The sequence below is a fragment of the Cololabis saira genome, chromosome 20, assembly GCF_033807715.1.
Source record: "Cololabis saira isolate AMF1-May2022 chromosome 20, fColSai1.1, whole genome shotgun sequence".
NCBI lineage: Eukaryota > Metazoa > Chordata > Actinopteri > Beloniformes > Belonidae > Cololabis > Cololabis saira.
In genome coordinates this window covers 24,569,777-25,146,492 of record NC_084606.1, presented here as the reverse complement: position 1 = coordinate 25,146,492, position 576,716 = coordinate 24,569,777, and the positions used below count along the sequence as shown (strand labels likewise).

The following is a 576,716-nucleotide window of genomic DNA, read 5'->3' as shown; positions in this document are numbered from 1 at the left end:
TATATATATATATATATATATATCCTATTGTTCTCATGAAAGATGATTAATTCCAACCCAAAGACACTCGGAAACCAATAAATAAAGTACACTAAAACTTTTTCTCAGTCTCTCACTTGAGATGAGCCTTTTATATTTATCGTTCAAACTTTTTATAAAAGTGTAAAACATTTTGTATAACTTGAGATGTTCCCACGGTGCACCTGTGTGTCGAGTTAAGGAAGTTAAAAGCATGCAGGTCATGACAGGCTCGCTGGAAAGAAGGGATTTTATTGTGAAATGCATTTCACATTAAAGTGGGTCATTTCTTTTAATGCATATGCACAACATTTTATTGTGAAATTAAAAAATGGTTTGCATTTCAAAATAAGATTCTGGCATCATTAAAGAACCTTTGGATGTCACACACAAAGTAAATATGTATATAATTGGAAATGTTCATCTTTGGCTAGATGATTTACTAGAAATACACCGATCGACCGGCCAGGAACCAGAATCTGCTTTTTTCCAGCCGTGGCTACCAGGAAATCAGAAATTAATGCTTTTTGAGCCAGACTGGAAATTTGTTTATTTCAGCTGGACGTTTGAAAATAAAATTAAATACAGGTGAGTTTATAAAAGGTTCAAACTAAATAATACAGCTGAAAATACACTGCTGGAGGAGTTTCAGAGAAGGTTCAGCTGCATTGAAGAGAAGCTACAGTATATTCTGATAACAGTAAGATGACAATAAAAACAATAATATAAATGAATTCAGACTGTAAGGCTGCAAGTGTGTTGAACTCGGGTCCTCAAAGGCCGCAGTCCTGCATGTTTCAGAGGGTTCCCTGCTTCAACACACCCTGATACCAAGAACGTGTCTTTTACAGACATTTACAGCCTGTGGCTTCATGTACAATAAAAAAAAGGATGATATCAGTTCTTAAGAAAATCAGAAGCAAGAACATCAGTACCGGCAGGTCGCTCTCGCTCAAGAATCGGAATTCGAACCAAAAAAAATGCGGCCCGTGCATCTCTATCGGTTACCTTCCTCAACCAATCACACACAGTAGTTACGTGCTACAGACAGGGCAAGGGGTGGGGGAGACGCCTGCTCTTTCAAAAACTCCTTTACTGGTTAATCTCGAAAGCTACACGGCCTGCAAAAGGAGCGAATTAGCGTTTAAGTCAGGAAGGTACAATGAAGGAACGTTGAGGTGCCCCTAACCCCTCGTGGCCTTGATGATAGGACCCGCTTTTCACTTTTATTTGAGGTAATATGATATATGTTATTAACAATAATAATAAAAAAGTTATATAACAGCAGCCACCCTGATCATTTCACCTGGTCACCTGATTCTCAGCAGTGAAGATCGATGACACCATCACCAAAGACCAAAAAACGGATTCTTTCTCCTCAATACTTCAAATTATTCATAACAACGAGCCAGCAGAGATGCATTGGGCAGATAAAAAGCCAAAGAGGGAAATAAATAAATAACTAAACAAATAAAACCCTCCAGAGGGGAGTAAATATTGGATATAAAGAGAAACATAAGCAACAACCGTGTCACACGACACTCACAAGGGATGTAAACCGGCCCGCGAGGCCATTTACAAGCAGCATTTACAGCTACATGTGGGGAAATAAAGTGGGTGAAAAAGGATGTATGGAGGAAATATAGGGAGGAGAGGGCGTAGGAATGGTAGATAAGGCCGTGGCGAGGAGCGGCGCGAACGAGGCGACAGCAAGGTTGATGTAAAGTCAGTCGACGCTGGAAAGCCCTCAGGAATGTCGGTGGTGAGGAACGACAGCGACTGTAATGGTTTCCGTATGGCGGCAGAGGGAGGGATGGACAGAGGAGAAAACGGAGGGAGAGAGGAAGGGATGACAGAAAGAGAAAAAGGTAAAAGCACACTGATGAGGCCTACAGCAGGAGGGAGAGGCGAGGGGGGGGGGGTGGCAGCCAGCAGGAAGAGTTGGTGGGCACCATGGGACTTTGAAGGTAACTGTGTCCTTGTCATCGCTCTCACACACACACCCCACACACACACACACACACTCATCCCGCTGTCCGGAGGCGGTCCAGAATGCTGCAGAGTTGATGTCACATCCAGTACATATCACATCCCAGATAACCACGGAGACGCGGGATGGAGGCGCGCTGGATGCTCTGGCATTTGGAAAGAGCATGTACACACACACACACCAACACGCACACACACATTAGCGGCTGTGTGTGTCCCTCATAAACACACACACACCCTTCATCTCTCTCTGCTCCAGCTGTGCTCAGTACATCCCATAAAGCTGGATGCAGCAGACGAGCGGCTGCCGTCAGGCTCGCAGCCGCCTCGCGAACACAAACCGGAGCTAACTAACCAACTGTGGAGAGACTTCTCTTCCTCTTTGAACAAGCTGAGGAACGCAGCCGTATTCAGGTCAACAGAAACTTTCCTCAAGCAAACACCCCCCCCCCCCGAGCCCCGAGCCCCCCCCCCCCCCCCCCCCCGTCTCCGTGTCTCCCGCTCTCATTTGCATCCTTGTTCCTGTGTTTTTCCTTCCTGTTCCTGCATCTCCAGCTCAGAACTTGTAGCTCGCCGCTTCCTTTTGACTCCTGCAAACACTCACTGTGAGCGACTCCGCCACGCCGCTCTATATTCGGTTGCTCGCTCGCGTCTCCACGGGCCTCCACCTTGCTCCGTTTCTCGTCTCCTCGCTTCTCTATACCTTTCTTCATTACCAACCGCTTCTCTCCGGTAAAACGTGCGTCGGCGCACTTGTTGAAAGCTGCTCAGATGTTTTCTTCCTCGAAAGTGCCACAGCAGGGCAGAAATTAATAAATAATGCACTTGTGGGACATCTGTCAACCGGAGTGACACGATTACACTTCTCATTTATATTCTTAGGACTGTTAACTTTGCTGTTTTATTTCTCATTTTTAGTGGGCGGGGCCTGATAAGGCCATAAGGGCTGACTACCATAAATATGTTTGCAGACCCCGCCCCCAATGGGAGGAGCCAACGGCTGCTTAGCAACCTCTGGTCGCAGCTGTTCAGCGCTACGACCAATACGAGCAACGGACAAGGTGATACTCAGGCCGACAGAAGCAAGTAAAGAGTAGTGATGTTCCATACCACCCATTTCCTTTCTGATACGATATTGAGAAAAATTCAGCGCTGGTATCGGCGATACCGATTAGATACCGATACATTGTGAAAATACACCTAATGTGACCGGAAAACCTAAAAAAATTGGTGTATTTTAGATAGTTTAAGAATAAAAGACATTAGAGTCACTTATTTAGCTATTTATTTTAGAGTCAGAAGTATACTGTGTTTGAAAAAGGTGTTTCCATCACTAAAAAAACATCCTAAGTAAAATAATAAAACCATTAAAATAAATAAGAGAATAATAAACAAAAATAAGAACTAATATAAAAATAAAAATAAAAAGAAGTACCAGCAGCGTGTCATATAGACAAAATCTGAATAGTTTAGTTACTTTTCACCTGTTAATGATATACATTACCACGAATGACTGAAGTATCGAAAGTATCGATATTTTAGTTTGAGAATCAATTTTAGAGCATACAGATCTGATATTGCAAGTATCCATATTTCAGTATTGATCCGCACAACACTAATAAAGAGTATGACCGTTTTTGTCGTAGCCTTTCGGGAAAAAAGGCAAATACGTCTACAGATTTCAGCCCCGTCTTTGTTCAGTTTTCGATGAAAACGTCAGAATCTTTAGCCCGGCTCAAACGGCAGCTGGTTGCCATCCAGATTATGGCGTCACTGCTCAGTCGCCGTCGTCTTAGACCCGCCCAGAGACCCTCTCTACAAGCATCGACTGATCTGATTGGCTCTCCATGGCTTTTGGGCGTGGCTAACGAGCTCCGACAGCTGCTAGCTAGACGTACCTGCAGAGCAGAGTAAGTCTGCTTCGCGGCTACGTCTGTATTTCTAGGCTACGCTAGCAGTTTCATGGGAGTTCCACATTTAACGGCTGGTTTCCACATACAGTCTGCTGCTGCGTGCTCTGATAGAAATATGGATTACACCCCATAGCGCCAGCGGTGGGAAGACATATCTCATCGCTGCTGCAGAGACAGAAAATATATTTTTAGCCTTTTCTTTGTCCAAGTGCAAGAAGCACCGACATAAAACAGAGCCGCTGCATGTCAGGCTGCGTCATGGGTTACGGCAGGGGGTGCCCAGCTGTAGTCGCTTCAGCGCGAGGCATAAATCACCTTAGAGATGATAAAGAAAAGCAGAAATCAACCTCATAATAGATCTGGGCTGTGTTTTTAAGGTGCAGGAACGGGACAATCTGTCCAGGTGGGAAGGTATGAATCGATTTAGATATATGAAGGACGTGTTCAAGAAGTGTATTTACGGTGGTAGCTGAACTTTACCTAAATGAATTTCGGGAGGCAAACAAAGAGGCATCATCTTTCCTCTGGAATACTTCGGTTGGCCGCATTTCACACGTGTAAAATCAGACGCACATGTCTGAACATAAACTTTATGGCCGACCAGAAACGCCAAAGCCACAGAGACGTTTCTGCGTCCAAAAATCATACGGGGAATTGTTTCTGAAAGGAAACCCAACCCCCCCTCCGGGTGATCGTATGAACCTAAATCATCTATAAATCATCTCTCGCTCACATATTCAGCTTTTTTGGAGTTTTTTTCTTCTTTTTTCTTTCTTTTCTGCATTTCGTCTTCGCCCCTGAAGCATTTCAAACCATCTCCTGCCACGTCTCTTCAGATTCAGATTCAGATTCAGATGACTTTATTAATCCCTTTGGGAGGTTCCCTCGGGGAAATTGACATTTCCATTTCACTCAAACAGCACTGTCATTTACAAATCAAACACCCCGAAAACCAAACACCCATATAAAGATAAAAAATTAAAAAATAAGGATAAAAATAAAAAGTGCAGTGCCATAAAATAGAATTGTATGGATAGAAAAGTGTCATGTAATATTGCAAGTTATTAAGTCTTAAGTCTTTTCCCCTCCCGCCCCCGTCTGGGGGATGCACCCCGGATGATTTGCGGCGGGCTGGATTGGCCCCATTAGGGTGGTCTGGTGGAGGTGTGCGGTGACAGGTCTGTGTGTTTAAGAGGAAGGGAAGCACTCGCCTGTGAATCCCTCAGAAGAGGCTGGAGGGAGAGGTCCCCGAGACCTCCTGGCGAGGTTTGAGTGTTTAAGGATGCAGCTCTTAGACGCATAAGTGCTCGCACACATGGATGTTGGCAGCGGGTGTCGGAAAGGTCTTGGAGCTGCGACTCCATCACTCCAACCACCTCCCTAATTTAATCAGGTCACCGCGGCTCTGCAGGCATGCCGGCTGTAATGCATGCAGACACACACACACACACACACACACACACCCGTCCCAGTGGGAGTGCAGGACCGGGGTGAGACGCTGACCTGCCACACTGGCCACAGTGTGGGTCACCCACATTTCCAAAGCCCCCTGTATGAGCACATGTGTGTGTTTGAGGGCATCCATATGCGTTCCTGCAGCTCGCCGCTCTCCTGAGGCCCCCCCAGTGACCTGAGAAGGCTGGTTCTGTGTGTTTGTGTGTGTGTGGAGGTTCGGTGTTGCTCCGCAGAGGCCACGAGGTGCGTGGAATCTGAAACTCTAGCTAAAGGCGGCCCGGCTTAAGCCCAGCCGGGCCACAGTGTCAGGAGCGCAGTGTAATCAATCGGGGGCCCCTGGGGGCCGCCAAGTATGCAACGCTCCTGGGACATAAGGCCTTTGCTTTTTTTATTTTCTAAACCAAGGAAACAAATGTTGAAATCACTTTCCGAGTTCCAGCTGACATCGTTTCACATCCTCAGCACCGACTGAGCCACTTATTTCTCCCACCTCAACTTCCTGAACTCCTTACAGATATTTAGATTCCTTAAAGCAGTCGATCTCAAAAACATCTGGGAAGAAATGTTTAGATCATGGAGGGGGAAGAAAAAAGAATGAAAAAGCAGTGTGTGTTGAGAGGTCCAAGGATCCATGTGCGTCTGGGTCCCAGAAGGAGCCTTGAGTATCTGCAGCAGCGCTTAATCCAGCCATGGAAATGGGAGCCTGGCTCCCACCGGCGCTCCCCACCGAGCAGCTCCACCCGGCTCCCAGAACCTCGCTCCCTCCACTCCAGAGGAACGCATCTTGAAGCGATTTGGGGCTCAAACGCTCTTCTTTCCTCTCTCTTTTTCTGTTTGCCCTCCGTCTCAATGATCATACCCCCTCTTCCCGATGCCTGACAGCCCAACGTCTCCGGCTGAGGGAAGATTTAAGGGCTTAGGAGAGAGCGCTGAGGCGGCGTTCCCGGCTCGACCCGGGGGTTGCGACGCCCCGCGGTAAAGTCAACAGTTAGCATGCTGGTGACTCACACCAGGGGCGGGGGGGGGGCTAGTAAACATAAGTTTTCACATCTATCCTTCTCAGTATTTTCATTCATCTTGTACAACCTTGACCTAATCTCTATTCACACTTTGAGTAATTATGTTTAAGGTCCCCTTGAAGTCATTAAAACAAGAACACACACACACAAGTTCCAGGAACTAGACGCACAAACTCATTCTAATTCTAATTCATGCAGGTGAAGTGTTTTAAAGGTCCAGTCCCCGGTTTTACCCGCGGAGCCTGAAAAACCCATGATATACTCCCCATCACTTTTCTCCCATCCGTTTCTTCTTTTCCATCTTTGCCTCATCCCTCGTTCTCTCCTTTGCTCCCCCCCACCTCCACTCCATTTGTCTTTTTACCTCATCCATCCCTCGCCCCCCCACCCCTACACCCCCGCCACCACCTTCCCTGCCTTTCATAGCGTTTGAAGCAGAGTGTTTGTCTCTTGGGCTGGATGATTGACAGCTGAGAGAGAGCCAGGCAGCTCTCTGGTGACAGATAAGGACTTTGGCTCTATTACTCACTGGGTCCCACACACACACACACACACACACACACACACACACACACAAACATTCCCGCGCACGTATGTAAACTCTCACCCATCACTCCTACGCGTGCGCAGGTTCCCTCACCGGCGCGCCAACACACACCCCGGGTCCCACACCGCTCCCCCCGGCGGCGGGGAGCAGCCAAACCCATTTGCATTGGGAAGCGGAGTGTAAAATAAATAAAGAATCGGATGAATCGAGGAATAAATAGACAGGAGGCACGGCTGGGGATGAGTGTGAATGATTTGTGGAGCGTGTGTGTGTGTGTGTGTGCATGCGCTCTTGCAACTTTTCGGGCTCCCGAGTGGCGAAAGCAGCCGTGCAGCAAGAGAAACACCCTGCACACCCTGCTGAACACACACAAACACACCCAGGGTGAAGGAGAAATGAAAGGATGCAACAAAGCAGAGTCATTATGGTAATGAAAAATTAAAGGCTCTAAAAATACTTCTTTTTTCTTTCGTTTATTCCACCCTTTGTTTCCAGGAACTCCAGCGAGACCACCGGCTGGCGATAAACAAGGAAGTGCTGAGATGGAGAAGGAGAAAGGAGGATATTTTCCTCCCATCTGCTCCCCCCGCAGACACCCACATCTCTGCTTTGCAACACTCAGCTTGCTTCAAAGACAAGACTTGGATCGAGTGCAACTGCTTCAGTTTTTTGGTACATGTTTATGTTCCTGGCAAGAAAAAACAAAAAAAGAGGACGCCTTGGTGACTTGTTGATTGACAGCTAAAAGTGAGAGGAAGATGACGAGGAGGAGAGGCAGCCGGCGCGTAAACAGGTGCTGCATCAGATACGGAGAGGGGAGGAGAAAACTGTGGGGGGGGGGGAGAAAAGCAAAAACTGGTGGATGGAGGATGCGGGTGAATGCCGAGCTACAGGTGTGAACCGCGGAGGAGGAAGAGGAGGGGAAGACGAAGGCGAGGAATAATTAGGCCGACCCCCACGAGAGGTGGCAGGTGAAAGGATGAACGGAGGGAGAAGTGAATGGAAAAGATTGATTGGTGGTGGGAAGGACGCGGTGACATAGCAGGGGAAGAAAGAGAGCTGCGGCATGACTAAAGAGATGCTCAGCGTGAGAGAAGGGGGAGAGAAAGAAGAGGAGGGCAGCCTGGAGGACGGAGGTTTAAAAGTGAGGATGGAAAGAGGAGCGGGAGATGGAGGAGGTGACAAGGACCGACGCCGAGCGTGAAAACGGCCTTTGTCATGGCGTCTGAAGCTCGGCGCAGGAAGACAAAAGGGAGCGTCAGCGTGAGCTGCTTCTCCCACCATCCCTCAGATGACAGCAGCGATTTGTCTCCTCATCAGAGGGAAGAAGAGCAGAACACGCCGTTCTTCATCTCTGCCCTCTTCGGTTCTGCTTTCATCCCTCGCTCAGCCTCTTCCCGGACTACCAACCCAAGCCACTCCGGCTCGCCGCCGAGGGGCGGGGTCTAGCGCCGAGGGCCCCGCCTCCACCCGAGTTTGCGGGTCAAGGGTCACGCTCCAGTGCTGATGGTGCATCCAGGCGGACAAAGCAGATTAACACGCACACATACAGAGCGGGCGGTGGTATGTCGGCCCTCTGACCCCCCCCCTCGCTCGTTTCCCCGGGCCTCCCGTCTCATTGGGCCAGAGAGCATCATATGTTGCCGTTTTCACCAATGGGAGGTCAGTGCCCCAATTGTGCAGGCGGTCAGCGGTCAAACCACCTCTTGCTCCGGGCGCTGATGTCACTGCCAAGTTAGTACCCAGAGCAAACAAACTGCAGATTAACAACGAGCAGCTTTGGGTTTGGTCACTGCCCCCGAGCCCCCGACCCCCCCACGCTGGCGCCCCGGCCTCGCATGCTGAATACGTTTATTATTCATCCTTCATCCGTCACCGTTACATAAGACCAAACCTGCTTAGCATCTAGACATCGTGAGGATTGGGAAGACGTTAGGGCTGCACGATTCTGGACAAAATGAGAATCACGATTTTTTTGCTTAGAATTGAGATCACGATTCTCTCACGATTTTTTTCCAATATAAAATTTATTGCACTTATTACTTTAACTTTGCAACAGCTGAACAAAAATATAATAACAATAAACATCTCTTGTCTTCTTTACACAAACCTTTGAATAATTTAAACAATAATAACAATTTAACAATATTTGTTCCTCCCTGAGTTGAACACCCTTTCAGAAAGGGGACTTTTTTTTTTTTTTTTTTTAAATCGTCGTCATTTGGAAATGAGATTGCGTTCAAGCATGAATTGAGATCGCGATTTTTTTAACGATTAATCGTGCAGCCCTAGAAGACGTCATAGAAGAGCCCTTATGTCCACATGTTTGGAGCATCAACTCCTCTGATTTCAAGTGAAGGATAAAAAAGGCGGAGCTCACATGTCCCCCCTGGTTTTACCCCGGGTTGTGTCCTCGCTGCTCCGGGTCTCATTCTGGGATGCCTGGGACTCGCCGCCTGCCCGTTTCCGTTGGGGATCATCAGACTGTCTGCACGTACTTATCTGAGCGGGCTTTCAATTCCTTCATTTTCACCGCCTCTGCTGATTTGCGCTTTGTAATGCCGACCTCACGCTTCACAATTTTACAAGCAATTTCAAGGCAGATTTCCAAAGCCGGGAGAGGAATCGTGAGGAGGCCTGATTGAGCTGGGTCCCCGCTGCCGTCGCAGCGCCGCTCGCAGCAAATTGGAGGCAATCTGAAGGCTTTTCTGCGGTTTTTGGTGTTAAAACATAATCAGACGTGTTTAATGCCGTCACAAGTCTTTACTCTGACACCAAATAAAGAGGTTCATGAAGAAATCTAGTTGTAGTTGTGTGATTAGTGACCCCCAAACTGGAATCTGTGATTTAAAACTTTGCTTTTATGACCTTTACATGTGTGAGGGTGTCATACATTTGTCTTTTAAAAAGCCCTCTAAAGTTTTAACAAAGTTGTCTGGCGCACGGCCGTCGGAAGCCCTGGAGAACCTTGAATCTGTGTTGCATTTAGACGGATAAAAGTTTGCTGGTATTGCAAATAATTTGAAATTGTTGGCGGCAGATCTGCTTCTGTTCTCATTAACCTCGAGGGAAACGCGGCCGCTCTCATAAAGCTTTTGATCACATCAAAACGCAGCTGTCAAGAAAATGCAACATTTTCTGGCTCGTCAGGGGTTTGCAATCCGCACGGACTTAAAAATGTGTTTTTTTAATTCCTTCCTTCATTGTTATGATATATTAAAAACCCTTTTACATCTTCAGTTTCAATTGTTAACGTTGCAGGGAGGCAAACTCGTTCTTAATCATCACAGAAATCTGCATGTTTCCGTCAATACTCTCGTCAATATATTTAAGGCAAAATTGAAATGAAGGGATTTGGTTATCTTTGAAAAAAGCTCGCTTGGTGGATTTTATAACAAAGCAAGAGCTTAAGTTGAGCTGGAGACACGTTTTAGATTTTATTTTGCTGCTCTAAAGTGTAAAGCAACAATATTGGGCCCAGAACAGCAGCAGATCAATGTTGGTGCCTCTCGCCGCGCTGCTGAAGTGTGTGTGAGGTCCTCCTTGTGATCTGGCTTCGGCGGCAGCCCTGCCAGTGTGTTTAGAAGTGCTAAATGCCCCCCTGACCCGCTGCAGTCTGTTATTAGACCCTCCGACTGCCAGGCCTGCTAACTCGCACTGGCACCGATGCCCACGCCTGGCAACACTCTCAGATTGGTCAGCAACACAAACGCACATGTGCAAACACTCGCGGCAAACGTGTTGCAAACACACGCGGCCGAGCGCGCCGCCAGGCCCTCGGCGGAGAGCGGATAACCAGCAGTCCTCCTCCTCCTTCCGCCTTATCGGTGGGCTGCGCTCATCCTCAGCCAGCCATACTGTACAGTCATTAATCATGATTCTCATTAATTATCTATGCACCCGGCTGGCTAATTAACACATCAGCTCAAGCAGAACTAATGCTGCATGCTAGTTCACCTCCCACTCACACCCCGCCACGAACCAACTTCAACCCCGTCTCCGTCAAACTTCCCGTTTCCACCAGATCCAAGAGGAAACAGACCTTAGTGAGAAACAACTAAAACATTTCATCTGAACACGCATATCAAAGCTAAACCAAGACCATGGAGAGATGGTGGAAGTCTAGATGAGTTCTGCATCTGCAGCCCGTGCATGTTTAATATCTTCTGCTGTAATTCACGTCTTTGGCAAAGCCGCATTGGCTCCTGTTGTCATGCCGCTTTAGCGGTTTCCTCCAGCTCATCTACCAGAGTTCGTTCCGACAGCCTCTAATGAAGGGACATAAACTGTATTTGTCACTGCACACATGAAGGAATAGCAGAAATGTTGGCCGACAAACACTCGTGCATGATGAATAAACCGCCCAAGGTGTTGTCAAACAGACCCGACGGATTTTGCATGATTAGTGTTTTGCTTTATAAATGACTGTGCTGTTGAGCAATGTTTCACTGCACAGCTATTTAGCATTACAACCCTCATTTACATGCCTCCAAAAGCTGCTCTTCCACTTTTGATATGTGGCAGAAAAGGAAATGTAAATGAGGCACATTTCCATTAACTGGTTCGGGGGAAACAAGCAAGGCCTCATTGTGACGTCACAAGGTGGCGGCGCAGACGGGGAACTCAGGGAAGTCGTGGGTCGAGTTTACAATAAGCAAATAATAGAAGATCTCCCCAGATCCCAGTGTTTTCCTTTTGTAAATACAAAATCCGCATGAACTATTTTGTGAAACTTATTTCTGACGTCTGCATTTTTAAATCTAGGATAAAAACCCACCAATTTAAGATGACTGTTAACACCCAGTAGTGTGATGACACTTTTATCTTATTAGATTTTGTTGTATTTTATTGTTTTTATTTATCCTCCTTTTATCTATTACTTGCTGTAAAGCACTTTGGCACAGCAAAAGGCTGTTGTAAAGTGCTGTATAAAGTACATTACATTAAGTTGTTTTTTTTTACATCAATATCAACCTGTTTGAATATGATACTTAAACTGTTAATTTCCTCGACTCTCCAAGTACGGACGCTGAATTCACGATCAGAATAACATATACATGGATATTCAGCTGTTTTCCATAAAGACATGTTGCATGTTTCTTTAAAACAAAGTGTGGAAACATTGATTAGTAACGGGAACCAAACACGCAGTTACGAGTAATTTCTCAACCTGAGGCCGGGTTTTTAATGCATTTAGTTTACTTCATAAACGAGTATTTTAGTTTCTAATCATTAGCGGCTTCCTTAAACTGCAACGGTTTTATTTTCGTAAACATGAACCTTATTTTATTTCCTAAATGTAACCAAGTATGTTTTGTTTCAAATATTCGCAATGACTTTCTTTCAATGTGTGAAAAGTTGTTTCATAAACACAACCAGTTATTTTCCCTACAGACAGAAAAGCATTTCATTTCTTGAATATAAACAGTTACTTACTTAAACCAAAGTTATTTTAACGTCCTTCACATAAGCAGATTAAATGTCCAAACAACCAGTTATTTTCATTCCTAAACATAAACAGTTACTTTGTTTCCTAAAAGTATTTTTCCTCCAAAACATTTTCAGCTTTTTACTTCTCAATCAGAAGAAAAAAGATTTCTTTAAGTTGTAACCAAGTATTTTATGTTAAACATGTGCAGCTATGTTATATCCTAAATATAAACTGTTATTTCCTAAACAGAACCAAGTATTTTTATCCTAAAAAAGTATTTAAAGTCTTAAACATAAGTTGGTATTTTTTATTTCATGAACATAAACAGCTGTTACATTTGTTTAATTCCCAAAGTCATAAGTATGTGCTTTATTAGTTTAAATATAATCTTAACCAAGAGGCTTTGGTGCATTTGTGAAAGTAAAGAAGGGATTGCGACAGGTTAAATAGAAAAACAAATACTGGTAAGTTCCTGCTGTCCAACAATGTGAGACTACGTCCGTCCAAACACGCCCCCAGTCCTTGGGTGACCCCTGAAGTCATTTATGCACACGTTTCATTTGTTAAAAAGTTAAACAGGTTCTCAGTTCTCCGCCCAACGGGATTATAAATGTGAGGAAATGAAAGGACAAATTCTGATACGAGGTGCAACTGCTCTAATAGAAATTTTGAAAGGTTTACAAGGGTTTAAAAGCCGAAGATCCTCCCTCCGATCACCTCAAGGGCCAATGTTACAGTTCTCTCATTTCCATTTTGGAGGACTTTCTTTTTCTGCCCAACTATTGAGGACACGAAGAAGCAGAAGTAGATCAGATTGATCCAAACCTAGTAGGCAGAGTAAAGGACAAGTGCTACATCCCATACTGCTGAGATACCTGGCCAGTTTATGTTCATATGCTGCCCCCCCCCCACAGTATTTACTCCCCTAAACTTCCCATGAGCCCTTGGGTCACAGTGAGATATGTGCCTGGGGCTGAAATGGAAGGTAATTCACACTAAGACATGGACTTATAATGTTTCCATCCATGAAGCCTTTGAATAATTTACAACATCGAATGGCTTAACACTCATCCTGCACACACACACACACACACACACACACACACACACACACACACACACACACACACACACACACACACACACACACACACACACACACACACACACACACACACACACACACACACACACACACACACACACACACACACACACACACACACACACACACACACAGCGGAGCAGATTTAGTTGTCCCCCTTGCCTCACCAATCTCTCACTGGTGCATCACTAAATACAGTCCCCTCATCTCATTCTCCCTGACAGGCTGTGCAGCGTGTAATTATGTCCCCTCTGAAACCAGGGCAGTAATCTCACACAGTCGTCTGGTCATTATTGCTTCCGGCTCTGGCTTCTCTGGGCCCACACCCTGCCTCCGCAGCACCCCGTCCGTGCACAGCGTGCCCTTTCAGCTCCGCTCTGAGTTCTGCATCTCCAGCCCTCCGTCCCCCTGCCTCCTCTCCCTCTCTCTCTCTCTCTCTCCCTCCCTCTCTCTGCGGGCCAGGAGCCTGAATGAGGGAGAGAATGAGGAAGAGAGCGAGGCGCTCTGACATTAACGAGATTGCTTGTTAAGAAAGGCGGGGAGGGAGGGAGGGGAGGAGGAGGAGGTGGAAAATGGAGTGGCTGTAATTGGGAGGTTTTTGAAAAGGAGAAAAAGAAAAGGACAGAATTAGGTTTCCATCCAGGGCCTGTCTGAGACTGTGTAAGTGTGCGTGGAGTTTCTACATATAAGGTGAGAAAATGGTTGGATTTCTCAAGAGGCGCTAAAGGTCAGACACATCTATCAATCAGGTTCATACAAAGAGGCCCGGCCTGCCCACCCACACCTCCCACCGGCTCCCTCCATCCCTCCATCCCTCCGCCGAGACAAAGAAACATTTTACAGTACCGAGCTCCTGCAGGATGTTTCCTCCCGGAGCTCGGAGCCGCTGCCGTGTCAGCAGGCCCGTTACAGAAACGCTCTCCGCTGGCATTTCACATGTTGTTGAGCAGAGACGCCTGAAAGCTGCCTCGCCAGGCCACGCACATCCTGCAGAGACCGCTCGGCCTGCTGCCACATAGAGAAGGAACAAGTTCTGCCTCCGTGGGGGGGATAATGACCCTTCCTCTCCTCGACAGATCAGGTCAGACGGACGTGCAGGTTGTTGGAGCTTCTTTAGCTCATAAAGGCTGCTAATAAATGTACAGAAGCTGATATCTTCTCGTCTGAGGTCACCGAGTACATCTACGCCGCTGAAAGCGGGAAGTTTTGCACTTCTTAATGTGCAAGAATCAGCCAGTAAAAGTGTCTTGCAGTGTAACCCCCCCTCCCTCTTCCTCTGCCAGATGAGGAGATATTCTGCCAAATTCAATGGGCGAGCGGGCTGCCAGCGGCGAGCATTGCACCCTCAACCCCACACGGGAATCATGCACGGCCATATCACGCATGCATGCAGGACACAAAGAGCTGCTGTATGCAGAAACGCTCTCTCGGTTGGGCGTGCAAAGGTTTATTCATGTCTACGGGCCTGGAAGAAATGTTGGGAGGATTAGGGGAGAGCGCCCGCGAAGAGGTAGAAAAGGAGAGCTACAAGGGGGATAGGTGGACGAGGTGGAGGAACATGTTAAAATAAGAAGCAGAGGAGTGGTGTCGGAGGGATAAAAGCGGGCCGGGCCGCTGCAAGAAAGAGTTAACTCCACAGTTCATACAGCAGGATGGATTATCTCTACCTCTACCCACCCCCCCGCTCCAATCTCTCCATTGTGTGCCACTATACAACTCCATAGAAGCAGCGTTGGGGGGGATTGAAAGAAATTCCTTCTTTTTCTCCCACTAAATTAATAATATGAAGCTCTCTATCCCTCTCAGTCTGGTTTATCCCCCTATTTGCACCCCATCTCCACTTCATCTCGGAGTATTCCTTGATTCCATTATTCCCTCGGCTGTGTGTTTGAGTTATCGGAGCATATGAGCATATTCAAAGCAACGAGCCGGGGCTGCACGCCGAGCCGAGCAGGGAGAGCTTCTCCTCTCCTTTCTCCTCTGCTGGTGAGAGGCTGCGGGGGACGAGAGGAAAAACCAGTGAGAAACAGCAAAGATAGACAGAAGTGTGATGGAGAGGAAGTTGATGCAGAAGAACCGGAGAACGTCCACAGGAGGAGGTGTGAGACGAGGCCGAAAGGATCTGAGTCACAGTTTCTAATAAGAGGCATGACACTCTTATTGATGATGACATGATCTGTCATTGTTCCGTCATCAGCTTCCTTCCCTCCACCTCCAAAAAAGAAGGTGTCAACCGAACCGCTGTTATTATAGGACAAGTCGCAAACAACACTGGAGTTAAAGTGGACATCTTTGCTCTTTTTTTACTTTTTTGTGTATCAGACGTGACTACACCTCAAAAACTCAACACAGCTCTGCCACTTTATTTATGCTACTCGTGGGAGGCTTTTGTCAATTAAAATTATGACTAAATATTGTCATCAACAAACCTTTATCACCTGAGGGAGACTAGACGAGACGCGACGAAAATGCTGGTCATGTGACAGTAACGATAATTAAGAATATTATGCAATATCGTAGACGAATAAAAACGAGACTAAAATGTAGATTACAAAAAAAACTGCTAAAATGTGTCTTCATTTTCGTTGACCAAAATTAGACGAAATGTTCTACCAAAGATCCTTAATGTCCATGTTTTCAGTAGTTTCCTCGGGGGCCAGCGGGGAATCAGATCCAGAAGATGCAGCTGCAGAGTTAGAGGCTGATGCCGTTAACGCAGAGCTATAGGTTCACGTCAATTAAAAACAAAGTTAAATGGAGAAACGCGGGGATCTGCTCTGGGGCTGGAGAAGAAGAAGAGACTATCTTTGGATACACTTTCCTACATAGACGTGGAGGGGGGGGTGCAGCCACAAAAATCACAGGAAAAACAATCTTTGACTAAAATAAGACTAAAATGTTCAGACTTTTAGTCGACTGAAACTTGACACGACTAAAAGGAGAATGAACGTGACTAAAATTAATAACTAAAATGATAGCTTGACCCAAAGACTAGACTAAAACTAAAATTGAAACAAAAACAGCACTAGTTTGCAGGATATTTAATTTGCTAATTATTTTTGTCCGACAAGAATTTTTAGGTTTTTTTTTTTAAATACCTGACATGTTTTGGCGATTAATTTCACCTTCATCAGAGTCACAAAATTGTGTGCGTCACCCGTCATTTATCAGCAGATGTTAAAAGGAGGGAAATTAAGTTGTAAAGTCATGGACAAAATGAACTTTATTAAATCATTTTCAGGATATTGTGACATCACAGACCCAGATCAGAGAGGAGTCATCCAGCCTCTCCTCCTTCTCCTAATATCACATCGTCATACATCAGCTGCAGTAGGTTGTATAAAGCAGTGAAAACATTTTCAAAAAAAGGGGCTGAAGAAAGGTCTAGCGGCTGACTCCGCCCCCTAAAACCAGCTGACTCCGCCCCCTAAAACCAGCTGATATGAAAAGACGAGTAAACACATTTGAAAAAGGAGATTTTGTACCGCATCTCGCCAATATTTTTTTATTTAATTCAGACTTCAGGAAATTGTGTCAGCTTTTGAAATAATGTTCGAATCCGTCTCCTTTAAGGAAATTCCTCCGTTAGTGACAAAAATGTAATTCTGCGATAACTTGACCCAAATCACCTTCTGCCTTGAAGTGAGAAACATTCATTTTCTTGTACTTTATCATCATCCCACGCTTCTCGTGAAGTTTCCCTGCTCGCAGCTTTCATGTCCCCCCCGTCGGTGCGTCCATAGGTTCGGATTCTTTCACTTTGTTCTTCCAGGTATCAGCCATGTGTTTGCCATTTCCTAATTGCTTTAAGCAATATTAGCGCAACGCGACCCGACCCACTGCTGTTTCGCATTTAAAGCTCAGCAACAGAAACCCAGTGGGGGGTTTTTACTGTGAAGAAAGTGGAGAAACCAGTGGTGTGGGCACTACGTGTTCACGGCAACACTTTCAGACTGAAATCAGTCCAAAGAGTTTGTCGACTCTTGTATGCTTAGACATGGTGAACGGTCCAGGAAGTCAAGTTTGGTTGACAAACCTGAGGATCTGTGGGCTTTTTTTGTCCAGAGAATCGTGAGATCTGCAGCGAGCTGTCTCGTTGGACAGTAATATGCCGGGAACGCAATACCTCATTTGGATGACGTTGCATTCGTTTGTGGCTCAAATGAAGAGCGTTAAACCATTTTACAGGATGATGGTTTCTGTGACACGTCGCAGAGCAACGACCATCACACCTCGCTGCCAGCCTTTAGATATGAGGACTACAATGTTTTCCACACACTGGCCTGGTGAATCCAGCTCTATGACATGTCATGCATGTGCACCAGACAGCTTTTGGCACGTGTCCCTTGTATCGACGGCCATTTTTATAAGGTCATATTGAAGTGGGACATTCAACTAAGCCAGAACTGTTCTGCTCCTGAGAGCAGCACAGACCCAAACTCCTCCATGTAGAGACCTATGTGTCATTTCAGCCACAGACTGTGATCATAAGCATCAAACCTCAGAGGACCTTCTTCTGGATCTTTCCTTCACAAGATGGTTGACCCAGTAGGATCCACAGACAGTAGCAGTGCTGGACAACTTTCAGTATTCACTAAGTAAGAATGAGGCAGTTTTCTGTTTGCATGCACTGTGATGGTGACGATGAATAACGACAGACAAATGCTGCTCGGATGAGTCAGTGATGCGGCTGAACAATGTCACCTCTGCCCTGCAGCGTATCCAGCCAGCACCAAGTGGAAACCAGCCGTCCTCTGATAGTATTTCAGGGCAGTGCTGGAGCACAGCACCTAAAGCAGAGGGGGCTTTAAGCCCAGCTGCTCCTGGTAACAGAGGCACAGGCTAAGTTGGGGACCCTTAAAACCACCCCAGACCTCCGCTAAGGAAGACTTATGTGTTTAGTTTGATATAATGCACCAATTTATTCATTAGGTGGATCATATGTCCACGTCTGTATGCGGCTATAGGCTACCTAACTATGATGAACAAAAGTTCTGCTGTACCGGGTCCAAGATGTGCCGTATGAAGAAGTGTGAGGGTAAAAAGAGACAAAACAACTGTTAATGTCTGTACATTGTATGCATTGTGCATAAAACAGCTGATGTGTGACATGCACTAATTACCCTCCCTGGCATGCAAGAGTGGCTCATTAGACTTCAATAAAACCGGGTCAATAAAACCAACCAGACACTGAAATATCCTGCAGTATTTGTTAAGCAGAGCATGTTCTGACTCTACATGAAGCACGCTGGTGTAAACAAGCCTGTCGCTACCAGCAACTTCACGCGCCGCCCTGCTAGGAGGTGAAAAAGTACAACTTTTATCCTGTAGCAATTAGCAGTATTGACTGATAAGCGATTGTCCTTAAGACGGCACCCTGGCAGAGTTGAAGTACTGCTCCCTCAGCCTCTTTCCCCCCCAACTTCCACAACCCTCCATTTCTTCTGCCTCCCCCGGCTTTGTTTCCACATCTCTGCCAGTGGATGTCTTTAATCAGTGCGTCAATCCGAGAACAACACATGTAAGAGAATGAAGTTAAATCCTATACAAGATACACAAGATAACACAGCTGTTAAAACCATCAGCTGCCTGCTAGATAACAACCCTGTCACCCACATTAAATCTTCCTCGCACCCTTTTCTTCTCCTTCACTTCAACTCTTCGTCGTCATCTAATCTCGCTCTCTTAATGGTGAAATGAATGGTTGTTAAATCTCTGCATCTCTCTCTCTCTCTTCGTCAATTTTCTTCTTCTTCTTTTTTTTTTAATTGAAGTCTCTTTGCATCACTTTCTGCCTCAGGATTATTACTGTTGACAAGAAGTCTAAATCTCGCCATTTCAATTGGACAAATTGAAATGAGATTTGAATTTATGGGACTATAAATCAGAAGCGAAAAACTCCAGCCATCAGTCTGTGATGAGATGCAAAGGAAAAAGGGGTTTTTTTTCTTAAAGAAAAAAGCTTTTTGACACTCAGAAATGCCTTTTAAATATGACAATTTAAATTAAAAATGAAGCTTGAATCCAATAAAGCCTAAAGAGAAATATTAACTGAGTAAGAGATGGGAAACTTGATTAGAGTTTTGATTAAATGCTGCTGCGCCTCTGTCAAAGTCTTTCCTCCTCAAAAAAAAGCTAGGAGAAATCTTCAGTTTTCCCATGCAGACCTGACAGACGATCACTGGATTACAGGCGCCGTGATTGTTCACAGGATTGAGGGAGATTAAACAGTTAAAGTCTCCCAACTAACTGGAGCCGCCCGGCCAAACTGGACAGATTATCTGGCGGGGAACAAGGAAGCAGACGAGCCGCGGTACAGCATGCAAAACAGGGTCCATTTGAAAAACAAAACCAGACAGCAGGAGACAAAACAGGACTAAAGGTGAGCCAACCAGTTAGAGGAGGTGAGGAGTGAGAGCCGTCTGAGGCACTGATGGACGCCTAAACCAAACAGACGTCTAACGGACAGATAGATGGAGAGAGATAAGCCTGCGTGGCAAAACTGTGAATTAATGGAGGGTGACTGCGGGAGGAGAGGCTGCTGTCACCACCTGCAGGACCCGGAGCACTCGGCGCTCCCATTTTAAAACAGCAGCGCTTAAAGACGGGGTGATAAGAAAGGGCCGGGAGCCGCTCGGCACATTTACAGGGAAGGTGACATGAAGGTGGATAAGAGCTCGTCTGCTCAGTGGGGAGGAAAGACGTGAGGATATGGAAACAAACAAAACAAATGGTGGATCCAAGTCCTGAAAAGGGGAACATTGATTAAATTGGTGATTTTCCGCACTATAAGGCACTTACAATCCTTACATTTTTTTCTCAAAAAATCAACAGTATAATCATATGCGCCTTACGTATGAATCTTTTTGTGCTTATTGACCTTGAACCAGTTTCATGTGGAACACTGAGCTCAAAAATCTGTCAAAAGGTTTTAGTGACTTTGGTAGCAATGAAGTCGCTCCGCTTGATCAGCTCAGCTGACACATTAAAGTTGGTCCTTGGTTGGACACGGGTTACAGCGTTAGATAACTAATGATGTAGAGCTGGCAAGCAATTTACTCTAGGTTTTTAGAGTTAACCCAATTTTCAAATCTGTATCATAATCCAGTTATAATCAAATGTTGGAATATAACGTTGTTCAAATCTCACACTAACTTCAGGTGTCTGCTACCGTTGGCAACGATGAACCAATCAGAGAACAGGACTTAGTACGACGCTTACCACCTCCACTTTTTATTGGTGGATTTGTGGAAGAAGAATGATTTAAAATGTGTTTATTTTTCTGTTTTGGTTACAACTGAACGATAATCTGAGTTATTGTGAACGAATTGAATAAAATTCAACCGACCAGACTGATTTGTTTCGTTTTATACATGTTTTATCATGAGCCTTAAAACCCGGTGGGCCTAATGTAAAATAGACCTGTGAATTGGTATAGCGCCTTATAATGTGGTTGGTCTGATGGTCCGCAAAATACGGTCTGTTGTGCAACTTCAACTTAACGCAGCATTGCAAAAGAATTGGGGTTTTTCTTGCTATGAAGGGCCCTCATGCAGTCATGAAGCCCCCCTCACACATGAGTGTGGATTTATTTACAACCTTGAACCCTGTAGAGCTTGACAAGGAGACGGCAAGTTCATTGGCTGGCATTGGTCTTGCAACCCGTTTCTTCTTGTAACCTTTGCAAACGAGTAAAATGTCCAGCCCCTTGTACTGGTGCTGGTTCTGGTGTGATACGGGTTGCTGAGGTCCAATATATGCTCCTGAAAGGCAGATTCAGGCCCCACCATAAAGTTACAGAGTAAAAATTATATCTAAATTAAAAAAAAGTGACAATGATTGGACTATTTGTGCACAAAAGGACCGATTCCTGCACGTTGCTGCTGCTGCTTGGCCCGATTGCTCGGTTTAAGTACAGGATGCCAGTCGCCTCCTCAAGACACAAAGAAACACGCAAACACCTGTTCCCTTGTCCAGGTGAGGGATACAGGGACGCGCGGGTGGGGAGAAGAGATAGAGAAAGCGTGTGAGGGCTTTGGAGGCAGAGAAACAGGGCTTAGGGAGGACAGACGGGGGGACGGATGGGTGGAAAGTTGAAGATAAACAGAGCTTCAGACGGCAAAGTGAAATCTGTGTTGGCCATGAGATGCACTTTGTTGGGAGAGGACGGTGGACAAGAGGACTGCCAGGAGAGAGCGGAGGCAGAAAATTATGCCAATGGGATAAAGAGGAGGAGGTGGGGGGGGTTGGAGAGATGGAGAGAATGGGGATGGGTGGAGGAGAGGAGGGAGGGTCCGCAGGTTCATAATCCCCTTACAGACAGCTTTGTTGAGTGATTGACGGCCCAGAGCGCCACGTTAGAGCCGAGCACGGGGAGGGGGGGCCCAGTGCCTGGGGGATTATCTGTCCAATGGCTTACCCCCCCTCCCAACACCACCTCATCACCACCTCATCACCTCCCTCTCAACGGGGTCAAGTGGTACAGGCCGGGTTGTGTTGTTTTCACTCTCGGCCAGAAAGCTCGCTTTGTCTCGCATGATTGTGTTGTTTCGCAAATAAATCCTAATGTGATGATGGAGGGGATGGAGGGGGGCACAATCACACAATCCCACGCAGGGCATGCACACAAGCTCATGCACCCACGCATGACGCATGCCTGACACACACACACGCACACACACGCACACACACACGCACACACACCCTCTGCTGAACACTCAAGGGCATCACGAGGGTACATGAGCACTTTAACAAAACCCTGCATGAATCCCTTTGTCGGCGCCAACTACCACCATAAAAAATGAGGCTCGCTCGTCGCAAAAACCATTAAATTAAAGCGGGAAACATAAGGAGGAGGCAAAGGTTTCGATTGGAAAGAGATAAAGTTAAAAATAGAGCCCGGTTCCAGCGGCCCGGCAGCTGCACCGAGGCTCCAGGATCACAGGAGATGTTTGATTCAGCGGGAGCCAGGATGCACCGCGGAGACGGCTCAGCCGGCCACCCAGGACTGGGGCTCCAGATGGGCCCGGCCTAACGGGGACCGGTGGCTTTGCGGGAACATGCGAGATGGGCAGCCGAACGACCAGCAGCTGGAGGGTTACCCACAATCCTTAGAGGGCAGACGAGAATAAACCCACTTTCTCTTTCCTACGGTTTGGGAAAGTGACCCACAGTTGCGCCACTCATCCGTCAACCAAGAGCCAAAGAACACAAGAGAGGGACTGTCCGAGGGGACGGCTTTTGTCCCCCCCCCCCCTCCACCCAGCAGCAGCAGCATTCTTCTGACTGGATTTTCTTTGTGGGGACAGTGGAGAGAGGGAGGAGAGAATGGAGGGATGAAAGAAAAAGAAAAGAAAAAAGAAAGGCGCTCCATCTGTTTTTTTAACCACCACCACCCCCCGTGGCCCCCCCCAACCCCCCTCCCGTGGCTCAGGACCTGCAATACAGCTGCACTCTGACGGAGAGCAGGGCTGATGGAGAGGAGGAAGGACTTTTGGAGGGGAGGGGGAGGGGGAGGGGGGTACGAGATGGGGCAGCTAACGAGGGAATGGCTTCCTGATATGTGGAGAATTTAGAGGGAGGGGTGCATGAACCCCCCCCCCAAGGGCCGACGCCACGGTGAGAGGCCGTCATGATCATTCACTCCGCCGTCGTCACAGACGTCCTATTTACCACCGGACAGGACGAGCCAGCGAGGAGGACCAGAGACCACAAATCAGGAACCACCCACAGGGGGAAGAGTAACAAAAGAAGCTGTTGCAGGAGAAGAAGAGAGAAATAGAGGAGGAGGAGATGTGAGCAATTTAAGGGGAAAAAGAAAGGGGGGAATAAATTTTACTGTCTGCCAACCAGCTGTAACATGATAACAGCTCGGATAAGTGGCGAAGGAAACTTACACCGGTGGCGGGTCGGGGAGGGAGAGGCGGAAAGCAGAGAGAAAGACAAAAGAAATGAAAGGGGGATTAGTGCGGCGGAGAAGTGGACGGGTTCTGCAGACGGCGAGAGAGGACTGAGGGAGTGCGTGAGCGAGAGTGTGAAGCCAGAGAGTCGAGTGTGTGTGTGACGGCTTTCAGTGGAAGCTCTGGGAGGGAAGCTCTTTTGTTCCTGGGGAGCTGCGGGAGGAGGGCGAAGCGAGGGAGGGAGGGAGAGCCGAGACGGAGGAGTGGAAGAAGGGAGTGAAGGCAACGCTGTGGAAGAAAAAGAGAGAGAGAGGAAGGCGGAGAGCAACTCGGAGGAAATTCAACCCCTCTGCTTGGACTTGGTCCAGCACTGGAAGCAATAACATTTTTCATCTTTGCATGCATGAGTATGAGAGTGCATGTGCAAGCTCTACAGTGTGTGCATGCACGCCCGGGTGTGTGTGCATGCACGGCCGGGTGTGTGTGCATGCACGCCTGGGTGTGTGTGCATGCACGCCTGGGTGTGTGTGAACGTGGACAGCGGGACGTGAGGACAAAGCCGTGAAAGAGCCGGAGCAGAGGAGGCTGGAGCTCCAGAAAGCAGCTCTGTCGTTCACACACAGCCGTGCTTGTGGCCGCAGCCGGGATATCAGATGATGGGATGTGGGGGGGGGCCAACAACAATCCACTTCACCACTCTCTCCATACAAGATGGATCTCATCAGAATCACTTATCCAGCACCACAAAGCGCTGCGGCCGCAGCGATACTCTGATCTGGAGGCGACTCCACTTCTGGACGGGTCTTCAATCGCTGCTTCAGGTCACTTTTATGAGCCGGGTTTCAGGAAGTGGGCGAAGTTGTTTTAGTTTGATACAACGCACCTCTGAAACTGGTTCCCAACCCCAGAAGGACGGCCCACTTCGTCAGTCCGAGAGAACAATGAAACTCTGCAACTGGCATGAAAAACTATGTAACTATGTAACCGGGTCGACTTCGTCTCACAGCAGAAAAGTCAAGGAAGACTCGATTTGCTCTACCAACTGCACCTGGCGAGTTTGCTGCTACGACCATGATTTCTGATTTAACCAGCTACTAACAATCTGTCTTCAGAGCTAGAGGTTCCCTTCTGCTCCTGATGAGGGCCGTTCAGACCGAGACTCGCCCCGATGCGAGCATCCACCCCGCTGAAGGGCGACCTTCTCTTACTCCATCCCAAAGGAAAAGTCTTGTTCATATTTCTATAAGTTTTTACCTGTTTCATGATGTCCTGGTAATTATGAAAGTGGATATCGGAAGAAAACACGAACTCCTAACTTCCATCAGCTCCGGAGGTCTTAACTACATCAGGGTCTCGCCTAACCGCGCTCTCATGCCGCTCAACGGCTGCAGGCAGCTATCTGGGAGATGTTTGCTCCGTTGTAGATAACTCTTATTTTACAAGTTAAATCTTTGGGGTTAAACAGCTGCACAAACACAAAGCTAAACCAGCTACAGACAGAAGGAGGCTATTAGCTCAACTTAAGCGCTGGCTATCAAATAATGATATCTGTAATCTCTGGGAATAAAACGGAGAGATAAATGGCTGAGGTTCGGAGGAGACCTAGCAGTAATTTAAACCTCATGGCTGATGACATCACAGATGTTGTATTTCCCCCTGATTTCAGAGATCAGGGTTCCTCCTGTGGACGTGGCGTCTCACCGCATGGCTCCTGTTACGGCCCAACGGCAGCTGCAGCCATAAAACACAACGCTTGCCGGCCTATCTCGAGCGTTTTCGGCGGGCAGACATTCTGGAGCGAGTCCAGTTGGTCTTTTACAAACGTTTACGTTCCTGGTGAAGCTACGACCGTACGGAGAAGATTTCCCCACACCGGCCAACCTGGCAACCAGTTAAAGTAGTATATTGGACAATATCTCTGCCTGTCAGGCAGATGGCCGGGGTTTGATTCCCTGATGGGGAGATTTGCTCTTATGGGAGTTGTAGTCTTTCTGGTTACGAAGGTGGGCTTGGGTCTGGAGGTCAAGCCCCGGTTCGCAACCAATATCAACCCCTGAGCAAGGCTCTTAACCATAATTGCTCGCCAGCTGCTGGAAAAATGTCACCTACTCTCTAGTGATGGGTTAAAAGCAGAAGACATATTTTGTTGTGTGTTTAAAAAAATGTATACTGACAAATAAAGATCACTTTACTTAGTGCACAAAGTCGGAGGCCGTCTTTTCATTTAGCTGTGAATGCACCATGTTTCCTATCAAATTGATTCTATTAAACTACATATTAATGAGTTGTGAGAAGATTTTTATCCCAAAATTAATACTTTTTCTGTGACCAGGGATTTTTTCTAGACTTAAACAGAGTTGGATTTAAACTAAGAATCTATCTCAGTGGTATTTCTACATCGTTTAAGTGGTGATTGACATTATTGGGCTCACGTTAAGCTCAATCTTCACCTAAAAATAGAGCTGTTCATCATTTTAATCTTACAATTTCATCATAATCTTCCTATAAAAAGAATGAAAAAAAAAGTCAGTTCCACTTAAAGTCCATGTTGGGCAGAGCCCAGGAAATGGAGCGTGAGTTTTCCCCTCACAGCAAGCCAAGGTCAGCCTCCCCAAAGACTATAACAATGATGGGCTAATGCTGAAGCCAGATGCTCGACGCTCACTGTACGCTCTTTTAACTCCTAATTAGAGCTATGTATATGTGCACACACTCGAGCATTTCAGAAGAAAAAAAAAAGCAACAAAAAAAAAAAAACTGAAAAGCTCAAAGGCTGGAAAAATGATCAAGGTGCTAAGAGTCGGGCGCGGAGAATAACGCACAAGATCTGAGGTCCAGGAGAAGCAGGCCTGCGAACATATGGGCTAATAAATGTGTCGGTTTATTAGGAAGCCAGACTTCAGGATGACTGGCTGTTACTGACGCGGGGCGGACCGGGACAGGGTTTCCCCCCAAAGCCTCTTAGCACGAGGATCATCTCTGACCCGTTGTAAGTCAGCGGTGAAGATTATGTTCAGGCTAAGATGCTTGGGAGCAACAGGTCTCCAGATCTCCCACACGTCTGCAGCGCAGCCGCAGGACGCCCCCCCTCACCTCTGCATGCACGCACATGCACGCACACGCTAGCCCAGGCTTAGCGCTGAATAGCTGCTCTGCTTTGTCACCAGCCTCCATGATTCATGCATGCTTACTTTTGCAGCTCTGTATTTCTGCAAATCTCGCTGTAACAGCTTCTTATGCCAAAAATATACATGTAAAATGGGTTATTTTAAGAAAAAAGGACCACCTGTAACTAATTCATCCCTCGCTAGAGCAGCTAGCGGCTTTCCGCCTCGCGTTTCCAAGTCCACGTCGGGGTTTGACAGCGTAGTTTTGTTATCTCTGGCATGACTCATTGAAACTGTGTTTCATCTGAGCCACAATGGAGGGCTATTTGGAGTGTCAAATCAATGAGTATCAAAGAGTGAGGACTCAAAAACTCAGCAGCAATTACGCAGGATGGAATCCATCAAAGACGAGGCAGAGTCGCCGTTTAAACGCAGCCTCGACCGACCGGAATACAGATCCACTTCTGGAGAACAAATTTGACCTTAGAAACAAAAAAACCCAAACTTTGGATAGTATAGTAAATGGAGACAAAGTGGGTTCCCGCACAGATGTAAATTAAAACACTTAATCCTGGAGTGGAGTGAATTAACACACATTGATTGCAGAGTGCAACAGTAGCTATTGTGAGAAGGGGATTGATTTTACTTTTGGCAAAAGAAGTCAATCAACACACTCCTCTGCTATGACTTCTGGGGTTTTTTCACCTCTCTTAATCACGCATTTGAGCGCAGCGTCCGCCTGCACAATCTGGTACAGAAAGGGCGAGCAGGTTGGCCCTCGCTGGTCCCGAGCTTAGCTGATCAAAGAGCTCATTCTGCTGCAAACGCCGGTGAATTCCTCCAAAGCTTACCAGGTTTCATGCTGGACTTCACCGGGGTAAATATTATGGGACGTGTCAGTAATGAGGGATGAGGGGCCAGCTCGGCTGTAGCTGAGGAGGAAGCAGCTCGTCATGGCGATGACCTACAGATCATCAGTCACTCTCCCCGTCTGAGCCGCGTCACATAAACCAGTACCTCCGTCAAACTGGGCCCGGCCTCTGGACCATTCGTCTCTCTCCCCTCGCTTCCTCTCAGGCTTTTTGTTCCCATCTTCTGAGCCTGTCAGCTCTCGGCTCTCCTCTATCTTCGCCTCGTCTCACCCTGACAACACCCACTTCTTCTATTTTTGCCCTTGCATCGGTCGGAGATGTTTGCCAAAGCTTCAGCTGTGACGAGACACAGCTGTCCGCCGGCGAAGCCGCTCGTTTGTCTCCCTCGCGCTGACGCACGCATGCACGCGCCCCTGAACGCTCTGTTACAGAACCGTTTCAGGCCTGGGTCCGCCGGCGGCCAGCGTGAATGGCCTGGTGGAGGTTAGGTGCGACTGGGACGAAAACGTCTCACAAAAGGAATTCACTCCAGAAGAAGTGGGAGATAAGAGCACAAAACCTGTTTTTTGTTTTGCATAACTGCACGTTGGGCTAGGCAAATGGGGACTCCGGGGAGATGTGGCTCAGGCAGGTAAACAAGTTCAGAAACTAAAAACAAACGTACAAAAATATTCCTTTTTATCAATTAATGCAAATACTCAAAGCATAAACGCCTCTGAAAATGAATAAATTCAGCCAACGTGCCAATATATCAACTTGCTTTAATAATTAACCAGCTTGTGCGTTAGAAGTATTTTAAGCGCTACTAGAAATAAGTTAAAACAAGTTGAAAAACTCTTCCCAGATTAGAAAAATAAGACTTAAAGGGAGCATCTTATGGAGAAAATAAATAAGTACTCGAGGGAATACATTTGGATTTCTGAAGTGACTATCAGTTGAAAAACTTTGTAAAAACACAATCAAGTCTGAAATATCAAATTCAGAGAGCCGTTCCAATTTACAGGAGACTGTGACATCACAGATCCAGGTCAGAGGTAGAATAATACAGTTCTCTCATTTTCATTTCCACCCAATTTCACACCTCGATGCAGTTCTGACAACTTTGATGTGGGAAAAAACTGACCCCACCCCCTAAAAACCAGCTGCTAAGAGCTCATCTGTACAGTCAAGGTTGAAAACTGAGCTTTTGAACTGCATCCCTGTGGTATTTTGACCAAAATGGGTCACAAAAGTTCTTTAATACCTCATGACACTGTGTCAACGTTTGAAAAAGCAAACTAAATATGTATTGTATGTCTCCTTTAAATACTTAAATGACTCGATGAAAGGGAGAGCTGCACTCTCTCTGCAATGACCAGAGCCGGATTTCATGATCGTGGTGCAAACAAACATTCTGGCATATCCTCAAACACAAACTACAATCCAGACACACCAAATGACAAATAGTTTCAACTCCCTCGAGCTCCCCTGCTGTTTCTCTGGAAGGATGCCGAAACCGCCGCTGCAGCGTGAGCAGCGTGAGCCGGCCCGACGTTACGGGGATGTGCAGAGCCTCAGCAGAGCTGCAGGTCTCGTGATGCAGAACCTCGACCAAACACACACATTTATACCAGCTCCCCAACCCACCGGTCTGAGTCTCTGTCGGGGGGGTGGGGGGGCTGACCTGGCCCAGTCCGAATGCTGCCAGGAGGATTGGATGATCCTGCCGAGGCAGGCTGTGCTGTGAAGCAAGCTAATGAGCGGCCTGTGTGTGTGTTGGCTGGACCCGCTGAGGGGCTCCGGGTTCAGCCGCCCGATGCTGGGACACATGTGACCCCTCCAACCTGCAGCCGGGATTACCGTGCATGTTTCCAGTAGGGGGGGGGGTGCTTAATTCTGCATGCAGTTCAACATTTTGAACCGGCTCAGACAATCTCCTGCATCCCGAACATCAGCACTTTTAACAATTACAAGAATCCCAAAGTCCCTGGTGAACCCCGGGAGAGTGCGAGGTAAATTAGTTGTTGAGCTAACCCCAGCACATTCACGACAGCGCTTTATAGTTGTTATGATGCTGATGAATGCGTGCCGCTCCTGCCAAATAAACCTATAATCGAGTGATAAAATAATTAAAGAATTCCTGGAGGAACCGCGTTCCGTGACGCATGCCAATACCCCGGCCCCGCCTGCCTCCGCTGGAGATGCATCAGGACCACACAGCCTTTACACATGTGACCGACAGAGCTGGGGGTGGGGGTGGGGGTGGGGGTGGGGGGGTGAGGGGGGGGTCGGGTCCCGCGAGGCTCGTTTACGCCTGCGTGCTGCAGCAGATCCGTCTGTTCACGCGTCTGTATTTCCACAGTCCAGCTGCATACCTGCGCGTCCGCGACGCCCCGAAAGAGGGAGGGGGGGGGGGCAGAGAGAGAGAGGTTGTCCACCTCTGTCTGGGCTGGCTGCTCTCTCTTTGTCCTTTGCTCGGCCTCTCCGTCCTGCCACATCAGCTGCAACTCCTCCTCACGGCTGCCGTTGCATAAACCTGCACTCGTCTTCCTCAGCGAGGACGGACGGACGGACAGAAGGAAGGACGGAGGGAGAGGCTGCGGCCCGCTCGGGTTAACGGCCAGCTCTCTTGTTTTCCCCCTACGCTCATCCAAACCAGAAAAATGCTCTGTGCCGGATGTTTGGTCGCGAGGTCGTCGGCCAGTTCTGAATTATTGGTGTCGGTTTTGTCAGACGGATCCAGCTGCTTGTGTTTGACAACAATAGTCCATCGACTGTAATTGAAATAGCTTCTTGGGTTCATCATAAGTACCAACAGAACATGTATGATTTCATCTAAGTGTTGTTGTGCTACATTTAATGAGACAAGCCCCCCCCACCTGGCTGGAGCACCTTGCTGGTATCTTCCACCAAAGCTCAGGTGGACTCCGCTGAACCATTCAGCCTCAGGATGCGGCCGTAGCAAGCTCCTTCTTAAGCCTGAATTATGGTTCTGCGTTAAACCAACGCAGAGCACACGCCGTCAACGTGACGCCGTCGTGAACCCTTCGGACTTCTCCATCACTCCATTTCTCTGCGGTGCAGTACCCCCCGCGACCGCTAGGTCGCGATCTTTTCTTGAATGGTTTATCCGACTTTTCCGGCCACAGTGAATCAAAGAGATAAGGACAACTATTGTGCAAAAAAACAAAACAAAAATCACACATACACGAAGAAAAGAGCCCTGAAAGTTCACGACTGCAGCAAACCACAGCCCTCTCGGTCTGCGTTTGGTCTGCGTCGCCTCGACGCGTAGTTACAATTTTTGGGAGGTGCACGTCGGTGACGGCGTCAGTGACGGCGTCAGTGACGGCGTCAGTGACGGCGTCGGTGACGGCGTCAGTGACGGCATCAGCATCAGCGTCGACGCGTACCACACGCCGTAGGCACAGCGTCGTTTTGACGCAGAACCATAACTCAGCCTTTACTCGTGCACAAGACGCTGGGTTTCACCCGGGTGGAAGTGGGCGTGGGGTGCTGAAATGCTCGACCCCCAACCCCTCGCTCCACTCGCTCCCCTTCGCCATGAAGATTTCCAGCGATTCCGGTTCCTCAGGTTTTCTCCTCTTTTCATCCTCCTCGGTTGAAGCGCTTAGCCTAGTTATCTGGTCTTTTATCCGGAGCCAATTAGTCGGTGATTAATAAAATATTGAGAACCAGAAACGGGGGATTAAATTTTAATGTGGATCTTAGGGGGGAATAGTTGTATTACAAGTCACTGCGAGCGCCGCGCGAGGAGACGCCCACCCTCGGCAGCCGTTTACAATAATCTACAGCCGTTTAGCCGCGTACGGAAGAAGGGAGGAAGAGGAGAGACGCCGGCAGAAAGGAAGGAAGAGCGGGAGCAGTGGCAGTGAAGGGCCGAAACCTACAAACCTCCATATAATGCCATCACCCCCCCCCCCCCAGTCCGGTTTCTGTAACCAACATGACCCACCAGTGCTTCTGTGGGTCACCTGCCATCACTACAGTTCCCCCCCACCCCCAAACCCAGCAGGGTTCGATCTTTCATTAAGGACCATGTAGGAGCAGATAATGGGAGATGCTGAGATAAGGATAATGTATGTCTGGCTGGGGGGTGGGGGCGACTCCCAAGGTGATCGTTCTGGTTCAGTTGGCTCTTCCTGCAGCAGAAACTGTATTGGCACTTGAGACTTAACTGCTATTGATTTACTTGGGGTTAGGAGTGTCTCTACCTCTGCTCTAGTCTCCCTGTTTTTCCTCCCCCCGGCACCTGTCTCTGCGTATATTCCTCCCCGAACGCCTTCATCCGCGGTCATCTGGTTATATCAGGCTTTACGTAAAAGCTGCTCTTCCTCACCTCCGTCGTCCCCGACACAGTCGGGCCTGAACCAGTGTGTTGCCGTGGCGCCGTAATTAGTGGCTGCATGTGACACATGTTTCCAATTTGCTACGGGAGTGACAGAGCGAGGCAGAGATAGAGACAGACGGAAACTGACGGAGGGGGAGAAAAAAAAACAGAGGGGAAAGCTGGGACGGGCGGGAATAGAGACACCAGAAGGAGAAGAAACGTTTAAAAAGGGAGATGAGGGAGGCTCGGCTGCAGGTGGACGGTCTGAACTTCAGAGGATCCGGCAGAGGTCCCGGGGTTAACAACGTGACAGTCCATTTGCTCCAGACGAGACCGTGAACCGTGATTGATGCAGACGTGTGCTTCTGCTTGCGTTTCGCCTGGTTTCAGACGCGCTGGCCAGATGTGTGCGGCCTCGTCGCTGGAGGATGCACCGTGTTTAGACAAACACCGGCCCTCGCCTGGTCTCAGCCCGCCTGCCAGAGCCGCTCAGCCCCTGAGGCGGCCAAACACCACGGCAGGACTCCCGTCAAGTGCAGAGCAAGGAGAAACAAGTACATGAAAGTATGTAAAAGGACTAAGAAAATAAACTCAACCGACGCCTAAGCTGATTAACCATGAATAGTAAGCCCCATGAATAAGCTTCGTCGTACACAATAGGCTTTGTACTTTGAATATATGAGGGAGAAAATCTGCGGGAGTGACTGGGGAGCCTGGCGTGGAGGCCCCCGCCCATCTAATTACCAGCCGGGCCCCTTCACCAAAAGCCCTGACATGCACCTAACGTGAAGCGCCGTTAGGAGACAATGCAGGGGAATCACCTGTAAGGCCCCCGAAGCCCGAGCTGTTAGCCCCTCCCCCCCCCGTGTCCAACCCGACTCCCTGCTGGGCCCAATCCACCCACTCCTGACAAAGAGCCCTCATTAGGGCCTCGCTGCAGAGGAGGGGCCCGGCCACATCTGTGGAGGGGTGCTGGGGGGGGCTGCAGCACATGGAAACCTGTTAGGCCTCTGGCGGGAGCCGACGGAGGTTTTGCCATAAGTGAGCCCCCCCAATGACGAAGTATCTACTCAGAAGAAACCCGGTTTAATCACCATTCCAGTTGATACTCCACTCTTACCTCCACTGAGGCTTGCCTTGTTACGCTAACGCCCCCCGCCACCTTTACAGCCACCAGCGCTCCTCTGAAACAGGGAAATTGGCAGAGGTGTGAGGAAAGTGCTGTCGGCCGGCGGGGAGGTGTTTAAAATGGCATTTCCTCGGCTAATGCTTCACACCTTCGTGAGAGGAAGGGAAGAAAAATGGAAATGAGCTCGGCGGAGCAGCCAGGATGGGTGCTCTGGGGGCCCCGGGGGGGCCGGGGGCCCCGGTTCTGATCAAGGTCATCCAACAACAGCAACAACAGCATCATACACGTCTTTATTACCCAGATTCCAGCTCTGTGACCCGAGACCTTCCCCGTACGCACAACTGCAGCAGTAATCGATGCCAGGAACACATCCAGAGCAGGCTTTGACACAGAAACACTTTCAGCTCAAGGTGCATGCATTAATTAGCTGACACACTTTAGATGAGGCTGCAAACAGAAATGGTTTTATCATTGGTGTAGTTCCTGGAAGGCCACGGAGTGACCAGAGCGACTGCAGATCCTGAAAGCCTCCTGGAGCCCCCAGAGCCGTGCTTGTGGCAGGCCTGCCCTCTGCAGGGACTGCTGCCCCTCGCTTAACTTCTCCTCTCCTGCAGGTCATGTTGCATCACTTATTTGCAGTCTCCTCGAGAGTTTTCCTCGCATTCATCAAAACACCAAGCTGCATCCCCCCCCCCCCCCCCCAAAAAAAAAACCCAAAACACGTCGGTTTGTGCCGAACTTCAAGTTTGGACCTGCTCTTACCTCTCGTTCAGGGAATTCCAGTAGATCGGCTCCATGTTGCTGGCCGTCGTGCCCAGTAAATCCAGTAAGAATACCAGCAGGATCCACAACCTACTCCCGCTGCCTCGGAACGCCATTTCAACCCCGACAGCCAGCATGTGCGGCCCCATCCAGCAGGAATGCGCGGCGGTGCGCGCTCTGGGCTGCGCGGGGAGATCCAGCAACAATGGGTGCGCGGCGCTCCAGCCGGTCAGGCTGACGGTACACACAGTCAAAGTGCTGCACACAACCACATGGATCCAAAAGAAAGCGAATGGTGCCAAAAACGACTCGACCTGCAAGAGAAACTTGCTCGATCCGTGCGCATGGATGTCCAAAAACGACAGGAATGGGTTCTCTTCCCTTTTCTTTGCGCGTCTACGATTGTCGCTACTATTTCAGTGCCAATCCCATGACTTTCCCATTAATATCTCATTAAAAGTCTTTTTTTGTTCAAATCAACTCCTCGGGTTGAAATAAAACTCCACAGAACGAGCTGTCGCGTCCACGGAGCTAATTGTGATGCGTGTCGGTGCGCCGGGATTGTCTTTTCCCGAACAATGTTCCCTTGTTCTGCTTGCCGACTCTGCCTGATTTCTCTCCCATTACCTTGTTTTCTCTCAAGAGCATCTACCTCCCGACATGTCAGGCTGGCCGAGCGGTGCAGGGGTCCGTGTGCTGGGGAGACACCGCCGACAGGAGGACGAAACCTCGAGGATAAAACGTTTAAAAGGAAAAAGATGTGTCCGCTCGTGTCCACAGCTCCATCCTCACGAAGACGCGGCGGGGCTCTGCGGGATCAGTCTCATGCACATCACAATCCTTTCTCTTCTTTTTTTTGAAAGAGGCTGTAAATCCGCAAATCTTTCACTGGACCTTCGTTAAAAATGGAAATAAATGAGATCCAAATGGGTGATAAATCCGAGTCAGATCAAGAAACCAACAGCAGAAAAACTGAGAGAAACAAACCAAAAGAGCCAGAAAAAGCCACGCGAGGGCCAACGCGCAAACTTAAATGAAGACAAATTTGAAGAGCCCTAAAACAGGGTTTTAGTTGCGAGCTCGAGTCCCCAGTCTGGCGTTTATCTGATGCCGCGCGTCATTTGGAGAGCTGAACGCGCTTCACGCGCAATCTCATCCGTCTCTCCAGCTCCAAATCCCTCTGGCTCGACCTGCCTTAATGCTCGCAGCGCACTGACAGACCGACTGGCTTGTTGGAGAGGAGGAGGAGGAGGAGGAGGAGAGCAGGAGGAGGGGAGAGAGGGGACGTGGATGAACGAGGGGAAAAAATCCCCATCCTCCGACTGGCAGGCACGGCGCATTGACGGCGCGCAGTTCTTCCAGGTTTTTGGAGAAGGGGGGGGGGACTATCGAGTCCCTTTCAGCAGCTCCCCCTCCTCCAAAGAGTTTCAGCCCCCCCCCCCCCCCGGACTCGGACCTTTGGACTCCCCGGTGCTCTATTCTGCCTCCTTTCAGACCCTAAAGAAGCCCCTCCACCCCTCCACTCCTCCACCCCTCCATGCGTAACGCTGCTCCTGCGGAAGAGCAAGAGCGCCCTCACCGCGCACGCCGGGCATCGCATGTGTCCGAGGAGGCAGGTCTAGACGGACAGCTCCAGGTGCGGGGACAAATATTCACATTTGATATTGATTAAAGGAGAAACGGCGTCCTGGAGACGCGCCGTGCCGCGGCCGCGCTCCCGCGACCTCGTGAACGCGCTCAGACAAAAGCGACACTACACCTCCACATGTTGATGTTGAGCAACAAAAGTTGTGGAAACGTCACCCTCGGTTCCTCAGGTCGGCTGGATGCGCCAGGTGACCACATCTGGGGGGTGCGCGCGCACACCGAGGGCCGCGCGTCCCCGCGGAAGCCGTTTAACACGTGCTTGTGGAGAAACCAGGAGCCAAAGCTGGGACTGTACTGCCCTCATGTGGCGGAGGGGGCTCACTCTGCTGGGCCTTCATGAGAAGAGTCCAGCTGTGTTGCTGTTTGCAGCTCTGACATGCATTAGTACTCTGCCCCCCCCCCCCTCTCGTGCACCAACCGGAACATTTGGGGGATGATTCCTTTAAAAAAGAAGTATGATGGAAACCTGACGGCGTTACTATAATGTGCATAACGTGCTTTGATCAGACGTACCGCAGGAATACAGAGCAGAGCTTCAGAGGTTCAGCCGGCTTGTGCTCAGCGGCTTCAGAGCACTTCTGTCATCACCTTCTACCCAGAACTGTTGGTGAACTTCTGACTTCTGAGAAGATCTGAGAAGACAAACGGGCCAAACAGCTCTGGAAGGGTGAAGGTGGGACAGCAAGACCAGCAGTCCTGGTGTCAACTTCAGCAGGACTGGTTTCCAAGTCGTTTCCATGGCGACATCTGAGATATGGATGGATAGATGGATGCATGGGTGGGTTTGATGGATGGATGGATGGATGCATGGGTTGAATGGATGGATGCATTTATGCATGGGTTTGATGGTGGATGGATGCATGTATGCATGGGTGGATGGATGCATTTATGCATGGGTGGATGGATGGGTGGATGCATGCATGGGTTGGATGGATGGATGGATGGGTTGTATGGATGCATTTATGCATGGATGGATGGATGGATGGATGCACAGGTGGATGGATGGATGCATTTATGCATGAATGCATGGGTGGATGCATGGGTATATTGATGGATGGATGGATGGATGGATGGATGGATGGATGGATGGATGGATGGATGGAGAGGAAGAGGGTGGAGCCACATAACTGGGCGGGGTCTGATGTCACAGTGAGGTCTGAGTGGCTCACTTAATCATAAATCCCCTTTAATGTCAGATTTGACACAAACGCATCAACGTGCTTCACCTTTTCTGATTTTATCAGTTACAAACATTTCAGGACTTGCTCTCAGGTTGAAGTGGTGGTAGAATTTGCAGACAATATTTGAGACATCATCTGACAGGGGTCGCGAACGTGAATGTTTCTACCATGAACCCCATGGTGGAAATGGTGAAATGGACCTGCATTTGTGGCACTGGCTCCCAGGATATCACCCACCTCCTTACCTGCCCACTACTACCTGCCCCCTGCTCAACGGAACACCTGGCAGAATACAACACCTGCTCACAAAAATGTGTGGAAAAATGGATGGATGTCATCTAGCTCTCAGTCTTACCACCATGAAGACTCGACAAGAAGAAGATCTCAGGACTCCGTCCTCCTCCAGGGTCCAGACGGACTCTCGGTGTCACGCTCCGGGGGCGCCGCCGCCAATCAGGTGACTCACATCACCGGGGAGCAAATCTGCAGGCTAAGACGGAAAAGTGCTCCCTCAGAAACGCTAAATTACAGCGTTGCTTCCAGCGAGGACGTAATTACGGGCTCCGAGATCCAAACAGGAAACAAACACCGCGAGGAGGCTTGTGGACGGCAGGAAGAGAGAGAAGGAAGAATAAAAGAGAGATGACCTCTGGGAACCTCGGCGGGTCACATGACGGAGCTAAACGCGGCGGAGGAAGATGGACATCAGCGGTTCAGAGGTGGAGCTGGTGGGAAAAACAGACCCTCTGCTCTGTGGGGGACTCGTGGGTCAGCAGACCTGCTGCACACCTGGATCCAGGTGGAAGGTTCTCCCTCTGCTGGACATCCCCCCGGCCGGGATGGAGGGGGGTATCAGCCCTCGTTTACTGGGAGTGACCTCGGTTACCGCAGCGACCTTCAGCCCTGTCCACCAACCACACCCCCCGTCCTGCTGCACCATGACAACCCACACAGTGATGCTGGTTCATACAGCCATGGTGGAGCTGAGCACCTGAGCAGTGCCCGTACGTGCACGGAGACGCCAGGCCTGCATGGTGAAGGGATTAAGGTTACACACACACTGAGGGGGGAGGGCAGTGTGTGTGTGTGTGTGTGTTGTCATGGCATGGCCCCCTCGCCCACCTTGCAGTTGATAGATCTCAGCTGCACGCCTTCATCCTTAGCTTCTGTTTAACCTTGTGGGCCTCCCCCTCTTCTCCCTCCTCTTCCTCTCCCTCAAATACAGGGCAGCAGTAGACGTCTCTCCGCTGCCAGAACACACTTCCTCTTCCTCTACCCGTTTCTTTTACAGGTTTTGACGATCACGTCCGTCATTCATGCAATGACATCACACGCCGCCAGGGTGGCCAGACACCTGGAACTATCATACTTCCTCAGAAGTGACCGTACGCTACGACTTTGACAAAATGAGTCTGCGATGTACTCTGACGGCGTTGGGTGTGGAGCTGAGGAGGCGTGTCCGTGAGACAGGAAGTGAGGATAACAGATGATTGTAAAACACTACATCAGTAAGGAACAAGTGAACCTGCTGAATCTGCCTCCAGATGGGACCGATAGGGAATATCAGTCGTGAAAGACTCTTTCTGTGAGGCGTTGTGGAAGTATTGATGTTTTCAGCTGCTGGTCGTACAGAAATCCAAACTATCGTAAAATACCATAATTATCATAGATCTGGCAACACTGCATGGGCCTGGACTGAATCCTGGTTCTGGTTCTGGTTCTTCGCTCCGCTCTTCTCTGGGGGAACCAGCTCGCAGTTCGGGTTTGGGAGGAAGCTGAGACTTTCCCAACTGAACCTGGAGTGCAGGGAGATCTCCCATGATGCAACTCTCATCACATATTGCCATCATTAACTTTCTTTAAGCCCGTCTGAGGTATTGTTGACATCTTGGGTTTGTTTTCCTGGTTCTGCTGGAGCGGGCTCCTCTAGCGGTTTTCCTGGTGAAAGTGAGATCTCTCTGCCGACGGTCCCCCGCTGCTTTGTGCTCGCTCTCAACGATCGGCCGGATCAAGCTGGAGATCCGGCTGTCGAGAGAATAACTTGAGCACCGAGACCTCTCTGTCACAAACTTACGTCTGCTCACCTCCTCTTCCAGAACTTGGGTCAGAACCTCCCTTCTCCAGGTTGTAACGCTGGTCTTTAATCTGCCTACATCTGGATCTACTTTCATAACATTAAGATGCATCGATTATATCAGCTTGCACGTGTTTCAACGTCTGTTTTTTTATTATCAATATTATATTATTATTATTAATAAATCCTCTTTGACTCTTTGGATAGAAAATGCCGTGCAGAGAAGTTAAATGTGAAAGAACCCAGAGAAGACAGATCCCCCCCCTCCCTGTGGCTGAGCACTGATTGGAAATGACAGTCCTAAATCCCCCCCCACGTCCCTCCGCGCCAGCAGGACTTCCCGGATGGCTGGACCAAAAGAAAAGAAGTCATTCTGTCTGGACACCTGAGCCCGTCCCTGAACGGAGCCGTGCATGACTGCCCCTTATCACAGGAGCCGGCGCCGCCGTCAGGCCACGGCCGACAAATACCTCTGACAGCAGAGCAACTCCACCTGTGGAGGCCGGGAGGTGGAGCTGGACGCTGCGGAAACACCACCCTAACCCACGTTTCTAGGTTTGGTTTTCATGCTAAAAGGCTCAAAGGAAACCACAACGTGCTCCTGATCTGTGGGAACGGCAGATCATAAACACTTCTGCACCTCAAACCTGCAGTTTCCTGGTCACCTTGCATTACCTTAGGCCTTCAGTGATGTCCAACTTAATCAATAAATACCTTTCATTATGCAGCATTTATACCATATATATGGGCAGTAGTTAGAAACACACTTAAGCACTACTAGGCATTGCTTCAACTAAGTTGTGTTCAAAATGGGTTGTTATCCGGCACATTTTAAAAAATCAACAAACCTGCATCAGAAATTAAAACATATCTGGTATGTTATTGTCAAAACTTAATAAAAGGGTCTTTAAAATGATCTTTAAAAAAAAATAAAAAGCTTTAAACAATGATGAGAAACCTGGCTTATAGGCTTCTGGCCTGTTGTTGCTGGTACATCTTAGTTATAAATAGTTATAAAAGAGTTATAAAAAAAAAAGTTTTATCAAATGACTCCACAAAGAATATACAAGCTTTAACAAGACAATAACTGTACAATAAATTGCTAAATTGCAGTGTAATATCAGAAAGACACTAACAAGACGGCCATACTTTGGCAACAGCGACACAATAAACAAGTCTCTTTGTGAAAAAGTTTTTCATGTCAAAGCGTGACGTCACTGTTGTTTTGAGTACAACCACACAGCTGTGCCTGATTATTTATTTACACTGCACAAGGGAAAGATGTTTTTGTTCCATTTTCAGTATATTTGTCATTTTAGTTCGTTATTATGGATTTCATATGAACAAAATAAATTATAAAAACATATTAAACGTGAAAAAAATAAATAAAATGTTTGCACTCACCAAAACGGCTGTGTCCCCCCACTGCAGTGGCTCAGACTAGTAAGTATCGATATCTAACCACAGGACGCGTAAATGTCACGTTCAACGTGAGGCCAGCTAGAGGCCTTCCTGCTTTAACACACCTGACTCTACTTAATCATCGTCACCAGCTTGTCATCCAGGTGTGCACAATTCTATTAACGACACAGTCACTTGTATCATGGTGCAATGAAGCAGCGAAACATCTAGATTCTAGAACCTGGAGGACAGCGGCCCTCGAGGACCAGGAATCCCCCACCCCTGCCTTACAGACACAACTCGTGATCTGATTGGCTATCGCAACTATCAATCAACTGTATTTGCCCCATCTGGGCTCAGTGCAATGTTGATTCTGAAGGCAGATTTCATGCAGCCTGGCAACAAATAATAGCTGAATTCTGATTCTGAAAAATAACAGCACTGGAAGGAGCAGAATATGACATGAAGAGAATATTAATACTTTTAGATATTTAGGGGAAGTACATAAAAAATGAAATGAACCTTTATCATAATTATGATCATGATTTCTGGTTATGTTAGGCCAGCAGAGAAGGCCTCGCTGGCCCTGACGCCCTGCCACTGGTTTATTATTATTATTATTATTATTATTATTATTATTATTATTATTATTATTATTATTATTATTATTATTATTATTATTATTATTATTATACACTAGATAAAGGTGAATATGGCGTTGGTGTGTTTCTGGACCTCTCAAAGGCCTTTGATACCATTGATCATAACATACTGCTAAACAAATTGACCCACTATGGGATCAGAGGCACAGCTCTTAAATGGTTCACTAGTTACCTTTCACAGAGACAGCAATATGTACGCATCCATGACAACAAATCTCAATATAGACATATCAAATATGGGGTTCCTCAGGGTTCTATTTTAGGGCCCTTACTCTTTATTATTTATACAAATGATCTGGTCAACTGCTCAAACGTCTTCCAAAAAATCATTTTTGCTGATGATACAAACCTTTTTATATCACATAATAACATTCATGAACTCCAAGATCTCCTTAATAATGAGCTCTCTAAAGTGGACATTTGGTTTAAAGTAAATAAACTCTCTCTTAATATTAAGAAAACAAATTATATATTATTTTGTTTCAATAAAAAACGAATAAATATGGAAAATTTGGCCTTTCAGATCGTAATAAATGATGAAGAAATAAAGAGAGTAAACTCTACAAAGTTCCTTGGGGTCCTCATTGATGACTGTCTAAATTTTAAATGTCATATAGATCACCTTGTGGAAAAACTATGTAAATATGTCGGTCTGTTTTTCAAACTGAGACACCTGCTTCCACGCTCTGCCCTTCTCACTCTTTATAAAACTTTGTTTGAACCTCATTTAAATTACTGCAATATTATTTGGTGTAAAAAATTAGAAGTTTTACAGAAAAAAATTATCCGTGCCATCTCTTGGACTGAATTTAACTCACCTACTCGACATCTGTTTGCTCACTATGGTATTCTTCGACTCAAAGAATATAACTACTTCCATAATGCATGTACAATATATCAGGTGGTCTCAGGTTTGAATCCCAGACTAACTCAGCTCATCCCAATCTCCGTTCCCCAGCACACCCACAAAACTCGACACAAACACCTCATTATAGGGAAAAAACGTAAACTTGTGGGAACAAGTTTGAGTGTTGTGTGTCGGGGACCACAGATTTGGAATGAGCTGAATGACAACCTTAAAAAGTCACAGTCCATCTCCATATTTAAACGGCAGTTAAAGAATCAATTGTTAAGCTCATATATATAAACGTACACTCCGGGATCACAAAATGTTTCATGTTAAGTGTTTGTAATGTGATACGTTGCATGTAAGTGGTAGTCTAGTATAATGTGCATGTTGTTCTGTTGTGTTATGTGTGTATTAAGTGCAAGTGTATGTATGTATTCCTGCCTACTGTATGTATGTTCATTGGCTCCTACCATAAGCTTTTGATAGCTTCTCCAGGAGACCAATTCACATGTGTGAAAGTTAATAAAAAAAAAAGAATATTATTATTATTATAACCTTTATTTAACCAGAAAAAGGTCTCGTTGAGATTAAAACTCTCTTTTACAAGAGAGTCCTGGCCAAGACAGGCAGCAACACAAACACAAATTTGCACAAACAAAACAGTTGCAATAACAAAACAGTTCAAAACAAATCAGAAATACAGATCACAAACAAAATCAGCAGTCAAAGCATCTACAGCCAGTTGTACTTGTTTCCAGGTCTTTCAGAAGAACCTTAAAAGCATCAAGTGACACCAGATTATTCAATTTTAAGATTTTCTGCAACTCATTCCAAGCAGAGGGGCCAGCAGAGCTGGAAGCCATACTACAGTACCTTGTCCAGTGCGGACCCTTGGTACAGTCAATAAAAACAAGTCCTGCGACCGAAGACTCTGACTCCCAGTGCTTTTTTGAGAGAGATACCTCCCCAAATAAGCTGGAAGCAGGACCAGAATGGCCTGGTGTAACAGTTCCTGTGAGGGCCGGATCAGAGGCTGGTTTCACCCCGAAGCCCGGTTTCCTCCGTGTAGTTGGTAGAGACCTGCAGAGAACACCACCTTTCCTAACAGCAGGAAAGCTGCACAGTTTTCCTGTTCAGGTGCATTCAGGCCAAAGTTGACACGATGCCTATGGGAAAAGAAATCAGCAAGGATTTTAGAGAAGCAACTGTTGCTGCCCGTCTACCTGCAAAGTGTCAGAAGGACATGAATCTTTATTTAATCTCCAAACAATCTGGACTCCATCCTTCTAGTGGAAATAAAAATCATCAGAAATGTGAGATTTTTAGAAGCAAACAACCCAGCAAGGTCACGGCGGTCAGAAAAACATCTCTTGTTCACTTCAGGCCTTATCTAGTATGATAAATGTGAAATTACAATTAGAAAGAAGCTGTGCAACCCGGCAGTCAGTGAGTCCGACATCTCCTGTGTTCCTTCGTGTTGTTGAGTCGGTGAAGCCGTCTGTCTGACAGTTGAGCCTCGGATAAAACCTCGGCCTCAGACCGCAAACACATCAGCAGTCTGGCTGCAGGAAGAGAAGAGATGAACCCGTAAATATCAAGACCTCAACCCGACTGAAGCACCTGCAGAACCTCCGGAGAACCGTTCACAGACACGTAGAACATTACAAGCTCGACCGTCGCTGATTGTGGAACTGAAAAAGACCAAATAAAGACAACATGACCGTTATCGCCTCCCCGAGCAACAAGCTTTATTCTGGTAAATGATCCCGTGCAGAGGGAGATCAGATCACGGCTTCTTTCTTCCTCGTCAGAGAGATCCACGAGCCTTCGGAGACGTTGCACGCCACCTCTGCTCCGGGCCATCTGTGTGTTTCTGCATCGCTGCTGCACATCAGGCTGCTAACATTACACATGAATCTCTGAAACGTCTTCATTAACATTTGTTTAGCATTATTTTAAATAAATCGCTGATACACGATCCTGCAGGCTTTTTTGTGCAACGAATATTTACACATCTGTGAGAGATGCAACCTTAAAATGTATAAATAATGGATGCATGGAATCTTTTTCTTCTCCTGAGCATTTGTAACTTAAAAAAAAAAAGTTAAATTTGTTTATTTTCTACTGTATTAATACTGTATTAACCTTTTATACTTCCAGGAGGGAATTAAGCTGAGGTCTTTTCATTGGAGCTCAGTAAAACCCTCTTCGGAGGTGCAGACCTCCAGGAAGGAGGGAAGACTGTGATCAGCTCAGGAAGCCTGGGGAACGACATCAACACAAACCCATCCTGCAGGGGCTGCAGGAGCTGCAGGAGCTGCAGGAGCTGCAGGAGCCGCTGAGCTGCAGGAGCTGCAGGAGCCGCTGAGCTGCAGGAGCTGCAGGAGCTGCAGGAGCTGCAGGGGCTGCAGGAGCTGCAGGGGCTGCCGGAGCTGCAGGAGCTGCAGGAGCTGCAGGGGCTGCAGGAGCTGCAGGGGCTGCAGGAGCTGCAGGGCTGCCGGGGATCGAGTCGCGGGTATAAACACCAGTCACACTACATTTTTTTCGTTTTTTTAAAAATGATTCTGATTTATTTTCATAGTTGTTTTTGTTGTTGCTCAGTTGTCGGCTGCAATTACGTTGAGATGAGGTCACGCGGAGCTAGCTTGTTGTTATTAGGCTGTTTGGACCGGTTCCACTGATGGATTATGTTCCTTCACAACATTAACAAGGTGCCACAAAGCCTTTTTTTCTCTAGCAAAAACCCCGAAGGCGAGATTCCTCTCACGGGCTGTCGCTTGAAATGATGCGTGCGATCTTTATGAGCGCCGTTATCACACCGGTACACACTCTCACACACTCACACACACGCCAGCTCGTTTTTCCTGCTGCGGCCTTTGGTCTCCGCATCCTCGGCGCCTCGGCAGCATGACGGGGCTCCTCCTGGCTCCTCCACCTGCCCCCCCACCCTCCGGAGAGGGTGCCAGGCCGGGGTGGAAGTGGGCCCTGCAGCCCCAGGGCAGGTGGAGGGATGAATTCAGGCCCTGCTGCTCTACCTTTCCCCAGAGTGCAATTACGCAAGCAATTACTCTCCCTGGGCACCGCGCAGCCTCTAAACTGCCGAGATCACATCCAATCTGCCGGGGCCGGCTGGGAGAGCGGCTCCTTAATGTACTCCACTAGGCTCTCTCTCAGGATAACTGCCCCGGGGGAGTGTGTGTGAAGAGAGAGAGGATATTGAGGGAGGATGAGACGATGAGAAGAGGATGAGGTGAAGGCAGGAGGACGGAGAAGTGCACATGCTCGGTTGATATTCTACACCTGTGAGGACTTATTTACCCGTGAGAGACATATCAATGCCTGCGCTCGTCTGCATCTGCAGAATATGATGAAATGAAACATCACTCGTCCGTGTCACCGTGCCGAGCTGCTTCAGACAGATGTGTGCGAGCACGCCTCCACATCTGGAGCCAATCAGAGATCAGACTCCGGGGTGAAACGCAGCCTCTGCTGCCGTTCTGTTTCCTGGCTTCAGAGCGTGTGCAGGAGTACAGGTGCCAATTATTTCACATCTAATGTAAACCAGAGAACAAGGACGCGTCAATCACAGCGGCAGCCGCCTGGAAGGGAAACGGGACGCGTTCAGAGGAGCAACGTCGGCGCCTGATGAAGTGAGTTGGCTGGAACTTTTCCAAATATCCCTGCAGACTCAGGCCCTTTAAGGAACGTCATCAGAACCCCGACTGGGTCTTGATAATGAGCACACACGGTGATAATGAAGTTTTATTGCAGGAGAGTTTGGAGCGGCTTGGGCACTAGCAGAAGAGGTCCTTGATGATCAAAGAGGACAGGAGGACAAACCAGTCACAGTACAGAATCTGTGTCATGAGAAGGTGATAGACTTTTAGTCAAGACGGCCTAAACCGAGACCAAGACTCTACCAGGACCAGAGAGTATCAAGACCAAGACTAGTTCAGCTCAAGACCAAAAACAAACTAGTTATTTCATCATCTTGCGTGAGTTGTAGAACATCAGCTCCATCCTGGTTCAGCTAGTTTCAATATGAGGTTGTTTTCAACTGCAGCACAATAACAGAGAAGTGGATGATGATGTTGAACTCACTATAAATGTTTTCATCCATCAGCTGAGATCAGATATGTGTGGCGACTGCACTACCGCTATTTCTACACTATTGGAGGATTGACTCCAGAGCTTTTAAGGATTGACACGACTACTAACTAGTCCCAAAGTCCTCTAGCAGAATAACCAGCCTCCAACACCCCCCTCAACCTCAGAAAAGAAATGAATAGTACATGTTACTGATTTAAATTGGACTTAATTTGGAGATGAAACCTGATTTTTAAATATTAAAGATACAATTATCCACTTGAAATTACATTATTTATTTACCATTATAGTAATCAGATTACACTGAAGAACTGCTGATCACCAGATTCTGTCACCTTGGTGTGCAACGGCATCTCAATTATCCAAGTCCGAGACAAGACCAAGACCACAAAAAAGTGCTCTCAAGACCAAGACCGGTCTCGAGAAACTACAAGTCTAGAATGTGATAATCACAACCCAAATGTCCATTTTACATGTTGATATGCACATTTATTTTAGGTTCAAATGTTTTAAAAAAAATTCTAAAAAGCTGGTTGGAGACTCAGCGAGTTGGGATTTTCTCTTTGAACCTCTGTAAATATTCATGTGCAGAAACTTGCCCGAGGAAAGCGAGCAGAGGTTAAAGGGAGGAGAATTTAGGTCGTCAAAAATGTTTGATACCCTTCTTTGGTTTCGAGGTGAAGCCAAGCCGCCGATGACGCGTTTCCAGATGTGCTTGAGGGTTCAGCAGACCGAACTGACGTCCGGGTGAGACATCTGGATCCAGCATGTCACTCATGTTAGAAGAGGACGGCGTCACGGCGACTGGTGTGGTTGTGCTGCGACCCGTGTGCCCCAGAGGGACGCTTCAGGCTGAATCAGCCGGAGCCTTCGGACGCTTGAACTTCAACAAAACACGTACATCCTAAACCTCCCCAGACGTCGGACCAGACGCCGCTAGCCATTATCAGCCAGGCTAGTTCACAAGCTGTTTATACTCAGGCACCAGGCTGTGGGTCCACGTCCGTGGGTCTGTCCTAGCAGGTCCCCAGGTACACCCATGTCCCCCCTCAGCTGGTTTGGGGCTACCAATACAGTGCCTTGCAAAAGTATTTGGCCCCCTTGTACTTTGTGACCTTTTCCAACATTTCAGGCTTCAAATATACTTTTGCGGAAAGAACTGAAAACTGCTGTTCACAAACGCTCTCCATCCAACCTCACTGAGCTCCAGCTGTTCTGCAAGGAGGAATGGGCAAAAATGTCAGTCTCTCGATGTGCAAAACTGCTAGAGACAAACCCCAAGCGACTTACAGCTGTAATCGCAGCAAAAGGTGGCGCTACAAAGTATTAACTTAAGGGGGCTGAATAATTTTGCATGCCCACTTTTTCAGTTTTTTATTTATTTTTTTTTAAAGTTTGAAATATCCAATACATTTCATTCCACTTCATGATTGTGTCCCACTTGTTGTTAATTCTTCACAAAAAATTACAGTTTTATATATTTATGTTTCAAGTTGAAATGGAGCAAAAGGTCACAAAGTTCATGGGGGCCAAATACTTTCGCAAGGCACTGTATACCCTCTTCGTGGGCGGTTCTGCTGTTGTGCGTTTTGATGTAGTACCGTCAACTTTTATTGGGTATTAAATTGAATTTAGCCCCTCAGTACGTTTACATGCACTAACAGAAAGTCGAATCGTTGCCTTAATCCGACAGATATCGAGGTTTTAAAAGCCGTGTTTACACCTTAGTCGGACCGAACTAAAGCTCTTGATATTGAGTTTTTAGTGCCAGATAATGCATCCTAATCCGAGTTATTCTGGGATGTTTACCAACCCAATCTATATGCAAACGCCACACTGAATGCCTCAGAAACCTTGCACCTTCCTGACCTGCAGGATCACAGCTGCAGCACCGTCCGTCCCCATCTGGAAAGCAAACTATATTTGTAGAAATTTTGCAGAAACTCAGACTGAAAGGAAAAAAGATGTATTATTACTTTTTTTTCCCTAAAAAATGACAATTTCATGAGTTTTATTGAAATGTCTGGTGCCAAAATGTTCCCAGTCAATTAAAAGTTTTCCCTTCTGTTGCCTCAAGCTAACGAGGTTATGTTCTCAGAGTTTTTGAGTTCAAACATCCAAATAAATGAACTCAAGAACAGAGAAAATATATTTTTCATGAAATATCCCCTTTAAATTAGAAATAAAACAACTAGACTACACCGTAGAGTGTCTCAGGTGTCCCCCACATCTCTCGGGGATTTCTCCAGACATCACAACAACCTTTGCAGTTGTCATTAATCAGCTGATGGCGAGACCGTCTAAACGCAGCTCTTACTGCGAGGTTGTTTCGTGTGTTTGCACGTCCCAGATCTGGGAGCTGTAGGCTGAGGAGCGTGTCAGGTAAGGAAGGAGCTGCTTTGACATTTGGAGAAATGTTGTGTAAGACAACATTTAAAAGCAACAAGAAGGTAGGGTTGCCAACCGTCCCTGGAAAAACGGAATCGTCCCTGTATTTATAAACTAAAGTAGCGTCCCGTATTGAGCTGAAAAGGGACGCACTTTGTCCCGTATTACTGTGAGAGTCAAAAAAATAGTCATAAAACGCTAATGGAAAATGGCATTGAGCTGTTGAGTTCATAAGTTATTTTTTTCTGTTTTACTACAACTGTAGCCTACAGTCATGGCCTTTGAGGCACAAATATGTTTTCTACAGACTTTCTGTTTGCACTTTTGTCATTGCTCTAAAAATGTGCACTATTACAGAATGAATGTTCTGCTTTCTTTCTATTATTTTATATGATTTTAAGTTAAGCAGGACAGATTTCTGTTTAAGAAAGATGCTTGTTTTATTCAGTTCATCTTGTTATTTTGTATTAAAGTGAATTGTTGGATAATAATTTATTTTCCATGTGTTCATGGCATTCAAAAATATGCATCTAATTCAATTCAGGTTTGAGTCAAACTAAAAAAAAGGGGCTAATAAAATTCACCAGGCCAGGGAGGGTGAAGGTAATCGGGTTGATGAGGTGTCCCTTATTTAAATAAGGCCAGCGGAGACGCGCTCGGAGATGCGGCGTTCACTGGCGACGTGGAAAGCAGAAACGCGCAGCAACACCTCGGGGTGAAGATAACAGCCTGCTGTCGTGCATGTGGTGGCGAGGTTCGGCTGTCACGGCTTTAGGAAGCCATTTCCTAAACATATATTCAGGATTTAATTAAACGTGAGCGTTCTCCAGTGTTTCCTGGAGTATTTTATTCCCGGCGAGGTGCATTAAGCCTCTGAGGATTGATTTAGTAATGGAACTCCATTACTGAAAACTACACTTATAATAAACATTTATCACACGCGGGTGGAGGATTCAGAGCAGCGCCGGCGAGGGTGGTGCAGAATAAAACCTCAGTTTAATAGTTGTGCATTTCATGTAAACTTGGCATTGGATTACACCGACGGCGTGGCTTCTTTTTTTATGCATAAACAGTTTATTTAAAATCAGGGCCAAGTAAACAAAAAACAAAACCGTAATGGAGAATTAAAAAAGATTTACTGCTGGTCATGAAAAAACACATTACCCTACAGCTGGAGCTCAGCTGACGCCAGATATTTAACCAGAGCACATCGCTCCTGCACAAAGGGTTCTTTATTTACCCAAACCGACTTCATATATTACATAATGCAGTTGTTATACGAGAAAGGAGTGTTTGGTCTCATCATTTTTACTGCCAGTAAACAGAGAAACAGCGTGAGCTCGTAAAGAGGACGTGAACGCAGCAGCTGCACTCCTGCTGCCACCGTGGGCCCCAGGCCCCCAGTCTCGCGCTCAGCAGGCACGCCGATTTTTTCCAGTGGCCAGCCGCGGTACTGCAACAAAAAATCCCATGGGGCCCAGAAAGCTTTTTTCCCATAGACCGCAATAGTAAAAGAGAAGCCTCTAAAACTGTTCACAGGACACCTCCAGCTGTAATCACCACCAATTACTAATCTTTGTATTCTATATTTTTAAGTCATGGACTTTATATCCGTCAAAAATGTTTTATAACGGCCAGAAAAGTCAAAGAAAAGTCTCTTTCTGGGCGTGACGTCACGGCTGTGCCGTGCACTCGCAAAGCGCGGTCGTGTGTGTCTCGGGAACGAGGATGGCTGAAACTAAGCCGTTCGGCGGAATAATCACTCAGAAACACATTGCATTGCCAATTTGCACCAAACAGAAATGTTTAATAGCAAGAATAATAATGGTTTGTCATTCTTGTACTTAAACATTTCCGTTGTAGCCAACGGTGTATGGTTTGTGAAAATAAGATATCAGGCAGGAATAACACAAGTCTAAGACCCTGTCCACACGTAGCCGGGTATTTTTAAAAACGAATATTTCCCCCCCTCCGTTTATAAAAACATTTGCATCCACACATAACCGAAGATCTGCGTTTTCGACCACATTCATAAGCATTCTAATGATCCTGTAGATCATCTGCGGCTCCGCGGAGGCGCAGGTGTGGGTGTTTCCACTGAGATCCTCCTGCACACACACACCTAACGCACTTCAAATATGTATTCTTCTGTTGCTCTTTCATTTGGAGGCAGCGCCCTGCACGGGACTAAATGAGGGTCAATATTAACAAAATGAGCTTGTGGCGTGAGATCCCCACCTCACAATAAAACTGACCTCCATCAGGTTTGAGCAAACGTGCAGGGAGAGAGATGTGTCGTAGTTGTTGCGACGGTGCCGTGGAGTTTTAGATGTCATGTGTTTAACATCATCTTAACCCTTAATCCTCAGCTTATTTTATGACAGTGCTCCCGGGGAAGCTGCACCTCCGCAGCTCCGCGGGCACTGCGAAGCCGGGCAGTGCCCGCAGGGCAGTGGGCAGTGGGCAGTCCGCGGCTCCGCGGCTCCTACGCCGTAGGGTGCGCGGAGCCGCGGAGCCTACGGCGTAGCCTCTGTGTAACGCAGTAAATTAACCACATTTAAACATAATATTTGACATATTTAAACATAATACTTGACAAAACTTGTAATACAAAAAATATTTGTCTTAATGTAAGTAATAAACTTGGGAAGTTTCATGGTGATACCTGCTATTTACATTTTTACCCTATTTTAGCCTATTAACCTGGGGTGTCTCATCTTAAATAAAAATGACTCGTTTTATCTTTAATTAAAAAAAACACACAAATGAACCATGTATAGTCTATAACCATGACTTGGGAACAGCATCGGTTGATTTGCCCTATAAATCCCTAATTTCATTGTGTACATCTATCATTACCGGTCTGAAGGACTCATGAGCGCGCAGCGCTTGTCCAGAGCGCGCAGCGCTCGTTCACATTGCCCCGGGGCATGATGGGAGGCCCCAGAGCATCATGGGAGGTGACTCAACTGCGCATGCTCTATGGGCCCGTGTACCAGGAAGTAAACCAGGAAGTCAGAAATTTTTTCGGCGGATGCGCTGGGTGAGCAAACTCCATTGAAATGAATGGGCGGCCATTTTCGATCCGGTATCCAGTTATATAATACATCCATGGTGGGCCCAACCGAGCCCAGTGCATTCTGGGAGTCCCACACCAGCCGTTTCATGGGGACATCTGCATGTTGCTGCAGGTCTGATGAGCTATTAAAGACAAATAAACAGTCAAGTCAAATATGAGCGATGGAAAAACAAAGCCGTGAGCTGGAACGTGCTGCAGGATGGCAGGAAGCAGCCACCACCACCTCCACCTGTCTGGGGGGCATGTGCTTGAGGCTGATGGATACTAGAGTTGTATTGTAAAACATACAGATTTGCATACTCATAATTGTGGGAAGTTTGAGTTTTATCATTGAGAGAGGAGGGAAAAACTGCTAAGATGGAGATGGAAATTAAAACGGGTCAAACGACAAAATAAATGACAAATAAAAGTGGCACGACGAAGGGATTATGGGTCAGAGCTAGGGATGGGCGGTATGGACTAAAAAATGTATCACGATAATTTCTGGCATTTATCCCGATAACGATAAAAATGACGATAAATAAAATACCATTTCAACTCCACCTTCTCAACTCTAAATCTATCTCGTTCTCAGATCCGCCATGTTTGTTACAAAAAAACGTCATCAACGGGAATTTATCCTTCTTTCTTTCTTTCGTTCAGGCTCATTTCCTTCCTTCCTCCCTTCCTTCCTAATTTTTTCCTTTCCTTCCTTCCTTCCTTCCTTCCTTCCTTCCTTCCTTCCTTCCTTCCTTCCTTCCTTCCTTCCTTCCTTCCTTCCTTCCTTCCTTCCTTCCTTCCTTCCTTCCTTCCTTCCTTCCTTCCTTCCTTCCTTCCTTCCTTCCTTCCTTCCTTCACACGTATGTTATGCGTGGATTTAACGCAGAATCATAAATCAGCTTTACACAAAAACGTCATCAACGGGAATTTATCGTTTTTATCGCGAGATGACAAATTCTTATTGTGAGGAATTTTTTTGACGGTATATCGTGAACGGTAAAATATCGCCCATTCCTAGTCAGAGCCATCATGGATGCACCCAGGGGTCACCAATCCTGGTCCTCGAGGGCCAGTGTCCTGCATGTTTTACAGTTTCCTCTGCTTTAACACACCTGATTCTAATTAATCATCGTCATCAGCTTGTCATTGAGGTCTGCACAATTCTCTTAACAACACAGTCACTTTTATCACGGTGCAATGAAGCAGCGAAACATGTAAAACATGCAGGACACCGGCCCTCGAGGACCAGGATTGGTGACCCCCGAGTTAGACGGATGCAAGGCTTTTCCTGCATGTGCGTGTGAATGTGTTTGAATGTGTTTGAATGTTTGGTGGTGGTCGGAGGGGCCGTTTGGCACAATATGGCATTCACGCTTCCGTCAGTCTGCAGGGCAGCTGTGGCTACAAACGTAGCTACCACCACCGGTGAGAATGTGTATGAATGAATAATGATCTCTGTAAAGCGCTCTGGGTTCCTTGAAGGGCGCTATATAAAAAACCAAGTCAAGTCATGTGGCCTAAGCTTTTCAAGTGTTGCTGGAACGCCTTCATGAGGTTTAGTTTGTTGTTTCAGTTTCATTCAGAGTGGGGGACACTAGTTTAAGGAAATATATGATTATGATGGTTTCCATGATGTCTGCCGACATAAAGGCGTCGTGGTACTTGACGAGCTGTGTTTTCTTGAACACATTAGACATTTTATATATCATATGGAACATGGATATATATGCTGCATGCACCAATCTGGCCCCTAGCCAGTATAAAAAGAACTGGACGAGCCTCTAACCTCCTCACGGTGGTCACAGAGCTCTCCTGCTGCTGATGGCCATCTGATAATCAATAGTTCACCTCCTACCTGCCACTCCATGGTGGCCCTAACGTGGTTATCAGATGGCCAGTCATCAATACCGCCTTGGTTTTTAGTGTTGTTATTCTACACAGCTGATCCCAGATCCTGGTGTCAACTGGGATTAACGTGCACTTTTAGTCATTTTCTAAGTCTGGGGAGGAAAATCTAATCAAAAACTTCATTTTCAAGCAGCTCATAACAGCTTTTCACCAGCGAATAAATGACTAATGGAAGTTATAAAACATCTTTCTCAAAAACGCTCGCTGGGATGAGATGAGTCCGCGTGAAATTCCTTTTCCCTGCACAGTGGGACTTTAGAAATTAATGCAGCACGTTTGATCAGAGCCATTTAAACATCTGAAAACCGCATCCATCCCTCTGTTTGGGACCATCTTTGTTCAGACTTCCGTCAGCTTCCAAACACTGAAGCTTTTGGTCCAATCAAGAGAGTGCACATCATTTCATAAAGTTCTGCAGACAGGCTTAAAGAAAAGTTCAAGTTTTGTTCAAGTTTATTAAAGCTTGCATGGCTCAGAACCAAATAAAGCACCGGGAGGTGAACACATCTGGCTTTCTGGACTCAAAGATGCGGTTAGAGGTCCAGAACACTGGTGAGAATCACTCCATTGATCGCCAAGCGCCCCGACTCATCCCTCTACCTGCTTCCCAAGACGGAGACGGTTGCTAAGCAACGTGTACAACCCTGGTGGGTCCCACCGATGGCATCACAAGTGTTTGTCTGCATCTTTACAGGAGAGATGCTGGAGAACCGGTTCCAGCTCCCGTTGGGCCTTAAGAGCCGCCTCTCGACTCGAGAGGAACATCGTCCTGCATCCATCAAGGACTCTCAAGCACCTTCAATTTAAAACAAACGAAAACGACTCAATGAATCTGTTGAGATATGATTTTAATTCACTGCAGCTTGGAGAAAACCTCCAGCTGTGACGCGTCTTCAAGGCCCACGTGGTCCCCAGAGCTTCCTGGCAGCATGTAAGTACGAACTACGTCGTGGAACAGCAGCTATAAAGTTATAACGACTATCGTGCTGCGTCTCCACGCACGAGAAACTAAGATCTGAGCACAAGCGGTGGGAGGAAAACACGTACGACCTGCTCTCCGGGTCACGCCCGCTAATTAAAGCCTGGACGAGCGGAACGGAGGAGAGAGAGAGAGAGTACATTCAAAGAATCATGAGGGATTTACAAAAATATACATCTGTAGGCGTGCAGGACCGGTTTAAAAGACAAGGTAGAAAACAGGAGACCCCCTCGGTGTACAAAAGCAAAGCTGGAGAACAAATGGCACTTACTGTTACTATAGCAACGAGGGATCTCCAGGGCAGCCTTACAGCCAAACACACACAAACACACACTCCCACAGTTTAACTGGGATCACTGGACAGACAGCGAGCCGAGTCACGGCCGTCCACGGCCTCAGACACACTGAAGCCATCACAGATGCAGATTCATGGATAAAAAATTAAGAGACTTGTAACATTTGACCTTGACTGGATCTTACAAACAAATGTTCAAATAAAAAAAAAATCCAACAAAATTGTGAAAGATTGATGTCCAGACTCCGATGGAGATGGAGCAGATGACCCGACCTGGAGGGTTAAACCGTGGAGGCTTCAGACAACACCTCCACCACAGGGCCGCCTCCAGCTTTTCCCTCTGGGGGGGTGAGGGTGGTGGAACAGCAAACGGTTACATTTTAATAAGGAAAAAAGTCACGATTTCTCAAAGCCAGTTTTTTTTTTTAAATGCAAATTTCAATTAAAAAAAATGTAATTTAACTTTGTTTCATGACAGAAAACAGTCCGACCACACGCTCCTGCAAATTTGAGGAAATAAAACACAAATCAAAACTGAAATTCTGACCATAATCTCAGAAATCGTAACTTTATAAACACTCACATCACAGACATTATTATGTTATAAACCTGCAAATATGAAAAAACAAAAAACTTTTGGCGAATGAGGCACGACTTTAGTTTGTGGCAGTGAAGTATTTAAATGTACGTATTTGGGTGCTTTCCTTCCCCCCTGAACGACACTTTTCCCACTAAAACTGCACGAAGCCTCCAGAGTTTAAATCTCCGGGTCAGAACGTGTCAGCAAATATGATAAAATTACAGCCGATTTAAGGAATGTAAACAGACTGTTGAAGCAACAATCAAGTCGTGATTTCGTCCATCAAGTGTCACATGTCAGGAGGAGATGAGACAGACGTCCCGGGGCAGATGAGCGGCAGAGGATCGGAGCGTCACACCTCCAGCACCGCTGTGCTCTGGTCCTCGTCGGCGGGGGGCCCCAGCGGTCCGGCCCACCACAGACTCAGGGTGTTGTCCTGCTTGACCTCCTGCTGCGACACGCCGGCCCCGCCGCCCTCCGTGTCCGAGGCCGAGTCGCCCTCGCTGTCGGCGGGCCACGGGAACTGCCGCTGGCCGCTGGACGTCGCCAGCAGCGGCATGAAGGGGTGGACGCTGTGGACCAGAGGGACATTAACCCTTTATGACCTACCATAGAACAGCCTGATATTCTTACATTTCTGCATGCTATACTGCCATTTTATGGACTATTTTTATTTGCTATGAATCAAAACAACCCATATAAGTCAATCTTTTATAATCTGTATGTTACAAGTACATACTAACTAAATTGCTAAAAAGTGCAAATAACTACCAAAAAAATGTAAATCGGTTTTTAATTTTACACATATTTTTCTAAATACAGAAATCCCACAGCTAGGTCCCTCAAACCTGTCAATGGAAAAAAGTAACACAGAAGCCTTTCAGACCACAGGAAGTTTATTAGGAATTAATCCATACTTTAGTTTTTGAGATATATCATTTTATATATCGCGTTTAGATATCGCAACTTCATCCGGCACTGAACTCACCGTAAACCGTTTATACCGTTTCGCACGCACAGAATTTGGTGGATCCATAATATGTGTGTGGGCTTGTTTACTGAGTGTGTAGTGTGTGTATGGTGTGTGTGGGTTGTCGCTGAGTAATCTCTCGTGAAAATCTGATAAAAAGCACGAACAAGAGCGCAAATTCAAACCGTGGGGAATGACGTCACCTTCCTTTTTCACGGAAGTGGCGTGAAAAAATACTGTGAAAAATCCAACCTGATGTCACGCTGACGACGTGATGATGTATGTGTCAACGTAAGTCAACATAGGACGTGCTGTGAACACGGATCTATAAATAACCCGCAATGTCAATTATGACGATTTCCGTGTGGAAATTTTACTGGATTATTATGTGATTTTTCCAAATGATTTAATGGATTAAAACTCTGGAACACTAAATGCAAGATATGTAAGTGAAACTCTTCCTGTTTAACCTGCAAAAACAATTATTGCTCTGTTTTATTTGGTTGTAATTGTACATTTTGAGAAGCAATATGCTAATGGGAGCGCCGGCGCTCCAGCCGGTCTTAAAGGGTTAATGCACAGATACAGGTCACAGAAACACGCAGGAGCTGTCCTCATGAAACTCTGAAGTGAAGCTCCTAAATGAGCAGCTGCCGTCCCGCTGAGACGTCATCGTGTTTTTGAGAGAAACGACTGCTGGATCCGAACACTGCGACGCAGCAGGACAGCGGGCCGCTCCACCCTCAACTACAGAATCAGATCATTACCTTCTTCCCTCCACTCAGCCTCCGTGAAGCTCATCAGTTTACTCCAAATCATTCATGGGAGAACTAAAAAGTCTCCCGAGTTCAGCTTCTGAATTATAAATGTTGATGAAATCTCTCACTTTGTGCTAAACAGTGGCGGCCCTTGTCATGTGGCGCGTGGTTAAAGTGACGGCGAGCCTGCAGCCCAGCGGGCGGATGGGACGCTACCTGATGCCGTTGGTGCAGTCCCAGTGGGCCTGGACCCGGAGCTGAGGCTGCAGCAGCTCCTCGTGGCCATCAGGGGGCGCCGTCTGAGTGTCCCACACCGACACCACCCCCTCCGTGTCTCCGCTCAGGAGGTACCGGCCCGACCTGGACGCAAACAGACGAGAGATGACGACAGCGCTGGTACGGCTGGTCAACAGAGCAGGGCTCGGGGGTGCTGCTTACGGGTCCAAGTCAAAGTAGATGCGCTGGTTCGTGGTCACGTTCCTCTTCAGGGAAAACACAACCTTCCCCGGCTCTCTGAGGTCCCAGCACAGGATCTCTGGATCCTACACACACACACAAACTTTATTATTTTTAAGAGAGTAAAAGGTCGCTACGGATGAATCGGTGCGAGTCAAAGAGAACAGAATGTGTTGGCAGCAAAACGTCCATTAACGTTTTCACTTACTGCAAATCGACCTACGTTAAACTAAACACCTTCACCAAGGTCATTCACCAAAGCAACTGGCTGGATTTGTTATATATAAATTATAAAGCTGCAAGCTTCTACAAGTCTACCACCAAATGTCCCTCGGAGTCCTGCCAACAGACACGACTCTGCAGGTCTGATCTGCACTTTGACGTCCGTGATCATAAACGTTGGAAGCTGCAAAACCAGTTGGGTTTACTTTCAGTAACTAATATGATATATATATATATATATATATATATATATATATATATATATATATATATATATATATATATATATATATATATATATATATATATATATATATATATATATATATATATATAATTATTTTTTTTATATAAATAATACAATCCCCTGAACTCGACGGCAGTTTCTACGATTCGTTCTCATCGTTTTGGTTCCCAGCAAAAGTTTAAATGAACCAGAAGTTATAAAATAGTTTTCTTGAGCAGATTTATAATATCAGTATTTAGGTATTCTTTCTGGAGCTGTAGTTTATATATTTACATTAATGAAGGTCTTATGTGGGAAACAAAAGGGGAAATAGTTATTAGATGAAAAAACAACTGAGATAAATAAATAAATAAAAAAACTGTTGGGTTTAGTTTCAGTAACTAACGTAAGAAAAAGAAAAAAAAAAATACAATCCCATTTGATGATTTAATAAAGTTCATTTTGTCCATGGCTTTACAATTTCATTTGCTAATTTTTTTTGTCGGACAAGAATATTTAGGTTTTTTAAATACCTGATACGTTTAGGCAATTCCTTCCTGATAAAGGGAAAAGGAATCGCCGTAACATGTCAGGTATTTAAAAAACCTAAATATTCTTGTCTGACAAAAAGAATTAGCTACTTAAATCCCATTTGATGTGAGCAGGGAAGTTGATTATGTACTTTAAACATAAAACAGGATCAATTATCAATATTTTATTTTGGATCTCATTAAAAAGAGTGAACAGCTGATCCGGGGTCCAGCTCAGGTCCAGCCAGCACTGCCGTTTATCTACTGAATATTTAACCTCTACTCCCCGGCGCGCACAGACAGAAACAAACAGACTGTCAAACGCGCTGGTCGTTTCCTTTTAGGTTCGTAATTTATCAAAATCTAGAAATGACTTAAACAACAGAAGCTCGCATCACTGTCGGACCTCGCCGCGGCCAACGCCAGCCGCTCAGACAACTTACTTGAGAAACAAAGGAATGAGACACAGTTCAACGTGTCACCAGGGACAAGCTGAGTCTGATCAGATTCACAACAAGCTGTGAAAACCTTGGAAACAGAGAGCCGAGCGTGGCCAGCTGATGGTGTGTGACCTTCAGCCCCCCCCCCCCCGGGTGTGTGCTCACCTTGCGGCCGCCAGTGTACAGGTAGTTGCCGTCGGGGGAGAAGAGCAGGTGCGTGAGGCCGCCGTGGTGGCGGGTGGGCAGCAGGGCCAGCAGGGTGCCGTCCTGACAGGAGTAGAGGCCGGCGCAGCGGGAGTACGAGCCGCAGGCGTACACCGCCTGGCAGGGGCTGAAGCCCAGGCAGGAGATGATGCCGCTCTGGCCCTGCTTCTTCACTGCAGCACAGACGGAGACATTTAAACCCTCAGCGCTCCAGTTACAGCCTCCTTTCATGTGTTGTGTAAACACACTCTTCACTCCACTTACGCCACAGATAAAACACAAGGTCTGCCCATTTCTGGGCTTTAAAAAAAGCCTGGAGCTGCGTGCAGCTGCATCTCAGATAACCATCTCCATCAAGTCCTGTTGTGTTTTGTCAGAAGAAAATAATAAACGTGTCCTTGCTGGTGTGTTCAAGGACACTCTGCCTCTGAGACGCGACAGCCAGCTGCCAAACTGCTCTAAAACACCCAACTTCACACCGTTTCCTCCCTTTATTGTTTATTTCTACTCCAACGGTGTCCTTGAACAACAAAGTTGCAGGTTTTACATGACTCTTGATCCATTATTTGATTAATAACTGCATATAACCGGTGGGTGAATCATGAATAATTCACGCAGCAGTTTAAACAGCTAGAAACCTAAAGATGACGACCCTGAAGGTAAACGACGGGGCTGTGACTGACCTACGGTGGGCCGCTCCTCGCAGTCTCGCCCGGGCCGCTCCGTGTAGAACACCCTGACCGTCTTGTCGAAGCCGCAGTACAGCTGCGTGCCGTCGGGGGAGAAGCAGAGTGAGTGGGCGGCCGTCAGCTCGTCCAGGTGGTTGTAGGGTCTGAAGCTGGCTCGCACCTCCCCGTAAAAGGCGTCCCATATGTGCACGGGGTTGTCTCGGCTGCTGCTGGCTAAGCTGGGGGAGAGGAACAGGATCAGCTGACGGGGCTATTAACACAGAAATGACTCGAAAAGACACTGACAGACATACAGACTCAACATAACAACTAGGGCTGTTCGATTTTGCCCAAAAATAAAATCTCGATTTTTTTCTCTCAAAATCCGATTACGATTATTTTGTGAATTGACAAAAGGCAAAGAAATGATTTCAAATATGCTGTTTTTTTTATTGAACATTTGCCCCATTGGGCTTTAAGTGCAAACTTTGCTCTTATTAAACCAAAACATAAATAAAAATGAATGAATAAAGTGCAAAACTCTGTAAAATAAGTTGAAAAAAAGTTTAAAAAAATATAATAAAATATAAAGTTTTATCTCTGAAAAAAAAAAATCAGCAAATCAGCACTTGCAAACATACAGTAAGTTATATTTCCAATTAAATAAAACAAGACATTTTCTAATTAAACTAAACTGGGTCTTTGCATGCTAAATAATAATGCAACCCATGAAGGAGGTAGAGGTGTGTAATGTCAGTCATTACATTTGCTATTCACATTTGCAAGTTTTTTGCAAGGAACACGAGCCGCAATAAAGAGCCTCTCCAATGGGGCACTTGTCGCAGGTATTGAGAGGTATTTCCATCAATCATTAATATGGTATCAATCATTAAAATGTGTGCAGACAAGGTAAAAAAAAAAAAAAAAAAAAAAAAAAAAGTGAAAAATCGATTTTACGAGTTTCACATCGTTCTAATTACATAATCGCGATTACGATTTAAAATCGATTAATCGAACAGCCCTAATAACAACATTAGACATTAAAGCAGCAGAAGAGACGTTATTCTAGGTTAGAATATCTCTTTTTTCCTTCAGACAGTCTGATCTAAAACTTAATCGAGGCCTAAAACTACCAACAGTGAAGGTCAGACGGACAGAAGGCAGGTGATGGATGTGGTGTGTTCATCCATTGGTTTGTGTGTGTAGCTGTAGATGTATTTTCTGTAAAGGAACAGAACATTTCGGAGCTGACGCGGTCCAGCGGAGACGTAAAAGCACTGAGGTTGAAGCTAGCACTCGTGTCTTTTTGGCACCGGTTCACTCATAAAACATCATGGCAGATGGGACGAAGAAACAACACCAACGACAATGAAAAGAGAGGAACCAAGCAAGAGCTGGGCCGGTACCCAGCTACCCAACCTGGACTGATGGGTGGATGGGTGGGCCTGTAAGTTGCCCTGAGCTGAAACAACGGGCTCGTGTGAACTAAAGTGAGGTAACCGATCTGCAGCCAGCGCCGGGCTCGTTCCTTCTGTTCATTTCCAGACTAACTGGGGTTGAGCCAAGACGGTGTTAACCAGAACCCTGGAAAACAGGCTCTGCAGGAAACCCTGGGAAAGTTTTGTCCAGTTATTTTTAAATAATCAAATACGAACCAAATTAAATCTAACCAGTGACAGTGAGTTAAAAAAAAAAAAAGGAACAAAACAGATACAAGTCGTGTAGGAGCATCAGAACCGACCCGCAGCACCGCGGGACCAGAACACGCTCCTATCGACTCAAATCAGCGCCAGAAAACTGAGCCGTGTCTTTTCAACTCTAATTACTGGGTGCTGAACAAATGCTGGAACATCACCGCGGCTCAATTAGACAAAGGAAATTAGCCTCTGCGGTTGCCGCGGCGCCCGTTACGGCCCCTCGGAGCCACGGCTTTGTTCCAGAGCAGGGAAAGGTCCAATTATACGGCTACACCGCTGCTATCTTGGAGTGATGCCTGGAAGTGGGGCGACTTAAGCGAGCCGTAGCAGGGGCTCTTCTCCCCCTCTAACGGAGGGGCATCGGTGGCACGCTGCGTTTGGCAGGCGTCGCCTTCAAGAAGCACGGGGGGGCGGAGAAACAAAACCACAAGCCAGGGAGGAGGGCAGGAGTTGGGTTTTTCTAATAATCACAAGCAGGATCTTTTAGAATTAAAAATTAACGACATCCCAAAATTAGAAATCGCTAATATTCTTTTTTACATAGATACAATTGACAAATCAGTGACTCTCCTGGTTAATGTCATTCTTCTACTGGCTAAATATCAAATACACTGTTGAAAGTGGAGAAAAATGAAGCCCTCTTTCCAATGTTTTTTAAATAATTTCAAACGTTTTTTTTTGTCTCTATATAAAAAATTAAGTCAAATAACTCTGCAAAAGAATTATTAGCTGATATATCAAAGTATCTTTTGTTTTAATCTCTTTCTGAAATGTCAATACTATTTCCCTTAAAATGCCTTACTGTTTTTGTTATGAATTTATTTTATGTATACCTTATTGATTGTGTGTATCTCTTGTTCATGATACCTAATATGTTCTATTTTCTTATATTGTATTTCCTCCACAAGCAGTTTGTATAATTGTGTGTTTTTGTTTATAAAAAAAAACAAAAAAAACTAGCAGGATCTTTTGTGTGGCTGCCCGAGCGCTTAACACCGTAACACCCGAGCACCTTCCTGCTCTCCGACCAGGGGCAGTGGTTTGGAGATGATCAGCAGCAAGTGCTGTCAGCTCCGACCGCCGTCCCGATGAAAGCCGGACCTTCACGCCACTTTGACCTCTACACAAGCTCTCGGGCGGTTCGAGGGCTGCGGCAGACGTGCAGGTTGACCATCCTGAAGTTAACTCTGATCCCTGCACTCCCGCCCTCCTGGGTGAAAGTTGTTTGGCACGAACCATTCATAAACTTAATGTTTTTCACTCATGCTTGTTTGTGCATAGGTTTATCAATGGAAAACAGGTTCTATCCGGGCTGAGCAGGGACTATTTCTGACGTCACCACCCTCCACGCCACTGATTGGTCGGGGGGCGGGGCCATCTGGAATGACTTGAATGTGTCGCTGAAGTTATCTTTATCTTTTACCTTCTTCAGAAAGTTATTAAAAAAAAACATCTTATTCTGTCTTAACCTACAATGTCTTTATCTTTAATGTGATCCAGACCTTGTATCCATGTTCTCTTTTACGTTTATATTTATAATTTGTTGTACATTATCTTTGTTAATTCATAACAGTTGTATGCCTTTGGGCTTTGTTCCCTCCATGCACTGTTTTAAAAAGAATTTGTGCTAAATAAATAAAGGAAATGAAATAAATGAACCCGGAGTGGTGTCCAGTGGCGGCTGGTCAGTAAAGGGCGCTAATCAAGAGAAGAAGAAAATTAAAAAAAATTAAAAACATGCAATAAGATGCATATAATAATTAAAAGAAGGTGTTATTTCAGTCTGTGGGTGACTGTCAATAGTAATTAAATGTTGTTTAAATATTTATTTGGTTTCAAAATGTTTTTTATTTTATTTACATCCAGAAGTGAGGGGTGCCGGTCAAACAGAATCCAGTGTAGCTCTCCAACATTTGATAAGCACGCGACTTGAGGATCTCTGTTAATTGGTTTGAATTAGACTCGTAAAGGGACGCAGTCGTGTGCGTCCCAGAAACTCAGTTATCAGCAACAAATCTGCGATCAGTATCGTGACGTGCTCGTATGTTGTTGTTTAAATCTAATGTGATTGGACAATTCATTCCCTGTCTTTTTAGAAAATAAAACCAGATTTGTATGTTTGTTTTAAATAGGTTAAATAACACTTGCTTTTGAAATATTTGTTGATTTTGTATCAAATATCTGAAAGAAAGGAACGTTAACTTTTCAATATAAATTCCAGACAGAACAATGGAAATGTTAATGTTTTTCTTCTCTCTAATGTGTAAAAATAAACTGAACCCTGAACAGTGGACTTGTTGAAATGTTAAACCCCTACTTTATGTTCAGTTTTCTTTTTCCACTGCAGCATAACTGAACTGCTTCACTAAAACTTATGACCAATAAGCCATTGTTAGAATTCAAGGACCAAATCATTATTTTCTACCTTCGTTTTTCCCCATTGTACTAAGCTTGTACCTCTGTGACTTCTGTCTACCGTTACTCCCCTATATATGCCAAGGTCAATTCCGCCCCCCACCCAAAATGTTTTAGCACCAGCCCCCACTGGTGGTGTGGATGGCGGGGCGTTGATCAGAGGGAGCTGCTAAAGGTTGGAAGCTGCAGCTACGAGATGACGAGAGCTGCGGGAGGAAACGGAAACTGTGAAAACACTTGGCAGCTTGACCTCAGCTCGTTAGCGCGGCGCTAAGTCCTCCACCAGAGACGGCCGGGTCTCCCTGGCGACGGCCGGGGGTTGCCGGCTCTATTTCACGGCACCGGACCAACACAGTGATGTCATAATTACCACAGTCATGCCTGCAGGTAAAAAAGGAGAAAACAAACAAACAAAAGGAAACAGGAGCCTGGAGTCGGAGTCACGAGGCCCTTCAGGTGCCGTCACGCTCAGACGCTCGGCCAGCCTTGGAAACTGGGACAGAGGGAGACTTTTCACTCACGGTGACGAGCATCAGAGAGCTTTTACAGCTTCCCTCTACCCCCCCGCGACGCGTGGAAATGCTGCCGAGATCAAAGAGTGACTCACAAGCCGACAACAATATCCTCAGCATTTGGACGGGCTGAAGAGTGCACGGAAAGGCTTTCCAGCGCTCAGCCTTCACGCAGATACAGACAGCCCAAAATAGCTGCACACTGGAGTTTCTTTTGTGTTTGCAACCTTCAGCATCTGCCAGATACACTTTAAAAAGTCAAAGCTGTGCGGCTGCTGCGAGCTGGAGCTCAGAGAAACACTGACCACAGGAATGTTTCCCAGGAGGTCTTTCAGGGGGTCTGTTTCTCAGCCTCCGTCGCCTCCACTCCAAGAAACAAGATAACCTGAGATATAACTATAAAAAAGGAAACTATTCTCCCCCACAAAACAGTCTTGGTGCATTTGAGATTAGCCTGAAACCTGGAGGTGGGATTCAAGGCCAGGTGTAGATTGTCGACACAGTTAATTGTCTTATTTCTACCTTTTCTCCTCACATATCCCAGGTTAAACATCCACCATGAGCTGAAAAATCTATTCTCTTCAAATTATCCGGCAGGAATTGTTGGTATGAGTCTGCCAAGGACAGAAAAACTCGGCCGTTTATCTTGTTTCAGCCAACCGAGGGGCCGCGAGGAACGTCGCAGCCTTCGGAGGAGCAGCGAGCAGGAGAGCGAGGGAACAGAGGCTGCAAGAGCTGGAGCCAACAAAAGCAATAAAACCTTAATCTCCCATGGTTCGGGAGTGGTAACGGTCTGGGGCTCATATGAAAACCCCCACAACCTCTCAGAAATGTGTTGAAGATTTGCAGTTAATGCAGCTGAAGCACTTTTCCAGGTTCGCCTCTCAGCTCCTGCAGAGCATCTGCTCAAAGACTTTAACTATTAGTTATTATTGCTGTTTTCTTTTCTCCAGATAAACCCTGTAGCTTTGAGCTCAGTGGAAATGTAATAATCTGTAATAATCTATCATCGTCTTAAGAAAAGAAAATAATAAGAGGAGCCATGTAAGTTCTGGGGCCTCACAGACCGACTACGCGCAACGCCATGTTCCACACGCTACAGGCACTTACGATTTACCCGCGAGCAACGACACAAAACCACATCTAACCTCATTTTCCCAGAAACATTATGCCTTAAAACAAATCCACAACCTAAATCCAGAGTAAACTGACAGGTTTACACGGACGAGTGATCAGTGGCAAAGGGCGCAAACATCCATCACACACGGTGTCAGGTGATCATATTAATTAAGAACAAGTCAAATGAAATCACTTCTAACATCAGAAAAGGTTGGACACGTACATAAACTCCCTGTAAATGGCTGCGTGAACGGGGGCAGCTTTGACACAAGCAGAAGACATCGCCCATGAAAGAGTTTGGAGGACCAAGAGCAACCATTCTGGATCTCTGCGCTGAACCGGTCCCAGCTACAGGAGACCGGTGCCAGTATGTCCTCACAAGCTCAGGTTCCTATAGCAACGGGGCCTTTCGGCCAGACCGACAGGTCTGGCGTCACTCAGTCACCCCTGAGCCGTCAGAGCCGGCTGCAGGGCGACCAGTCTGACACCTAATATAAAATGTCACACTTGTGGCTGAACTGGAAAACATTCAAATGCATAACTGATGTGACGAAGAAATATCTAAATAAAACTTTTTTTTTTAAATGCACTTTTGGATAATATCTGAGTCGCTGGCAGGAAGCCAGAAGGCGTAGTTTCTCCGGTGATGGAGGCCGGTTGCTCCAGCATCCCAGGACCTCCTCCTGCGGCTGCAACACTGATCAGCAGCAAGGTTTCTTTTCATGTATAGACCATGTTTCCTTCATTCCGGCTGTGGTTCAATGTACCGATCCTGCTGCCTTAGTCACACACTCCCACTTAATATATTTGCTATTAGTGCTTACACCGGAGGAAGTATCACCAGATAAGATATTTAGTCTTGATTCCACCTCCCATAAGTACACACTTTGACACGCTGTGATTTTTCTTCTTCTTTTATGGTGTTTCTGTTGTATTTATTATTTGAACAAAAAGTGGAAGTGTACGATGCATTTATTCTCATCTGCATGGTTTTTTAAATGGAGGAGAGAAGGCGGGCCAAGCAGTGCGCTCAACTCCACGTCAATTGTGCAGGAAGGTGCGTTCGTCTGCAGTCATATGTCTGAAAACTTCTGTGCATCTATTAGTGTGAATGCCGCCCAGATCTGGGGACACGACGCCCCTGGTTATTTCCTTTAAGACGGGTTCAACTCACAAGCACGTCTCCGGCTCCAAGGAGTTCATGTTAGGGTACCAGCAGTAGTCGTAGATGGTGTCCCCCTCAGCCATCCTCAGCACTGGACTCTGCTCAGAAAACAAAACAAAACGTAAATATAAAGTAGACTTTACTGATAAACGCGGGTCAGGAGACAAACTGGGTCAATCAGTGCCGTCTGTGGCTTTGAAAGCAGATATTTGGTTGTATGAAGTGACAGGAAAACAAATAATATGAGGTAATAAAACCTGTTACTTTGTTTACAACTGAAACTTTCAGAGTTTGTTTGTTTTAATCAAACTGTCTGCATATATATGAACAGTTTGTACCATAATTTGATAAAAACCTCCAGGTCAGCTATATATGAAAAACATCTGCTGCAAGATTTGCAGGATTTTGTTACATCATACGCTCCAATTTGAGAACAATTATCTTTCTTCATCTCCACTTAACTTCATGTTCAATCAGCCTGGACACGGATAACACACGGGAGGGAAAGAGGAGATGTGAAACGACTGCTTTTACAAGGTGTAAAGAGAGCCAGCTCTGTGGCTGCAGATGTGATTCTCATCAGGAGTCTGGACTCAATAATCCACAACGTGTCCAGTTATTACTTTTAAGTTTTTTAAGTTGTGAGAAGAAATTTTAGAGAGAAATTACTGCTGTGAAACATCAGAGAAGGTCTGGACCCGACTCTCTAAACAGTCACATGTTCTCATCCGTGACATTTGCTTAATAGTCTGCAGGCTGACGAAGGAAATGAAGTCAACTTCTGATTTAATGATTATTCTCACATTGATTAATGTTCATTCATTCACAATCGGGAATGATTGTTGGGGAAAAACAACAAACAAAAGACATGAAGCATGGTGATGACAATATCATGGTTTGGGTCAGTTTGGGCCTGAATATGGACCTGATCTAAATCCCTAAAGTATCTGCTCTTGAACTTAACCTGCAGAGTCAACCCCCCCCCCGGCCAGAGTCGTATTGATGTTAGTTAGTCAAATAAACAAGCATTGACCCCCCAAGTTGTTTTAGTAAATAACAGTTCAAGATACAGACATCTTAGAAATGACAGAATCAACACTATTACCAGTAATCTAACAGAGAATTCATGTGAAGGAACCCCAACAACATCTAAGAGCTCAGATGGTTTTATAAGTAATGAGCCACCGATCAACACTGGATCATTTTCCTCTATAAATAATGACCAAGTAGAACATTTTGTTTCATTTTGCTGGCTGAGCTCTCGAGTCTGCTGTTAGCGCTCTATTAACGCGCTCTTTATTTGCTGTTCTGCAGATATATGAGTGTGGGGGGTCCCCTAACCTCCACCAGCGTGCAGCTAAATGATTATACTGCAAGTTTTCCTCCAGGTGAAACTGTCTGCCAAAGCAACCAACTCAACGCAGAGAGGTCTGGAACTGCAGAAAATCAATCCCATTTCCATGGTGTTTGTTCAGTAATCCAGATCTACCGGTGCTCGTCGAGCCCGGTGGAATCCCTCAGGACGAGCTCACCATCTCAGGAAGCAGGTCCCAGGCGTAGCTGTAGATCTCCGGTGGGAGGTTGTAGACACGGAGCACGTTGTCTGCGCTGTTGGTCAGGATACAGGAGCCGTCCGGGGCCCTGTGTGACAACAACACCGCGGATGAGACGGAGCTGACGGAGCACTCGTTCAATGTGAAATAAGTGAATAGTGAATATATATATTAGGGGTGGGCAAAAATATCGATATGGCAATATATCGCGATACTTTTCCAGCCGATTCAATATCGATATTCAAAATTTGAATATCGATTTTTATTTATTTATTTATTTATTTTTTTATCCCCGATCTTTTTCCCCATTATATCACCCAGTGCTCCTACCTAAGTGACAGTCCTGGGCATTGCCACTCTCTACCAACCCTGGGAGGGCCCTGCACTGAGCTCAGGTTTTATTTCACGTTTTATTTCATTTTATAATTTATTTTTTATATAACACAATTGCCTGTCCTTAAAAAATGAAAAATAATGGACAGAGGTTTATTTATTTATGGATTTATATCTATACTGACTGATCACTGTGCCTGTCCTTGGTTTTAGTACCCATCTTTCTTGTGTTTATTATCATTTGCCACATAATTAAAGCAACCTCATACTAAATTTAATGTTAATTTCATATGATGTAAATAATATGAAAAACATATACAAATATGTTGTAACTTTAGCTTGTATAGTTATAATAAAACATTGTTTTGACTCAGTTTGTCCCATGAATTGTCACTATAATCTGATGAACGTGCAACTCGGATTTTAAGATCCATCACTATCATCTGATGTACATATATACAACTTGGATTTTAAGATGTGTAATGCATTTTTACATTTCTCGGTGAACTATGTAGAATATAATAATCGGGATATCGCATAATCGGGATATCGCAATGTGTATCGTATCGTGGCTCAAGTATCGTGATGCGTATCGTATCGTGAGGTCCTTCCCAATACCCACCCCTAATATATATAATAGATACATTTACTATAACATATAGTGCTAGACACAGACATTATTGAGAAAGGCAAACAAGTTGGACATGACCCTTTAACTTGGGTTAAATGAGTAAGACATTTGTAAAGTTCTGTCTTTGTAGCAAGTACAGTGAGATAACCAGCAACAACTTCTCACAACAGATGTAATAAAGGCATTAAAGTGTTGTACTTCGGTTAAATAAATACTGTTATTGAGGCATTTCGGCTCATAAATTACCATTTGCAGCCTCTCAGGTAGTTCTCTGGGAAGTTGGAGTACTCGTTCCAGGAGCCGGTCAGCATCTGGGGGTCGTGGGTAAAATCCAAGGCAAGGCTGGAAGCAGCATAGACACCAGAAGAAGTATTTAATCAAACATTTGAAGAGAATGTATTTAAAAATAAAATAACAACAAAAAAACCATCAACAAGCTAACGTATTACAGCTTTTCATTGGCTCCCCGTCTGTTATAGGATACATTTTTAAATCCTTTTATTTGTTTTTAAATCTTTACACATGGTCTTGCACCTTCCTACATCTCAGGTCTTTTAAATGTCCATAGACCTTCTCGGGCTCTTTGCAGTAACTGGTCCCAAACTCTGGACCGAGACGCCACTGCAGATACGCCCGGCTCCTTCTTTGGCTGTTTTTACATCTCATCTTAAAACTCCTTTTTACTCACTAGCATTTAACTCGCCATGATTGTTTTATTTTATTTATGCGTTTTATGTTTTACGTTGTCCTGCTTTCCTTTCACTTGTCCAGCACTTTGGTCAAAGGAAACACAAAGCTGCAGCTTATGTTGAGATTTTCAGTGACAGAGAGGGATGGTCAACAGAGAGATACGACCTCCTTCACAGACACTGAGTCTGCTTTGCCATGCACATTTGCAGAGGACAGTAAAATCTGCTCACAAATGTTTCCATAGAGGGAAGAAAGAGAAAAAGAAAGACAATCTCCACGGTGGCCTGGTGGGGGCAGTACTGCTGTGTGCAGAACGCGGCTAAGCATGACAGAAAGGCCACAGGTGTAGTGTAGTGGGTCGAGGTGGCTGCTCTCCAACCAGAAGGCTGCCAGATCCCCCACACATGCCCAAGGGTCCCTGGGCAGGACACTGAGCCACACGTTGCTCCTGATATAAAAACACAGCCACCAAGGGCTCACAACCCAGTGTTGTCATAGTCCAGGACAGAAATAAATATATGTACATATATATTACTTCAAAGATCCCAAACACGTATAATCAACATGTATAAGCTGCTGGCTCTTATGTCGAGCTCTTTAACTGAGTTTGACTATATTTATATATATTTTTTAATAGTATATGGTAAAATTTAGCTTCTTTCTGCATTTTGCAAACATGTTTTTATCTCAACCCGGCTGGGAATAGCTCACTGGTTTTCATCCACTTTATATTTACCCCAGTTATGTGGGAATGGAGGTTAAAAATAACCGGTCTCCCTTTACTTACTGTTGCCCGACACTGGGGCTGTCTGCAGATCTGCTGCTGCTGCACTCCTCCTCTGGTCTCTCCGTTTCTCCCTCCTCATGACCCTCATCTCCATTCTGATGGCATTCTTCTACACCTTCAGCGATGGCTGCGGCCCCCTCCCCTTTCTGTACTTCCTCCTCACCTTGTAATAGTTCTCCTGCTGATCGGATCACAGAGTAAATGCAGATGAACTGAAAACTCTAGTAGACTTCAAATATCTTAAATGCTGTTTGATGTAAACGGTTTTATGGAAGCAGAACTGTACTTTGTGCAGGCCGGATGAGGTTTTCCTGTGCTCGCATCTCTTCATCCACTCTTACAGACTCCTCGACTTCCCCCAGCTCCTTCTCCTCGGACTCCACGACCTCCTCCAGCCCCATCTCCTCCTCCCCCATCCTTGATCGCTTGGCAGAAGGTGGAGCTGCTTCTCCTGGAGTCTCCTCCACCTCAGCATAGTCGGACTCGGGCAGCAACGGTGGGACGTGTTGAGGGGGCTCGCCGTCTCCCTCCGAGTCCTGCCCTGCAGCCGACCCAGACACACCTCCACCTTCTCCGCCTGAATCAGACATGGCTCTGCCTGTCGATCTGCTGTGTGTGGGTCAGGTGTCCAGTGGGTGTCCGTCACACGTGGGTGGGGCTGGTGCTGCTCGGACAGCGCTTCTTCCTGCAGTGTGGATGGTTGAGTCTGTTGGGGATGAAGGACATCACAGCAGCCACCCACCTGCAAGACAGGTCAGGTGGGCAGAGATCAGTACATTTTCATCATTGTCCAATACTAAAAAAATATAACTTGTTGAGTTGGGAAAATATGATTACATATGTAGATGTTTGTCTTATGCACAAGATTATATACGGCCTGACTTCTCCTCCACTCAGACACTTTGTCAACATTAGAACTGCTGATCGGTTCACAAGAGGTGCAGCAAGAAGGGATTGTATTATTCCACCCAGAAAAAGTGCTTTCAGTCAGTCTGCATTCTCTGTTAAAGCTGCACTAGAATGGAACTCCATCCCTGCAACTATCAGAGAACTGGACACATACAGTTTATTTAGAGCTCATTTAAAGAAATGGTTGATTAATACTCAACTCTTTCAGCACTAAAACCAAATTGCACCTTTCTGTACTTTTCTGTATTCTTACATCTGTCCAGGGACTACAGATGAAAATAGCTTCTTGAATAACTCTGGCACATTTACAGCAATGTTTTACTGATGTGCATTGTCCCTAGTGTCAAATAAACCAATAAATAAAAATGGTGCAGGATAGAGACACAAACAGGCGTCAAAACAACTTAGAAGCGGGATTATAGCATGTTGGGGGTTTAATGTATTAAATAAACTTGCACATAATAAACACCTGTGGCTTGTTGTGACATTTCTACATCCCTTATTTTAATATTTTCAAGTCCCACTGTCTTTACTCGCCATGTCTACTTATAAATGACTCAAAAAGCGTCCACTTCCTTTGATAAAAGACTAAATATCAGGAATAATCCCCCTCACTGCTGTAGCATTAGCCCCTGCTAGCAGCTACATACCTGCGTGGCTTGCTGGTAATTTCTGCTCGCAGTTAAGCGTTTTCCTCCTCGGTGGTTTCCCAGCTGCACGCAGAGATGAATGAACCCGTGGACCCGTTAAACTGCTCGATATCCTCCGCCGGGGAGAATTTTGTCTCAGTTCAGCCGCGAGAAGTTGTAAACACTTGGGGCAGCCATGTGTCGCCAACTATCGCGAGACTTCAGGAGGTATTCTCGGGGGCAAGGCAGGTTTGTACAGCACAATTCAACAAGGTCATTCAAAGTGCTTTACACCAACCTTAAAAGCGGCAAGACACAATTAAACAGTAAATACAATACAAAGCACTGAATGGTCTTGGACAAAAAAAATACATGGTTGATCTGTTAGTTCCTATGAAGCTCCCAGACCCCTGAGGTTCATCTGGATCTGGTTTGTTGTGGTTCCCAAGAACACTCCTTTTCGAATATGTCATTTATTTTTGGTTTTTCTGTGCTTTATTATTTTGCTTCCTGGTAATTGGCATATTCGGAATAAACAGTGCAAACAAGAACCAAGCAAGGTGAGGCAGCGTTCAGTTATTCTGCTCCTCACCGGTGGAACAAACTTCCTGTAGACCTGAGGTCTGCTCCAACTGTCAGCTCCTTTAAATCAGGATAAAAACATTACTGTTTACTCAAGCGTACTCTTAAATTAAACGTACCTGCTGTACTCTACTGCCCTTACTTATAACAACTTGTGCTTTATCATTTTACCTCTTTTATCATTGTATTTGTTATTTACTGTTTGGTTGTGTCTTGCCGCTTTTAATGTTGATGTAAAGCACTTTGAATTACATTGTGTTGAAATGTGCTATACAAATAAACTTGCCTTGCCTATTTAATTTAAGACTCAAACCAGATCCAGATGAACCTCAGGGGTCTGGGAGATTCATAGGAACTAACAGATCCACCATGTATTTTGGTCCAAGACCATTCAGTGCTTTATAGACCAGCAGGAAGATTTTAAACTCTATCCTTTGACTCACTGGAAGCCAGTGGAGTGATTTCATGACCGCCGGTGTGATATGGTCCAGTTTCCTGGTATTTGTAAGGACTCACACACTTTTTTTTTTTTTTTTTTTTTACTGTTACCGTATACTCATTTTCTTCTCAGGATCACCTCATAATAATGAAAATAATAAAAACACAAAGTCATCACAGCTAAATGCTATTTATTTAGTATTTATTTTGTTCTTCAAACAAACATGACCCAAACTATTTACACATCTTTGTTGTTCTTTTCTGCAACAGTTTCATTAAATGTTTGCCGTTATTTTAGCAACATTAAAAAGACTTTTCAAGCAGAGGAGCTGAGCTGACTGGACCACAACTATTGTCAAGTGTTAAAAATTGGATCCAACGTTGCCTAGTGCATTGGAGGGAAAGAAAAAAAGAGAAAAAAGTTGGTCACATGATCAATCCTTGTCTGAAATGTTTTCAAAAACAGCAACAACCCGTCTGGGGGTATACGACAACACAATACTGCAAGTTATGAAATGATAAAAGCTTTTGAAGTGCAGTAAAATAGATAACCACATAGATAAGCATACCACACAATAATAGCTTTTAAAAATGTTTAGACAGGTATTGTTTTTAAGAATTCACCATAAGGGACATTGCAGCATTATTGTAGGTTTTAACCCAAAATCCTCTTATTTGGCCATTTACACCGACAATCAAGTACGAGTCCCACAGTTTTGGTATATTGTCTAAATGTGAAAAAAGAAAAAAAAGTCTGTTTGGATTAAAAACTGCCCATTTTGAAGTTAACAAGAAATACATCGATTAAAAACATGAATTTTTCCCATCACAGTTAATTATAAATACATTAGTAAGACGCTGTCCAAGACTTCCTTTCAGACTCGCATCTGGGCCGAGATATGAGCGGGTTACGGGTTTAGTGTGAACCCCCCCAGCGAGCCTTTACTCTGGAGACTACACTAGTCCGAGTTGCCGTCAGGTCTTCAAAACAGAAATCTCCTGGAGTGTTTATTAAAAAGTAAAGAAAAGGAAAATCCATGTGTTAACTCACATCTCAAATTGAGGATGACTAACTTGCCAAGAATCAGGGTTATAAGAAAAACAAGTTATCAGCTGGGTGTTTTTTGTTGTGTTTGTGGTCCAATCAGCTCATCTCCAAGCGGTGCAGACCTCAGCCCCGAGCCTGCACCTTCATCAATAATCCAGATAGGAAATCTGAACAAATCCACTCTTTAAATGAAAACAAAAAAAAAAACAGGGCAACGAAAGCCAACCACCAGCAAAATTAGATTAAAAAAAACACAAACTGTTGCTGCTCTACGCTGTAGTTAACTAGTTACGTCGAAGGTGATGGGATGTACACGCAGCAGGTTTGTACAGGACAGCTCTGTCAGCCAACAGAAAAGTCTCACGGGAAACTTCTCAACCCGAGTACAGTTAACGTGGTGGTTCCCAACCCAAACTTCTTTTAGAGAACATCTCCAGCTCGCCGTTCAAGACTGAAATATACAATTTAAGGCATGTTGAACAGAGTAATAAAGCAAAAACCCACTATGAGAGAAAACCAAAACACAAACTTGAACATTATTTACAAAGCTCAGCGTTTATAGTCCTGAGCGTTGATGCTTGTGTGTCTGTGTGAGGAGATACTGGTGTATTGCTGCTGTGTGTGCAGACGTGGTTCCAGTACAGAACCACTGTAATTTCTGCTGTAAATGTGCATGTAGTGTGTCTGTCGCTCCTTTGGACTCTACAATTTCTGCGACACTTTTTTTGTTGTTGTTATGTTTCAGTCTTTTTTTTTTGTACAATTCTTTTCAGTTCATCCAGTTTTCCACAGCTGCAGGGATTTCCGGCGACTGAGATGCAATTTAGTCACATCCGCCATCGATTTGTGGGTCTTGGGCGTCTGGGCAGGAGGACGGTCTTCTATCCTGATGGGTAGAAGACTTCTGCACGACCGGCCAAGAGTTCAGGCTGAGGCGGGTCGTAACATCTGGGCAGCGCGTGCCGTTTTTGTCCCGTTTCCCCGTTCAAATCCCAAACAGAGCATTTCCGACAAACATTGGGCTCAACGGTTGATAAACCTGTAACTTAATCTGGTAACTGCCCGACTGATAATGCCGACGGCCTTCCCAGTCCGAGGTCAAGACAAGCGTCTCAGGGGTCAAGTTCAGAGGGGACAGCTTTAGTTTAACTAATACAGGGGCTGGCTGTAGGTTAAATCCTCCTTGCAGAGGGCAGCAAATAAAGCACAGCCAGACTCCTAGGAGAGGACAGAGAGAGCGAGAGAACAAGGCATCAGCACATCGGCGGTCTCACCTCCACCAGGACAGAGCAGTCATATTTCAAATGGAGAGCCAGAACATCTTACCATGCACTTCTCCTCTGGTGGTGGTTCTGCAGCTCTCAAGGCCGTCATCAGGTTGGGAGACAGAATGGAAGCTTCCTCGTCTGTGCCTTCACTCTGGGTGGGTGTTAGTTAGCGGCGGCTAGCGCATCCAGTCACTCCGCCACGCACACCAGCTCAGTCCGTGTGGGTTTCCCTCCCATCCCCCATTATTTCCAGGTTACTGACAAACTAAGGGAAACTCACAGCGAGTCCGTCTAAAACTAAATTGAAAAAGATTGGTTTTCATGAGGAACATTCACTCCATATAATCGTTTCATGAGAAATTTCCTTCATCGGTTTGCAATTCTTTTTTGTTTTTTTTCCTTTCTATTCTGAAAGGTAATACAAAAATATGGTTATATACAGGAGGTGGGAGAAGACGAGGCTTCTCAAGTCTCTTATTTCAGTTTGGGAATATCTGTTCAGTGACTTTGTCAAAGTCGTAGCAATCCTCCTGTTGTAATGTGCTCCCATCCCCCAAAAAATTGTACCTCACAGCTTGAATGAACAAAAGTGCATAGGTGAGTTGGTGAGGGCAGGGTGAGTGCTCATGAGGGTTGAGGTGAAGACGAGCAGCCCGGGCCGGGCCGACTCCTATTGCCCTCTCAGTTCCCTCTAGGGTTGTGTCCCCCTGCACTCCGTTCTCCACAAAAACCAAGCCCATCCTTGATTTCTCTCCTCCGCTCTACAGTTGATCATCCGGTCTACGGGACCAGACAATCACAGCGAAACAAAAAAAGGCCCAGTGAGAGGATCTCGTCCATGCTGTTGTGATGCCTGCCACTCGTCCTCAAAAACAAAAAACAAAAAAAAGAAAAGAAAAACACCACTCAGTGTCCATATGGCAGAAGCGCACTTGCAAACCCCACCCGTCTTTCGTGGGAACAAAAATTAAAAAACAAAAACAAAAATTAATAAAACTGCACCCACAGTCATCCATGTGGCTTGTAAACAACCAAAGCTCCAGTATGGAATAGAAAGAGTCCTTTCTTTTAATTCTTAGTCACTACGACCAGGATTGTAGAGGCAGTGTGTTCAACTGTATCCATCACGAGTTTTTTTCTTCTCTGCTATATATATGAAAACGTCTGAAGCTTTTTTTGTTTGCTTTTTTTGTTTGTTTTTTTATGCATTTCGTTTCCATTTTTGAAATCTTCTGAGGAAAAAAAAAAAAAAAAAAAAAAAAAAAAAAAACCTAGTATCAGCACGGATTTCTTGTCATTTTTTTGGAATACATTCAATATTTTTTCTTAAGAAAGAAATAATACACACTTCACATGGCAATAATGAAACAAAAATGAAAAACAAATTAAGGAAAAAAAAAATTAAAAACACAAACGAAAAATAGCAGCCCCAAGTGCTCATCATCTTAGTCCAAATACTTTTTAAACTTTGTATATAATGTATATATTCCATATATATTTTTCATTTAAAAAAAGAAAACTCGTCATTATCAAATTGCAACAACGAATAAGTAACACAATATGCTTACATTTCATGCACCGTTCTGTGCGCTCGCACATTAAGATGCTGTATTTTTTTCTTTTTTTGTTTCAGAGTCAGAAACTCGACACCTTTCGTTCACAAGTTCGAGAGCTGACAAAAAGGCAACGTGATCACACCCCGGGAAAACAGACTGGACTAACCTTCCGATGGATCACCCTTTCGACTGAACCAGAAATATTTACCATAGAAACTTACATACTTTACATACACTGTGCTGAGCACTGACACACATCGCACTCGCTCTCAAAAAAGAGTTAATGTCTCAATGGCCATGCACCCTATCAAAGTTCTTAGGCACAAATGTGCATTCATACACAAAAAACAAAAGCACATGTATTCAAAATGAGTACCTGTAGTCTCAACTCATTTCTATGAACAGTAAATGAACATGTCCTCTGAAAACACTCACGCAGATACAAAATATCATTCAGATACACTCACACACTCTCTCACACACACACATACACACTGATGTCCCTTCGTGATTCGCCATGCCTGCCAATCCTTACAGGTCTACAGACAGCAGAGAAGTAAGAGGAAACACACTCACGGCGGCCATCAAAGAATGAGATCAAAGCTAACATTTACAAATGAATGCATTTCTTTTTTTTTTATCTGGGGATGCAAAACTGGTGAGAGAAAGGATGTTTGTGCAATTGCCCCTCCTCTCTCTCTCATTCATTTGTTCAGTCACACTTTCGAAACACAACAAATCCCTGTTTGGATAGGGACAACACACACACTCACAACAATGAATACTAAATTATTGTCTGAACTAAACAGAAACAAAGACAGAAATGGCCTCTTATGTTTCATACATCTTGGTAAGCAACAAAAGAAAAACAAAAAAACATTGTGCAGACTGTATTTACCTACACAACCATCGCACCTCAGCCACTCACTCAGTCACCCGTACACATTCACAAAAATATTCACTTCTAGAAGCTAACCCCATCTGTTTATTTTTTTGTTGTTTTTGTTGTTTCTTTTTTAGGCAAGTGCAAATATTCAAGTTTTTTTATAATCCTTTTTTTTTTCAATAGCTTTAACTTTTTATATAAATGTAAAAAAAAAAATGCTCAACAAGAGAAATATCAACAGTGTTTGTCTTTTGAGAAAGGATTTGCTTTCTGATAAGGTTTCAACTAAAGGTCCCCCTGACTTTGAAAACCTAACAGCCCGACCGTTCGCCTCCCCACCGCGTCGCCGCCCCCTTCCAGTTCCGATGCACGCAGGTCTTGTGTGTACACACACAGACACGCATGCACGCACACACACACACACCACATGTGCACTGATTCCAAACAGACACACAAACACACACGTATGAAAAAGAAAATCTATTCAAATCCCATCTCAATAAAGTGCATTAGTTCAGTATAAGGTGCTTAATCTTTTGAGTGCCAGAGGATCCCCAACTCAGCCTTACCCCGGCTCACCCCCCTCTCCCTTGCTCTAGTGATCAACTGGTGCAGCAGGGAGCCCTTGTTTTGTTTCCATCCCGCGTGAAAGAGAGGGAGGGAGGCGCGCACCCTTGCACCTATGCCCCCGCTCCCTTCCCAACCCTAACACACACACACGCACACACACACACCCCCTGGTTCCCCCAGCAGTGCACATTCGTCATCAGGTTTGTCTGATTAAAAGACAGAAAGGCCTCAGGTAGCTATTGCTGCTGCGCTGCTTCACATCAGTAATCCTCCACCATCTCCATCTCATTCAGGCTCAGACACTCGCCCGCGTTGTGGAATGAGTACCCTGCAGGGAGGAGGATGGGGGGACGGGGGGGCAAAGGAAAGAGACGAGAGAGCATTGTAAGATCAGAGGACGAGACAGGAAAGTTTGGAGGGCTGGAGGAGGGTTAGTCCTGGAGAAGTTTACACAGCTAAGCCATACTGGTAACATGAATAGTTCCACATTGGGAGAAAGAGACCAGACAAGTCATCATCCGAGTACAGATCTGCCGCCGTACAAGTTTACATATCCGGTGACCTGGTTGTGAATCTCAATCTTAACTGTAAGTTAACTCAGATACATGCTATTCAAAGCTCCCTGATCAGAAGTCAAAAGCCTCGGTGTGAACGTCCACATACCTAAGATGCTGGGGTCAGAGTGCAGCATCATGGGCTGTTTCTTCTTCATCTTTCCCCCCTGGTTGTCATAGAGACCAGCTTTGCTCATGTGGTTGGCCTGAAACATGGACTGCAGAGTGCTCGGATTCATACCTCGCATTGAGTCCTAAAACAAACAAACAAAAGTCAAGAAATTACAAAAAAAAAACCCAAAGAAATCTAAAGTTGTGTGGTGGCGGTGCGGTGTAATAGAAGGCATCGCATGCACCTGGCTCCCCAGGGTGTTTTCTTTTCATTTTATTTGCATTTTTTATTTGCATTATAAACTAAAATCTAGAAAAAGTCGTTTTACGAGGACAATAAATGTCCCATCGGCTGAATTTTCTCTTGATCACATGACTGAGAACCCCAGGTTGCTTTGTGTTGTCGTTAATGATGCACGTGTGGATCTTTGGCTGCATTCAAGCTCCATCAAAACTCAACATTAGTCCCATCAGGGGATTTAAGTCAGTCAGGTAAACCTGGGCCACTAAAACATGCAAACATACCTAAACACTGATAGCTGAGTGTAATGTGAAAAGGACTACAGGATGTAAGTTTACCTGCAGTGGGAAGTTCATGTTCAGTCCACCCACTTCCTTTGATAACTGGGAATTAAAAAAGAGGAGGAGGAATTATAACCAATGTAAATCAGTTTTAAACTAATTAAAAAATGATCAACAGCAAAATATCACTCATAATTGCCGTCTCTGCACAATGCAGGAGCAGCTTGGCACTGCGCCAGGCTGAGCACATGGCAAGAACATGCACATCATTCCTCATGCTACGATGACACCTAGACACATCCAGGTGCAGATGATCTAACAGAGCATGAAGACAACGATGCTCGTCTACCAGCAGCTCCAAACTGTGCAGTTTTGCACGACTTGATCCTTCTCTCCCCAGAAGATGGTCAAACTGCTCCAGACTCAGCCTGAAATACACCTGAAAACTGTTCCGCTGCAGCTCCTGGATGAGCCTGAAACTCTCCCAAAGTCCAGTCTACGTTTGAGGACCTCATCGGTCCCCGCATCTCCATCTTCTTTGCTGCAGCTTGACTACTCATCATCATCACTACAACTTTTTCTTTCCCCCCTGTGACTAGTAGAAACATATGGACAACTCAAAAATCTACTATTTGCTGCCTGTGTCTTAGATGCAACGAATACATGATCCTACCTGAAAGGTCTTTACTCAAGTGTACAGCGTATTGAGAACTTAGGTGGTCATGGTTAGTGATGATCCAGATTTCCACCTAAAAAACCCACTAGAGCCCTGGATGGCTCAGTGGGTTAAGCAGGCCCCATTTACAGAGGCTATCCCCTTGTGCAGGCAGCACGGGTTCGAGTCCTGACCTGTCGCTCTTGGATGCGGATCTTCCCCCCCTCTCCCTACCCGTTTCCTGTCCATGTACTTTCCCGATAAAGGCCACTAATGACACAGAAATCTTAAAAATAACAAAAACTAGTGGAATAAGTTGCATTAAGAAAAGTTAAAGTTAGAAAATCTGAATTATTGAAGTGTTTCCTAAGAAAGTCCCACTTTTTTAAGTTTTGGTGCAACCCTCATTTGGAGGGTACCAGTAATCAGTTATTTTAAATTCAACAGAATTAAAAGTCACCCTTCATTCACCCTACAAAATAAAAAGCAACAGTGATTGTGAGTTCATGTTTTTATGCATAATTCATGGAAAGTTAATGTGTATAGAACATTTCAGCAACAAGGTAGTTCAAGGTGCTCTACATAATGAAAAGGTTTCAGCGTTCCTGCAGTTTTCTGGAAATATGTTCCAGATCTGTGGAGCATAAAAGCTCAACATCTACATCTGTTTATATAGTCATCCCTGTAGTGCACCAGTTAGCCATTGTGTCTGTGTCTCTCCTTTCTCTGTTCATTCTGTCTGTTCTCTCTTTTTCTGCTCTGCCAGGTCCTGCTCAAGGTTTCTTCCCTCCTAAAGTAGAGTTTTTCTTGCCACTGTTTGGCTTAAAGTTTTTCTTCCAGTTTTTACCTGCCATTGTTTATGTTATGTTTATGTAACAATTGCTCGGGGGTCATGTTCTGGTCTCTGGAAAGCGCCTAGAGACAACTTCTGTTGTAATAGACGCAATGATAAATGAAATTTAATTGAATGCTGCTTTTCCATGTTTGACCTGAGAGGTCTGGATGGTTGCTATGACAACACCAAGTCTCTGATGTATCTAAAGGCTGAATTATGGTTCTGCGTCAAAACGACGCCGTGCCTACGGCGTGTGGTTTTTGTACACGCAGAGGACACGCCGTCACCTGCGCCGTCAGTGACGTGCACCTCCCGAAAATTGTAACTACGCGTCGAGGAGACGCCGACCACACGCAGACCGAGAGGGCTGTGATTGGTTTGTTTGAAAGCGAAGCATTTCCGGTTTCCGGTTTGAATCAGTAGTGAACTTCCAGGGCTTTTTTCTTCGTTTATATGTGATTTTTTTTGTTTTTGTTTTTTGCACAATAGTTGTCCTTATTTCTTTGATTTACCGTGACCGGAAAAAGCATTACAGAAAATAAAGAACTTTATCACAATATTCTAATTTTCTGAGACAGTCCTGTACTGTGCCAAAAAGTCCGACTCAATTCACCAGTAGCTCTAGTAATGTACCATGGTCAACTGTGTCAAATGCTGCACTGAGGTCCAATAAAACCAGCACTGTGGTTCTTCCACAGTCTATTTATGTGGATGACATTGAACACCTTGACAAAAGCAGTTGAAATGCTGCAGTGAGAACGAAAACCAGATCGTTCAGATTGTTTTGTATCCATCAGAAGACACGTGAGCCTTTTCTTATTTTATAAAGAGAACAATTACTTGTAAGCAGCGCCGCTCTTTACTCAGCTGAGGGTTGAGTTTTACGACCTGAGCCACTCCCAAATGAAAACATCTCGGGAGCTCAGACCTACCTGTTGCTGCTGTCTCTGTTGGTTGGCTTTCTGTTTGGCACGTCGCTCCAGAAACTGTTTGGCGAACTCTTTGGCTTCCACTGTGTCCCCAAGGTAGGACCGGATGAAATCCAGCACTGCATAGGGAGACTCCACCTCCTTCAGGTATGCCACTATCGTGGCCACTAGAAGGCAAACAAGTTTATACAGTTTAGTAATGAGTATCATTTCCACCAAAACAACATGTTTTAACCCATCAAGACATAATTCAACATAGATTGTGCTTGTGGACCCGTCACAGGGCGCCAGCGGCGTACTCCTGTTTGACCAACCTCAACCAGTGCCAGTACAGAGCTGGTTGGTTTTTCCACCACAAAGTCTCGTCATTACATCACTTTAAACTTCCAAAACACTATTTTAACCTCCCTCTCAGACAAACACTGTTTGGTCCATTTTCCATTCAAAGAAACGTCTCAATAAATCACCCGTCTTCATTTTAACTATTGGCAATACTAGGTGCTGTTTGTTGATTCTTCTTCCATTGCTGACTGACATTTCCAAAAGTTGCCCTGCGTCCATAAAGGCTGGTCCAAACTGTTTTATAAGCACTGTTTTTGCCCCCAAACATCGTCTCTAAATGGTGGATGTTAGGATTAAAACACTGGACAACCTTTCTGAATGTAACTTTGAATGTCATCTACGAGTTCATAAAGTAAATGATGCTCTGTGTTGAAAATCACTGGCCATCATAACCCGACTCCAAGCCTCCGATAGAAGCTGGAAGAGCGGTATTCCTGGCCGGCAGCTGCTGCTTTGGCAGCTGGAACAGTTACAGCCTTTTCTAAACACACCACTGGATCTCAACCAGCACTGGAAGTGCTTTTGGGGCAAAAGCACTGGCAGAATTAACCCATCCCTGCATAGCGGTCACTACATCTAGACCAGGGGTCGGCAACCCAAAATGTTGAAAGAGCCATATTGGACCAAAAACACAAAAAACAAATATGTCTGGAGCCGCAAAAAATGAAAAGTCTTGTATAAGCCTTAAAATGAAGACACATGCTGCATGTTTCTATATTAGTGGGGGAAGATTTTTTTTTTTTATTATGCACTTCGAGAAAAAAGTCTAAATGTCGAGAAAAAAGTCTAAATGTTGAGAAAAAAATCGAAATGTTGAGAAAAAAGTAGAAATGTCAAGATTAATGTTGAAGTACAATCTTGAGAAACAAGTCGAAATGTTGAGAAAAAAGTCAAAAATTTCGAGAAAAAAGTCGAAATATTGAGAAAAAAAGTCGAAATGTCAAGATTAAAAAAGGAAAAAGGAAGAAAAAGAGGAAAAAAGAAAAAAAGGAAAAAAAGAAGAAAGGGAAAAAAAAAGGTCAAACATTTTTGAAAAAGCTCCAGGAGCCACTAGGGAGGCGCTAAAGAGCCGCATGCGGCTCTAGAGCCGCGGGTTGCCGACCCCTGATCTAGACAAACATTTCCATGCATGGGTTTGGACGGTTTAGATGCACATTAACCATTTCAGTCGTCCCACATCCATAATTGATACATGAAAGGGTTCACTGTGGTAATGGCTTCGGCTCAGTTGTGATCCTCAACAATTTTGTATGAACTCTGAGGATTGCACCATCTGAACAGCCACTTCAAGCTCGTCTAATCCAAGATAACCGAAGTCAAACGCCAAACATGAACCTTTAAAATGTCTGCCAACCAGTAGAAACACCACTTGGCCACTTTATTGTCAAAGTGGCCAAAGGTCAAGACTCCTCTTCACCTTGACATTACTGAACACAAAGCTGGGCAGCCTACCATCCAGGGAGGAGGAGGAGTTGTTGGCAGAGGTGTTGAGAGCGTGCAGCATCTGTTCACACCAGGTGGTGAAGCCGTCCTGAGGCTTCATGCCCTGCAGCAGCTTCAGCAGCTTCTCCTCTTCCTCAGTCCTCTTCCGACGCATCATGTACTGATCCCTGCAGATGCGACATTGCTGTTAACAGGTGATCCGTGGAGAAACGTCCACTATGCTGTTTGCAACGGTATACATGACAGGATTTTCTTAGTCTGATATCACATACGTGAGTGAGGGGCTGCTGCGGCTGTTCTTCAAGCCCATGTTGTTGTTGCTGTTCCCCCGCAGGCTGCTCTGGTTCTTCACAGCCTCGTCCCACATGCCCATGCTGCCTGAAGAGCCTCCGCTTCCACTCTTCCCCTCCATACCACCGGGACCCCCCCACATCCCGACGCCGTCCGGCCACTGCCCTCCCATGGAGGAGCTGCCCGAGGAAAAACCAGAGTGCTGCACACAGAGAGATGAAGGAGGGGGATTAGTTGGCCGATCACCTGACATTTTCTTTGTACAATTTCCCAAAACGTCCCAAAATGGCTGCGGCACGACTCTGTAGAAACCCACCCGGTCTCTCTGCTGCTGGGCTCTCTGCTGCTGCTGCTGCTTCAGGAGCCGCTCTGCATCCTGCTGCATTTCCAGCAGCGCCAGAGCTGGGGGCTTTCCGGCCTTTGCCAGCCCAGAGGAGGAACCCCCACTCCAACTGGAGGAGCCTGTCCCAGGCCCCTGCTGCTGGGGGGTCTGCTGCAGCAACTTCATGATCAGTTCCTGCTGCTGGCGACACTGAAGAACAAAAGGACACGGCATCATGCAAAACCTGCAATTTCTTTTTTTTTTTAATTCTATGATATTCAACGTGTGAATAACCAACACTCTTCTAAACAATGTAAGAACCACTGGGTATGTGCAACCAAAAGTCAAAAACTGTCCCTGAAATAGTTGCTTTTACTAGGCCTGTGTTGAAAAGATTGATTCTCCGATTTTAAATCGATTCTCATATTAATTCCTAAAAATCGATTCATATGTCTAAAGATCGATCGATTTAAAAAAATAAAAAAATTCATCATTACATTACAACTTTTGGTACTTTTTTGTTTATGCCCAAAAAAGGAATATTTTGTTGGACACAAGAATAACTGGTGCCATGTTTTTGCCTTTAAATATGTTTAAAGCTATGAAAACATTAAAGTTTTCAGTTATAATTGCATAAATTGTCTATATTTCTTTGCTTTATATACTGTCTTGGGGTTACATTTGCATAAATGTTAAAAACCAAATTCTCATAAATGGGGAAAAAATAAAAGCGATTTCTTTCGTCCTCTGTTTCCTCCCTGGATCTGTTTGGTAATTCTGACCCACATGATGTTTCTGAAAGCAGTTCTATCAGCATTCTGGGAGCTGATTGGTCCTTACAGCATCATTAGCTGACAATACTTGCTGTTGAATCTCAATATAATACTAGTATTAATATGTTGCATAACTAGACAGTCATATAATTCATGCAACAGCTCAAAAAACTGTTTTATTAACAGTAACCTAAATCAATATCGGATCGAATTGGATCGAATCAAAGTGTGATAATCGATTCTGAATCTTAAGAAACGGAATCGAATCGATTCTTGATATTTGAATCGATCCCCAGCCCTAGCTTTTACACTCATTTTCTTTGCCAACGTTTCAAACAAATGAACAGAGCTGAACAGAAGAGTTAAAATGAGGAACTTCGCCTCGAGTCGCCTCACCTGCTTGCGTCTGAAAAGCTCCTCCTCGTCCCTCCTCTTCTGCTCCTCCTGCTGCCTCCTTTTCTCTTCCCTCCGCTTACGCTGCTCCTCCTCCTCCCGCTTCGCCCTGAGTTCAGCGTCTCGCCTCTCCTGCTGGAGCTTCCACGAGTAAATGAGACATTTATTGTAGGAGCTTTTAGCATCAAGCAGAATTATTTCATATTCATTCAGGTCCCAGTAATTAAACAGAAATGTAATGAATGATAAATAATTAAACAACTCACAACTGAATGTACCTTCTGAAGCTGTTCGAGAGTTGGACCCTGAGAAGAATTCATTATGTCCCAAAGATTGGCTTCACCGCCTACATGGAAATTATTTAGGATAAACTTAATGGCAGCAACTCCACAATGGTCCTTTGTGAGCACAAACAGCAGCAGCTTACACCGTACCTGACGACTGTGAAGCTGAGGTATGCATGTCCCACATGGACCCTGTATCTGGCACTGACATCGACCTGTTCATCGAAGGCATCATACCCTGCTCACTGCACCTGGGACACGCAGCAAAACGCAACAATGTGATTAAGTCACTGCCTCCTCCAGCTTGCACAAATCAAGGTGAAACGTATTCCTGCGTCCGCTAGGCGCACCTGTTGATGAGTTGGAATATCTGCTGCTGCTGCTGCTGCTGGAGCTGCTGATAAAGAGCCGCTGTCGCCAGCTCCTGCTGCTTTTTCAGGCGCTCCTGGTCCAGGTTTCCCTGGAAATGGGCGATATGAGAACAGTCAGTACAAAAGCACTTTTATAATTCAGGAAACCAGATATCCCCCAATGACACCTACAGAGGCTTCTATTACAGTAGCTTTTTTCCTTTTACACAACAAAGTAAATTAACAGGTTAGATACAAAAGAAACATACTTTAAATGATAAGATGGGAGCATTTTCACGTGGACAATGCAATAAGAACTCAATGTATTCAGATCAAACAGCTTTGCAGCCGTAGAATTGATTTGATTTTTTTTTTTTTTTCTTTTGAATCACTTATGTACGACGGAGTATTAGGGCCAAACAAAAAAACAAAAAAAGGAAATTACGAGAATAAAGTCATAATATTACGAGAATAAAGTCATAAAATTACGAGAATAAAGTCATAATATTACGAGAATAAAGTCGTAATATAGGCCTATTATAAATATATATATATATATATATATATATATATATATATATATATATATATATATATATATATATATATAACTTCACAAGATGCTCAATATTCCTCATTTTAACACAGGGAGAAGAAGCTCTTCCTGTTAGAGTTCTCATAAATTATATTCTCATAATATTACGACTTTATTCTCGCAACATTACGACTTTATTCTCGTAATGTTACAACTTTATTCTCGTAATTTTACGACTTTATTCTCGTAATATTACGACTTTATTCTATTACGACTTTATTCTCGCAACATTACGACTTTATTCTCGTAATTTTACAACTTTATTCTCATTATATTATGACTTTATTCTCGTAATTTCCAATTTTTTTTGTCTTAGTTTGGCCCTAATACTCCGTCGTACTTATGAGAGGAAAATTGGGAAGGTGATTTAATTTGCTAGGGAGTGTAAAGATTGGACTTTTATATAGTGGGTTAAGAACAGACTCAAGTCCAGCAGACACCATGCCTAGTGCCCAGTATGCAAGCCTGTGGTGGCAGAATTATGATCTGGGCTCGCTTCAGTTGGTATGTTGTAGTTTCAGCATGTTATGTGCTGAAACTACTAGGATTTATTTTTCGTGGCCTGGCAGCGCACATATCACGAGAGAATTGTTCTCTCTTTTTAATTGCAGCATCTGAGCCACATACAGAGCCTAAGAGGGCTTCGATGACCCTGACTGGTCTGGTGTGGAGCCTGTTCGCTTCAAAAACATCAAGTTCAAATGCAAGTCAGAAAATGTCCCAAGTTACAGATAACACAAACATAATCTGTCCATTAATGTGCATCCCTCCCCCATCCTCTAGGTTGGCTGAGTTCTGACTCACAGTCCCGGCGGGCCCCCGGTTGGGCTGCGGGCGCTGCGTTGGTGGGAGCTGTCTCACCAGCAGGGGCGGTGGGGAGGGCCCAGGAGCGAAGGGCACGCGGCCCCACATCTTAATGACGTCCCCCAGGGGTTGAAAGCCCTCGTCGCAGCCCCGCTTCACCAGCAGGGTCATGGTGAAGTAGCCAGCCTGGAACCACTCACACATCTCAACTGTGGTGAATGGACCTGGTTGACGAACAGAACATGAAACTCAATCACAACACTGGCAGCTCTTTCAGCCCCAGAGAGGACTGGAGGATATTAAATCTGAACACATGACTGCAGACTCAGGTTGTACCCTGGATCTCTCCCTGTGGGTCTTTATAGAACCACTTCATAGCGGCCTCATGAGATAACGGCAGAGCAGCTGCGGTGTTCCTGCTCTCCTGCTGCTGCAGAGCCTGGGTGAAATGCTCTTCCTCCAAAGAAGTGTCCTGCAGGGATGCCACCATCTTCTCTGCCTCCTGCACAAACACACACACCGCCACATTCATTATTTATTCAACAGAACCCGTCAAAGAGGCCTGCAAACTTAGCTTCACTTAACAGTATAGCAAATTCAGTGAACTGTCTTTGCAGCCGACCCAGAGAGTACCGTATTTTTTCGGACTATAAGTCGCTCCAGAGTACATGTCGCACCAGCTATAAAATGCATAACAAAGAAGGAAAAAAGATATAAAAATCGCACTGGAGTATAAGTCGCATTTTTGGGGGAAATTTATTTTATAAAATCCAACACCAAGAACAGACATGTGATTTTGAAAGGCAATTTAAAATAAAAATAGAGGCAACAACAGGCTGAATAATTGTACAGTATGCTTACGTTACATGACACAACTGAGAACGTGCCTGGTATGTTAACATAACATATTAAGAGTTATTTAGATAGCTATAGCATAAATAACATGCTAAAAAATTTACCAAACCATCCGTGTCACTCAAAATAACTAAAATCTAATGAAATCTTCATCCTCTGTCACTTTTAAACAACTCTGCTAACTCCGGACGTAGAAAATGCAGTGCTTCCTCTTCTACGTCGCCTACGTCAGACTCATCGTCAGTTGCAGTTCGCCCTCTCGCAGTTTAGTGTGAAAATAACATGAAATGTTATACCGGTAATAATGTGTTAATAATTTCACACATAAGTCGCTCCAGAGTATAAGTTGCACCCCCGGCCAAACTATGAAAAAAAACCCGCAACTTATAGACTGGAAAATACAGTACTTTTACAAATCACCTCCTTATGAGGTTTTATTCCTGAATTGTAGCTGAGGTAAACATGTCTGCTCTCATAAGGATGTCAGCTGGAGAAAATAAGACAAAGACTGCAAAAGGAATGAAGGACAACAGTGAACTGGGCATACATGGAAAAAAGTCTCCACACACATGGATGGAAGTACACAATTTCATCAAAAATGTTGAAGTGTCACTGTTTGGTGTGGCTCTGGTGGATGCTCTTTTCTCTGGGCACTATCTGGACATGATGGCCCTCTTTGTTGGCTAGGAGGCTTATTTTGTTCAAATGGAAGGATGCTCTCCCCCCAACACATGGTCAATGGATTAGAGATGTTATCAGTCACATTAATCTAGAAAAAATTAGATATACTGTAAGAGGATCACCGGAGAATGTTATGCCATTTGGCAGCCACGGCAGCTACTAATATATCTAGGTAACCCAAATGTATGTGTACATTATTTGTATGTTTTTGTGTTTTGTTTTTTTTGGTGTGGATGTCGGGCTCTAAGTAAATTTACTGAAGGTCCAGTACTTGTGGGAGGAGGGGCATTGGTAGGTTTGGAGGAACTAGATTCGATAGTTTCATGTACAAATTGTATTATCTTTTGTTTGTTATATATATTTGAAAATTTAAAAAAAGACTGATAAAAAATAAAAAAAAAAAAAAAAAAAATGTTGAAGTGTGCAAAGTAGATGACACATTTTGCGTCGGTCTGAAGTAAAAGAAAAAAAAAAAAGCATTTTTGTGTAATATTCTACAAGGCCTGATACACCAGGCCAACAACTTGCTGTCAGAAACATCAAGAGCACCAGTAAACGTCGTCCTTGTCTTTAAAAAAAAACATGCAGGTTTTTCTCTCCTGGAAATACCGCTGAGTCTGTCAGTGACGGCAATCACTGTGACCGGCTGTTCATTGTAGTAAACATCACACACACACAAAATCTGCTCTGATTTGTCATCTCCATCTCTCCCGAACACACCACAAGAAGACAATGTTCAAGTGTTTTTCCCTCCAATACTGGGGGATGTGAAAGGACAACAGGGGTCTTTGTGGTTGCTTGTTCTGCAGGTGGGTTTCTGTGTGGAAGCCTTGCAATGAAAACACGGGCGCATACCTGCTGCAGGTGTTTCATGCCTTCATCGTCCTCGGTGTCTCCTCCCGAGAGAGGGAGGAGAGGAGCAGCACTGGAAGGGGGCAGGGAAGGCAGGCTGGAGACGGCGGCGGCGGAGGTGGTGCCCAGCTGGGCCTTGGAGCCTCCACTGGGAGCCAAGTCTGACAGAGAAACAAGATGCTAGAGTGGAATAATGGATTTTGTTTCTGCTCTGCGCGTCTGAGCCCCAGAGCCACCTACTGGCTCTGGGACGGATACGGCACTGGAAGTGGGCTCAGTAAACAAGCTATTAAATGTCTGGTGCTAAATGTATTTTAAGTCGAACCAAAATGTCAGCCTGGCCAAATCTCCTGTCCCACACAGCGTCCTGCAACTGAAAAGCCCTGAACGCGAGTAACAGATGTCAGACTAGACTTGAACAGTTTAAACTAAGGATTTTTTATCAATAAAGTGAGTGGAGAACAACTGTTTTATAAAGAGTATGATTAGTAGTGCATGTTATAAATGATACCGTATGATCTTGAAGGAACAACAAGATAAAAGACAGCTAATTTCATCCTAAAGAATCCTCATAATGAGGCTGACAACATTTATATTTGTACCGTCGACATTCGACAGTATGTGGTGAATCGTGGTAGAAACATACCCTCGCAAGGTGTGCTGTTGGCCTTGACAGGCTGGCTGTTGCTCAGCTGACTGCTGTCCAACACTTGAACAGCGCTGCCAAGATGGGACTCCAGGGATGGAGGGGCACAGTGGGCAGGAGGGGAAGAGGAAGGGGATGCTGGGTTTGTCTGGTCGTCCCCTGCAGCAGACATGGCCTCTTTACTCTCTGGAAGAATTATAAAGAAAAAGGGGGACTGTCACTTTAAGTGTTGTCATGGTTATACAACGTGATCAATAACTTAAGGAGAACTCACAAAAGCAAACTAAATAATTGGCAGACTCTTCCTCACCCATATCTTGATCTCCCTCAGCAGCGTTCTTCTCCATGTCAGGGAAACTCTCCTCCTCTTCCTCCTCCTCCTCCTCGATGCCCTTGAACTCCAACTCCTCCAGGATTGTCTCCTTACCACCCTTCTGGCGCAAATTTTACAGGAAAAAAGAAAAGAAAAATGAGACAAATGCTTTGATTCCTATTTTAGACGTGCAGGTCCAACAAATAAAAACAAGAGCCTCACAGATTCACGGTAATTATTTAACATAAAGATTACCCAGCTCAGTTAGGGTCGTAATGATAACATAGTTGGAATAAATCTGAATGAATGTTACTTCTCTTAAACATGTAGTTTGGGAACTTCACCTGCAGCTTCTTTATGTCTTACTTTGAAATAACAACAGAAGTACAACTTCCACATCCCAGGAAACAAGAAATGTAGATCTAAAGAGAAGTTACCGACCTTTAAAGGCATGAAAGCTCCGGAGGAGTCAAACGTGCCCATCTCTCCATCCTCCTCATCCGTACACCACTCAGGCAGGCCGTCCCCGTCTTCCACTCCGTCACTTCCTGCACGTCGGCGGCCTGAGCCGTGGCCCTCCGAGTCCCGGAAGTCAAAGTCAAACTTCCTCCGGCGGCTTTCGCCTGGACCCGTGTGGTCCCGCCAGCCCGCTGAGCGAGGACCACCATCTAACACGGAAACGGACACCGTCAGCGTCAACATTATGTTCCTAAGCAGCCTGAAGGGTGAAGACGGGATGGAGAGAGCTACGCTTGGGACATCCCAGAAGCAGTATTCATACATCAAGTGACTTTAAGGAGAAACTGATCGTATGCCAGGAGATCGCGTCTTTAACCTCACGACCAGTATATGACTGCAGCAACGATAAAACTAGTAGTAACATAAATCCCAGTAATTACTCCAAGTAATATCAAAGTCATTAAGAGCATGGACAACACAGAGCTTTTGCAAGCCCTGTTCTTACTAAAAGGCAAATAGTTCATGATTATTTTTTTTTAAAAGGGTTGAATATTTACTTAAACTTAGCAAATGTAACCTTTGAGCAAGTAAATTCATATGGCAGCAGCAAATCGTTTGCATGCATCGTACCATCCCTGCGGACTACACTGTGTCTCCAGTTGTTGCCGGCCTCCGCTTCTTCTTCGTCCTGCTCCTCTCGGAGAGTGCGCCAGTTATCGCTGTCAGCCCTTGTGTACTCTTTCCTCCCAGGAGCCACAGGACCAGCAGGTTCTTCAAAGCCGGGACGCCCCACTTCCCGCCGCAGCGGCTTCTCAAATCGGCGTTCGCCCCTGAGGAATCGCAGGAAATGGGAAGAAAATTAGACTACTTATGAGATAAACGAGAGAAAAACAAAGTCCAAGACGCGAGCCGATTCATAGTATTCCTGGAGACATACATGAATTACATCACCATATACAATTATCTTTTTTTTTTTGTCGTCTGCACACATATTAATGGTTAATACCATGCTGGTAAGAACCTAAGGCATATATATGTGCATTTTTTATATAAAATACATATATATATATATATATATATATATTTTTTTTTTTTAATATGTCACATATATTTATTTTATTTAAATATATATACAGTTGTATGAAAAAGTTTGGGCACCCCTGATTGTTTTCAAGATTTTCCTTTATAAATCATTGGTTGTTCGGATCAGCAATTTCAGTTAAATATATCATATGGCAGACAAACACAGTGCTATTTGAGAAGTGAAATGAAGTTTATAGGATTTACAGAAAGTGTGCAATAATTACTTAAACAAAAGTAGGCAGGTGCATAAATTTGGGCACCCTTGTTGTTTTATTGATTTGAATACATTTAGCATTAATTATTGGAACACAACAGTTGTTTGTTCAGTTCATTGACCCTTCACCTACATACACAGGTGAAGCCAATCATGACAAAGGGTATTTAAGGTGGCCTGTTGTAAGTTGTTCACCTCTTTGCATCTTCTTTGAAGAGTGGCAACATGGGAGCCTCAAAACAACTGTCAAATGACCTGAAAACAAAGATTGTTCAACATCATGGTTTAGGGGAAGGATACAAAAAGCTAGCTCAGAGATTTCAGCTGTCAGTTTCCCCTGTAAGGAACATAGTGAGGAAATGGAAGACCACAGGCACAGTTCTAGTTAAAGCCCGGATTGGCAGGCCAAGAAAAATCTCAGATAGGCAGAGGCGAAGGATGGTCCAGGTCAACCCACAGACCAGCTCCAAAGACCTACAACATGATCTTGCTGCAGATGGTGTCACTGTGCATCGTTCAACTATTCAGCGCACTTTGCATAAGGAGATGCTGTATGGGAGAGTAATGCGGCGGAAGCCTTTTCTGCGCACACGCCACAAACAGAGGTTTACTACAGCACATCTTGACAAGCCAGCTTCATTTTGGAATAAGGTGCTGTGGATGATGAAACTAAAATGGAGTTATTTGGACATAACAAGTGGCGGTATGCATGGTGGAAGAAGAACACAGAATTCAAAGACAAACACTTGCTACCCACAGTCAAATTTGGTGGTGGTTCCATCATGCTGTGGGGCTGTGTGGCCAGTGCAGGTACTGGCAATCGTTAAAGTTGAAGGTCGCATGGATTCCAGTCAGTATCAGCAGATTCTTGCCAACAATGTTCAAGAATCAGTAACAAAGTTGAAGCTGCGCCGGGGCTGGATACTTCAACAAGACAACGACCCTAAACACTGCTCAAAGTCTACTAAGGCATTCATGCAGAGGAACAGGTACAACGTTCTGGAATGGCCATCTCAGTCCCCAGACATGAATATTATTGAAAATCTGTGGTGTGATTTAAAGCGGGCTGTCCATGCTCGGAAACCATCAAACCTGACTGAACTGGAGATGTTTTGTAAAGAAGAATGGTCAAAAATACCTTCAACCAGAATCAAGACCCTCATTGGAAGCTATAGGAAGCGTTTACAGGCTATTATTTCTGCAAAAGGAGGATCTACTAAATATTGATGTAATTTTTCTGTTGGGGTGCCCAAATTTATGCACCTGCCTACTTTTGTTTAAGTAATTATTGCACACTTTCTGTAAATCCTATAAACTTCATTTCACTTCTCAAATAGCACTGTGTTTGTCTGCTATATGATATATTTAGCTGAAATTGCTGATCCCAACAACCAATTATTTATAAAGGAAAATCTTGAAAATGATCAGGGGTGCCCAAACTTACACACACACACACACACACACACACACACACACACACACACACACACACACACACACACACACACACACACACACACACACACACACACACACACACACACACACACACACACACACACACACACACACACACACACACACACACACACACACACACACACACACACACACACACACACACACACACACACACACACACTTTTTTTGGGGATATACAATTATCTTTAAAGATCGATGTAAAAAATCTGCGGAAGAGGACGCAGATGTTTCACTAGTCCCCAAATGGGTGATCTTAAAAACAACGCTGGATGACAATTTCTTTCAGCTGGTAAACAGGCTTTCATCGTAAAAAGGAACTTCCCAAACATTTCTGAGGATGCTTCCTAAACTTGAAGCATTTGTGGTTGTTTCTCTCACCGATCGTCCCAGCTCTGGCTTCGGTGTATCTCCCGGACGCCACGACTGAACCCCACCTCTGCTTCTTCAATACTTCTTTGGTAGAATCCACCTTCACCTCGGCCTCGGCCTGTTTGTTAGAACAGACACAAATGTGTTTGTACTAATATTAGAACATACAGAACTTCTGATGGTCTAAAATAACCTGTATGAGTGTTAATTGTCTTTATGAACCAAATTCAGTAGGCCTGTAGCCATGCGTCGATGCCGTCAACAACAAAATATGACGTCGACAATATTTTGAAGTTGCCACGCACATGCAATTCACACTCTGCAGAATGGAGACCCAAACTGCAACCTCGCAAGCGTGCCCAACAAAGTCCTGCAAAAAGCACCTAAACAACAGCCCTAAGTCATCAAAAGTATGAGAATACTTTACATTTAGTCCCAAACGGCTTTTGGTATTGGCATACCAGACCAGCACAACAGCGATGTTGGAGCATCTGAAGCGGAGGCCCCCCCTCGTCTCTCGTGGACGGGACAATAATAATTGCAAAAATTAACATCACATGATCAAATTATGGTATGCATCAGCTCCAAAAATGGATGTTTTCTGGTCATAACTCTGTTTACTGGCATGAAAAACTTTATCGGTTAGGAGAAGCTAAAGTGCCACCGGAAAATTATTCATACCCAAAACAACTTTTTATTTTCTATATTCTATATTTTTATTTTGCTGTGCAAAACTGTGTTTAATAAACTATATTAAGGATTTTTTTATATTTATTTGATACATTATGGTTTTTATTAACCAAACAACTATTTTTAAATCATTAATCATTACAATAATCGCCCAAGTACTCGACTAATTGACAAAGTAATCACCAAATTAATCGTTTTAAAATTAATCGTTCAACCCCAGCCCTAAAGTTCAGAGATTTGTTTGGAAACGTATGGAGGTAGAAAATAATTGAGAACCTCGTTGAGGACTGGGACCAATAATAATAAAAGACTTTCTCCACTCTCAAAGACCCAGCACATGTGTAGAGAACGGCTCGGCATCCTTCACAGTCGTTTCCTGGTCCTGAACCGGACACCCAGCACTGAGACTGGTGTGTGTTGACTGCTGTGTGGACCAGGTGAGTTCAAGCCCGCTGGTTTTGGGCAGGTGTGGCTGGTCAAAAAGACTATTTAGACAGACCCAAAGGAAGTGTGGTACATCAACATGCTGAATGAATGAGGGGAAGTAACACTTGAACTTGTGTCTCGACTGTTTGACTTGGCTGAAAGTACAACGACCGAATATCAAACAAGGGATTTTGGGCAAAGTTGCTGTCAGATTCCTCAGAAGCATTAAACACGCCCTGATCCTTTTGTCTCTTTAATCCCGAGCTGCATTTACCTCGACCACCTCGTGTTGCTCCTCGTCCACGGGCCACTCCAGCTGGGGCGGCCCCAACCACTCCTTTTCCCATGAGCCTCAGCACGGCCACACTGTTCACAGACATGGAGAAATTCCTCTGCAGAGTGAGTGGAAAGAGCAAAAAAGACAGGAATGTGAGGAATGAGAGCTCGCAGGCACATCTGTCAACCAACAGAACAGCTCTCTTCGGAACTGAGACTTGTATTATGCAAATATTCAGCACTGAAAGCGATTGGACATTTGCAGGCGTCGAGCGCTTGTAGGTGTGTGCTGGGACAGACCTGCTCCTCCTCGGTGAGAGGCACCAGTGCCAGCGGCTGCATGGGTTCATCCTGCAGAATAGCAGCAAACTCCTTATCCTGCATGTCCTCTGGGACCTACAGAACAAATAAAAACAGAGATTTGTACAATGCAAATTGTTCTTATTAATATCAGGTACAGTTGTAGGATGGTTCTGTATCAGCAGCTCTGGTTATATTATGAGTTTCTTCCTTCACATTTTCTAGCAAATTTTTTTCTATTGAAACCTTGAAAAAATATATATTAAAAAATATAAATAAATCAGGTTTGGGTATTGTGCCGATTAAAGGATTTCTGTTGGTAGTTGGGATTTTTAACATCCGTTATGACGAGTAACCATGACAACGAGAAGGTTGTTTGTGTGGAAGCAGCTTATTGAGCTCGCCAAAGCCCTAATAGTGGCTGGAATAAGACGTTGAGGATGTAGGATAGCAGACAAATGACGAGCGAGCGAGAGAGGTTTCGTCTCTCGACGGTCTCGGAAAATTTGAGATTGCTGGCATCTAAAACAAGACGAGCTTGGACTGCCGACAACACAGTGGGAATATCTGGAATGCAGTGATTTCACCAGGACATGGCTGCAGGACACCTCCCGGACTCCAACTCCTCGTAGATTTCAGTGCCGAGCAGACAGAAATAAGAGGAAAGGAGCGCCGACCATAGCACCTGATACAAACACGCGTTTCAATCCCAGCCATGAACCCAAATGAGAATCTCTGCAGCTCAGATATTGAACTGATGGCTGGTGTTGATGTTGGATTACATGTTGGCAGTGAGATCACATCCATGTCGTCTGCAGAGACGCCTCACCTGTTCTACCTGCCGGCGCTGCATGTAACTTCAGCAGCTCGGTCGTTGCTAGGCTACAAACACAATACTCCCAAGACCATCTCTGGAAACTGAGCCATGCCTTTCTCTTTGCTACGCTTCCAGCTCACCAACAGTTTGTCAACAGATATCTGCTTATTTATATCCATCTCCTTGGTTTGTTTTTTTTTAAACCCCACAGGGAGTTAATAAAGCATTGTTCACCAGGGCAGAAATCCAGGTACATGAGACAAAAAACATATATATATATTTTTTTTTAAAAAGGATGTAAAAGACTCAAAAGGAAAAGGAGATTTTCACCAACCTTGTTGTCTTTGATATAAAGTGCTAACATCTCCTCTCGGCCGTAGCGGTACTCGGCCAGCTTGTACTTTGGCATGGCGGGGGAAGGAGGGGGAGATGTCACACTCCCCCCACTGGACAGTGCACGAAGCCTGGGTAATAAAAAAAAAAACAAGAAGCAACCACAATTTAATGCTTTTTCTTAAATATTAACTTTCTCTGACATAAAACGTAGAACGCCCCCCTTTAAAATGACTTAGCTGATTGGGAAACAAGATAAAGAAGAAGACAAAAAACTGTCTATGCCTGGTAAAAGCCGTTTTAATCTCCCCTGAAAAGAAAACTGTATCCATCTTGCAGCGAAAAAGAAAAGAAAAAAATTACAACATTTTCTAAAGTTAATAACCATCCACTTATGAAGGACCCCCTGAACAGACTTGGACCAACACAGATGATATAGTAGCTTTCCAATCTCAAGATTTCTTTTTAAAAAGCCATTACAAACAGAGCAGCTTCCAAGGCCTGCAGTCTAACAATGGCTCCATTCACATGCCAATACAAAGTGTGTCATTGATTCACAGCCCCACATCAAAACCATATGCAGCCCACAGATGTAGAGGTGGAGGGTAACATTGAAAAGGAGAGCACAGAAATTAATCAGCGTAAACGTAAATAGAGCGGGACAAATGACCAAAAAGCTGCTCTAATAAATCTCACATTTTAATTTCATGGTGGACTGTTTTTGCCCTCTGAGCTCTACCACAGCGGCAGACGCGGTTACTGCGCTGCCAACTGCAAACCTTGAATTATCTAAATAATTTGGTAATGCCAACACGCTCAAAAAGGCTTTTAATCAAGCATGGCAGGCAGCTGTAGTCAGCGGGCGCGTGAACTCGCGCCGCAGCTACATTAAATAGGACAGAGAAAGGAAAGCAGCTGCAGATGTGTAAAGAGTGAAATATTCTGCGAGGCTGGCACAGCACCAAGAATGCACACAGCCGTCACAGGCTGATAGAGATGGAGAGCTACACCCCCCATTAATCGCTACGCAAACATCCACCGAGGAAGAAATGGCCGGCAGACACAGAGAGAGAGAGAGAGAGGGATGGACAGGACACGGCCGTTACATTCTGACTTCAGGTAAAAGCTTTGGTAACTGCAGGAGAAAACGTCCTTTGAAAACTGAACTACAGATACCAGCCCACGAAAGCCTGGACCATCACCGCTGCCATTTGGATAGTTACGAGGATTTAACCAGCAAAACACTGATGTTGGCTGGGTTCTTGGTGCAAAGAACATTACTGTATCCAACAGTCATTTCTCCACCGAAACGGGTAATTTTTCCAAGGGATTTTGTCTAAAAGCATGACCACACAGTTCAAGCCACGAACGGTCCACTGGAACAGCGGTTCCCAAGCCGGGGTCCGGTCCAGAAAAACTAAAATCAGGAGGCGCACAAGGTTTCCCAGTGCACAGAGGTCGTTAAATTTAGATTTGCACATGTAGCTGGACTGAACTATAAGTATGTGCAAGCACGATTTTGACAAAACACCACTGTTAGAAAGCCTCGTTTCCATTTATTCTGTTCATTCCTGCTTGGAAGTTTATTCATCCCCACAAGAAAACTCTGAAGGAGCTGTGAAATTTGTTCTAGTTTTGTTAGAGCTTTTCAACAAAACGAATCTCTCAGTTGTGTATGTAGTGAAATTAGGGCTGGGCGATATATCGAGATTTTAATATATATCGATATATTTTCAAACGCGATATGGTACGAGACAATATCGTTTATATCGATTTAAAAAAAAAAAAAAAAAAAAAAAAAAAAATTTGATATAGCTTATTTTGTTAAAAATTGACTTGAATGTTTTATTTGAGATTTGCACAAATGTTTTGTTATTTGCACAACTATCAACCTCAGTTGAAAAGTCTGCCTGTTACTGTCTACATTGTATTAATTGCACAGTGTATTTTAATTTAATTGTTATGCAGGAAAGGGATATTTGTTTTATTTTATTCAAGAAGCATTTTTATTCTATATATGCAGGCAGTTTATTTTTATTTCATTTGTTTTATACATTTTGATATTGTGCAGATCTCTGTTAATAAAAGGTACCTGTGTGACATTTGGCACGAGGCTTTGTATTAAAACTAAGGCTGTTTTTTAAGGGTTTGCCTCAGAAAAAAATGAAGCTAACAGAGATGCTATGCTATAATGCTTTGGGGGAAACCCCAATTATGGCACAGAAAAAATATCGAGATATATATCGAGTATCGCCATTCAGCTAGAAAATAGAGATTTTTTTTTTGGTCCATATCGCCCAGCCCTAAGTGAAATCATACAGGATAAAAGCGTAGGCTATTATATACCAGACCCATTAGCGTCGAGCCAGTCTGTTCTAGTCCACCAGGGGGCACGTCGAGCTGATGACATCTGCTCAACTTTGGATAAGAGTGTGTTGAGGTTGGAAATTAAAGCTTTTTTTAGTAATAATGACATTTGTCAAAGGGCTGTGCTTCTACATTTCTGCCTGGATAACAGCTGTGAAGACGAGCTACCCACCTTCACACATATTCAGTTAGGAGTAATAATGAAACATGCAAGTTGCTTCCTTTGAAATAACAGCTAATTCAAAGGCTACTGGGGTTTCTCAAAAGGTCACAGACGCCGTCACATTAAGTTTCACTGGGGGAGAAACCTTTCTGAAACAATTAAAAAGGAGTTCAATCCATTACCATTCTGGGCCGAAGTTAAGAGTCTCAGCAGTCATATTCCTCACGTCCTCACAGAACTGAGTATCTGGCGAGAGAAGAAGATGTTTTCAGCTTGATTTTCAGCACTTGGAACGTAGTTATGAGTAAGACGAGTGAATGCTCCCGAAGGTGGCTTACCCTGTCCAGATATTCGGAGCAGGCTGGACTGGGCTGGACCAGGCTAGAGCTGGCTGGCTTTAGTTAGGCTTAGGTGACTAGAAGGCTGAGTGGTGCTTAAGCTGTGGTCACAGAGCTCCCCAAACACACAGACAAAAAGAGAATAGCTGCCAGTTTCAGGTGCTTGAGGAATACCAGGTTATCAGATCCTAACTATTTAAGGAAGGGGGTTCGACAGTTCTTTGAAGAATGGAAGCTCCTGCTACTCACAGCCAAAAAAGGTTGTTCAACATAAAAAAGAAACAAAAAGAACCTTGGAAATCAACAATGGAACAAAATAAAACACTTTTGTAGTAATGTTTTCTTTCTTTGTTGTTGTACAGCAGTTATCTCACATTAAAGTTAAAAATATGAACTGATTCATCAAAAAAAAAAAAAAAAAAAAAAAAAAAAAAAGTAATGCAGGAACAAAATAACAGCCGAAATGCAACCGGCTGCTGGAACAGCTGCCAAAAGCAGACGCGACTCGCACTCTTCGCCTCCTCCTTTCTGTCTCCCACTCTGTGCCTTTTTCTGTCACTCCAGCTGATATGTGGACTGATGGAAACCCTCCAGGTGACTCCTTTATTTCCTGCCCTCTTCCCTTTGCACCACTGAAAAAAAGCAAAGTTAAGAATCAGAAATCGAACAAAAAAAAAAAAAAAAAAAAAACACACATCACAAAAGCAGAATTAATCAATGGGGAAGCATTTTCACAAGTTGGCCATTGCCTTACAAATGGAGAGGGAAGGTGGTTCAGCTTCATTGTTATACTGCAAGGCCTTGACAGTGAAAGGTAGCAGCCTGGTTTGATCAATACACTGCAGCCAATGACCTGAGAGCAGCAGAGCAGGGAGCTATTCTGCCACTGAATAAATAACAACTATTTCAAGTGCTACACTCAGTCATGGTCTAGTGTTTTTGCTGCTCACAGGAGATTTTCCATCCTGAAATGCAGAGAGTCTATTTCAGTAATGCTTTGAACCAGCTGCTTCTTAAGCCATGCAGATGGTTGTGGAGACTTTCTGAAAATGTCATGGAAACAAAACATCATCCAGGCATCAAAATTTCAGTCGTTGGCACTCACACATGCATGTAGTGCCCTTGTATAAAGAGGGCCACGCAAATGTTTAATGTCTTAAAATTGAAATGCTGCCAATGCTTTTTAATGTTAATAACTGTTATATAAAAAAAATAATAAAAGAAATCCCTCCAGGCCGAATTCATAGTGCAACACTCCCACAACATGTGGACACAATGAACACGTACTTTTATTACAGGATCTACAGTAGTAAAAATCAAAACTCATGAACAAATGTGGGGGTATCCAACCAGCTATATCGAGGCTTGTGGCTTAATGACATTCAGACAGACGATGCAAATACTCAGTCAAAATATATAACCCCTTTGTGGCACACATCCCTAAAACATAGCAGGGCATGGGGACGGATATATTAAGATTCTATCAATACTGAATGTAAATATTGTGCATCTTAGTGAGGCTGTTCAGCAGTGGTGTGAACACATCCTCGGGGGTATGTGATCATAAGTGCACAGCAGTATGAGCATGCATGTGCTAACTCAACGAGGACTGTGGACACAGTCAGATCCAGATTGCTTAAGGCCACGTTTACACGTAGCTGGGTATTTACAAAAACGGATATTTTCCCCTCTGCGTTTTCAAAAATATCCTCGTTTACACGGACCCACATGAAAACGCTGTTAACGTCATGCCAGCGTCACCATACGGTGCGCATCGCCGTGTACCTTACGCCGTAGGCTCTGCGTCGATTTAACGCGGGACCATAATTCAGGCTTTACTTCCAAGACGGAACGAGAGTCTGAGAGAATTTAAAAACAGGTAAAATAAAATAAAATATTGACGGTGGCCAAACAAATTGTAAACACAGGTCGCACTCATGACGCTGCTGGTAACGTTTTCCTCCGTTTTCTCTGTTTACAAGCAAACATGAAAACGGAGTTTTTGAAAATCTCCACTTTGGCCGGAGTTTTCAGAAATTATCGTTTTTGGGGGCTTTGACCTCCGTTTTCGTGTAAACGAACGGCCAAAACGCATGAAAACGCCTCAGTTTTTGCTCCGTGTAAACGGGGCCTAAGCCACAGAAGCCCCGTTTACACCTGGCATTACATTCCTCCTCAACTGCCCGATCATAAGCGACAACTCTAAGAGCATTAACTAATTTGCAAATTAAAAGAAAAAAACTGAAGGTAGACTAATCCAAACAACGCAGGTGAGTTCATGTCATCATGGTTCAGTTATACAGACGGTCCTGCGATGTGTCCACGCCGGAACATGGTCCGAGCGATCAGATCTCAAAGTATCCTCAAATGGATCCTGAGTGTTTAGACTGGTACACAAGGCGTCCAAGTCATGACTGAATCAGTCGGGAGAAATGTTAATGCCAGGTCTAACCAGGCCCGCAGAAGTGGCCTGAGACTCTTGTGGTCACATTCCAATAATATTGTCACCATTTGATCAAGCGTGAATTAACCTGTAATGACAATACATTCTCAATATTCTGTTTACCGCATTTTCCGGACTATAAGTCGCGTTTTTTTCATAGGCCACGGTTACATGATGTTTTTTAATTCGGAATTAATTATTCCGACTTAAACTATTTTCCTTCGAGTTTACATGGAAATAGTAATTCCGAATTGAGGTTTACATGGAAAACACATTTGATCGGCTTTATCCAATTCCGCGTAAGGTCTGGAGGTTGGGAAGGGTTCTGATTGGATAAGGGGGCTAGAGATGCACCGATCAGGATTTTGAGGGCCGATCACCGATCTCGAAAACCAGTATCGGCCGATCCCGATTTTGCCGATCACCGATCACAGGGTGAAATCCATAAATTCGTCAATATTTTCGTCTCATGTACACGACACTGACATTGTATTATTAGGTATAAAAATTAGGAGATTAGGTGTAAACTCGGCTTATAAAGAGTAAGTGTAGTTTAGTAGCTTCAGCTTTCCTGTGGTAATAATTATGTATATGTGAACAACACAGAAACAGCAGACATGTCACTCTCTAAAAGTTGATAGAAGTTGCAAACTATAAACCTTAGTTTCCCTGTGGAAAGAGGAATTAAATCTTAAAATAAAAATTAATTATGAATTATTAAGCTTTGTGAAAGCTTTAGTGATAGCATCCGCCGCGTGTGAGGAAACTGTGAGTGAAGCAAAACTCTTCACACTAGAGCTCGTGAAGCGACTGACATGATTGTCGTCCTGCATGAGGCTTTGGACTGTTTATAGTTTGGTAAAACTCCGACAGGATTTCATCAGTGAAATAATTACGCCGCGGCACCGCGCACCGCGGATCCAAGCTGCAAACGTGTTTAAACCTGATGTCTGCTACAACAGAAAGCGGCTGATGAGCAAAGCATATGAATTCATTACCTTACGATGTAGTTCTTTATTTTTCTTCCTGTCGTTTATAAGTCTCTGTTACAGGTGTTACAGCTGAATTAGTGCCGTTGCGCGCGCTCCTTTTTTTCTCTCCCCTTTTTCTGCGGCAGCCAACTTTGAAAACTCAATATAGCCTACTCCGTCTGAAGAACTTTCAAATGTCTAATAAGCTTCATTATGTTGTGATTCTTTTGTAATATTACTCCTCGTGGTATCTCCTTTGGACAAACTTTGCAAACTGCAAATTTGTTGTCCTTTTCAGACTTTGTAAAAGTCCCGCACCGGCGAGGCCGGTCACGCTCCCTCAGGACCGCTCGGTCTGAGATGCGGGAACGCCCGCGCGGGCAGCGTTTGTTGTTGTAAACGTCATCAGATCGGCCGCTCTGAACTATTATTTTTACGATCTCCGATCAAAGCCGGGGGCCAATCGATCGGTTTATCTCTAAGGGGGGCGGAAGTTACGTCCACTGGAAATTACGTCTACCGGAAGAAAAACAAACTTAATCGCTACAACTTTGAAAAGCTCACAATTTTTATGTTTCCTGCCATCTGTTCTTTTAATTATTTCCAGGTCCTCCAAACTATTTATTAAATAAATCGTCTCTGCTCTTGACCGCCGTTTACTGCGTGCTGCCATCTTGAAACTTTCGGTGCGTCCGAAATGCCATACAAAAAGTATATACTAAAAAGTATACTTAAGTTCGGCACACTTTTGGGTAAATATCAGTAGTGTAGTGTGCATTAATTCGGACGTACTATTCAGAGCGCACACGTCACTTCCCGCCGTGGGGAGGAAGTGACGTGTCACAGCAGCAGTAGCAGCACCGCTCCGCTCTTTCCCGTTTATTCTGGCCGAAACAAGATGACATTATGTATTATAATATACGAATATTATAATATTATATAATAATATTATTATACTTAATATTATACGTATAACATATACGTATCACTTAGCAACCAAACGCCGCTGCATTGCGGGAGGTTTCTGCTCGGCTAGTGTCCATCAATCCACACTAAAGCTTGAGTTATGGTTCTGCGTCAAAACAACGCCGTGCCTACGGCGTGTGGTACGCGTCGACGCAGACCAAACGCAGACCGAGAGGGCTGTGATTGGTTCGCTTGGTAGCAATGCATTTCCGGTTTGAAGCAGTCGTGAACTTTCAGCGCTCTTTTCTTCGTGTATGTGTGATCTTTTTTGTTTTGGCTTTTTGCACAATAGTTGTCCTTATCTCTTTGATTCACTGTGACTGGAAAAAGTTGGATAAACCGTTCAGGAAAAGATTGCGAATTAGCGGTCATGGGGGTACTGCACCGCGGCGAAATGGAGTGATGGCGAAGTCCGAAGGGTTCACGACGGCGTCACGGCAACGGCGTGTGCTCTGCGTTGGTTTGACGCAGAACCATAATTCAGCCTTAATACATTTCTCCAGAATGAGTATGGATAGTGCATACTATTGAGTACGTTCTAATGTTTCGGACTCACTTTTCCAGTATCAAAAAAAAAAAAAAAAAAAAAAAAAAAAAAATCATACTCATTTTGCATACTCATTAGGGTGCAAGTATGCGATTTCAGACAGTGTTTGTTTCAAAAACAAGCCCAGCGTGGAATATAAGCGTCATGGCGACAGACGGGCAAGGGAACGAGCAGCGCAGAAAGACCGGAATTGATTTAAAGCGGAATGAGTGTATACATGATCGCGGAATTATTCCATTCGGATTTAAAATCGAAATAAACCAGCCACTTACTTCGGAATTAAGTTTAATTAGGAATGGCCATTTTCATTCGGAATTATGTGTCATAATTAACCCGTTATATCTTCAAAACTAAAGCAGCACAAACGATTTTTTTGCACAAACCAGCACTAACAAACAAGACCATTTTGGACAAAGTCGGGGGCATGGATGTATTAATAGAACTGGATGGTACATCGAAAATGGCCGCCCATTCATTTCAATGCATTTTGCTCACTCAGCGCATTTGCTGAAAAAGTTCCTGACTTCCGGGTTTACTTCGGGCCCATAGAGCATGCGCAGTTGAGTCACCTCCCATGATGCTCTGGGGCCTCCCATCATGCCCTGGGGCAATGACGCGAATATTAATATAATATGTATTAATATAATATATTAATTAATTTATATTATTACATGTATAGTATTATTATTATTAATGTATTAATATAATATAATTACATAATATATATTAATATAATACATCCGTGGAGTGCACGGACACAGCTGTGACGTCAGCCGTGACGTCACGCCCAGAAAGAGACCTTTCTTTGACTTTTCTGGCCGTTATAAAACATCTTTGACGGATATAAAGTCCATGACTTAAAAATATAGAATACAAAGATTAGTAATTGACGGTGATTACAGCTGGAGGTGTCCTGTGAACAGTTTTAGAGGCTTCTCTTTTACTATTGCGGAAAAAAGCTTTCTGGGCCCCATGGGATTTTTTGTTGCAGTACCACGGCTGGCCACTGGAAAAAAATCGGCGCGCCTTCTGAGCGCGAGATTCGGCCGGTCGGGGGGCTGTAGACGTTAGTGTCGACACTTGTCACTCAAACATGTCTGTCTATGGGCTGACCAATGGGGAAGCATCTGCCCACTGCGGGATGTGTCAAAATGATTCAATCAAAAAAAAAAAAAAAAAAGAAGACTTCAAAACTTTTTTCACATAAAAAAAAAAAAAAAAAAAAATTCACTTCAAATCAAAAAAAATATTTTAAATCCAAAAAGTGTTCAAATGCAATTTTTTGGGTCTCAAATATTTTCTGCATTCAAACGCTTTTTTCTTTGATTGAAAAAGTTTTTTTTTTATTGAAGTGATTTTCTTTTATTGAAAATATTTTTTTCTTTTTGAAGCAACTACTTTTTTGATTAAATGATAAAGACACAAACGTCCTACCCATAATATGGCCCAAACACAAAAAAAAAAACACTACTTCAATCAAAAAGTCAAAGTCAATCAAAACTTCACTTCTATCAAAGAAAACATTTACAATCGAAGAAAAAGTGTTCAAATGCATTTTTTTGTGTCTCAAATATTTGTTTGCATTCAAACACTTGTTTTCTTTGATTGAAATGTTTTTTTTGATTGAAGCAATCTTTTTTTTGATTGAATAATTAAGACACAAATGTACCTTCATCCTTGTTGCCTCTATTCTGTTTTTATTTTAAAATTGCCTTTCAAGATGACATGTCTGTTCTTGGTTAGGACTGCAACGATTCGTCGACAAAAATCGATAATCAAACTTGTCGACAATGAATTCCATCTTTCTTGCGTTGATATTATCATTTGCCACATAATTAAAGCAACCTCATCCTAAATTTTAAAAAAATGACTAATTATCCGATTAGTTGACTAATCGTTTCAATAGTCAGTGACTAGTCGACTATTAAAATAGTCGTTACTTGCAGCTCTGTTCTTGGTGGTGCAAAAATGCGACTTATACTTCCTTCTTTATTATGCATTTTATGGCTGGTGCGACTTATAGTCCGGAAAATAAGGTACCCTCTTCTCCTACATTCACAGAAACCCTCCTGCATGTATTTTATCCAAGTATCAATAGGAACGGTAAACAGAGCTCCTGTGATTGGAGCAGAAAAGCTCAGAGTCTGTCCTGTCAGTCATCTCCTAACCTTTTCTTTTCTTATACCAGTGTTTTAATCTAGCACAGCAACGTTATTGTGGAGCATTAGTGAGTGGGGAATGTGCTTCTACACAAGGTGCACACAGCATGTAGATGCATTGCAGGTAATCGAGGTGTGTATTGTGAGCAGATTTCATTTTTCTTTAGAAACTGGTTCAAAATGAAAACTACAAACAGTTAAATGTGAAATCAATCAGCCTTGTTTTAAGTAGTTTTGCCCAGTCCTAAATGTGTTGGAATATATATTTAAGAAAAGCCTTGTTATGATTTAATGTGTTATCATTTTGTAAAAGATCTATCTATGGCATTAATGCTCGTTTTATATGTATTTCGTTAGAAATTTTTCTAACGAAATACATTTTTCTATTTTTCTTCCAAATAATTTGATTACATGTTTCTAAGTTTCAATGATGGACAATAACTGTCCAACAAATGTTGTCCACTGTTTCATATCTTTGGTTTGAGTCTTTGGTTAGTATACGTGCACTGAAAATGCACCTTTGACCTCTCCCATACAGTGCCTATTGCATAACTAGCTGGGCTATATAGACTAAAAATAAAATCTCTTGATTTAAAAAACAAACAAAAAACAACCTGATTTCCAATTTCAATCTATTTATATTTTCTCTTTAAAAAGAAACAAAAAACAATAAATTAAATAAAACAATTGACTAAAGATGACTTTAAAATACTGGAAAATGTGGGAAAATAATTCTGCTCTTGCAGCCTGCACATTTTAAGGGACCCGCTGTTTTGTGCGGCTCAGAGAACCACACATCTCTCCCACTTCTTTCAGATACTGCAGTAAATCAGTTGTGCTGCTACCTTCAGTTTCCACAGACTGTAGACGAACTTTACAGCCACAACACAAACTTCTTCTACTCAGCTGCATGCCTCTCCTGGAGATGTAGAATAAATTAACTGCACTGCTACGTTTAGCTCCCCTGGACTGTAGACGACTATAAACAAACTTTAGAGCAGAAAGAAGTTGGCACGATGTCGGACGCCAAACCCAATCCACTTCCAGTTGACTGAAGAAACTGTGACTGCTCTGATAACATTTTTAGGGGAAACTATTTGCTTTAACAACACACAACGCTACATTATGGATTTTTCTGCTTATCTGAAGAGAACTCTCGGGGGATGCGTTACAGAGCTACAGCGACTCGTCGTAGCAATGGCATCCCATACCACAAGATATGCAAACTGAAAATCAATTCATCATCCTCTTCTACTGAAAAGAAGAAAAATATATGAAACATTTTGCAAATAAAATATACACTAATCACCCTTTCCAAAAGTAAGCAACTGAAATATTTCAGGCCTAAAAATATGATTTATTATAACACCATGATTTTATCCACGGTGATAAGCTTTGAGGAGCTGCGTGTCTGTAAACGCGTTCTCGAAGAGACTGCTGTAAAAGATTAGGAAAGCCTTCAGAGACATAATGTGCTTTTTTTCTGTCTTTTGACTTAACTGTAATGATATATGTTATAATAATGAATCTCACATGTGACGTATCAGTCCTTATGATATAAATCTGGGAAGTCTTACGAACTCCAGGTTGGGAGAAGGTTGCAATGTCACTGACTCTGAAACAACATAAATTTACTTAAATTAATATTTTCCATGAATAGTCATAGTTCAATTAACACCAATGGCATAACTACTAAAGTAATCCAGATTTTTTGCCTTAAAAAAAAAACAACAACAAACTACGGTACAAAACTACAGGCCAAGGAAACTTTACACACACCACAGGTCCTGTGCAAGTCCTTCCACGTGTTACATCCGTTTCCACGTCAAGAAAATCTTTATATTTAATTGTTGTGATAATTACTTTTTTGCCAAGACATGAGAAGGAGTATTTAAATCAAAATTATAAGACTGAATGTAATTGTTGATGATCATACAAGCACAAAGAAAACAAAAATTATGCTTTGGTGCAGATTATGATTTCTGCATTCAAATTTGTGAGTCAAGGTGGACTCCATGTCTCCTTGTTGGAATTATCAACATATTAATTACAGCTGGAGAAATGCTACATTAATGAACAGAAAAACAAATTGTAAATCATTGTGATGATGCCAGCAGACTTTTGTGTCCTGCTTATGTTGAGTCTTCAATAACAAACAGAACTTCATTATTGCAGCTGAGTTGCACCATAAAATTACAGGAAGTCCAGTAAAATATGGTAGCCTTAAGCAGAATCATTAATATGAGTCATAATACTGGAATAAACTTGTCCGCGACAATAGAGGACAGAAACAGCAGATGATGAAAAGGTCTAACTCAAATTCAAAAGCAGTGTGTTTGCTAATCATCAACTTTCTTTGCAAGGGTCACTCTGTGTTTGCAAACATAAAAGTATGTCAAACTGCAATTATTTCAGCACCAGTTGGCCTGGCAGACCATCCCAGTTTCTTTTCCACATGATACCAGAAATTACATATAATATGTAGGCATAACTGCAATCGGGATGGTATCAGCGAGACCTACAAAATTGCATGCAGTGGTGCAGGAATGCTGTCGAATGACTGGTGTTGGTTTTGATGTAAAATCTCGTTCATCCCAGTGAATATTAGCAGCTCTGGATCAATGTTTAAATGTCTTATTAGGGTAATGGCTTGTAAACCCTTCTGTACTAGTAATCAATTCAGTTAATACACCTTAATGTGTGATTGGTTCAGTACATTCTGTACCAATGGTAATACTAATAAACAGGAGGGGTAAGAAATTTCAGTAAAGTGAGCAGGTATGACGAGCCAGGTTAAGCAAACTTAGTTTCATTTAAAAAAGTACTACTTTGTTATTAAATTATGATTTAAACATTGGTATTTGTCTGCTATCAAATAACATTATTCATTTGAGAATTCAAATATAGCAATTTCTCCATAAAGAGTCTGAAAAAACTGAGAAAAATAACTTTATTGCAGTAATTAAAGATGTAGACTAATGTCTGTTAAGACAATCATTTAATCTAATTCAGCAAACTTCCACTACAGTCAAGTCAATCAATGAAAACTTTTTGTGTTATTTTCACTTTTCACTAACAAGACTAAACCAATGTCAAGCAGGACAGGCACTTCCTGCAAAACCAGGAAACATTGCATCCAAATCTCTCATTCTGCTGTTCTTTAGCAACATGGTGGGACAATGATTTGACGGCACGCTAATGCACGCTGCAAATCTTGCTCAAAGAGGGAAAAAGACGTTGAAATAACACCAATTTACAAGTTTGACGGACAGTATCGTGCTGAACTCGGAGGTCCTCGAGGCGGCTAACGTTAAAATGGCTCGTGTTGACATTAGCTTCAAGCGTGCAGCCTAATTAATATACCTTATAATGTGCGATTGGTTCGGTACATTCTTTACCAATGGTAATAACCATGAAAAGGACAAGAATTTTCAGCTAAGTGAGCAGGTTTGACAAGCCAGGTTAATCAAACTTAGTTTCACTTAAAAAAGTACTACTTTGTCATTAAATTATTATGATTTATAATTTAAACATTGGTATTTGTCCGTTTTAAAAGTTACCAAAAGTAAATAATTTGAGAACTGAAATATAGCAATTTCTCCATAAAGAGTCTGAAAAAACAGAGAAAAATAATAACTTTATTGCAGTAATTTAAGATATAGACTATTGTCTGTTAAGCTAAGTGTTTAATCTAATTTAGCCACTACAGGCAAGTCAATTAAAACTTTTTGTGTTATTTTCACTAACAAGACTAAACCAATGTCAAGCAGGACAGGCACTTCCTGCAAAACCAGGAAACATTGCATCTAAATCTCTCATTCTGCTGTTCTTTAGCAACATGGTGGGACAATGATTTGACGGCACGCTAATGCACGCTGCAAATCTTGCTCAAAGAGGGAAAAAGACGTTGAAATAACACCAATTTACAAGTTTGACGGACAGTATCGTGCTGAAGTCGGATAACGTTAAAATGGCTCGTGTTGACATTAGCTTTTGTTAAGTTCGAGAAGCCTAATTAATATACCTTATAATGTGCGATTGGATCAGTACATTCTTTACCAATGGTAATACCCATGAAAAGAAGGGTAAGAATTTTCACCAAAGTGAGCAGGTTTGACGAACCAGGTTAAGCAAACTTAGTTTCACTTAAAAAAAAGTACTACTTTGTTATTAAATTATTATGATTTATAATTTAAACATTAGTATTTGTCTGTTTTAAAAGTTACCAAAAGTAAATAATTTGAGAACTGAAATATAGCAATTTCTCCATAAAGAGTCTGAAAAAACTGAGAAAAATAATAACTTTATTGCAGTAATTTAAGATATAGACTAATGTCTGTTAAGACAAGCATTTAATCTAATTTAGCCACTACAGGCAAGTCAATTAAAACTTTTTGTGTTATTTTCACTTTTCACTAACAAGACTAAACCAATGTCAAGCAGGACAGGCACTTCCTGCAAAACCAGGAAACATTGCATCTAAATCTCTCATTCTGCTGTTCTTTAGCAACATGGTGGGACAATGATTTGACGGCACGCGAATGCACGCTGCAAATCTTGCTCAAAGTGGGAAAAAGACGTTGAAATAACACCAATTTACAAGTTTGACGGACCGTATCGTGCTGAACTCGGAGGTCCTCGAGGTGGGTAACGTTAAAATGGCTCCTGTTGACATTAGCTTCAAGCGTGCAGCCTAATTAATATACCTTATAATGTGCGATTGGTTCGGTACGTTCTTTACCAATGGTTATACTAATGAACAGTAGGGGTAAGAACTTTCACCAAAGTGAGCATTAAATTATTATGATTTATAATTTAAACATTGGTATTTGTCCTTTTTTAAAAGTTAACAAAAGTAAATCATTTGAGAACTGAAATATAGCAATTTCTCCATAAAGAGTCTGAAAAAGCAGAGACTTTTTGTGTTATTTTCACTTTTCACTAACAAGACTAAACCAATGTCAAGCAGGACAGGCACTTCTCGCAAAACCAGGAAACATTGCATCTAAATCTCTCATTCTGCTGTTCTTTAGCAACATGGTGGGACAATGATTTGACTAATGCACGCTGCAAATCTTGCTCAAAGAGGGAAAAAGACGTTAAAGTAACACCAATTTACAAGTTTGACGGACAGTATCGTGCTGAACTCTGAGGTCCTCGAGGCGGATAACGTTAAAATGGCTCGTATTGACATTAGCTTTTGTTAATTGCGAGAAGCCTAATTAATATACCTTATAATGTGCGATTGGTTCGGTACATTCTTTACCAATGGTAATAACCATGAAAAGAAGGGTAAGAACTTTCAACAAGTGAGCAGGTTTGACGAACCAGGTTAAGCAAACTTAGTTTCACTTAAAAAAGTACTACTTTGTTATTAAATTATTATGATTTATAATTTAAACATTGGTATTTGTCTGTTTTAAAAGTTACCAAAAGCAAATAATAATTTGAGAACTGAAATATAGCAATTTCTCCATAAAGAGTCTGAAAACACAGACTTTTTGTGTTATTTTCCCTAACAAGACTAAACCAATGTCAAGCAGGACAGGCACTTCTCGCAAAGCAGGAAACATTGCATCTAAATCTCTCATTCTGCTGTTCTTTAGCAACATGGTGGGACAATGATTTGATAATGCACGCTGCAAATCTTGCTCAAAGAGGGAAAAAGACGTTGAAGTAACACCAATTTACAAGTTTGACGGACAGTATCGTGCTGAACTCGGAGGTCCTCGAGGCGGATAACGTTAAAATGGTGTTGACATTATGATCCTGTGCATGAAGCTGCAGCTCCCTGTGACTGAATCAATCCCTCCGTGCAGCACTAGTGTCAGATCCCAGCAGATGTGTTCCTGAGCAGCAGATGTGTGTGAGCAGCATTAGTGTTCCTGAGCAGCATGCGGCACCTGGGCAGCTCAAGGTGCAGGCCTGCGGCGTGAAGGTTCAAATATCAGCAGATATGATGGCGGAGGGGGCGGAGTGTGTCCCAGGCCTGCTCCGCAACACTCTCCCTACTGCTCTACCACACCATGCAAATAATAAAAGAGGGGGCTGATATCGATTTAAAGTAGCAGGGTTGAGAAAAGGCGTTTTCTCGGCGGAGTAATTCAGCACATTGCAGCTGCAGCGGTCTGTTAGCCTGTTAGCTCGCGTTAGCTGCGAGAGGAACCGTGGCTTACCTGCTCTGGTTATAAAGCTACCAGACTGGTCGTCACGGCCGATGTATCCTATGCATTGGTCTCTTTAAACACTGTAAACGTATTCGTTCGACAGAATAGTACTGTGGGTGAGTTATTCGTGTCCCCCTCTCCTCCGGTCGCTGCTGCGCATCTGCTGCTCTTGTTGTTTGTGTTTCGGAAACATGGCCGCCCGCGCCACACCACGTGACACGGGCACTCACCAGGACTTTTTTATTAACACAATTTATAAACAAAAACACACATTTTATACAATAAAATAGAATAGAATCAGCTTTATTGGCCAAGTATGAACAAAATAAAAAGAGGAAAATTCAATTAAAAAAAAACAATGTGTTCATTCTAAAAGGAAACGCATGTGTATCTCAGTTGTTGGAGTGGATTTATGGAATGGGTTGGGTTAGTTTGATTTGATTTGATTTGATCTTTATTCATCTTGAACAAAACAATAAAAAAAAAACACACCATACATCAACAACATTAATAAAGCACAACCAGTTTTGTTCAAGAAGGGACAGGAAGAAGCAAATGCTTATCTAGTCCGGCCCCTTCTTGTAATATAAGAATATCCGATATATAAAAGAATAATAATAGCAATAAAAATAATAATAATAATAACAACAATAATACATATATACAGTATATACCCTTCTTCTTGACATATAAAAGTATGTCAATATAAAAGTAATAAAAAGACAAGTGAGTCAATAATAAAAGTAGCTAAAACGAAAGGCATCAAGCACAGAAGAAAAAATTACAATGAAAAAAATAAAAAATAAAAAATTATGGTCATTATAACGTCAAATGTTGGTAGTTCAGTATGAGAATCTGCTTATAGCAGCGTTTGAATAGCCTGATGTTCTTGCAGACCTTCACACTTTCATCAAGGTTGTTCCAGAGTGTTATACCATACACTGAAATGCACATCTTTTTCAATGTAGTATGAGCCATTGTCTGTTTAAAAGTGTGTTTATTCCGTAAATCATGAATACCATCTCTTTTCCTAAATAACGTTTGGATGTTTCCAGGTAAACTATTATTCCAGGCTTAGTTAGTTAATATTAGTTAATATTTATTTCGGTCAATCACAAAAAAATCAACAAACAAGATAACACAGGTTTTTCCCTGGTCAACATTGTGATTATTTTGACCGAAAAGGTTTGAAGCATAAAGCTTATCTTGCCCACCTTTTAACTGAATAGAATATACAAGAAGAACAAATGAAGTATCATAAGTTTACACAAAATAATAATAATAATAATAGTAATAATAATAACAATAATGACCAAGATGATAATAATGATAGTAACAATAATAGTAATAGCAATAATAATGATAGATCTGAAAACAGAAAGTGAAAAGATGCTAAGGAAACCTACAAAACCAATTTAAGTTGTCATTTTATCTCATTCATGTGTGCATTCTTCTTTGTTTGCTTATTGTGTTGCTATATATGTGTCCGTTACCTTTGCTTTGAATAATGTATTGTATGCTTTTATTGAGTTTGCTAATTTAAGGTCGTTGTGTAATGAGTTCCACAGTTTTACTCCTAAAACGGATATACATCTGCCCTTTGTGTTTGTTCTTATTGCTGTTGTGGCAAACATTGCTGTTCCCCTGAGGTCATGTTTGGGTGATGGGTTGAAGCAATGTACAAATATAAATCAATTTAAAAAACGGTACAAAAAGGAAGTTCTGGGAAGTTATTTGATTGAGGAGGAGCTATGTTAAGGAAATATTGTGTTTGTTAGCTGGTTAGGTGCAAAGGCACAACCAATGGGAACATCGGTAGCCTAATAGGTAAATTAGCAGCTATTTATTATTAATATTTATGTTTAATTTATGATAGAGGTAACAAAGGGGCAGGGTTAAATATGTTTAACTTCTACCTGCTCCTTTTCGGACACTGTTTTTTTCCCCCCTGTTTGTATTACGTTTTTGTTGTTGTTGCTTTTTTTCTGTATGTTTTGAATTTGTTTTAAAAAATTATATTGTTTTCCTTATGTGTTCGAAATAAACAATTCAATCAATCAATCAATCAATCAAATGTTGTCATTTATATTGATCTTAAAGTCAAAGTGACCCAATTTTACGCAAGTTTATTTGTATAGCACAATTCACCACAAGGTAATTCAAAGTGCTTTACATCAACATTAAAAGCAGCAAGACACAATTAAACAGTAAATAACAAATAAAATGATAAGAAAAGAGGTAAAATAAAAAAAAACACAAGTTGTTAAAAAGTAAGGACAGTAGAATACAGCAGGTAAATATTTCATTTAAGAGCATGCTTCAGTAAACAGTAATGTTTTAACATTTTAAGACAGATGTTTTAATTATTTTTTTATTACCTGAAACATGAAAAATACACATATAAAAGCACCTCCCAAATATAATCATACCTGTCAAGTTTTGGATTTAAAAATACAGGACATTTTCCGCCGCTGTCCTGCCAGCCCAACCGAGGTCCATTATTACATTTTAGGACTTTTTTTTATTACCAACATGAAAAATACACGTATAACAAGCACCTTTTTCAGATTCAGACTACTTTATTAAACCCTTTGGGAGGCTTCCTTGGGGAAATTGACATCTCCATCTCACTCACTCAGCACTGTCATATACAAATCAAACAACCTAAAAACCAAACACCCATATAAAGATAAAAATATAAAAATTAATAAAAAGTGCAGTGCCATAAATAGAATTGTATGAATAGAAAATAAATAAGTGTTATGAAATTGCACAAAGTAATAACTTTGTCACTGTCCTGGTTATTGCACAGTCCGGTTTGTTGGTCAGACTGACTGACTGACCCCCCCAGTCCCTCTGTTCTTCAGTTCTTCTTGTCCCCACTAGTTTAGGCGTGCTTTGTATTGTTTTTGCTTTTTAAGGCATCTAGTTACCTATGTAGACAGTGTCGAAACGTCATTATTTTGAAATACGCATCTATTCTACAACAACAATTTTTCATTTATTTGTCATGTTCTTGCTTGCAAGTTTTGCAGTCAAAACGAGTTGAGCATATGCAGTGTGGATACAGTACCGCGGTTACTAATAACTAGAGGGCGCTGTTGAGTAAATGATTGAGCATGGGGAAATGTGCACTTAAATTTGGTAAACATTAGATTTATAGTCAAGACCACCTAAACCGAGATCAAGACACTACCAAGACCAAGTCAAGACCAAGACCCAGACCAAAAACAAACCTAGTTATTTCCTGATCCTGCGTGATTGTAGAACATCAGCTCCATCCTGGTTCTGCTGGTTTCAATATGAGGTTGTTTTCAACTGCAGCACAATAACACAGAGAAGTGGATGATGATGTTGAACTCACTATAAATGTTTCATCCATCAGCTGAGATCAGATATGTGTGGCGACGGCACTACCGCTATTTCTACACTATTGGAGAATTGACTCCAGAGCTTTTAAGGATTGACACACCTCTACCAGAATAACCAGCCTCCACCTCAGAAAAGTCATGAATGGTAAATGTTACTGATTTAAAGGATACGCACAATTATCGACTTGAAATTGCATTATTTACCATTATAGTAGCTGAATTACACCTTATATCAGCATCACTGAAATAGACCTGATGCTTAATCAATGACAACGATAAGCAAATATTATTCAAAGGCCAATGATGCCATATACGGTATTTATTCAAACAAAGCCGTTATAAACACAAAACTGTAATTAAAGACAGACACACATGCAGACGCACCAAAACATTAAATCAAATACAAAATACAAATAGTTTACAAAACTATACATTAACAAGAGGAAGAACAACATTCTGTCACCTTGGTGTACAACGGCATAATTATCAGAGTCTGAGACATGGCGATACCAAGAGACTCGAGACAGAGACAAGACTAAGACCACAAAAAAGTGGTCTCGAGACTGGTCTTGAGACCAAGACCGGTCTCGAGAACTACAAGTCTAGTAGATGAGAGGATCAAATTTTCCAGATATTAGAAATATAATAATACTGGATTATATTACAGGTGGAAATATTTCAGTTGTATTAATTTTAAATGAATTAGTCTGGTATGACTGGCAGAACAAGCACCATGGCAGTTGGGGGTGGTGGTCACACATCACCCTCTCTGATGGGACCCTTTTTCCGATAATGTAAATGGGTAACTCAAGCAGTTACATTAGGGAGGATGAAGCACGTTTAACTTACTCTACAGCCACTTTAGTAGGTACACCTGTTTGTAGTAGGCTGACTGGCTTTTGGAGCCAGCCCCCAGTGGTCAGTTGATGAACTGCAACTTTTCTTAGTTTCAGATACTTCCTTAATACAGAAGGGGCATTGTTGGCACTTAGTATAACCGTAAGCCACTTCTTTGGGATATCAATCTGTGCATTAAGGAATTACGCTTATTTTCCCTCTGTGTTTTATCAACAATTGACAAACAACAAAGTGGTGTGCACTACCACCACCTACTGACTGACATGAAGTGAATCAAACGTGCCTGCTGATTATAAACCAGATGCCCAGTTTAAGTGTAACCTTTTTAAATGAATTCCCCTTTGAGATGGCAGTGTCAATGTCCCATTCTTGAGCATATTTTCTAATAAGCATTCACCTTAATCTGAGTAGTGTAGAGCCAGGAACTGTCAGGAAGATGCGCAGGTATATGTGACATATGGGGACTTTTTGAGTCATTGGGATCATTCAATTTGGCAGTGGAAAAAGAAAAACTGTTAAATAATGCTTATTGTATTTCATAGAGCTACTTTCAAAATTCTGATTATAAATAAAGCTATTTTTGACAGAAAAGTTACAGTGGTGTGAATAAATACGACTGCCCTAATCACAATGACAACTACCTGTTTATATGATTATACATTGATATTTGATAGAGTTGTATGTCATCAAAATGAGTTTTAAATATCACTTTCGGCTGACCTTTTCACATGGGACGAATGGGAGATGCTCACATTTTTATTATCCTCAATGATGGACTTTCTCTTTCCAGTTTACTTTTAACTACCATGGCAGCACATTACTTGAATAAAGTATCAACATGGGCATAGGACTCAGTGGGTCGGCTTCCAGCAGGGTTACATACTTTATTTAACCCGTTCATGGCTGTGGTCACAATAGTAGTCAGGTCTTAAAAATCTGTTCTTCATACATGCTGGGGGGTTTAGTTGCAGATGAGCCACTTCAGTGGAAATCAGGGAGCCATCCAACATCATTCAAAGCATTGCATTCAACAAAGTTGCCATTTAAAGGAGTTTTTTGCAGTTGAAAAGTCTGTGTTTATGGACAGGATGAACAATTCCTTGTGTACATAATGCATGAAGAAGGTAAACGCGTGTTCACTAGTACAGATAAGTCATGAGATGTGCAGAGAATGAACACAGATGTCCGTGCTGAGAAGTATGTTGGACCAGATAAGCAACCAGCCAATAGGTCCACGTTTAGCCACTGCTGCTTTGCATACTTCCTCTGTGTCCAACTGTCACATTACGCTAGAATGGCGAGGGCAACGCAAAACACAGGACAACACCTAAAGAGAGCACCACTCATCATGGGATTTGATCATTACTTCTAGTTTGGAACAGACTTCTCAAGATGTGGAAATAGCCTTGTTCAGTTGTTCCAGCTGCTCCAGCTGTGTGAGGATGCATCTGTGCTGCGCCTGCATCCTGTCCTTCTCTCTGTTGATGGTGCCCCACCTGGTGAGCGCCTCAGTGTCAAGCAGCTTCAAAGACTGCAAGCATTTTTTCTACATGCAAACACCGCCCGCCGGGGTCCGAGGGACAAGCCTGAAAAGGATCTGCCAGAAATATGCGGACAAACTTCGCTTCGCCACACTGTACGACAGCAGTCGGCATCTCCCCCTTTACTCGGCATACGTCTTTAAGAAGTCGGATGGGAAGAAGAGAATGGACACACCCTGGATGTATGAACCCCAGGTACCAGAGAAGCACATTGTTAGGGGTTATTTGCTGTTTGTCATGAAACCTTCATTATACAAAATTTGGTACAATTAAATAAAAAAAAAGTTATATATATTTCACTCTATCAGTAGTCTACATTTAAAATTCAGCATCAAACATTTCAAGTATTAAAAACAAGTCGTTTTGGGGGCATCAGAAAGGTAGAGGGCTTATAAGGTTGCCAGTTTAACTCTCACTATTCTTAACTGCTTGTTGAACTGTCTTTAGTCAAAATAATTATTGTATAACTTCCTCCCCTTTTACTCAAGCATGCCCCCAAAATACACTTTCACAGCAGAATGTGACATTAAAAATACACTTTTCCTGGATGAAAGTTAAAGTTTGATATCAGTCTAATATTTATTGGCTTAACTGTGTAGTTGGAGGTAACATGCAGTCAGACCTGCATCCCAGCTAGCTCACACCGCTTGGACATTTTATTACCCAAATTTGACAGGCCAGAAGAATATGGAGGATTTTTTGTGCCAAAATTAAATAAATAAATACATCATTAATTAATTAAATTGGAATGCAATATATCATTAATCAATTAAATGCGTCATTAATTAATTAAAATTAGAATGAAATATGTAATTAATTAATTAAATACAATTCATTTTAAGTAAAAATATATATTTATTATTTCAGCATTTAATTAATTAATGACACATTTAATTAATGATTTCGTGTTGCGTGTGAATCATGAAATGTAAAACTGCATTTAATTAATTAATGACACATTTAATTAATGATTTCGTGTTGCTGAATCATGAAATGTAAATGTAAAACTGTTAGTTTCACTCGTCTTTTCCCGTATTGTCCCGTATTTTAATTAATTAATGACATATTTCATTCTAATTTTAATTAATTAATGACACATTTAATTAATTAATGATATATTTAATTCCCATTTTAATTAATTAATGATGTATTTATTTATTTAATTTTGGCACAAAAAATCCTCCATAGAAGAAATGAGTGCATATTAAAGATTTTAAAAGGTGGCCTGATTCACTGAGGTGATTAGATGTTCAAACTGAATCGTAGCAGTATCTTGGGCAAATTCTGGTCACCTGCTTTCATTCAACTTGAGGCAAAAAGTGCCATTTCTCTATCCAATCCGGCCAAAACCTGCAGGCAAAAAGCTGAGACCAGCAACAATTCACCCAACTCAGAGGCTACCGCGGTTAAGACTAACGTGTACTGTTAAATCAGACTTGCTGGGTTTTGTTTTATTTCAATAATATTTATTTATATTTTTTCAGGAAAGTATAACAGTCATGATAATTCTCCTGGAACAGTGATTTCCTATTATTTTTGCCAGGGGTTACAGAAATCCACTCATCAACCAATGCTTGGTTGATGAGGGCAAGAAAGACTAAAACTGAGTAATTGCTGGTTCTTGCTTCACTTGACCATGAGGACATTTGTAAACCAATCATTTCATCAAACTTTGAAATTAAATCAAAATTCTTCTGTTGGATTTACTTTTATGTTTCATTGATTTCCTTTCAGGGACTGATAAATAATTTTTGAATTTGGATTTAATTAAACTTTTTCACACTGACACACTAACAGGGTTTTGGTTCGACGAAATCCAGGTGCAATAAGGGCAATCAAGGTTTTCCTGCTCTGTTACCTGGGGAATGAGCAACTTTCAGACTATTAAGTATAACATGTCTTTCATTTCTGTTCAGCTGGTATCTGACGACGAGGGCGGGAACATGCAGGTGCTTCCCATGGGTAAAGACATGCCCCCTCTGATCGAGGACAGCCAGGCCGTGCTGGAGGACTACGTAGACGCTGTGGAGTTCAGACGTGCTCCTCTGAATCCAGATCTGCACCAAGCAGAGCCGGACGACAAATCCTCGACCTACACCCTGACCAACGTGGTTCCACTGATCACAGAGTTCCTGGATAACAGTTGGAATCCATACTTGGATGTCGTTCGCAGACGCCTGAACAACTTCTGCCACGGCAAATCCTTCATCGTGACGGGGGCGACCGTTTCAGGGGCCACCATCAAGCGGAATAACAGAGACTGCCTGACCATCCCAAAACACCTATGGCTGGCATACTGCTGCCCACGTTTTGACCGTAACTCGCCGTACGAGGTGAGGTTTATGTTCCCCAGCTTTGGGGGCTATGCACTGAATGAACACACTGGTTTCAGTGTGGTGGAAGTACCAGTCAAGACTCTGGAGACTTTCTTGAGGAGCCAGACGGACATAGACAGTGACATGAGTGTGTTTTACAAGGGCTGCGTGTCAGAAAACACCTTCAAGAAGAAGAGGAGAGACCTGTCCAGAGCTGAACTGCAACCAGAATGATGGTTTCACTGTTTTACCAGGACGGACTCAAATAAACTTAAACAGAACCAGTGTTAAGCAGTCCTGCTTCTTGTATTTTACATCAAATAAACTTGGAACTATTTTAAAGAAATCTAAAGTTTTATTCAATGACTCATTTATTTGCTCTTGCCTCTGTGTGACATTTCAAGATTCAAAGATGTGTCAATATTAAAAGCAGTCTGTGCGAGTTAAAGTCAACAAGGAAGATATTTTGAAAAAACATTTTACTCTTCAGTGACGCATTAGTAGAAAACATCTTGCTTGGTAAATGCCACATATAACTGATGTGACCATCAGACTGGTCATATCAGACCGTCCCGGATATATATATATATATATATATATATATATATATATATATATATATATGTAAATATAAAAAATTGTTCAAGGGAACAGTAAAAAAAAATACTTGAACCCCATGAATGCAACATGCACAATCACAAGAAATGGTGTCTCCACTCATGGTTTTATACTTCACCGTACAATTACATTTCAGGGATTTAATTGCCCCTTGCTTGTTTGTAGTTCAAGAGTAAGTTGTAGTTTCTGGAAGTTCAGATGTTGATGTCTGACAAGGAAAAGTTAATCAAAATGAACTGATGGTCAGCAGGTTCACTTAAACTCTCAACACCTTCTCAGTCATCAGGTAATCTTGCTCCAAATCCCTTCTTGCAACCGATTGGTTCTTCTGATTCTCCTGTTGTGATTGTTTCTCAGACCATGGAGCTGTCAAGCACCAAACGCAGTTATAGATTTTGATCTTGTGCTCGGTAGAGAGCATGATCATACCCTGAGAAATACAGTGCATGACAGCTTGAAACAGATCACAGGTTATCCAGAGCAGAAAATTTAAGGTTTTACCTTTCCAAATTAATTAAATATAGATAAATGAAATCAGGCAGTGCATGAAAAGTATTGGTCCTGGATGTTGCAATTGTGATGAATGTTAAATTCAGTTTTTCCCGTTTGCAAAGTGAACTGTAAAACCTCACCTCAAATTTAACTTCATTACCAACAGCATCTACAGTGTCTATGGTTTCCCCGCGGGCAATTACCTGTCACAATAGCCTGTCTGCAACAGTAACTAAAAAAGTGGTGGGGCTTTGCAATAAGTCAATTGGGCTGTCATGGACGTGAACATTTAATATGCTGGTGATGTAGCTCTTGGGGGTTTCTTTTAGTTTTTTTTGTCTGACCGTTGGATAAATTTACTACTTGAGTGCTTTTCATTTGTAAATAATCTTTCTCAGTGTCAAAAAATTTACTTGTTTTATTATCCTCTAGAGACCGCTTTTGTCTTTCCCTCTTGGCATTGTGTTACCTCACACCTGAATGCAGCACCAAATGCCGGTCAATCTGTTGACATTCGTAAGCCTTATGAGCGCTATAACAGTTCATATTGTAGGTAGTTTAAAAAAAAAAAAATTCAGTATGACTCCACTTTCAAAGTAAATTTGAGCAAAACATCTTTCATGAGTCAGTTCTGATCCCCTGGTGGGATGGGCTTGAGAGGACAAGGCCACCCTCCCATCCTTCCTACCAAGCAACAGCTGGAGACTTGTTAATGCAGTTGCCCTGCTCTTGTTGCAGTGGGTGGATCTGATGAGGTGTAAGACGTGAAGCGGTTTGCATACTGAACCCTGATTACAGAGAGCAGATTGCGAAACCTGTGTTAGCTGTTTGACTGAGCTGCACAGGCAAACGTACGGACACACTCACCTGCAACAGAGCTCAGAACTACACCTGACATACCTCCTTTAGGGCTTGTTTTTCTCCCCTACAGAGACACCAGCGTCCTCCACGACCATGGCCTTCTGGTTAGAGATGGGCTTGCTGCTCCTCAGCATAACATCCTCAGCGGTCAGAGGGAGAGTGGAAGAGGAGCTGTCTCCAGAGTGCCGGGCATTCCTCTACATGGCAACACCACCATCAGGAGTGGAACATCACCCGGTCAAGTACATTTGTCAGCTTTACAACAAGAAGCCTCGCTATGTGACTCTGTACAACACTGTGGACCATATTCCTGTCTACTCGGCGTACACCTTCAAACGCACGGATGGAGAGAGATGTGTGGATGTTCCCTGGATGTACGAGCCTCAGGTAAACGACGCTGGAAAGCACAGTTATGTATTTTGCCTACAGTTCAGTGCGTGCAGATGTACAACCTCTTGATTGTCTTGTATCTTTACGCAGCTATCCACAATTGTTGAAACAGATGAGATGCAGCCCTTTCCACGTGGTTACATGCACATGAATTTTGAGGACGCTCAAGCGATCCTCGATGATTACACGAATGCTATCCTCTACCAGCGTGGCACCCTCAACCCTGACGAGCATCAGAATGATCTGGACGACAAGGCCTCCACCTACACCCTCACCAACGTTGTCCCCGTGGTCCCCAGCTTCAGCGACAAAATCTGGAACAAACAAGAGCACGTCATCCGCAAACGCCTCAACAACTACTGCCTCGGAACGGCGCACATCGTGACCGGCATCACCACCACGGGGAACATGATCCGCAGGGAAAACATGAACCGTATTGCGATTCCGACCTACTTGTGGTCGGCCTACTGCTGCGTCGACTACGACCACAACGCGCCTTTCCACGAGCGCTACAAGTTCCCTTCTTTTGCACACTACGGACTCAATCAGGAGGAGAACAACAACGTGGTGGAGATGTCCGTGCAGAAGCTGAAGGAGTTCCTCAGGAAGACCACGTTTGTGAACGAGAACTTTCAGATCTTCGTTGGGGATTGTGTCCCAGCAGGACCCGGTTTAACTAAATGAGAAAATGTAGAGATGTAAAGCGCTATTGTGCTCTGTGTAAGCAGATAAACCACAGGCATCATTGATATCATTAACAATAGCTCCCTTCTGTTCAAGTCTCCAAGTTCACCTGTCTGAAATGACATTCAGCCATCACCCCTTTATTATCTACACCTGCTGTGCTAACTTGACTGCTGCTATATGCCTGCAGACCTTCACAGAAGACTGCGTCACAATAGAAAAATCAAGGCTTCATTTATATGTTTTTTTCAGTGGTAGTTCACATAAGTTTAGAATTAACCTTATTCTCTTTTAACTAATTTTTGTGAGGGGTGCTTATGTTGGAAATAAAGCAGTTTTTGTTGTTTTTTTAACTATTAAGAACTGGCAGATTACCCATCTGTCAGATACAGACCCCACTTGTTTTAGAAATCCTGCAGAAGGAATCTTAACACCCAGGACTGTCACTTAGGTAGGAGCACTGGGTGATAAAATGGGGAAAAAATAGGGATAAAAAAAATGTAAAAAATAAAGAATCTTAACAGATAATTAAGTGGCAGTAAACTTCCATGCTTAACACGAGGACTGTTTCCTGAATGTCTGCTGTGAAAAACATCCTTTATGGTCTTAAAGAGAATTTCGTCTGATTACCTTCCCCTGAAGGCCGTGAAACTGACGTGTATTGCAGTTCATTCATTCGTAATGGAGTTGTGTGTGGAATTTTGATAATTTTGCAGAAATAAACGATTGCTTGAAACTGTCTTTGACATTTTATTTGTGATGCCCTCAAAAATAATCTTTTTTTTTTAATATTCAATGCACATACATCTATAAAAATATATAGAAATATAAATCTCTCATGGGCAATCCCAAGTTAGCAGTCACTTTTTATATTTTTACAGCTGGATCTGATTATTAATATTATTTTTAATGAAACACATTTTTTGAGGCTGAGGCCTCTAAATGTGCTTTTGTCTGTAATAAAAGTGTTCTGACTGCAGGAAAAGAGCTTGAAAATGAGCTACAAAAATATAGTTATCTTTTTCTTTTCCACTGCCACAACGGGTGGTTGCTGGTGTCCTATCAAAGAAAAGTGGATGTGAGTCTGCTTCTGTCCCCTGACACCACCGACTTCCTTTCAAATACATCTGCTCCTCTCTTTCATCCCCAAATCCTTTGAGTCTGTCAATAGATTTAAACATGGCATGAAAAGCATGATTTAGATGTTTTCATCAAGGTGGCACCATATTTTTCCTCTACAAGCCTTTTTTGGAGCACACATGACTATTGATGACAGATAACTGGAACAAAGCCTCCCTGTAAGTTACAAAAGCAAACTTCAATGCACAACAGCAGCACTCTCCTATTCAGAGTCCAGCCATCATTAATGCAATTGTACTTTTGCTACTATGACATGTGAGTTCTGTAGAAAAGGCCTATAATAAAACGCTCTCGATGACTGATAACATTCACTGCTCTTTAAACTACTGCTACAACACTTGTGGCCATTTGAATATATGGAAAGTGCTTCACAAAGGGAGGCCAGTTTACTGGAAGTACAGATGATGCAAGAAGGGAAATGTTGGGTGCGATAGAGCCAAGTCAGACGCTGCTCACGCTAGACAGGAGTGGATTTGCAGTAGAGCGGGTCCAAGTAGGAGCAAGAAGGTCTAATAGAGCTGCCCAAAAGTTGAAGAGCTTAGCCGCAGGGATGATACGTACATCTGCAAACCGTGACTTGAACCTGGCAGCAGTCATTAGTGTGCTGGCTTTAGTGTCACTGCAGCAGGTCCAGGCAGGAGTAGTGGGGGATTTTAACAACGTGGAACGCTGTAAGGACTCTCTGTACATGGGCACCCCACCTCGGGGCTACCTTAGCAACTCCTATAGGAAGATCTGCCAGCGGTACGAGGACAAGCCCTGCTATGTCACGCTGTACGATTCACACCGACACATCCCCATCTACTCTGCCTACACATTCAAGAAGTCGGACGGCGAGAAAAGGGTGGACTACCCCTGGATGTTTGAGCCTCAGGTGAGTTGGAGCTTATTCCAGGACAAAATGGTATCAAAATGTGATCCGCTCTCAGTCTGACGGCCTAAACTCTGTTTATCTTATAATAAAAAGTATCTGAGGATAGTGCTGAAAAAGCCCAGGAGTAGCAGTGCTAGTAAACTCTTTTGTGACTCAGGGCTAAGCACTTTACAGGCTCTCTTTAGGAACCTGATGTTTAAGTTTATGTCTCGACTTGATGAGTCACAAAACTGTATCATAATGAAGCTCACGAGCCCCAGGTGCAGTTCTGTCAGATATCAATCCTATCTATGGAAACATTAGTATGGGTGCCTTTTAAGACTCTCATGAATAAGAGTATGTTTTTATGTGTTTTTATGTCTTGATATTGGGTCTAGAGCCCGTAATAAAGTTTATATATATATATCATGTTATATTTACTGTGTATTTTGTTACTACTGGCGATGACATATAGTCACAGTTTGAAGAGTAGGAGCCGGTATGTTGCTAAGGGCAACAGAATAACCTGGAGATAAGCTTTTTTATTGGCTATATGTGGCCTATCAGTAAGACAATTGCCATGTAGGTATTTGTACGAGTAAATGTCTGTGACTGTCAGCTATATCTTGTATATTTTCAAAATTTTAAAAAGTGATCTTCTCTGCATAGCTGGCCTCAGATAAGAGCACCAGCAACATGCAGCCCTTCCCACAATCTTCCAGCATGCACATGAACTTTGAGGACACCCAGGCAGTGCTGGAAGACTACGCCGACGTTGTTCAGTATGAACGTGGCCAACTCAACCCCGACGAGCACCAGGCGGACCCTCTGGACAAAGCCTCCACCTACAGCCTGACGAACGTGGTGCCTCAGATCAGAGAGTTCAACATCGGCCCCTGGGCAGAGCACCAGGACCTCATCCGCAAACGCCTCAACAACTACTGCCGCGGCAAAGCCTTCGTGATCACCGGGGTCACCACCTCCGGGCACACCATCCGCCGCAACAACCAGGACCGCGTGGCCGTTCCGGAGTACATGTGGTCGGCCTACTGCTGCACAGAGTTTGACCAAAATGCACCTTACTTTGTTCGCTACAAGTTCCCTGTGTTCGGGGCTTACGGGCTGAATGACCGCGTCAACAACCACATGGTGGAGGTCCCTCTCAAGAACCTGGAGAGATTCCTCAAGGGGAGGATGGATGTGGACAAGAACTTCCAGATTTTCTATAACGACTGTGTCTCAGATACCTAAACTGAAGTGTGATCCCTGTTTAATTAACGTTTAAGACATTTACCAGTTGATTGTAAAAATGTTATTAAAAGTTAAGGGTTATTGTAGCTCAAAAAATAAACCTAGAATAAAAATATTTTGTTTTCTTTTCATCAGAGAATTGAGTAGAAGAGATGTTTCAGCTCTGATCGTATCATAGAAAACTAAATTAACCTGAACAACCTGGAATTAAAATGTTTGTCAAATTGTACCACATGTAACACAATAAAAGTTGCAAAGTGTGTCTGACTCTACATTAAGTCATTGGATTAACCCCCCCCCCCCCCCCCCCCCAACACACACACTATATAAATCATGAAATTTGATGGTATGTTGATCAAAATGTGCCACTAAAATCAAAGAAGAGATGAAAAAAGTTTATTTTGTAAAGCTATAAAAGAAAACAATTCAAGAACATAAAATCAAAGAATTATTCATTTACAAATAAAATAAATTAACTGTCAGAATCCAACTGTAAGTTTTAAAACAACAACCTGATATGGAAGTTTTTTTTAACTTTTACAATACCTTATTGTGAATAATTCTCCTAATATTCATTTTATTCATAGTTTACTACAACTGTTTTCCTCCAATCAAAATCAAAAAGAAACTTATGGTGGAAAAGTATCGTTTTGTACCAGATTTATGTGGTATTCAGACCTTTTTCATTAAAGTTTAAGACATTTACCAGTTGACTGTAAAAATGTAATTAAAAGTTAAGGGTTATTGTAGCTCAAATAAAAAACCTAGAATAAAAATATTTTCTTTTCTTTTCATCAGAGAATTGAGTAGAAGAGATGTTTCAGCTGTGATCGTATCATAGAAAACTAAATTAATCTGATCAGCCTCGAATTAAAATGTTTGTCAAATTGTACCATGTCAGAAGGAATAAAAGTGGCAAAATGTGTCTAACTCTGCATTAAATCATTGGATTACCCCCCCCCCCAAACACACACACTATATAAATCATGAACATTGATGGTATTCTGATCAAAATGTGCCACTAAAATCAAAGAAGCGATACAAAAAGTTTATTTTGTGAAACTATAAAAGAAAACTCAAAATTCAAGAATATAACATCAAAGAATTATTCATTTACAAATAAAATAAATTAACTGTGGAAGTTTTTTTTTTACTTTTACAATAGCTTATTGTGAACAATTCTCCTAATATTCATTTTATTCATAGTTTACAACAACTGTTTTCCTCCAATCAAAATCCACATAGGACAGGGGGTGGGGCCTATGTGTAAACCCCGCCCCCTTTTAAACCGGATGGATTGAACATTAGTGTAGAAACATGCTTGAAAAGTATAGTTTTGTACCAGATTTATGTGGTATTCAGACCAAAATAGGTCACAAATATTTAATTAAGATGTTGGTGAACTGTTTTAACTTAACAAAAAAAAAGAAAAGAAGGTCTCATTTAACAACCAGATTTGATTCAACAGCTGAACAGATAACCAGCATTTCTTAACTTCAACCACGTGATGGCACTAAAGCTCATTTTGAAGCAAAAGCGGCTTTGTCATGTTGTTTTTCTGGCAGTCTGAGGCATGCACAGATTATAAAAAGAGGACTGGTCCAGAGATGACACTGGTTTCCACGCCACCCAGCCTCGCTTCTGCAGCTCCGTCCTCTCCAGCCGACACCCATAATAGTGGGGATCCACGACTAATAGGTGGCTCCCCTTTAGTCCAGTGCACACCCCGAATATGCCCTTGGAGGAGCCGTCCCTGTCTCCACCCATCATGACAGGAGATCCGTGCCTCTCGAAGTGCTGATGGAGCTCCTGCATATGGAAAACCGTTTTAATATTTAACAGCTAGACTGGATATGTGTTGCAGATATCCACAATTCAATTCTTTCTAGTCAAAAAGAGCATTTCAGATATCTACAATTACATTCTTCCTATCCACAATTGTCATTTCAGATATTCACAACGTCATTCTGCCAAATGACAATTCGGACAAATGACGTCACTTCTGCCATTCATGCGATGGGGTTTCTAATTACAGATATCTACAATTCAGTTGCAGATATCCGCAACGTGAATTACGGATATCTGCAACTGAATTACGACTAGCTGTAATTCCAGTTTCAGATATCTACAATTTAATTCTGACTAGTCCTAATTCCAGTTCAAGATATCTTTAATTCCCCTCAATTCAAGATATCTACATTTTCCTTTCTAGATATCTTAAACTAAGTTTTGACTAGTCAGAACCAAGTTGTAGATATCTTGAACTGGAATTATGACTAGTCAAAATGACGTTGTAGATATCTCAAACTGGAATTACGGATAGTCATAATTTAATTAATCAAGTTATAGATATCTTGTAAGGATTTTTAATTAGAGAAACCTCAAATTGGAGATATCTTTAACTTCCATTCTGCTTAGTCAAAATGTAATTACAGATATCTTGAATTAGAGTTTTGACTGGTCAAAATGACAGATATCTTGAGTGACGATTCTGACAAGTCACAATGTAATTACGACTAGTCAAAATGCAGTTGTAGATATCTGCAATGTTAATTCAGGTGTTGTGCCAAAAAGTGATTGCCTGCCAGAATCTGATTTCTTCTGATTTCTGTCCGCAGGAGCGCGCACAGCAGCCCCGTTGAACGATAGCGCTAGAACGTCAGATTTTCAGATTATGAATCTCTAGAATGAGATCAAGTCATATTTAGGCAGAAACAACTTTTCATTAACTGTATTTGGCCTTCAATCAATTTTTGGCAGATGAAAATGCCTATTTTGTGTTGTAATGGTCCTTTAAAAGAGTTAAAAGCAATCCTGTGAGCTGTAGTGTTTATATTATGAAGCTCAATAATGAGATCAAGTCATATTTAGGTAGAAACAACCTTTCATTAACTGTATTTGGCCTTCAATCAATTTTTGGCAGGTGAAAATGCCTATTGTGTGTTGTAATGGTCCTTTAACCCTTGTGCTGTCTTTGGGACAAAATGACACAATTCTTCTATCCTTCTTTCCTCCAGCCATGATCTCTCCTTCCTTCTTCCTTTCCTCTTTTCCTCCTTTACTCCTTTTTCTTCCTACCTCCCTTTCATCATTCATTCCTTTATTACCTTCTTTTCTTTTCCTTCCTTCTTTCCTTATTTTCTCCATTCCTTCCTTCTTCCCTCCCTTCTTTCTTTTCTTTTCTCCCTTCTTTCCTTCCTCCCATCTTTTCTCCCTTCCTTACTCCCTTTCCTACTTCCTTCCTTCTTTCTCTCTTTCCTTCCTTCCATTTTTTCTCCCTTCCTTCATTCCTTCTTTTCTCCCTTCACCCTCCCTTGACCCAAATACAGCACAAGGGTTAAAAGAGTTAAAAGCAATCCTGTGAGCTCTAGTGTTTATATTATGAACCTCAGTAATGAGATCAAATCATATTTAGGTAGAAACAACCTTTCATTAACTGTATTTGGCCTTCAATCAATTTTTGGCAGGTAAAAAGATCCATTTTCAGGGGAGAAATCAGATTCTGGCAGGCAATCACTTTTTGGCACAACACCTGTTAGTTAAACTTAGCCATTAAATGTTAAGACGGCTTGCCATACCTGCACTGCAACCCTCTCCAGCTCCGTCCCTCCACCCCTGACATGCACCAGCCTGCAGGGAGCGTGACAGAAATAGTCCAGCACCAGGGAGGCTTCCACCGTCCCTATCCACTCCCTGGAGCAGGCGAACGACTCGGGCTTGTCCCCCATGGCGACCAGGGCTCGCTGGATGTCAGGCAGGCTCGGTGCCTCAGCAGCTGGGGAGAGGTTGTAGTGGAGCCAGGACGCCATGGTTTGAATAGTCCGGTATCCGCACCCCCAACCCCTGTCATCCTGGCCATCACAGCCGTAATGAAAGTACTGATAATCCCCTTTAATCGTGGACAGTTTAACTGCGACTTCAGGTGGGTTAAGGAGACCCATGTGCACATTTGTTGATAAGGTGCTTATCTTCTGCAGGGGGTTTCTTTCTAAAACTGCACTTTCAACACAGTCAATAGGCTCCGCGTCTGACAGCGTTGTTACAGCCTTTTTATCCATTTTTACAGGCTTTTTTTAAGGCAAATATTTGCCAACAACCTTTCAAAACAGTCACCCGTGTAACTGTAAAATCTGTCCGCCCCCCTACACATGTTATAACAACTGCGTTCCGCACCGGCATTTTTTCGCATAGACATATAATCATAGAACCAAGTACGTGTTTTAAATAAAACTATACATCAAAATGTGATTTGAGCATCAGGAACCATTTGTTGATAATTCTGAATGTCTCCGAGTTCAACATGCAAATATTTTCCAAAACCGTGATAATGCATACTCTTCATACAAAAGTTTGTTGTATATACATATATAATATATATATATATTATAATAATAATAATAATAATAATAATATATATATATATATATATATATATATATATATATATATATATATATATATATATATATATATATATATATATATATATATATATATATATATATATATATATATATATATAATCTTACACATATCTTCACTTGAGTGGTAAAGCTCTATGTGAAATTTTCTGTAGTACAAAGTATACAAAGCAGTCCTCTTCTAAGGGCTTTTAGCATATGTGTAAATATGGTTTGTGATATAAATATATTTTATTGTGATAAAATATCAAGCCTTTGTTTATTTTACAGAAGAGAGCAGTACGGATCATACATAAAAAGGAGGCAAGAGAACACACCAATGGACTCTTTATCAATGCAGGATTAATTAACTTAAAGATATTGTTGAGTTACAGACTTTATTAGTTATGTTCAAGGCAAAAGGCAGAATATTGCCTGAATTTTTTTTGTGTTTAGTTCAGAAAATAAGGACCATAGGAGGATCGGTTTTGTATTCTTGCAGATATGACTGATTAAATGCGCTGACACTCAACTGCGCCAGACGGATGACACTGAGTGGAGCGGTGCCCGCTCCAAGATGGCGGCCCCACGGCTCGGCAGCAGCGGTCGATGACGCGTCTACGTGTATATGTCTATATTCTGTTGGGTCACAGAATTCGTTGTAACACTGGTGCATATTTACCATTTCCGGCGGCTAACAGCCTTCTTAGCCTAGAGAAGCCGCCAAGCAGAGAAAATATAAACCCAGCACAGCAGCGAAGGAACAAATGAGTGTTGTGATTTGAATCTACTTTGGGAAGGTAGGTCCTTTCATCACGAGGATGGTATATGTGAGATAAAGACGGGGTTCAGTAGGCTCCGGTAGATTCTCCCTTTGAGCGATTCTGTTCGCTCCGGACACGAGTTTGTTTTGATAACTGCTCTGTTAAAATGTGTTTTCATGAAAGGACACACGTTGGCTCATGAGGGCGATTTTAAGGATAAGAAAAAGATTAAAAAATCCCCTACTGATGTCTAGTTGGACCACAGATGACGTCATTCATTCATTCATTTGCCACTGCACCAATAAATTAACTTAACAGGTTTAAATTAACTTGAGGTTTAAATTAACTTGAGGTTTAAATTAACTTAACATGTTTAAATTAACTCCACAAATTATTAATCTTTTTTCAATCTTTTTTAAAATTAAAAATAAAACTTCACGGGTTTAAATTAACTTGAAAGGTTTAAATTAATTTGACAGGTTTCAATTAACTTGACTGGTTTAAATTAACTTGAGAGGTTTAAATTAACTTCACAGATTTTTTTTATCTCTTTTTTAAATTAAAAATAAAACTTCACGGGTTTAAATTAACTTGAAAGGTTCAAATTAACTTCTAAGGTTTAAATTCTGGAGTCTATGGTGACTAGCTGATGTCTGAAAATGATGTCTCAATCTATCACTGTGCTTGTGGCACCAGGAAAGAAAAATATATTTCTCCCCACCAACATGATTATTCTGGATTTATTTTTTTATTTATTTTTAACCACTAATCTCACACTTTATTACTTTTTGTAATATATAATAGAACCCAGAGGAAAAACTTTTCCACTGCCATAAGAATATATTCTATTGCATTAGTTAGGGTTAAATAACTTTTATTTTTAAAATAAATCACTGTGCTGGTACTTTTCCAATGGGAACATCGTACTTGAGAGTTGAATCCAGGAGGTGACTTTTTGTGCCCATTGTATTTTATACGTTTTTAAACATCTTGAAAGCCTTCCTACTTATGTTTCAGTCTTTTCTTGTTTTTTCCAAATAAAAAAAAAAAAACACAACAATTTTACCCTACTATTTTAAAGAAGCCTGCATGTGCAAACAACAAAACAAAACGTTACACCTTTGAACTTGTTGCTTTTACTTTTTTGCAGTAGTCATCCTGAGTTACTGGACTAGGGACAGTTGTGTTAGAGGATGAAGATTATAGTTGTGCATACATGTGGATGTTTGCTCGTACTAGCACTGCTACTGTAATTTATTGATTTTATGCTTCATACGTTTGTCTGCCTACTTCCTGTTCTCTCTCAGCAGCTTGCCTCTGCCTCTGCCGCTGTCTGTGCAGTGTATCCCCAGACACGAGGGTCACATGACTGAGCAACGCAACCCCGGGATGTCCACCATCCCTCAGACGGTCCCTGCCCACACAGAGTCCTCCTCCCAGGCTGTGGAGATGGATCCGGTGGAGTACACCCTGAGGAAGCGCCTCCCCCGGAAGCTTCCCAAGAGACGGAACGACGTCTACGTCAACATGAAGACTGATTTCCGGGCTCAGTTGGCGCGCTGCCAAAAGCTCCTGGAAGGAGGAGGCGGCCACAGGGAGATTTGCGTCCACGGACTGGGCCTGGCCATCAACAGAGCCATCAATATTGCCCTGCAGCTGCAGGCCACTAGCCAGGGGGCGCTGCAGCTGGCAGCCAACACCTCCACAGTGGAGCTCGTGGACGACCTGGAGCCGGAAGATCCCGATGAGGCCGGGGAGCCCATGACGCGAACGCGCAACAACTCGGCCATTCACATCAAAGTTTTCTACCCTGATCCTTAGTGACTTCACCCAAACTCTGTTGTCATCCTGGAGAAATTCTGTCGATGCTGTTGTCTCTCTCATTATTGACCAGAAGACATCGTCTGGCCGGACTGTTCACTTTATGGGGATAACTATAAAAACATCCAGCTGAAAATGAAGAATAGAGCAGGCAAACTCTCAAAATATGTTCTGTGTTCATCTATGGACCTTGCTGGAGTCCTGTCCCAAGAACCCAGCTGGCCATGGGTTGCATCGTTTTTGTTTACATTGCTTGGAGCATCAGTGGTGTCGAAGTGAAATATATTCAGTTGTGTCAAATGTACATCTATGTTTGTGTTTAATTGTAAAAACCCTCGAGTCTCTGTTTAAAGGGAGTAAATAAATGGAGAAAACAACCTGTCAAGTCGGTGCTGTTGCTCTTGGTCTCCTCTAGATGTCGGTATCTATCAGTAGTAATTTTGGCTAGTGTCATATCATCTGTAGTGAAATTATTCTATACGTCTTTACACCCTGGGGTTCAACTGAGGGTCAGACACTTAAAATCAATGTAAATGTGTTATTCTGCTGCTGGTTTTTATTTGGGCGACAACCTACTGTGGTGGAAAACTTTGAATTTGATCAAATAAAGCATAATTAAATGTCTCTAAATATTACAACTGCGTCAGTATTAGGAAGATTTTATAAACAGGCTTGTAAAACACAACAGGGTTTGCATTACTAACTAGCTCTTACGGTTTGCTGCATAGATATTATTGTTCATTCACTCAACTGACCCTAAAAAGGCAGATAATGGATGAAGCAAACAGACTTCCCCTTGTGTTTCCATCTATCTTTTCTTTATCCAACAACAAATTTTGTTTTTTAAATAGTGGATTTTACAGTGATGAGACAAAACATTACAAAAAAAAAGGAAAAACAGGAAAGAAACTGGACAAACATCCTCAAAAACATTTTGTACTTGCGCAGCAAAATATAAAAATACGGGAAACAAGCAAGGAAGAACACTTAACTAACGTTAAATAACTGAGCATCCCTTTTACAGAAAGCCTCAAGTTCCCAGGACCAGCTGATTGCCTTTCTGCCATCTGAGGACAAACAAGCGGGGGGGGGGGGTGGTGTTTAGCATCAGGTTCTCCAAAACTATTTGCAATTACAACTCCGCAGGATGTTAATTGTAAATTTGTCCAGACAGCCTTTCCCCGTCAGAGCATGGAAACCGGTCAGAAATTAAAACACAGATAACAGTTTCACAGTTCTCGTGTGACCCTCCACAGCGACCTCTTGCTCTGACTGAAACCACACTTAAACATCAGAGAGAACATCCATTGTGACCCAGTGGTTCAGAAACATACAAACTTTGTATATATTTATATAGATATAAAAGATGAGCAGCTTGCCATGATGATGAGAATACATTTGCAAATGTTCAGTGGTAAAACAGAATGTGGAAAAAGCGACCCAATATCATTTTAAAGATCTGCCACCAACCCAAATACTAGAGATTAAAAGTAGAAAATCTGTATAAATAGCTTTTAAACTACTTAAAAATAGTACAATATTTACTGATCAATTCGGAGAGACAACGAAAATTTCTGTGAGGAACAGTTGAAAGGAAATTAAAGGCAGAGGGATTCCCTTAATGTGGGAAGAGGTGTTCGTTTTACCTCTGGAACCTCCCACTCCTGCAACTTCCAGGTGCAATCAATATCTTCTGGGTGGTTTCACTCCGTAATTCACTCTACAGGGTCAAACTCACTGGAAATGGCTTCAAACACACACTTAACTTTCATTTTGAACTCATTCACGCGTACACAAGTACATCCACACACAAAGTGCAAGTGAGTGCCCGTTGAACAGCTATTGGAGCAGTGCTTCCCAAACGCATGGTTTTGGTCAGTATGTGCTTTAATGTGTCCACCTGTCACATCTACATTCCAAGGTGCAGTCATCTCCTGTCCAAAGTCTTTCTGGGACTGCCCTTTTCTTTAAGCTTCCTCCTTATATGTGAGGGTTGCTATGTCTTTCTCTTCCCACACTCCATCCAGCATCTATGGTGCAGATTAACAGCATCAAATTCCTCCGCGTGCTTTTGGAAACACTCATTTCTTCTGCCTGGAGTTGGGTGATCGGCTGATCAGCTGACATCTTGCTGACAAGCCTGCGCATCCAAAAGAAGAAGGCGCACTTTCCCTCGCAGGAAGTTGACATGAACTTGAAGCAGCTCTGCCGCTGAGGACACCCTCCACGTCGCCTCTGGTCCCACTACACTTGCTGGTGGGGTGTATTCCTGGAAGAGAGAGAGAGTCACGTTCAACACGACCTGTGACCCCAGATACAGACGGCTCATTCAGCTTGTATATCTGCTCGGCTGCAGCTCTGAACCAAGTCATTTCAAAGGTTGTGTTGTCGAAGAGGCGGCTCGCACAGCACCCTCTCCACCGTGTCATTTTCATGAAATGTTCAAACAAGGGCCGTGACGTCCTCTGGTTTCTACTTTACCCCCGAAATCACCATGACACAGTTCACAGTTCAAGAAGCTCAACTTGAGTTCAAATAAGAATATAATACCTCAGCATTAAAATGTCTCCCAAGTAACGGGCCTGATATGGTACTTGCTGGTTTTGTTTTGCAATAATCGATCAATAATCGTTTTTTTTACTGCTTAAAACGCTGAGGCATACTATAACGCGTTGGGCGGCCAAGATGTGGCTTCCCTGCAACAATGTCTAACTCGGAGTGTCATTCCAACTGGGAAAAAAAGAGAGCAAAATGAGGTGAAAAAGTTTGGGTATCCACTAAAGAGCTCTCAGTGATTAGCTCTGCATCAAAGAAATGACACCACTATTCAGACATGATGCACCTCTAAATATGAGCTGATGGCCACTTGGAGGTCATTTGTTTCACTAGTGTCAGTATTTTGTCACAAAGAAGAAAGAAACAAGGCAGTAGAACATCTAAAATGCTCAAGTTTAGTTCTTGTGATATTTTTATTATTATTAGGCTAGTTTACACTTACTATGTAGGTTTTTCCACCATTGACGGCTAAATGAATGTTCGACAGATAATATAGTAGATGACCTTTTAATCTGCTGCTTTTGTGTTCTTTTGTTTTTTTATATTGTGTGTAAACTGCTGTTATTTTACAGCATCCTTTCTTTCCTCTACCTAGTGAAATGTTCACTGACTGCGACACTTCTGACACTTCAGTGACTAATATTCCGGTTACTGAAACATTCGGAATATTCCGTTTCCATGCGTGAGCAAACAGGGTTATCCCTGTATACATGGTAATTAATCATTCGGGATATCCCGATCAAACCAGGGACGCGCGGAGAACGTCATGACGCAATTACCGTCATTTCCACTTCTTCTTCCTGTATCCAAAATCAAAACAAATGCTGCTTCGCGCAAATTTTCGCTCACCTTCTTGTAAATCTCGCTATCCTGGTACTTTCTACCGTCTACAAATGCAGAAATGTTCATATCTTTCATTACATTAATGAAGTGATTAGTCTCCTCCTGGTCTTGTGTTTCTCCGTGTTTATAAGAACTTCCTGGACTCAAAAGACCAGGATTCCTTGTGAACAGAGCATGCGCAGGAAACAAATTCATGTTCCGTTTGATCGGGATATTCCGTTTGGCGTTTACATGACGAATATTCAGGTTTTAAAAGGAGTAACCCAGGGTTCATATTTGGGGTTTTAAAGACCGGAATATGAGAAAATTCGGATTATTCAAAGGGGTTATTGGTGTTTACATGGCCGTGCAAATTCGGGTTATTGCCAATATTCGGGTTTTAAAAGGGTTATTGACTGCATGTAAATGCAGTGATGATGACTTTTCTACGAAGGTCTTACATTACATGAGTCCACCTCCACCCCAGAGTTTGAGACTACACCTTCTTGTGGTCCAGCTTTTTTCTTCTTTCTAGCGATCCTACAAGAAGATTCTGGGAAGGTTTTAATGAATTTCTTGAGCTAAACTATGCTATCGCTGCAAGCTGCTAATTTTTAGTTACTCAGAAATTGTGAGGACAGTCACTTTGGAGTATTAAGGTTTTGTCTAGAGTACAAAGAATATGTTCAGGAGAGTCCAGGGCTGCGGATCGTTCAGACACATCGGAAGTCAGATATTTTAGCTTTACCTTAGCCTTTGACATTTGCATCCCTTCATCTGCCCTAAAGATGACTGAGAAAAAGCTGGAGCTCTTTCAAGCCAAGTGAAGTCTGAGACCTTCGTAAAAAGTTAGGGGCCCAAACTTTTCGTCTTTTTATTTCCACTGTAAACTTGTACATAAAAATAAGAAACTGATCTCTCTGAAAATATTGAGAAGAATGTCTCATTAAACTTTACAATTTTTAGAGACTGATCTTCTCTACTCAGTCATGGTAAACGTTTGTGTTTGAAAAGTTTCAAATAGGCCTTTGGAAGTTAGTTGGATTTATTTAAAACTTTGCATGTCCACTAAAATATATAGTAAGTAGTAAGTAAAATAATAGTAACTATTTGCAAACTTTTGAAGTTTCTAGTGGGTTTTAGTTGCAACTGACCTGGAAGTTGAGGCTGCGCAGCACAGCGTTGATGCTCAGAAGGTTTCTGATGGAGTTGTCCACGTGGTTGTTTATTGCTGCGTTGGTGACTGATGCTCGTAGTAAGTTGAGAGCCTGTTGTAAAAGCCACAAGCCACTCTGCACTTCCTGGGCTTGTTCCAGTGCCTTCCAAAAGACAAACAGAGCCACAGACTCATTTCAGAAATGATAAGCATCAGAGGACATAGGAAATGTTTGTTTCTTGAGGAAGAAATTAACAGGAGTTACAAGTCCGACCGCTAAAATAATATTTAGAGATAGCAAAAAAAGTACAATCTCTACATTGAAGATAACACACAACTTCTATAAATATAGACTGCTCCTTCTAGCAAGCCTAAATCTCTCGCCATTCAAGTGGACTTACATTTTTCTTCTCCCAGTCATCAAAGTTGACTGTAGTTTGTGGAACAGAGACGGACTCCAACAGGCCACATCCTTCACTACATGACTTCTAAGAATAGAAGAACAATGACCACATTTAAAGGGGATCCATCCAAGCATTCAACGTGGGTGATCTCAAGAACTCAGTGACTGTGCAGCCACATTCCCTGGCTCCCGGGCTCCCGGGCCTCAGTGCATGCATGCACTTTCCCCTCACCATGGCGACTTCGGCGTCTCGTGCTTCCTGTATGAAATGGTTGAGGACCCTCAGGTCACAGATTGGCCTTAGTGGGGATGGTAGGCCTGGGCGGGTCCACTCCAGCACTATCAACAGCAAGGCAAACAGTCCTGCCATCACAGAAAGAACAAGCACAGAAAATACAGTTATAAAGAAACGGCAGCTGTGATTAGAACTTCATCTATATGTCTATGTCCATATAATGATGCCCTGAAAAGGACCTTTTTCCTTTTCCAGGTCTGTCCGAGGTTTTTTGCCACTCCTCCTCTACTTGTCTGCAGGTGTGACTGGCGCCAGAGTTGCACGTCTCCTTACTGAGCTGCACAGTGCTTTTTCTTAACATTTTCTCGCTCCCTTCTCCTCTCACTAAAACCAGAGCAAAGACACAACTGTGCTCTGTGACCTTGGCTTTTAATGAAGTTTCTACCACTTGAAAAGTGAGTCCCCCCCCCCCCCCCCATGTCTCCTGTAACAACGTGAATTGAATGAGAGAACACACAGTGAGCAGAGATAGACCTATAATGCGAATTTCATCACTTGACTGACATAATAAGCCTTCTCACCATTTGAATACCTTCCACTTCACTGGCTCTTCAAAATAAAAGTCCTCTGCCTCTTTGTAAGTTTAATACTTACTGAGACCTGCCGAAAACGAATACAAAATGCTAATGAACCCAACTGGCTTACATGTGTTTCACTTGTCTGTTTTTGATCAACTTACTTGACCCCTCAACCATGATAAAACCAGTAATCATAGCAGTCCCTTGTGTACCGTCATCCGCGCAGACACAGTCTATCCTCACGCTGAGGTCTGTGGTATAATGTCGGAAGATAAACTAAGAAACTAACCCACAGATGAATGAGTTTGACATCGTTCATTTATTCTTGCAGGAGTATTTATTTCAAGGCCAACATTTAAATTCAAACCTTTACGCTTTTACTTCCACAAGTAGATTTATGCAGCTTAGAATAAATCATTGTTCTTCTTAACTTATTTGAAAGGCTGGACAATGTAGATATTTCTTTTCCAATTTTTTTTGCACTTTTGTTACGAATATAAATTTTGAACACAGCCAAAAATATCAACTACCCCCCCACCGTTGAGAGTAAATGTGTTCACACAATACACATACCTTTGTTTTACTTAAGAACATTTTTTTTATATGTAAATAAATGCTCCTATCTGTAATGGAACTGCTAAGTAAGCGGTTCACAACATTGTCAGCTAGCTCCACTGACCCCATGTTAAAGGTTTTGGTTTTCATCCATGACAACCGTTCAGGGATTTTGATATTGCAGACTATGGTACGTTTATGCTGCAGACTGAAGTTGCAGACCGGACTGCCTCTAGCTCATCAGTCACCAATGGCAGCAGCTGCAAAAGCCGTCTCTTTTCTAGGCAAGCTAGCTCCCAGGTTGACCTGGACCCTTCACAGAGCTTGGAGCTCAACTAGTGGAGGGTTCTGGCAGGTCTCTTCTGGTTTGGGTCATTTGAGTTGGGCAGTCAGCTTCTACTACTTAAATGGCCAAGAGACTGGTAAAAGACACTTGAAAAGGAGTCTTCAGAAAACCCATAAGTGATGTCACAGAGGGTTTATTCAGCTCTTTGTTTTGCACTCTGTGGTACTAACAACCGCTGGGCCAGGACCCTGTATAACTTCATACTACATTGTAAACACAGCGAGAAGTATGTGGTTTAGAAATGCATGTGGGTTTTTTATGACATCACAACTCATCTGCACCCAGCTTAACATCACACTGTATTTACTGCACCTCTGAAGCAGTTTATGCACATTTATGCACATAAATCCCACAGAAGAGAGGGATGGACTCGAGTGGAGCAGCTGACTCCATCCTCTAAAACCAGCTGCTACGGACAGAGCTCTAAAACACGGTTGGAAAGGGAGCTTCTTGTGTCGCATCCCTGTAGTATTTGACCAAAGCATGTCACAGATGTATGTATATTGTGTTGCACCAATCCCCATAACAATTTCCTCGTGTGAAAACTTGGCAATAAACCCTTTTCTGATTCTGATTCTGATTCTGATTATAATACTACCTCATAAAGTGAGTCAGCTTCTGAAAAAGAGTGCATAATGTGTCTCCTTCAAAGAACTAAACAGAAAGGACAGTGAGAGCTAGCATTCATTGTGGATATGAGCAGCAGAAGAAATACTATATGAATTCTATAACCACTCTAATAATTTCAGCTCTCTCGCCTGAAATCTGTTTGAGAGGAAGTCTGGCCCATAATCTATGTTTAGCCTCCCTTAGGCTACTTGAATACATCTCTTAGTATGAGAGATTTTGTAGGCGTCAGATTTTCCACTATGAGCACTGCCTGCCAGCAGGGGATTTCTTCGGCTGTAACATGTGATGTCAGCATGGAGGAATGATTCAGCATGATAAAGCAGCGTCACATTAGGAAACCATGTCATGACTTGGACTATGAGGAGACGTTCAAATACCATGACAATTCATGGAGGGCTTTGTTTGACCCTCATTTGAAATAGGATGTTTCCATAATTGGGGCATCACTCAGAAATATAGAAAATCACTCCAAGCCTCTCAGAATACATGCAAGTGACTCCCAACAATGACTGAAGTAATCAAACATTCCTCCAAGAGTATCATTAGAGTTCAGTGGAAGGGATTTCACCGTGTCATGTGTGCTCATAGCCTTGTTCCTCTGCCACACACTGAATGCGTTCTTTCACAGCAGCCTGGACGTGTGACGCAAAAGCATGATGGGAAAGACAGACTTGCTCAAAGAGAGCTGAATTCCAAAGTTAAATGAATTTTTCACGTTTGCTGCCACCAGTAGAATATTACTGATCCCTTAAGAGGTCAATGGTGTAAGCGGTTTAACCTCTTTGCCCTTTCTTCTGTGATATCAGCTTTGTGGAGCAGCCCTGTAATTGACACAAAGGTCTGTGTGTATAAAACAGCACCTCTGTCTTGCTTTCCGGAAACACACTTTGCAGCCGTCACTTGCTCCATGTGCATTATTATTAGCAATGCTGCATCAAAACTGTTCCCCGGAGCAAGTGCATCTGTAATCCATGTAGATTGGTAGTGTAGCACAGGAGTACAGACAGCTGTACACGCACATAGGAACTAGTCACATAAACTATAATTCATGTTAACGTACTTCCAAGGCTTCATACACTCTTCATACACAGTTTAGCCAGAAATGGCTGAAGACTAATTGCATACTTAATTACTCCTGGTTATTTCATTGTCTTGGTTTCTTCCCTCCTTAAGGGGAGTTTTTCCTTGCCACTGTTTGGCTTAAGGTTTTTCTCCCACTGGAGGAGTTTTTACCTGCCATTGTTTATGTTATGTTTATGTAATAATTGCTCGGGGGTCATGTTCTAGTCTCTGGAAAGATCCTAGACAACTTCTGTTGTAATAGACGCTAAATAAAATTGAATGAATTGAATTGAATTGAATTGAATTGAATTGAATTGAATTGGTTGTTTTATGGGGTGATACAACTTATTCAAGCAATAAAAAAATGTAAATAAAGACTTTTTTCCTCCATATAAATCAAAACTTTGTGCATCGGGTCTTTTTCAGTGCACGTATGGCCCGTCAAGTTTATAAAAAGCACTGGACATCCTTTTTAAAACAAAAAAGACCAACAACAAAAAACAGTTATAATTCAAGCCGTACTTTTACATCAGCATTCTGGTCTCCAGCAAACTCGTGCCCACTTAGATGACAGTAGGGTTGCCACCCGTCCCGTAAAATACGGAATTGTCCTTTATTTGAGAAAAAAATGTTGCGTCCCGTATTGAACTAATATGGGACACGATTTGTACCGTATTTTCATTAACTTTTACACCATATTCTAGTTGAATTATTGAAATAAATTAACTTTTACACCATATTCTAGTTGAATTATTGAAATAAGTTAACTTTTACACCATATTCTAGTTGAATTATTGAAATAAATTGACTTTTACACCATATTCTAGTTGAATTATTGAAATAAGTTAACTTTTACACCATATTCTAGTTGAATTATTGAAATAAATTAACTTTTACACCATATTCTAGTTGAATTATTAACTTTTACACCATATTCTAGTTGAATTATTGAAATAAATTAACTTTTACACCATATTCTAGTTGAATTATTGAAATAAATTAACTTTTACACCATATTCTAGTTGAATTATTGAAATAAATTAACTTTTACACCATATTCTTCACCTGTAGGCTATATTATACATCTGGGCTGATGTGGACATACGTAGCATAGGAGGATATTTCAGTTGCTAGTATGGTTGTCTGTCTGTACAGTCATGCAGGTTCAATGCTATTAAAGCACTTTAAACTTTAAATCAAAGCATTTGGTTTTTTCATATAAAATAAACACATTTTAATTCAGTTTAGAAGTTTTGGGGCTTTTTTTTTGGCTCCTGCGCTGCTGAAATCAGGGCGTCCCTTATTTCTATTTCTGAAAGGTGTCAACCCTAGATGACAGAGATGAATGACAGTGTTGGAGAGACGGCACTGCTTGCACGGACCGATGAACGGGGTCTTTTCCAACACGTTCTCACATTTGTTAATGTGTGTGACTCAGCTGGAGGATTATCAGTGACCTTTCCACCTTCTCCACTGCCTACGTGGGAATGCGTCAATCTAGAAAGTGCATTCACACATACGCTGTCTCTTGACTTTCTCACCACGGTGGTGGAATTTACAGTCCAGGACTGTGGCCAGACTACAAGCTAACAGCTTTGTCTGCCAATATTAGCTGCCAAAACAATGTTGCTATTTTAGATTAGGGACAGTCGTCTACAAGTGGGGGCACTATGGACACTGGCGAGCTTCACTCCAGGTATGTGACAGATGCTTTGGACAGGTGGAGTGACACTTCAGACATGTCCTATTTTAACTAACTCATGTCAAACAAGAGCTTAGCGGTTTAAACCAGCTAAGATGTGTAGCTGTAATGGTTTAACGTGACGGAAAGCTGATAAAGAGATCATTAAAGCTTTTGCATCTTTTGTGGAATGGCTGCCTTTGAAGGCTTTTCAATCTGTAATTTAACGGGTTTTCCACATGATAAAAGACAGGATTGTAACTACGTAACTTTCAAGTGACACAAACATGACATAACTTCCTACTCCGCTCTGCTGGAATTCCTTAGAGCTGTGAGTTTCTGATAACCTTTTGCATTTTCTGCTGACAAAACTATGCAATGACTGCAGCGGAAACTGCAGAATCAGCTTTCACATTCGATGCCTTCAGTTTTCCAGTCTGCTGCGTCATGCTTAAGGAACAGACGTGTCATGTATTTTCCCAGTGAATGATACTAACAAACACAATGGTCATCACTACTCAGGATTTCCCCAGGAGGTCACTTTATCTGCACTGATTTCAGGAAATCAAACATCTTGAGCCAAGAGTGGGACTCAAACTTGCAACGCCAACTGATGAAGTGCCTTTCAAAACGCTGTCACCAGCATAAAAAAGGCTCGTCTTTACATTTAAAAAACTGAATTGCCACTTGGAGACGTTAAAGTTCAGCAATTCAGTCTAATGCGTGGGGTCATTTAGTGTGGAGCCGTCTGAGGGAGGGACGTATATGTATAAAATCTGGAGGTGTCACCTGAACAGCCTTAGAGGGCAGTGTGTGAGGGTTCATGTACCGCCCTCCACATGGGAGCCCTTTGGTTCTTTGGGAAACTGGATTCCTCTCATACCATTTCATCTCTTTCTTTAGTGGCTTTGTCTCTGTAAATGATTGGTAAACCTGCTTATTCTGTCATTTTTCAACAACTAGCTGAAAAGCTTCAAAATATTGAAATACCCACTAGTTTCTCATTTAATCTGCAGATAAATATTCTAATTTACAATACATTTTAAGGCCTCCTTTTAAATGCAGACTATGTCCAGAATCCATTCATCAGTCTTCCAGTTTACAGGGTTAAATGATGAATGTTATCACAGGCTGCCGGATCATTTCATCCCAGTCTTTGAGGGATCCAGTATCCAGCCACCACATGATGTATTTATACCACCGTTGTGTCTATTGAATACACACAACTCATTATACCTCTAGCAAATGACAGCATATGCAAAATATGGATGTCCAAAATTAAAAATCCTCCTTGCTAAACTGAAGTCTTCCTTATTTCCTACCAGTAGCACATGTAGTAAAGTGTCACTTTGAAGTTTAGTTTATTATTGTTGTGCATTTCCTGAAACAATCTTTGTTAATAGAAACCCTAAAAAAGGAAGTTCTTCAATCTGTAACTGTTTTACGAACATTATTGAGCACTTTCCCTTTTATAAATAAAAGCTTATGCTGGCTTTAGGATTATACTGATTCCTGTTTAATTATTAATTGTCTAATAAAAAGTAAGACCTTGGTCCTAGAGAAAGCTAACATCACACGTGCTCAATAATCTGAAGTAAAGAATGTGTGGCAATGAGAGGTCTCCCTGCGGTGTCTCCTCAAACTCTCAGGGTCTGGACAGCAAAAAAAAATACTTTAACACACCGCAAAGATGACATCTAAGTGCCAACATGGACATAATTTATCAGGAGTCTATTCAATAAGCTAATTAACATAAAAAACAGCCATGTTAAACTTATAGTCAGGTAAATATGTTCAGCTTTAACTACTCTGCCTGTTAGTTATCCATCTAGACAGATTGCCTGAGGGCCAGTCCAAACTAACACATAATATAGATTCCTCCAATTATAACAGAAGTGATCTCACGCATATTATTAACTGTGCAAAACAGCCCATCAGCATGATCTCCTTTAGGTTACTTCACTAAAAGTCAGACATAGTTACTGAGTACTTAACTGGGACATTTCCTTGGTTTGTTTTAGTGATTTGAACTATTCACACAAATAGGGGAGATATGTCTTTCTCACAGAAAGTTGGAGCCCTACAGTATGGGGGTGGTTGTTCCCCTTGGCTCCTCAATAGATCTGTCCCTGCTGGATTTACACAATCAATCTCCAGCACTGTTAAATACAACCCTCCAGCATTCAAGGTATGAGGTTAGTCATTAATTAGATAAAAGTTTTAGCTGGACACGTACAGAGAAATCAAACCCTTTACCATGCATCCATGCATCATCAGCGTGGAAAGAGTTCAAATATACTCCGTGGGCTGGACAGGTATAGCGCGCACGAAGCGCAATACAGTGGAAATGCGTCGCTCTTACCTCTACCCGTTTTCTGCAACATTCGCGAAAAGGTGCATCATCTTTTAAAAGCATTGTGGGATAGATAACCTGCGCGCCGGTCTAACGTCCAGCAGGTCCAGAATGCACCAGCTGCTCCCTGTCAGTCCGCCGGCACGCGGCTCCGCGCTCCAAAGCCCCGTGCTGCTGGCCGCTGCGCTCACCTAACACACTTTGCATCACTGGTGCGTGGGGAAAACCTTTTATTTACCTCCCCGAAGGATATAGTGATAACGCGATAGTCCGCAGGAGCGAGCACGCCGCCTCTCTGCGTAACCGCTGCGAGCTTAGATTAAACATCGAGCCATCGTGCGTAAAGCTCTGCGTAAAGCGTGAAAATAGACGATCAACTAAAGGCAAGTGTACTGAGTAAAAATAAAGTAGGCATGCCCATAATAACTCACGGGGAAAGTCCATAGCGGAGTCCGCATAGCCCCTCTCAGTGTCCGCGCGGTTTGGCCAATAGGTCCGTCTATTGCCCATTAATTGGAAACGAAGCTCTTTTGTGGATCTCTTGTGCACTTATCCGGTAGGTGTTTCTAAAAACCGATCCCGTTTGATTTTTTTTTTTTTAAATTGATGACTTTGAAAATAAAGTGGCATTGTTTTGATTACAATATAAACTACACCCCCTCAAAATGTTTTTTTTTCATTGTTTTCCTAATAATGGGTTATCCCTGTTCATTTTTTTTAAGAATTAAAAAAAAAAAAGAAAAGTGAGCAAAACTAAAAAGCCAAGCAGTGACTTCCCATTCATTGTTGAAAGGGCTTTTGGAGACAGTCATCTCAGCATGTTGTAATATACACAGAGCAAGCAATCATCAAGGTCCAACATAACTCCACAGAGACGTTAACATTATGGGATATCATCTCATGGCTCCATGATTTACAGAATTAAACTGGTGAGCTTGTAGATTAAAGAACTTTCCTTTTCCTCTAACTCTTGCTATGCAATTTCTCCAGACAATAGGTGACAGCACCTGCAAGATGCATAAAATGGTACAACTTCGAACCCCCTCCACCCTTCCCACTGAGACACAAATACTTAAAAAGTATTTTTAAGATTAAAATTATATATATATATATATATATATATATATATATATATATATATATATATATATATATATATATATATATATATATATATATATATATATATATCTGTAGATTTCTGTATTTGAGGGTTTGTTGGTTGTCATCCAAAATTCCTCCTGAATTACATTTCACTATTTTGTTAAATTATTCCTACTTCTTGAGCTGTACTGTCAAGAAACATGAGTAAAATGGATAAAATTGACTAAAACAAGAAAGTGTATCAAAAGAAAGCCTACCTCCATGATCTCCAACGCAGGCGTTTCATGTCATTTTTCTCTCCTTGTGTTAAAATGCTTTCAACTCATCAATAATCTCTGCTTTCCTGGTAGTTTTAGATGGGATTCAGATCCACGGATAAAGATGCTTAATCACAGACACAGTTCAAAAACAAATAAAACACAAATATGGGATGACCTAGGGAGTTTATATGGAGTCGCCTTCCTGCGTTAACTGATAACCAGGCATCAAGTTGAGCGCATAAGACACATTCTTCCTCAGAATGGCCTGGTGGTTCCAAGAATCCGAGTTCCCAGTCACGTGTTCAAGTTCCTCTACTCCCGTGGCAAAAAGAAAAACTCACAACTCACTGGATGGTCCTCTTCAGGCCTTATATCACAAAAACCTTCGGATCCATCAGTTCATTCCCATCGTTGCGTCAAATAGAAGTGCAGAACTCGTCAGGCTTATGCTGACTTATCCTGAATAATCAGTTGAGATACGTATATGGCTTTCATTGGTGTTCTTATAGCCTGTAGGGTGATCATTGCTCATCCAGTCAGCCGGTCCTCCTTTAAGTCTTTGAAGGTTGTAAAGGGGAGGGAGAAATGCCTCATTTTTATTGGAAAAGGTTTGCACTTTCTCCTTGAGGAATATTTCAGCTCCTGGGAATGAGTTATAAAGTTGGTGATTCTGTCTTTTGTGGCTCTATTGGTAATCTTTCTAATTACTTGTAATACTTTGGTTGCATTGAAATAGCCGAACGTTAACGTTTTTGTTGTCTTTTAACAAAACACAAGGTTCATTGTTGCAGCTGTGTGATCACAAGTCTATTAGTCACGGTGGTTTAAACGTTGTCTTATGGAAAAAATACTAAAGGAATTGTCCACTGAAGTACGCAGTTAATTCATTAAGGAAGTGCAAACCCTATAAGGAGCAAATGAAGTCGAGTTCGAGCACAGATGTAGCTTGCTGAGTTAGTGCAGAAGTGCCTTTAAACCTTGGGATCCATCTCCTACTGGACGACTGAGACCACTGCAACCTGCAATCAAATAACCAGCAGCGACCAGCGACTCTACCTGTGCCTCTGAGTGTAAATTACAATGCAACATACACATACATAAACATATTACGACAGTATTAAGAGTACAAGAAATAAGAATGGGCTTGCACCGATCACCGATTTCCATCTTGTAGATAAAGAACTGAAAAAGGAAGACAGATGGAAAGTGACACCAATGATGTGATCTTTGATGACATGAACGTTACTAGAGGTTGGTTCTGGAAAAAAACATTTCCACGTACAATGAAAATCAGTGAGTCCAATTTTCTTTGTTCATTCCAATTTCTTTTTTTTTAAAAGGTCTAACCTGCTGGTTCTGTCTTTGGCCAGATCTGATTTTATTTCTAAGAACTATAATTGACTTGTACATCAACCTAACACTGAGAGAAAGCAGGGGCTGCAGGCTGTGCGCTCTACTGGCTTTATTTTAAGTCTCCTGGCCTCCCCAATGCTGAATGTGTTCAGCAGGGTGCTGTGTGCTATTTTAAGTGTTAGATGAAGTTTGTTGTCCCAAATGTTTTAATTGTTGTTACTCCATGAATTATTTTTTACTTTTAAGGTTGCACAAATTGCTTTCTTCACTATTTTTTCAAAGCTGTGTCTATGATGCACATACTGACAAAGACATGAACTGATGCCGCTGTCAACTGATACAGGTCAGAGCTGATTGGACGAATATCAGTTTAGCATTTAATCCACTTCTAAACTTAAGTGAGAGTGCTGATATTGAGCCTTGCACTTCAGCAAGAATATATATATATATATATATATATATATATATATATATATATATATATATATATATGGCAGAAAGTATATAAACAACTTTACTTCAGATATTAAAGCTCTGTCCCACGAATGAGTATTATGTGATTTCAGACATATTCACAATTAAATAATATTTTTTTGAGAAATTCCACGTATCCAGTCAGAAGTTTTGATTAATTGAGAGAAGATGTGTTAAAAATGTTGTGCAGTAATTGCCCTCTGCACATCACGCAGGAATGTTTATATCACATGTCCTCACCCTGACCCCCGACAGCCCCTGTGGAGCCAGAGTAAAGGAAATATATAGACGTTTCCTGGAAGTCCCCTGTGTGTGTCACACAGGAGGGGGGGGTCGGAGTAGAGGGGGTGTCTTCCAAAAGACTGCATGCAGTCATGCCATCAGACAGGAAGTAAAGGCATGTCTGCATATGCATCATGAAATTTCAGTGGCACACATGGGATTTCTCACAAATGTTTGACAACTCTGAAAAAAGTTACAAAGCTTCATCAACCGTTTGCATGATCATGTTTTATAAGTGTATGAACTGTGAATGTAGAAGAAGTGTAAATAAGATTATAACAATGCTGAAATACAGGTATATCTGAAATGAAAATAAAACATTGCTTTACAAATCTCAGTCTCTACAATTAAAACAGTGACTATTTGTATAATCAATCTTTAGACAATAATTTGTAGTCAGATACCAGGAGTTTGTACATCCTTTCTTCCCTCAAAAGTGCCAAAATTTGACGTCTTACCTAAGAAACAGACATGCAATTGAAGTCAACTGAATTTTCAAGTATAAATATACAAATCTTTTTCTATAATTGTTTTTTAAAACAAGTTAAATATTCATATCTAGTCCTCATGTGAGTCACGTTTCATGGTACGTAGTCACTGCAGTGCTACGCTGAAGACACTGTTGACAGGTTTTTTTTTCACTGTTTGCGCAAAGGACTGTTTACTTATGTCTGAGCCAACATGAGAGGGAGAGTAGAGGGAGACAAGGTACGTGCTGTGAGCCATGCTTCATGACCAGAGCAGGGGATTGGGGTGGGAGGTGTGGGATGCGGGGGCAGGGGGGTCCAGTCACAGTGACTCCGGGTTTGGACTGATTGAATTTGGAATCCCCTAAGTGAAGGAGAGAAGATGTGGGACAGCCAGATGTGATGCAAACAACATACCGGGGGAGCCTGTGTCGTGAACAGGAGGCAGTGAAAGTGCTTGGCTATTGCTGTGTGTGTGTGTGTGTGTGTGTGTGTGTGTGTTTTTTGTTTGTGATTTTTACGTGTTTCGATTTCTCATCCAGGTTTTGGGCTTGCAGCCAGTTACGTCTCCTCCTCTGGCGCGACACAAGACAGGAAGTTGACATAAAAGAATGGGGGGACTAAATGAAGCGTCACAGGAGCCAATGCAGGAGCCGAGACAGTGGCCACCGACTAGTTCGGAAGTTATTGTTTCATCTTTCAGGCGTCCACACTGACAACAATCTCGTGTTTCTATTGAATTTATTGTAATCTCACAGCAGAGCAGGATTTGGATCACAACCATTAACCTTCTATAAACTCCTTGGTGGTAAACAATACAACAATGTGGTCATGCAGCTGAAGAATGTACAGAGAAGTGCGTCAATCAACTAAACAGTCCAGCAGACCCCCGTGACCCTGCAAAGGATAAAGTGGTTATAGATAATGGATGGATGGATGGATCTTGAAGCAGATACACATATAAATACTCAACATGAGTCTGAGAATAACATCCACTAATAGGGATTTGATGTTCAAGGAAATATATCAACTTTTACATCAACAGACATTTTAATCAAAACCACAACTGTCTACAATAATTGAAATGTGTTGACTGCAAATGCCTGCTTAGACTCTTATGCTAAAATGATGAGATGTTAGAGAGCCTTGACTTCTGATGAGTCTAGATTAAACATCAAGAGATTACCTCACTGATTATGAGACGTTAGAGCCATTTCTGCTCAAACTAGTGTGTTGCATCTGACTGACTTAACATCTTTTGATTTACTTCATTTCGTTGCAGGTAGTATCAGCCCTACATGTGGTTGGTTTTTCCTCATTTAATTTCATTTGTCATCCATTTTTGCCCCAGTACTTACCCTCTTCTTCTTTAGCCCTGCCTCTGTAATGTGTGCAGTACAAGGTTTCGTATTATCCTCTCAGAAAATACCGTGGCATCCCTGAAAAAGATGGTCCTGAAAGGAGCATGTTATTCTTAAACCTCACTGTGCCCTTCTGCAACTAAGTGGAAATAGCCTTTCTAACGGGTACTGTTAAAACCCCATACCATTACAGACCCTGACTTTTTGACTTGCTGCTTTTTTTTCCTTTGAAAAAACTGTCTGCATATATACTAATGGATGGGACCATGATTTGGTTAGTAGCATAATTTTGACTTGTTGCTGAGAAGAGTCTGGATGGTGCTCTTCATCTCTGGGTCTGGAGCTTTGGGTCATTTGACCACTCTGATGGTCCATTTGAATGTTGGAAAAGGTTGATATTTGCTTTCTTTCTGTCCACATTAAAAGTTTCAAGTTGCATGTATATGTATGTGTGTGTGGGCTTATGTACGTATATGTGTGTGCGTATATATGTGTGTACTGTGTGTATGTGTATATATATATATATATATATATATATATATATATATATATATATATATATACATATATATATATATATATATACATATATATGATATACACTCACTGCCCACTTTATTAGGTACACCTGTCCAACTGCCAGTTTACGCAAATTTCTAACAGCCAATGAAGACGATCTGCTGCAGTTCAAACTGAGCATCAGAATAAGGAAGAAAGGTGATTTAAGTGAATTTGAATGTGGCATGGTTCTTGGTGGCAGATGGGCTGGTCTGAGTATTTCAGAAACTGCTGATTTACTGGGATTTTCAAGCACAACCATCTCTTAGGTTCACAGAGAATGTTCCGAAGAAGAGAAAATATCCAGTGAGCGGCAGTTCTGTGGACGCAGATGCCTAATTGATGTCAGATGTCAGAGGAGAATGGCCAGACTGGTTTGAGCTGATAGAAAGGCAACAGTAACTCAAATAACGCCGTTACAACTGAAGAGCATCTCTGAACGAAAACACGTCAAACCTTGAGGCGGATGGGGTACAGCAGCAGAAGACCACGCCGGGTCATTCCTCTCAGCTAAGAACAGGAAACTGAGACTACAATTCACACAGGCTCACCAAAACTGGACAACAGAAGATGGAAAAACGTTGCCTGGTCTGATGAGTCTCCATTTCTGCTGCAACGTTCGGATGGTAGGATCAGAATTTAGTGTCAGAAACAAGAAAACATGGATCCACCCTGCCACGGCTTAGGCTGGGGGTGGTGGTGTGATGGTGTGGGGGATATTTTCCTGGCACACTTTGGGCCCATTAGTACCAACTGAGCATCGTGTCAAATCCACATCCTACCTGAGTGTTGTTCCTGACCATGTCCATCCCTTTATGACCACAGTGGACCATCTCCTGATGCTACTTCCAGCAGGATAACATGTCATAAAGAATCCTCTCAGACTGGTTTCTTGAACATGACGATGAGTTCACTGGACTCAAATGGCCTCCACATTCGCAATTAAGACTAATGGGGATCCTTATCAAATAAACAAATAAACAGTCACCAGATATTAATAGAGCACCTTTGGGATGTGGTGAAACGGGAGATTCCCATCATGGATGTGCAGCCGACAAATCTGCAGCAACTGCGTGACGCTATCGTGTCAATATGGACCAAACTCTCTGAGGAAAGTTTCCAGAACCTTGTTGAATCTATGCCACGAAGGATTGAGGCAGTTCTGTAGGCAAAAGGGGGTCCAACCTGGTAGTAGCAGGGTGTACCTAATAAAGTGGCAGTAAAGGCTGAATTATGGTTCTGCGTCAAAACGACGCCGTGCCTACGGCGTGTGGTTTTTGTACACGCAGAGGACATGCCGTCACATGCGCTGTCACTGACGTGCACCTCCCGAAAATTGTAACTACGCGTCGAGGAGACGCCGACCACACGCAGACCGAGAGGGCTGTGATTGGTTCGTTTGAAAGCGAAGCATTTCCGGTTTCCGGTTTGAATCAGTAGTGAACTTCCAGGGCTTTTTTCTTCGTTTATATGTGATTTTTTTTGTTTTTGTTTTTTGCACAATAGTTGTCCTTATCTCTTTGATTTACTGTGACCGGAAAAAGTCGGATAAACCATTCAGAAAAAGATCGCTAACTAGTGGCCGCGGGATTCGTGACGGCGTCACGGGTGCGCCGTGTGCTCTGCGTGTGTGTGACGCAGAACCATACCCGCACCTTAAGTGTATATAAATACATCACCAATGATGTGATCTTTGATGACATGAACGTTACTAGAGGTTGGTTCTGGGAAAAACATTTCCACGTACAATGAAAATCAGTGAGTCCAATTTTCTTTGTTCATTCCAATTTCTTTTTTTTTAAAAGGTCTAACCTGCTGGTTCTGTCTTTGGCCAGATCTGATTTTATTTCTAAGAACTATAATTGACTTGTACATCAACCTAACACTGAGAGAAAGCAGGGGCTGCAGGCTGTGCGCTCTACTGGCTTTATTTTAAGTCTCCTGGCCTCCCCAATGCTGAATGTGTTCAGCAGGGTGCTGTGTGCTATTTTAAGTGTTAGATGAAGTTTGTTGTCCCAAATGTTTTAATTGTTGTTACTCCATGAATTATTTTTTACTTTTAAGGTTGCATAAATTGCTTTCTTTACTATTTTTTCAAAGCTGTGTCTATGATGCACATACTGACAAAGACATGAACTGATGCCGTTGTCAACTGATACAGGTCAGAGCTGATTGGACGAATATCAGTTTAGCATTTATTCCACTTCTAAACTTAAGTGAGAGTGCTGATATTGAGCCTTGCACTTCAGCAAGAATATATATATATATATATATATATATATATATATATATATATATATATATATATATATATATATATATATATATATATATATACATATCATATGTGAATACATATCATATATGCCAGAACGCAGCTCCCGAGGCTCCGGCCTGCAAACATGCACAAAAGAGAAAAAAGGGGGGCCGGCACAAGAAACTACAGGAACGATGGACAAAAATGATAGCTATGAGATATTTATATAACAAGATGAAGATATCAAATAATTTGTCCAGGGAGTTTCACTTGTATGTTCTTATTAAATTACATTGAACCACATTGTAAAAGCAAAGTCTGATTTTCACTAGTCAGTTTTTAGTAAATATATATTCCTTTTGTCATTATCAAGTCATTTCTGTGACCTTTGTGGGTGTCTCTCTCTTTAATGGTGGGGCACCAACAAATTCATCCACACATGTATACTGTTCACTCCTTTACATTTTAGGTCCCAACATAATCAAATACATTTCCCACTCGCATGCGTTGTGTTCCCCATTGCCAGGCAACATTCGGCTCATACCGTGCTGCCCTTGGCCTCACACCTCCTGTTATCTAATGGCCTTCTCACCACTCAGAAAGTTCACTTCACAATCTCTCCCCTCTTGTAGCTGCACTTTCTGGTATTTCCCTGACTTACTGGTGCTGACTACATACCCCGTAAGACTTTAAACAAATTTTACACTTAAGCCTTTCGCCTTGACTGGCATGCAGGTTAGCTGAGATTTCACAACAAATAAACTAGCTGCATACGCCTCGCAGACAATATTGGTTTGTTTTAGGGATAATCTGATTAAATTGGCTAAAATCTAAAGTACATTAACATTATTGCAAGCACTAATGTAAATCTCCCTATTCCACTAGTGTCAGTCCCACCCCCACTTTCAAACTCCCTCTGACAGACGAACATGTTTGATAAGACAACTAACCACTAGACATCCCAATGCTGCACATGGGCAAACACGTTTCCGTCCACCCTGAACCAGAATTTCCCACCGACGCACATGGATGACAAGCCCACTGCGCGCCCACTGCTGACGTCAAACGGTTTTCATTCAGGAACGTCACCATCCAAGGAGACCACATCCACCTGATCCTGATAAAAACAAAGGAACTCACGTTGGACAGAGCTAACCGTCTCATTTATTTACTTTTTTATCATTTCTTATTTAACCTCACTGACCCACTGCAAACTTTTTTCTTGCTGCTTTGGGCCCCTGTTGAGAATTAAATAGGATATTTAAGAAAAAGTGCAATGTCCACATGTCTATACCAGATCTAGAAACTAATGTGCCTGGAATTCCAGCTATAGCATCAGGTCAGGCTTTAAGTTGAGACAAAATATTGCAAATCCTTATTGCAAAGTTTTTCTTGCAATAATTTACATAAGATGGATATATGATACAAACCAATATAATTGTAGAAAAAAAGAAAAATTCTACATCAATTCAATTCAATTCAATTCAATTCAATTCAATTCAATTTTATTTATATAGCGTCTAATACAACAAAAGTTGTCTCTAGACGCTTTCCAGAGACCCATACCCAGAACATGACCCCCGAGCAGTTATTACATAAACAATGGCAGGTAAAAACTCCCCTAGTGGGAGAAAAACCTTAAGCCAAACAGTGGCAAGGAAAAACTCCCCTTTAGGAGGGAAGAAACCTTGATCAGGACCAGGCTCATAAGGGGGGACCCTCCTGCCGAGGGCCAGACTGGGGGTCGGGGACGGCAGCAGCACAGCAGGCAGGTGGAAGCAGCAGCGGGATGACCAGGGGTGGGGACCGCAGGCCAGCATGCAGCTCCTGAAGCTCCGGCCCAATCATCAAGTCCCAGGTTGGGGTGCAGGGTCGGGGAAAGGTTGAGAAGGGGCAGGGCCAGGGAGAGGAGTCTTGAGGGACGAACCTCCTCCCCCGCCCAAAAGGGGCCGTTACCCTGCCCCTCTCACTCCCACACTGCAGGTTCCGGTGTCCGGCAAAGGATGCTGCAACATGGACAAAAGAGAGAAAAGGGAGGAGAAGGGGGGGCCAGCACAAGAAACTACAGGAGCGACTCTGACACACTAAAGTTTACACTACCTAGAGATTTACCAACACCAGCTAGAGGTTTACTAAACACTAACTATAGGCTTTACTAAACAGAAATGTTTTAAGTTTAGTTTTAAAGGTGGAGGTGGTGTCAGCCTCCTTAACCCAGATTGGAAGTTGGTTCCATAGTAATGGTGCCTAATAGCAGAACGCCCGCCCTCCAAATCTACATTTAGATACTCTAGGAACTAAGAGTAAACCTGCACTCTGAGAACGGAGAGCTCTGACAGGAACATAAGGCACTATCAGGTCTTGCAAATAATGCGGAGCTAAGCCGTTTTGGGCTTTATACGCAAGTAATAAAATTTTAAATTGGATTCTGAATTTTACGGGTAGCCAATGGAGCGACGCTAACACTGGAGAGACGTGGTCTCTGCTGCTGATTCCTGTCAGCACTCGTGCTGCTGCATTCTGGATCAGCTGGAGCCTATTCAGCAAATTACTTGGACATCCTGCTAACAACACATTACAGTAATCCAGTCTAGAAGATACAAACGCATGAACTAGTTTTTCTGCATCACTCTGCGAGAGGATTTTCCTAATCTTTGCAATATTACGGAGATGGAAAAATGCTATTTTACAAACCTGATTGACATATGGTTTAAACGACAGTATACAGTATACGACAGTATTTCAATATAATGAAAAAAGATTCATCGGATATACACTACATTTGCTAAGAAAGAACGACATGCTTCCAATTGCCCAGCTAATTTAAACTGTTCATTATACAGGTTTTAGTGATAGAAAACATTTAGTGAACATGGATATATAAATTATGACCAACGCTAATCAGCTTTTTTCTTTTTTGGATCATTTGCCAACCTACTCATTTTCAGGTGCTGATTGAGAAAAGACACTTGTTGCCATGACAGGTTTCTGCAAGAAAACTAAATTGTAGGCCCTGTGTGATTTTCTCAGCCACCCACCTTCAACCCAGCAGGAGGAGAGATTTGCAAAAAAAAGTTGGTATTCTGATGTCACAAATTCAGTTCCCAAACACTTCAGCATCCAAATGTGGACGCAGTCTCCTCCCCTGCTCCAAAGTTGGGCAACGGCCAGGGACCTTTCCATGAGTAGACATCTGTTGTGTTTGTTAAATCAATGCCAATAAAACCCTTCTTGCCTCAAGGTGACTTTTGACCACCAAAAACAAATAACTTCCTTGAAAGTACTTTCAAAACCTTAAAGAGGCATGTTGTGTAGCTCAGAAAGCAAGTCTTATTTAAATATTTCAGTACATGCACAGAAAAAATAATTTGTTCCTCCCCAGGTCTTGAAACGGAGTAAATACCATACAACATATGACACCGTCATCATTTATTGAATAAAGACAAAGCTTAAATGCAGACGCAGTGTGGACATCCTTACTTCTTTAGAAATGAATAGGTAGGTGGCAGACAAATGCATTTTATTAATGTAGCAGGGGCAGAGCTCTACAAAAGCAGAACTTTCTAGCTAGCGTATTTGAAGCAGCCAGGTCCTGAAGACGAGAAAAAACATCCCCAATGATCTGCCATCCAGCCAGGGCAGAACTCCAGCTGTCAGAACAACCCAGAAGACCACTGAAACAACGGAAGATGTTTGCTTATAATGCAAAGTTGGTATTTGGTGAAAAACCCCAGCTCAAACACCTCACTCTAAAAGTCCAACACAGAGGCGGTGGGGTGATGGCTCCGAGTCGTCTGCAGCCACAGAAACCAGGCATCTTTCCTGGTCTACCATGGCCTCTACTCAAGTACAAAGAGCCAAATGTTACGGCACGTATAGCTTGGCTGAAATTGAGCCACGTACCACGACAATGTTAACAAACTCAGTAGAAAAATCTAGATCTAGAAATTAAAATGGAACTAAACCTGAATGAAATACACTGCCCAAAAAAATTAAAGGAACACTTTGAAAACACATCAGATTACAATGGTGAAAAATAAAATGTTGGATATCTATACTGATATGGACAGTTTAATGTCTCAGGAACAAAAGGATGCCACATCTTTTGATGGAAATAAAAGTTTTCAGCCTACAGAGGGCTCAGTATATAGACACCCCAAAAATCAAAGTGAAAAAATTATGTGGCAGGTTCGTCCATTTTGCCTAAATGCAATTTCTGCAACTCAAAATTCTTTTCAATATCTTGAGTGGCCCCCACGTGCTTGTATGCATGCTTGACAACGTCGCGGCATGATCCTAATGAGACGACGGATGGTGTCTTGCATCAGTGAGCTCCTGTAAAATCTGAGGAGCAACCTGGCGGCGTCTGATGGACCGAAACATTCTGTCCCAGAGGAGTTCTATCGGGTTTAGATCAGGTGATCGTGAGGGCCATTCAATTGTGTCAATTCCTTCATCCTCCAGATACTGTCTGCATACTATTGCCACATGAGGCCGGGCATTGTTGTGGATCAGGAGGAACCAGGACCTACTGCACCAGCGTAGGGTCTGACCATGGGTGCAAGGATTTCATCCCGATACCTAATGGCAGTCAGACTGCAGTTCTCTAGCCTGTAGAGGTCTGTTCGTCCCTCCATGGAAATGCCTCCCCAGACCATCACTGACCCACCACCGAACCGGTCATGCTGAATGATGTTGCAGGCAGCATAGCGCTCTCCTTGGCTTCTCCAGACCCTTTCACGTCTATCAAAGGTGCTCGGGTAAACCTGCTCTCATCTGTGAAAAGCACAGGGCGCCAGCGGCGGACTTGCCAATTCTGGTGTTCTATGGCAAATGCCAATCGAGCTCCACGGTGTTGAGCAGTGAGCACGGGGCACACTACAGGACGTCGTGCTCTGAGGCCACCCTCGTGAACTCTGTTTCTGACTGTTTGGGCAGAGACATTCACACCAGTAGCCTGCTGGAGGTCATTCTGTAGGGCTCGGGCAGTGCTTAACCTATTCCTCCTTGCACAAAGCAGCAGATATCGGTCCTGCTGATGGGATGAGGACCGTCTACGGGCCTGTCCAGCTCTCCTAGAGTAACTGCCTGTCTCCTGGAATCTCCTCCATGCTCTGGAGATTGTACTGGGAGACACATCAAATCTTCTTGCAACAGCACGCATGGATGTGCCATCCTGAAGGAGTTGGACAATCTGCGCAACTTCAGGAGGGTTAAGAAATCGCCTCATGCTCCCAGTCGTGATCATGACTCTAGCTAAAGCCAACACTTGTGGAAAAACAGTTAAAAAAGATCAAGAGGGAGGAACTTGAAATGGCCTCCACCTGCAAAACCAGTCCTGTTTTGGAGGCTGTTTCGTTGTTGACCCTCTAGTGCACTTGTTAATTCCATCAACACCAATGCAGCTGGAACCGATTAACAACCCCCTCTGCATCGTACCTGACCAAAACCTTATCTGAAAAGTGCAGTTGAATTCATGCCATACCCTGATAAAAAACTGTTCCTTTAACTTTTTTGAGCAGTGTAGTTCTGTAAGCTGCTGAATTGTGTATACTCAAGTTTTATTTCATGCTGCTTCTGCATCTTCTTTGATTTATGGTGTAATGTGCCTTCTTAGGTTGCATTTACTTGATGTAAAATCCCTGTTAGGAACAAATAACTGTGTTCCTGAAGTGAAAAATGTTAGAATTGACTGTGTGTACGTTCACAAATCACGTTCATTCTTTAGTTTAGATACTGAAGACCATCTGATGAATGAATATGTTCAGTAAAATGTCAAATGGAGCTTAAATATCCAGATGTTCCCTCCCGCTGTTCATGATATACCCCCCATTCCTGAGAATGGGACTGATAAACTGCATATTACTAATATAAAAATGTAATCCCAGTTGCAGTTGATGGTCCCCCCATCTGATTTTCTAATACAGGGTCATCAAACAGCAAAATTGTACTTAGTAAGATATGTTTGAAAATGGACTTCATTGAAAGTATATCCAATATGAAGTATAAAGTTCCCTTTTGACCTGCACTTCCACTAATGAGCAGACGTTCTGAGTTAAATCTCCGAGTGAAACTAACAGTTTTAATGTTTTATAATCTACATAGTTTAACTGGTCGCATTTTGTTCAAACCCCAATCATACATTATGCAACGGGAACAGAGGCTAGTGTTACTTTTCCATTCACAAAAATACACAGTAACACTTCTGATTTTTGAAATACTTAGAAATATATAAATAAAAAAGGAGATCAGAAAGACCACACTTATTTAAAAAAAAGAAAGCTAAGAGCTGAACGTATAATTAAACTGATACAGTTCCATCTGTCATTCATAGGAGTAAAGACAGTGTGCTCCTGATGTGACGACCAGACACTGCAACAGGATTTCCCATCTGATTTGTTGCATTTCCTCTCAAAGTGTTTTTGTTTGTAGTGCAGACAGGGGACACAAAAAGTGCATACATTGCCACATAGCAGTCCCTTTCTTACCCAAGTGACTGTTTATTCTAGTATACTTGTTGCCCACAGGATCTTTTAACCCGTTGCCGCGGGTTCCAGTGCAATTCTTCTTCCTCTTTCTGCAAATTCCTTGGATTGCTCTGGCCATCATGGCTAAATGAAAAATTGCCCATTCTTCAGCGATGATACAAATCCAAAAGGTTATCATCCTAAAAAGGAAAGTTAAAGCTACTAATGTACCCAGACAATTTAACTTTGCAATTACCCAGTTTAAAATAATAAATCATGGGTTACAGTATGATCTCCCTTACAGACAGACAAACTCAAGTGATGCAAGTTACATTATCAAAACATATGAAGTCAAAAAGTCAAACTAATCCAGTCCAAAATGAAATCATCTGTCAAAGAAACAGCATGAAGACCCGCTTTCTGAATTTGGCATCACATATCATTGGTTCGGAATCATATCATAGACAAAGTACGTGGCTGATAATACAGTTTTTCAAGTCTTAAATATATCCATTAAAACATTCACACTGCTGGTGGTTAAAAGCTGGTTTAACCCGCTTTGGGAGTAATAACGTTGCGCAAATATCTTAGGAAGCTCTGGATCAGAGGTGCACCTTGTTCAGGAGGAATTTCCGACCACCTTTCACAGAATTGCGTTGTAGAAAATGACAAGTCAACTCCTGTAGTATCACCTAACATCCAAGCAGTCAACACCCTGGGTAACTGCCTAAATCATGATGCTCGCTACAACTGAACTGATGAGATCATGTTTTGATGCTAGGAAGCTGCTTTTTTGTGCTTTAGTGCTGGGTTTTGTTCAACAACTCAACTTTATTTCATTAGTACAGAAGGTTTTCCCTAGTAAAGTTGCAGATTGCTGAGGTATTCTTTAGCAAAACTGCAGTTTAACTATTTTGAGGAAAGCAGACTTGTGACCAACTCATGAACAGAGATCATTTGCCAGTTCCAGTTTTGTCTTCATGCCTTAAACTACACATTTTTCCTCATTGGAGGATTACACCTCGGCAGGAGGAATAGTCTCAGAACTGAATCAGCTCCCTCTATACAGATTTTAACTGTGCACTGAAGGAAGCCAAACACCAACATGTCCTTTGCTACGGATTAACTACTCTTGACTGCATGTTCCATTTGCACATCGGGAGATGCCCGCTACACACCAAACTTGTTTCCCTTATCGAAGTACATAATTGAATGGGAAAGGGGACCAAACTTTGATTTTGTATGTCTAAACCACATCTTAAAAGCTCATTAGTCTTTTGGTGGGCCGTGTGGTGGCTTGCACTGCTGTCTCACAGAAAGTCCTCGTTTCAAATCCCAGCTGGCCCCTCCTGCAGGGAGTTTATATGCTCTAGCAATGCTTGTGCAGGTTCTCTGGGCACTCCAGACTCCACCAACAGTCCAACAGCATGCATGTAAGGCTAACTCATTATATGCATGGGTAACAGATGGAGGCCCAGGATTTTACAAATACTGTTTCTTCATTATTAACTCAGTTCAACATGAGATTAAATTTTATGGCAAATCAATTCTGAAAACAATTCATTTAAAATGCATGTCTCTTTGCAAGTGCAACTGCATGTGGGCTTCTTTTGTCGTTTTTTTTTTAAATAATTAAAAAAAAAGGAAAACAAAACCAAAAAAAAAGCCTCCATGGTTGAACGTAATAAAAATTGGTTACATGTAAAGACTTTAATTTATGTTGAAGATGACCCGGAGTTTGCTCGTCATTTGTGGTTTTCAACAGCTTGGTTTTCTCTAAGCAGCTCAGACCTAACATTCATCAAAATAAAATACATACACAGTTATTATAAAAACAAAAACGGTTCATGCTCAGTCCTGGTACCCACCTAACTGATGTTGTACAAATGATTCACTGATTGAGCAACAGTCGACCTGTCCAGTAGGAGCGTTTCAAAGTGTGAAGAGGTCCGATTGTCCTGTCCGCCTCATGCTTTTCTGTCAAAACAAAATAAATACAATTTTTGCATACGGTAAGCGCCACTTGGGGGCCAGGTTGCCAGGGGTCTGCATCCACTACAATGGAAGTCAAAGATCGTGTTTGTTGCAGTAGTTTGTGGAGGACGGAGCAACCTTTCACTGCCCGAGACTTGGGTCCGCTCTTCTCTTCAGGCAGCTCCAAACAGTCAGTGTCACAACATTCACACTGAGAACCGTTTCCCTCTGTGGCACGCCAGCTGAACGACAGACATTCGGATCATTCTCAGGTGTGAAATAAAGTTCAACACAGTCTGATGATTGGGTTCACAATTATTAGAGACAATGTGCGACTGACAAACCTGAATGTGGGTCTGTGGAAGAAACAGGCTTTATCAAGCCGGTTGTACGAGCTCTCTTTCAGCGTAGCTCGAAGACGGCAAGTGATGAACACCTAAGTAAGATAAAAATAAAAAGAAACAGGAGTCACATCAAGCAATAAATTCCTGACAGATTAAAATTACAATCACAAAGTACTCAAACTGTTAAATGACCTGCTGCCCAGATGTCTGGTTGAAGTGGAAGGCTTGGATGCTGAAGCACAGTCTATTCTCTTGCTCCCTTGGGAAGAATCTCGATGAAGAGCCTGGCAGTACACTGTCCATCAGACATCTACAACGGAGGAGTTCACTTTAGGAATAATGTGTCCAACCTAGTCAGATAAAAGTTGCAAAATAAATTAACTTCCAAGTCAGAGTTCATTCAATAGATATCTTTTTTTTTTTTTTTTAAAGGATTAATTACATCAAGGTGTGATGTTAATTATATGTGAGACAAACAAAGCTCGAGTATTCTCATTTTGAGTTGTGTAAATTTAGTTTGGCTAGAAGAAAACTGACCCATGCTTGGAAATAAACTTGTAGTTTGGCAACGAGAGGGGGTCAGGCTGCTGTGTGGCAACACAATGGTCAACATACAAAGTGAGTGGAGGGTGCAGCGGAGCCTCCACGCTGGCCTCCAGAAACACTGCTTCCCCCTGCTGATACACTGATGAACTGCGAGGGTGGGTACACCCATCTGTAAGCAGTTAATCATTAAAAACACACAACATTTTAGTTTCAATTCCAGCTTCATAGCAGAGAGACAGATTATAACCACATAGTGAGATGGGACTTTAATCCACACCAGATTCAGTAGGGAAATAATTTAATAACCTGCCATGATACGAAGGGAGAAATGCAGACGGCCAAAGGCAACAATAGTGGATGTCCTCGGTACCCAGGTTGGACTCAATGGGCTTCCTCTAACTGTCTGTTTTCTATTCTCGAAAAATATATATACACACATTTATAAAAAGAATTGACTTGTAAACGCACTTGAATGTGGCACGATAAATAAAATGACAGGATAGGAATTGCAGTAGAAAAACGCCACTCACCTCTTATAATGGCACTCAACAGGTATGACAGTCGTTACCCCTCGAACGATCACGCTGCCTGTGTAGGTAGGAACCACAGCCGGGTAGAGTAACAGCTGGTTGGAGTACACAAGCCACTCGCCATGAACCTGGACAACAACAATGAGAGAAATTAAGTACCAAAACATAAGATATACGGTTTCATATGATGGTCTTCATGGTTATACCCAACCGCTTGATGCATTTCCATCAATCTAACTGTTTGCAATATTTAACTTTTTAAAACTATTTCCTTATGAAGGATTACGAGGTTGACTACTGATCACTACTAGTAGTAGTAGTAGTAGTAGTAGTAGTAGTTTGTTTATTTCGGTCATTTCCAAAATAGGAATTCAAATACAAAAGAAATTAAAGAAAATAACAAATAAACATGAAGTTAATGCTAATATATCATTAGACCAAAATATATATACAAAACCGAAAAGGTGTAGGCTGAAACTTATCTTATCACGCCTACTGTTTTATAATGAATTTCTGTCAGCTCCTACATATACCGCTACAGAGCAGTAAATCATTTAAAAGAAAAAACATTTTATCTATTTATTATCTATTTAAAATCTGACACTTAAACAATCATACAATATGATCATACTTAATGAGCATCTTGTTCTTCAGTATTTTTTTTTTAATATTTGGTATGTACTGCACTCTTTAATTTCCATTTCCAAAACATTCCACAGATTAACCCCATAAACTGAAACTACTAAACTTTATGCCGAATATTAAAGCTATATTGAATTAATATTAAAGCTACTGGATGCCTTAAATTTCTTTCAGGATTAATAAAGTATCCATCTATCTATCTAAAGGCCTGCATTAATTGAATATTTAAGGTTCATCCCGAGGGCAGAATTATCAGTATATAAAAAAGGAATGGATGATGTATATTACAATGATATGGTTAGATATTATAGATATGAACCCTTTAAACCTTAAGATAAAGGCTCAGAGGTTATTGGGGTGCCTTACTGAAGATACAGATCAATAAAGCTGCAAGCAGCATCTAACCAGGCTCTTACCCTGGACTCAGTCCCACAGTCTTGCAGTCCTGCGGAGATAACCATCTCATTTTCTGACGTTATGCTTCTCTCTGGTCCACAGGAGCTCATCTGCGTCGAGTTTACTCCAAGCCGCAGAAACTCTGGTTTGAACGGAACACGTCTGTCTTGGAAAAACTGCCGCATGACTGTTATTCTCACTTTAATTTCCCCGCACTGTATTTCAAGTCCGTCTATTCCTAAAATACTCATTTCAGCCGAAAAAACCATAAAAAGAGACAAACAAATTATTATTATTTTGATTATTTGAGTATATTTTACGAGGGTGGCCATTTTTGAAGAAAAAGAACTGACTAACGAGTTAAAATCATTCGTTAATTAAGGTTATTACAGTCAGGTGTGGTACCTTAGGCTCCCCCGCACTGGACACAAGCGCGCTTCCTTCAAAGACTAAAAAAAGGTTGGAAATGTCTGTGTCTCTGCCTGTTCTCGTGTCTGTTTGTTTGTTTTCTCTCTTATGCATTTCAAAGGCTTCTGTGGCCTTTGTGCCTTTTCCCTGTGTTTCTCTCATTTCAGACTAGCAGCGGATGCCACCCTTCACCCCCGACCCTCCCTCACATATGTTTATATTAATTATAAATATAAACATATGGTCTTGATTTCACTTTTCAAAATGCACATTAACCTTTTTATATTTTTATATTATTTATATTTTTTATATTTCTATCTTTATTTGCACTGTCTTGCACTGGAGAGGTGATGCTGCTTTTAATCTCACTGTACCCATGTATAATGACAATAAAGGTATTCGATTCTGTTCTAAAAAAAATATGTGTATGTATGTATATATATATAAAAGAACATTTAAAATATATATATATATATATATATATATATATATTATATATATTAAAATACATATATAGCCTATGCTTTAGGTTTTTACCAACTTGGTATTAACAAATAATATGTATGCAGACAGAAAAACAAAAAGGTTGGAAATCCTAAATATTGAGTAAAAATAACAAGAAATGTCGTCTTTTTTAATGTTTTTTTTCCCTGCTCTTACTCTTGAAAATAGTAGCTTGATAATGACTGAACCTGATGACATTGGGCCAAAAATACGTAAAGGCATCACTGTCAGTGGGGAAAATCATACATTGACCGCTGCTGCCTATTGGCGCTGCCGAGCCGTGGGGCCGCCATCTTGGAGCGGGCACCCGCTCCACTCAGTGTCATCTGTCTGGCTGGCGCAAGTAGTGTCAGCGCATTTAATCAGTCATACTTCTCGTTGAAATGAACAGCCACAGGAAAGTTACTGTCTTTATCCATATGGAGCTTTTGTGTTCACTTATCCTTTGTTTTAACTGTCTGGAAGTTTTTCCCACATATGATCAGGGCCGGATTTAGTGAGGCCCACTAAGGTGGGCAGACTGAAATGTAGGGTGGGCGACGCTGCCTGCGGCGAAAACATTTGGGGGGGTCAAACCCCCGAAATGCATAGAAAACTATGCTATCATCATATCAGTTAATCTATCTTCTCCTTCTTTGACCTGTTGTATGTTAACCCAATTGCCCTTCCTGACACTACCCTCTGCATTTACCCGGGCTTGGGGCCAGTACTAATAGGACACTGGCTTGTGCCCTGTTGAGGCTGCATTTATTTTATGTTTTTTTCTCTTTTCTTTCTTGATTTTTTTATTTTGTTTTATCAATCAATCGTACCCTACGGCGTAGGGTACTGCGTGGATTTAAAAGGTCCCGCGGCAGGCTGGCGGCTCCAGAGCCTGCACGGCACCACAGCCACCGCCATCCGCACCGGCGCTCTCCATCCTCGCCGGGATGGAGAGAGGCGTCTCGGAGGCTTTTGCTTATTGACCTTATTCCTACGCCCCATGAGGCTTTGCGCGAATTATGGGTGCTACTTCCGGTGCTGCCGGAACCAGCGTTTGTTTACATGCTGAGTGAACGCGTTAACCCTCTTTCTCCGAGCGTTGGGGATATAAAACATGTGGAAACACCACCTGTCACAGCTCAAACGGGACAATATCATCATACCTCTGCCTCCTGCTGTTGAGGGATGGGAGGACGACCTGAAGAAGTGAAGAAATGCTTAGAAGATGGGAAGTATCTCATTCTTCCCAATCGGCAAAGTGGATACTACCTCCAGGTGGGTAAATATTGTTACTTATAATCAGTACTCGAGATGAGGGGGGATGAGATCCCCCCTGAAATAAAAACAGTCCAAATCATCCCCCCTTTCCATCCCTTATGTCATTTCATCAATGAATGTGGTTTTACTGCTATTTCAACATTTAGAGTCATCGCCAGAAAAATAACACCAGAAAAATAACATTTGACAATTTTCACCTGTTTCAAATTTTCACCTGAAATAAGTAGAAAAATTTGCCAGTGGGACAAGATTTATCTTCTCATTACAAGCAATAACATCTTGTTCCACTGGCAGATTTTTTAACTTATTTCAAGTGAAAATCTACTTGAAACTGGTGAAAATTGTTGTTTTTTACAGTGATGAGTCTTGTTTTAAGTTTAATGAGATTTCTTTACTAAAATGAGACATTTATATTCTTGAGACAAATATTCTTGTTAAGATTTTGAGTTTTTGCATTTTACTTATCCTGTGAAGGACAGTCATATTGATAAGTTCAGAAAAGTGTTTTTTATTGTTGTGTTTTGATGTATTTGATGTAAGCCCAGTGGATATTTAAAGCTTACAGAAGGCTGCATTTAACTGCTGCTATGTCATTCCTGCAGTATTTCTGCAGGTGTTTTGGTCAGTGCTATTATTTGTAATATATTATATTATTTGTATTCAGCACAAATTATCTGTCCCAATATGATAAAATCCACCATCCCCCCTGATTTTCTTTTACAACTCGAGTACTGCTTATAATCTATGAACTAATGTGACAGGTAGGCTACTTGTGAACCTTCATTAAGACAAACTGTAAGCCATCTTTTATATTTATTCTTTCAGGTCCAGCTGGCAGTGATGTGCCTGGGGCTGCAAGCTGGTTATCTGGACACCAACTGAGCACCTGGAGTTCCAAATTTCATTTGACAAAGACTTCAGATACACACATGAAACACCTCCAGAACTTTTCACACATGCTTCCAACATTTGTAGATGAATTGGTTGCAAAGAAGATTCAGCTCTGCCCCAAATATCTGAATCTCTTGAATATACAGTAATCAAATAACAGGTGTTATGTGTAATACACACAGGTGTTATGTGTAATACACACACAAAACACCAAGAGCACTGTATAAAGCTAGGGGGAAAACAGTACAACAGACTTCATTTTTGTTTTCAGTTTGATTAAAAACAGAACCTGAAAGATCCCCTCCTGACATATTAGGACATACAATATAGGGACATGAATCAAAACATTTTAACACAAAAATATTGTTTAACAAAAGCACATTACATTTGTGTCTTAAGTGAGAGAGATTCAGTTTACTGTCGGAGGACTTAAGAAACCAGAAAATATTCACACCTGACAAGCTGAAATCACACTATTTGGACTTTTATTTCCTCAAAAAAATAACAATTGCAGCTGGACCTTACTTGTTTTCAGAAAATGTTAAATGAATGAAATATGTAAGTGCAGCTCTTCAAACTACATACAGCACTTAACCTGTTGAGAGTTATGTGTTAAAGATACTGTAAGTGTAACTGTACCTCAGTTGTTTTCAGAAAATGTTAAATGAATGAAATATGTAAGTATGTTTAAGTGCAATATTAAATGTCTTCTCACTTTTCACTTGAAATAAACTCAGCTCTTAAATTCACTAAACCAGCACAACTCTTGAGCATTTTGTCAATTTTGGGCACAAAGTTAATTGGCCCTGTTTGAGAAAGAATCATGTACACCTTCAGGTTCCTTATTCAACATGAAGCATGAGCAATGCGGCGTGTGCGAGTGACCTCCTCACTGGTCAGCTGGCATCCTTTGCGTGTGAATGCTGGAATGATTAGCTTCACCCTACGCTCCTCCAGCAAGTCTCTAACTGAAACCACGGTCACCCATCACCTCATCTCCAGCACGTAAATAATAAAATAGGTGTGGTCCTCCATCCCTGGGTCTGACCACTGTGTTTGGGCATCACAGGAAGCTTTGGTGTTGAGCACAGCTCCTCCTTCTGATCCATCTGGTCAGGCTCATCTGAGGGAGCAATACAGTACACAATTATTAAGATAAGATATGATACATTAGGGTTTTCCCTACCACTATAACACCCCCAGCCCCCTCATCAAATGTACCTGGGGGAAGACCCACAACCCCCCACCTGCAACCACATCACCTAAGCCCTCCAGAAGTTTAGGAAAAACCCGGTACATTATCACAGCTACGATTTAAAATGTAATTAACAAAAACATTTTTCTTATCAACACGTCTGTAGTGAAACTATTGTATTTTTATTCTAATGCTGCCCTGCAGTCCGTGCCATAAACACACTTTGTATTTTAACTGCACAGAAAATAATAATAAATAATACTAAAGGTTGTCATTACCTGACAAATACTACAATGCTGTGTCCTCCATACACCTGAAATCATACCTGATATTCTCAAGACATTAACCTGAAATCACACCTGATATTCTCATGACATTAACCTGAAATCACACCTGATATTCTCATGACATTAACCTGAAATCATACCTGATATTCTCATGACATTAACCTGAAATCATACCTGATATTCTCATGACATTAACCTGAAATCACACCTGATGTTCTCATGACATTAACCTGAAATCACACCTGATATTCTCAAGACATTAACCTGAAATCACACCTGATATTCTCATGACATTAACCTGAAATCATACCTGATATTCTCATGACATTAACCTGAAATCATACCTGATATTCTCATGACATTAACCTGAAATCACACCTGATGTTCTCATGACATTAACCTGAAATCACACCTGATATTCTCATGACATTAACCTGAAATCATACCTGATATTCTCATGACATTAACCTGAAATCATAACTGATGTTCTCATGACATTAACCTGAAATCATACCTGATATTCTCATGACATTGCTGTCAATCCTTCGGAGGATTCGGCGTCTCTCCTCTGGTGGTTTGTCGGATCAGGTTTTCCTCCGCAACACGACGTACCCGAGCTCCGCAAGGACATTTTAGTAAATGCTCCGGTTGATAAATATGTTAAACATTAAGGGCCAAATCCACAAAAGGATTGCGCGGCTTTTGCGGCCGCTAAATCGGTGCAAATGAGACAAAAAGAGAGCGTCTAATTCACAAAGCACCCGCAAAGGGCGAATTGCTCCACAAACTGCGCTGCCAAGCAAATAGTGGCAGTCTGCGCCGGTGCCATTTGCATGCATGCAAATTAGGTAATATTCATACATTCGGCGCAAAATTGCCCCCTTTCTATGCAAATAAGCCTCATTGCAAAAAGCGCCTAATTCAGAAAGGCCAGCGCTATTTGCCACACGCAAAAATAGTGGAGCAAATACCGTGTTTCAGAAGCGTGTATTAAACTGCGCGCAAACTCCTCACTCCCCGTCTGTCTCTGTTTCTCTCTCTCTTCAATACCATTCAAGCCTGTGTGATACTGAATGATATTAAGGGTGAAATATACATTCAGACATGACTGTAGACAATCAGATCAAGTGGGGTTGTGGACTTATCTCGGATTTAAAAATAAAAATAACAGGACGGAGTTCAGGATTCATCCATAAGGGGCTGCTTTATTACAAACAATTCCACCATATAAACATATAAATCTAGAATGTGTGTGTTTAACAGCTGACCTGTAGGTGTGTGTAGCAAAACAAAGAACATGAATTACTATTAGATCCTGATCTGATCCCGATCCAGTGTTAATGAAGTTACTGGTTCTGTGCCTTGTGCGTAAATGCGCACAGCCTCTTAACATTTCACATTTCATTAGCTTATGTCATACAACTGAGGTCTTTATGTGTGTGTGGAGATGATGGCTATGTTCTACCACACGATGGTGGCCAGTGCACTCTTTTTTGCTGCTTTTTTTTTTTTTTTTGCTGCTTTGCCTGCAGCGGTCGGGTCCGCAGCCTCCGCTCACTGCGCACGGAGCGGTTCAGGAGGTCCTTGCGTCCCCGCAGCAATAAGACTGTTTAACTCGTCCTGAAAACAGTTATACACACTCACCTCTGCCACAACTGGACTATATTTTAGTTTGCACTTTACATGATATTTGTTTAAAAACCTTATATGTGTATTTTAATATTATGAATGTGCTTTTATTGTCTGAATGGAAGTGTGGTTGATTTTTATGTTTATGTTTTGATGAGCTGCTGGACGGTTGAATTTCCCTTTGGGGATGAATAAAGTTCTATCTATCTATCTATCTATCTATCTATCTATCTATCTATCTATCTATCTATCTATCTATCTATCTATCTATCTATCTATCTATCTATCTATCTATCTATCTATCTATCTATCTATCTATCTATCTATCTATCTACCAATCTGTGTGCTGAAATACGGAAAACACTGGAAACAGCTCCGCTCACTCACTCAGACAAGTGCAAATAGCACTCACCCGCAAAACTTTATGGGCGTGTTTGCTCCGGTATATCATTAGAGCAAAATCTTTTGTGAATAGGACCTTAAAGCAGGGCAAATTGCGGGCGCTAATGCAGCGCAATTCACAGCGCTATTTGCGGGCGCAATCTGTTCTTTGTGGATTTACCCCTATATGTCAGAAAACAAAACCGTAACTTCTCTGCTAGATTGAAAGCAAATTGCTTTAAAATAAACAGCTGTTCGCGCTCAGATGCCATGGTTAGTCAATGGTGTTATGCTACTTCCGGTGTCTCACCGGAAGTTACACCCATAACTGTTTCTACAGTAGAGCCAGGAATAAGGTGGATAGGTTTAAAGAAACGATGCATGTCGGCGAATCAGCGATGTCGCTCTCTTTCTTGATACCAGCAGAGTGGGCAGATGGGAGCACCGAGGCAATGATTATAAACTTTATTTTCTTTTAGACAAAAAAACACTGAAACGTATTTTCTCATTTTCTGTGTTTCTGTGGATCTGTTGCTGGAGGCGTGGTTATGTGTAGGGGGTCTTCGACGCGGCTCATTCTCCCTCAAGGCTGATTTATACACCAACGCAGAGCCTACGGTGTAGGATACGCCGCGGTACCCTACGGCGTAGGCTCTGCGTCGACTTAACGCAGAACCCTAAATCAGCCTTTAGTGCATGCTCTGTATGCTGTTCCGAACTGTTCCGAACTGTTCTGAACTCTGTTCTGCTCATTTTGCTGGGACGCCGGGTCCCTCCGCCGAGACACAACTTTTGCGGTATGCGTTGATTGTTGTGTCTAAAAATGATGCGCAGTGTCCTGCCACCCAATCAGAAACGGTACAGATATTTTGTGATATTAAAAATAAAATTATAAAAACATAAAGGATCCCCATAACCTTTGATTGGGTGGGCAGGACGCACGTTTGGGTGGGCACAGTCCACCCCTGCCCCCCCCCTAAAACCGGCCTCGCATATGATAGACTGCAAGGGCAGTGTTGCATATATATGACGTGTGTAGATGCGCAAGTAATCACCTCTTTGATGGAGAATTTTTTATTAGAGTGGGGATGATAAAAAAAAGTTTGTCTTGGAGGTGTTATTGCATTGTGCGCAGTTACCAAACCGGTAATTTCCAGCAGGTAAGGGAGCCAACAGTCTCTGAGTAGGTGGCTTAGTTGTTTGGGTAGTATAGTCAGCGTGAACAAGGTCTTTTAGAGTTTGTCTCCGTTTAGGGGGGGGGGGTCTTTAAAAGTGGGGACCAATTCAGGGTCCGAGGTCAGGATGTGCCAGTATTTCTCAAATGTGGATTTCACAGAGAAAGATAGGGGAGAGTAGGAAGTGATGCAGGTCACAGAGAATTTCCTTTCTTTCTTTTGGCTTTTTTGTAGCAGTTCTGAGCGTGATTTCTTCCGTGCCGCATCATACGCCCTCTGGATACAATCAATAGGGTATCCCCGCTGGACAAATCTAGAGCTCAACTCTGATGCCTTGTCTATGAAATCCTCTGTACTGCTGCAAATTCTCCGGAGTCTACAAAACTGGCTTTTGGGTAGGCCTCTTTTGAGGGGAGGAGGATGAAAACTACTAGCCAATAAGAGTGTATTTCTATCAGTTTCTTTGCGGTAGAGTGAAGTGGATAAGGAGCCACTTTTTTTCAACCCACATACAGTATCTAGAAAATGAACTTTTTCACTACTATACTCAATTGTATATTGACTGGGCGTAACGGTGACATAGCAGCTCAGTGTGTTTTGCCGTTGACCTGTTCTACCAGCTGAGAATCTACATCAAGATGTGTTAATTCAACATTGTTTATTCGTTTGTAAGAGTGAAAGCTGCACTTTTACTAAACAAAAATAAAACTTATGACAGCAGCAGTATAACTGCTTTGTACAATAAATAACGATCTTGATAAAAATAAATCATCTAATTTATAAATTGTTCCCAAACAAAGAAACAGTGACAGACCTTAATCCTTTATATGTCACTCAACCAAACACTTGGAATTTGAACAATTCAACCAAAACACAATTATTGGAGAATATTACACAACCTTTTTACTTTGGTATTTTTTTCCTCTCAGTTCTACTTTGTAAGTATGTTTACTAAGCTACCAAATCTGGTAATTGAGGTAATAGAGGTAAAGTTGTAGGTACCGCATTGATCATAAAGTCACACTGAAAAGGTCTCAGCCGAATAAATCCTGTTGGATGCGGTCATGAACTTTCTTTTCCACAGTAATGTGGACGGATGAGTAGGTCTCAGATGAACAAAGCTTAACTACTCATTTGCGGGTCTAAGTGATCTTGAAATGTGTTGTTAGAATAGAATAGAATAGAATAGAATAGAATAGAATAGAAGACTTAATTGATCTCCCAGAGGAGAAATTCAATCATGCAGCAGCCAAACAGACACACGCTCAACGGTTTATACGAAAAAATTAAAATAGAAATAACCAATAAATAGCTAAATAATAAAAAAAAAAAGAGCAATATAAAATGTAGAAAAATTAGCAATGTATAAGAGAAAAAATAGTAAACACAAAAAACGGATAATATTTACATGTGCAAAAATGCGTGAGGTATTTAGCGGACAAAGGTTATTGCACTTTCAAATACACAGGTTATTGCACTCGGGTGGCTACAATTGGTTATTATAAAGTCTGATGGCTGTGGGGATGAAGGACCCGTGGTAGCGTTCCTTCTTGCAGCGCGGGTGGAGCAGTCTTTGGCTGAAGGAGCTGCTGATGCTCCCACAGTGTCATGTAGGGGGTGAGAGGGTTGTCCATGATGGAGTTCAGCTTGACCAGCATCCTCCTCTCACCCACCTCCTCGGCAGAGTCCAGAGCACAACCAAGAACCGAGCCAGCCCTCCTGACCAGTCGGTTCAGGCTCTTCCTCTCTCTCTCCGAGCTCCCGCAGCTCCAGCAGACCACTGCATAGAATATGGTAGACGCTACCACAGAGTCAGAAAAAGTCCTTAAAGGTGACCTATTATGAAAAACACGTTTTTTCTTGTTTTAACATATATAAAGTGGTCTCCCCTCACCCTGCCAGCACAGGGGAGACAAAATACCATGAAATTCTGCAAGCTCTCTGACCCCCGCCTTTCAGAGTCCCCCAGTGTCACGTGACCTTTTTTTGAGCCATTCTGAATCTGCGCCTATGGTGACGTCACCATAGGCGCTCATTTCCATAGGTTCAGCCTCCGCTGCTGAAACCACGCCCACAACCAGCTCTCTCCGCTGCTGGAGCGCTGCTTCCTTCAGCCAGTCGGACGCGGCGCCGCGGCGGAGCGGATCCAGGTTAAATCATCCAGGTTCCCGGGTGGTTTGGGAGCTGGGTCCTTGGGGGTCTGTCCCAGGGTGGACCAGCTTCACCCTCCGACATTTTCAGGCAAATCTGTCGGTTTGGTCCCCGGTAACGGGCGATGCGCCGCGGATGCGCTCCGGAGCGGATCTGTGCGCCCGCCGTGTGGTTGCGGCGCCCGTCGCGCAGCATCCGCCGGTCAGATCCGGCTGAAATTCCGCTGGTCGGTCCCCGGGAGTCCCTGCTACCAGTCCAGGCCGGTTCCTGCGGTCCCGGCCGGTCGGAACCGGTCAGATTCCCTGGTTAAAGTCGCGGTGATGCGCGCTGCGCCAGCAGCGCTGCTCCCGGGCGCCCGGTGTGGCTCCGGGGCCAGCGTTCAGCATCCGCCGGGCAGATCCGGCTTATATAGTGCATAAATGTTATTTATATACAACTCATATTTTATTTTTTTAACAATAAAGTTGTCATTTGTGAAAATTCAGTGTTGTATTTATTTACAGGCTCGGGCTGCTCTGGCGGAGCGAGGGTTTATTCTCATCCCCTGCTACACGTCATTCAGGGAGCCAATCAGCACAGAGCCTCATTATCATACCCCCCCCTTCCCTAAAAATGAGGCGCAGAAAAAGGTTAGAAGCGGTAAAACTAGTGACAGGGCCCACAGGCTGGATTTATGATTTATGTAGAAAAAACAAGCTTTAGATTGTTTTTAAGACATTCAAGGCCTGTTTAAAATATACATTAAATGCCATAATAGGTCTCCTTTAAGAGCTCCCTGCACACACCGAAGGACCTCAGTCTCCTCAGCAGGTGGAATCGACTCTGGCCCTTCTTGTACAGGGCGTCGGTGTTATGAGACCAGTCCAGTTTGTTATTGAGGTGAACACCCAGGTACTTGTAGTCCTTTCACCGTCTCAATGTCCAGCCCCTGGATGTTCACCGGTGCAAGAGGCAGAGGGTTCCTGCCGAAGTCGATCACCACCTCCTTCGTCTTGCTGGTGTTGATTTGCAGATGATTCAGTTCGCACCATGTGACGAAGTCGGCGATGACCCCCCTGTACTCCAGATCGTCCCCCCTGGACACGCGTCCCACGATGGCGGAGTCATCAGAGAACTTCTGGAGACGGCAGGAGTCCGTGTTGTGGTGGAAATCCAAAGTGTAAAGTGTGAAGAGGAATGGAGGGAGCACTACCCTGCGGGGCCCCCGTGCTGCAGACTGTTAAGTCTGTCGCTCAAGGTTATGTAATCTGTGATTAAAGATGGTATAACATGAAGTAGTGGAGAAGGAGGTGACACGCAGCAAAGGGTCACAGGTCAGGACTCAGAACTGATGTGCTGAAATGAGGATTTAATACTCTTTAAATTGTGCAACTGTTCAATAAGTTGAACTGTGAGGCGTCACGGATGTGGAGTAATTCTGAGAGATACATGAAAGTGAGACACTGAGATTATATGTTCAAATATGAGACACAGGATTTATTTTTAATGCACAAGTTAGACTGAAAGCATAAACCTTTATTAGTCACATTACACACAAGTAAAGGTGAACACTAACTAGTTATTTACTTCTGATGATTAAGTATCCACGTACTTAACACACACATTTAGAGATTTTCTTTAACATTATGACAAATCAAATAAGAGTAAAATATTCACAAGTGATCAATGCAATGATCATTGTTTACTCTTGAACATTTTCTTTGATATTTCTCAAAAATACTGTAAAGTCCTTTTTAAGGATGTACTTCAGCAACGTGGTTGTTGTACTTTGAAAGCGAAAAAAAAAGAAAAGATAAAAAGAAAGCATATGCAATTATGCCAAAAAGTACAGTCACGATCGTAATGCTTTACATTCGGGAATGAGAAATCAGAAAAGCATTCAACTTATTTTATAATGTGAGATTTGTATTAAAACAAAAATTTCATTTCAGTCAGTAATTTCAGATGTAACTGAGTAAATATCTTGTTTACTTTTATAACCTCTGCTGCTCCCAAAGTGATCAAAAAGAAGAATAAACTCAATGTTTTTAACAAAAAGTAAAAATAAAACTTGTCATTCAACATTTACAAACTAAAGAAAATCTTTACTTTGATTTGGTAAATGTTGTAAGAATGTAAGAAATGATTTAATGACAAGAAATAGTTGCACAAAAAAGTAAATCAGAGGACTTTTTATTGTTATAAGCAAATGCAGATAAAAGAAAACCACATCGATCAGTTTTACCATGTCAGTATTTCTAAACCTTTTTGATTTCCGATCTATATATGTTATCAAACTTGAAGTTGTTAATAAAGAAACTTTAAGAACATTAAAAAGATACAGCATCCAGAGTGGAAGGCTCACTTGCACCATCCAAGAAAGTGAGGTTGAATATAATCAGTCTCAGCTGATGTTAAATGAGTTTTTTAGGCTTGTTTCTGCCTGTTTTTTTGTAATTTTCTTCCAAGATCTAGGAATGTCAGCTGGCTTTGCCTTATATGCTTCAGCAAAGTCCCTGTTGTACTTGTACATCACATATTTCCAGAAGTCTGATGCCTCAAGACTCCCATCAGGAGGGATGTGCCAGTCTGGGAAGATTTCCCTGTAAGACTTGTAAGGATGCCACTCGTATTTAGTGGCGCTGCAGCGAAAGGCGTTTTCACTGATCACAGCAGATGTGCAAATGTCAGTTACAAGTATTTCTGATCTTTCCCACCTGTATCTACCCAGACCTCTTGGTCGATGCAGGGAAGCAAAGTGATCTTTATGTTTGCCTCCTCCTGCTTCACAGGGAACTTGACAGAACGGACACTGTTTCCCACAACCAACCACTCTGTTGAAAAGCTCAGTCTGAGGATTCACACAGAGATGTTCTAGTTTTCTCTCAAAGGTTGTGTCTTTAAACTTCTTCTTGAGAGTTTCTTCCATCTTCTCCACAGACTCAGTTAACCAACCAGCAAACTGCTCCTGGTCAGCGTTGTTCAGGATCATGAAGGCACCAAGAGCATCCTGGGAAATGACCAGTTTATCACCAAGTTCTTTGCAGATGTGTTCAACAAATGTCTTCAGGTCAGCACTCGTCTCTGATTTGGCCTTTTCCATGGCGTCCTTAATATTTTTGATGCTCAACTTGAGATGTTGTTCCTCATACCCAGATGTTTTAGATGCATCTGAGAAGTGCTCCTTTATTTGTTCAAGTATCCATGTTTTTACATAATCCTCATACTTGGAAGTGAAGCTCAGATAGCTGTTGAAGTCTTCCTTTGACAGCAAATCCAGCAGAACTGAACCCTGGAAGGAGGTTCGTGTGCTGAACGCTTTACTTCTCATCATTTCTTCGGTGATATTCGGACCCAGACAACGGTAGACAAAGTCTTCAACAGCAGGTTTCAGACATTGTTCTGTGAACTCTTCAGCCTTCTTCTGGCACTGGTCTCGTTTGTGGAAAACATCTTTGAAATCTGCGCAGAACTTTTTCTTGTTTTTATCCAGAAGGATCTTGGGGTCATTTGCTTGTATGAAGTCTTCTTGCATTCTCTGAAAGTTTCTGGCTGCATCTGCACAGATGTGCTGCTTTAGAGAAACTTCAAACTCAATGTCTGTGTTAACATCAGCCTTTTTCAACATTTCATCAATGATGCGAAGGATCTCCTGAATGTAGGTATTGTGGTAGTTGGTTTTTCTTTTCTTTTTGTTTGTTACAGAGTCTTGGCAAGCAGCTATGATGTCAGCCCCTTTTGGTCTGGGTTTTACAGGATCTTGAAGATTAAACCAACCCTTGAATTTGTTTTTTACTGTTTCACCCCATCCTTCAGGTTTGTATTTGAAAGCTGCCAACCCACACTTTTCGAGGCTTTTTCCACTCAGGATTTCACATGCATGACTCCCTTTATTTTTAACATTTTCTCTCAGATAGTGGCTCACATCTGTGAAGACATCTATGCGTTGTAGTTCAGAGAAAGACATCTTCCTCAGTGTTTCACTCCACATCTTATCAAACTCTTTTTCTAACTCTCCATCTGTCATTTGGACATTTTTCTTTCGACACTCAGTAATTAATTCACTCACTGCCTTTTCTATTTCTTTTGTGTGGTTCTCCTTGATATTTTCGACTTCTTTCATTCCCCGTCTGATATCAGCTGCTGCTGTGAGCTGATTTACAACAGAATTTTCCAATTCTCGACGAAGGCTCTTTGCACTGTTTTTAAATTCCTCTTTGTGTCCTTCAACCAGATAGGCATGTCCATCTCTCTGCTTGAAGTATTCCTCCAGATTGTCAAGGAGCTTCTTCTCCCATTTAGACAGCTCTGTGGTAGCTTCATGTTTTAACTGAGTGAGGAATTCTTCCATATCAGATATTTGAGACTTTGCTGCAACTGTACCAAAGTTGGAAATCTTTGTTTCTGCGTTGCTAATCCAACTGTACATAGCTTTCTTGAATTCCCACTCCCATCTGTTGAACTCTGTGCAGAGCTTAATGTATGCGTCAGCTACAAGGCTGTTTCTGAAGCTGAAGATGAAGTTTTCGTGCTTCACAGCTTTCCACAGACTGGTCATCCACTCTTTAAACCCCAACAAATGATTATCAGATGATACACACTCTCTCAGTTGTTGTATGATGTTCTTCTTGAGCTCGTATAAAGTCTCGCTGTATCCCTCATTGACTGGTGCCATTGGTGGGTTTCCATTCCAGAGTCCAGGAACGTAGCAGTTCCCAGTGTCTGGACTGTACTTTATCACATCAGTGAAGCTTTTGTTCTCCTCTCTCTTTTCCATTTTGGCTGCTGCTTGGGTCATCTCATTTAACTGCTCCAGGAGCAGTTTTCTGTCTCGCAGGTTCTTCTCATGAGCAGAAACATCAGGAACATTTTGATGAACAAACTGACATTTTGGTTTTTTGCCCACCTCCTTCATTCGGAGGAAAGCATGAACCACTATTTGCAGAATGTCCTTCATTTCAGTTGAATTCTCCATTGCAATATTGATAATGGTGATATCACTCAGCCCCACCACAAGCGTTGCAAGCTCATTGTCATGCTGATAGCTGTTGTCCAGCTGAGCAAGTTCTGGTGACTTTAAGCCCTCTGTGTCAATGATCACCATGAAGTCACAGCCAAATTCTCCTTTGATTTCTTCATTGAGTCTGATGAGCAGCATGAAGGCACCCCGAGTACATCGACCACTGCTGACTGCAAACTGCACTCCAAACATGGTGTTCAGGAGAGTGGACTTTCCAGTGCTCTGAACTCCAAGAACTGTAACTACCCGTATTTTGTTCTTTGGAGACACCAAGAGATTCAGCTGAGTGAGAACGTCACTCACCCATCTCAGAGGTATGTTGGATGCATCTCCATCAACAAGTTCAAGAGGAAACCCATCAAGCAGCAACTGTCCACAGAGTTTGGGCAGATGTTGCAGTTTTTTACGTGATGCATGTTTTTCTGGAAGTGAGAGGGAAGCTTCATAGATCTGACCCATTTCACGGAAGAAATGTTCAGTCCCCAGAGAGCTGTTGGAAAGTTGTCTGTCAATTTCTTTCACCTCATCTTTGTTTGCAGAATCTTTGCACTTTTCCTTGTACAGCTCTCTTAGTGCAGAGAGTTTTAAACGAGAGATGTTATCAAGGTTCATTCGCATCCATTTCAGGAAATAACACCTTTCTATTTCTGGTCTGGATATTTCATTGATGAAGCATGTCATTGCTGGGGACAGATTAAAAGAGTTCTGCTTTTTTCTCAACTTTTTCTTCTGTTCTTGTAGGTCACTTTTGTAGATTTCGATATTCTTAGATCCAACTTTGTGAAGACGAAATTCCTCTTTTTCTAAGCCAGTGAGTTCTTTCCATATTTGGCCTTGCAAAGGAAGTTGTTGTTCTTTATACTGACGAAGGTCTTGAATTTCTTCAGTGATGGCATCTGCACTCTTCTTTCCAGCCTGACACTCTGGACAATCTTCATCAACCAGGATTCCCAGTTCATGAGCAATGTCAGCCATATTTGCTATTGGCACCTTAATCTGTGGGTTTTCAATTACATCACTCACTTTCTTCCTCAGATATTTGATAAAATCTGCATCGTTTTTCTCTTTTGTCTTAATAATGATGTTGTTTTTCGTCAAGCCCAATTTGGTAGCTACACTTTTAAGAGCATTTGAGCTGAAGTTCTTGCTCTCACTGTTTCCCACCAAGAAGATCTGAGCCTTCTGGTTTTGATTTGAGAGAATTTTGCACTCAGAGTCCAAATGGTCAAAGAACAGAAAAACTGCTGCAGATGTCTGACACAGAAAGGAGTATTGTGTTTCAAATGAAGCAATGTCCCCATGAAGATTAGCAACAGCCACTGGTTGATTAAAATGATTCATGTTTCTGTTCCCACCCGGAAGGTACCAGGTGATTTCTGTCAGTCCGTTGGATATTCTTTTTGGACTGTCACCACCCTCCATGTTGTGGTGAACAAAGGTGTCGTGGTACTGCTGAGAATTGCTGAGAAGCTTATTGAGGATCTCTGACTTTGACAACGAGCAGTCACCAAGTCTCACAAAAGAGATCATTGGAACTTGAGAATCAACTATTTTCTCTTCAATGAAACCCTTGGATTGTGAAAGAGCTGGAGGTCTGTACTTCTTGACAATGTCTCTCATGGCCCACAACATGAGTGTACACTGTTCTGTATTAAAGCTGGGAAGCAGCAGAGGCACAGCGAACTGACACATCGACATTTTTAGTGCCATTTCTTGTTGTACAAAAGCATCTGAACACAGAAAGAGAGCAGTGATTATGTCGAGAGGGTTTAGTGTATCATCTGTGTTTGGACTGTCAAGTATATCACTGAAATCTAACTCAGTCCCTGATGAATCATCATACGTTGACTCACAAGTTGATGAACCCTTCATATTTCTAGCTGTTACATTAACCATCATCAGTTTCTTTAGAAAATACCATGGAAGATCTGATTTACTCTTGACAGGAACATCAGTGATGGTCTTCTCATCAATCTCCAGGATCTTGCTGAGTGTTAGTTTCTCTCTGTAGTACGGAGTCAACCCCAGATCCTCCAAAAGGCTTTCCAGTTTGGTCTCTGTGGAGATACAGAAAATTGTAATAAATTTACTTCTGTCTAAAAACTGTTGCAGACAGAAAAATATTTGTGTTTAAAATAAAGCAATGTCCCAATTAAAATGACCTAACTGACAATTGAATACTGATCAAGTATTGTGTGGTACTGCCCCCTCTTTTTTTTAATTAAAACAATAAAAAAAGCCTTAACAACAGACAAAATTAGAGAAAAACTGCATAGAGGTGCATTCTGCTGTGAAATAGTATTATAAGACAAATCCTTATCAGCCAGGTGCTTTTTGTCAGTTAGGCTCCACTTTAGCCTTTCCCGACACTCGTTTAGTCTTGCAGACACACTTTTTTTTTTTTTTTTTTTTTTTTACCTTGTCTGCACACATATTATTGATTGATACCATGACGGTAGAAACCAAAAGTGTATATATGTGCATTATTACTATATGTAATATATACATATATATACGCACACATATGCATACACATACATAAATATACACATACAAACCCAGTGTTTTTTTTTTTTTTTTTGGGGGGGGGGGGGGGGGGGTGGGGGGGGGGTGACGACATCCACTGCCAATCCAGGAAGCAGGAACACACGGAGACACACGTCAAGCACTGGAAATCTGCAACAAAAAACCACAAACAAACCGGCACGGAGCCATCCAAAACACGAACAGCAATCGACCTAAATCTTGAGATCTGATCGCAGTCTGAGCTAAGCTATCGCTACCGCTACCTAAACCCAAAAACTAGAGAGCCAGCATGCAGGTGAACAAGCCAGTGTGTATGTCTATGTGTGTGTGTGTGTATGTATATGATCATGCATGTGTGTGTGTGTGTGTGTGTGTGTGTGTGTGTGTATGCATGTGACTAAATGACTATATGTGTGTATGTGTGTGTGTGTGTGTGTGTGTGTGTGTGTGTGTGTGTGTGTGTGTGTGTGTGTGTGTAATAAACCAAACAAAGCTCCACCTGAAGTGTATCTATAGTGGGGGAGGGGGGGGAGCAACCCCGCCACCCGCGAGACCAGAGGCCGACAAGGAAGAGCCCGGAACCCAGGCCACCGGCAACCCCACAGAGGGGAGAAGTAGGAGGGAGGCAACCCACCGCCTGCGAGGCCCCCCCCCCCACCCGGCGGCGGCCGAGGGGGCCCGCGGGCGGGGCCCCCACGGCGCGGAAAGAAGCAGCCAGGGATCCCGCGGCGGCGGACCGCGACCCAGGCAATCCCCGGCCACCCGGTCCGGGCCGGACACGCGGCCAGGAGGCCCTCACCCTTCAGGCCAACGACCCCCACCCGGCAGGGGGCCAGCCTGCCCGGAGAGACAGAGCCGCCCCGGCCGCCGACGCGGGCAGGCGCACCCGTCCCCCACGAAAGTGGCCCTCCAAGACCAGAGGGGCGCCCCGCCGTAGAGGCAGCGGGGGGGACCGGAGACGGGCCCGGAGAGAGGGAACCCCCCAACAAGGCGACACCCGCGCAGGCCCGACAACGGAGGGCCCCAGACCCAGGCATCCCATTCATTCATCCATTCACCTATCCGATACCTATACTAATAATAATATAATATACTATACATAATAATAATAATAATAATAATACTAATAATAATACTAATACTAATAATAATAATAATAATAATAACCATCTTTGTATAATATAATATTGATAAATTATTAAGTTTTTGATGTCCTGCCAATGGAGGCTCAAATCCTCCATGGCAGGACCCTTCCATACCGCATTCTCACCGACACAGACATACAATCACGCACCGTTTCCCCCTCCCCGGGGGGGTCCAGCACCGCCAGAAGGCACCCCAGGCTGCACGGCGGGCCCCGCCAGGCCCGGGTAACCCGACCCACCCGTCCCAGGCCCAGGCCGGTGAGGGAACGCGGGTGATGTGGGACCCCCTCCCGCCCCTTGTGTTGAGTGCATGTGATTAATGCCATAAAAACAGGGAGGAGGGAGGGCCAAGTATCGATTGACACCGACCCCCCCCCCTCCCGAACTACGTGTCCTTGTCAAGTGTATTTATAAAGTGTTGAATGTGCAGTGTCTATTTTGCTGTTAAAACCGTGAGGCGGGGAGTGCCAGGCCCCGCGGGACAGTGCCCCCCACGACCCGGACCCCCCGCCTTTCGCCTATGTGCGTATGAGTCGTGTAGGGGGGGCAAGAGGGGGAGCGGAGGCCGAAGCCAGGAAGCAGGACCAGCAAAGCCGGCCCTGATAAGACAACCGCGTCCCCCCACCGGCCGTCCAGTAGACGGGGGCCGGCCCCCCGAGCCGGGCAAGGGCCCCACCGTACCTCCAAGGGCGCCCCCGGCGCCGCCGGAGCCCCCAGACGGAGGGGGAAACGGTCCAACATCCTCCCATTCATACTGACAACATAAGACATAGATACCTGGGAATGGTGCCACCCCGCCGTCGCGCCCGCCCGTGCACCCCCCGGTCAGGGGAGGCCCGCTCCCCGGACCCGGCTCCACCCCCCCCCCCCCCCGAGGCCACCCCGGCGGACACCCCAAGGGTCCCGGAGTCCCCACATCCGCAGGGGCACTTGGCCCCCGCCCAGCGACGGAGGACCAAGGCAGCAATGCCCCCCCAGCGCAGACAGCCACCCCCCACCCAGGCAGGGCCGGGCCCTCCGGGTGGGACCCCCACGTCCACGGCCCCGTGTTGACATAATCTGTACAATTTGAAAGGCCTATGTGTGTTGCAGACACACTTTCTACTGCCGTTAAAGTCCAAAGCGCCGGATGCTTACAATGTCTCAGCGAGACGCCTTCAAAATAAAAGCACTAAATATCGGTCTCCTTAATATATAACAAATAAAATAAAAGCCTGGCTTTAAATAACGTTAATGAGAAAACAAACATAAAAACACATTTATAGAAATAGTCATATTAAAAGGTAATTTACAATTTCCATTATTTTATTGAATTTTTTCGAAAATGATGTTTTATTATTATTAGGGCCCGAGCACTTAGGCCCCGTTTACACGGAGCAAAAACGGAGGCGTTTTCATACGTTTTGGCCGTTTGTTTACACGAAAACGGAGCTCAAAGTCACCAAAAACGATAATTTCTGAAAACTCCGGCCAAAGTGGAGATTTTCAAAAACTCAGTTTTCACGTTTGCGTCTAAACAGAGGAAAACAGAGATTTAGGCTTCAGAACGTCACATAATGCAACAGAAACGTCACCAGCGTCATGTGTGCGACCTGTGTTTACAATTAGTTTGGCCACCATCAATATTTTCTTGTATTTTACCTGTTTTATATTCTAAAGTCACACTTAAAAGTAACTCCACTTCTCTGTCACTCCAAACGAAAGACTCTCGTTCCGTCTTGGAAGTAAAGCCTGAATTATGGTCCCGCGTTAAATCGACGCAGAGCCTACGGCGTAGGGTACGCGGCGATGCGCGCCGTACGGTGTGCGTCGCCGCGTACCCTACGCCGTAAGCTCTGCGTTGGTGTAACGCGGAACCATGAATCAGCCTTAACTGGAAGTTACACGTGTCATTTGTTGATGTTTTTCCAGGATTCCGATTGGCTGGCATGATGTTAACAGCGTTTTTATGCGGATTCGTGTAAACGAAGAGATTTTGAAAACGATCTTGTGTAAACGATGGAATTTTTCAAAACGTAGAGGGGGAAATACATAGAGAATACACAGAGCTGTGTCTGGGATGCGCGCACAGAGATGATGTCATGCAGGTCAGAGGTCTTGTTTACAAACTGATTTCCTTGTTACACACACAGCCCCGAATGTAGACAACAGGCCCTGGAAGATGCCCAGAAGCAGATCTAGTGATTCATAAAAGAAATGAACGTGTTTCGCGGCAATAATGTGTTATTTAGACGCTGCATCGTCTGTGTCCCGCTGTGCCCCCATTCGCTACCATTATATGGATAAGCGACTCGCACAAAACTCATAATATCTTCCGAAGGACTCCAAATGACACCAAACTTTTCTGGGTGAGTATACGACCATAAAAAATGCCAGAAATAAGGTCCAGGTTGTAAAAAACGAAACTTTCCCTTTAAGACACCTGGCTGACGAACTATCTCCGCTGCTCGACTGCGAAGTGGGACTGTTGATCGGATATGATTGTTCGTTTGCGTTAGCGCCTTTGGACATTGTTAGAGGTGATAAGAATGAACCTTTTGCACAAAGAACCGAGCTTGGGTGGAGCATAATGGGATCATCTAATCCCCATCTTGACAGACTGGGAAGCCAGAGCTTCGTCCAAAGAGTTGCAATAAAGGAAATGTCCGCACCATCAGCTGCTGATGTTCTTAGGATTCTTGAGTCAGATTTCAATGAAAGGAGTCATGAAGATAAGTATGTGTCACAAGATGATGTTCACTTCATCCAATTCCTAAGCGACAATATAAGGCAGAGGGAAGATGGACCTTATGAGCTACCCCTTCCCTTCAAGAGTAGTACTCCACCCTAACTACCAAATAATAAAAAACTGGCTATGGTTCGTCTGCAACATCTGAAGAGGAAATTGAAGGCTAATGAACAGTATTACAACCACTATAAGGCATTCATGGAGGAGATTATCAAAAGAGGTGATGAACCTGAGAAGCTAAGGGTGGTTTTTGACTGCTCAGCAAAGTTCCATGGAGTCTCTTTAAATGACACTCTCCTGACTGGCCCAGATCTAATTAACTCATTGGTGGAGTTCTTTGTTGTTTCAGAAAGGAAGCTGTGGCTGTAGTATGTGACATTGAAAGGATGTTACATCAGTTCTTTGTTCCTCCCGGAGTATGGAACTATCTGAGGTTTTTCTGGTGGGATCATGCAGATTTGGAAACAGAACCACAAGAATATCAGATGGCCGTTCACCTTTTTGGTGCCTCCTCCTCTCCCGGATGTGCTAATTTCGGTCTTAAAGCAGCACTATGTAACTTTTCCACCTTATTATAATATTTCCAGAGTCATTGTGATGGTACATCAACTTACAACAGGTTTAATGACACTTCTGTCATGGTCGGAGGGGGTCTGTATTGCCTTCACTGGCACTATGTAACTTCGAGGTGCCTGGTAGGAACCCTTCCACACTAAAAAACTACAGATTTTTATGGCTTTAACTGCTTTACGGCATACGTCACTTCCCCCTCCTTCCCGATTTGCAGTCGAGATAAAAGCTGGGCGGGGCGTGGAGCGCAGAGCTCAGAAGAAGCTGGTATCATGGCCAAAGCAGTGGAAAAACCGAAGAAAATAAAAGTTTTAACGGAGAAGGCGAAAAAAAGAAAGCGGGAGAGTAACAAGCTAAATGCCCGGACAAGAATAAACATTGGCCCGGCGTTCACTCGCTGGCGTGAGATGAAAGACGAGAAGGGATGTTCGACCGATGGGGATTTATGGGGATAAAGCAAGAGACAGAACTGTTCAGTGTTGTGCATGAACGCGTTCAAATGAACGCGTTCATTGAACACGTTCATTTCTGTGAGAAAGAACTAAACGCAACATATTTACAAATAAAGAACTTGAATGTGAACTTCATTCTGCAGATCATGAACTGGAATTTGAACTGTTCAGATTATGTGAGTTTCAGCTTCACTGTTTAGGTCCAATTATTACGGAATAATCCTTCTCATTTCACCAGCGGGCGGCGCGCACATTTAAAATACTCGACGAGCCCGGTGCAGTCTTTACAAATGAAGGCTGATTTATGGTTCCGTGTTACACCAACGCGGAGCCTACGGCGTAGGGTACGCGGTGATGCACACCGTACGGTACGCACGCCGTGTACCCTACGCCCTAGGCTACGACGTCGATTTAACGCAGAACCATAAATCAGCCTTGACAGGTGAAGAGTGAAGTTGCAGACGCAGCGTCAGCGTGTCGTCAGATGATAATCCGCTTATCATTATCTGCGGGAATTTTACACATCGTCTCCCGAAGAGTCCGACGGTAGAAATCTAACCTTTCTGTGCAAATTATGTCCACCTGCGCTGAGAAAACAAGTCAGAGCGTCTGCCTCGTCAACTTCAAATTTGAAACGTCATGTGGAGTTAAATCATCTGTCCAGTGGGAGAAAATATCTGCGAGTCCTTAAAGGAGCATGAGGCAGGATTGAGGCAGGATTTATGAAAAAAAATGCATATACGTTTTAAGTTTTCTAGTAATAATGCCCTCTAGCGTATCGCTCCGTTGCCTTGAACAGGCTGTGTGCTGCAAAATGCGCTGCAATTCCGGACCGGAATTTCCCGCGCTGTCCTGCGGATGTGACGTCAAATGACGCTGCATGCGCGTTCTCCCCGTTCTCCCGTGCCGGCTTCGCTGTTGGCTGCAGTACCCCCGACGGTCGTCGTAGCGCTAATGATTCTCATTTCTTATTTTTGCCTCAAGCTCCTTTAACAATCAAAAAAGTTCCCAGAAAGACCAAGAAGACCCAACAGCCCCGAACGACCCCAGTCCCACTGCTGCACCTTCAGGGGGTAGTTTTGAAAGTCCGTCCCGTCTTATTTCATTCACTGTCAAAACAAATGCGTCGGGGACAGGATCTTTCCGGCAGTACGCGCTGGTGCTCATGGGAAATGTAGTGTTCTTTCTGGTAAAGCACTACCGCTTTTGTCCAAAGGAGCCGCCAAACTCAACAAAAGCTGAAAGTTACATTGTGCTGCTTTAAGTATTTGGACAGCAATTTTAATCCATTTATTCTTCAGCCTCAGCCTTTGTCGGGAAGAACTTTTATGTAGACGATGGCATAACCAGTGTCCCCACGGTCAAAAAAGCCAAGGATTTGATTTTTGAAACACAAAGGTTGTGCAAAAAGGGAGGTCTGCGTCTGCATAAGTTCGACTCAAATAAGCAGGAGGTTCTCAGCTGTGTCGATCCCTCAGCAAGGGCAACAACCACTAAATCTCTTGATCTTGGTCTAGACGTTACATCAATGGGGTGTGCACTTGGCATCCGGTGGTCAATAGAAGATGACACCTTCAGTTTCAAGGTCAACTTCAAGGACCAACCTTCCACTTGCTGTGGTATTCTCTAAGTCATTTCTTCCTTGTATGACCCGCTTGGCTTTGTTTCCCCTTTTACCTTGCATGGAAAGTGTACCCTACAGAAACTGTGTCGTATGGGTATTGGATGGGATGACCCCCTTCCTGAGGATGTACAGTCAGTCCGGAAAGTATTCAGAACGCTTCACTTTTCCCCCCATTCTTTTATGTTACAGCCCTATTGATAATAGGAATAAATTAAACAATTTTTCTCAGAATTCTACACAAAACACCCCATAATGACAACATGAAAGAAGTTTTGATGCGACTTTTGTAAATTTATTAAAAATAAAAATAACAAGAAATCATATGAGCATAAGTATTCATAACGTTTGCTTAATACTTTGTAGAAGTTCCTCTGGCAGCAATTACAGCCTCAAGTCTTTTTGAATAGGTTGCTACAAGTTTGGCACACCTATTCTTGGGCAGTTTTGCCCATTCTTCCTTACAGACCCTCTCAAGCTCCATCAGGTTGGATGGGGAGCGTCGGTGTACAGCCATTTTCAGATCTCTCCAGAGATGTTCGATGGGATTCAGGTCTGGGCTCTGGCTGGGCCACTCAAGGACATTGACATGGTTGTTCTGAAGCCACTCCTTTGATATTTTGGCTGTGTGCTTTGGGTCGTTGTCCTGCTGAAAGATGAAGTCCTAGTCGGAGGTCAACAGCACTCTGGATCAGGTTTTCATCCAAGATGTCTCTGTACATGGCTGCATTCATCTTTCCCTCAATCCTGACTAGTCGCCCAGGTCCTGCTGATGAAAAACACCCCCACAGCATGATGCTGCCACCACCATGCTTCACTGTAGGGATGGTGTTCTCCAGGTGATGAGCGGTGCCTGCTCTCCTCCAAACACAACGAGTGGAATTCATGCCAAATAGTTCAATATTTGTCTCATCAGACCAGAGGATTTTTTTTCTCATGGTCCTCCAGGTGCAATTTGGCAAACTCCAGTCGGGCTGCCATGTGCTTTTTAGTAAGGAGGGGCTTGCGCCTGGCCACTCTACCATACAAGCCTGATTGGTGGATTGCTGCAGAGATGGTTGTCCTTCTTGAAGTTTCTCCTCTCTCCACAGAGGAACGCTGGAGTTCTGACAGAGTGACCGTCGGGTCCTTGGTCACCTCTCTGACTAAGGCCCTTCTCCCCCGATTGTTCAGCTTAGGCGGGCGGCCAGCTCTAGGGAGATTCCTGGTGGTTCCAAACTTCTTCCATTTAAGGATGATGCTTGCCACAGTGCTCACTGGGACCTTCAAAGCAGCAGAAATTTTTCTGTACCCTTCCCCAGATTTGTGCTTCGAAACAATCCTGTTTCGGAGGTCTGAAGACAATTCTTTTGACTTCATGTTTGGTTTGTGTTGCAACATGCACTGCCAACTGTGAGAGCTTATATAGACAGGTGTGTGTCTTTCCAAATCAAGTCCAATCAACTGAATTCACCACAGGTGGACTCCGATTAAGCTGTAGAAACAACTTGAGAGAGATCAGTGGAAACAGAATGAACCAGAGCTCAATTTTGAGCTTCATGCCAAACGTTCTGAATACTTATGCACAGGTGATATTTATAGTTTTTTATTTTTTATAAATTTACAAAAATCATAACAAAACTTCTTTCATGTTGTCATTATGGGGTATTTTGTGTAGAATTCTGAGAATTTTTTTTTTATTTATTCCTATTATCAATAGGGCTGTAACATAAAAGAATGTGGGAAAAGTGAAGCGTTCTGAATACTTTCCGGACTGACTGTATATGCACGGTGGGAGGAGTGGAAGAGTGGTCTCAAAAAACACGCCGACTGGTTGTGACTCAATACAATGGGGTCAAGGGTATTCTGAAGTTAGGCCTTTCAAATTGTACAGATTATGTCAATTGTTAAAAAAAAAGTATGATCCTCATGGTCATGACTTTATCATAACATGATTGGTGGGAGTATAAATGACAGTAAATTGTATTAACTGCCACCTGGTGGTCAGTTTTCACCAGTGTGGTTTAGCGGGGAATGCAAAGCTAGAAAGGGGAGGTGATGATTCTACTGCGTAATCTCCACACCTGTTGCATCTCAGCTGATGTCTCCCGTGGGTCGGCTTGGCGTTGTGCTGCTCCGTTTCCTTTGTTTGTTCATGACCTGTATTTAGTAAGTTTCAATTTGACATAGGGGTCTTCATTATAATGGTACTTGTTTGATGTGTTTTCTTCCTTTGATGTTAATTTGGGTTGTTGTTTACTTCAAGTTTATTGTCGGGATGGTTTCCTGAAGGCTTGAACTTTTTGCAACTTTCTGTTGCCCTTCTTGGCTCTTGTTTAGCTTCATGCTAGCCAGCGATTACCGGACTTCAAAAGCTGATAACCACTCACCATCTGGTGTCTTCGGCATCTACCTTATGATCCTCGGCCCCTCGATGACGGGAAATGAGCTGCTGAACTGTGGCAAGTTACTCTGCGGCTGGCTAGCTCTGTTGTCTATAATAAATCATCTGGCTTCCCCACCGAGTCTCTGGCAAACTCCCTTGGTGGCCGGCATGGTGTCCATGTACTCCGCTGCACAGCTGCTGAACCTCAATACATACACGCGCCCAGCGTGTATGTCTACCATCAAGGAACTTGGACTTCTACGCCGACCTTGTTACATCCATAGAAGCTCCCGGAGAAAGTTTATCTACCATCATCACTCAGACCACTCTGGTTCAACTATCCCTGCTCTCTGGTCAACAACCGGCGCACGCCGCATACGTCATCAGGACGCTGTCGCGCTTGATCTATGTTGCCTAGGGAGACGGCTGCCAGCCAGGCGTGATGGAAAACCGGGAGTCATGTTGACACCCCTTCATGTCACTCTGCTGTTGAGTTTCTCCACCTACTTGACTGTCTCAATCTTCAGAGACATGTCGATGCCCCCACACATACCAGAGGACACACGCTCGACCTGGTGATAACAAACTCTGTTCCCATCACGAACTTACAGGTACATGACCTGGGGTTGTCAGACCACAAAACCATCTTCATGGAACTACCTCTCTCCCACTCACCACGCAAACCGAAGAGACAAATTCACTTTAGATCTATAAAAGTAAGAGTAAGTTAAGTTCTCTTGTCTCTTGCCTCTTCTCTTTTCTTCTCTGCTCTGTCTCTTCCCTCCAGGACCGTTGACCGAAGAAGCGTCCGTTTTGCAGCGCTGCAGCGAGTGACCTGTGAGTTTTCTGAGCCCAAAGAAGAGCCGAACCAGGGACCCTACATGCCTCGACATGAACGCCTTCGGACCGACCTGAAGCTGAAGGAGGCCAAGCTTCTGTCCCCTCATCCACAGTATGGATAACAGGAGGGAGTGAGAGCCACTCTTATCAGGATCCCCTGCTGAGCGTAACTACCCTTTGTTTCATCAAGGAACACTGACCGGCCGGATCAAACCACTTTTTCTTCCTTTACAAAGATTCACGTAAGAGGCTGTTCTGTGTCTGGGCAGAGAAACTTAGTTAACACAAGTTTAGTTTTACGTTGTGAGCTGGGGTCCGTTTCACAAAGCAGGTTTAGTGAAAACTCTGAGTCTGTTAACCCTGAAATGAGGGAAACTCTGAGTTTTCCGTTTCACAAAGGGAGGTAACTCAAACCAGAGAAAGAGAGGTAACTCTAGCCTGTTTCACAAAGAGAGGTAACTTAAGCTCTCGGTCAGTTACCGTAGTAACAGACGCTCTGAACCTAACCTGGTCGGGACCAGGTTTATCTCAATGAACCTGGAGTTTCTCTGCATCTCCGCCCTCTTTCAGAGCCGCACGCACATTTGATTTCCTCATTCATTCAGTCAGCAGGCGAGTTTTGGCGAAGTTCTGCCGTCTGTCATTAAAAACAGAGTCAGTATATATATTAGAAGTCCATTGTCACGAACAGGGCGTGTCCTTTTGATGAAGACACAATTGATGAAGGTGCAGAATTAATGCGCAGAGAATTAAATATTCGTCGGGAGATGGTTATCAGATCACGTAATACATGTATATTACAGTACATAGTCTCATTACAGGCAAAGCAATATATGTTAATCCTTCATTTGTTATAATTTTGATGATTAAATTGTTTAATGATTTCATAATATATTCAAATTTTTTGAGATTTCTTATTTGGGGTTTTCATAAACTGTGAGCCATAATCATCAAAATTATAACAAATAAAGGGTTGAAATATTTCACTTTGCATGTAGTGGGAAATAATATTTGTTTCACCTTAAGTTGAATTTACTACGAATGAAGTTTTGCAATATATTCAAATTTTCCGACCTCCACCTGTATATGATTACATGAATAAATAAGAGCATAATACAGGGGTCTCCAACTCCGGTCCTGGATCCACCTATCCAGCATGTTTTAGGTGTCTCCCTGCATGAACACACCTGATTCTAATCAATGGTTGTCATTAACTTGTCATCAAGGTCCGGACAGTTCTGTTGTTGACACAGCTCCTTGTATCATGGTGTTCTGAAGCAGGGGAAGATCTAAAACATGCTGGATAGGTGCTCTCCAGGACCAGGGTTGGAGACACCTGGCATAATATGTGTCTGTATTGGTTCAATACGGAACGCAACTTTTAATTCCCAATTACGGAACAATTCCGTATTTCAAGGGACGGGTGGCAAGCCTACATAAACCTGTCCAAGCCATCAAGGGGTTCCACAGGATTGCAGGTGAATGATGTAGAGATCTGTTAAATTAATTTTATATTATATTCTGTGCTGCGGTGTTACTGTTTTTTCGAAAAACATGTTCAAATTTGCTGTATGCGTGCATTAAAATCTCTAATTACATTCGGGTGAAAAAGGACACGGTGTGAAGTTTGTGGATCTTCAGATGCAAAATTCCCTTAAAAGGGATTTTGTAAATTGAAATGTTAAATAAAGTTTAAAAAAATAAAAAGTACGTGGATCTTTTGTTGTCGCCGGTTGCCATGGTGAATCGTTGTATCAGGGCTCCATTAATGCTGGCTTTTGATAGTTGTGGCGCACGCGCTTAACTCCAGGTGAAACTACTTAGAGTTGAGTAAATTAACTCAAATCCGCTGTTCTGGAACCGAAAACTCAGAGTTTCCGATCTCAGAGTAGATCTACTAAGAGTTCAGGATTAGACTCAGAGTTTGTTGAACCTGCTTTGTGAAACGGACCCCTGGACCGCCGATCCTGCCACAACTGTGTTTATTAGCTTAAGTGTTTTTGTTTATCTTATTGTTTGTCTACTACTGCATCCACGTCGCTGGATCTTGATGACATGTTCTTCCATAACAGAAAACAAAGTCCTTCCTCATTTCCCAGTTGAACGACCAGAGAGCACCTGTGAAATTAGTTTCACATTGGGGCGCCTCTGTGTGGGAAACATCAGAAGAACTTGGGTTTCTGGTAGTCACAAATTATTTTAGTGTCGGGTGCTGTACTTTTCTCTACTTCTTTTCATCCTCTTCTACTAACCCCCCCCCCCCTGAACCGGACATCACTCTATAGGACAGCAGCTGCTCAAAGCCAACTCAGGCATATAATTTACCCAGCAAAAAACTTTGACAACAAAAATTTACCAGAAAAAAAAAAACCATCAGCTCATTGTTTTAAACACAGAGACACTGTTTTACACTAGTATTCTGACAAGATTTTCGTAACTTTATCCCTATATTTCCTAAATATTACATTCGGAAACCAAAAAGGCTGAAATGCTTTTGACTGCTGAAATGCTGTAATATCTCTATTTAAACCGTTAATGTAACAACATGATTTGAAACTGGAAAATTAAGTTAATTAATGTAATGTTTTCTTTAACTTACTTGTTTTGACAGTTATTGAAGCTGAGGTGCTTGTAGTTCGGTTTCTCAGTTTTGCAGAAACATGGAGGGAATAAGACACTCCTGGCTTCAGGCTGCTGAACGTAACACGGTTTGTGTTTGTTGTCTTCTCTTCCACAGTTTCTCCTCCACTGCAGCAGGTCACAATGCAAGACTCCACTTCACCAGCTGGAGGATCCCATTGCAGAGACAGTGACTCACTGGTGATGTTAGAGACTGTTATCCCAGTAGGAAAAACTGGTTCTGTGAGAGTAAGATGGAAAAGCAATATGTTTTTTCACAATACAAGTCTTAGAGTTCAAAGTGATTGTTTCACAGTATTTACAGACACAAATGATTTGGTGTTGTTTTTTTTTTTTGGCATATATGTATATATGTTTCTTTGCAGACAAACCATTACAATAAACTCAACACAATCAATGTAAAATGTACATTCGCCTACAGTATTTGGTTGCAAATAAGCAAACAAATGCCTTCATAATTTGTAGAAATTTAATTCAAGCATAACATTTTTACGCCAGATTTACCTGTAAATACAGACAGAGAGGTGGCTTTGCTTTCAGTTCCATTTTCTGATATCCTTTTGATGTTGAAAGTATACTCAGTCCCGGGGTTTAATCCCTTAATCTCTACGCTGTCACTGTCGTCAGTGTCCACGCTGCCTCTCTGTGTGTTACAGCTGTAATCTACATGAAGCTTGTATCTAACGGAGGAAGAGCTGCTTTCAAACTCAAGAGAAACTGTCTCACTGCCAACATGGAGGACTGTTACTTCTGGAGGAGGAACATCTGTCAGAGGAGAAAACAATACTCTGTGTTCATATTACAGGATGCTTTTAGTTGTAAAACTTTCTGAAACGTGTCCTTATCTTCCATCAGTCATGCTTACAGTCAGCCTGCAGCGAGGCAGAGGAGTCTCCTTCATCACTGTGAGGCTTAAGGAGGGAATCTTGTGCATCAAAGAAATCCTTGATGAATGTAGAAAAAGTTTGCCTCTCATTAAATTAATCAACATAAAATATATTGCTCATGTATTGTGTGTCTTTATTTTACCTCTTCCCCCTCTGAGTCATCCATTGTGAAAGTCACAGTCTCAGTTATGCCGGCACATTTGGTCCAGATTGATCAAACCTGTTCCACAGAGAGGTAACATAAAACAATGAAAATTACCAGTATGTAATATTACAGCAACTATATCAACTATAATACAAATAAATAGGCACAAAAAGGAGGACATTTTTTTTTGGTTGATTATTTCTTTGTTGTAACAATGCTTATTGTCAATAAACCTTATACCATTATTTCCTGTTCTTGTTACATATAACATTTTAAACATAGCTAAATAGTGTGTATTCGAGTTAAGGTAGTCTATCACAGGCCTAGGAGCTAGAGCTTGAGCAGTTCTTTTTGCTGTTCCTAGTAGTATGTTCATATATCTCTGATGCTGTAAATTATGTTGCCAGAAGTTCAGGAAATCAGGGGCCCAGACCTTTTTAAGAGTTGTACGAACTTACATGCAGATAAACCACATGTGAATTACATCACAGTATAATAAAAGGTACGGAGCCTGTGAAGGATCATGCAACATGAGCACATTTAATAAAACGTGAGCACATTTAATTAACTCGTGTACACGTTTTATCAACTCGTGTGCACGTTCTATTAACTCGTGTGCACGTTTAATTAAATTGTGCGCACGAGTTAATATAACGTGCTCACGAGTTGATAAAACGTGCACACGAGAGAGATTTTCCCAATCTTGAAAAAAACTAAACAAATGTGTGCTGAAAGAAAGAAAGAAACAAACACACAGTTAGATGACATGAAGGGAAATCACTGCGCTGCAGGAGATGATTGCCAAACACAGCTGTGAAAACACAGTGGTAATATTATTGGAGTTTTAACCCATCGACCAAATTAATCACTTGAACACAGCAATACTGACAATCAAATATCATTAAACCGTGATCTGAACAGGTGACAATCAGTCCTGTCGGGCGGGGCTGCTCATCTCAGGGCCCCGAGGGTCCGTGTCTGGCACGTTTCAGATGTTTCCCTGCTTCAACACGCAGGGAAACACAGATTCACAGGAAGGTTTTGTTACAACAGTCTTGATCACAAGCTGCTGTTGATCCATTCATCTGAATCCGGTGTGTTGAAGCAGGGGAACGCCCCCCCCTCCCCGGGGTCCAGCATAGGGCAACCCGGCCGTCGGATTGGGAGAGATTTTGGAATTTTCCAAAATGTGCGCACGCTTTGTTAATCGTACCCACCCACGCTTTAATAAATTGTGCTCACGATGACACATAACGTGCTCTCGATTAACTTTAACGTGGCCACGAAATTACTTTTTTTTCTTCCGTTGAGCTCTTACATGCTCCGTAAACTAGTCTAAAAACTTAAGGAATTACGTACCTTGAGAAATATGTCTCGTGCTGCGGATGAATTACCACGGAGTTCAGGCAAGTTTATCCTAAAATGAAGTTGTAACGAGTACAACTCTCTCCCTTCTAATGTCAGCACGATATTGAGCCTCAGCTTATATACTGAAGAACAAAGTTTCACTTTCATTTCCAAAGAAATGACAATGAGCCAAATTCAGTTACAGGACATCAAACCCAACTACTCATTTACAGATGCAAGTTAACATCACAATGTATCTAACTGTGCAACAATAAACTTGACCAACTGCGTTTTCATAACTAGTTTTTTCTTTTCAAAAACATTAGCTGTTTTTGTAGAAAGGGAAATGAATTTAGGTGTCTGCAACATTATTTCTTATGTCCTCTGATCTGTTCTGCTGCACTCCTCTCCCGCTTTCATCATAAATGCCACGTGTTAGGGTGAAAATGTGTAACTTTTCATGCCATCAATTTCTTTAGTTTATTATTTTGTAACTGTACCAGAACCAGACATGTTTAGCTGCTCCACATGTCTGGAACAAACTCCCAGAAAGCCTCAGATCAGCTGAAACACTTTTTTTTTTTTTTTTTTAAGTTTATTTAAGTCCAGGTTGAAGACTCACCTGTTCTCAGCTGCTTTTGAGTGAAGCTCTAAATCTGCAGTCCAAAAACCTAATCATATTTTAAACACTGATTTTTATCTATTGTTCTTCCTTCTTTTTCTGTTTACATTTTAAATCTTGTCTTTATGTTTTAAAGTCTTTGAAAAGTACTTTGAATCACCATGATGTTGAATTGTCAAGGCCAAGAACAGCAGGCTGAAAAACTCAGTCCTGCATACTGCAGTTAGACTGTTTAATGACACTATTTAGATAGCAAAGACACAGCATGACTGCTAATGAACATTGCATGGTTGCCCTTAAATTAAATATTTTTAACTTGTACTGTATGTTTTAAAGTAGAAAACCTTTTGCACATCGGATATGCAGAAAAGGTGCGTCGGAGGAGGAAAGCTGCAGCCAATTTAAAAAAGAAAACTCCAGCACACCTTCTTCTCACCAGACTAGTATTTTATTGGGCCAACGATGCCTTGAGAAAGGTCGATGACCGAAACGTTGGCCCAATAAAACACTAGTCTTGTGAGAAGGTGTGTGGGAGTTTTCTTTTTTAAATTGTATGTTTTTTATTGATTGCTGAAAAAAAAGCTATTCAAGTGTGATTATTATTTTAATGGGGGCCTTTTTTCCTTTTTATCTTGGGGAAAGTGTTTGATTCTGTACAAAAATGTTGATTACTAAATGTATTGTGTAAAATAATCATTCATACATCCGACATAATCATCACACTACATTAATTTTGTTAAATGACTCAATAAAGATACACAATCTGACATTTGGCTATGAATGTCTTTAATGTTTCCCAGATCAGAATCACAGCATACAGTGTATAATAACTTCTAAAGTAAGAGAAATATCATCACCTCATTTATTTATATCATTTTACTTTCTTTTTTTTAATAATCATCTTTTAAAATGTTTTTTTTTTTTAAATTCCATTATTTAATAGTTTTGTTCATCTCAAGTCTTGGGTTTCTGTATTCAACATAGAAGGTAAAAACAAGGCGACAGGTGCAGATTTGCAGTAAAGACCAAGCTGAAGGTTTATATGAGTATGTTTGCAGATGTGGAGCAATAAGGATGTGCTTTTATAGACATCTGAACTAATATAAGGTTACTAAAGTCATATCAAATATTGATCTTCCGTTTTCCTCTTGGCTGACAGCTGATTGTAAGCATGGGGGGGGGGGGGTACACATATATCAGGCAGCAATTCTGTAACTTAGTCTTTTTCTAATGCACTTTTCCACTTTCTATTATATATCTATTTTTTATTTTACATTTTCTGCTACATCACTTCACTCCAAGAGAAACTCCCATAACAACGACGCAACACAGTGGCTGGAATGGTCGGATCACGCGCGTGATCTCGTTACTCAGAGGATACGAGGCATCTAACGGTGTCAAAGCCCTCACGATCGTCCCATGTGGAATGAAGCGGCTACATGTAAACGCTGCTACATGGTAAGAGAGCTAGCACGTCATCGGCTGCACTTGTGTTTGCTGACTCGGTTTAGGTTTTTTTTTTCATGTTTTGAACAGAGTTCACAAAAAGGCAAAGATGGTTTCTAGAGGTGCTCTTCGTCTCCAAGATATTACTGAACTCACCACGCAGCATTTATCGGACATGTACCCATATGTAAAACGTTGACACAAAAAAAAGTAAAATTATGTAAGGAGATTGATTTAAAGAGCAATTGGGCCACAGACTTGAAATATATTTAAACTACAGGATCTGTGGGCCTCTGTTGAGGCTGTGTGTTTGGGGGGGGGGTTCAGTGAAGCTCTGCTACAGTGACTTTCCTGATCAGGAATCATGACGCTACGGGAAGCCTGCGTGACAATGGGCAGGTGAGAAAAAAACTAAATATAAGTTTACCAGAAAACAAATCGTAGTGGCAGCAGTGAATCTGAAACTTCAAGCAAGTGGCCATGTTTTTGCAAACTGCACCTGTTGTCTTATGATGTCACAAAATAAGCATATCATTCATTCACTCAAAATAAAACCCCAAACAAACAAAAAAACAAACTAACAAGAAACTTAATATTTACAAATATTTTGTCTGTTTGATTCTTACACTTAAAAATGTACACTTTTGATCCTCCTCCAGGTGTTGTTGCTCCCTCTGTCAGACCACCTGTGTCTCTTCTTCCTGTGGGTCTGGTTTCCTCAGAGCAGACCGTTAAACCTGCCTCAACGGCGCCCTCCAGTGGTAGCTTATAAAACAGCCCAGACCCAGGCTGAAGACCTTGTTTCTGTCCTTCAGCGGTATCATCGTGTTTGTGTTGTGGTGAGGTTTACTTCACAACTCCTCTCTTTATCCACAGGAGTGAGTACAAAAGGGTTCATATGGACACACGGGTTCCCTGTAGATGGATTAGCAGGGTATTCCTCTGCCAAATGTTCTGGGTAGAGAGACACCCACGTCTTTGATGTTTTCATGTTTTTGTAATCAGTTTATTCTCTTGTCTGATTCTAATTTCTACACTTAAGGCTGTGAGTCTTTTTCTTGTCTCCTCCCAAAAGTCTCTTGCCCACAGCCTGTCGCCTTTTTCACGCTGCCGTCCATCATCGGTCCCACAGCACACCTACATCAGGTATTTTGTGGTTAATGTTGTGCACATTTCCCTTTCAGTGGGCTTACAAAATCTCTTACATGAGCAGCCAGGTATGTAATTCCCCTCCCAGTGCTCTCCCACCATCCTTGTAGGCAGTAAGAAAATAGAAAAAAACAAACAATCAAACAGGCTAAAGCTAAAGCACAAGCAAAGACAGCAACGGTGACTGACCGCTCCCATACTGGATGTAAGCTACTACACCTTCCTGTGGGCTCAAACAACAGTTCAGGTGGCATATTTTATTCATTTGAGTATATGACTCGTGTTTGACATCTTCATCTGAGAAGCAAGGGAGGGAGGGGGATTTTCTGTTATTTTTTCTTCTTTTATTATCGCTGTAGGTCTAAATGTTCTTACTTAAATTAAATTCAGAAACAGTTTCACTTTTACCCTGTTGAGTAAATCCAAACCCCATTTAATAAAAAAAAAAGAAAATAAATTCTTGCAGCTCTGAATCCCTGTGAAGACCCACCGCTTTACCTCAGTGTGCTTAAGAGACTACTTCATAAAACATTGAGCTCCCAAAACGTTACTAGCTAGGCGAGCTAGCCCTTAAATGTGAGGCTTATCGCACGGCCAAACTGAGGTACGACTGTGCGGAGCCGAGCTGACACAGTGAAGTTAGATGTTTTGGATACTTGTGAAATATGGGTGTCAGTCTGCTGTGATGATGGAGAGGAGGGGGCGTGGTGGTAATGATACAGTGAAGTGTGTTTGGGTGAAAAAGCTTTATTTTGAAAGGGTACCAGTGTGTCTGGATCTCTATATCTGTTATCTGTTTAAGGCCCACTCATGTCGGTGTAAAGTAATTTCTGATATCATATTCACACATGAAAACACTCACAGTCACACATCCAATATGATCTGGAAACAGAGGGGCAGACAGGAGAGAAACGGTACAGGAAAAGGAGCGGAGGCCGCTTCTCTGATTTTTCGCTACCTGAAATACAAAAATCAAGTTCAATCAAGATTTAACATGTTTCATGAATCCTAAAAACCGATCTTCCTTGTACAAACGGAAAGTTAAAAGTAGCTGCTAATGGATCATGGGCGTAATGTCGGCGTCACCTGCTTGGAAATTCACATGAAAATAATGTCAGAAACGACGGAGAGAAAGGACGAGTGTGTGAAAAGTTGTTCCTTCGACTGTAACGTGCACTTTGTTGCAACGACTTTTGTCTTCAGGAAAAAGGAATCGTATGTTGCCAGTGGTTTGTTGAGTTGCCTTTATCAATTTCTGTGATGCTCTTATCGGGTGTTCGAGAAAAATCCCCAAATGTTCATATAAGCTTGATATGCCTTAATTAGATTTGGGAAACGTGCGTTGACGGATTTTGTGTCCTCCCTCCCCCATCGCCATCGTTCAAAAATAATTCATGCATAGATCCCCACTGAGAAAACCCATTTATATACTTTCTCCTTTGTACACATTTATATAGAACTATATATATCATTTCTCTATATCTATATTTTCAGCAAAAAAAAAAATCTTTTCACAATTAAACAACAATTAAACAAATGCCTGGAAAATAAAGAAACAGGATGAATGAAAGAAAAACACTATGGAGGGCCAGTTTGGCACTTGTCATGAGAACACACAGCCTCTGTTAGTTGACAGTAAATAGGAATACTTTAGGATCTTTTCTCGCTTGATGAGAAAGCAAACACAGTAGTACATACTTGGCACCAAGAATGCTGGTAGAATGAAAGATCAAAAGTATCACATATTAGTACTTCCATAGATATATGTCTTCTGTGTGTGTGCGCTATGTCCTCTCCAGCTCTGTACATCAACACTCCTTAGAGCCGAGGAGCGTTGTGAAGAGGGGAATAGTCAAGTCAGAGGAGAGGAGCAAAGCTGTAATAAGACAGATGTAAAAAAGAGAAATAAATGTGCACATAACACGCCAGAGGGGGAAGAAAAAAAGAAGTGAGACTAAAGTAAAAAAGGTAAAAGAGAAAGGGGCAAAAGTAATTCGTCCCTTTAATGACTTTAGGGGCATTTAGTCTGGAAACAGTGGACCTCTTTTAAAAAAGGATCTTTGAAAGATCTAAATCCCCTCCTTGCTCCCATGAAGTTCACTTATGTCTCCATTCACCACCAATGGAGGGAGCTGCTCAGTTGTACAGCAGATGATGGAGGAGGTGGGGTTGCTTTTGGAGAAACAAGAGAACAAGAGAACAGAAGGTCCACAACCAGAGCCCCCCCCCCCCTTCTAGACCAGTAGCAGAGGCAGTATTCCTGGTCCTTAGGTGGCGCTGTGTCAGGCCAGCCCCTACTATACCCTGGTGGTCGAGTGAGGGTGGGGCAGGGTGTTGTTGTGGCCGGTGGACGGGAAGGTGTTGAAGGCATGAAGAGGCTGCATGCTGGTGATGGTGCTGGGGATCATGGTGATGGTATTTGGCGTCATCAACGGTACATCGTCGGGTGCGCGGCGCAGCGCCAGAGTGTAGTCGGGAGGGCAGGCAGGCCGAAGAATGTCATGCGGCCGGAGGGGCTCCATGTCGTGGTGAGCATCGTGTTCCGAGTGCTTCATCTGTAGAGACATGATCTCCTCCTCCTGGCTGTGAGCCAGGTCGTTGGCGGGTCCGCCCCGCTGGGGTGACAGTCGATGCCGTCGCATCTCGTGCCGTTTGTCGCGCTTGTAGTAAAGAGCAGCAAATGCCAAAATGTTGAGAAAGAGTAGCGAGGCTCCCACGGCAACCGTCACACTCAGCTCAGTGGAGTAGTCACGGGTCTCTCCGGGAAAGAGTTCCTGCGGTGGGCGCTCTGAACCGTCAATTTCAGGATCAGAGGTTGGGTAGGGGTGACGAGTGGTACGAGGCCCCTGAGTTCTGGGCCGGGGCCTGATGGTGCTTTGACCAGGGATTGGTGGTAATGGTGAACGGGTAGTGGTGGGGAAGTTCTCGTGTAGACTATGAAGATGGGGCACCAGCTCCAGCCAGAAGGCCACCTTGTTGGCCCTGTAGTTGTCTCTGACGCGAGGCTTTAAGCCAATGTGGAGGTACTGCTTGTCCTTTGAATTGAACTTGGTCCAGATGACCTCTTCAAAGCGGTTGGGCTTGGTGTGGATAAATTTGGTGTCCTGAGGAACTGGCAAGTTTGGGTCGCTAGAGGAGCACAGATAAAGAATCTTAGATTTAAAATCATGGTTTTAATCACATTTTTTTATGCATAAACTTTGATCAAATTCAGACATCACTTAAAGACTGTATTTGACCCGGTCTTTGTACGTTTTGACCGTATAGAAACGTAATTCTCCTCAGTTGTGTGAAATAATACCTGGAAACAGGCATTGCGGCATAGAATTGTCAAATTGGTTTAATTGAATTGTTACAGGTTACTTTTGTAATACTGTATACAGTAATACTGTATTTGTATGTTTTGACCGTATAGAAACTTAATTCTTGCCATTGGTAAGAATGAAATGTGTACCTGCCGTACTCTACTGCCATTACTTTTTAACAACTTGTGCTTTTTGTTATTTTACCTATTTTCTTATCATTTTATTTGTTATTTACCTTTTAATTGTGTCTTGCTGCTTTTAATGTTGATGTATAGCACTTTGAATTACCTTGTGTTGAATTGTGCTATACAAATACTGTATACTTGCCTTGCCTAAAAAACACTGAATGTATCTCTGAAGATAACCTCAGAGCAAATGAAGAAACTGAAAATATGTTAATTTGAAAAGGGACATACCCGGTCTTGGCAAAGTTGGTCCAGTAAGTCATGACCACGGCACTGAGCATCACATCATTTTTTGAGAAGTTGCACGGGAACAGGTCGGTGGCTCCGATCATGGGCACGCCAAAGACGTAGGGTATCTCATCTCCATGAGCAGCGTCAGCCCATTCAGGTCGCGTCTCTGTCTGGCAGTGGTGGTAGAAGGTGTAAAAATACACTGGAGACTGAAACTCAGCGTGGAGCTTGGCGGTGGCCACTGCTGGCGCCACCCACTGGTGGTCAGTAAACAGAGCTAACAGGGTCTTCCTTCGCATGTCCCCATTGTCCCGGTCCGCCCAGTCTGTGTACATGAATTTAATGGTCTCCCTCAGGATGTCTTTGCCTGGCAGAAAAAGGGGTAGGAGGGCAAAAGAGGAAATAGATAAATTAGAGATAAAGCTGAAAGAGACAGATGAGAAATTAAGGTAATGGAAAAAAGAAACACACGGGTATTGAGAGAAGTTTGAGAGATGAGCGAAACGAAGAAGTGTGTGTGTTTTGACTGCAGGTTTGCAGGTTGATCTGTTGGGAGTGGGCTGCCTCGGGACTGATGAGTGATCGCATTAGTGCCCACAGAGGCCCAAAGGCCAAAGCACAGACCCACTGTGGTGAAAGATAATCTCCATGATAGGATATCTCTTTAGTATGCTTGTCTTTGCTGTTACATCTTTTGTCATTTATTCGCCCACATAACATTTTAAAGACTTTAAAGACTGATGTATTTTTTCTTCTGAAAGCTTGTTAATATAAGCTATAATTATAACAAGTGACTTCAAGTGCTTATTTTAACCACTATACAGTTACATTTTCTTTTATTAAAACTGCTCAGAGTTCACCTTTGTGGTCTCAGAGTAAGCTGAAATAGTGGTTTCATTTCATTTATTGATTCTTTCCAGAAATGTCGAAACCCTTGTATAACTCTAAGCCTGTAGTGAGGACTGTGAAGAAGTGGGCAGAAGAGTCAAAGCTGAAGCTTCAGCCCTGCTTTGACTGCACGGACTGGAGTGTTTTTGAAGCTGCAGCCTCAGACCTGCATGAACTTACGGATACTGTGACGTCCTACATCAGTTTTTGTGAGGACATGTGTGTGCAGACTAAGACCTTCTGCACATACAACAACAACAAGCCCTGGTTAACACCGAACCTCAGGAAGCTGCGACGAGCCAAGGAGGAAGCCTACAGAAGCGGTGATCGAGCCCTGTTCAAGCAGGCCAGGAACACGCTGATGAGGGAGATCAGAAGAGCAAAGAGGAGCTACGGAGAAAGGCTGTAGAGCCTCTTCTCTGCCAACCCTGACCCCTCTTCTGTGTGGAGAGGTCTGCAGAACATCACCGGATTCAGAAGAACAGTTCCACGCCCTGCAGGCAGCCTCAGGCTCGCAAACCAGCTGAACAGTTTTTACTGCCGGTTCGACGCTCAAGACTGTGGAGATGACAGTGGACTTCAGGAAAAACCCACCGCCACTCCCCCCCCTCACCATCCTCAACAGCACTGTCTCCACCACAGACTCCTTCAGGTTCCTGGTATCCACAATCTCCCGGGACCTGAAGTGGTCCACCCACATAAACTCTGTCAGGAGGAAGCTCAGCAGAGGTTGTACTTCCTGCGTCTGCTCAGGAAGTTTAACCTGCCACAGCAGCTGCTGATCACCTTCTACACTGGCATCATCCAGCCTTGGGTAACCTACCATCTATCCAGGACCTGTACCGGTCCAGGACCAGGAAACGGGCAGGTAGCACTGTGCAGACCCCTCACACCCAGGACACAGACTGTTCGAACTCCTCTCCCCTGGACGGCGCTACAGAGCACTGTACGCCAAAATCTCCAGACTCAGAGACAGTTTCTTCCCCTAAGCTGTTGCTCTGATGAACTCTCATCACTCATAGTCTCAGAGAAATCAATCACAGTGCAATAATAACAATAACAATAATAACAGTAATTAAAGCTGCAAGCAGCGATGAACGGGCCCTTGCACCCTTGTGCACGTTCAGGCGTGCTGCAGTGGAAGCGCTTGTATGACTTGCATGTAGATGTCTTTAGGCCTGGACATTTAGCGGATGACACCACCCACGCCTCTCTATATCAAACCATTCAAAAGTTATAGCAGAAAGTAGGAACTATCAGATATGGACCAATCAGATGAAGGGGGGGTGCGCTTTTTGGCATCTATCATCGCCACGGTAACACTTTTGACTGAGAAAAGTAATGTACATCGTCGCAGGATCGAGACGCACATTTTGATGTATAACACACCTGGGTGCACGTTACGGTTCGGGCGAAGAAGCGGCCGAAGAAATGGCATAAATTGCGGCAAAATTACACGATTAATTCAAAATGGCCGACTTCCTGTTGGGTTTCGGCCATGGCGCCAAGAGACTTTTCTTTAAGTTGCGACATGATACAGGTGTGTACCGATTTTCGTACATGTACGTCAAACCGTATTGTGGGGCTTGAGGCACAAAGTTTTCTAGGGGGCGCTGTTGAGCCATTAGACCACGACCATTAATGTAAACCATGAAATATAAAATTTTTGGCCAGGCCTGGCTTGCGTGCAAAAATTGATGACTTCTGGGGCACGTTTAGGGGGGCAAAAAGGCCCTCATTTCATTGGAAGAAGGAAAAAATAAAAAATAAACGAGGAAAAAATTCCTACAGATACAATAGGGCCTTCGCACTGTAAGTGCTCGGGCCCTAATTATAATAACACAAATATATGCTGTAACAATGCACCTTCCAATAATCATATCTACCTCATTCTGCTGCACCTTTCACTTTTTAAAAATTGTATATATGTTAATAAGAGCTGTCATTTGTCTATACCTATTTACCTATTTACTGTAGAGTGAGCGATAACAACCGAATCAAATTCCATGTCTTGTCTGACCTGACCTGGCCAACCAAACGTGATTCTGATTCTGATAACAATGTTAACTCTAGTATGAATCTATGCATGTATATACAAATACATATACACACACATACTCCATTGTAAATAAATGTACTGTATATACATAAATTAAACTATTTTAACTGAATGTATACAAATTAAATAAATCTATAAAAATAAATCTGTACCCAACGTGCACACATCTATCTATATATACATACCTATGTACATGACACGCATAACTATACACCATCCCTGTCAAGTCTCCCGTTTCGGCCAGCAAACAAATTTTACCCCTCTTTCCTGCCATTCTCCTGTTTTGGTATTTTACCGTTTTATAATATAATAATTTTTAAAAAGCATTCAGTACCTCAAAAAAATGAAAAATGAAAAATAAAAAGAAAATGTAAACGTTTCACTTGAAGACAATCAATGTGTATATAAACTGAAAATATTTAAAATAAATAAATGTGCTTTAATTTACTTTTGTGTTTTCATTTAGGTTCTACAGTATTATAGGAATGACATACATAGAAATGTTCACAAAATTTCAGTGTCAACAAAAGTCGGCCTAACAGAGCACATAATTGTAGTTTGTAAGTGATTGACAGGTAGTTATGTTAGATTTTTTGTAAACCTGTCTTAAAATGTAATAATGGACCTCGGTTGGGTGGCGGGTGGGACAGCGGGTGGTGGAAAATGTCCCTTATTTTAAATCCAAAACTAGACAGGTATGAATACACAATACACAAAATCCTGTTGAACATGTCTGAAAGGGGCTAGGAATGTGGCAGGAGGATGCCTCATAAACATCCATGAGGAGAGAATTTAAAGGCTGACAGGTCTGTGGAGTCGGCGTCTCACCTTCAGGATATCCATAGAGGTTGTCGACGAAGTTAGAGATGGTGTAGTCGAACGCTGCAGCAGAGATGCCGTCATTGTCCTCACTGTCGTCCACAAACTTCAGCCCCTCGCCTTGGTTCACTCCTATGAGGATGTCATAGTTGAGGAACTCCCCCTGGTGGTGGAAGCAGGGAAGTACAGGGAAATACATAATTACATCCTCTCTTTGGTCTTCTGTAAAAAATGTAAACTTACAAAGTATAATATCTTTGTATTAATAAGAGACAATTAAAAAGAAGAGTGGGAGGTTAGTGAAAGCGCTTCCTTCTTCACAAACAGTTTTCATCATATGGAGTAGTTCTCAAACATCGAGACCAGTGTTAGATATTAAAAATAACAGAAAACAAGTAAGAGAAAACAATTGAATGCTGTCAGTGCCACATTTCAATTTGTTATCGATTCCTTGTCTTTGAAATGACACTATATTTAAAAAGACGTTTAAATAAACCTGAAGATTCAAGCACTGATGGTTTCATGACAAAAAGACTGCAAATCACTCAAATATGCCACCAGGGGTGGTAAGTACAGCACCTGCACTGCAATTATTTTTCATTGTGTTGAAGCTTTGTAGGTTGTTAAGTTACCAGCAGCTGGTAAATGTCACTGCTGGACCTCTAACTCTCTGGAAAGGTTAGAGTCACACCAATCCCGAGTTGTGCTAGCGCTTCTCCGTCTGGAGCGCCATTATGCAGCATGAATCGTAGCTCTGACCCGCCTGACCCTCACCTGCTGCATGAGAATCTCAGGATCGTCGGGCACCACGTCTCCGTCCACCACGGGGCCAAATGCAATGTGGTAGCGGGCTGGCTGGATGTCCTGGTCCACCAGCTCCCGGATGTTCTTGCGCCTCAGGCAGTCAACTAGGTCCACCGTGTCCGAGTAGGTGCAACCAACCTTCCGGGCCAGGATCTTTGTGTACTTGAGGGGCTGATAGTTGACGGACCAGCTGGAGATCGCTGTTCCACTCTGAGCTATGGCCCGGTGGAACAGGCCTGAATTAAAGAGGTAAAGGAGGGACATTAGTATACATGGCCTTTTTGGGATTGTCTGAAATATGTAAAAATGTTTGTGGGGACTCGGAAAGCTCGGACATGATCAAATGAAACCTCTAGATTTTTCTGCAGCAACATTGCATCATCACACAGTCAATTTCTGCTTTTTATCTTCTTCACTTGCTAAGATGTGGCTGATCTAAGATGAACTACAGACCCGGAGAAACAGAACATGCTACGAGACTGTGGCTCAAACAGAAGCGGGAGGACTGGGAATAAGTTTTTCTGAGACGTCAAAAGATCCATTTCCTTTTTCTTCTCTCAGCCTTCCCCTAATGATATACCTCCTTTGCTCCCTTCTTCTTTGTCTCTTCAGTTCTGCCTGTCCTGTGCTGTTTAAACCACTCAAGTGGCTTGTTAAGGGCCCGCCTGCCTCACTTGTTTCCTCCCAGGCTCCCTTTTCCCTTTTTCCCCCCCTCCTCTTCTGGGCTAAAGATTGGTCAGTTAATTATTAAGCAGAGCCGCAGAGCCTCCTTTCCCTGAGAGATCAATTATAGTAAGAAGTAGCTCAGACACAGCAACACCTACCTACATATCTGCGCTGAGAGGGAGCGAGAGGAAAAGACAGGACAAGAGAGGTGGGATGAGGGTATACTTTATCCATCTTCAAGAGGAGTTTCTTTGTCTATCCTTGAGTGCTTTCCTTGTTATCTACAGTCTTCACTTTGTCCACTTGTCTTTTACTCGTTTTCGCACCTGGGTATTTTCTTCCCCCTCAGTCCTGTTTCTCTGGCGCGACATTATCACCTCAGCACATAATAATGCATCTTTCTAAGCATCCTTACTGAGCACATATACTGTTTTCTACCCTCAACAACAACAACAACAACAGCAACTACTCCTCATGGTATCAGTATCTGCAGCAGCCCCTGTCTCCATCCTATCTGACGCTTCCATCCTGCTCTCCATGCTGTACGTCTCCGCTGTCATGCTCGACTTGTGACACAGTGTTGTCCTTTAAGCATGACGATGACAGGCTTCTTACCTGGCATTCCTGGCGGGGGAGGAAGGGGGAGCATGACAGACAGGTGGCGTCTAGTGGGCTGATGTTACGCCTTTAGATGCAGATGAGGAGGAGGAGGATGACGATGGGGAGATGACAAAGCGGAGACATGAGGATGGACAGGTGGCAGTGGAGAGGGATGGGCTTGGTAGTCGGCAACGAGAGACAGAGGGGTTAACACCGGTTAGGGTCCTGACATGCTGCTAAAAGTAGAGCTCCCCATAAAATGACTCAACTACGGAGACTCAACAGTTCTGGTTGCCGTCTTAAAATGAGGATAAACAAAGAAAACATGGAGGTGAAGAGAGAAACAGTTTTTAAAATACATTAGTACTTTTTAGAACTGAGCTGTGGGTTAAAATCAAGCTTAACATAAAGGTTGGACGCAAGTCAGGAGATAAAACTAATATCTCACAGGCTTCTTAATGAACATATATCCCATGTTAATTGGCAGAATTTCCCCATAAATCAAGTGTTAATCAGAGGCCAATTTGAGCATTTTGAGACATCAAAAAGAACAGTTTACGTTTGCTTCTTTTCTTTATGCTAAACCAGGCCAACTAAATCCTTGTCTATCTTCTTTGTCTTAGTCTGTACATGGTTTTAGCAGGGTTGGTATGTTTGTACCGCCGGTTGGTCTTAGTGCCAATTTCTAATAGAAAGAGTTCTCTTTTTACTTGACAAAGTAACGGGCCCTTTTCACCTAATTAAAAAACATGTTGCATAAGAAAAAATGTTTGGGTCAAACTTTCCCGACATTTGTCTTTGACTCATGGGATGGACTCAAAATATTTCCATCAGATATGGAGCAACTCTTCATGTCGTGAACCCTCGGGCCATATCTGGCCCCCCATGACCAAACTAGCTTTGGTCCACATCTGGCTCATACAACCCATGTCAAAACCCTGGGTTTGCTCTACTTCATGCTGCATCTGTGCCACAAGTGGCAACAGTGGACAGCTTAGGTGTCTTTAAAGGCCTTCAAGATTAAAAGCCACTTTATGTAGCAATACCACTTTTGGCCACATGAGAGCAGCATATCACTAGAAAGCTCATGTGACGGGCCCCAGCTGCATCTCTGTGCTCGCCTGTTCCCACTCATCTGCAGTCTTGTCAGTGGCTCTTTTGTCAGCACAGCAGATGTATATATCCCAATGTGGTCAGAAGTTGAATTGGTACATAGAGGCACAGTGGCTTAAGAAAAAAAAGAAAAGAAAAAAATGATCTCATGGATAATTAAGTATATTTACAAGTAAGTTACATAGTTTGGTATAACATGAAGGTTCCAGAGAGGTTGCAAGTTCAATACTAGAAAATTTCTGGAAATTTTGATATGGGCATGCCCTACCGCCCATTCGCCCCCTCTCGCTGCTTTGGTTTGGGGCTGTAGTGGTTGTGTTCGGGGTGGTTCTATGTCAGCTTGAGGTGTTTTTACGCTTGTATTTCATTCATTCCTGTGCTCCCAATAGTTATTAATGGGGCGCGCTTTTTGGCATCTAGCATTGCCATGGTAACGCTTTTGACTGAGAATAGTAATGCCCATCGAGGCAAGATGGAGACGCATGTAACGATGTATGCCATGCATGAGTGCACGTTCTGGTTCAGGCTACGTTAACGGATAGGTTTTTTTTTTCACCATGGTACAAAACCCCATCCGAATGAATGGGGCCATTTGGCCTGGATTTTGACATAAAATTTCCTTAAATACCAGCTTCATGAGATTTGAGTATGTTGAAGTCCACAGCGTGCCGAGTCAGGGGACATTTGTACGATGTCTCTACGATAATCTGTTGCCTAGCAACAAGCGTCCAAAGTCAAATGGAAATAAAAAAGAAAAATTAAAGGTCAATATCGCAAAAATTTTAATAATTGGCACAATGAGCTTGTAGGGTCCGTTAGTGCCAATCGGGCCGAGTGTTTGAAAGTTTGAACGATGTCTCTACGATAAAGTTCGACCGAGCAATAAGCGTCTGAATTTTCGCCTTTTTTTTTTTCTTTTTGGCGTCTAGCGTTGCCACGGTAACACTTTTGACTGAGAAAAGTAATGCTCATCGAGGCACGATGGAGACGCATCCAACGATGTATGCCATGCATGGGTGCACGTTCCGGTTCGGACAGCATTAACAGATTGTTTATTCACATGGTCCCCCATACAAATGCATTGGTTTTTTTTGCCATAGTAACAAGCCCCATAGGATAGAATGGGACAATTTGGCTTCAATATCTCAAAAGCTGTAAACGACAGCGTAATGAGACCTCAGTATGTTGTAGTCCACATCAAGCTGAGTATTTTAACGTTGAATCAAAGTCTCTACATTATCGCGTTGCCGCGCAACAAGCGTCCAAAATTCCGTTAGCGTCAAAATGAGCAACGTGGAATATCTCAAAAACTGTAATAGCTAGCTTGACGAGACTAAAATATGTTGCAGTACAAAGCGTCCCGGGTTTGTCAATGTTGTAATGATGTCTGTACGATAAACCGTTGCCTAGCAACAAACGTCCAAAATAAAAGAGATTTTTTTTTTAAATTGAAAGTTAAATATCGCAAAAACCGTAATAACTAGAATGATGTAGTTGTATGGTCCTTTAAAGACTATCGGGCCGAGTGTTTCAAAGTTTGAACGATGTCTCTACGATAAAGTTCGGCCGAGCAATAAGCGCGGGAATTTTCGCCTTTTTTTTTGCTTTTTGGCAACTAGCGTTGCCACGGTAACCCCTATTACTGAGAAAAGTAATACCCATCGAATCACGATGGACACGCATCCAACGATGTATGCCATGCATGGGTGCACGTTGCGGTTCGGGCCGTATTAACGGACGAAAAAAAGTGCGGAATAATAAGAATAATAAGAAAAGGGAAACTTTTCTGTATACCAATATATCGCCTTCATTTTCATGTTTTTCCTCATTTTTTCGGACGTGTTTTAGTTTTTGGGGATTTTTTTTTTCCACATCAGTGCGGGGTCATGCTGTACACCCGCTGGTGTGACGTGGGACTTTTGCGACTTTAGCTTGTTAGCAAAATGCTAGCAACATTGCCCTTTGGGCCATTCTGGACGATTGCAATATGGTCATGCCATTACTTGGCATGCCCATAATGAAAAGATGGGGAAGGACTCACCAAGATTTGAAAGACTTATTCTACAAATTGTGAATATGTTTCTTGACATTAAATTGCAAACTATTAGGGTGATTTCATCATCTATGGTGCATAGCAACATGAAAAGATGATCCATAGAGACTTTGCCTGGAAGACGAGATCAAAACCTGACACTGATTAGCCTTGATCTTTGGGTCCCCAGACAGAAAGGTCCAGTGTGAAATGGTCTTTACTGCAGGTCCCTGATTGCAGTTTGTACAACATGCTACTGAATACCCTCCGTCTAACCCCAAACTACAGCGAGAACAGAAAACATCAAAAGCCTACTGATGTTTTGGCTTCTAGGCGTTGTAAGGCTCTGCAGCGGTACAATGTAGATGATAAAGGGACAAAGAGAGCAACCCTCAGGGTCTTTGGACAAGATTTGTTCTTTCTACTGTAATGAAAACACAATTATTCTTATGTTCATGCAATTCTATATTAATGAGGACATAGTTATGAATATTATATTGCCAATAGATCAGCTTAAACCCGACCCACTCTAACGTAACAAAGAGGAATATAAATACTTTATTCTGCGGTAGAAATCACTGCATGGGCTCATGTAAACACTTGAATGTGATTCAAAAGTGCTTCTGCGTGTTTTTGAGCATGTGCTTATTTAAGGTGGACTGGGAGAGTGAAAACTGCCACTTTGGCAACACAAATCTTTAACTGCACAATTCTGTAGCAGAACATTTGGGCTGCCAAAGTTTAAACTTGTCGTTAATTTACCCACATTTTGTAGGTTGTTGTAGGTTTTTCTTTCTTTCTTCATGTCTGATGAGAAAGTTGAGGGATTTTCTTTTTCATGTTTTTGGTCAGTTCAGATTTGTAAAATGCAGCAATAATGGACCTGGAGATTTGAACGGCTTTCTCTGAAAGTCAGAAGTTTACATATGCTTGGTCCAAGTACCTTTAGACTCTTTGACTTGGCTCAGAGGGTGACCCTCCACAAGCTCATATTTTGGCACATTTGTCAACAAATGAGTCAAATGTTGGGATCTTTGTGCTTAAACCTACCTTTTCAGTGTCACCTGGAAGTTTCTATAGGACAGACCTTCACTTCCACTTCCAATAACATTTTCACTTTGCAAAACATCATAAGGTTACTTTCATCATCACTTTGCCCCTTTAACTTTAATTTCCACAGATTAACAGATTAATGTTGTCTATTTTGCACATATATTTCCAGGTTTCAATTTTTTACTTTTTGTGCTGTTGTATTTTTTGATTGTTTGTTAAAATATGCACAGTAATTGTAATTCAGGGCCTAAAGCTCAAGATCAGTTCCAGATACACTTTGTATCTTGAATCTTGACCTTGAGCTACTCTGCAGCTAATTTGGAGGTCTATTTGAAGTAATTACTCATCTGGAAAGAAACTCATCCATGCCCACAGTCTAAAATCCTGGCTGATGTTCTGAGATACGGAGTCAACAAATCCAGCACAATTTCTTTGCTCATAATAGCATCAACTTTGTGAGGAACTGTAGTCATTCCTACACAAAGCAGCTCTGCAACCGGACGCTGCCACACCCACACGTCAAGGTTGTAACAGTGTTCTCGGCCCTGAAGGCTTGCCCACTTTTCCTTCAAGGTGAACATCATGACCAAACTGTGCAAATTTAGTATCATTTGTCTTTTTTTTTGATCAGCAGCCTTCAGCTCATCTCCGTACAGTGTTTTACTCTTATAGTGATATTCTCCTCATCAGTTCTAACCAGGATCTTTACACGGTCTGTCTGGGGCAATTCTGGGGTTGAACTCTGCACTTTAATCTGATTGACACAGAAACCATCTCCTTCCTGAAAGGTATGATGGCTGTGCTCCTCTGGTGTTTATATCGGGAACAGATGAGCATGAGACCTTCATCTGGGGAGTTTGTGTCTTTTCCTCAGCTGTATATTAACTGGTTATAACTGTACACTGAATAACAAACTGGGTCCTTGGAGATCTTTGATTATTAATGATCATCTTTGTACATGAGTAATAGACTGCAGGAAGTCTGAGTTGGTCCGAAGGGTTAACGGGCACTGGTGTTAGTGGCAGAGACTGGGTTAAATCGATAGTGACACGGCAGCAGCACACAGATGCTCACTAAAGCTGTTTTCAAGGCACATCTACACGGACTGAATGAGTTAAAGTTACAGGTGAAGCATCTGCTCAGACGGAAATTGAAACAGATATGTGGTGGCGTGAACATGCTTTCTCTGATATCTCTCTCTATTCACGCACCATTCCTGTCTTTTGCAGTTTGTGACTGAGACCCAGAAGAGGGAGAGATGAACTACATGCAGGGAGAGTCCTCCAGCAGCTTAAAGAACAAAGAAGTTAAGATCGGAGGAGGACAGCGTGATCAAAGGCAGTGACCGTTGATCTCAGTTCAGATCAAAGTCGATTGCTTCGTAGGCCTCCGTACTTTGCTGGTGCCATATTAACACTCTGCCCTCAGGGGGTGCCGGCAGTAATGGGGAGCACAAGGTCGTGCAGATAGAGGATTCTGATGGAGGTGTGGTCAACCTGCTCTGGCAGGTAATGTGTGCTAATGTTAGAGCTCCCATGTCATTCATCCTTAAAAAGATACGAGCGACACCTCCGGGTCTAACCCCCCCTCACACTGACGAGCCTCACGACTACAGTAGGTAAATTCATCGGTTCAAAGGAAAAGCAGTGCTCTCCTTGGGGGTTGAGAGGTGTCGGGTGAACACGACAGGACCTGGGCTGGATGCTGTTTGACCACCATCAGATTAGCACCAGTGTGTGAGGTACGTGTTGCTGAGCGTCCGCTGACATCGCCTCCTTATGGAGCATCAGGAAGCAGTTTTGATGGAACATGTCCATCTTACCTTAGCTCATGATAATCTAAAGCCTGATTTATGCCGTTGCCGTGACGCCGTCGTGAACCCCTTCGGACTTCTCCGTCACTCCATTTCGCTGCGGTGCAATACCCCCCCAGAGCGCTGAATGGTTTTTCGTCGTCTCTAGTTGATTCTTTGTTTGGCTTCCGGCTTTTACGGTCACAGTGAACAATGGCGATGGCAATTTTGTGCCATCTGGCAATCCATGTAGTGTGATGACGAGGAATTGTAAAGGTGGTCATATTTACGGACTTCCTCAATGAGTCGCTCCTTGACCTGGTCCATGTTGATAATGTTCTGTGTACAACAACAAGATGTTTAAAAATGGCGGGGATGGCGCAGTCTGGAACCGGAAATGCGTTGCTACAAAGCAAACCAATCACAGCCTGTCATGGCACACATTCTGTGGCCTCAAATTATTTCTCTTTTGCACCACCTGGTGGTAGTTTAGTAGTGTAAGTTAAGCGTTTCTGAGTGGTTAGTTCAGATCATGTGACTCAGTCAGCCAGGAAAAGCTCTCCATGCGGTCAGACAGACAGCTTCTCTCCTCTTTTCTTCGCGTTTGTGCCTTGGAGACTCTTTGCTTGTAAGTTCATCACCTTTTAATGTTTTGGGGAAATTTGTATACTTATATATTGTTTGAAATTCATATGTTTAGTTTGTTAAAAATACTAAGCCAAGCTAAATGTAGCTTCTTGTCGTAGCAGGTGTACGTAAGCAATGTAAATTCATTTATGCTGTATATTTTTTGTAACTAAAGCTTTGTAAATTTGTGTTTATTTCAGTTTTACATAAAGAATGGAAAGAAGAGAAACTGTGTTCGACTTTCTCTGAATCCTTTCTGTTAGCTATCTGTCAGTGGTGCGTAGATGATACACGTATCAGGGACAGAATACAGCCCTCTCGGTCTCCGTTGGGTCTGCGTCGCCTCGACGCGTAGTTCCATTTTTTGGGAGGTGCAGGTCAGGCTACGGCGTGCGCTACGGAGAGACTCCCGCGTAGCTGCGTGCCCTACGGTCTAAGCTCTACATTGATTTAACGCAGAACCATAAACCAGGCTTAAGACAGTAACTTAGCTCTGACACACCTGATTCCAATTAATCGACCACCATCAGCTTACCACCAGTGTGGTAACGACCTCTTCATTCAAATCAGGTGTGTTTTAAATGAACAAGCAGAGCAGTTTAAGTGTTTTTTACCACTGGTCATCTCATGGTCTCTACTGAAGGCAGCGTTATAAAGAAAGGCTGGCAGAACGAACACACAAGCACCACCTCTGCAACACATGTGCCGCACAGCTGCCCATGGCCGTGTGACTGTGCTGCGATCACACTGAATAAAACTTGTATAAATATTAATAAGAGAACATACTAACATACTGCACTAAACATATCACGAGTCATTGAAGCAGCTCACACACAAACACCTCTGATGGGATGGAGTGTAAAATATGCTTTGTGGCTATTCAGGGATTAGTGAGAGATGATCCGAGCTGAGGATGATTCTGACAGAATTCATGTCAAAAGCAACAATCCAGGAGTCAAAAAATGTGTAATGCACAGCCTATTAGCAGCCACGGAAAAACAAATGTACACTATTATATTATGTTATTCAAATCTCTTGACCTGCTTAGATTTCCATTAATATTAATGTGTCAGCAGTAAAGCTAAAACGGGAACCTGGATGATAAGGTGAGAAATGGTTGTGACAAAAACAAGGCAGCACGACGGAGCATTGAGCTGACCCTCTGAGTGGTGTGAGAGGATGAGGAGGTTAACGCAGGAGGCCCCAGCTCCGGAGCCGAAGATGGTGATCCTCTCTGGGTCTCCGCCGAAGTGGCCGATGTTCTCGTTGAGCCAGCGCAGAGCCTGGATCTGGTCCAGCAGGCCGTAGTTGCCCTTCGCTGACTGGTCTCCCGTACTGAGGAAACCTATTTGGAGGAAAGAGAGGCGAGGGAGGGAGGAAGGTGATGGATTGTGTTCAGGGCAGGAAAAGGGGAGATATGGATATGGAAGGGAACAAATAAAAAGAGAAGTGCAGAAACGGGAAGAGAAAGGGAACAAAACAGAGAGACAAGCCATCGTCTGAGTTAAAGGGAAACCACACAGAGCAAACATGTAAAAGTTTGAGTGTTGAGCATTTTTCATCATAGCAAAACAAAATTCTCTCGGAGAGATAAAAGTGTCACTAATCTGAATAAATACACAACTGGATTACAGATGATGACACTATCCATACACTGCTCTCTTCTTCTTCTCCTTTTTTTGCACAAACTGCTCTACAAAACTCTTTAAATGTTTATTTTTCGATTTGTCACAAAGAACACAAAAAAACAGAAACTTTAAATCAAATGAACTTTTCGTAAATGTCACAGATCATCATGATAAAGACACACTGAAGCAGCTACTTGATAACGCTTCCTGAGGTCTTGATAAAACATCTGTGACATGCTCCGGTCGAAGTACTTACGAGGTAACGAGGTTCTACAGAGACCTGACCCCACCGCTCTCCACTACAGGGTGCACGTCTTTCAACCCCTACTGCTAGTTTACAAATCCCAGAACGGTTTAGGCCCTGAATACATCCGTGGGATGCTTAGAGAATATAAATCTAGTAGAACTCTTAGACGCATGGATTCAGGTCAGCTGCTCGAGACCAGAGACCAAACAGCCGCTCCAGGATTTTACGCAAATTCCAGAGTCTGGAATATATGCAAAGGGAAAGTCATTTTTACTGCAATATCTCTGCAATTTTTGAGCACTCAAAGAGGCCATACATATTGCAAAGATTTGTTTAAACAGAACAAAAAAGGTGAGAAAGAGAACAAGTCCCAGAGTTCTCAAGGCTGAACTACTTTATGCTGGTTCCATCCGGTTAGGAAACCTGCGTTTTACCAACCTGTGAAAGTATGAAGCCGCTGTCATCTGCTGTCAAAAATAAAAGCAGAAGACCGTGCAAAACAACTTTGTAATGTTTCGCATGAAAGTGGAGGTAAATTATTCTGTACACACGCAACATTGTGGTGGTACGGAAATAAAAACTTTAGAATAGAAACAGTCTCATTTTTTTTTTTTACCTTGTCTGCACTAGGAATGGGCGATATTTTACCGTTCACGATAAACCGTACAAAAAATTCCCCACGGTAAGAATTTGTCATCTCGCGATAAAAACGATAAATTCCCGTTGATGATGGTTTTGTGTAAAAGCCGGATTTATGGTTTTGCGTTAAATCGACTCACAACGTACGTGAAGGAAGGAAGGAAGGAAGGAAGGAAGGAAGGAAGGAAGGAAGGAAATGAGTCAGAAAGAAAGAAAGAAAGAAAGAAAGAAAGAAAGATAGATAGATAGATAGATAGATTTCCCGTTGATACGTGTTTGTGTAACAAACATGGCGGATCTGAGAGCGAGGAGTCATTCCAGTTTTGCAGTACAGGTGTACTAATTTATCCATCCATCCATTATCTTACCCGCTTTATCCCTTTCGGGGTCACGGGGGTCTGCTGGAGCCTATCCCAGCTCATTTTAGGTGAGAGGCAGGGGTTACACCCTGGACAGGTCACCAGTCCATCACAGGGCCACATATAGACACACAAACCATGCTCACAACCACACTCACTCTCACACCTACGGGCAATTTTAGAATCATCAATTAACCTCATATGCATGTTTTTGGACTGTGGGAGGAAGCCGGAGTAATTTAATTGTTTTTTATTAATTCAATTTAATTGGTGTAGTTTAGTATCATTTAGTATTCTTTTAGAGCAGTGATTTGGGGGCTCCAAAGACTGAATGTGGTGATAGATTTATAGTTACAAAGGTGGAGTTGAATTGGTATTTTTATTATCGTCATTTTTATCGTTATCGGGATAAATGCCAGAAATGATCGTGATACATTTTTTAGTCCGCCCATCTGCACACATATTAATGATTGATACCGCGTAGGTAAAAACCAAAGGCATATATACAGTATGTGCATTATTGCTATATTTAATATATATACATATATACACCTACATACGCATACACATACATACATACATATATACATACAAACCCAGTGATTTTTTTTTTTTTATAGAAACAGTCTCCTTTTTGCATTTAATAAAAAGAAATGTTGCCATTTTTGCATTTATTTGCTATTTTTCCACTTTTTTTGTTGCAGAAATACACACATAAATCCCTGCAAATCGCACTGCAAATTCAAGTATTTTTGATTACAAAAATCACAACAAAACTCCTGGAGGAACTAACTAAACATGGAGAAGCAGCATTTAGCTTTCAAGCTGCGAACAAACTGCCAGTGGAGAGTGGGGAGGTTTCTTTTCTCATGTGCACATGCATTTTTTCATTTAGTTATTTTATACGATTTTTGTATTTTATTGTGATTTATGCACACCATTTTAATGATTTCTTAATAGGATCTTCATGTAAAGCACATTGTGTAAGTTGTAAGTATTTCTGAACTAAATTAAATTTGAAAACTCGACAGATAGCATAAAATGAACAATCGGCTGAGCTGTTGTATCCACTGACTGTGCTGATGAGTGGGAAGAGCACTTTATTGTGTCTTTGAGCTTTTACACACACTCAGACAACAGATGAGTTCTGAAGGAATCGTGGGAATATCCGTCATCGCAGGTCCAAATCGACTTTCTCACCTCATACAGTGTGAGTGATGCGACAACCAGCATTCCACTGGTTTTGCAAAAGAAAAGTGCAAGATTTAAACTTCTGATTGTCCTACGACTGTCTGATTTATTACAATGCAACTTGAAACAATGCAATAATGGGACCCTGCACAATTCCTACAAAAAAGAAAGAAAAACCAAGCTTTAAAGGAGCATGAGGCTCCTTTTAAGAAATGAGACTCTCTAGCGCCACCCTTCGCCACGACGGCCGTCGGGGGTACTGCAGCCAACAGTGAAGCCGGCACGGGAGAACGGGGAGAACGCACATGCAGCGTTTTTTTTTTGCAGCACACAGCCTGTTCAAGGCAATGGAGAGATACGCTAGAGGGCTCATTCGTTTTGGTTTGGAACGCTTCATCTGACATTATTACTAGAAAACTTAAAACGTATACTAATTTTTTTCATAAATCCTGCCTCAAGCTCCTTTAAGAGAAGAATCAGATTGTGTGGAATTTTTTCCCCTTGTTAATTCATTAAAAACTGTTGCAAATAATGTTTATATCTGCAGCCTGCATCACACTGTATATACTGTATATATTAATATTTTTTGCATTAACTGCAACTTAAGTTGTTTTTTTCTCCCAAATCAAGATTAGAAACACATTCTCCTTCGCCAGTTATCTTCAAAAGCTTCCAATAAAAGTGTCTTCATTTTTACTTTTTGTTTATTTACTGTTCTGTTGACAAAACCTACATCCTGCCATATCAGGTTGTAGTCTACGACACAAAGCCATCGTACTGTCTGTGAACACCGTTCTTGATGTGTTGCCCAAAATTAAACAGATCCAAGTAGGCCTTTCTGAAGCTGGGGACTGACACATAAACCAGCTGTTGATATGCTGCCCTCATCTGGTCTGGAGTGGTGTTGTTACAGATTTTCACACTATAAGCAGAAACAAAGACTGGTTCGAGTAATCCAAACACAGACATGACTTGAGCGGTTGGTGGGATTTATTAAACAGTTAGTTCTTTAAGAGTATTTCCATCAATATGTGTAAAAAAATACACGTGAAGAAAAGGATCTGAAATAACTAAGAAATATAATCTGACTGGAAATGTGATTTTTTTTTTCTTCTGAACACGTCTCAAAGTCTCCCCTTACTGTTCATTTATCTCCACTAACGCTTCTGTTGTTAGCTGACATTTGCCTCTCATGATGAGACATTAATCTTGCTGTGATTAACTGCCTCTGAAAGGGACCTCTAATTAGAGCTTCATTAAAGACAGGTACACTTGGAGGGCTGGCCTGTAAGCTTTTACAGCAGAAGTCAAGCAGTTGTAAAATGCTAACTGTGAGGTTAGGATTTCAACTCAAACCTGTAGCGCAGTGTCTGCTATGAGTCCCACTCGACCCAAAATAAAGATTTCCCAATTCAGTGCAAATCTACTTCTCTGTACAGTGCAAAAAGTGGTTTGGGCGATTGCTGATAAGGGATTAGTGAGTCTTTATGGGCACAGGGTTCAGGGGACCTATGGAGGACTTGGACTTTATGGAGTTATGGAGTAAAAGTATACAAGACCTGGGTGTATCTGAGTTTATTCTGCCTAGAAAAGAGGAAAGGTGAGATTCAGCTTTCTGAAAAAAATGATATTCAAATGACAGAACTGGTGAAACAGGTAAAAATCCCAAAGTAACTTCATAGATAAGCTTTAGTAAGGAAATACACCCCTTTTACTGCATCAACAGCTCACAACAGAACAATAATATTAACACTCAGGCATCTTATTCTTAGGGATTAGGTGCCACCATGATTAAAAAAAAACAAAACTCTCTGAATAAAAATACTGCAGAACACATTTGTTTGGGAAAATAGAGAACTATAAATTCCATAATGTGGAACCACACAATTACGGGCTCGAACTATTTATGTCTGGTACTGAGCATGAACACTAGAGACCAGGGAAAACAAAGGAATTATACGGCACACGATGCAGGTTTAAATGGCAATTAAGATACTAATAAACACAAAATCTGCTGAAAAATGGAGCAAAAAATGAACTAACTAACATGGCAGCACACAAGGCAGCAGTAACAAGAACAAAATATATTAAAACATTACTTATTTAGCAATACCTAATGTACTAAAGCGTAACATAAATTAATATGACTGCTTTAATATTTTACCACATTGTTTTAACTTTGTGTTCACAACCCCATTCACTTAATTTGTCATTTAAAAAATCTGTAGATCTTATTCTGAAGTATTTTTTCTACTTTACCGACAATTCCTTTTAGAAACTGACGGCAGATGATTGATAAAATGTTTTCACGTCATGAAAACATTATTTAATCCATTAAAACTTCTCAGTTAGAAACTTTAAATTTGCATAAAAACAAATCAAAAGCCTGCAACTGCATGATTTGATGTATAGCAAGTGTGGACTTTTATTTCGGGTTGAATAACATAAAGCTAGATCACATAGTTTAAAGTTCTGTCTGATTTATACTTTCATAATCCTATACATACCTATTTACTCCGTCTTTTGGCGACTCTAGCATTTAAAAACATCTGCACCCCGCCACACACACACAGGGCTGTGGTGGTCTGGGTTTGTTTTAAAAAAAGGCCCATTTATGCTGCCTCACGTCACGTGCATAAATAGGCTGCCATCATTCTTCAATGGTTGCCTTGGTTGTTAAGTCAATTCATCCACGAGTGTGCAGCACAGATTTCAGAGTTGACTTCTGCATTTTGATGCCAGTTTCAAACACCGGTTGGTGGCGTAAACACGCGAATACGAAGTTGTTTGCAACCACCTCAAAACTCCAGAAGAAAAAGAAGAAGAAGCAGTTTCAGCAAATATGGCGACGGTGGAGGAGATCATGAAAATGCACGCTCTTAGAAAGATGCACAAAAACATGTAGCGCAGTAGACGGTGGGGGTCTGTTCGACCATTAAATACATTGCGGTATGTAGGCAGCGAATTCCCCTGATTCTTCTCTGGTTTGTTGTTCGTTGCTGGTCACATGTTAGCTATATTGCTCAACACTGCCCCCAAAGTATTCTGGCAGTATTGCTGCAATTTTTAGATCAAGGTTTGCAAGGGACCTGAAAACAGACCAAATTACGTATGTAAACGTCAAACTTCTGCGTCGAGCATAACAAGATGGATGGCCAGAAGATGGTGAGAAGACATTCACTAAATGTGTCAAAACGAGCTCTGGGTTTTTTCAGAGCACATAGGACCAACGATACACTGGTATAAATTATCCACAAAACTGGATTTTCTTCCTGTATTTACATTTGCTGCTCCCACATGTTCTCATGTGGTTTGAATTGATTTTGGTATACTCGAAAATCTTTTCATGTGTGAAAAAACTGTTGAAAAAGCTACAAATTCATAAATGTATCAAGTGAAGACCAGAGTAAACAAACTAAAGTATGAAAGCACATTCATTTATATGTTAAATGATATATTTGACTTACATCAGCTCCCTGTACCTCGGAGAATAGACTTTAAAATACTTTACTTTAGTTTATAAAGTCAGTGAATGGTTTAGGACCAAAATACATCAGAGACTTGTTGCTGCCATAGCAACCATCCAGACCTCTCAGGTCTCCTGGTTCAGGTCTTCTCTGTGTCCCCAGAATCAGAAACATGGACAAGCAGTATTGAGCTTCTATGCTCAACAGATCTGGAACAAACTCTGAACGCTGAAACCCTCAGATCCTTTAAATCAAGATTAACAACTCATTTGTTCACAGCTGCCTTTGTTTGATTTATGTAAACCATCTGAATTTAAACCATGTTAATTTCAGTACGACACTGTAACTCTAGCTTAAGTCTTTCATAATCTTTTTTCCTTTCTCTTTATTTTTCATGTTTTTTTATTATGTAAAGAATCTTGAATCGCCTTGTTTCTGCTAGACAAATAAACTTGCCTTGCCTTTCAACATCTGTATTTATTTTATTTTCATGCATTTCAACTCTATTTATTTCACTAAACTCTTTTAAGTTCTTTCCTTTTATTATATTTTATTGAAATTATATATTTTTATTGGCATTTTACACCTCTATTTACTTTCCCCAAATGTACAGTATTGATTTCTGCGTATCATCGAAACCAATTTCATGGCTCATCTCTGAGCATCTTCAGAAATAAAGAAAAGAATGACTAAATAAAACTACATGGACCAACACACATCAATAATCGCCTCATTCCAGTTCTGACTTTTGTGCTGCTCTTTAAACTCCACAAACACATGCAAATAAGCACCGTGTTTGGGTACATTAATTAAGCCCAACACAAACAAGAGGCAAATAAGCCGCCTAATGCCCCACTGTAATCACCGTGATATATTAAACATAACAGTTATGCTAATTAGGTCATTAATTAAGCTAATTAATCTAACACAAAGCAATATTTCTATGTCAGCATAGTGTTGTGGAGATAACGTTGCTAGTTTCTGGTGTGAGGTGTGATTTGCTCTTTGGGTATGGGATATAAAAACCTCACAAACATGACCGTATTGATGCTGGAACAGCAGCAAAGAGCCAGAAGACACCCAAAATGTTGTTTTGTCGTTTTTGCACAGTCACGCTGCGTTCGTCGGTGCCAGTACACGGCAACAGACCAGTGTAAAGAATAACAATTACGAAAACTATCAAAACAACAAATCTAGTTAAAAGCGCAGTGATGCAACATTAAAGAGCAGCTCTGCATGATTGGTCTTTAAAATGGCTTTGGCGAGGAATGGTGGTCGGAAGGGTGAGACGGAGGGAGGCGGGGAGAGCGAGGGAGATGGAGGGAAGGACAGTGGGTGTTCTGTGAGTCCCGGATAGAGGCACAGTGTTTCATCTGCCTCCAAGACACCAGGGGTTGGATCGTGAGCGCACACACACACACACACGCAGGCACGCACACACACACACACAAACACAGATCAAAGACTGACACTACAAAAAAGCCAGCCTCTCCTTCTCGCCGTCATCCTCTCTCTCTTCCCACATCCTCACGGACAGCCCGAACACACGTGAGCGCGTAAGAACACGGGGATCACATGACTACACACTCAAAGGTTTCAAACACGGGGATTATTACACAAGTATTTAAAACATGTTTTCCAAACAGAAGGGTTAGGGTTTGATCTTCACAAAAACAGTTTTCATGTTTTATAGGAACAAAACTTGTATCCGAAATAGTATGTTTTAACACAAGGCACATATTAACATTTGGGCTTAGTTTAAAGCGGACATTAGAGGCACTCTTCCAGACATTTACGTCTCATTTACAGCACTTCTACATTCCTCCAAACAGTTTGCATTTACTTTAGAAAGATAAAGAAAAATATCGCAGGGAATGTAACTTCCTGAAAATGACATTGTGTTGTCTTATGTGTCTTCTAATTAGTTGAATGTCTAGAAGGGTTTCATCAGGGCGAACGGGTGCCTCGAGGAAGCACACAACTCCTGCTGCTGGTCAGAAACTCAGAGCTCCAAACCGAGCTACTACAAAACTTTGAGAGATTACGTCATTTTCAACAATGACAAGGCCAGAAATCCAGCCGTTTTACGTTCGAGCCAGCACTGGATCTGGAATATGAAAGTTGTCAAACGGAGGAAATGCACCAACGAAGATTAAACTCCAATGTTTCTCCCTGTAAAAGCAATCCAACGAAAGCTGGAAATGTTTTTTGTTTAACCAGAAACACATTTCATCCTCGACAAAATGGAAATAATAACAGTATGCATGAAGCAGATACTGCTCACTCCTTAAGTCCTGAAATAACGTCTTTAACCAGTCATCAACCTGGTCACACCTTATTTATTTTGCACAGAAATACTACACCTTCTTTTTTTCATTTTAAGGCTATAATGACCTCTGGAGTAAGAACTAATAGTTTTAATACTTTAAATAGCTGCAAAATCATAGAAATAATGTAATGGACAGATCAGCTGTGCAGAGGATGTAAAAACATTAAACATACGTTCACACTGTTGGCAAAAACTACCCAAATCTGGTTTTCTTTTTCCATGTATTCAGTTTTTTGGTTTCTTTTTGGCTGTCTGGACAGCTCAAATTACATGAAATGACATGAAATCAGATTTTTTTCCCCCCATCAGACCTGGATCACTTTCATATTTAGTCCTAAATCGGAAACATATCTGATGTTTTCCGATGTGACTTCAGTCTAAACTGTCTGGTTCCATCTCATCAGTCTTTGACGCCACTGTTATACGCGTTGGCGGGATTTTTCGTTTTTTGTTGAAATTTCCTTAGACTTCTTCTCATTGTAATTAGTTTATGAATTTTTGGCTTCTGGTGCACAAAAGCAATCATACAGGTTCACTGCTGCTGCATGTTTACATCCGTATTCCCGGCGCACTGCGTTTGACGTTACTTCCTCTTACTGCACATGAGGATCACTGAAACAGAAGCCTGTTGATAGTGAAGTAAGATCCAACATACTATTGTGAAAAACCCTAAAAAAACCCCTCCAAAAATCAAATTGTCAGTCGGCAAATCATCAGAATTGGACATTAAGACAAAGTCAAACTGTTTCAGCTGTTTTAACATCCCTGCATTGAGCCATGAGGAGGTTTAACATGTTCAACACAGAGGAAATGTATAATTATTATAAGAACTGAGTGTGTGATTGATTATATAATAATAATAATACATTTTATTTCTAAGGCGCCTTTCTAGGCACTCAAGGTCGCCGTACACAACATGTTAAAATAATAGTAGAGCTTATATCCTCCCCGAATAAATCTGGAGCTGATTCCAGCTGTGTTCGGGCACAAGGCAGCGTACACCAGGGTCTAGTCCCCATAGTCCCTTGTACTGTACATAACAGGGACATCACAACCAAATTCTGTGATGGGTGTGAGGTTGAACCCAAGAATAGCACAGATCGAGCTCCGTGGAACAGTTCAATTTATTAGCCAAATATAAGGTTGTACAAGCCAAAGCTGAACATGGTAGTCCACACCCTGAAAATGCCAAAAATCAGTCTTCTTAAATGCAGAAACCTTCAGGCAGGGAATCCGAGCAACCAGGAACCAGACAAACGACGAGCAGGCAGGGTCAAAAGCAAAAAGACAAACCAGAGGAAACTGCTAGGAGGCTTTGCAAAGATCTAAGACAATCAGGCAAAGACTGAGTGGAAGGAGTGGGTATATACCTGGTGAGGGAGCACAGGTGAGGCCAGTTGCACTGATGAGGTGGGAGTGGTAGGCAGGTGATCAGGTGGGGAACATGACAGTTTCTCAGGTTCAACTAGTGGAAGTGGAGGTTGGACGTTGAAGCATCAACCATTAAAGGGGGAACACGCAGACCCCACCCAATTAATGGACACCAGGAACCTTCTAGGTGCAAGGCAACGATGCTAACAACCAAGCTACCATGCTACACAGCAGTAAGAACATTGACCATTGACCAGGGAATACAGAAACTCCCTTGAGAATTTGCTTTTAAGCATTTTCAGAATCGCCAAAAGGATCTTTCTTTTGGGTTTTTGTCTTTGTTGGGTTAACCCCCGTTATAGATTTACATGGATGCTCTTCCTGACACAACCGATTTATCTGAGATCCGCACTGGCACGATGACTGGCTGGCGGTCAATGAGGGGCTCAATGTCTTGCCTGGGGAAACTTTAGGCCGTGGTGAGTTTTGGGAATGATCTGGTGATCTTCTGGATGGAGGAGAACCAACTCTTGTGGACACTGTATTAGTTCATTTACTTTCAAATGCATTTGGACATATTTTTGCCCATTTCTGCAGAGACGTTCACACACACAGACCTGACACATAACAATCCAAAATGTGAAGGCATTCCTATCTTTCCACGTGTGATGAGCAACGAGTCTTCTGTGAATCTCACCTGCATTCACAAAGAAGCAACAGAGAACCTTTGATGTGAAATCGCAGAACCATGAGATTATACTCAGAGACATGCTTGCACAGGCTTGTTGTTGTGTGTGCACCTACATTTGCCATTATTATTTATGCTTATGGAAAGATTTATGAATCTGTCACGTTATGTAGGAGCCAGAGCTCCCAACACACAATATCCCCAGTGAATTCATTGGTAAAGGCTGACGTGGGTGTAAGCCCCCTCTGTGTGAGTGTGTGTGTGCTCTCAGCAGTGCAGTAATTATCTATCAGAGGAGTCTGGAGAATTTAACAGATGTGGGATGGCTTAATCGATTAGAATGATGTATATGGCACACATGCTCAACGTGAAGTCCTCACACACACACACACACACACACACACACACACACACACACACACACACACACACACACACACACACACACACACACACACACACACACACACACACACACACACACACACACACACTCTTAGCTGTCCATCATGTATGATGACGACGCTTGCTCCAGGGCAGGGAAGGGGGGCGGGGGGGTCAGCGCTGTTGTCGCTGATACCACTTGATGTGGCTGTGGAGGCCGATGCGTGAGCCGCACATCCTTCCACAGGTGGGGCAGGGGAACGCGGACGTTGGGGGAATGCCGGCTGTCCTCCGATGTCACTAGGCACGTCTCTCAGACCTTCTTTGATGATTGCTGTCATCTACTTGTGTGACTGCCCTGACGCAAGTATCTCTCCAAACTGAGCGATCACATGTCAGAGTTTCCAGCTGAGTGGGGCTTATGGCAGTGCGCTTCAGAAGGTCCTTGGTGTAGTCCTTGTAGCGTCTCTTTTGGCCACCAGCAGCACGCTTTGCGTCTTGTAATTGTCTGTAGAGGACTTGGCGGGGCAGGCGGTGTTCAGGCAGTCGAATTCTGTGACATATCCACCCACCCACAGTCCTCATCCTGTAGTCTGGTCTCACTGAGTGCTGCAATGTCGATATTGTACTTCGCAAGCTCCAGGGCCACAAGTGCTGCCTCTCGGATGTTTTGGCCAAGTCCAGCAGTGTACGGACATTCCACGACGCAATGTATAAATTACAGCAGATTTTCTTTGTTTTTCGACCGCAGAGGGGGGTGCTCCGACGATTGCGGTTTACCGTCTGGAGTGGGAGAAGCAGACAATTTTTGAACCACCTTTTCCAGGTCCTTCCCCATTCCAGGGGAGAGCAGTGTGGGGCTGCTCTGTCACAGTGGAAGCTACCAAGGTGGCACGCTGCTTCATCCCACAGTCACGACGATCACTCCACTGCCGCCTGTGCGCATGGTTTGACTAGACACTCCCAGCCAAATCCTTGGCCTGTGTCTGCTGCCATTCACATGTCGCCACAGGGCTTTTTGAGGGGATTGGGGCAGGCTGGGAGGGGGGAGGAGCAAGAAGCTTGCGCAGAGGTAGGGATTAAGGTGAGGGTGTGGGTGCGCAGTCCTCACTCCCACCATCTTCACTCCATCAGGTTGACCTCGAGTGGCATGAGAGACCCATGACGACCTTCGAACTGACTGGAGTTGCAGGGGACTGCCGGTGATCCGTTCTGTTGGACTCCGCCTGTGCCCCGAGTGCAGATTTAATTTTGGGGGTTTTCCTAGCCAGAGCACCCTCCTGGGTTTACACACTTGGCGATGGGCCAGTGGTATGTTGGTCGGGCCCACTGCTACCCGGCAATCCCCTTCCTTTTAGCCTGAGGCCGCAGGACCTCAGTTACCGTGTGCTGCCACGAGGAGGCAAGAGAGGGGTCTTGGTGAAGGAGAGGCTATGTACTGACCTCAGAAGACTTACTCACTCGGCTTCCTTTACCCAAAGTGGGTAGGTCAATGGCAGTGGCTAAGGGAGGGAAGTCACATGCATCCCTACATGCAACGTCTCACTAGCATGCTGCACAAGACGCATCACTCCACCCTGCGGGCAGAGCACGCACGCACGCACGCACGCACGCACGCACGCACGCACGCACGCACGCACGCACGCACGCACACACGCACACACACACACACACACACACTTCAGACTACTTCCTCCAAACGTCCAAATGTGATGCAGGTTGTTTGTTGTGTAGTATTGTAACTGTAGCAGCGTAGCTTACAGTTTTACATTGCTGCTGATGAAGCTAAACCTCGTTCTCATCCCGCAGTGGTTTCTAAATGTTACGTGAGCTGCCAAGGGTCATGCTGAAGGACAGAAGCGAGGAAAAGGAGGATTTGGAAGAAGCAGAAAAGGCGAAATAAGAAGCATTCCTCTTTTCTTCATCAAGCTTTTAAAGAGGTTTTTTCCGCTCACAAACACCATTTTGGCTTAGACACAGCCGATGGCCTTGGGTAATTCGCCCCGCTCCTCTTTCTTTCCCTTTGTGCTGTTTTCCTCTCTTTAAATCCACCATTTCTATTGCCAGGCTGTGGCAACCAAATAATCTATGAATTTATTCACGTTTTACGCCCTCAAACCTCAGATCTTTGTGTGTAAATTGCACGGACCTTCTTGCGGAGAACTAGAATATCTGCCAACCAGCAGGGCTGCATCAATGCTACATCAGTGTCTCTCCAGGAACTAATGTGCAAGAATGACAGAGATAAAAAATATAATGCCACTCTGCTAAAGAAATATGCAATATATAACAAAATGAAAACGCCCCCTCTTTAGGTTGCGGAGCTGCACAACTACTGTACAGTGGGTTCCCATACAAGGTAGAAACATCCTGTATCACTGAACGAACCGCTGATGGATGGATCACCAAGGACCCCACCAAACCTCAAAACTGCAAACAGTTCAATCTGAACAGCTCTGTAAAAAGTCTAAACCAGGAAAACCTCACCCAAAGGACCTGGAAGCTTCTGTCGGTCGTAGAAAATGTGAAATGTGATCACAATCACCCCTCTGTTCCTGAGTTGAATATGATCTCTAAGTGATGTTCACATAAAGAACAATAATGACAATAACTTGAGAAACCGTTGTAACTATTGTTCAAACTGGGTCCAACCATAACTAGGGGACTGATAATATTCCTGGGATCACTTTCAGAGCAGTTGTTCTTCACTCTTGTTCTATTTAATGGTTGCTAGAATATTAACAAACTGATATTTGAATGTATAAAAGAACAACAGCTTTGGTAGCAAGTCCTCAAAGTCAATTTTGAAGTTGTAGCTGGAGGGAAAAGCACATGCTCTGCATCACAGATCATAGTGGTCAGCAGTGCATTATCATCTTTTTAAATATAAATTCTTTGTCGGAACTGTCCTTAAAATGTTATTATGAAGTTGACTTTTTAAATATACATTCTCATCTCTGGAGAATATTCCTGTTTAATTTCTATGAACTTGTGTCTTCATTTACATACAGTATGAAATCCGCCATGGAGGGGAACCCTGCTCCACAACGTCCACCGTAGCCTAACGTGCATCTCGCCAGAAATGTTACTACGTTTCAGGTTGACGGTTCTTTCCTTGTCTGTATTCCCTTCTTCTCTGTATTCTTCTTTTCAAGCCAGGTTAAAAGTACGACATACTTGTCAGTATAGTTCATAGTCAATGTTTCTTCAACTTGAAGAATTTTATCCAATTTGCACCTAAGACATGTTCACTGTAATGAGATTTCTTTTGTCAGGATTCATTAGAAACATGATACGATAGGATATTTAAGATTAGCATTAGAATATCTTGCCAAAGTGGGTAGGAGGTGGGGATTTAATGATCTAACCTGTCTTTTCCTACTGTTTACTCTTCACAAAAGATAATTTTGCTAAGTAAAACAGGTTTTTTGCAAAACTGTTGAAGCAAACACACTAAATATGCAAGCGATGCCTTTTTGTAGCCGCTAAATTATTGTTTGTTGCAAGTTATGTATTGCTATCGTCACATTTATCAGGAATAAAGTGATTTTATTACAAGTCCAATACTCGCTTGTTTTTTAACTCTCTGTTCCTCTGGTTTTCCTTTTTGATGGACGCTCCTTCATTCTTGTCCATCTCTCCGGACCCTCATGGTACGATCTTCCCATCTTCCTGAGATGGGGCTGGAGCCGAGGCTGCTAGCCTCTGAAGTCCTGACGCTGGTGAAAGAGAAACCAGGCCAGCTCCCAGCAGAGTAAGACCATATGCACACGCAGTGTTTCTCAGAACCTCAATCTGCCCATGAATGTTTACGATTGTGTGTTGTGCGTGTTTCTGTGTATTTAGCATGAGTAGGCTTGATTGCTCTCACTTTAGCGACTGCCCCGTCCAAATCTCTCAGAAGGATGCATAAACACACACAGTCACGCATATAAACAGACAGGAGGAGTCCCATAGAAACAAACACAGTGAGGGGATGCTAGATTATTGACTCTTAACTGTGTTTTAGTGTATCCCCAGGGAGCAAAAAAAGAAACATTGGTATCTATTTCTCTCTTCTTTAACCTGAGTCGTTATAGAGTGGCAGTGAGTGTCTATTGATCAGGTTTGCTGCCCTGTGAACACTTTTACAGCCCGAAGGAACAATGGTTACTCTTTGTGATCGCACCCTCCCATCATGAGCCTTGTCATGCGTGTGCGGGCTCAGAACTGAAAAGCCCTTCAGCTCCTCGCCTTCTTTATTTGTGTTCCAACATGTCTTCCTTGGCTCAACTCTGTCCATCAACTCTTGTTTATCTGTCATTCGGCTCCCTTGGGTGTTACTGGCCCAGGGGTGTTCTCTGCAGTCAGATGGGTAATGGCGGGTGAAATAGGGGTGCCACAGGCCAGATCGGACATGATGTATGGTGTAATGTCGCGGCTGTGTGGAAAGTTCCTGTACAGGAGACAGCGTAATTGTTTCCCATCATTTTCATCTTGGACTCAACCTTTTCCTGTGACACTCATCTGTGCTCTAAGGCTCTTTATCTTACCTTTATATCTGAAATATACTTACTCTGAAAATCTGATTACATCAGGGTGTTACATTGTTTTCTTTCTAACCCAAAACCTGCCCAGGATTTACTCTGCCTCTCATCCCATGACAGTTGGGATTGGCACCAGTGTCCCCAAGACCCCCGAAGATCTGTGTTCACGTCGCGAACAGATTAGTCACTGTGATTACATATAAAGTCAAGTCGTAGTTTAAGGAGAGGACATTTGGACCTTCAGTGTAAAAAGGGAACGTTTATTAAGTCAAAGAACAGGACAGCAGCAGAAAACTCTGAAGTTTACTTCTGAGACGATAAATTCCCTTCCAACAAGCCAGATATCTATAGCAATGATGGATAAAACTGACGATGAAATTCGCAGCTGGTATTTGGACGACCGCTGTGTCCAAATGTGAAAATATATCAATGCCTTTAAATCTGACATTTTTCCTGGACTTAATTCACAGACTATAATTACACCACACATCTGTAACTCTCATGGTCCAGGGTGTATGCCACAAAGAAAACAAAACCAGTAGGTCAAAGGACTTGTCTCTAGACTAAAGGACAGTCAAAGGACAGGTCTGGTGAAGTGTACAAGACCGTTTCTGCAGGATTTCTTTTGTTTAATAATAGCAACATCCATCATGTCTCAGATTAAAGATTTGTGTGCTTGGTAAATTTTTGAGGCAAGAACAATGGACGTTACCTACAAGGAAAGGTTGTAGGATCGTTCTAAAGGGAAGTCAAACATAAAGTGGATTTCTTCGATATGACTGACACATTTTTCAAATTCAGAAATCCAAATTACATTTGATTCTGACAAACCTGAAAAGGTCTGAAGACATTCTCTCAATCTGTCATCCTTTCAACCCACAAGATGCCAACTTTCCTTGACTTATTTGTTACGAACTACATAAGTTTCAGTTTTTTTATTCAGTGAGTTCAGCTTAGTATTGATTAAATCTGCAGGCTGTGGAAAAGCAAAAGCATCAGACTTACCATTTTCACAAGATTTCTTTTTAAACTCAGTTGCGTAAAAACTTAAATCGCAGTTAGTCGACTGCAGGTGATAAATTGATAATGACTAGCTATATAGTATTTACATGCAGCAGTATTTAATGTATTAGTAATTCCCACAGTTTACACAACTTGAAGTCAAGCTAAAATTATTTGGCTATAAAAGGATAAAAACTCTGTTCATGTCGTGAATAACATTAGACTTCTACAGCTGTGAATTAAATGGACTCTACTTGCTTCAATTTTTTAGTTTTACAATTTGAAGTAATGATTAAAAACTGGTTAAAATCCAAGCAACAGGCTGAGATGTCATGAATTTTAATCTGCAGAATACAGGTGAAGCTTTACAATCGCTGGATCCTACATTTTCAGTAATTCCTAATAAGCCATTTCATAAGCTCCTCATTTGCTGATAAACACCCAGGGTGAATTGTCAATTGAAGTAACACTTCCATCCCAACCTGAAATTTCTGATAAAAACACAGTCACTTGTTGTGAAGCTTTCAAATGCTCATCAATTTCCATCAGTCAAAAGTACAACGATACTGAGCAGGGAGGAAGGGGGGCAAAAAAGATCTAATGAATCCCCAAATTGTAGTCTATGCCTGAACAAGCATCAGCACCAGCTGTGCAGAGGCTGGGATTCACCAACTGAAACAAGCAGACGGCTACATAAATAGCTAAATATTCATTATTAGTCTGGATGGGTACGTGAATCTTCATGGATATGTGTCTTCCAGCATATTTTTGCACTCATCAGCATACAAGCCTCCTATTATCATTGCTACTTTGGAGCATGCTTATCAAATTATGCATGTATGCATGCATACACACTGTCTTCCCTTCTTGTTTTTCTTCTTCTGTGGCTGCAAACTGAAAAAACGATTGTTGTGTCTGCGTGTCTCTGGAGCTAAAAGTACACCCCTGCCATTTCACTACGAGCTGGCAACCATATGCAGCTTCAAACAGAGCCCACGCTGGGATGGCCTAGATACTGTACCGGCGTCACACATAGCACTCAGTCTGGATGGCACTGCATCCAGCCAGGTTTGGCTGAGCTTGGGTTTTGTTCAGCTGGCACAGATGGGCCCGTTTTTGGAATCTTTTCATTGGACCGTTTGTTATTATTCATGAAAACATCCAAACATTTCCCATTTTACAACCGTGTGACATAAATGCAATAATGGATTATGGTGCTGTGCTGGTTAACATGTTCCTCTCTGAAGCGGCTCTGGCAGTAGCTGTTTTTTTTTCTCCATACCTTTCGAAGCATTAAACATTCAGACTGAATAGGAAATCCAGAAACCAAGGGACGATAAGCCAATGCTCTCATAGTGCCATCCTGGATAAATAGGGAGGGTTGTGCCTGGAGTGGCATCCCAAGTTAAAAGCTTTGCTAAAACAATATTTAGAAATGTGATGGCAAACTATGTAGTTGTCAATATCCTGCCAGGGACATGTTACCAGAATTACCCAGTCTACCTTCTAGTGGACGGGTGACATACTCTATCCACTATGCTACAATTACCCTATGGTGACTTCCAAAATTATAAAAAAAAAAAAACAGAAGAAGAAGAAGACTGACTTGTTTAGTGATGTTAGCTCAAATTACAAGTTAATCTTTTTCATTTTTGCACATCTTATTTTACACAGGCATCACCCAAGTAAAATTAGTGGAAGTTAAAAGATGGGAAGAATAAGTTGGCAAAGCTAGTCTTTTAATTCAAAGTTTGAAAAGAATTAAAAGTATAACCCCCATCATTCAGACCAGCCAGCAATGCCACCCCTCCAAAGCTGAGGAACAGACAGCCCTCTCAACCCCAGGTGATTCTTTTTTGTTTTGATGTGACAGCATCTTATTAATCATTTACTATTAACGTAAAGAGAAGTTTAGGTATAATAGTAAAACATGTTCAAGCAAAGCTCTCCTACCTGTCTGATTTAGCTACAGTTTTTAGCTTCTCTTGGTCTTTGAAGTTTTATAACATCGGGCCTGATCACTGATGTGTTCATTGATGTACTTTCACAGCTGTTTGATTACAAAAAGGACGTAGATTCTGCTGTGTTTGAGTATTCTTTTGTGTATTCAGTCCTTGCATCCCCCCATCCTCCCCAAAAAAACAAGAAAGGTGAAAAAGAAAACCTGATTTCTCAGTGGTGAGCCTGCGGCAAATTCACTGACCTCGAAAACATCATTCTACCGAGGCCTGATGGGCCGCTCACCAATCAGAGCCAATCAAGGTGAAAAAGACTAATTCTGTTCACTGGATGATCAGTCCGCCTTTCTCCGGGAGAAAGAAGAAAATAAATGTCTATTTTGATGGAGTACTTCAGATTTTATTCTGACATGGTGATTAGGGGGAGAAAGTGTTTCATCTTTCTTTCAAGTGTCTCTGGACCAAACAGCCCACAGCTGTTCACTTTGGTCTTGCAGATGTTCATTCACCACTAACTGAAAACGATGGTGTTTTTCAGGTAGCTTTTTCAACCAGCTGAACGTGTTAACCAACCGTTTGTATGGACAGGCCATAAATCACTCTTTTATGTATTACTTGGAATAAAGATTGAGAGATGTCAGCTCATAGAAACGTCTCAAAAATCTGCTCCTTTTGAAAAAGTGTTTGGAATTACCCGTTAGCTGCTAACGTCTATTTCAACTCACCGTGGGACTGCCTGAGATGTGAGTTCAGCAGCTGCAAAAGGAAACCTCATGGAGGCAACTGAGACACGCTCAGGTGTACACTTTAACCACGATTCAATTAAAATCAGGGCTTATTCGTAGGATGGGGGCGTGGCTAACACAAATAATAATTGAAAAAGAATAAAAGTGCACTTCCAAAAAGTCATTATTAACGATTTTAGCTAAGAAACTAAAACATTTTTCTTAATGTTTAGAAATTTGTTTGTTCTGCTTTTGCGTATGTTCATGAATGTCTTTCACAATAAAAGCCCTGCTTTACCGAAGGATTTTTAACATACAGGTAATTCAAGGAGATTCAAGTTTATATGCTTCAGTCAGGAGACGCTTTTACATCTAGGATGGTCCATTGTTAGGACAACTGGCCACAAAAATGACAAACCAGGGCTTTGCAAGAAGCAAAACCCGGTCAAAAAAGGCTCATCCCGATGTTCATCCATCCCCGTTTTGAAAACTAGACCTGTCTGACGGCATATAAATCCTGCTGATGTACGGATAATACATCCAATCTGAAAACGCTTAGGATTGAGTGTTTATGCCCACAAGATATGCATCCCACAGTTCAGAGTAGGGAAGTGCACTTAATTTGCTATCAGAAAGGCTAAAAGTTAGCTCTCCGATCATCAATATAAGATTTTGTAGAAAAATGAAGGCAACTTGAAAGTGAAAGTGGCACAGGCGGCGTGATTTGATGATATTTATGCTTTTAACATCAAAGTTCCTGAATGATTTTTGTCGTTGCTGAAGCAAAACAATGACAACCGTGAGCACGTCGCACGTCGAGTCAGAACTTTTTTACTTCATCTCTACCTGCTCCCCAGCTTTGTTTCCACCGGCAGGATTACACCTACACGAGGAGTGAATCTTACTGACAAAACGCCAACGTTCCACCACTCGTCACTCAGGTGACAACGCTTATTAAATGTTCCCGTTGCGCATTCACCCACCGTGTAATTTCTTCCACGGCAACTCTTTTACCGTGGCCGCTGCAGCCTTGTTACGTCTCTGCAGAAAGATCCACACAGATTCACTATATGACTGCAATCAGAAGTCCAACACTAACGAAGAACATAGGATCTGGTTGCCACGGTGAATCTCGGCATCTCGCTGCATTGACGATGTCTCTTACAAGCTGCTGTTAATGTTTTTAAATCACAGCCAAAATACTTGATACTTGATTTACCTACAGTCTAAAACCTGGATTTTAAACCAAAAACTATGTTTTTCATCTCAGGGTTTTTCAATTTTGAGTATTTCATATTTTACCTCAGAGTTTGTTGAAAAGGGCACCGAGATGAGTGATGTTTTTCACCTTCATGGCAGTGTAATTAAACTCTAAAATAATATGACAGAACAGGTTTCTGTCGACAGTGACAATGGCAGTTATGACAAATGTTCTCAATATTGGAGAGTTATTCTCAGATAAGGCAGCGTCACATGAAAAGTGGCGCTGACATGAGCCTCTGAGTGTCTGAGACACAAAGCAGCTCTGAGTTTTTATCTCCGGCGTGTAAAGGAACTCATCTGACTCCTGCCTGGCACACGTGTGTGAAGGACGGCTCTACAAAACTGTCTGAATGTCTCATCCTTCACACAAACACCTCCACACACACCCATCCTTCCACCCTGCAGAGAATTCAATTACTTTGACCTTCCACTTGCATGTACTTCGGGTAAACAATTAGGATAAATAATGTTGTGGAAAAATGGTGCTCTGCCAGTCCTGGCGCGCGTGTGTGTTTGCCTGGTTTACAGACAAACACACAACGTTTCAACAAAGCAGTCGCTCAGTTTTCATGCTATTCTGTCACCAACTTGAACACATTTTTCGTTTCAAAATTTGTTGGAGCATCGTATTGTTTCAAAGTTAGAAAAAGGGGAAACCATAAAGAGTCACATTCTTTAAAATGAAAGGATACTATTCCAGTTTAATTCACCTGGCCAAATAATCTTTACCCATCATTGCAAATCAGACAGTTATTTCTTTCCCCAATCCTTCAGCAGGGAGCAGGACCAGTTTCCAGCCCACCTGAATAAATCAAACAACAGTTCGGTTCTTACTCTCCTACAGTCTTTTATTGTTGTGCCTTGTGAAAAACGATGAGTCACACCGTTTCCTTTCTATAGAGAAACTGAGCTTGGTTCTGCAGTTTTCCTTTATTCCTCTCATTGTTAGCGGACACGTGGGTTCCATGCTCTCACTGGAAGGCCTCGACTTCGTCTGAGCCAGTTACCGTTTCTTTTTTCTCCCCAAACATCACGGTTGAGAAGCTTTGTTCCACTGGAAATTTGAGTTGACAATCAATCTATTGATTAAGCAACATCAACCTTTTAATGTAGCTGTTAATAATATATTAAAGCTGCAGTGCAGCTCATTTAATTTATGTATGTAGAATGCACCAGTAACACTGCATGTGCTAGACTGTCTTATTCAGATTAAATCCATTGACCTCAGATGTTTTTTATATCTACCAAAGTATCAGAAAAGGCTGAACAGTCTATACACACACACACACACACACACACACACACACACACACACACACACACACACACACACACACACACACACACACACACACACACACACACACACACACACACACACACACACACACACACACACACACACACACACACACACACACACACACACACACACACACACATATACACACTGTGAGAAAGTGAGCAACCCCTCCCCTTCTCACCATCACCGGACTTGTTTTAATATGTGTGGCAGAGTGGAGGATTGGGCGTGGTCTGCTGGGGAGCAGCACACAGGTGTGCCTGGTTCTGCTGATTAAGGCACACCTGTGTCCAATCAACGTCCCCAGCCTGCCAGGGTTTATAAACAGCAGCTGCATACCAGAGGAGGCTGCTGAATGGAGGAAGCTTGTTGCGAGGCTATGCCCCATGTGCCATTTTTGAAGACTATTGTTTTTGCCTTCCCCTGTATGTCTTTGTGCTTTTTTATAATAAAAAGCCTTATTTTTTGGCATTCTACACTCTGCAAGGTTTTTTTTACACCTCATCACCCAGCTCCAGTTTTGCCTTGTCCCCTTTTACGTGGGGAGGCCGCTCTGGTTCCTCACATTTGGTGTCAGGAGTGGGATCTTTGGCGCCACCTGAAAACTGGAGAGAAGAGGTGTGAAGCGACGCCGTGGGTTTGGCGGAGTCTGGGAGACCCGGTGACCAGAAGGAATCTGGGAGACCCGGTGACCAGCAGGAGTCTGGGAGACCCGGTGACCAGCAGGAGTCTGGGAGACCCGGTGACCAGCAGGAGTCTGGGAGACCCGGTGACCAGCAGGAGTCTGGGAGACCCGGTGACCAGCAGGAGTCTGGGAGACCCGGTGACCAGCAGGAGTCTGGGAGACCCGGTGACCAGCAGGAGTCTGGGAGACCCGGTGACCAGGATGCAGCTTGTAACCGGGAGGGAGCGTCCTCGGATACCGGGAGGGAGCGTCCTCGGATACCGGGGGGAAGTGTCCTCGGATACCGGGAGGAAGTGTCCTCGGATACCGGGAGGAAGTGTCCTCGGATACCGGGAGGGAGCGTCCTCGGATACCGGGAGGAAGTGTCCTCGGATACCGGGAGGAAGTGTCCTCGGATACCGGGAGGAAGCGTCCTCGGATACCGGGAGGAAGCGACCTCGGATACCGGGAGGAAGCGACCTCGGATACCGGGAGGAAGCGACCTCGGATACCGGGAGGAAGCGACCTCGGATACCGGGAGGAAGCGACCTCGGATACCGGGAGGAAGCGACCTCGGATACCGGGAGGAAGCGACCTCGGATACCGGGAGGAAGCGTCCTCGGCAACTGGGAGGAAGCGGCCGGCAACCGGAGGAAATGGCCGTTTTCCGGTCTCGCAACGGGGTTGGCGAGACTCCAGAGGGGGAGGGAAGTGTGAGAAAGTGAGCAACCCCTCCCCTTCTCACCATCACCGGACTTGTTTTAATATGTGTGGCAGAGTGGAGGATTGGGCGTGGTCTGCTGGGGAGCAGCACACAGGTGTGCCTGGTTCTGCTGATTAAGGCACACCTGTGTCCAATCAACGTCCCCAGCCTGCCAGGGTTTATAAACAGCAGCTGCATACCAGAGGAGGCTGCTGAATGGAGGAAGCTTGTTGCGAGGCTATGCCCCATGTGCCATTTTTGAAGACTATTGTTTTTGCCTTCCCCTGTATGTCTTTGTGCTTTTTTATAATAAAAAGCCTTATTTTTTGGCATTCTACACTCTGCAAGGTTTTTTTTACACCTCATCACCCAGCTCCAGTTTTGCCTTGTCCCCTTTTACGTGGGGAGGCCGCTCTGGTTCCTCACACACACACATATATATATACAGTATATTTATATATATATATATACACACCGGTATATATGTGTGTGTGTGTGTGTGTGTGTGTGTGTGTGTGTGTGTGTAGACTGTGTGTGCGCTAGAGAAGATCCTTCAGACCTCTTCAGGAGATCCTTCCTGCCCACAGCAATAAACCTCTACAATAACTCCCTGAAGAGACCCAAATATCGCAACAATTAATTTTCCTTCAGGTATTAGTAAAGTATTTTTGAATTGGAATGACTTGTATTGCTGCTGAAAGTGGCAGTTCATCATGTCGTCATGTTGTCCATCTGTCTTCAGGCTCCTGTTTGTCATTTTGAGCAAGTACTGATTTTCTCCAGACAATTGTCTCAATATTAATATAGTACTAGAATGACTTGTGGTCTTTAATTGCTTCCAATTTCCATTTTTTTATCCAAACAATGTTTTATTTGATCACAAAGTGAACTGGCAGCTTGCCAAACACAACACCGCCTGGCCCGCCTCATCGCACACCAACCACATCTATATCTTATTATACATAAATACACACCTACTGTGTGTTCTACAACAAATGTCCAGTATTGTTCAGTTAGTATTTAAGTTATGATTGGTTTTATTTGCAGATTTGGCAATAAAATGACCCACATTTGTCAGGTGATGGCTGCTAATTTCCAACCCCAACTCTATGTATGTGAATGTTTAAGTAACTGATTATTACAATATTCACCAGTAAAAACTATTTTAGTGTTACAGGTGATTGTGGGGAAAGTACTTTTAACTACTTTATCATCATCTAAATGTCACATTTAAAATGACTTGTATGTTCATAAAGCTGTCAAATACTGCAAATGTAATAGAGTGAATATTGTAAACATTTGCATGGAGACATATGAAAACAAGAAGGATGGTTCCCGTCACACTGACAGGATGACAGCCGAAGTCAAAGGCTATACAACTTAAATTATTTCAGAAAGCAATAAAAACAAACAAATAAGCATGCTGAAGGTTATTGTCAGAGGAGTTTTTTCTCGTTTCATACGACACACCCAGATGAAATCGCTGCTCCCATGTGCGACGCCGGACAAGGCTGTATGTCAACCTCGTGATTTGTGGCTGCGCCTTGTCATATCGCTTATTGCTCTGAATACATGGAGGTAATAGTCTGAATGAGATTGCTTTAAGGGAGGGGAGGAGTGCATGCGTTTCACTATACGATCAGATCACATGGCCCCATCCGTCTCGTGAGGTAGGGGCGGTCTGTTAAGTCTATTATAAGATGAGCTGCTTCAAACAGAAAGACTGATTTACGAGCAACATGTTGAAGGACCAAAGTCACTGACACGGAGATGATTGAGAAGTCACAGACTGGAAAAAGAAGAGACTAAATGTGCAACCACTGCCATCATTGTGTGAAGAATGCTTTAAGAATCTATCTCAGGTATAATAATCACAAAAAACTGAAAACCTGAATGACTGAACTCTTGTGCTGCTCCCTGGGATTACGCTATCTCCGTTGTCTAAATCACAGGATGATTACATGTTGCCTCCAACCTGTTTGGTCCATTAAAACACTACGTATCACTCCATTTTCTCAGTTTAATGGAGGGTTTTTATCCAGAATTTCATGTTGGACCAAGAGGTGTAATAATTACAGCTGGATTTTCAGGTGCACAACCACTTTAATGCTCCCAACTGAATCAGCAGTGCGTCAGAAGCAAACACCACGCCAGAGACTGAAGGCAGTAACAACCGCAGAGAAAACAAGAATTACTGAACACGGACAGGTAAATTAACCTCCAAAAAGTTACTTAGGAGCTGTTGGAAAAACCAGTAAGTGTTAACATTTTGAAACTACACAAGGTACAAAATGCAACCCCTTCATACAGACCCGCCTCCGAAGCCATGCCTGTATAAGTGACTAAAAACTGCTATTCTGGATCACCTTACATCTGAGTTATGCTTTATTTAAGGGTGGTGGACAACAGGAACATCATCCCACTGAGCCGCTGATGGGAGAAAAGCCTCCGAAACTGCTGAGATTATGTTTTTATTACTTTTTTATTACTTTTTATTAAGTAGGTTTAATGGAAAGAGAAGTAAGTATCACATCTTTTTTCCATCTTGGATAATTGTTTTGTTTTCAAAGAAGACAAATTCTATGCAATTCTATGCACTTTTAATTGGAAAAGAAACAAAATAATGATCCAAGAAACGATCCGATCCAAGGCTCAGGAGCTGTGATACGACCTGAACCATTGCAGCCCTACGGGACACCGGTAGGCCTATTTCATCTGCAGACTTTTACAAAGACTGTACTTATACACGTGCTGCAGAGCTTCATGGTACTCTGGTCAAAGCAGTCTGAAACATACCATTCCTCGCTGAACTGCCCCTTCTATCTGTGCACGTTTATGGTGTAATATTGCATATAACATGATGACAGTTATCAGAATCAAGCAGTTGTGCAGCAACAGATCAGAGAACAGACAAAGTGAATTCAGCAAACCCGAGGAGAAGTCATTAAACTCTGATAAACTCCAACGGTGGGAAGTGAACGCTCTGCAGGGCAAATGGTTACAAAGAGAAAGCACCTGTCAGGTGTAACATGACCTCCAGCCACTCTTCCACTGCATCTACCCTTTGGTTCCTCTCCTTTCCATTTGGAGCAATCTGCGTCTGGTCAAACCCACCTGCTAAAGTAACTTCCGGCATGTGGGAGCCAGAGAGCGTCCTTGAGGCGGTGACATCAGAGCTCTGATGATAAAGTGCGGTACATTTCATCTCCTCTCAGCTTCCTTCATCTCACTGTCCATCATTCCTCTCCTTTGATCTCTGTACTAGAGGCTGCCGGTACATAATATCTGTCTGAGCTGCTAAATCACCCAATAAATTATCTGCTCTATTCAGCGCAAAAGGCATTAAACTCGCTTTCATCATAAATCAAGACGCCTCCGCTCTAATTTCAGGTCCAATACTGAAAAGCATGATTGTGGAGACGATAAGAGTCTCCTCGCTACACTGGAAACAGTTAACCCAGCTGGTTGATTAGGGAAGCCACGGTTTTAAGTCTAGAGCGTGACAGATTTGTCCTCTAACACGTTAAACAAACCCCAAAAAACCAAAAGTAAAATCGGCCTTTGGGCTGTGAAAAGCTGCTAGTCCCTCAGCGGCTACATGGAGACTGCCTTTGCTGTTTACTGTAAACTACAGACGAGTCGAACAACAAGAGGAAATTCATTCATTTGTGAACAGTCATTCTGGAAAATCTGGGATTTATATTCCTCTTGATTGTTGTAGGTAAAATGAGATTACAGTAGAAAGATGGATTTATTGGGCTGATTCCTGACACATTTGTGACAATTTTGCAGTTTGTTAAACCACAATTTATGGAGGTACAACTGCCAGCAAAGGTACGGTGTCATTGCTCATGGAGGATGTTCATTTAACTTTTTATTAAACACTAAAACACCTTTAGAGTGAACAAACAGATTAAATACATATCTGATGGAATTTAAAACAGTTTTTACTAGGGATGCCCCGATACTGATACTGGTATCGGTATCGGGGCCGATACTGCTCTCATATACCGTATTTTCGCGACCATAAGGCGCACATTTTTTTTTTTTTTTTTTTTTTTAAATGTGCCGGGCGCCTTTTGAAACGGTGCGCCGTGTCTATTACCTGAATTACGGTAATGTAAGGCCGGCCACCATGAGAACGGTAAAGGGAGAAGGGGGCGGGTGAAGCCCCCGTGAGTTGCGACGTGAATGAGACTCCACTGAGCTGTTTAATGCGAAACAGATGATGAAAACTTTTAAGGATTTGCTTGATGTGTAAAGTGAAATAAAATACAATCAAACTAAGTTTTGCTCCGCTCTATTTAAATAAGCACACTTGTGTGTGTGTGTTCTGCAGCGCGTGTGTTTTGCATGTCGGGAACCGAGGAAGCACCTGCCGTGGGTTTGCGGGGTCCGATCGCCGCATCCCCGCTGCAGATCCAGTGCTCTTTCCCCGGGAGCCCCTGCTACAAGTCCATGTGGGCTCCTGCGGTCCTGGCCGGTCGGAACCGGTGACTTTCCCCGGTTAAAGCAGCGGCTGGCACCGCGCTGCTGCAGCCGACTTCCTGGTTCCCCAAGCGGTCCGATCACCTGGTTCCTGGCCGCTTTACGAGAAGGGATTTCTGGGGTCTGTCTCAGGTCAGATCAGCTTCACCCTCCGAAATTTGCAGCCAAATCTGTCGGTTACAAACCCGGTACCGGATCCCGACATGCGCGTGTGTGTTCGCGACGCGACACACACTTACTGGTTTATGTGGTGCTGGCCTGGCGCAGCTGATGGACAGAAACTGTGGTGATTTTTAAAAGAAAAACTTTGCATAAGACATTTCCAGCCGGAGTCATTATAAGGGTGAATGAAAAGAGGGGGCTGGATGAAGGGATGATGATCAAGAAGCCGAGACAGGTCTGGAAATTCGGACTGGCGCAGCTGAATTAACGGAGCTCCTGTCAGATAGGCTACAACCCGGTACCGGATCCCCGACAGCGCGTGTGTGAGCGGGTCCAGCGCGGGGGACCCGGGACGCGGGACCCGGGACCGCCGCGGGACCAGCGCGGGACCCGGGACCCGGGTCCCGGGTCCCGGGTCCCGGTCCAGCGCGGGGGAGCAGACGGGGAGCGGACCCGGTCCAGCGCGAGGGAGCAGACGGGGAGCGGGACCCGGGACCGCCGCGGTCGGGATTTTTAAAAGAAAAGCGTTCCCTAAAGAGACTTTTCCAGCCAGAGTGAAATGAAAAGGGCTGGATGGATGAGGAGATGATCAGTGGCTGAGACAGGTTTATGTGCAGCAACCCGGTGGTTTTTTTAAATTCTTTAATGCAGAAACAGAATATGAACCTTTGAAGGGTTTGATTGATGTGAAAAGTGAAACAAAATATCAAACTAAGTTTTGCTTCCGCTGTATTTTTAGCGCGTGTGTGTTTTGCAGCGCGCGTGTGTGCAGCTACGTCTCCGTAGACGGCGCCTTTTGGGTCGGTGCGCCATATGTGTGTTTTAAAACCAAAAATGACACACAAAACTGAGGGTGCGCCTTTCCACACAGTGCGCCATATGGTCGCGAAAATACGGTACTACAAATTCTCCGATACCACGCACCGATACCAATTCATTGTTGTTGTAGTTACTGATTAGCGACTCTAGGGGGAGACGTTGAGCCGCAGTCAGCGTGGCGATGAGAAGAGAGTGATGCCCATGAGTGAGACTGGCAGCGCCGTTTCAGACAACAGCGACAATTAATGCAAGCGGGATGTCAGCAGTGTGGACATATTTCAAAATAAGGGACAACGACAGAAGCAAGACAGACTGCAAGCTACGTGCTGCTAAGGTGTCAAGAGGAGGGAAGGAGAATACGTTGTTTAATACCAGCAACTTGATAAAACATCTCAAGGCATATCATAAAGCTGAGTATACGGAGTTTGCTAATGCTACTGCAAGACCACAACAGCAACATTAGCTCAGGTTCTGCAAAACAATGCCAAGAGACAACCCACAGGCCGTTAAAATAATGGAGGCTCTAACTCATTATATAGCGCTGGATGACCAGCCACCGTCAGTTGTAGAAGATGAAGGATTTCGAGCCGCGATATGATGTTTTATTGATATGTTATATGTTTGATATTTTCTAAAATGTGAAGACAGTGCCAGTGTGGAGACTTTTTATTTACGCAGAAAGATTATTTTTTGTTTAAAATAGTTATTCTACTCATTTCATTTATTTTTTATTGAATTTATCTGTTGCAAATAAAACCTGTCTTCCAATTCATTGCATTTTTCATTGCATTTTTAGCCTAGTTATTTTTGTGGTAGAAGTATTGTATTGGTACTCGGTATCGGCAAGTACACAAATTAAAATACTTGTACTCGTACTCGGTGTGAAAAAAATGGTATCAGGGCATCCCTAGATTTTACATCACGTAGCAGCCAGATTACAACTGTCATATTTTTTCCAATTTCCACCTTAAATGTTCAGTCAGATTGAGATCCAGACACTTTATTGGTAATGCCACTGAGCTGCTATGTCGTTCCCGAAGGAAAGGTTTAATGCTCTTTGTGTTGCCACAAATCCTCATGACATTTTAATGATGGAATGAGAAAAGTGTCCAAAATGTCAGTATACACTGTGCATTTGTTGTGGAGTTAATGAATGCCACATCCCCTGGTCCTTTACCTGACACGCAACCCCACATCACACATCACTCTGGAAAGGTGCTGATCTTCTCCAGGCAGTCGTCTCTAAACGTCTGACTGGACCCCCACCAAACAAAGGCTCTGTCGTCGGCTCCTTGTCCAGCGCAGATTTGTGATTCATCACCAGAATCAGGCCGGCGTAACGTTACTGTCTTCTGTTCAGAAGTCAATTAAGGTTTACATTTGCTTGTTTTGTGTAAACTGTAAGAGGTCAGCTGAGGAAAATGAAGAAAACGAAACACTGAGTCCTCTGTGTGTGATCTATTTTCAGGGAATACACTGCAAAAACTCATTTCTGAGTAAAGGAAAAAAACTAATTCAAACAGACTATTTCAGACTATTTTACTAGTTTAAAGAATTCTTGTCGAGACAGATAGTCTTAGTGCATAAAAAATATATTTTTGCTCAAAAATAGACTAGAGTTTTCAAATATTATTCTTATTTCTAGCTGGGCAGGGCAGAGCTTTGAGTTTTTCCTGTATGTTTATCTTTACACCGATTTTGTTTTCATCTTTCTCTAAACTTTTATACACACTTAACCAGGAACAACCAACATCCTGTGCAACTCTCCCCGTTTATTGACCTTCCTGGAGGGGTTAAATAATCTTGACAGTCTTTTTCAACCATTAAAAAAATAAATAAATATATATATACACACACACACACACACACACACACACACACACACACACACACACACACATATATATATACAATACTTCAACTACTCTGAGTCATATCTGTAAATTATGGGGAGTTTTCCTTCCATCCATCCATCCATCCATCCATCCATCCATCCATCCATCCATCCATCCATCCATCCATCCATCCATCCATCCATCCTCGCTTTCTTCTGTTTGAAGGATAATTTAATTCATGGTCAACAAGCCACTTGATATTTAGATAAGGTTGCATTGCCGTTACCCATGAACAGTGCCAGCACGTCTGTCGCTGTGGGAAACGTCTTTCTCAGACTGGCACATGTTTTTCAATTCTGAATGACGCTAAAAGGCCTTGCATCATAGCAGCAGCGGCAAAACTGGAGCTTATTAGGGCCCAAGCACTTACAGTGCGAAGGCCCTATTGTATCTGTAGGAATTTTTCTGTTCTGTTTTTTTTTTTAATCGTTTTTGTTCTTTTCCTTCTTCCGACGAAATAAGGGCCTTTTTGCCCCCCTAAACGTGTCCCAAAAGTCATCAAATTTTGCACGCAAGCCAGGCCTGGCGAAAAATTTAATGGTTTGCATTAATGGGCCTGGGCTAATGGCTCAACAGCGCCCCCTAGAAAACTTTGTGCCTCAAGCCCCACAATACGGTTTGACCGAAACCGAACAGGAAGTCGGCAATTTTCAATTAATCGTGTAATTTTGGCGCAATTTATGCCATTTCTTCAGCCGTTTCTTCGCCCGAACCGTAACGTGCACCCACGTGCGTTATATATCAAAATGTGCATCTCTATCCTGCGACGATGCATATTACTTTTCTCAGTCAAAAGCGTTACCGTGGCGACGATAGACGCCAAAAAGCTCACCCCCCCTTCATCTGATTGGTCCATATTTCATAGTTCCTACTTTCTGCCATAGCTTTTGAATGGTTTGATATAGAGAGTCGTGGGTGGTGTCATCCGCTAAATGTCCAGGCCTGAAGAATCTACATGCAAGTCATACAAGCGCTTCCACTGCCGCACGCCTGAACGTGCACAAGGGTGTGAGGGCCTGTTCATCGCTGCTTGCAGCTTTAATTTTTGTTTGTTATTCAGAGGTCGACAGGGCTTATTCGGACTCATGACTACATCAACACAAGAACAAACCTTCAACATTGTGACCATTTTAAATCTGCAGATAACATAAACCAACCTGGCACTGAAGTCTTTTCATTTAGCAGACCATAAAAGACCCAAATTAACAAATGCATTGACAGATTCCACTCTGCTGCGCTCGAGGTTTCAACAATTATTTACACTTCAGTCCAGAGCGAGGGACTTAAATCTTCCGAGCTGTCCAAAGTCACAGCTCGGCTGATCAATTTGCTTCTTTTTTTTGGGTCCCTTCTGAAAGTTGTGCCAGCAAATATTGGCAGTGACTTTGCTTATTAATGGACAGGCACTTGAGAGGAAGTTGTAAACAAGCAGCATCTTTCTACCCTGCTTTACATGGTGTCCTACTGTATGTGGGTTCGGTATTTCTAAGAACGTGGATGCTGACATCATCCAGGCCAGGCCTTGGTCAAAACACAGAGGGAAAAGAGTGAACTCTCCTTCAGTAGAATCCATTTCCTGTGGTCCTTTTCTTTTCCTCCACTCCCCACCCCCCACGCTGACGAAAAACCATCAGTCTTTGAGGCGAGCCGCAGTCTATCACCTTCCCACAGCCATAGCCTATTAGACTTATCTTAGCCAGAGTTGCTCCTAATTTGGCATCCTCGGAGCAACGGGGATACGGTGTGTTGAAAGTTATCAGAGTGAGGCCAGCTCTCTATTTGGCAGGCAGAGGTGCAGTGCCGCCGCTGTCCGTCCGCCAGGTTGATTAATAAGCAGCAGCGCAGGCGGCTGTGCTAACAGACTGGCCGGCCTCCTGGATGCTTCCAGAGCTCTGCACACCGACACCAAATGTGTTAACCCGCTCTCTCTTTCACATCCCTCACGCAGGTTGTACATTTGCATAAGCATGAGGAAAACCAGACACATTTACATACAAATCTGCTCCGTCGTTCGTCGAAATGTTGACGCACACAAAACACCCACGCTAACCTGCCTCTTTGCTGTCATCTGTTTCAGCTCGGAGACGTTTGAGTGGCAGCTCATCAGAGATGTATAATCGTATTAGCGGAAATGCAACATTTCTCTTAAGCAGAGCAGGCAGCCAGGCGTAGCAGAGCACTCCCTTATTCTGTTGCCATTAGTTACTGCCGACATGACGGAGGATGGGTCGAGCGAAAAAAGAGGGTGAGTGAAATCAAGCAGTAATAATAAAAAGCAATATTTTTTCATCTTTTTTCTGTCCCATGTAATGACATTCCCATCATGCATTGGTCACGTATGATACATTGAACAGCACAGAGTTGATGCAACATTTGTAATAAATGATGCATTTAAGTGCTGCATTTCATCAGGGGAAAAAAAAAATCCAGAAGAAGTTTGACATGTTAAATGACTGGTGTCTGGCATCTGCGTTTGTACGATTGTGACTTCCTTACTGTTGCCCTCTCATTTCCCTTTTAGCTTTCATTAATGCTATTATTCCATCCATTTACCCAATGTGATATTAAATTGCCTCTGAGTGGGAAACGGCTGAAAGTCAAAAGGAGCTGCGATAAGTCAGGAAGCAGGAGGAATTTATGTGCGGCGGTCTCAAGATATAAATGAAATTAAAGCTGCAAGCAGCGATGAACGGGCCCTCGCACCCTTGTGCACGTTCAGGCGTGCTGCAGTGGAAGCTTGTATGACTTGCATGTAGATTCTTCAGGCCTGGACATTTAGCGGATGACACCAGCCACGACTCCCTATATCAAACCATTCAAAAGTTATGGCAGAAAGTAGGAACTATCAGATATCGACCAATCAGAACAAGGGGTGGGGCTAATTTGCAGCAATTATGTTCAAGGACTCAAAACTGAGTCAGATGACACCACCCACAAGTCTTTATGTCAAACCATTCAAAAGTTATTGCAGAAAATCGGAACTATCACATATCGACCAATCAGAAGAAGGGGCGGGGCTAATTCAGGCCAATGAAGGTCAAGTACTCTTTTGGGGAACTACCAAATATGGACCAATCAGATGAAGGGGGGGCGCGCCTTTTGGCGTCTAGCGTCGCCACGGTAACGCTTTTGACTGAGAAAAGTAATGCCCATCGTCGCAGGATCGAGACATTTTGATGTATAACACACCTGGGTGCACGTTCCGGTTCAGGCGAAGAAACGGCCGAAGAAATGGCATAAATTGCGCCAAAATTACACGATTAATTCAAAATGGCCGACTTCCTGTTCGGTTTCGGCCATGGCACCAAGAGACTTTTCTTTAAGTTGCGACATGCTTGCAGCTTTAATTTTAGTTAAATTGCACATGCGGGGAAATAAATGAATGATAATGTACCACCTTTGTTAAATATTAATAATGTGGGTTTTGTGCCAGCCTTTAGAAAGGCTTAAAACAAACTTCTTCTTCTTCTTTTAGTCTGAATTCAGATGAAAGAGAATCATAAAAGACAACCATCACACTTGGTCCCCATGTGCAGTTGCAAGCTGTTGTTTGCCTTTTTTTTTGGCAGTTTTGGAGCAGCAAGTTCTTCCTTACTGAGCAGCTGATGTCATGTCAATAGGGGACTTGTTTTACTGCAGATATGGATCTTTTTTGAACCGATTTCCTCCAAGTTCTTAACAGGACCCACTGCTGCTGTTCTTGGATCGATTTACACTTTTGTAAAGGGGCATGTTCATTTCTGGGGGCTAGAACAAGTCATGTGGCTGCGTGAACCCCGGCGTCTGCACGTGGAGATTAATGTGGTGCCATCAGGTGGCGGAAATTAGCCTCATCTGTGCAGGTCCACATTGGTTTAGTTTAAGGATGTTTTTTTGGTTGATTCTTCTTGATCTTATTACAATATTTTACTAACAAACCTTAGTTTGAGTTTGTAAACATTTTAAAGTATTTCAAGGAAAGAAGTAACTTTTAACTCAATGTCTTGAACTTTCTGACTTCAAATTCAGCTCGATTTTTCCAAAGAATATGGAGACATTTGAAAATTTGGGCTCCCACAAACACCACTGAATGACAACTAGAATATTATTCTTAGAGTGAGGCGGCGGCTTCCCCTCATAATCTCCTTCATTATTATTATTTTTGCAATTTAATAGTACACCCCCCCCCCTTTTTTCCCTTTTCTTTTCTTTCTTTCCTTTTTTTTTCTTAATTTTTAAATTTGATCTTTTACACTGGAATGTTGTGCTATATTGTATATGCTCCTTCTGTAATCCTGGGTTATACAAAAACCTCAATGGACAATCATTTTTATGTACATCTGGACTCAAAGGGACAATGGGGATTGTTGGGAGGGTTGGGGTGGGTAGTGGGTGGGGGAGGGATAGCTGGGTGAGGGATCTTGTATACTTGTAAGTATTTGAATATTACAGCCATACTATGCTTGTATTCTCTATAACGCTGTAAACATATGTATATTGCTTAATGTAAAACTAATAACATTTTATAAAAGAATATGGAGACATTTAAGAGTAAAATTTGTATTGGTATCAACTGGAATTAATTGAATTAGCACATTATTCATTTCGATGGTTCGGTCCTCTCCGTTGTCGTGTCATCATCGTCCTGCTCAGTTTCGTCCGTCATTTACACCTGACGCTGTGTGTCTGTTTTCGCGAGCGTGGTGGTATTACCGTACGCTACAGGTGGAAGCAGCGGTGGGTCTCTGTCAAAGTGTTTCCACGGAGACTAAAAAGCAGGCAAAACTGTGGCAGCCGGGCTCACACAGGGGGAGTCACTTATTCACGCAGACGGTGGGAGCAAATTTAAACACATAAATACACGGAGACACAGCTGTGAGGCGATGCCTCGCCACATCTGGGTCGGAGCGGTCTCACTTCGCAATCTGCGATTGATACTTTTCGTCCACGTGTAAACTGAAGCACTTTAACAATGAAAAAGCTTCAAAAATATATCACAATGGTTTCTGGGCTCCAAATCAATAAATAAACAAAGGTTTTTTTTATTTGGAATGTAACTATGTTTACTACCACATCAAATATGCTCCCAAAACATGACTTTTAAATTAATTACACGATCACAACTGGCACCACTCGCTCAGAAGTGGTAAAATGGCATGATTCAAAAACGCTACACGGCTCCGTTTATAATTAGAAATTGACTTGTTCATAAAAATCAGAAATTGTGAAATTATTAAAAATTCAAGCCTTAAAAAGCATTAGATGCCTACATTGTCTAGTTGAAATTTCCGGATGATTGTTTTTATTACCTGAAATTCATATTTATTAAAAAACTGCAAAAATCACAAAAGTTCTCAAACAAATAAACACAGTCCCACAATGGGAATTTTATTCTCTGCATTTAAACCACCTGTAGTTAAACTAGGAGCAGTTGGCTGCCATTTGCACGGCGCCCGGAGGCCTTGCTCAGGGGCAAAGTGGTTGACCTCGGTTGCAATCCAGGGGCTTGAACCTGGATCCTCCAGACCCCCCTCTGTAACCACTAGGCTACCACTCCCCTGCAACATGTTACACGTTTTACATTTCTTTTATAAACTAGGATTATATGAAAACAATGATGATAATAGCTCAATAAAAAGACCTATAAAGAGTGGAGACGGAGTGTGTGGTGTTGTCACGTCCGGAGACGATCTCTGTCCAGCTTCTCTCCACCTTTAAAGCAAAATCACCTCAAGTTTTCAACCTAAAACTGGAGTTTCAAAGCCCTTGTGATGTTTCATAGATTGATACGACAGAATGGGACCCGTGTTACCCGTTGACCCACTTACACACCTGTACCTTTGTGGTCCACCTCAGATCGCTCTGGAGAAGACGTCTCGTCTTGGGACAATGCACACGGAAGATATCCGGCCATCTGTTCTCGTTTATGTCAACGGTGGCATAGGTGCCTGAGAAACCAAAGATCTGGACATGCTTTTTCCGCTTTGCTTTCTCTGGCCTGCTTGCCAAAGGAAGCAAGGAGGAAAAAGATCCTGAAATGGTGAGAGCTTTGAGAGAAAACACATGCGAGAACACAGCTGAACTCACCGTTTCCCTGGTGCAGTAGTGAACTCTGTCTTATGACCGTCGTATGGTGTGTGTTGTCTCTGAGGTGTGTGGTTGTACTTTCCTGCTTTGTTATTTTGTGTTTGTGTGGTTTGTCAATCAATGAGCGTCTTGCAAATGTGCTACATCACTAATGTCTTCACTGATGTCCTGGTTCAACGTCTTCCCCTGAGATTAGAGAGACTAGAGTTTTCTTGTTGGTTTGTTTTCCACCATGTAAGTTATGTGTCCATCCAGCACGTCGCCCTTTGTGTTGGGTGGTTTTACATCATGTAAACAAACTTATTGACAGCTAACTATTTCACTGTGTTGACGGCACCTTGTACGTGCCGGTTATACGCGTGCTGCTTTAATCATTTCTGTCCGGTTTGGGATTATCAAATGGAGTACATTGTGACAGCTCCCCCTGAATTCTGCCTCAACAAAACAAATCCAAAACCTTTACTTGGACGGTGCCGGTCCTGTTAACAAACGTGGCTTTTACACACCTCCTGTGAGACGGGGCTGCATCCCTATGCACCCTTATAAGCATTTGTAATCCGAGCCAGCTGGGACGTGTTTCATCTAGTCCTGTGTTAAAAAAAGTCGATTTTCCGATTCTAAATCGATTCTCATATTAATTCCTAAAAATCGATTCCTATGCCTAAAGATTGATTTTTTTTTTCATTATTACTTTTTCGCCCGGTGAACTTTAATTTCAGTGGTCACATCATTTAATTCACACATGCACTGTTGCAATTTCTTTCTTTTTTTGCACTTTAAATGGATATTGAAAGGCATATTTGAGTTGTTTGTCTTAGTTATTTATTTCATACAAATAATTTTTGGTATTTTTTTTGTTTATGCCCAAAAAATGAATTTTGTTGGAGTCGAGAATAACTACTGCCATGTTTTTGCCTTTAAATCTGTTTAAAAGTATGAAAACATTAACGTTTTCAGTTACCATTGCTTTATATACTTTCTTGAGGTTAAATTTGCATAAAATGCTAAAAAGCAAATTCTCAAAAATTAAAAACCGAAAAACATAGAAAATGGAAAAAATTTAAATGGAATGTGTTAAAAAATTAAACTGATTTCATACATTTGCTGGCCTGGATCTGTTTGGTAATTCTGCCACACAATGTTTCTGAAAGCAGTTCTATCAGCATTCTGGGAGGTGATTGGTCCTTACAGCAGCATTACCTGCCAATATTTCCTGTTCCTCAATATAATACTAGTATTAATATGTTGCATAACTACACAGTCATATAATTCATGCAACAGCTCAAAAAACTGTTTTAATAACACTAACCCAAATCAACATCGGAATCGAATTTAATCAAATCTTGACATTTGAATCGATCCCCAGCCCTAGTTTCATCAATACAAGAAGAGGAGAAGAAGACTTTTGTTCTGTCCACAAACTGACCTTGTGTGAGCACCAGAAGAAAGGTTCAGCATTAGTGTCCAATGATAATTTTTTCCTTTTTTCCCTGTGACAAGAAGGCCACATCAACTCATCTTCTGCTGTTGTCAAGCACACCGTTGCCTGGCAACTGGCCAAAGGTAGGACATTGATGATGGCGATGCGCGGGGCTGCGGCCCGGCTGTGTTGCAGCCCGGCTGTGTTGCTTCCATCTCCCGTTCATCATACGTGATAATCAGAACGCCATCATGTCACATATGTTAAATAACGGCGCAGAGTCTCCCTACGTCCATGCCTGTCACTCTTTTCCTCACTTTGTTTACCAAAAATAGCTTGTGGGTTTTCATTTAGCACTAAACATCAAGGGGAAAGAAAGTGTCAAATCAGTTCCTTCGCTGTGTTTGAACTGACTTCAGACCTTTGTTCACAAGTTAAAATTGATTTAACACAATGAAAACTGCAGACCTGCCAGAGCTTGACTGGGAATGAGAAGAAAACTCTTTTTTCTTTAAAAGACTAAAATTTTATTTTCAGTTCACTAAAAATAAATGCTCAGACAGCATTGCAGTTAAAGTGAAGGCAACAAAATGAGCAAGACCCTTTTGTCCTAACAGGTTTGTGCCACTCTTATTATCCCTCTTCACTCTTATTTCTCACTCTCTGTCATTCATCATGTTAGCTTTTCCTCCACTTCTCTTTCAGACACAAGCACAATCCTCTCTGACTTGTTTCACGCTCTACTTTCTCTCCTCGACACTGTCAAAGCCCAGATAGTCTGTGACTGGTTAGCTTTGTATGAAACAGTTGGGACTGCACTCGGCCGCTCTTCAAAGACTTCCCAGATTAATAAATCTTAACAGAACACAGCAGACAGGAGACATTTTCCTGGATTCACTCCCTTCTCCTCGGCAAAAGGAAGCATCTCAGAGCGTCGATAGATGTAACAGAGGGACTCCTGGATAGTTCAAATTTGTCGACTCCGTCTCTCTGTTTAGACCTGACATTAACATCTGTCCAGAGCGATCTGATCACAAGTGGGCAGCTCTAAGCACGTCTGTTCACACTTGGCATTAACGCATGACTCCAAAAGCGTCTCAAGTGTCAACTTGTGATCGACACAAGTACCTGCTTTCTGCTCAAAAAGATGAAATGGGATGTCATTTTTTTTATCTCTGGGAAGCAGTAATGCACAAAACTGTGGTAGTCGCCCACAGCCTTTCTGTTTGTCAGAAAGTGAAAGTAGAACAAGTAATGATGGGGACGACAGCTCCTTTCTGTGTACCAAATCACTAGAATCATCTAATTAAAAAGGTTTATTCACAAAATCGCTCAGGATTTTAATAAAGCTCTACCATATCTTCCATATCTGATGCACTGAACTCAAACAGTGAACGGACGCTGACGGGTTTGTGACAAGTCTCACCATCGTTATGCTTTTTATTTTTTTTAACCTTGTCTGCACACATATTAATGGTTAATACTATGCTGGTAAGAACCTAAGGCATATGTGCATTTTAATATAAAATACATATGATATATATATATATATATATATATATATATATTTTTATTTTTTATTTTTTTTAATATATTTTAATTTTTTTAATATGTTTTGTCAGGATGAGGCTCGATTTCAGAAGTTGGTAAACAGGACTTTATTCCCAGACAACGGAATCCAACTGGCAACAGAAACTGACAGTTGACAACTAACACCTGACAACTGAAACAGAACACGCGTTGCTAAGCAACCAAAAAAGCCCCGTGACCACGCCCCCTTCCCAACAGTCCTGATGGGTGCGAGGTCCATAATTGTGTCCGCCACAATGTCACATATATTTATCTTATTAATATATATTAAGACATCCGCTGCTAATCCAGGACACGAGAACACACATGGAGGCACACATCGAGCAGAAACACCAGCAGCAACCGTCCCAGGTCTGAGATCCAATCACAATTAAGCTAAGCTACCGTGATTGACTAACCCCAAAACTACAGAGCAAGCATGCAGGTGAACGGGCCAATGTATATGTCTATATATGTGCGTGTGTGTGTGTGTGTGTGTGTTCGTGTGTGTGTGTGTGTGTGTGTGTGTGTGTGTGTGTGTGTGTGTGTGTATATGTAGTATTTATGCTTAAACGCACAAAATCCCTTGGGAAAGAAAGTGCATGCGCTGAATGTTGGAGATGAGCGCTGGTTTTAAGTAAAGTTGCTTTCGTCAACAAAAATTATGACTAAATATCGTCGTCAACGAACCTTTATCACCTGAGGAAAACGAGACGAGACGCAACGAAAATGTTGGTCATGTGACGATAATGATAACTAAATATATAATGCAATATCGTAGAGGAATAAAAACGAGACTAAAATGTATATTACAAAATAAAAACTCTGCTAAAATGTGTCTTCATTTTCATTGACCAAAACGAGACGAAATGTTCTACCAAAGATCCTTAATGTCGATGTTTTCAGTAGTTTCCTCTGGTTTAGTTCTGGGTGACGTTAGTCCTCAATCCCAGTCGCTGCAGCGGGGAATCAGATCCAGAAGATGCAGCTGCAGAGTTAGAGGCTGATGCCGTTAACGCAGAGCTCCAGGTTCACGTCCATTAAAAACAAAGTTACATAGAGAAACACGGGGATCTGCTCTGGGGCTGGAGAAGAAGAAGAGACTATCTTTGGATACACTTTCCTACATAGACGTGGAAAAGAAAACCCAATGTGTCGTCGGAAAAGAAAAAGATGTGGAGAAATGCAGAATTTTATTTTATTTTTATTTAACCAGGAAAATCCCATTGAGATTAAAAACCTCTTTTCCAAGGGAAAAATAAATAAATTAGAGCGTCTTCTGTATCTGGAATGAATGAATTCTTGAGTTTAACAATAATATAGATATAACCTTGTTTAAATTGTAAAATGGGTTTGGCTAAATACAATCTTTGACCAAGACTAGACTAAAATGGTCCTGGACAATTCTGACTAAAATAAGACTAAAATGCTCAGACTTTAAGTCGACTGAAACGTGACACGACTAAAAGGAGAATGAACGTGACGGAAACTAATAAAAACTAAAATGATAGCTTGACCCAAAGACTAGACTAAAACTCAAATTGAAACAGGCTGACAAAAACAACACTAGTTCTAAGGTATTTTAAGTCATTTTAAAAGTTCTGGTACTGACTAACACAGGGAGTCAAGTTCCCCACATACTAGTAGGTTCACCGTAGGCTACTAGTACGTTCAGTGAACAGATCACTGGACCTGCCGCAGACAGTTGCCGTAAAAATGATCTGACGCAGCCTCTGCCATCAGTGTGATTCATAAGTCAGGTTTCACAGCCCAGGGTGAAAAACAAAAGGATGCAGTTAAAGTTAAAATCTGATCTCAGCTGAACTGTGAAATCTTCAGTAAGTGATTCAGTTTGTTCACCCTAAACATGCAGGCAGCATGCGGTAGAGTGCTGCTGATGAGTGATGGTATTGTCACATGAACGAGTACCTTCACCTACACGGCTGACTTCAGTCATGCAGGCAGCCCTTCAATGTGGCCCATTGTGTTTACACTGCTAAGAGAATGTGATGGCAGGTGTCCCAGACCATCTCTGATCACAGTTTGAGTGATACGTTCTTAAAGTGTCCTCAAATGCATCCTGGGTGCATTTACATCCGTATGCTTAATGCTGTCCACTCCTGATTGGATCACTCAGGATGGATGTTACTACCAGGGTGAAACAGCGACTCTGTCTTCCCCTGCATCTTTTATCTCTGCGTCCTACAGGCTATGAATGCCTGGCTGTGTTTGCGCTGAGGGCAGCACTTTGTCACGTGTCCTCATGCATATGCAACACATACTCCAGGTGAGACGGAGAGAATGAAAACTGAGGTGAGTTAATGTGGAGAAGGAAAGGTCATAGAGGAGACAAATGGAGGAACAGAAATACACTGAGAAAGTGTCAGGAGAATGTGATGAAATTAGGAGGGAAAGAGTAAATGACAGAGATGGAAAGAAAGCAGGTTTCACAGTGGGGGACAGACAAGTAACTTATAGGTTACTGTGAATGTCAGAGTGAGTTATTCGGGTATTGGATAGTCCTATCCTGAGGCCAACTAGGTCTGTTGTCAATCTAATCCCTCATCCACCTTCTAAAGATGGATGGCCAACAGTGTTGGCTGATCAGTGCTCTGCTGGCCAGGGCACGTAAACCAGCCCAACGGAAACATGCAGGATGAACAGGAACCACACGGTGCATCACTTACTTATACAGTACAGCTGGGGCGAGATACAGAGATGCAGCGAGATGGCGACAGATAAATGTATGCAGGGTGCTGGTAGGCATGCAAATATGTGCACAGTCTTGACTTTACAGGATGTATGCATCAGAAGTTGGAAATTGCACTTTTACAGAGACGTGCATGTGGTATCCTTTAAATAATTTTCACATGCAAATGAACACACCATATTCTCTGCATGCGTAATACAGAAAAAACTGAGTTTTTTTGTTTGTACAAGCAGTGTGCAAATGCAGTTGTATAGAAATAAGCAGTTTTCCAGATCTAAATACAAACAGCGATCGTTAAGTATAGAAAGAGGTGAAGATACACGTGATGCTGCTTGATAAGTTTCACAGTTGGTGTTCTGACGAACACAGATTATTCTGTGGGTTAAAAGCTCAATACACCTTATATTTCTCTGCACGTAGAACAGTATGTAGCCGTTTCTCATTGTTGCAGAAACAACAAAGTGTGTTTGCAACAATAATAGCTGAGGACGCAGACGATGTTCGCTGTTGTCGCCACGACCTGTCTCAAAAGCTTAGACAAAAGAGAGAAATGCAGCATGAGAGCCAATAATGAGTGAATTTATTTTAACAAAAAGACATCAACATAACCTAACTCGAATGGAGAAAACCACGAGATGTGACAGTCTGCATAATCAGTGGTAAACGTGTTCATATGGAGATGAGCAAAGAAAGGAGTGATGAGTATGTTGTTTGGCTTTAAACAAATTGAGACGCACCGGGGGTACAACAGCTCCCCTCCACGGTGGATTCATAGAAAATAAGACAGTGAGTCCAGGTGTCTCAGTTACTGATAAAATCCACCTCCACTGACCCCTGCTGTATAGAAATGGGACATATAGATTTTAAAAAGGTGGGCAGACCATCGCAGGGCACTTGATGATTCAACAAAAACACAAACTATCTCCAGAGCAGAGTCATAGCTCAGCTAAAAGAGGTCATTTTTATGCTTCTTTTTTTCTCTTTTACCTTCAGTGTGATATATAGCTTTGTGTGAAAGGTCTGCAGAGGTACAGAGCCATCAGGTCACACTAAAAGGAATTTTTCTATTCCACCGAGCCGGCTGCCTCTGTACTTTCTGAAATGGGTCGTTTGCAGTCTGTCTTTTTCAACTCTCTCTCTGTAGTGAACATCACTACAAAACGCATTTGCCTATTGGCTGGTGCTGGCAGCTCTTCGTAGGGGAGGGGGACTTAAATTGACCGGCACTGAGAGGGTGATGGTGTATTTTTGAGCATGTGATGTGCTCCAATTAAACTCTTCAGCCTCCCTGGTAAAGTCTATGCAGGTGTGCAGGAGAAGTCAATAGACGAACCTTGAGTTCAGGAGGAACTACGTTGAGTTTTGATGTGGCTGTGGAACGCTGGACCAGGGATGTTCTGGGAGTCGGGGATACTGATTTTGTTGCTAAGGGCCCATTCAGTTCCTGCACCAATTAAGCAAGATTCTGCTCCAATTGATCTTTTTCACGCTTCAGTTCGTAACTTTTATGGACAGAATATCTTAGAGAGGGTCCAGTTTTGGGGCCTCGGGAATGCATCTACGCTTTTTGCAGATGATGTGTCCCTGCATGAACCTTGGACCTGCAATTTTCATCTTTCACTGGAGCAGTTCACAAATCAATTTGAAGCAGCTGGGATAAGAATCAGCTTTGCCGTATTTGAGGTCTGAGCTGGGAAAGAGAGGAACACCCTCTCAAGGTTGGGTCATAACAAATAAATAGCTTTCCTGCTCCTTATCGCAATCGATCAAAACGGCAATAATATTCTCTGCTCAGACGGCCTTAAAAATTATCTCTGAGAGAGAGGCCTTCGAGGATGAAAGGGGAGAATTTTCAAAATATGAAGATCACATTTCTGTCAACTCAGAATCTGGCAATGAGTTCGGAGAAGAGGATGAGCTTGATTATGAGCCAGCTCCAAGGAAGAAAGAAAAGAAATCCCTTTTAGCAGCAAGCAAGTATGGAGAAATATGAATGCCAAAATAAAATTGTGAAATTGCATGGTCCTCAAGGAATGAGCTTCCCTCCATGGGCACCAAAGTGATTCAGGATGCAGCCATGGTCAGCACAGATGGTTGTCAGTCATGCACAGGATATCACGTCCTGCTTTGAACTTCTCAACCCAGATGTTGTCCTGAAAATCACGCTCGACAGCACTAATTTGAAGGGACGATGTGTTTAGTGAGAGGTGGAAGGAAACGCAGCAAACCCATTTCTCTGCATATGTGGGGGGTTCTTCACCTTGCAAAGATCTGAAGAGCAAACTAAAGCATCCTTGAAGAACTGGAGGAGACATTTTTCATACCTCATTGTAGGTGGAATACTTCCATATCATTTCCTGGGTTGTCTGCTATGATAAGAGAGACGACTGAACAGACTGGCCACAGAGAGATCTAATTCTTGATCTTAGGTGGATGTGTGCGAGTTTTCACCTAATGGGTTTTAGTAATGTGGCAGCATGTTTCCTGCAACCGAAATGCCAAGAAAAGAATTTAAATTTCAGACAAACGTGCCTGCTGCATCACAAATACCCAACTACTTAAACTTTTATCTCTTGCTCTCATCATCACAGGAAAATATTAGGCTTGTAGCTGATTTATCGGCGCAGAGACCTTCCAGAAGAGGCTCTCCCTCCCTCCTCCACCACCCATTCAAGTAGATGAGAAATTCACAGTTCCTCCATCAGTCTCTTATTTCAGCATGTCAGAACTTGGAGTTATTAGTCTGCTAATTACCACTCAGAAACCCTCATCTACCCCCAGAATCCAATCACTCTGATGATAATGAGAAAATTATGATAGACCGGATTAAAGATAGAATATGGGATTGATTGGGCCGTAAAAAGACCACTGGGGAGAAAAGAGGGGAAATAAAAAGAAGGAGACCAAAAATATGAATGGAGGCACGCTCGATACGAAAAGAAATCAAGAGGAGATATAAAAAGAAAATAAAGCAGTTATCATCTACTTTATTCAACCAGACTTAGCTTTTAGCCTTTAACTCATGATTTACATGCGTAAATACCTGCTCGAGACTTGGGACTAAGTGGAAGGAGATTGTTTTGTTTATCTCACCGCACCTAAAGAGAGTTTATTCACCCACACAGCCGTAAAAACTGGCCACTGGCAGAGTTAACACAAACTCATTTGCACGCACTGAAACATACACAACCTTCGCTTTATCTGATGGTCTCGGGCTAATGCTTCGGCTGCTAAATAAGGACCAAATAATAATCGAAAAATACCGAGTGTGTGTGTGATAGAGAGAGGCTGAAATGTCAGCCGCACCGTGTTTTCCAACAACTGGTGCAGGAGGGGAGATTAAGGTTTGTAATAGCCGCTCAGAGGAAATTAATCACGTTTTAATGACAGCACCCATGCTAGGGAGGCAGAAATTAAAGTTGAGAGTGCTGGTGGGGACTGAGGCCTTAATAGAAAATGATGCTGATAAGATGTGAGTGAAAGAAATTGTATTTACGTCTTTCGGACTGATTTATGTGAAATTTGACGTCATTACCGGCAATAAACACACCGGTTGACACACTCGAGGTGGCGCATGCAATCTGTGCATCGATCTCCCTCTCGCCACCCTGCTGAAGACGGCGTGATGAAAGCAGCTGATTCTTCCAGCTCCATGTCTCCCCCTCTCACAGCCTCTATGACTCCACCCCCGCCTCCCCGTCTCAAGATAAGCCAATCTTGAGCACATCTTGACCACGCTGAGAAAACGGGAGAAGAAAAAATAAATAAATAAATGCTGGCGTGAAAGGTGCTGGCAGAAGTGGGGTGGGCAGTCAGGCGCGGAGGGGAGGAGGATGCGGATGAGGCCGGGATGGAAGTGAGACAACGGTGAGATAAAAACGGGAGGTGTGAGTACAGCGCCGGTTATTTTCAGGGGAATGGGTGGCGAGTGTTGGAGGGAATGCTGGGTAGTCCTCTTGACAAAAGGCTTTATGCTTTCATTGTCTTCCTGGCAGGGCTACCAGGGTGTCTGTGGAAAAACCGATAAGAGTGCAAAAAAAAAGAAGAGAGAAGCATGATTCCATTAAATAATATCCTTCTTCGGCTGAAACTGAAGGTGGTGTGGGAGTAGAAAGCGTTAAGCCATCTTAATATTGCTGGTTTGTTCTGGAATTTTTCCTTTTTTTGGCAAATATATGCACATCCACATTTCCATTAGCACTTAACAGGATTAGGTGTTGTGTGGACGGTATGTTAGTGCCGATAAAATGCCTTGAATGGCATGCTGTACAGGATTACAGTGTGTATCAGCGCCAGCCCTGTCCAGATAACCACTGCTGCCGTCCTGCTACTGGACGGCACAATGTGCAGCTTCATCTCCAGCTCTGAACGGCTCCAATTACAAAACGCGTCTCAGAGTTTTACCAGAAGATGTATTCATTTCCCCCCCAGAAAACGATTTCTGCTGCAGGACCACTTGGAAGTGGTGTGATCCTGCTGGTGAAAAGATCAGGTGGCGATGCAGCGCTAAGCTGTTGAATTTGGCCCATCAGCAGCAGATAATGATTAAGATGCTGATGAGAGCCTGGCCATCTGTTCATAATGTAGCAACATCCATTAATACTGCTTTAATACACAGCAGGTTAGGATGAAACACTTCCTATGTCTACGACCTCTCCGTACAGTCTGCTTCAAATTAAAGGGAGAAAGGATGCTGAGACGAGAACAGATTTGTTGTGTGTTTGTGACTGTTATGGTTTAGGCTAGGGGGAAATGTAAAGTCATTGCTGGAAAGCACATTTATTCTAAAGCACATTTTTAGATTCACTACATGTATTTTTCATCTGCTTTTAGAGTCGACTGCATTAAGACAAGCGCTTTACTTTCTCATCCAGAATATTTATCCAACGGTAACGGATAATTATTGTTTATATTATTTTCTCTGGGGCACGTCGGCAGTTTTTTTAAAACCGACAGTATAAAACAGTGCTTTGTACTGTTGTTGCTGGTTCAGTCTGAGTAATAAGTACTTTTATAGAGTCAGTTAGAGGTTTAGCAACAAGGTTAACATATAGTTATAACAGGATGTGCTCCACCAGTTTACAATATCTGAAGCAGAGTGGCAAAGACGAAACAAAACAAAACAAACAAAACCACATTCAGGTCATATCTGCACTTTCTTTAGATACACTTAGGAGGAAACCTGGGTCCTGTAGTCCTGGGCATTAAAACCTCTCGACTACCAGAGTCCCCACGTACCATTTCAGAGCAGAAGCCTGGCATGTAAAAGGTTTTACAGTTAAAGGTCTCCACTTTGGTCTCATTTGTCCTATGTTTTCTTTTCAAATGTAGTTTTGGGAGCATCTGTCATGCAGCCATGTTTATTTCCAGACAGAAAAGGCTTCCTCCGGCCAACCTTGTTCCAAAAACAAAACATACTTGTTTAGTTTTGTCTTCTAATTGTGTTGACTTTTAAATTTAAAATTTAACATGCTTACATGGCATTACATGCCTAATGGGTCTGAGATTTAGGGTGCTTTCACACCTGTCCCGTTTGGAGCAGTTGTTCTGGAACAGGGAGCGTTTCCCCCTAAAGATCGGAACGTTTGGTTTATGTGAACCAAGCAATCGCGCTCTGAAACGGCACAAAACAAGCGAGCCCGATGATTCCATTCGAGACCTGAAACGGTTCATTTTTTTTATTTGTAGTGAGAACATAATCCACACAGCAACCGACAACTCCATTCATTGTGTATGTGCGACCGCGGCGCAAGGAGAGGAGTCGGTGCAGCCTCCACCTCCTTCTCTCCTATTGGACGTGCCGAGATGTCGTCCCAGCGCGGCACGGAGAAATTAAAAAATGTTCAATTTGGGCAGGATTTGCACAGCGCAAACCCTGCGGCAGGCGCCCTCTGGCCCGCCGCTAAGGTCCGCTATGCGCCGAGCGCACATGAATGAATGGGTAAAGCCTGAATTATGGTTCCGCGTTAAATCGACGCAGAGCCTACGCCGTACCCTATGCCGTAGGCTCTGCGTTGGTGTAACGCGGAACCATAAATCAGCCTAAAGCCGACGGCTGCGGTCTGCACTGAAAGGGGCGTGTTGTTTATCCCGGGGTGCGGAAGAGGAAACTCCTTCCGCGTTCATTTGACCAATCAGAGAGCAGCTGGTTCACGCATGGCATTTGTTATCAGCTTTGAACCGGTACGGATGTTTGCCGTGTGAACAGAAACTCCACAAACAAGAAACGGAACAACTGTATCGATTTAGCCCCTGAATCGGAACAAAACAAACGGGCCACAGGTGTGAAAGCACCCTAAGTTTTGTTCTTTTATTTATTTTTCTGACCATTGCACATTTGCTGGGACGTCCATTCCTGAAAAGATTGACACATGTCTTGAATGCTTTCAACTTCTGACTTATCATTTGTATATGGTTGTATAAACTGTTTAGAAATGGTTACATAACCTTGTCCATTGGTGTGCAGCAAAAATGGATTCTCTAGGATGATTGCTGATGTCTTCTCTTCTTGGCTTTGTGTGAACATATGCCTGAATGCTGCAGGCTGAGGCCTGGCTGGCTGAGTTTCACTTACCAGCTGATAGTTATGAATGCTGGACGGTTTAAGGTGTGAAATGCATGTTTTCAAGAACGTCCTCCTTTTTTCTTTAAAGTCAATAAAATAATGACCAAAGGAAACAAATCAAAACATCATCTATTAACTCACGACTGCAGTGGAAGAGAAAAAGAAAAACGAAGTAGACAAAGAACACAGATATACCAGCACGCGCTCAGTCAGAGGAGTGACCTTTTTGGTCTTTGTGGGATGGAGCTGTAGCTGGTTAACCAAAGTGACAGGCAACAAGACGGAGCGCAACAATGTGCTAATTGCTTTCATCACCTCCATTTGTCTTGTAATTCTCATCACCAGATCTGCCAGTTCAGGCCAACGGGGAGTACAAGGGTTTTTATGTGCCTAAATGACAACAAGGTGCCAGAACATGGACGGCCTCGGGAGAGGGAGCGAGGCGCACAGAGAGGAAGCAGGATACCAGACGGATGAACAAGAAGAACAGTGAAATAAGGAAAATGTTGGGATATAATTGCTCTTTACTCACTTGCACCTACTCATCTCAGCTCATCTCAACTCAACCTGGTTTCTTTTCCAGAACAATTCAGCACCTGGAGCAGAAGTAGGAGGTTGGAGCAAAGCTGCTGTGACGTATTTGATTGTGTGATCTAAACGAAGAAGACAACACTAAAGATGTAGAACCTGGAGGAGATGATAGATGTGCTGCTGGGTCTGTGGCTTGTGTTCCATATCAAGTTAAAAAATGAGAGTGAGAGAAGCTTCAAGCGGCTTTTTTTGTTTGTTTGTTTGTCTCGGCGCTGCTGAAAAGTTCGTTGGTAGCCGCGAGCAGCTATGAAGAGACAGAGCTCCTGGTAGATCTGGTCGTTCCTTATCGCCCGTCTAGATCCCTTTTTAATTCTCTCCTCAGCACTAGGTTTATGAACATCTGCACCTCAGAGTTGGATCATGAAACAGACTTTTGCTGCCGTTGCCTGTTGAATAAAATGAACAAGAATCCGTCAGAGTCTCTCTTTCTCTGATGTCACATCCTGACTCAGACGTCTGACTCCAACCCCCCGACCAATCAGTGGCCTGTAGTGTGATGACGTCAGATACAGCCGACTCAGCCGCTTAGAACCTCGGCAGAGTAGTTACAGAAAAGTATCTACTCGGTACGGGTAGACCTCTAGTGGGAAAGAGCCAAACCGAGGCGAGTCGAGTCGGGCTGAGTAGGTACTAGTGGAAAAGTGCCATACGAGGAACTGCAACGACAGGGCGAGTTTTAGAAACATAGGGACGTGTCATGGAGAGAGGCTTCATCAAGTTCCCGCAGGGCTGAGGTGGGATCACATTGGATAGGAGGGACTATGCAGCACATGGGTCAAATCATTTACTATTTCTACTCAACTTCGTACATAACGCTTAACGACAGCGACTGATGTTGGAGAAACATTTAAAAGAGATGAGGTGTCAGTAAAAAGACAGGCTCTATTACACTTCCTTGTAATAGAGCTCCCAGGCATAAACAAGAGGGGTTCAGCACAGGTTATCCACCGTGACCTGTTCACGTTCTCCATTTTGGTTATGAGGAGATGGCTTTGTCGAGGAACACAAACACTGCAGATATACGTCAGGCCGGTTGTCGTTGGGGAAACTGACATTGACAAAGTAGCTACAGAGCTTTGCCTCAATCTTGCTGATTACATCTCATTCCTACATCACTCCTCAGAGGAGCGGGTCTGTGATGCTACTTTGCCGGTGAATGAGCGAGCCAGTCACTTGGAGAAAGACCGAGAGAGCGGCATACGCCACTCATTGAGGCAGCCAGTGGAAAGATTTTTATTAATTCATCACGTCGTGTTTGAAAAGGAAACAGTGTGCGGGGTGAGGGGCAAACAAACTCCATTCTCTGAGCAATATTATTATCATTACTAATAATAGGGCATAATTATGGTTCCATGCTGCACTCTACCCTGTCTGTTCACCTCCGGCACCTTCCTTCCTCCGCTCCACTCCCCGTTCATAATGGCAGCAACCTGAATTAATAAAAGGAAAATTAAAAAGCGGTGCCTCTGTCTGCGACGTCAGCCGCTGAGGAGTTTTCCAGGTCTCTGCCGCCTGGCTGGATCCACACTGGCAGCGGCTTCGCCCCGTTCATCCGGGGCCCGATTCATAATTAATGGAGGTTATAATTGCAAAGCGAGAGCGAGCGAGAGAAAGCAGGGAGAGAAAGGGACAATCATGAAGATTGAACGACTCACACAGACACACACACACAAACGCGCACACACACACACACACACACACACACACACACACACACACACACACACACACACACACACACACACACACACACACACACACACACACACACACACACACACACACACAGCTGACAGCTTACACAGCTTTCATTTAGCGGTCGCTCCATTTCTTATGTCGTTAACATTTACACGCATGTGGACACAAACACGCACGCACACTCCATCCGCTGAATGGCTAATGAAATCCCTGTCCTCGGCTCATCTGTTTGAAGGTCTCTAGAGCAGGGAGTGAGGGGGTCAGGAGCAGAGGGCGGATACTTCTTTTGTATTTTTTTTTTTCGTGCAAGAAATATAAAAAAAAAAAATGAAATCAAATTAAAACACAAAAATGTAAATTGTTGTTTCAACACAAATTAGTACAAGATTTAACCTGGCATCAGCTGTTGTGTTGAAGATGTAAGTGGACCCCTAATTCAAGCCATTAGCTGTTACCATGGTAACAGACATTCCTCCTTGGTTCAACAAACAGAGAAGGGCATGAAATAAATATTCGTCACATGTCTGCATGGAGCGAGACCCCGGTTCTCTGAAGACTAACAATGTAAGGATTCCCGAGTAGATGAAACTACAAGACAGAGCTGGACGTTAGAGTAAACTCATGTGATTATGTGTCTGCAGATTCAAATGGACTGATTCTGGGAATCCTACACTTTTGCTCCCTTACTTCCATCACCACTGTGAGGAACCTCGGAGTCATCTCAGAACTTTTAAATAATTTAAACCACAAATCAAACAGGTCTCTGGAATGGCCTTCTTCCATCTCTGTCATATATGACAACATGGGAAAATCCTTTCCTATTCTGATGCAGAGTAACTAATACATGCTTTTGTTACATCACAGCTAGACTACTGCAATGGTGTCCCAGCTGGATGTCCATATAATTTTATTAAAATGCTTCAGTGGATCAAAAATGCTGCCCTGTCTTAGCTTCACTACACTGGTTACCTGTTCAGTTTAAAATCCTCCTCATGACATAAAAAGCTCTAAATGGCCTGGCCCCGTCTTATAAGACTTCATTGTTCCATATCAACAGGGGAAGGTGGCTCAGTTGGTAGAGCGTTCGCCCATGAACCTGAAGGTCAGTGGTTCGAACCCTAGTTCCGCCTGTGTCCACCAAAGTGTCCTTGGGCAAGACACTGAATCCCCCGGTTGCTCCCGGTTGTCAGGCCAGCGCCGTTGTATATGGCAGCTCCGCCAACGACCGGTGTGTGAATGTGTGCGTGCGTGCGTGTGTGGGTGAATGTTTGCAGTGTAAAGCGCTTTGGGGCTGTAGGAGTACAGCTGGAAAGCGCTATATAAGTGTAAGCCATTTACCATCAACCTACCTGAGCACTTTGGTCTCAGTCTACTGATTGGCTCCCAGTTCCCAGAGTATCCGAGTCCAGAATGGGTCCTCAAGCTACCAGTCTGGACACGAAATCCTGACTCTGTCATGGCTTTTTAAGTTTAAACTTAAGACTTCCTTTTTGAAAGTCTTGTTTTCAAGTAAAAAGGGCTTTAAATTGAACAGTGACCATTTTTTCTTTTCTCTTAAATCGCGCTTGCCAATCTCTTTTCTGAGGCCAGCCCACTTCATCCACTCACGCCATTATCTGCGCCATCATTTACTTCCTTTAACCCTCCGACTTCACTCTTAGTAGAAGCCAGATGAAAGACTAAACTATTGAGAGTGATCAGACTGTGTTGAGAGTATGAATTAGAGAAGTTCATTATTCATTAGTAACCTTTGTTGTGCGTCGCCCATGTGAAATCTGGATTTATAAATGTATGAATATTTTGTGATTTTGAGGACCTGTAAAACCAGACTTTGCCCCTTCTTCCTGAAGTCCTGCGACCCCCTGCTGCTAACTCCTGGTTATCTCGGCCTGGGTCGAGATAGTCCGTTTACGACCCCACTGCATGGCCGGAGATCAAAACAAGGACCCAGCAGGGTTTCTGCCAGGGAAAACAGACTTCCTTGGGGTTTTATGACACCTAAGCAGGGGTCGGGAAGCAGCGGAGCCCTAAAACCAGGCCTCTTTGGACAGACACAAAACCTACCAGCAACCCCCCCAGCCTGGAACTGGCTTTAATGTGCCTCATAAAATGGCGACCGTGCCATGAACCACAATCCCAGCATGCCTTGCGGGATGGGGCGGCGCCTGAAAGCGCGCGCATCCAATCGCAATGAGGCACCGATGACGTCACCGCAGCGCGCGTAGGATCAAAACCCCTGCCGCTGCTCCTTTTCTCGCTCTTCCGATCACCCTCTCATCCGAGCTGGATCGTTTGGCTCTGGGCCAAGATCCCATCTCCCTTTCTCCCCCCGGCTGGGGGGAGGTGTAAGGCCCCATCGGGCCGCTCCGTTGGACCTGCAGCCCGTTGAAGCCGCGGTGCACGGAGCCGCCCCCCACCTCCTCTTCTCAACTTCATCTCATCGGCGCAGGCCAAAGCATCCCATCTCCTCTCTCTCCCCCCGGGCTGGGGGGAGGCAGGAGGCCCGCACCGGACCGGGCCCTGCGGGGTCCGGCCGTTGAAGCCGCGGTTCCCCGGGAGGCTCCGATTTCTCACTAAACTCTGTTCCTCTTTAAGTTCACAGATCCAAGCTTCCGACGCCCACGCGCTCCCGGCAACCAGATCGGGACACAGCTGCGATTGAGTTCTCTGACTGAACCCCCCCTCCCCGCTCCGAGCCCCTGTCTGCGAACCGGCGCAGGGATCGGGGACGGACGGCCGGCGTCTCGCCCGGCGTGAGCTCTCCCGGGGCCCGGACGGCCGCGCGTCGGCGACCGGCGCAGAGAGGGAAGCACGGCAGGAGAAGACCGGTCCCCCCGCCGCGCCTAGGAATGCGTGTGAGCCTCCGTTTGGTCCGGAACCACGGCCCGGCACGAGGCGGCCCCGCCGCTGTCTAATCCGTTTCAGGGGAAGGGACGGGACGTGATAGCCTGACTGCGAAACCCCAGCAGGACCGCGAACCCAGTCAACAAACCCGCATGCACCCGATTCAGGATCCCAGAGGAGACGTGAGCCCGCGTAGCAGTGATCAGTAGGATTTAAGAGTGTTCAGAACTGTGTGTGAGATTGTGAGACCTGGGTTATCAGTAACTTAAGAGTGTTACAGAGCTAAATCTGTGTTCAGAGCTGAGATTACATCATCATTGTTATCATTATCATGTTTGATTATTTGGTAGTCGTTGTTTTCTGCCGTAGGCACGTTTTAAATGCTGCGTTCGCCATCCGGTCCGATTGCACGTGGCCCAGAGGGCGCGTCCATCTTTAAAAGACCACAGAAGCCCCGTTTGAACTGTAGATGTTCTGTATCTTCGTTATTATTGCTTGATTTCTTTTTTTTTGTTTTCATTCCATGCATTTAACGTTTATGTTTCATATTTTTCTATTGATGTTTTTCTAGTTAATTAATTGTTTTATGATACTGAAGCCATTTCTGCCATCAGGTTTATTTGGGTGTTGCGTTTATCATCTTTTGACACCCGTATGTGAATAAATCCTGATTGATTTCTTTATGAGTGGTTGTGTTATTTCATGCAAGATTTGGTCACAAATTGATTTGTTTAAGCAGAGCCTAGTGTTCGGATATCACGCCTTCACTGTTATTCTGTAAGATTTGCTGTTCTGCAGGATAATTCAAATCATAATGAGACTGATTTTCTGCTGTTAGTTATCGAATCCCACCGGAAGTAAGGCCCCGGCGGTGGTGCCCCTACGAGAATTATCATTTTTGATAATACAATTTGATAAATAGTCAACTTTATTAATTATTAATAATTCTTTAATAGAATTATCATTAGCCTTGATAACTGGACAGCCAAGCTACCTATGAGTTGCACAACACCTTGTACAGAGGTAATGGGGATGTAAGGGATGGAAGAACGACATGAGTGGAAAGGGACCACGGGACATTGATTTCTGTCATGTTATGATCACCTGAACGCAACTTCTCAGCTCTGTTGTTGTGATAGAAGTCACAAGTGGAGCAGGAAGCCAGAGGTAAGGGCGTATGTCCCTCAAGCATCCTGTTCAAGTGCTCCACTCCAAGGGTATGTAATCAGAAAGTACATAATTAGGTCAATGTTCCCTCTTCATCGCACAGATTTTCACTTTGGATGAATGAATTTTGATTCAGAAGCACCTGGCAGCATGATTTGTCAAACACAATAGGCAAGGTCAAATTCTTGTCTGTTTAATCTTTTTACATTGTTAAGCCTTGAGCTGTATTTCTAGTTGGGTGAAAGAGGTTAGCGCGCTGCATTCAGTACACAAAAGCAGCTCGGGGCGGGCATGAGGTGGCGTGCACATTTAGAGAAGCAGCCCACGAACCAGGCCTTTCGGCCTTTCTATTTCCACTGCGGTGATACACTGAACTCACGGGGGGATCGGAGGATTTTTGCTTCAAAGCATGACGTACATTTATGAGAGTGGACATTTATGAACTTGTCATGTAAATGTTATTTCATTTCTGACGATATTTAGGAGAGAAAAACGTCTAGCTTGTGTTCGGCTTCTGGTTTATTATCAAATGTGGTACCTGTTTACAATGTGGTACAAGTTTTATTATCAAGCTCCAACCAAAAGATGCACCTCCTTTGTAGTAGCCCCCCACCCTATCCTCCCCTTTCTTTTCCAGTTTTCAAAACTGTTCATGTTTCCGTCAAGTTTATATTCTCTGCTTACAGAAGCAGAATCATTCTTCATCTAAAAAAACAGCAGGTTCCCGATGAATATTGTTGCTTTGAAGCTTTTGATCATATCCAGCAACTTTGCTCAGTGGAGAGAGCTGCCCAATACTCATAGAGCTTTAACTTTTTGATTTTTTTTTTCTCCATCTGTGCCGGCTTTGAAGTTCTTTCATTTGTATTTGACTGCACTTTGGCTGCATAACCTATAAAATGACTGAAACGCCAATACAATGTCTGAGTTATTCTGTGGTATGTGTGAGTCATTCCTTTTAGTCAATCATCTTGATCCTCAAGTTCACGAAGTTATGGAACATTGGGGTATACAGGTAGACAGAGTTGATTTTGTCCACAGTTCAAAAAGGTAAGAACACGGAGAACACTTTTATGTCTCAGTGATCATCTCCTCACCATCCTCTAGCAGCCCGTCTCTGCACTATACAGTAAAAAACGGCTTCATACGCAGCCAAAAATGCAAACACAGAGAAGGCACAGCCTGCCTAGGCCAAACCGTGACAAACATTGATCCAACCAATCACCGACAGGGCGAGGGTTCGTATTTGCATTCAGGAATAGAGCATTTTTTTTCAGGGAGCCCTGGAGGGACTGGGAAGGAGAAACTCCATGTTTCGTTTGAACTCCACAAATGTTAAATGTGACCAGTATCGTACAATCATTATTGATAAAAAAGGTGTTACTCCAAATCTACTACAAAAATATAACTGATATCAAACAAACACAATACTCCCCTTCAGAGCCCCGGAGTATTGATCACAAAGGCATGATTGAAGCTTAAACAATCTGTAATCCTTCTCGTGTCCTTCCACTTCATGCTTTGAATCATATTTGGCTTTTGGAACGAGTTCCATTCACAAAGGTTGAATGATTGATGCTGAGACAGATTGGCTGTAACACACATTTAGGAAAGGGATGTCAAAACATTCGCTTACCGTCAACAACTGAACAAAGCCGAACATCAAATCCGTGCACATCTGAGCTGATTCCCCTGAGTGACCATCAGAGCCGGAGAGCTGGTGGAGGTTATGACACTCCTTTGTATTCTTTAACGAGTGTCAGAGCAGTCATCTCTCTGTCCTCCTTCCTCTCTTTCGTTGCCTTTCCAATAGATTGCTCTGTACCCCCAGGGACACCCAAGGCAATCAGGAGGTGTTGATTGGAGCCTCTTTCGGTCGCTTGATCTGTCTTTTCGATTCTTGTCAACTCAGATCCTTCGTATATACTTTCTTGCTCTTCAGCTCTCATTGCCAGCCCTCATCAGTGTACATCCCCTGCAATCACTCTCCCTGATAACTCTCCCTAGAGATCTCCTCTCTTTGTCTTTCACGGCTGGATCTCTTACACCCATTTTTGTGGATTCTTGCTGTCTTGCCCTGTTCAAGTACTACGAAGCACCACTGAATCATGCCACGAAGAGCAGCTTCTCAAGGACTATGCTCTTCTTCCACATTCTCAGTCATATATTTGCACATATTTGTCTTCAAATGAACTAATAGGTTTGTCATTAGTTACAAAGGAAAAACAGGATTCTTCCATTTGAAATTATTGAAGACAAATACTGTATATACAAAAATAAGATTAAATTAAAGGTGCAAGCAGCGATGAACGAGCCCTCGCACCCTTGTGCACGTTCAGGCGTGCTGCAGTGGAAGCGCTTGTATGACTTGCATGTAGATGTCTTCAGGCCTGGACATTTAGCGGATGACAACAGCCACGACTCTCCATACCAAACCATTCAAAAGTTATGGCAGAAAGTAGGAACTATCAGATATAGACCAATCAGATGAAGGGGCGGGGCTAATTTGCACCAATTATGTTCAAGGACTCAAAACTGATTCCGATGACACCACCCACGAGTCTTTATGTCGAAGCATTCAAAACTTATTGCACAGAATAGGGACTATAAAATATTGACCAATCAGAAGAAGCGGCGGGGCTAATTTGAACCAACTAAGGTGAAGGAGTCAAAACCGAGTCCGATGACACCACCCAAGACTCTGTATGTCATACCATTCAAAAGTTATGGCAGAAAATAGGATCTATGAAATATTGACCAATCAGAAGAAGGGACGGGGCTAATTCATGCCAATGAAGGTCAAATACTCAAAACCGAGTTCGATGACACCACCCACAAGTCTTTATGTCAAACCATTCAAAAGTTATGGCAGAGAATAGGGACTATAAAATATTGACCAATCAGAAGAAGCGGCGGTGCTAATTTGCACCAATTATGTTCAAGGACTCAAAACCGAGTCCGATGACACCACCCACGAGTCTTTATGTCAAACCATTCAAAAGTTATGGCAGAAAGTAGGAACTATCAAATATGGACCAACCAGATGAAGTTGCGCTTTTTTGCATCTATCGTCGCCACGGTAACACTTTTAACTGAGAAAAGTAATGCACTTCGTCGCAGGATGGAGATACACATTTTGATGTATAACACACCTGGGTGCACCAGCACCTTATGGTTCGGGCGAAGAAGCGGCTGAAGAAATTGCATAAATTTCGCCAAAATGACACGATTAATTCAAAATGGACGACTTCCTGTTCGGTTTCGGCCATGGCGCCAAGAGACTTTTCTTTAAGTTGCGACATGATACAGGTGTGTACCGATTTTCGTGCATGTATGTCAAACCGTATTGTGGGGCTTGACGCACAAAGTTTTCTAGGGGGCGCTGTTGAGCCATTAGGCCATGCCCATTAAAGCAGCACAATGTAACTTTCAGCTTTTGTTGAGTTTGGCGGCTCCTTTGGACAAAAGCGGTAGTGCTTTACCAGAAAGAACACTACATTTCCCATGAGCACCAGCGCGTACTGCCGGAAAGATCCTGCGCACTCGCATGCATTTGTTTTGGTAATGAATGAAATAAGACGGGACAGACTTTCAAAACTACTTTTCTGTTTTCAGCGGTCATTTGCAGGATGGATAGCGAAGAGGTAATGTATCTATTTTTGGCTAAACAATATAATATGACCATGTTGAAAATCACTTGGTTTTATTAGTGAGACTGTTTCAGCGAGATAATGCGCCCCAAATTACTACTGCACCTTTTTCCTGTTACGTTTTTTAGAGGGACTTCGTCATAAATTAGTAGTCCAACATACTTACTGACAAAATAAAAAAATACTTTACAAACCTGTGAATAACTGAATGCCCATTCCTTATATTTTGCAGATCAGCCCTGCACAGCCTCCTCCGTTAAAACATTTATTTTCTTAGTTCTTTTTGCTGCTTCGGCCATGATACCAGCTTCTGCTGAGCTCTGCGCTCCACGCCCCGCCCAGCTTTCGTCTCGACTACGAATCGGGAAGGAGGGGGAAGTGACGTATGCCGTAAAGCAGTCAAAGCCGTAAAAATGTGTAGTTTTTTAGTGTGGAAGGGTTCCTACCATGCACCTCAAAGTTACATAGTGCCAGTGAAGGCGATACAGACCCCTCAGACCATGACAGAGGTGTCATTAAACCTGTTGGAAATTGATATACCATCACAATGACTCTGGAAATATTATATTAAGGTGGAAAATTTACATAGTGCTGCTTTAATGCAAACCATGAAATATCAAATTTATCGCCAGGCCTGGCTTGCGTGACTTTTGGGGAACTATCAAATATGGACCAATCAGATGAAAGGGGGGCACGCTTTTTGGCATCTATCGTCGCCAGGGTAACGCTTTTGAAAGAGAAAAGTAATGCGCGTCGTCGCAGGTTGGAGATGAACATTTTGATGTATAACACACCTGGGTGCACGTTGCGGCCCGGGCCGTATTAACTGCCGAAGGAATGGCATAAATTGTGCCAAAATTACGCGATTAATTCAAAATGTTCGAAATGGCCGACTTTCTATTCGGTTTTGGCCATGGCGCCAAGAGACTTTTCTTTAAGTTACGACATGATACAGGTGCATACTGATTTTCGTGCATGTACGTCAAACCGTATTGTGGGGCTTGAGGCACAAAGTTTTCTAGGGGGCGCTGTTGAGCCATTTTGCCACAACCATTAATGCAAACCATTAAATATCAAATTTTTCGCCAGGCCTGGCTTGCGTGCAAAATTTGGTGACTTTTGGGGCACGTTTAGGGGGGCAAAAAGGCCCTCCTTTCATCAGAAAAATAAAAAGAAAGAAAGAAAAATTCCTACAGATACAATAGGGCCTTCGCACTGTAAGTGCTTGGGCCCTAATTAAAAAATACACATAGCTTTACATCTTTGTTGATGTCACACATCGAGAATGGTGCAACTACCTCACTGAGCTACAGTGGGCATCGTGACAAAGGGAGACTCAAGAAAGTAATGATGTGAGAAAAAAACAAGAGAATGAACCAGGAAAAGACTTCGGACAGTGTTGTGAAAGTGACCTATAGGCTAAAAACTAAAAAAGGCAAAAGTTCCTTTGTGATGCTTTAAAAACACAATCATCTAGTTCTTATCAGGTCTTAAAATGAGGTAATAGAACTTATGATAAAGGTGATAAAGGTGAGAACATGACACACCATGATTCACCAGCTTTTAGGACCACCTGTAGCAGCAGTAGCTTTTTTTTTTTTTTAATATATTTTCTTATCCCCGATTTTTTTCCAAATTCTTCATCACCCGGTGCTCTACCTAAGTGCCAGTCCTGGACGTAGCACGTGGAAGGATCACGTTATTCCAGGCAGATCCTCCCCACCCCATCTGGCGCCCCGGTTGGCCAGAGGGGGCATGTATAGCCCAGGACTGTTGCATATTTTTTTGAGGGTAGCTCACATTAGCTACCCAAGGGAACATGAGGAGAACATGCAAACTCCACACAGAAAGATCCTTTCGCCAACCCCACCCAGGGTGTGGGTGCTGAAGTCATGGGGGAACTTAACATTCAGCGCCCACAGCGCCCCCCGGCGGGGATTGAAGCCCGGACCCATTTTGCTGTGAGGCGGCTGCACTACCAGCTGCGCCAACGTGCCCCTAGCAGTAGCTTTAAGTAATCATTGTCTGTATGGCATTATTAATCCTACACATTGTTGCCAAGGAAATGTGGTCTCTTCTTTACATAATTCCTTTAACTCAAAGAATTCTCTGGACATTCACTCATGTACAGACGTCTTATGGACCACAGTATGACAATCAGGGTGAGGTCAGATGTGTTTGCGATTATCGTCCCGGTGTTTGATTCATTTCATTCAAGCTTCTGTGCTGGACCGATGTTCTCACGTGCAACCTTCAAGTATTGAGTTAAGTTAATGACTTCAACCTTCCCAGGTCCTGTGGCTATGAAACAAGACCAAACCACGACCGGTCTGATCTTTCTCCATGTTAAATGATCAACCTCACATTGTTTGGATATAGCCTTATAACCCTTCCTAGTGTACTGGGCAAATTATACAAACCGGCAAACTGCCAAAAGTTCTCTTCATGGAGTTGGTCACAGTTGCTGAAGATCAGTTGATCAAGTCCATTTGATTATGTGCAACCGGCTGCTACTGACCTTCCCAAATACCGGTGGAAGCAGCAATGGTGTGGTTTTCTCTGCATTTTATCTTTGCATTTATTCAGTAAATGACAAAGTCTAAAATGGCATGTGTTGTTGTGCAGTTGATAAAAACAGCAAACATTGGTATAAGTAAAAATATTTTGTGGCTATTGTCGTAAGTTTGGGTTGCTGTGCGCGAGTGTGTGTATGTGTGTGATTGATGCATAAACAGAGTGAAATGTGCATTGGCCTCTTGTCCTCTGAGTTGTTGGTTTTCCTTCACCCAGCTGCACTGTCAGTCACGGTAATGGGAAGGGAAAGCTGGGGCTAAACCGCTACTAATCGGATATGACATGGGAAACCTTAGCACTGACCTCACTAACCACCAATGCAAACCAATGTAGAGAGAAATCCTTGAAACCTGACTGACGCTAACTGCTTGTTCAAACAAATGAAGAGGGAAACCTGGTAATGCTAGCCTGAAGCATTAATAGATATATAAAAAAAAACAACAACACCAGGTGTGACTATTTTACCATGGAGCATACAACATCTGCTAATTTGAATGTGCAAACTCATTGGAATGGTGAAATAACAGCAGCATTACATTCAATAAAACCTGTTGATGACACCAATTAGCAAGATAAAAATCATAACGTGAGATATAAGCAGCTTCTCTTTCTGGCGCTAACACACACACGCACACACACACACACACACACACACACACACACACACACACACACACACACACACACACACACACACACACACACACACACACACACACACACACACACACACACACACACACACAAGAATAGTGGTAATACAACTTGTTTTCTATGTTACGGGTTCAGTAAGCAAAAAGTTATCTTTTTTTTTTTTTTAAAGGTAACCCAATTTCCTGAAGTCTTCATAAAATGTCTTTAGGCGCGTTTCCACTAGCATTAGTTCAGGGAAATCCCGCCAGACAGGAACCTCGGACAGGGCTCTTGCACTGTAGCGCCACACAAGAACATTTGACTGAACACAGCCGACCAAAAGGTGGCAGTAATGCACTTTTATGATGTTTAGGAATGGCTAGCAGCATACAAGGAGACAAAAAAGAAGAATCCAGCAAAAGTATACAGAGAAGAACAAACAAGTAAAAAATGGATGCTTCTTGCCTTTTTGTTTCCTATTTGAAGATGCACTGAAGTCGTTCCGATTGGCATTTAAAGACAAACCTCCCCACTGGACCTCTACATTGGTGTAATACGCCAACAAGACCAGAATTGGCTCGTCGGCCCACCGTCGTTTTTTCTTGTAATTGCCAACTTCATCAAATCTACTCCTAGTAAAATGTCTCTGGTCCACTGGGTTTTTTCACAACAGAAAGGATGTCACTGACGTGGGAATCTACACCGACGACACAACAGGAACTAAAACGATAATGCAATAAGAAATAATTTGAAAAGTCACAAAAGGAAAACCTAATGAGAATTTTAATAATTATAAGTGAAAATTACAGCCTGTAGTTATTACGTCCTCTGCCGTTAGTTGCAGTAAAAGCTCAGTGAGAGAGTCTCCACAGGGAATTGAATTAAACCAAACAGGGACTGTGCTCTGTTAGAAAGTATCTTCTTTATTGGATGTAATTATATGTTGGCTAATGCAGACAGAAGCTAATGTTATAAAGGTTTTATCCGAAGCTAACATTAATTTCTAACTGCTTAGAACTTCTAGACAGCATCAGTGCCAATGAACGTACACAGGTAAATCTACAGGGAATACATTTCAGATAGAACTGAGTTTAATATGAGAAGGAGTTTCAAGTTTGGAGGAGCTGGAAATAGAGACAGATGGATGATAGATAAGAGAAGAAAAGACAAGAGGAGAGGCAAAGATTAATGAACAGACAGGCTGCTTGTAACGCAAGACAATGAAGATGAATGATTCCTAAGTTCAGAATAAATGAATCTTTTCATTAGGAATAAGTACAAAAACAGATGAAATGTATAAAATAGGACAATGCTAAAGACAGAGGAGGACAGAGGATGGGGACAGTGATGGGGTGTGTTCTTGCGGCGTAGAGGAGGAAGAAGGAGACATAAACTGAGACAGGGACAAGAAGAGACAGCTTTTCGGGTTTGAGACATATACATGACAATGAAAAAAGACAAGAAGAGCTTGTGATGGATGGGGAGGGCCAACGTGGGGTTACAAGGGGGACAGGGAGCAGTTGAAAATGGCTGTAGTGAAGCACGGTTTACATAAAGAGGAAGAGGATGGGGAAGAAGGCAAAAGTGTTATTGGAGTAAGAGCCTGAGACAGAGTTCAGAAAAGCAACATCTTAGACAGAAAGGAAGAAGGCTTGAAGGGGATTTGCAGCCAAGGAGAGGAAGGTGCATTTACTTCGACAAGCTGTCATAATGGGAGCAAACTGTTCAGCTTGATGTTCTGAACAGGCTTGACCCACACATCCCAAGATGGGGAGGGCAGTGGAATAAAGAGAGGGCAAGGGGGCGAGGATGAGGAGATGAAGAGGTGGAGACGGACAAGAAAAGGCAAACTGGAACGTTTAAGACCAGGATTCGAAGGTAACTACAATCTGAACTGTCTGGCTAACAAAGCCACAAAGGGGTATCACCGTGGCAATCTATAAATCTGCCATAAATGTGTCATGCTGGAGCTCTTAGTCTTGTCTTTCTGGGATTGTTTGTCTGATAAAATAATGAGGAGTGGAAAGATAAGAGTCTCCCATTGGAAAAGTACTGCAGTGGATAATATGTTTCAGCTAATTGCTTCAGATGCTGAAGGTATCTTCTCATTACTAAAACAACTATGTTGGAAGACACACCCTGTAATCCTGGAAAAGCTGTTGCTCTGTTTCTGAATGGTCACGTTATTAGTATGCATCAAGCAGGAAAATTAGTTAAAATGTCAATGTGTTATAAAAACCGTGAATTATGCTGCTGAACCAAACAGTTAGGAAGAGATACTAACAGAAAAATGTTGAATGATCAGAAATCACTTAAGAGCTTGGCGAAGTCTAATTGTGAAAGATCTCAACAACAATATTTCATAGTGAAAGTAGGATCTTTTCCGTTCAAAAAGCACGAGGAGAGTTCAAGTTATTGGAACTAAACAGCTGTGAAGCCTTAAAAACATTTATCCATAAGGTTAGAAAAGGGAGTCTGTTCAGAAATGACAGTGTCAGGATTCATTAGGCTCACCCTGCGAAAGAGTTATTCAGGTAGCTTGAGACATCATTTTCAAACACAGATTGTCCACCAGAATCCAAACATGAACGGCATCAGGACATAGAAATGACATGCTACCTCTTTAAGACTGAGAACTGGTCTCAGCAATGTGAGTTAGGTACTAAAAATTAAAAGGTCCCAATGATGTAACGAAAACAACAACACCAACACACGCATGCACCAGAGCTGCTCTTTAAGAAGCAACACCTTAATTGTAATTTATGCTTCGTTTTTGTCATTAGCCTGCATTCCTCTGTGCAATTATTTACGCTCATATGGTTGCTAGGCAACACATCCACCAGTGAGCAGTGACAACTCAACTATTGACATCAATGTAATGCTGACTGTAAAGGGAATTGTTACATTTTTTTGCAAATTGAGGAAACTAAAACTGCGGTGCAAACTGCTGAATCAAAGTCTATGTAAAAATGGAGAGAATTTAATTTAATTTTAGTCATGTGCACATCTGAAGTCAATTGTAGTTTTCAGTACTTTAGGATGTCTGGCAATTTTCTTCGTCATTTTCTCGTGTCTGATTTCACGACTAGCTCAATACTGCCCCCATGAGTTGCAGTGGTATTACCCTGTTTCATATGTACTCAAAAGGACCTGGACAACATGTGAACTAGAAGAAAAACATCAAATTAATGCAGAGTAAGGACGGAATTACATCCAAGTCTGTCACGAACTGGGGGATGTGGGACCCAGATGCCAGAGACAGGAATTCCAATAAATGTGATTTATTTTAAGAAAAAAAAAACAAAAACAAAACAATGCTGAGCAGGACCAAGAAAAACCAAAAACAAGAGGCCAAACTTGACAAGACCAGAAACAGGAAGAGGAAAACCGGACCGGGAAAACAGTCAGGACAAAACAGTCACGTGAAAACAGTATGGACCAGCAGAGAGCATGGGAAAGACAAGAGGAGATATACACTTGACGAGACACAGGTGCAAACAATCAAGAAAGATGGAAACAAGGGAAGTCAAGACAAAACTAAAACACATTAAAGGCAGTTTTTCACACCAGGACTTCAGGCATGTGAAGTGTTGCTGAACTGAACATGCGGTTGGTAGACAACCTGCCGCCCTGTACTTGCCGTCACAGCCTCCTTCCATTAAGCATCAAAATTTACTGACACATTTATTAACCATAAAAACCATAACCCCCCCTTCCCATAAAAAACATAAAAACAACAACCCTGTCATAATGACGCACTCATAGAGTGGAGAGATTAAATAAAACTTGTACAATTTTTTCCTACAGGACAAAACTGACAAATTTAATTCCCTTTTCTATGTAGTAAGAACACATTGATCTAGAAAATGAATTATGTTTATTGAACAGTCATGAGAACGACGAGGGGAAGAACGGAAATGGACAAGCAATTTTGAGTTAGAACAGACGGAAGCAGGTAAAGGAAGAAAATAAAGGAGTGAAGCTATGGTGAGAAATAAAAAGAGGAGAAGGTTTTTCACAGTTGGAGCTGGCATCAGGATATAAAGGTGGCCTGAAATCAATACAATTCTCAGTGGAGACATCTGTAGCAAGAACATAAAGGATGCCGTCAGTTCTTCTTCTCATGCACTTCACCTCAGCTGTGAAATCAGGAAAAAGGAGACGTTGTTTAAGTATCTGAAAAGACATTTTTGACTCAAGACTACTTGTCGAAGAGAGGAGGGCGACATAATCATTGTCTTATCTGGAGTAATGCCCCCCGCGGTTGTTTCCATCTTCACAGGGAGATGCAGAGCAAAGAGCCGGTGGATAAATGAGAGCCCCCTGCCTGAAAATCGGTCTGGAGGACATTCTTTCAGAATGCTTATGAATTTACACACACTCACATGCTGCGCCTGCACAGAATATGAATAATACTGGCGGTGCAGAGGCTCCATGGACTATTTTACTTCATCTATTCATGTCGTGCATTATCCACGGTGAATTCAATGCAGTCCTGAACACTGTTCAGTATCTTCAGTATCATTCAGTTAGTGGAAGCAGAAACGCACTGAACATGCCACCTAAGTGGTTTAAGTCATGATTGTTCGATGGTATCGCGCATATGTGGAACCACCACTGATGTAGAAAGATTAAGCAATTTTGAGATTAAGACAGGCAGGGGAACGGATTTCTGTCCACTTTCAAGTGCGGTGGTAATTTGAAAATCTGCAGACATCTACAAACCTGCAGGCCAGCCACAAGAAGAAAAAAAAGCAAATAAATTCCCTCGTTTAATTCCCATATTGGGCGCCACTCAATTTCCCACACTCACTGAGAAACGGGGGAAAAAGCACTGCCAAGTTTTAGATCAGTTGCCAATTCTCGTATCCCTTTCCTACCATTCACATCTGCTCAAAGCTCCTTTAGAGCCATCTCAGTTCTGCTAAGTCACCCAGACATCTCATGTTTACACGTGTTAAGCAACTCCCTTCGTTTTGATCATATTCTAGTTTCTGAAAAACGCTAAAGTCTTTGTTCATATACAATGATCATTCATTTTAGATCTTGACAAATGAGACAAGGATAAAAAATGTTTTATTCTTCCTTAGCAGGTTTCGTTTTTACTTCCTCTACCTTCATGAACCATTTTCCTTCTATCCAGGCAAAGTTATAAAGGCTTGGTTCCTTCAAATTAATGTACAGTACAATAAAGCAATGAAACAGGGTTGCAAAGGAGGACAGATAACGTGGAGTAGGAGACAAGATTTCGAGGGATAAGAAGTAAGGATGCTTTGTGAGCAAGCATAACAAATGAAAGGGCGAGCAAACATAATTACATTCTCATGCCGTATCACACAACCCATCAGCAATTTATTCTCCCTTACACTAATAAGTGTGAAAAACACTCGCGCTAAATGGCACTAGTGAGATGACCGGAAGGAGCTGAGGCTGAGTCCAGTTAGGGGCCTTATATACAGCCATGCCAAGCAACAGAAATGCATGAAGAATGAAGCCCTAAAAGCAGCTCAACGCCGCTTTATTCGGGGAAAGCAGAGCAATCTGGACTGTGGTCTCGCTCTTTGTGGTGGGCTTAAAGTTAAACAATGTTTTTTATTCGGTTGAGGTAATGATGTTCCTGTCTAGAGGCTCTGGGTAGGAACACCATTAAACCTCACTGCATCTACAGCAAGCAGTTACATGTTACTGTAATAAAATCTCATTCATTCAACCTTTAACATATTTAATGTACAAGTATGTTGGGATTCAGTTCATGTGTCACTGTTACAAAAACTGTGGGTTATGCCCAAGAAAAAAAAAATGGCTGGAGTCGCTAAAGCAGATTGAGGTGTTTTATTTACAAAAATAATGAAAAAAAAACAAGAAACTCGGACGTCCAACAAATGAAACTAAGAAAGAAAACCTTGGCACCAAACCTTGTCGGCCAGAGGCCTTTACCTGCCAAGCCCCTCCCTCTGGAACAACCCATAATTAATTGTAAATCAAATAAAAGTAACCAATTAAAGGTAATAGGCAAACATTAAAAACATTAGAGGCTCTCTACAATGGCCCCACAAACAATACCACTACCTCCTATCAAATAAATCCCCAATTATACCACAACACAACTTAAAGGAGCATGAGGCAGGATTGAGGCAGGATTTATGAAAAAAAATTGTATACGTTTTAAGTTTTCTAGTAATAATGTCAGATGAAGCGTTCCAAACCAAAAAGAATGAGCCCTCTAGTGTATCTCTCCGTTGCCTTGAACAGGCTGTGTGCTGCAAAATGTGCTGCAATTGTGCCCGGAATTTCCCGCGCTGTCCTGCGGATGTGACGTCACATGACGCTGCATGCACGTTCTCCCCGTTCTCCTGTGCCGGCTTCGCTGTAGGCCGCAGTACCCCCGACGGCCGTCATGGTGAAGGGTGGCGCTAATGAGTCTCATTTCTTAAAGGAGCCTCAAGCTCCTTTAATTGAATAATAACCCAGCCACACATGGTACTGTATGTCCCACTATCAGCACACCTGTGCAGCTCTGCTTCACTCAGTGACTGTGGAGGAGAGAGACAGCAGCTATGTCAGGGTTTGACATTCCCCCAGTTTGTGTTTTCAGTTCTGCCCGTCCTGTTTCCCATCTGCCCTGATTGTCCGCACCTTTGTCTTGTTATCCCCTGTGTATATCTGGTCTTGTCTTTCCCAGCTCCCTGTCGGTCCATACTGTTTCCTTCCTCCATGTGACCTGTCAGGTTTTTGGTTTTTGCTCTTGTGTTTTTGTTAATCCTGCTCTGCAGTGTTTTTGGTTCTTGTTTTTGCTAAATAAATCCTGCTTTTTTGCAACTCCTGCCTCCTGCTCTCCTGCGTTTGGGTCCTCAACAAACACCAACCGTGACAGAACGGACCGACCAAGATGGACCCAGCGGGAGAGCTCATAACCCTCTGGGAGTTTCTCCGCCGGGAGGCGGAGAAAAACATGCCCTGGGTCGAAGAGGAGGAGTCCCCCTTCCGGGGAACACGCCTGGCTCTGGGTGGGCCCAGGAGCCTTCAGGCTCAGGCCCCAGCTTGCTCCTGTTCCGGCGGTGGTCCTGGGCCTATCATCTCCTGTGTCGGCGGTGGTCCCGGACGCATCAGCCCCTGCTCCGGTGATGGTCCCGGACCTCCCGCAGCCAGTGCCAGGACCCGGGTTCCCCCTCAGCCAGCGCCGAGGACCCGGGTTCCCCCTCAGCCAGCGCCGAGGACCCGGGTTCCCCCTCAGCCAGCGCCGAGGACCCGGGTTCCCCCTCAGCCAGCGCCGAGGATCCTTTGTTCCCCCTGAGCCAGCTCCGAGGATCCTTTGTTCCCCGAAACCTGCCTGCTCCTAAGCCGGCTCCTCGTATCCTGTCTGCCCCCAAGCCAAGTTCCACGCCACAGCCCAAGCCAAGGTCCACGCCACAGCCCAAGTCAAGTTCCACGCCACAACCCAAGCCAAGGTCCACGCCACAGCCCAAGCCAAGGTCCACGCCACAGCCCAAGCCAAGGTCTACGCCACAGCCCAAGTCAAGGTCCACGCCACAGCCCAAGTCAAGTTCCACGCCACAACCCAAGCCAAGGTCCACGCCACAGCCCAAGCCAAGTTCCACGCCACAGCCCAAGCCAAGTTCCACGCCACAGCCCAAGCCAAGGTCCACGCCACAGCCCAAGCCTAGGCCTTGAGGACGGCCTTCCGAACTGTCTCGCCGGTCTGCCCGGTCCCGAGGACGGCCCCCAGAACTTTGGCCGTGTGTTGGCCTTGGTTACCGTTGCTAACTCTCTTCATCTATCGAAGTTGTTCACAATTTTACAATGTCATAAACAGATTTTTAGACACAAAATGCCACCTTTCACCTGAGCAGCATTCAAATGAGACATAAACAGGCCATATATAAACACTTCAAATAGTAATATGGTTCAAATCAAGGGGAGCGTTTGCAGATGACAGTGCAAGCAAGTGGGAGGAGCCCCATCGTCAATCGCAGAAGACAACACGTCTCATCAAATTATTTTAATTTACTTCAGTTGACTTTAATTACTGATGTACAAAATTGTATCTTCTTCCTATCATCATCGAAGGTGGTAACGTCTATCAGAGGTTAAAGTAACAGGAGAAGACGGCAAAGATAAAGATTCGGTTTTTTTTCTTCTGGATGAAAAAATGTCAGACTTGACGTATTCTGTTGCAGCTGCGTTGGCGCTGGATCTGATCCTGTAAGCCTTCTTGTTTCAACCAGAGATGCTTAAACATGACAGCAGATTCAGCTCATTTGGAGACATCACAGTCTACCATCAAACACGGCGGAGAGGAAACAAGTCTGCTCTTTATTCTTCAGGCAGCTGCTTTGCAAATTTGACTCAATGACAGCTGGGTTTTGACACCGAACTAATTATAAAGTCTGACACTGTTCCAGCCATTTACTTGGGAGACACCCGAGCACGAGCGGGCTTGTCCATCACCCCGTAGGTTTGCATTGTAAGAGTGTTTGTGTGAGTGTTTTCCCTCGTTCCTGCTCTCGTGAGGAACAAAAGGATAAAATGGCCCCAAACTGTGTTCATATTTAATTCAATAGTCAGTTACAGAGAGATGTTTGTGTGTAGCAACACTACAGAGAGACTAGCAGAGTAGACGTGTTCAATCCTTCATGTTTTTTTCTTCAAACATGTTTGATATATACGTTTCTGAGTGAAAGCTTAAACAAGTTTTCCTTAATTTTGCACAGATTGCGAAAATTCAACCACAAGGTTTTTATGCTATTCATTATTTCCACCAGCTTTTAATTCAGCATGGGCTTTGAGAGGCCATCAGATTCAACATGTTGGCAGGAAATAACTTGCCGTAAAGAAAATTGATGAATTTTGACACGGGAGCTCAAGTTTGCCGCGGCACCACTTCAGAAATACCATCTGCCTCAGACGAGCAGACTGTTAGCGAAATATTAGCTACTTTCTCGGTGTGCGCCCACGTGCATCCATCCACGAGACAGCCGTGTTTAAGGAACAAATGAACGCTGGTTATCATCAGCCGTCTTTGTTTCCGCCCAGCCGTGTGTGAGGGGGCATGTCAGGGCTGAAGAGAGACGGACGGCCAGGCGCAGCCCTCCCCAAGACGGTGAACGCAGCTTGTTCAGGCCTGCTGATTGGCAAAAGGTTGCCCCCCCCACACTTCCCCTGATAGGGTGATTAATTTGTTAATTAGATCCAGCAGATGCCTACACTATTTTCATCTTTGATCAGAGAAGGAAACCTAAAGCAGCTCCGGTGGGTAACACAAACACGTACACACACATGCATCTTCCACCTTTGGCAGTTTCATCACCGTCACGTAAACCGACACCGATGCGCCAGTCCTTTGATGAGTTGAGCAGCTTAATATGTGCAATTGCTCGCTGACACATGTGCATGGAGCGGCTGAGAGAAACATGTGAGGTTTTCAATTAAAAGGCCAGGTGTTCTAACGAGCTGAATGAGCAAGTGTGTAGCGGTTTACCAGGGTGAGCGTGGGATTTCAGGCTCTCGCATCGCAGCTTGGCTCTAAGGAAATCAACAGGGATGTATTTACATAAACTCACATCTCAGAGTGTGAAAAAAATAGATAAATAATCTATTTACTGTTCATACTACGTTAGCTTAAATGGAAATTCCCTAACATCTTTCACTGTAAAAAAAAAACATTTTTTCATCTGGAGCTTCACTCTTTCCCCTAAAGAGGGCATTTTATGAATACATTATTTATTTTATTTTATGTATATGTACTTGGACGACTCAAGTGATAATCAAATCAGAAACGTTAACACAAAACAACTCTCTCATTTTGCTTGCGGGTTTTCCTACACTGCTAAAAGTTATTTCTGAGAAAAACCAAAAGCTTTATATCCAAAAAATCTGTTTACTTTTTGTCTAGTGGCTAGACTATTTTTCTAGTTTTGAGAATTCTAGGTAAGTAACATTTCTTATCCCATTGGCAGTTTGTTTTTGGCTTGATAAAAGGCAGTTTTTTTGAGATTTGAGAATATATGGCTCATTTCTAGAGGAGCTGTTTGAAAGGATCTTAAAGGATGTAATTCAGTGAGCGACATGGAGGATTTAAAGTCATCACCTGATCACCAGAGCAAAATTATCTATATTCTTCATCTTAATTTCCCATCACACTGCACGTTTCTTATCTTGGCAGTCGGTACCAGAAAACTGTCACTTCAAAAGTGTGATGCTTCTCAGATAAAGGGTTTAGTTAAGTGTTTGAGTCCGCCCCCTAAAACCAGCTGATATGAACAGAAACATAAAGACGTGGATGAAAAGGGAGCTTTTATTCTATATCTCTGCATCTGGCTTCAAGGACTCAGCCCCCCTCAGTTCGGCGTCTGTTTTGCAGAGGAAGAGGGAAGACCTGCCTGACCTATCTGAGGAGGGAGCGAGGCGGGATGTGTGCCTCCTTCGGTGGGAACGTGGACCAGGGAGGGAGGAGGACGAGGAGCAAGCAGAGGGAAGCAGGTGCAGCCCAGTTCCTGCAGCATCTGCTACTGGACCAGTGAGTTACTGTGATGGGGCTGTGTTTGGTACAGATGTGTGTGTGTGTGTGTGTGTGTGTGTGTGTGTGTGTGTGTGTGTGTGTGTGTGTGTGTGTGTGTGTGTGTGTGTGTGTGTGTGTGTGTGTGGAGACGAGTGAGTTTCGTGGATGAGTGAATGCCGCCCCGCTACTCTCCCAGCCCCCCTTCTCCCCTCCACAGCCCTCTGCTGTCTCTTCCTATGAGGAGTGCATATGCAGCTGAGTTGAGTGCTACAGTCAGATGTCCGATCACCTTTGCCGTTTTGCTGCCGTCAGTCACGGCAGCCCGGGCCGGCCGTGCCCTCGACACAAAGCACTTCTCCCCTTGACCTCTTAAGCCATGAAATGGAAATGACTTGTGTTATTCATAATGCAGGAGGGAAGAGCTGTGAAAATCTACCATAAGTAGCAAAGCCCGCTCACGCTCCCTCTCCTGACCCCGTTACGTGGCAGATACAGTGAAGTTGGACTCTGGTGTTCAGCTGTGTCCCAGCTCAAAGTCCAGCGCTCCACGTGACCTGGACCTCCTGCATGAGGAGGTGTTTCTGTCAGGAAAGCTAGGATACTGCTACTTTCATCTCATCTCATCTCATCTAGAGCATTTCAACATGAGCTTTACACCCATCATACCTCCAAACAGTTTGGAGGTATGATAATAAAGAATAAAGAATAATATAATTAGTAATGCTTCCTTAAAGGAGATTATGTTGTCTTAAGCGTCTTCTGATTGGTGGAATATCTGAAAAGCTTTTGGTTAAGGGCATATCCAACTCCTGCTGCTGGTCAAGAAAATGCACGACGGTCTAAACTAAGATAAATTAACAAAACTTTACTTATGAATTAAACATATATATATATATATATATATATATATATATATATATATATATAAAACACATAACTTAGTTATGTTTTCAAAAGTGACAAGTCCAGAAACGTACTGGGGGGAACCACGGCAACAAAGATTATGGCTGTAAAAGCAACGTTGGCCAACGTTTGATGTGTCCTCACAACCAAATACACATTTCCTCCAAGATATAACATAAACTTCTAAACATAAACATCTTTCTTCTGCTTTCAACGACATATAAGTTAAGAATTCATCGTTGCAACACTTTAGTCAAAGAGCACAGAGCACAGTGCTTTGTCCACTTTAACCGATGAAAACGTACATAACACATGCCCAGGTGTCTGCCCCGGGCTTTTGCTGTGTTTTATTCTACCTGAAAGTTGCCAATCGTCTTCTGATTAGCAGAAATATTCACCCCATCTCTCCATTTCTCCATGATTTTAATGGTCCAGATTTTAGATGAACCAACCTTCAACTCCTGTTTATTCTGACGTAAAGCCTGTTGGTGGTTCAAAAATCCCTTGTTTTGTGTTTTTGTTTCCAAATAGCCTCATATATTACCCAGAATTGCCATCACATGCTGCTCGACAATAATAATAAGTAATAGTGTGGACACACTGAAACACTTAGGAACTAAGAGGGCATGGACATGTTCAGGAGTATTTTAACAGTACATTTTCACCAAAGCATAATTGAGTTAATTTCCCACTCACCAGTTTTTCCCGTCAAGAGCAGCCTTGAAACTGAAGAACGAGGCATCCTTGTTCCATCAATCTCTCCTAGTCCTCAAAAGTAATCATTCTAAGAGGCTCCAGGTTTACATCTTCCTATAATTATTAGATGACACTGATAATTAACAACCACATAGGTGGGGTTCCGCTGCAGCAGCAACTGATTGGAAGAGGCCTTGAAACCTCTCAGCTCTGCTGGCAACAAAAACCTCCGCCGCTCACTTCCTTTTCTCAAACATATCACTGAAAAGGTGATGGAATGAGCTCCACAACAGTTCTCCCAGAATTACCGAGAACTGTGTGATGGAAAATGTATGAAATCACCCAGAATCACACAAACTGAAGAGAAACTGTGAGAGGAGGCAAAAGGACGCGATGAAAAGAGGAAGAACCGCATTCAATTTTCATCGGAGGATTCATCTCTTCCGGGAGAAAGCGCGTCGCTGTCCAAAGCAGACACTTGTGGTTAAATGAACCCTTCAAAAGGACACGTGTGCAGCCTGCAGATCGTCAATCCACAGCACTACGACAGCAGATCTCAGATACCCACACAGGCTGCTTATCTTTGCTGTAATGGGGAAGCCTGTCTTTACAAGTGGCAATTTGTATTTACAGACACATGGGGATGCTGCTTTGGCTCCCACAACGGCTCAACTGTCCCTGTGGGAGACCTAAGTCGCCCGGTTGGCCCCGTAGCGCCGCGTCATGATTCAAACAGCTGTCATCCCGCTGTAATGATGATCCATCCCCGGCTATTACCAGTCCATGGTTTCACACTTACAAAGCTGATTGTTTGACATGTGAAACGTACATCAGCATAATCTGCCCCATAACTCAGTTTATAAAAGAGCTCCCCGAGCAAATCAAGGGGGGGGAGGGCAAAAGAGGGAGGGAAGCAGAGACATGAATAAATGCAGGCCGAGAGGCATAGTTTCGATTCCTGCTTGTAAAATTTCAAGGGATTTATATGAATAAATGCAAGATTTATAAGTGTGTTTTCTGCAGTGTAGAATAATGAGGAAATTAATATTGTTGTTTTTGTTTTACCTTCGAACTAACCACGTGCATATTGTGATGGCACTCCACCGTGTATGTTGATTGCATCGGCTGATGTAACACGTCTCGCTGTTTTACATGTCTGCACAGATGTGACGCAGAGTGTCTGTGACCTGCAGCCCAGCAGCGTCCGGAAAGAAGGAGAACTTTTGAAGTTTTCTGAGTAAATTGACTCTCCAGCCCCTGAATGAAACCCCTATTCAGTGACAAAAGCTCCAGCTCAAGAATGGGAACTGATTTAGGCGAAACTGAAGTCTTCTGAGGCTTATATACATCCCCCAATTCTGTACAACAGCGGCTCAGGCTGGAAAATCCCGGAATAAATCAATCACAACGGCTCCCAGTGACCATTCTTCATGATTATATCCTTCCACTGAACATGGATATGAGGGATTTATTACATTGTGAGATGAGCAGACATCTCAGAATGCATGAAGACACAATATGTTGTAATGTTTTGTTTCCTAGACGATCTTTACGAGATGCTATTCTTTCTGACAACAACCACACCTCCGTCCACAGAGACTCAACAGCTGGAGTTGAAAAGGCTAAAACACTATCGGCGCGTTCTTCCATCTGTTCAAATATTTACATTACAGAGCGGGATTGCTTTACAGTAGCAATGAGATTACAGAGTACATATTACGAGAAACTTACACCAATTTTTGCGCTCGAAAGCAAAAACGAGGAGTTACGGCTGGAAGATTTGCAATTCTTACAAATATTGTGATTTCCTTTGCATTTATCACACTCAAGAGTTTCTTTCGCTTCACACTGACTTGAAAAAACTGGGCTTAAAGAAGTTTAAAGCTGTCGTCATTGACGTGCAGTTGTTATATAACGTTTTCATATGTCCATTATCGAACCCAAACGCTTCATGCAACAGAAGTCCTTGTTTTCTTTGGGATTGTTGTTAAAGTTGCAGTTGTAAGATAAGATAAGAAATCCTTTAATAGTCCCCCAGAGGGGAAATTTCCAAGTGTAGTCTAAGTGTATTTTTGTCATATTTGCTGAAATCACCACTATTTTCAGATAAAATTACATCAATTACATAATTTGAGAAACAAATCCGCCCCTTTGGCACCAGCTGCAGCTCTCAGTGCAGTTTCCACCGCTCCCGTCGAAGCTCCTCCAATCAGAGTAGGGGGGCATGTTTGTGTGTGTCAAAAATGTCAATCACAGACTCGCCACATGCTTCAGATGACGCCCCCAACCCCTCCCAACAGTCACACGCCACTGCCCGACTGAATGTGAAACGGTTGCAGGAGATTTGTCATTCATAAAACTTATTTACCTTAATTTGTTACATTATTAAATTATAATCAGGTATTAGCTTGGATGCACGTGCTGTGGTGAGGGAGACAGTTCTGGTGTTTGGGAGCTTGGGAGGGCTATAAACGTTGGATGCGTTCTATTCTTCAAGTCAGTTATAGGATCTTTGGGAAGTTCCCAACAGCAGCTTTAACTTTTGTTCTCTGGTTGAGCTGTGGTGTTTCTTTGAAGATTACAAATACAATGTTTCATTTCCTTTACGACCACGTGTCTCGACCTGGACCTGGGAGCAGCTTTGCTCCAAGCCTTCCTTAGACATCCTGCATAACTGCCCCCCAACACCTGCAGCCTTTGCAAAATAACAAATAATGATTTTTCATTTAAAATTGTGTGCAGAATTCATCTGTACAAAATCGCAACCCTGTGGAATGGATCTCGTCAGAGGAACACCCTGCCTGGATCAGGTTGGAGGGGATCTGAGCAGCTCCCTCCTCCCCGTAAAACCACCCCGTAAACAGACGTCTCTCACAGATATTTCATTAAAACTGCTGGAAATTGTGGCAACTGGTGAAAAAAGGTCACAAAGCAGTGCAGCGTGTGCAGTAAGGTTGAATCCAAGAGGAGGGTGTGAGGAAAGAGACAGAACTGAGAGAAAGCAGACGAGGTAATGGCAGAGGAAGGACACGAAGCAGGCGGCATGTCAGGTGAGAGAGTTTTGAGGACAAACAGAGGAGAAACAACATCGAGGGAGCGGCAAAAGCAAGTTGTGAGAGGTGTCTGAAAACATGTCTGGGACGGTGTTAATGTGTGCGCCTGTGTGTGTAGTCCAGCCACTCCGGGGAGCGTGTGTCCGTCTGTGTGTGTGAGTGAGGCCAGCTGACGTGCAAATCCCTGCTCAGAAAACAGTGGACCAGGCTGCCCTTATTCTCAAAGTCACACTCGGCATCACCCAACACACACACACACACACACACTAAAGACATCAGAGTCCTCTTTGCTTTCCACTCACAAAGACTCATTAGGACTTTGCTCATCAATTCCATCGGGGGTTGCTATGGAGACTGAGAATAGTTCAAGCATGTGTCTTTGGTAGAGGTGTTGAGCTGGTGTGTGTCTCGTTTCTGGTCCTGTCAGGTCACGTTTCATACGTAGGACACACACACACACACACACACACACACATTGAAGACCCCTGGTGAAGCCTTGAGCAGACATTTTTCACATCCTCATTCCCTGAATATCCACCCAGAAGAATGCTTTGCAGGTGTGTGGCAGAATCATTCAAGGATTCCTCCTGGGGGGGAGGCATTGCTGGACATACAGATCTGCTGGGGGCCACAGGCATCCCCCATTAATCAGATCTTCTCAGGCCTGCACCTGTATGACCGTAAGATGCTACATGAGCGTTCCTTGCTAAGCCCTTTATTCCTACTTCCTTCTGAAGCTGCAACGGTGGGTAAAAGCTAATGAAATCTGGGTGATATTTATAAAAATTATACAGATCTACTTTTTTTCACAATAACAGCTCATTGAAACCTTGTGGAGCAACTCTAATAAATACCTACATGCCTTCACTATGTGTTAGAGTAAAGCAATGAAAGGAAAGGATGTATTGTTTATTTTATGAAGACTTTATGAAATAAATTAGACACATTTGCCCGTAAAAATGATGATAAATGTTTGAATTGTATAAATGTTTAGTATCCGGGGCCTTCACGGTGTCTACCAGTCATTCAACTGATTGAGAGACTTTCCATGACACTTCAGTGAACGTGAGAGAATCAGAGGATGCCTTGGCTTGATAATGACAACTGTCTTTCTGTTCACCGTGTCACCTGGTTACTTTTATCTTTGATTCCATCTTTTTTCCCCATCTATGCACCTGTTTACTTCTGCTTGCTGTCATCCAAGAGGCAAAAAGGACAAAAAAAGGATGTGTATATACAAAATAACTGGCATGTCCAGCGAATGAGAGTTCAATCCCCCACCTCAACACCAATGTCCGTATTATAAAACAAATACTTGGTAAAACCTGGCTCTGCCGGGATAAATTACATTGTTACAATGCATCAGTTAGCTCGGCTGGTAGGAGCCTTGTAGACGGAGCTGAGGCAGACTATCCGTCACCGTCATATTTGAGCTCAGCTCACTTTAGTGGGAATCAAAAACGCTCCAACTCTGCATCCAAACCGAGTTTCCTGCAGCTCGGCGAGCCACGTGCAGCTCTGTTGGTTTGGCTGCAGAGCTGGACAATTTGATTTGTGTTTCCACTTCATCCTGTGTCTTGAATGAATAAGTTGCACCGATTACAGTTTTTGCCCGTTGCTTGAACACTATAGACCCATGCTTAAACTAAAGTAACACAACTTGAAACTTTTGTTACCATACCTCAAACACATGTACCCATACTTTAAACCAAAGCGCTGCTTTGCACTCTAGTTGCAATTCTGCAACACACTTAGTCCTTTATGCAACACACTTGGTCCTGCATACTAGACTCTATTTCATACATAAGACACTCCGTTCACAAATGAAATCTCAGGGTGCCATTTGGAAAACACATGTTTCCAAAATACAAAACACATCAGTTAATTGCAACCATTCAAATACACACCTGAAGGCACTAGCTTGCTAAACAAAACACCAATCAGCCAGCTACAAAAAGGCCTCAGTTTAGCCATTTCAAGAACTTTGCAAGCATGCATGGAGGGAGAGCAAGAGGCAGAGGGAGAGGACGACAAGGAGGGCAAGGACAAGGTCGAAGAGGCAATGCACGGACCTCCATATCTGACGATATAAGGGCAACTTTGGTGGATCATGTTATAGATCATGGCCTGACAATGAGGGAAGCTGGGCAGAGAGTCCACCCGCACCTAAGCCGCTTCACAGTGGCATCTATAATACTGTAAGAACATTCAGACTGGAAAACAGGTATGTTTTCCCCTCTCTACCTTCTACTCAGATGGTATTTACGGCACTCTACAATATATCACATTACCACATCACATGTACAGGGTATTGCAGGGCTCAGTAAAGTGGATGATACATTATATACAGTGAAGTACTGTAAGAAAAAGAATCAAACTGATGACAATTTGTGGTTGTATTTCTCTAGAATGACTAGAAAACCTTCTGGGGGAGGACGCCAACGCCTGTTCACACAACCATGAGCCCACGTGCAGTATGCACAATTATGTGTTTACAATATAGTGTTTTTTCTATTTTTTTTTTGTTCACATTACTATGTACAGCATTGAGTAGGCCTATTTGGTTTGGTTTTTTTGGTTGCTTGAAAATGTGCCTGCTGAATAAAAAAAAATAAAAAAACTAAATCAAAGACTGCAGTGTTTTATATAAAGTAGACTAGTGTGTTCTCCCTGATCTGAAAGTGTATGCATATGATACAAGTGTGTGTCATTTTGTCATCAGAGTTACATTTTGACCAAGCATTTTTAGCTTTTGATAGCAGAGTTTAGGCAGTGATAGTAGAGTTTCAATTTGACACAGATGTGAATGGTATATTTCCCAGTGTTGTGTCATGCTTACTTGTGTGTAGAGTTTTGGCACAATGAGCGAAATTTTGCAAAATGTGTTCAAGCAACGGGCAAAAACTGTAATATTGTGGATAAGTTCAAAATAATTGTCCCTTCATAACGGTTTCTATTATTTTAACTGTTGCCAGCGCTAACACCTTAAAACTCACGTGCAGGATTTTACTGGGGCGCAACTGATCGATACTGGAGAACCGGGCCCAGTAAAAAAGGACCTACTGACACTTTTGCTCCTGAGCATAAAACATTCAAGTGTGTGTGTGTGTGTGTGTGTGTGTGTGTGTGTGTGTGTGTGTGTGTGTGTGTGTGTGTGTGCACTCAGTGTATTTAAGAGTTGGCTTCTGGTGCTGCAGAAGATGCCATCTCTGCTGCATGCTTGTGCACAGTAAGCAGGACAGAGAATACACAACTGTGCTGTAGATGTAGATGACTGTCTGCTCCAGTGCACACTCTAAAGCGGCTCTGCAGGTTTTATTTTTAGCATCACAGGCAAATGGAGCCCCCACAACCCCCACCCTCCCAATCCATCCCTCCTGCTCTCTGCCCTCACTCTCATCTCACTCCCACTGTCAATTCTCTCATCTCTAAAAATCTCTCACCCCTATACCGTGTGTGCGCGGCTTATGATCTCACACACATAGATCTCAGTATGTGTGTCTTCAGTGTTGAAGCACCAAAAAAAAAGCGGCTGTGAGCTTTGTACAGAGCTGTTCCACCTTTCTGCTCTCATTATGACTGTTCATGTCTGAATTAAAGCATCGTCTCACTTTCATCTCTGCCTCCTGCTCTGGAACCACCCTCCCTCGATCTCACACAAAACCACCTCTGCTGGATGGAGGGAACGTATGTACTGTAAGCTAGCCAAGGCAAGGTCAAGTGCTCAGTGGCCTGGTAAAGCTTTCATTGCATATTTAACTCCACTGAATTCCCTGCAGAGACCTCCCAGGAGGCCGCCGGCTGCTGCTTCCTCCTCTCCATCACCATACACGGCTAACGGGATAAACGTGTACGTCGGCCTATATATAGCATTACAGCATACAGAGTACAGGTGTACTGGGGAAAGCAGATTCAATTTCTTGTTTTTGATATCCACAACAGTTTAAAGCTTCATGTGTCTTAAATTAACAAAAAACATCTTAGGTTCGACATGCAGCATATTTTACTTTACATAACATCCAACATGATGAACAACTTATCTGATACATGTTTTACTTAAGTGATTTCATAATAAACATCTGGCCGCCAAAACCTCAAAACTATTGAGTCGGTCTATGAAGTGAAGCCACTTCTGACCACATGAAGGTGGTCAGAAGTGGGGACTATCCGGGATGTCCCACTAGAGGTCCACTAGAATGGCTTTAACTAGATCGTGATACAGACACAGATGTAGAGCTCCTTTAGAAGAATTTAGAAGCAGTCGATAAAGAGACAACGTGGCATTTAAGACGGCCTGATGTCACATGATGACGGGCTTTGAATGTGGGTTTTGTTGAAGCAGCTGTTCACTCCTGTTTCTGAGGGTACCAGTGTGCTACACTAACGGAGCCTCACACTTAACCTAAAAGTTGTGAAATAGCAAAACACAACACAGGTGGTCCAGTCGTAATTTGGACAACTTAAAGCCAGTGTCATATTACACAGATTCATATGGAAAAGCAAAGAGGCGTGGCCAATGCTGAGCACCAGGTGAGGGAAAGCAGGCACAACTTAAGGGGCTATGGCATTTTTGAGCAGAAATGGCCAAGAACAAAAAAAAATGTCAAGGTGTATCAGTGTCGAAGGGGTGAAACTGTGGAACTGCCTGGATGAGGAACTAAAAAAAAGTAGCTCAATTTATAAATTAAAAAAAAATTATAAATCTAAAATAATGGATAAATATAGAACACAAATATAAATTATCTTCATATTAAACTGTCGAAATTATGCAACTTTCCTCCTGCAGCTATCCTCAAATCGTGAGTGACCACATTTATTTTCTTCTCTTCTTTGTTTATTTTCTTTGTTTTGTTTGTTCGTTTCGCTTTCTTCTTATTAGTATCTTTTGTTTCTGAAGTCTGCCTTTGTTGAAAAGGATAGGCAAAATAAGCCATGAGGCTTCAGCCTATACCTTTTTGGTCAAAAAAAAAAACTAAACTAAACTAAACTAAACAAAGTTGAGCTGGTCCAACTTGATCCGTATGTATTTATGTTGAAATCCAATCAAACATCCATCCATCCATCCATCCATCCATCCATCCATCCATCCATCCATCCATCCATCCATCCATCCATCCATCCATCCATCCATCCATCCATCCATCCATCCATCCATCCATCCATCCATCCATCCATCCATCCATCCATCCATCCAAGTTCAGGTCACAGGGGCAGTAGCCGAACACAAGAGACTCAGACCTCCCTCTCCTCTGAGAATACTGAGGCATTTCCAAGCCAGGCAACAGATCTATTCCCTCCAATATGTCCCGGCTCTGCCCTGGAGCTTCCATGCCCAAGGCATCTCCCTTCTTAGGCATGTTAAGAGGCAGGAGGCATGTTAAGAAGTCCAAAAACCACCTCACCTGCCTCCTCTTAATGTGAAGGAGCAGGAGGAGTTTGTGAGCTTCTAATCCCGTCTCTAAGGGAGCATTCAGCCACTCTAGGTCACTGCATTCGCTAAACAAGGGAAGTGCCAATGTCTAAGCAACAAAAAGGGAAAAAAAAGCAATCCCCGATTTTAACAAGGGGTAAGAATCATGGTTTGGTTTAAACCTGTTCTATCGTAACATTTCGATAGTATATAATATATAGTATATAATATATATATAATATATATTCCGTAGTGGTGGCGACTCCGTAGTGGTGGCAAGTTTTTATGTTCAGTGTTTGTGTTTTCATGTGAGAATATATCGAGATGTCCTTCATTAAAATAAAATGTTTCTCCTTGGTTCAAGAGTCAGAGTTAGACACGTTGTTGGAGGTATCGTCAGGTGCACAAGGACACTTTCACAGAGAGGGTACTCTAAACCTCAACAACTCCTCTATGAACTTGCTCCCATTTATCAATGAAAGATGACAAAGTTGTTCCTGAAACAAGTCCTTCCTCTATGACACAAACCTCATTTTGAAACATATTCATAATGTAAAAAACAACTTTTATTACCCATTTAAAGGGTTAGAATTATTAAAACAACGCAGTATTTGATGGATTTGATTAGTACTGAAAGATCTGAGCAACAAGAGTGGAAGAAAATATTAATCTGTAATGTTTTTAGAGCAGTTTCGGGAGATTATCTTTTCGTCCTCAGCTGACATGAAAATGTAGTAAATTGAAGTGGCCCACATATTGTCTTTTCCTTTACCAGGACAGGATCAGCTTTCAAAGTTATTCCAACGTTGTAATGAACTTACAGAAATTCAGCTTTTTTCTATTCGGTATGTGCTAGGTACCTTGTAAAGGGACAGCTTTAAATGTTAATTATCAGAAGTGCAGTCAAATGAACCCAGCTCCTGCTTTAATCATTTATATGATCAGGTCGATTAAATAATCTGCTTTACTGAAAGCATGTGGTGAAGGAAAACTCTGACTGGCGGTCAGCTCAGTAACCCCAGAGCTTGAAAATAAACAATGTTATAGCATCCGATATGTGCCTGAGCACATACTCCAGATTATGTGCCTGATTTCTTCCTCCACAAAAATAACATTTTATAGAGAGGAGATTTCACATGACTAGCGTCTGTATCAGTAACTCCTGCACTGCCTTTTTGAGGCAGCATGTCAGATTGACAGCAGAAACCATCACACGGTGCATCAGGAGAGCGGCATCGAGATGCATGAATGCCTACGTGCTGAACGCACACCACTTCTAAACACAAGAACGGACTTTTATGACCCTCACCGGCTTTTCTGTGCATCTCTATCTCTGCAAAAGGAAATCTCAATCCATCACACGGGATGCACGGGGTGAAAGATTACTCACATTTCTACCAATCAAGTGGATGGATGGATGGATGCGGGGCAGCTGTCCTTGCCTCCTTGCATGCAAATAACAACATCTCCCCGTCGACTCGATTTCTTTCTCCTCGAGTCAAAAGAATATGTTGAAAAGGTGTCAATAAGAGGAAATGCCACCAGAGCACAGAGGAGAAGATCTAAAGATACTAGAAGAAAAAAAAACAACTTAGAAAGCCAGAGGCTAAATAAGTCTGAAGCACACGCAGAAATGACTCACACTGTGTAAATCTTTCAAATTCTCATTCAACACCTTGGAGAGCTGCTGATAGTTCTGACTCAATTCACCATCTTTGGAAACTTCTCCTGTTCATAATCCACTTATTTAGATGCCTTCTGTATGGATTTTTTTTTAATCCATGTAAACTCACCATCCTCAGATCAAGCTGGCATAAAACAACGCCAATGAGAAACTCCAAACTGAGTTTTGCTTTACCTTATAATCCCATTTTGTGGCAATTAGCGGCTGTTACGCGTGGATTAAAGCGTTAACAAATCTCATAATCAACACCGCAGACTGACATATATGATGCAGCCATTTAACTTCATACAAAATAACCCTGTGTTTCCTTTTTTGTTTAATATCTTGTTGGAAATTTTGTACAGAAATAAAAAAAAAATCTGTGTATGAAGAAATTTAGCACAACTCTTTTAACTTCTTGTATATTTTTCCTTTTTAAAATCGCATACAGGTACGTGTGCCTCCTTTTGTCATAAAAACTTTTTTTGCATATATTTTTCTTCCAAACCAGTTGAAATCATTGAACAAAAAGAAAACGCTAAACTGCTGTATCTTTTACTAGTTACAATCCAAAGCTGTTTATCTGAAGTTTTTTTGAATAATTTTGGAGGTTTGGATTACTGTGTTAGCACTGAGACGGCCAGAGGTCGCGCTGGAGAGAGGAATGACAGTAAAAGTACACCAGTGCTGAAGTTTTTCTTTTTTCCTTCAAAATCAGAACACATTCATCCCAGCAAGCAAGTCACCGCACACCGCAGGGATCATAACAGCTGATATGTTTTGCTCCAGATACATGGCGATGGTTTTGGTTCCCCAAACTTCTAGTAGCAGCGCCGTTCCTGGTCGCGGAGCCAGCGGTCGAGGCCCCGTGGAACTACGCTGGACCCCACCAGTGGAAACCCATCTGACCTCTGCGACAATTATTCAAATGTTTTCAATAGTTATAAGAATGTGTTGATGCAAAAGTTAAGTGTTGATTCGTAGCATAAAGCCACGTAAATGTCATAGACAATCTCAGGTGTTTCTAGATTGGGGATAAAGGTTAATTTGTACCTGCAATACAACAGAAATCGCTCAGGGCAGTATGAGTTCAAGAATTGTAAAATTAATTACGTGTCCCAAGTATGGGAACAAGCCAACAAAACAAAATGTCTCACGGCAACAATACGGAAAATCAATGACTCAAAACAAATAAAAGACAAGTTCAAAAACAAAATAATTGTTCATTGTAGCCCTAGAAGAAATATTAATGTTCACTTTAACGCTGCTAACCAGGGGCATGGAACTACTTCTGCATCTCGGGTTTTTCCTTCCAGTAACATTTCACCTGAAGTAAAAATAATAATTTTGGGGAAGAAAAACAACAAAAGTCTGGTAATAGTCACATTGAAGACTGAAGTTTTCTCTTAACAAAATCTGCAAAAAAATGGTTTATAAAGCAAACACTTATGATAATTACATGCAAATGAAAACCTGCCACCGCTGTGAAAGCGGCGTAAGTGCTGTAAAAGAATAAAACAACCAAATGACACAAATCAAAGTCTGACAGCACCCCCCCCCCCCTTTATTTTAAACAGTTTTCAGCAGGCTAGTCTCCATTCAGCTAATAAAATATCTAATGTACTTAGTTTTCTTCAGTTAGCACCTGGCTCCTTTGAGGCATGTTCCTCCTCTCAAAGCTAAATTACTGGATCTCAATGGAGCGAGACAGAGAGCGGTGAATAACAAAGAGGAGAAGTGGAGTGTATTTTCAGGAAGAGAATGACAAGCTTATGCTGGGGAGCTGAGCTGGAAGACGAGCCTTTATCCATATTTGACTGTGGCAGGTCTCACAGCGACCTGAGCAGATTGGTTATGCTGTGCAACATTTGGCCGCCAAAGCCGCCCTAAACGCTTCCCAAATCCCTCACTCTTAATGTGCTGCGTCGAGTGCATCATAACCAAGTCTTTCTCTTCCAAAAACACTCTGAAGGAAGTATTTCCTGTTTTACAATCCTTGCTCTTAGTGGAACGACTGGCACCGCCACGAAATAGACATTTAGAGGTTACAAGGCAAGTCGTGCATTCAGAATGAAGTGGGAGACGTATTTCTGTGTCAGTAAAAATGACAAACCTGTGTCTCATTTGCATGCTCGTTCCCCTTTTTTGTATTCTCTCCCATAAAGCGCTTTCTGTGAGTGTTACTGGCAAATAAAGGACTCAGCAGCCCAATAATGAACAGGATAGTGGTCTCACACTGGAAATAAGGTGCTGCATGACAATAAGTCTATTTGAAGAATAAAGCTCTGAATATTTATCCTTTGAGCATACATGAATGTTGAATAGGACTTAAAACGCATATAGATCGTGCACAAACCACTGAGTGACTTTTTTATGCTTATTTTAGATGTGTGTTGTTGCTATTTCATGACTTTCAGCTAATCAAATATGAATGTTCGTGTAGGGACTTGATGGGATGAGAAGAATGTTAAATGCGACTGCTAAGTATAAATGTAGCTCTGTCCCAGTGAGGCGCATTTGTACAAAACCTTTCCAATTAAGCAATTAGTTTTCCAACCACTGACAGAGTACCGCCTGATCGACACCTGCCGTTACTGAAGCGTCCGTCATCAACGGGATTTACTGTTGACTCTCCTACAGGAGTGACTGAGGTGTGTGTGTGTGTGTGTGTGTGTGTGTGTGTGTGTGTGTGTGTGTGTGTGTGTGTGTGTGTGTGTGTGTGTGTGTGTGTGTGTGTGTGTGTGTGTGTGTGTGTGTGTGTGTGTTGTAAGGTCAACATTACCAACGGACAGTGTTGTGCATGAACACGTTCATTGAACACGTTCATTTCTGTGAAAACGTTGAACTGAACGCAACATATTTGCAGATAAAGAACTTGTACGTGAACTTGTTAATTCTGCAGATAACAAACTGGAACTTGAACTGTTCAGATTATGTGAGTTTCAGCTTCACTGTTTAGGTCCAATTATTACGGCACACATTTAAAATACTAGATGAGAGAACGACTTCACACAACATTACCCACAATGTAGTGCACACTAGCCTAAAAACGGGCTCCAGCTCCATGGCAACGGCGGCCCAAGCCCGGTGCATCTTTACATGACCAGTGAAGAGAGAGACGTTGCAGACGCAGCGTCAGCGAACCATTAGATGATGATCCACTTATCATTATCTGCAGGAATTTTACACATCGTCTCCCAAAGAGTCCGACAGTAAAAATCTAACCTTTCTGTGCAAATTATGTCCACCTGCGCTCCGAGCGTCTGCCTCGTCAACTTCACATTTGAAACGTCATGTGGAGTTAAAGCATCCGTCCAGTGTGAGAAAATATCTGCAAGTCCTTGACAATCAAAAAAATTCATCAGGAAAGACCAAGAAGACCCAACAGCTCCAAACGACCCCAGTCCCACTGCTGCACCTTCAGGGGTTTGATTTCCCAGAAACAGGTAGATAAATTGATAATGGACTACATTGTTGGAGATTTACAGCCTCTGAGTAAAGTTGAAAAGCCACTAGGACAATACATGATTGTAAACAGTGAACAGTTTTAGGACAGGGGGGCGTTTCATTCGTACTTCTCACCTAAAAATATTGAAATGAACTGCATTTTAACTAGTTCAAAGTGAAAATGGTGAACTATGAACATGAACTGTTCATTTTTAAACGATGTGAACTGAACTTTTAACTAGTTCATGAGAAGTAGGAACTTGTACAACACTGCCAACGGATTGTGTGAACTCAAGGAAAATTGGAGGTCACTCACCGAGCACACCGAGCCGGTAGTTCATGGTCACCACGATCACGTTGCCGTAGGCAGCGAGGACGCTGGCGTCAAACATGTTTCCGGTGCCTTCCATGTACGAGCCGCCGTGAATGAACAGCATCACGGGTTTCTTCCTCCGGTCACGGATGTCTACACACACAGAGAAGAAAAGGAAAAAGACGGCAAGACAGAAAAAAAGTCAATAAATGTATTTGCACCGCTAGTAAGCTCCTTGATTAAACAGTGCATCAGCGCAAGAAATATATTGAATAAACAATATGAAATAAAAAAAAACTATATGGAGAGTACAAGAAGTGCAATGATTCCTCCTGCTGGATATTAGATTTTTGAAAATGGACTTCATATGTAATTCATAGTTAAGGCACCAGACAATAACAACAGCCACACGGGCAAGTGTTTACAAGCGATTACAGTTTTAATGCCAAAAGAAAATCACCCGCTGTCACCAAATATTGGAGCTGATACAGTGGGTATAAACCTATTATTTTTATATTGATTCCTGGATTGACAGACACTGTTGTAATTCCAGTTACTGAGTTCATGAAACTGCTTGTGCACCTGGTTGTAGCTACACCAGTTTGCTTTTCCATTAAGAAAAGAATACTAAAAACATTGGCAGTTTGTTAAAAGCAAAAAAAAATACCCGATGGAAGTATGCACTACGAACATAAGCACTCTGCCTTAAGTTCTGAGGTGACAAAGACACTAAACTTGAGCAGAACACAACTTATGGAAGTTAAGAAACAAACCAAAGTGACGTAAAGAGCCCTGCAAGTTTGTTTTTTCCTCTCTTTTATTAATTGAGTCTATATCATGAATTGATCAGCTAGTGATAAGAAACATCATGTGCAAACCTTAGAAGCTCTGAAGCTTAAAGGACTGAGAAAATCATGTTCTTCTCTTTTTAGACCAGTAAGCACATGGTGCTGATCACTGCGTAGCATGTCATGATGCACCTGGTTTCCATTTGCTTTTGTGCACTTGTGCATTAGGTCCAGTCATACCTTCGAGGACATTTGCAATTGACGACCTGGTTGTGAAACTCCTCTTTCCAGTGTTTTGGGAGTGTATTTTGTCTTGCATGAAAATCTAAACCTGTTCTGTGGATTTTGGAGAGAAAACACCCGCCGTGCTAACTCGTATTGGAAAACCTAGCAGCTACGGTTATGGTTAGGATTCTTTGGAGAAATTAACTTCCTCCAGTTGATTAACTATGTAGTAAAATCGGACTGAATTTTATGGCTTCTGAGCATCGAGTAATTCAAGATCTGTACTTTTGCTGCTTTGAACATTAGCGGCATGTTGAATGTTTCATATGAATTTGTAAGGGATGCACATGAAAATGAGGTGGAAGTGTTTCGCTCCGGGAACAAGCTATCGAGGTTAGAATAAATTGTGCAGGACCAACTCGATCCAACGCTTGAAGAAGCATCTCCCTGCTGAACATGCTCCACGTTATGATGCGGACACAGTCAAAGATGCTTGCAGCCAAGCCTCTTATACATGAAGCCGGTCGCAGGTGTCTGGGAAGTCATTGTCAGCAGTTTCATGGAGGGGCAGTGAGTAAAAAATGTCATTAATCACATAACTTTCCATAAGTTATGTGGGGCAGTAACGCCTCTTGTCGCACTTTCTACATCACACCTAAGAGAGCCAATTCCAGCAAAAAAGAACAAAAAAAGAAGGAAATGTGACTCTTTTCAGCTCATCGTGTCATCTAGATCCCAAAAAATGTCTTTTCATTTTGGTTATGCAGAAAATTCATCTTCCATATCACCGGGTGCACGGGTATTTTGGACTGATTTATTACTATTTTGGTTATTTTTTATTCATAAGTCTAATTTGCATAATGTTGAGGGTAATAGACACACACGTAGTGATGTAATGTTAATGTATTTAATACATTTGCTCAAGCCACTGTAAAATGTATGAGGTCTGAGTTCTAGATGTTGAAAGCCATTATTTGCTGCAATATGGCCTTTATTCGGAGTCATTTTTTAGTATAGTTCCCCAACAGAATTCCTTCCTGATAAAGAAAGGAAGCTGATGTCAGTGCGTCCCTTTGAAGAAGAGCCTTCTGTGTACAATCAGCAGAGAATAAAAGGCCACATGTGCTTAATATATCACTGCTGCAATGAATTTCCATAATTTCCTCATTTTACTTTGTACCTTGGAGCTTGGAAGTCCTTTAAATGCAAAGAGCAAGTCAACCTGAGCTGCACGAACTGGGATTTCAAAGTATTTCTAGGTCAATTCCCCCGTGGGGAGTCTTTAGAAAACATAGATGCACCGCATCAAATGTTAGTGGGTCTTTGCCTTGAGACACTGAATGGAAAGATAACAGAAATGCCACACATGAAAATGTCATGTTCTACCAACTGGAAACCAATGTGAGATCTACACATAAAATTAGTATATTGTATGAGGGGGAATTTTTAGATTGACATGAAAATTATAATTTTCTTCGGTATTTATGGTTTTTTTCTTTAACATTTGTCCCTGAATTCCAGAGAAATACCTTTTAAAGATGTATATTTGGAGGGAGCTATCAACGCTTAACTGATTATTGAAACTACGATGATGAAGTCTGGCATCCCAGTCTAAAATCTACATTCCAGTAATTTTAGCAAAGATCCGTTACAAGAGCTCTTAGTAAATGCCCACTCCTGGTGCGCTGCGTGCTGGAGGTCCCCGGTGGGCCCAGGTTGGCCTATGAACTGTTCCCCCAGCTGACTGCAGGCTACGGCGCTTCTGCCAGGAGCCCATGGTAGCATATGGCACAAAAGACTTAGCGCTGTGGCACAGTGACAGCCCCTGTTGGCTTCTGTGAGCGTATGTGTGAGTGTATGTGCAGGCCTGGGGACACGAGAGAGCAGCAGTGCAGATCAACCACATAAATAACCACTACAGCATCTGCTATGGGGGGTGATTGGCTCCCTTTGAGACCTGCTTTTTAAAATCTGGGCATGTGAAATAACTGCTGAAACATGCATCAAATGCTTCACGAGAAACAGCAGTGACTCGCCGGGTTATCACAAACATATATACACAGCCATGACAGTGAAATGGGTGCATTTGTCTGGCCGACGCACTCGTTCCAGGGAGAGAGAAATTTACAGGCAGCTGCAATGGAGAGTCGCTATGGCAACTGCTTCACGTTGACTTGCTCTCCCCTCTCTTTCTGACTCTCTCTCACGTGGACAAGGTCTCATTGACTGTTGCCGTGGCAACATATTGCTCCAGTGCATCTCTAACCCCATGATGCCCTTTGCCACGTTTCTACCTGCGTGTCATTTCATTAGCGGTAAAACGACCACGCACACACCTGCCAGGCGTGCGTTTCTGCAGCCCACAGCGGGAGATGAAGACTGACAGCCACCGGTGTCGCGGGAGACAGAATGCAGATGCGTTTGCGTAGCCACCCACGGCCTCACGAGACAAACACTCACGCCAAGCAGGCTCTCATGGTTGACCTGGAGACCCTGCGTCCATGGATCATTTACAGGGCGGATCGCTGGCTGTGACACAATGACAGATAAGACTGAGCTCCTCCAGGGCTACAAACACTCTTCTCTCCTTCTCTCCTCTTTTCTATCGTAGCCTCTACGCCTCTCTCCCCGCCTCTGGCATAGTTATGCTTCATCCTCAAGCCAAAGTTTAGCATGCAATGCCTGCAGATGGACAGGTGGGCAGGTTTGCCCTCTCAGGTTTCTCATTTGACCCCCTTGTGGAATGAAACATTTTCACCTTTACAACAGGCACTTCTTTGCCTGAAAGTGCTTAAAACTTTAACCGATTTTGATCAGCTCTGGAGAGAGAGTGTTTTTATTCTTCAAAAAGTTTAACAATGCAATTAAGCAGGTGCTGTATGAAGGCATAATGTCCTCTCCCACGGAGGCAGTTAGGCAAATAGGATGGTTGCCACTATATACACATACAAAGCCTTGACAAATCCCAGACATCCTATACTTGATTATTAGCAGATGGTAAATAGTTTCACACAGTCATGGGCAGATGCTTAGAAGAAGGTGATTACTCATGACATGGCAGGGGAAAAACACCTATTTGTGCTCCGCTAATAAGAGATACAACAATGCAGTTTTCTGGGCCAAATCCATTATTCTTAAAAAGGACTGGCCAAACATTGTAAATGCTGGCCAACTCCCATATTTCTTTGTGCGAGGGAATAATCTGATGGATACAGTAACGTATGCACATTTGAAGGAATGTTTGACTTGTTCTAGTAAGCGTTGTGCAGCTCTGGCAGGCCTACATCCCTGCTCTTGGTATAAACCACCCTTTGTAACTCTGGACGTCACTCATGATAACTGCATATGACTTCACAGCGCTGTGCCACACGTCAACGATCACGATCAATGATGAGATGAAGCTAGCTCACAGATCGACAGCCGACGTCGCGGTAAGAGGCAGCTTAGAGAGTCGAGAAAGTAAAGAGTAAATGAGCGCGTGACCAAGCAAGGATGAATCATTTCAGGCAGTGTCGTAAAAGCAACTTAACCTGCACCCTAAAGACGGATCCTCAGACTCAAAAATAGCAAATGTACTTTGGATCCTTCTACGTTAGGGATTAACTTTGCAGTAAAACCTTTTGGCTGATGATCCCCAAGGACTTTTGCTTCTCATGGTGTAAAAGTTGCTTTCTTTGAGTATTTTGTATTGTTTTAGGATTTACAGAGACTAAAGAAAAAGCCAATGAACAGCACATGGGAGTAAATACCCTACTTGATGGCAGAGCTCAGACATGAAAGGCCAGACCTGCTTGAGACCCTACCAGGTGGTCTTCTGCTGCTGTTGCACATCTGCTTCAAAGTCCAGCACGCTGCGTTCAGAGATGCTCTTCTGTACACCTTGGTCGCAACAAATGGTCCTTTTGATTCACTGCTATCTGCCTGTGATCTCCAAATAACAAGGCCATTTTTCTCTAACCTTTGGCATCAACTAGACATTTCTGCCCAAAAGAACTGCCGCTCACTGATATTTTGTCTTTTATGAGCCATTCTCTGTAAAAGCCAGAGACATCTGTGGGTGAAAACTCCCAGTAGAGTTGCAGTTTTTGAAATTCTCAGCCTAGCCCATCTGGTCCCAACAACCGTGCCATGTTCAAAGTTGCTTTAATCAGCCTTTTTGTTCATTCTGAAGCTAGAACATCAGCAGGTCACATAAACCACGTTTACATCCTAAAATGCATTTAGTAGCTGCCGTGTGACTGAATAGATTCTTGTGCTAAAGAGCACTTAAAGAGATGGTAGCCACAATATACCTGAAATGGCTCACGTTTATTAAGAAGCACGATAATACATACATACACATATATATATATATATATATATATATATATATATATATATATATACATACATACATATCTCTGTGGTTACTTTAACTTTTATGATGTTTTTTTTATTTAAATATACACTTATTGTCCTATATAAAGAAAACTATAAAACATTGGTTTAAAATCTGACCAATGCATTTTTAAAATCATGGAAGGATAGTCATTAACTATCTTTTTAGATGCCCCCAACAAAAACAAACAAGAAAGAAAGGATGTCCTACCATGCTTAATGCAGAGTGTAAACCTGTGGTGGCAGTATCATGGTCTGGGGTTGATTCAGTGGGTCAGGTCTAGGTAACCTTACACATTCCATGGATTCAATTATGTTTAAATACGTATTAACCAGATTGAAGCATTATTTTTCTCTCCTTCTCTGGTGGCACAGACATACTCCAAGATGAAAACCACCAGCATTCATTGGGCTCAAATTGTGAAAGAGTGATTCAGGGAGGATGAATCCATGGATGGGCCTCCAAAGACTCAAGACCTTAACTCTGACTCCACCAAGATAAATCCAGGTTTTGGTGGATATAAATGTACACAAATGACACTTTAAAAAGAGCACCTCTAGAAGTGAGACTAATATTCTTAAATCTACTCAAATCGTCTTATTTAAAAGCAAAATATCTTTGCCAATGGGTGTAGAAAAATATCCTTGACTAGAATACTTGAAAGTAGCAGAAAAGACTAGCAGCTAGAAAAATAAGACCAATTTTCCTGAAATAAGGCAGGTTTTTTTTTTAACTTTCTTAGAAATTGTTTTTTGAAGTGTACATTTGATCCTACTTAGTTTTAGAGTGTGTTGTTGTTGTTGTTTTTTTCTTTAAATTGGTTGAGCACTATATGAACGAATGTGATTACCATTTTCTAATAATTGTGCCAACAGTTGTTGCCTTCTCACCAAGCTGCTTGCCTATTGTCCTGTAGCCCATCCCAGCCTTGTGCAGGTCTACAATTTTATCCCTGATGTCCTTACACAGCTCTCTGGTCTTGGCCATTGTGGAGAGGTTGGAGTTTGTTTGATTGAGTGTGTGGACAGGTGTCTTTTATACAGGTAACGAGTTCAAACAGGTGCAGGTAATACAGGTAATGAGTGGAGAACAGGAGGGCTTCTTAAAGAAGAACTAACAGGTCTGTGAGAGCCGGAAGTCTTACTGGTTGACAGGTGATCAAATACTTATGTCATGCAATAAAATGCAAATTAATTACTTAAAAATCATACAATGTGATTTTCTGGATTTTGTTTTTAGATTCCATCACTCACAGTTGAAGAGTACCTATGATAAAAGTTACAGACTTCTACATGCTTTTCCAGGATGAATGAATAAAATGAATAAAGGGGCCTTAATTACTTACTTATAAGAAAAAACTTAAAACTAGTAGCAACTAAAAATGTACCAACCAAATGATGCTGCAGCAGGAAAAAAAACACATGTACATATATACACAGTATATGTGATCAGAGAGGGCTGGTGCCGTTAGAAGCTCAGCACGGCTGCTGATTCTTTCAAGCAGAACTGAGACGATGAGACAATTAGGCCTGAACTTGTGTTGAGTGTTCTAGTTTAGCGGCCCGCCCACCGTTGGCCTCAAACACACCACTCTCTGGTCCTGATGAGATTCACTGAGTGATTAGTTTTGGGGATGAAGTGTGGTCTGCTGCGCTGTGTATGTCACTCCTGGGTGCTGATTTTATGGAAATTGATGTTTGCTGTCAGGAGACACCGACACCTCCACCGGAGACGGAAAGAAGAGACTAATGTACACCTTAGAGGTTCAACCGAAACTAGATGGATGACAGAGATGAAATGACTACCATTTTAAAGTGTACAGTGATATTTGGTGTCGTTAACTGATTTAACAAGTACACCGAGGATGAACTACACCCTGTCTCTGCGGGGTTTAATTTGACTAATAACTAATAACTATTGCTTTGCAAACACTATGAACCAAAGATATTTCATGTTTTTTTCTCATCACATCAATGTTTTGCATTTCAGCACATTTAAAAAAAAAATATAAGGAAAAAAAATAATGCTATTAAAAACAGATTTCAGCAGGTAATAATTGTGTACAAAAGTAACATGAACAGCTGAGTCTTTGAGCAGCACAGATGAGAAGAGGACCTCCACTTTGTCAACAAATGTGTGTCAAAGATCAACTTTTGCCAATTTTGGTTTTTAATTTTTAATCCATTAAATGACACAAGGAACGTGGAGGAATTCCAGTCCATAAAAAGTATGTGCATGTAAAGCTGGGCATACACTGCGATATTTTAAATCGTATGAGACTGCCCCATCTCACACTGCACGACTACTGTAGATCGCAGAGTTCAAAAGTTCAGAGCCCACGATTTATGTTCTCACACTGTACGAGCCGATGCTCGGATGCGACCCGTCTGCTCACACTATACGATCTTAATCCTCCTGTCGGACCTCTGTGTACTGGAACTCGAGGCCGGTTTTGGGGCAGGGGTGAGCTGTGTCCACCCAAACGTGCGTCCTGCCCACCCGTTCAAAGGTTATGGGGATCCTTTATTTTTTTATAATTTTATTTTTTTATATTAAAAAAATCCCAAAATATCTGTACCGTTTCTGATTGGGCGGGCACTGCGCATCATTTTTAGACACAACAAAGAACGCATACCGCATAAGTTGTGTCTCGGTGGAGGGACCCAGCGTCCCAGCAAAATGAAAAGAGAAAAAAGAGCCTACGGCATAGAGTACGCCGTAAGGCTGATTTATGGTTCCGCGTTAAACCAACGCAGAGCCTACGGCGCAGGGACGCGGTGACCCGCACCGTACGTGAAAATGCGGTCTTTTTTTTGCTATTAAAACATGATTTGTAATGTGAATTTGAAACACATAAACTACAAATAATAGTTTTTTGACGTGACATCAGATATTGCGCATGCTCTCTGCAAAAGGACGAGGCAAATCGGGTCTTAGCTGCTTCAACTGTGCGATTCCTTCACGAGGAGCGACCAGGATTTCAAACACGCTTGATTTTCTTGCGACCTCACGATTTGTGATCGGGAGCTCGTCGTGAGGTGTTAATCTCTCGTCGTTACCCCACGTATACTGCACGAGGCACGAGCAACGGTTGGGTCAAAATCGGGCCCGATCAAAAAAAAGTCGCACGACTGGAAAATCGGCTCAAAACGAGCCGATAATCGCACAGTGTATGCCCGGCTTAAATCTAAATTGGAATAAACTCCAATCCCTCATACAGCACTACATAAAGAGCCGTCACTCATTGATTGTAAATATTGCTGTAATTCAAAACTCAATTGTAGAAAAGAAACTTTCCTAGGATGTCTGCAGTTTGACGAAAACTAGATTCAAGTTAATTTAAGACCATGTATACAGATTTGCATCAAATTTGTTCTCTTCCATAACTAATACATTGCTGGAATAGCCACCAGCTATATCTGGAGATTTCTGCAAGTCTTTGTGTAATAATTCTGGAGAAACAGAAAGTTTCTATTTCTGCTCATCATAACAATAAATCTCATATTTAAAGGAGCTTGAGGCAGGATTGAGGCAGGATTTATGAAAAAAATTCGTATACGTTTTAACTTTTCTAGTAATAATGTCAGATGAAGCGTTCCAAACCAAAACGAATGAGCCCTCTAGTGTGTCTCTCCGTTGCCTTGAACAGGCTGTGTGCTGCAAAATGTGCTGCAATGGTGACCAGAATTTCCCGCGCTGTCCTGCGGATGTGATGTCAAATGACTCTGCATGCACGTTCTCCCCGTTCTTCCGTGCCGGCTTCGCTGTTGGCTGCAGTACCCCCGACGGCCGTCGTGGTGAAGGGTGGCGCTAGATAATCTCCTTTCTTAAAGGGATTGTGACATGAAAAACACATTTTTCTTGATTTTTTGTGTTTTGTTGGGTGTCTTGACATCAATTCCACCCAAAAAACAATGAACTTTTAACATTCAGTGTATTGTGTGCTTTCTGGGATTTTCCGCATAACTATGCAAAAACGGCGAATGTGGTTTGCTGGCGGGTCGTTACGTATAAACCCGCTAAATCACCGCCCCCTCCACCCAGCTCCCTGCCTCCTCTCCTCTCCAGCGCACCATAAAGGCTGATTTATGGTTCCACGTTACACCGACGCAGAGCCCACGGCGTAGGGTTACGCGGCGACGCGCACCGTACGCTGAACCCTACGGCGTAGGCTCTGCGTCGATTTAACGCGGAACCATAAATAAGGCTTAACACGGAGCTGTTTAGAGCCTCTTCTCTTCTCATCACCGGAGGAAAACTGCTAAGAAGACCCGCTGCCACTGACTGGACTTAAGATAATATAAGGGGACACTGCTGCTTGCATGCCTTTATTTTTATGATTGTTTGCGGTGGACTGCTTTTCTGTGCATGCTTTGCCTGTCGCTCCCGGCTTAACTCTCCGACGCCGCTGTTAGAAATCCGGTTCGGTGTGCGCACGGACTTCATCCCCGGGCTGTAGTCGCCCTGTCTGGGCTGTGTGTGTGGGAGTTTGTGGTCTGTGTGCGCGCGTGTGTGTGGAGACGCCGGCAGAAGTGTGTAGCAGTTGGGTTGGAGGAGGAGCGGAGCAATGATTGACAGGAAAGGGGGAAAAGGAAGCGTTTTTCACGGCGCAAAAAAACACTGTCATAAAAAGCCAGGAATGGAGTACTGGAGTGAAGTTTTTCTTGTTACACTCTTTTAGACACATTTGAGGGATGTTGGCCAAGACTTTTAATAGTGTTAAAAGCATTTTAAAAATGATGTCACAATACCTTTATGAGCCTCATGCTCCATTAAGACTTTGAAAACACATTTAAGATTTTTCAAAGATGTGCTGAACCCCTGTGAATATTAACCTTCTTCTGAGGCAGCATCTTCATCACTGGGATCGGAGGCATCTGAAATGAATCATTAGACAGCAGAAATGTGAACTAAGGTCAGAACTAACCAGTATCTCAGGTTTTTTTATGATTAAATGGACTCTGCATGTCTCAGACTGGTGACAGAAAGCCCCTTTTACATTGGTGGATACCCAGTATTTAGACCTAGACCTAGTCGCCTGTCCTTTCTACATTGACTGACGCGGTGTGGTGGGTCAAGCTGCCCCGTGAATAACTCGCCTCGGAAAGTACACTTCACTGCGGGTCAGGTTTTAATAAAAACAGAACTAGCGCGGGGTGGCGGGTCGGAAGAGGGATTTGTTTTATCACATCATCTTTTTTTTAATGTATTTATTATTATTGTTGTGTTATAAAATAAGGAAACAGCTGATGAGAGTAACAAACAGCAGCAGGACGTCACAGGTAGGATTTATATTAGCAAGATGAGCAACTGGGGAGACGAGGAGATATGAGAGCTGCAGTACTCCGCCTCAGAGCCGAGGACACCATAAACTGACGTATGTCCAGAACCACAAAGGATGATGGTCCACTGTTTGGACAAGTGGCCACAAAGATGACAAACCGGGGTAAGAAGCAAAATCCGTCCAAATAAACGCTCATCCTGATGTTCATCCATCCTCATTTTGAAGATTACACCTGACGGCGTATTAATCTTACATGTAGGAATAATATGTCATTAACACGCCCACACAGGTTACATTATGTTTCAAGATTAACTCACCTTCCCTCCCCTCAACTTGCCTTCAGGGACGACATGACAAATAACACGCCTTGCATTTACATTAAACACGCTTCCATCATCCAGCGATAATAGCGGGATGCAATCTAAAACCGCCTGTAGACTGTTATTAGCAACAAGTTCAGGCTCCGTGACGGCGTGGGGTCACATCAGTGTACTAACGTAAAGCCAATAAGATAAATACAATTATAAATGAAAACACCTGCACGGAAAACTCTTTTTTTCACTTTTACTTTACTTTTTTTACTTCTGATTTGGGGTGTTGCACATCAGGAGACGGACATGCGCAGGCTCCTGTATCATTTATATCAGGTTTTTTTGTCAGAACAGAGAGCATAGGGAGATATCATCTTCCCACATTTTATCATGGGTGAGAAAGAGAAATAAAAGATGGCAGTATAAGGCTTCCCTTTCAGGGATCCATAATTAAAAAGATATTGAATCACATTGATTTAATATGATGATAAAAAGGGGGAACAGAGTCTTCGTAGAAGGCGTTTCACCAATCAGATTTCATTTTCTTCCCTATAAGCATTCCTTGGTGCAGTTTTCCAATGTTTCTTTTTCCATGGACCACAAAGTATGTGTGAGTGTGTGTGTGTGTGTGTGTGTGTGTGTGTGTGTGTGTGTGTGTGTGTGTGTGTGTGTGTGTGTGTGTGTGTGTGTGTGTGTGTGTGTGTGTGTGTGTGTGTGTGTGTGTGTGTCCAAGCACATGCGGTAGAGATAAATACTGACCTTTTACACTTGGGTACCAAACAGTAATAACAGGGAAAACTGCTCATAGCAAATGAAGAACTGTCATCTCAGTACAAATACACAGAGGCCCCTTGTATCAGTGCACCAATTAACCGAAAGGTTACAGCGTAGTTAAAATATCGCAACAGTGTAATGCAACGAAGGCATTTGGGAATATTTCTGTAATTCTGAGCCTGTAATTTCCGTCATGATAGCCTGGATTCGTTGCGGAAAGCTTCTTTTCAATGTCCAGGTCAAGCTGCTGCAGAAATACAGCAGTGGATTTAATATTTACGTGCCGACGTAGCTTCTTAGTTTGAAACTGAAAATATTTATCTTGCTTGAGCCCCAAATTAAGCCACAAGAGTCCATGTAAATGTTATCTTTTGCATATTCAGAGTAGAAACCTCAAAAGAGCTTCATTTGTGCATAAAGATTTTTTCCTCCACCATCCGTGATGCCCCAGAACTACAGATCTAGTTTTTAAATGTTTAAAAAACATACAGTACACAGAAAGCAAACTGGGTTGTTTTTATTTTTCCATTTCTAAATGTTATTCATATTCACTGTAAATAGATAGCAAAACTCTCATGTTGCAAAGAGGTACAGTACTGTGAAAACCAGTGGAATCAGATCACGTAAACAGAACGTGCCTGACAACATGATAAAGCCCAAAAGATCTCAAAAAGCAATACATCCAGGATGAGAGAACAGATGAACAGATGAGACAAAGTCATTGATATTTATCAGGCTTACAAAAGGGCTAAAAAGTCATTTCTAAGGCTTTTGGACTTGGTCATGTTGGTGAACTACAGTGAGGGCTATTGTTCACAAGTGGAGAAAACATGGTGGTGAACTTCCCCTGAACTGGCCAGCCTATCAAAATTACTCCAAGAGTGCATCGTCGACTCAACCAGGAGGTCCCAAAAGAACTTTGAAGAACATCTAAAGCAATGCCTCAGTTAAGGTCAGTATGCATAATTCAACAATAAGAAAGAGACTGGACAAAGACCCGTCCATGGGAGAGTGCCTTCAAATCCGAGACCCTGTAGATCTTTAATAAGGGTGCGTCCCGATACATCTGGCAAACAACTAACATATCATTTCAGAAAAAACACATGATACTGAGAGTCAAACGAAAATCCTGAAGGAGAAAATCCAGCCATCAACCTGTGACCTTAAACTCAAAGGTACTTGGGTTATGCAGCAGGACGATGATCTAAAGCACAGCAGCAAGTCCACCTCTGAATAGCTGAGAAAAACAAAATGAAGGTTTTGAAGTGGCCTTGTCAAAGTCTGGCTTCAGATTGGAGGGTTTACGGCCCGTTTCACGTCATGCCGCAGCAGCTCAATTTGAAACACCTCTGCAAAAGAAGGGTGGGCCAAAGTTCCTGCACAGCGCCGTGAAAGACTCATTGCCACTTGATTGCAGTTGTTGGCACTAAGGGTGGCACCAGCTGACACCAGTTATACATAAATGTAAAATCGTTATTAAAATAGTGCATTTAGTATTTACTCAAGCTTGTTTTTAAAACTACTTCTGCTTTCTACTTGGAACAGGCTTCCACCCGAGCTCTTATGACTTGAAAGCAGAAATAGTTTTATAAACAAACTGAAAAAGATGATTTTAGAAAGGTGTGTGTATAATATCTGACTACTATCTGACTTCTTGGTTTCTTGGTAAGCTTTTGTTTTTTGGTTTCATAAGCCTAGGTATTGAGTTGGTGGGAAAAACAGGTTTTAACAATCTTTTCCAATTGTAATTAGTAGTCGACACAGTGGTAAATAATTTTAATATTGTAGTTTTCTCCGTGTTACTGCCATGTATAATTCTATACTTTATTGTTATTCTGTATGTTTTTATTCTGTATATAATTGTGTCCTGTGTGAGGACCCCAGGAAGAATAGCCATTACTTCCACAACGGAGTGATGGCTAATGGGGATCCTAATAAATAAACAAATAAACTAAAAAAAAATAGAAGCAAAAACAGAGGACATCTGTATAGGGGCAAATACTTTGCACAGCACACTGAGACAAACCCTGAAGCATGTAGCCAGTGACCTCAAGTTGACTGCATTTAGGGAAATGCAGGAAAGTGTGGTCACTTAATGGTGTGGCTTTCTGCCTGGGATACGATGAGTCCTTGTTTGTGGTTCCAAAGCAGGTTGTTGCAGCAGAGGAAGACGGACGTTTGGTGATGAATGGGATGTGATGAGATGCACAGCAGCAGAGCCGACCACCAGGAAAGGCTAGAGCTTAATCATCGGAGCACAATGGATCAAGCCAAAGGCCACGGTGGCTCCATCTGGGATGTGTGTGAGTGTGCGTTTACGCAGTCACACCACGATATCCGTGAAAACCAGTGAGACTGCAACAGATTTTAATTCTTTAATAAAAATGAAAATATTTCACTAAAGTCTTTGCTTTGGCACATTTTTGTTGTTATACTTATTAATTAAACTGATTAATTCTCAGCCTGAAAAATGCATCTTTCATGTTTCATTGCTTAAACATGTATTTCATCACAAATGCAGCTAAGACTCACGATGAAAATATGGAGTAAAAACTTAGTCCACAAAACCAAAGTGCAGCAGAGTTGCAGTAAAAGGTGAGGAAATTGTGAGATTACAATATTTTTCTTCGCCTGATCTGCCCACCATGCAAAGAAAGTGTATTTATATGATATACTGAATCAGACAAAATCAGCCTTCTGTCTGTTCTAGCATCGTTAGTATTAAGTCATGTTTAAAAAGGAAAAAATAAATCTGGTAACTAGTACTTCACATGAACAACAACACATGAATTATTACATTATGAAATAGGTTCACTCTTACGGTTTTATTCCACTCAAGAGGGTAAATAGCAGCCAGTTGCTGCTAACCTGATCAACTGATCATCCGCAGGTGTGGACACCTCTAAAGAAAAAGCAGAAGTCTCAAAGTGTGTATTGACACAATGTCACAGAGGAAAGACATAAGCAATATTTAGAGAAGGAACTGTTCCTGCTTATCAATCTAGGGAGGGGGGTAAAAACCATTTCCAATTTGGAGTTTGTCACTGCACTGTGAGAAGCATTTCTTAAATGTGTAAAAACAAGCCAATAACTATAACTCAGCAGTTGATGAGCATGGTAAAAGTTCACCTTCATAATAGTCAGAATCAGAAAAAGACTACAACCGTGGCTTGTTTGAAGAGATCTCCAGGGGGGAAGCCTTTTATCTCTAAAAGGAACTTGGTGGTATGGCTGTGGTTTGCAGCTGGACCTGTACAAACCTCTGGAACAATGTCCTTCAGACAGACCAACGTGGAGGAGATGATAATGCACGGCGCCAGCCAGGCAGGTAATGATGACGTGGGCTTGTTTTGAAGCCACAGGGCTCGGGTTGCAGTCTAGCCTAAATCCCTCTGGTTTCCACAATCAAATGTTTGGTCGTCTGTCGAAAAGCTTAAGTTTGGTAGCAAATGCAACAAGACGATGATCCCGAAGACACCAGCAAATCTACAACTGCAGATTTTATTTTTTAAAGAATCAAGATACTGAAATAGTGCAGTCAAAGTCCAGAATTCAAGCCATGTTAATGAGTGCTGGAACCTGAAGAGAGATGTGCTTAAATTAACGTCTTAAGGCCTCAAAGATCTGCAGCAGAATTCCTCCAGAACAATGGGAGACTTGTAAAGCCAAACAGAAAACAATACTTCAAGTTAGTACAGCTACAAACCTTTAAATCATGGGAAGCACTTATTTTTAACCAGATTTTTAAGACCTCGAAATGACCAAATTACTTTTTATTATGTCCTGATGCATAAAAGCTTAGAGTTGAAAACAGTAAACTTTCTTTTTCACATGTGTACAATAAGTCTGGGAGGCAGATTTTGTGTTTTTACACTGTTGTATATTCTATCTGTTTGGTCGCAGTGACAGGAAAAGTCTTAGGAAGGAGGTAAAAGCACGACTTCCCTGCTGCCGCTGTTCTCAGCGCCTGCTTGAGCTCATAAGACCGGACCTGCAGGGACCAGCATGACGTTTGAATGATACCAGCTCCTCGGCTGTTTGCACTCTGTCTACACCAAATTCACTCCTTCCAGCCACAGCAAGCAAACACGCTCCCCCTGCAGCTCTATATGCTTTTAAAGATGAGTCCAACATTTCTGCAGCCCCCAAAAACAGGCAAACAGATTCTGCTCCTGGATATTGAATGTGTCTCCTGTACTCATCTTCAACCGAGTAACAATTATCAGAGATGTCCTGATGCCCGATCCAGGATCCGGAAAAACCATCAACAAGCTGCAAAAAAACATGGGGGAAAAAAGCTGCAATATGTTGGACATCTTCACCCGTCGCTGCTTTGTATTGTGAGCTGAACACCTCCAGCAGCCACATGCTCCTCCTCAAACCAAACAGCTATGGCTCTTCTCTCCCTTGGCAGATTAAGTGTGGGCGCGGAACAAAGGAGCACAGCCAGCTAGACAGAGAAGATGAGTATGGGCTGCTGGGAATAAGAGGAGCCGCCCTGGCCTGTCTTACAGCAGCATGGTCTTATTAGACTCAATAACAACATCTCCAAAAACACAAGTACTGCTCTCTAACTTTCTCTCCCTGTCCATCTTCCGCTCTCCCTCCTTCATCTCTCCACTCTCAGCCTCTTTGCCTCTTACCTCCAGCTCCCTGTGGTTCGCTCTAGCTCACATTGTTTCTCCTCGCTCTCTCATTTTTCAGACCCTCTTCTGGCGCCTTTCCTTTCCACCGATTGTTTTCAGATCTCAGTTTTTTCCGTGATGCTCGCTTTCTTCTCACTCCGTCTTCATCTACAGCTGACTAGCCTCTTACTGGGAAAAATACGTAACCTCTCTCTGGTATCCCAGCTAGAAGCCAAGCATGTTCAAGCTTCGTCAGTAGTCATCTCTTCATTTGTCCTCCATCATTTTCTCATCTCTCTATCAGAGGCTTTTGCAGAACTTCTATTGAATTATACATCCCAGCCCTCTTCCTTCCTTCCTCTCATCTGTGGCATAAACAGCGACTGGATTAGGCAGACTTTTTTGTTTTGCTCACTATTAGAGAGCGGATCAATGCTGCAAATTGAGCGGATGGGGAAGCGACTAAATACGCAGAGAGCCCTTCTTCCCAGCAAAAGGCCACAGTGACAAAGATGAAACAAACACAGCCATTGTCCCCCCCCCTCCCCACTGCTGGTTTCCTGGACTCTGCTCGTAATAGTCCCCTTTTCCAATCTCCACGTCCCTTTCTTGAAGCTTTAAGCCTTTTGAACTTGAGTTGACCTCTCTACTCCCCGTCCTTGTTTTCATTTCAGTTCTCTTTCTTTTTCCAAGCTCAACAAACACGTACTGTACATATGTTCATGTAACTTCAAAAATTCAGACTAAAGCACGTAACTCATCTGAATTAAGATTCAGATGATAAGGGTCTAAATTGGGATCCAATGTCCTCATTTCCTAAAAATCCTTTTTGATGCTTTAGTTTCTTTTTCGATTAAAAGACATCAAAATAAAAACTATTCACGTATCACTCTTTGCTCAGCACCAAAAATCTGAAAGTAAACCAGGTGAAGAAATAAATGGTACTGCCTTTTCACCTCCACCTTACTTCACAGGTTTCCCTTCGGCACGGTGACATGCCTTGCTCTCTCGTTGGCTACATCTTGGATGAGCAGTAATCGATCGCTGCAGATATTTAGGATGCGAGACATCTATCCGGAATCAGACATGTAAGAGGAAGAGTTAGTGTGACGGCATGCACCGTTTACTCGTTCACCTGTAAGGACCCAGTGCCAGTTGGCGATTGCCGAACGGTTACTGATTAACCCCATATCAAGAGTTTTTGTTTTGCAGTTCAGACTTAAAATGGATAGGTGTGAAAGCAATTTTCCTGTTGCTGAAGGTTTAACTCCTAGAAGAAGAAACCGTCATATTCTAGGTACAAATGCATCACTAAAACTCTTTTCATATTGTTAAAAAGGTATCCAAATCATCGCTTCAGTGGTAGAGGGTTAGGCCGGCCGAATTTAAAAGATTGTCATTAAAATGCCAATTATATGAGGGTATAGTAATTTCCATAATCTCCTTGATTTTCTTGTTTGAAAGAACCTGGAGGAAACTGAAAAAACAAAAAACAAGTTTTCACTATTAGCCAGGGAAGTCAAGCAGGTAAATACGGACTAAGGACAGACTTTCAAAATGAAACAGGAACTAACCCAACTATTAGGGCTGTGCGATTAATCGATTTTAAATCTAAATCAGATTTATTAATCACAATCGATGTTAAAAAAAGGAAAATCGGAAAATCGATTTTCCTTTTTTGCAGCTGGCTGCATTACAGACAGAGCTCGTCTAGTCATCTTTGTTTGGTCAAGAAAATTGTAAATGTTGTCACTTTACTAAACTCAAGGAGGATTTACAGTATCTTTCAATTGCACTTAATTCCCAATAGGGAAATTTGTTTGCTATTTTTCTTTAAAAATAAAGATAAAATATTTGAAACAATTTATTCCATTGTCTTTTGTAGTTTTACCAAAAAAATCGAAATCAAAATCGAAAATCGGGTTTTCAGAGAAAAAAATCGGGATTTTATTTTTGTCCAAAATCGCCCAGCCCTACCAACTATATTGTGACTAGAAATGATATTAAAGACGAGTAAAGACGAAGTAAAATATATGAGTTTTGAGAACCCTTGTAGAGGGACAACCGTCCCTAGAATTGACTGGCTGGTGCTTTGGATGGCAAAAACAGAAATATGACACATAGTTGAACATGCAAATCTTTGTCCTGACAACTGTTAAGGACCCCACATGGACATTCTAAAAGTGATAGAGCAAGTGTTGATAAATATATCTGTGTTGGCTCCATTTTCACCAGCCCTCACAGTCACAGCTCACTCTCAATCCCACTGCTGCTAGCACAGTCCACTCAAAAGCGAGTGCTAAAAACAAGTCATGCCGAACAGGAACTGCCATCCACCACGGCCCCCCAAGTTCATTAGATAGCATTCCTGTCTTTTTATTCTGACAGCAGTAACTGAAATATAGGTACCAGTCCACCCGTTTACAAGCACCGCTGCTGGCAGTGCAACAGCAGTCAGTCGCATCGTTGCGCAGAACCTTCACATATACTTTAAATCAAAGCGGTTATCAGAGACCGTGCTCAGATCTTGCAACAAAATGCGTCCAAGACATCAGATCGCAGGTGGCCAACACCAACAAAGGTCTGAGCACATTTCAAGACAGTTACACATCTGATCGCTCAGTATTTACTTGAAGACCGTTGTGTTTACATCGTCTTTGTAGCCTGAACACAAAAGCATCCCAAGACGGTTTCAGGGACCCCAGCATAAACTAACATCATCGACTTAGCTGATGGTTAAGTTTGATCTGCAGGACCTTTCAATTTCTAACTGTTTTTGCAGCATATCTCTCCTTGTATTGTGTACACCCTGTTTTTTAACCTGTTGTACACATCATTTGTTGAATAGAGCATGAAAAAACTGGCAGATTTTCTGTCTCTCCGTATTTCTGGCTTCTATTTGTTTTGGGGGGGTTTCAAATCAAACCCAAGCTTTTGCCAGACAAACAAAACAAGAGCTCCAATTTTATTTCATTTACTTTCTAGAGCAACGTCAGTGCAACCCCCTGAAAGCTGGTGACGGGTTCAGCCTACAGCCTGGACAGGTTGACAGTTTGTTACAGGGCTGCTTTTAAACAATGAATGTTGAAATGGAAAATGTCATTTTGGAACCAGAGACATGCAGTGTGTGATGGTCAAACTCTGCCTGGAAGCCATTATGGTCGGCCATAATACCAAAAACAACTCTGCAAGAGAAAGATATGCTCACCACGGCTACGTCTGCTGGACTGAGGACTGCAAGTTAAACCTCAGTCAGAACTGAACAAATTCACTTTATTTTAGGCTTTAATGATCAGATGGTTACATATAAGTTTTTGGAAAATTACTATTTGTCCTTCGATGCTGGTAAGCTCCTGAAAAAAGACCACGAATCTGAAACTTTAACTTGCATGCTGAAATACCCAGAAAACAAAAAAAGCCAACCAAACTTGCACTCCTGTTGGCTACTAATATTATCATTGGCTTCTACTGTAAGGGATATAAATGAAGAGAAGGCTCTGAGAAGAGCTGGCTCGTAAAAATGCAAATGTATTTCTGGGTTTTTATTCGTGCGTGGCGTATGTCTATAAATAAAATGTAATCAAACATGCCCCAGTGCTTCTCCTTGTCTTGCTGCTTTTCTATCCTCATTCAACCTCTCATTATCTCCGGTCCACCTCCCTCCCTCTCGTTCTCTCTCTCCAGGCCTTTCGACCCTTCCCACTTTCCTCCCTTTTGTAACGATCTGGCCATTACTGGGGCTGCTGCTCCAGCCCAGGTTTCACGGGGCATCCGGGGCCTAATTGAGACTGAATGAGTATGAGTGTGTGTTTCTGTCAGACCTTATTGACTCGGATGCAGAGGCTGCCTCGGCTGCCCCGTCCACAGAGACATATTCCGACCAACACATGACATGAAAAAATAAAATAAAAAATGCACACCCACATTACATCCACACACAAACATCTACATTAAAAAAGACGCCATGCTTCACTGCTGGAAATCCACACTGAAACATTTATGTATCTTTTCATTCTGGATAAAACTAGTCATTGTTGTAAAAAGTAGTGATGTCTTTTGTATTATTAAAACAGGAAATGTTCAAAATCCATGTTTATACAGTAGAAGTCTGTATGAACTGAACTCTGTAAGTAAATATCTGACTGTTGGAAATATTTCTTTCATTTGCTATATCAGCATCTCAGTATTTTCACATGACTTTTTTTTCCTTTGAAGCCACTCAATGTCACAAAACCACTTCTGACCAGATGGGGGCAGCATATTATGAGAAAATTGATACAAGACTCGACAAAGTGCACCACTAGAGGGAAGAAGTGGTATTACAAGGTGCCGGATCATCGCCACTCATGAACACAATAATGTTCATAACTGTTTTGTTTACACAGCAGATCTATACGCCCCCATGTGGTCGGAAGAACTATAGGTACATAGAGTGGTTTTGATTCAAAACTAAGTAAAACTGTGTATTCATGAGCCAAAAATAAATAAATACATTTAAAAAAATAGAATTTTCTGCCTGCATTTTTAGGGCTCGAGGGCACTGACAGTGCGAAGCCCTATTGTATCTGTATGAATTGTTCTCGTTATTTTTCCGATGAAATGAGGGTCTTTTTTCCCCCCTAAACGTGCCCAAAAGTCACCAAATTTTGCACACAAACCAGGCCTGGCGAAAAATGTGATATTTAATGGTTTGCATTAATGGGCGTGGCCTTAATGGCTCAACAGCGCCCCCTAGAAAACTTCGTGCCTCAAGCCCCACAATACGGTTTGACGTACATGCACAAAAATCGGTACACACCCGTATCATGTCGCAACTTAAAGAAAAGTCTCTTGGCGCCATGGCCGAAACCGAACAGGAAGTCGGCCACTTTGAATTAATCGTGTAATTTTGGCGCAATTTATGCCATTTCTTCAGCCGCTTCTTCGCCCGAACCATAACGTGCACCCAGGTGTGTTATACATCAAAATGTGCGTCTCGATCCTGCAACGATGGGCATGACTTTTCTCAGTCAAAAGCGTTACCGTGGGGACGATAGACGCCAAAAAGCGCGCCCCCCCTTCATCTGATTGGTCGATATTTGATAGTTGCTATTTTCTGCCATAACTTTTGAATGGTTTGACATGAAGAGTCATGGGTAGTGTCATCGGACTTAGTTTTGAGTCCTTGACTTTTATTGGTGAAAATTGCACGCGCGAGGGCCCGTTCATCGCTGCTTGCAGCTTTAATTTTATTTTATTTTTTCTGCTGTATATACTTTTTATTCTTTATAAGTCCAATACACAATTGTTGCAGTTGTGTTACATAAATTGCTCAAAAACTGGACAACAACACTTTTTCAGCCAGGTTTCCCCCCAATAAACATACAGATGTAGCTTATATATCTCCATGTAATATGTCACCACTACATGAGCTGCTGCTTTATGGCATGTTCATTAACCATCTCCAAACACTCTTGTTAAACGTTTTGTTCTGGTTTTACACGTCTTTACACAATGATTACAAACTTGAAGCATGACACTGCACAAGAAGACCCCAGTTAAACATGCACATTCAGGTCTGAAAACAGACTTGCCTGAGACTCTAGGTGGGGGAAGTGGGACACATTGACGAATGTTGGGGCCAGGACCCACCAGCTCATTGTCTAGTAAATGACTCAGCACTTACCAAACTTGCACTCCTGTTGCCATAAGTACTATAGTCATCCTCTATGTCTGCTAAACCATCTCTACATGGTTTATTCAATGTTGATTCAAAGTTATCTTAGCATGCCATATCTTTATAGTTTTGGTGCCTCTTGCAACATCAGGGCACCAACAAATTGCGGTGATGGGGAACCAGCACACATTGGTAAATTGTTACTGGTAAGCTTTTATGTTATGGTTAATGTCGTTGCTTCTTTCAATGTCAACATAAGGCACTGCCATTCAGTACCCAGTGAGCTACTAGATCTTGGCTATGTCTCACCTCCCCTCGGTAGATTGACATGGCAGTGATTTGACGCGTGTCAAATACAGCCAAAAGCGATGCATAGCACACCACTATTGTAGCTAAATCGGCATCCAATATTGCAGAAATACTGTGTCAAAACCGGGTTAATCCTGTCAAACATCCGGCTTTCTTATGTACTTAGAGGCAGAAATTTTGATTTATTTACCGGCGTGACGTCAGCAACAGACAACCCAAAGTGTCAGACACCTAACAAGCATCGCCACCACACTCATCTGCCCTTAGTGTTAGCAGTTAGACATGTATTGTTAAGTCGATAAACATAGTTAGTGCAGACACATTATTATACTCATGGGTCACAGTGTACCATAATCTCAAAAAGCAAACGCCAACAGATTGTGTTGCCATCTCACAAATTCTAGCCATACAGAATGACAGTCCTTGAACTTTCTTTTCAAACTAGGGTGGATGTATTCTTATTATATTTGTGAGTTCTAGCAGGAGTAGCAGAGAAACAATAAATTGGGTGCAGAGAATCTCGACGACTGTCTTTGTTCAGAAACCGATGTTCCCATTAAGTAAAGCTGTCAGCTCTGTCACTACCCACCACTCGCCACCTCATACATAACACTGCTCCCCTAATTGGAACGCTCCCCTGACAGTTACAGTACCATCCAGATGAAAACACTTAAGTGACCAAAGCGAAAGAGAGAGACCAGACGACATACCCTGGAAGAGCATTGCTCGGTAAAATTAGAGTGGAAGTTTTGCAACCTAACGAAGCAACATGGCTCATAGTATCAGCAGACCTGCATATGTGTGCACATCGATTCATCTTGGCTGCTCTGTGTGAGCGTGTGCTTCCTGCAGTATGAGCTGTGATCACAGAGATCTGCCAGGAGGCCGGCTGCATTTCACCACAGGCTACATGTGTGAGCGTTGACACAAAAGCGTTAGCGCAGCCGTTCAGCTCTAATCAAACAGCGTTACGTGCCTGCTCCATGTTGCCCCGGTGGGTGTGTGGTCTACCGTCAGCCACGTATTTGTCTGGTCTGGCAGTTAATCTGATGGTGGTGGTGTAAATTATCTGCTGCAAAGCTTTGACGCCTTCTGTTCCAACTGCTTTTCCAAGATGGATTCACTGTGTTTATTTATGCAACTAACCCAAAGAAAAGAAACACTGCTGAAGGTCAAATTCTTGCTATATAAATTCATGTTTGAATCATTTTCCCCTTAAGGTTCCCTTGGATCATTATCGTCTACTGTAACGAGGCAGGATCACATTTAATTTTTATAGTTATGATTCCACAAGTAGGAAACAATTGTACTTGCTGAGAATGTTTCCACCAGCTGCACCTGAAAACACCATCCTAAAACCTAAAACGGATGCTGCGCTACTTGATATTTAGTTTGAGTAACTACAATTTTAGACCTCCAGGTTCATGGATTGCAACCATGACAGTCACTGAAAAACAACTATAAATATAGTTTATATAATATTTGTTTTATTTGGTGGCATGACTTTTGCCAGTAATGCTGAACTTTTTCTTTCCATCAGTGTGATAAAATACATAAACACTGCTGATGTGAGCTCACGAGGCGTACCATTAATAGTGTCTTTGTTTTCCATTTGGAGATGCTTAAAAGGTTTTCTTTTCAGGTTGGCGTTAAACACATTCCCACAGGTCAGCCAGGTCTATGAACCCTGGGAAATACGGAGGGATTTGCCGTCTGCCGATAACCAGAGTCAAATCATTCACTGATGCATTAAAGCCCCAAACCTACAAAAACTCCACAATTACACCAAATTGATCAACTTTCATAAACCAAGGCACACTGAATTGGTGTAAAATATAATATTGCGTAAAATCTTTGATTTAGCAGCAAGTGGGGGACGGCGAGCTACACAGACCTCCAGCTCTGATCAGTTTGAACATGTGTATGTTTTTCCCTGAATGACACTTCAGAACAGATAATTTTTCTCCTCAATTTTACCCAGGCGCAAAATTGACCACTCTAGGATGCCTGCCAATTTCCTTTATTGTTTTCTTGTGTTAAGTTAAATGATCGACTTAATACCGCCCCCGTGTTATTTGGTTTTACTCTGCCTCATCCATAATTGTAAGTAACTAGATAACGTTCAAAAAGACAGAATAATTAATTTGAAAGAATGGACAGAAGACTCCGTCTGTGTCCGTATCCTTTTAAACCTTGGGCATGAAAGGCCCATTAGACCGTATCTTCAGTTGGACTAATGCAGCAGTTTGATTTTGAAAACCAAAGAGTAAGGGGTACGACCCCTACCTTCAAACCTGGCTCCGAAGCACGTGATTGTTTAGAGTCTGTCACTTCCACAGGTGATATTGTCTTGGTTGTGTGTTTTGATGTGTTGTGTGTTTTGAGTATTGAATGAATTTAATGTGATCAGTGTATAAAGTTAATGTCAGCTAAAACAGCAAAAGTCATGTCTTATATCATACACTGTCTTTGTTAATACCCAGAGTCAAATTCCCTGTCTGGCATGTTCAAACTTGGCCAATAAAGCTGATTCTGATTGTTTGTTTGTGCATTGTTACATCTTCTTTACACAGCAGAACCTCTAACAGTCACTAAATAATCATCCTAAAGAATCACCACGGACACAGTATTTTTTATTATCTGAATATACATGAGGTACTACAGCGATGGTGTTGTTGAACGATGGTTTACACACACGACTTCCTGTCCTCCCTGCTGATTTGTAAAGTAACGTTACTCAGAAATGTTCAGATTCAATTTCAGATCCGCATTCAATCACTGCAAAAAACTCTGTAAGACATTGAACACTAGATCGTTTGGATAAGAGATGTAAAAGAACACGGTTGAAGTCGCATGGCTTTTGTCAAAACGTGACCCGTCAAAACGTGACCCGTCATTACGCATCGCAACGTCACTGGGCTGGTGAGTCCGAATCCATTACCCAAAAAAAGAACAAAGAATAATACACCTTAATCTCACTGTCACTGTCTGCGATGTTACTCTCTCAGAATCTCACAAATATTTAGCTAAACAATAGATTACAGCACAGGAATTATTTGAATTAAATGTTTTACTGTTATCATTAATACCATCTTTGAAAACAACAAACATGAAAACCGAATAGTTTAATTTTGAATGATAACTTTTTAATTAACTCAACAGAAAGTAAAATAAGTTGATATTATCATCATTACTGAGTAAATAATTCAATTTAATTTGCAAATACAATTTTGGTTGCCAAGGATTTCGGCAGCACTACAACCGAGATAAAACCCTTTTTGTGTCTCTGTATGTGAAAGGATTTTTGTACCAGTGGTGCTCCTTGCTGTTTATGTATTTTATATGTACCACTGGGATACAGTCTCTCTCCCTCCGTCCAGTTTTAGAGGGGGAAGTCGGTCACTCCAGAGTGTCTCTCTGAGATCCGTGATCAAGCTTTGTGCAGCAAATGCAGCGTGATATGAAGCTGGGTGCAGATAAAAATGGAAAACATTACTCTGGTCTGGGCTTGTGTTGTCACAATATTTAGCCAATCCTAAAAAAAACAACCCTGAACCCTGATTTGTGTTACCTCAGTTTTTGATTCAGTAACTACTTCCAACACCCAAATATATGCTTCATTATTAAAATAAATATTTTTTTCTCCACAAAATGTCCCCTTTAAGTCACCTGAATCTTCATAGTGATAAAAATTCATCTTTCACCGTTGTGCAGACCATAACTTCCAGTTTCCCAAGAGACGCTTCTCAGAAGTGACTCACAAAGCTTGCTGTGACTTTCAGCCTCCAACATTAATGCTCCCTCTCTTTCCACGATTTTTGAATCTATTTCTGATGTATTCAGCCTTATGGGAATAAGAAGAGCAGAGAAATAAATATATTTAGGTGGGTAGCATTGTATTACGGCGCAACTCTCTTTCTCCCTCTTCTATCTCAAATGGCTTTTTTTCTTGAAAGTGCATAATTTCATCCAACTCTGCGACTAGTATATAATTCTGCAATGCTCCACTGATACCGCTGATCTCATTTGGGCCTGCTGGGAGGTCCTCTCTGCAGCACAATTTGACAATTCCAAACTTGATTTGTTTCAGTGAGCACTTTTAAGTTTATTGATTTGGATTAAATAGATCCACAGTAGCTGTTGGCTTGCTCAGAGCCGAGCGCTGGGACATTCACTGAGGTCCAGCAGTGGAAGAGACAGCCTTCACTGTTGTGTCCCTCAGTCCCTTATAGCCATTACTCATGGCAATAAGCACAGCCAAGTGCTTCCCAAGCACTAATTTAGCTGACAAGCTGCATGGTGCCAAGAAACCCCCCCTCCTCAGTTTCTTTCTTTCTCACTGGTGCCACTTTACCTTTTGGTACCTTTCAGTCCTTTTATTCTTTGTCTTTATTTTTCCTCTGCCTCTTTCCTTTTCACCGTCTTCACTGTCCTTCCCTTTTTAAAAGGGTTGAGGCTCAGTAAAATACTATTTGTCGGCTCGCGGGAGAGTAGGTGTATTTGACACGATATTGACACAGCCATGACATGATGTGGGCCGAGCACCAAGGTACTATAGATGCAGGGAGCTTCAGCAGCGAATCACTGACAGGCCCATGAAGAAACGGAGTGACAGAAAGAGACATTGAGTCTGTGTAGTAATGTTGAAGTAAAGTCGCCTTGACAGCACTGTTGATCCTTTTCCATAAGATTCCATTTGGTTCCGTGTTGGGGCTCCTTTTGCGCCACTTTATCCCTCAACAAGGTTTAGTTTACTGCATCCGACCGTGCAGTTTTCTCAGGGAGTTCTGCTCTGCTCTTCATCTCTCTGCCCCGTCATTTGTTTTTCTCTTCAGTCTGTCTTTCATCAATTTTTAATACATAGGACCGCTCAATCTGGTTGCCGTGCCACCTCATTTTATTCAAAATCCTCTTATAAACTAATTTGTACTTTGCATATAATGATGCAAAAATGGTGAAATAAACATAATGGATGCCAGCCTGTGTATTTTCCACAGCATTTCCCCACGCTTCTCTTGTTATTTTGCCTTTCACATTTTGTAGATTCGATTGCAAGAATGTGTGTCTCTGGCAAAAACTCAGGAGAAGACTTTTCCAGATGCTGAAAATTACAGGTCTATGAAATATTAAAAGGTGCAAACCTTTTTTTATTTATTTATTTTGTTTTTACCAAAATAAAACCCTGTGCACAAGTCATAAGATGGGTTTTCGAATGAATGCAGGGATGGTGCATCGCCCAAAGGCCAGCATCTGTTAGCAGAGTAATAACACCATAACACCACATGAAACAGAAGGGCAGGCAGAGGTGGAAGAAGGAGGAAATAGAGGGAAAAACACACTAAAGCAGACCAAAACAGTCGAGGAAAAAAAGGGTTGTTTCTGTCTCGCACAGACAATGAAAAACCTCCCAAATCTCTTCTATCTTGGCCATTGAAACAGCATGATTAATGCCGTCGCTGAGGCGTTTTTCAACCTCTCTAAGCGGTGACTGCCCAATCAGGCACTGAAAAATCTGATTTCGTCTCCCAGTAAATATATTGTGGATTTACTAAAAAAGCAGCACCGATGCAGCAATCAGTCTGACGACCGACATTTGGACCACTGGAGAAAGCTCCATGTCCACATCAAGTCTGATGCTCAGCATTCATTATCTGATGTGACTGTTTTTGTTTTTTAAAAGTACAGTAACTTTAGTTTTGGTTTAAGTATTTGACAGAAAGTGTGACAGAGTGAGAACTGGCTGAGAATTACAACAACAACAAAAAACAACAGATTGTGGGTATTTGATGACACTTCCTGGAAGAGACAGGCAGGGCTGACATTTCAGAAACTGCAATCGGCCCAGAAAATGATGTATCTTAAGCCATAAGTGCAATTTTAATCTCTCTGCCTTCTCTCTGTCCTCCTAAAACCTTATAGCACCTACGTGAATATCAAACTCTCCCAAACTGTCTGAAATGAACTTGTAGATCTAAACCAACAGCAGCCAAATGACATCCAATAATATACAAACTTAATGTGAATAATGAACGACATCCAAGTCATTTTCAGCTATTACTGCCTGCGACGGATTTGGTTTAGAGACATTAATTCTGAGCTGTTTCTGTAAACTGTGCTCAGTCATGCATCTGGCAGAGAACAGCTTTTTCTGCAGAGCCCCTGCCCGTAACACGCCGATTATCAGCGGAGTAATGCTGAGCTATTGTTGTGCTCTGAGCATTCAGCGGCCGTCAGGGACAATACATTTTACACATTAAGTTTTACAAGCATTTATGCTGTATTAATTTTGAATACTCTGTGCCGTTTTAAATATTCTGTTTAAAAGTGGAGGCATACGCTTTGAACGCATTATCCTGGCCATTGTTGTTTCATTGTCATCTGTTATTGTTTATCTGTGATAATTGGAGGCATCATGTGCAGCGACTGGAGCCACGGAGGGAGTAGAAGCAATCAGTTTAATGGCTCGCCACTCGTCCTTATCCATGCAGTGTTGTGTAATACTGATGCTGAGACATATTCAAAGTGAGTACTTCAATGCGAGACTGTCCTGTGGGAGAATCTGTGACTAATCAAAACAGATTTTTATGACTATAGTGATCAACTGGTGACATGTCGGGAGTTGAACCTCGCCTTTGGTCCAGGGCCAGATGGGGTGGACTCTGGGTGAGCATGCTGTGATGTCACCCACTGGTTTCTGCAGAGGGGTTTCCAGCCTGTTTATTAAGGGAGTCAATGTGTCGGCACAAACCTCCCATGGTTAATCCAAAAAATTGGCTTAAAAAACAAATGTGGCATTCAGATGAAGCATGCCCAACTTAACTTTGGTTACCACAAGCTACTTATTTTAGCTTTGCTCATATGAGCCATCGATACTAATTAGAGTTGACTTACATTGATTCTAACTACATCCGTCTTCATTACAGATGTCAATAGTGTCCTTATCTCGTTAACTGAGTGTACAGAGAGGAACTCTCTGAGTCGAAACCGAGTTGGCCTAGCCTTGGCACAGTTTGGTGGAACAGGCAGAAAAAACAACAGCATCAGTGATTGGACTGCACCGTGACCCTTTTTAAGTTGATCCCAAATGGTGTGGGCAGCAAAGGTGGCTCATCCAGAGCCCAGCCGAGGCGGGGACCACCTCAGCCTGGGCGGTGCCGGTGAGCACTACACGCTAAAGACATGCTGGATTATTTTGATAACTTAAATGCTGCGTTCCTGCTGTTGGGTCATAAATTCTGTTGCCTTGACCAAACACTTATCAAACATTTTGACCCAGCTCACTAGATTGTTGTTAACTAATCAATAATGTGATCAGACCTACCTGGACCCATGCCATAGAAAAGTTGATAAAACCAAAGTGAATAAAAATGTTTATGAAAGTTGGCTTTCTAATGAACTCACGTTTATTTGCATGTTAGCTAAGTAGCACAAACTGTAAACTGTTTAAAATGTACAGGTATGTATTGCAGGTAAATAGTACGATGTGGATCAATTTAATACGCTCTACTAAATTTCATAAAATGTCGTGCACTTCCTTTTTATATTTTTTCTTTTGCATTTTCTTGGCTAACTAGCTAGCTTTGCATTCCATAAGTGAGTTGGTGGCTGTTATTTTTGTGGGGGAAAAAAAAGGGGGGGGGGTAATTAAAATAGATGTATAGAGCCACTGGTAAGTCTAAAAGCTGCCATGCATGACATTCTGAGTTGTATTAGTTCTATTTTTACTTTGTATTTGTAAGATATTTGTAAAGAAGAAGCACCAGCAGCAGGTGTAACGCCAGGTCCCAGAAGCCTGGACATCAACGGGGCCTCGAATTAGTACGAATTTTTGACATCCTGCTCACAAATAGTAGTCACTTTTATCATTAATTCATAATATACAGTTTGTGCTATTTTAACTTAAAAAAACAAACTCATAAACAAAACATGTATATTAGTAACCGCTGCTTTCAGGTTTAATCATAATCTTTTTCATTTTTTATGTGCATGTACACGAAATCTATAGTGTTTGCAAAAAACTATTTATTATTCTGTTTTATATAATTTTTTTATCTATTTATATTTTTCTTTTAATCATACTATGGCGAGATTTATTAATGTAATGAAGCCATCAATGAATTCAGTAATTCTAGTTTATACATTACATATTTCATTATTTAATATATATATATATATTAGGGGTGTAACGGTATTTGTATTCGTCCCGTCCCGTCACGGTACGGGGGTCACGGTTCGGTTCACGCAGTCATACGGCGAATACGTCTGACTGAGTTAAAAAAAAAAAAAAAAAATCAATCATCGTTTTTTTCCCCCCTTATAAATATCAACAGTCACGTTCCATTACAGACCTAAATGTGTGCTAGTCTGTGCATATCAATAAATATATGTGCAATTCATATATCATCATAAATTGTAGGCTATAATAACGATAAAATGTTTTAATTCTTAATTTACAACTGTCCTGAACGCATCAGGCCCGTGTGCCAACGCGGATTGGCTGTAAAGCCTGATTTATGGTTCTGCGTTAAATCGACGCAGAGCATACGCCGTAGGGTACGGCGCAGTCTACGGCGAGGTTATGCGGCGACGCGCAACCTTCGCCGTAGGCGCTGCGTTGGTGTAACGCGGTACCATAAATCAGCCTTAACAGTCACAGTGAAGGAGATTAGCGCTAAAGTTTAAAAGAGGACTAAATTTGTACAAAGTTTTGAATGTTACCCCGTTTTCCACGTTACCTGGATTTTTTTGGGTTATGGAAGAGTCAACTACCGTTGGTGAGTGAGTGTAACCTTCATAAATAATGTATTTATCAGTTTCTTGACCAGCTGCCTATTTTAATGAGCTTGTGTTGTTGTGAACGAGACCGCCGAGTCTATTCTCTGTTATAGAGCTCAGAAATTATGTTATAGACCGCTGTGTCTATATCTATCTAAATAGATTGTGTCATTTAGACCAGTTATGTTTTTTTTGTATTTAAATTGTATCAAAGAATGAACTGAGTCAGTCCGTGACTACCTGAGTTTTCAGAGCCATGTGATTGACAGCTGTCAGGCCTGTGTGTGTGTGTGTGTGTGTGTGTGTGTGTGTGTGTGTGTGTGTGTGTGTGTGTGTGTGTGTGTGTGTGTGTGTGTGTGTGTTCTTCTGAACAAGTTTGTGACTTTACTCTGCTTTCTGCAGCATAGGCCTATAGGCTTGGCTCAATAAAAGTGAGAATAAATGTAGTTTGATGGGTAGGATGATGTTGTTGATCGTTAAAATGACTATCATAAGGCCCATGGAGAATGCTCCGCCCCCAGACGGCTCTGCCCATATGCAGCAGTAGAGGAGCCCGGGTTCAAGTATTTATTAAAAGTGCTCGAGCCTCGTTACAATGTCCCATCCGCGCTCACATAAAACAGTCCGTGGTAAAATTAAAAACACTAATGCACAAGTTAAATGTTTTATTCTATTTATTTTACACTTTAATAAGAGATGCTTTTTAGTTTTGTAGCCAATTGAACAAACTTTAACTTTCAAATGCTATGATCAAAATAAAGGAAGAAAAAACTCATCTTATACATTTGGGACTTTTTGTATTTTTTTTTCCCGTTGTACCGAACCCGTACCGAACCCGTACCGAACCGTGACCCCTGTACCGAGGTACGTACCGAACCGTGACTTGTGTGTACCGTGACACCCCTAATATATATATATATATATATATATATATATATATATATATATATATATATATATATATATATATATATATATATATATATATATATATATATATATATAGTCCATGTTCACTTTCAGCCTGGCCAAATCCATACTTCAACCACATTGCATTAAAAAAAAACCTTGAGGTCAGGGCATATTTCACCCAGCATCGGGGTAGGAAAATAAACCAATGACCCCAATTGTGTTATGTGTGTAACCCATCAACTTTTAGATTATAAAATAAGAATCTGATGGTTTCCTTTGGCCTTTCTATGTGGAGTGTGGACATTTTCTCCAGGTGCTTTTGGTTTCTCAAATGCATAATATATTAATGTTCCAACACTACAATATGAGTGTACATGTTTGAGGGACAGTCCAAGCCTTTACCATCTACTATTGCTGTTCGGCTGAAGCCCATGATGTTTTAGTGCTATGCATAAGGTGTCCGCGAGGATTCCTTTGACAATGGAGCAAAGACACACTGGTTGTGGTCATTTGAAATGGCAACAGCAAAATGGGCAAAAATCCCTCTGGTGTGTTTATCCACTAAAGTCCTTCTTAGACCAATGAAGTGTAGGTGGAAGTAAGTCTGAATGGGTAAGGGATACACTGGCTAACAGCTCAACACAGAATAATCTCATAATGAAGGCTCAAACTATTACACATTCTGGGCTCAAGAACCACGACGCCCCTACATACTGTATGCCTTTGGAAACTGTCACAAAACATGGGTTGGGTGTCACTGAAATAAATTGGACATTGATACCAGAACCTTTGGCTAACTTAGGAGTCCATCTGTGTTTTTTGTGGATATTGTGGGGTCCATATTGTGGACATCCACTGCCAATCCAGGAAGCAGGAACACACAGAGGCACACGTCAAGCACTGGAAATCTGCAACAAAAACCGCAAACGAAACACAAAACCGACACGGAGCCGACCAAAACACGAGCAGCGATCTACCCAAATCTCGAGATCCGAACACGGTCTGAGCTAAGCTACCGCTAACTAACCCCTACCGCTAACAAACCCTCCAAATTCAAAACCACGGCTTTCAGCATTTGTATTCTCACTAACATGATACCCAGCGCAAAAATGGGAAGAATATATTTTAATGTTCAGTGTCCATGGACTTATGTCTTTTAAAATCTTTGAAGAAAAGACGATTGTTGAGAAGGCAGTATCCTTCCTATGTGTCCATCTCTGATCTCGAACATATTTACAGAGCAGGTCAAGTTTCCATAATTCGCCATGGCGATTCCCCTCTGTAAGAAGTGGACCGGCTATACAACAATGACACCAGAAGCTGAACGTGACGTAACTACGGTTAGCCACTGAATCTGCTTCACGGTACAGGCCCAAAGTCCAGATGCAAGAAAGAGCATGAATTGTTGAAGATTAGGTGATTGTTGTAGGCAATATATAAATCCCTGATGTTTAAGTTGTGCTAAGCACTGTTTATCCTTTAATTTGCACTTCAATCATCTATTTTAATTGTCATTCCATAAAACTTTGTATTTCAGCCTAAAATGATGAAACACTTAAATGTGTTTATATTAATACACTTCATAAGATAAAGTCTAATCTGAAAGGGTTTGATGAAGGTAAAAAAACTACCAATAAAAACCCCATGACTTCTTAGATGTAACGAACATTTTTGGCATTTATCAACTCAACCTTTTGACTTTTCGACCGACAGTTGAATTATCATCAATCATGCTTCCATCAATTATTGATGAACCTGCTGTAGAATTTCAGAAACATCAGTGGGACAGATGTGGCACATCTGGGAGCTGAAGAACAATATTTCCATCAGGAGGTCAATGAATACTGATTTAATATCAATACATGAGATGAAGGAAAGTTCTTGCCATGTTTGCAATAGCAGTTCCATCCATCTTCTTCTGCTTATCCGTTACCGGGTCGCAGGGGCAGCAGTCTTAGAAAAGATGCCCAGACTTCCCTTACTTCAGAAACTTCCTCCAGCTCTTCCGGGAGGGAGTCCGATACGTTCCCAGGCCAGTCGACAAACATAGTCTCTCCGGTGTGTCCTGGGTCTTCCCCGGGGTCTCCTCCCGGTGGGACATCATATCATCACATCATATCCTGAAACACCTCCCTAGAGAGGCGTCCAGGAGGCATCCGATAGAGATGCCCGAGCCACCTCAGCTGACTCCTCTCAATGTAAAGGGGCAGCGGCTCGACTCCGAGCTCCTCCTGAGTGACTGAGCTTTTCACCCTATCTCTAAGGGAGCTTCCAGCCACCCTGCGGAGCAAACTCATCTCGGCCGCTTGTATCGCTTTGGTCATTACCCAAAGTTCATGACCATAGGTGAGGGTGGGAGTGTAGATTGACTGGTAAATCGAGAGCTTCGCCTTTCGGCTCAGCTCTTTCTTCACCGGGAAGCGGACGCTGCACCAATCTGTCTGTCAATCTCACACTCCATCTTTCCCTAACTCCTGAACAAGACCCCTAGATATTTAAACTTCTCCACTTGAGGCAGGACATCTCCACCTATCCGGAGAGGGCACGCCATCCTTTCCCGGTGGAGAATCATGGCCTCGGATTTGAAGGAGCTGATTCTCATCCCAGCCGCTTCGCACTCGGCCTCAAACCGCCCCAGCACATGCTGAAAGTCCCAGTTCGATGAAGCCAACAGGACAACATCATCCGCAAAAAGCAGAGATGAAATCCTAATGATTTCTAGGCTACGCCTAGAAATCCTGTCCATAAAAAAGGGAAACCCTGCCGAAGTCGTACATGCACCGGGAACAAGTCTGATCTACTGCCGCCAATGCGAACCAGACTCCTGCTCCGATCATATAGAGACCAGACAGCCCTTAATAGAGGGCCCCGGACCCATACTCACTGAGCATCCCCCCAAAGAATGGCATGAGGGACACGGTCAAATGCTTTCTCCAGATCCACAAAGCACTTGTAGACTGGTTGGGCAAATTCCCATGAACCCTCAAGCACCCTGTGGAGGGTATAGAGCTGGTCCAGTGTTCCACGACCGGGACGAAAACCGCATTGTTCCTCTTGGATCCGAGGTTCGACTATCGGCCGTATTCTCCTCTCCAGTACCCTGGCGTAGACTTTCCCGAGGAGGCTGAGAAGTGTGATCTCCCTATAATTGGAACACACTCTCCGGTCCCCCTTTATAAAAAGAGGGACCACCACCCCGCCACCAGCGGCACTATCCCCTTCCTCCATGCAATGTCGCAGAGGTGCGTCATCCAAGACAGTCCTACGACATCCAGAGACTTGAGGTACTCAGGGCGGATCTCATCCAACCCCAGGGCCTTGCCACTGAGGCAAGTCCTGACTAAAAATAGGCTCCAGTAAGCTACTTATGTAATTACATTTCATTCGATTTTTTACATTTATATTGCAACCTTTCAGTAAATATTAGCTGGAGTTCACATAATAAGTTCAGGTTTTGTACAATCGTACCACTTTATTGGAATTATGTTTTGTTAAGATGGTAATAGCCTTTATCAGCCTAAAGTTAAACATATTCCTGTTGGTTTGTTGTGCTTCATGTGAGCATTGCATCATGCTTTGTGAGATTAAAAATGGCTTGAATGATCTCTTTGTCATTTGCCTCAGTACTGGGGCCAATAAGAAGTTAAGATTATACTACAGGAAAACAAGTGAAAAATGTATCTGAAATTAGCATAAAAGCTGAACTTCATGCAGATTATATATATTTCTGGTGAATGAAGGAGTCAGACATTCCTCATCAAAGTGCATGTGGCCCTTATTAGGAGCTAGGATTGACAAACAATACTAATCAAGCAAATCTCAGCAACCTGGGGGAGTAACAATTACACATTATGAGAAATCAAGCTGGTCAACAGAACTGCGGTGGTATATCCAGATGTTTTATTGCTTTGACCTACAATATTTCACTGATTTAATCCCCAGTTGAATTATTTATATTCTTTTCATAAGAAAATTAATGTTTGTTTTCCCTGTTTTATCCTTAACCTCAAAAGGTGTGGGTGTCTCAGCTGACCGATTGTAGTTTACTAGTGAAGGCTTAGCTATTAGTCATTTTTAATAGGCTATAACGAATCCCTTTCCCTATTTTAAGAGTAAAACATCTAATATGATGGTTGTTTAATGGTCACCTGTGTCTGAAATTTTTATTTTAATTATTGAATTGCGTAATTTTGAAAACGCAATATCTCTCTGTGACACTTTTATTTCTTTGCTGATGGTATGAACCCAATATATTTTTTTCAGATTCATTATATGTGTTAACGTTGCAGTTGGTAAGTGCATTTTTGTTATATTTGCTGAAATTACCAGTATTTTCAGATAATATTACACAAATTAGTTAATTTGAGAACCAAATTGATTCCTTTGGCACTTGCAGCTTACAATGCAGAGCAAAGTTTCAACCAGTCCCGCTGCATCTGCTCCAGTCAGAGACAGGGGGCGTGTTTACAGAACGTCAATCACAGTTCCGCACACGCTCCAGACAACCCCCCACCCCCACTAGCCCTGCGCTTCAAGTACTCATCCACGCGCCACCGCTTGAGGAAGCCTGCATGTGACACAGTTATACGGGACTTATTTTTATTATCCAACTGATTTACATCCATTTGTCAAATTATTGAATTATTATCAGGTATCTGTTCTCTGACGCCTTGGGTTTCTGAAGTAACGTAACTAACTCGTGCTCGCACTACAGCTCAGATGCATGCATGCTCATCTGGACAGCAGAGAGAGCGGGGAGGGACACAGCTTTGAAGTCCAACAAAGAGGTTGGGAGGGGCATGAGCCTTGGATGCTATACATTTTCTACCTGGATTATTGGAGAGTTCCCAACTACAGCTTTGAAGCCGCTCTGTAACAATATCACTTCTTACCTCATGGGGGCGTAGCGATCGACTGTTGACATATGAGCTCCTCTCATTAGTGCCTTAAACCAGGCTGGAACATTAATGTGTCTGCCCTCATGTGGTCAGAAGTGGTATTGCTACATAGGGGTTTTAATATAAAGCTTCCGTATTTCAGGTCTACAACCTATCGCACAAAAAGGGGCAATTTAGTGCTAGTAAGGAGGTAAGATGTCATATCAAATAGGTTATGAAAATGGGGATTAAATCGGTGATTTGGTACAAAAGTTGTATTTGTTGAATCTTTAAGAGGAACCAGCTGCATGTTTTTAACAAATGAGTTATAAATGTTTAAAAACTATGTTCTTCAAATGAGCGTTGGACAGAATTTTTATATTTCTTCCTTTAAAATGTATAATACCATTAAATGATTCAAGGGATTTGAAAGAAGATTGAATCAATATCATCATCAGCCATTCATCAACATTTAATATAAGGATATAGGATACTCACTCGGCGTCTTCCATCTTATACAAGTTTTTAGGAAATTAATATATGATAGGTTGAATCAAGCTCAAGAAAAGACATGAAATATCTTAGTTTTATTTTTGTGCTAAAAAAAATAAAAATCAAAGTAAATGGAGGAATCACTGCTTTTTTGTTATTTCTCCATTTTGTCTCTTCTTCTTTCATCTTTTTCTGTGAAATAAATGAAATGGTTCTTTAATTGCTTTTTTGTAAGATAGTTTTTTAGTTAAACTTATGTATCAATACACCATTTATACTCAACTGATAGGAACTGGAAACATGCATTTCATCTGATGGAGGGTGAAGGGAGTTTTAATAACTAATGCCTGCACTGTTTAACAGCATGCAATGAAATTTTAATTCCGTCTGTACCTTTCAATTAGGTTTGCAAGAACATTTCCTTTGGCTAGGTCTGCGAGGATGTTCCAGTTTGTGCACGTGTGTGTGAGCATGTCGGGGAGATATGATGTTGTTCATGGCTGAAATATGTTCCATGTTGGGGCTCAGGTGCTTCTGGTTTGTCTCTGATCAGAGCCGACGTCCAGCAAGGCTCGGTAGCACAGTCCTCCTTCTCTTTCTCTGATTTAGCTCTCGTGCAAGTCTGTAATACGCTGGTCTCTAACTGCACACACACACACTGATGCAGCGAGCTGCTATCAATCTCTGGACATCGATCCTGAACAGCATTGTGGTTCAATGGCCTTTGTTTTCTCACATCTCTAAGCAGAAAGCAGAGGCTGCGGCCGAATAAAGCCATCTAAACATGACGAGGACGCCTCTCGAGACAACAAAAAGATGTTTTTTTCTGTAGGTTTTCTGCATCACCTGTAATAAAGCACTTGAAAGCCAGTATATTTGAAAAGAGTATTGATATACTGCTGAGAGAATAAAAGCGGAATGGACAAAATGGACGAACTGGCAGCTGTTAGTAACAAAAGCTGGTCAATAATCACAAGATTGCAACATTTGAAGGTGTCCTGCAGTACAGACGAGACAGACTCTCAGGTTAGAGAATACATAGGGGGCCGCTGATGATTTTATCCCTCTTATATGTGGTTACTAAAATTAAACTTTATTTGGTGCAACAATTCAAGTATATATGGAATAAATCACAAAATCGAGGATGTGTAAGCTATGAGCGTGTTCACTCACGACTTATTCAGGGCCGAAGGTTTCCAGCCGCCGATTCGAAATCTCTTTTGTGTTTCTGTGCTTAACTTCATTTGAAGGTTTCTTTGGCGCAAGAATGCAAAAATAATTAAACAAATAAATAAACTGAAGGACTTTTAATATCAAATTCTTCATGAATGCCGTTCTTCACTGTAAAAACCCAACATCCATGGGAGTAATGAAAAAGCTCATTTCTAAGAAAGTAATTAGTCCTACTTTTTGTGAAGTGGCTGAACTATTTTGCTAATTTTAAGAATGTTTGTCAAGAAACCGTTTGTTACCCCATTGGCAAAGATATTTTTACTTAATGTAAGATAATTTGACTAGATTATGGAACTATATTAGATCTAGACTCGGACTCTCAAGTGGCTGTTTTTGAAGTGTAATATCCACCAGAAAGAGGTTGCCTTTATTCTCTACATGTATGTTTTATTTGCTCTTAAGCATGTGCAGACATCAAGTCCACGGCTCTTCCACCTGTACCTGGGATATATTGCTGAACGTGGCCTAAAGGGGGCCGGATAGGAGGTTCCCAGTCAAACGAGGCCAACTGTGCTGCATGATGAGGAACAAAAGACATATAGAGCAAATAGTTTGCTGACTGCGGCTGTTCAAAAAGTTGTGTCTTTGCCAGTGTGTTTCAGTGCCAAGAAAATCCTCTTGTGTCAAACTTCGTCCGACTGCCAAGTAAAAAAAAAAAAAGAAAAAAAGAAGAAAAAGAAAACCCCCAAATCAAAGAGCAAGAAAAAGATTCACCCACACAACCCTCAAAACAACATAGAGAGAAATATGAATCAAAATATCGCCAGTGATCTTTTTCTCCGAGAAGCAAGTGAAAAAGAACAAGGAAGGAGGGGGTGTGTGGATGAAAGAGCAGATACAATCGCCTCCACAGTGTCGGTGCTGAAAGTGGGAGGTGAACTAAATGCAGGGCAGGGTTTTGGTGCCCTTACTCTAATACTGATGATTAGCTATATGTCTTCCACACAAATGCCCTTAGATGTACCTTTACCCCCCCCTTACTTGATTTGATTTGATCCCCCTTGGAATAAGTATCGTGCAGTATTTGCATGGTTACTTATTCAATAGCCATTTCATCCTTGAGCAAGAGGTTGAGGCGCCACCATAATGCCTCATTGTGAAGCTCGTCTCGCAGCTCCGATGTTCAAAATCCCAACAATCATGTGGGCCGGAGGAGAGAAGCGTCTGAAGACCACTGTGTTTTCAAGGGAACGGCGTGATGGCGGTGTCCGTGCTTCCTTTATCGTGTTGGAACACCTCTGGAAAACACTGTGGATGGCTTTATAATGGCTCTCCGGGTCGCATTCATCCAAGGTTAGGCTCGGCCAATCATTTGTATTCAGGAAGACACCTTTTAATTGCACTGGTCAGCACATATACTTTCAGCAACACATTGGTATGCATCCCGTATTCAAAGTCCCACCAAAGATGCCTGACTGGTAAGCATGTGTGTGTGTGTGTGTGTGTGTGTGAGAGAGAGAGAGTCTGTGTGGGTGTGAGTGTGTGCATGTTTATGTGTGGGTGTGTGTGTTTTCCTGTACTTTATGTGCACACATCCCCCAAAAAGACTTCAAAACAAGAAAAAAGGAAAAACATGCAACAAAAATACCTTCGTCTCGAGGCTTGTTCATTGAAGATTCATCAGTTTTTTTTGTGAGCGGACCTAGGGTTAAGAAAAAAAGGGGGGAAAAAGAGAAAAGAGAAAATTCAAAAAAGATTACTGGCAAAAAACAAAAACAAAAAAAAAAAAGAATATCAAAAAAAGAAAAGAAGCAAGAGCAAAAAAGACAAATAGGCAAGAGTTCATGTTTGCTTATTGTGTGTGTGTGTGTGTGTGTGTGTGTGTTTTCCTCTAAAAAGAGTACAAAAACAAAAAGCATCACAGACACAAATTTATCACAAGAAAAGACACAAGATCAAAGAAGACTGCCGTGGATGTGGAGGTTGTCTTCTTTTCCCCTGCAGAAGAAAATGTCTTCCATTGTTTACGTCCCCTCTGCTACCGCTCCTCCTCTAAACCCCTAGCAGCTGGACCCGGGCCCGGGGACGTGCGGGCAAAACCCAACCCAAAATAATACACCCCTTCACTCCAAACTCATGACCCAAAAAGAGGACAGATATGTTTGAAGAACGCTTTTAAAAAAGGAGGATACAAGTGGAAGAGTAGCAAGTTTGGGTCCTGATACTCAAACACTGACACTTCAGTCGAGATAGGAACCTTTTAAAGAGTCGTTGCACAATTTGTTTTTATTTTAAAAAGACACAGTGGACACAAAGACAACCTGCTGCAGAGAGACAATGACCCTGGAACGGTGAAGAGCATGTTAAACATCTCCCACATCAAGTACGGGACCTAAGTGTGTTTACAAGTGTATGTGTGTGTGTGTGTGCACTGTTATTATTTAGTGGTTAAACTAGAAAGCTGCTCCCCAGGCGGCTGAATAATTACACAGCACAGCAACAGTGCGTCAATTTGAAATGACAAGTGAGCGTGACGCTAATTGCACAGAGGAGTGCAGGTAAAAGGTGACTGTAATATGATCTCCATCTGCCCTCTGGCTGTTTTTGGGAGATTAAAAGAGCGGTGGGAGTGCAGGAGAGAGGAAGAAAGAGAGGCTTTTCTTTCCCTCCTTCCACCGTCAGATCCTTCCATCATCTCAGATTTGTTTTAATGACCGTGACCGTGACTGAGGAGTCTCTTCTTCGTCATTATCCTCCATTAAGTGTTCGTTGACCTCATTCTCATGAAAAAAAGGAATAAAAAACAGCTTAAAATGTTTTATTTTACACCCAGTTTTCACTCTCTCTACGTATTTTGTGTGAAGTTAACAGAGAAATTTGTTTTTTTATAACTCTTCATCTCGTCTACATCGTGCGAAGATTTCACCTCAGTATTCAGAAAGTAAGTGCTGCTTCTTCAAAAAGGTCATCTTTCATCACTTTTGCTTTTTATTTCTAATACATTCAATTTTGGTTCTTGAAGTTTAATAATAAAGATTTTTTTTATATATAATGGAAGTACCTGATTTAAAAGAAAAAATACACTGAGCAAAATGGTTGAATAGTTATTAATTACAGAGTTAAAACTGTGTCACCGAATCACCAACATTTTAGCATAAAAGCACAGGAGACATCACATCACTGTAAAATCAGGGGGAAAACATGAGTACATCCTCTTTTAATCCCAAATTACTTTTGTGTAAAACACATTTACAAACATCATGTCATCACAGTGGGCGTCAGTAAAAGGTGACTGTAACAGAACATAACCTATTTCACAAAAATGAAGCCAAGAAGAAAGAACCTCGGCGTTGGCGGTCTGAAGTACCGCCTCACTGCCCTCGGGGTTTAGGTCTGATCTCTACTGTCACCAGATGTGCACATCTCTATAAAAGCAGATGTTTGGGCTGTTTTCTAGCCTGGACAATTCGGGTTTGTATTAACACAACACGACGTAAGCCAGGATATGTGACACACAATAAAACCAAGGTCCCACTTCCAGTGGTTCGAAAATGTGATGTTCTAGTATTTTCACATGATCTTTCCTTCCCCACATGTCATATATAAATCCATCCCAACAACAATGTTGACTAAATAGCTTGATCGTTTATCAGGTAACTGGAATTGGGCAGATCTATGGAGCTGAGCTGTATATTTTAGTTTTGCAGCAGCAGATAAGTCATGCGTCAGCCACAGTGGTAAGAAAAAGCATGTGAGCTATTTGGATCTTGGAGTGTTTGAGTGTTGAGCTTAAGAACACTGCGTTTTAATGAGTGACCGTTCGGTACATTTATATCAGGGGGATATTGTGTTACATTCCCTTTTACAAGTTGGGAAATCAATGTCTCTTCCACTCATCGGCAGTATCAATTTGAGTATTTAGTTTCTGAATAGAGGCTGAAAAGGTTGGCTAATGATTCGACTTCTCAAAACTCAAACTTCAGCAGAGGTGATGCAGAAAGGTCGGCAGGTTTCTGGAGCAGAGCGGGCTTATCGAAAGAGCCGCAGCGATCACAAACGATGGTTTTAGCATTAAAATTAGAAGCAAGCATCGGTTTACAGGTTTCATGGGGACTTTAAGACCTGCAAAGAAACTATAACACTCGCCTCGTTCTGAGTTAGCTCCCACCATGCTGTAATTGGGGTTAATATCCAACACATATTAATGCTATTTTACTGAGTTTTTCTAGAAATAAAAAGTGCATTTCTGCTAAGGGTATAGTTTTACCTTCCAGTTAAAAGACGGTTGTGAACTTTAAACAAACATCAGGGTTTATAATTTACTTCTGAATGCAAAGCAGACTTTCCTTTAGCTGATTCTGGACCATCGACTCACCTCGAATTCACTCCTTCATCTGGATGTTTGAACACTTCAAAACACAAACCGTTTCAGATTATTCTGATTAGAAATAACTTGAGAACTGCCTCAAAGGAGTCGTGGAGCGCGGCTTAATACCAGTGTTCCTATTTTAAGCAAGATTTATGACCCAACTGCAGCCGTTTAGATTATTTGCAGATATTTATAACCTCAGCCCAGATGTTTTTATGGTCTGGTGTGTTATCTGAAGGCCCAAGAGCTATTTGCAACCTGAAAGCTTGAAGTTTAGTTTGAAGCTCAGACTGCTTTCTTGTAACATTTATCTACTTAAATATCAGGTAAATTAAAAAAAAACAACATATTTATAGAAAAATACCATAATGTAAGGCTCCTGTGGAACATTTCACACAAAATGTATTAGCAGATTGAGATAAGTTTCTTTTTTGTATTAAAAAATAAAATTAAAGCAGGAATTACATGTGAAACCCTCAGAAGGGAAAGCTGCATTATCTTTGGTAGCTAATTAACTTGAACCCAAACATGAATTATTGATGCACATCAAACGCATTTACCACTTTTGAAAACTTTTTTAAAAAGTAAAAAAAAAAACCTGCGGGGGAAGGTTGGGGAGGGACAGAATGGAGAAAGTAGAAATCAAGCAGCCATTACCATCCGGCGTCATGCCGAGAAAAAGCGCACAGCGAGGGCTTGATTGACGTCTTTCACAACTACCAGGTGAGGAGCAAAGTGGTTGGAACCAAGCAGTGGGTGGGGAGGGAAAAAGTGGCTTTTCTGGCATTTTATTCAATGAAAAACAGCAGCAAACTGCAATGACCCTCCTCACCCGCTCACACCGTACCTGTAGATCGCAAAAAAGGGCCAATTCTTAAAGGGGACCGACCTATTATGGCATCTAATACCTATTTTAAACAGGCCTTGAATGTCTTAAAAACAAGCTTTTGATGTTTTTTTTACAGACACTGCAGAATTTGGCTGCTTTCCTCCTTCTCTGAGTTGGCAGGCTGAGGGGAGACCACTTTATATATGTAAGAGAGAAAACTTGTTTTTCACAATAGGTCCCCTTTAAGTTTCAGAGGACCAACACCCCCACAATTCTACATTTATCAACCATAAATAACAACTCCAGACCTCCAGTTGATTACACCTGTTTTATTTTCCACTTTCATTCTTTGCGTTGTTGTGTTTCTGTACTCCAGCCTCGCTGCAGCTTGCTTTGAAAATACTTATATAAGATTTCAGTTCGGTCTCATTTCTTCTGAAAGCCAAAAACTCAAAAATGCCACACGGTCCCAGCTTTCACCACAACAATTCTATTCACAAATGGACAAATGATGGAAACTGGCGTGGATGGGGTATGAAAAAACACATATTTTCCTAGAAACAGGTGTATGCAGAGCCAATGGAGGGAAACCTTTAAAAGAAATGGTGTGACGCTAGCGTGGTATTGTACCTATTAACCTGTAGGTGTGCAGCTTTTCCTACAGTCTCCATGTCTGACATGTAAGGCTGCAGTCTCATGCTATGTTGCACTTCTGGTTCTGTCTTGACAGGAAACAGGAGTTTAACAGAGCTGCTGTTCTCCCAATAAAACCAGTATTTTTTCAAAAGTCTCCACAAAACCAACTCTGATCTTTAAGTGTTTCTATAGTTGATGTCGTTTCCTGGAAAATAACAAAGAAAAGCTCGCTCCTTGTAATCTCGTCTCTCTCGTAGAGCCGGTTAATTTAAACCAGCCTGTGTAGCGTGGGTGGTGCTTGTTCAGGCCGCTGCAGCTCAGCTGACCAATCAGAGCAGAGGTGGGACGGCTCTTTTCCTTACCGCTTTTGTGAAATAACATAAATGTGAAGTCATCACACTTTACTTCTACTAGTAGAATAGATCACTGTCACACCCTGCTCTCCGGTCTTCCTAAAGTATTTTAGGAAGAGTATTTTATTTTTGATTTGATATTTTATTTTGTACATGTAAAAGACAATTAAAAGAGAAGATAAGAAAACAAAACAAAGCAAACAAAAAAAACAAAAAAACAAAGAATGTCATACTTTAACACTTAATATCTTACATTTACATTTACATGTGCAAAAAGCAGTAGGAAGAAGTGTAAATTTATTCAATCCTACCCCATTACCTAATCATTTATTAACATATATTTATAATAACTAACTATAATTATAATCACACACTGTACTCACACACTTACCCACACACACACACACACACACACACACACACACACACACACACACACACACACACACACACACACACACACACACACACACAGTTGAGTATGTCTATATATTTGTAAACACATGCCCATATAAATATGTATATAAATATACTTATTTACACCTTATTTATACTATCTCTATATTAACTCCATCTGCTCTATATCTATATATATCTACATACACACATATACATATTCACACACATACACACATACAGTATATACATATACCGTACATACACATATACTAGGGTTGTCCCGATCAGGATTTTTTAGCTCCAGATCCGATCCCGATCACTTGAGTTTGAGTTTCTGCCGATCCCGATTTTTCCCGATCCGATCACTTTTTTTGGCTTCCGATACATTTCTGATACTTTTTCCCGATCAGATACATTTTGGCAATGAATTAAAGGAGCTTGAGGCCGGATTGTGGCAAGATTTATGAAAAAAATCCGTATACATTTTAAGTTTTTCTAGTAATAATGTCAGATGAAGCGTTCCAAACCCAAAAGAATGAGCCCTCTAGCGTATCTCTCCTTTGCCTTGAACAGGCTGTGTGCTGCAAAATGTGCTGCAATTCGGTCCCGAATTTCCCGTGCTGGGCTGCAGATGTGACGTCACATGACGCTGCATGCACGTTCTCTCCGTTCTCACGTGCCGGCTTCACTGTTGGCTGCAGTACCCCCAACGGCCGTCGTGGTGAAGGGTGGCGCTAGAGAGTCTCATTTCTTAAAAGGAGCCTCAAGCTCAAGCAAAACAGTAAAATAAAAACCTACGGCGTAGGTTACGCGGCGACGCGCACCGTGCGGCCCGCGTTCTTGTACCCTACGACGTAGGCTCTGCGTCGCTTTAACGCGGAAGCATAAATCAGCCTTGAGTCGCGCTGTGAGCCTGAACCTGCAGCTCGTCAGCTCATCAAAGGAGAGGTTAAAGAGCGGGGCTGCAAGTTGTTCATTGCTGGTTCGTTTTGTTAACTCTGTAAGCTTTGTTGGTTTGTTTGTTTGTTAGTTTGCTGGTGTTTTTTTTCTGTGTGATTTTTAAATTATTTGTGAAGAAGTTATGAGATCCCTGTGAGGAAGGTTTTTTTGTTCCCTGTGGGAGTTTTTCTGTGTTTTTCTATTAAACTACGCCTCGTTTCGGCTAAAGTTTAACCCGGTTTGGTGTTGTGCGATTGGGTTCAGAGAGAACGACCCATAACACTCGTGTGTAAAGACGTGTGTAGACGTGTTGTAATCTGTAATCTATTGTTGTAATCTGTGCTTTAAATAAATCTTACATTGTTTATTATAAAACAAACATTTATTGCTTGTGTATTTGAAAAATACATGAGAACAGGACCTTGAAAAAATAATCGCATATTAAATCGCAATATTGAGGAAAAAAATCGCAATTAGATTATTTTCAAAAATTGTTCAGCCCTAGTTAAAATCACTGCATCGGCTCCCGGTGCATTTCAAGATTGATTTTAAGTTTTTTTGTATTAGTTTATAAGTGTCTTAATGGTCTTGGGCCTTCTTATTTATCTGATCTGCTTTTAAATCATGAGTCCTCGTGGACCCTAAGGCTGGGGCTATAAGTGTGGGTATCAATGTGAGGATGTGTGTTTAATCACGAGTGTGTGAGTTTTTATATGTTGATGTTGAGTTTTTATATGTTGATGTAAAGTACTACGCTACTGTTTGAGGAAAAACTATATAAATAGAATTTGATCTGATTTGACTTGATTTAAGAAATAAGAGGACAGTATGAGTCTGTTTCTGTACCCCCAAGATACAATGTGGACTTATCTTCCCCCTCATTATAATTGTTGGACCTAAAGGTCACTATATGATAATTTTTAAGCGTCTAAAAAGCACATTAATGTTACAAAGTTAGCTAGAGATGTCTGTGGGGTAAACACAGAGGCTTTACATTTGTTTTATTCATTCAAATATTACTGATTAGAAATGTATTTAAACTTTGGAATTCCCTGTATTTATGCTTATTAATTGACAAAACTGTGTTTTCACGTATTTTGTTCATGGAAGAAAATAAATCCTGCACGCTCACGTCATTTTAACACTAAACTCTGTGTTAAACATTTTTAGAAGAATCTTTATGCAATAAAATGTGAGCAATGTGTGACGAAACAGCCCTTTAGAAAACCTGCTAAGGGCGTAGGTGTGTGTTGTTGAGGGTGTGTGTACAACACGTGCATCTGTGTGTGTAATTGTGTCATTTAAGGGCCCTGAAGCAAACTAAAAGAAAAGGACGAACCTGATTGGCTGTTGACTGCTGTGAGTGAACAGGTGAGAAGGGAGGCGGCGGTGACAAAACCACTGAATCAACACATCACAGCGAATCTCTTCTCATTTGTCATGTTCATCTGTTTGAAACAAGCGGCGCGTCTCACACGGACCTGTCCACCGGAGACTGATAACAGCGTTCAGCAGAGACCCATACACACGAAGCAAACAAGGCTCCATTTACCGTCCCTTTATCTCTGCGGTCCAACGCTTTCCCCTAAAGGACTGGATATTTGCTTCTGTCCTCTTGCACAGATCTCTGTCCTCTTTCGCAGATTCAGATCTTGCACCCTAGTTTGAAGAGGGACATGGTCCCAGTGGTGTTCAAGTTTTTTTGGGGGAGAACTCTAGATGCCGGTGATGTGAGCAGACAGAGCTGGAAGGGCTTTCGTTGCCTCTGACTCTTCCCATGGATTCGTTGTAAAAGACTCCTTTAAGTCAGGCTCCTTCAACCATTCACATCCAGTAAGGAGAATATGAGCAGTTTGTTGACACCTGGACACATTTTGCTGGTTATTTTTTAACATTTATAATCATGTCACCTTTATTCAGAGCTTAAAAGTCCAGTTTCTCTCTGGTCCAGTATCAGCCTCAGTTGGGTCCAGACTCTCGTTATCCACTGGCTTCTGATGGGCTGACGTCATGAGTTTGCCGCACTGCATTGTGGGCGCTTTGTGTCGTGGTGGCCGCCTTGATTCATCAAAAGTCATTGCAAAGTCAACCTTTTGTGCCGTAAAACAAACATCAGCTTTCACAAAAGGTTTGGTCGTTTTACTCTGCAACGGAGGAGATATGACTGGTTGTTTATTGCATGACAAAGCCTCCGTCAAGCGTTGCCATGGCGCTGTTGGGTGAGTAGGTAGTTGGAGATGGGGTGAGAAGCCTCCAGGATGACTTCCCAGGGAGGTGTTTCCAGCATCTCGAGCCGGGAGGAGGCACTGGAGCAGACGCAGGAGATGATGAAGAGATTAAACGTCCCTGCTGACCATGGGACACTTCGATATCCTCCCAGGAGGAGCTGCTTAGGCTGCTTAGGCTGTTCCCACGGCAACCCAAACTTAAACAAGCTGAAGGTAATGGATGGACGGATGCCTCTTTATTCAGAGCTGGAAGAACTGTAATAAATCATTCTAACTGACTTTGGCCACATGAATTTTATTGGCTTCTGCAACAGCAACAGTTTATCATAAAGATTTACATATTTTTTCAATAACTTCGCCCGACATCAACACTTACAGATCCCAGTTGATTGCTTGGTATTTTTTTTCTTATTTAATTTTGTCTCCACACATCGCCGGCGCTTTGACTCGCGTCCGCGCCATCTGTGTTCTCAAACTGCATGATTCAGGAAAACAAAACAAAAGAAATGCTTCTTTATCCTTCTGGGTTTATGGACGTGAGTGAGTTTGTGAGCTTGCGTGGGAGAACGTGGGTGTGGAGCGGCTCATTTGGCCAATGTGCGCCGGTCCAGGTTGATCTACGAGGAACTGCGACCGTGTGTGACAGCTGGTGACTGAGCGTCGCGCATGAAAGATGGACGAGAGAAAGAGACAGATGGAGATGAAGGCAGAAAACAGGGAGAAATGAGAGCATTGTCTTTAACCTGGAGCGAAAATATTGCAGTAGAAAACACAATCAATAACTCAATGAGACTCGTGCATAAGTGTGTATTTATGCGTGCGCCCCCGCAGGAGCGGCTCTCAGATGAGATGTGGCTGCCACTTGGAGATCGTTTGCCCACATCTACTCTCCTCATTTCACGCAGAGTTTGCGTCCTTGGGTGCGCGCATGTGTGCGTAACAATGCGAGACAGTATGGAAAGCTGTTTTAATATTTAACAGCTAGACTGAATATGTGTTGCAGATATCCACAATTCAATTCTTCCTAGTCAAAAAGAGCATTTCAGATATCTACAATTACATTCTTCCTATCCACAATTGTCATTTCAGATATCCACCACGTCATTCTGCCTATAGGACAAATGACGTCACTTTTTCCATTCATGTGTGTGAGGTTTTTAATTACAGATATCTACAATTCAGTTGCAGATATCCGCAACGTGAATTACGGATATCTGCAACTGAATTACGACTAGCTGTAATTCCAGTTTCAGATATCTACAATTTAATTCTGACTAGTCTTAATTCCAGTTCAAGATATCTTTAATTCCCCTCAATTCAAGATATCTACTTCGTCCTTTCTAGATATCTTAAATTAAGTTTTGACTAGTCAGAACCAAGTTGTAGATATCCCAAACTAGAATTATGACTAGTCAAAATGATGTTGTAGATATTTCAAACTGGAATTACGGATAGTCATAATTTAATTGTAGATATCTATAATCAAGTTATAGATATTTTGAAATTAAGATATGAAGATTTGAAATGAGATATCTCAAATTGGAGATATCTTTAACTTCCATTCTGCTTAGTCAAAATGACATTATAGATATCTTGAATTAGAGTTTTGACTAGTCAAAATGACACATATCTTGAATGACAATTCTGACTAGTCACAATGTAATTACGACTAGTCACAATGCAGTTGTAGATATCTGCAATGTTAATTCCGGATAGTTAAACTTAGCCATTAAATGTTAAAACGGTTTGCCATAGACAGTGAGAGGCACAGACAATGGAGCAGGCGGCGAGCAGACGCGCCGCCGCCGATCTGGGGCTTCATTATCACACGGTGTGTGACGGGCCTGTGCGCGCTCGTCACAGATGAGTAGCTGTGACTCCGCCGCAAACAACTGCGGAGTCCATTTTCAGGTGAATGGCAGTAAAATGGGATCCCGAGCGCGCGGCTGCAGCTCCTGTCACATCCACCTCTCTGCATGAATTTATGAAAACGTCATTAATCAAACTGTCAAAATTAGTTTTCCGCCGCTTTCGTATCATCGAGACTCAATTCACTTCCGCCAATGAAAGGTTGTGATATGCAGAATATTCTTTTTTTTTTATTATCAGGGAATATTACAGTACTCGCTCTCTCAAAATGATCTTTACTTTTGTAGAATTGCAAAATAATCACTTTGAAGCTTGAAGATGGATGGCGTGCCTCCGCGCGCCTCCGCGCCACGGCGTTCTTGCTTATTATGTGTTTGCGCGAGGACGGCGGGGACTTTCACCTTCTCTGGTGTCCGTCTTACTTATGAGATAGTAACCTTGCCCGCGGTGGCGTACAGTGAATAATAGGCTTTTGGGGGATTTCAAAGAACCGGAGGAAGACGGATGAGACTGTCAGGATGCTGCACCGGCGCGTCTGAGGCCACCTGAGGAAAAACACCACCAGGCTGGCGAGTCTAACAGGGGACAACACAAGTAGGAGAAGTTAGATGAAGTTCTGCTTTTTATTCATTCCTCTTTCTTCCTCTCATGTAGAATCAATAAGACAGTTTCGCTTTCACTCTAACTTAGGTTTAACAATCCATATCTGCAGAAAAACATCCGTTTGAAAGGGAGAAACATAGACAAGAGCCACGGTAAAGGGGTGGAATAACTCTGGAATCATAATTCCTACATTTTTTTTATTATTATTATTTGAAATATTGATGATAGAAGTCAAAACTAGAGCCCTGCTTCCTCTGAGTGTGTGAACAGTGCCGAACACATAATTTAAGCAATCATACTCATATTTTGAAGCTTCAACAACAAAAAAGGGAATAAAAAAAGGATGAAATTTTAAAATGTGCGTGCATTCAAAAGATGCTTATCAATAACATATGTTTGCCAAATGATGTTTATTTTGATGATGTCCTGACCCCTGACGGGCCCCGGGCCTCGGTACATCGTACTCCAGCTCTGCTTCAGCTGCGGGAGCCGACCGACGGCCCGTTCCTGCCGCCGCGGCGACGGCTCGCTCCCCTGCTCTGCTCTGATTACACATCTCAAGCAGCTCGCCTCGCTTGTCACTTGAAATCACACGTCAGTTTATATAATTGGATAAGAACAACTGTGGGCCTTGACATTTTCAATATTTTGAAATGCCGTGTCCTAAGTCTGTGAACGAGGGGGGGTTGTGAAAAAGAAAAAAAATACCCGCTATCATTAATGAAAAAAATACCATGTGGTCCCTGTCAGGTTTGAATCGTGAAAAAAAAAAGGCTTATATGAACATTTCACACCGTCCTTTGATAAAATTGAAATTTCCGGCTCTTTGCCCGGTGTCATGTGGCTCTATGGACTTTATTTGATAGGTGCAGTGAAAGACAGACACGTAGGAAGTGGGGGCAAAATATGCCGCGACTGGAATCGAACCTGCGTCGCTGTACTGGGGAAAGTTTACATAAGTTGCCTGCTCAACGCGCTGAACTATATGGCGCGGGCTCGTGTTTGTGACGGAAATAACTCGGAGGGAAAAAAATCCACTCTCAAAATGGCGTGAGGACATATTTAGACCCAGAGGGGCTGTCATGTGACAAAATCTGATCCGAGTGCCATCATTGAAGTTTTTCTGTCTCCATACAGCAGCCTGCCATTGCTCAACGCTAAGTAACTTTACAAACAAGGCAAAACATCAGCAATTATCTTAGAGAAGTAACTTTTGCCGACCATGGATGTCAGAAGGGCTATAAGGCCATCCTTGCATCCATCTGTCTGACCATCCCTACTTCCTCCTATTCAGGGTGACGGGTCACAAACGCCGCTTCCAAAAAGTTTGGAGTCCAACATTTTACAGCCAAAAAAAAAGCTTATTCACAAGTTTAAAGCATTTGCAAATCCTCCCAGGAGTTCACAGCCCAGCAAATTCACTCCAAGGTCAGACCTCACAATTCTTGGAGACATTGCAAAGAAATTAAAAGTCCTCCTGGAACACTATCCTTAAGCCGACTGTCAAACATGGGGTGGAAGGGCCATGATCTGGGCTTGTTCCACCCTCAGGACCTGGACGCTTTGAAAGCACTGAGTTGAGCACGAACTCCTCTGATCATCAAAGTCAAGACTGACTAGAAATATGTCCACACCCGGAAATGTAACACCCAACTAATGGGGCATTCAAAAAATGACTTTGAGTGTTTGCTAAAGTCCAAACCTGCAACAGATTGACACGCCTTGGATGGACATTAAGAGAGGTGCATCAACCGATGCCCACAAAGGTCACTGGAAGAAGTGTGAGGCAGAATTCCTCCACAACAATTTGAGACAGTGATAAGGTCGTACAAAAAAAGGATTGCTTCAAGTTATTGCTTGAAACCATGAGGTGTCCCTAGTTTTTAAGGCCCTGCTTTTGCATTTTTGCCTTCTTTAGCTCAATAATACATTTCTGTTTCGTGAATAATGACCCGCATGACATGTCATGTGTTACTATTCATCTGTGGATGGTTTTAAAGCATTTTAGTACCTGGAGGAGACCAGGAAAATGTCACCATGTGCTGAAAATGTAAAGCCTTTCATGATAATATATTCTCCCTTTTTCACATAACTGCGTCAGCAAGAGTGTTGGGATGAATAAGATGGATGAAACTAAAATGGCACAATATGTTGCAGTTCTCTAAGGGCATCACAGTTAAATTTTAATCTAAATGTTAAATGTTAATTATCAGTAGACTTAGTGATGATTAATGGATGCTGGTTGAAACACAAAAAGAATAAAGTATCAGGGAAAAAAGGGGGGAAAAACCTTCCATGGATTAAAGAAGTCTGGCTTATAAAAGCCATGATGGTGATGTCATAACTGTCTGACTGTGTTTCATGTGATCAAGACGGACAGAAATTGTTTATTTGCAGCATAAATAATAACTTTGAAAAGATTGTGGATAATAAAATGAACTCGTCCAGGAGGAGTCTACGGCGGCGACAGCTGAACGTAAGCCGTGGTTAATGTACGGTACACTCTGGATATAAAGAGTCCCTGATGGAAGAAGCGTATTCAACAGCTGACTGACTCTGCCTCGTGTAAAAGATGTAAAAAAGTTGATCGTTAAACTCCATTTTCGAAGGCTCAAACAGCTGTGAACGTGGAAACCAAAGGAACGAGCTGACGGGAGTGTGTTTAATGTGTATACATGTTTCTGGCTCAGGGTTTGATTTGGCTTCTCTCTCCTTCTGCAATTCATCATTTCTACCCCTCTTTTGCTTTTCCTTCCATTTATTTTCCTTCCCTTCAACACCTTTTCTTTCCCTCTTTCTTTTTCATACATTGTGTTTCTCTCCTTGTCGACTCCCGCTCCCTCGTACGTCTCTGGGTGCCTTGTTCTCAAGTCTCAGACTCAGAACCTGAGAAATATCGATCAGGACTGCCTGAAAGGGGAAAAAAAAAAATCAAGCAGGCGGAAACAGAAAGGGGGGTGGAGGGTGGGCGGTGATGGAGAGAGCAGGGCAGAAAAGGATGCTGACACAGGCTTTTCAAAATAATAGGTGTGAGAGAGACAGAAAAAAAAGAGACAGAGCCTGTGAGGTGAAGACAAAAATGAAACGGGACAGTTGTTTGTCCGGGTGCTGATCTTGAGAAGATCGTCATGTGTTATTACGTGAGGGTTATGACTGAAGGAAGACAACAAAAGTGTTGCCAGGGGCCTTAAAGTTAACGGAATTTCTTGAGGCCTCAATGGTTTTTGGTCAAAATGCCACGAAGATCAGCATCCAATAGCTCGCTCTTTCACCATGTTTCTTCATCTCTGTTTTTAGTAGGTTTTTAAAAGGAACCCTGGTTATTAAGACATGTAGTCCCTAATTAGCCACAATTGTTCTCTTATACTAAAATATGTTGTTAGAAACACATAAAATAATTTAATTGCTTTAAAAATCTACAATGTTTATCACATATTTTGACCTGCGGGAGGCGCCATGTTTTACCTGCGCAATGCATTCTGGGGGCGATGACGTAGGCCGGTGGCTCTGGGAAGATAAGCCGCGTTAGTTTAACTGGGACAGGTATCTAAAACATAGATGAGCAGCACTCTCCCGGCCGTGGAGGCTGACGAGGGAGCCCATAAGACGTCTCGGTTCAGGCAAACTGGATCAAAGTTCTGTGATGCACGGGAGATCTGCAAAAATGATCAATGTCGTGCGCATCTTACCAGTGCGTAGACGGCGTAGGGTACAGCGTAGACTGCGTAGCCGTGGCTCTAGACCCCGCAGCGCACCGCGCACCGCTCTCGCCGCCGCCGGGATGGAGACGCCGGTGGGCAGGAGGCACGTTTGGGTGGGCATAGAACCGGCTTCAGTGCTGGGTCCACCGTTTGATGACAGACCAGAGGCTGAGGGGACTGGCCCGGGACTTTGACGAAACGGGAGGCGCAGACTTCGCGTCAAATAGGCAAGAACATCTTTATTTAATTTAATGATGCCAGATCTGGCAGGGGTTCTTATTGTAGCATCGGCTATCTGCTAGTTGAAACGTGTGGTCAGTTAGTCTATCTGAGTTTTATGGTGTTTTTATAGTTCATGCTTTATGGTGCTGTACTTTTTTTTTTTTTTTTACTTTTTTGTAGGTGCGCCGTCACCTTAATGTTCAGCTGTGTTTTGATCTGTGTTTCTGGTGCGCCGTCACCTGTTTAGCTGTGTTTTCATCTGTTTCTGGGTGTCAAAACAGTGGACGGGGGCCAGTAGGAGCCACCGTCTGACGTCACTACCCAGAATGTAAACAACAATGGCGACCTACGAGTTAAATTATATTTTCAAATTTTATAAAAACGAAGACATCAACAAGGTTTTTTATATCACATTGTTATAATTGATACCAACATTTATCTTTTAAGACCTACATGTCTTAATAGCCAGGGTTCCTTTTAAAGGGTGGAGTCATCGCTGCTCCACCTCACTCTTCTGCAGGACTTACGTTTGATATCGTAGTGCAAAGTACATTGGAGGTGCAGCTAGATGGGAAGCTGGGAGATTTTAAGGACCCAGTAAATCTGAACAAAATATTTGGATGACGCACTTTCAGACCCTGAACCAAAACACAAGGCTGTGTGATCTCAAACGTTTGAGTTTATATAACTACCCAGTAAAGGTTCTGATACGGTTTTTGTCTTTTCTTTTTCATAATATGTCCCTTTTAAATGCAAAAAAAACTAAAAAAATTAGTATCGGAAAGGGTTGTGAGTGAAAATAAAGCGAGTGAGAAATAATGAAAGGCTGAAAAAAAGTGAATGTCAGAGGAAAGTTTGAACACAAAGTAACAGGTTTATGATGAAAAATCCGAGATGAAAGAGACCTTCAGATAAATAGACGGCAGCGAGAAACAGAGCTTTGTGTGGATCACAGAGAGGTGAACAAAGACGTAGTGAGCACCAGGGAGGCAGATGGAGTGACATTTACAGAGTGGTGATGATTGAATAAGCATGAAGGTTAAAGCCATTTTCTCCCCTTGTAGCCACACACACAAACACACACTTGTGGGCTCATCTGCTCGTGCAATCATGCACACACCGCCCAGATAAATCTCTGCTTAGAGCTCAGTCTCAATTACTGCATACTTACATATACTTACAAAAGTAAAATGTGTAAAACATGTATTTTTTGTATGTTTTCCATGATATATCAGGAACAAAATCAGCTAGAAACACAATGGATATGCTTTACATTATGGTGTTGATGGCTCAGCCTCAGAGAGACGAGGTCAGATGGCTCATAAAAGGTTTGAAGAACCTGACTAGCAGGAGATTTGGACCCTCTAAGTTTCATGCATTATCAGGGGTCTGAGCAAACTACAAGGAGAAGTTAGCTCAAGTAGGAGAACGAGGAAAAGCTCCGTTTCGCTGTTTTTGCAAAGATCTGCTTTGTTCCGTTTATGGCTGTGAAAACACAAAATCTGATTTTATAAGCCCTCAGGGTTTACCATAAAGATGTTAAAGTTGGCAAGTGGAGTATTTTCTGTTTGTTCAGCTCTTGTCTGCAACTCCTTGGCAAGTCCATGTTGGTAACTTCCTTCCCTTTTCTACTTTGCTGTCATTTGTGTTATGCACGTTTTGGGAACAAATGCTGGTGAATAAAAAAAGAACATCATGAGAAGAAGCAGATCATGGCAAGTGAACGCAACGCTGCCAAATAAAAAGGATAAATAAAATGATGGCGTTGCAACGTTTCTCCAGGAAACATGGCCATGCGGGTGGATGTGTTTAATGTGGGCGAGCGTTGCAGGGAAAACCCACACAGGCATGGTAGGTGTTAGTCCAAGAAAGCCCACAACAACTCCTGCATTTTAAGGCTTTATGTGGGTTTTCTGTGGAAGGTGTAACCAGAGAAAACCCATAAAGACCCCGTGTGCTTCAACCCATATGGGCCAGACAGGTTTCATACTCACTATACACAGGAACTACGAGGAACATTGTGTTATTATATATGATCATTGCAGAAAGGTGTATCTCCTTCAGGGTTGTGTGTTTTTGTAGAAAATAATAATCTAAGTATCACATTGAGATATATTCCCCAAACTATTCAGCGTTGTGTGTGATGAGCCAGCCCATTTCTAGTCTCAATAGTGTAATTCCCTGCACTCCAGAGGCGATAAGGAATCACACTATCTCCCGTCCTTCCCACAGTCTGTCAGAGCTGCGCCCTGTTTGCCTCGGCGTGTGAGAGGTGCAAGGCGTGCTCAGAAAAGCTAGCTTTTTGCACATTTTGACATTTGATTTTTGTCAGCCGACCTAATTGTGATCCTTATTAGGCTAACCTTTGAAGAGCGAAGAGTCTTCCTGTTGTCTGACATGTGGGGAAGGTTGAAGAAGGAACTATGGAAATGTTGGTTGTGTCGAGCTTTCAAAATGCCGTCACCCTCAGCTTCTCTGTTGCCATCTCATGTAGTATTTCACCTGTGAAGTAATCTCTGCTTTATATTGTCTTTATTTGCCATTGGCTATAAAAAAGGAGCAAAAAGAGGATCAATCTGTGTTTGAACAGTCATTGAACCCTTCAGCTATTTCCACTGGAGATAAAATCTTGCTAAAAGCTGTTGATCTGTGCAATAACCTTCAAGTGTGGTCCAAGATCATTGACACTCTTCATCTGTCTGTGAGGGCTTTGAACTTGTTTTTCTGGTGTTCCTCCAAACCCTTTTCCTTTCTCTTCTATCAGACACTATAGTTCACAGTAATGTGTATCGACCATTCAGGTGTTCATCAATTTAATGTGAAGCCGATGATTTCGAGGCATTTCAAAGTGAAATACAAAAACACCGGCTGATTCCACTCGCTTTAATGAGGTTAATTGAGATTTTACAGCCCTTTTCCCCATAATAATGAGCTGAATATCTGTTAAGGTCTTTGGGGTCTTTGGGAAATACCGAAAGGCATTTTTGCTAATTTATTATAATTGATAGACTAAACAATTACACCAATAAGTGAACAGAATATAAATTTAGTTGCACAAAAAAGAATTCCAGATGGACAGATGGCTTTTTAGGCCACTGTAACCTCAATGGTGCATGGTCTCCAGAACATGACCTAAAATACTTCTTAAAGTAGCACCATGGTTTCAAAATCTTTATAATGTATCATGGACTTATACTTGGGTAAACTGGACCCCTTCCACTGACACAGCATGTCTGGCTGGCCTGGATTTGAACCATGTTACTTTGTGGTCTAGCCAGGATCACTCTCGCGAGAGCATGTATCGCATTACAGAAATACATCACACACCAACATCAGGACCTCGGCCAGCTGGCTCTGTCTGCCAGAGGCTAGCTGGCTAGCTATTCCCGGCATGCTCACCATAAAAGAGGTGCCAAGGAAACCAAAGATGACCAGGAAGAGGAAGAGGAAAAGAAAAATCTTAGTCTGGCTTTGAATCGTTGGCAAGCGCTATGAGAAGAAATGCCAAGCAAGTTTGTGTTTGTGGAAGGTCGGTCTAAGTTTTGTACGTTTAGTTGACTAGTTTTTCGTTGTCAACTGAACTACTATCACAGCTGTAGTCTTAGTATTTTGTCCTAGCCAGGTGTTTGCTTGTTTTTTTGGAATCTGTTATGAGTTTGTAGTAATTATGTGTATTTTAACTGCAGCATGGCAAAAAAATTCAAAGGAAGCATGTTTATTTGTAGTCGAGTAGGCTAAATTACAGCAAACCACATTCTGCACTGAAAGTAGTTGGTCGTGGACTTCTCTCTCTTTGCCAGTGTATAGAGGCTTCAGATCTGAGATCTGTAGGCTCTGTGATCTCTTTTAAAAACCAGCTGAAAACACATCTTTTTAAACTTGCTATTGCCTAGTTTTTATATTTTATATATTGCCCTGTTTTATTTACGAAGCACTTTGTGATTGTTATTTTGGAAAGTGCTATATAATAAAATAAAATAATAATAATACATAGGTATTATATAGCGCTTTTTTAGGTACCCAAACACGCTTCACAATGGGTTGTATTATTCATTCACACTTGGTGATGGTAAACTATTATGTAGCTGGCCTGGGGCAGACTGACGGAAACATACAACGTATATATATATATATATATATATATATATATATATATATATATATATATATATATATATATATATATATATATATATATATATATATATAAAATTTGACTTATATACTTCAGCTGGTTATAAATCGACAGGCACTGCTGTCTGTGAGTAGGGCTCAGTTCATAACAATTTACAACGGTGCTTCACTGAAAACGAACCTAAAGCACTCCCCAGATGGTCAACACTCGACCACAAATCTCTAGACATAAATGATGACACAAGCTTCCTGATTTTAAATAAGACAGTCAACACTGTCAGTCCAAACTGCCAAGTCTGAGAGTATCTCTGTTAAAGAGCCTGAAGACACATTTCCATTAGACTTTTTCGCAAAAGAAAATCAAAACTGAATTTGCGATAAAGGTAGAGATGCAGAGGGTCGGTAAGCTCAGTGTTTTTCAAATAAGAGTAATTCTCGCAACTCTCCATAGAAAAGTGCAAGACTTTTCTTCAAAACAATGAAAAAGAAAATCTCAATGTTGAATAAAATGGACAAAAAACATGCTTTGTCTTTGACAAATTATCGCGATTGCCACTAGCGCTGTTTGGAAAAAAGATGATGAAGGTAGCGGATCATCATTCAAATGATTATTCACGGGCAAAGCCCTCATGTAATGCAGTAATACCTAATGATTAGGTAGTGTTATAGTACAACTACATCGCATTAATGAGGGCAACAACAGCTGGAAAGTAGGTTTCGATGACTTCAGATTGACTAGTTATGTCACATCCTGTGCAGCCAGAAACGTGGAAATGCACGAAAAGCATATCCATTAAACTTTTGTGATAAACTTGATTATTGAATCACCTGATAAACCCCCTCCTGGAAGCATAAAACGTTTTTTTGCAATGTTTGGGAGTTTTTATTTAACTATAGCCATTTCCTGTACAGATTTTCTTTTTGGATATCTGGGTTTTGTGCAATTTTAGAGGAAATGGAAACGGGACTTGAGATGCTTTTCAGGACTTCTCAAATGTGCAGTTTATTTGGACTGGCTTTCCTCCCTGCCTCCATGGAAACCCATATATCTGGCTCCCAGGTCAGTGTTGTAAGAGCTGTATAACACAGCAGCACTAGGACATAACAGACCATTGAGCTGATCCAGAACTGTGACAGCCACTAACATTTATTTGTTAATATGTAACCCTGAAGATGTTTCTTTTTTTGTTTTTTTTTCTAACTCATGCCTAAACTAGCTGGTTTGGGCATGCATGGGTTCAGGTGGTAGAGCAGGTTGTCCAATGATTCAAGAATTGGCGGTTCGAACCCCGTTCCCCCAGACATCTGTCTTTGTGTCCTTGGGCAAGACACTTCACCCTCCTTGCCTCCAGTCAGGCCGTCGCTGGTGTGTGACTGTTGTATGAATGTTCCAGTGGTGGTTGGAGAGACTGTTGGAGTGGATTAGCTGCCATATTTCCATCAGTCTCTGCCAGGGCAGCTGTGGCTCCACACGTAGCTTACTATCACCAAAGATGAATGAGGAGTGAATGAATGATGGAACCATTGTGAACGCTTTGAGTGTCCTAAATAAAAAAAAACGCAATAAAATTCTAATCCATTGGCTGCAAATGATGGACATTGAAATTTTTAAAGTCCTTGGAGAGTAACAGGTCACATGGAGCAATGTTAGGCCACAACATTGCACCCCTTCCCACCTCCTTATGAGTTTGTTATGGCCACGTAGTACTGCTTCAGAGACTGTTTCAGATAAAAAACTAAAAGAACATATACAAATTACAACTTGCTAAGGAAATTTTAAGTGCCTATAAAATATAGTGATGTTCACTTTCTAAGTCCTTAATATGAAACAGCTACATTTTGGGCTGTTGAGCAACGTATAATTTACACATTCTGGTATGACAATGCTTTGGCTCTGCGGATTCCATCAAAAGAAAGTCCAACCTTAAAATATGCCAATAGAGTATTTCCATTAATAACAATTTGTCAGAGTAATGTCCTCAGAAATTTGAGTAAAACCCTTTTTTAGCCCGAAGGCCTTAGTAAGGAGGCTTCTGGGAAATAAGGTGCATACGCAGTATATAGAAATATATGTTGTTCTAATGCAATTGGACAGCTCAATCGCCACCTTTCTGTCAAGCTTCCTCATCTTCCTGAATGTGAAAACACTAATAACATAGTCTCTTGTGTCACCTAGAGTCTGAAAATCTGTTTTCATTTAGTCTGAAATGAAGTGGCTTCTGTGGACTGAAGACCACACTTAATTGATTGATTAAATAACCCTGACAAAAAGAAGAAACAAAAGTTTTAACTGAACTGTCAATAAATGGAAATTCCCGACAGAATACTTTGGGTTTATTATTTTAAGTACCCTTGAATTTGGGTAATTATAGACTGAATTAATAACTGAAGAGAAACAATTCTGTCCTAATGCACATGTAGTGGTTTTAAAGGACTTTTTCTACAATTGAGTTCATGTGCTCACTTCATATACAACCTGTAACATTTCTACTGCAACACCTCACAGGGAAGAGGGATCTACGGCAGGAAATAATAGCTAACCAGAGTAGATTTTAATTATTTTGAAAGTGGTACAAGTTACAAACTAAACTATTAGCTTACTAATTAAATAATACTGCCAATGACGAAGAGCAGTGGTAAAAAATGTTTTCAAATCCTGTGTTTGTGTATCAGGCCTGCCTTCTACGACGCTCTCCATGGTTCTGAAACTTCAGCACCCTGGACAGCGCTCAGCTCACGCTGCTGCCAGATGTTAGAAACTGCCTGACTGACTTCACAATACAGTGAGCTCTAAGTTACCAACCTCTGGGCGTGGATGGACACGTCTGAACTGCATCACAAAGCAAACTGAGGATTTAATCCAAAAAGTAGATTTGCATTTTGACGAAAATAAAATTCTATTAGACTGTTGTGTGATGTAGAAACATGGACTAATTTGTTAGTACCTCTAAAAGTCATTGAAAAATTGTTACTCTCTTCCTGAAAAGTGATCATATTAAAATTAATTTTATTATGTGATCAAAAAATATAAAACGATAAAATGAGCAAATAAATAATTTGTTATATTGGGATCTTTAAAGGTGGCCCGGGACAGATGTACTGACGCACATGAAAATGCTAAAAAAAAAATAAAAGAAATCAATGCATTATAATTAAGCGTTAAAATAATATGTAACACTTTACTTCATCACCAAGTCTCCAGTATTTTGTATTATCCATTCAGGCACATTTAAAGGGTGAAAACTGGCCATTGTTTATTTAGGTACCATTTTTGTGCCTCATGTTGACCATGGACAAGAATTCTTAAAAGACAGTTGTCTGAGGATCTCAGAAAGTATAGATCAGTAGGTTAAAGGTAAAGGCAGAAAGCATCTCTGGGCAGATTAATGTAATGTGATTAAAGCTAAAAGCATTATTAAGAGGAATAAACTCCATGGGAATGCAGCCAACCTCGCAGGAAATGACCACAAGAGGAAAGTGCATCACCAAGTTAAAATAAAAACTCAGCTCCAAACTTGGTAAAAATGCTTTTTTATGAAACCACAAAGTTTCTGTGAGAATGTTTTAGGATGAAACAACACTTCTTTGTTACATTAATTCTGTGTTCACAGACAGAAAAAAAAGAACACTTTCAAAGAAGAGAATGCTGTATCGATGGTGAAATATGGAAAGAAGTTCATCTATGAATCTGTGCAGGTGCATCATGAAATCTCAAGACAACCGAAGCATCCTGGAGTGAAACATACTGCCCAGTGTTGGGAAGCTCAGCCTTGCCTCTCCCTTGTTCCCTGCTGGTCTGTACTGTTCCTTCCTCCATGTTTCAGGTTCTGTCAAGGTGGATATGATGTAGGACCCAGATACAGGAGACCAGAGTTCCAAAAATAGTGATTTATTTTAAATCAAACCAAACAAAAGCGCTGCTTAGCAGGATACAAAACAAATCAAACCATGAATCAGACAAAAGGAAGGAACAGTACAGACCAGAAGGGAGGGAAAGACAAGACCAGATATACACAGAAGGTTTGACAAGACACAGCTGGAGACAATCAGGGCAGATGGAAACAAGAGAAGTCAAGACGCAACTGAAACACAGACACAGGGTTTCAAAATAAAACAGGAACTAAATAATAAAACCGTGACAACAACACGCATCCAAGTTCCAACTACATGCCCCCAAGAATGGATGATTTAAAATAACAAAAAACAAAAGGATCAAAACACCTGTCGTATGTGTGTGTGTGGTAAAATATAAAACGGGGTATTCTGTCGAATCCTTTAAAAAATGTTTATTGTGTAATATGCATTACATCGACTGCCCAATAAAGAAACATAAAAAAAAAACTAAAAAAAAACACTTGTGCAGAAGTCTTAGTGAGAGGTACACGGATATCTTTCTGGTTTTTATTGCTGCTAAATGTCGTGCAACAAAATATTAAGTTAAAGGTTTCCCCCTTTTTTCAATTCCATTTTAACTTGTTTTATTATATAAAATAGTCTGTTGAATCAAAAATGAAAATCAAACCTTATTTTGTCTTTACTCTGATAAATATTGATAGATGCCATCAACCTTTGTCAGTTATTTTAGACATAGTTGTGGGTTTGGATATCTGTAAAACAATACACAGTTATTTTTTGGTATTTTGTATTTTGTGCCGCATACAATGATAATTTATTATGAGTACCAGTTTTATCTCAAATCAACAAACCATTATTCTGAGGCTGATCTCATTCCCTTTCTATAGAGTAACTTTATATGTACTTGGCTTTCAAATGAGTCATGTCCCATCTAAATTTAGCATGCCAGTTTAGCAGCTTTCAAACTGTTTGTTGCTTTTAAATAAAATATGTTAACTCACTTCATATCAAGTGTGAAGTTTGCACAACAGTGTGAGTCCACATATGTACGACACCACCTGCTAAATCACGCGTGGATGTACTGTGTACATGTGCGAACGTCACAGTCAGGGGTGTTGTAGCTGCACTGATTAAATACATTTCCTTAATTTATTTAAAGTGTCAGCTTGAACCCTGCAGTTATTTGCTAACTAATGATGAATAAGTTTAATCAAATTAACAAAAGCTGCTCCTCTGGAGGAGAAGACTTTAACTTTGGATAACCTCTTGCTCTCCCTATCTACCATTTCACCACTTTCCTCTTTTAATCCCTCCTTTTGTCTTGCTTTCTCTTCCCTACCATTCATGTTGTGGGAGGTACACTGAACAGCAAGACCTGGCAGAGGAAGCTGTGTGTGTGTGTGTGTGTGTGTGTGTGTGTGTGTGTGTGTGTGTGTGTGTGTGTGTGTGTGTGTGTGTGTGTGTGTGTGTGTGTGTGTGTGTGTGTGTGAGGGGTAATTTGCATTCACTGCCGCTGGTCACCTCAGCCTCAGAAGCCCTAAAGAGATGGTCCTTTGAGCTGCTCTGAAAGAGATGGGGTGTGCTTTGTGTGTGTGCAAGAAAATGAGCGTGTCGGACGAGGGGGATGTAAAAAGTGAGGAAGGCTCACACCTCCTGGTGTATAATGAGTGCTGCATATTTGCACCTATGGATATACACGGATGTGTGCCTTCATAACTTGGCCTTAAGGTGAGCAAAATCCATTATAATTCCCAGACAGCTCCCAACATCTTCCTTTCTGAAGGTTACATAAAACAGATGTACACTAAGAAGCAGGCAAAGGGTAAGAGATGTTTCACAAGAGCTTGACTTTTGAGCTAAATTAGGTGTTTTTCTTTTTCTTAAATACATGCCCATGAATTTAGAGAGAAGAATACACACATAAAATAATTTAGAATAAGATGCTTAATTAGGAGTATTGGGATCTTTTAATTTTTTAACTTTTGTGAACAAGATAATATTGTGATTTTTAAAGGGTTAAACTTGTAGGACCTTGTATTTATTGATATCTGACCAATAGCAGAATATAATGACACAAAAACAGTAGTTTTTAAATTGTCAATCATTTCTAAACATAAATAAAACATAAATAAAATGTAGTCCAAAATAAACTGACAAATGCCTCCCTACTAGCTGTGAGAGTATCCACAAGCCCAGAATAGAAGAGAGATGGCTGCAGCTAACAAAAAAAGGAGAAAGGGTCAATATACTTTTAACAGAATGATGTCTGTCTTTAACTGTATTTAAAACTAGACATTTGTTAGGAAGATGTGTTTGCATTTACCATGACATTCAGAACTCAGAATGACGTTACAACCGAGTCGAACACAATCCAGTTGAAGCGTTCGATAAATGAACCGATGGAAACACTGCTGGGATTTTTGAACTGTGAATTTGTATACATGCTATGGAGAGTATGTGTATGTATACAGTTTTAAGATACTTCTGTACATGCAGTACCTGTACTTTTTTCATTTTGTTTCATTTAAATGTTTCATTAGTCAATTTAAAGTCTCCTTTTTACATTTTTATAGCCCTTGACTTGTATCATCTTCTTTCTGGCAGTTCGACTGTTGGAAGTCTTTTCTTATCTTTGTTTTTATCTTATCAGAAGAGTTATTGCTCTTGTTGGCTTTTTTAGGTGAGGGTTCTTGGAACTCAGAAAATGTTAAATTCAAAACAATAATAAGTCCTGAGCAAATTTATCCCAAAATGTTAACATATATATTGGAAAAATCTACAGTTATTTTGGAATGAGTATTGTTTTTATGGCAAGCAGGTCCAAAATACATACATGTCTTATATTTGTGTTAACTGGTTCATGTGAAGGTATCAACATTTCCTGATCATGATCATGTAGACATGTAGATATGTAGACACAGTTAAAGGTCCAGTCCATCTTAAAGATAAGTATTAAAACACAAAACCACCCGTACAGGCTGCTCTTCCACGAAGGTGACTATACCAGGTTTATAACCTGTACACATGATTGAAATTAAACACCAACATGATATGGCTTTATCTCAGTTTTACACTAAAACTCCACAAATTATTTCACAGTGTACCTTCCTTTCTTTCTACTCGGACTCGTCTACAGTTTTTAGCATGTCTAGGTGAATTTCTAATGGTGTTGGTCTCATCAACAACATGGTAACAGAACGGCTGACCATGCTGCCCTGACACGAGTCAGCGTTTCAGAATGTGAACCATATATATAAAGCTTTTCATGTAGTTATCTGGTTGGCAAGACCCTAAATTGGTTGGTTGATACATTAATACTGTAACCCTGGATTCACACTGAAAGCGTCAAAAATTGCCTGACGCCTGCATCGCGCTGCTTGGTAGATTCACACTGAAAGTCTGTCGACGCCTGTGGGCGGGGCTTCAAGCTGCGCTGCAGAACTGGATCGATGTAGCAAATAAAATCGTTCGGACGATCCAGCTCCTTAACCATCAGTTACGTGTTTCATATGAGCAGTTCAGGTAAAAACGGCAGTCAAATCAGCAAAAATGTCAGTTTGCTGGATGAAATATATTAATTCCTGATAAAATACGTTTGTTAGTGCACAGCTATGCTCATGTATGAATGTGAGTGAGTGTACGTTTGCGTGTACATGAAAGTACAATCTGCATTGAAGCTTCTCGCTTCAGGAATCCCGGTCTGTGATTGGACGCTGCCTCGGTGTCGCCGCTGCTCATTTGTATAAAGTTGAGATTTTTCAAACTTCAAATTGACGCTCTGGACGAGCTGCTCCCGCTGCCTCTTGACCCACGCTTTCATAGAAAATGAATGGCAGCCGGCTGCCTATGATGCCCGGGACCGTTTCAGTGTGAATCCAGGGTAAGATTTCATTTGATTGAATGTTTCGGCAGTTTTCTGTTTCGATCCTAATTACTTTCTCTCTCTGATGTCATTTCTGAGGTCAGTCCCATCATGGCAGCAAACCCACGAGTGCTATTGACATGTATCCTGGCCATAAACGTAAACATTCACTTCACGAAAGTATTTCCTGTGAAACTGGGTCTGGTACCTCCTATTCACAGCCATTCCCACCCTTTCAGAGGGTATTTAGCCACTTGCTGCGGTAGACTTTATGCCATGACTCATGCAGGAGCCACAGAAGTTCCTTTTTCTTCCTTCTTAGCTTACATTTCCAAAGTGACTAGTCGTGAATTGATGGAGGAATTTTGACCATGCAAACCTGTTATATATGTGAAAATCAGTAAAAGAGCCAACATTCGGGAAGTAGGGCCCTCATTTAAACCATACAATGCTTCAATTCACGTGTTCATCTAAACCGAAGGCAAACAAGCTTATGGCATTATAGTTGAAAGCGGGCTTCAGCCCTTTGTCACCGGTCCTGTTCATAATTTTTATGGACAGGATTTCTAGGCGCAGCCAGGGGCCGGAGGGGATCCGGTTTGGGAACCTCAGGATTTCATCTCTGCTTTTTGCAGATGATGTTGTCCTGTTGGCTTCATCAGACCGGGACCTCCAGCATGTGCTGGGGCGGTTTGCGGCCGAGTGCGACGCGGCAGGGATGAGAATCAGCACCTCCAAGACCGAGGCCATGGTTCTCGACCGGAAAAGGGTGGCATGCCTTCTCCGGGTGGGTGGAGAAGTCCTGCCTCAGGTGGAGGAGTTCAAGTATCTCGGGATCTTGTTCACGAGTGAGGGAACAATGGAGCGTGAGATTGACAGGCGGATCGGTGCAGCGTCCGCAGTAATGCGGTCGATGTACTGGACCGTCGTGGTAAAGAGGGAGCTGAGTCGAAAGGCGAAGCTCTCGATTTACCGGTCAATCTACGCCCCTACCCTCACCTATGGTCATGAACTTTGGGTAGTGACCGAAAGGACAAGATCGCGGATACAAGCGGCCGAGATGAGTTTCCTCCGCAGGGTGGCTGGACGCTCCCTTAGAGATAGGGTGAGGAGTTCGGTCACCCGGGAGGAGCTCGGAGTCGAGCCGCTACTCCTCCACATTGAGAGGAGTCAGCTGAGGTGGCTTGGGCATCTGTACCGGATGCCTCCTGGACGCCTCCCTAGGGAGGTGTTCCAGGCATGTCCCACCGGGAGGAGACCCCGGGGAAGACCCAGGACACGCTGGAGAGACTATGTCTCTCGGCTGGCCTGGGAACGCCTCGGACTCCCCCCGGAAGAGCTGGAGGAGGTGTCTGGGGTGAGGGAAGTCTGGGCATCCCTGCTGAGGCTGCTGCCCCCGCGACCCGGTAACGGATAAAGCGGGAGAAGATGAGTGAGTGAGTGAGTGAGCGGGCTTCAGAATCAGTATTTCCCTGCAGCATCTTTTCATTTATGTGTGCAGGTGAGGAGTTGTGGCATTTATTAAACTAACTACATTTAGTCTTTGGGGAAAATGTTTAGTTGGTTTGTGACGTTATCACCGTACTGCACTTACGAATCCAACAAGCATATTTCACCAAATACATACAGTGGAAGCTTTTCTAAGTTCTGTCAAGACTAATGTTTCGGTAAATGTGTTCAATTCAACAGGTATTCGTTGATAAAAGGAATTCTGCACAAACAAAAAAAAGGAGACCATGGATCAAATGTATACCATTGTGTTTTGATATGTACGGTAAAACCAAACTAAAAGTGTATACAGGCTCTTGGAAACCAGTAAGTAAATAATTTACTCTCTTCTGACTTGCGTCTCCATCATCCAATAATAAAAGATTCTGCATTTTTAACAGATAAATGCTCATTTATTCATCTGCTGGTAAACAAATTTATCTGGGCAGGAAATTTAAGGTTATGCTCCAGTAAACAGACAAAATTATAAAACAGGTGTCTTAACAAAACACTGAAAAGCTCTGAAGTGATTCCAGGAGGGCAACGACGCGTTTTACATAAAGATTTAAGCAGCTTTGAATAAAAATATTTTCGATGTAAGATAGACAGCTTCTCTAATTAACTTTTCCTTTTAACAGGCCTGAGAACATTTGCAATTAAAAGAGACATTAGAAGGGATGGTTCACTGAGTACTTTAAACAGGAGACCTGAGCTAGGAGGTGAAGGTTACTCAGCATGTCTCCAAAGCTCTGCTTATTGAATCCGATGTTTAAGTGATGGGGCAGAGTACTTTGGACTTCATTAGATGCACTTAATCAATCCCAGAATTAAATCAAATGATATCCCAGATTGTGGAGCAATGTTACAGAATCCGAGATAGGAGAACATGGATAGTCAAAGCCTGGGAGCTTATTGTCTAAGTACTGTTGCAAAGTGAGATCACTCTCTAGAGGCTAAAGAGATCCTTTCAATTGACTGTCTGATGCTCAATCCCATTTCTGCCCTCACTGCTCATCCAAAGCACATAACTGGGAATCTGTAAGAAAGTCAGAGGGGATGAAGGCAACATAGGGCAGAAAAAAATGGACAAGGAGAGAAAGCTGGAGGGAGGACAAGTGAGGGAGGACAACTGATGAACCACATGTCTGAGACAAAACACTGGAGAGATGGTCGCGATCATTTGATGTTCTTGCAAAAAAATACACTGGAAACTAAAATCTACCCACACATAAATCCACATGCATATTCCCTCCTCAAATTCTGGTTTATTCTCTCCATCTCTCAAGCTTACAGGCTATAAATAGCTGGAATAAAGATCTTGCTAATTCCTTCATTCAGAGACTAGTTGAAAGGCAAGTACGTGCGGCCTTTGATGCACACCCTGACAGGAAGACACAGGAAATGGTGGATGGTTGCCAAGGCAATCCCTCTCCTCTGCCTCCCCCTTTCTTGTGTCTTCCATCCCAATTCCACGATACTCCCCTTCCTTCCTGCCTGCCTACCTTTCCACATGGTTCCCATCCACTTTTCATTTCAGTTTCCCTAAGCAACCTCACCGTGGCTTCTCATCATCATCATCCTTCAGAAGCAACCTGACAGCTGTAAAATGTGATCAATATCATAATCTGGTGGAGCGCTCTATCGCGGCCTTGTAAGTGCATAATGAAAGTGTTGCATCTACCATAAGCATAGATACAAAGAGAAATATGTTAATCGATTCAATAATCGCGGTCATTACCATTGAATATGCAGAGGTGAACATCAAATGGACTCATGAAGCAAACTCATTTCATAGCTAGAGCAAGACAAGACCAGTCAATTTCCAAAACACTTACATTTTCTGGATTTTTTTTTCATCTGCTGCACCTTTGATCCTCTCACTTCATTATCGTTATTTTCAAATAAAAGATCAACTCAATTGACATGAGTTCTCTACATTCAAGAACAGGATACTACAACGGGCCCTTAAGGGTAACAGGGTTCAAAGCCTGGGAACAAATCTGAGTGTTCACATTTCATTTGGTGGCAGAGAGCATCTATCATTTCATGTTTAAACACCTGTCAAAAGAAATGTGCCTATGCCAAGCCGATCAGGACCGTTTAGCTTAAACGATGCAGATTTCATTAATGACATAACTCATTGTATCATGATTCTTTGAGCTAATTGATATATTTCACATGTCCAGGGAATGAAAAAGGAGACAAGGGAGTAGTTTACATATATGTATCGATGTGTGTATGACAGATAAAAAATGTTATGGCTTAAGGAAGGGTGGGACACATATTAGGGTTGGTTTAAATCATGTCTATCTGACAGGTTGCAGCTTGTTCATGTTAATGAGGTTTCTTCTCCACAGACGAGGGTCTCTAAGCTGTCCCGCAGGGTTCAGTGCTAGGGCCAGTCTTGTTCAGTTTATACATGCAGCCTTTGGGAAGTGTTATCCAGAACCATGGCATCAATTTTCATTGCTATGCTGATGATACGCAGCTGTATTTGTCCATTGAGCCAGATGAAACAGAACTGTTGGCCAGACTTCAGGCATGTCTTAGATTAGGGACTGGATGTCTACTAATATCTTGCTTCTAAATTCTGACAAAACAGAGGTTATTGTTTTTGGTCCCAAGCACCTTAGGAAGGGATTAGATGGTGTTACGATGGCATCCAGTACTACTATGCGAAACCTTGGAGTTATTTTTGATCAGGATTTGCCATTTCAACAGCATATTAACCAGGTTTGGAAGAGAGGGTTTTTCTATCTCCGTAAAATCGCAACAATTAGGAGCATCCTCTCCCAAAATTATGCGGAAATTCTAATTCATCTGTTTCTATCTTCTACACTAGATTACTGTAATGTATTGGCAGAATGCCCAAGTAATTCTCTGAATAGGCTCCAGCTGATCCAAAATGCAGCAACAAGTGTGCTGACAGGAATCAACAAGAGAGACCACGTCCACGTCCAATTTAGAATCCAATTCAAACTTCTATTACTTGCATATAAAGTTCTAAATGGCCGAGCTCCACCGTCTGATAGCACCTTATGTTCCTAATAGATCTCCGTTCTCAGAGTGCAGGTTTAGTCATCGTTCCTAGAGTATCCAAATGTAGATTTGGAGGACGGTCTTCTGCTATCAGGAACCGTTACTATGGAACCAACTTCCAATCTGGGTTAAGGAGGCTGACACCACCTCCATCTTTAAAACCAAACTTAAAGCACATCTCCCCATTCCAAACAAACGTTAGTGTTTAATAAAGCCTATAGTTAGTGTAAACTCTAGTGTGTTAGGGCCAGTAGTCATCGCTGCAGCTACAGGACCAGACTAGAGCAGCTGCTCTTAAACAAAGCTTCATCCTAGATATTGTGCTATAGAGCTACACTGCAGGGGGACGCCAACATGATCCACTGAGTGGTGCCCTCACCACTTTTGCTCCCCTCTTCTTTTCTTTCCTTTCTGCAGCTCAATCAACAGATATTAATTAGAAGTAATTAATAAAGCATCATTGTTCTCTGTTATTCCTGTAGTTTAGCAACACTGACTTTATTTTATCCTTTTATTCTTTATTTTATTCTTTTATCTTTTATTTCATCCTATTTTATTGATTGATAGTATGACTGTTACCTTTATTTTATGTCTTTTAACTTACTTTATTTATTTTACTTAACATTTGATGTCTTGAGCTGTTTTGTCTTGTTATTTATTCTGAACAGCACTTTGGTCAGCTGGGGTTTTTTTTAAACGTGCTTAACAAATAAAATTGGATTGGATAGTTTGTTGTGCTGGTCTGCCTCCTCTTTTTCTCTTCTGTACATGTTTGCAGGTCAGAGCTTCCAGGGCTGCATGCTGACCTGCAGTCGCACCCTCTGACCACCTCAGTGTTCTTGCTACTGTTTTGCTTAAAGGTTTTTCACCCGCTATGGGGAGTTTTTATGTGCAATTGTTTATATAACAATTGCTTGGGGGTCATGCTCTGGGTCTCTGAAAAAACACATAGAAACACCTTGTATTGTAGTAGACACAATATAAATAAAACTGATTGAGTTGGATTACAAATTACACTCATCTGAAAGGAAATTGTTCTGTAACTTATTCACATGGAAAGTTCATCAAATTCCCACCAAGAGATATAAAGAAGATCTGTTCTTTCCCAGGGCTTGGGTTCATGGAGCATGTGCACTGGCAGAACAAAGATTTCTGCAGATTCTTTGGCTGACATTGGTGCCCCGCACACATGAATGAGTCCAGTTGAAGGGTCATTCACCTCACATGCTTTCCAAATATTACTGGCGCACATTGACCAAATTCTTTTTTAAAAGAGTCCTTTCTCTGGGCTTACAATGCTCCAAAATACTTAAAGGGGACCTATTATGGCATCTAATATCTATTTTAAACAGGCCTTGAATGTCTTAAAAACAAGCTTTTTATTGTTTTTGCTAAATAAATTAGAAATTCAGCCTCTGAGCCATGTCTTTATCTTCCCATTCTCTAACCTCATTATCTATGAGGGATTCTGAGTGGGCGGGGCTATGATAATGAGGCACCGTGCTGATTGGCTGCCTGAATGATGCGATGCACCGCTACGAAAAAATGGTGGAAGCTCCGGCCCGCGGAGTTATTTGTGGGCGTGGTTTCACGCATGGGAGGCCAACCGATGTAAATCGCTCCTGTCGTTACGTAACGACGGGAGCAGAATCTGAACGGCTCATAGAAGCCACATCACACTGGACGGCTCATCCGGGCGGCTGTACAGACACTGCAGAATTTGGTTGCTTTCCTCCTTCTCTGAGTTGGCAGGCTGAGAGGAGACCACTTTATATATGTTAAAGCAAGAAAAAGCGTGTTTTTCATAATAGGTCCCCTTTAACAATTTATCTGTTTGTGATATTTGATAGGAAAAAAGGCATTTAGGTCCGGAATCCAGATGTTCAGACAACTAAATGGAATGCTTGTCAAACCATTTTATCACCACCAAAGACTAGATTTAAGGCTAACTTTATTTTTAAACAATTAAAACAATCAGACCTTCTTGGTTTTGAATACAAGGTATTTCGCTGTGTTTCAAGGTATAATGCAATTTTAGAAAGCCCCAGTTTCAAAACAGTGGTGTGGTGTACGGCGTGGCGTGCGGCGTGGCGTGCGGCGTGGGGTGCGCAGCGCAACCTGCGGCGCACACTCAGCGTCGATTTGTTGCAGAACCATAATCCAGCCTTAACTCAGCAGCAAAGTTTTGCTTCTTTCACAAACACCTCTACACAGTGTGTATTTGTTCAGAAAACCTCACACATGAATGAGTCCAGTTGAAGGGTCATTCAACTCACATACTTTCCAAATATTACTGGCGCACATTGACCAAATTCTTTTTTAAAAGAGTCCTTTCTCTGGGCAATGCTTCAAAATACTTAACAAAATACTTAACAGCTTATCTGTTTGTGATATTTGATGGGAAGAAAGGCGTTGTGGTCCGGAATCCAGATGTTCAGCAAACTGAATGTAATGCTTTTCAAACCATTTTATCACCACCAAAGACTAGATTTAAGACTAACTTTATTTTTAAACAGTTAAAACAATCAGATCTTCTCGGTTTTGAATACAAAACAGCGTCCATGGATGGCTGTCTGGGATTACCTATAGGGAGTGAGTGAGAGGCTCAGTCGTATAGGAGGCGCTCAGAATGCCTCGGGGGGATCCAGGACTCACTGGAGAGATGCTATCTCTTGGTAGGGTTGGTCACGCTTCAGTGTCTGCACAGCAGAGCTGGGAGAGGGGGGCCGGGGACAGGGAGTTCTTTGGATCTTTGCTCAGACTGTTTCTCTTGCAATATAGTCCAAGATTACTGGAAGAAATTGGATGAATTGATGGATGGATGCTCAGTAAGCACTGGTTATGGGGAAAAAACTTTCAATCAAGAAGCCATTGTTCAACTCCCGAGGGGGAAAGCTGTTCCAACCCCTCATTCTTTAAAGCTGTTTAGCCAATTGTTACATTTGTTTTCATTCGCTTTATTGTTTGGTTTGGTTTAAGTGTTTGCTTAGGCTAAGCCGTAAACATTTATTGTTTAGGGTTAGGAAAATGCGTGACTTACGCAGCACAAGATTACCAGGAAAAACAGAGATACTCCTCTACTCACAAGGGATGAACCTCTGACTTTTCCTTTGTCAGAAATGTGAAACCAGAACTTTTAGAGCTGCCAAACTTTTCAAATACCACAAGAAATTCTGTGTGCTGCACACTTTTCTGATTATGTATTACCCTCAATGGATGACCATAACAGATGAAAGTGGGCCTCCGACCCTGGCTGCTCTGATTCTCTCTCTGCTTTCACCATCTAAGGAAGTGAGATAAAGCCTCTAACCGAGCCAGCCAGCTGTTGTCTGCGTTACCGTGCCTCGAGGTAGAGCAGGGAACACAGATGACCGCAAAAAGAAAGATGGAGGAGGAGGTGACACAAGAGATGAGGTGCAACAACAAAGACAGACTCCCTCAGATTCGGCTTGCAAGGGCTACGGTGAAGGCTGAATCAGACCTTTGTTCTGACCTCCATCTTCCATCTTCCTCAAAATGACAACTACCTGGAGATTGCAGACTTCATAACTGACTCTCTGCTCTTCACTGCGTCCTTGTCTTTTCATTAAATTCCTTAGTTTATCCCTATCAGTTGTTGCGAGCAAACTTATATTAAAGAAAACTTTGAGATTCTTGACGAAGAGTGTATTAAAGAGAGACACGGGGGAAGCTTCAGGAATCACTCTCGATGTAACAGTAATTGTTCATTCTAGGGGAAATACACTCTTCCTGCTGAAACACACCGATCTATTTTTTCACTCTAACCCCTTTCTTCCCATCTTTTTACTGTGAAAGATATCAGCTGAGGCTTGCAGGGGAGGAACGTGATGTTAAGAAATAGCTGGAGCAGAATTATTAAGGATTCTTCAGGCATGAGAAGAAATAGATTTATATATATATATATATATATATATATATATATGTATACATATATATTTCTAATGCTCAATGCTGGCACTTCTCTCCCCCTTTTCCATTATTTATCTGTTTGTTTTTAACTCTTTTATTTATTCATTCATCTCTGGTCCTTTGACAACGCCGGTGTTGCAGCACGGTCTGCAGACACTGTGTGCTTTATTGCATTAGTATTGAGCTCTCCTTGATGAATCTCCTCAGAAAATTGAAATATTGCAGAACGGGGAGATGTGGGAGTTTGAGTTTGATGCATGGAGATAGATGAAGTCTCGGATGGAATAATTTATAAGGCCCTCTGCTAGCACCCTGCAGCTCCAGCAAAGTAGAGCGCTGCTGACAACGCTGAGGTTAGCAGTTCAAATCCCGAAGGATCATCTGGCAAAACCTATGTATACCTTCCGTGAAGGGACTAATTGAACAGGACTAGCAGCTTAAAAGACACTTTTGTAGCAGTTTATGTGGGCAGGACCACCAGCATGGCACCAATTAAGATATTTTTGGGGATATATCATGCCGATGTGTCTCTGATGACTCAGAATTTTGCTTAAATTGGGAATTTGATCATTAATTGCTGATTTGTCAAGGCCGTCTACACCACAAGTTAAAATGTTAGCGTGTCATAAACAGTGTCATGTCTCCTGCCTTAATTCACCCCTTATTTGTGGACCAGCTTCTGGTTTCAGGGTATAATGCAATTTTAGAAAGCCTCAGTTTCAGAAGAGACTATATTTAACCCGTTTTGATGGTATGAGCTCATCTTCATGTCTCATCAGAGACAGAACATGCAGGAAAGTCCAGGTTGTGTGACACGTCAGTGAACAATGTGGTGGGAATTATATATCAAGTGTCATTTTTGATTTTAACTTGATTTACATGTGTAACTGACTGTTTTCAGTGGATAAAAATGTGATTCTTATCCAGACATTTTAATTTAAACACACATTCGAGCTGTAACAATACAGGAAGGCTGTAATAGTATTGATAAGATTAACATACCACCACTAACTCACAGCGGCGAAGTGAATATAACCAGAACTTTGCCTGTTTTGCTTCTTTCACAATCGCCTCTACACAGCATGTATTTGTTCAGTAAACCACTTTGTGTAGAAATACAAATTCTGACCACATCGTGGAAGTTTATCTTAGGAAAGTTCCTGGTGGGAATGAAGTTCACCCATATCGGGACAGAGTAATGCCGGACAATCCTCACTCATTAACAGTATTGTCTGTGGATCTTTTGTCAATATAGCAGATCGATATGCTCCCATGTGGACAGACGTTGTATTACTACATATAGTGGCTTTAACATGAATTTATAGTATTTATTTATTGTTTGATATTTGCCCTTGTTATTGATATATGTGGACATTCACTGCACCATAAGAGACATTGACGACTTTGCTTGGATGATCTTAAATTTTACAATGTGACACAATTTGTTATTCAAGAGGGTAAAAGGTTAACAGATGTGTTTTTGTGCGCTGTGGCTGGTTTTGGATGGTTTGGGAGAAGCAGCTGCTCTCTTCTCTTACTAAAACTGCATTCCATTAAGAAATATTTCACTGGGACGTACTTTCAGGCCGATCTGACCTACTTTCACCCCTGCCTGCAGTGATGCTTCAGCTCACTTTGGCTATTAAAACAGGGGCAACGAGCCGAAGAAAACAAAAGAAGTCTCCGAAATATGCAGTCGCAATCTGGACCCCCATGGTGGCTCAGCCGCCGCGAGAAATCACCTGGATGCTGTTTATACTCACAACAGCATCATCAGTTCAATACAACCACATACAGTACTTTAATAAGTAGCTGTGGTAGTATAATTGAGCAGTTGGCTGCTAGCACACAGTCACCATATAAACGCTTGCAGTTAACACCCTTCAGTAACATTTCTCCCAACATAAATTTGACATTGAAAAATGTTCAGAGTAATAAACACTAGTAACATGGTTTTGAAGCACAAGGGAATCCAAGTGTGACAGAAGAGAGGTATGTGTTGCGCCGTGTAGCTTAGCTCCCTGCAATCCATGAGACCCTTAGTCTCGTTCTTATCAAATCTTTAATGACATCCACATTTGTTTTGTAGTAGTTTGAAGCTATAAATAGAAGGTACAGAAATGTGGGTCTCTTAAACTTAAATAGTCTTCAATCTTACTTAATATCACATCTGTATTTAAAAAGAGTTCAATCTGAGTTTAGCTCTGACGGAGATCGCACTCATACTTTAAACTGTGGCGTCCTTTTACTCTGAACATTGTGTGGTTATATTTTGTGTACATTTTATCTTAAAGTCAACTAATACAGGCTGATGGAGTGATATCAATAGCTTATAAACAGGAAATTATAAAATGTACTGTCTTTTCAGAATCTATATTAGCCTGTATTTGACAGAATACAGAATATTTTTAATAAGTAAGATAAAAATTACATTGAGTATGTGTCATCAAGAATATCTGAAGAACTGACATTAACTTTTACACGTTTTTCTGCAAACATATAGCAAAAACCGTTGTTTGTCTCTTTCACTGGGAAACATAAAATATAAAAAAAACAGTGTGATAATGAATCTTCCTGCTGGGAATCATTTACATATTTACGCTATCAAGCCCAACCCTTCACCACAAAGCTCTGCTCTGTGCTAACGACTGCTGAGAGAGGTATGTGGTCTGTCTGACGGCCTGAGGCGACGGTGGCCCAGCTCTTCCTTTCCACTCCTTATCCATCGATCCAGCAGGAATCTGCAGGAGCCACATGAACAGCTCCTTCTATGATTTATTATTTTGTCTCCAAGGAAACCAGTGGAGCCCCTCCGTCTCTGCATTTATTTAGGCCGCTACCTGCCAGCTTCCTCGGGGACAATGATATTCTATACTACCGTATGAGAAAACACGCAGGCTTATGATCAACACTGTACATTATAGTACTACTTCAGTGTTCAGTCTGTCTAAATATAGCTACCGTGAGAGGAAATATAGAATCATCCATCACAGAGTTAGGGCGGTGACACAGAAAGCTACTTAATGTTTGGTACACAGAGGAGTCAAAGAGAGTCATTATGTATTATGTATGACAATGTACAGGGATGAGAATAAAGGCACCGAAACCAGAGAAAAAAAGGCTACTTTTTTTTTTTTTGCTAGTTCAGGCTACTCGGCACATTGGTTCCTGCAGAATTCACTGCAGTGTTCCTGTAAATATTTGCAAACTTGTGCTATGACGTTTAGACCAGGGTTAAAAGGAGCCAAAATATCTCTAAGGGGGTATCATTTAGCTTTTTTAGGGTTCTGTCATTTATGTTTTGCTCAAGCAATCGCTCCATCCTAGCTCCAAACTCTTCACATATTGATGATTAGCCCACCGCTCACGTTTGAATGTGCAGTGGTATGAAATGTATTTTATTGCGCGTCATCTGGATCCAGCCGTGAAATGTTCCTAACCTGAGTCCATTCGAGTTTTTTATGACTAAATTTAAAGAGTAACTTTCACTGAGTAATGAAGTAGAAAAATAGTTGTGCAAAGGCAGTAAAATTAAGAAAGAATTGGAAAAAATAGCAGCACCAATGTTGGTATCAGTGTCAGAGTACAGGATTATTGCTTTCAAGCTTCCCAGTGGTGAAAATGCATCAAACTGTATGTGAATACTTGTCAAACCTGACATTTTAGTGTCAGTTTGGCATATCCTGTACTTCTCTAGCAATGTTTGCAGCCCGTCATGCACCGGATGAATTCCAGCTTTAAAAACTCAGGAAGTGCTGGAGGGAGCATCTGTACAACCTGTGAACTCATGGAGGTATTATTTTCCACAAATGTTACAAGAACGTGAGAAAAAAACTTAAAATAAAAAGTGATATGATACTTCTCGTACAGTTCATTAGCATGGTAGCGGTGCAGTGGAGCTATGTCATCTACTCAGTAGTGACTGGCAACATGCAGCTGTAGAGCAGCTTCCTGTGTGTCTATAAGAGATGGTAAAAAGACGGTGAAACGAACAGGCCTGAGTCAGCTGAAACACGCAGTCTTACCTTAGTTACACAATCCCCCTTAGTTTAGCTCATGCTAGCCTATGATGCTATCCAACGTTATCTAGCATTCATACCGATCAAATCCATCCATCCATCCCAGTTTCAGATGTTATTTCAGTAGCAATAACTTAAATCAGGGCTACTAAAGTCAAAATGAGGATTAGCAGAGCGCCAGCTGAACTTTGACGAAGATGCCACAGGTACTTGTCTGTAGTTGAATAGTCGTGGTTAGGCTAGGAGCCAGTGCGACTCAGGTCCCGTCAAAGGCAGCCAGACAGCTGGTCTCTCGGCCCTGTGCTGCCACTAGCCGACCCACCTGAGCCAGGAACTGGAGGCTGGTGATAGCCTATCTGAGCAGCCTTTGCTCCGAGAACATCCCAGCCAGGCACAACGAGCCCTATAATCCTAGAAATAAGAGTGACTATGCTTACTGAGCTAAAAATTCACTGCTTACATGTCAATTACACTGAAAACACCAACTTGTTAAAGTGGTGAGAGTTAACCCTGTTTAACACCTGGTGATCCTGGCGAGCCGACCCCTAGAGGTCATCCAAGGAACTGCATGAACTCCCAGTTGGTCGAGGCGGCTGTAACCCCTCCACATTAAGGAAAACACAACAACACATCCCTCGCTCTGCAACTTAACCAACACTTAAGTATTTATTAATGAACGATGAGTAATGGGTGTTACAAAATTAGTTTCTGTATAAAAAAAAGAAAAACAACAACTACCCACACACACGTATATAGACGAATTCTTGTCAGTGTGACATTTGCATGACGGCAGCATAAGGAATTAACTCGACAGGATTAACCCACTTAAAACTAGAGAAGGATTTTAAGGATTCAGTTTAAAGAGTGCCCTAAAAAAAATTCAAGGAAATGAGCTCAGGAGACTGACAGATGCAGCGTTCACGTTTGAAAAGTGCCAAGAACGGTTCATGTGTGCTGGCGGATTCATGGTGGTTTATGTGCTCCTTCCCTTCCTCTCTCCTCCAGGTTCCCCGTATCCTTGCCTCCTCTTCTAAGTGACACATTAAATATGTATCCCTAATATTTATACCAGTTTGAAATTTAAAGGAAAAGAGGTTAAAAGGAACAAAAATACCAGGAGATTTTTACATTTCTGATAATATCTTTCCGACCGGCACACGCTTCACTAATGGTGATTGTTAATCCCACTGAGACGTTCCACGCTGATGAATGGTCACTGTCAAGAGGTGTTTTACACCGGTGTGACATTTCCACCAGTGGGAGCATGTGTGAGAACCTTGGTCGGGTGTGTACATATTTCTCTGAGTGACATTTTACAATTTCACACATCTCAGAAAACTGGGTGGGGAAAAAAAAAAAAAAAATGGTTGCAAAGCCTGATGTGTGTTGGCCTATACCGTTACTGCCCCGGGAGCCATGAGCGGCAGTGACGACGTGTCGAGGACCCAAGCCACAATGTTTTAATGGAGACGAGGAGGCAAGGGCTTTGAGGGGAGAAAGGGCTTAAAAAAGGAAAAAAAAAGTGGAAAAAAATTTGAATAAAGCATCGATTCAAAGTGGAAACCAGAATGTCCTTACGTAGACATGAAAAGGAATAAATAAGATATCAGTATTCATTCGATGATAGCGTGAAAACCCATCTCTTAAATTTTGCATTTATGTGCACCGTTTCTATAAAAAGTACACCACTTCAAGTCTACGATGGCATTTTGACAGAATTCCACTTTATTGTTTCTCCCAGAAAATGCCCAGTTGGTCCTGAGGTCAAAAAACAAAACAAAAAAACACATCTTTACCAAGTGCCAAGAAGATTCTCCCAGCCTTTATCTGTGAAAGGTGCTGGCTTTATGTAGCCATTATTAGAGATATAAAAATGAAAGGAATGACATACTTCTAACACGTTTTACAAAACCCTCGACAAGGAGGGAGAGAGGGGTGATGGGAGTCTTTGCTCTTCATATCACAGCCTGCAGACGAGACGGAAATGTGTCTCCTTTATTGTTCTCGCACTAAATTGAGCCTGGGCAGACAAAAATGTCTGAATTATGATCTGAGTTGAGAAAAAAAAAAGAGTTTGCGACAGTAAAAAAAAAAAATGAAAGAAAGGAAAAGAGAAAAAAAAAGTCAAAGCAGTCTGATCCATTTCTAAAAAAGATAAATAAAAAATTACCTGGAAGCTGTTCCAGCCCTTTTTTCTTTCTTTACAACACTTTGAAGGTGGGATTACACAATCCTTGACACGTAATTGAACAATTTCTGGGCCTTTCCATAGGATATTTATCAAATTGTTTCTTTTATATCAAAGTCCAATCCCCCCAGACGGATAAAAGTATGTAACAATAAACGTTTAAGTCATTATCAACCAATAGTGCATGAAATAATAAGCTATGAGACTGTCCTGAAGCTTTTCCAAGTTGCTCTGACTGTTCACCAAGCCCCTCCCTTGAATCATTTAAAATCATTGTTTAAAAATCAAAGAAGGGTCAGCCTGTCAAGCTTTTTTATAAAGACTACACATGGAAACATTGGCAAGTTTCTTGTGAGCTTACACTTCATATCTATACTTATAACCCATCTACTGTAGGTGGTGTAAGAGAATAAAAAAAACTGCAATAGAAAAGCAGTTCTGTTCCTGTGCTTCCTGCGTGGATCAAAGTGGCGATGGTGAAGAACTTTCAATGTCATGTATGAGTACACAAAGATATCTGACCCATTTATGTGATCTTTGCTTTAGGAGAAGTCAGGTGAAAATAAATGTACAAGGTTAGTCTGAAAGTCACAGGGACAAGTCTTCTTTTTCCAGTGAAAACGTGTGCAGGGATCAAAAGCTTGACAGACAGAGACTTATGAACTAAACGGGTGGGGCTTAGTGAAGGTGATGGGTGTATTCAGGCCGGTCCCTCCCGGCTCCCGCCCCCAGCGTGTTTACTCACCATCCTCTGTGGGCACGTAGATGTTCAGGTTGAGGCAGTCTTCGCTCTGGTTGTGGATGTATCCCGCTACGATGTCCAGGTTGTCCGTGAACCACACCGGGAGCATGATCTCCGGCAGCACGCCGTGGACACTCTGCGGGCACACGGGGCCGAACTGGGTGGCGTTGCGGATCTCCTGCCAGGACCCCGGGGCTTCGGGCGGCTGGAAGCGGCGGTCGCCGATGGGCGCCGTGGCGTAGGGCACTCCCAGGTACTGCTCCACGGGGCCCAGAATCTCGTTGTTCAAATCCTTCTTGATGCCTCGGATCTTGCCATAGTTAGTGGTGACTATGGGGTGCTTGGAGGGATCCATCCTCTGGCACGAGGCCAGACCGAAGAGCATGATGAGGCCGAGCACAGTCATGCAGTACCAGTCTGTCACCAGACCCAAGCGGCGTGTCCTCAGCCAGAAACACTGCCGACTTGGTTTACTTAGAGGAAGTGGAAAGAGGTTCATGGCTGGAGTCAAACTGTTAGCCACCTATTCTAATATCGGGGTGTTTATAACCGCCTTCGAGGACGTGAACGCATAATCTAATAAAACTACTAAAGCAGTTGGACCCTGGATCGAAGCTTGAAGCACTGAGTCCACATAAGTTGGAGGAAAACCCAGTTGGGAGAGACAGAAAAAGGTGCTCGGGTCTCGGTTTGGTTCGGTCGCCGCGTCAGTGTTGATTCTGACTAAACATTATCCAAAACACTTCCTCAGCCATGGCTCTGTTGCGTTCCATGCCTATTCGTCTCCTGTCATCCAGATAATCCTGCTGGTGGAAAATTCTGAGAAAAAAAACAGAAGCAGAAGGGAGTCGGGAAGAGAGGGATGGAGATACGGGGGAGGAGGGAGGGGAAACACAAAGATGAGAGGTTAGCTGCAAAAAAAGAAGCCATTTAACACGTCATAAAAGCACTGTTTTTATTCTTCCCCCGTAACTGCTGCCAAGCAAAACAATGTTTTTGGCATGAAAACAGTGAAACAAGAAGACTTTGTGACTTAAAGGGCTGAATTGAGCAGATCAAGAAAACAAGGTTCATTCTGGGAACATTTTAACTTCATTACATCAAAAGAAGGGAAATTACATGAACACCTTGCGCAGTTAATGTGACACATTTCCGTCTTTGCGCCATATTAGAACAAGTGGAAATGTCAAGAATGCTCCATGTTGAGCGCATGTATCGACAGTATTATGCCTGGAAACCCTAAATTGGACACGTTCCACCTGTCCCAGTGTGAACTGTATGAAAGCAGAGACATAATCCTTACTAGTGATCTGTGTTTAACACGCCAGCTTATTTCCATGTGGCAGCGAAAAACCTCTCCACAGAGCTAATGTGGCCCAGAAGATGCCGACGAACCCCCCGGTCTCCATCTGACGTCACTAGAACTGATCCCTCACTAATCACGGGTTTCCCGAAGGCTTGGGTTCTGCTTCCTGAAAGTACAGTAGACACCGCAAAGGACGAGTGACAGCGACAGATTGCAGGGACCCATTCACTGCCCAGCAGGGTCAGAGGTCAATAATGCTAGCCTGTAAGCAGCTTACACTGTAACAAGTCCGGGACGTTTTCTGGCCATATGCAGGAAACAGGGCCGCACACATGTGCAATAAGCCTGAGCTGACCCACACATGAATGGGAGGCCACCACCCCCACCCCCCCCCCCTTACGCTCATTCATCTAATCTAATGCGGAAATGTGCAAATCGTCATGTAACAGGCCCAGAATCAATAAGTGCAGGCAGCATGGAGGAGATTACAGCCTGGTACTGTTGTTGGCTCGTCTTATGTAACATATCAGGACACACACACACACACACACACACACACACACACACACACACACACACACACACACACACACACACACACACACACACACACACACACACACACACACACACACACACTCACACACACACACACGAGTAGGCTGAAGAGCCCACACACTCACACACTTGGTCAGTAATATCTCATTTCTAAAATTCACCATCACGCTTTCCTCGCTCTTACATCCTCTCTTGCTTCATCACCACACCATCACAGTCCCATTTAAAGCCATCATTAATTGAGTTATTGCATCGCCTCCACACACTGAAGCACCTCTGTACTTTTTATTTCTTTTTTTTTCCCCCATTCCAATAAAGTCATTTTAATTTGAAAGTATAGGCGTTCGGCGTTCTGAGGCAAGGCCGCAGACAATATATGCTGATGAGTAGATAATACAAATTAGACTTGTTCCTGTTATAATAAAGTTACTTACACACAACAGTCTCTTTGAGAGAAGGATATCCTTGCAAAAGCCGAGTGAAAACAGATTAGGGCTCTTTCAGATTGCTGTAATTGTGGGCCAGTCCCTCGCGTCTGTAATTGCTCATTGTTTCCTTTCGCAGCGGCGCATTCAGACTAAATGTACTGGTTCTAACATTTATTCTTTCTCTGTGTGGAATCTGTTTTTCTGCCCACACGAGTGTCTCAGGATGTATATGTGCTCTCACAAAGCAGGCTCTAATTAGGCCATGGAGAGTCCGGAGACCGGGCCGCTTTGGAGCGCATGCCGAGTCCAGCCCTTCCCCGACAAACACGCACATATTCACACATAAAAGAGGCTGAGATGGAGAGGCAGAGATGAAGAGAGAGGGTGGAAGAAAGGAGTAGGGTTAGTGGGAGGCAAGCGGAAGATGAAAGAAGGGGCTGTAGATGGAGAGGAAACGGGTCCTGTAAATGAACAAGCTCCTCTCAAGTCAACAGAGACCTTTTTTAGTGACCATAGAACAACAAGAGCAACAAGTGGCCTGAAGGGTCTCAGGCGAGTGGACGTTAACAGTCCGACGTCGACGGGCTCACGGAGGACTTCTAGACCCACAGCTCATGTCTGAGGAGGCACAGAGGGGCAGCAGAGGCCCACGCGAGCGAGAGCCTGGTCAGAAGCCAAGTCGCTGGCAGACGGGAGTCTTCCTGGAAGGACCTCTAGAATTTTGGGGTGCATCTGAGTGTTTAATTGCTAACTGGCTCAATTAGAGGGTCTAATTGGTCCAGCTTTGCTGTGAGCAGTGGGAGCACTTACGTGATTGATGAAGCGGAGAGGGAGAGGAGATGGGAGCGCTGATAAGAGGAGAGCTGGGCATGGCAACACAGACTTCTAGCAGATATTCACGGGAATGTGTGTGGCTTTTTATTGTGCAGGGACATATGCACACATTTTCATGCCAGAAGACATGGAACAAGTTTCACCAAAACAGCCGATTCTGCAAGCAAGTCATCCACACAAATCCATGCCTTATGTCATCCTACTGTTTTGGACATGTAATCCACATAAGGAGTGCCCAGAAACCTTTTCCAGTCTCTCCAGCTTTATATCCTCGTTATATCTGTTTTTTTTTTACCTTAGCAGTGGGAAGTCAAAATTATTCTCTTCATGCTTTGTGTTAACAGCAAATTCCCAGAATCAGCTGCAGAGTTTCCTCAACTCAGGACAGAAATAAGCCGACAGCGCTCTGATGTTTTAGTTTTAGTTTCAGAACCTGACCAGCAAAATTCAGCTTCCTCTTGGTGCGTTCTTGGATTTTTTTCCCCGAGTGTCTGCTCGTCACTGAATGCAGCATCATGCATCAGCTGGAAACTGAAGCACAAAAAAAGTTGTGAACTTTAGTGAAACATTCATACAAGCAACAGTACTTTACATCAGCTGCGAACAACATAGACAAGGAAAGACTTGCAGAGAGGCCCAGGCTTACAGAGGCTTGTGTGACGCCATCAACCCAACCGGGACTACACTGTTATATTACTTCAGCATTCAGCTGTGGCGCGAACAAGTTCAAAGAGGGAATGGTACCAACTATCCTTTTCTTATCTTCTTTAACTTAACTGCAAAAAAGGCCAGTAGTAGCATTTGATAACAACATCGCCAGTTTGGTGACTGCTGCTGTTTTCATGTTGTGGCAGAAGCATAAATCTGCACTGGCTCACATCAACCCCCCCCCTTCCCCAACCTTCAACCAGCTGCTATGAACAAATCTGCAAAAGGGATCTGTGGTTCTCTCAGTTGTGTTTCGCTCAAAGCTTCCCACGAAAGCTTCTCTTTACTACTTCATGGAGTCGTGTGTGACAGCCAGTCATCTTTCCAGTAGACCTGGTCAAAGTCGACTCGGCGTATGTGTCCCACATCCAGATCGCCTTCACACGCTTGTGGTTTGTAGTTAACCAGAGACGCAGAGCCGAACATGCGGATGGTACAAGTCCCACTCGTGGGTCCTTTTGTTCTCATCTACCGTGTGCTCAAATGTGCAAATGAGGAGGCAGCTGACGAGCCGAAGAGCATACACACTGTTCAAAGCACAGAATGTGCACAGACTCACACATGCACACTCTCCTGCAATGCGCAGTTATATATGCACAGTGAGTACTATTTGTTTTTCTTCCTTTCTTTCAGAAATGATTTCATCCACGTCTGCAGGCCTGTTTGATTATGGATAAGACTCAGTGTTAGTGTGTCCTACACTTCAGAACTTCACAATCCCTCAGACTATACCGGCTCTTCGTGTGGTAACTTTATCTTACAGGTGGAGGAAGTGATGCTGGAAAATTTGGAAGAATGAAATGAAATGTCTTATCAGTATTAACTCTTGTTTAATCCGGTCTTTTTGCTGTCTCACATGCAGACTTGTTTTGGTCCCTCGTTGGCTGTTGAGCTTCAGTCAAAGAACCCACGCCGAAACCCTCTAATTGTGAAAAGTACTTGGCTTTGGCGTTTAGGCTCAAGCATCGTTTATCAGGCTTACGCAGAAGTACAGGGGTGAAGGACTGACCCCCCACCCCCCATCTGAATGGGAGCACACACTTCTAGTTCCCTATATAGGTCAAAGAACAAATGGACTAATTGGAGGGAACCATCCAGAGGGGTAAATATAAGCACGCACTGCGGAGATTGCCTGCCTGAAATAACTCCCAGGGGTTGCTTAGCTTTTTTTTTTTACACTAATGCAACCTCCTGGGTTGCAGCTGACTGCCCACGCCACCTCTACCTGCTTCCTGTAAAATATTGATCATATCCAATGAATATGCATGAAACGAGCAGTGAAAAAAAGAGAAAATAAAATTCAGTCTTATGCTCATGAGATAGCAAGGAATAACACGAGGGTTGAAAATGTGACTTAATGAATGAATTGTATGGGGCTGGATACATTCTTGTGGTTGAGGGTTGAGCCATAAACCATTTACCAACTGATGTCAATGCAGGAGAAAACATAAACAAGGGAAACTAATGCGTGGAAAAAGCAATATAAGGGAACAATGGATTCCCAGAATACCCACTGGGAGACGTTAAAACCATCACTAACGGCTGTGAAGAGCTGAATCAAGTAATCCCCAATGGATCATTAGTGAATAATAATAAGGCCGAAATTAAGATTACAACACATGGTCGGACAATTTGTCGTCTGTTTATGAAACTACTAAAAACCGTGAAATTTGCAGTTCAACGGGATTCGGCTCAAAAAGTCTCCTCCTCAAAATGTAAGTCTGATGTACATGTGTGATTTTCTCCCTCATTAGTTACAATAAGTCTCACCGGGGATGATGTTCCACAAGGGATCTGGTGCTTTTATCTTGCAGATCTCCACTTTAGGACCGATACCAGACTTTGATGGTGGTGGTGGTGGTGGTGGGGTTTATTTTTTCAATACTAAATCTGCTTTTGTTCTCATTGAACAAAGTGAGAATAATCTAAAATGAATCTAAGTGTGTTCCAGCAATTCTAGGAGGGAATTTAATTGTTGCAGTGTAAATGAAGAAAGAAAAAAACCCTGTAAGTAAATGTGCAAACAAATAAAGAGGCAGGTACGTGAAGCATTAAGCATTTCTTTCCTCCCATCTGGCAGACAGATGTCATAAAAGACAAAGATGCACCAATCCACTTCACCATTCCCCCCGACGGACCCGGTACCGGTTCTAGCACCAGTTAATGTGTGGAAAAAGTTACTCAAGTGCAGTCAGGGTATTTTCTTTCAACTGTTTCTCAAACAAGAAGCCCGCCCATCCATCCATCCATCCATCCATCCATCCATCCATCCATCCATCCATCCATCCATCCATCCATCCATCCATGCATCCATGCATCCATGCATCCATGCATCCTCTTCCGCTTATCCGTTCCCGGATCGCGGGGGCAGCAGTCTCAACAGAGATGCCCAGACTTCCTTCACCCCAGACACTTCCTCCAGCTCCTCCGAGGGGAGTCCGAGGCGTTCCCAGGCCAGCCGAGAGACGAAGTCTCTCCAGCGTGTCCTGGGTCTGCCCCGGGGTCTCCTCCCGGTGGGACATGCCTGGAACACCTCCCTAGGGAGGAGGGACATGCCTGGAACACCTCCCTAGGGAGGCGTCCAGGAGGCATCCGGTACAGATGCCCAAGCCACCTCAGCTGACTCCTCTCAATGTGAAGGAGCAGCGGCTCGACTCCGAGCTCCTCCCGGGTGACCGAACTCCTCACCCTATCTCTAAGGGAGTGTCTAGCCACCCTGCGGAGGAAACTCATCTCGGCCGCTTGTATCCGCGATCTCGTCCTTTCGGTCACTACCCAAAGTTCATGACCATAGGTGAGGGTAGGTGCGTAGATTCAGAAAAAGCTTTATTGCCAGGTCAGACATAAATCAGACGAGAGAACTTGACTCCGGTTTATACCGATGGCACCATTAATACGGACGCCATTTAATTGACCGGTAAATCGAGAGCTTCGCCTTTCGACTCAGCTCCCTCTTCACCACAACGGTCCGGTACATCGACCGCATAACTGCGGACGCTGCGCCGATCCGTCTGTCAATCTCAAGCTCAATCATTCCCTCACTCGTGAACCAGACCCAGAGATACTTAAACTCCTCCACCTGAGGCAAGACTTCTCCACCTACCCGGAGAAGGCACGCCACCCTTTCCCGGTGGAGAACCATGGCCTCGGTTTTGGAGGTGCTGATTCCCATCCCTGCCGCGTTGCACTCGGCCTCAAACCGCCCTAGCACATGCTGAAGGTCCCGGTCCGATAAAGCCAACAGGACAACATCATCTGCAAAAAGCAGAGATGAAATCCTGTGGTTCCCAAATCGGATCCCCTCCAGCCCCTGGATACGCCTAGAAATCCTGTCCATAAAAATTATGAACAGGACCGGTGACAAAGGGCAGCCCTGCCGTAGTCCAACATGCACCGGGAACAAGTCTGACTTACTGCCGGCAATGAGAACTGCTCCGATCATACAGAGACTAGACAGCCCTTAATAGAGGGCCCCGGACCCCATACTCACTGAGCACCCCCCACAGAATGGCACGAGGGACACGGTCAAATGCCTTCTCCAGATCCACAAACAGCAGCCAATAGCTACTTTCCCTATAGCCAATATGTGAAAACTCCAAGTACGTTTTGTCAACAAAGTATTTAAAAATACATGTGCAACAAAGATGGTGCCACCAACACGAGCCAGACCCGCAACAAAACGCAACAGAAAGCAAGATCCATTTTCTCCACCCCAATTTAGTGGGTATCGTATGAAACTACAAAAGCTACACTTTCAGATTATATCAAACATAATCTTTTCTGGGCCGACGACTTCGTGCCAATCTCAAAACAAACAGAAAGCCAAAATTCACATTTCACAACCAGCACATCAGATACTCACACACTACGCCAGCATAATCAACTATTCCGACCAAAAGCAGTATATTTTATTTCCTTATCGTTTTGTCGTCATGTTCAGCCTATCCACACCATTTTTGACCAGAATTCATGGCTTAATCCTTCATAGTAGTGAAACTGCTTCTTCCGCCGTCATTTCCAGAGGTGGTAAAAGTACAAAAATATTGTACTTAAGTAAAAGTACAGATTTTCTGCTTGAAAATTACTTAAGTAAAAGTAAAAAGTACCTCAAATTAAATATAATAAAGTACCAAAAGTACATGGTGTAAAATGTACTTAAGTACAAAAGTAAAAAGTACAAAGTACAAAATTATTTTCAAAAGGATTGCAAAGAAATTAAGTCCCAACATTGTCATGCTGTCGACAGTGGCTTTATTCCAAGAATTTGCTTACAACTCTAAATAATGGTGATATTGTTCTGACCCCTTTAGTGTTTGTCTCCATTACCCCATTTTAATTTCTCCCTTTGCTCATCACTGCTGCTGTCCCCCATTGGCCCCGCTGACAGGTACACCCCCAGCCTGTAGTATGCAGTGACAAAATTAAGCAACCCCAGCTGAACGAGGATGAAGGAGACTCTTGAACTGATTGAACCTTTAAATGCCAAAACCACCTTAGAAGGGGTGGAATGAAAGAATGGTGCCCATGGACACTCCCTGGGATGATGATGGTGGAATAGGTGGAAAAACACAGAAAAACACTACAATTTTTACATATGGCTGTTGACGAAAACAACTGAGAAACCATACTGTAACTATAGGAAATAAAGTTTTAAACCAACTCTTTTTAAACCAAATGACAATCTCCACAGAGTGCTATACTGAATTATGAATTATTTTAATCTTTTTTTATCCTTTTAAGCAATAATAATGGATAGGTTCCTGTATCTATTCTGTACTGTATTTTTAACTAACACGTAGGCTAAGATTATTCATGAACGATCTAAACCCATCCATTTCAAACCTCACAATGTAATTTATGCTTGAATGTATCAGGTCGGAATATATTCTTTGCTGAGTTTGCTTTTCTTCTGAGAGCGTGTGTCGTTCCTCCTCCATTTTCAGCACTGCTTGTGTCTTCAAAGAAGCCACGTCGCAGAACTCCGCCCACCTTGGAGCGCAGCCACTTATAGGCTACTCTATGAGCGCAGCCCCGGTGTGCTGTTCTCACGGCAATAGCCTGCATTTTCATTTAATATAAGACTTTAATTTGTAGCGAGTAACAACGTGTCCAATTTAAATATAGCTGATTAAAAGTACGATTTTTTCCTTGAAAATGTAACAAAGTAAAAGTAAAAGTACAGAAAAATAAAAGTATCAATAAAAGTACAAATTCTCAAAAATCTTACTTAAGTACAGTAACGAAGTACTTGTACTTCGTTACTTTACACCACTGGTCATTTCATATCCTGCCGGTCGCGGCCATTTTGTTGACTCCTCGTGGCTTTTGTTGACATTCTAAATGTCATTTTTGTTCTTTGGTTTATCACAATTTGCTCAAGCATGTGAACATTCACAATTTTTCTGACACTGGAAATGTATGCTGTGAGGTCTTAGCTATCCTTTGAGACCAAGATTATGCATATTGTCCTTATAATTGTGGAGATATTGTTGATTTAATTTGGATAGGCCTGTTCAGGCGAAATTCACCTCCAAAATCCCTAGGGGTGAACAGGTTAATAAAATTCATAAGTGTCAGTCTCCGATGCTGATACTGGACTGGATCAGACCCATCACTGTTAAAAGGTTATTGTGACGGACATAAAAACCCTCAGTCCTTATTATAGCGGAGCTGAAAACGTGGAAAGGAGAAGAACAATACTATGCACAGGGAGCTGAGTGTTGTCCATGTTTAACAGCCAGTGCCACATTTCCTCTCGGGGACGGGCAGTGGTGAGGAATTCCTGATCATCCAGGGCCGTGTCCTGCACGTTTGAGATGTTTCCCTACCTCAACACAACTGATTACAATCAAAGATGGTTATCACCACCTCATCAAGGGCTACAGCAGTCTGGTAATGGCACAGCCACGTCTATCAGGGTGGTGTTTAAGCAGGGACATGGCCCTTGAGGACCAGCAGTTGCCCACGTCTGCTCTACGGACCCAAGAGCACTTTCAAGCATAAACTAAGCCTCACTAGTGATGTCCCAACCCAGTCACTTGATCGGAAATCTGGGGCGATCTCATAATTTTGGAACGATTGGGATCGGGTAGATATGATCCAATGTTTTTCATTTTTCATTTCACTAAATTACATTATTCATTTATTTCAAGTTTCACCTCATACGAAGTTTCACAGTAAGTATGACCTTCAACCTAAAGTAGCTGGTGTACCTACTGAGCTGACGTCAGTGTTACCAACTAGGCGACTTTGTGGCTAAATTAACCACGTTTTCAGACCCATCTGGCGAATTTGTATTCAAAAGATAAAGCAACAAATGTGGAGACTTTGTTCGGGTGTGACTGAAGAAGTCTGTATACACCCACCTGAAGGCTCATATTTTTCTCACTCTTCTCAGCGAGCAGCTGGTGCTGCTGGGGGCACAGGCCTATACTGAGGATGAAGCAGCAGGATTGGATTGTCACTTATTAAAAATGAGAATCAAAAACAGAAAGTTAATTTATAGTTTTAAGCTCATTAAGAGTGGGTTTTTACTCCCCTTGTTTTATCTCTCTCATGACTGAATTGCTCTCCCCATACAGCATCTATTCCAATTATATACAAATTATGAAGCCAATAGCTACTTTCCCTACTCAGGAGATGGCAACACTGGCTGACGTCAACATAGAGCAGCTCTGAAATTTCTGCAATTTGAAAATATTTCAAAAGTAGATCGGATTGGGACTTGATATCGGCCAATGCTCAAAATCAAATGACTCGAACTTGGACTTTTGAGCAAAAAAATGTGGCGATAACATCCCTAGTTCAATTTACTGCTAAAGTTGTCTAAGTGTGTATTCATCCTGGTATTATAGCACTAATTCATTCAAACCTTTCATGTCTGATGTCTCATATTTGACCTTTCAGAGTCCCCTGCGCCGCCCACGTAAGCAAAACGATGAATTAAAAACATTCTATTACATAAATACAATAAATACAATTAACCAATTTATTCATACAGCTACAAAAACATTAAAACGAGGGTCTTTTTAATTTCAATATATAATGAATACTTTAAATAGAAAAACATATATAAAAGCATTAAGGGATTTTAAACGTGTTGGATCTGAATCAAAGCTGAGGGCTTAATGTGATGTGACTGCATGTTGCGGTACCTTAAATCAATAGTAAAGTTGTTGTGTGACGTATCACACACTGATGATTAGCAGATTTCATCAATGTAATCATTCAGGATTGCAGAAAATTGGGAAAAACAGATGACAGGAAATTGGAATAACGACAAAGTCAAGGAACATGTGGCTGTTCATGCCGATAAAACTTCATATTTTCAGTTTCTCTTCTGGCCTAGTTTAGATTCTCAAGAGCCAAAAGCACCCGCAGGCCTCAGTTTCTGATGCTACTCATTTGAAATATTTTCCTTTTCCCACACACCTCACCTTCAGCGGAAAAGTTGCCCTGCTATTCCTGGTTTTGTGAAATCCGTTATAGGATCCCAGTCTCAACATCACATCCATCACCATTCTGCCACACAGCTTACAAAGCACAATCCAAGACCCCACTAATACCAATTCCAGCCAGTCCCACTCCGAAAGGGCGGCAGAATCGCCCACAACAATCTCCCCTGTAATTGCCTTTTGCTGCATCGCAGGGCGGTCTATCAGTACACTCACTAGATTCAACTTAATGACAAATAATAAAACTACTTTTCCAGGCTTCGGAGTTGTCTAATAGCGGGAATCCTGGTATTAGATCCAGTGTGTGAAGTCATTGGATGGAAAAGGTCAGACGGAGTCAGTGGCTTAAAATTGTGTTTTGAAACCAGGAGAAAGGAGAGGCACTGAGCGATGAAGACAAATCAAAATTTTGTCTCATCACTCACATATGCCTTGCACTCATATACATCACCCTCATTATCTTCTCAAGGATGACATTCCTCTCCATCTGTACACCTAATTTATTTTTACATTTAAAAATTAATAGGCTGTGATGGGAAAATTGGGACGTTTAAACATAAATATGCCCCTGTGAAAATGTGTGTATGTGTGTGTTATACAACGGACGTCTTTGTTATACTGATCCGTGAGACCGTCTGCAAAAATACGAGGCGTCTGTGTTTTATCTTTGTGACAGGAGTTTGTTGTGATGATTGCAAGGTAATTTTGAGGCCATGGTAGACTGGCTGCTGAGTGGTTGAACGACGAAAAAAAGGCTGTTTCATTTCAGTAGATGCCAGTAGATGGTTGTATACGGGCAACAAGCAAGTGCAAGCATGTTTGTACATTTGCCATCTAGCTGACAGCCTCTGAGTGGGACCTGGGTAAAAACGAGCCAGCAGGTAGGTCACTATCGGCTCAGTCTTGCTGTTAATCTCTTATTCTTTTTTCAATAATTTTCATTCTTCAGGCTCTGTCTGTCGGCGTGGAAAAGAAGTGATTAAGGTCGCAGAACAGCTCAACAGATGTGAAGCTGAAGGAAGGAGGTTTCTTAAAAGGAAAAGCTATGTTGTGAAGTGAATCTAGTTAACATGCAAACTGCCTCCTCTCTATTTAGCTGCCGGGACTGCTAAATGTTAAATGCTAAATTGGACATAATATAATGACCAATTCATAGTCCAGCACATATAACTGTGGGTTTTACGATGTGCTTTCATTATGCTTCATGAAAATGCAGCTTTGGTATATGTCCTTTCATTAACATTGCCATAAAGGATAAGCGCTTTCCTGATGATATTCCATCAGGTGTATAAGCGTGAAATCCTTCTCGATTGGTTGCTCAGCAAAAACCTGCAGGATTTGCTTTGAACTTGGAAGGGCCACTTCTCTTATTCGGCATCACGGACAGGAAATACATTGGAGCATGATCATTTTGTCCCCTGGATGTAAAAGATCGGAAATAAAACAGCCCATCCCTTTTGTTGTGAAATATAAAAAGCTATTAAAGCTACTCTATGTCACCATGCCACGTCTGACCACATGGGGGCGTACTATATTGTATCAATGATTTATCTTAACATGTACAAATGTTACAATAAGGAAGAAACTGTGCATATGTGCAAAGTCTGTTACAAAGTATTTTGTTTTACATATACTTAAGTTAAAGTAAAAATATTTACAAGTACCAGTGTTGAAAAATATTAATCTGAATTCCCTCAGTGATGATGAACGGTAAAAGGAACGTATTGGTTACATAATTTTACAAAAAGTTGTCTCTTTATTAGCATTTAGTACATCTGATATTGTTTCAAAACAAAAAAGCTGAATAAAATGTATGTAAGTGTAAATTTACTAGTCTTAGAAATACATTAATTCATTCTTCATTCCTACTTGTCCAGGCTCACCGACAGATAATCAGATTACACCCTGGACAGGACTGCAGCCCATCACAGGACCACCCAGAGACAGTGGTTGTGTTGACATCTCTAGACTCTGTGGCGTCTGGGATGGACCACCAAACATCAAATGTGAGATTTTCGGTCAATGTTACAAATCTCTTTTTTTGTTTTGTTTGTTTTGGGGGAAGAATAAATGTTTATACTAAAGTGAAGACAAAAAGCAGATAACACAATGGCTGCAGTTTTCTTTGCTGATGTCTGACTTTCTTCATGTTCTGACCAGCCGATTCAAATTTTGGCCGAACCAGAGGTTGTGTGATGTATTGGTTTTGTTTTGAGCCCTTGTTAGGATCACAACACTGAGCATGCTCAGCAAAGAGATACTTTTTAAGAACCTGATTGTTGTTACTCCATTACCTTTTTTTTGCTCATCGATTCCAATATTCCAAACAAATTAAAGGAGATTTATCAAGGCTGATCATGAAAATTGTACTCCACAAAATACTGTCCAAAACTCATCATGATAATAATAATAATGGAAATGCTGAAACTCTGTGTTTTTGATATCATCTGAACTTTTTCTTATTTGATGTAGGGCGTGAAAGGAAGCCGAGGTCAGGCGTCTCTCCTTGAGCAGACAGGGTTAAGGGCCTTGATCATCGGTGGCAGTTTGGCGATGCTTCGGCTCGAATCACTGCATTTCTAGGCAGTAACCTTGAGCCTTAACCACTGACGCATCACATCGCTGCTACACCACCACTTCACTGGGCATGTAACACGTTTTTAAATGCCCATGAGACACACTGAATGCCTAAATGTTTGCTAAAATGTAAATTTTTACGGTGAGGTGCAGCTGCGATAATGGCGGCTCCACAGCATGAACTCGTCTCTTCTTTGTCTGCAGATATTTGAGGCATAGGAAGCTTATATGTTCACATTTCTTTTTGCACACAAAACTGCAAAACTTTTCTTCTATTCAATGCATCTTTCCTCATGCGCAGTTCATTGTTCTGGCTTCCTCAGCAGACTCTATTCACTCTGTATAAAGATTACACTGTCCTGACAGTGGAAGACAATAGGCTGCTAGACTGTCAGCTGCAGCGGAGGCACGGTAGCATGATGCAGAGGCAGAGGGAAGGAGGTCTAGACAGAAGAGGAGGACAGGGTAGGAGCTGTCAGCACACTTGTTGACTATAGAGAGATGTTCTGCACCCACACATGCACTGGCGCTGGGAAAAGGTACAGTATGAGTGTAACGTGTGTGTCTTTGTAAAGGAGGGGATGTTGAGGTTTCAGACCAGTGGAGCGCAAAATTGGAAACAATGTGTCTAAGAGTTAAAAGCAAATATTTACAGGGCTTGGATTTGCATAGGAAGAACTCCGTTTCCGGCGTGGTTGGTGCACAGGGGAGCCAAGGAACACAGAGGGGCGCTAGTTGTAATTAGACACAGTAGTAGGTTAATCTCAGGCTGACAGCACAGCCTTGAAGCCACATGCAAACAAACTCAAACTGCATGAAACCCCACCATTTAGTCCCACAAAAACACCCTGGATGTATTCCTCTCACCAAGATAGGATGAATATACCCAGGCTTCCATCAGAGCGCCTCATTTTTTCTTCATTTTCATGGCGTTTTTCTAAAGTGAACTGGCTCAGACTCACTGGCCTGTCGTTTTGCTCTGATTACTTCTTGCTCCTGCTTTCTCCCTAATAAATCAGCACCCATATATCTCCCCCCTCCACTGCTTAGGAACAAGCTCCCTCAGCCCTCTGCATATCCTCCAGGGTAGTGTTCAAGAGAGGCAGAGGACAACGATGACCAGCCCTGGGGGGGAGGACGCTGCCCCAGCTCAGTGAAACATGAGAGCATGGGTTGCATATAGCTGAGTACCGCTATTAAACATGTTCAATACATCATAAATATTTTACCATCTTCTAAGTGGTTCTGACCTTGGATCAGAGCACTGTAGGTCATACCACAGTGTGTGGAGAGGCAGGAGCAGCTTATAAAAACCTTTTTAGAGTAGCAGTTAAATTGGGATGAAGACTGTCTTATTAGGCCTTCTTTACCTTGAGTTGCCACCATCATATAATCTGATATCCCATGAATATTTCAGGAAATACATTACGTTTTACCAAATCCAGTTTCGACAGAGTTGTTTTCATCAAATACCTGGATTTAGATTAATGGTATACAATAATTCCAAGACAGCAAGTTTTTGCAGTCCTTCAAGCAGTCTAGAGTCGACTCACAACACCTTTATTCCCCCCCTGTGAAGCAAAATCACTCATTCCCTCAACAGGCAGGTGTATGAACCTCATTTCCTGAAAAGCAGGACATTTCCAAACTCCAATGAAAATAGGTCTGACACAAATAGAGAGTAATCAATGACCTTCAGGGGTCGCCACAGCAAGTCATCCATCTCTATCTACCCCTATCCTCTTCTGTATCCTCCCCTTTCTTACACCAACCAAGCTCATGTCCTCCTTCACTACATACGCATATCTCCTCTTTGGTCTCCCTCTAGGCCTCCTGCCCGGCAGTTCCCACATTCTCACCTTCCTTTTCCCAATAAACTTGCTTTCCCTCCTCTGTACATGTCCAAACCAAAACATCTAATACGTGCTGTCCCTCTGATGGACTCATTCCTGATCATATCCATCCTGGTCACTCCAAAAGACAGGGCCACTGTCTCCAAACCATACATCACTGTCTTAGACACCTTTACTTTCATTCTTCCTGATACTCTTTAATGACCAGCTTTATCTCATTTTGAATATCTAAGAAAAATTAGAAACAGTGAAAAAGATGATACATTATTCAAGTAACAATGTGCTGAAAGATTCTGCAGTCAGCACATCGATTAGTGATGCTGTCAAGATTGAGTATAAAAAGGATCATACACCAAATCTATAACAGAGAATCATCAATCAGTTAAAAAGATATTTCTGAAAGCAGAACTGCAGAGAACTTTGGATTTTACTTTTTGTTATATTTGATTTTGTATAGTATTGTAGAAAGTTTTAGGGAGTTTTGACAAATTTGCGTAGAGAAAAAAAGCTGAAAAAAATAAGGAGTACAGCATGCGGAAAATTGTCTGTCTGGAGCTCACTGAGAGCAGCATGTGATGCAAAAGTTCAGAGAAAGTGTTGTAGCCATCAACATCATGACGTGCCACCCTCTGGAGCATCTCTGGAAGTTATTTTCTAGTCATGTCCCTTTTTGAAATGTTGTTTGGTGCATCATGTCATGTAATCTGAGTCATTTCTAGCATCTGTCTTGTTGATAAAATGCAGTTTGGAGCCTAGATAAAGTCTTTACATTGCCAAGTCAATGAAGTTTTAAATAAATTCACCAATTCACAATAAGAGTCAGCCCAGTCTGTGTAAATACAGTCCAATTCAAATCCTATTGGTCACTCAACTGGTCCCATGAGTCAGTGACTACATTTACATGCAGTCAAAATTTGGGTTATTGCTAATATTCCGGTTACTGAAACATTCGGAATATTCCCTTTCCATGCGTGAGCAAACAGGGTTATCCCTGTATACATGGTAATTAATCATTTGGGATATCTCGATCAAACCAGCGACGCGTGGAGAACGTCATGACGCAATTACCGTCATTTCTGCTTCTTCTTCCTGTATCCAAATTCAAAACAAATGCTGCTTCGCGCAACTTTTCGCTCGCCTTCTTGTAAATCTCGCTATCTCGGTACTTTCTAGCGTCTACAAAATCTTCATATCCTTCATTACATTTATAAAATGATTAGTTTCCTCCTCACTCCAAAAGTGATCTGGTCTTGCGTTTCTCCGTGTTTAGAAGTACGTCCTGGACTCAAAAGACCAAGATTCCTTGAGAACAGAGCATGCGCAGAAAACAAATTTATGTTCCGTTTGATGGGGATATTCCGTTTGGCGTATACATGACCGAATATTCGGGTTTTAAAAAGAGTAACCCAGGGGTTTTTAAAAACCCGAATATGAGTAAATTCGGGTTATTCAAAGAGGTTATTGGTGTTTACATGGCCGTGCAAAACCGGGTTATTGCTAATATTCGGTTTTTAAAAGGGTTATTGAGTGCATGTAAATGCAGTCACTGGTAGATCATGTAGCGTGTGATCCCCTGTAATCAGTCAATCAAGCATTGTTAACATCTCTACAAATTCAGGACTCCTGAGTACAGGACAGCCAGTTATGTAGTTTCAACAACACAGAAAATGTAGTCTGAAGCTCCAGCTATCAAACTAACTTGCTGTACCAAGCTTGACCTTCTCCTAAGCTTCTAAACTAAACCTTTAATGACAAAGTACAGATCAATGTTGCTGTGACAGTAATATGCAGTGTGATCAGACCATAGCTCTGGGCAAGGGTGTCATCACTGAAGCACAGATGCAGACCAAAACCTACACCGAAGATAAATAGAAGGTTACTTTTTAAACTGGGTGAGAAGAACACCCTGATGCACCAATGGGAAAAATGTAGCCAAAGGCGACACGAGGCACAGATACACAAACTCCCTCCACTGTGTTTGTAAGACAGGGTGAACGGGGTCTTTATGAGCAAATGAATGCTGCTGAGTGACAGCAGCAGAGAGTGCATCAGGACAAGGGGTGCTAATGTAGTGAATAACTGCTGTAGCGTACAGTTGCTCTTTAGACAAGAAAAAATGAACTGTAGAACATTGATTTAAAAGACTGCGCAACAAAATTTATTTAAACTAAAATTTTCCAAGTGAGGTCCCACCATGGCTCTGGGGAAAGCTGATATTAAAGTGTAAACAGCCTAGTTAGAAAGCTCAATCTGAATAATTTCTAGCATGTTTCCAATCTGGGCTAGGACGTTAAATTTACTACTCATCATTTATTATCTGAAATTTATGGCTCACTTTATTCACACTGAACCGACAAACTATATTCATAGTAAATGAGGAGCGAGCACCTTGTAACCTCCACCGAAGCCTTACGTGCCATGGAATGTCATGACACATTGGGTCAACATGGATTGCAACAAATGTGATTGGTGTTCTTGGTACCATTGTCTTTCCACTACTACTATAACTACTACTATTACTACAACTACTACTACTACTACTGCCATTTCCTTGTTTGGAAGCAGAGCAAAGATATACTGACGTGATCTCAGTAAAAGTTACTGTTACTTCACATTTATCAGTTCCAACTCACTGAGGATACGCTATATTTGAAGTAAACAAAAAGAAGCTCAGTCCTGCAAGCTACAGTCCTGCGAAAAAAACAACCCGCTGTATCACAAATGTGGTTCAGACACACAAAGCCAAATATGGGTGGCTCACACGTGCATGACCGAGAACCCCTCATGTCTGGTAACACGCATCTGGACCTGCAATATCTCGGGCTGGAGAACAGCAGGAGAGCGAACCAATTATCAACGTGTGCACTAGGGCTGGGCGATATATCGAGATTATTTATTTTGTGACAAATTGACTTGAATGTTTTATTTGAGATTTGCACAAATGTTTTGTTATTTGCACAACTGTCAACCTCAGTGGAAAAGTCTGCCTGTTACTGTCTACATTGTATTAATTGCACAGTGTATTTTAATGTAATTGTTATGCAGGAAAGGGATATTTGTTTTATTTTATTCAAGAAGCATTTTTATTCTATATATGCAGGCAGTTTATTTTATTTCATTTGTTTTATACATTTTGATATTGTGCAGACCTCTGTTAATAAAGGTACCTGAGTGACATTTGGCACGAGGCTTTGTATTAAAACTGACTGTTTTTTTAAGGGTTTGCCTCAGAAAAAAATGAAGCTAACAGATGCTATGCTATAATGCTTTGGGAGAAAACCCAATTAAGGCACAGAAAAAATATCGAGATATATATTGAGTATCGCCATTTAGCTAGAAAATATCGAGATGTGACTTTTGGCCCATATCGCCCAGCCCTAGTGTGCACCATCAACCAAGGAGGTCACAAGAGATGGAAAATAATTGATGTCGTAAAAAATATGTTTAATTGTATAATTAAATATGCTGATGACTCTGTCTTTATTTATTTTCCAACAAACAAATGCACATCTGGATATCCTGTTATTCAGGTCCAGTACATGTAGTACAGACACAAACACAAAAAAGTATTAAGACCAACTACAATATAAGCCCTGTACATAGGCTTTGCTTGTAGTTTAGGTATGTTGGCTGTAAAGGAGTGATATTTAATGGTGGAAAACACAAATTAAAAAAATTAGTCTTTGAACACTGAATTCTAGTCTATTAACTGATGTTGTTATTCATAGTTTGATGCTTTGTGTTTCATTTTCAACAAAATATGCTGTTAGTAGTACTTGGTTTGTTCAAGAGCTCGTAAAACAAGTCCCACTTGAATATTAATATTACTGTAATTCATTCATCTGGAAAATCTCAAATCCCTTTAACAAACAACATCGCTAGTGTTCAGTGACGAAAACCTGCAGAGCTCTTGAAATTTTAACTTTGCTTGAAGCCTTTTCAGCTTCTAAAAATATGTTTATGCCACACGTCAGGCTGAATTTCAGTAAATGTGCATAAAGTGGCGAGGAAGTCGTTTCAAGATGAGACGGCTATAAATATAAGCAATGGCTTGAATATTTCAGCTGAAACACCCTCACGTTTTAATAAGGACTTGTAAAACTTGTTACAAAGCACACATAATAAAGTGATAATGAGGGGGGGTGGGATGATTTTAGCAACTTCGAGACCTCTGGAGTGGATATAATTAGGGGAAACTGTGTGTTAATAGGTTTCATCTATATTTAATTACAGAAGAGGTAGCCGTGAATATTGTTATAGCTGGAGAGTGTAGTGTTTTAAGTCTTGTAAGGGTCTTGTATTTTAGCTGGATTAATAGTGAGGTCTCTATAGGAGATACTGAAGTAGTTATAAAAGCGGGACGGCAGGGGTCATATGAGGACATGACACTAAAAAGTGAAGCCACACTCATTTGGCTGGTAATGACCAGCCGTGAAGCTCAAGTGAGTGTGTTGCACATAAAGATGAACACCGCAGAGAGGAAGAGAGAGGCTTTGGAGAGCTGCCATTCTGATCCAGTTGTTCCTGACAGATGGCCAGTGAGACACTTGAGCAGTTGATGTGTGCGATCGTCTGCTTCCCTCTCTCTATCCTGTCTATTCTGGTCCTCATTGACTTAATTTTATGTGGTGTGTAAGTCTGCAATGCATCCTTCTGAAGTCAAGAAAAGACTGATGGATATATAAATAACAGGAAAAGGCACGGCAAGAATCATCCTCTGATTATAATCCACAATAATAAGCTGCACATATATATATATATATCTCTCTCCCAAATCTTCCTTTTGCCTGGTAACATACGCTACGAATATTCATTTATAACTAGACTCATGTAGGAGAAAAAGGCAGTGAAAATATACTGCACATAACAGGTTTTTTATCCTGTAAAATTGATATTCTGCCACATCTGCAATACTGCAAAATCCCGACATTTCCATTAAGATGCTTGTTGCACAGAATAGTCAAACCTTCTCCTGATGAAAATGGTCATGGATGATCAGAACCTCAATCATTTTGGGAGGTTCATTTCCATTTCTGCAGCCACTTTAGCCATCACTGTTTTCACTTGAAAAAGACGTACATATCCTAAATTTCCTTCGGGATTAACGAAGTATCCATCTATCTAAACAAGCCAAGGTCCTTACACGTACTGTAGGGTTGACTACGTTTTAAGGGTTTCTGGAAGTCAAAGGACGATGACAGTTATTACAAAATTGTTACATTTGGTGTGTTTTGTATTTTAAGTTTCAGTTTTTACAGTTTCAAGAGTAACTGCAGCATCAGATCTGCTACGCCTTTGTCATGGTCAGTTTTAAAGCCGTTTTTAAATAAAAATTAACAACAGCTTTTCATCTTCAGTCTGAAACCATCAATTCGGATAGATTCGGAAATGTTGCTGATTTTTCTTGCAAAATTTGAATCCAGTTGTATTTCCTATATAGTGTGATTCAAACTGACTTCTTCTTGATGGATTTATAAAGAAGGTGGGTATTCAAAGTATTACTGCCTAACTGTGAACATTTATTTTGGAGAGCTGAAGAAGAGGTGTGATTTAACACCTCATGGATTAACAGTATATTTATACCATTGCAAAGAAAGCGGCTTTGAAAATATCAGACAAACAAGCGAGCTAAACATCCATTCAGGTAACATTTCAATTAACACATTTCGTCAAAGCAGTTATTGTCTCATGTAGCCGCAATCTTTCATTTACACTCACACACCTCTTGTTTAGGTTTTTAACATTCCTTTTAAATCTACAAACAAAAGTTGAAAGCTTATTTTGTAAGCCTGTCCTATAGCGACAAGTTTGAAGAGCTCATTAAGTTTAAAAGAAAACATAAATTCAATTTTATGTTTCAAATGTGAAAAGAGTCTCAACTATTGAGACATTATTTCACCGTACACAATATGACTGCTGAATCAGTCTTTCACCTCCAGTTTGGTTGCCCTGATCAAGGTGACGTGTCAATGCCATGATGGCGGTGGAGGTAAGACTGGGCTCATTATTGTAGCCTGAAATTAAAAAAACTGCCAAGTTGTTCATCTGTACCCTAAAGCACTCAGGGCTTAGTTTTCTTTGTCCTTGTTATTGGAATAAGACGGACCATTAAGGGGAACTGAACCATTTTTTCTTTATGCTTTTATGAGTAATAGAACAAAGCGGCATTATGACAAACAGATCAATGAATGCGAAATGTGTTTTCTTTGCAATGTTACTGTCATAAGAATGCACATTTGGGTCCGGTGTAGGTCATTTCATGTCAAGATAATTCAACACATCCTGTTTATTTCTTGTAAGAAGTGTTTTGGATGTGTTCTATCACAGCTATTCATGTTCTTGGCTCTCATAGTTCAAGTCTCATGAATCTGGCCTCCTTTATAACTTACATCAGACAGCTCATCATTTTTATGTCCCAATCTGGAGTAGAAAGGGTTCCAGATCCATTCGTCCATAAATCAATGCAGGACACTCCCTTTATCCTGTTAAAGAGTCCTGTTCAGGGACTTTGGACTGAAGAAACCTGGGCACCTTGTAGTCCTTGTAATCTCCTGGGAAGCAGCACTGACCACAGTGACCCACATACAACCATCCCAATGAACCGTCCATGACCCTTTAGTCTGATGCCTGATTTTGTTTTGAGTGAAAACATCATCCACTAAGTTTGATATACTGGGTAATAGGGCTGTTCGATTAATCGATTTTAAATCGTAATCGCGATTATGTAATTAGAACGATGTTAAAACGTTAAAATCGTAAAATCGATTTTTTTTTTTTTTACCTTGTCTGCACACATATTAATGATTGATACCATATTAATGATTGATGGAAATACCTCTCAATACCTGCGACAAGTGCCCCATCGGAGAGGCTCTTTAGTGTAGGAGGGGCCACCCGGCATCCCTCAAGCCAGATGCGGTAGACCGGCTCGTGTTCCTTGCAAAAAACTTGCAAATGTGAATAGCAAATGTAATGACTGACATTACACACCTCTACCTCCTTCATGGGTTGCATTATTATTTAGCATGCAAAGACCCAGTTTAGTTTAATTAGAAAATGTCTTGTTTTATTTCATTGGAAATATAACTTACTGTATGTTTGCAAGTGCTGATTTGCTGATTTTTTTTTTCAGAGATAAAACTTTATATTTTATTATATTTTTTTAAACTTTTTTTCAACTTATTTTACAGAGTTTTGCACTTTATTCATTCATTTTTGGTTTAATAAGAGCAAAGTTTGCACTTAAAGCCCAATGGGGCAAATGTTCAATAAAAAAACAGCATATTTGAAATCATTTCTTTGCCTTTTATCAATTCACAAAATAATCGTAATCGTAATCGAAAATCGGATTTTGAGAGAAAAAAATCGAGATTTTATTTTTGGGTAAAATCGAACAGCCCTACTGGGTAATGGCCATCATACTGAATACAACTGGACGGTGGAAGTGCCTTGGAAACTTCTTCCGTGTGGTGCCGGTTAGATGGATCCAGTTGACGTGGTGGTGTTTATGGTTGAAGCAACTAAATACGCTGTAATATCAACCCTGTACACCTTGGCTCTTGTGCGCCGTGTGGTCACTGGTGTACTCTGAGTTATTCAGAAGATGATTTTAGCACTCAAGTATCTAATTAATTGGGTGACGGCTTTGAACTTCCTTGTCACCTGTGTGTGGTTGATGATGGCAGTATAAACTGAAATACCTGCAGCTGTGAGTGACTGAATGGGGTCTGCTGGCAGCCACAAACAGAGACTCTTGCATATCTTCAGCTTCTTGGGGGTTTTCAGCCGAATACAAGACGTTTCACCCTGTTCCTGTTACTGTCTCACATATTTTTCTCTGCTCCTGCTTTCTTTTGACATTTTCTTCTTCTCTGAATCCATGGCATACACTTTGCCGCCGCTTTGCCACTGCAGTCTGATTCCAATAGTCTTACCCCTCCATTTTCCCCCCGTTTCCTAATTCCTTCATCCCACACTGCTGCTACTGTACTTCAATCTGCATGTGAGTGAGTGGCGTGTTTGAAGCTCCTCGGCGGCGTGGTGCAGCACAGTGGGATACCAAATGCTGCTACCGCATCTTTCTCTCTTTAAGTCACTCTCTTTTGTCTGTATGACGGCATCTAAGGAATCGGGAGCCTCTGCCCCTCGGTGCCGGAGAAAATAATGAGGTGCCAGTGGCTCCGGCAGCTGAAGAGTGAGTGAAGAGTGAGACGTGAGGAAGGTGGAGGCCTGAGAGCCTCGCCTGCTAGCTGTCAGAGGGTCATTCTCAATTCTTAGCAGCATGTTATATGTGCTTGTGATGCACGATGACACTCACGTCCTCCATTCCTCGTCTTTAGACTCCATCCTGCTACTCCTGTGTACGAATTGAATCACATCACAAATCTTTTGCACTTCTTATGGGTATTTGCAAGTTATTAAATTTCCTCATTTGCACCCAGAGATGCAGAGAAAAGAAAAAAAAAGAAAAGTAGGTTACTCTAGTTTGTTTTTTTCCTTTCAATCCCCCCAGCCTCAGTTTGGTTGGCTTCCACTTCTTCCCCTTACTTCCTCCATACAGCCTCATAAAAAATGTATAAGACAGTGCAGCTTGTTTGATCCTCTCTTGAAGCCCGTGCCGTAATTTGAATTAGGTGGGTGAGGAAAGAAAAACAAGTATGGCCACAAACCCGTTTATAAAAGATGATGCAAATCAAAATGCAGCGATGGCAGCCAACAGAGATCAACTCTGTCTTGCTCCACTTTTTTCCGAAAACTTTCCTACTTTCCTTGTCATTTTTAGCTGGATTCCTTTGTTTTGGCTTCACTCCGTCGTTTCGCTCTCCCCTGGGTGCAATTTTCACCAAGATGTATTTCACGCTCAATACTCATCTACTTTTCTCCTAAATCTTGCCGCCTGTGTGTGTGCATTGCGAGTCCCTTTTAGTGTGTGGCCAGGCTGCAACAGCCCTTCAACCACAAGGAGAGGACAAATCCCCTGCTCATAAACCCATAATCTTTATTGCTCCCGATAAGAATAATTGCCCCTCCAAGCCAACAGTACACACGGCCTGTGACTATACAGTCTGATTCCCATATTCATTTGCACAGTTTAAATTGAGAACTAAAACTTTTATCTAAATAACTTGATTTACTATTTAAGATAAATCAGCAGTTCTCACCTCGGAGCAACAGTCAAGTCAAGAAACTTGATTTGTTAAAGTTAACAGACTTTAACAAATCAAGATTCAGCAGCAGGACGTAAATTGTGTTGTCTCTGGACTATACAGCGTGCATTGTGGGGGAACTTGTGGTTCAAACTAGAAAAATGACACCAGTGAATTTGGGGAGTGATCCTGGATTACGGCCACTGGCTGCTCCGAGACTGTGTATATAATTACAGCAGCCAATGATAATTAAGGCTGGGCACCATCAAGTAGAAGGCAGAAAACTGGCAGCCGATCGGGCATCTGACTACGGACTGGCCACGTCGGCACCTGTTCACAAACTGCGTCAGCCAGTGGCTCTGTGTGTGTACGGATATTGGCGAGGAGATGGGTGACACGGGCCGTTAAGTCGGGGAGGGAAGAGGGACAAGACTCTGACAGGTTGGTCGACTCACAACAAAATGCTCATATCTTCCAGGAGCCACTGGAGCTCAATGGACCTCGGTGCTGTGATTCATCCGCTTTATTTGACAGTTGCAGGATAGATGTGTGATTGAACACCTGCACTTTATCATACATACTGTATGTGGTAAAAGAGCAGAAGTGTGAACAAGGACTATAAAATAAATGATAAAGATTCTCCAATTTTATAACACTTTCTGTAGTATGTTTTATATATATATATATATATATATATATATATATATATATATATATATATATATACACACACACACACATATATATGTAAACACACACACACACACACACACACACACACACACACACACATACATGCATATCACCACTTGTATAATTAAATATGCTGATGACTCTATCTTTGTCCTGCAGGTCCTGCCAAGGCTCAGGTTTAAACTATTACTATTACTTGATGTAATTACTAGGGATGGGCGGTATGGACAAAAAAATGTATCACGATAATTTCTGGCATTTAACCCAATAACGATAAAAAAAATACCAATACAAAAAGTGTCATCAACGGGAATATTTCTTTCTTTCAGGCTCATTTCTTTCTTTCTTTCTTTCAGGCTCATTTCTTTCTTCTTTCTTTTTTTCAGACTCATTTCTTTCTTTCTTTCTTTCTTTCTTTCTTTCTTTCTTTCTTTCTTTCTTTCTTTCTTTCTTTCTTTCTTTCTTTCTTTCTTTCTTTCTTTCTTTCTTTCTTTCTTTCTTTCTTTCTTTCTTTCAGGCTCATTTCTTTCTTCTTTCTTTTTTTCAGACTCATTTCTTTCTTCTTTCTTTCTTTCATGCTCATTTCTTTCTTTCTTTCTTTCTTTCTTTCTTTCTTTCTTTCTTTCAGGCTCATTTCTTTCTTTCTTTCTTTCTTTCTTTCTTTCTTTCTTTCTTTCAGGCTCATTTCTTTCTTTCTTTCTTTCAGGCTAATTTCTTTCTTCTTTCTTTCAGGCTAATTTCTTTCTTCTTTCTTTCATGCTCATTTCTTTCTTCTTTCTTTCTTTCTTTCTTTCAGGCTCATTTCTTTCTTTCTTTCTTTCTTTCTTTCTTTCTTTCTTTCTTTCTTTCTTTCTTTCTTTCTTTCTTTCAGGCTGATTTCTTTCTTTCTTTCTTTCTTTCAGGCTGATTTCTTTCTTTCTTTCTTTCTTTCAGGCTCATTTCTTCAATTTATCGTTTTTACCGTGAGATGACAAATTCTTACCGTGGGGAATTTTTTTGACGGTTTATCGTGAATGGTAAAATATCGCCCATTCCTAGTAATTACTTATATTTACAATCCAAAGTCTCTTAAACAAATGAGATGCTTACTGAGTTCCATGATATTTATTTCAGTAAGTTGTAAGTTTATGTATTTGGGCATCATTTGAATAATAATTTGACTTTTGATGCCAACAATGTCAGTGAGACTATCAGAGGATTTTTTTTTCTTGAGGATATTGAAATTTCACACCCCAGTTAATGCTGTGAGGATCAATGCGTTGACACGCATCACGGATCCAACCAGGATTGGACTGGATTGTGTGGGGAGTGTATAACATGGCGGCAGATAAAACAAGCCATATATGTCTACTTTGTTCAGACAGCAGCAGTTGAGTTTATATGGAATATTGGGATCTTTACTTTCTTTCCGACAGATTGTGTCCACATCTGTGGACTTCAGATGTGTGACAAAACGCAGAATGAAATGAGCGCATCCAATGCAATAAACATGAGCCATCAAGCTGCTCATGGAGGAACTTTTGGAACAAAAGAGAAGTGTGTGTCCTGTGGGACACAGTTTGCTTTTACAGAAACTCAGAGTATTCTTAGAAAATGTTGAAACACTTACCAGTATGTGCAGCTGTTTGATGAGTATGTCTCTTTTAGCTTAAGAATATGCTTTTCTGCAGTATGAACGGTATATGTTGCGTTTATTTGACAACGCATTGAGAGTTTCTGTACGGGCTTATAAAGTAAGAGAATTCTCTTCAATTCAATTTCAAATTCAAAAATACTCCAAGATCCAAAATGTCTTTGACCATCATTTTAAAACCAATATTCTATGAATAGGTAACATCAGTCATCAGCCCACACCTGAATTCATTGGTTTAAAGTATTTGTACCTTGTAACTTGTCCTGGCCATCACAAAACACTGAGTATAAAATCTCTTTGAGACAGATATTCCAGAAATAATAAGAATATATGAATATTTAAAAACATAAATGACTGATTAGCCATAGCTCTTAAACGCGTGTCACAAAAATAGCAGCGTTTTTTTTGCACACAGACTGATGAAGCTTGACTGTAAAGAGGTTGTTAATTGGCTTTAACGCGCTTCCTGCCATCGATGCAAATGAGATGTTTGAGTAGTTGCAGTAATTCCCTCACAGGGATGTCCCACATGTGATTTGTAGGTGCTTACATCTGGACCAGAATAATAAGAAAGCATCATATGTGCAGCGCTAATTAAGAGTGGCTAGTTTACCCCCCCACTAAATGGACCTTTCATGCTTCACGCCAAACTGAGGAAACTGCCAAAATATTCTGTGTTGATCACACCACATTTAAAATCCCCCCACCCCTTTTTCCCTCTTCCCTACCTCGCCCTGAGAGTTCCCCCCTTTAACGAACCACCCGTCGGGTTGTACTCACCAGCATCTGGCAAGCGTGCTCGAAGGCACACGCAGCGCTCATTTGCATTCCACTCGCTTGATGTGCTCACAGTCACAACGGTGCTCATTTGTTTTGTCGAATTAGGAGTGTGTTTTTGTTTTTTAGATGTTTGGATTCAGTGTTTAGCCGTGGGACCCCTGCCTTTTCGCTCATAGCACTGCTGCGGTATCCTGAGTAACAGACGAAGACCCCGGCCTGGCAGCATCACAGTAATACCACTCAGATAGTGCCTCCGCAGCGTGCTAACAAACAGCGTGCATCTTTGCAGATCTGTGAGTATTTGGCCACCCACTCACAGATGGTTTCTTTCTGCTCCAATAAAAAACAGCCAAGACTCACCTCCACCTTAATTTGCAACCATGAATAAACGTATAGTGTAAACAACGTAGTTTAACCGTCATGTGGCAACAATAATTGATGTGCAGAAACAAAATCTAGTCCAAAAGATGATGCTTAGGAAGACTAAAAGCAGTAAAGTTTAGTTCCTTATTTCCTTATTGTGTGCATACATGCTTTTGGAAAGAGGATTTGTAATCAGATAATCTTTACATCATTAAATATGTCAAACATTCTCATGTTTGTCCGAGCAACAACCAATATACAACCATGCCAGTATCTTTATTTAACTCCTGCTCAGCGTTAACAGCTTCATTTTTGTTATGGTAGTGCTCTCCGGGAATATTACACAAATCACCATGAAACTATTTAATTTTCACTCCTCTCCCACAAATGTAGCAACATTTTTATCCTTCTATTGGAGTTGCATTTCCTCACAATTGACAAAAGGGGACGACTTTTAAGTATCGACATTGAAAATTAACTGACAAACACAAATAGAGCTTGTATGTGGAAATAGGTCTGGAGACCGCTTACTTAACATTGGACAGCAGAAGAGTGGCAGTAGAAATATCCAAATGTGCATATAAGCAACAAATATATGAAAAAACTGAAATCCTTAAGAATCTGATGTGTTGCATTTGAGAAGATGTCTTAAGTTATGGGTGCTCCAATATCAGTTATTCACAGCATATATTCCAAATGATTTGATCTGTGGTCTGAAAAGGCTGATTTAGAAAGGCAAGTGGGGCGTTAAACATGACAGCTGGGGAAACCAGAGTACAGCAGACCAGGGGAAGGAAGGACAGCAGCCTCATCTTATCTGCTTATGTTGTTTTTTCCCCCTATGGTATCTTCCTTCCAGGTCAAATAACACCATTTTGAGTGATGCATATAAACACAAACTCGACTGATGGACCAGAACAACAACCCGTGCAGAAGTCAGTCATTAGGCAAGCAATGCTGATTCTGGATGAAAACAATCCAAACCTTTGAATGTTTTTTGTGTGTGTAGCGATGAAGACAGGTGAACAAGATAATGAGACATTCAGCGACAAAAGAACTTTTGCAATTTTCAGCTCAGAGGGTCCTGCAAATGTGAAAATTAAGTCGCTTTTATTTATTCTTGTTCAATCTCTTGCTTGGTCAGGCTCTCATCTTCATTTATGCCGTTAGTAGCCATGTTTGCAGTGACAGTCACTCCAGATCTGAAGGGAGTGTTAGCAGATAGCAGGGAAGGGAGACTGCAAAAGCTAAACAAAACGTCTTAGGGGTATAAAAAAGTCCTTCAAATGAAATAGGAATTGACACATTAACATAAAAAACAACCTTTGTGTTGCTTTAAGTTGATGTAGGGGTGGGCGATATGACCTAAAATTAATATCACGGTATTTTTCATCTTTTGAACGGTGACGGTATAATATCACGGTATTTTTTGGTACGTTTTGGGAGGAGTAGCCTGTCCTGTCCCTTTTATGTGAATAAGGTTAATATTTTTATAATATAATAAGTAAATGCTAGTATCCTAATATCCTTATATTATATTTATTTTTATTATATTATATTTTAAATATTTTGTAAACCTGTCTTAAAATGTAATACTGAACCTCGGTTGGGCTGGTTGGACAGCGGGTGGTGGAAAATTTCCCTTAATTTTAAATCCAGAACTTGACAGGTTTATGCCATGAGTATTCATATACAGTAATCCCTTGTTTTTCGAGAGGGTTACGTTCCAAAAAGAACCCGTGATAAGTGATATTCACATAGTAGCAACCCTTTTTTTTTTTTACAATTATTATAGAAGGCTTCAGATTGCGGAGTTCAGCACCGCCTCGCACGTATTTCACTGCTCTTCTGAGCCGCTCCATCCCGACTCGCGCTGCAGCGTCTTTTTCTTCTAAAGTCCGCGGTACAGGTGTGTTTTTTCGAGAGAAGAACATGGTTATGGGTATTTTTTTGTCACTCTTTTTTTCTTCTGGGCAAAAAGATTCTTTTAAACCGACATTCATTAATTTTTTCTCCATCTTGAAGTGGGTGACTGGTATTCCAGCAGGTTGAGCTCTGCGGAGCTCTGCGCTCCGCTGCCGTCAAAGACCCGCCCAGCTCTACTTCTGATTGGCTAGTGTTAGTTTGGTTGAGAGCCAGAGCTGCTTTCCTCTCATTCCATTGGTAGACGAACTCGGTTGACTCAAACTTTTTTTTCTTTCTCAAACCTTTTTTTTTTTTTTTTTTTTTAAAGCAGTCAAACTCGCACGCCGAAAAAAAAAAAAACTCCGTACGCCGGAGATCCGGCACGGTGCCGGAATACTTTAAGCCCTGCATTGAAAGCTGTTTAGTCTTGGGACGTGCTCCGCTGGTGCTGCTCAGGAGCACCAGCGGAGCAGCGGTCCCAGCAGCAGCTGCTGGTCCCACTTGCGCTCGTTTTGGCCCGGGTTGCCTCTTCATATTCACGGGCGTGCGTGTTTTTTAAGTGATGAAACAGGTTGCTTGTGTTTCAACCTCTTGCTGTCACAACACGGCAGCAAACCTTGCATATCACCGACGTTTTTAATGCCTTATTTAGGCTTATTATTTTATAATTGATTTATTACGGTATTGACGGTATTGCAAAATCCATGTCGTGGCGCAGTGTCACACCGGTGATGACTATGACACCGGTGTACTGCCCACCCCTAAGTTGATGACAATTCGTCATATTACTGTAAGTGCAGTAAAAGCTTCCCAGCAATAGTTTATTAATCTAAAGCCATTGACGGACATAAATACACCCAAAACATAACACAATTCGGTTTCTATATTTGTGGTTTTCAGACATGCTTAGTGGTGACAGTGACAACAATGCTGAATCTGAAGTATTCTGTTTAATAATCATTAACAAGTGGTCTGATTTCTGCTCTTAAATAAAAGGTTACTGAGTTACCCTTTTTATTTATTTTCACTGCCACAGTAGAGCAAATTTCTTATTTATATTAGTTGGTATGATGTGTAAAATGAGGTTTAATCAAGAATCTTGTGTTACGAGAGAGAACCATCTCTAAAGCTGTTCCCCGCTGTTAAAACTCAGCTGCTCAGATTTCCTTCATGGAAACTCCTAGACAGGTTTTCTACCCTTACGTACTTTTGAAATAAGATAAGACCATATTCTGTCCTCTTGGGAAACAATATGTCTTTCACACAATGAAGGTAAGTAGTACAGCATTAGGTGAGATAACGGGGATTACGGCGTGATATTCTGAGAAAATGATGACGGTGCTGCTGGACCCAGAAGATAACTGTAGGGTTAGAAAGTGATGTCATTAGAATTAATACTTTTCAAGTTTCATACGGAAAAATCACTAAAAGCCGTTATTCATGTCAAATAAAGTTTGTTATTTTACAGAAATGATAAAAGCTCCTATTTTCCGTTTGATGGTTTCAACAGTTGCTTGATTTTAAGAAAAACAGAGTAAGTTAGGGTTAAAGAGAACTCAAACAGCACTTAATTAAGACCTTAAAATTCAAATGAATTACTCAAGGTAATTAATGTATGACTCGACTTTAATTAGCAAGACGTCTGCCTCACATTAGTCACTGTCATCCATACATTTACTGTTTCCCTGCAAGACTCGGCATGAGACAGTCGAAGCCGCTTGTGTGTTTGGATTTGTGGTTAAGAGTCTGGGAGAACGTGTATTTCCCCGTCATGTCTACGAGTGTGTGTGCGTCCATGTCACGGGGCGTGATGGCCTGGCGCGGGGAATAATTAACCCCCGTGACCCCCCGGCTGCAGCGAGGGGCAACTGCTCCGACTTGAACGCCTGTCAAGTAGGCGGGTCATCGCGCTCGTCGGTCGCCGCCAGATAAAGATATATCTTCACCGACAGACTCACATGAGCTACATACAGTAACACAGGGAGCTGGCGTGTTTTAATTAACACACTTACCACATCTATAGGCTGGACAAACAACACATGACACCAGAAAGACGTCTCTGTAAAGCAGCTATATATAGTTCCTGTCTTCGTAGCACACTTGGCACATGCACTTCCACGCCAGTATGGAAGACACGCACGCACGCACGCACGCACGCACGCACGCACGCACGCACGCACACACACAAGCACATGCCATGGAGCTAGCTGTTCGTTAGTACCCCTGACATCTCTGACAAATTGACTCCTTTATGTGAGTGGAAGTGTGCAGCAATGTGGTGGGGGTCGACCGGGATGGAGGGATGGAGGGATGGAGGGATGGAGGCAGGGAGGCTGCGGGAAGGTGCATCATCTCATTCACGCGGTCTGAAGGGGGGGCCATATCATGCCGAGACACACACAAGCTCCACCTGTGACATGAGTGGCATGCAAAGAGACCCGCTCCAGTAATGACGGGCTAAAAAAGAGGCGCTGCGAGGGGAAGGAGAAGAGGGGATGATTAGTGAGAAGGTGGGAGGGAGGGAGGGAGGGAGGGAGGGGGAGAGAAGGAGGAGGCACAGCCTGACGGAGGGAGGGGGCAAATGAAGGAGAAGTGCGGAGACGGTTTAGAGGATCAGAAAAAGCAGAAAAGCAAGAGAGGAGTATTAGAAAGCAGGAAGTGTCAGAAAAAAGACTGATAGCAAGCAGATGTTTAGGGAAGAGGAGTTGAGGATGAATCGCAGGAGGACTGTGGCTCTGTCACGTCTCTGAATAAGTAAACGATTCCTCGTATGTACTCTTCAGATACAGGAGTTCATGCAAGGCTCAGAAACGCCTCCTGGAAACACTGAGTCTTGAGGGAGTGACTTAAAACACTGGAAAAGAGTTAGTTTCATGTTAAAATGTTAATTTAAATTTTATTTGAAAGAATATTTAATTATTTCCAGTACTTATGTTAAAACCCTGTTCTTTTCTAAACCATCTCTTAAGATTGATTCTCTCTGAGAAAGGGTCTCGAACCACATGGTCTAAATATGGACTTTTATTGTTTTAGACATTTCAGCTAAACATTCAGCTAAGACATTTCAGCCTGTGATGGTAAGTTGAATCCTTAAGATTCAGATGATTTAACTTGTCTGTTTATCCATGAGTTAATCAAACCTCCAAACATTAATGTGATCTACTGTATGTGTTTATGCCAGTTTTTTACAGGCTGATCTTGGAAGCTAGATATGACTCTCCTACCCACCTTCATGTCTGACAAAAAAGCTGCCAAAATGGCTTTTAGCAGCACCACACACCCACGGAAACCATTTTTCCACCTTCAAATCACCACTCGACCCTCCTCAGCCACAACCATTTACTTTTCCCCTTTTCCATAGAGAAGGTGGCAGCTATCAGGCATTTCTCTGATTTTCTCAGAGACGACCAGCTATTCTCAGCTAAAGGCACATCCCCCTCTCCAGCATGTGGTCACTACACAGAAAATGTGATGGAGGACCGCAAGGCAGCAAAACTTGCCTCTCAGTCTTCGGTTCTATCCTACACAAATAAGAATATGTATTTTAGGCAAAGCATATGTCCGTACCTCATCGCCCATCCACAGGAGTCCCACAAGGCTCTGTGCTGGGGCTCTTTACCACAGTATATACAAATCATCCTTGGACCTGGTAACCATACGCCCATATAATTTTTCTTCACTGCCACATAGATGACACATATATCTGTCATTTCCACCTAACGACTACACAGCCTCACCACAAATCTTAGCTTGTCTCTTGGATATTATCTGTATTGATGAAGGAACACCACCTTCAGCTCAACTTCAGAACAACATAATTGTCCCAATCACCTCTTCATCTCACTGTCTGTTAATGTATTAAGAAACCTGCCATGATTAATGACCAGTCATCCTTCTCTGGTCATGTGGGATCTGTTTCTCAAACTTGCTGCTTTGAGTTGTTTAACATCAAAAAAATCAGACAGGATCCATCTCAATTTTCCACACCACTCTTGGCCTTGGCCGTCTCAACTACTGCCATACTCTTCTCACGGGTCTTCCAACATGCACAGTTAAATCATCCTGAAAACCTAATTCTAATCATCCTAAATAACTAACTGCATTTTTTATTAAACAATTACATTTTATTTAACATTGATTTTGAATATTGAGTTGAAAGCATTGGATTAACCTCAAGACTCAATGACGACACATCACATTTTTGAGAGGTGGCAAAATACATCACGACAAAATGACAAAATGCTCAATGCACCATTTTGCAATGGTGCATTGAGCTATGTATTAAGTTGCCATGGCTACAGTAAACTTCACAGTAAACATAACCGGGTCCGAAGTTCTCGTTGAAGCCCTAAAGGTTTTGTGCTGTCAGAGAGGCTTTGAGCTTGATGAAAGATAAAAAGTTTCTTACTGCGTGATGCAGCTACACGTGTCATCATCTTCATGTTTCTTAATGTTTCAAAAGTCTGTGTGAAGCTTGATGTTGATTAGTTTCTACAAGTTTATCATTTAAAAATATCAGATCATTGCACTATACGGGGTGGGTATAGGCTGAAGTTGTGATACTGTATCACACGATGCACTGCAATGGCCACAATTACGCCGGTAACAAGGCTGAAATGGCGACGAGAGGGATTATTGTTTTTTTTAAATCACATTGAATCACTGACATGTCCATTCTTTGGGGGTTAAAACCATCTCATGTTCTCTGTGTTTGCTGAAACAGGGTAGGTGATTCGCTTTACAAGTCATAGACACTGCACATTCGGACTGGATTAAAAATCAGTCGTCCTCCGTTATTATTAAAAAATCACCTCAGGTCCCCAGATGATTTTAATCCTGTGATCCTGGCGCACAAGTCGGATAAAAGTGTCTGTTAAATGAGTTACTGTAAAAAACTGTAGGCTTCTATGGGTCATTTTGTATAGTTGTGATTGTTTTATTGGTCTCAGTTAATTCAAATCCAGTTTTTGGATGTATTTTTAATTCATTTATTTATTTTACCATCCTGATAAAAGTGAATAATTCATATAACAAACCAGAGCCCTTCATCTTCTGAGTATAGATTTTTAAGAAACGCCTGAAGGTCAAAACATTAATGAGTCCCATAAATTGACAAAGATGGGGAGCTGAAATGTGTTTCAGTGGGCGGCACCTCAGCGCCATCCTCTTTCTGTTGTTTTACTAAATGAGACGGGGACCTTCATCAACACCAGTAACTTCCTTTAAGTTTCTACATGTCAACAAATGGTACAACAGTGCAGAAACACGCCTGAAAATGGTCCCATCTTTTTGAATCTCCAAATTAAATTGTGGCTGCAGAAATCTAATATGAGCGATTCCAACATGTCTCAGCCATTGGTCTGATGAAACGGGCGTAAAGGTTTATCTGTTGCAGGAACATATTGTGCCTAGAACCTGAAGTGCTTTCGGTTGCCATGCAACAGCGATCTTTCCCCAAGTAAAAAGTCAAAGAAAATTAATCAATCCCTCCAGGCACAATAAAATTTCTGTGGCCCACACTGATGTGGCGTGCAGCATAATTCAAGGCGAGAGCCGTGGTGCTCGGAGCAGGTGGCGCCAAAACCCGGCCTTTAAATATAAGCCTGTCACTGACGTCTCTTTCAGGAATCAGAGAGGCACATGTAAAGTTTTGCTAATTATCTCATTTTCATCTCATTATGAGCTCAGCTGTCTGTTTCTTTGTGAATCTTAATCTCAGTCTTGTTTGGGAAGTAAGATATTCTTTACTGCTACTTGCGGATGACAGTAAATTTGGGGATTATAAAAAACAGCCCGAGGTAGACAGAGACAAATGAGAGAGAGGAAATGGATGAGGAACGGGACAGCCTCACAACTCTTAACTAATTCCTTCGGTGGGGGACAGCACAGAGAGCATGATTCATATCCGGCATTATGAAGAGAATGATGAATCTACTGCCGTCAGCAATGCGCCGTATTGTCCTCTGCTAAGAGTAAGAGTATTCCTGCCATGGTGAACGAGCTGCAGTGCATATCACCCAGATGATAGCGCACTGCTGAAACATGGTAGAGTCACAGCAGGCGCTGCATGTAATGGGGGATAAAGTAACCACATGTATTGTGCCACAGCCCACTGGCCTGGATTATTATTGCAGGAAATCAGCCGCTGCAGGACAAAAAGAGCCGACATTTTCCCGTCCCTTTTCCCTCTCTGATGCCTTTAAAAGCCATTTTAAATGCTTCCTATTTTATCGGCACAAAAATACTTTAAATTTGTTAAGATATTATAGTTTTGCATCGTAGGCCTGGATCCCAGCAGATGCAGCAGCAGTTCATCCTGGGGATCCTCCGTATGAGGATGGAGTCAAACAAAGACCAAAAAAAAACAATTAGTATGCAGACTCACACTCTAGAGTACGTTAATGTTTTCATATATTTATGTCTAACATTCCTGCAAAGGATAAATCAGGTATAGAAAATGGATGGATGGATTCCTGCACCTGTCCTGTGACGACAGACAGTTTCTTCTGTTTCCCAGTGAGGGCAGAAAAAGCTCAAAGCTTATTTGCTGCATCGAGCTAATTGTTCATTCGAGCTGCATATTTGCATCCAATTGTATGGTGCGCATATCCATGCCCTTACACTGACTATACAGTAATTTCTGTTTTTTCGCTGGGGTTACGTTCCAAAAAAACCCTTGATCGGTGAAATCCGTGAAGTAGTAACCTTATTTTTTTTACAATTATTATACAAGGCTTCAAATTGCGGAGATCAGCCCCGCGACCCGAGTTATTGGATTGAGCGTGAGAAAATGAAAAATGCGAGTATTTCACTGCCCCTCTGACTGCGCTGCTGCATCCTGACTCCGCTGTGCAGCGTCTTTTTCCTTTAAAGCCCGCGGTGCAGGTGCTGTTTTTTTTCGAGAGAAGAACATAGTTATGGGTAGTTGTTGTCACTCTTTTTTTTTCTGGGCAAAAAGATTCTTATAAACCGACATGCCACCATGGATTGAGACTGTAATGAACGATTCATCAAAGGGTCCCGTTCTTGAGCTGCTCGCTGAAGCTCATTAGACATTCTCAGCATTGTTGCTAAGCGACCAACGTTATTGACACAGGAAGTGAAGAAGCGGGGAGACTATTTAGCCAATCAGAATGCAGAACACGATGCACAATGCAAATCCGTGAAGCAGCGAGACGTGAAAGGTGAACCGCGTTATAGCCAGGGATTACTGTATACAAATGCCTGGTTCGGTTGGCCGTGTATCTGGATTGAAGGAACAGTTAGAGATGCCGCTGAAGGCAGGGCAAAGTCCACCGGTGTACACAAGCACCCAGAAACCCTGAGGAGGCCTCAGCCGCTCAGCCGGGCCTGGTGAGGGGCCGTGGCCCGCTGAGAACCTGTGTGCTCATGGCGGCTGCTTATAGATGATGCTGTTTGATATCTGAGTCTTATCTGCTCGGTTGCCACAGCGCAGCAGTTTCTCTGATATCTTGGAAGGCGGCTTGGTTTGGAGAGCTGTCAATGTCTGCACCTTCCTGCTTCCCTCTCCCTCCCTCTCTCTCCGGGCCTCACTCACTCAATCTCCCCCAACCTTATTAATCACTCACACCAAACTCATGTGGCAGGACTGAGATGGTAAAATAATTGGAAATGTATAGATTTTTTTTTTTTTTTGGACCCATATGCAGCTAATTCAGTTAAAATTGATGTATTCGAAAAGACCCGCAACACCATGTAATACAGTGGAGGCTCCTGTCTTTCACTTTTCTTTCTATAAAATCAGCGATTCAGTCTATCATCGCATCAGCCGAGACATAAATCAAGTAAATAGATGCTCGCATCTCTGGTGTTAGTCATGTCCCAAAGCTGTCTGTTTACCAAGTTATCTTGTCTTGTGTTACATGAACAGCTGCTAGGAAGCAACGTTATCAAGATTTATGCATTTAAGCCCTTTGTTTAAGCGATGTCGGCCGTTTGTGGTAGCAGTTCCTCCAGGAAAGAGCGTTTCTACATTGAGCTGCTGAGTGTTTTCTATCAGTCTAAGTCTAGTTGGTAAATAACAGAAGCCTTTTGCTTGTGGCTAAGCCCACCTCAAGCAGCACCGTTAACCCAGAGCATTCGGATGCTAACACATAGGTGCAGAACAGCAGGCGGCTCATGTAGCATACGGGGCACACGCAGTGAAATCGGCAGAGCATGTGGCTCTCACGACGGAGGAGACAGAAGAATACCGCCTGAATTCGTGAGTACCTGCTGCTGTCTTTGCTTTGATGACTTGTGTCCCTGCTGGCTGCTGAAGGAGCATAAATGGGATTTCTGGTAGAATACTTCATGAAGACTCAACAGGGATGTTGGGATCCATCTCATTTCATCATCCCAGCACTTTCTAAAGACATGACTATTACCTTTTGTGTTTTCTTCAACCACAATGTCAAAAAAAATAATCATTTCGGGCAAGAATTTGGTGTTACCGACTGATAAATCTCACTGGAGAGCAGAAGATAAAACCAGAGTCGTCTCATTAAAAGCTAAAAACCAAGAAACGCACAAGCGTGAACACAATGGTGAGCTTTTTTACTGAGCAGTGGTTCAATTCAATTCAATTCAATTCAATTTTATATATATAGCGTCTATTTAGGGCTGGGCGATATGGACCAAAAGTCATATCTCGATATTTTCTAGCTGAATGGCGATACTCGATATATATCGATATTTTTTCTGTGCCATAATTGGGGTTTCCCCCAAAGAGTTATAGCATAGCATCTCTGTTAGCTTCATTTTTTTCTGAGGCAAACCCTTAAAAAAACAGTCAGTTTTAATACAAAGCCTCGTGCCAAATGTCACACAGGTACATTTATTAACAGAGGTCTGCACAATATCAAAATGTATAAAACAAATGAAATAAAAATAAACTGCCTGCATGTATAGAATAAAAATGCTTCTTGAATAAAATAAAACAAATATCCCTTTCATGCATAACAATTAAATTAAAATACACTGTGCAATTAATACAATGTAGACAGTAACAGGCAGACTTTTCCACTGAGGTTGACAGTTGTGCAAATAACAAAACATTTGTGCAAATCTCAAATAAAACATTCAAGTCAATTTGTCACAAAATAAGCTATATCAAAATCATTAAAAAAAAAAAAATTCTCGATATAAACGATATTGTCTCGTACCATATCGCGTTTGAAAATATAGCCTATCGATATATATTAAAATCTCGATATATCGCCCAGCCCTACGTCTATTACAACAGAAGTTGTCTCTAGGCGCTTTCCAAGGACCCAGAACAGAGTGGTCACTCTTACCTGATGATGCTACTAAAAGAGAAGCTGGAGGAAAGTCCCTGAGGAAGAAAATTAATGTAGGCACAATATTTCACAACATCCCAATGACTGTCAAGGTATTTCTAAAGAAAAGGTTGTGCCTTGAAACACTACAGCCAGCAGGTCACAGGGCTTGTCCACATATGCACACACTATATTCTTTTAAATACACTGATTTTAAGCATTTTGGCCTCCTCTACAAATGAAAATGTCATTCTACCTTTACATAAAGTATGGAGGTGTTCAGAAACCTGGGAAATGCCTTCTTTAAAATCCAGCCCACACATATTGTGTTTTAGTTTCAATTAAAGTCACACACCAAAGAGTAGAACCAGCAAACTGCACGACTAACAATTATCTCACTTTCCGTCTTAAAGCGCGAGACTGCTGACGGCACACAAATGAAACTTGAAGAACATTACTGCACATCATCTGAAAATGTCCTGATCGCTGCTCACACTTTTTTGAGGATGAAAATAATGTCTCACCATTATGGTCGTAGGGAAGACAGCTGTGGGGAATTATGTTCAATTTAACTGATTGATAACAACCAAAAAGCCACTTAAAATTCGGCAGGGATGATCAAAATGGTGGGCGGAGCCTCAGCCTGCTCTCTTAGCTCTGGGTAAACCCTATCAGGGCGCCGTCTCCCCACAGTTCTGCTCTTACTGCTTTTTCTGCTTGATTAATTACCCATCTAGCTACATTGCATTTAGTGGAGGCGCTTTTTTAGTTGTTGATTTAAATGAATAAAAGGAATCTTTGAAACTATCACTATGGGACATTTTTCTACAAATGTATGAATTAAACACATCAGCATTCTCATATTTAGCCTTTTATTTAGACTATATTTAGACTCCTCTGCGTTCTATAAATGTGTTTTTCCTCCACATACACACAGGCACGTACACATCCAGGTTGATGTTTTTGTGTCTGTGTGACACAGAGATTGCTACATCAAAGCGTTTCTATAAATAGCAGCAATCCTGCACGCCAGCTACGCAGCATAATGTGTTATATAACCTTGTGGAAATGCACACTGAGACCACATCAGCATCAACAACTGTGCAGCTACCTGTTATAGCGCTGCAAAAGCGGCTCCCTCCATCCTTCTCACGGGCGTCAGCACACATATCACATGCCTTTTTTCATTCATCGTGCAGCATTGCTGACTTTAATAGAGAGCATACAGCAGCAGGGAACAGGAAACGGTAAACTGCAGGATGTAATCTAGTTTACAGGAGCAAGTGTTGCTATGGGTTGAGAAAACGTTGGTTGAGAAAATGAGAAAATGTTGTTTAAACTGGTAAATGAATCAATAACACCACCATCGTAGATGTTTACATGATGACAGCTATGTTTTCTCCTTCAGAGGTCTTGCTGGGGAAAAACCTTATTATCAGCCGTCTTACGAAGGTAGATGCACATGCATGGCAGCTGGATCTAGCAGCAGTGACATCTGAGAAAAACCTCATTTTAGTATTGCAACAACTGCCTGTATGGACAAGCATGGATTAGAATAAAAAAGACATGCAATCATTCAGCAATGTTTAGAACTCTGTGATGACAATGGACTCAGGTTGGATTCTGGGCTGGTTGTTGTCGCCCTGACTGGCTGAGCTCCTCCCAACATCCTGTTCTAGTCATTTCTAAATTATTCACGGATGAGTGTGATCCATCCATCATCAATATGCTGATTAAGGATATAATAATAGCTGTTATAGACAACTGCCTCATATAGTCCAGGCCAGGGGTGTCAGTCGCCGTATCATCCTGGACCACTTGAGCGTCATGGTAACCATTAAAGGGCCGGGTACATAGTGACTGCAAGGCTGCGTAAATGTAGCTACTTTTTTGTCATTATTTCCATCACAACTGCAACTGGACTGAACTATTAATACAAAAACAGAAATGTATGACTTTCACAGTGGTGATGAACGAATATGTATCAGTATTTGGGCACTGCCGATGTCCAAAAGTGATGACGACATTTAGCCTAAACATTAGGGGTGGGCAAAAATATCGATATGGCAATATATCGCAATACTTTTCCAGCCGATTCAATATCGATATTCAAAATTTGAATATCGATTTTTTTTTTTTTTTTTTTCCCGATTTTTTTCCCATTATATCACCCAGTGCTCCTACCTAAGTGACAGTCCTGGGCATTGCCACTCTCTACGAACCCTGGGAGGGCCCTGCACTGAGCTCAGGTTTTATTTCACGTTTTATTTCATTTTATAATTTATTTTTTATATAACACAATTGCCTGTCCTTAAATGAAAAATAATGGACAGAGGTTTATTTATTTATGGATTTATATCTATACTGACTGATCACTGTGCCTGTCCTTGGTTTTAGTACCCATCTTTCTTGTGTTTATTATCATTTGCCACATAATTAAAGCAACCTCATACTAAATTTAATGTTAATTTCATATGATGTAAATAATATGAAAAACATATACAAATATGTTGTAACTTTAGCTTGTATAGTTATAATAAAACATTGTTTTGACTCAGTTTGTCCCATGAATTGTCACTATAATCTGATGAACGTGCAACTCGGATTTTAAGATCCATCACTATCATCTGATGTACATATATACAACTTGGATTTTAAGATGTGTAATGCATTTTTAAAATTTTCGGTGAACTATGTAGAATATAATAATCGGGATATCGCATAATCGGGATATCGCAATGTGTATCGTATCGTGGGGTCCTTCCCAATACCCACCCCTACTAAACATGTTGTTTTATTTCCTGCCTCTCTTTAAATGACCTCCCCTACAGAAACAACTTTTCTTTTCTTGTACATTTTTGCTCCAAATCCATCAATCACCCAACCAACATTTGTATTTGGCACCCACCTCAGATACAAATGGGACCCCATGTGGGATCATCGGCTGGTTCCATATTGGTCCCATATAGATTGCCCACTAAGGGTTCGCTTATGCCGTTGGAACCATGATAAAACACCCACTTTCGGTCCATGTCTGTTCATCTGCAAGACATCTAAATGGGGCTAACATGGAACCCATGGACGATCCCATACCAGGCCCCATTCTTCAACCTGTTTATATCACAGATGTTGGAGGAAGTGCTCAGTGTCTTTGAGAGCTTTCATGAGCCAAATAAAATGAAATGGTGGATACGGCCTGCAGGCCTTGGGTTTGACATGTGTGATAAACACAGACACACTGAAGCATCAGACGTGGAATTCTTCAGACTTAATCAGTGTAACATCCTCTTGTCTGTGACCATTTCTGTTTTCACGCGAGTCTTGGACATGGCAGGTAAAGACCAGCCGAGCTGTAAAATGAACAGGGCCCAGCTACGAGCAGCTGCCTCCATTCAGACACAGATCTATGCGCAACCATCCCCAAACCTGTCGGAGACCTAAATACAACTAAAACTAAAGCTAGCATTGGACTACAAATGACTCCATCAAATGAATGCAATTGTTATCAATATCTTAAAAGTGTCTAAACGAGCAGCACATTTGTTATCAATATTTCTAAATTCACTACGAGGGTGATAAAACGTAAATGTTGTATTACAACTTGTTTCTGCTGCTCCCAAGTGGCCAAAACCCACTTATTGCAGGTTAATTAAGTCAGAAAAATGTCTCATTCTACAAAGGAGCCAAATCCTTTTGAATGTGAGGAGCTCGCTGGTTTTCTAATCTAGGAATGCAGCAGACAGCTCCATCTACCAGCCACCATTACCCCTCATTTGCAGATCAAAAAACATTCAGAAAAGCAATTCAGAAGCCAGTGACTCTCATTTCATGTTCGCGGAAAGCCAGCACACAGCATGGATTAACTACCCATAAAACACAGATGCACCGAGCACTGCAAGGATATGGGTATGCATATTGTTCACCGACATGGGCAATCGCATCATTCCTGCTCATCTTTACCACACCATTGGCTGCTGCATGATTCCCTGCTTACTTTAACTGCAAAACGGCGTGTAAACATCCTCCTGCAGAGACGGGAGGGGAATCACTGAAATGACTTCGCTCACAGCTCGAGAGAGTGTGGCTCATCTGAAGTAGGTGCGGTCGTTGGCGGCAGCGCCGCGCCTCTTATCTCCGAACACTTAGCGCTGATCTAAATAAGCTGAAAGGAGAAGGCTAGAAGGAGCAAATGTCATGACTGGGCCATTTTGGAGCCAAAAGGAGCAAATAATTTAATGTAAATGACTCTGGCCAATCTGTGAGTGATTTTAGTACTGTATTGTGTAAACAGAAAGTGACATCTTCCCACCCTACTCATCCCGGTGCTGTCTCACTAGATGACAGAGCCTATTGACTGACGAATAAACACACAGCCTTTGAGAGGGAAAAGCTGTTAAACTCGAGCGGAGCGGGAAGAAGGGACTCTCGCAACCAGTATGTGAAGTGGATGGATTATTAGGAACGTGCACAGCCATGTGGGACAGAGGGGAGGCTGGGTAAAATCCGAGGCGCACGCCCTTATCTTAATTAAGATTTCCATGTCAATTTTGGGTTTAGTCAAAATTTAAATCACATAATTATATTCACCACAGTGCTTTAAGTGGTGCATGTGTGTCTTTCTCTCCACATACTGCCACAACTACAGCTGCACGTTTTTCTGAACATATTTACTGTTTCTGTCTCCTCAGTTCCTAATTCTCCCATAATTCCTTGATGGTTTGTCTCCTACTACTCTACATAAGTCTGACCACTTGCTGCAATCTCCTCAGCTGTGCCTGATCTGAGCTGCACGCTCAAACGCGAAGTGCTCCCATGACTATACGCACCGCACAGTCATTTTTCTCCAACTTTACCAAGTGGTCGTGTGCAGCTGTAGCCATGGCAACCATCTTCCTTAATGCACGGCGGACTCGTGAGCTTTTAATGTGTGTTACGTTAATGTTCAATTATTCATTGCAAGGCTTCTAAAGCACAAGTTGGATTTTTTTTATAATTTTGTGGCTTTGATGACGTTTTTGCTACATGACCTTTTCCTGTTATCAGTAACTGGTGACTCCAAGTGCATGAGAAAACAGCTGGACTTATTTATTTGGTCGATGAAGACATGTTGCCTCTCCTATGAAAGGTTTTAGGCTTACAGACTGTTGTTAAGCTGTTAAAGTCAAACACTAACCACTGAACTGGGATGTGGGGGTCCAACTGGTTGGGTGGGTGGCTCATTGGATCAGCGAGTAAAGGGATCTTTAGTCAGCTGTGTAAACTGTACATGTAGTTGGCATGTGAGGTGTTTTGGTCACAGGAAACAAGGTGTGAGTGACTGCAGAGGAGATTCAAGGCGTCACTGTGAGTGTTGAGCAGGTGAAACCTGAAGCCTGCTCCACTGTTTCACACCGCATCCTGGCCGCCTCGGACATAAGGTCCCTGGACCCTTCCAGGCAAACCTGGAGATGTTTGTAGCTTCTTTTAATTCATAGCTCGGATTTGTAGCGCACCAAAACTGCTGTCAATCAAAAGACTTCAATCCCAATTTTACATATATTTCTGACCTCGTACAATTTTATCTAGTAAATTCAGCTCTTGTGCAATTATGGATGTGAAATCCAGCTATGGAGACTCAATCAATTTTCTACAAGCCCCTTGTGGCCATTCAGTGCACTGCATTATTTGGCTTTGCACAGCAATGGCATCAGTTCAGCAAGCTGGATGGTCCAGAAAGGAGGAGCAATTATGTATCTAATTATCTATATTTTTGAAGCATCCTTTTCTACTGAACTTAAAGGAGCTTGAGGCTGGATTTATGAAAAAAAATGGTATACGTTTTAATTTTTCTAGTAATAATGATGAAGTGAAAGATGAAGTGTTCCAAACCAAAAAGAATGAGCCCTCTAGTGTATCTCTCCTTTGCCTTGAACAGGCTGTGTGCTGCAAAATGTGCTGCAAGGCTGGGGCCGCTTTTCCCGCGCTGCCCTGCGGATGTGACGTCACATGACGCTGCATGCACGTTCTCCCCGTTCTCCCGTGCCGGCTCCACTGTTGACTGCAGTACCCCCGACGGCCGTGGTGGTGAAGGGTGGCGCTAGAGAGTCTCATTTCTTAAAATGAGTCCTTTAATGAAACTTAATGACACTTTAATTGATGCACTGCACTATTGTGTTATTATATGTTACTAACCGAGTTTTTCTATTTGTCGTTGAGACTAACCTGCTTTTAGGGCATCTGTATGTAGCTGCTGAATACCTTCAATTTCCCTTGGGATTAATAAAGTATCTATCTATCTATCTATCTATCTATCTATCTATCTATCTATCTATCTATCTATCTATCTATCTATCTATCTATCTATCTATCTATCTATCTATCTATCTATCTATCTATCTATCTATCTATCTTTGCAGTAACTAGTCTGATGTGCTCAATAAAGGCCTTAAAGTCTTGTGAGGTAGTTCTGACTCAGGTCGCATCCAGATACTGAACTAATGCCTCTTAGTTGTTCCCTTGTAGGAACTGCTCCCTTTCTATTAAATCGACCATAATTAAATTAGTCTCTAATTAAACAGAGGTTTGTATAGTTTACATTTAAAGTCCAATAACACAAAGCCAAAGACAGGGGTTATCAACAGAAATCATTGGTATGCCACTGCCGGGCTGAATTCCTGAACGTTCATACTGCAACCATACATCACATTCATATCAGCGTTCAGCCTCTTTAAGCTTTGCATTTACAGAGTAAACGCTTTAAGAAAAAATGCGTGCAAGAGTGCCGACCAGATCAATAAAGACACATGTTTATTAGATTGAGGCCCAGGCTGCCACAGCGCCTGGCCCAGGAGTGGAACACTAGCATGTAATCTTGTACGTTTCTCCCTGAACAAACTCCCGCCTCGGGCCATAAAGATGCAGGCAATAAACAGCCGTCAATCCAGTTTGGGACTATTGACCGGAGATGGGGAGATGCTGGCTCATTCGAAAAAAACAGGGACCTCTTAACTTCTACGGATGGGCAGCGGTAATGTAATGATACTGTTATTAGAACCTCTAAATCCAGTGTGGGGAACTTAATGCAGGAGGTGAAATGTGATGGTGCTGGGCTGTTGTTAATCAGTCGACAACAATGCGCAGAGGTCTGCACCGCCCTTCCAACTGAAGTATTTACCTCCAGTAGAAGACAGTTTACAATAGTATGGTTGCTCAATTAGTATACCGCTACATTTGTTTGTTTGTTTGTTTCCACTGGCCATTAGTCTCAATGCCAATATTGATGCATGTGATTATTCTTTAACTAAATGCACCACCGGTCTCTTTAAACACAGCCAAAGGCCCATTTGTAAAAACAGGCTTTTGGCATGTGCAGGTCTTGCATTTTATTTGTGTAATGAATATATGGCGTATCAGCCATTTGTTATGTTTGGTGACGTTCCCAAAAGTAACTGAGCTGGAATGATAACAAAAGTATCTGGTGATTGAGACAAATGGAGCTCCGGCGCACAATTCGCAGTAACAATGCATCAGGCAGCAGCAGCAGGCATGTTGCTCCGGAGAGGATTGATGGAGAAAACAGTGCCGAATTTGTTTGCTCCTTCATTGTTATGCCTGCTTTAAGCAGCGACGCACCGACGTGGCGGGGTACGAGTCTGGAGCCTCCACACAGCCTGGACTCGGGCCCAGAACACATGCAGGAACTAGAAACCCAACACGACAAGATTCAAATGAAAAACAAAAGAGTTGTCACTCTGTGTGATGCTTTATTATGATAAATGTGTCGGCCACTTGAGGGTTTTTCTAAGCCTCACGCTGAACTTTACTCCACATACTTTTTTGGTCATCTGAGCTAAATGCCACCATTTTTAAATTTGAAACATCTATAAAATCTAGAAAGATAATGTGTAATCAAACTGTTATTCCCAAATGCCTTACGCCATTGTTGTAGCACTATAGTGTGTATCCTGCCGCACTGAGATTTATAACAAACTGTGGTTCTCTCACCCATCACTGTTTTCTCTACTTGTAAAAGAGACCCCCGATGTCAATGAGACTAACCTGGTTAAATAAAGGCTAAATAAGATAAAAAAAAAAAAAAATAGCACTAAATTATTGAGGGAAAACCCCACTTTTTGAGACATTTTGAAGTATTTAGCTTTTTCAATAATTTTTTTCTCCGTCTTCCTTGATGTTGATGCATATTCAAAGATGACAATGCGAAAACCCATCTGGCTCATATGATGAAACGTCCGTTTAGGGAGCATGAGGCCTTGTTTTCACACATGGATGGACCATCGCAGAGTCCAGACCTAAACCCCACGAGAAATGTTTGGTTCTGCTGGAGAAGACAATGACGAAGTCCACGTTGGCAAAAGAGTCAAGCAATTCTTGGAGGGAATAAATGAACCACTGAGTAAGCTTATCGACCCAATGCCAGGAGGCGAGTGTGTGAGGTAATCAGAGTAAAAGTGGCCCAAAAAATTATGAGTGCAAGACATTTTATTCGGTATGGTAGTGTACTTTACAGCAACGTGTTAATAAAACTTTATAGGCAAAGTTTTTATGTCATGTGTTTCACGGCAAGTAAATTACACTAAAAAAATACCGATAGTGTCCACCTCAATGCACTCCAAGCAGATGAACCGATCATTAAAAGATCATCAAAGTAATTTCAGTTGTTGTCAGATAAGCATCCCTAACATGCTCTGAGGTCAAGATGAACAAGTCCTGAAAAACTGACTGCAGTGCTTATTTCTTCTTTATCGTATAAACTCAATTTTTTTTCTTCGTGGACATAAACTCATCTTGCACTACTGCAGTATGACAGATAAGATTCAGTAGGATGTAAGCGTCGATTCATTTTGTACATGCATCTTTTCTCTTTTTTGTGACAGTGATTCTCATAAACTGCTTACACGAAAGGAGAAAGAAAAAATCTGCAGCAAATCTGGGCATTTATTGGTGCCAAAGTGCCTCCTCCACATGAGATACATGGATCCATTCAGCACCTGGGCTTGAACAAGCTCTGCTGTCTGCAAGCAAACATGACATAGCTGGAGCGCCTCACCATATTGTTTTGTTACATAAGCTAGAGGGAGGTTTCTTCTAAATTGGGCACCTGGGCATGTGCCTGAGCAAGCCCATCTGCCCCCTGCACCTGCAGCAATGTCGGTGCGTGTTCCTGTTCTCTTTTACACCAGAGGAACCAACCAGGAAATCAAAGATGCCCCTCGGAAAGATACACCTACACACGACGGCCTCAGCAAACACAGAGCACAGCAAAACAATCCCCTCTGACACCAACGCAATGACTGCCTGCACTTGTTGCATAAACCATTCTCTTAAACCTTTAAAGAATGTCAAATTCATGAAGGCGTAGGGACGGATGCTACTAGAACAGCCTTTCCTGCTGGAAATGTAGCAGAGAGATCCTCTGAAAGCTGGAGGTGCCAGATGTAGCATCACTGGGTAATACTGATGGAAACTCACAGCCAAGAGTGCAACACCCAGGCAGCCGTGATGCTCCTTCACAGGACAATGGCCAGGATTACACCATCTGCTGTTAATAAGCACTACAGTCCCTCCTCTTTTAGTCTTCAGTCTATCAGAGCTTGGGCTGGCCGTCAGCCAGTACACCAGCCGCACATGTATACAGGTATCTAATCATATACTCAGTACTCGAGATGAGGGGGGATGAGGGGGGATGGCATCCCCCCTGAAATAAAAACGGTCCAAATCACCCCCCCTGTAAAACTGCCATCCCCCCTTTCCATCCCTTATGTCATTTCATCAATGAATGTGGTATTACTGCTATTTCAACATTTAGAGTCATCACCAGAAAAATAACTTATTTGACAATTTTTATCCGTTTCAAGTAGATTTTCACTTGAAATAAGTAGTAAAATCTGCCAGTGGAACAAGATTTTTTTGCTTGTAATGAGAAGTTAAATCTTGTCCCACTGGCATATTTTTCTACTTATTTCGAGTGAAAATCTACTTGAAACAGGTGAACATTGTTTTTTTTTCCAGTGATGAGTCTTGTTTTAAGTGTAATGAGATTTTTTTACTAAAATGAGACGTTTTAACTAGAAATAAGACAAATATTCTTGTTAAGATTTTGAGTTTTTGCAGTGATCCATTTTACTTATCCTGTGAAGGACAGAGGCATATTGATAAGTTCAGAAAACTGTTTTTTATTTTTGTGATTTGATGTATTTGATGTAAGCCCAGTGGATATTTAAAGCTTACAGAAGGCTGCATTTAACTGCTGCTATGTCATTCCTGCAGGTGTTTTGGTCAGTGCTATTATTTGTAATATATGATATTATTTGTAATCAGCACAAATTATCTGTCCCCATATGATAAAATCCACCATCCCCCCTGATTCTTTTTTTACAACTCGAGTACTGCATATACTGGAAATAACTATATATACCTTGTAATCGATATATCCTTAAGTATTTACATTTCTCTCACGACCAGGATCTAGTGAGTCCCTTCCAGCTTCTGTATGACGGCTCGAGTCCAGCAACAGTCAGTCTTTCATGTATGTACACATAAAATCTGTTTGCACAAATTAGCATGTATTCATATTTGAACTTGGACCTCTGAGCGCACACTTGAGCACCTGTTTGCACATCCTTGTTGGCACAAGGCACGTCCCTCAGCAATGTTGCCCTTTCGGCTGCTGCCGTGCACCCCCTGCCCCAAAGCGTCTCGCTGCATATTTAATATGCAGACCGATGTAATGATGAAAGAGACCCGTGACGTGCCCCTAATTATTCAGGATTCCACCTCTGAGTCGATGAGCCTCCCACAGGGGCTGTGGCTTTTTCCACACAAGCTCCACATCTTGATTTCCCACAGACTCCCTTTGCCCACCCAACCACCGGTGAGTGTGGTTGGGTGGGCAAAGAAAACAAATCTGGCAGGAAAACCTCCCTCAGTGTCCTTTTGCACTTCGTCCTCAGTCATTTCAAACCTGTCAGTCTTAAAATGAAATTTAATGCACATTGTAGATCTATATATAGTAAATTGGTGCTGTCACGGAGCACGATGTAGAGCAGTACGGCAGAGCAATATTTAAATGACTGTGACACCCTGCTGTTATATATGGACGACTGCCACAGCTCTGGCACGAGCCACAGCTGTGACTACGCAGAGCATCCACGCTGACGTGTTTCTACACAGATCAGATGCATCTGTGTGTATGACAGTGAATAGAGAAGTGGGTTAGAACATTTTGCAGAAATTATCCCATTCTCTTTGCTAGAAAGCAGCTCATCCAGAGTGCTGCAGAGCTGAAAATAGACATATTGAGCTGTGCTGAATAAAAGATGACAGAAAAGCACAGCCATACCCCAGCGAAGGCCACCCCTAGTTCATGTATATCTTGTTTGCGGCCTTGAGTAGATTTCTTTAGGTTTGGGATTCCATTTCGCCTATATAAGAAATAAGATGCCTTTAAAAAAGCTCCTTTCATCCACCTCAGCATGCACGAGCAATTTGCTTTTCATCTTCAGCCTACCAATCAAGCACAGAGCACTGAGAAAGGATTTTGAGTTTATTACTCGTTTTCCCTTTTGTGAATGAAAGGCCAGCAGCATCTAACAAATTATAGAGAAGAACTGTTTATTTTCACCTGGGCTAAATCTTTAGAAGACTTTATGTTCCCCAAAAATACATTTTGACAGAAACTGTGGTTGAATAGCAGTAATAACAGTCAGAGGGCTCTTTGGTTCTGCTGCAGGAAAAGAAAGAAAAGAAAGTCGATCCTGGCCACCGCAAAAAACATTTGCTATTAATATAATTGGTGCGAATGCTGAAAAATAGCATTCACACCTTTTGTGATCCTGTTTGCTTCAATGCCACGTGTTCTCCTGCATGCTTTGGGCCATTTCAACACTTTTGGCATCAAAATCAGTTTTTTTTCACTGATTTTTGATATTCTGCAAATCAGTTATAGAAATATTCAGCTTTTTTAATGAATATTTTTCCCAAAGGAAACTATGAACAGTGATTGGAGCTATTGCTCTTTTCGTTCTCCATATCCTTATTCAACTTATACGATTGTTTTGATAGTTTATGCTATTTTCTAGAAGCCTTTTTTATGCATTCTGTTTAGTTTTTTATGCAGACCTTTGCTCTTACCTTTTGTTCTTCAAACCCATTTCAACTTTTCACCATCAGACGTTATTCTTGAAACCGAAAACTATGCAAATGCGGCAGTCTCTTTTAGACTGCCAGACAGCTCATTTTGTTAAAATGTGCACCATTTAAAGCAGGTGTGCATGCAGGTTCAAATGTAGCTTTGTACCGTTGAGTTAAATAGTTAAAGTTTATATTTCCATTATTAATACTCAGATTTTATTTCAGTAATTCCCCCAGACAGAATAATTTAGGAAGCAACACTAAGGGGTGCAGAAAAATCCTCAGATAGGTATACAACCAATCAGAGTAATAAAGCATATGAATCACTAGGGCTGAACGATTTTTGAGAATAATCTAATTGCGATTTTTTTCCTGAATATTGCGATTTAATATGCGTTTATTTCTTCAAGGTCCTGTTTTCATGTATTTTTCCACTACACAAGCAATAAATCAGTCTGTTTTATAATAAACAATGTCAGATTTATTTAAAGCACAGATTACAACAATAAAGAAAACAAATATGTGGCTTTACCTCTTTAACACGTCTACACACGTCTGTACACACGAGTGTTATGGGTCGTTCTCTCTGAACCCAATCGCACGACACCAAACCGGGTTAAACTTTAGCCAAAACGAGGCGTAGTTTAATAGAAAAACACAGAAAAACTCCCACATGGAACTCAGAACTTCTTCACAAATAACTCAAAAATCACAGGGAGAAAAAAAAACACCAGCAAACAAACAAACAAACCAACAAAGCTCAGAGTTAACAAAAGGAACCAGCAATGAACAACTGGGAGCCCCGCTCTCTAACCTCTCCTCCTGATGAGCTGACGAGCTGCAGGTGTGGCTCACAGCGCGACTCAACTGTCCGCCGGCGTGCGCCCGGCTCGTGCTCGTTGCCACGCACGCAGCTCCTCACCACTCCGTGCTCATATATTTCCTCTGCAGCCCGCTCCCAACGCGAGCGGGCTGCGGAGGAAAGCCCCGCCCGGCAGAGCCCTAACACTGAGGCCATGGTAGATAGGTTACGCGGCACTGTTGACTTTTTTTCCCTGCCGGCTCTGCTCTTCCCGCTCTGCTCACTCGCACATTACGTGACCAGATCACGTGACTGGTCAAATCGCAGCCTTTGCGGTTAGTAAAATCTTGTTTTATCACATTGCGATATTATCGCAAATGCAATTAATTGTTCAGCCCTATGAATCACCACGTAAACCCCTCCCACCCTATTGTGACTGGTTCAGACTGGTTCTGCATCAGTGGAAATGGCATGTCTCGAATAATATATTATCTAAATAAATGGCTCAACATTTGTATTCCTGCTGAGGGAAGTGATCACATGTGCATCCATTGCCCTCCACACGTGGCCCAGCTCAGAGTCGGCTGTGCTACAAACTTGAAAAGCACCACGAGGTACCGATGGCCGCTCCCCCGTTCGGCTAATCTGTATGCTTTCTGATAAGGAGGCTTAAATCCCCCGGCCTGCCTACGTGCCAGGGAAAACAAAGGCTTCACCTAATAACAAATCCCAGCCATATTTCACACAGCACTTTGACTCTGCTTTCGTTACCAAGGCACGCACTTGCTAGCTGCAGAGGGGATTGTGGGGGGTGATTGGAGTCGAGGGAACGAAAAGGAGCGCCTGTGTGTTTGTTTACAGAATTTACCAAGTAATTGCACCTATGTTTGTGTGCAGGTGTGAGAAACTTGAGTATGTCTTGTGATAAACCCTCATTTGTGAATGCTTTTAGTTTTTTATGTCCCTAACCAGTTCTACTGATGATTAACTGGTCAAATGCTGCTTAATTAGGGTCTCTGTCTGTTTTCACCCACATTTTCCACGACGCATTACATATTTATGTCAGCACTGGTGACCTTTGGCCGAACATCTATGTGGACAGAATGGTGCCATCCCTGCATCGCTGCGGTCGCGGAAGCGCTCCCTGCCTCCTGACAGAATGCCCAATCAGATTATTTTGCCAAACGACACATTTCTTCTCCCTGCCAGGAGAATTTCTCGATATTAGTCATCACAGATATAAAAAGTGCTCACTGATTCAAACCCTTATCTATCTCCAAAGAACAGATTGCTATATATTATTGCTCATTTGTGCACCAGCTTCACTGTGTTCCTTTCACTTGAATTTAGTGTGTAACTTTGATGTTATCTCATAAAGATGACAGTTCTGAGGAGGCAGTTTGATAAATGCTGCTAAATGCTGGAGCATGCATCCTAATAAGTACATAATGACCATGTTTTCGTACCTATTTATCAGGTACATGTTTGCCCACGACAGATTGTTTTTTTATATTCTGTTTGTTAGCAAACCAGAATAAATTTCAAAATACAACTAATGCCAATGAAGTGTTAGTTAATCAAGCTTTAAAGGAGCCGTCTGTAAGAAATGGCCAAAACTGGTACTGCAGTCACTTTCAAAATATTGTTGAGCGGCGTGCATTTGTGACATTGGTCCCTGAAAATGAGCAGCATCTTTGCATAATATTTCTCTATCACATTATAATATGGAGGATAAACAATGAAATCTTGTGGTTGTTTTGGGATTGGTGCTTATAACCTCTACAGCTTGGCGCATCACAGTTTAAAGATTTTGTAATTGGAATTAAGTGATTATTTTTCCTTTTTTTTTTTTTTTTTTTTAAGTTGATGTTAGCAAATCTCTAGTTAGTGTAAACTCTAGTCTGTTAGAGTCAGTAGTCATAGCTGCAGCTATAGAACAAGACTATTAGTCTCAAATATAGCTTTGTGGCTTCCACCTGCCTGTGTGGATGTCTGCTGTGTGCTGCTGACGTCCCCGACCCCCAGTCTGGCCTTCGGCAGGAGGGTCCCCCCCTTATGAGCCTGGTCCTGCTCAAGGTTTTTTCCTTCCCACTGTTTGACTTAAGGCTTTTCTCCCACTAGGGGAGTTTATTACCTGCCATTGTTTATGTAATAATTGCTCGGGTGTCATGTTCTGGGTCTCTGGAAAGCACCTAGAGACAACTTTTGTTGTATTAGACGCTATACAAATAAAATTGAATTGAATTGAATTGCTTAAAAATCTAAAAGTCATTTATTTTATTGATTATTTTGCCTGCTGGGTGTCCTTTGACCCATATGGTCCCCTTAGTGGTCCTTCAACAAGATACTGTATCTGTACCACCTCTGGGGTGTTTGGTGATCACAGTCAATCCTCACCTCTGTCCTCTGGACTACAGCGGGATCAATTCCTACAGTTTCTCCACCAGTACAGAAGGAGGCTGGTTTTTTTCCAGTTATTTATATGTTGATGCTTAAATGATTATATCTAAAAAGAGCCTAAACATCACCTTACATTAACATTTATAATAAAGGCCAGAACCTCGTGGTACACTAACTCAGGTGTTTGTGACGGACTCACCACTTTAATTTACTAGACTAGAATCTGTGAGGTAAATATGTCTCACACCAGGGTTATGTTGGTTTGTTTAACTCCATGAATGTTGTGATCAGTTGCATTGACGCAGGACTGAAATCTAATGACGATACACTCAGATCTTCCCTCTGAGGTCGTGAATAGATCACAAACTAGAGAACTAGAGAACTTCACCGACACCAACTAATGGACACCATTTTTGCCTCTCGTGATATCTGGGCTTTGAGTTCCAACCTGATACCAGTGTTGTTGTTATTATAGTTTTTACATGCATTTTACATTACATCGACATGAATGTGATAAAAAAAATGCTGAAAAAATTGCCTGATTCATTAAAATTTAAACACATGTTTGTGTATTTATTAACAGGTATATTGTTTGCAGACGACACAATATATCTTATGTTCTGTTATGGCTTTCAATTTTAAAATCAAAATCTATAAAACAGTCAAAGGGTCTGGTATTGCAATTACCTTTAATGTGATGGAAACGTGAAAGCTTGATAGGGTTGCTTGTGTTATTCTTAGCAACACGCGCCATCCTCGGGAAGCCGCAGCCTGCATAATGAGCTTGTTGCAGTTTCACTGGTGGGATTTTCCAGAGTAAAATGACTTCATTCTGCCAAAATAATACTAATGCTCCATAGCTTTCTCAGTCTAACCACTAATGTGCAACCTCTCCTCTACCTGCTGACTGAAAGCAGAAGGTCATGATTAAAGCAGTAATTGCATTGAGACGTGGTTAATAATTAGATTCTTGTTGTCCATGTTGATGCAGTCACAGTCTGAACATAAAACAAACATCATGATGCGTCAGGGAAAGCAGTGGGAATGCTGATGTTTGGTCTCCAATAGAAATTATTCTGTGTTGAAGTTCATGACATCATGACCAAAGCGATTTTCAGTAACACAGGGATATGACTGTTTCTTTCTCTCTCTTTGCAGAACCTCTTGTAGTGAGGGAACAGGCCGTGCTCGGAGAAAGAAGAGTGCATGGTGAATCTATTATTCTGGGAGTCTTCAAATGTTTTGCTTGAGGCGAACGTGACTTTGCAGAAGCTTGTTTTGAAAGAGGCTGTCTATTCTGAGCTATTTTTGGCTCCTACCTTCCCCCTCCCGCTTCCCTGCTGCCCTCCTCTTCCTCGCCTCTTCACCTCTGTCCATCCCTTTAATAAAGTCAGGAGGGCTCCTCTCAGCACTGAAACACCTCTGTGCACACAGGTATTACCACGGCCTCTCAGTTCTCTTTAAAATCCTGTCTGTGAGTGAGTGTAACTGTCTCAAAGTGTCTCGGAGAGAGAGGCAGATGGAGTCATTTATCTCAACGGACAGGCTTGGTAATACAGTACTTTAAATTACATCCCCTCTCCACCACCTGCCCACACCACTTATTCACAACTGCTCTACCTCTAATGTATGTTATAGATCTAATGCATAACTTCTATAACCACCAACAGAAACAGGACCTTCAAAAATGTCCTTGAGAAAACCAACAGAAAAAGTGTTTTATCAGGTTTCTTATGAGGATTTAGTTTAATGTCTGTGAATTTAATTCAGTACTATAGCAAACGGCAGTTTAAATATTTGGTCCAAATTTTTAAATGGGGTTTGTTTTCATCTGCTTCTCGGTGGATTTTATCGTGTCCAAGGGCCCGTTTCAGAGCCGACTATGTTGAACATGAAACCACGTAAACTCAGAGTTTTGCTTTTCACAAAGCAAAATATCTTAACCCAAGCGGGAGGGTTCGGTTGAGCCTGTTTCCGAAACTGAGGCAACTCCTACTCAGAGTCTGTTACCATGGCAACTGACTGTGAACTAAATGTATATTTGTGACACTCTGATAATCTTTGTAAGTGCGTGAGGTCTGTTGTCTTTCTGCCGTTGGGCCAAATAGCATAAATGCATGATCTTATCATTCCCTGCATTACAACTATTACTGTTAGGGCTCGGCCGGGCGGGGCTTCCCTCCGCAGCCTGGTCGCGCTGGGAGCACGAGCCGGGAGCGCGCCAGCGGACGGTGGAGTCATGCCATGGATCTATTATAAAACTGGATGGGATATCAAAAATGGCCGCCCATTCATTTCAATGCATTCTGGTCAGCCAGCGCATACGCCGAAAAAATCTCTGACTTCCGGGTTTACTTCCGTGTTATGGGGCCCATAGAGCATGCGCAGTTGAGTCACCTCCCATGATGCTCTGGGGCCTCCCATCATGCCCCGGGGCAATGACGCGAGTATTAATATAATATGTATTAATATAATATATTAATTAATGTATATTATTACATGTATAGTATTACATATATTATTAATGTATTAATATAATATAATTACATAATATATATTTTTTGTACTGTGTGTCTTTTGATTGTATTTTTGTATGGACCTTGAGTCTGGAATAAAGCATATCTAAAAAAAATATATTAATATAAACATCCGTGGAATGCACGGACACGGCTGTGACGTCAGCCGTGACGTCACGCCCAGAAAGAGACTTTTCTTTGACTTTTCTGGCCGTTATAAAACATTTTTGACGGATATAAAGTCCATGACTTAAAAATATAGAATACAAAGATTAGTAATTGCCGGTGATTACAGCTGGAGGTTCCTGTGAACAGTTTTAGAGGCTTCTCTTTTACTATTGCGGTCTATGGGAAAAAAGCTTTCTGGGCCACATGGGATTTTTTGTTGCAGTACCGCGGCTGGACACTGGAAAAAATCGGCGTGTCTTCTGAGTGCCAGACCCGGGGGCTGAGTCATGCTCTGAGCGCACACCTGCAGCTCGTCAGCTCATCAGGAGAGGTTAAAAGGCGGGGCTGCCAGTTGTTTAGTGCTGGTTCGTTTTGTTAACTTTGTTAGCTTAGTTGGTTTGATTGTTTAGTGGTCTGCTGGTTCTCTGTGCCGGTTTATTTTCGAGTTCCTGTGAGAAAGGTTTGTGTTCTTTTTTTGAGTGAGGTTTTTTGTTGTATATCTCTCAGTGGATTCCCTTGGGAGTTTGTTTTGTGTTTTTTCTAAACTACGCCTTGTTTTAGCTAAAGTTAACCCGGTTTGGTGTTGTGCAATTGGGTTCAGAGACAAACCCTAACAATTACCTTGGGTTATTTTATCTTATTAACTATTATTTAATTGCAACAACAGTTTTTCTCAAAATATGGCAAACGATGGGGCTCAAAATCTTATTCCAAGGTTTTGTGAAAGGTTCACAAGTCTGGCTGCGCTACTGGTGTTAACTTATGAAAAATACCATTGTTAAATATCTAAGACAATTCAGGCTGACAGGGATTAGTCAGGAAGTAAAAACCAAAACAGTGAATTGTGATCTGGTCATGGCTCTACATGAAAGCTATGTATTAGCGTTCTGATCACCCAGAAGAAAAATATTTAAAAAATAACACTTTAAAAAGAGACACTTAAAGATGAATATGTTTAGGGTCCATTGTACTTCCTGAACTTTAACATCAACGTGTGGCTTCTGTTAGACTGTTTGGGAGAAAAGAGTAGGAAATCTTCTACACTTACTCCTCTTTCTCAAGCAAATCTCATCCTTTGCGGGTCCACAAATCTGCGAGTGTTTAATCCAAACTTGTATGAAATCTGCAGTAGTTCGGTTGTGAATTTCTTCAGTTTCATGAAGTTGTTGGAGAAATGAAAGTGAATATTTAATTTAAGGTCAAAATACATTTATTCAATTTGGGACTACAGGGCACTATTGTGTAATGTGGGTGGTCCAAGTTTCTTTGTAGGGTAGGTGCCGTCGGTGGAAGATAGCATGCTTGAGTGAGTGGAGGTGAGAGGTTACGAAGAGCCTGATGGCGTGAAAGAGAAAACAGGAGGAAGGAGAGCAGCAGTGGACAGATACTGTTACTGAGGAGCTGTGTGATTACTGCTATTGGAGTTGTGAGGGGAGCGAATGAGGGGGATGCAGGAATGCGAGGTGCAGGTGTGTTGGTGCATCGGTCAGGACCTGCTGCCTCACAACACAGAACCCCTGCCATCCACACCACCTGAGGCAGCCAGCTCTGGATCCATACTGCACCACTCCTTTCCCTCTCATTTACTCGGCTTTATTTACTCGGCCAATTTCAGATCTGGTCAACAGCGTGAGATGGTGCACTGCCCTCATGACCTTCCAACGTCCAACTTCGTGGATCAATAACTCAGCAACAAATTGTTGTTAAAACACAAACAGTGTGTCTTTCCAACTCTAGATAAACAAAAAGTTACAGGCCAATTCCTATGAATATAAGCTTCTAAGGCAGATAAATAACCACATCTGGCATCGCAGCCGAGGTGCAGGACCATCTGACCGGGCACAACTGAACAGAGGACCAGTCTCGTCTATTGTTCACTGCAAATAAAGAAGGATGCAGAGCTCATTTCAACTGCAGCATAGTCACATATGGCATCATAGGCTTGGATATGGTGCTGCTGATTAAAGGAAGGAGGAAAGATGAAGGTCAGATGGAGGAAAGATGTCCTGGACTTTTCCATTTGTTTTATGTGAAAAACATGTCAAATGCATGAGTGATGAGCAACAAGCGTGTATGTTAGTAACAGCCGTGTATATTATTAATAAAAACATCACAAATCAAGGGTACATATTTCTGTATTGATTGCCGGTTCATCTGCACTGCTGCAAGCCCACAGTATGTATGTCATTTCCATGATTAGAAAATGGTTGACAATTATTTCAGGAACCAGATTACAGACATTTGATAATCAGATCTGTTAGAATTCAATATGTTCCTCATTGAATGAGTCGTATAGCATCTGTCCTCCTTCAATCCGTCCATCCAGCCCTCCTTAAAGCTCATTTACAGCTTCTGAGTCGACCCGTCTCCTTCTGTTTTGTTGTCCTTGGTCTCTTTCTCTGGCTCACTTTCTGCTCATCTTGTTCCTCTTCTCTCACTTTTTTTTTTTTTCTTTGTGTAATCTGTCTCCACATGCACTGCTGCACTGGCTCCAGCTCTCCGAGCAGCAGTAAAAGAAAAAAAAAGAAAATGGAGTGAAAGAAAGTGCTTGAAAGAGGAAAGAAATAACAAGAGAGGGAGAAAAATCAACCTGGGTTAAAATAAAAGGACAGAATGATCGACTCGGTCATAAAAGGAGTGAGATAAAGTGGGAAAATAGAGAGGCTGGATGAGAGAGATAGGTTGCGTCACTGCTCCAATCAGATATTACAGAGAGACACAGAGAAAGAGCAGAAAAGAGAGCAGAGGATTGATGGGTTTAAGATGCACAGAGCCATAAAGAGCCAGAGGTCTATTAAAAGTGGACTGTTGCAACATATATAGGTGGAGTGGAGATTTAATTTAAACATCAAAGTGTGTAAGTGGGGCTCTATGGAAAGCCACGTTCTCATATGGAGCTTTGGGAATCAAACACAAACCCAATTAAACAGAAAAATAAATGAATAATCAAACGTGGACACCTAAAGAAAGCCCCTAAAACACGCAAGAAATACATAAGTGGTGTCGTTTTATATTCTGCTCAGGTCTGGCGTTTAAAAACAGAGCGGAAAAAGAAAATCCACTTTTTATCTTAATCCTTGGTTAATGAGCCCTTTCTTGAGTATCAGTAAGTTAATTTTTCTGTAACCAATGACTGAACAATAGAATTAGACCAAAATCATTAAATGTCTGCGATTTGCTGAATGTAGAAATTTTTGCTTTCGTTAATCAGGTGCAAATTTGCAGCTCTAACACAGTAAAAAAGTATTTTCTCTCCTTTAAATTGGCCTGATCATGGGTAACGCATAAAAACTGTGTTTTTTTAGCCCTTTTCACACTGTTTGTTAATTGGGAGTCTTGTTGCACATTAAGTGATTGATCAGCACACCACAAAATCTGATACAATCTTGGCGAACCGACTGGCCTCCAAAACCATAATCTGTCAACAAAGCACACATGGATGTGGCACCTTCACAACAGGCTCACCGAGTGCCTTGCTCTCTCATTGACTGTGGCTCGAACGCGGTTGACGTGAATAACAGTCAAGTGCCAATTCCCGACCGCTGGCCAATTTGCTCCCACCCTGTCACAGAGCTCTGCGACTGGCAAACGGTGCCTGAAGTCACATAGACTGAACGCACCATCAATGTAAATCCAACAACAGAAAGAACAAAAAGTAACGGATTAATTATTCAGTTTTGGGTTTCCATACTTGCATTGTGTAAATTATATTTTTGAATTTGCATCACAGTGGTGTGCATCAGCTCTTACTGTGTGCCTTTCTCTCTGTTTGTATTTGAGTGGCTGTGTTTGATGTCTGCATATCTGTGAGACAGTCTGTCTATTTGTCTTTGTGATGTGTGTGTGCGCTTCATGTGTGGCAATGAGTCATTAGTCCTACTAGAAGCAAGATTCAGCCGTTCTGTTTCAGAGTTTTATATCAACATGCAGCTTTAAAAGCACATAAATCTGAGAGTGGCGGGTTAACCGGGAGAGTGATGATGGGGCCACAAAGCAACATGGTACCACCTACAGTGGTATTTCCTCTGACGGTGTACACTGTGACTACTATGGTAAGATGCTTTTAGTCTAGTTCTTATTTATGAAATAACACATTGTTTGTACATCATGAAATAGGACATGCTTGTATGTATGCTTGTAATTTTAAAGCTATCGTAGAAAACAAAATCAAGTTGTTTCAGATTGAATGCAAGCTCAGAAAATGTTCCAGATATACGATATTTTGAGATCTCTATTCAAATCAACAACAGATAACCCCTTTCTTAAAAGGTGTAATTTCAATGCGATGTACTGTGTTTACTTTCTAGGAAGACTTTTTTTCTTCTTTCTACAGTATGCCTGCATTAGGTTATTTCCTGGATTTAGTTTCACTGGAACAAGATCCCTTTTAAAAACATCCTTAAATACCTTTAGATTTTGAAATGTCTTCATTCCATGTGAAATGTGATGAAAATGTATATTTTACATATACACACATTCCTCTGCAAATATTTTTTTTAATCATTAAATCCTATGTTTTGGTGTAGAAACCATAATACATAAGGAAAAAAAAAAGATATACAATATTTTCTTCCAAAAGGTAGCAGTTGCTATTATTGTTCTCCAATGGCCTTATGGGGGTACCACAGGGCTCTGTGCTCGGGCCACAAAGAGCCACAACACTGTTTTGTTACGTCAAAAACTTGAATTGTATCTTTATTTTGTGCTATAGAAATAAATGTGACTTGATCCGACTTGATTAACCAATTCATAGACACTTGGGTTCATTTCTAAGATGTTTATTTGGTTATTTATTTGGGTCGTTTTGAATATTTGAACACGTTTTTTTACCTTCATATTCAGTATAAGCTGAATAAATAAAACATAGGCTATTTTCATGTATGTACTATTTTAATCCTCCTGGAAATATACGCTTTGAACAATAGCTCTGAAATCCCCTTGACCCTGTTAGATTTGTAAACAAGCTGTCACATTTGCTTCAAGGGAAATCAGAAGTGCTTGGTAGGACAAATGTATATGTAAATAAAATTCCCTTCTAGTTCTACCGTGGCGTCAGTACGTCATGCGATCAATTACCTGCCTGACCTTCTTCGACCGAGGGCTTCTGCTATCCTTGCCAGTGCTTGCACCATGCCTCACACCAGCCCATCCCCCTCCCCAAGGTCCAATCTGCTGATGGCGAAGCTGACCAATATCTGCTTATCTTGCTCCCACATTACGCTCTGACACAGGGACCATGGGTAATATCTGAACTAGAAATGCAGAGTCAGCCCAAATGGAAGCAATGGGGGAGGAGAAGGAAGCAGAAGACATTATTATTATATTATATAAATTATTATCGTTGTTATTATTATTATTACCATTATACATTTTCTTTCTTTTTCCTTTAAAAACTCATATACATAAAGGTGTTGTTCTCGTGGTTTACTGTATGGCTGTTTCAGCACTTAGAAATGCAGCTGAGCCAATTGTGGCGCAGTATAAGACCACAGACAGCAAATGAGGAATTAGCTAAATATGGTGGGTTGCAGATCTGAACTCTATAGTGCCCTGTTGCCCCTGCCACTCATAGTGCCAATCCCAAACCTGGATTAATGCGGAGGGCTGTCTCACAAGGGGCATCTAGGATAAAACCTATGCCAAATCAATATGCAGAACACAATGATCCATTGTGACAACCCCTGCAGGAGGGAAAAACTAAAAGGAGAGAGCGGAAAGACTTAAATCAAGGGAACTCTTATCAACTCCAAGCAAGCTATTACATACTGCACACTCCCAAGAGAGGAAAGATCAGTACAACAGAGGCATTGACCTTGATGACTTCACCATTACAGAAGACATTATAAACTATTTTCACAAGCAGAATAGTACTCTCCATAATGAGAACAGAGATCTTACGTCTAAATCAATGGAGTGCCCACTTTAAATTACTTTTATCCCTTTGCAATATGGTGAATCACAGGCTTTTACTAAATCACAACAATACAGAGTAAATTACTGCAAGTAGAAAAATCTAAAATGCAATCAGCAGGAATAATATTATGAAAACAAAACTAATCAACCATTCATCCAAACTGTCATCTCCCCTGGTCTTCTTTTTGTCTTCCCCTAAATGGTTGCAGACAACTGCTAGCTTGTTAAACTTGTTGCTGAGGGCTCCTTGACCTGTGAAGGCAAACCTCCACCCATAAACTACTCCAGCGCCTCTTCACAGGTTCTCAAAACCCGCCCGCTGTGGCCAAGGGTCCGCTGCAGTTGTCATTATCATCTTTACACGAGGAGGAGAACGTCTCATCCTGCCTAATCAATCAAGGCCATCTTGACTCCAAGCCTCTCTAATGCTTTTCTCAACCACTTACGGGCCGACTGCCATGAAGAGGAGAGTATGTGTGTGTTGGAGAGGTTGGGCTTTTCCGCTGGTGCCTTTGTGCTTGCATGAGTGCATCCCTTCCACTTCATGTAGGGTTAGGGTTTGTAAGATAACCCCTCAGGGCTGTCAGAGAGTATTTCTGTTACCAGAGCTACACATCACAGAGCTCTGCTTCTTTTAATGGAGAGAGGGCTAAAAGAGGTTCCATTTGGGGAACCAGGAGACGGCCCAAAGTCATCCCTCTCTAATTTAGACACATCTGCTTTATCAGACCCACAATTCCTCAGTCAGACATGCAAATCGACGCTGCCCAGGAGATACCAGGCAGGTATTTAAATCATTTTGGGGAGTCTTTTGTGTCTTAGTTTCAAATTTATTAATGTTTTGTTTTCACCAGCCAAGAAGATATGATGAATATCTATCCAAAACCCAAAGTAACAGCTGGAGCATCCTGCAATTGTTCTTCCAGATGTCACCGTGACAACCACCTGGTGGAATCAGTCCACCCAAAGCTCATAAACATATTCAATTGTATAGTACAAATTCACAATAAAAACGATCTCATCATCCTAAGGCCCATTACATTACAGCACCGCCCAAAGCGGTCCAAAGGCAAATATCTACTTGGATATAACCCTTTTAAAATCTAAACTATTTCAATTCAGCCCATTTCGTAGTCATAAAATGTCATACAAAAGTTTGCTGAATCTTTATTAAGGTCTAATACTGCTTCCAGAGAACGCTGGTTGAATTTGATATTTTAAAACTTTAAAATGTACTACTCAGATGTTGAGGAGGTTTGCATTTAGTCTGCTCACAAAACCCAAACAAAACAACATCTGTGAACTTCACAGTATTTTTGGAAACTATAGAAGTTTTCAGAAGAAAACCTTTCCAAGAATAATTTATTTTTGGGCTCCATCAAAAAAGGCCACGCCCACATATCTAAAAGTATATAGTTATACGGCGACAGCAGATTCATCAAAGGGCAAACGGAGACAAAACTGTGTCATTTCTAACAATAGGTTACATCCCCTTCTTGAAGATAATTCAGGGTTGTGTAAAAATACACATATGCCATGGGTCGTTTTGTGTCAGATCAGGTCTGACTTTTTCTGAATCTGCAAACGTTTTTTTCTTAAAACAACCGGGAAAGTATGCTGGTGAAGAGATATGTTGGGTTTTCAAATAACCATTTGCGCATGAGAGACATCAGGAGATGAATCTATGGGATTTGTAGGAAATCAATATTTGGGAGAAGCAGTTTCCTGTTGATTTAACCTGTGATTGGTCTGCTGTGTCCAAGGCTGCCTTCAGACTAAAACAATATGAAGCAGTCACATCTGTCACTATTTATTTAGCTCACTAAATGCAGTCAGAGGAAAGGAAAAATGTGAAACGTATGAACAAATACATTTACTGGTAGGTAAAAACCATGCCTGCTGTTAATATCAGTGACCTTTTCATCGTTAAAGTGGAATATTGATTGAAGCCCACCACATGATTAGGACCATAATCTGATTATTTCATTATTTAAAGGTGAGGAAATCAGAAATGACCATGAAGTTATTCTCTCCTTTCTTATTCTCGCTATTCTCTACACACCACGCCGCAGTTGCTACAGTCCAAGTGTGAGACTGCTCATTAAACAGCCATATGTACCTTTACACCCGAGCAGGAACTGCCGTCTCGCTTCACTGACATCCAAAAAGTCTTCCCTTTAAAGTCATTATCATAAACAGCAGTGCAGTTTTACCAGCAATGTCTTCCACATTCAACATGTTCCACTTTCACTGCATTTAATGTGGCCTTTTACATTCTGCACTGTACACTCCATGTTTTTGATTGCTCCATTTATTTGTTGATAGTATTACCAACTCCCTTTACATCACTTTCTGTTGCATCGCAGCCCCACCGTAGTTTGTCTCCATTAGACGTGCTGTTGCACTTGATATATAATAATAATTCTACACCTATTCCAAAAGCAATTTAACTCCCTGAAATCACCATTTTTCCTCTCGTTTCATAAATGTTTGGATACGAAATGTCGTCTGGGAAATTAGTAGATCACAAAATGAATCTAATAAGGTGGCCACAAGTGAAATTGTGGATCTGCTGAAGTTTCAGTTTAATACAGGGTCTTTAAATGAACGCAGATTTCCTGACACTTCAGAAACAACTCTGTGCGTGACACCCCACCATCTCGTCCTCTAGCCTTCCACAAACTCATCATTTTGTGTATAAGCAGACCCCTGGACATCGCCCTATTTACCATGCAAAGAAAAGCCAAATTGATCAGCTGAATGCAGGTACGGAGACTTGCGGGAATCTGCAAGTCACCTGGGCCTTCTCTCGTTTTACCGTGTGCAATGCTGAGAGGGATCATTTGGAGACAAATTAAGGCCTGTTTTCTTTTCTTCTTTCAACAAATAAAGACAGAAGGAAAAGAAGCATCTGCCTTGGCAATCATTCAACGAACAGATGACACCCGATTGCCGTTTGAGCCCTAGGCCCTTTTACACGTGCACATCATCCAGCGCTCAATCACAGAATTGATTGTTACATAGTCAAATGTTTTATTTACCATAACATATAGAAGATATTTTAATGTCTACAACTTGTAATGTGATTAATAAAAAACAGCCTACCATCCAAATCTAAAGATCATGAATATGTGGTTAAGTGTCAGTGGTGCCATGCTGCAGCAGGAAAACAAAAAAAAGAAGGATTGGTGCACTGCCAGATGTTATTTTATGTTTCCATCTTCTGCCTGACACCGTTTTCACCCAAAGCAAGTTCTATGAAGGAGGCGATGTGATTTTCCAAACCAATCTCTAGCGATCAGTGCACAGCTTGACACTGCATGACAACATAAGAAGCCCCACCCAAGGCGCTGCTCGGACAGAGAGACGCCGCCATTTCATATCACATTGCCATATGAATCAGTCTGATTGTGTCACGTTGTGTTGGGACAGCTGTTGTAACAAATCAACACAGGGCGCAGCCTTTAGCACCGGTTTTCAACATGCAGTTTTGTTGCACGTTGAGCTGATGTGATGGAATTAATGTCAAAGAAGCAGTTCAGTTCAGTTCTGACCACAAACTTCAGCTTTGGTGTTTAAAGCCACTCTATGTATCAATGCCACTTCTGACCACATGGAGGCAGCATATCACAGGAAAGTGCAATGGTGAGATAAGAATACCTGAACAAACCCCATGAGACGTCACCTATAAGTTTTCTGTAAAAGGCTTTTTTCTCAATTTCCTCTTAAAGCAGGAAGCCACGTTGCAAGAAAGCCTGGAAGCTGGCTGGAACACGCCCTCCTTAGTTAGCTATTTTTGCTTCGCTTAGCTAATCTATGATGCTTATGACCATAATCTCAGTTTTCTGATCAAAACTGCCAATCCATCCTCATTTGTGACTCCGCCCAACAACACATTTCAAATGAGTAATGTGGTAAAAGAAAAAGGACAAATATAAGTCCAAGAACCTTGAGTAGTCCGCTTTGACTTCATCACAGCTGGGTCCATGTAAATAAAGTAATAAATCCTGATTATGGACCTTTGTTACCTTTGTTTATGAAAACATGGAAGTGTGGGTGGCATTAAAGGATGGTCTTGTCTTTCTAGGTTTGTGAATTCAATAACAACGCATGCTAAACTTGCTAACAGGGTCTAATATTAGCCAGTGATAAAATGCATTAACAGCTAACAATGCATTATGGGTATATCAGTGACAGTAAGACTCTAACTCGTCCTGAGAACGAGAATGTGCTGGATGAACCAGTCAGCCGTTTGTGGAATGAAAACACTGAACAGCCTGGACCAAGGAAAAATGTCCTGTGACATTTGGAAAGGTAGTTTATTTTCTAAGACACGTCTGAATTGATGGACTTCGCTCTGAACTTTTCAAGAAATATATTTGGTACTTCCCTGGAAGACATCTTAACCTTAAACTGTAAGTGCAGCATTAGAGACACAGTTGTCTTTCCATCCCTTCTTACCTTCTTACCTTTTTACTGCCTTTATGTTTTTTTTTCTTCAACACATTTACATACTTTTACTAAAATGCCACTGCAGTCTTTATTTGCTGGAGATATTTGGCAAAGACATTCAATTTCAAACCAAACATGGATTCATTTACACTTTTAGTTTTGCTTTCCCCAAACAGCCCAAAGAAAAACAAGCTGTCTACCAGCAATTATGCAAAAGGGTGATGTGTTCTTAAAAGAGATTCTCTTTGCAGGTGCCAAAGGGGGAAAAATCTGATATTTTCAGCAATAAGTCTAAATAAGGTGGTTAAGCACGAATGCATTTTTCATCTTCAACATTCCTGGGCTACGATGAAATGTTAAGTGTTCTAGGTGATGATTGTTGTACCGACAGCACACATCAACTGCTACCTCCTCATTAACCGTAACACTCAAAGACAATCATTTCATGCCCTCTTTCAATAAAACAGCTTTTGAATATAGTTAACAAGTGGTTTGATAGCAGAAATATCAATCTTTGTTAACCCAAAGGGATAGTGATGAAACATATGATTAACCCATGTTTGATAATTCGTCTCCCTTTAACAAGATAAGAGGCTGGACTTAAAATATTCAGTGTGTTTGCAGCGTACACACACGCAAGGTTGAAATCTGCCTATAAGCAAGGATGTGCGCATCCAGACATGCATGTGTGCTGCTGTGGCCGTGTGCTGCACACAAAAATCGTAAACAACAAGCCAACACAGCACCAGACAGGACCTCAATTAAATCAATGAGAGGTCCAACGTCTATTACCCCTGAGTGTGTGTGTGTAGGCGGGCCGCATCGCAGGATCAATCCGCAGGGAGCAGAAGTTGACAGAATAATGACCTGTCCTCTGTTTTCATCAGCCTGCCTGCTTTCCTGCATCTCCTCCAGTCTGTTCATTCAGACCTCTGTTATTCCTCCATGAGGCGAGTGTTTTCAGACCAATTTGACTTTTACATGGACATCAGATGGACATTTCTAGCCATTTTGGGTCTTGTCTGGGGTACTTCTACATGAGTTTGTGGCACAGGGAATGAGCACGAGCAACAAATGGCACTTTTCCACTAGAACCTACTCAGCTCATCTCGGCTCGACTCAACTCGGCCTGGTTTCTTTTCCACTACAATTCAGCACCTGGAGCAGAAGTAGGAGGTTGGAGCGAAGCTGCTGTGACGTATTTGATTGTGTATCTAAACGAAGAAGACAACAACACTAAAGATGTAGAACCTGGAGGAGATGATAGATGTGCTGCTGGGTCTGTGGCTTGTGTTCCATATCAAGTTAAAAAATGAGAGTGAAAGAAGCTTCAAGCGGCAACGCTTTTTCATTTTTTTTAGTTTGTCTCGGCGCTGTTGAAAAGTCAGCTGGAGCCGCCAACAGCTATGAAACGACAGAGCTCCTGGTAGATCTGGTCGTTCCTTATCGCCCGTCTAGATCCATTTTTAATTCTCTCCTCAGCCACCAGGTTTATGAACATCTGCACCTCAGAGTTGGATCATGAAACAGACTTATGCTGCCATTGCTGGTCGAATAAAATGAACAAGAAGCCGCTGTCAGAGTCGCTCTTTTGCTGATGTCACGTCCTGACTCAGACGTCTGACTCCAACCCCCCGACCAATCGGTGGCCTGTAGTGTGATGATGTCAGATACAGCCCGACTCAGCCGCTTAGAACCTCGGCAGAGTAGAAACAGGAAAAGTATCTACTTGGCAGGTTAGACCTCTAGTGGGAAAGAACCAAACTGAGACGAGGCGAGGCGAGTCGGGCTGAGTAGGTACTAGTGGAAAAGCGCCATAAGATTACCCACCAACGTCTCCGTCTGGGACAACTGCAAAGGCCATCTGGCTAAAGTGCTGGCTTGGTTGTGACATCACAACCAAGTAGGCGTTTCTTCAGACATGATGGAAGCAGTTTGTATAAACCGGAAGCTGATACGTGCCCCATCAAAAGGTTTTGGTAACTAAATGAAGGTGGTTTTTACACACAGTACACCTTATCCCCCCGTTTCCCATTGGCTGGACCGGTGACATCACGGCCTTTTCTTCTCTTGGCACAGTAGTTTGGGGGACCTGGATACACCGTGTTTAATTTGCGGAGGAATAAAAGCTTACAATGACGTCTAAGGTAGGAATTGATGGTTGCTCCAGTTTAAGACAAACTGTTGGATTAGTCGGTGCTGTGTCTTTCAGTTTGTCACAGTAGAGAATAAAAAAGGAATAGAAACCTGTGTATCAGCTCAGATCTCATATTTCCAACTCTCGCTTTTCCACTTCTTTTAATCAGTTCTTTAGCTCCAGCGTTTGCATTACTATGTTTTGTTACAGGTTGCATTTAGTTTCTTTTTATATAATTCCTTCTTCAAGTGACCTACTCAACCTTACCTCCTACCCCAATCCTTTCTTTGATGCATCATTCATGGCTTTGTTCCCTAATGCACTAATGTCTGTCTCTTCATCGGCCACACTATCAAATCTTCATCACTGGCTTTTATCTGCTGCTCCAGCGCCCCCCCCCCACCTGTACAGTCTTGCTGCTACGACTCTGTGCCATTTCTCTCACACCGTACAGCTCAAGTCCCCGTACTTCATCCCCGCTCTTTCAACCCTCTCTTTATTTCTCTCTTCCTCCTGTATCCCTAGAGTTCCATCACTTTCACTCTCCCGTTTCTTCCTCATACAGTGAGCCCTCCTCATCTTTTGATCCAGAAGACCCGCACCCCCCTCATCTCTCTCTGTCTCACATGGACCTCCATTTTCTCCCGTTCTCTCCATTTCTTTCTATCTGTCACTCCCTGAGGTGAGCCGCTGAGTGCTAATGCACAGGTCTCAGTAATGGGATAATCCCTCACATCAGCTGCTGCATCAGTCAGGCTACGCATTACTTTCTAAAGGTTATCCTTATTGATGATATGGGGCTCTGATTTCCACATCACATACCAGGCATTTACCAAATTATACATGTATCTCCTGACGGAGAACATTTTTGCACTGGATTTAGGCAAATATGCAGCCTATACAAAAATGTGACATGATGAAGGGAGTAGATTATTAAGGAAAAGTCCTACAACCTAGCTGAAGCTTGGAAATTATGATTTAACCAACTCTAGATGAAGGGAACATGAACAACCACATGCTGCAGAGGCAAACGTATTATTATTTGCTGCTTTGCACCTGCAGTTTCTCTGCAAACATAAAATTCCCAGAGCCCTGAGTCAGCTTCACGTGCTAGATTATATAAACACAAGCACTTTGTTATGGGTCGGGGATAAAATCAGTTAAAAATGGGCGGAAATATGGACGAGGATGATTTTGAATCAATTCACAAATATCAAAAAGGCTGATTTCCGATGGTGGGCAACAATTGATTCTGGAAAACCACTGCTTACGTCTGTCCCCCTTGGCATTGTGTATGATTTGCCATCCCTGAATGCTCCAGACCAGCAAACTGCCAAAAAGTCTGCTTTAACCGAGATCTGACAGCCGCTGAGGAGCAGCTCATCGAGGGCCGATCATTGGCAGCACCAGGCAGAAACGCCCGTAAGGGGGTACTTAGTATTGACCACATTTCTTTTTCGCTTTTGGCTTCAGTTTTGTTAAATAGATAAATAAATAGTGATCTATTGTTTTCTGCTGAGAGGCAGTACTCATGTTTGCTGATGAGAATAGCAATATTAAAGTTCCCACTCGACTCAGAAAGAACACAGTGAACTACAAACTCTGTCACAGTCCTTTTTCTGGATGGTTTTGAACTCGTATTAATGATATCTCAGCTCCTACGTTGGAGCTAGGGCTGTTCCATTTTGCCCAAAAATAAAATCTCGATTTTTTTCTCTCAAAATCCGATTACGATTACGATTATTTTGTGAATTGACAAAAGACAAAGAAATGATTTCAAATATGCTGTTTTTTTATTGAACATTTGCCCCATTGGGCGTTAAGTGCAAACTTTGCTCTTATTAAACCAAAAATGAATGAATAAAGTGCAAAACTCTGTAAAATAAGTTGAAAAAAAGTTTTAAAAAATATAATAAAATATATAGTTTTATCTCTGAAAAAAAAAATCAGCAAATCAGCACTTGCAAACATACAGTAAGTTATATTTCCTATTAAATAAAACAAGACATTTTCTAATTAAACTAAACTGGGTCTTTGCATGCTAAATAATAATGCAACCCATGAAGGAGGTAGAGGTGTGTAATGTCAGTCATTACATTTGCTATTCACATTTGCACGTTTTTTGCAAGGAACACGAGCCGGTCTACCGCATCTGGCTTGAGGGATGCCCGGTGGCATGTTACAACGCCCCCTCCTACATTAAAGAGCCTCTCCGATGGGGCACTTGTCGCAGGTATTGAGAGGTATTTCCATCAATCATTAATATGGTATCAATCATTAATATGTGTGCAGACAAGGTAAAAAAAAAATTTTTTTTTTAATTTATAAAAAAGTGAAAAATCGATTTTACGATTTTCACGTTTTAACATCGTTCTAATTACATAATCGCGATTACGATTTAAAATCGATTAATCGAACAGCCCTAGTTGGAGCTGAGATATAACATCCCGAATTGTAGATATTTTACATTAATACAACAACAACCACATTCAACAACAAGACCACCAAGGTCATGGCATCGCTGGACAAAGTGGTTCAAGCTCCAACAAGTAAACCACAGTTTGTGTTTTATGTTTGTATAAAACACTTTGTAAGGTTCCTGCAGGACGTTTATTTAGGGTCGCTGGTTAATCCTAATATGCTGACGTGTGAACTGAACACAAGTTCTCTTCTGCAAGCAAGCTTTTCTTTTCCTGTTGGTTCATCGATCTTTGGATATTTTGGCAAATGTAACGTTTCAGTTGACGTCACACATCAAGTGAATTCTTGAAGGGCTGTAGTAAATAAACACTGTGACAAAATCTAAAATAGGACAGAGAAAAAAGGGATGCATCAAGAGGAAGCAACAATCTTTTCATCAGCACATCGTGGGGTGCTGAGAGATTCCCTCCCCCAACATCTGGGAGCTGATGTGCAGCTCTGACACTCCATACCCACCTGCACCCAGAAACAGCTCGAAACATGCAATCTCTCCGCAGCACCTGCTTCAGGACTTACGCACCTGGGAGTGGAGAGCACAGGAGGAAAGGAGCCACAATGGAGGGATAAAGAGGAGAAACTGATCCATCACCGAGAGTCTGAGCATGCGCCTGCGGTGCAAAGAGAGGAAACGAGTCGGCTCGCCTGCAAATTTGCTAGAGACTAAAAACAAAAAGCAAAAAAAAGAACTTTTGTTTCTGCTGCTCCTCCTTCTTGAGAGTGCATAATTATTATTATTCATCACACAATTACTGTTTCATCTGTCGACGATATGATACCGAGCTAATTCTCATCGCCGCCAGGTTTTCTGAAGAGTAGTTTTGAAGTCTCTTTTTCCTCCTGCTGTTGCAAATGGGCCAAGCCAGGACAGCCAGCTGGAACACGCCCGCTTCATGTCAATCAAAGTTTGCCGCGGCTGCCAGATCCCAAAGCTGATCCGCACCGGAGCAGCTGCAGAGTCGCCATCAAATCGTTCCAGCAGAGTTTGGAGGCACGGACTTTCTGATTGGCGGGATATTCCACCAATCAAAGTTTTCCCTTTTTCATAATTTTTAACCATACTGTAAATGCAGCCGTAATTAGTGTCCGACCGATCAGCCTTTTTTTCGATTATTTCGATCACCGATTAGGGGGAAATCAAAAAGACCGATAGCCGATATCAGCCGATACGATTATTACCCTTTTTTACCTTTTTGGGAGAAAACAAATTTCAATACAAGAATTCATTTAAATGAATGGTGAGCAATTTATTGCTTTAACTGGGAAGGTCAGCAATATTCACTTTGCACGGCTCACACATCAAAAGTGCAAATTATGGAACATCAAACAAAACAAGCAGCATTTCAGTTATTAAAAATAACATTAAGTGAATTTTCTCTTTACATAAAATAAAAAAGCTGCCTATAAAAAATAACAAATTAAGAGGAATAACAGCCTCAATTTTAGAACAGTCAGGCACAATACTCCCAATTCCCAGACCCAAACCACAGCAAGTGCCTACTTGGAGGTAGTAACAGTAAGCTAACTAGTACACATGACAAACAACCAAACAGTACAGGTTGTGAAAATGGCTACACAGGTTGTTTTTTTAAGTGCAAATATTAAAAAAAAAAAAAAAAAAAAATCGAAATTATTTATTTTCGATTTTTTTTGGGGGGGGGGGCCGATACCGATTATTAATAAAATTATGAATATCGAATTCGATAATCGGCCACAGCCGATTATCGGTCGCCCACTAGCCGTAATATTAGCCCCCTGCGTTAAAACCTCTTATTGCCGCCCCATCTGCAGTATGAGACTTCTGAAACACCGTCCAACCAGACGAGATTCCCCAGTGCGCCACACACTCGTCCTAGCTGTTTCTCCGTACCGTTACTCTAGCTTTTTTGAGTGAAAAGGAGAGGAGCAACAGTTGGTGCACATTGTCTCCGGGTGATAAGAAGTGTCTGTCAGCGGCGATAAACTGTACTTCAGATCAAAAGAGGCTCCTGCACGGTTAGTGCCCGCTGCACGACAGCCACGCCGCCGGTGCTAAAGGCCTAACGCCACAACAGCAGCTAGTTATCAGCTGCCTCTCCGAGGACAGAAATGGCTTTGTTCCTGGTTATGTGGTGGAAGAGAAAATCCTGATATCAACTGGAAAGTCTCTATCTTTGTACGAGATCATTAACAAAATCAATGCAGCCTGTCAAGCTATATGGCCACGCTTGACTTGAAATGTATTGGTAAACATAATCATCAATAAAGTAGCTTAAAGGGAATATTGAGCCTGTCATTGCCGTTATTATCTTACAATCCTTCAGATAATTCACCACAGAATAGACAACGCCACGAGGTAAACTTTGATTCAGGAGCTGACATACCCTAAACACTAAAACCGAACTTACAAGGAGTTACAAAGACACGCTCATGTTTGGTGAAATTCACTTATTTTCTCAGTAAAAAACACAACACCAATGATCAAACTCATGTTCACAAATTAATAAACGAGCCCCAACGAATTAAAGACAGCAGATTTAACAGCCGCTCTAAGTGCACATCAGCGCATGTTTCCTCACATAACGGTTGGAGGCTGTCATGCTTTCACAGGGAAACATACTCGGGGCGATCTCTCAGAACAAAAACCAATATTCTTCTCAACAGCGAAGGCATCGAAGCCCGACACCTGTGAACTGGTCAGCGCGCTTTGTGCAGAACATCGGTTAGTCAGCAACTTAGGAGGTATTTATAGCACAAAGAAAGTTATAAATGCAGCATCCATGTGTTCGGTAGTTTAATCATGAGATATTTAGATAGTGTTTCTCAGGCTGGGTTGTTTTATTTTTAAAGATGAGCTTCCACAACGCACCTGAGGTGTCTGCGTATCCAGTGTTAGCCTTGATTCCAATATAAAGGTGGTAAAAATGCTGACTGGGATCAATGTGAGGGTTCAGGTGTTTGCCCACGGACACTTTTGGCGCTTTTCCACTAGTACCTACTCAGCTTGACTCGCCTCCACTCGGTTTACCACTAGGGTTCTAACGTGCCGAGTAAATACTTTTTCTGTAACTACTCTGCCGAGGTTCTAAGCGGCTGAGTCGGCTGTATCTGAGATCATCACACTACAGGCCACCGATTGGTCGGGGGGTTGGAGTCAGACGTCTGAGTCAGGATGTGACATCAGCGACAGAGAGACTCTGACAGCGGCTTCTTGTTCATTTTATTCAACCAGCAATGGCAGCAAAAGTCTGTTTCATGATCCAACTCTGAGGTGCAGATGTTCATAAACCTGGTGGCTGAGGAGAGAATTAAAAAGGGATCTAGACGGGCAATAAGGAACGACCAGATCCACCAAGAGCTCTGTCACTTCATAGCTGTTGGCGGCTCCAGCTGACTTTTCAGTAGGGCCGAGACAAACTAAAACAAAAAAAAGCCTTGCCGCTTGAAGCTTCTCTCACTCTCATTTTTTAACTTGATATGGAACACAAGCCACAGACCCAGCAGCACATATATCATCTCCAGGTTCTACATCTTTAGTGTTGTTGTCTTCTCTGTTTAGATCACACAATCAAATACATCACAGCAGCTTCGCTCCAACCTCCTACTTCTGCTCCAGGTGCTGGATTGTTATGGAAAAGAAACCAGGCCGAGTTGAGTCGAGCCGAGCTGAGATGAGATGAGCCGAGTAGGTGCTAGTGGAAAAGTGCCATTTGACTTGAGGAGGATAAGGTCCCACACAGGTCCCTCTGACCAGCGTTGAAGAACCCTGCTGTAGCAGAAAGGCAGGACTGCACCCTGGACGGGTCACCGGTCCATCGAAGGGCCACACATTAACATCTACACACTCAGGCTCAGTCCTGTGGGGAATTCAGAATCAGTGATCAACCTGGTGGACTCATTTTTGGACCGTGGGAGGAAGCTGGAGAAAGTCCAATCAACCAGGAAACTTCTGGCTGTGAGGCAACAAAAACTGTCCCTTAAACTTCATTAACTTTCTTTTTTCAAAGCGAAAACAAATTGAAAATTGCACACGGAGTAAAAGAGACAGAAATGACACCGAGTTCTCCGGCACATTGGGAGGGAATCATGTCATATTTAAGGAAGAGGGAGATATACAAGGCTGAAATGAAATAAGCCTTCCCCGGTCTGATGGTGGGCACTCACAGCTGGGGCTGTCAGGCTGGCGTCAGCGGAAAACATCTTTATGACGATAGCTGACTGCAAGTCATAATTTACCACTGCTTTACTGCTTCCAGGTTGGGGATAATGATGGGGATTAAAGGGGAATATTATGCCCTTTTTTTTCACAAGTTGACACAATTACCTTTAGTCTTATTGAAATGCCTGCAACATTCTTTGATTAAAATAGCGAGGGATTAGAGTGGCGCATCTCCGTTTTTAGAGCTCTATTTATAGCAGCTGGTTTTGGGGGATGAGGCGAGTGACTCAGCTCCACCCCTCCCCTCTCTTCCACATGGCGTGCCTTATTTGAGACCGGTGGCTTTGCGTCACCGTGCAAATGTAAATTTGGACACAATTAACACTCGATAATGCGTGATGAAGGTTGTCACCACATGAGAGCATCAAGTACCACCAGAGCTCAAAGCTCGGACCAAACTGGGACATTCCCTGACCGGGAAATTTTATTTTCAAATACAGAGATTTCCATCTCTGAAGTTCAGGTATCAACCCTGTTTTAGACGATGCCGTAATATTGGAGTAATGGAGCATCCAGCTTAACTAGTCACCAGTGTTTACTAGTGATGCACCGATTGTTCGGTAACCGAAATTGTTCGGCCGAAAATAGTAAAAAAACACTTTCGGTGTTCGGTGGAATAAGTGGGGGAAAAAAAAGAACAATAACGGCATTGTAAAATAAGGAAATAGACTGGCCGCTCCGTCCTGTAACGTTGCGCACTACATAAATCGTTGGCCAACCAAAAACTAACCCCATAAGAATTTTACCTAACATTCACCAGGAGGTGGAACCAAAATAACATAATGCTGGGAAATTAAAAAAATGTCATTTTTTTATGTTCAATAAATATTTTCTACCTTGTAATTTTGTAAAATATTTTTTTCTTTTAAAAGCATGCCTAAATCAAATTTATTTGATTTATGCAATGATGAAAAAATTGGCAAAATAAATGAAAAACTGCTGAAGAACCATGTTCGGTATTGTTCGGTATTCGGCCAAGTGTTTATTATTATTTTCGGTTTCGGTTTCGGCCACAAATTTTCATTTCGGTGCATCACTAGTGTTTACACCTTTATTTTCTTAATGACAACTTCCAGGGCTTCTGGTGCCGTTTATAATGCGCTTGAAAGTAAATAGGAATTAGTAAAATCCACACTCTGACTGAATAAATAACAAAAATTCCAGCAAGTCCCACTTTTTTCTAGTCTGGGGAGGAAACATTATGTTTTACAAATTAAAGGAAACTGTATTTTGACCTCCTATTGCCACCTTTGGGTGGAAGGCTTTGGATTGTTGACTCACTTTTAAAAAAAATCACTTTGGAAGAACCACAAACGTCTCCCATCTGCCAACACCCAAGTTGGATTGAAAGAAGTTGAACATTTTCAACATCTAGTTGTCACCTAACTGACAATTTTAGGATTAAATGGCATTGGCATCCCCGCAACGGATAAAATGAACCAAAGCAGCACCGAGGGTGAAAGAGCTGCATTTTCCAGAGCTATTTCAAAACTAAATCTGGATTGAAAACCACATGTGAACCTAAAAACTGAATATTCAGATATCTGACTTCTTTAATCCAGCAAGTGTTTGTACGTCATTCAATCAAACTTTTCAAACAAAGTCAGAATTAAAGTAAATCATGTGATACCTAAAGATTCAAAGCCCTAATTAATGTAAATGTATACAAGACATAACAGAATCAATACTGTCATTTCTTTTGTCCCTGAGTGGGTTGTGGCATCAGCCTCGGAGATCCAGCATCAGTCAGACTCTATCAGGAGGCGTCCAAGTCCCTCCGGCATCTTCGGCGTGTATTACACTGTGCAGTCGCGCTTGAAACTTGTGAACTCTTAAGAAATATCTTTATTTCTGAATAATTGGATCTAGACCATCAAATTTAGACAAAGAAAACTGATCACAGACACAATTACAGAGTTGAAATTTTCCACTCACTTAAATTTAATGATGATTAATTTTCCTAAATGATGTTGTTTCGCTTGGTTTTTATTTTTTTCTGCCTTTTTTGTTGTTTTGTTTTTTTTTAACTTGGTTCTCTTAATCTGTTCAAAGACATTTCTGGAAATTATTACACACAAATATAGAAGTATAGAGTTCATTTCCATAGAAATTAAGATTACCGAAGCAATGCAAACACCAGATGAGAACAGGCTCATGCTTATTCCCGGTGCCCTAGTAAATAATAATAGTAAATAGGATTCTCCCGGCAGCACGGCACTATGCACATAAACACCTGAGCCAGAGGCTGACAGATGTACGCTTCTCCGTAGATTCGGTTATTCAAGGGACGCCACTGAAGTGGGGTTAAATATCTCTCTCCCTCTTTCCCCCAACTATCCCCGTGTGTGTCGGCGTAATCTCTGACCTTGATTCGTTCAACCCCTGAGGAACTATATTTATCTACGTAAAAACCACAATCTTTAACTTGTTCTCTCCTAAGCATAGAGGCTAAATCCCTGTCTGTCGTGACTGACCTTGAAGCCCGGCGTTGACGAGAACAAATGTAATAGCGTTCTAACAGCAGCCCAGAGAGGAGCGGTGAGCTGCACAGAGCACTTGGCAGATGAAATTATTCCTAAAAACATATTTGCTCCAATGCTGTAAGTGACAGAGTGGAATATGCCCGAGGCAAGGAGGGAGAGAAATCGGCATGTGTGTCGCAGGATGCAGACGGAGCTGCGGGACCCGCAGGAGTCGGCAGCCCTGCAACATACGAGACGACGACACGGACTCTCCTCTGGAGGACTTGGGGTCTCCAACTCCTCCGGATCATAACAGCAGGTGATAAAAACCTCATTCTCTTGATGCCCTGAAACACATACACACGGGCAGACATTTTTCTGCTGTCTCCATGACAATAAATCCTGTTTCCATTAAATAAACATAAGAAGACGGATAAATGGATAGAGAAATGACCCCATAAGTTGGATCTCCCGAGGCAGAAAACGGGGAAAGCAGAATCTTTTCCCCCAAGCCTTAGCAACAGTGGGCCACCACAGGAGAAGAAAGGAATCCATTCATCACACCCCTGGGCGTGCTCAGCTCTTCTTAACCCTGCAGGCAGTCAGTACCTTTGAATCTTCACCGTCTTTGACTGTTTCATATTTGCAGGGGGCCACTAGGGAGGGTGCTGGCTTCTGTATGTTTTCATTACTTTTGTTGGAGCTACATTTTCAGAGGAAAAGGACTGTCTGCCACATGTCAAGGTTACAAGCGATATCAAGTAGGAAAAACAGACAAAAACAAAGTGGCTTTCTAACGGCAAAGGAACAAAAAGACGTCTACAATCATAAACCAATTCTATTTTGTATGCCGAGATATTTACTTTTCTTGTTTTTGAACAAATGCATGAGGAATTATGGCCCGGCGACTGGTCCAGGGTGACCCCTGCCTCTCGCCTGTAATGAGCTGGAATAGGCTCCAGCAGAACCCCGCGATCCTGTACAGGATTAAGCCGGTATAGAAAATGGATGGCTTGAAAATGAAGAATGGAATCATGCGAAGCACAAATCTGTCATTCCTGTGGTACAATGTATCAGAAATAGGAACGTCCAGCAGAAATATCACGCAAAATCAGAAATTAGAGTTCAAGTGCTTCTTGGATGATTCCTCCACCCTCCGCATCCATTCACAGCCACTTCTGCATTCCCTGCTCGATCTGGTTCCACGTTATGATAAAAACTGCACACAAAACGCCAGTACAACAAAAAAAAACAGCTAACCTGAAGCAATCCATAATAAAAAGTTTCAACATAAAGAAATTTGGGTTTTTTTGTGAGCTCAGCAAGATTATCATCAGCACTTCTAAACCTCTTCTCTGTGCCTTGGATCCGAGAGGGTTATAATATATTCAATTTAACCAGTGCTGCTGATATCTGGGGTCCTCTGATCTTAAATGAAAATGTAGTGCTACACTTATGACTCTTGAACTTTTCCTGGCAGGGTCTGGACTTGAATTTACCTCATATTTACAATCATTTCAGTGAATCTTTGTGGTGCATCGATCTTGGGAGGGTTATGAGGCCACTTTAAATAATTTCATATCCATCATTATACATTTACAAACGCCTATTCACATGTGGAAAGGCTTAAAAACAGTTTCCAGGAATAACAAATCTTTACCAGGGCCTAATTTAGTGTGTTAAAAGTTAAATGCGACAAAAACCCCAAGTACACCAACAAACCTTGACCAAATGGTTGCAAAGGAAATAATCTAGATGTTACAATGGCTGTAGTGTAGACCCTTAGTACTGACAGTATTTACACATGACAGTTTCTTTTTCACATATATTATATACAGAGCCGTCTGGGAGATTTGCGAGGCCCTGTGCGAAATGGCCAGAGGAATTTTGGGGTTTTTCGGGTCAGATCGAGTGTCTATATGCGCAATTTTAACTCTCCAATTAGCAAAATACTGGACACCTTCCCCTGCAGTGGCGGAGCGTGGGTCTCAGTACAGAGGGGGCGGGGGATTCTCCATGGGCCCTTATGATAGTCATTTTAACGTTCAACAACACCTCATCCTACCCATCAAACTACATTTATTCTCACTTTTATTGAGCCAAGCCTATAGGCCTATGCTGCAGAAAGCAGAGTAAAGTCACAAACTTGTTCAGAAGAACACACACACACACACACACACACACACACACACACACACACACACACACACACACACACACACACACACACACACAGGCCTGACAGCTGTCAATCACATGGAGCTGAAAACTCAGATAGTCACGTACTGACTCAGTTCCATCTTTGATACAGCTTAAAAACAAAAAAAAACATAATTGGTCTAAAACTACACAATCTATTTATATAGATATAGACACAGCGGTCTATAACATCATTTCTGAGCTCTATAACAGAGAATAGACTCGGCGGTCTCGTTGACACAACACAAAGCTCATTCAAATAGGCAGGTGGTCAAGAATACCACAACTCTGATAAATAAATTATTTAAGAAGGTTACACTGACTCACCAACGGTAGTTGACTCTTCCATAACCCAAAATAATCCAGGTAACGTGGAAAACGGGGTAACTTTCAAAACTTTGTACAAATGTAGTCCTCTTTTAAACTTTAGCGCTAATCTCCTTCACGGCTAATTTGCTGTGACTGTTAAGGCTGATTTATGGTACCGCGTTACACCAACGCAGCGCCTACGGCAAAGGTGCGCGTCGCCGCATAACCTCGCCGTAGACTGCGCCGTAGACTGCGCCGTAGACTGCGCCGTAGACTGCGCCGTAGACTGCGCCGTAGACTGCGCCGTACCCTATGGTGTATGCTCTGCGTCGATTTAACGCAGAACCATAAATCAGGCTTTACACCCAATTGGCTCACGGCCCTGATGCGTTCAGGACAGTTGTAAATTAAGTATTAGAACATTTTATCGTTATTATAGCCTACAATTTATGATGATATATGAATTGCACATATATTTATTGATATGCACAGACTAACACACATTTAGGTCTGTAATGGAACGTGACTGTTGATATTTATAAGGGAAAAAATAAACGAAAAAAAAAAAACCCTGCAAGGGTGGGGATATATATATATCTATATATATATATATATATATATATATATATATATATATATATATATATATATATATAGATAACTAACTAACTAATCAAGAATCAAGAAATCAAGAAAAAGCACTATATATATATATATATATATATATATATATATATATATATATATATATATATATATATATATAGTGCTTTTTCTTGATGTTTTTTGTTTTAATTAGTTATTTGATTTAGTTATATTTAACTCTAATTGGCTTGATTTAAAGTTTTCACAGTTGCAAGAGAACATAGCTTTTCTTATTGCTCCCAGAACCGATGCAATAAGGTCCCGTCCTGCTTTACGCAGGTCCTCGCAGATGCGATGCTGATCTGCATCAAACGTAGGAAAACGTGCATCACCAGCTCGACCTTTCAATTGGTTCTTGCTAATTCGGTTGATGGAGCAGCAAGAAGAGCTTTAAGCTCCGCGGCCAAGAAGCAAACCCAGCCCACTGCACTACTGGGTAAATGTAGTACCTTATTAAATCCATCCCAAAATGACTGGACTGTGTAAATGCTACATCTTAACAGATAAATATGTTGACTCAACATGTATTCTGCATCTATTTTGGTGAAGATGAATGAGTTCAGTTTATTGGACTATTCAGCAAGGAGAAATGGATGAACCACAGGATGAGACGCAAAGAAAGTAAAAAGGCAGTATATTGTCCGACGGTGTAAGCTCATAAAATGACCCGCTATGCCTATAAATCACTGTTATAATGTAATATTAGATTAGTTTTTTTAGATATTACAAATTAAATCGAGGGAAAGACTTACAATTTTGCAGGTAAAATGACTTTGAACTCAGACGAGAGGGTTTCCAAACATACAACAAGCATGTAGGGTGCAAACCCACTGAAGGGTGAAGATGATTTAATTGCAGAGGGGATATACCAAGCTCTGCTGGAAGGACGGCAGTCAGGAGACCCCGGGTGAGACACGAGCGAAGGAATGTATGGCCAGAGTGAGGAGGCTAAATGGGAAAAGCTGAACAAAAAGCAGTTCTGTTGAGGAAAGACGAAAGCCAGGAACTTGTTAAGGGGTTCAAGAGATGTAAACAGGAAAAGGAGTCAAGAGATTTAGAGAAAGGAGTGTAAGAGAAACCTTCCTCCATAATGATCTCTGAGCTCCTTCTAATTGGGCAAATGTCTGAGAGGGCGCCTGGCAACCTGCTCTGGAGTCCAGGTCAGAGACCAGGAGAGGCAGGAGGCAGGAAGGGGAAGCATCCACAGACACAAAGGGGGCCGCTGCTAAAAGGTTGGGCTACGTGAAAGTAATGAATTGAGAGGTTGTACATGAGCAGCATTGACCTGGACCCTGTTCCCTGGTCTGTACTTGCCTTAATTCCCTTTTTTTTCCCCATGCTCTCCATCCATTACAGCCTGGAGAGCTGAATGAACTAAGGTTTAGGGCAGGGGTCGGCAACCCAAAATGTTGAAAGAGCCATATTGGACCAAAAACACAAAAAACAAATATGTCTGGAGCCGCAGAAAATGAAAAATCTTGTATCAGCCTTAGAATGAAGGCAACACATGCTGCATGTTTCTATATTAGTTATTACTGGGGGAAGATTTTTTTTTTCATTATGCACTTCAAGAAAAAAGTCCAAATGTTGAGAAAAAAGTCGAAATGTCGAGAAAAAAGTCAAAATGTTGGAAAAAAAAAGTCGAAAGGGCGAGAAAAAAGCTGAAATGTCAAGAAAAGTAAAGATTTCGAGAAAAAAGTCGAACTGTGAGAAAAAATTTGAAATGTCGAGGAAATAGTCAAAATTTTGTGAAAAAAGTCTAAATGTAGAGAAATAAGTCGTAATGTCGAGAAAAAAGTCGAAATGTCGAGAAAAAAGTCGAAATGTTGAGAAAAAAGTCAGAATTTCAAGAAAAAAGTGTCGAGATTAAAAAGGAAAGGAAAAAGGGAGGAAAAAAAGAGAAAAAAAGGAAAGAAGAAAAAAGAAAAAAGGAAAAAAAGAAGAAAAAAAGAAGAAAAGAAAAAAAAAGAAGAAAAAAAGATTAAAAAAAGGGGAAAAAAAGAGAAACAAGAGAAGAAAAGGAAAGAAAAAGAAAAAAGACGAAAAAAAGAAAAAAAGGAAGAAAAAAAGGAAAAAAAAGGTCAAACATTTTTGAAAAAGCTCCAGGAGCCACTAGGGCGATGCTAAAGAGCCGCATGCGGCTCTAGAGCCGCGGGTTGCCGACCCTCGGTTTAGGGGAACACATCTGGCTTCAGGTGATGATGACTCGGCTTCAGCTGTGGCTTTTTGTGAAAGGGTGAAAGGCGGGACAATTTTTGTACGTCAGCATCAATGGGTTAATTGAGTGGCAATACGAAGTCGGTGGTAAAGAGGGAAAGGGTGAAAGGCATATGGATGGAGACTAAAATCGAGAGATGAGACCAAATAATTAAAGGATGAGAAGCTCTCTGTGGATCTCAGAGTCTCTTCCTTGTGTACTTTCTGACTATTAAATCATGCTCTGAAAGAAATGTCCCCGTGTCGGTAATGGTCTTTATTGACTCACCTACTGAGACCAGGACAACTCCCACCTCTTCAGATTTGTCAAAGTCTTTCCAAATAAGTTGTCAAGAAAAAATAAATCTATGCTCCACTCTACGCGAGACCTTTAGAAAATCAATGTATGTATTCACTCGTCAACAGAACCCTGATAAGAGGAATACACACGTCAAGCGAACACGGCAGACAGCGGCGCCTAGCATGCACACCGTTTTTCTCTGGTGCATCCTCCAGTACAGCAACAGAGGATGTTTCAAATGTGTTCATTCCCTACAAAAGGAAAGCGAGAGAGAGAAAGGACACACTCGAGCGCAAAAAATAAATAAAATGGAATGGGGCCTGGATATTCTGCTGACTCGCACCCCCCTGAACCGACAGCCTCCTCCTCCATTTCCCCGCTTACAGTATTTTCAAGTCCCTGGAGTTTACAACCAAATGGAAAGAGATTGTTTCATGTTGGCACCATGGGAGTTCTAGTTGCTTTCTTCCCATGTCTTTGCATTAACCACCTCGCTCCGTTCTTCCATCTGGAACCTTTACACGTTGGCTTATACCCGTTACAGCCCTCTCACCACTCATTAGATATGAGCCCTGGCGTGTGATCAAGGTTACACTCCCTTAGCCTGGCTAATTAAAGCGACAAGACCCTATGTTTTATCCTCCAAAGTCCATCTACTCTAGGGCTGAGGATCCATTCAAATGTCAAGAATCAATTCCATTCCGATTCTTAAGATTCAGAATTGATTATCAAGATTATATTCGAACTGATTCCGATATCGATTTGGGTTAGTGTTATTAAAAATGTTTTTTGAGCTGTTCCCTGAATTATATGACTGTAGTTATGCGACATGTTAATACTAGTATTATATTGAGATTCAACAGCAAGTATTGGCAGTTAATGATGCTGTAAGGACCAATCACCTCCCAGAATGCTGATAGAACTGCTTTCAGAAACATTGTGTGGGTCAGAATTATCAAACGAATCCAGGGCAGCAAACAGAGGACAGATGAAATGGGTTTTAATTTTTACCACATTCCGTTTTTATTTTTTCCATTTTCTGTCTTTTTCGGTTTTAAATTTTTGAGAATTTGGTTTTTAGCATTTTATGCAAATGTAACCCCAAGACAGTATATAAAGTAATGAAATATATATAATTTATGCTATGTTTTTTTTATAAAGCAGCACAATGTAACTTTCAGCTTTTGTTGAGTTTGGCGGCTCCTTTGGACAAAAGGCCTCCTCCGATAAAACTTTTATTTTCTTTGGTTTTTTTGCCACTTCGGTCATGACACCAGCTTCTGCTGAGCTCTGCGCTCCACGCCCCACCCAGCTTTCGTCTCAACTACGAATCGGGAAGGAGGGGGAAGTGACGTATGCCGTAAAGCAGTCAAAGCCGTAAAAAATGTGTAGTTTTTTAGTTTTTTAGTTTAAAAAAAAAAAAAAGTTGTAATGTAATGATGAAAACAGAAAATCGTTTAGACATACGAATCGATTTTTAGGAATTAATTAATTAATTAATCGATTTAGAATCGGAAAATCGATTTTTTCAACACAGGCCTAATCTACTCCCCTCATCACATGCTGCTCATACCTTGGTATGCCTTTTCATTGGTCTATAGGCTCGCGCTGCTAGAGATAGATAGGTCGATCTGATGTGAAAAGTAGGTTCGATTGAAGTAAAGTGACGTCGGCACTTAAAGGGACAGTGTCAAATAAAAAGACTAATGAATTGACACGTGGTAAGAGTGATGGGCCTTACAGTCAAACGTATTGACCACAGGACTACCTGTGGTGCTGGGAAACGGCCCTGGGAAAGATTTTCTGAGCCTTTCAGTAGAGCCGCCTGCTGCTGAATGAGCTAATCCATGATATTCCTGTTGTGATGGCCGTCGCCGTCTGAATTTGATCCACGCGTGCCCAAAATACAAAACTTTCCTTGCACGTTTAATCCGTATTTCTGACTCTTTAGGTAAATTTCAGTCAGAAAGGAAATGAAAAGGCCACCGGAAAGAGAACATGAGTCACTCTCACCAAGACACTACAGCCTGAGGGAGGCAGATAAGTGCGCTGGAAGTTTGATACGAGCCGGAGTCCTGACATTTATGTTCCCGCTCCTGCGAGCTGCTACCTGTGAAAATATGGTCAGTTCAAATCTGCTCACAGGGAGGTGTTTGGCCCTGCGGCGGTCCGCATACTGGGACTGGGCGGCTCTTGGCCCGGGCTTTGACAGCCACAGATATAAAAGGACTAAGAACACAGATGCCTCGTCATTAAATATTTACACGAGACGAAACAAAAAAGTCTTAGTTACAGTAAATCAGGAGAGAGAGGCGTGCCAAAGTTTTTATGACTTTAGCTCTCTAGCGCATGAATAAAGACGTGATTTTTTTACCGTTGTGCACGTGTTCATGTGCACGTGCGTCCCTGTTCATCCCGAAGGCTCGTGTTTTCTTTGCTGATCTTGACAATAACAGCGATGATCATCGTCTGCTCTGCTTCATCGGGTGCAATAGTGTAACGCTGCCATTCTCCTGCACATTCATCACTGTCAAGCCTCTGCTGTGCTTCTTAAGCACCACAAGTGCACACACACACACACACACACACACACACACACACACACACACACACACACACACACACACACACACACACACACACACAATACCAGGAGGAAGCATGAGCCTGTCATGTCAGAGACATTCTAATTCACTGCACAAGAACATGCTTATTTTTTCCATCAGCATCTGCCATCAGGACAGCTGAGGCCCGACGGGCTAACAATGCATCAACTGGAGCTGGACGGCGCTGAGAACTACTTTAAATAAGTGCTCTATTTACTCGAAAACCAAAAAAGGAGGGATGGAGGATTTCTTGAGGTGGAGCTGCAAACACTTCCACACCTTAGTAGTGAGGGTTGGATCAATGACATCGCAGGTATTGTGTATTGTTCAATTACATTTTCAAAATCTATGACCAAAAAAAAGTTGTTAAAAAATGTACTAGAAAGCAGGAAACACCCGGTGGGATATGCAATAATTTGACAGGGTTCGGCCGACATCAGTATTCCCCAGCAGTCTCGGGAGGAATTCCTGGAGAGACAGAAGCTCCATTCACACCGCCACTTCCCTCCACCTCTGTAGCTCCTTTATTCCACCCCGCTGTGCTTCGTGGATCTGAACGGGCTGTTACGGGTGTATTCTGCCTCGGGAGGTCATTACAAAAGCGCATTAGGGTTGAGGATAACTTCAAACTCCACAGGGAGGATGCAATCCCTCCGTCACAAAGACATGAGACAGGTATGTTCAGGTCCACTGCCATCATGACTTGCCAAGACTAGCAAACTTGTTCCTACTTGGGGCACTTGTTCCCTAAATTTCTTTTGGGATTAATAAAGTATCCATCTCACTATCTACTTTATCTATCTATCTATCTATCTATCTATCTATCTATCTATCTATCTATCTATCTATCTATCTATCTATCTATCTATCTATCTATCTATCTATCTATCTATCTATCTATCTATCTATCTATCTATCTATCTATCTACTCAGCGAATCCTGTCGCTTTGCTTAGCAGCGTGGAGGATCCTACCCCAGCTGACGCCTGGTCGACATCTTCCTCTTGGGAACAGTAAAGATCAGCGACGACAGGGAAACAGAGACCAGCATGACGATGTGAAACCACGGGAACAAGCAAGTAGAAACTGGATTTTTGGTTCTCCAGTACGTCTTTATACCACAATTTCCAAATGAAATTGTCTAAAGTGAAAGCCTTTTTAAACATTTAAATTTCTGTTTTATCAGACTGCAGAAAAAAAGGTGTCATTTTATAGGTATAAACTATGATAATGTTCTTTAGCTCTGGAAAATGTGGCATTTTGCATGCAGGCTGAAATATAATTCTTGGGTATTTTCCAGATACTCCAAGCATCACACAGTCTGACCTTCGGCTGATCTTGCTGAAAAGTCCAGTCCTGGAAACACAGAACTCCCTCGGCTGTTTCCACTTGAGGATAAGTTTTATTTTTTACTGTAAGATAACCAACTCCCAGTTATTTTGAAATGACTTTACAAACTTTTTTTCCAGATAGGCAGGCAGCAATAATTGCCTCTCTAAGACCAATGTCTGTCCTCCTTGGCATTATGTTAACAAACCTACACCTGAATGCTTCTAACAGGACAAATGTATTATTTTTTTTTATTTCCCTCACTCACATTTCATTTCCACTTTCATGCACAGATAACATGCATTTATTTAATATTTTTACCATTCATTAAAAAAAAAAAACTTTTGGTTCAATTACAGCCAAGTAGCTCAAATATTTTTATAAACTATACAACAGGAGGAGAAGACTTCTGTCTGCTGAGTCGACCACCTGCAGAGACTTTCATCAGCACGTTTTGCACTCCTCGGTAAATCAGGCCAAACAGCAGGAAACCACGGCGTAGAAACCAGCCCATCCAGAGCTTCTCCAGACAGCCCTTAAAACGGCAGTAATACCTGAGTTAGGGCTGGGCGATATATCGAGATTTTAATGTATATAGATATATTTTCAAACGCGATATGGTATGAGACAATATCGTTTATATCAAGAATTTTTTTTTTTTTTTTGATTTTGATATAGCTTATTTTGTGACAAATTGACTGGAATGTTTTAATTGAGATTTGCACAAATGTTTTGTTATTTGCACAACTGTCAACCTCAGTGGAAAAGTCTGCCTGTTACTGTCTACATTGTATTAATTGCACAGTGTATTTTAATTTAATTGTTATGCAGGAAAGGGATATTTGTTTTATTTTATTCAAAGAAGCATTTTTATTCTATATATGCAGGCAGTTTATTTTTATTTCATTTGTTTTATACATTTTGATATTGTGCAGACCTCTGTTAATAAATGTACCTGTGTGACATTTGGCACGAGGCTTTGTATTAAAACTGACTGTTTTTTTAGGGGTTTGCCTCAGAAAAAATGAAGCTAACAGAGATGCTATGCTATAATGCTTTGCTATGGCACAGAAAAAATATCGATATATATCGAGTATCGCCATTCAGCTAGAAAATATCGAGATATGACTTTTGGTCCATATCGCCCAGCCCTAACCTGAGTGATGGACAGCAGAAACTGGTATCTGTGCATATCCAAGTGCTGCCATCAGATTCAGGCCTCAGACCCGACCGCAGCGACGCGGCCACTTATGTCAGCAGATGGACTTCAGATGGATCCCAGCCAGGGCTGTTGTGCAGGACGGCCACCAGCTATATCACCGCCGAGGCTCGTTATGTTCCAGCCACGGAGAGCCATGAGATGTGTGTTTTATAACCAGCCGCATCAATATACAGTTCAGTCACAGTGGTAGCACTTCAGCATGTGGGCCGACAGCCACCGCTGCCGCCCGCATTACCATTCAACCGCTCCTTCTCTACCTGGTTGTTAGGGCTCCGGCTGACAGCTCACACTAATATATGTGGCGGCGTGGCGGCTCATACTGATGTGAGTCCAACAACTGGGATATAGTAGCATATAGTAGATGTAAATATTACAAAATAGAGATGGAGCTGTGGGTGTTATATCTCTCAGCGCCTGCTAAACATTTATGCTCATGTTTGCTCTTCAGCTTAACTCCTATGGTTTAATTTGGCTTTTTTTTTTTCTTTGCAACATCTTTGTTCACTTGGCTTTCAGGGCACAGCTCCCCGTCCTCCTCAGTATGTGTGTGGAGTATCAGAAGCCAGAGGAGCAGTCCAACTACCTGTCTGTCCTCAGCTGCCCCGTTGACCCAGAGCTTGATTGTGATGCTGAAAGTTTACTAGAAGTACTCATGAGGTTGCGGCAGCTCCTGACCTTGAGATGCTGTCAGCACTGTAACTCAATTCCTCCATGAACCCAGCAGTGGCGAGCTGCAGCGCACGCTTTGATAAATTGCAGGGGCCGCACGTGGGAGAAGCGGGACTGAATCTAACGCATATCGCAGGTTTTGAAGACAATATAATAATATAATAATAATAATAATAAACTTTATTTATATAGCACCTTTCTTAACAAAGTTACAAAGTGCTTCCCATGAACACTAAAATACATCAAGATAAAAATAAAGTGCATAGTGGATAAGAACATAAGACAGCAATAACCAAGTCTAAAATTAATAACAATAGAGGGAATGCGCATGACATCACAGATCACTTCACAGCAGATTTCGCCCACTGAGTGGCAGAAAGACTGAGTGTCAGAAAGACTGAGTGGCAGCGTAGACTTTCAGTTTGAGCAACTGGAAAACATCTAAAATGGGAAAGAGATGTTGTGCGATCGACTGTACTCATAGATTTAGCAAGAAATCGGAGTTATAGTTTTACAGACTGCCGAAAAATAAGCTTAAGAGAGGATCGCTGCAAATCGCAGAAACAACTGGATTCCAGGCACCGAAACGTGGATTTGCGGTTCCCATTTTGTATCAGGTAATGTTGGATTTTTGGGTAGCTAACTTTAAACGGTCGAATTATAAAGTCCGGTGTCCTCATCACTTTAATTTCTACAACAAATCCTGCCTTGAAGTAGGAACAAGCGTCAAGACTTTTGTACGCCTTCAAGCTTTGCTTCGTGTATTTCCCCGGCGTAGAAATTAAGTACATATAAATATCAGGAAACTCGATTCGTGGCCAAATATCAATGTCCATGGACCACTGGTTCTTGGGGTAACTGTACGGGTCACTGTCAAGTCCAACTGCCTTAATTTAAGCCAATAATCGGCTGTTATCCCGTCTTCTCCACAGTTTCCCCTACTAGTTGCAGCTGTTTTTGCCACCAGTGGGGAAGTGACATCAATACATACCCTCTATATTCACACCACAATAAAAGCTTTTCTAAAAACGAATGTTTTTAGTAAAGATTTAAAAGCAGTGGGGGATTTAGCTGACCTGATCTCAGCAGGTAAAGAGTTCCAAGGTTTGGGGGCCCGGACTGCAAAAGCTTGATCACCTTTGGTCACAAGTCTGGCACTGGGAATGATCAGAAGGCCACTACTTGCTGATCTGAGGGAGCGCCCTGGCAGGTAGGGAGTTATGGAGGTAAAAGTTATTTAAAATAACTAGGGGCTTGGTTATTTATTTTAAAAGTCAACAATAAAAGCTGATCTCCAAAGTTCTGCAACAATGCAGCAAGGAAGAGGACGCATCTCACCCGCCTCGCTGGGAGAATGAGCTGCACGGCTCGCAGCAACATGGATTCTGACTGTTACGTCAATGTGACGGGCCAGAAAGCAGGATGCAACTAATCTGGGCTGCTGCTGATTCCACTAAATCTGTGTCATGCTCTCTATTCACAACTGGATTGTGCAATCTCAAAGCATTAAAAGCCATCGAAGCCTTGCAACTATATTATTATCATCACTTCAAAAAAAAAAAAAAAAAAAGTCAGCAATGACTTTAATCTGTGTGTGTTTTCTATTTCAGCGGTTGAGCTGTATCCCATCTGCTCCGTCAGGCTCCAGAGGGGAGTCCAGCGGTGGTCGATGAGTGATACGGGTGGTTTCTCACCATCCCTGTGTTTTCCTTTGGCTTTTATCTCTCTGAAGAAAGTAGAGGAGTAACTGTCCATTGATCTTGGCGGGTGGTGAGGCTGGTTGGAGCAGGGGTGGGGTGCGACTAACAGGGATGAGGAGGTTGGTGCTGGTGATGGTGCTGGCAGGAGAGTCTGGACGCCTGCTTTTTTTTTTTGACTAAATGTGTCAGAGTGTTCAACCTTGATCTAACTTTAATGAGCCCACTGGGGACGATACAGCACTGTTCTCATCGGGCTGGCAGACGACACGGGTTTGAAGATGAACGCAGAAGAGAAAAAAAAAGGAATGGGGAGAGACTGTGTAAGGGAAAGGCTGGATTAATAAGTCAAACATGAATGAAGACAGTAGCGTGACATTAAAGAACTGGGCAGGAACAAGAGAAAGAGATGTGAGTCAAAGACTCCGAGTCCCAGAAATACCCCTGCCCTTAACCGTGCATGTTTCTAACGGCTGCATTAGTTAGGGAGATTTGTTCAAGTATGTCCTCAAACATTAAATGTTTGCAGGATGCAACACCGAGAGGCAGCATGGTACACATGTGGCTGGATGACCCATAACCTTCACTCAGAGGCTCTGAATACCAGCTTTGACGAAGCAGCTGTCGCCGCTTCGGCCACGACCTTGTCTCCTTCCTCCTCGTCTGCATCTTGTAGATCTGGAGGTTTGGTGGGATGTGATTCCACTGAGGAATCCTCCCTTTGCGGCGCTAATATTCGAGCTGCCGTGTAAACAATGGCAGCTCGAGAGACTGAAGACTGAGAGAGACTCTGTTGGCACTTTTGGACTGCTGGAAAGTTTTTATTGTTCTGGTAGCACTTCCTTTTTCCTGCAGACCATCAGTTTATATGCTGGCTTTAAAAGGGCCGTTTGTTCACAATAGGAGTCAGAGTAGTTGCCATCTGAAAGCAACACAGAGTAACTTCTGCCATCTGTAGCGCAGAGGCTCCTCCTGTAGACATGGAGGTGCTGTTGCTTTAATAACGCCACCCATGATTTCTTCTGGATCTTTATCTTGCACCGTCACTTTCTTGTTTTCTCGTCTTCTATCATCTCTTCCTCTGTTGTCTTAGTTGCTGCAGTCCTATCCGCTGTAGCTCTCTGAGCCGGCTTCGTTTAGCAATCGTTAGCCATCATGGTCGTTGTTGTGCGGCATGGTGCCGTGAAGCAACACGAAACACAACCAGGACAGGAGCCCGGACCTACTGTGGGTGTTTATGCCGATGCAATGATGTACGGGAGGATGCAAGAGCTGCATGATGCAAATGACAAATAATCAAATATCCCTTCAAATGAAATGAACACTGATATTTCAATATGGTGTTGGTAGTTTTAATTTTTTTCCCAGGTGCTCGTTTCCCTTCAAAGCCAAAAACCTGCATGTTGATTAGCGACCTTAGATTGAGCAAGTGTGTGGTCCATGCGCGGAGCTACGATGGACTGGCCAGGATGTAGCCCGGATGAGGTTTTTAAAAGACCCCTGACCCTTAATAAGAAGATTCTGGTGTGGATAATGGATGCATGGATTTTAACGCAAAAATCCTCCTTGCTGCGGCTTTGAAACCCCTCTGCAACGGTACCACCTCGGACCACCGACGAGTTACACAGCTGCCGTCAACGCTACAGCTAATGATTGGGGACGACCCGGTGTGTCCTGTAATGCCACTTTGTCCCACTAGAGGCATGTTCTGTTACATCTTACCCTGGAAGTTGACTCGTGGACATTCTGTTGGTATAATATAAGATCGGTCCAGGATGAGAGCGTATGAGAATAACCTCATAGATGTAACTAACTATTTTAGTTACATTTCACTCTGCATGACTAGCATCTCTCTAATCTTGGGTACGATGTTGAGAATGGTATGTGCAGAAAGTATCGTAGGCTACGATGATGGCAGGTCGGCATTATGGAAAAAAAATAAAAACTTCCAATTAGTAGTAGCTTATGTGTGTGCCAAAATCACTTGGTGAAGGAGAACATTTATTTAACACGTTAGTTCGTATTTTGTCTTTCCATTGCTGCCAAGTCACATTAACTAATATCATTTCAGGAAATCTGATTTGAAGCAACAACAAAAGATACTTCTGCACTTCTATCACTTTCATCTGTAATGGTCCAAAATCCCGAGGAGAATGACGGGCCTAGAATTGACTCTGATGACATGTGGTGGAGGAATCTCTGTGTAATTAGGACTTACTTATTTCTCTTTAGTATAACTAGCACCTCAAATGCAGCCAGGGAAGAATATTCCTCTCTAATAACTATCAAAGCATCCCTCCCACATGGAGGCACCAACCGTACAGACGCATCCACCGAGGTTTTCCAAGTACAGAGTAGACGTCTTCTGTGAAAAGATGCATTTTTGTGCAACTATAAGAAGACATGCTAATCGTTTGGTTTACTAACTCTTAGGGTCGCTTGGTCATAATGATTTAATGTCAAGCGTCTGCACCGAGAAAATTATTTATTAGGTTTGATCACGAAGGAAAAAACATGCAGCCTCAAGCAATCTGGGCTTTGCAACAGTCGATGTCAGTCGTTTTCTGATATAACTCTCTGCACTGGAAGTAGACGACCACCTGCTGGCGAGCACATGCAGACCACCCCAAACAGACCAGGACTTCTCTGCAGAGTTTACCCCCCCCACACACCCACAAAAAGGAGAAAAAAGGTGCTCCTATGGCAACACAACAAAGCAGTGTTTCTCTGAAAGGGGGGGGGGGGGTCATGCTCACTTTGAACCTAATGAATGAGGCATTCACAAACAGATGGAGAGGAGAAACAAATTAACACATCAGTGGAAATTAAAAGGCAGTAAAAGAGTCACGGAGGATATATATGGTCTTACAACGGCACGCCATCTTTGGCAGGGGGGAGGGAGGGGGTCAAAATCCATCCAATATAATAAAGAGAGCGGCAAGCTCTGCACGAAAACAAAAGCACGAGTCAAAGGAAGGTCCGCACCTCTGCGGGGGGGAGCATATTGTCAATCACCAAGCGCCGCTGTAGCAAATTAGATCAGCCTCTCTCAGGCTTCTGTTTAACCAGATGTATTTCCTATAACAGCAGAGAAGAAACTGTGTGGTGACGTGCACAATTGCCACATTGCAGGATGTGCATTGTCAAATTAATTCGGCCCCCATCACTCCACAACTTCTATTTTATATAAAAAGCAGACAAAACCAAATGGAATTTGCCAGAGAGGTCTGCCCGGGGGAGCCGACTCCCTCGGGAGTATATGCAGATCTTTTCTTATTTATCATTTCATTTATTTAAAGAATTCTCCATTCGGAGTTTGTTTCTGATGATTGATGTGAGGATCTGTAGCCCAACGAGCGAGGACCAGGGGGAAAATGGAAAAATGGGAATCGTCGGCCGCAAACAGAGTCGCAGACGACTGATGACTTTATTGTGTTTATTTGTCGGAGCAACGGCGGCGGCGGCGGCTCGGGTCGGATCAATCTCATGCCGCTCACGCAGAGAGGAGAGAGGCGGCCTGGCTCTGCAGGGGTCCTCACGTCTCCTGCCTCCCCTCTTCCACTTTCAGCCCTCTGCTGTTTCCCTCCCTTCATCAATAATACACAACGTATCTGAACTTCAACGGTGGAATATCCTTCAGGTGAATTCTGACAATACCAAACCGAGCCTTCAAGGATGCGACTGACAGGTACAGCTCCCTGCTCATCCCGTCCAAAAAACACGGAGCAGAACTAACAACGGCAGCTCCCCGCAGACCCGGATTTGGCTCCGTTCAGTTTAACGAGCGTTTAACTCATCCGATGAGTCACCAGCGCTGCGTAAAGGCGTCAGCTGTCATCATCCCGAAGACTCGGCACATGGGTGACATCTCTGACCTATAATTAGCAGCCGCTCGTATTTTCTGCACAGTCAGAGAAACATCCTGACCTGCTGGGAAACCTGCTGTCACTTCCATGTCTGCAGCACCGAATAAACAGTCTGGGATGGAATTAGCCACAGAAAACTGCCAGAAACGTGCAGATCTGAAGGCCAGTTCCTCCAACTGCATCTGCTGAATGGGAATGTTAAATGGACTGTGGTGAAGTGGCTCTTCTCTTGTCTTGTTGACGACCTGAAGTCCGCCCAGTGCTACGAACACATCTGGGGCGATGCGGGCACGATGCGCCGCCTCATCCAGGGACCCTTTGACACGTAGACTCCCCGAGTCGGAGATCAAACCAGTGACCTCCCTTGACAGACAGCCGCTCTGCCCCCTGAGCCCCGGCCGCCCTACGAGGAATCCATCTACTCGGTGGCACGCTTTGAAGCCCCCGGCTCCATCTGCTGCCAGCTGCACCGCACCTCGCCCTGCAGGGATGGCACTGAGCAATGACTTCCTCGGCTTTGCACGCATCTAATTGGGACACACGCTGAGACACCGAATTAACCATTTGCAGCTTCCTAGAGTGGACACATACACACACACACACACACACACACACACACACACACACAGGTGTGTATGCAGTTGTACTCGCCTTGCTTACGTTTTTCTAATATTTTTGTATGTTAATCAGATACTGGCATGTGCAAAAGTGACTTCCCCGCCCATGAGACTGTTTCTGGTCGGGTGAAAACATAAAAGCACCATTGTGGGTCTCAGTATCCGACGAATACAAGCTCACACCAAAAACAGCATCACTTTTTAATTAGGGTTGCAACTAACGACTATTCTGACCCTCGACTAACGAAACAATAAGTCGACTAACCGGGTTATGAATCTTGTATTTTATTAAATGGCTCTTAATTAGCTCTCAGCTTTTAAATGTTGCATGAAGTTGTTTAAATGATGTGTTAATGAACTTTGCTGCTAGTCGCTCAGGTGTTGCATCACCAGCCACCATATTGTTTACCTGGCGCTGTACTCTATTGATCATGTGCAACTCTCAGCAGAGATGGGAAGGAAGAAGATGCCTCACTATGTCAATTTTTTTGGTTTTTGTCTAATCGTTGCATACCTACCTTTCATTATTCAACAATGAAGTCAAAAAAGTACAAAGTACCACCATGATTCAACAGCTTGTAGATCAACCTTTACCAGAAATTATTAATCACTGTTTGACTTTATGGGTCTCTCATGTCTGGAGGAATTTGGGCCGTTTTACTTTACCACATCGCTTCAGCACATTGACGTGTTTAGGTATTTGCTTATACACCGCTTTGTTAAGATCCAAACACCGGATTTCAACTGGGTTGAGGTCCGGACTTCGACTACATCGTTCCAAAACCTCAATTATCTTATTTTTCAGACATTTGCATGTGGATTTGCTGGTGCTGCTTTGGTTTGCATGAAAAAGATAGCCTTGCATTTTCTTTCAGAAGACTCGGAGGTACACGGAGGAATTCACGCTCAGCTCACAGATCACAAGATGCCCAGGTCCCGTGAATGCAAAACAACCCTGAATCATCATGCAGGGTGATTCCTGCAAGGCAACCACCTTTCATGTCCCCTCGGCCTTCCAAGAGCGAAACAGATTTTTTGTCTATGCAAGTAAAACAGTATTTCCAAGTAAGTATGAACGTGGTCTACTTAACATTTGAAACTGTAGTTGCAGCTCTCCGCCACCACGTCAGATACTGGCGCTACACTGCGATCCACACGTCAGCAAAGCCCCCCAAACAAGACGGATGTGGGGGTTCAACTCCGCTGGGGCAGGAAACATTGCTGCAGGAGACGTTTTACCGGTCTGATCAAGAGCAGTTTTGTGAACTTCAGTCCTTCTAATCGTCCCATTATGGGTTTTTACCGTTTAACAGGGCTGTCGGGTCTGAAGATTAAGCTCCTTTTTTAGGTGGTATTTTTGCACACTCTGATCTTGTAGTACATTTCCTGAAACCTGCAGTCCTTGAGCAGAGTGGATGGCGTCTTGATTGTTTGCTGCTTTTGAATAATCCTTCTCTCTGAACTCAGAATCATTTGGGAATGTTTTCTAACCCTCTCCAGACTCCAGAACCAAAATTGCTTACGTCTTCCCCTCTTGGCATTGTGTTACCACACACATAGCTGCATGCTCCAGACCAGTAAAGTGCAAAAAAGTCCTCTTTTCCAGAGGACTGCACTCGCTCTGACGAAGGCTCCATAAAGGGCTGATATTGATGAGCACCTGAACTAGCGAGGTGTGTGAACGGCATCGAACATTATTCCTGCCTTCCCTCTGTGCACATGGAAATATCTGCAATTCACTTTAATCCCACTTAAACATCTCCACAGGTCTCTGGCGCTCTCCCCCAGTCGTCACGGAGACAAGTAGCAACTCCTCTGTGGCAGCATCTGTTTAGTGCAAGGCGAGGCGTGCGTTCTTATCCGCCGGCCCCATTAAACTGCCTTCTCCCCACAGAGGAGAAGCCCGGCAATACCTGCCCGAGTCGAGGGGCTGAACTGCCCCTTCTCGGGCCTGCAGATAAGAACAGAGGTCTTCTTGTCCCTGCTGAATCCTATCGCCCAGCAGGCCCGAATGCCCCGCAACATCAGCCCCAGCATATAAATGCGCCCCATTCTTCTCTGCGAGTGTGTGCGCTGGTCCGTGGGCGGAGGGGAGCATGTTCTCATGGCCGTGGCGTTTCCTGGGCTCTTTGAGTGAAAAGGAAGAGATGGTCATATTAGGCTGATGGATGATTCATCAGCTGAAGGACTTTTGTGAGTGTGTGTGCGCAGAACCGGAGCCATCTGCCTGCAACACGGCTCTGCTTCCTGTTCAACAGTTCCCATCCGTGCCAACTGAACTCAGTATTCCTGGTGATTATGCCTGATTACGGATGTGTGTACAATAAACACCATATTTCCAAACACGGACCCCGAGAGGAGCTCGGCCCGCCTGAATGGAGAGCTCTGTTTCTCTCCGGAGACGAGCAGATCCTCACAAACAGCACAGCGGGAACATCTCTGCACGTATACATCACGCTCAAGACGCTCCAACACAACAGAATGTCATCCTCATTTATTCACCTTTTTTTTTTTTACTTCATGTGTCGCAAAACAAACAAACAGAAATCTAAATACACAAGTTATTTTCTCTGTTCAGAGGGACTACAGTGCTCTCTGAGGGTGTAAAACCCGGGACTACCTGTTTGTGATGGTGTGATCCGCTGGTGCTGGGGGGGTGCCAGGTCTCCACTGGGCTTCCTCAGATCCTTGCCCTCCTCCTCCTCCTCCTCTTCCTCCTCAACTAAACCTTACACCAGCCGTGGGAAAAAAGGAAGAAAAAAAGTCAAGGGAGCAAAGAAAAAAAAAAAAAAAAGAAAGTGCTCGTTTTCCAAAATGTGATTGAAAAAAAAAACCTACAGCGCAGACTTGACGACTGGGCTCCGACTGGGCTCCGACTGGAGGAGGTGAGCAGGAATAAAGATGCTCTACAGCATTAACGCCAGCAGCCAGCTCGGGATGGCAGGATGAGACTCCCCATCGGAGCTCGGCTCGGCTCGGCTCGGTCCAGAGAAATGTTGAAATTGTCGGTATGACAGGTGGCTGAGAGGAGGGACGTCTTCCACATCAAAATAAAGCCCGTCCGTGTTGACCGGCTGCTGGAAGTGTCACCTGTGTGTCGTTGCGCTGGACTCAGCTGTTAATATCCACGTTAAATCCCCCCTCGGAACGGAACCGGGTCGCCGGGGAACCGGGTCGGCGCGCTGCCAGGAGGATGCTGATGCTGCCGCTGCGTGGACGTGGACGTGGATGCTGATGCTGATGCTGATGTGGATGCTGGTGCTGATGCTGCCGTGACCGACTGCCTCAGCCAGAGCCCACGCACGCGCGCGGGAACGAGCGAACGAGCGTCCGGCGAGCTCGCCCCCGGCCGCGTCATGCGCGCCGCAGTGTCTTCCCCATCAGAGCCGGTTGCCCTGGCAACGCTTTTCCTCTGACCTCAATATGGTCGCCTTTTCCTCTCCTCCTCCTTTTTCCCTCTTCCTCTCGCCGGGCCGCGCTGCGTCTGCCGGCGGTCCCGCGGCGCGCACCCTCGCGTGGGCTGCTCGTGGGAGAATCCCCGCTGCTGGTGTCCGCGCAGGACGTGCACGGGGTCGGTTAGTGTTAGTGGTGAGCTTCGGGTTAGTGATGAGCCTCGGTCCCTCCGCTCCGCTCCTCCAGCATCCAGCCCGGCATATCTGCATCAGCCTGACGTCAGAGCACGTTAAAGGCACACCGACCCCTTTTTAGTTTTTACACAGAAACTAAAATAGAGATAATTAAAGCTGCAAGCAGCGATGAACGGGCCCTCGCGCGTGCAATTTTCACCAATAAAGGTCAAGGACTACAAACTAAGTGCGATGACACCAGCCACGACTCTATGTCAAACCATTCAAAAGTTATGGCAGAAAATAGGATCTATCAACTATCGACCAATCAGAAGAAGGGGTGGGGCTAATTTGCACCAATGATGGTCAAGGACTCAAAACCGAGTCCGATGACACCACCCACAAGTCTTTATGTCAAACCATTCAAAAGTTATGGCAGAATGTAGGAACTATCAAATATCGACCAATCAGATGAAGGGTGGGCGCGCTTTTTGGCGTCTATCGTCGCCACGGTAACGCTTTTGACTGAGAAAAGTTATGCGCATCGTTGCAGGATCGAGACATTTTGATGTATAACACACCTGGGTGCACGTTACGGTCGGGCCACATTAACAGCCAAAGAAATGGCATAAATTGCGCCAAAATTACAAGATTCATTCAAAATGGCCGACTTCCTGTTCGGTTTCGGCCATGGCGCCAAGAGACTTTTCTTTAAGTTGCGACATGATACAGGTGTGTACCGATTTTCGTGCATGTACGTCAAACCGTATTGTGGGGCTCGAGGCACAAAGTTTTCTAGGGGGCGCTGTTGAGCCATTAGACCACGTCCATTAACAGTGGTGTAAAGTAACGAAGTACAAGTACTTCGTTATTGTACTTAAGTAAGATTTTTGAGAATTTGTACTTTTATTGATACTTGAATTTTTCTGTACTTTTACTTTTACTTCGTTACATTTTCAAGGAAAAAAATCGTACTTTTAATCCGCTATATTTAAAATTGGACACGTCGTTACCCGCTACAAATTAAAGAACAGCACAGCGGGGGCTGATTTATGGTTCCGCGTTACACCGGCGCAGAGCTACGGCGTAGGGTGTGCGTCGATTTAACGCGGAACCATAGGCGGACGGGAAGGAAGGGGGGCGCGTGAATATACCGAGAAGGAGCCGCAGCTCCCGGGAGAGTTGCGCAGCAGAGGCGGGCCGGAAGGCCGGAGGAACCGCCATCGCGTCGAGTACCGATGAGGGCTGAAGCCTGAATTATGGTTCCGCGTTAAATCGACGCAGAGCCTCGCCGTAGGCTACGGGCCCTGCGTTGGTGTAACGCGGAACCATAAATCAGCCTTGAGCGGCAGCCGACGCGTGTCCATGCGCACCATTCTTTGATTCCACCCCTTCTAAGGTGGTTTCGGTATTTAAATGTTCAAAAGGATTTATGAAAAAAATCTGTATACATTTTAAGTTTTCTAGTAATAATGTCAGATGAAGCGTTCCAAACCCAAAAGAATGAGCCCTCTAGTGTATCTCTCAGTTGCCTTGAACAGGCTGTGTGCTGCAAAATGTGCTGCAATTCGGTCCCGATTTTCCCGCGCTGGGCTGCGGATGTGACGTCACATGACGCTGCATGTGCGTTCTCCCCGTTCTCCCGTGCCGGCTTCACTGTTGGCTGCAGTACCCCCAACGGCCGTCGTGGTGAAGGGTGGCGCTAGAGAGTCTCATTTCTTAAAAGGAGCCTCAAGCTCCTTTATGTTGTCACTGCATACTACAGGCTGGGGGTGGACCTGTCAGCGGGGCCAATGGGGTACAGCAGCAGTGAGGAGCAAAGGGAGAAATTAAAATGGGGTAATGGAAACAAACGCTAAAGGGGTCAGAATAATATCACCATTATTTAGAGTTGTAAGCAAATTCTTGGATTCTTCATTTCTTTGCAATCCTTTTGAAAATAATTTTGTACTTTGAATTTTGTACTTTGTACTTTGTACTTTTTACTTTTTACTTTTGTACTTAAGTACATTTTACACCATGTACTTTTGGTACTTTATTATATTTAAGTTGAGGTACTTTTATACTTTTACTTAAGTAATGTTCTTAATGGGTACTTTTTACTTTTACTTAAGTAATTTTCAAGCAGAAAATTTGTACTTTTACTTAAGTACAATATTTTTGTACTTTTTCCACCTCTGCCCATTAATGCAAACCATTAAATATCAAATTTTTCGCCAGGCCTGGCTTGCGTGCAAAATTTGGTGACTTTGGGGGCACGTTTAGGGGGAAAAAAGGCCCTCATTTTGTCAGAAGAATAAAAATAACGAGAAAAAAAAATGAGAATTTCTACAGATACAATAGGGCCTGTACTGCACTGTAGTGCTCGGGCCCTAATAAGTACATGGTTATATGATGTTTTATATAATATTACTTCATTATTATGTATTATATTCTCAGAGGTGTATAATCCAGGTGCCATAAAGTAAAAATCCAGTCCAGCAGTTGTTTCAATCGGTCACTAAATCAGCTCCTCTGCAGGTAGATGGTAGGTTGTTAGTGAAAACCCCTGTTCTAAATGTACAGGCTGATCCAGAAACATGGTGGCGTTTTTACTTTATGGCACCTGGATTATGTGCTTTGATGTTTTTTTTTTTACAAATAGAATTAGAACATATACCTGTGGATCAGCCAGTACATTTAAAACAGGTGTTTTCACTAACAACCTACCATCTACCTGCAGAGGAGGAGCTGGTTTAGTATTTGGTTGGAACAACTGCTGGACAGGATTTTTACTTTATGGCACCTGGATTATACACCTCTGTATATTCTACATTCTAATATTTTTTTCCCAAAGATCATGTGTTAGTGGATTATCATTTGGTACGGTGTTAAACTCTGCAGGCCACTGTGACATCACAGTCCCAGATCTGAAGAGATTTTTGTAGCCTCGAGATATTTATCAGTTTTGCAGTGCGCTGCACTTGCTGCACCCTGACGTACGTAGCCCAAAACTACAACACTAGTGTCAAAACAGGCTCAAAGGAGGCAGAGGTGAGGCGTGTGACCCCCTTAGAGTGGGTGGGGGGGTTCGTACCCTGCACATATGTGGTTTTTGACCCAAAATAAGTCCCAAACAATTCATCAAGACCCCAGGAGGCCATGTCGACTCCTCCAGTGAACAAACTGCCACTTTGCCTTGTTTCCGTTTCAGAAGTTTGGCTTTTCAGCCTCGATAATCCCACAAAGGCAACTTCTGGACGAGGTTTCTCAGACTGTAGGTGGGTGTACCTGGATATCGTGACACTTTCCTTCGCTGCATTCATTAGATACTGAACAGAGCGGGCGACATAGAAGCAAATTTGAAGCTACTGGCAAAGGGTAATCGTAAATATGGTAAAGTTATCATCAATGTCGGAGCTAATGACTCCCGTCTTCGCCAGTCGGAAGTAACCAGAATGAATATTGTCTCGGTGTGTAACTTCGCCAAGACCATGTCGGACTCTGTAGGTTTTTCTGGCCCCCTCCCCAATCTGACCAGCGATGACATGTTTAGTCGCATGCTCTCGCTCCGCCGCTGGTTGTCTCAGTGGTGTTCAGAAAACGACGTGGACTTTATTGACAACTGGGAGACATTCTGGGGAAAGCCCGGTCTGATTAGAAGGGACGGCATTCATCCCACCCGGGATGGTGCAGCTCTTATGTCTAGAAATCTGGCCAATGTTATTAGACACTCCCCCTGACAATGCAGGGTCCAGGCCAGGATGCAGAGCTGTAGTTTAACAGGGCTGGAGGCGAGGCTTAGTCAGTTAGAGGTGCCTAGCAAAATAGAAGTGGTTGCAGTTCCCCGCCCTCCAAAAGTTCACCAGGTGCAGCGTTATAGAGGTGTTAACCAAGATAACCTTGTAAAAATTAAAACCAATGTACATTTGGTACCAATTACAGACCTAAAAATTAGATGCGGACTACTAAATATACGATCATTAAGCTCTAAGTCTCTGTTAGTAAATGATATAATTACAGAGAGCAGGAGTGATATTTTCTGCTTAACAGAAACATGGTTACAGGAGGAAGAGTATGTTAGTTTGAATGAATCAACTCCGCCCGGCTACTTTAATCATCACATTCCTAGAAGCACGGGCCGAGGCGGAGGAGTCGCAGCAATTTATAACTCCGGTCTCGAAACAAAAATTGAACCTAAGTGCAACTATAATACATTTGAAAGCCTCATGCTTGGTCTGAAATTTCCGAGCCGGAAATCAGAGAAGCCAGTTGTGTTAGTGGTAGTGTACCGGCCCCCTGCTGGTGCGTATCTGGAGTTTTTGTCTGAATTTTCAGATTTCCTTTCTGGATTATTGATCAGCACAGATAAATTCATCATAGTGGGTGATTTTAACATTCATATGGATGTTGAAAGCGATAATCTTAAATTAGCCTTCGATTCTCTTCTAGAATCAATGGGTATCTCACAAAAAGTGGATAAACCGACGCACTGTTTTAATCATACTCTCGATCTCGTTCTCACCTACGGTGTTGAAACTGATGGTCTGTTGGTGTCACCTGTAAACTCCCTTTTATCCGACCATTACTTAATAACGTTTGAATTTAATTTTGTTGATGTTGAAGTGCAAAATAGGAGGTATTATTTTAGCAGATGTTTGTCTGATGAAGTTATTGTTAAATTTAGGGAGGCCATTGCTTATCTTACGACAGTGCGAAATAGTGATGTAGTCGAGGCCAGTGACCTGGGTTCTACCTCTGCAGATGTTGATTTCCTTGCTAGTAACACTGCTGATTTGTTGCATTCAGCTTTAGATGAAGTTGCTCCTTTGAAAAGGAGGGTTTCTAGCCACAGGAGCTTAACTCCCTGGTATAATTCAGATATCCGCATGTTGAAACAAAACGTGCGTAAAATGGAAAGGAAGTGGTACTCTTGTAGGTCTGTAGACTCTCATCGTGAATGGAAAGATATTCTAATAGTATATAAAAAAGCCATTCGCAAAGCCAGAACAGCTTATTATTCAACGTTGATAGAGGATAACAAAAGTAACCCACGTTTTCTGTTCAGCACTGTAGCCAGGCTGACAAAGAGTCACAACTCTGTTGAGCCGTGCATTCCTGCAGCTCTCAGTAGTGAGGACTTTATGGGCTTCTTCAACAGTAAAATCGCGAGAATTAGAGAAGAAATCAACCAGCCGGTTGTAGGTGTTTCTTCAGCTTTAGCGACTTCCCTAGGCTCTGACTTGTCTCTAGACTGTTTTGATCCTATAGACCTCCCTGAGCTGACTTCACTCGTTAATAGAGCTAAGTCAACCACATGTATGTTAGACCCCATCCCGACTCGACTATTCAAACATATTTTTTCTCTTATTGGTACGACAATACTGGACCAAATTAACTTATCCCTAAGTTTAGGATATGTACCACAGGTTTTCAAAGTCGCAGTAATTAAACCTTTACTTAAAAAACCTTCTCTTGACCCAGACACCTTAGCTAATTATAGACCAATTTCCAACCTTCCATTTGTGTCTAAAATTCTGGAAAAGGCAGTTTCAAGCCAGTTATGTGACTATTTGTATAGAAATGATCTGTTTGAAGTCTTTCAGTCAGGGTTCAGAATGCATCATAGCACAGAGACAGCACTTGTTCGAGTCACGAATGACCTCCTTATGGCCTCAGATAAGGGATTAGTGTCCATACTGGTTCTACTGGACCTCAGTGCTGCTTTTGACACTATAGATCATGGCATTTTACTGCACAGGTTAGAGCATGTTGTTGGGATTAAAGGGACAGCTCTATGTTGGTTTAAATCATACCTATCTGACAGGTTCCAGTTTGTTCATGTACATGAGGTTTCTTCAGAACAGTCAAGGGTCTGTTATGGTGTTCCGCAGGGTTCAGTGCTAGGGCCAATCTTGTTCAGTTTATACATGCAGCCGTTGGGAAGTATAATCCAGAATCACGGCATACAATTTCATTGTTATGCTGATGATACGCAGCTCTATTTGTCTATGAAGCCGGATGAAACAGAACCGTTAGTTAAACTTCAGGCATGTCTTAGGGACATCAAGGACTGGATGTCCAGAAATTTCCTGCTTCTAAATTCAGATAAAACAGAGGTTATCATTCTTGGTCCAGAGCATCTTAGGAAGGGATTAGATGGTGTTGCGATGGCTTCCAGTGCAACTGTGAGAAATCTTGGTGTTATTTTCGATCAGGATTTGTCGTTTAAACCATATGTCAATCAGGTTTGTAAAATAGCCTTTTTCCATCTCCGTAATATTGCAAAGATTAGGAAAATCCTCTCACAGAGTGATGCAGAAAAGCTAGTTCATGCGTTTGTATCTTCTAGACTAGATTACTGTAATGTGTTGTTAGCAGGATGTCCAAGTAATTTGCTGAATAGGCTCCAGCTGATCCAAAATGCAGCAGCACGAGTACTGACAGGAATTAGCAGGAGAGACCACGTCTCTCCAGTGTTAGCGTCGCTCCATTGGTTACCCGTAAAATTCAGAATCCAATTTAAAATTTTATTACTTGCGTATAAAGCCCAAAACGGCTTAGCTCCGCATTATTTGCAAGACCTGATAGTGCCTTATGTTCCTGTCAGAGCTCTCCGTTCTCAGAGTGCAGGTTTACTCGTAGTTCCTAGAGTATCTAAATGTAGATTTGGAGGGCGGGCGTTCTGCTATCAGGCGCCACTACTATGGAACCAACTTCCAATCTGGGTTAAGGGGGCTGACACCACCTCCACCTTTAAAACTAAACTTAAAACATTTCTGTTTAGTAAAGCCTATAGTTAGTGTTTAGTAAACCTCTAGCTGGTGTTGGTAAATCTCTAGGTAGTGTAAACTTTAGTGTGTCAGAGTCGCTCCTGTGGTTTCTTGTGCTGGCCCCCCCTTCTCCTCCCTTTTCTCTCTTTTGTCCATGTTGCAGCATCCTTTGCCGGACACCGGAACCTGCAGTGTGGGAGTGAGGGGGGCAGGGTAACGGCCCCTTTTGGGCGGGGGAGAATGTTCGTCCCTCAAGACTCCTCTCCCTGGCCCTGCCCCTTCTCAACCTTTCCCCGACCCTGCACCCCAACCTGGGACTTGATGATTGGGCCGGAGCTTCGGGAGCTGCGTGCTGGCCTGCGGTCCCCACCCCTGGTCATCCCGTTGCTGGCCCCCCCTTCTCCTCCCTTTTCTCTCTTTTGTCCTGCAGGTGGCCGTGGGTGGCTTGTAGCTTGCATTACGGAGCACAAGTCTTTTCCTGACCCTGCACCCCAACCTGGGACTTGCTGATTGGGCCGGAGCTTCGGGAGCTGTGTGCTGGCCTGCGGTCCCCACCCCCGGTCATCCCGTTGCTGCTTCCACCTGCCTGCTGTGCTGTTGCCGTCCCTGACCCACCAGTCTGGCCCTCGGCAGGAGGGTCCCCCCTGATGAGCCTGGTCCTGCTCAAGGTTTCTTCCCTCCTAAAGGGGAGTTTTTCCTTGCCACTGTTTGGCTTAAGGTTTTTCTCCCACTAGGGGAGTTTTTACCTGCCATTGTTTATGTAATAACTGCTCGGGGGTCATGTTCTGGGTATGGGTCTCTGTAAAGCGTCTAGAGACAACTCTGTTGTATTAGACGCTATATAAATAAAATTGAATTGAATTGAATTGAATAGATACACCACATCTAAAGTCATCAGCTTTACCCATTTCTTTTTGGATTATTTAAAAGAGCTTAAATGGCACTTATACATGCTTTGAAATGTTAATGCAGGATAAGTTATTGTGTCTTGCTGCTGACACGACATGTGACAAGAAACTGACCTCCACAACCTCACCAAGAGATTTAGCCCTTCTGTGCGGCTCTTTTTGATATAATAATAATTTGGGGTGTAACGATACACTAATCTCACGATACGGTACGATACACGATATTGAGGTCACGATAACGATACGATACGATACGATATTATAGCAATAGTTTTTTTAACAACCTTGCATGAGGAACATATGACTAAAAAAATTGTCTTTTATTTCTAAAGACACAAAATACAAAACAATGCTGTGCATTTGCCCTATTGTTACAGTTTGTAATGCTTTATAACTGTTTAAGTTTTAAAGAGAAAGCCAGGCCAACCATTTTCCACAAACTGAACTAAAAGTAAATGTCAGGTTTGCATTATGCATCTTCAGTTTCATACAAGTAAAAATATTTTGCCACAAACTGAATAGTTTCTCTCATGTATGATTTGACTTTTTTCTTTTCCAGAAATTTAACAACTAAAATTAAATAAATAAATAAAAGTAAATAAATACATACAATTTCACATCATAAAAAAGATTGATTCATGCTCACCTCAGAGGAGATTTATTTTTGTTAAGAAGGTTATTTTGATAATTCAGGGTTCATTATTTTATAAATATATTCTTTATATTTTGATGTAAACCAGGGACTATAATAACACTAGTCAGTTTATCTGTAGTGCTTAGTCTGTTTTAGATTGGGCGGAGTGATACGCCACAGTACGGCACTAGGTGCTGTGTTGATGTTCTAAAATCCTACGCTGTTGAGCGGACATTAAAGTACACTGGAGCTCAGCAGAAGTTCTCCCCGTGTTTATCCTACTCACGACCCGAAAAAGGTTTAATTTAATAAGGTAAGGCTTAACTCTACACCAGACTTAAAAGTTCAGCGCTTAAAACCCGCAAGAGCCCCGTGATCGGGACCGCAAAACGGTACTAGTTTCTTCTGAGCGGAGTAAGATTTTGGTCCGCGGGTCGAGGCGCGGTCGGCACGCGCGGTCGGATGCGCGTTACTACTCAACACAATAGATTAATATTAATAATCCAATATCGCGATACAGTTTGTCACCTCCACGACACGTATTGTGATGTTTTGGTATCACAAAAACGATATATTGGCACGATATATTGTTACACCCCTAATAATAATAAAAAAAGGTCAGGAATCCGTGAACATATAAAGTTAGCTGTGATATTTGAAGTGGGCTGATATCTTCACCAGGTTGCAAGATTATTGATTTGATATTTGACTATAAGGGATAATAAAGTACGAGCATGTATCTCGGCTGAGATCCCAGATCTCATCAGTGCAGATGGTAATGGCAGCGTGGTGGCAGCACCTGCCTCTCTGGATACAACGCAGCCACATGTCTGTCTTATTATTGGGGTCATAACACAGCCAAACATCTGCCTCAGTCACATTCCCACTGCAGGGCGTGTATCTGCGGTAGGTGGGCTGGCGCCTGCCAGGAATTCCCTTCTCAAAGAGTAATGTGTCCTGCAAAAAGTTTTCATCCCATCTTTACTTGCTGCACCCACGGTTGGTTAAGCTGAACTCAAACGAGCGCCGCACCTAGATATTTCCAAAATACACCGATTCGCTTTGTCGTAGATGTCATTTTAGGGAAGATTTGTTCCTTATATCCATGCCTCGGGGGTCATTCGCCGTCTCTTTTAAACCCAAAGGCAGGGAAACGGGAAGCCAAGCGCTCGTCAATCAGCCAAAGCATCATGCCAGCCTGTCCTGCTCTTTTCCCTCAGACTCTCATATACCTGAGGGACACAGATGAGGCAGAGAAAGAGGATGGAGTAGGTTGCTACGGGGCAGCGATCTCCACTTTCATGACAAATTGTCTGCTGGTGGATGTACATTCCCTCAGTGATATCCCATCAGGCCAAGGTGAGGAGACGGAAGGCCTGAGAGTGGTTGTGTCCATGTACAGGGGTGATGTTGATGTCCTACACTTGATAGACCCTGGCCAGGCATTGGAGGTAATGGGCCGCCAGGGAGGCCTGACAGCTGAGCCCACATCAAGATATACTCATTCACACACGCCCCCACACACACTCTCTCTCTCCCACACACACACTTCAGACAACTCCTTGGTTTATCACTGATGGACTACACTGATATGTTCTGGCAAACACATGTATCATGACACAAACACAGTCCTATTTGGTCACTCTTAACACAAAAAAAAACAGGCCATCCCTCCCCAAACACACACACACACATGTATATATATATATATATATATATATATATATATATATATATATATATATATATATATAATATACATATATATACGTATGGGTGAATGCGTTTGTATAAGTATGTATGTATATATATATATATATATATATATATATACACACACACACTCAAAGTAGTGATGAATTTCATGTTAGAAATCATTTTGCCTCTCTACATCCAAGGAAGGGGAAGGTTGCTTGTCTTCAGAAAATTCCTTGACAGTGTTTATTTATGTTCTAATATATCTCAACCACTTTTATAGTTGTTTGTCCTTGATTACCTCAGTCGTCTGTATAACTGGCCAACCAAAGAAGGATTTTGATGTGGCCCCAGGGCTCCCCGACCACCACAGATATCCACTGTAGCATATTTTCATCTCGGCGATCGAGTTTAGCCTTTTATTAAACCCCTACCTGATGTAACAAAGTCCCACGGCTTCTTAAGCATCCTTGACACCTGCAGTTAATGTTCAGATGAAGGTTGGCTTGATCTTGCTGTCTTCTCAAATAAATAAAAGCAAAGGAAAACACTAGAGTTCTCCTCTCCAGCAAGTGTGCATCAACCAAACACTAGACACGCAAGAGGATATGTATCTCAACATATTAATGAATTCTGTTCGTGTTTACGCTCATTTAGTCAGAAAATCAGTGGATGGAAAATCAGTCAAATCAATAAATTAATCTAAAATAATTAATTTCATGTGGAAATCAAGGAATCCCAGGGCTAAATCTAAAGATTGTTGTAAACTTCACGACTCTGAAGCTATTTTGTGTAGGATGTAAATTGATTATATTTTTTTACACACAGTTTTTATTTATTAACATGTTTCATTTTGAAGCTGAGGTCATTTGAAATAAAATGGATGAAACAAAACAGATACTGTCTCATTCTAGTTTATCAAGATAACATAAAATAAAAACTTAAACACTGGACTGTTAACCTTTTTCTATTAGTTGTCAATTCACTTCACATAAGGCAAGAAATGGCACTTTAACAACAGATTATCTTATATAAACGCCATAAAACAACATATTAACATATCTGCGTTTAGACAAGGGACAGTAGAAAGTGACGTCATCTAGTGTGGACAAAACGCATTCTCGTTCTGGATAAACTGGCAGTAAACACACAAAAAAAAAATTATTAACTTAATAAAAACATGGCGAAATGCTTCTAAAACAAATAGCCTAATATACAACTAAAAGAAAGCCAGCAAGTTAATATTAGAGACGTTACCTCTTGAAAATCCAAGTTACTTTGAGGATTACCCACAATCCTCCGCTACCACTGCACTACGCAATGCAGGCACGTCTTAAAACCAACAGGTGGCGTGCTTGTCCCTTTTAGCAGGATTTAACTTCAACCTATTGAGCTAATTTGAACAAGACATGGAAAAACGTATTCATGCATTCATTTTCAGTAGGCTGGATTATTGCAATGGCATCTTTACAGGCCTTAACAAGAAATCTATCAGGCAGTTGCAACTGATCCAGAACGCTGCCGCCAGAGTCCTTACAAACACCAGGAAACTGGACCATATTACACCGGTCATGAAATCACTACACTGGCTTCTAGTGAGTCAAAGGATGGAGTTTAAAATCTTACTGCTGGTCTACAAAGACCTGAATGGTCTTGGACCAAAATACATGCTGGATCTGTTAGTTCCTATGAAGCTCCCAGACCCCTGAGGTTCATCTGGATCTGGTTTGTTGTGGTTCCCAAGAACCAGAACCAAGCAAGGTGAGGCAGCGTTCAGTTATTCTGCTCCTCACCGGTGGAACAAACTTCCTTTAGACCTGAGGTCTGCTCCAACTGTAGATCCTTTAAATCAGGGTTAAAAACATTACTGTTTACTGAAGCGTACTCTTAAGTTAAATACTTACCTACTGTACTCTACTGCGCTTGCTTTTTAAAAACTTGTGCTTTTTATTATTTCACCTCTTTTCTTATCATTTTATTTTTTATTTACTGTCTAATTATGTCTTGCTGCTTTTAATGTTGATGTAAAGCACTTTCAATTACCTTGTGTTGAAATGTACTGTACAAATAAACTTGCCTCGCCTTGCCTATGTTACACATAAAATTCATTATTTAAAAACAACGTAACACAAACAATTCCCGGGAGATGTGGTCGATTTTTTTTCCACACAGTTGTATGTAAATGCAAACATAGACTGTAATTATGTACAGCCACATGTGCATTAGACTGTTAACCACCAGCACTCATAGGGCTTTCCTGGGGGTCTTATTGTTTATGAAACAACGTCAATTCATTTGTCTGCCTGGAGATGTTAGCAATGTTTTTTATTGTTTTTCTCCTGAGCATTGTCATGAATCATCTAACCTGTCTGCTGTGGGGGCCGCAAGTATGAAAGTTGTCTTTTCTATCCCTTTCTGATTTACATGAGACGGCTGCAGTCTTGATGGGAAAATGTGAGAATACCTCATCTTTTCAAGGAGTGGCACAAAACTGCAGACAATCAAACTGCGTCTCAAAACAACAGAACACTAAGCATGTGTATCCACCTCCCCAAAAAAACAAAAAAAGCAAAGCTATCTGGCCTGATGGAGACAGAGGGGTTCTGTGAAGACGTTCACACTGCTGAGAAGAAACTTGGATGTTCTGAGCTTTTACAGTAACTCACATAAATCTCTTGGGCTTTAGTGCGGTTGGACAGCAGTTGTAGTTGCTGCAAGAGGCAGAGGATCTGCACAACACAACCGCCTGAAAGGAAATTAGCTCATTCTCCTCACGCTCCCACAGAAGTGACTATCCTTCACTCTTACATCACAACACAAGTTCAATATCTCATCCACTGCTGCCCACTGTGCCCTCCTCTCATCATTCCTGTTCTTACCTTGACACCCTTGAACCTCTCACAGACTCAGCATGTCTGCTTTTCACTCTGACTTCCACCTCCATCCATCCATCCATTTTTCGCCGCTTATCCCGAAATTGACCACCTTGACCTTACCTTGAAATTGACCACAGGTCACGTTTCCTTGAATTCCTCGTAGCTTCAAATTTATTTTCAACTTCCTTTTTCACCTCTCAGCCTGCCATGCCTAGCCTCCAGCCTGGCAACAGGTCCTGTTCAAACCTCCCTCCCTCCTCCAGCTCTGCTCTTTACCCCCGGCATCAAGTTCCCACTCTGACAACCTCGCTCAGCCGCAAGCAGAATTCATATTTGAGTGCAGGGGGGTTATTTATTTGAGCACTGTTTTTCTATGAAAGGATGTGCTATATGAGTCAGGCATGGGATGGAGTGAAAGCTTGAGTATTACATGGTTCAAAAGGAGTAAGAGAGGCATGTAAGTGGGGTTGATAGTTGCCACTCGCACTCAGGTACGGCGCTTGCCATACTTTATACAGCCATTTTTAGCTTTTTAACGTCAAGAAAACATTTGTCAGATGGGAGGCGTTTCTCTCTTACAATTGACCCTTTTTCAGCCTCCTGATTGGTCCCTGACTGACCAATCACAAACATCATTCTCCGTTGCTACATCCGGGTCAGAATATTCGGTTGGACAAAACAGCCGTCTTTCTCGTTCACATCAGTGGAAAAAGCGTAGCTTTTACTTGCCTTGTATCGAAATTTAAATCCTGGATTATTTTTTAAAAACTTTGCATTGGTAAAAATAACACTGCACACAGTGTCGTTAGGGTGCAGCATATTTTTTATCCCCAAACTGGCAGAAATCCGCAATTAGCAAAACAAAGTCGGGCTAGGCAGCAGGCTACAACATATAGCTACAACCATGAAAGTGTATTATTTTATTGTCCTAAAATGGTTAAGCGGTGTGCTTGGGGCACTTTTAAAAGTAACCCCCGCTACCCAGAAAGAATCACAGGAAAACATTTAATCTCAAAACCAGCGGTAAATTACGAAAAATGTCTGCTTTGGATAAAGCTATGTGGACGGCCGCACCTTCCACCGTGCTATCAGCTAAACTCATCAAAACATCTCGTTTTCTCCAAGAACCTCCGTTTTTTAAACTCACTACACAGTACTTGAAGTGTTCGTTTTTATTTATATCATTTCTTTGGTATAATAATTAGAAATAATGTGATGTAAAACCTCACTTTTACAATGGAAGTGGACGGAGAGATGACAGTTTTGTCCGACCTAGCAACGGGGGCGGACAAATTAAATACTTACCTGCTGTATTCGACTGCCCTTACTTTTTAACAACTTGTGCTTTTTATTATTTTACCTCTTTTCTTATAATTTTATTTCATTTTATTTGTTATTTACTGTTTAACTGTTTCTTGCTGCTTTTAATGTTGATGTAAAGCACTTTGAATTACCTTGTGTTGAATTGTGCTATACAAATAGACTTGCCTTACTTTTTAATGCACAAAGGGTTAGGCTTAAAAAAGACCTGTCCATGTGCTTTGACTGGTCCCAGAGACGAGAAAACACTGCAGAAATGCAGTCCCTTCTTTTGTTTTGCCTGTCCTCTCATCTCTTTGTGTACTTTCTCGTGTGCCTGTGTTGAGGGAGTGATTCTCCTCCGACTCTCAGTCCCCTGATTGCTGATCAGCATGCACACCTGCTAACCAGCTACTCATCCGCCCAGCAGTATCGGCCCGTTCCTTCATCAACTCATCGCCCGATTATTGTTTTCAGCCAGTGTGCCAGATCATGATCTTTGGCCACTTATAATCGTGCACTCTAAGCTTTTGATGCTCATGTTGTTTTTGTTAATTAGACAAATCCTCATCTCCCTGTGCCGCAGGATCATTACATGCCCACCTGCTTCTCTGGTTGTTTGCCTGATTGTCGATCAGTCATCCAGCCACTCCGCGCTCGGCTCCGCAGGCCACCGCGCTCCCATCAGCCATTTTCCCTCTTCCACCATTTGCCTCACTTTTGTTCACCTGATTGCAAACTACGTCTGATTCATTGTGACTCTGAGTCATGAACCGTGCTACTTTATTTGTGAAGGCTCGCATTAGGCTGGTGGAATTCTCAAGATACGGTTTCTTGTGCACCCGTTACAGAGATCCAGATAAAGAAAGCCATAATGTCTTCCTAACCTTAGTCATAATACGGAAAGATTTTTAGTTTTTTAAGTGTTGATATGGCCAATAAAAATGACTGAAGCTGGAGTATCAAAGTAATACATTTGACTGATTAATAATTGCTCAGGAGAGATCTGAAGCTCACCTTTATCAAAGGTATTCCTTTGAAAACTGAATTCACCATTTTGCAACCCAGAGAAGAGGAAAACTAAAACTTATCCACCTCAAGCAATCAATCTTCAGCTAATTTCCCCACTTCTTCTGTCCTAATTGTCAATCCACTTCATTATTACCTTTCCCACCCTCCCACTACCTCCAACGCGTTCCTTCCTTTTCCTGATGTCCTGATGGGTTTTGAAGCCATTTCTTTCTCGAGTTCACTCAGAAATCTTCTAACTCATCTTCCTCCATGCTTTCCTTCCACTCTGTTTTCTTTTATCTCCTCTCTTCAGCAGCCCTTCACCCCCCGTGGTTGGGGATCCTGTCCCTCTTCTCTGCGACAAGAGAAACCTTCTTTAGATTAGAAGTTATTGCACTTGTACTGGTTCCCATCGGCTTCCAACCTTCCTCTTCCAGCCTACAGAACATCCCATTACTGTACACACACACACACACACACACACACACACACACACACACACACACACACACACACACACACCCCATTAGCCCGAGTGGCATCTGCTTTTAATTGTACCCGTCTGAGCACTGGCGAGGGCTCCACATTCATGAATGGGCCAGTGCTAATCACACCGCCACATGTTCCTCCAGTGTGGGCTGTCGACCTGAGGGGTAAGGTCAGACACAAACCTGCTGTGTGGGAATTACCTTTTTATATATATATATATATATATATATATATATATATATATATATATATATATATATATATATATATATATATATATATATATATAATATATATATACACCCTTCTGCCCTGGAAATTGTGGGTTTGTGGTCTCATGATCATATATGCACATGCAATAATTGGTCACATGTATTGTGCTTGTGGAAGTGTGATGTCTGTATGAGCATCTGCAGGAGGAGGAGCTTGAGTTTGCAAATGGGCATCTGTGGCAGCATCCTGTTTACTATCCTGTCATGGACCAACCTGACTCTGTGGTTACTTTAACTTTTATGATGTTTTTTTTATTTAAAGGAGCTTGAGGCCGGATTCTGGCAAGATTTATGAAAAAAATCCGTATACATTTTAAGTTTTCTAGTAATAATGTCAGATGAAGCGTTCCAAACCCAAAAGAATGAGCCCTCTAGTGTATCTCTCCGTTGCCTTGAACAGGCTGTGTACTGCAAAATGTGCTGCAATTCGGTCCCGAATTTCCCGCGTTGTCCTGCGGATGTGACGTCACATGACGCTGCATGTGCGTTCTCCCCGTTCTCCCGTGCCGGCTTCACTGTTGGCTGCAGTACCCCCAACGGCCGTCGTGGTGAAGGGTGGCGCTAGAGAGTCTCATTTCTTAAAAGGAGCCTCATGCTCCTTTAAATATACACTTATTGTCCCATATAAAGAAAACTATAAAACATTGGTTTAAAATCTGACCAATGCATTTTTAAAATCATAGAAGGACAGTCATTAACTATCTTTTTAGACGCCCCCAACAAAAACAAACAAGAAAGAAAGGATGTCCTACCATGCGTAGTGTAGAGTATAAACCTGTGGTGGCAGTATCATGGTCTGGGGTTGATTCAGTGGGTCAGGTCTAGGCAACCTTACACACTCCATGGATTCAATTATTTTTAAATACGTATCAACCAGATTGAAGCATTATTTTCTCTCCTTCTCTGGTGGCACAGACACACTCCAAGAGTTAAACCACCAGCATTCATTGGGCTCAAATTGTGAAAGAGTGATTCAGGGAGGATGAATCCATGGATGGGCCTCCAAAGACTCAAGACCTTAACTCTGACTCCACCAAGATAAATCCAGGTTTTGGTGGATGTAAATGTACACAAATGACACTTTAAAAAGAGCACCTCTAGAAGTGAGACTAATATTCTTAAATCTACTCAAATCGTCTTATTTTAAGCAAAATATCTTTGCCAATGGGTGTAGAAAAATATCCTTGACTAGAATACTTAAAAGTAGCAGAAAAGACTAGCAGCTAGAAAAATAAGACCAATTTTCCTGAAATAAGGCAGGTTTTTTTTAACTTTCTTAGAAATTGTTTTTTGAAGTGTACATTTGATCCTACTTAGTTTTAGAGTGTGCTGTTGTTGTTGTTTTTTTCTTTAAATTGGCTGAGCAGTATATGAACGAATGTGATTACCGGTACCTGTTCATTAAAGGGGGATAAAAATAAAGCTACCCTTTTTTCTTTCACTTCTGTTCTCTGATCACATTGCAGTCATTAAAGTGACTGAAGAGGCTGTTATTTAAAAGACACCTTTCCCGGTCCTGCACAGTAATTGGCAAAGTAATACAAATTTTTTTTCAATGAAGGTGGTGTAAGTAAGTAATGATGGTTGTCTGATTCAACAATTGGCTGAGTTAAAACGACCTCAGCTTCAAAATGAAACATGTTAATAAATAAGAACTGTGTATAAAAAATATCATTAATTTACATCCTCAGAATTGCTGATGCTCCGGGACAAACAGGACGATAAGTGCACGGATGTTTGTGTGTGACTGCATTTACGTGCACGCTTCATCCTGCATAATAAGCAGAACGAGACACCATTTTACAGGTCATTAAGTGCACTCATCCTTGCCTGACATTTTGCTGAGTGTAATCATCAGTTTTGATACATTTAATTCATCCACTGTTTGCTTTTCTGTTGTTTTGGTTGCTGATTGCTGTGAGCAAAGGTTCCAGAAAAGGAGAAGGAGCATAACAAGTGGAGCTGAATCTACATAATGAAAGTAGAAAGTGGCTCCTCTGGGAAGATAGTCCCGACGCCAGACATCTCAGCGACTCCATCACGGGGAACATCATTGTTCCAGATGGATGACATTCATCTTAAAGCAATTGTTTGCTTGCGATGTGTAGAACACATTACTAGAACTGCATCATTAGATTAGACGATTGGAAACCTTAATGTTCCCCACGACGAAAATGGATCTTTATAAGAATTAAACAGAAAGTACTGAAGAAACCAGAAGCAACTTGTGAGAGAGAATAAAGGCAAAAGGCGAGGCTGGTGGGCTTTTCAAGCCAGAGAAGCTGGAGGATGGACAGGGCCCCACCCTCTACCATTCCAGCGGTCCACTTGGGGCAGAGATAGGGTTGCCACCTTTCAGAAATAGAAATAAGGGACACCCTGATTTCAGCAGCGCAGGAGCCAAAAAAAAAGCCCCAAAACTTCTAAACTGAATAAAAATGTGTTTATTTTATATGAAAAAACCAAATGCTTTGATTTAAAGTTTAAAGTGCTTTAATAGCATTGAACTTGAATGACTGTACAGACAGCCAACCATATAGCAGCTGAAATATCCTCCTATGCTACGTATGTCCACATCAGCCCAGATGTAATATAGCCTACAGGTGAAGAATATGGTGTAAAAGTTAATTTATTTCAATAATTCAACTAGAATATGGTGTAAAAGTTAATTTATTTCAATAATTCAACTAGAATATGGTGTAAAAGTTAATTTATTTCAATAATTCAACTAGAATATGGTGTAAAGGTTAATTTATTTCAATAATTCAACTAGAATATGGTGTAAAAGTTAATTTATTTCAATAATTCAACTAGAATATGGTGTAAAAGTTAATTTATTTCAATAATTCAACTAGAATATAGTGTAAAAGTTAACTTATTTCAATAATTCAACTAGAATATGGTGTAAAAGTTAATTTATTTCAATAATTCAACTAGAATATGGTGTAAAAGTTAATTTATTTCAATAAATCAACTATAATATGGTGTAAAAGTTAATTTATTTCAATAATTCAACTAGAATATGGTGTAAAGGTTAATTTATTTCAATAATTCAACTAGAATATGGTGTAAAAGTTAATGAAAATACGGTACAAATCGTGTCCCGTATTAGTTCAATATGGGACGCAACATTTTGTTCTCAAATAAAGGACAATTCCGTATTTTACGGGACGGGTGGCAGCCCTAGGCAGAGACCGCATGCAGGCTTCATAGTGGAAAGATTCACCATCTTTCATTCGATTTAGGTGAGCGTACACGTCTAAACTTGGGCACATGTTCACCAGATACGGCAGAATTGTTTGATCTTTGGGGGTCATTCGGGCCATGCCTGACCCACCCAACCCAACCTCGCATAACTACGCAAAAGGGTCAAATTTAGACCAGTTTAGGTCCAAATTTTGTCTTTGTTCAAAGCTCAGAAGGCAAATTCACCAAGTAGTAATGTGACTAGTCTAGAACCCATGTGACACCACAGACTGCAATGCACCTGTCACTCAAGAGGACACGCCTCTCACTCACCACAATAAGAGCTGCTGATGCAGAGGTTTGTGAACATGTAGAGCAGCTTAATGAATTACCTTTGTTTTCTTTGACTAATTCAAAAGAATTTCAAACATTATAAAAAAAAAATGTTTTTCTTTGAAGAGGAGCGCAAGGATTTGGGGCTGACGTCTTGAGCACGAACTTCAAATACTATTTCACAAGTGTGAGATCGCAGAAGGGTAACAAGAGAAGGTTGTATAAATGTAATTTTCCAGCACAGCGGTGGTAAGAACCAAGGTATTTCTTGTTGTAATGAGCCCTTTAAAGCGTTTGACAAGGGGCGAGAGAGCAATGAAACTTTTATGTGCCAAATCAAAAGTTTGAAAGGGATATACAGGCTGCCGTGGCTCTTTTGATCAAGCAAAGCTCCGCTTCAAGCAAGTTCAGGAAAGCCTCCGAGCAAAGAAATGTAATAACGCTTGAAGACAAAAAAGCACCCCGAGATTAATATGCTGCAGAAATGGGTCGTGTGATGTGCATCTGAATGCACATGATCTGATGGTAACAACAGATTAGGCCGTAATTGTCCATGTCAACAGCCCACACACGTAACCAATAAAAATCAATTTCCCCTGCCATCAGAAACACCTTTTCTGGCTTTAAAAATGACTTCAAGTGTCAAGGTATCGCTTCAAATGTGTTGAAAACAATATGCTGACAACAGACGCTGCACGGAGTGTTAAAAAGCACTTTGGTTTAGTCTTCATTAGGCTGGCTGAGCCGACCTGAAGCCAGAGGATTCACTGATGCGTGCACCTTAAAGATGTACATGACATAGGTTGTCTTTGCTCCCTTTTCATTCAAATAAACAGACGAGACGACTTTTATTTCGTATTACCCCTGATAGGCCTGCAGGTCCCGGTGCTCCATTTCTCAGGGGTGTCCATCGAGGCTCTGGACGGCAAAGGCCTAATCCTCAATGACCTGGAAAACCACACTCCTGCTGATAATCTGAATGAATTCAGGCCGGGAGGGGCACATCGTTCAGCTTCTCAACCAACACCTGCCTCATTAGAATAATAAAACCTTCATCATATTGAACTTTCAGACGCATCGTCCATCTCCCTCGTTGAACTCTGCCTTGAATCTCGCTCCTGGCAGCCGCCTGTCCGTCAGTGCGGCAGCACGGAAATTCAAGGAGCATTGTTGAAAAACAAGCATTCAGAAGGGGGCTCATTAGGTGTAAAAACCACTCACGATGCCTGAAGATGGGAGGAATAAACGAGGGGAGGTGAATGAGATGGAGACCCGAGTCACGGCAGTGCCTCCGATGACACAGGGGTGCGAGCGGTGCATGTTGTGCAACAGTTGCTATTAACATGCACCGGCGTTTTCTCCGTCGTGTACGTAAATGCTGCAGGATCTGATCGATGCTGAGGATGCACAAGCAAACAAACATGCTGCTGGAGGCTTCACACACTGCACCAAGATAGTTTAACCAACACATTAACTCATATCTGCTTTGCAAGATTCAATCTTTTGGGTAAATGTGAAGGCAAAACATCACAAATATGAGCCATATTCGCAAATGATGACTGAAGGGACAAAGTAAGCTGCAGCTCGAATGTGTTTTCTGCTAATTAGTTTTCAATTTTATATGCCAAGTATGCTGGATTTATTTAAAAGTTTGTCTAGAAACAGGTGAAAAGACTCTTCAGCCCATTCTTCTTTCCATCACTGCTTCAGTTTAGATGTTTTTGGGTGCGTACCCATGCAGAGATCCCCCCGTGACATCTCAACCATGCGAAGGTCTTCACGGTTTTATCGCTATCGCTATCAAGCCTTTTTTTTTTGTCTTTTAAAGATTTTTTTGGGCTCTAGTGGCCCTTAATTCAAAGTATACAGACAGGAACGGGGTAGAGAGAGAGAATGGGGATGACATGCAGCAAAGGTGGGAAGACTGGGATTTGAACCTGCGACCGCTGCAGGAGGATTGTAGTCTCAGTATATGAGCCACTGCTTAACCCACTGCCCCACAGAGCGGCTCGTGATCGAGCTTTTGGTGATGAAAAGATGGCGGCACGTTTGCCTCTACAGTACTCTGGTATAAAGGCAAGTTCCTGTTTGCCTCAATGGCTGCAAAATGAGGTGTTTCTGCTGAATCCCAGCACGTGTGCTTGGTTTTCGCCACATGCAGCAGAGGGCATTGAGGTCGAACAACTCCCTTTTGGTTTCATCTTCTCTTCTGACATTTCTCCAGAAGTCTCGTCGTTTGTTCTAGACTTGTAGTTCTCAAGACCACTTTTTTGTGGTCTTTGTCTTGTCTCGGCCTCGGTTCTCTCGGTCTCGCCATCGGTCTCGGTCTCGCCATGTCTCGGATCACTCTTGTGCCATGTCTCTTGTGATCCGAGACATGGCTTTGTGATCATCAGTCCTTCAGTGTTATTTGGCTAAAATTCAGGTTCCATCTCCAAATTAAGTCCAATTTAAATCATAACATTTACTATTCATTCCTTTTCTGAGGTGGAGGGGGGTGTTGGAGGCTGGTTATTCTGCTAGAGGACTTTGACTACTGTTGACTACTAGGTGACTTCTTTTAGATGACTAGTTAATAGTCATGTCAATCCTTAGTCAATCCTCCAATAGTGTAGAAATAGCGGTAGTGCAGTCACCACACATATCTGATCTCAGCTGACGGATGAAAACATTTATAGTGAGTTCAACATCATCATCCACTTCTCTGTTATTGTGCTGCAGTTGAATACAACCTATATGGAAACTAGCTGAACCAGGATGGAGCTGATGTTCTACAATCACGCAGGATCAGGAAATAACTAGGTTTGTTTCTGAAGTGGGGTCCGTTTCACAAAGCAGGTTTAGTGAAAACTCTGAGTCTGTTAACCCTGAAATGAGGGAAACTCTGAGTTTTCCGTTTCACAAAGGGAGGTAACTCAAACCAGAGAAAGAGAGGTAACTCTAGCCTGTTTCACAAAGAGAGGTAACTTAAGCTCTCGGTCAGTTACCGTAGTAACAGACGCTCTGAACCTAACCTGGTCGGGACCAGGTTTATTTCAGCAAACCTGGAGTTTCTCTCTGTCTCCTCCCTCAGTGGCGTCAATTCAGCCAATGGGTCTTTACGCAATACACATCCGTTTTCTACACCACGGACAGCAAGCGGCAGAGTTAGAGAGCAGAAAAGGCTTATCTAACAAACGCAATTTAACTCGTTCACTTTATTCACTATGTCAGTGCAACAATATGACAGGGACATCCCAGTTTAACTTCAAACAGTTAAAGTCAAAATGCAAAAAGGAGAGGGAGAGTAAAAAAAAGTCAAATATTTCCCTTAAACAGATGTATAAGAGGATTTATATCTTACTTTGAGATGAACTTGCATAATTAATCCATCAGTGGCTAACAGCCTCGTTAATATCTTCTGGACCCATCACTTGCCTTCTTTCTTTTTTTTTATTGCGTGGTTGTCTGCTTCCTTTTCATTTTTGTAAGTTAGTAACACTGCAGAGCGCACTAAAAACGAGATTGATAGCGACCACTGTCGTCAGGGACGCTGGGACATTTCAAGATATGAGGGGTGGGGGGTACAAGTGTTGGGATAGATAATACCTACTGAAATCCATCATGTTGTTGTGATATGCATTTGTAGTTATTTTATATGTATGAAGTAATAGAATAAATTAATACAAATAGATACAGAGTAATTCCATAAATGTATTTAAAAAAAAAACATTTACATTTTCCCCTGAAGCCGAGGTGTGGCGGCTGCCCCTGATCTAAATGACAATAAAATTTAATTTTTTTCCAAAATATGCTCTCATACTCGCCATACGCACGTATTAACACTTCTAACTCCAGTGGCGTGGAGTATGTGGATCTTGAGATGCAAACTAATGTTTCCTCAAAGGGATTTTGTAAATTGAAAAGGTAAATAAAGTTAAAAAGAAAAAAAAGAAAATGTATTGTGCTCTTTTGTGTCGCAGGTTGCCATGGTGAATCCTTGTATCAGCGCTCTACTGATGATGGCTTTTGATTTCCCTCACGCACGGGTTTAACTCCAGGTGAAACTACTTAGAGTTGAGTAAATTACCTCAAATCCGCTGTTCTGGAACCGAAAACTCAGAGTTTCCGATCTCAGAGTAGATCAACTAAGAGTTCAGGATTAGACTCAGTGTTTGTTGAACCTGCTTTGTGAAACGGACCCCTGGTCTTGGTCTTGATCCTCCCTGGTCTTGGTAGTGTCTTGGTCTCGGTTAAGGCCGTCTTGACTATAAGTCTAGTTTGTTCAGGTGCAGTTCTGCAAACCTCCGTCATTCTTTCCTGCTCTTTTTAAAAACAAAAAAAGAGTCTTTCTCTTGGCAGCTCAGTCTTCTTCAAACCATAGGAGCAAAGGACTTTAACATATATCATGTTCAGCAAGGCTTGTAGGGTCTGAGATTGTAGCTCTTGTTCACTTAGTTCTACATTTAGTCTGGAATCAGTCGAAATTTGATCACTGGAGAAAGCTGAACTGAAGCCTCTCCAGACTCCAGATGTGCAGCAAAAACTCCTCTTCTAAGACCATTGCTGATGTCTTCCCCTCTTGACCAGTGAAAAACAATCAAACTAAAGCTCTTTTATCGAGCTCTGCACTTCTGCTGAAGATCAATTCATCAATAACTGTTGATCAGTAACGACCGGCTGCAGTTTACCCTCCTGTGTAGAAGATCAGAGGCTACTTATCGGCCACATGATGTTTTCTTTTCTTTTCAGCTTCATTTTTATCAATAGATGCCACAGTGTAAAGCGTCACTTTTGCTGTTTGTCTAAGGTTTGGTTGTTTATCATGCTTAATACAAAAACACAGGATTAAAAGAGAGGACCGAAAGCTTGCACATGGCTGTGTGCAGTTTCCAGACATCCCAACCTTACTTGTCCTTGGTTCTAATAAAGATTCTCCGTTAGTGTTTTGGTCTGTCTCTTCTTTCCTCCCATCGGACCGCCATCCGCCGCTACGGCGAGCCATGGGTTCTTAAACTGGCGCGGCACAAACGCATCAGTCCTGCCTCAGACAGAAAAGACAAATCATTTTCAGCAAAAGCTGTCAGAGTGGAAGAAAGAAACAAAATCCTCTGTTTTAGACATCTTTCAGCTGTGCTTCAACACGGTTCGTGTTGCTGTCGATGTTTAAAGCAGCAGGTCAAAATAAATCTGTGGCCATGCCGTGGGAAAAGGTGTGTCTAATTTCTGTGTTTCTGCCTGTGTTTGGACATCAGTGCAGATCAAATACCAGAGGAATACATGAGCGTACAGCTGGAACGCCAGCCCTTGTTAGTGGAGTGAGTCAGTGATGTGGCTTGCATTTTCCTAATGAAACCTCGCTCTCCCCCGGAGCCCGGGATTATGTGATCACCAGGAGGGCCGGTACCAGCCACGATTAAACACAGCCTGATTTGACATGGGAGCAAATAAAAGCATTTGGATCGGCTCCTGTTGGAAGGAGGGGGATGGTTGCGTTCATTCCCTGAGACGAAACCGTCTCTTGCCTCGACGCAACCGAGTTCCCCCGGCTTGGATGTGTTGTTTCTGTCTTAATTGCTGCCAGTGGCCAAATCCTTTCCATTTGCATCGATCTCCTTTGAAGAGAGATGCAGATGAGCTTAACGAGTGTGCTAATTATGCTTGCGCGGCGTGGGGAGCCTGCTGCATCCGCAATCTGCACGGCTGTTGAGAGATTTTCTGCTCGAGCTTTTGCACGTATCAGAGTGTGCACGAGTGTGCGAACCTGCCTGGGACGAGCAAGTAGAAGCACGACCCTCATGGAGACTCGTCGCCATCGAGCACGTTAACAGCGAGGCTAGATTTAGTTTGGTTTGAACTGCGATTTTTTTTCAGCCAACGCCGTTGACGAGACGTTGGCATGTGAATGGAGACGGATGTGTGCACCCGAGGCTCGTGTGACGGCAGTGACTGGTGCTGTCTCCCCGAGCGCTCAGCGGCCCGGACTCCCAGACCAAATGTCATGTGACAGGCCTCTCCCTCTCGCTCGCCCACCGTTCACTCCTCTCTGCTGAAAGGGCTTAATGACAGAGGAGTGGCAGAGCTGCATTACCAAGAGAAATAGACCAATGCCACAATATGCACGCTTCCCATGAATTGTCATTATTTTACCTCTTATCTTATCATTTTATTTAATTTTTATTTGTTATTTACTGTTTAATTGTGTACTGTTTACTGAAGCAAACTCTTAAATTAAATACTTATGATTATTGAAAACAGCGTGAAGTTACAATAGTGATGGATAAGCCCTGAATGGAGGCATTGTAATTAGAATTGTCAAATTGGTCTGATTCACTACACGAATCTGCACAGATTACTTTTGTAATACTGTATTTGACCCGGTCTTTGTACGTTTTGACTGTATAGAAACGTAATTCTTGCCATTGTAAGAATGAGATGTACCTGCTGTACTCTACTGCCATTACTTTTTAACTACTTGTGTTTTTTTTATCATTTTACCTCTTTTCTTATCATTTTATTTGTTATTTACTGTTTAATTGTGTCTTGCCGCTTTTAATGTTGATGTAAAGCACTTTGAATTACCTTGTGTTGAATTGTGTTACAAATAAACTTGCCTTGCCTTGCCTTACAAAAACATCCCCAAGACATGAAACCGCTGCGATAGATCAATACCCGGCCGGGACTGTGACTCGTCAGCGTGACAACGGCAGCATCCGTCACAACATGTCAAGGTTAATGGAAGCTTTTCCTCTTTTTTTCCTCTCAATAAATGTTAGTTTCTTTTCAACTGTTGGAGAGGGTAGCAGGTCAACTGGCGGGTGATGCTTTCAGCACTCAAAAGAAAGCTTTGCTTGGAGAAATAGCCCTCATGATTTCCTGAAGCTCAGTGTCAGGCTGGAGAAGACGGATGGCACTTCTGACATTACAAACAGCATTACAAGGCAAGCTTCCTATTTTCGGAGAGCATTACTCGTGGAATAGCTTCTTTCTTGTCATAATGATGTCTTCGGGGCCCTGCTGTGGTTGCTTTCAATCTGTCTTGTTACCTGCAGAAGAAAAACAAAGCAGAAGATGCATTTTCGTGTTGATTAGACAGCTGGATTCCACCTTATTTGCTTTGCTGCTGAAATTATTTGCAGAGCAAATACACATCTCCGGCAGGCGATTCAGAACGTACTGTTAACAAGGTTAGAAGAAGGTACAACAGTTTCAAAGAAAAACAAAACAAAACAGGTCAACAGCAGTAAATTTAAAGGAAAGTGTGATTAATGTCCTTTTTGCAATGGACTACAATGACCCCTGGATCTGCAGTAATGTGGAAATTACACCCTGACATCTGCATTCAGTTGGTGCTTCCACTGGATAAGGGAAGTCTATCTTTTACCGTGATTTACAGACATTGGTCCTGGAGGTGATGTCGCAGTATTGCTTTTTATTACACGATTACCTTGTATTTAACATTAAATATGAATATGGAGTTAAAAGCAGATTTGAGTTGCGACACGTCCTCTGGACTTTTGGAAATGACCGCAGGTCCCCGGATAATGTGTGAATGGGACATGAAACTATGCGCGTTACCTTGCAGCAAATGTTGCGTTCCCTGTCAAAAAAGATGTGGGATATTTACTCGTTAGTTCACGCGGCAACGTGGACACAACAATGCAGCCCCTTTGGGAGAGGTTTGTAGTTTTATTTTGAGATCCGTCTGCAATACAAAAACATTCACACTGTGCTTGCCGAAGGGCGTGGGATTCACATCAGTTTGAGACATTTGAAAAGAGGACTAAAGTGAAGCGGACGCGGCCGTCGCTGGGATGACTCGGACCTTGCGGTTCTGCATGACCTGCATGCCTTACTGGGAGGTAACGCAAAAGGAATAAAATCTCCTCGAGGGATCTCTGTGAGTTCCTGCCTCAGTCAAAACAATCTAGAAAACACTGCAGAGAGATAAAACAGTGTGTAGACACCAGCAACAACGGATCATTTCTAGGATCACGTTACTGGCAGCCTGTTGCAGGAGCTCGGGGGATATTTCTGACCCCTTTTCTGTTTAAACAATGATTTCTGAAACATCTTTCCGTACCGGTTTGGGTGTTTTAGTTTTAACCTATTATGAAAGGTTGCCGTGACAACGGGGGAGATGTTTACATGTGAGGGCAGTTGAGTGAGGCTTCTGAAACCAAAGTAATAGGATCAGAAAATGAAGATGGGCTGAAGAGGAAACATCAAGGACGTAGGGTAAAAATGGAGAAAAAGGAAATTGGTTGTTTAAATTTCAATGATCTCTTCACTTGATCATAGTAAGGAATACAAGATCACTGGCAAATGATGTTGATGTGCTTGGAGAAATGATGGAGACATGGTGTGGCTACATCCAGTGCCTCTTCACGTGGATGTCAGATAATAAAAGAAGAAAGAGTCTGCAGATTCTGTAGTCCTGGACGTTCCCCTGCACCCTGGATAGTTAACTGTGAATATCAGCTGCAATATCATCAGCTTAGACGTCGCTTGGCTGGTTTAGTGGAGGACCAAAACTGACATAATTAAAAATAAAAAGCTGAAATATATATATTTAGTTTTTCCTTTTCCTTACACATGCATTCTTTGTTTTTACATTCCCTACTTTATGCATTTCATCATTATGCAAATGAGGAGGGCGGCCCTTCTTGGTCCAGCTCCTCTACTATTGGTCAATAAGGAAGCAGTATTGGGCCAAAATCAAGACTACTGCGCTATATTTTGTAACTATGTCAGTTTTGGTCTTCCATATTTACAACCATCATCTTTGAGTATATGTTTCTATGCACTCACGCGGTGAGTCTGGAAGTCCTTAATTCCTACAGGAACGTGATCTTTGATAAAGTTGCTGACCTCCTTCTGGTGTTTTTTTGAGGGGGGGTGGGGTGTTGGGGGGTGGGTGGGTGTAATTTGCCTTGGAAACATTGCATGTACTTGAGGCAGATTTCACAGAGAGCGTGCACGCTGTGCTCGGGAGCGCTGCAAGCCCAGGTAGCTTGCAGGCTATTTCTTCTGGAAAAAAAAACAAGCTTCCTTCAGATGTTGCCATCGTGTGTCGCCTCACTCTTCTTTTAACAAAATATTTCACAAAGTGCTCCACAGTCTTCCTCCGTGCTCATGTAAATAGTTTCTCTCCTATTGCTCCAGCAACAACTCGGTGTTTGAGCGTCGGGCATCTGTAAAGAACTGTACTTCCTCACGTTGAACACTAGGGGCGTAGCTCGTATTTAATGCAGACTGACAGAGAGATGGCCTAGAAATCCAGACGCACTGCTAGAAAAATGTAAATGTACTTTGCAGGTATTTCTAACTTCCATCCATTGGAGCTCAGTGACTCTGTTTTAAAGTCATGAGGAGCCAATGAAATCAGTCCATCGTTATAGAGAGAGTCTCTGGGCGGGGTTGATAACGATGACGATGGTAAACAGTGTAGATGACTGCAGCTTTGACATCTACGGTTTAAGATCTGGACTTTTTTTTGTTGGCAGAGTACGGCAAAGGTTGAATTTCCAGTTAGCTCCACCGGTAGCTAAATGGGACTGACCGGTGGTTGTTGCCCCCTGCTGATCGCCCTGATGGAGGACCAAGTGAACAAGGTGAATATTCTGACAGTCTCTCAGGGACGGTGGTGGATGAGGCCCATCTTATTTACAAATGGTGAGAGACATCTGGTGAACCTGCAATAAAGATATAACTAACAATAACATCAGCTATTTAAGAAGTAATCTGAGCGTGATGTGAAACGCTCTCCGCAGCCAGCTGTGATACACACGGACCCTGACGTGAAAGATATCGCTTGTCTGAGTGTTTGAGCGCACCAGTTATTCTCCCATTCTGCTTGCAACAGTTGTTAGATTACATTTTTATGACACCGCCGTCTCTCACGCTTCATCAAACTCTCAGACGCAACTCACTCTCCCGTTGACTCATTTTCACCGCTTTGAATACATCACCTTGTTGGTTGCTCTGATTGGTCGTAGCGCTAACCAGGCAGTTCTGTGAGCAGCGTGGGTTTGATCTATCAGGCTTGAGAGCAGATGGAGGAAAAAAAGAAAGCTCCAAGGCAGCACTTGTTCCCACAGACCTAGAAGTACACAGCCCAATTTCTCATTCCAAGCGAGTATTATTCTTCCTGTGCTGCGCTTGGTTGTTGTTTTTTTTTTCTTTTCAAACACAAGAGCTGGATGTTTCCTGGGATGGCAGCTCAATCACTACAAGACAGGCCAGGGCCAAACAATCTGAGGAGATCAGACGGATACATGCGCACAGCTCCGCTCAAACACACCGGAGATTAACAAAGAGTAAAGCAGGGAGGCGGGCAGCTGAAGTGAGATGGATGCTGACTGTTGAGGGGACCTCACATCACACTGCTGCTGGGACTTGGAGATGATTTGCTGCTTGTCTGTGGAAACATGATATAAAGTCATTCGCCCTTGCCGTACCATCTGCCAATGGACCACAGTGAAAAACAACCCGCGTGAGAGGATTGGGTGCCGAGTAACCAACCATCCATGTGCATTCAGCCGCCGTGAAGGTCGTGCTGAAACTGGTTCCAAAAGTAAAGACCACAACCCAAAAAAAGCATGCACTCACACTGACAACAGGTTCGGTGAACAACTGATGATGAATGCTTGTGACTTGTAAGGTTTGTGTTTGCAACGTGGTCATTAAAATCTGTTAATTATATGCATTGTGTTAATTTAGTGTCAAAGTCAGGCAAGGATGAGGCTTGACGGACTCTGTGGTTTAGTGACTCCGGTAATGCAGTTCGACCCTGTGCAATTTCAACATGATAATTGGAAGAAGTCCCTCTGCCCCTTCCATTACACACACACTCACACAAATGCACACAAAATTTGGCAGATGAGAAAGCAATACAGCTCCCCCCTTTGGCAGGACCTCCTTAAGGATGAATGTATTCTCATCTAAGAGTATCATCTGGGTTTCTTCCTGACACCTTTACTGGAACATGCATCAAATGTTATGAATAATTCACCAAGTGTTTTCCAAAAAACAGGTCCTGAACACAAATGGACCATTAATTCAATGCCGTGTGGCAATTCGGTTAGGCAAAACAAACTGTGAGCAGCGAAATCCCTCTCTAGCCAAGCAAGCCCGCTGTGGAAAAACGTAATTATTCATACAAATTGCAGCACAATACTATAATTCAATCTTACCATGAAAAATGTAATTCAGATGTGAGGACTTAATGTTGAATTTTCTTCTCCATTTGTCTGCCCAGCACAGCCATTACTGCACCAGTTTAACATTCACAGCAAATGCTTTAATACAATTACCCTACATGCCTAATGTCTGCAGCAATAGTATCTGAAAGCTGTTGAAATCACAGCTTATCAGAAAGATGAGTAAGCCAGCACGAATATATATAAACGGACACAGGAAAAGCTAAAGGCATGGTAATGACTGCTAAAGTGTCATGCAAGTGTCAGATCTACTTGGAAAAACGGAGAAATTTGCCCTTTGGGCTGGGACTATAAAGCATCATTGCTATTGTGGCTCAAGTGGCAGAATCCCACAGCCAGCGCCGGTGCGTTCAGGGACTCAAGAGAACGTAACACTTTAGAAGAGTTGACAGCAATTAATGGCTTAAAGTGCCACTTTTTAGAACCACAACCCCTCAAACTATCTATATAAGTAAACTATAGAGTAAAAAACCTTTTTATATTAGTTAGTTAATATTAATTTGAACTTTTAGTGTGTTTTTTAGTTTCAAATGTGAACACGTTGCTGTGCGTTACCAATAGATCGTGAAGGAAGCACTGCTGTCACTATCTCCTGCAAGCACGCTGCTGCAAAACATGAGCGCTTCTGCTGTCGTGCGAAGGTTAGCGGCTCTTTCAGGAGCCTCTGCAGTGGCAGCAGGGGCATACGGGGCTCACGGTAGGGCATGTCATCTTTTAAGTTCTCATTTAGTGGTTCGCTTTTTGAGGAGTCGCGAAGAAATGGTAGCTTAGCTCATGCCATTCCAGCATCCGTTCATAAAGATGCCAATTCTACGATCTACTTCCGTGTTGCGTGGCTGCATCAAAGCGATGAGAGGTTGCACACTTAAATCTAATGATTAATGGCCCAATGATTAATTCGGCATACAAATGATCCCTGTCATTTCAGTAAAAGCAACAATTTCATAATCAAGGTGACCCGCCTCCAGAGTGAGCTGCGGAGGACTTCCTGAAGTCCATGGATGAAGGAGAAACTCCGCCTCCTGTGTTCTGTTTTATTTATTTATTTATTTCTTCACTCAAATTTGCCTTCTAGCGCGTTAAATATTTTACACGTTTGCAGGAAATGTCAAAGTTGCAATGACAAAGTTGTGGAAAATAATGTACTCATAAGGACTCTTACACAATTGAAAATTATGCAAATCTAGGCAATAGTTAAAATGTATATGAATTCTAAAATTTGAATAAATGTTTGTGTAAATGTAATTATACATAAGAGACATAACTGCATAGTCAGACCATCGTAATGTAATCAATAGCTCATCTATAAACAGTATATATATATATATATATATATATATATATATATATATACACAGAGCCGTCTGGGAGATTTGCGAGGCCCTGTGCAAAATGGCCGGTGGGGCCCTTGCGCGTGAGCATAGCGAGTGACATTTTTGGGTTTTTTGGGTCGGATCGGGTGTCTATATGCGCAATTTTAACTCTCCAATTAGCAAAATACTGGATACCTTCCCCTGCCTCATCATCATTTGGCTTGCCTCGATGCGGGGCCCCGCGGCTGCTTGAGACCCGGTCGGATCGGTGATTTATGTAACAAATTTATCAAACAAGCCTTTCAGAGAGGCATTAAACTCTTCCATTTTCTTTAGTTTTTTTTTTTCATCCCCTGATGGAAATTTTCTGAATCTGTCTCCTCCTCTCGACATTGTGTGACAGTTTGTTCCAACTCCACCCGTCTGGATCAGAGCAGCTTATGTCTGCGCTTGGTCTGATCAGTTGTATTGAACAACAGACACGCGCATCATTGCACATATATTTATTGATATGCACAGACTAGTACACATTTAGGTCTGTAATGGAACGTGACTGTTGATATTTATAAGGGAAAAAACGAAGAAAAAAAAACAAAAAAAAACGGCCCATAGCGCGAGGCTATATATATATATATATATATATATATATATATATATATATATATATATATAGTATATAACAACAAGATGTGCAATATCTGTCTACCTCATAAACATCCTACCTGCTTTTTTTTGTACTGTTTTTCTTTCTTTTTCGTACTGCACTACTTTTATTTTCATCTAATGTATATACCGTACTGTTTATATTTTTGTAATTATATATTTTTTACTTTTTTTACCCTTTCGCTGCATGTGTGTGTTGAGTGTACTGCTGCTGCACAAAGCGAAGTTCCCCACTGAGGGAGGAATAAAGGAAATCTAATCTAATCTAATCTAATCTACATTTGGTGTGTTCCATTTAGATTGGAAGTTGGAAATCGGAGCTTGGAATGACGTCACAACTGTATTAAGTGTGTTCAGTTATCAAGTTGTAAACACACTTTTCCAAATGTCAGACTAGTAGGTGCTGCTGTAAGCAATTGTTAGTAATTCTGATTCCTAATAAGGCTGAATTTTGTATTTGAAAATTCAAACAGCACATAAACACATCCACGGATAAAAAGGCAAACATTGATATGTTTGACAATTTGAATGACATAAGGCAGAACTGATGTAAAGAGTGAATAAGCTTAATTTATTGACGTGACATGGGTTCGGCCAGTGTGTGTATAGAGGCTTGTGACATAATTGTGCCCATGTTTTTGTGACTGTGACTGTTCTCATTCCGACTTCCGAGGTAAATGGAACACACTACGATTCAGCCTAAGATAGTGTGAATCCTTTCTGACTACTCTGTCAGTGTTATGATTAAACAATTGTAAACATTTACGGGAACATTAAACTTCCTGACTGAAGGTGGTTTGTAGTTATTGAAGAATTATTACAAAACATTTGAGTGGAAGACTGAAGGAACAATTAAACTGTGAACATTTTGATGTATCTTAAGTTTAACATTATTTTTTTAAAGTAGTGCAATTGAAATTTGTCTGATTCTCATATAATGTTTTTTAGGTTTCAAAGACAAAGACCCCGATGACTACCAGAGAGTGGTACGTTACTGTTAACATCTATTCTTCGGCTGCAGTGGTCTGATATCATTTCTACTTTTCAGAAGTCATGAATTTGACTAAAAGTAGTAGATTAGGCTTACTGTTGTGTTCTTATTTATTTATTTTATTCCTCTTCATCACTGAAAGTTACATACTGCAAATATCTGCAATTATGGGTAAAATATTTCTTGATATGAAAAGACTGAAAAGTTCTTATGTGTCTCGTTCTGGTCTGAAGCTTTGCCGCTTTGGTGCAGTAAGTTCCTGGTAGTGGGCGTTTTCCCTTTTTTAATCTTTGGCGTTTTCTAATGTGTTTTTAAGTTTTATCTGAAAGCTTGGTCTCTTGCCTCTGCAGCTCTATGAAACGGCCAACAAGTACCACTTCTATCACAGCCTGGCCCTGCTGGGCGCCGCCCACTCCGGCAAACCTGTCGTGGTGAGTAAAGACGCTGAGTACCCTTCAAACGGAAGTAGTGTCCGTTAATGTACCGAAGCCTTTCGCCTACATTACTAAAATAATAGTATTAATTCATTTTTAGCTGTGTTGTGTGGTGAAGAAAACATCTAGATTGTAGAAGAACGTTACCAGGAGAAAAACTTAAAATACACCATTGATTTCTTGTCTCAGCCAGTTTTAGCACCTTTGGCAATATGGACTTGTTGTAGGTGCATCAACTTGTGTTTTTTTTTTCGTTTCTTTTTCTTCTTAAACAACTCTTCCCTTCAAAAATGCTTCAGCTCAAGTTTGAGGGTTTTATGGCACTATTGTTCATAACCTTTCAATGACATTAAAACCTGGCGCTTTGACTTAATCCTTCCACAAGTCTTGAGTTATTTGTTTTGAGACATCCTGGAGTGGATCTTGTAGCGTGCACACGTCTACTTTATTGTTCAGACAACCTCACAACCTTACATCACTCTTGATGTGATGCCAATAAAGCTGCCCACCAACAACAACAAGCCATAATACTGCCACCACCATGCTTCAAAGTTGCAATAAAACTCTCCCTAAAAAGCCTTTCGTCTGGGGCTGAACCATTTGGAAATTCTGATTTTTAGCTTCCTAATATTGTAATTACCATTTTAAAAACTTTTTCAATAAAACCTAATAGATGATTTTAATAATAACACAATATTATATACATTTAGTGTAAAATGTTCTTCCCAAATATATGTGTGTGTGTGTGTGTGTGTGTGTGTGTGTGTGTGTGTGTGTGTGTGTGTGTGTGTGCGTGTGTGTGTGCGTGTGTGCGTGTGCGTGTGCGTGTGCGTGTGCGTGTGCGTGTGCGTGTGCGTGTGCGTGTGCGTGTGCGTGTGCGTGTGCGTGTGCGTGTGCGTGTGCGCGTGCGCGTGCGCGTGCGCGTGCGCGTGCGCGTGCGCGTGCGCGTGTGCGTGTGTATATGAGAGCTGGGATTGGCTCCACCCCCATGGCCCAGTACAGGATTAAGTGGCGAAAAAGTTTAGAAAATGGATGGACGGATGGTGTTTAATAATTATTTTATAGTACCTGTTGTTTAAATAAAACGGAGGTTTTGGTCAACATATTCTTTCACAGTTGTAACATTATTTCTGTTTCAGTTTTTATAATCACATAAATTATGAAAATAGCCAATGGATATTAATTTGAAGGGAAACATAAATCCGATTGCAAAAGAAGGATGAGAAGTGCCTCTATAAAAATCCGGTACAGGGACGAGACTTAACTTCTGCTTTATCTGCAGCTGCTAAACGGAAACCTTGTGTAACGGCTCATATACTCTTATGTGGAGATGGTAAAGAGCGAGAAGCGTTTGTTCTCAAGGCTCATGCTTTAAAATGTCTTTAAACATCCCTCCAGAGCAGCCATCCAACAATTTCACACAGTTAGCATCTGTATCAGAGTGTGTAAATAACACAGAAAATCAATGAAAAGACACCAAATAAGTAACTATGAGACTATTCTGGTGAAAGTGTCGCACTATTACCATCTGGTTCCTAGGAGGGTGTCGGCAACATTGATGGCGTGAAATCCTCAATTTATTGATTGATCTTACGGATCACAAACGCTGAGTTCCACATGTGTCTTCTCTCCAGGCCGGTACCCTCCTGATAGCCGGCATGGGGATGTTCTGCGGCGCTCTGTACCACCAGGCTCTGACGGGGGACCCCGGTCTACGAAAAGTGGCCCCCATGGGTGGCATGGCGATGATCGCCGGCTGGCTGGCCATGATCCTCTGAAGTGCGACGGCTCACGTCGTCTCCACATGTGACACTAGACGGGATGAACCGGACAGCTCCAGCAGGGGGGGCCCTGAAGGGACCGCAGGGTCTTCAGGGTCTGGACGTCCACATCTGTTTCTGACTGTTGCGTTTAATCGGACAAGTAAAAGAATGTGTTGAATTTCTTACCTGAGTTTTTTGTTGTGGGTTATTTTTAGTGATGTCCTTTTCAGACTGGAAGGGAAATTAAATTAATCAATATGCCATTTTTCTTTATGTTTGTTTCCCGTTGACATTAAGAATGATTATGAACAGTGGACATTTGCATGAGTGTTTCATTTTCTGTACACCCTTATTCTCAGTTTATTGGATTTTAATGTGTAATTACCTTCTGAATGTGTTGTCATAAACGCAGGAATGGATTCAGGTCACATGGCTGGTGAAGCCAATATGAAGCCTTTAAAATGTTCTGATAACATCCCAGCAGAAAAAACCCTCAGCTTATCCAATACCTTAGGCCTAAAATGCCTGTGAAATTTTTATGTTGGGCCAATTAGCTGATAAGCACTATCAGTGAGGTCCCCACCCCCCCATTCCTTAGTTACTGTTGCTAAGTATGATGATCTATCAGTCATGTCAACAGTTTCCGGTGGTGAGTTTCCTGAGCAGTGCAAGCAGGAGAATCCTGACGTCCAGGATCAACGCTGCTTAAGCACCGCAGGGTAATACTAAATTAGTTACTTTTAAAGGAGCTTGAGGCCGGATTGTGGCAGGATTTATGAAAAAAATCCGTATACATTTTAAGTTTTCTAGTAATAATGTCAGATGAAGCGTTCCAAACCCAAAAGAATGAGCCCTCTAGTGTATCTCTCTGTTGCCTTAAACAGGCTGTGTGCTGCAAAATGTGCTGCAATTCAGTCCCGAATTTCCCGCGCTGGGCTGTGGATGTGACGTCACATGACGCTGCATGTGCGTTCTCCCCGTTCTCCCGTGCCGGCTTCACTGTTGGCTGCAGTACCCCCAGCGGCCGTCGTGGTGAAGGGTGGCGCTAGAGAGTCTCATTTCTTAAAAGGAGCCTCAAGCTCCTTTAATTATAGAGAGAATGCGCATGACGTCACAGATGCGACTTCACAGCGGGTTACGCCCACTGAGTGGCAGAAAGACTGAGCTGCAGCATAAACTTTCAGTTTGAGCAACTGGAAAACATCTAAAATGGAAAAAAGTGTACTCATAGATTTAGCAAGAAATCTGAGTTATCGTTTTACAAACTGACGAATAATAAGCTTAAGAGAGACAAAGATCGCTGCAATTTGCAGAAACAACTGGATTCCAGGCACCGAAACGTGGATTTGCGGTTCCCATTTTGTATCAGGTTTGGATTTTTTAGTAGCTAAAGTTAAACGGTCAAATCATAAAGTTCGGTGTCCTCATCACTTAAATTTCTACAACAAATCCTGCCTTGAAGTCGGACCAAGCGTCAAGACTTTTGTAAGCCTTCAAGCTTTGCTTCGTGTATTTCCCCGACATAGAAATGAAGTACATATAAATATCAGGAAACTGGATTTGTGGTCAAATATTAATGTCCATGGACCACTGGTTTTTGGGGTAACTGTACGGGTCACTGTCAAGTCCAACTGCCTTTAATTTAAGCCGATAATCGGCTGTTATCCCGTCTTCTCCACTAATTGCAGCCATTTTTACTGATGTTTTGCCACTCAGTGTGAGTAAGGGGGCGTGGTCCAGTGGGGAAGTGACGTCAATGCATACCCTCTATATTGTAATTTGGGAGGGCATGACTTCACATCTAGTGCTTCACAGCGAGAAGTAGATCTGAAGTTGTAGCATGACATAACTTCAGATCTACTATGAGGTATCTAGCTTCAGATCAAAGGTTAGAACTGTGTCTACTGCTCGGATATCTGGCATAAACTCACAACATACTTAGCTAACTTTACCAAGAGCTAACTAACTTCTCCCATGTGAAGGCTGTGTTGTTATATAACTATTTGCAATTAAAATAACTTTAGGTAACGTCAGCAAAGTAAAGTAGACATCCCTGTTGATCTCCTGGACATTAAGTTGGCAGATTAATTCAGGAAATGGAATAAGACACCTTTTATCTATTCTCTTGGGATACCTGGAACTGGGAGCAAAACTACACCTGAAAAGTTGTCTTAAAACAATATTTTTTGCAACGGAAACAGATGAGAGTTCAGGCTCTTCCACTGTTTTTTCGATGGAGGCGAAAACTAGAGGTCCGATACTCAACAGCCATTGGCTCATCTGTGATTTGAGGGGCGGGTCTTACTGATAGGTCAGTTAGTACTCTTTAAAACGTCTTCCTAAACCAGTGTCCCCAGTTCCTGGGGAGTCTAGATATCAGTCAAGCATTTTTTAATCATATAGGCCTGATACAATATACATATGTAGCAAAACCAAACGATCAGGTTTAAGCTGAGAGACTATTTACACCTGAACAAAACACAATTCAAACGCCAAGTGGTTAACTGAAAAGATCAGAGAAAGAGTGATCAGACCAGTGTGGTTAATGTTTAATGGAATTATGAATGAAATGATTTTTTATAAATAAATGGACATGCACAAACACTTCTGGGAAAGAGGAAACACTTCAATCCAGATACTGGGGCTCGACGTTGGTGGGCATAGGCTCAATTCAGCTTCATATACATATTGCCAAATCACATCAAGAACACAATTCAACTCCCTTCAAACTAGTCCACTTAATAGAAAGCCTATAAAAATAACAATAATATTAACTGCCTAGCCATGGAAACCGACAGGTTACATCAAAACGTTTCCTCAATATACAATCCCCTGGGATGAACAAGCACCAGGCGACTGTGGAAAGAAAAAAACAGCTTTAAAAGGAAGAAACCTTTGGCAGAAGAACCCAGCTCAGAAAGGGCGGCCATCTGCCTCGGCCAGGGTGGGGGGTTGATCTCGACAAGCAAGTTAAAGGACGTAATTATGGAACCTTGTAAGTATTTACATGGCCTTGAAATTGGCCCTAAATATAGTTTATGATGGTCTTAAATTTACTATATTCAAACTTGTAAATTCCTTGGATTGGATAATGTGGTAAGTGGCATGCACTTGTGAACTATAATTTTTATTTTAAAAACAAATTTATACAGTATCACCTTGTAGCTGATAAGATATACTTATTTAAAATACATACATATTTTTTGAGCAGGAATCTCATAATGGGCAATAATGCATTTTTTAGTTTAAACCCTAAATCATGATTTTTATTTATTTTTTAAAGTCTTTTTAAAGCACCTTGTGAAATTGTGCTATTAAAATAAACCTTGCCTTTTAGAACGATTCATGCAGTAAAGTTTTCTTTCTGATCATATTACCACATAGTTTGGCTCAGTGTTGAGTTTTATAGGATGGTATTATTATGTTACGGTTTATTCTCTTAATTCTAGTTACATTAATGACATGGACAGGAAGCAGTTTGCACTTCACTCATGGAGGTTGTACTTGATGTAATGCAGAAGGAAAACTGATCATATCCGACAAAATGCCGTTTCCCCAGGATCTTTCAGCGTTGGCTGCACCCATATGACTCACCACCTGTTGCGGCCGAAGGAAATCGTGTCCGTTGCAGAGCTGAATGTCTTCCCGGCCTCAAGCATTTGATCCTCTAAGTGGCAGAGCACAAAGGAGTTCATTACCAGTGGCGCCCCTCCTTAGTCAGGGCCATGGTCCAAGCACTCCGCATTCAAATTGAAAGTGAAATCCATTGAAACACTAATTCTCCTCTCTGGCAGCGGGTCCATGAATAGGGACCTTTAGAAAATAGCTGTATAAATCTGCAGGTCAATTTGCCTGGGTCGGCACATAAGCCGGGGATCTGCTCTGAGGAGAAGGCGCAATAGACCGAACACGTTCCCAATGAGTTCTTGATCACGACTCATAAACCCCTCATTACAATTAAGGGGCTGCAGGATGTGTTCTCCCACTCAGGCCTGAGCAATCGCACCGCAACCGGAGCCCCGGCACTCAATCACGCAGCACGCAATTTTCAACTTTAGAGTGACACCCAGATGAAAGTTACAGGGTGTTCGGCACTATCATCAAATTTGTAGCGACTTTCTTAAACACTTGAACGGAAAAGTGCGATTTCCCCAGACAAGACGTGTGCCTGAATTCCTGAGCAGTCTCACAGAGCAGCCTTATTTTTGGGGGTCATTATCGCTCTGCTTAAATGGTATGCAAGTCCCGATGCAGTCAGCGATGCAGCTGGAAGTGAACATCCATTAACTGGATCACAATGTTGTCTTTAGGCAAGCCACATTTAATGTCCTGGAGAAGAAGGTCAGAGTAGCGGGCTAAAGGGCCGTAATATCTCCTGCCTTTCACTTCAGTGTAATTCCATGAGAGCAAATCAGTCTTTCCACCGTGGAAATGGAGTGTTGTCACTTTTTTATTTTTCTGCAGCACTCGCTTGAAAAGACAAGGTGCTTAAATTCGAGCAGAAAACTGAATTATTTATTGCAAACCTAAAATGCGGATTTCCATAAGTAAATCAGAACGTTTTTGACATTTTATCAGCGAGGGGACGACTTTCGAGAAAAGTGATTTCTTTTTGGGCTCACTGCTACTCTAAATCACAAATATAATCTAAAAACATCCCCCTTGGACAAACATGATAAACTCCAATTATATCTGACATCTGGTTTATGGTGCAGGAGAGCATTTAGTTATTAAAACCACCATGAGATCCCAGTGACCTCCCTGATGATTTATGCAATTAAGACAACATCTCCGGAAATTTGCTGATTCGTGTTCCTGTTAGAAAGAAAACCCACAAATAAAAACAACTTTTGAATCATGTTAGAATAAAGAATAAAACATAGAGTCATAAACTACATAAGAAATGCACTTATTGTCATTTTGAAACTTTAAATTCAGGGATTGTCTTTAGTCATCTAGATGTTTTTTCCTTGTATCTACGCTAGTATTTCTTTGTGTCATCTGTGCAGTTTGTTCTAAACATACCACAGAAATAGACTTTGACTTGACTTATAAAGAAAAGCAGAGGAGAAGAGGCCTGTATTTGAAGATATATTTGAAGCTTAACTGAATAAAATACACATCCTTGAAGTCTTAACATCTATTTATTTTTTTTGGTTTGAGAGCAGGATTTTATGGAAGCAAAAAAAGGTTGTTTTTCTGCATATAAAACATAATTTTCGTTTTAAAAATACATTTTTGCTAGGCTTTTCTTTACCCCCAAAAATTGTTCTTGTTGTTTCTTGAATTAAGTGCAATGTATATCTCTACAAAATAAGAAAAACTAAATCCTGCTGTTTTTCTGAATTAACAATGTCGTTTTTTAATAATACAGGCTTTTGCTTCCTCTTCAGACCTCGACTAATCAGCAATGTCTCACTTGTTTAATCCAGTTATTACTTTGTTTTGGGACTGAAACATTGGCAGGTACCCCGATTTTAAGTTATATAAATGTGGTGAAAGGGTGAAGCTTCTCGATTAGCTACAATACCCTAATTTATTATACTGATTACCTTAAACTTTATTTCTTTATTATTCAGGCAGATCTTGTTTTGGCTCGTGGGAGCGAGGGGATGTTCGTTCTTCCTCTCATCAAAAATGAAAATATTTTTAAAGAGGAAAACTGATGTCATTATTCAGAAAAACTTTGCAAAAAAAGTTTTTGAAAAGAAAATGACATAAATTCAGAAGAACAGAACTTTTTATTCAGATTTTTCAAGTGAATGATGCAAATGCCTCTAAGGATTTCTTCTTTTCTCTCTCCAGTTTTGTCTTCTTATTCCTCAAAAACTGCCATTCGAACTGCCGACTATTTGCAGTCATTATCTGCTCCACCTCAAAACTCTTTCTCCACACAAGTGAAACCTCAATGCGAAGATAACTGGGACCAAATTCCCAAAATACTGCAGCTACAAATTGTGAAAAGATTTTTGAATAATTTTTCTCGCTGTAAAATGGAGGAGGATGAATATCTGATCAGGTACAGTACATAATATGACTGAAAGGTTCAGAGAATGTGGAGAAATCCCTGTATGCGGTGGAAAAGCCTGAAAATAAACACTGATCTCCGAGGCCCGGCTGGCTCGCCATTTAAAGACGTGATTCTGTCACAGATGTCGCCACAAATCGCTTTCCAAGAACAAAACCCACTTTTCACAAATGCAGGTTAGGGCTCCATCAGGCAAAGTGGATTCCATGGGTGGGAATCCAGAAACACGGTTGTCATCTCTGGGCCTAAACTCATTTAAAATTAACTAAAATCCTGTTTGGAAACCGTGCACGCCTCTGTCTCTGGACTTACAGAGAAGAGGGAGCATCTGGTTTGTTATCAGCTCTCAGCTGAGCAGCCTGCATCTCTGATGATATGGGGGTTCATTAGTGCCTGTGGAACGAGCAGTGTGCACATCTGGATGGGAGACATGAACGCTGGAAGGTGTATAGAGCTTTCAGAGCAACATATCCTCCCACCCAGGGACGGTTTTCAGGCAAAGCCTTGCATCTTTCTGAAAGACAATGGTTAATCACATACTTTATCCATTACAAAAACGCTCACTGGTCACCAGACGAATACAGATCAATATTTCCCCAGGAAACAATGCCACTTATATTGATGACCAACAAAATCATTCCCAGTTTCTTGAGAGTGCACTCTCTGTTTTTCTGATTTCTGCTTTCATTCTGTAAGACAGTGAAATAAGTAAAATACTCCAGGAGCATGTTTTTAGACATTGTGTTTTGTTGTTTATTCTGCAGAACACAAACCAGGATGGCTGCGGAGGAAAACCCACCGGCAGCTCGTCTGTCTGGTTTCACGTCTGCCTCAGCTCTTGAGCTGCTGTTGTTATCATCGGGAAAAGAGGAAAAAAAGAAAGTACACATTGTTAATTATGCCTCCAGGGACTTCCTCTGCACTTCAAATGCAGTCTCCTCCCATTCCCCCACAAAAGAATGTATTATTTAGTCAAAAATGTTTTCCCCCTTCCTTTTCTTTCCCTTCTACTCGTCTTACGTTGCCGGTGGATTTCATTACATCAGCCTCATCTACGGGGAGTGGCTCCCTTTTCCCTGTATTTCTTAGTCTGAGGCTGCTGTGGTTAAAAATAGAGAGCGTGCTTGTGTAAGAGTCATCACTGGTGAGAGAGTAAGGTAACAGTGAGCTTATGTATTACCCACAATTTCCTCCATCTCATTCACACAGGCCAGAGGACACACAAATACCTAACGGCGGACACACGCAGGCAATATATTAAAGTGCATGCTCCATATTACACACCACAGCAGCGCCAAATCCTCTCTGCTAGGCATCAATCAGTCGGCCGCCGATGATACAGTGAGGCAGAGTGACTGTAATGGCCGTCCCGGGCGCTCCCACATCCCGACGCCCCCTCTGACCTTTCAAAGCCCCTTAAATGATGGTCAGTGCTATCATACTTGGATAGATTATTCCCTCACTTCAGTGGATACTGAAGCCCCATCGCCACAGCCACTTTTTCATGGCTTTATTCCCAATCATTTCACTTCGGTCTGCAGCGCACAGTCATAACGGGGATGCAATGCATCAGAGGAGCTAACGGGATGATACCAGTGGGAGCTGCCATTGTTACCGCATCATCATAACGGCTATCAGCAGCCGCCATCTCACAGAGTAATGCAATGTCTGGGAATTGTTATTAGCCAGATGGGGTAAGGAGCGGGCGGAGGTGGAAGCTGGGATTACATTGTGCGAATTATGTCACATAAACTGTTTTTAACGACACTGTAAAGGTTTACAAATGGAAATGGAGGCCAGTAAAAGTGTGCTTCACCTGAGCATTTCCATTTACGGCGCAACATCTGCATGTTGTAAATGATTCTCCAATACACCTACATGAGCTGAGTTTATCTTTCAAATAAAAAAGATCCACGGTCATCAAACACAGTTATTGCGTTACATTGAATGAACACTTGACTTTGATACCTTGAATTTGGTTAAAAAAACAGTAATGGTAATGTTTTTGTGTTTGTGTGTAAAAACAAAGTAAAAATTATTGAACTGTAGTGGGTCTTAGTATAAAGGCAAATACAACCCCCCACTGTACTATTGTTTCAGAAAGATGAGGCCAAAATGAAAATTAAAAAAAATTATGGGTAATACATTTCTGTTTCTGTTTCTGTTTCTATAGGATTTAAGAGAGTAAGTTCCTGTCAGATCCCTGATCTTCAGATGGTGAGCATACCTCTGTAAAAGCAGCCTTTCTGGCAGTTTGCTGGTGTGAAGCATTCAGATATGTGTTAACACAACGCTAGGAAGGAAGGACATACAGTAAGCAGTGGTTTTAGAGAAGAAACTGTTGCTTCCATCAATTATCGCTGGACATGGACGTCTGGAAACACTTATAAAACAATTCCCTATAGTTCAACATTCTTCAGTGATCATCTTCATAGCTGCATTGCACTTTATAAAGTTATGTTTTTACTAGGTCAATGTACAAATGACAAACATGTGACTAAGACGATTTGGGATTTATTAGGTTATTAGCTAGTAGGAAGTTTATTTTGTCATGGTGGGTAGATGAAACAACACTAAGCTAAGATAGCAGGGTCTTTGGCAGACAGGGTTATTTGATTATTATTAGTTTATTAATGGAAACGAAGATCATTCTCAAAATGCTTGTGTACCCTCTTAAACCTGTCCTCATAGATACTTAGTATTTGTGATATAACCACAACCTTCTGACATTTAGTTTCCCCTGTGCTTTGAAGAAAAGAACAAAAACAAGACTGTCTAACTTTTTGGGGCTTTTGGGATATAATTTGTTCTCAAAAACAAATGTTTTGTTAAAGAGCCTCAGTTTGAGGAGGGTTTTTTTCCACGAAATTTTATAAACGCTTAGTTATAGTTTATCTTAAGTATAATTATATTTTTCTTAGGTACATTTAACATTATCTAGCACAGGAAATTAAATGTTTTGTTTTTAATCATAAAAGTGTTTTCTAGGATATTTTCAGTGAGCTCATGCCCCCTGGCCTCCCTACTGTTTCCTTTATACTGTCTTTTTCTTCTTGCGCCTTTCACTTTCTTTTAATCACTTGGCTAATACTGCTGAACAAGCACCGACTTGGTGCCAAAAAGTGAAACTTCAGCTGAAACAATGCCGCCACATGCCTGCAATTTTTGTCTGATCTGACTTGCAAATTGGAAAATGTTTTAGAGGTAGCACCAGCTCCAGACAGGGATGATGTATAGTGGAGCGTCGAGAGAGCTGAAAATGTTTCTCCAGTGCTGCCCTCCCTGTAGGTGAAAGAGAGGAAAAGTTGAAAGCAGTGAGTTTATGAGACACTTTGCTCACTTTTTAAGTGTCTCAGCCTGTCTGTCGAAGGCCGTGGTTGTCTCTTAACTCTCATTTGGTCGACGTCTCATGTCTCCCCCTCAACTTGCTCATTTAGCAGCGTGCTGCAGCATTATCTTGATAAATGTTCCACTTATACCACAGAGAAGGCTGATGAATCACACTGCGTGGCTGTATGTTGTCAGTTCTGCACAAAGTCAGTGTGATGGCAGATTGAGGTATGACAAGTTGTACCCGGCGCCATCAAGACTGTGATATTTAGCATGCAGAAAATGAAGAACTTGGAGAGTTAATCAAGGATGGCTGTGCACATTAAACTGCAAGTGGCTCCCATACTGGGGAGAACAGCTGCCAGGGTGCTCAGAGCATCCAAAAGAAAGTTTATATATTCAACTGTGATGAGGTGAAGAAAAAAAAAAAAAGACAAGACTTAACATTTCCATTGACTGAGCAAGAAATGCAGATCTACATTTAATTGTATTTGCAATCCTGGATATATAGCCTTTCAGTGCAGCACTGGTCAATCCAACAACCATTATGACATGCGTGATCCTCAAGAGGCGTTCTGTACAATACTATTTAGTAATGCCCAAAAAGCAATGATACTGTTCCAATTAAAAAAAGCCACAAACCCTAAGGAGCCCCTGACTGAGTCTCCATGTTTGACCGCGGTGTTGGCGAGGGATGTGTTGCGTTCTCCATTATGTTTTGCAACTTTTTCAACAATCTTCGTCCACTCCCTTCAAGGAGCTCCAGCACGCGTTATCAGTTTGTTTGGTTCCCTGCCCCAACAGATGATGACAGATAAAACCGCACTGTCCTCTAGGCCAGTGATTCTAAATCGGGGGTGTAATTGCTAGGGGTCTGTGGGTCAGTGGCGCCACCAGGGGGTAGCCAGGGGGGGCCACGGCCCCCGCTACAAATTTGCTGGCCACCCCACTTGCCTCAATAAAAAAAAAAAAAAGAAAACACTTGCCGGTCACATAGATTCTATCGTCGGTTATGCGTTTCATCCCAAATCATTTGGGCCAAATGCACAGCCAGCCAGGCCCAGGAAGCCGCTCTTGATCTGCCATCACTCAAATTAGTACTATTAGTCTATGCACATTAGACCATTAGTAACATTAAATGTAACATAATAAACCTAAGTATATCAGTAGGCGTTTCTTTAAGTATTTCTTAGCCTTTATACTACAACAGTAAAATAAAATCCTGTAATGATGGCTTTTAGTTTTGGTGTCCACCCCAAGAATTTAAGTGGCCCCCTCTGGCTCCCCCTATGAAACATTTTTGGAGGTGCCCCTGCTGTGGGTCTATGATAATAAAATGTATATTTACAAAAAAGATATTGACATTTATAGAAATGGATTATTATTTTGTTGAGGGAACACTCATTACCTTGCAAAGTTCAAGTTAGCGCTCCAAATTGAAATAATGTTCAAAAAACAAAAACAAAGAAGAACCCAATAAGCACAGTAACACAAAGAAGAAGAAAAAGGTAGACAATGATGGCACCATTAAAAAAAAAGACAGCTTGTTCTGAACGAAAAGAAAACAGACGGCAAGAAGAGACTTTACAAAGAAGAATATATCCTGTTGGGATTACAGGAACTGAATGGGACCATCCACAACATTAACTCTTGAGTATTTCACTTCAATGAGGGCAGATCGGGGCTTGGTAGTTGTCACAGATGTTGAGGATAGGACCCAGATGCAGGAGACCCAAAATAGTGATTTATTTTCATTCAAACAAAACAAAAGTACTGCTTTGCAGGATTGCGAAAAACCAGACCATGAACAAAACAACACAAAATCCAAAATAACCTGCCCTGACACATGGAGGAAGGAAAGAGTACGGCAGGGAGGAAGGGAACGACAAGACAAGATATAAGCAGAAGGCTTGACGAGACACAGGTGCAGACAATCAGGGCAGATGTGAAGATGGGAGAAAATCAGTCACAATGTTCTGACATTGAGTGTGGAGTCCCCCAGGGGTCAGTGTTGGGTCCTAAACTGTTTATAATCTATATCAATGACTTATGTAAAATATCACAAATAGACGAATCCGGCGACCGGTTTGTGTGCGCCGCCATCTTGCGGCGGCGCCATTGCTGCGGTGGCAGGTGTCAATCTGCCACCGCAGCGCTGTTATTGTAACCTGATGCTCTACAGCATCATTATAGCTGGATTGATGATGTTAGACAGTGGCCTTCCATAAATAATGAAGGTATCTTAAATTAATGCTGATGTTAATTTATAAATAATGATTTGTTTGAGCGATAAGCAGGAAAGAATAGAGGAATAGGGAGATAAGGGAGTGTATGATTAAACACTGTAATATAGCTCTCTCCACCTCCTCTCCTTACGAGGCATGTCTGCACAATTAAATATTACCTGTGTATGTTTTGTTTAATTTTAGGTATCCAATAATATTTTATTGATCGCCTGGCGTCCGATGACGAAAAAAAACGCAATTACAGGTCTCTAATTGAAGGGCAGAACTATCTCAGCTCCGGATGATACAGAATACATACATACATAACCCCAATCTGCAGATAAAACTAGTTTGTTGAGGAAAAAATATTAACTCTATTTGTAGCTGCAGAAGAAAAAAATAATCTCACGAGGAAAACAAAAATATTGCTCATGTCTCGGAGCCTCTTCAGCATAAAAAAAAGAAAAGAGAAGTAAGAGTAATAAAAAAGATGTACTGTATGTTGTACTATTATACTAATTTATTGAAACACATGGCGAGTCAAACATCTACCAAAGCAGCTGTCAAACACTAAACAAGGTAGTAAGACGTGTGTTGTGCAGAACTGCGGCAGTAAATCCTCATCGGAGCTCCACTAGTAGTGATTTCATATGGATCAAACCGTTAATAATCATTATTTTCTCCATATACCGCTCCCTGGCTTCCTTGTTTAAGGTATCCAGGTAAATTCCAGTTCCTTTCCAGCAGTTTAACATCTTTTTTTTGCGTTCCGTCTGTTCACTTGGTGAAACAGAAAAGTGGTTTTGACAGTCCGTCCCGTCTTCATTCACTATCAAAACAAATGCACGTGACGGGACAGGAGTTTTCCGATGATACAAATACATTAAGAGAGCCTGGCAGGGAGCGGAGTAATAGATCCATACGTATATATGTCTATGGGCTGGAGCGGAGGAGCGGAGCCGCCACCGCAGTAATGGCGGCCCGCTCGACTTCCGGGTTTCGCCGGATTCGTCTATATTGAAATTCATACTATTTGCCGATGACACAAAAATATTTTATTCTGGTGAGAATTTACAGCAACGTTTGGACAATATTACTTCAGAATTTGGCAAAATTAAAAAAATGGTTTGACAATAACAAGTTATCATTAAACTTGAACAAAACAAAAATGATGGCATTTGGAAACAATAAAAACAATCAAGCACAGGTACAGATTGAGGGTGTAAACATTGAAAGAGTACATGAAACTACATTTCTTGGGGTAATTATAGATGACAAGATTTGCTGGAAAACTCTTATTAAACACATCCACAACAAAGTATCTAAAGGCATCTCAGTTCAGGCCAGAGCAAAGCAATTCCTGGATAGAAAATCACTCCACATTCTGTTCTGTTCCCTGGTTTTGCCTTATCTAAGTTACTGTTTAGAGGTTTGTATAAAAGTTCACCTGAACCACTATTCATACTGCAGAAAAGAGAGCCATAAGGATAATACAAGGCTGGTTTTCGTAAACACACAAATTCCTTATTCTTCAATTCTAAAATAATCAAATTTTTTGACATAGTGGAATTCCAAACCGCACAATTCATGTATAAAGCTAGGAACAACTTATTACCATCTCACTTACAGGAAATGTTTTATGACAGAGAGGGGAGGTATAAGGGGTTCTCTAAATTTTAAGACTTGCAGAACACGAACAACAATGAAAAGATTTTCTATATCAGTCAGTGGAGTCAGTGGAAACTGTGGAACAGAATGTATTCAGATTTAAAACAATGTCCAAACATTAAACAGTTTAAAAACAAATATAAAAACATGATTTTCTCAAGGTACAAAGAGGAAGGGGTTTAGCGGCCTGATATCAATCAATCAATCAAATTTTATTTGTATAGCACCTTTCATGGTGTAGCACCTTTCAGGTATATGAAATACAAAGTGCTTTGACATCTTGACTGTAAATAAGCATAATAAAAAATAAAAACTGGGAGACCAATGCACACTGACATACAATATTTTTAATTAAAATGAAATAATGATAAAAGTTCAAGGATTAAGGCAAAAAAATAATCAGTCCACAACTTTGAAATATAATAATAAAAACATTACAAGAAATAGATAAATAAATAAAACAAATACGTCTAAAAAAAATGTTAAACAGAATAAAACTATGAAATTTGATGCTACATAAAAGCCAGACCAAAGAGATGAGTTTTTAGTCTACGTTTAAAAATGTCCACATTTCCAGCTCCTCTCAGATCCTCCGGCAGGCTGTTCCACAGTTTTGGAGCAGTGATATAACACTATTGGGTGAATGGGTAGATTTGTTTATATTTATGTTGTTGTATGCATGTGTATATATGTGTATGTATATGTATATACAGTATGTGTATATATATATATATATATATATATATATATATATATATATATATATATATATATATACACGTATGGGTGAATGCGTTTGTATAAGTATGTATATATATATATATATATATATATATATATATATATATATATATATATATATATATATATATATATATATACATACATCTTCTTCCCCTTATCCGTTCCCGGGTCGCGGGTGCAGCAGCCTCAGCAGAGATGCCCAGACTTCCTTCACCCCAGACACTTCCTCCAGCTCCTCCGGGGGGAGTCCGAGGCGTTCCCAGGCCAGCCGAGAGACATAGTCTCTCCAGCGTGTCCTGGGTCTTCCCCAGGGTCTCCTCCCGGAGGGACATGCCTGGAACACCTCCCTAGGGAGGCGTCCAGGAGGATCCGGTACAGATGCCCAAGCCACCTCAGCTGACTCCTCTCAATGTGAAGGAGCGGCGGCTCGACTCCGAGCTCCTCCCGGGTGACCGAACTCCTCACCCTATCTCTAAGGGAGCGTCCAGCCGCCCTGCGGAGGAAACTCATCTCGGCCGCTTGTATCCGCTTGAACTCCTCCACCTGAGGCAGGACTTCTCCACCCACCCGGAGAAGGCACGCCACCCTTTCCCGGTGGAGAACCATGGCCTCGGTCTTGGAGGTGCTGATTCTCATCCCTGCCGCGTCGATCTCGGCCTCAAACCGCCCCAGCACATGCTGAAGGTCCCGGTCTGATGAAGCCAACAGGACAACATCATCTGCAAAAAGCAGAGATGAAATCCTGAGGTTCCCAAACCGGATCCCCTCCGGCCTCAGGCTGCACCTAGAAATCCTGTCCATAAAAATTATGAACAGGACCGGTGACAAAGGGCAGCCCTGCCGGAGTCCAACATGCACCGGGAACAAGTCTGATCTACTCCCATGAACCCTCGAGCACCCTGCGGAGGGTGTAGAGCTGGTCCATTGTTCCACAACCGGGACGAAAACCGCATTGTTCCTCCTGAATCCGAGGTTCAACTATCGGCCGTAATCTCCTCTCCAGTACCCTGGAGTAGACTTTCCCGGGGAGGCTGAGAAGTGTGATCCCCCTATAGTTGGTACAACCTCTCCGGTCCCCCTTTTTAAACAGAGGGACCACCACCCCGGTTTGCCACTCCAACGGCACTGTCCCCTTCCTCCATGCAATGTCGCAGAGGCGCGTCAACCAAGACAGCCCTACGACGACATCCAGAGACTTGAGGTACTCAGGGCGAATCTCATCCACCCCCGGTGCCACTGAGGAGCTTACGAACCACCTCAGTGACCTCGGCCCGGGTGATGGATGAGCACGCCCCAGAGTATTCCTTCCACCGTCCGACGATGTCCCCAGTCGAGGTCAACAGCTCCCCACATGCACCATAAACGGTGCCAGCAGAGTACTGCAGAGTACTAGGCCGACCGAAAGTCTTCCTCCATGGCCTCCCCGAACTCCTCCCAGACCCCTGTTTTTGCCTCCAGGACCGCCCGAGCCGCGTCTCGCTTGGCCTGCCGGTACCTATCTACTGCGTCAGGAGTCCCACCGGCTATATATATATATATATATATGTGTGTGTGTGTGTGTGTGTGTGTGAATATGTGTGTAAGTAGATATATGTAAGTAGATATATACATATCTACATGTGTGTACATATAGAAATATTCAACTATGTGTATGTATGTATAGGTATGTGTGTGAGTATAATTACAGTATATAATAATAATAATAATAATAATAATAATAATAATAATAATAATAATAATAATAATAATAATAATAATAATAATAATAATACTGTTATTTAGCAATGTGAGTACAGTGTGTGAGTATTTATAAATATGGGTTAAATGATTAGTGAATGGGGGTAGGATTAAATAAGTTTACACTTCTTCCTACTACTTTTTGCACATGTAAATTAAGATATCAAGTGTTAAAATATGAAATTCTTTGTTTTGTTGTTTTGTTTTCTTATCTTCTCTTGAATTGTTGTTTTTTACATGTACAAAATAAATCAAATCAAATCAAATCAAATCAAGACAAACTGAAACAAAGACCCGGGTTTCAAAATAAAACAGGAACTCAAACACCAAAACTGTGACCGACTCAAAAACATGACAGGGGTTTCTGGTTTGAATCCCGGTGGGCGTCTCTCTGTGTGTCCTTGTTCTTGTGTGGGGTCTTTTCCGAGTACTATAACATGCCTGTTAGGTTACCTGGTGATTCGGGATTAGGGCTGCATGATATCGGGAAACCGTCCACTATGCAATATCACACAAGGAAATTTAAAGAAACACACGTTAAGTGTTTTATTGGCAATTAATCAATTTAGTTGAAAGCTGATAAGTCTCTTGATCATTTTACTGGATCGTCTATGCTATGTGAAGAAGTGAAGATCACCGTCGTGTAGCTTTATTCTTAGTTGCCTGCAGGGGTGAGTGTGTACGGTTGTGTCTCTGAAGCAAGCAGGCACAGATTCCTGAGACCCTAAATAGGAATAAGTGGATAATGGATGGATGCCATCGCAGAGTCTACATTATGTTAAAAAAAAGCAGCAGTTACTTAATGCAGTTTTGTAGAATCACATGAAACTGCATTTTAAGTAAAGTTTAAGCTTTATGGTTTACCTTACATATTTATTTATTTATCTTGTATTTTTTCAAGTGTCCAAGTGTCCTTTCTTTTCTCCAACAGTTTGGTTTTTATTCTATTTTTCTATTGTATTTATACTGTACTGCTATGACAACAACATTTCCCCTTGGAGATGAATAAAGTCATCTATTCTATTCTATATTAAGTGTTGCCTTAGACAAATACATACTTGTGAATTTAGTTTCCAACTAACTTTTTATCTAAGTATCAGAAAATCACGTGAATTATATCGGGAACCATTTTTTTAATAGTTTATGTAATATCATCCGGATTATTCAACTACTCCATCCAAATGTAAACGTTTCACTTGAAGACAATCAATGTGTATATACACTGCAAATATTTAAAATAAATAAATGTGTTTTAATTCCCTTTTGTTTTCATTTAGGCTGTATTATAGGAATTACATACATATGAATGTCCACAGCATTTCAGTATCAACAAAGGTCGACCTATCAGATTCTGAGCTCATAATTGTAGTTTGTAAGTGGTTGACAGGTAGATATTTTAGATTTCTCGTAAATCTATCTTAAAATGTAAGATACTGGACCTCGGTTGGGCTGGTGGGACAGCGACAGAAAATTTCCCGTATTTTTAAATCCAACACTTGACAGCTGTCTATCTATTCTACATTAAGTGTTGCCTTAGACAAATATATACTTGTAAATTTAGTTTCCAACTAACTTTTTATTTACTTTTTATCTTGTGTTTTTTCAAGTGTCCTTTCTTTCTACCTCAGTTTTGTTTTTATAATATTTTTCTATTGTATTTATATCTGACTGCTATGACAACAACATTTCTCTGCTGGATTATGGTGATGTGTTGTATATGAATGCATCTGCTCAGTGTCTGCGTTCGCTTGACACTGTGTATCATTGTGCCTTGAGATTTGTCACTGGCTGTAAACATCTTACCCACCACTGTACCTTGTATGCCAAATCCGCTTGGCCATCTTTATATGTACGCAGGCGTATGCATTGGTTGCGCATTATTTATAAAACCCTTCTGGGATTGGTCCCTGCTTACCTATGTACAGCACATATCTCCATAGAAGCCAAAGCCATTATGGCCTGCGCTCACATGATAGTGCACTTCATTGTTCCGCGTGTTCGCACTGAGCTGGGAAAAAGAGCTTTTAAATTCGCTGCCCCCTTTGCTTGGAACACCTGTCAGAAAGATTTAAAACTGACGGACCTGATATCTGGCGATGACTTTGGTTCGATCCTGAAGGACTTAGAGCGTGAGAGCATTGGACAGTGTCTCTGTACTTGATTAGTAGTTATGTCTTCCTAAACATCTGCACTTTATATGATTGATGTGATTATGTACTGTTAACTGGCTGTGACCTGTGACCTATGCATCTGCACTGTAAAAGACGTGGTTTTATCATTTTACTGCTACTTTGTTCCTCTGTTATTGTTTTGTATTCTGTCTTTTAACCTTGTGATTTTATTTATTTTGACGTGCGCTGATGCCTTCTTGGCCAGGTCACCCTTGTGAAAGAGATCCTTGATCTCAATGGGCTATTACCTGGTTAAATAAAGGTTAAATAAAATAAAAAAAACGAAATTTCCCTTTGGGGATGAATAAAGTAATCTATTCTATTCTGAATTTAGTTTCCAACTAACTTTTTATCTAAGTATCAGAAAGCCACGTGGATTATATCGGAATCCATGTTTTCTTATAGTTTATGTAATATCATCCGGATTATTCAACTACTCCATCCGCCTCCGAGGCTTCCACTAATACCTCAGATTAATTCTTGGTATCATGATAAAAAGGATCTAGTTGCATGTGAAGTGCATGAACTCCCTGGTAGCTGGGTTCAGGTGAGGATCAGGTTCCATCCCAGCTGGAGGTGGCAGCAGCGCCTCTGCTGGCCGGGACCGGTGCTGCAGCTCGGATCCGCCCGTCCTCCCCCTCCTCCCTGCCAGACCTCAGCCCTGCCCGGATCCTCCTTCCGAAGGGACACATTTGTAAACCAGAAAGCTGAGAAAGACTGTGTGTGTCTTTTTCTTTTGCTGTAACCTTAAAACACAGTTTTCCACCATAAACAACGATTTTAATACGTGAATATTGATCAAAATTGATCATTTAGTCAGATGTCAAAGGCCAAACAAGCTTTTCAATAGAGGCTTGAGGTTATGATTTAGCTCTTGTGTTTGGCAGATTTAATTCACTGTAAATTAAACAATGTCCAAAGTTTATGTAGGATGCTTTAAAAGACCAAGAGTTGCTGTATAAATTGCACATAAAAAAAAACATCCACATGAATACTTAATTAAGAATAAAACACAATTCAATGGAAGAGTTAGATGATAATTTAAAAACAATAATAAAAACACATTTCCCTAAATCGGAACTAAAAGAAAAAAAATGTTTTCAAGAGTTTAAAAAAAGATTTAGTGTTAACAGCACTGGAAATAAAAAATAAACCGTTAAGGAGGGTGGGGGCAGAGGTGGACAGAGTACTCGACCCCAGTACTTGAGTAAAAGTACAAATACTACTGGTCAAAATTTACTCCGTTACAAGTAAAAGTAGCTCAGTCAAAATATTACTCGAGTAAGAGTAGAAAAGTACTTGCTTTTAAAAGGTACTTAAGTATCCAAAAGTAAATGCTTTTAAATTTACTTTAAGTAAAAGTAAAAGTAAAAGTAAGAGTAAATTTCTTATTTTACACATCAGTAAATTACTATATTTGTTCTAAATTAATTTAAGGATCTTTTAACTCTTGTTTCTGAGAATTAACTCTTGAACTACAAATGCTCTGCATGGATTATTCTACCTATATTAGAAGAAAAGAGAAGAAAAAAGAGCAGACCTGAAAGTAACAAGTACTTTTCAGCCTTCCTCGAAATTTACTCGAGTAAAAGTAAAAATATTTGTCTTGGAAATGTATTCAAGTAAGAGTAATAAGTACCAAAGAAATCTAATACTCAAGTAAAGTACAAATCCTCTGGATATGTACTTAAGTACAGTACTCAAGTAAATTTACTCCGTTACTGTTCACCACTGCCTGTATCTGGGTTCAGGTGAGGTTCAGGTGAGGATCAGGTTCATCCCAGCAGGAGGTGGCAGCAGCGCCTCTGCTGGCCGGGACCGGTCCTGCAGCTCGGATCCGCCCGTCCTCCCCCTCCTCCCTGCCAGACCTCAGCCCTGCCCGGATCCTCCTTCCGAAGGGACACATTTGTAAACCAGAGCGCTGAGAAACCCTCCCGGTTGAGCGTGAGGCTGGTGAACCCCCGGATCCTTGGTAGGAGCATGCGGGAGCGGCTGCAGCAGCAGCCCGGGAGCTGCTGGCCATGCCGGCCGGACCAGGCGCTCTGAAGCCCGGCCACCGCAGCAGCAGATAGCCGGTCTCTCTCCGCCGAGGAAAGGGTGTGTTTGTGTAGCTTTAGCCGGGGAGCTAACGGTTGCACATGCCCCCCCCCTCTCATGCATTTAGGCTCATGCATCCGTGTTTATTCGTGCAGCTCCTGCTTCTGCACGTGTTTGCATGCTGGGGGGGCTGTCATCAGCTGCAGGGCTAATTCAAGCAGCTAGTCGGCTAATGACACAAATTAGGACCTGATCAGTGCAGGGTTTATCTATTTACTTATTGTATATCCTTTATTACACTGTTATATGCAGGCTGGTTGGGTTTATAGTCTATTCTGAAGTGTTTAGCCGCCACGTGTCAACTGTTGGGCTTATTTCTTGCAGTATAGCTTAGTGGCCGGGAGCTGAGTCGCTAATTGACCTAGTTTGCCGGGCAAAGGCCGAGTCAACTTTGTTTACGTGCACAGTTGGGTGTACTTTTATTATGTTTCACGCAACTGTCAAAAAACGCCGTGCTCGTCCATGAAACGACAAACTTGTAGATGGTGTTGTGTTGTCCTTCTACAACAAACTGGTGTTGTGACATAAAAAGCGCCCCTGTCGTGGAACGCGACCCCGCCGCGGGAGCGAGCATTCGCGGGAACGCGCAGGTAAATGTTTATACAAGGAGTGGACCGTCTTGTGGCACGGAAAGCGATTATGTGTGTGTTTTTCTTTTGCTGTAACCCGAAAACACAATTTTACACGATAGGCAACCGATTTTGATGCGTGAATATGGATCCAAATGCTTCGTTTAGTCAGATGTCAAAGGCCAAACAAGGGTTTCAATAGAGGCTTGAGGTTATGATTTAATAATAACAATAATAATGCATTCTATTTGTAAGGCACTCTTATTCCCAAAATCTCAAAGTGCCACAGAGCCACTACACAGTTAAAACTAACAATAATAAGTCATAAAACTCAACTCAGAAACACCTTCCTGAATAAAAAGATAAGATAAGATATTCCTTTATTAGTCCCACAGCGGGGAAATTCGCAGTTTACAGCAGCAAAGGGGATAGTGCAAAACAAGAGGCATCACTAGAAATAATAATAATACAATAATAATATCAGAGTATGACACACTATAAACAGTACTGGTATATACAATTATATTATCTTATCTTAAAAGGTTTTTACGTCAGTCTTTTAAGAGTCCAGTGTCTGTGCCGCCCTCATGGTCAGGGAGACTGATTTAGCTCTTGTGTTTGGACATCGTTGAATTAACAGTACATTAAATCTGCCAAAGTTTATGTAGGACGTTTTAAAGAACAAGAGTTAGTGTGTAAATTACACATAAAAAAACGTCCACCTGAATACTTAACTAAGAATAAAACATAATGCAATGGAAGTGTCAGATGATAGGTTAAAAACACATTTCCCTGTCGGAACTAAAAACTAAAAAGCAAGGACATTTTTTCAAGAGAGTTTTAAAAAAGCTTTAGTGTTGGCAGCACTGGTAATGAAAGATAAACTCTTAAACAGTGTTGTCCTTCTACCACCAAGGTGTGGTGTCATAAAAAGCGCCCCTGCCGTGCGAGTGAACCGTCAACACAATGTCTTGTTGCAGGAAAGCGAGGGTGTGTGTGTCTTTTTCTTTGGCTGTAACCTTAAAACACAGTTTTCCACCATAAACAACGATTTTAATACGTGAATATTGATCGAAATTGATCGTTTAGTCAGATGTCAAAGGCCAAACAAGCTTTATAATAGAGGTTTGAGGTTATGATTTAGCTCTTGTGTTTGGCAGATTTAATTCACTGTAAATTAAACAATGTCCAAAGTTTATGTAGGATGTTTTAAAAGAACAAGAGTTGCTTTATAAATTGCACATTAAAAAAAACGTCCACATGAATACTTAATTAAGAATAAAACATAATTCAATGGAAGAGTTAGATGATAATTTAAAAACAATAATAAAAACACATTTCCCTAAATTGGAACTAAAAAAAAAAAATGTTTTCAAGAGTTTAAAAAAAGATTTAGTAACAGCACTGGAAATAAAAAATAAACTGTTAAGGAGTGTGGGGGTCACCAGAAGTGCTGTGTCACAGTCTGGATCGGGGAGCATCCAGGCGTTACTGGGTAGTGACCTCCATCCCAGTGGGCTTCAAAAGTATAGCACCACCTTAGCAAAAGGTAAGGTGGTGCTTGGCCGTTGAGACACTTAAAAACATCAAAACAATCCTGAAATGGGCAGGAAGAAAGTGTAAACAGGCCAGTGCAGAAGTGATGAGATTTCTGCTTTGAGAGAAAGTGAGCTGCTGCATTCTGTACGGCCTGCAGACAGCAAAGTGACGATGGAGACACATATATACCTTTATTAGAATCCTCTAATTAACATGTAATAAAAGCATGAATACTACAGGATCAATCACAACTAATCATCTTTCAAGATGTGTACACAAAGACGTTGAGTTGCACGAGAATGTCTAAAAACCGAAAAAGCTTGAACTGGGTTTTATTAGCTGCCTTCTTGGTTTCTAGGTTGATTTTGGTCGAAACAAACTTAATTTTGTAGCTAGGAATGCTGGAAGTCACATGATGGACAGAGGGGGTGGAAATATCTCCTAATGGGACCAAAAAAGGAAAAAATCAGAGATAAAACTATGTTTTGGAAAGTTAAATAACAACGTAAAGCAAGACTTTAAAATTCCTGCCACCAGTAAAGACAGCTGTCCATGGTTCTGAAAAACATACCGCTTCCAGCCAGGTGGGACAACGCCCTTATTTGGTGCCAGCGTGATCTACCTGGACCTGTCCGAAGCGCTGAAGGGAGAGCAGCACATTAGCACAGGTGTGATTGGTGGTAATCCACAGCAGTGTTCAATGGGTCATGAGAGGATGGTTTTGTTACTTAAATAATAAAAGCCCTGTGTGATCTACCACACACATCATCACCACAGTTCATCGGAGGACTCATTCAAGAATGCCACAGATTTGAAAAAGGAGATGACGTGTAGAAACTGTTGGCTGTTTGTGTAGAGGAGAACGTTTCTCTGCAAACTAGTGACTAATGCTGTCATCTACTATAAAATTGTTGAAGGGGGTTCCACAGGAGAAAATTAGAAGTGACTAACACCTTGAAATCCCTCTCAGTAAAAGAAAAATGAATGACACAAGTGATCATCATTGATGAAGTGCTGGCAGTAGAGAGAGCCCAAGGCCCCGTTTACACGGAGCAAAAACGGAGGCGTTTTCATGCGTTTTGGCCGTTCGTTTACACGAAAACGCAGCTCAAAGCCCCCAAAAACGATCATTTCTGAAAACTCCGGCCAAAGTGGAGATTTTCAAAAACTCTGTTTTCACGTTTGTGTCTAAATGGAGGAAAACTGAGGAAAACAGAGGAAAACTGAGATTTAAGCTTCAGAACGTCACATATGCACCAGAAACTCACCAGCGTCATGTGTGCGACCTGTGCTTGCAATTAGTTTGGCTAAAAGTAACTCCACTTCTCTGTCACTCCAAACTAAAGACTGTCGTTCGGTCTTGGAAGTAAAGCCTGAATTATGGTCCCGCGTTAAATCGACGCAGAGCCTACGGCGTAGGGTACGCGGCGATGCGCGCCGTACGGTGTGCGTCTCCGTGTACCCTACGCCGTAGGCTCTGTGTTGGTGTAACGCGGAACCATAAATCAGCCTTAACTGGAAATTACACGTGTCATTTGTTGATGTTTTTTCCAGGATTCTGATTGGCTGGCATGACGTTAACAGCGTTTTCATGAGGGTCCGTGTAAACGAGGATATTTTTGAAAACGTAGAGGGGAAAATATCAGTTTTTGTAAATACCCGGCTACGTGTAAACGTGGCCCAAGTCCTGCAGCAGGTTTGATTCTGATTCTTATGGACTCAGATACGACAAAGCTGGATGCATCCTGACACATGTGCAGTTCGGTATTGATCAGGACCATTTGGGAAGCCCTTGTGTGGACTTTACACATCAAAACAGGAGTGAATAGCGAGGTGACGGGAGCAGTTAGCCGGCTGAGACTCTTAAGTATTCTGTTGTGTACAAATGAGTCTGAAAGGTATTGTTTTATTGGTGTTTAAAGGTCTGACTGAACAGGATTTGTGTCTGAAAGCAGTGAAATTAACAAGTGGTCAGACATACAAATGATTTTCCCTCCTTGATATGAATACTGAGTCTGGTTCCTCCAAATCTGACAGAGCGCTGGATGGGACCAGTCAGAGAAACGGAGCATGTGACAGCAGACATCCTGGTGGTTTTGAACGCATGAATCATTGAATGGTTGTGATCCTTAATGGCAGATACATCACATTAATGCATGTATGTTTGTAAGAAAAAACCTGCTTTTATTTGAATGAAGGGCTCTGATGACCTGCCTGGTGCTGCCCATCATTGTCCCGTGATTCGCTGCAGGACTGAATCCTGCTTCAGTCACAAAGCTGACTTTCCTCTCCTCCCTCCGTCCGCAGGGTTGTAGAGATGGAGTCCATAATGAACGCGGTGACGCCACGCTCCCCAGCCCCCGTCAAGAAGCAGTCGGAGGTGGACTTCCGCTCGGGCGCCACCCTGGAGCAGCTGTCGGCGCAGGTGTCGGAGCTGGTCCTGCTGGAGCAGGGCGAGTTCGGGGACCAGACCGCCTTGGAAGTCCACACGGCCAAGGACTTCATCTTCAACATGCTGGGTGAACAGATATTAATGTGTTATCCATGCAGATATTTGATGCCAAAAAAGCACCGTGCATGTGGAGTATTATCTCAAAGCTTAAGTAGAAATCTTCTGATTCTGATTAACGTGTGAGAAAATAGCATTTTAGGTTGATTAATAAGGTAAGTGGATCATAGAATTAAAATCCCATGCTTTTGTATCGCTGACTCCTCAGCCATCCCAATTCCTTTCCTCTTTCATGCAAAGGAAAGAGATAATATTTGTCAAATGTGTGGTTTTCCAGGCCCTGATACGGGGATGGATTCCTCCCAACATTTTCTAAAAGTCTGGATTTTCCTACCTGAAAAACATAAACCAGGAAAATCATGCAGATCTGCCGTCATAACTCCAATGTCGAGTTTCTATATATTTATTTAAACTTGCGGCTTCAGGCCGTTTTTATCTGAGACGACTTTATTTATTTAATTTTGTCAGCCTCGCTTTTTTGTTGCTAAGAGACATGTAACAGGAGCATGTTCCTGCTTTTCTTTCATCCTCTCGCATCCCTGTTACATGGCCTGCGTTCCTCTCCTTCAAAACGCCGCGGTCAGAGCGACGCTGCGTCTCGCCAGCACGTGTTAGTCACAGATGTAAAAAAAAAAAGGAAAAAAGAAAAAGCTGACTCTATAAATGAAAAATGGAGAAACTAATTCCATGGAATTAAAAAAGCTTTTCAGGGTAATCACCGTCTCATCTGTTGGCGCAACATGTCGTCAGCAGCGCTGAGACTCGTGACTTTCTATAATTAAGTCAGTTCCTAACTGATGCTGGCATGTTTCTGTTTCCTGAACCATCTCTCAGTAGAGCTGGAGCTCCGGGAGGTTTTATGTTGTAAACAATGGATAGTGATGCGTCTTGCAAGCAGATGCCAGCAGCAAAACGAGATGGAACTGTGATAGTAGAGACTGAAGCTGCGGTGCAGCGTGTTGATCTGCTGTTGAGGCTGCAGACGCTTCAGTTCGGGCCAAAACGACGCCTCAGATTTGATTTAATTGGGATTAAGTGCAGTCTTTCTTGGTATTCCAGCTTTGGACCCACAACTGCTGCCTTCTTGGCCAGGTCTCTCTTGAGAAAGAGATTTTAATCCCCACGAGATCCACACCTGGTTAAATAAAGGATAACAAATAAATAAATACAATCAGTTTAGCACCATGCTGCACTCAAATCCTGGAGCAGCTACAGTATGTTGCATTAAATCATCTTATATGTTTTGCAGCAGGGATAAAGACTTTTCTTACACCTGCTCATGCAAGTGCAACCTGCAATTTTCCAGACTTTTATTTAGAAATGGAGAAGCGACGGAGTCCTGCGGTTTATAAAACCGCCGACGGTCCACCAGAACTTCACTGTTAGAAAATAATGTTTGAAAATGAAAGTGATCATCCGTCGGAGAGGATATCGCCACATTTCACCACCGTTAAAAACGCGTAAATTTCAGCGGTGCATACTTCAGAGGACGAATCAGCATCTACCAAGTTGAAGAGATTTAAAGAACTGTTACAAGGAAAGGCTTGAAAGTGGAATAAACGGCTGTAACTGGGCTGTGAGGCCCTGAATATTGTGCCCGTGCCCTAAAAATACATGTCAATAAGGGATTAAAAACAAGGACAAATGTCCCTGTGCAGTATGTTGCAGTGTGACTTTCCACACCTGGAAGTGTCTTGACATGTTGGAGTTAGAAGACTTCTATATTTCCTTTTACGCTCAGCTCCACTCTGGTCATCATCCTCTCTTAGCCTGAGAAACTGACTTGTGTGGGTGTGAATGTTTAGGTGAAAGTGAACTTTGTGCGTTTATCCAATAGGTGGCACTCTCCCCCCTCATCCTTGTTTTCATCATTTCCCTATTTTTTATCCTGGGACCAGGACATGCTTGGTCCGTCTCCCCCCTCAGCTCAGCTCTCAGCTCAGCTCTCAGCTCGAACACGTTGTTGCAGGCTGTTTCAGGTCGTCCATCAGGTCTCGCCCGTGTTTGTCTCATCCCTCCATCTACACCGAGGAATATAGTCCCGTTTTAGGAGACTTAAGTTTCCCCGCTTCTCCTCCTCCCTCTCTGCTGCATCTCCGTCGAGCAGAAACCCAGAGAGGAATCACCCACATCAGAAACAAGCTGGTTTGTCTCGGTTTATTGTATCGGGCCGAAAGTAATTAGTTGTATTTTTTTTCCTGTGAGGAAGTCTATGTTTTTCTGCCGCTGAGCTGTGTTTGCTCATGTTCATATTAGTATCTCCTCTTCCGCTCGCGCCGTCTCGTTCAGGAGGACAGATTTCAGTTTTTTCTGAGGCTGCCTGCTCCTGCGAATCACCGGTGGTTTGCGGTGTTTCCATACGCCGTGCCGTGTTGGCTCCACCTGTGTGTGTGTGTGTGTGTGTGTGTGTGTTAAAGTTTGACACTTTGAACTGCAGCAGGATAAAGTTTTTGTCAGATTCCAGGAACATAAAGTCAGACTTGTGGCGGTTTCCACATTAGCAGCTCAAGGCCCTGTGGAGGATGAAAGGCAACTCTGGGAGCAGGTATCATCCCCTCGGTTCAGAGGTCTGGTTTCAGCGGCAGACCTGCTGTAAGAAGCTGCTACAGCGTGTGTGTGTGTGTGTGTGTGTGTGTGTGTGTGTGTGTGTGTGTGTGTGTGTGTGTGTGTGTGTGTGTGTGTGTGTGTGTGTGTGTGTGTGTGTGTGTGTGTGTGTGTGTGTGGAGCTCAGCGACTCTGCCTCTGCTTTGATGCGGTTTGATCTGCAGATGGATCTTCCCTTGTGCCTTGCTCACTGTCGGAGTAAAGGGAAGAGAGAAGAGACAGAAGTCACATGCTTGCAAGTGGTTTCTTTGGTTTTTTCTGTGTCTGGGAGCCCGACAGGTTGAGGAGCGGAGCCCCCCTTCACCCCGCGTGTGAGTAAACAGCGTAGTTTGCTGTCAGACGTCGCGGTGGGGGCTACTGTAGGAGTAGAGCTCGCTGGTGGAGCCGCAGGTCTGGAGCCGGAGGTCTGGAGCCGCAGGTCTGGCGCCGGGCTCACACGCTTCCTCAACCAGCCCCTCACATCTTAAACTTTGTTATCCTGCCTCAGAGAGTTCACCCGGCATCAGTGGAGACGATTACTTCTGATCCCAGCTAAAAGTGGCCCAGATTCTGACGCTTTATCAGAAAAATAACTTTCCCTCTGCAGTAATTGCCAAATTTTTCACTCGAAGGCTACGTGCGCGTTTACAGTTCAAGTGTGAATCGTGAAGCTTCTGGCACGCCGATGCCTGGGATCCACACTGCTGGAGAGTGGATGGATGAGACTGAAAGCATTAGGACACAAAGGTACGGATTCAGCTTCAGGATTTGCTCCTCTGGGTCTTAACGTGTCCGTCCCTGCTTCAGCGAGCCGCCATCGTGGCGGAGGATGGCCACGCCCACTTCTCCTCCATCTTTAAGCCGATCTCAGGTTCCCTTGGGAGCTTTAGAGACGCGTCGACTGATCGTTGATGTGACACAATCAAATGTCACATCAGCTTCGCTCCAACCCTCCTACTTCTGATCTGGGTATTGAAAAGAAATGAGGTGGAGTGGAGTCGGACTGAGTAGGGACTAGTGTAAAAGCGCCATTAGAGTATACACCACCCGCGCGGTGCAGGATGTGAAACTAGGGCTGGGGATCGATTCATATGTCAAGAATCGATTTGATTCCGATTCTTAAGATTCAGAATCGATTATCACGATTTGATTCGATTCGATTCTGATATCTATTTGGGTTTGTGTTATTAAAACTGTTTTTTGAGCTGTTGCATGAATTATATGACTGTAGTTATGCAAAATATTACTACTAGTATTATATTGAGATTAAACAGCAAGTATTGGCAGCTAATGATGCTGTAAGGACCAATCAGCTCCCAGAATGCTGATAGAACTGCTTTCAGAAACATCGTGTGGGTCAGAATTACCAAACAGATCCAGGGAGGAAACAGACGGATGAAATCGGTTTTATTTTTTCCTACATTCCGTTTTTATTTGTTCCATTTTTGGTCTACTTGTGTTTTTCATTTTTGAGAATTTGGTTTTTAGCATTTTTTGCAAATGTAACCACAAGACAGTATATAAAGTAATGAAATATAGACCATTTATGCAATTATAACTGACTAACACTTTAATGTTTTCATACCTTTAAACATATTTAAAGGCAAAATCATGGCACCAGTTATTCTCGTGTCCAACAAAACATTACTTTTTTGGGGATAAATAAAAAAATAACCAAAAGTTGTAATGTAATGATGAAAAAAAAAAACATAAATAAATAAAAGAAAATAAAAAAAATTCCACCCCAAAAAAAATAAATAAAAAAAATCGGGTCTCCTGCTCCCACCTGCCGGTGCTGATGGGCCTCAGTGTGACTGACGCCTCTCACTGCCGGGACGTCCTCCCTCGTGGGAGGACCCGCCCGACGCCGAGCCCCCGGATCCACCGGTGGGTTTCGTGGCAGACTCGGACCGGCGGCTGACGCCGGTGTTCTGCCCCACTAATTCCCTGCTAATGCTGTTGTGGATCTGTCTTCATTTGGCAGCTCGGCGAGAATTACAGCGCCGCAGACACGGAGGATGAATCACATTTTTTATTTGATTAGTCGGGCTTTGTGTCTGCTCCCTTTTCATCAGCTCAGACGCGCGAGTGTCAATCAGCAGCGGCGAGCAACACCTCGTCCGCCACAGATAATAGTCATCAGTGTTCATGACACCTCTCTGCTGTTCAGAAGCTGTCACATGACTGTTTTGCTGAATGTTGAGGAGTTCACACGCTCCCGTAACCAATCAGCAGAAGAAGGAGGCCGTGGGACTGACAGCTGCTGCAGATTCTGCTGCACATCAGTCATCAAGGGTCTTTTCCTGTACCTGATTTATTTGTCTGGTCCTGATACGAGGTGTTACCATGGCAACATCCTGCTCTTTCTGATAGCCAAGGCCTACATTGTCTTCTTTTGCATCTTCAACATGGTACTTGGTATTCATGAGGCGACGTCACATCTGTCAGGTGATTGATAGATCCCCCCCCAACATGTGAGGGCACCAACTGCATGAGACCTTTCCATTAATTCCCAGTTATTGGAAACTCACTTTTCAGATGATCTCATCACCAGTGAGACTCATTTCATTTCTGTATTCATTAACTGACTTAAAATCCAGCGGGCGCCACTCTGTCTGAAATAAGACGTTAAAGGAGCAACTGCACTTCAAACCACCATGGACCCCTGCTGATTGAAACCAGCCTGAGCAACCACACCGTTCAAATCGCAAATCCGCCTCTCTGATCGATTTGAATCGGAGTTGGGTGGCAAAAATCTCACTTTCCTGTGTCTTTTTGGTTGGTTCAAGCTGTAAAAACAGAAGAAACATCTACCTAGACACAACCTGGATGTGGTAAAAATCCGATTTTGTTTACTGTCTGATAATCCTTGAGAAATGACGCTGGTGGCCATTTCTGCTGGAGGAACGGTGCACGGATGTACTAAATTAAGTGTTAGGTTTAAAACAGCATTAAACAAGTTCGTAGCCAAAAGAAGACACAAAGACTACCTTGGAATGGGTTTTTAGCGCACTCCTGCAGGAGGGGGGAGAGCAACAGGAGTGCAGAGCAACATAGCCCGCATTGAGAACTCCTGAGCCTTCCCCAAGATCCTCCCTCTAGAAGATGCTTTTATTAAGAAACTTAAGAAACTAAGAAACTAGACAGTAGACATTGGGTAGTGGACAATGGGTGGAAGTGATAACGTTTGATTGAGTCCTGACATTACAGTGGTCAACTGTCACAGGACAGTAGTCGGCTGTCACCAGGTCAGTTCAAAACCTAGTAGATCAGGAAGGGGACTGATGTGGCTTCTGTTAGCCACGCATGTAAAGTAAGTAAGTAAGTAAAGTTTATTTATATAGCACCTTTCACAGATATAAAATCACAAAGTGCTTTACATTTAAAAAAAGGCACACAAATTAAAAGATATTAAAAAGAAAAGATACCAATAGTATACATATATATAAAAACCTAGATAAAATTAACAAGGTACAGAAAACAGCACTGGGCTGGCATGTTAAAAACATAGTCGCAACGCACAATTAAAAACATAGCAGCAACGCAGAGACACAATAAACGGTTAACCAAAAGCCTGTCTGAATAAAAACGTTTTCAGCTGCTTCATAAAGCCTTCACAAGAGTCCAGAGAACGCAGTTGTGAGGGGAGAGCATTCCATAATTTTGGCGCAACAGCTTGAAAAGCACGGTCACCTCTGGATTTGTAACGAGTTTGAGGGACAGACAGTAATGATTGGTGTGCTGATCTAAGAGCCCGATTTGGCGCATAAGGTAGGAGGAGGTCAGCGATGTATTGTGGTGTTTGGCCATGCAAAGCTCTGAAAGTTAGCACCAGTATTTTAAAATGGATGCGAAATTTAATGGGAAGCCAGTGAAGAGAGGATAAAATTGGAGTGATGTGTGTTCTCTTATTACTACTAGTTAAAAGCCGGGCTGCTGCATTTTGGACAGTTTGGAGACGATTTAAGGAGGTCTGATTTAAACAGGTAAAAAGAGAATTACAATAATCTAAGCGAGAAGAAATAAAAGCATGAACAACCATCTCCATCTCAACCTTGGTGACCACGGATCTTAATTTAGCTATATTCCTTAATTGGAAAAAGCATGAACTCACAAGATGACTTACATGATTGTCGAGTGACAGAGATTGGTCCAAGATGACACCTAAGTTTCTTAGCTTATGCTGAGCACAGGCACTTAAAGACCCCATATATTGCTTTATGTTTGGGATATGATTTTCAGGGAGCGACTATAAGGGCTTCTGTCTTGTCTGAATTTAATTGAAGACAGTTATCAACCATCCAAATCTTAATTGCATCCAAACAGTTGTTTAAAATGGACAATTGGTTAAAATCGTTTGGTTTAAAAGAACAATATAACTGGATGTCATCAGCATAAAAATGATAGGAGATGCCACTAAAACCGCTAATAATCTGCCCAAGAGGCAGCATATATAGGGAGAACAGCATGGGACCCAGAACAGAACCCTGTGGGACACCACATGACAGAGGCACTGTGTTTGACATGAACTGACCCACAGAGACTGAGAAACTTCTGTCAGCAAGATATGATTTAAACCAATTTAAGGCAGTCCCAGAAATACCAACCGACAGATTAAGCCTATTTAAGAGAATAGCGTGATCGACGATATCAAGGATATTGCATGTGACAGTTTTACAATGACAAAACAAGTTCAAAGGTTTATTTACCTCACATAAGGACATCCAGTTCATTTGAAAGGGAACCTCCCATAAATACCCATTAATACAAAGACCCCTGTAGCCTGAAGTTTTTAAAGCTGCAGTAAAACGCATCTCTACAACAATAACAATCAGCTTTCTGTTGTTAAATAGAGCAACCTGGTTGAATCGCTAAATATTAAAGACGGTTAAAGGAGCTTGAGGCAGGATTGTGGCAGGATTTATGAAAAAAATCCGTATACATTTTAAGTTTTCTAGTAATAATGTCAGATGAAGCGTTCCAAACCAAAAAGAATGATCCCTCTAGCGTATCTCTCTGTTGCCTTGAACAGGCTGTGTGCTGCAAAATGTGCTGCAATTCGGTCCCGAATTTCCCGTGCTGGGCTGTGGATGTGACGTCACATGACGCTGCATGTGTGTTCTCCCCGTTCTCCCGTGCCGGCTTCACTGTTGGCTGCAGTACCCCCAACGGCCGTCGTGGTGAAGGGTGGCGCTAGAGAGTCTCATTTCTTAAGGAGCCTCAAGCTCCTTTAAACGCAGTGCAGATTAAGGTAGTCATACCTATAATCTAGTCTTAATACTAAAAATCTACAATCAGATGTGTAGTACCTGCTGTACACCTGAGCGTGAGCCGATAAGACGAGGAAGATGTACCTGCAGAAACTTAAAAGTGACTTGCAGCTCGTCGGCCCAGTTGTTTTTAAGTCTGTGGAAGTTCACCTGTGCATATGACACCTGTGCAGAGCGGAGTGGACTCGGTATTAAGGGAGGCCGCCCTGCCGGTAGCTGGTCAGACCCAAGCACCAACCATCTAACCTGCAGGTTGAGTCTCACCCAGAACCGAGCTTCACTGCAGTTCCTGGATTGGCCACTAGAGGCCGGCTGCAAGAGCCAGTCAGCCTCCGTTGACTCCTGCGGTAAAATGTCCAATTTTAGAGAGGAAATAAACATTTACAGCCCGTTCTGACTCCCGTGATGACTCTGAGGGGGATGAATATTCTTGTACTGCGTCAGGAGTAGGGATGGGCGGTATGGACAAAAAAATGTATCACGATAATTTCTGGCATTTAACCCAATAACGATAAAAAAAATACCAATACAAAAAGTGTCATCAACTGGAATATTTCTTTCTTTCAGGCTCATTTCTTTCTTTCTTTCTTTCAGGCTCATTTCTTTCTTCTTTCTTTCTTTCAGACTCATTTCTTTCTTTCTTTCTTTCAGGCTCATTTCTTTCTTTCTTTCTTTCATGCTCATTTCTTTCTTTCATGCTCATTTCTTTCTTTCTTTCTTTCTTTCAGGCTCATTTCTTTCTTTCTTTCTTTCATGCTCATTTCTTTCTTTCTTTCTTTCTTTCTTTCTTTCTTTCTTTCTTTCTTTCTTTCTTTCTTTCTTTCTTTCTTTCTTTCTTTCTTTCTTTCTTTCTTTTTTCTTTTTTCTTTCTTTCTTTCAGGCTCATTTCTTTCTTTCTTTCTTTCTTTCTTTCTTTCTTTCTTTCTTTCTTTCTTTCTTTCTTTCTTTCTTTCTTTCTTTCTTTCTTTCTTTCTTTCTTCAGGCTCATTTCCTCAATTTATCGTTTTTACCGTGAGATGACAAATTCTTACCGTGGGGAATTTTTTTGGCGGTTTATCGTGAATGGTAAAATATCGCCCATTCCTAGTCAGGAGGATTTATATAAAGCAATAGATTTGTTTCTAATATGATTGACAGTTGGCTCTGCCGATGGCCAGCCCTGACCGCTTCCTCATCCATCATCTTCATGGTTCTCAGCATGTCTGGTCTGACCATAGTGAACTAATACCACCTTAAAAAACAACTGTCTGCCTCTGGCTGCTCTGGAGCTCCTGGCCTCAGGGTCCTGAAGCCCCTCCTGCTCACAGAACATATTGTTACGGCGTCATGCACGACTGAAAAGCTCCAGTTAAAAGTCTTTTTAGGCCGTCCAGTTAAAAAAATAAGAAGTCAATTTTCCTAAACGGTGCTTTGAAAAGACGGCCGGACGGCTCGCTGGCTGAAAGGCTGCTGTAGATCCAGTTTAATTGGAAATACAGAGTGGATTTCCTCCCTCGTCTTCAGGTCGGTGGGGTTTTATTCCCCCCAGTCACACCACACACACACACACACACACACACCGAGTCTGATGGAGAAACCAGTAGCCATCAAATAGTCGTTTCACAGACATGAAATTGAGTCTAATCTAGAACTGGCTCCCAAGAAAAAGAAGAAGGAAAACAAGAAAAAAAAGACTTCCCACTAATGGAAATGTACATTGAAAGACATCGGTTATAGGATTAGGTTTAATCCGTGGCTGTGAAAGCAGCCCAGACTCTGTGTGTGTGTGTGTGTGTGTGTGTGTGTGTGTGTGTGTGTGTGTGTGTGTGTGTGTGTGTGTGTGTGTGTGTGTGTGTGTGTGTGTGTGTGTGTGTGTGTGTGTGTGTGTGTGTGTTGGCAGTTTAACACTAACGCAGAGTGCCAATGTTCATTTGAGAGTTTGGATTAAAATTAAATTGTGTTCTTTGGAACAACCTCAAACTTATTGCGGCGAGAGCGGGAACAGGAAAGGACTCGCTAATTGATACAGTTTTTCTTTTCCCCCTCTGCTCCCCTCAAACTAAAGCTGGAGAGATAAGATGTTCTTTATTCTCTTTTTCATCAGTCTTTCCCTCCTTCTCCTCGCCCATTTCACCCAATTTATCAGTGGCAGATAAAACGCGAGCGAATCAGAGGAGCTGCAGCCGTAAACTCGTCTCACTTTGGCTGGCCTCTGATGTCCATCGCTCCCTCTAACACCGTCCTTGGCGCTCTCTTCTTCACTTTTATCTGTCCTACTTAAATTTGTATCCAGCCTCCATCTCTCCATCCTAGCAGATTGCGAGTTTTGACAGCGGCTCTTTTGTAGCAACACTTCTTGATGCATGTAATTACTCATTTGCAGCTGCTCGGTGAAAATCAGCTCTGCCCTGAGCTGTTGGAAGACGGGAAATAAAAGAGAGAGATCTCTGAAAGAGACGGTGAATAGTCATACGAGAAGGCAACAGTCATTTAATAAATAATTAATTGGGTTTAAGCGAGCTGTACTCCTCTGAAGGAGCTTCAGCTCTGGGTAGGTTTCCTGGGGCCGGATCGTTGACACCAGTCTTCATTTCCAGGAACGGCCCTGCAGAAGAGCCTCAGGAACGGGGGGGAAAAGGATGCTGTTGGAGGGGAGGTTCTACCTGCTGGGCGGGTCTCTGCTGATCGGGAATCTTACTAGCAGGAAACTGCGTTCAGCCCTCTCACGTGAACATGAATCATCTCTTGAAATCCTCGTTTGATTCTTTTAATCTCAGTTGCTGCTAGTGATGCACCGAAATGAAAATGTGTGGCCGAAACCGAAACTGAAAATAATAATAAACACTTGGCCGAATACCGAACAATACCGAACATGGTTCTTCAGCAGTTTTTCATTTATTTTGCAAATTTTTTCACCATTGCATAAATCAAATACATTTGATTTAGGCATGCTTTTCAAAGAAAAAAATATTTTACAAAATTACAAGGTAGAAAATATTTATTGAACATAAAAAAATGAAAAATGTTTAATTTCCCATCATTATGTTGTTTTGGTTCCACCTCCTGGTGAATGTTAGGTAAAATTCTTATGGGGTTAGTTTTTGGTTGGCCAACGATTTATGTGGTGCGCAACGTTACGGGAGCGGCCAGTCTATTTCCTTATTTTACAACGCCGTTATTAATTGTTCGTTTTTTTTCCCCACTTATTCCACCGAACACCGAAAGTGTTTTTTTGCCATTTTCGGCCGAACAATTTCGGTTACCGAACAATCGGTGCATCACTAGTTGCTGCGTCTGAAAGAGTAAGGCAAGTTTATTTGTGAAGCACAATTTAACACAAGGTCATTCAAAGTGCTTTACATCAACATTAAAATCAGCAAGACACAATTAAACTGAATAACAAATAACATGAAATAAATGATAAGAAAAGAGGTAAAATAATAAAAAGCACAAGTTGTTAAAAAGTAAGGGCAGTAGAGTACAGCAGGGAAGTATTTAATTTAAGAGTACGCTTCAGTAAACAGTTATGTTTTTAGCCCTGATTTAAAGGGCTAAAAACCTTCGGTGGTCCAGTTTCCTGGTGTTTGTAAGGGCTCTGGCGAGTAAACTAAAACACAAGAAACACCTCTCTCCCTTCCATCGTGACATGTTTCTTCTTTTCTTTCATCTCTTTTAAAGCTGCAAAAAAAGGCGCAGGAGAAAACAGTGTTTTTTTTTTTACATGCAACAACAAATGCTGATGTCTTTCTCTCTCGGCATTATGTTAACACGCACTCAAATTTCCCAGACCCACGATAGGAGGTCAGAAGACCTGCTGATGGTCAAGTTCATCAGGGACTGATGATCAGGGGCGCCAGGGGGCAACTCGCTGTCTCAAATCCTAACGCAGCAGCGAGGGGGTTCTAAGGATTGCTCACGGGATTTTTCTTTTCTTTTTGCCTTAATCTTTGTCAAATAAAATGTGACACGGTGAATAAAAAAAGCATTTTATAAAGAGAGGGAGTAGGAACTTGTGCACTTGAAAGTAAAAGCAAAGCTGGGTTCACTGGAAGATGCATAAAGAGAGTGACTCTGTCACGTGGCATAAAAATAACCCCAGTGGAATGTAGTTTCTCAAATGGATATCTCGTGTTGGCTCCGGAAGATGGTTTTTAAAAAAGAAAAATGTAAATGACCAAGTTTACAGAACAAATTAACAAGTTGACATTCTGGTCCAAAAAATGTTTTAACCTTTTTTTGCTATTTTCATCATTTCAATAATTGAGGTCACGGCCGCTTTACTGGAGAGATGCGTAGTCTGGCAGCTCGTCTTCTTCTCCGATAATCAGCGACGCCTCCTTTCTTATACGATCCTCGCCTCGGCTTTGTGGTGCTGCGGCTGAAGACTCTGAAATCAGGGGCATCTCCTGCTGTTACCAACCTGAGATGATGTTTGGCTGGTGGCGTCTCCTAGATGAGCTCAGCGATCCTGAAGCTTTGCAGAAGGATGCAAATGTCTGCGTGTGCTTCCTGTAGACTTGTGGTCAAGACAACCTAAACGGAGACCAAGACCAGAGAGAATCAACACCAAGACTAGTTCAACTCAAGACCAAGAGCAAAAACAAACCTAGTTATTTCCTGATCCTGCGTGATTGTAGAACATCAGCTCCATCCTGGTTCAGCTAGTTTCCATAAGAGGTTGTATTCAACTGCAGCACAATAACACAGAGAAGTGGATGATGATGTTGAACTCACTATTAGGGATGGGCGGTATGGACTAAAAAATGTATCACGATAATTTCTGGCATTTATCCCGATAACGATAAAGATGACGATAAAAAAAATACCAATTCAACTCCACCTTTTTAACTATAAATCTATCACCACATTCAGTCTTTGGAGCCAAAACACTGCTCTAAAAGTATACTAAATGCTACTAAACGTCATCAATGGGAATTGATCTTTCTTTCTTTCTTTCTTTCTTTCTTTCTTTCTTTCTTTCTTTCTTTCTTTCTTTCTTTCTTTCTTTCTTTCTTTCTTTCTTTCTTTCTTTCTTTCTTTCTTTCTTTCTTTCTTTCTTTCAGGCTCATTTCCTTCCTTCCTTCCTTTTTTCCCTTCCTTCCTTCTTTCCTCCTGCTCTCTCCTTCCTTCTTCCCTTCCTCTTTTCTCCCTTCCTTCTCCCCTTTCCTTCCTTCCTTCCTTCCTTCCTTCCTTCCTTCCTTCCTTCCTTCCTTCCTTCCTTCCTTCCTTCCTTCCTTCCTTCCTTCCTTCCTCCCTCCCTCCCTTCCTTCCTTCCTTCCTTCCTTCCTTCCTTCCTTCCTTCCTTCCTTCCTTCCTTCCTTCCTTCCTTCCTTCCTTCCTTCCTTCCTTCCTTCTTCTCTTCCTTCTTTCCTCCTGCTCTCTCCTTCCTTTTTTCCCTTCCTCTTTTTCTCCCTTCCTTCTCCCCTTTCCTCCCTCCCTCCCTTCCTTCTTCTCTTCCTTCCTTCTTTCCTCCTGCTCTCTCCTTCCTTCTTCCCTTCCTTCTCCACTTTCCTTCCTTCCTTCCTTCCTTCCTTCCTTCCTTCCTCCCTTCCTTCCTTCCTTCCTTCCTTCCTTCCTTCCTTCCTTCCTTCCTTCCTTCCTTCCTTCCTTCCTTCCTTCCTTCCTTCCTTCCTTCACGTACGTTGTGCGTCGATTTAACACAGAACCATAAATCAGCTTTACACAAAAACGTCATCAACGGGAATTTATCGTTTTTACCGTGAGATGACAAATTCTTACCGTGGGGAATTTTTTTGGCGGTTTATCATGAACGGTAAAATATCGCCCATTCCTACTCACTATAAAGTTTTCATCCATCAGCTGAGATCAGATATGTGTGGCGACTGCACTACCGCTATTTCTACACTATTGGAGGATTGACTCCAGAGCTTTTAAGGATTGACACGACTACTAACTAGTCCCAAAGTATCTACCAGAATAACCAGCTCCAACACCCCCCTCCACCTCAGAAAAGTCATGAATAGTAAATGTTACTGATTTAAATTGGACTTAATTTGGAGATGAAACCGGAAATTTAAATATTAAAGATTGAAATTACATTATTTACCATTACAGTAATCAGATTACACCGTATATCAGCATCACTGAAATTGACCTGATGCTTAATCAATCAGTGTGTGAAAGTAGCAGCATCTCTCTGTGACTATGTTTAAATGTACGTGCTGCTCCGTCCCCGTATGTGGAGCTCCTCCTGCTTGTCGGTGCTGTGCACGTATTCATGGAGATGTTACTGATCATCACCTGCCTTTCTCTGACGACTTTCTTCTGACAACGTGTTCTTCTTGCATCATGCCATCCTCCCTTTTAGCTAAAGACAGACTTTTTTTCTCCTGCCACGTTTTATGACAGTGTTTTAGGATTAAAGGGGCGGGGGTTTATCGCAGGTTTTATTACTGTTAATTTATCTGCTGGTGCCGCCTGGCTCCTGGGAACCGGCGAGCTCCATCAATCGGCCGCGTCGCTGTCTCCTGTCAGAGCCGCATGGGAACGCTGAGTACTTATTGGAGGCACTCCAGTGACGTCTTGGCCGTCTGCTTCGGGTCCTGCGGGTCAAGTGTCCCACGTCAACAGCATCTGAAGGGGGGGGGGGGTTCTACCCATTGTGGATACTTTGGGCTCTGAGCCAGTTCCTAACTTGGAAGCAGTATTTTTTGTGCTTCAACAGCCATCATACAGACGTCTGGCTGGGAAAACCAATACTAAGGAAGTACAGATTCTTTGCTGGCCTTCATCCAGACCTCCGTTTCCCCAGACTCCTCCTCCATCTCTCCCAGGGTGACACCACAGCTCTCTCGGGTCGGGCGGAGAGTATAACCTCTCCAGCGTGTCCTCAGTATTCCTGGAGGCCTTCTCACTTGGATGTACAAACCGGATTCGGTTGAAGTTGGGGAATTGTGTAAAATGTAAATAAAAACAAAATACAATGATTTGACAATCCTTTTCAACCCATATTCAATTGAATACACTATGAAGACAACATATTTAATGCTCAAACTAATAAACTTTATTTTATTTTTCAAATAATAATTAACTTAGAATTTCATGGCTGCCCGTTGTTGCGAAGTCTTTTTCAAACCTCGCCAGAATAAAGGCTGATTTATGGTTCCGCGTTACACCAACGCAGAGCCTACGGCGTATGTTACGCGGCGATGCGCGCCGTACGCCGTCGGCTCTGCGTCGATTTAACGCGGAACCATAAATCAGCTCCCGAGCCGGTAGGGAGTTCTCATCCCGAAATTTTCGGAGCAAATTTCTTAACAGGCGTAGCTACAACTGTTAGATTTCAACATTCGTCTTTCAACATTTATCTTCCTAAATGATTTATTTCAGCCAGCAGTAATTCTCCACAGAGCTGCAGGTTTGTCCCTGGGACGACGGCGCAGGTTGACCCGGCGATCACGTCTTTACTCCGGCTGCTGCTGCTCCCCGGACCGGCGGCTCTTATCATCGCCGAAAACATCGGGTCAAATTTCTTAACAGGCGTTATTTGGATAAACTGAGCCCAGGTTGGGGATCTTAACGGTTACTTTTACGCCTGAAAAAATATTAAAACTTAATAAAGTGGCATATTAACAGCGCTACAGCTGAAATTAAAACAGCTTTTAGCTCGGGGCTTCCTGATATGGTGTGACGTATGTGCAAACGTAACTACGCAGTTGCTTACTTCCCCGAACGTAAACCACGCAGTGACGTAGCAAGCAAAATTTAGGGGTGGTGCTGAAAAGTAGGGGTAGTGGGAGTATTGGGACAGGGCCCTGGGAAGATTTCAAGGGCCCTAAAATTTGTGGCTTGATTTTTAGGGCTAGTGGTAGAAAGTAGGGGGTGTATTGGGATTGGTCCTTGGTGACATCCTTTACACACTCATGTCGGTTTTTAAGGCAGTGCCGTCTGAGGGATCGAAGGTCACGGTCATTCGGTCTTGGTTTCCGGCCGTGGCGCTTACGTGCAGTGATTTCACCAGATTCTCTGAACCTTTTGATGATATTATGGACCGTAGATTTTGAAATCCCTAAATTCCTTGCAATTTTGCTTTGAGAAATGTTGTTCTTAAACTGTTCAACTATTTTCTCACGCAGTTGTGGACAAAGTGGTGACCCTCGCCCCATCCTTGCTTGTGAATGACTGAGCATGTTTGGGGAGGCTCCTTTTATACCCAATCATGGAACCCACCTGTTCCCAATTAGCCTGATCACATGTGGGATGTTCCAAATAGGTGTTTGATGAGCTTTTCTCAGCTTTCTCAGTATTTTTTGCCACCTTTCCCAACTTCTACTGGACGTGTTGCAGCCATGAAATTTAAAGTTAAAGTTAATTATTATTTGGAAAAAAACAATTAAGTTTATCAGTTTGAACATTGAATATGTTGTCTTTGTGTAGTGTATTCAATTGAATATAGGTTGAGAAGGATTTTCAAATCGTTGTATTTTGTTTTTAGTTACATTTTACGCAATTTCCCAATTTCAACCGATTCCGGTTTGTACTTGAAGCAACACGTTGTTGTAGAGCAGCCGGTGCTGCTGTGGGCCACTCCCTCGTACCGGAGCGCTCTCGTGTTTTAGAAACAGAACCATCGTAGCACCTTACCATCATTATCCCTTATGGCTCTTTTCCACTAGAACCTACTCATCTCATCTCAACTCGGCCTGGTTTCTTTTCCATAAAAATTCAGCACCTGGAGCAGAAGTAGGAGGTTGGAGTGAAGCTGCTGTGACGTATTTGATTGTGTGATCTAAACGAAGAAGACAACACTAAAGATGTAGAACCTGGAGGAGATGATATATGTGCTGCTGGGTCTGTGGCTTGTGTTCCATATCAAGAGCATTTTCAGAGCTCATTCTGGCCTGAATTATCCATATTTCTCACCTTATCGCACCTCATTGTGTCCCACAGCGCACAAGTGGACATTGCTTTGCTAAAATAATCAGATTGTAAAGACGTTATCATCTCGGACGCAGTTTTAATTGATGCCGGCTTGAGCAGCAACTCTGGATGGCGGCCAGCGGGGACTCCTATCTCACGAGCCGCTCTTGTTAGCGAGTTAAGCTTGTGGGGGAGATTAGCTGATTCTGCAGAGAAGTATTGGGATAGAAGAGGAAGTTGTCATATGCTTCTTACGTTGCCTCATCTCATCGATAGACGGCCCCCCCGTGGTGGCGTTGAATGAAGTGCTTTCTTCAAAGGAAAGCATTAAAGAGGTCCTTATCAGCACATTTAACTCCGACTGCCACCTAAGTCAAGTTTATTTTTACTCCCTCGGTGACATTTCTCTCCCGTTTTTTGCTTATTTTCACTTCAAGATGCTTTACCCTTTCTCCTCGGGGATGACGATACTGCTTTCTGTGGGGCCGTAGTTCCCAACGAGTCGGATGTCAGTTACTTGGCACGGACCGATTTAATTCAGAAGTAATATCAGAAAGAAAAACCAACAATGCATACATCAGTATACGTCCATCAGCGGGTGTTGGCCCGGGTTCAGCACGCGTGGCGTCCCTGGAGGGAGCATTGGCACCAAGTGCAGTGCTTAGTCTGTGCTGGGGGGGAGACGCATATTCCTTTCACACTTCCTCCCTCTTATATCAAACTGCAACTCAGACTCATAAATAAATGCAGGACCTCTCAAAACAAACCAAGCTGGAAATGTCCCAGTCTGGGGTTCTTGCTGACCCGCTGTTTTCTGTCTCCGTTTCACCGTTTTGCCGGGGTCCCTGCTCTGAAACGCTCCCGGCACTGATGTACATATGTACTTATGCAATCTCTGCTCGAGCTTATCCCATCAGTTCTGCAGGCAGACGCCGTCTCGGCCCGGTGAACTACTCTGAATATGTATTTGTGTGTCCCTCCTTTGTGGCAGGCCTGGTTCAGAAGGTGGACCAGCGCCTCCCGGTGGCCAACGAGTACCTGCTGCTGTCAGGCGGGGCCCGGGAGGGCGTCCTGGACCTCAACCCCGAGGACCTGGGCGAGTACGCCAAGGGGGCCGACTTCGACCTGGACTTCACGCTGCTGGTGCCGGCGCTGAAGCTGCACGACCGCAACCAGCCGGTGACGCTGGACATGCGGCACTCGTCGCCGTGCCACTCGTGGCTCAGCCTGCGCCTCTGCGACTCGCACGTCCTGTCTCGCTGGGGCATCTGCTGCCAGGAGGAGAGCGGCTTTCCGCCGGAGGAGGACGACGACGAGGAGCAAGGAGACATGGGTGAGCGCTTGATTCCCCACCTGTGGCCCCTTCCTGTGTTTCAACTTCGTTTCTGTCCGCTTTTGTCACCTGAGGTTGTGTTTTACTCATTTAACCCTTTAAGACCGGCTGGAGCGCCGATTAGGGCTGTTCGATTTTGCCCAAAAATAAAATCTCGATTTTTTTCTCTCAAAATCCGATTTTCGATTACGATTACGATTATTTTGTGAATTGACAAAAGGCAAAGAAATGATTTCAAATATGCTGTTTTTTTATTGAACATTTGCCCCATTGGGCTATAAGTGCAAACTTTGCTCTTATTAAACCAAAAATGAATGAATAAAGTGCAAAACTCTGTAAAATGAGTTGAAAAAAGTTGAAAAGTTGAAAAAAAGTTTTACTCATTGTGCAGCACTTTGTTAACCTTGTTGTTTTTAAAATGTGCTATACAAATAAAGTGGATTGGATTGGATTGGATTAAAAAATATAATAAAATATAAAGTTTTATCTCTGAAAAAAAAATCAGCAAATCAGCCCTAGCGCCGATGCCTCCGTTTGCATATTGATTTTCAAAATGTACAAGTAAAACCAAATAAAACAGAGCAATCATTCTTTCTGCATGTTAAACAGGAAGAGTTTCACTTCCATATCCGGAATTTAGTGTCCCAGAGTTTTAATCCGTTAAATCGTTTGGAAAAATCACATAATAATCCAGTAAAATTGCCACATGGAAATCTTGATAATTGACATCACGGGTTATTTATAGATCCGGTACGTGTTCACAGCACGTCCTACGTCGACATATGTTGACACGTACATCATCACGTTGTCAACGTGTCGTCAGGTTGGATTTCTCCACTCCACTTCCCGCGAAAAGGGAGGTGATGTCTTTTCCCCGGGAAACTAGTCGGTTTGAATTTGTGCTCTTGTTCGTGCTTTTTATCAGATTTTCACGAAAGATTACTCAGGGACAACCCACACACACCATACACACACTACACACTCACTATACAAGCCCACACACACAAATACTACGGATCCACCGGTTTACCGTGAACGAAGCTGAGTTCAGCGCTGGATGAAGACGCGATATATAAAATGATATATCTCAAAAGCTAAAGTATTTCCTGAGGTTTGAACGGCTTCTGTGTTACTTTTTTCCATTGACAGTTTTGAGGGATCTAGCTGTGGGATTTCTGTATTTAGAAAAATATGAGTAAAATTAAAAAACGTTTAACATTTTTTTAGTAGTTATCTGCACTTTTTAGCAATTTAGTTAGTTAGTATGGACTTGTAACAACCAGATTATTAAAGATTGGCTTATGTGGGTTGTTTTGATTCATGGCAAATAAAAATACTCCATAAAATGGCAGTATAGCATGCAGAAATGTAAAAATATGCTTAGTTGTTCTATGGTAGGTCATAAAAGGTTAAAGAGTCCATGAGGACCAGATGATTTTATTTTTGTTTAAATCTGAAAGATTTTCATGTATTTTGATGAAAAGAGCGACGCCTGCCTTTGAAATAAGCGTTTGGGAGCAACTAAACGACTAAAAGTGCAACATTATGTTGTTACGCCGCTGTAGTTCAGGCCTGATGACGGCGTGCATCGCATCAAAATGTCACTGAGAGGTTAAAAAAAAGGTGCAGATTATTGTTTTCATTCTTAGCAGCACAGCTAAAGAGCTATAATCCGTGTGTAGGAGGGTATAAAATACAACTGGCACCTCCGGAATGCACACTTTCTCTTATTAAACTTACTAGAAAAATGAAAAATGCAGAGAGGAAGAAGAAGTGTATCCAGTGTTGATGTGACGATGGTTTTAACTGCTGGACCGTGACCGAAGCATCTCTTCTTCCTGGTTCAGGTAAAGGCTCCATCCCCTCCCTGGGGTCTCCCCAGTCCCTGGACGGGTGCTACTTCTCTCCCAGCCTGGTGACGGACTGGTTCTGGGGAGTGGTGACGGAGGCCGTGGAGGAGCTGAGGCGCAGCCCCCAGAGAGGCATCCCCACCCCGGAGCGGCTGGAGAGGAACGGCCCGCTGACCACCATCATCCTGCAGGTACAGGCCCGGTAGAGAACTGGCAAAAAGGGGGTGCAAGAGTCTACAGGGCGGCCGCGGGTCCTTAAAAGTCTTAAAAAGTCTTAAAATCCATTTTTGCTAAAATAAGGCCTTTAAATGTCTTAATTTGTCTTAAATCTCAATCCAAGGGTCTTAATTTTAGAGGGAATTTATTCAGTCATCATTAAAAAGTTTATTTCATCGTTTTGAGGAGAATCTCCTGCGGAGGTTCTAAATCTGTGTTGCCAGGTTGAGCAAGTTTCAGCCCAATTGGGCTGAAAAATATGTTTTTTGGCTGCTTTTCCTGGTTTTTACTAAATATTTAGGAGAAATTGTTCACAAAAAAGTTGCTGTTACGGCAGAGAAAAGTAAAAATGTACACAATAAACTCACTGATATTTGATTTGCTTTAATCTACTCGATTTCATTGTAGTCTTTGTTTGAAGCCTGAACTTTTGGGCTATTTAGTGGTGTTGGGAAGCTTGAAATGTATTACGCTAGGGCTGGGCGATTTTGGACAAAAATAAAATCCAGATTTTTTTCTCTGAAAACCCGATTTTCGATTTCGATTTTTTTGGTAAAACTACAAAACACAATGGAATAAATTGTTTCAAATATTTTATCTTTATTTTTAAAGAAAAATAGCACAAATTTCCCTATTGGGAATGAAGTGCAATTGAAAGATACTGTAAATCCTCCTTGAGTTTAGTAAAGTGACAACATTTACAATTTTCTTGACCAAACAAAGATGACCAGACAAGCTCTGTCTGTAATGCAGCCAGCTGCAAAAAAGGAAAATCGATTTTCTGATTTTCCTTTTTTAACATCGATTTTGATTAATAAATCCGATTTAGATTTAAAATCGATTAATCGCACAGCCCTATATTACGCATTTAAAAATGTACAGTTTTAACGTAGAGAACGTATGATTTGGGCTGGTTTTTCATTATTTCGGTGGGTTTTACATCGCGTCCGGGCTGGAACCTGTCAGATCTGGCAACCTCGACCTCAGTACTGGTTTTCTTAGTGACTGTCTTAAATTTTCTTCAAAAATGGTATTAAAAAGTCTAAGTCTAACATCCGCCCCCGTCCTCCCTGCAGGCGGGCTCCAGCCGGGTCCTGTACGACCTGCTGCCCGTGGTGTCGTTCCGCGGCTGGCCCGCCGTGGCCCAGGGCTGGCTGACCGCCAACCACTTCTGGGACGGCAAAATCACGGAGGAGGAGGCCATCTCTGGCTTCTACCTGCTGCCCTGCTGCTCCCCGCTGGGGGGGCGGCCCGACCGCGAGTGGAGGCTGGCGTTCTCACGCAGCGAGGTGAGCAGCCTTGTTTTCTCTCTTGTTTTGAGGTCTGCTGGGCTGAACCGATGCCGCCAGGACCCAGGGTTTCCATTTGTTTTCATTTTGAGCTGTAGAAGTCTCTATTTGTATCTGAGCTTTTATCTTTAGTCTTTTGTGTTGAAGTTTGAATAAGCTCTCTGTACTGAGGGCTACGGCTGTTTTTGTCAGCCTGTTTCAATTCTAGTTTTAGTCTAGTCTTTGGGTCACGTTCATTCTCCTTTTAGTCGTGTCCAGTTTCAGTCGACTAAAAGTCTGAGCATTTTAGTCTTATTTTAGTCAGAATTGTCCAGGACCATTTTAGTCTAGTTTTAGTCAAAGATTGTATTTAGCCAAACCCATTTTACAATTCAAACAAGGTTATCTTATTATTATATTATTGTTACCGTATAGACTCAAGAATACATTCATTCCAGATACAGAAGACTCTAATTTGAGTTTACAACATATTTATTTTTCCGCATTTCTCCCCGTTTTTTTCTTTTTCCACGACACATTGGGTTTTCTTTTCCACGTCTATGTAGGAAACTGTATCCAAAGATGGTTCTTCTTCTTCTCCAGCCCCAGAGCAGATCCCCGTGTTTCTCTATGTAACTTTGTTTTTAATGGACGTGAACCTAGAGCTCTGCGTTAACGGCATCAGCCTCTAACTCTGCAGCTGCATCTTCTGGATCTGATTCCCCGCTGCAGCGACTGGGATTGAGGACGTGACGTCACCCAGCAGCAGAACTAAACCAGACATTTTAGTCTGCTTTTTATCCCTCTACGATATTGCATTATATATTTAATTATCGTTATCGTCACATGATCAGTTTTTCGTTTTCCTCAGGTGATAAAGGTTCTTTGACGACGATATTTAGTCATCATTTTCGTTGACGAAAGCAACTTTACCTCCATGTAGGACATTATGAGGTGAAGTCATTGGCAGAATAAACTATTATATTACCAGCCTTATTTTTGTTGCCCCAGTTCATACAAAGATAAAACATAAGAGATCCCCACCGGCATACACATGCCAGATATAGTGCACTATATAAGGTTCAACAACTCACTACAATTTAATTTGGTAATTCTTTTTGTCGGACAAGAATTTTTAGGTTTTTTAAATACCTGACATGTTTCGACGACTCTGATTGATAAAGGTTCGTTGACGGCGATATTTAGCCATAGTTTTCATTGACGAAAGCATCTTTACTGAGGGCTCCACCCGTCCTGGGCCCGGGACTAATCCTCTGTGTCTCCTGGAGCAGGTCCAGCTGAAGAAGTGCATCCCGTTCCCCGTGGCCCAGGCGTTCCAAGCAGCCAAAGCGGTTCTGTCTCGGATCCTGGCCCGTCCACGCACCGGCCTCAGCCTCTACCACCTGCGCACCCTGCTCTTCTGGGCCTGCGACAGACTCCCGGCCGCCTACCTGTCCTGCCCCGACGCAGACACGCCGGGCCGCCTCCTCCTGGGCCTGCTGGACGACCTGGCCCACTGCATCCTGGGTAAAAACTGCCCCAACTACTTCCTGCCCCAGTGCAACATGCTGGAGCACCTGACGGACGGCCAGGCGCTGCTGGTGGCCCGGAAGCTGGCGCACATGCGCTCGGACCCCAGCGAGCACCTGCGGGCGGCGCTGGACCAGGCCCAGCAGGCGGGCCAGCTGAAGAAGGAGCTGACGGCCGGCACCAACGGCCACGGCTCGCCCGGCCACCAGCCGGCCAACGGCATCATCTCGCCGTCGGAGGACAAGCTGGCGCAGCGGCTGCAGCAGCTGGTCACCGAGAACCCGGGGAAATCCATCTCCGTCTTCCTCAACCCCGACGACGTCACCCGGCCGCACTTCCGCATCGACGACAAGTTCTACTGAGGGAACGACGGCGGCGTTAGCGAGGCCCGGAGGCCGAACGTCTGCTGACACTGAACACTGGAAGGGAGCGTTGCTGCTTGACTGCCTCTCTAAACCAAAAACACTCACTCTCCCCCGGCTGAGTAGAGCAGACGTCATGAAAACAGTCATGATGTCACCGAGCTGTTGCCATGGAGACGGTCCACTACTGATAGGCTGGCCTTAATGAGACTTGTGTGTGTGTGTGTGTGTGTGTGTGTGTGTGTGTGTGTGTGTGTGTGTGTGTGTGTGTGTGTGTGTGTGTGTGTGTGTGTGTGTGTGTGTGTGTGTGTGTGTGTGTGTGTGTGTGTGTGTGTGTGTGTGTGTGTGTGTGTGTGTGTGTGTGTTTCTGCCCTCCTTATTGGTTCTGATCCAGAAGTGGAACGAGGTGCGGCTGATGTAACTGATTGTAACGTTGCCACGGCAGCCGCAGCGCATCCTCTCCTCTTTTCCTTTTCTGAACACTCAAGCATCAGTTTGTGGCGACTTGTTTCTCCGTCAGTCTTTTCTTTCGCTTTCTCAGGTATGTGGAACCTCTGTGTTGTTGTTGGATGTATCCGAGTCCGTCTGAGGCGCCGGGCAGCACCCGGCGCCGCCCGACGTGTCTCGGAGGGATGGAAAACGAACCAAAGAGCTGCGTTTAAGCAGTTTAGCAGAAAGAAGTTTTAATTTCGGGGCGACGGCGTGGATCCGGCGAGTCGCCGCCAGAATGTTAATCAACCGTTCCTCCTTGGAAAGTCCCGGTCACACCACTCCCCAAATCGTTAAATTTAGCTGCAAAATCAGTTCATCCCGGCAGAAATCGGCGTAACAAATGGATCTGCTCTCGAGGCGAGCTAGATAAGCGCCAGTCTTTCATGTCGAACCCGACTCCGCTGAACTGAAGGAAGAGTCTGCGGCTCATTAGCTTTGCACCATGTGATGTAATTTAATTTCCTCTGATGGAGGGGAACTTCGGCTAGCAGTTTAGTGCAGAAGCATCTTGAAATGACTTAATTTGTTCCTGCAGTCGGCAGAGAAAGAAGTTCCTGTATCTCAGACTTCTCGGTGTCGCTTGACGGCGTCACATGTTACGAAACCGAGTAACGACAATTTTAAAATGTCTGTAGAATACTGTGATTATGAAAACGTGAGCTACATAATAATCACTCAGATGTAGAAGTGAAGACTGATGAGTAGGTAGCCCACTAATCTGTAAGTGATCATCTTCATGCCCTCCACGTGTCTTACACCGATGCTGCTGAGGAAGGACAGCTGTTCACCCCAGCTGGCGCAGGAAGCCCTCGCCGCCGACTGGCATCGCCGCGCAGCGAGAGCTCCACCGGCAAGCAGCTCTGATTGTTTACTCCCTCCTGCCGCCCTCGTCACATCATCTTCTTCGTCTTCTTCTTCTTTAGTGAACTACACGGTAGAAACAACTAAAAACTCTGTATTAACACATTTTGACACACTAAAAGTTGGAAGCAGGTTTGAGCTGGAGCAGCGGTCAGCTCTGAGTCCTGCAGGACTCTCCGGGCCGACTGTTCCCCTCCGTTGTGAATGCTCTTCTGCTTCCTTGGAGGTGAGCTTGTTTCACCAGCATCTCCTTCTCCGCCGGATGTCTGTCCTTGATACTGGTCTCCGTTGATGCGCTGCCTTCGGCAAACGCTTCGTTTGCACCCGATGTCCAGAGGACGTAACCTAAACATGTAGAAGAAACCGCCACTAGGCACCTTTTTGATCCACGAGAGGAGGCAGACCAACTCCGTGTCTCCAGGAGAATAATGAGGACGGCACTTTCCCTTTTCCACTGGAGGTCAGGAGCCACGAAGCTCCTGGGTCCAGTCTCGTCTCCGCCGTTAACGGCTGCCGCAGCAGGAAGGACCCGCATGAGCAGCACTCGTCTCTCTTACCCTTAGATGTTTTAACACTCCCACCAAACCTGGACCGGTGAGTTCCCTGAACACTACAGCGCTGGGGAGGGAACCCACCAGGTCCTTGCTTACTACTGAATGAATGGACGCGTTTACGCCGTCAGACGTGCAGGAAATGAACCAGAGGAAAACCAAAGGAGGAGTTGATGCGGTACAGAAAGTCTCAGCCGTCAGAGGAGGTGGTGTTTCTGCACTTTTTCCTCCCAAAAGAGGCCTGATCATTGTTGCATTTACGTCAAGAAGTTGTACAGATGGTGTGGTTTAGTAGACGTACTGTAAAGGGTACGTTCTCGTCGGCCTCTTATCGTGTTTGAAGTTTAAAACTGTCTCACTTTGTACCTTAATGCACCTAGCTGGAGATAACGACACTGGAAACGATGGGTTTTTCTTGAATTGTACTCTTGAACTCTTTAGTGGAGAGAATCACGTATTGTACTTTCTGATAGTGTCCGTCTCTAAATATGCAATCAAGCCAGGAAGCAGGTTGTGTTTGTTTGTACGAGCGGGGAGGACGTCCCCGCCGTGCACGTACCTCCGCGCCGGGATGCTCTGTAATCTGTTGAGCTTCTGAACTTCTCCTGATTCTGTTGTGGATTAAACGCGATGAATGTATCCGCCGCCAGTGCAAGTGGAGCTGAACATCTAGTACTGAATCACTCTGCTGCCGAGGAAACCGAGTTTCATATCTCGTTTGTTACTTGAGTTTATTCTCCTTTTTTTTTTTTTCTTTTTTTTTTTTTTAAAAAAAAAAAAAAAAGGAAAAGCTAAAAGTTTCCTCTTATTTTGTCTGATTTGCTGTATTTATGTTTCTTTTCTGGGGGGCGGGGTTTACATTGATCAGTGTTCAAGCTTTAGCATGAAATAAATCTCTTCATTTTAAATCCAATTATGGTGGAGCTATTTTTATTCGTGCTGGCTGTACTAAGGCTCGATGATGAGCAGATTTCTCTGACTCAGCCTGACAGGATGTACTTGCCGCCCCCCCTGCCCCTCCTGCCCCTCCTGCCCCTGCTGCTGCTGCAGGCTGGGGCCACCAGGGGGCGGCAGAGGACAGCGGCTGCTCTGCTCTGGCCCAGTCGGGGGACGAGAGGGTGATGCTGCACACAAACACGCCGCCAGTGTCGGTGCAGGACTCTGGGTCGATGCGCTGCTCCAGGCGTGACCTCGCAGGGCAGCGCTGCTTTCTGTGGGATGATTAGAGTTGCAAATAAGATAGGAACTATCATCGATGCTGAACGGTTCCTCGAGTTTATGGGGTAACTTTATTTACATCCAGTCATCGTCTATCCTACTAGTTCCCACTGAGGGTCGGTCAGCTGGACCTGATGCCGGCACCGGCCCATCTCTGGGTGACATGTAGACGACAACACTCACATTCACTCCTGTGGATCATCTAGAACAGGGGTCGGCAACCCGCGGCTCTAGAGCCGCATGCGGCTCTTTAGAGCCACCCTAGTGGCTCCTGGAGCTTTTTCAAAAATGTTTGACCTTTTTTTCCTTTTTTTTTCTTCTTTTTTCCCTTTTTTCTTCCTTTTTCCCTTTCCTTTTTAATCGCGACATTTCAACTTTTTTCTCGAAATTTTGACTTTTTTCTCAACATTTCAACTTTTTTGTCAACATTTCGACTTTTTTCTCGAAATTTTGATTTTTTTCCTCAAAATTTCGACTTTTTTCTCGAAGTGCATAATAAAAAAAAAAAATCTTCCCCCAGTTCTAACTAATATAGAAACATGCAGCATGTGTTGCCTTCATTCTAAGGCTGATACAAGACTTTTCATTTTTTGTGGCTCCAGACACATTTGTTTTTTGCGTTTTTGGTCCAATACGGCTCTTTCAACATTTTGGGTTGCCGACCCTTGATCTAGAACAGTGGTCACCAACCCTGTTCCGCATGTTTTGGATGTTTCCCGGCTTCAGCACACCTGATTTTAAATTCCTCATTAGCTTGTTATCAAGGTCTGACCAGTTCTGTTGTTGACAGAGCTCCTTGTATCACGGTGTGCTGAAGCAGGGTAGCATCTAAAACATTCAGAACACTAGATCT

The 576,716-nt window shown here is 42.4% G+C and overlaps 14 protein-coding genes across 27 annotated transcripts in view; 6 read left to right on the top strand and 8 right to left on the bottom strand.

Moving 5' to 3' along the window:
• Positions 1–34,887, bottom strand: part of efnb3b (ephrin-B3b) — a 104,017-nt gene extending 69,130 nt beyond the window's left edge. The window contains exon 1 of the mRNA XM_061709512.1: positions 33,577–34,887. Coding sequence (XP_061565496.1) covers positions 33,577–33,725 — 149 coding nt within the window. The 5' untranslated portion in view covers positions 33,726–34,887. The remainder of the gene's footprint in view (positions 1–33,576) is intronic.
• Positions 34,888–53,683: 18,796 nt separating this feature from the next.
• wrap53 (WD repeat containing, antisense to TP53) lies at positions 53,684–71,831 on the bottom strand. Of its 2 annotated transcripts, none has more exons than XM_061710257.1 (11): positions 71,642–71,831; positions 70,369–70,824; positions 70,083–70,263; positions 68,852–68,947; positions 67,621–67,729; positions 66,098–66,186; positions 59,196–59,419; positions 58,474–58,685; positions 56,873–56,976; positions 56,651–56,794; positions 53,684–55,278 (listed from the first exon to the last, which is right to left on the bottom strand). In XM_061710257.1, the coding sequence occupies exons 2-11, from the start codon at positions 70,670–70,672 to the stop codon at positions 55,059–55,061; spliced, it is 1,683 nt and encodes a 560-aa protein (XP_061566241.1). In that variant the 5' UTR covers positions 70,673–70,824; positions 71,642–71,831; the 3' UTR covers positions 53,684–55,058. The 2 variants fall into 2 exon arrangements, with proteins under 2 accessions (XP_061566241.1, XP_061566242.1); XM_061710258.1 differs by having other exon boundaries at positions 70,083–70,260.
• A 994-nt stretch (positions 71,832–72,825) lies between these two features.
• Positions 72,826–113,274, bottom strand: gigyf1a (GRB10 interacting GYF protein 1a). Of its 9 annotated transcripts, none has more exons than XM_061710709.1 (27): positions 113,098–113,274; positions 99,836–100,467; positions 99,680–99,743; positions 96,969–97,098; positions 95,818–95,913; positions 95,516–95,633; positions 94,135–94,243; positions 92,470–92,529; positions 91,608–91,807; positions 90,960–91,186; positions 90,516–90,639; positions 90,206–90,391; positions 89,563–89,720; positions 87,508–87,673; positions 87,172–87,395; positions 85,773–85,882; positions 85,573–85,673; positions 85,405–85,484; positions 85,142–85,279; positions 83,967–84,182; positions 83,632–83,852; positions 83,369–83,526; positions 81,578–81,741; positions 79,213–79,257; positions 78,632–78,776; positions 75,015–78,296; positions 72,826–74,906 (listed from the first exon to the last, which is right to left on the bottom strand). In XM_061710709.1, the coding sequence occupies exons 3-26, from the start codon at positions 99,712–99,714 to the stop codon at positions 78,229–78,231; spliced, it is 3,279 nt and encodes a 1,092-aa protein (XP_061566693.1). In that variant the 5' UTR covers positions 99,715–99,743; positions 99,836–100,467; positions 113,098–113,274; the 3' UTR covers positions 72,826–74,906; positions 75,015–78,228. The 9 variants fall into 9 exon arrangements, with proteins under 9 accessions (XP_061566693.1, XP_061566695.1, XP_061566697.1 ...); XM_061710711.1 differs by having other exon boundaries at positions 85,142–85,273; XM_061710713.1 differs by having other exon boundaries at positions 85,417–85,484.
• Positions 113,275–118,759: 5,485 nt separating this feature from the next.
• On the top strand, positions 118,760–121,407 carry si:dkey-85k7.11 (endonuclease domain-containing 1 protein). The gene is made up of 2 exons (XM_061710183.1): positions 118,760–119,053; positions 120,775–121,407. Exons 1-2 carry the CDS (start codon positions 118,760–118,762, stop codon positions 121,405–121,407), a joined length of 927 nt encoding a protein of 308 aa, XP_061566167.1.
• Positions 121,408–123,145: 1,738 nt separating this feature from the next.
• LOC133420563 (endonuclease domain-containing 1 protein-like) lies at positions 123,146–124,929 on the top strand. The gene is made up of 2 exons (XM_061710261.1): positions 123,146–123,531; positions 123,625–124,929. The coding sequence occupies exons 1-2, from the start codon at positions 123,238–123,240 to the stop codon at positions 124,216–124,218; spliced, it is 888 nt and encodes a 295-aa protein (XP_061566245.1). The 5' UTR covers positions 123,146–123,237; the 3' UTR covers positions 124,219–124,929.
• An 864-nt stretch (positions 124,930–125,793) lies between these two features.
• Positions 125,794–127,704, top strand: LOC133420412 (endonuclease domain-containing 1 protein-like). Its single transcript, XM_061710104.1, has 2 exons — positions 125,794–126,232; positions 126,881–127,704. The coding sequence occupies exons 1-2, from the start codon at positions 125,909–125,911 to the stop codon at positions 127,460–127,462; spliced, it is 906 nt and encodes a 301-aa protein (XP_061566088.1). The 5' UTR covers positions 125,794–125,908; the 3' UTR covers positions 127,463–127,704.
• A 796-nt stretch (positions 127,705–128,500) lies between these two features.
• Positions 128,501–131,572, bottom strand: ufsp1 (UFM1-specific peptidase 1 (non-functional)). The gene is made up of 2 exons (XM_061710054.1): positions 131,041–131,572; positions 128,501–129,271 (listed from the first exon to the last, which is right to left on the bottom strand). Exons 1-2 carry the CDS (start codon positions 131,518–131,520, stop codon positions 129,008–129,010), a joined length of 744 nt encoding a protein of 247 aa, XP_061566038.1. The 5' UTR covers positions 131,521–131,572; the 3' UTR covers positions 128,501–129,007.
• Positions 131,573–132,527: 955 nt separating this feature from the next.
• pop7 (POP7 homolog, ribonuclease P/MRP subunit) lies at positions 132,528–135,071 on the top strand. 2 transcript variants are annotated; one of them, XM_061709762.1, is made up of 2 exons: positions 132,528–132,662; positions 133,934–135,071. In XM_061709762.1, exon 2 carries the CDS (start codon positions 133,992–133,994, stop codon positions 134,445–134,447), a length of 456 nt encoding a protein of 151 aa, XP_061565746.1. In that variant the 5' UTR covers positions 132,528–132,662; positions 133,934–133,991; the 3' UTR covers positions 134,448–135,071. The 2 variants fall into 2 exon arrangements, with proteins under 2 accessions (XP_061565746.1, XP_061565745.1); XM_061709761.1 differs by having other exon boundaries at positions 132,536–132,662; positions 133,937–135,071.
• On the bottom strand, positions 135,012–147,349 carry epoa (erythropoietin a). Of its 2 annotated transcripts, none has more exons than XM_061709759.1 (5): positions 147,256–147,349; positions 139,617–139,747; positions 139,383–139,469; positions 138,980–139,144; positions 135,012–136,716 (listed from the first exon to the last, which is right to left on the bottom strand). In XM_061709759.1, exons 1-5 carry the CDS (start codon positions 147,332–147,334, stop codon positions 136,564–136,566), a joined length of 615 nt encoding a protein of 204 aa, XP_061565743.1. In that variant the 5' UTR covers positions 147,335–147,349; the 3' UTR covers positions 135,012–136,563. The 2 variants fall into 2 exon arrangements, with proteins under 2 accessions (XP_061565743.1, XP_061565744.1); XM_061709760.1 differs by lacking the exon at positions 147,256–147,349 and adding an exon at positions 146,834–147,144 and having other exon boundaries at positions 135,014–136,716.
• Positions 147,350–163,298: 15,949 nt separating this feature from the next.
• LOC133420490 (zona pellucida sperm-binding protein 3-like) lies at positions 163,299–166,090 on the bottom strand. Its single transcript, XM_061710182.1, has 9 exons — positions 165,860–166,090; positions 164,802–164,929; positions 164,578–164,681; positions 164,263–164,440; positions 163,918–164,035; positions 163,726–163,817; positions 163,571–163,623; positions 163,483–163,519; positions 163,299–163,386 (listed from the first exon to the last, which is right to left on the bottom strand). The coding sequence occupies exons 1-9, from the start codon at positions 166,088–166,090 to the stop codon at positions 163,299–163,301; spliced, it is 1,029 nt and encodes a 342-aa protein (XP_061566166.1).
• An 11,104-nt stretch (positions 166,091–177,194) lies between these two features.
• On the bottom strand, positions 177,195–198,089 carry si:dkey-85k7.12 (interferon-induced very large GTPase 1). The gene is made up of 6 exons (XM_061710363.1): positions 197,998–198,089; positions 196,636–196,713; positions 196,472–196,550; positions 196,111–196,371; positions 195,566–195,826; positions 177,195–182,776 (listed from the first exon to the last, which is right to left on the bottom strand). Exons 2-6 carry the CDS (start codon positions 196,657–196,659, stop codon positions 178,104–178,106), a joined length of 5,298 nt encoding a protein of 1,765 aa, XP_061566347.1. The 5' UTR covers positions 196,660–196,713; positions 197,998–198,089; the 3' UTR covers positions 177,195–178,103.
• Positions 198,090–199,388: 1,299 nt separating this feature from the next.
• On the bottom strand, positions 199,389–489,122 carry nlgn2a (neuroligin 2a). Of its 2 annotated transcripts, XM_061710704.1 has the most exons (10): positions 488,306–489,122; positions 488,088–488,195; positions 388,645–389,460; positions 346,885–346,938; positions 306,661–306,810; positions 218,536–218,721; positions 209,464–209,729; positions 208,699–208,852; positions 204,924–205,290; positions 199,389–204,331 (listed from the first exon to the last, which is right to left on the bottom strand). In XM_061710704.1, exons 3-10 carry the CDS (start codon positions 389,138–389,140, stop codon positions 203,500–203,502), a joined length of 2,505 nt encoding a protein of 834 aa, XP_061566688.1. In that variant the 5' UTR covers positions 389,141–389,460; positions 488,088–488,195; positions 488,306–489,122; the 3' UTR covers positions 199,389–203,499. The 2 variants fall into 2 exon arrangements, with proteins under 2 accessions (XP_061566688.1, XP_061566689.1); XM_061710705.1 differs by lacking the exon at positions 346,885–346,938.
• Positions 489,123–520,251: 31,129 nt separating this feature from the next.
• Positions 520,252–525,167, top strand: tmem256 (transmembrane protein 256). The gene is made up of 4 exons (XM_061709993.1): positions 520,252–520,386; positions 522,614–522,651; positions 523,007–523,087; positions 524,725–525,167. The coding sequence occupies exons 1-4, from the start codon at positions 520,305–520,307 to the stop codon at positions 524,866–524,868; spliced, it is 345 nt and encodes a 114-aa protein (XP_061565977.1). The 5' UTR covers positions 520,252–520,304; the 3' UTR covers positions 524,869–525,167.
• Positions 525,168–544,628: 19,461 nt separating this feature from the next.
• On the top strand, positions 544,629–575,558 carry tmem102 (transmembrane protein 102). Of its 2 annotated transcripts, none has more exons than XM_061709877.1 (6): positions 544,629–544,853; positions 549,269–549,480; positions 567,174–567,515; positions 569,363–569,556; positions 570,658–570,870; positions 572,142–575,558. In XM_061709877.1, exons 2-6 carry the CDS (start codon positions 549,279–549,281, stop codon positions 572,739–572,741), a joined length of 1,551 nt encoding a protein of 516 aa, XP_061565861.1. In that variant the 5' UTR covers positions 544,629–544,853; positions 549,269–549,278; the 3' UTR covers positions 572,742–575,558. The 2 variants fall into 2 exon arrangements, with proteins under 2 accessions (XP_061565861.1, XP_061565862.1); XM_061709878.1 differs by lacking the exon at positions 544,629–544,853 and adding an exon at positions 545,029–545,443.
• Positions 575,559–576,716: the final 1,158 nt, after the last annotated feature.

What these genes read in the sequence shown, in the direction of transcription:
- si:dkey-85k7.11 (XM_061710183.1), top strand. Translation starts at nt 118,760, where the DNA reads ATGCATCTGTGCTGCGCCTGCATCCTGTCCTTCTCTCTGTTGATGGTG. An exon ending in CCTGGATGTATGAACCCCAG is followed by an intron (nt 119,054 to 120,774) that starts GTACCAGAGAAG and finishes ATTTCTGTTCAG; the next exon opens with CTGGTATCTGACGACGAGGG.
- tmem102 (XM_061709877.1), top strand. Translation starts at nt 549,279, where the DNA reads ATGGAGTCCATAATGAACGCGGTGACGCCACGCTCCCCAGCCCCCGTC. An exon ending in CTTCATCTTCAACATGCTGG is followed by an intron (nt 549,481 to 567,173) that starts GTGAACAGATAT and finishes CCTTTGTGGCAG; the next exon opens with GCCTGGTTCAGAAGGTGGAC. An exon ending in TGGCGTTCTCACGCAGCGAG is followed by an intron (nt 570,871 to 572,141) that starts GTGAGCAGCCTT and finishes CTCCTGGAGCAG; the next exon opens with GTCCAGCTGAAGAAGTGCAT.
- epoa (XM_061709759.1), bottom strand. Translation starts at nt 147,334, where the DNA reads ATGGGCAATAGACGGACCTATTGGCCAAACCGCGCGGACACTGAGAGG. An exon ending in ATGACTGGGAGAAGAAAAAT is followed by an intron (nt 139,145 to 139,382) that starts GTAAGTCCACTT and finishes GTCTTTTGGAAG; the next exon opens with GCACTGGAACAAGCCCAGGA. An exon ending in TGCGCAGCCTCAACTTCCAG is followed by an intron (nt 136,717 to 138,979) that starts GTCAGTTGCAAC and finishes TCTCTCTTCCAG; the next exon opens with GAATACACCCCACCAGCAAG.
- wrap53 (XM_061710257.1), bottom strand. Translation starts at nt 70,672, where the DNA reads ATGTCTGATTCAGGCGGAGAAGGTGGAGGTGTGTCTGGGTCGGCTGCA. An exon ending in CGAGGAGCGGCCCACCGTAG is followed by an intron (nt 58,686 to 59,195) that starts GTCAGTCACAGC and finishes TCTGTGCTGCAG; the next exon opens with TGAAGAAGCAGGGCCAGAGC. An exon ending in GACTGCACCAACGGCATCAG is followed by an intron (nt 55,279 to 56,650) that starts GTAGCGTCCCAT and finishes TCTGGTCCACAG; the next exon opens with CGTCCACCCCTTCATGCCGC.
- LOC133420490 (XM_061710182.1), bottom strand. Translation starts at nt 166,090, where the DNA reads ATGAGTATTTTAGGAATAGACGGACTTGAAATACAGTGCGGGGAAATT. An exon ending in GTTGAGTGCCATTATAAGAG is followed by an intron (nt 164,682 to 164,801) that starts GTGAGTGGCGTT and finishes TTTCGAGAATAG; the next exon opens with AAAACAGACAGTTAGAGGAA. An exon ending in TGAATGTTGTGACACTGACT is followed by an intron (nt 163,520 to 163,570) that starts GTTTGGAGCTGC and finishes GGGCAGTGAAAG; the next exon opens with GTTGCTCCGTCCTCCACAAA.
- pop7 (XM_061709762.1), top strand. Translation starts at nt 133,992, where the DNA reads ATGACTGAGCAACGCAACCCCGGGATGTCCACCATCCCTCAGACGGTC.
- nlgn2a (XM_061710704.1), bottom strand. Translation starts at nt 389,140, where the DNA reads ATGAACCTCTTTCCACTTCCTCTAAGTAAACCAAGTCGGCAGTGTTTC. An exon ending in CTACGTGCCCACAGAGGATG is followed by an intron (nt 346,939 to 388,644) that starts GTGAGTAAACAC and finishes TCTTAACCCTAG; the next exon opens with GTCCGCTCACAAAAAAAACT. An exon ending in CTACCGGCTCGGTGTGCTCG is followed by an intron (nt 218,722 to 306,660) that starts GTGAGTGACCTC and finishes TCCTCCAAATAG; the next exon opens with GTTTCCTCAGTACGGGAGAC.
- tmem256 (XM_061709993.1), top strand. Translation starts at nt 520,305, where the DNA reads ATGAGCGCTTCTGCTGTCGTGCGAAGGTTAGCGGCTCTTTCAGGAGCC. An exon ending in AGGGGCATACGGGGCTCACG is followed by an intron (nt 520,387 to 522,613) that starts GTAGGGCATGTC and finishes AATGTTTTTTAG; the next exon opens with GTTTCAAAGACAAAGACCCC. An exon ending in ACTCCGGCAAACCTGTCGTG is followed by an intron (nt 523,088 to 524,724) that starts GTGAGTAAAGAC and finishes TCTTCTCTCCAG; the next exon opens with GCCGGTACCCTCCTGATAGC.
- gigyf1a (XM_061710709.1), bottom strand. Translation starts at nt 99,714, where the DNA reads ATGACTGCTGAGACTCTTAACTTCGGCCCAGAATG. An exon ending in GAGCTTTCATGCCTTTAAAG is followed by an intron (nt 90,640 to 90,959) that starts GTCGGTAACTTC and finishes AATTTGCGCCAG; the next exon opens with AAGGGTGGTAAGGAGACAAT. An exon ending in CTCAGCTTCACAGTCGTCAG is followed by an intron (nt 85,485 to 85,572) that starts GTACGGTGTAAG and finishes ATTTCCATGTAG; the next exon opens with GCGGTGAAGCCAATCTTTGG.
- LOC133420412 (XM_061710104.1), top strand. Translation starts at nt 125,909, where the DNA reads ATGATACGTACATCTGCAAACCGTGACTTGAACCTGGCAGCAGTCATT. An exon ending in CCTGGATGTTTGAGCCTCAG is followed by an intron (nt 126,233 to 126,880) that starts GTGAGTTGGAGC and finishes TTCTCTGCATAG; the next exon opens with CTGGCCTCAGATAAGAGCAC.
- si:dkey-85k7.12 (XM_061710363.1), bottom strand. Translation starts at nt 196,659, where the DNA reads ATGGATGACTCAGAGGGGGAAGAG. An exon ending in TGCCTCGCTGCAGGCTGACT is followed by an intron (nt 196,372 to 196,471) that starts GTAAGCATGACT and finishes CTCCTCTGACAG; the next exon opens with ATGTTCCTCCTCCAGAAGTA. An exon ending in CTCTCTGTCTGTATTTACAG is followed by an intron (nt 195,827 to 196,110) that starts GTAAATCTGGCG and finishes TTACTCTCACAG; the next exon opens with AACCAGTTTTTCCTACTGGG.
- ufsp1 (XM_061710054.1), bottom strand. Translation starts at nt 131,520, where the DNA reads ATGGATAAAAAGGCTGTAACAACGCTGTCAGACGCGGAGCCTATTGAC. An exon ending in TGGAGAGGGTTGCAGTGCAG is followed by an intron (nt 129,272 to 131,040) that starts GTATGGCAAGCC and finishes TTCCATATGCAG; the next exon opens with GAGCTCCATCAGCACTTCGA.
- LOC133420563 (XM_061710261.1), top strand. Translation starts at nt 123,238, where the DNA reads ATGGCCTTCTGGTTAGAGATGGGCTTGCTGCTCCTCAGCATAACATCC. An exon ending in CCTGGATGTACGAGCCTCAG is followed by an intron (nt 123,532 to 123,624) that starts GTAAACGACGCT and finishes ATCTTTACGCAG; the next exon opens with CTATCCACAATTGTTGAAAC.